The sequence below is a fragment of the Meles meles genome, chromosome 5, assembly GCF_922984935.1.
Source record: "Meles meles chromosome 5, mMelMel3.1 paternal haplotype, whole genome shotgun sequence".
Taxonomy (NCBI): domain Eukaryota; kingdom Metazoa; phylum Chordata; class Mammalia; order Carnivora; family Mustelidae; genus Meles; species Meles meles.
Window position 1 is genome coordinate 34521951 of NC_060070.1, and position 576716 is coordinate 35098666.

The following is a 576716-nucleotide window of genomic DNA, read 5'->3' on the forward strand; positions in this document are numbered from 1 at the left end:
TCTTCTTTGCAGAAGAATTCCAAATAATTTATGTAAATAATCCTCCCTGAACAATACGGAGCATAATTCTTCACTCCTTGAGTACGGGCTGTTCATTGTAAACTTCCATAGTGGAGGTAGGGACAGGACTCAGGAGAATAACTTTAGAGTGGAGAAACCTGACCTAACACTACCTCAGCCAGGTGATCAAGATTAACATCAACAATGATAAATCATGGGCGCCTGGGTGGCTCAGTTGATTGACCGACTGCCACCTCCTTCCTGTCTAGATATTTTATTGGGCTCAGGTCACAATCCTGGAATCACAGGATGGAGTCCCGCATTGGGCTCCCAGTTCAGTCGGAAGTCTTCTTCTCCCTCTGAACTTTTCCTCCCTCTCACGCTCTCTCTCACTCTCTCTCTCTCTCAAATAAATAAATAAAATATAAAAAAATTAAAAAACTATAAATCATGATCACATATGTGCCCTAACCCCAGTCTAGTTACGAAAACAAAACAACAACAACAACAAAAATCAGCCAAATTCCAATAGAGGGACATTCTACAAAACACCTGACCAAGACACCTCAAAACTATCAAGGGTATCAAAAATAGGAAAAGTCTGAGAAACTGTAACAGCCAAGAGGAGTCTCAAAAGATAAGAACACTATATGTAATGTGCTGTAATCCTGGATGGGATCCTTAAACAAAAAAGGAATATTAAGCAAAAATTTTTTTAAAATGCAAATAGAGTGTGAACTTTAATTAATAATGTATCAATTAATAGGTTTATTAATTGTAACTAATATACCATCTTGATGTAAGATGTTAATATTAAGGGAAATTGGGTGCAGGGTATATGGGGACTCTCTGTGCTATACCCAAATCTGTTCTAAAAAATAAAATCTATTTATTTTATAAATAAATATAAATAAATTAAAAAAAATCTTTTAAAAGAGCCAATAATGCCAAAGTTAAAAAAAAAAAATACCCTCCCCTATATTATAAGCTTCTTAAAGGCAGGGGTGGTCGCCTGGGTGGCTCAGTGGGTTAAAGCCTCTGCCTTCGGCTCAGGTCATGATCCCCAGGGTCCTAGGATAGAGTCCCACATGGGGCTCTCTGTTCAGCGGGGAGCCTGCTTCCTCCTCTCTGCCTTCCTCTCTGCCTAATTGTGATCTCTGTCTGTCAAATGAATAAATAAAATCTTGAAAAAAAAAAAGACAGGGGTTTTATGGTTTTGTGGTTTGTGTTTATAGGCTCATGGTGGTAGCTCATCCTCAAAAATGACCACCAATGCCCCATGCCCTTAGAATTCAAACTCTTGTGTATCCCGCGCCCCCCCCCTTCAATCTGAGCTGGCCCTATGCTTGTTTTTGACAAATAGAACTCAATAGAAGTGATAACTTCTGAAGCTAGGTCTCAAGAAGCCTTATACTTTCCACCTGGGTGTCTTGCAATACTTGTTCTGGGACAGATGGCCATGGGGTAAGAAGTCTGAATCTACTGAGATCTCCATACAATTAAAAAGCTGGAGCTATGAAATGGGGAAGCAGTGAAAGTGACAGAGAGAGTGTGAAAAGAAGAGAGATGTCCAGCCAGCCCCAAGAGACTCCGTCCAGTCCAGTTGAGTGACCCAAACATGTGAGTGAGGAAACTGCATTTGTCATCCAGTTCATTCAAGCCTACAGAAGACTGTAGTCCCAGCCTACATTTGCCTGCAATAGAATGAGAGGAACAAAATCAGAACTACTCAAAAGAGTCCAATTTACCCACAAAACCACAGTGAGCCATAAAAACATCACTGGTTTAAGACATTAGGTTTAGGGGTGACTTGTTATAGAGCAATAGATCAGTGCCCTTTATTTAGTAAGGATTCTAGAAAAATGAGAAAGGAGTTTCCATATTGTGGGAAAAAAATAATGATGGAATTTCTTTCAACACTTTAGATCATTTACATTAAAAATAAAATCTACCAGCTGGTAAATTCAGCAAGATAATGGGCTTTGCACTCAGGTATAATAAAGGTAATAGAAGAAATGTGGTTAATGTATAATACAGTAAGGCCAAGCTGGGGTGGAAAGAGCAAAGGTGCAAAGAAAAGGATTAGTTATGGCTTATTTTAGATATATATTTTTAAAATGTGCATTTTCTACTTTAATATATTCACAATGATTTTAAAATTTATTAAGTGTCAGGCACCTTTACATGCAGTATTAGTCTCACAAAATTATATGAGGTATATACTACTTTAACCCCAATTTTACAGATGACAAAATAGTATCTCAGAGTGGCTAAGTTACTTGCCCACAGTCACTCACTAGTATATGTCCAGGATTTGGACCTTGGCTAACACGCTCTAGAGCCCATTCTCTGAGTACAGTCTAGTAGAGAAGATAAACATAAATAAAATAATCACACAAACAAATATGTATAAATACAAACTATTCTGTTTTGTGCCATAAGGCAAAGTAAAGGATGTTATAATCACAAAACACATACCTGATCCATTCTGGGAGTTTGGGAAGACTGTTAAGGGGTTGAGGTTCAGAGGGTTACCTGGATTAGCAGCGCCAGGTGCTGGGTAGATAAGTGGCCTGTGAACCAGGAAAAGGAAGCGATGAAAACTCATACAGAGATGTATGATTAGCGTTGGTCAAGTGTTTCTGTAAAAACTCTAGTTTATAAGGGTCCTACAAATAACTTCGCTGGGAGTCACCAGTTTGGCAATGATGGAGTGTCATATTCTGGCAGAGTGAGTGGGGATCCACTAGAAGAGAAAGGAAAGAGACTTAGTTAGGCTCACTTTATTTAAAAAAACAATCCTCAAAAATTGTCCAGACTTGTGATCTCCATTTCCCCTCTATCATCCCTCTTAATTCACTGCTTTCACTCCTCTGATAATGCTCTGAGTCACCAACAACCTTCATGTTGCTGAATCTACCGATCAGTTTTTGATCTTCCTTCTTTCAAGCTGTCAGTAGTATTTGACAGACCTGACCATCCTTCTTGAAACGCTCTCTACATTTGGCTTCCCAAATACAAAACTGTATGTCTTTTCTCCTACTCTACTGGCTACCTTGGTTCTCTGTGTTCTTTACCAGAGCCTCCTCTCATCCCTGAGTTCTGTATGATGAAATGCTGCAGTGTTTAGCCCTTGAATTTATTCCCCATCTATATTCTTTCCCTAAATGATCTCAACTAGTATCATGGCTCCAAAGACCATAAATATAATGATAACTCTTAAATGTATATCCCTACTTATACCTGATTTCCTGAACTGAAGACCATTGTATCCAACTGCCTGCTAAATTTATCATTTAGATAAGTAGGTGAGCCAATTCTGGAGCTAAGCTCCCTAGATTCAGATCCTAACTTTGCCTTGCATTAGTTGGGGAAAATAGATATAACTTCATTGTGCATCAGTTTCCTCAATTGCAAAATGGGCACAATATTATTAATCTGTATCAGAGAGATATGAATGAGCTAATATATTTAAAGCATGCCTTATAACAGTGCTTCATATCTTCCAAGTGACATATTGATGTGCATCCCAAAACAGAATTCATCTTCTTTGTGACTCCTCATCTTAGTTAATGGCATCTCCCATCACCCAGCTGTTAAGCCAAAAACTTACTTAAGCATACAATGAAACTCCTCTCTCACACAATTCACAACTGTTCCATCAGCTAATTCCATCAGCCCCACCTTCAAGAACATCTTGACTACACCTTTACTTAAGTCTAGGTTACTAAATTATCTCACCTGGAGAATTACAAGAGCCTACTATCAGTCTGCCCACTTCCAAACTTGCTCTGTTTATTTTCCCCACTGCAGTTGGAGTGATTTATTAAGACTGGAGTTGCTCTACTCCCCTGCTCAAAACCCTCCAATGTTTCCCATAACACTCACAGTAAGCCAGAGTCTTTATAACAAACAGGATTTGGCCCTCTCCCTTACCTGCCCCCTCTTAGTCTCATCATTTACCACTTGCTCTTTTTCTTACTTCCACTTGCTCTCTTTCTTACTTTTTATGGGAAATCTTGTTCTTGCTCAAACATCCTGAATATGCTCCCCAGAGAACAGCTTGGCTTGCTCCCTCACTTCAGTCAGATCTCAGCGTACGTGTCATTTTATCAGTGATGCTTCTCTATGTCTTCCTATATAAAATAGCAATATCTGCCTAGGCATTCTCTAACCTCTGACTCTGCCTTATGTTTTTAAAGTACTCACTTATATTTTGTGTTTGTCATTGCTGGTCCACCCTCCACTAGAATTTAAGCTCCATGTGGATAGGCCTCATTACTTACTGTTCTATCTCCAGCACTCACAATATTTGGTATTTAGCAGCTACTCCAAAACTACTTATTGAACAAATGAATGTAGATAACTTGTTCTGAACATACTGTTAATTCCAGAATTCTTAGGAAGTTATTTTTGCTGAATCAGTCCACATGCTGCCATCCCTACCCAACCTTACTACCTTACTATAGTGTTTCTTCCATGTTATACCCCAGTTAAAGGTAAAATCTGGCTGTTAGGACACTGGATTATGCTTTCCTAGAGCTGTTCCATACATGTACATTCTCAACCATCTTTCTTTTCAAAATGATAAGCAAACCTTTTCAAAATTACTAAATCACAGCTTTTCTGTCATGTCGTTGATTTTCTATGTAGGGAGAGAAATCTAATGTCTTAAGATAGTTTAAGGAAACTAGATTAATTATTATAATAATACATCATCTCATCCATGAATAAAAGGGTAAGAATATTGATACACCACAAAAAGTACCAGAACTAGAAAAGTAAAAAGCCTTTAGGAGTAACTCAGTTCTTCTCTAGGTTTATTTTTGTGTTTGCTCTTAGTCTCATTCTCATTTTGTTTAAAATTCCACCTCTTCCACCTCTCTGGCCACATGGTCTTTCATCTGTACTCTTCTGTGCTCTTTTCTCCCCTCTCTGCTATCTCATTTTCTCTACTTAGTTCTGCACGTGGAAGTTCTGCATGTGGTGGAACTGTGACACAGTCACAGTTCTGAATCAGAATCAGCTCAGATCAAGTGCACAGGGCAGAAGAAGCTAGCTCTTTATGGTCCCATTACAAATCCATGGGACAGAGAATCCTTTAGCTGGTCAGGGAGGCAGGGTCTTTTCTTGTATATGGGGCTACCAAGGACCTGGCCTTAAAGGAAGAAGGTTAGATTGAATTGAGCAGATAAGCACAAAAGCGTTCTACTGCAGTCAGAAATCAGATGTGAATAATAAGAAGTCTATGGAGTTTAACACTGACTAGGATTTTTAGGGTAAAGAAGATTCTTCTTTCTTTACTTTTGATATAGCCATTTCTAATATTCAAAAATATATAAAATGTATAGAGTGAAAAAAACAACAAAGTGCCTCCCTTCTCATCTTCCAGATTTTAAATAGTAACTGTTTTAGTGTGTGATCTGTGTAAACTTGCAAATATAACTTTTGCTATAATACATAAGTGAGTTCATATGCACTGTGAAGCTGTAACTTCAAATACATCTTAAAAAATAACAGCAAGGTGACATTATCTCTATTTAATAAATGAAGAGAGAATTTGACAGGTTGTTTCTTATGATAGCAGCAACCGTCTCCCTGATGGGTCTCTGCACCTTCCTATCAAATGTGAAACCTATGTTTGATAGGTTCACCTATGGTCCACTGCTGGCCAGAATAGAGTAAGTTCACTAAAACACGTCTTATCCACCAACTGCAATTAAAAACTCTGGATAAAAACAAAACAAAACAAAATAAAAATACCTCAGGATTCTGTAATTTAAAGAATACCAGATATACTGGAGAGCAAAGTCAAAATCTAAAGGTCAGTATAGTGATGATGAGATTCCTGATGTTCTTCCTTTGTCTCCCAGCTTTGACCCAAGGGTGGACTGAATTAGGAGACTCCATTGTGAGTATGTGCAGCAAAATTTCAATAGAAACCCATCTTTCTTGCAAAAGGCCAGCAAAAGAGGACCCTTCTTAGACCCTCCCCAAGTCCAGCCATAATCACAAAGCTGTATTGTTATGGTGGATATAGGGTGAGCACTTAAAACTTCGAGCAAAACCTCACATCTTAGAATAGAAAAATTAAGAAAAAAATTACTTTGTTTTGCAAAGAGTGTGTCAGGGAGGGGAATCTCTCTTGCTCTCTCTCTCGCCCTCAATCTCTCTCTCTCTCTCTCTCTCTTTAACTTTATATTTTTCCCTTTTCTTCCATTCATTTTTCCAGAGGAGGCTTATCACTTGGAACTATGTGGCAGTTCAAGAGGACCTCATCTGAAATAACTTCATATTTCTATCCAGAAGAACCGGGAAAAGAGTCCCTTGGAGCCAGAGAACATAGGGGAAATCCTGGTGAGGACAGAGCAGGGAGGAATCATTTACTTCTGTGTATGAATCAATACAAGTCTCAGGCTAACCCCTAAATTGTACACATGTGAAACATAACCAAAGAAGTGAATCAAAGGTTTTGCAAACTGAACATGTATATAACCCACTGCCCAAGCTTCAAACTAACCCAAGTAGAATATGCAAAGGGTAGACCCAAACAACACAACAAATGCTTTGAAAACTGAAAAGACATTTACCCACAACACTTAAAAGTTTGAATCTAACTGGACTATTGTTTCCCAAAAAATGACAAGCTTCCCCCCAAAACAAAACATTATTTGAAGAATTTCAAATAATTTAAAATAATTCTGAAGTCTCATAAAAATGAAATTGTAGAGGATATAATCCAAAATTACTAAACATGCAAAGAACCAGCAAATCTGACCAAATTTAAAGGGAAAATATAATCAACAGATGCCAATCCTGCAATGACGAGATGTTAAAATTATCTGAGAAGACATTAAAGCAGCTATTACAGCCATACCTAAGATATGTTGTGGGTTCAGTTTCAGACCACTGCTATAAAGACAATATTGCAAAAAAGCGAGTCAGATGAATTTTTTGGCTTCCTAATGCATATCAAATTTATGTTCACACTAAACTTTAGTCTATTAAATGTGCAACAGCATTATGTCTTAAAAAACAATGCATACACCTTAATTAAAAATACTTTATTGCTAAACAATGCAAACTATCATCTGAGCTTTTTTAGTAAATTGTAATATTGCTGGTAGAGGGTCTTCTCTTTTACCCACAGAAGAACATTTTATCAAAACTGGTGTCAATCCTCTCAAGTCCTGCTAATGCTTAATCAACTGAGTTTATGTAATATTCGAAATTCTTTGTTCTCATTTCAACAACTTTCACAGCATCTATACCAGGAGTAGTTTCCATCTCAAGAAACCACTCTCTTTGCTCATCCATCAGAAGGAACTCCTCATCCATTCAAATTTTATCATGAGATCGCAGCAATTCAGTCACATCTTTAGGCTCCACTTCTAATTCTAGTTCTCTTGCTGTTTCTACCACATCTGCAGCTACTTCCCTCAAATTCAACCATGAGGGTTGGAATCAACTTCTTCCAAATTCCTGTTATTATTGATATTTTATCTCTTCCATGAATCATGAATGTTCTTAATGGCTTCTAGAATGGTGAGTCCTTTCCAGAAGGTTTTCAATTTACTTTGCAAAGATCTATCTAACTATGGCAGCTACAGCCTTACAAAATATACTTAAGCAATAAAACTTGAAAGTCAAAACTACAACTTGAACCACAGTTTGCAGATTAGATATGTTAAAAGGCATAAAGCCAACATTAATCTCACTATACATCTCCATCACAGCTCTTGAGTGACAAGGTGCATTGTCAATGAGCAGTAATATTTTCGGGGATTTTTTTGGTTTGTTTTCTTTTTAAAGACTTTATTTATTTATTTGTCAGAGAGAAAGAGAGCAGCAGGCAGAGGAAGAAGCAGGCTCCCCACTGAGCAGGGCCCACTGTGGGACTCAATCTCAGGACCCTGAGATCATGACCTGAGCCAAAGGCAGAGGCTTAACTGACTGAGCCACCCAGGCACCTGAGCAATAATATTTTGAAAGGAATCTTTTTTTTTTTTTCCCCTGAATATCAGATCTCAATAATAGGCTTAAAGTATTCAGTAAACCATGTTATAGATGAGCTGTCATTCAGGCTTTGTTTTTCCATTATAGAGCATAGACAGGCTAGATTTTGCATAAATCTTAAGGGTTCTAGGATTTTCAGAACAGCAAATGAACACTGACTTCAACTTAAAGTAACCAGCCTATCCTTTGAAGCTTTGAAGGCAAGCACTGATTTTAACCTCCTAGCTATTAAAGTCCTACCTGGCATCTTCTTTCAGTAGAAGGTTATTTCATCTATATTGAAAATCTATTGTCTAGTATAGCCACCTTCTTTAAAAATCTTAGCTAGATCTTCTGGATAACTTCCTCCTTCACCTTGCACTTTGATGTTATAGAGATTGCTTCTTTCTTTAAACCTCATGCTAGCTTCAAATTTTTCTTGTACCTCTTCCTCACCATTCTCAGCCTTCATTGAATTGGAGAGAATTAGGGCTTTGTTCTGGATTAGCCTTGTTTGAAGGAAATGTTGTTTCTGGTTTGATCTTCTATCCAGACCACCACTCCTGGCTCTCCCCCTTCCCAAATCTGTGCCTTGAAAAATCCGTAAGATTCAGGTTCCTAAGGGAGGGAAAACTTAATGCAAAGAAATCAGAGAGGGAGACAAACCATGAGAGACTTTTGACTCTGGGGAACAAACTGAAGGCTGTGGAAAGGGAGGTGGATGGGAGGATGGGATAACTGGGTGATGGGCATTAAGGTAGGTACATGGTGTTATATGCAACAAATGAATCACTGAATATTACATCATAAACTAATGATGAACTATATGTTGGCTATATATATTGTACTATTTATGTTGGTTAATGAAATTTAATTTAAAAAAAAGAAAAAAAAAGATTCAGCTTCCTGAAAATCAGGAAATTCGGGTAGAGATTAATATGCAAGAAGTAAGGAGTTCTTTTGGAAACAACCACCTGTGGAAGGAAGGAGGGGGAAAGGAGCACAGAGCAGAGGGAGATGTTGAGCTGCAATGTAATTTCCATGAGGCCTCAGCCAAGTGATGGGAGCTCTGAAGCTCAGAAAACTCTTCATAATTATCTCAAGTTAGGTCAGGAGGAGGGAAGACTGGGCATTTATACCTTTATGCCATTGACATTGGATATGAAATGCACCAATTCGGGTAAGCAGGTTCTCTTTACTCACAGCAATTCTGAAAAGAGAGGACAGCCCAGAGCTGACAGTAGCCCTTTAGCAGCTAGGGAGATAAGTCTTTTATCCTGGAATACGTGGCACGCCACTGTGTCCCATACACGGACCTCTTAAAGTACTTTTCTGTTTGGCACTCTTGGAGTCTTAGAATGGTGGCATCCTAAGAATTAGCCAGAAAACATTGCAAAGTGATAAAATTAAAGAGTTTTCATATCACTCACCCCTCCCCCCAAAAAAAGAAAAAAAAAGAGAAAAGAAAATTAAAGAAGATACTGGGTGAGTGTGGGAAGTGTGTTGCAGGGACATATTAAAATAGTTTTACTTATAACTGGTGACTTTCAGAGGGAAAAATCTTAGAATTCCAAGGAAATTGATGCCTTTAAATAGATATTATACAACAAATCTATTAATATCACTCAGGGGTTTGCAATTCTTTTCTATAATGGGCCAAATAGTAAATAGTTTAGGTTTGGTGGACCATACACTCTAGGTTGCAACCCTCCAATCTGACACTGTAGAGAAAAAGCAGCGACAGACAATGTTAACTAATGGGTATGTCTGAGTTCCAATAAAACAGAATAAATGAAACAAGATGGGATTGGGAGGGAGACAAACCATAAATGACTCTTAATCTCACAAAACAAACTGGGGGTTGCTGGGGGGAGGTGGGATTGGGAGAGGGGGAGCGGGCTATGGACATTGGGGAGGGGAGGCGAACCATAAGAGACTATGGACTCTGAAAAACAACCTGAGGGTTTTGAAGGGTCAGGGGTGGGAGGTTGGGGGAACAGGTGGTGGGTAATGGGGAGGGCACGTTTTGCATGGAGCACTGGGTGTTGTGCAAAAAGAATGAATACTGTTATGCTGAAAAAATAAATAAAATGGAAAAAAAAAAAAACCAGAAAAACTGATGGCAGGCCAGATGTGGCCCATTGGCTATAGTTTGCTCACTGATATAACTCATATAACTGAATGACATGAAATTTAACTCATTCTCTCAGACATAGAACACCATGTAAACCCTAGAATACATGACTTTCATGTGAAAGGGGATTAAACTGTTTTCTTGTTAAGCCACTTCTATGCTGAATTTTTTGTTACTTGTAGCTGTATCCAACCCAAATTATTATAGAAATTTAGTTTAGACTGAGTGATCAAAGGCGGCTTCAGTGAAAGGGAAATATTTTAGCCTCTATAATTTAGTGCCATGAGAAAGCAAAACCAATGGGTATTTGCCAGGGCAACTGCTAGTTGTCCCTCATAATTCATATAAATCTGTCCCCTAATTTTAGTTAGAATAAAGATTGTCCTTCCCAGCTTGCCTAACTTGTAGCAAGGTGTAACACAGCTAAACTAATAACAAGAAAGTACCAAAATGGGTCAGAAAATTGGTGAAATGCCTAGGCACATTTGAGGGTAGACATTATAGTTTCCAAAATACGCTCTGTGATGCTATGTGTAAGTGTATGTAGTATGAGCAGTTTCTAGAGTTGAACTTAGGGGCTTACATGCCCTTTTACCTTTTTTTTTTTTTCCTTCCTGCCAGCTAGAATATACATGTGCTGGCCACAGCAAGAGCAGCCTTCATGAACTAAGAGGTGAACTTGAAATAGAGGCCACACATTACAGAGACACAAGATTTAAGGGTCCTGAGACCATACAACACTACTGGGTCTAGACTGATTCTATGACTCTCATGTAAGAGGGAAGGATGATTTTTCTTATTAAGCCTCTGTTATTCTGAGTTTTATACCATTTGCAGTTTTACCCAACTCAAGCTATTACAGACATTTATATTAAATAAAGGGCCGGGGCGCCTGGGTGGCTCAGTGGGTTAAGCCTCTGCCTTCGGCTCTGGTCATGATCCCAGGGTCCTGGCATCGAGTCCCACATTGGGCTCTCTACTCAGCAGGGAGCCTGCTTCCCCCACCCCTGTCTGTCTCTTTTCCTACTTGTGATCTTTCTTTCTGTTAAATAAATAAATAAAATCTTTAAAAAAAATAAAATAAAATAAAGGGCCAACAGAAGTCTTTATGAGGGAGAGAGGTTTTAGCTAAGATCTTAAGGATGAAAAGGAGCCAGGCCTAGAAAAAGCAAGAGAAAAAAATAGTTCTGGCATAAGGCAAAGTTTGCACAAACATTCTGAGGCAGGAAAGAATGTGTGAGAACTGAAAGGCCAGTGTGGCTGATAATTTGTAAAAGAGATGGAGAGTGATACAGGATAAGACTGTGGACATAAGGGGTCAAATCACGAACATGAGCTTAGATTTCACTCTAACTATACTGGAGGCCACTGGAGGATTTTAAGCAAGGAAGAGTTTTGATCCAATTTGTACCTTCCCTTGGCAGCTGCAGATGACTGCCCACTAACACCAGGTTTCCAGTGGCCCTCTAGCCTCTAACTGTTGATGTCACCTGGGCCCTCCAGGCAGTCCTCTTGGACAACCTTTCTCTTACAACACTCAGGTCTGCCTACCTCCCTCAGGACCCATATACCATTTACCCAACCCAGTGGCATTACAGCTTAGTCCCTCCACAGCACTTTTTCCCTGCCCTGACACCACAAGACACTCCAGCCAACCTTCTGCCTTTAGATTTGTCAGCAGAGACTGGAACCTGTGTGCTTCAAATGCCAGGGGGATACATGTGAACCTTTCAAAGTGGTTCTCTGCAGTTCCGCTCCCTGGTCATGAGGAAGAAAAAGAGAGGTAGGGAACCACTGCAGACTTCCACAGTCTTTAAAGAAACCCCCACTCTTGAAACTCTTAACTCCTAGTGAATTTTTCTTCTTTTAACAAAGACTAAAATTAAATGATCAGCTAATGTTGAGAAAAACAAATTTTGGCCATCTTCTTTGCATTAATGATCTAACACCTCAGAATATGGGTACCTTACAGTAGTTTTTCTCATACTGATGCCTCAGCTGAAACTCCAAGGCTAAGAAAGTACAATTATAACATCTTTCAAAAAGATTTCCTCCCGAAAGATATGATTATTAATAGTTGAACACCAGATACAGTATTTTATTCATTTAGTCAAATGTACTTTTAAGGATCTACTTACTACATGGAGGTAATATCCTGGACAATAAGGACATAATAATGGACAAATCTCAAGTGAATAATTTAGTAAGGAGACAGATATGGGCACAATTATTCTGTTACAGTGCACAAAGTATATTATTATATATATATATTCTATATATAAAAGTTTGTGTTATACTTGTATGACATGAAAATCTATCCCAGAAATGCTTAGGAAAGAACAGCAGAGCATCAATACACCCTTCAGTAATCATACTGGAATACTGCCAATCAGGGAAACTTGCCCAACCTTTGGTGTTCAGAGTTTTTACTGGGGCTCCATTATGTAGGCATAATCAAATTATTACCCACGTGACTGATCTCAGTACCCAGGTTGACTGAAACTTCATGACCCAAAGGCCCACCCTAAACTACACTGTTGGTCTTTTGGATGAGGCCAGGTGCACCCTAAACCATACTGTCAGACGATCCAGTATGACTCAAGGCCCCCATGCAAAGACACTCTTATCACATAAAACATCCCAAAGATTATTTAGAGATCACTTCCCATAAGCTAAGGGCAAAGGTCAAATCCCCACCAGGACCAGGTTAAATTCTATACACTTGTCAAGGCCTGGTCATTTCAAGATTCAGCTGGGGAAGAATTGAAACTTCCCAACTCACCCACACTGGTTGTCAGGATTCAGTTCTTGTGAACTGAACTGAAAATCATAGTTCCTCACTGGCTGTTGGCAAGAGCCTGCCCAGAGTTTTTGCCACGTGGTCCTCTCTAACATGGCAGTTTACTGCATCAAAGTGAACAAGACAGAGAAAGTGACATTGAGAGTGAGAGCAAAATGGAACTCACAGTCTTTTGTAAACTAATCACAGAAGTGTTATGCTGGGATACCTGGGTGGCTCAGTCTGTTAATCACCTGTCTTCCACTCAGGTCATGATCTCACGGTCCAGGGATCAAGTCCCACATCGGGCTCCTTCCTCAGCAGGGAGCCTGCCTCTCCCTCTGCTTGTTCTCTCTCTCTCTGGCAAATAAATTAAAGAAGTGCTATGCCATCAATTTTTGCCTTACTCTATTCATTATTAGCAAGTCATTAAGTTTAGTCCACACGCAAATGGAAAAGATTGCACAAAGGCACAAAAACAAGGCAGCAGAAATTATTGGGGGCCATGTTAGAAAGTGCCTATCTCAGTGGGCTTAGGGAAAAGGGTAAGGGAGAGGGAGAGACTGAAGGTAAAAAGAAGAGGGGTAATTGATGAACCAAACTTTTGGAGGCAAAAGGAAATAAAATGAGAGCTCATGCAGGAGAAGATATTAAACATGCAGAAAAATGAATGAGGATCAACAATGAAATTTTCTTGGTCCAGATGTTTAAGGTCCCTAGATGGTATACTTCATTGTTAATGACTCAATGCACTGAACAGCTGCAGAAGAATTCCTTTTATTGTATAGAAATTTGCTCCTTCTCAACTAACTAAACCTCCCCATTGCTACTGAAGTAATCATTTAAATCATGGTATCTAGGCAGGGATAGCACCTGGAACATTAGTTCATTATCTCTGGCACAAAATTAGTGTAATAAAATACTGTGAGTTGACAGAAAGTCAACTAAAGGTGGGTTGTATACATACTGGCAATAGATAGGTCATAGAAAAAACCTAATATTTTCCTAACTGAGTTAGCCATCTTAATGTATCTTCAATGATAGTCGATTGTTTAATAACATCATTAAAATTATATGGGTCATCTTTGCAGAAATGTCTGTTCATGTCCTCTGCCCATTTCTTGATTGGACATCCGGATGGCCAACAGACACATGAAAAAGTGCTCCACGTCACTCGGCATCAGGGAAATACAAATCAAAACCACAATGAGATATCACCTCACACCAGTCAGAATGGCTAAAATTAACAAGTCAGGAAATGACAGATGCTGGAGAGGATGTGGAGAAAGGGGAACCCTCCTCCACTGTTGGTGGGAATGCAAGCTGGTGCAACCACTCTGGAAAACAGCATGGAGCTTCCTCAAAATGTTGAAAATAGAACTACCCTATGACCCAGCAATTGCACTACTGGGTATTTACCCTAAAGATACAAACATAGTGATCCGAAGGGGCACGTGTACCCGAATGTTTATAGCAGCAATGTCTACAATAGCCAAACTATGGAAAGAACCTAGATGTCCATCAACAGATGAATGGATAAAGAAGATGTGGTATATATACACAATGGAATACTATGCAGCCATCAAAAGAAATGAAATCTTGCCATTTGCGACGACGTGGATGGAACTAGAGCGTATCATGCTTAGTGAAATAAGTCAATCGGAGAAAGACAACTATCATATGATCTCCCTGATATGAGGACATGGAGAAGCAACATGGGGGTTAGGGGGATAGGAGAAGAATAAATGTAACAAGATGGGATTGGGAGGGAGACAAACCATAAATGACTCAATCTCACAAAACAAACTGGGGGTTGCTGGGGGAGGTGGGATTGGGAGAGGGGGAGGGGGCTATGGACATTGGGGAGGGTAAGTGCTATCGTGAGTGCTGTGAAGTGTGTAAACCTGGCGATTCACAGGCCTGTACCCCTGGGGATAAAAATACATTATATGTTTATTAAAAAAAAAAAATTTGGAAGGGGAGGCGAACCATAAGAGACTATGGACTCTGAAAAACAACCTGAGGGTTTTGAAGGGTCAGGGGTGGGAGGTTGGGGGAACAGGTGGTGGGTAATGGGGAGGGCACGTTTTGCATGGAGCACTGGGTGTTGTGCAAAAAGAATGAATACTGTTACGCTGAAAAAATAAATAAAATGGAAAAAAAAATTATATGGGTCAGATTTTACCAAATGCTAAATCCAATGCTAGGCTTATAAGCAGTAACTATAACGGTAATGTGATCCTCGGTTTCATTTGAGGTATGAAGGAATGGTCTTAAACTTTAAATAAGATTCCAATTAAAATGGTGATAACACTCCTGAAATTGAGGGCTTTAACCTTTGGGATATACTAGATCCAGTTGAATTTATAAAGTGCCCCTACTAAAAACATGACAGTCATATTAAATTTTTTGACTTTGAGTATGATAATAATAAATAGATTATTTATAAATAGATTTAAAAGGAAACATTAAGTCAGAATGGATTCACTAATATAACACTCAAATTCTATCATATGTCCTCCCTTTCTGAATGTTGTTGGAGAAAAATCACAAAACTAAGCTAACTGAACTCTTAATTTTTCATCATGAATCTCAAATAGTCATTCAACATTCCCAGACATTTCTACTACACTTCCCTAGTAAATACACAAAATGATAAGGACATATCTCAAATCTCTAACGACCACTCCTTCCTCTCACTTCCAGTTGATATGTCACAGGGAAAATAGATGAAATAAAACAAAAGCTTCCTCAAATTCCAACCACCCAGTTCACCAAGTTCAGCTATCTTTCTCTGCGTATCTTTCATTGTTCCTATTAATGAAAAATTGTCCCTAATCCTATTAGAAGATACGTCATCTATGTAGTGAATAGTCAACTATTGTATTCCCAATGTTTGCAGTCCCAGAACCATTCCCCTCCTCTTCAACATCAACTTTTCCTGTTATACTTGGTAATTGCCATAGCCTCACATATGTGATATATTTCCTGTCTTCAAAACAACATCTCTTGATGCCCACATTTCCCTCCTGCCCTAATTTTATTATTTATTTATTTTATTTATTTATTTCTAAGATTTATTTGTTGGAGAGACAGAGAGAGAGAGAGAGTGAGTGTGTGTGTGTAAGAGCACATGGATGTGCACTAACATGGGGGGGGTGGGCAGAGGAAGAGGGAGGGAGAGAATCTTAAGCAGACTCCCTGCTGAGCACAGAGCCCCACACAGGGCTGGATCTCAGGGCCCTGAGATTATGACCTAAACAAAAATCAAAAGTTAAATGCTTAACATACTGAGTCACTCAGGCACCCCTTTTGCTTTATTTTAAATTCCTGGGTAAAGTTTCTATATTTGCTGACTCACCTCTCACTTTCCAGCCAACCCACTCTATATCTGACATTTTCCCCCACTACTTAACTGAAATGGTTTTTATCAGCATCAGTAAGGACACATATATTGCAAAATTCAATGGTTAATTTGCTTTCTCTTACTCCACTTAATACCATTTGATATATAGTTGACCCTTGAGCAAATAGGTTTCAACTGTGTTGGTCTACTTACATGCAGGTTTTGTTTTGTTTTGTTTTGACAGTACGGTAGATGCATTTTCTCTTATAGATTTCTTAACATTTTCTCTAGCTTTTTTTTTTTTTTAAGATTTTATTTATTTGACAGACAGAGATCACAAGTAGGCAGAGATGCAGGCAGAAAGAGAGGGGGAAGCAGGCTCCCCGCTGAGCAGAGAGCCCGATGTGGGACTTGATCCCAGGACCCTAAGATCATGACCTGTGCTGAAGGCAGAGGCTTAACCCCCTGAGCCACCCAGATGCCCCTCTAGCTTATTTTCTTTTTAAGATTTTATTTATTTATTTGAGAGAGGGACAGTGAGAGAGAGAATGAGTGAGAAGGTCAGAGGGAGAAGCAGACTCCCCATGGAGCTGGGAGACCAATGCAGGACTCAATCCCGGGACTCCGGGATGATGACCTAAGCCAAAGGCAGTCGTCCAACCAACTGAGCCACCCAGGCATCCCCCCTCTAGCTTATTTTAATACAATATATAATAATATACTAAACATGAGTTAACTGACTGCTTATATCATTGGTAAGGCTTCCAGCCAACAATAGGCTACTAGTAATTAAGTTTGGGGGAAATAAAAAGTTACATGTGGATTTTCAATTGTACTGGGGGTCAGTGCCAACCCCAACAGAATAGATAGGCCAGGAATAACTCTATTCTCTTCCATTGACTATGTCAATCCTTACCCCATACCACACTGTTTTGATTATTGTAGCTTTATAATAAGTCCAGAAATCAGGAACTGTGAATCTTCCAATATTGTTCTTATCCAAAATTGTTTTGGTTATTCTAGATCGTTTGCATTTCTACATCAATTTCTGAAAGTATTTGTGAGTTTCTACAAAAGAAAGGACCATTGGAATTTTGACTGGCATGCCATTGAATTTATAGATAAATTTTGGAAGAAATCTTAGTAGTATTGTGTCTTCTAATTCATTATCACGCTGTCTCTTAAAAAAAAAAACGATTTGTTTATTTGAGAGAGAGGAAGAGAAAGCACGAGGGGGGGGTGGAAACAGAGGGAGACACAGACTTCCCACTGAGCAGGGAAACCCAACTCAGGGCTCAGGCTCAGGCTAGATCCCAGGACCCCAGGATCATGACCTGAACCAAAGGCAGCCCCTTAACCAGTTGAGCCACCCAAACACCCTATGCTGTATCTTTTTATTTAATTGGGTATTCTCAAATTTCGCTGAGTAATATTTTATAATATTCAACATATAAAATCTTACTTATATTTTTAGATTTGTATCTAAGAACTCTTGATGCTATTAAAATGGTATTGCTTTTTAAATTATAATTTCTAAGTGTTCATTACTTATCTAGAAAAACACAAATTGTTTTTATATATTGATGTTGAATGCTTCTACCCTGCTGAATACATTATGAGTTCTAGTAGCTGTTTTTTTAGATTTTTAAGGATTTTCTACATAAACGATTATGTCATCTGAGAATGATAGCAGTTTTGCCTCCTCCTTTCCCATCTCTTTCATTCTCATACCTTATTGGATTGGTTAGTTACTTCTGGTGCAATGCTGAATGGAAGTTGAGAAAGTAGACATCATAGCCTTGTTCTGGAGAAAACATTCATTTTCATGATTTCAATAGTAGGTTTGCCATAGTTGCCATATATCAGGTTAAAGAAAATTTTCTTTTATTCCTAGTTTGACAAGTTTTTTATCATGAATGAATAATGAATTTTTCAAGTGATTTTTTCTGCAGATTGAGGTGATGTGGTTTTTCTTTTTATAATCTGTTGATATAATGAACTACTCCAATTGTGTTTAGAAATTTGAACAAAACCTGCATTCCTAAGATGAAACTGATTTTCCTAGCGTATGTCATGCTTTTCATACATTGCTGGGTTTTATTTGGTAAAATTTCTGTCTCCAAGTGAACGATACTGGATTATAATCTTCTTTGTCAAGTTTGGTAGCTGTGTAATGCTGGTCACATTATATGAGTTTTGAAGTATTTCATCCTCTTCTTTTTTCTGGAAGAGTTAATAGAGAATTGATATTATTCCTTCCTTAAATGTTTTGGAAAATTCAACAGTACAGCCCTCTGGTCCTGGAATTTTCCTTGTAAGAAAAATGTGTGTATATGTTGTGTGAGAAAGAGAGAGAGAGGAATTTTTTAACTGAAGATTGAAATGATGATGGATATAGAGCCATTCAAGTTTTATCTTCTTTTGTGAGTTTTGGCAGTTGGTATCTTTCAAAGACTTTGTCCATTTCATCTGTTTCTTGACATAAAAATGTTCTTAATATCATGGGGCACCTGGGTGGCTCAGCGGGTTAAGCCTCTGCCTTCAGCTCAGGTCGTGATCCCAGGGTCCTGGGATCGAGCCCCACATCGGGCTCTCTGGTCAGTGGAGAGCCTGCTTCCCCCTCTCTCTCTGCCTGTCTCTCTGTCTATTTGTGATCTCTCCGTCAAATTAAAAAAGAAAAAAAATGAAAACTTAAAAAAAAATCTTTATAGTATCTGTAGAGTCTATGGTGATGATATATTTTTAATTCCTGATATTGGTAACTGGTGTTTTCTCTATTTTTTTTTTTTCTTGGTCAGTCTGGCTAGAGAGTGTATCAATTATATAGGTATTTTCAAAGAATGAACTTTTTTTCTTTTTTAAGTAGGCTCCATGTCCAGCATGGAGCCCAACCTTGGGCCTGAATTCATGACTCCAAGTTCATGACCATGATCTGAAGGAGCTGAGATCAAGATTCAGACATTCAGGCAAATGAGCCACACAGGTGTGCTTCACAGAACCACTTTTTGATTGCATTTATTTCCTCTATTCTTCTGTTTCATCCCATTTATTTCTCCCCTTTATTATTTCCTCCACTTTACTGAATTCGTTTTATTTTACTGTTTTTTTTCTAGTTTCTTCGATAGAAATTTTTAAATCATAGAACGCTTTCTTCTTCTTTAAGGTAAGCATTAAAATTATAATGTGCTTTCATTTTCATTTAATTAAAATATTTTCTCATTTTCCTAGTGACTTCTTCTTTGATCCCTGGGCTAATCAGATGTGGCACGTAATTTCCAAATATTTAGAGAGTTCTTTCAGGTATCTGTTACTGGTTTCTAGTTTAATTTCATTGTGATCAGACAGTATACTTTGTATGATTTCAATCCTTTTAACGTTGAAGAAATTTGATTTCTGGCAAAGAATGTGGTCTACCTTAGTCAATGTTCCATATGTACTTATAAAGAGTGTATTCTGTTATTATCAGGTTGAGTCACCTATAAATATATCAATTACCTCAAGTTGGTTGATAGTACTGTTCAGGTCTATACTAATTCTCTCTTTATTGGTTCCACCAATTACAGAGAGAGCAGTGTTGAACTCTGTAACTAATTATTGATTTGGGTTTTTCTCCTATAATAAATCTGTCCCTTTATATATATATTAAAGTTCTGTTATACATTTAGTATTGTTATGTCTTCTTGATAAAATTTACCCCTTTCTGTCAGATTCACTCTCTACCTTTCTTCAGGCTGGACTCCATCCTGAACTTTATAGGTTACATCCTTGCCCTCTGTTTTTAGGTTGGTTTTAGCCTATGAAAACCACCAGTTGGACAGTGCAGTATGGAGGGAAAGTGGTTTGCATACTTAATCCTTCCAGGTCCTCTCTGCTGGATTGCAGGTTGGCAGTAATTATGTTCCTTTATGAAGGTGAGATAGGTGACTCTCAGGTAGGTGGCTCCTGCCTGAACATAACTCTGGTAATCCTTCTTCCCCCAAAACTCTTAGGCCTAAGGATGATAATGACTCTGATTAGTTCTGGATGCTTCACGATTACTTTTTGTAACCTTGTCCATATCTTTATAAATGTCCTTTCATTAAGCATCTTTAATTACCTCTCTTCAGCACCATGTCTGTTTACTTACTGGGGATTCTTACTGAAATGCATTAGGGTACTAGCTTACATTATTTACAGGGAACTTACTTGGTTCTTCACATTCTACTTACTGGTTCAACCAAGTTGATCCCTTATCAGGCACTTGAAAAAGGAAAACGGGGTCTATCTAAATGTTTTGATTAGAGGAAGAAATAATAATGTCTATTGAACCAATTCTCCTAAACAGTGCTGGGGCCCAATATTCTCTTACCAAGACACTATTTCCCATGGATTGTTACAGATGAAAGGTGTCATGCTAGAACTCCACCTGGACCCTAAAATCTCCAGGTCGCCAACAAGACATGAAGTCTCAGGGTACATCATGTGAACATAATAGACGTAGGACCCTTCACAGTAGACCCAGGTTAAAGTCAGAATAGAGATCTGTGTTTTTCCCCCTCCCTCATCCCATTTCTTAAAACATGTGCAGTATCTGGTTTGAACAGAGCGGTTAAGACAGGTTCTCTGTACAGGAGTTAAATCCAGGACAAACTATTCTGGAGGAATGGGCAATGGTGAATACTCAAAATTATAGATCTGAAAGCACAATTATCACGTTTTTCTCGAATTTTAAGTAAGTGATACACTTAAATGTGTGTCTCTGATTTACACTGTGAAAAGTCTTCTGAACAGGTATTAAAGAATATTTTTAAAAGATAACAATGATGCACATGGGCTATACCTCACAAGAGCGACCGGGTTTAACCAATTTAAACCTGGCCAGATGTACTGCAAATAAGGGGAGCGACAGTTTTATGCCAAAAGCAAGGACCGCCTGACTTACTCAGTGCTTCTGCACGCTGGGTTAACCTCATTTTTGTACAAGCCTTGTCCACAAACCACGAACAATAGGCATCTTAACAAACGAGTTGCTGGCACTAGCGGGGCAACAGGAGGGGATGCCGCGGTTCTGGGTGTGAAACGAGATACCCACTTCGACCTCACTTGAGCAAAAGTCTTTTTTCTGGGTCCGGCGCGAAGAACACCCAGCAGTCCCTACGCCTTGCTCGCCTCAGCCTCCAATTTCCTTTCCCCGTGAGGGCCCGCCTTCCAGCCGAACTCACCAATTAAAGCTACACACACTGGGTGGTACGGGGAGAGTTGCTAGCAGGACCGAGTCCTCGGGCGGCTGACTCTCGCGAGAACCCGCGGAGCGCCGGCGGTTCCCGCCGAGACCTCGCGAGCGGATCTCCAGGGGCGGGCTGCGCCGTGGCCCCGCCCTTCCTGAGAGCGGGCGCGCGGTGGCGGGAATTTCGCCTGTTTCTGATTTAGACCTCACCAGCGTCGGGGTTGTAGACCCAGCAGCTGGGGGCGGACTTCGGGGCCGAAAGTGTGAGCAGGTACGCCGTGCTTCAACTGAGGGGCGTCCGGGTGAGCAGGACTCCGGCTTACTTCGCCCTGTGCCCGGCCCGGGCTGGTCGCCGCCGAGTGGGGACCTGGCGGAACTTGCCTCGGCTCTGGGAGAAGTGAAGATTGGCGCCAGGCGGTCCCTGATCCCCATCCGGAGTGCGCGAGGGAACTTTCCCACCGCACGGCTGGGAACCTGGCTGGGTACGTTTCGGTGACGCAGCTGGCGGCGCAGGTCGAGGAGGGGTCGGGAGCTGAAGCTCTGTCTGTCCTGCAAACATTTCTTTCCTTTTCACGCTGTCCCGGCTGCAGAATCCGACCTAGATAGCAGAGGTGAAGTTCCTGCCACAGCCAGTCGGGGGTGCATTCTAAGTTCTGACAGCCTGGATATCGGGGTGGGGATATCGATGTGGGGAGAGTTTTTGAGGAATTGGCTCCTCGGGCTTGTTTCTTTGTGCTGGAGGGACCTTTTGAGAACTTTCTGAGATCACCGCCAATCTCTTTGCCTGCCCCACCTCCTGGAATCTAATCACAGTATCTTTGGAGTCTTGAGGATAATTAAGAGTTCCAAACATTTCAGGACAGAAAGTAAATAATGGATAACTGTTCTGCTGCGCCGGTGTTCCTGACCGACAGCTTGGAACTGGAGCTGGGGACAGAATGGTGCAAGCCCCCTTGCTTTTCTTGTGGTTTTGACAACAGAGGAGGAGGAAATCATTTTTCTGGAGAGTCCTACCTTTCCAGCGGAGCCCTTAAGCGGTAGGTTAAAAAAATCGGAGACTGTGTGGAGACTGTGGAGACTGTTTTTCCCTTATCAAATTTTTCATCAGTTTGTTAGGAATGTTACTCAGTTATGATTTCAGTCAACTAAACTTCGATGTTCAAGCCATGTTTTTGCAAATCGGCTTGGGCTGTTTGTAACATAGGTGCAGGCTATCAGTTCTGTTACCGTTTTCCCTGGTTAGAGCATACCTAAAAGATTTTTTGGATATTGAAGAGAACTTCTTGATACCGGATGTTTTCTTATCTCACAGCTACCTCAGTTTTGGGGTAGGAAGCTGGCTACTAATTTCCCTTTTACTTAAAGTGAATTCTGAACTAGCTGGGCTCTTTCAAATGGTATATCCTTCTAAAACATGAAATAATAATCTGGAGCTTCTCAGTAATTCTTAAGTTAGACATAGACATTGTTTTGTTGCCCCAATTCCTTCTGATTCTGTGTATCTATACACAGAAGTCAGTCTTATTTTTGTTTTAACTTTTGAATAAATTCACCAGATTGTGTAAGTTCACAGAAATGTTACTCTTTAAAATTCTTGGGCAGATGTACCAGATGTACCCAAATCGCTGTAAAACTGCAGTTGTTGAAATATTTTGGGAATACCTGCTGAGGCAATTTCAGCCAGAAAGGAAGCCATTTTTGTTGATTTTATAGTTGTACCTTGTTCGAGACCGTAAAAGAGGTTAGTTATTCAGTTTGATTATGCTCCAGACATGGCTCAGAGTAACTTTTAGCTGTTTTAAAAATTAAATGTCCCCTCAAAGGATGAAATTCTTCAACTGAAGACATAGGCAAAAAAAAAAAAAAAAAAAAAGGTTATGTTCCCTAGACTTGCTTTTTGAGGTTTTCCCCTAAGTTACATTTTTTCTTTAGTTATGCTTTTTTATCACTATATGTGGCTGAATTTTTCATACAATCTAAATGTAGTAATTCCTGAATATGTAAGGTACCAAGGTATATCATAATTTTATGATATCATTGTTGACATGTCACATGCCATACGGATTTATATAATGACAAAAAAGATATGCTTTAGTTAGGATTTAGCTTACTTTTTATGAGATTAAATTAGAGCTTTCATTTCAGATTAATTTTGAATCTTGACCCTTTACCAACTAATTTTGAAGAAGATACAGTGGAAATATTTGGCATTCAGTGGGTTACTGAAACAGCGTTAGTGAATTCATCTAGAGTACTCTTTCATTTATTCAGGTATGTTTTGTTTTGTTTTTAACTGCCTTTGAGCATAGATGTTATTCAGTTGTGTAAGTTGGTTTGCCAGTTGGTTTCTAATACTAGTATTACAAAAGCGTGAGTGGAGTTAGTTGTTCATGTTGCTCTCTTGATTATCTTATCAGTAACAACAATCACATAGTAATGTTTGATGTAGCAGTGATTTTAATGAGTTGTTTTTTAGTGAGTCTTCATTCTTTTTTACACTTTTTATTGTTAACATCATGTATTGAAGACAAATATTTAAGGCTTTGAACCATATTTTAATTTTGGGAGAAAACTAAAATACTACTTTTTTTTTTTTTAAGATTTTATTTATTTGACAGAGAGAGAGAGAGATCACAAGTAGGCAGAGAGGCAGGCAGAGAGAGAGGGGGAAGCAGGCTCCCTGCTGAGCAGAGAGCCCGATGCGGGGCTTGATCCCAGGACCCTGAGATCATGACCTGAGCCGAAGGCAGAGGCTTAACCCACTGAGCCACCCAGGCGCCCCTAAAATACTACTTTTGTTGCTGAATTGTCATAGTCTTTCTCTGATGTTTAGAGAATGAACTCAGACTTTCCAAATACATCTTTCCGACTGTAGATTAATGTGAGTAATTAATATGATCAGTTTGGACATTAAAAAATTTTAGTGAAATTTTCCAAACATCCACAAATGTAGAGCGAGTATTGTAATGAACCTTCACATGCCCTCCCTCAGTAGCAGTAAACAAGGTTTTAACACATTGTCTTCATCTGTCCCTTTCCCTCTTTTTTTTAGTTTAAGTATTTATAGCAGATTCCAGGCATCATGTTACTCTCATCCTTAAGTATTTCAATAAGCATTTCTTAAAAATATGAACTTTTAAAAAAAAAACGTATCTCATCACAACACTCATTATCATTTAACAAAATAATTATCATTTAAAACATAGTCCATATTTAGATTTTACATGATTTTGAACTGGAATCAGTTGTTGAAGGTAAATTATTATTTAAAAATAAGACAAACCATAAGTGACTCTTAATCTCACAAAACAAACTGAGGGTTGCTGGTGGGGGGGTGGTTGGGAGAGGGGGAGGGGAATTATGGACATTGGGGAGGGTATGTGCTATGGAGAGTGCTGTGAAGTGTGTAAACCTGGCGATTCACAGACCTGTACCCCTGGGGATAAAAATACATTATATGTTTATAAAAAAATAAATAAATAAATAAATTTTAAAAAATACATTAAGAGTATGTATGCAGTACGTTTAAATGGAAATGTGGAGCAATTCTTCCTCCCACCCTCATCCCTTGAGGCCTTGTGAAGAGACAGTGTATCTGTGCCTTGTTATATGTTTTACTGGGAGAACGGGTTGACTGAGTGATTCTTTGTAAACCTGAACGTAATAGAGTGAGTTGAGTCTTTATTCAGGGCATAGGTGAAGTTGAAAGACAATTAGGAAGAAAGACAAGAGATTACTTTCAGGTATTAAGGGGGCACATCATAAATATAGCTTTCCTTGATAACTCTAGTCTAAATTACTGTGTTCTTTTTCTGAACTCCTATAGTATAGTATTCTGATACAATTTAACATTTTGTTATGTAACTGTTAACGTAGGATTTTTATGTAAGTATCTTAAACTTTTTGAGTGTATATAAACAATCTCATTGATAGCAAAATCTATAATTATAATTATATATACATATATGCAGCTTTTAATAGATATTTTGGAAGGGCAAACAAAGACATGTTTTATCTTTTCTCAGTCTTCACTATCTGAAGTTGACCCTGTAATAAATATCCACGAAGTATTTTAAACATCATTCACAAATGAGAGGCTCTGCACCTACTAAAGCTATGTAATGCGTTTGGAAACATCCCTATAAAAGCTTTGCGCAGTGGCAGTATCGTAGCCAATGAGGTTTATCCGAGGCGCGATTATTGCTAATTGGAAACATCCCTATAATTATTACATGCTTTAAACTTTTCCAAAATTAACTCTCACCTTACGTTTTTTATATTAGGCAGCAACTATACAACCTGGAAACCTTATTACAGGCTAACTGTGATTTTGGTAAGTTTTAAGTGTTTTTAATGGCAAAAAAGAATTGAATTGCACATCTATTTTTGATGCAAAGTTATGATATAATAACATGGAGGAAGAAGCATAGGTTAGAAGTTCAGGATAGTGTTTTGTGTTCAGAAAAAATATGACATTTAAATTTTTTGTAGCTGTCATTTGTAGTATTTTTCTATGTCTGTGATAAAATTGATTTAGGGCTAAACATTTCTAAAGTGAATTAGCAACTTGCTTTGAAGGGTGGGGAGTGGGACCTCATGCTGTCTTGGTCTTTGGTTTGTTTTTAACATTTAATGGGTTATTCATTGAGGGTGGGATTGGTATAGTTAAGGTAGGAAAGGGAATTGAAGACATGTTTTAGTGCGGGCTTGCCGCTTCTCCTTTCTGGCAATTGTGCTACAGTGTAGTAATTAGAATCATGGCACTGTGGCCAGCCTGGGTTCCAACCTAGCTAACTGTTGGTCTCACACCAGGTAATGGTTCTCACCTCATTGAGTTCTTGTGAAGATAAATGATATAATGCATGTTAAGTGCTCAGGCTAATATCTGTTATTAGTGGTGCCCAACAACTAAAGATCACCGGGAACACACCTTTGGTCAATGAAAGGTTGAGTAGCTTACTGACACAAGAAGGAAACACACATCATTAGAAACAGTTGGGGCTTCTCAGAGACTAGGGAGGGGCTTGTGATAAGGTTTCTACTTGTGCTGGTGATTTGGAGAGAGTTTAAGGGGACTAGGACTTTATTTTGGATTGGATGCTGTTAAGAAACAGGGACAATGTAATGAACTGAATATGTTAATTTTTGTCTAAGAGGTAGGACCAAGAAAGACAGGCTAGGGAGGGTTCTAATTAGTAAAGAAATAATAGTCGTGTTAGCTGCAAGAGGAAAATATTTTGTTTTTGTATTTTGTTAGTTTTTCATGATCACATGATCACAGAGAGATTTTGTTTTTGTCTTGTTTCACCATAATCACAGAGTGGCCGCATCTGATTACTTTTGACATTTTATGAAAATCTTAATTTCAGTAGGGAACATCATGACCTAGTTGTTAGCTATTGGCTGGAAGGGCTGTTTTGTTTTCTCACTATGTGCTCAGTAAATGTTGAGTATTATTTATCACCTGGGGCCCTGTTTCATGCCAGGTATTGTGTAAGGTCACAATGAATGGAAGTGGGAGAATCTGCTGAGGAGTTTGTAGTTGGTAGGACGTACAGACACACAAGCATAGGACAGCTTGGTAAACGAAGAGTGCAGTAATTGCGAGTGTATAAGCTGCTATGGGAGCCTGGGGCTTCATCTGTTTAGGTGCCCATCACTGAGTGATGCCAGATCTTGGTCTACAAGGAAAAAGTAGGTAGGTGAAAGTTTTGGGGCTTAGGAGAGTTCTGTGTAGAAACAACGGAATAGTCAAAATCATTTAGGTGTATTAAAACCTAAGTTCAGGGAGCAGGAAGTGGTAATTATGTATGGTTGGATCAGAATGTATGATAGAGTGATGAGTTTGGAAGGGATGAAATCACAAATGAATTTCTGCTTGTATGGCTCACAAATTTTTTTTGTCACTGCCCACTGATTATTTAAACTATGATAACAATCTATTTTGGCTTCAGGGAAGATATCTACTCTACACTGCAAAGCAGACAATATTAGACAGCAATGCGTGACATTTCTTCATTATGTTAAAGTTTTCATCTTTAGGTAAGATGTCAAATGGGTATTTTGATTACTGTGTGAACTTCTGAGTGCGTGTTCATCCAGACTCTGGTTATTTATTGCATATGTCATTTTTTAGGTACCTGAAAGTACAAAATGCCGATAGTCCTGTTCCTGTCCATCCCTATGAAACTTTGGAGGCACAGCTTCCTTCTGTGTTGCTTGATGAACTTCATGGATTACTCTTGTATATTGGACATCTATCTGAACTTCCCAGTATTAATCTAGGAGCATTTGTAAATCAAAATCAAATTAAGGTTTGAATTATTTCATTTAATTTTTAAATCATCAGGTTTCTCCCTTTGTGCAAGTAATTCCCTTGAGAATGAGGGAAACCAGTCAAGAGTGCAGTTCTGGAACCAGGCTGTCTGAGTTGAAATTCTGGCTCCTGTTCTAATTATGTGCCACTGGGCAAGCAATACCTCTTGCCTCAGTCTCCTCACGTGTGTAATTTGTTTGCTTCCTAGAGTTATTAGGAAAATTAGATGAATTAAAATTAATTAAATAAAGTGCCTAGACTATAATAGGCTGAAGTAGTGATAGCTTGTCTTGATTCCAATTTATAATGTGCAGATATGTACAGTTTTCAAAGCAAAATAATCTTTATTTTTAAAAACTGGTGTCATTTTTCCCATTGATGAAAGTTTGGGCAGATCCTATTATCTATTGCAGTAAAATTCAAGATCATCTTATAAAAGTTACACTTTCAAAATCTAGCATTATGTCTGTTCTTTTTTTTTTTTTTTTAAGATTTTATTTTATTTATTTGACAGAGAGAACACAAGTAGGCAGAGAGGCAAGGCAGAGAGAGAGGAGGAAGCAGGCTCTCTGCGGAGCAGAGAGCCCGACGCGGGGCTCGATCTCAGGACCCTGAGATCATGACCTGAGCCGAAGGCAGTGGCTTAATCCACTGAGCCACCCAGGCGCCCCCTGTTCTTACTTTTGAGAGCTTTTTGGAGTATGATTAACATTGTTTTGACTATGCCCCATTTTCTACCTGTGAAATCATTCCTACTGAAGTTTGCTTTTTAAAAATTTGTATTGATAGCATGACCCAGCTTATAGATGTAGTTAAAAAATAAATGCTCCATAAGAAAATGTGAGCTTATGTGAATGGCGAATTATAATTCCCCATGGGACTCCCTGAACTGTCAACTTCTTCCATCTAATTTGACTTACACCAGTTTGAATAACATTCAGTTTTTAGGCATGTGTCTTTGCCAAAGTGTAAGGTATGAATAAATGTTTATATATTTTTCTGAAGTTTAACAACAACAAAAAAATGCACTCTTTTTATCAGAGACCAATATATGTAATACTAAAAATAATGGGTCCCAACTGAATTTGCAGGTTAATATCGCTAATCCATATAAAACAAATAGGTAATTGCCTTTAATCATGACACTTAATAAATATTTGTGGATAGATTATGGGAGAGGGATATTTTTCCTTCATTTTGGTCTCTATAAATCAGACTCGTTTTATTTTCTGGATATTCATCAAATGCTTAAGAAAATAAAAATTAATAATTTATCTAGCAGTGGAAATAAAGACTGCAAAGGTTCTCAAACTAGGTTTTGCTTTTCATAGGTTTTTTAATTAGGCAAACTTGAAAAGAGGTTATTTGAAGATCAGAAGGCTGAATTTTTAAAGCACATACGGAAAAAAATCATACACTGAAATCCCATTTTCTGAAACAACAAAAAAAAATCTTAAAAAGTATCTTTCAAGACGTAATATATTTCTTGTGTTTTACCTATCTTATTTATGAAAAACATTGATTTAATTGGTATTTTCAGTTAAGCATCTGTCTTATTTTTAAGGATTTTTTTTATTAGAGATATTTGTTGGGTATTATGTATGACAGATATTTTCATCAATTTTTTTAGCAATTGAGGTGTCTTGCTATGGAGATGGTTTAAGTTTTGTATATAGTTACATTTGTCGGATTTTTCTTGTGTATCATCTCTGTGTGGTTGTTAAAAATATACTTGTTTTTTACATTTATCTTTCTAATTCATCTCTTTTTTTAAAAATATGCCCTGAGGTGGGAAATCTAACTTCAGTTTCTTGCAAATGAATAGGATAATAACCAGTCTTTTATTGAATGGCCCATGTTTTCCCACTGACTGGACATAACCGTGTTTATTTCTCTCTTGCCAATTTTTGTTGTTTATTATCTATTTCTGAGCCAATACTGTTTTTTCTAGTGTAGCATTTTATTTTGCTTGCATATTTGGTAAGACAAGTCCCCTCTCTGTCATTCTTCCTTGTTCTCTTAATAGAGCATGTATATCATTCTTATTTATTTTTGAGGTGATACTAAATGTTGGCTAGGGGAAGCTTATTGAGAACCCTACTACACAGCATAGTAGTTAAGAGCACTGGCTTTTGAATCAGAATTAGATTTGAATCTTAATGCGTGAGTTGGAACTCACTGCTTTTAACTTCAGTCCTTAATCGGTATCTCAGTAGTGTCTACATGATAGTCTGAAGTTCTCCTGTTAAAGTATTTTATAGGAGTTCCTGGGTACTCATTACATTCAAAAACATAATTGCTAGCTAAAGTCTAAAACAAGATTATGAAAATTAGTGGTTAAAAAATTCTTTTACTGCCTTGCAGCTATAGTAAAATCAGGTTGGAAGGGGCCGAAGGGGCCTTTACGGGGCGCCTGGGTGGCTCAGTGGGTTAAGCCTCTGCCTTCGGCTCAGGTCATGGTCTCAGGGTCCTGGGATCAAGTGCGGCATCAGGCTCTCTGCTCAGCAGGGAACTGGCTTCCCTGCTTCCCAACCCCCCCACACCTCCACACCCCCAGCTCCCCCGCCTACTGCTCTGCCTCCTTGTGATTTCTGTCTGTCAAATAAATAAATAAAATCTTAAAAAAAAAAAAAGAAGGGCCTTTACCAAACAAGTCTATTCAGCAGCTCCAAGGTGGGTCTGTCCTAAATCATCAGATGAAAATATGCTTTCAAAGATCTCCAGTGAAAGATTCCTTTAATGAACAAGACCAAGTTTTTCCCTGAGCTTTTAAATAGTGGGTAAAGTTAATTGGTTCTTTATCCTTGTGCTTATGTAGGCTTGTCATAGCATGCTGTAAAATACCTACTAAAATACTATGAATTCTCAATCACAGTTAATAATGTCATTCACAGCTTTTTCCACCATCATGGCATTTATTACATCTCCACTTAGATATCCATTGGATGGTGCTAGAAATTCTTCACATGCTTGGTGAAAAATTGAGTAAGTTTATGGATTTATGATTTGTCTTTTTAAAATCTAAACCCTTAATTGCTTTTAAAAAATTACAGGTCATCATTGCTTTCTGGGTTTTTTAATTTTTATTTTACACCAAATAGTAACCCAAGTAGAAAGTCAAGGTCTTATTCCTTTTTTTTAAGAGAATGATTTGGTCCATTTATCGTTCCATACTTCTTAGTGTGTGTGTGTGTGTGTGTGTGTGTGTGTATAGAGGTATATACATATATATACATATACACACACATGAGTAGGATTTTTGTCTTTGTTTCTAACCAACCAGAAATGGTAATGTTCTGTGCAGTGTTTTATTCAGTAATTTTTTAGAGATCTGTTCATGTCCATACATATAGTTGTACTTCATTCATTTAAGGGCTGTATGTTATGACTCCATCATAATTTATTTAACCAAGTCTATTTTTTAAATATTTTAGTTATTTTCATTTTTCTGATACTACAAGGAATGCTTCATGGAACATTTTTGTGTATATATGCATCTTTGAATACGTGTACAAGTTATTCTGTAGAGTAGATTCTTAGAATTGGAGGAGCACATTCAGCTTTAATATCATAAACACTGCTTAGTTGCTGTACAGAGTTTCCTCAGTTTGTATCCACTGCGAGCATGCCTTTGCCTCAGTCTCTTGCCAGTAGTGGACATTATCAATTATATTTATTTTTTGCCAAATAATACATGAAAAGTGATATGAATCTCTGTTTTGCAATTTTCTGAGTACCAATGAAGTTGAACATTTTTACATAATTTTACTGTTTTTTATAGTTGCTTTGTTACTTGTTCATTATCTTTTGCTAATTTTTTTTTTAAATTAATTAGTAGTTTATATATATTATGGGCAGTTTTTTTTATTTCACATATTGCCTGTTTATTTCTTGGTCTTACTCTTTGGCATCTTTTGAGTCCATTATCAACTTAGTAATATTTTGTAAATATTACTTATTTGTAAATTATATCAATTACTTAGGTTATAAAGACATCCATTATCTCAATACCTGATTTTCGGTAAACTAATAAATAAAAAAATAACATGTATGTATATATGTGTGTGCGTGTATACTTACATATATACGTGCACACAAATATATAAAGATGTCTACAAATACCTAATTTCTTCTCTCACATGGACTTTGTATTTCAGATGATATTTCCTTGGAGCAATACTCTAAGGTGTACTTAATCTGATAATAGGTACACATTTTACTATCTATTACCTTGGTGTGCTCAGTTCACACCACAAAACAATTGTATGTGATTAGTTTATCAGCATTTGTTCAAAAAATGTTTTAAAGCCATTACTGGTCAGAAATATTGATCAAGATTTTCTAGAATTTCCCCGCTTTTATTTTTTTTTCTTAAGTGACGTTACATTGTTACTTTTTAAAAATGGCCACATTAAGAAAAGAGAAGTCTGTTAAGTGGCACTTGAGAAAATTGGAAATTACCTTTTTTAGGTAATGTATATCAATGATCATATAAGAAAGGAATTGTCCTCAAATTTAACTCTTATTTCTAAAGAAATTTGTTTTTAACTGTATATGTTGCAGTTTTGTTGTAAGTCAATTTAAAAGCATACAGTTCCTTTTCTCCTTCTGAATTAGTAAAATCCACTGTAGTTTTAAATAGAATATATTTCATTACATTTTTAGAACAAGTTGTATACGGTCATCAGTTTATGAATCTGGCAGGTGACAATTTAACCAACATCAGCCTCTTTGAAGACCATTGTGAAAATCTCCTTTGTGATTTAATAAGCCTGTCACTGAACAGGTATGACAAGGTAATGTTTGAAGAGTTTATTTGTATTACTACATCTGAAACTAAGGATGTACTATATGTTGGCTAATTGAATCTAAAGTTTTAAAAAAGTTTGCTTGTATTTTTGATACTTAATGACAGTAGTCCTTAATATGTGTGGTTTATAAGAATTTAATCTGATTGGTTTATTTGTTAAATTCTTCTAATTTTATATTTATTATTGTCTGGGAGTTGAATGAGAAAAGAATTTGATTTAACTGTTTAAAACAGGCTCAAATTAATTGTTCAGAGGCAGTTTTTTTATTTTTAAAAATAGCTTTTTCCATCTTGTCAAAAATAAGTAGAAATAGGATGTTTATGATAATGACTAGAATTTTAACTTCTATGCAAATAGGAGAGTCCAGTCCTTTAGTAATATATATATATAGTTACATAATACAATAAATGAGTACTTAACTAAAATTAGTTGACAAGTTTAAAGGGAAATTTTGTTTTTCAAAAAAGATATAGAATCGTGGGGGAAATTACATGTTCTTACTAAATTGTGTTTAATAGAGTGTTTAATGTAGATAGTGATTTAAAGGTGCTACGGTACCTACTCATTTTCTAGCAGTGGAAATTTGTAGATTATCAGTTATTTCAAATTATTAGTATAAACCTTATGGGAAATCAGGATTTATAATTTTTAAAAATTTAGATTGTGTTTTATGTATTATCAAAATCTTTTAAATCTGGTCTGTACAATTTTATAATTAATGTAATTAGTGAATTATCCAGATATGAATAAGGTAACAGTTACCTTTTGCTTTGTATTATGTTAGAAGCCTGAAAGTAGTATATGTGAAATAGTAATTACATAATGAATTTCTGAAGTCTAGCTGTACTTGCAAATATAGAGCATATGCCTTGCATTATTTAGGGTCATTGAGGATATATTTGTTAAAAAAAATGCTTAACCTATAATTGTTTAACTTTATAAATCCCTAATAATTGTATTTATTCTGACTTCTAAAAACTTTTTAGTCTGCTTTACAGGGGATTAAAATTTGTGTTCTAATCTTTTTATTAGACGTTTTTCTATTGTGGCTTATAGATTAGATCAGGGTTAGGAAATCATTGCCCTGAGGCCAAATCTAACACATTGTTGGCTTTTGTAAATAAAATTTTACTGGAACATAACTCATCCTTTTTTTTTTTTTTTAAATGTATTGTCTATGGCTGAAGTTGTACAACAATGGCAGAGTTGAGGAGTTGTGACAGACTGTGTCCCAATAAAGCCTCAAATATTTGCTATCTAGCCCCTTACAGAAAAGGTTTGCTGAACACTGATGATTAAAGCAAAGGTTTTTGTTTTGTTTTAAGATTTTATTGACTGATTTTAGAGAGAGAGCACACTCAAGCGGTGGGGAGGGGCAGAGGGTGAGGGACAGGAAGACTCCATGTGAGCATGGAGCCTGACCTGGGGTTCCATCTCAGGAGACAGATCATGACCTACACTAAAACCAAGAGTCAGAGGCTTAACCAACTCAGTTACCCAGCCCCTCTAAAGCAAAGGTTTTTTTAAAAGCTAGAAAATAAAATTCATCCTATACTTCTGGTTTTAAAATGGGAATTTAAAAGTACCTGGGTGGCTCATTCATTTGGGCATCTGACTCTCGATCTCTGCCTAGGTCTTGATCTCAGGGTCATGAGTTTGAGCCCATTGTTGGGCTCCATGTGGAACTTACTTAAAATTTACTTTAAATTTAATGGAATGGCACATTTTTTGGTAACAGTTTAATATAATTAAACATCAGTTTTAAGTCATCTAAATTCTTTTTTTTAAAACCTTTGGAGAGAGATATGTAGCATGTAAAAATCCTATAGAACTCATTTTGGTTCTTTTCTATAGGTTAGGCCTTCTGAAGCATTAGCAAGTCACCACTGCCCATGTTCCTGCATTAAAGAATTATGGGTTCTACTCATTCATCTTCTAGAACACAGAAGTAAATGGTCTCTTTCAGAAGTAAGTTGTAAAATTGATGTGTTAATTACTGTTCCAAACTCATATTTAATTTTTTAATGGTTTTCACCAAGAAAAATGTTACAAATTTGCCTATATAAGACAGCCACCACCCCCACCAGAGCACTGAGTACCAAACCCGTACTACATTTTTAACCTTAAAGTGGCAATATGAAACTTCTAGAAGTAAAGGATTTGACTCTTATTTTCTCAAGTTTTCTATCATTTAAGATAAAATAAAATAAAATAAAAAAAAAAGAATCATTTAAGCTAAAATACTTCACACTGTGTCGTAATCCAGGAAATAATTTAGTCAAGAAATATGGCAGATTTAGTTTTGGGGAGAAATAAAATGGGTTTTTATTCATGAATTTTATGGCATATGTCAAAAAAAGGAAGAAAAGTACAAAGAAGAACAAGAGAAATTTTCTTGCACCTCATTTTGAGCCAGGTCTTCAGAATGGGGCTTCAGTTTATTTAGTTGTTGTGGATTAGTAGGAAAAGATAAATAACTCATAGGCAGAAGTAAGTACAAATAATTAATTATGAAATGATACTTACAACAATTTACGTTATATGAAAAAGTCCCTTGATTTTTCATGGGTTTTATAATTTCCCAGTTTTCCAGAATTTGGGTTTTGGGTGGTGCTATCTCTTTTTAATAACAAACATATTTTTGTGGATTTACAAGCTACTATATTTATTTTTAGTTATTATTTTAGCAGTGAATTTACTTAAGTATAAATTTAACATGTGCTTATTATTAAGTAAGAAAAAATTATTTTCCTCACATTTTGGTTTGTCAGTAGAGTTCAGCTTCCTTTGGTGAAATTTCAACATTAGAGTCTCAGGATTTTATCCTTTGATCATTTGCCAGGATGTTTTGTCTCATTGACATGCTAAATATAAATTTTTCCATTTCCTGCAAAGCTTATCAGTATTTAAGAATTTTATATTTCTTTATAATTGTTCTTATTTTACCAATTTCAGACTTGAACATAAACAGCGTATAGTTAATGTAGGCATGTTCATACTTTTTGCTGTTAGTCTTTCTAGATTTCAAGTAGGAAAGTAGGCATAATGTTAAAATATATTTTAGAAATTTGCGTAGTAATATGTATTATTTAACCTAAATGATTTATATGCTCTTCATTTGATGTAGTAACCAGACTTACTTGTCTTAAAATAATGAAAATCTGAGGTCATTTTATTTTTTTTAATACAAGTAAAATAATTGATATTATTCACAGACTTTGACGGCTATTTTATTTTTAAATTCAACTTAGAATTTTCCATGATTGACAGTAAGACATTTTGACCTTCCTGCTGAAAAAAATCTAATCTAATCATGCTGGGTATCAAATAATAAGCATTTACATGGGTGAGTGAGCTTGTAGAAAGTGAGAAGTCTTGAGGCCAAGTACTAAATGTGGGTAGGAACTCAGGTCAACTGAACACTGAAACGGCCCCATAACCTTATAAGCAGTTGCTAAATTGTATGAACTTGAACATTAGCTTTCATACCTTACAAGGTGAAAGAATAGAAGACAGAGGTCAGAGTTAACCCAAGTTGGTAGCCTACTGATATACTAACTAGCCATAAATCTGGCCCCCCATAAGGATGAACTAGAAACTCAACTAATTTGTAAGCAAAATTGCCTTTCACTATGATGCTTTGCAGTTCAAAATTGCTTCCGTATATTTGTTTTCGTAAGCCAGCCCTCATATAGCTTTATAGCCTGAGTTGCTTTTGCCCAGATTATACTGAAAATCTCAAGCCAATGGCTTGTAAGCAGTCACAATGGGTGGATATTTAAACCTATATCTCCTTTAGTAACTCCCCCAAAACATAGAATGGCAAGAACTAATAAAACTATATACAAAAATACAAACATGTTGATAGCATAACTACAAGCTAGGAATGATAAAAGTGTTAACAGTAAAACTACCACCAAAGCTCTAGCATAAAACTTTCTGGCAAGCAAGGGCAGCCTGAGAAAAAATTGCCCAGAGGAAAGAAGGGAGCTAGCAGTAGTCCTCAAATTGGTCTAAAACCATTGCCAGATTGTGAAAATACTAAGACTGTTTCCTTGTCGGTCAGAGAACTATTGAATAGAATCTGAAAGTGGGTATATGACATGAGGCAGTCTTTGAAGACAGAGATTCTGGAGAATAAAAAGGCAAAAAAGGAATGGTACCCTTGGTGATTCAGTGGTGAAAGGAACTAAAAGGAGAAAATGATCTTGTAAAACAAAAAACATACAAAAAACTCAAAGTTCTCACACCTGCTCTCCTACCACCACCACCAAAAGAGAAAAAGGAAATCGAAGAAAGAAATGGGACTTTGATACATTGACAAAAGACGGCTCCAGAAATCTTTTAAAGTAGTCTAAATCTACTAAATCAAAGAAAGGAACCATGAGAGACTATGGACTCAGAGAAACAAACTGAGAGTTTTAGAGGGGAGGGGGTAGGGGGATGGTGAGCCTGGTGGTGGGTATCAAGGAGGGCACGAATTGCGTGGATCACTAGATGTTATATGTAAACAATGAATCTTGTAACACTGCATCAAAAACTAATGATGTGTACAGTCTGGTGACTAACATAACAATAAAAAAAGAAAAGAAAAAAAATTTGAGACAAGTCTTATAAAGTTACTATTAGGAAACAGAACTGATACACTGTAGCTGATGAACCCTTCTCCAAGAAACAACTGTGAAGCAGAAAGAAATTCTAAGTTAATACTCCAGATTAAACATTTGGGGTTGTACAATAACACCCTGAATAAAATACTCAGATTTAAAAGTAAGTAGATTAAAGCCAGAAGTGAATGAAAAGAGTAAATGGAATGCAGGAGAGAAATGAAAGAAAAATTTTTTTTTAAATTTTTATTTATTTATTTGACACAGAGAGAGAGAACGCAAGTAGGCAGAGTGGCAGGCAGAGGGAGGGGAGAAGCAGGCTCCTCAGTATGCAGGGAACCCTATTCAGGGCATGATCCCAGGACTCTGGGATCATGACCTGAGCCAAAGGCAGCTGCTTCATGGACTGAGCCACCTAGGCGCCCCAGAAGATACCATTTTAGAGTTGACTAAATGAGAAGGTGCCCAAGAAGAATATGCTCAAATGAAAATTTAATCAGAGATATGGAGGAAAGAAAACAACCAAGGAATAAAAATGAGATGAAGAAAAGAATATAAAGAATTAGAAAATAGCTGAAATGGAAGATAAGCAAAGAAGAAACAGCTGTGTGTATAAATGGAGTCCCTAAAGAAGAAAACTGAACAATAGGGTATAGCTAACGTCAAACTATTATCCAAGGAAAAATTCCTGGGGGGGGGGAAATAGCTAACTCTACATATTGAAAGGGCCTACCTGATAACTGAAAAGATTAACTCCAAATAATCCATCCTAAGGAATATCCTGTTAAAACTCCTTGACTTCAGAGATACGGAAAATGACTTTAGGTCCTTTAAGAAATCATCAAATTTTCTAGACAAAAAGACCTAATCATTTATAAGAGCAAAGTAATTTGATCTGCAGTAGGCTTTTCAAAAACATCATAAAAAAAAAAAACAAGGTAACAATGGAACATTTAAAAAGACTGAGAACGTCTTCTTCCTTGTAAGGATGCAGCCAGAGGTCTGCCGATCTGGAAAAGTGCCCTGACTCCACCATGATGGACCCCTGGTCTTGGACTTCCAGCCTCCAGGATGAATAAACACTATGACACAACAGAGGAGCCCTCAGCTTAGAAAAAAGTGATGTCGGTCCCATCTTTTACTGTATAGCGATTATATGCACTGCTCCCTTGATAGAAAGCTTAAGACCAGTAAAAAGTGACCAAGCCCAAAGGAAACAAAACGACAAAAAGTTTCTCCTAGGACAAATAAGAAGCAAGTTAAAAATTACTCTTTGTACTGACTATCTGACCTGCAGTGTCTTTGGGGACGGAGATGGATGAGGATAAGCCAAGAAAGAAAAACAGAAAAAGTAATTGAAAATTTCAGGAAAAGCAGAGCAGCTTTTCTGCTTCATCCACCTGGGAGTTAATGATATCACAGAAGACGTGATCATTCCGTGAATGTTGACAGCTGGCTGAGCTCCACATAGGGCCTGTTTTTAGGAGCTTTCCAGACTGCTGAAGGCAGAGGTTTTTTGTTTGTTTCGTCTTTTTTTCTTTTTTCTTGTACAAAGATTTTAAAACAATGTGGCAACACTGATTTAGACAATGCACTCATTATGTTTTTAAAAGAAGAAATCGTGTGTGTATGTCTACACGTGCACGCTAACGTTCTTCCAGAAAGAAATACACACTAACGTTCTTCCAGAAAGAAATATTTAATTCCTCCTCCCAATCCCTTCCTTCCCCAACCCCATCCCTAGAATGAGGGAGGTGAAGATGGAATGGAATTTGGAGTTTTCCTACTGAGAAAGAGACATTTTTTGCAACCAGGTCTATGTTCAAAGGACTAATGTTCTAAGGAAATTATCCAAAGGGGATAGGCTGTTCACGGTATTTAAGTTATTTTCAAATGTTGCCTGGGCTGCTGCTGACTTCTGTGAAGCCAACAGGATGATTCTTCCCAAGAAACAATTAGAGAAGCCTAAAAGAGAGTCAGGAATGTTTGGAAATTCACATATACCCCAAATTAGGAATTCCTAGAATGGAAATTAATTTGATCAAAGACGTATTTGTGTTCCAGGAAGTGTTCTAAACATGGAGCTATGCTGGATCTATGGATATGACTGTTTTCCTTAAAACCCTATACTCACTATCTAGTAAACATCAATTAGACTTCAATTTCAGAGAAGGAAAGAAAATTAATATTCCTTGAGTGATATGTCTTATGTGCCAGCAAGTATGGGTGTGAGGTTAAGTAAACTATTCAAATAATGGTCAGAATATGATAAATGGGGCTTCCAGTGTGTATTTATTGGATGCTACAGCCCATGTTATTTCCTGCTACACGATTATGTAAGAAAGTGCATGTTTAAGAAAGAAAAAAAAAAAAAGGAATAGCTAAATTAATGCACTCCTCCTGGGGAAAAAGACAAGTATATTTCAGGTACACTCCCCAAACTGCCACAGATAAGGCAGGGGACACCTGTGCAATGCCATGTGTAAGCTAGTAGTTACTGACCTGTACATGTTAGATTTTAGCTGCCACATGTATGTGTAAATTTATACATGTTGCCACCTTTAAGCATTATACAAAGATTATTACAAAAATTTTCTGTGAAATAAAAACATTGTCAGTACCAAAAACAACACAAGAATTCAAAATGTATGGGCCAAGAATTTTATAACTTTGACCCTAGCAATCCCACTTGTCGTTTACCTTTAGTGTATACCTACAGAAATTCAAAATGCATATGTCTCAGGCTCTTTATTGCCTTATTTGTAAAAGCATAATGTTAAAAACTACCTAAATGCCCATACAAAGGAGAGTAAAGAAACCATGGTTTATTAGCACATTGATTGGAGTATTACATACTTGTTTAATAGAATGAATAAAATATCTGAACTTATAATGGTTTGATTTCCAGGACTTACTGTTAAATAAACAAAGTACAAAAGAATACTTATAGGGTGCCACCTTCTGTGTATGAAGGTAGTGAAAATAAGAAATGTGTATGCTTAGTTGTGCCCAGATAAATACTGGAAAGACAAATCAGGAACTATTGAAACTATTGAAATTGGTGGGTAGGAATGGGAGATTGATAAATGACTAATGGAGTAGGAGGGTTTGAATGCGTTATGACTTTAGAACCACATTAGTCTTTAACATGCTCCAGAAATAAAAGAACATGTACAGAAGAGGAATTCAGTGGAATATAAAGAAAAACACTTGAACCTAACTGGATTCCAAGTGAATAACACATGGGAGAAGCTGTGGCGGGGAGGACTGACCTAGAGGACTTGGAACGCACTATTTTGTTCTAATTTGCTCTAAGGCTAAAGACAAAAGAATGACGACAAACTTCAGATCCTGGACTCTTGTTTGTAGATATATGGGTTAGCAAATTTGAATATTTATACTGTAGGACTGAGCAAATTAATAAATACATTATGGGAAATTAACCAGCTTTGTCACTGTTGCAAAATTGAGTCATAAATATGGAAAGAGGGAAAGGTAGAGTGAAAGATAATATGTTGGAGTAGAATTTGAGATATCGGTATGAAATGATGTTTTTTAATAACTGAAACTAGATAGGGATGTGTGTATACATACATGCATTTCCTACCTTATCCACTAGGTGGGCCTACAAACGATGATATCTGAGTTAACAATGAGGAAACTGCAATGTCTTGGTCTTGAAATTACCAGCCTCCAGTGAAAAGAAACAAAGCTCCATTGGCAAATGACCTGGTATTCCAGACTGACACATGGAAAATGAAAAATGAGACTGGAACATTCTGTACCAGAAGCTAAGGAGGTACTCAGAAAATAATGAGGACTTATCAAAAGGACAAAGGACCCAACATGAAGATTCCCCACACCCTAAACCCAAGATAATTTGAGAAACAAAATAAACAATAGCAAAGGATTGTAATCTATACAATAAGTGTTTGTGGGTCCATACTGATATAAATAAATGAAAAAATAAATGGAGGGAAGAGAAATTCTTCATAATAAATGAGATGTTAATGATGGAATTAGAAAATCACCAGTTGACAACCTCCTTAGTAATTGTTTCAGGCATGAATCCCCAGTGGTTGCCAAAAGTATGATTGAAAAAAACAGTATTTGCATAGCTTGCTGTATCTACACAATATCAATTACAAGGGGAGCAGTAATTTTACAGTGTAGAAAATCTGTTAGATACCACCTTAACCACGTGACCAAAGTTAACCAATAATAGGACAAATTGATATTATGTACCCTCAATATGATGCAATGAAAGAAGAAAAATGTTTCTTTGGTATTCTTGCCAAAAACGTATACGGTGAATCTAATTATGAAGAAACCTCAGTTAAACCTAAGTAACTGGGCTGTTACTCTTCAAGAATGTCAAGTTCTTGAAAGATAATTACTGAAGAACTGTTACAGATTAAAGGAAATAGCTAAATACAGCACGTGAGAATACAGAGGAAATCTGACAATGCTTTTATCTGTTGTCCCAAAGGAGAGGAAGAGTGGAAAAGAGCAAATACTTAAAGAGAAAATGGCAGAAATTTTTCCAATGTTAATGAAATCTATCATATTAAGAAACCCAATCAATTCTACTTAGGATAAATAAAAAAAAGAAACTCAGACCTGGATACATCACAGTGAAACTCCAGAACATCAAAGGCAAAGAGAAGAGCCAAAAGCATTCAGACAGAAAATTATGTTACCTTCAAAAGAGTGACAATTAGACTGTAAACTGATTTCTCAAAAGCAAAGGAGGCCAGTGGGAATGATAACTTCATAGTATTAAAGTGGTTGTCAACCTAAAATTCTTTATCAAATAGAAATCTTTCAAGAGTGAGGTGAAACAAAGTTACTGTCAATGAAGCAGAATGGAAGGGAATTCTGAAAGATATATTTTAGAAGAATGATACCTAAATTGGGCAAGGGGAGAGGTAGTGTGATGTATGAAGGAATAAAGCACAAAGAAAGCAGTAAATGTTTTGTATAAGTCAGTAATATAATTTGCTGGAATCAAAAAGAGAGTTAATGTATACAGTAATGCTGGCCTAGAAATTGGATAGGGCATAAATGAATTAGAGTATTTTAAGGTCCTTATTTTGTCTAAGAGAAGAGCAAAGATATGTATTATCAAGACATTTGGATGTATGCTGTTATTTCTAAGGTAATCACTGAAGGAAGAGAAAGTAGACTAACGTATTAGCTAGTAGAGGGGGAGAAAAGAAATAATTTAACCCAAAAGAGCTCAACAAATGGTTGTTTGTAGGAAAAAAATAGGTATACAAACAAATACAGAGTAAGATGGTAGATTTAAAACTAATGTATGAGTCATTAACTGCAAGTGGACTACTGAAATGCTCATTTAAAAAATACTGTGTTGGAACAGAATGTAATCTGTTTACAAGAGGTAATCTAAAATAAAATACAGAACAGCTCAGAATTGATAAGATACAAGAAAGGAAATGTATTAAATTAACATTAGAGAAAATTGGACTTTAAAACCAACAAAAGCATTAAGTCATTGTGTACTGATAAAAGGTTCAACTTATCAGGAAGGTAAAGCAAATTAACATTTTTATGTGACTAAGAACAAAGTATTAAATGTGGAAAACAAAAATTGAACTACAAGGAGAGATACACATATGCTTAGAAAGTTGAGATGCTTCTCTAATCCATAGGTGAAAAGATATAATAGAATTGTAAAATATTTTTAAGTAAATGGTAACTAACATAACACTAGTTAAAGCTTTGGGACTCTAGCTTAAGATACAGAGGGAAATTTATAACTTTAAATATAGATATTAGAGGGGGAAAAGTTGAAAATTATTGAGCTAAGAATTCATCACACAAAAAGTTAGGAGAAAATATCCCTACATAATAAACCCAAAGAAAGTGAAATGAAGTAGAACTTCATAAAACTAACACAAATTTATGAAATTGAAAATAACAAAGATGATCAAATCAATGAAAAATGATCAAAAAAGTCAAAAGTTGGTTCTTTAAAAAGATTACTAAAATTGGCTCATTTTTCCTGAAATGATTACAGTCGATACGAGAAATTTAAAAAGGAACATGACTTCATATTCTGCAGATATTTTTAAAAAGTTGAGATACTGTCATCAGCTCTGTGCCTAATAACTTGAATATGTTTATGAAATGGACAAATAGGGAAAAAAAACTAAAAACTCATCAAATGTTCAGCAACACTCTATCAGGTAAATGGTTTACTCTGATGAGCTAAAGCTATACTCATTAAAGTGGGTGAATCAGAAACACAATATTGAGGAAAAAGAAGCCAGTTATGAAAGAATAGAATTGGGCCACTTAAGAATACAAACATGCATTAAAAAAAAGTGGTGGAAAACCAAAGAGTATATGATTTAGGCTCATATACTTCTGTAACAAAACAAAACGAAAAAACGGGTTAGTGGGGGGCGGGGGAGCCTGATTTGTTATGAAGGTGGGGATAATGACTACCCCTGGACAGCAGAAGATGCGATTGTAGAACATGTAGGATCTTTGTGAAGTACTAGTTAGGTTCTAATTCTTGAGTGTTTTGTTATGTTAAATGTATTCTGTTTTCATATCTGTGTGTATATTTAATTGTGCAAATAGAGGAAAAAGCCCAAACCAAAGGTTATGTTCTTTTTCTAACTGAATCATACTGCCTCTCTTTCTATAGTCATTTTGGAACTGGTTGAATAAACTACTTAAAACACTCTTTGAAAAATCAAGTGACCGAAGACGACCTTCTGTGCCTGTAATCCAGCCCAGGGATCCATTAGGTTTTAGTTGGTGGATCATCACTCATGTAGCATCATTTTACCAGTTTGATCGCCATGGAACACCAGACGAAATGGTAAGATTTTATTTTTTTAAAACTGCTTTATATTATTAATTAATATGTATTTTTTTGTAGACAAATTAGAAATAAGTGAGCACAGAAACAACAAAAATTAGATCACAATCCTATAGAGATAAATTCAGCTTCTGAATCTAAGTTGTAGACCTTCCTATTAACATCAAGAAAAATGATCATCTTTGTTTTTGTTGTTAAATGAAAAACACCTTATAGAAGACTTGGGATCTAATCCTGGCTCTGCTACTAAGTACTTATGTGACCTTAAGTAAATTACTTCAGCCTTTCTGGGCTTCTGTTCCCCTATCCAGAACTCATGGGACTGAGCTGTTCAGAAAATGTCTTCTGGTTCTAACATCTGTAAGATTGCTGACAAGAAAACATATATCTACAGTAATGAAGTAATAGTTTCTGTGAATAATTTCGCAAAATTATTTCCTCAGAATAATACTTTTTTTTTTTTTTTTAAGATTTTTATTTATTTGACAGACAGATTTCACAGGTAGGCAGAGAGGCCGGCAGAGTGAGGAAGGGAAGCAGGCTCCCTGCTGAGCAGAGAGCCCAACTCGGGGCTTAATCCCAGGACCCTGAGATCAGGACCTGAGCCGAAGACAGAGGTTTTAACCCACTGAGCCACCGAGGTGCCCCCTCCTCAGAATAATACTTTAAGGAATCTTTTTATAAAGATAATCTATTAACCATGAGGTTTACGTCAAATAGATTTTAATTATATTAATTTCTAGTTAGAAACAATTTTACACAGTTATTTAAAAACCCCTAAGACTAAAACTAGCTAGTAGACATATTTATTTGAAGCTCTATTTGTGTGTAATTTCTTCCATGTTCAGAAGTGAATAACATAGTATTCTATCAGTCCATCAGTTCCATAAAATAAATGTCTAGAATCTTGAAGCCAGCCTGTCTGTATTTTCAGTATTGGTCTTTTTTTGTTCATCAGACCTACCCATGAGTTTTTTTTAAAAATTCAGATTTCCCGATCTCGACTCTGGAGATCCTGATTTAGTAGTCTGGTTTGGAGCTTGGAATTTTTAAAGATTTTATTTATTTGACAGAGAAAGATCACAAGTAGGCAGAGAGGCAAGCAGAGAGAGAGAGAGGAGGAAGCAGGCTCCCTTCGGAACAGAGAGCCTGATGTGGGACTTGATCCCAGGACCTTGAGATCATGACCTGAGCTGAAGGCAGAGGCTTAACCCACTGAGCCAACCAGGTGCCCCTGGAAATTCATATTTTTAAAAAGTTTCTCGGTGCTCAACCTCTAAACAGACATAGGGATCATTGCTTATGAAACCTGTTCCTTGACAAATTTTCTTGTCTTTGAAATACTGGACAGAGTCAGCTCAGAAATCATGCATGGAATCTGAAGACCAGTTAACATTGATATTAGTATCATAGAAATGGAAAGGTCCTCTGAATAATCTCTCTGATAATAATAAAGCTTTTCAGGAGATCCCAAGATATAAACTAAACTAATAAGTCAGAAAGTACTCTGAGAAGCTCACCCACAGCTCAGTATTAATGCATTTAAGCATTCTACCAATTTACTGAGAGCAATAGAATGAACGTGCCAGAAAAAAGGATTGTATGTCCTTTGTTTCTGTACATTAGTCCTTACAATGTTGATACATAGTATATACTCAATAAATCTTAACAGTTTGCCATTATTATAATAGTAACCCTTTCATTGAGTATTTTTGTGAAATTAATAGTTTCACTTCTTTTAATTATTAGGATACTAGAACAACATTAAAAGAACTCAAAAATTTACATATCATTTTAATGTCTTTACACAAGCATTTTATTTTGCTTCCCATTTTAATTCCCCCAAGTACATATTTCTGATTTTAATCAGTGTAAATAAATATGGTAATTAGTTAAGCGCTTCTAAGTTCCCATTGAGTGGCTATCATAATAATAGGTGCCAATGATAGGGTATACATGAAACAGATTGTACTGCCTCTTGCTTCAAGGAACATGCTTTCAGATTATTAATGCTTGCTGGAATTGCCATTAACACTTAGCGAATGAGTGGTGTATTTCAATAGTAGTTGATATTGACCTCCATGTACTCCCAGTATGGTACATAACCTAGCTACATTAATATATATCATTACTATTACTATTGTAATGTTGAATTGTACTGATACAACCACCCACAGTTGCATTGCTGAAATCACTTTTTATTTCATACAGAGAACTCCATAGGAAATTAGTGCTTTTATTAGCTCTGAATCAAGATAGTAATTGAATTGTCTGTATTTAAAATAACTTAACCTCTGTCTTTTAATGTCAGCAGTTCCTGTGTGATTTTCTTTTGCTAAGATACATATATTTTTAAAAATCTTAATACTTTAAATTATGTAGGAGGTTTTAAGAGGAAAAAGCTGTGATATTCAAAAAAGAACCTTTCATATGATAAAAATAATAAGGATGTATAATATATATTTATATGTGTATATATAAAATAGTCTTTGCCTGTCTGTATTCATGAGTCCTCAGAGTTTCAAGTGTTTCTGGACTCTTTAATAGCTTTTAAAGAAAAATGCAAGCTCTCTGTTGAGACTAGTTTTCCTTAGGGGTGATATCTTAAGCATATTGTGTTTGCCAAGTGTTAATATCTCACAGTTTTTTTCTCAGTGAAGTATGATGAAGCCGATGAGAGGGTAATATGACCATTTCATGGGTAACAAAACTGAGGGACACAGTACTTAAATGTCAGCCTGTTTTTAATGACTTAGATAAACTTGGTATTAAGGTTCTCCTAAGGGCCACCTTTTATGAATAGACTGTTGGTACAGTAACGATGTGTACCAGTTTACCATGGACAGTCCCTGTTATGCCTATAATCCCCTCATCGTATCTAGTTAGTTTTCACTTTGACTCTCAAAAGTGTGTCAATTTGGTCCTTAAGTCATATAATCCTTCTCATTTATGAACATAAAGGCATATTGACTTATCCTTTCAGAGAGATTATATAGGATGTTAATTTGGGTCTGGGATATATTTAGATCAGAATTTTGAAAATTATCTGAATTCAGTTTTCTTATGATAATATTATAGCAAGCTGCCATATAGAAAATAGCCATGCAGGGGTGTGTGGGTGGCACAGTCCCTTAAGTGGCTGCCTTCGGCTCAGGTCTTGATCCCAGGGTCCTGGGATCCAACCCCGTGTTGGGCTTCTTGCTCAGCTGGGAGCCTGCATCCCCCATGCCTGCTGTTGCCCCTGCTTGTGCATGCACATGCGCTCGCTCTCTGTCAAATAAACAAATAGATAAATAATCTTTTAAAAATTAAAAAGAAAAAAAAAGAAAAGAAAATGGCCATGCACTAAGCATGCTTTATTTCACTAATAAGTAATCTGGTGTGAGAGGATGATAGGAAGTGATAATGGTTAGGCCTACATTCTGCAGTGGAGAATATCTCTAGTGTTATGATAACTATAGAGATGTTTCAGTTTTTAAATGTGAACTGCTTTGCTCTGAAAGTTAGCATGAAATCTTTACATTTTAAATAGGTTTCAGATAAACTTAATTTTTAATTTTATTTTAAAAGTTCTATGTGAATTGAACTTTGGCTCTATGTATATTTAATTCATAAAACCTGCCAATTGCTAAATATAGGCTTATAAGGAAAATTTGGTATCTCATTTCTCATGCTCGAGGCTTCAGATTTTCATGTATTTCTATTTAATGCTTTTCTTTCAACCTAGATAAGAGTGTGTTATCCTTTCACAATCCCTGTCATCTACTTTAAAAGCAAATATACTTTAAAGAGAAAAAATATTTTTAGGCATTGCAGGGATCAGTTTAACAGTAGTTTCCCTGCTCAGAACATAGTACAATCAGTCAGGCCAGCTGATGCTCATCTTTGAAACGTCTGAAATGGTGACTAGATAAAAAGTCTGAAATATAACCTTAAAGTGAAAGTTGTACTAGGTTACCTAGTCTGCTGGAAGTGGAGTATGACGGATCCATTTTATATTTGTGATGGAGACGCCTCTATCCTGAGGCTTAAGGAGGTATTTCAGCTTTGATGGTGGGATAAGAAATATAAAAACATAGCCTAAAATTGATAACTACCTGTTTCGTTTCTATTGGAGGAATTATGTATAACTTAGTATGTAGAAAAAACATGTAGATGCTCAAAGTTCAATTTTGCTGTGGAAATAAAAATATCCTTTGATATCCTATTGATAGTCTCTTACTCAGACTTGATCTGGGTGTGATATAGGTGCCAATCTTTAATCTGAATTATGGTTCATTTTTGTTTTAGATTATAGCCACAATATTGATCTACCGAGTTGGAAGTTCTTAGACAAGAATTATGTTACTTCTGTCTGATTCATGTGATTCAAAATGCCTTGATAAAACAAAAATTAAAATATACTCATTAATACTATCAAATTATAAAGCTAAATATACCAGTCCTGTTATATTCCTACTTATTTGGGACTAGTGGTGATGTTTTCTCAGTAAAGAGAGATATAGAAGTGAATTACTGAAAGCTGAGGAAAGGCTTGTTAGAAAATGGAAGGAATACTGGCTTTGGAGCAAAATCCTTGCTCTGATTTGTATATATATGACCTCTCTGAGAATTATGTTATCTGTGAACTGGAAAATTTTTTTTTGAGGGAGTAATAATGTAAAGACATTAACACAGTATACATTGAGTATTATGGAACAAAATGGTCTCTCTCTTTTTTTAAAGATTTATTTATTTATTTTAGAGAAAGAGAAACCATGCGAGAATGTGTGGGCCTTTGGAAGTGGGGGGAGGGGCAGCAGGAGAGAATTTCAAGCCTACTTCTGCCAAGCACAGAGCCCATTGTAGGGCTGGATCCCACAACCCTGATATGACTTGAGCCGAAATCAAGAGTTGGATACTCAACTGACTGAACCACCAGGTGCCCTAAAATGATCTCCTTTTGGAAGAGTTTTAGGTCCAATTACCAAGTTTTAGGGCACAATCTCAAGGCTACTCTTATGTCTGACACCAGGTGCAAGCCCAAGAATTCCCAAAACTGTATTTTACTTATAGAACTCACTGAGAACTATTATACTCAGGGTTATGGTTTATTATAGGGAAAGGATAAAATTTAAGATAAGCTAAGAATGGGTATATAGTGCAGAGTCTAGGAGAAGTACCAAATGTAGGGCTGCTTTTGTTTTTTCCCCATGTAGTTTTTATTAGTCTCCTGGCATCAGTGTGTGACAGTATGAAGGGAGTATTTTCAACCAAGAAAGCTTGCCTAAACTGCAGTGTTCAGTGTTTACTGGAGCTCCTTTACGTAGGCATGATGGATTGATTAACCACATGGTTGTCTCAGTCTTCAACTATCCAGGTCTCCACAGCCCTTAGTGTAAGTCACATTATTGGTTTTGGATCATGGCCAGCCTCCACCCTCAACTACATCAATAGACTATCTGGTAGGACTCTAGGCCACCAGGCAAACAAAGATACTCCTATGAGGTATAACATTCCAGGGGCCTAAAAATTACTTACCTGAATCCTTGGTTTCAGTAAAGGGCAGACTCTCTTTGGGCAAAGCCAAATTCTTTACTACATATTCTCTCATAAATGTTTTGTACTCACTTTACTTATATAAATGTATTTTAAAAAGTCATTAATTTGGGCACCTGGGTGGCTCAGTTCATGATCCTGGATTTACGGGATCGAGTCCCACATCAGGGCTCCAGCTCCACGGGGAGTCTGCTTCTCCCACTGACCTTTTTCCCTCTCGGGCTCTCTCTCTGTCTCTCTCTCAAATAAATAAATAAAATCTTTTAAAAAATAAAAATAAAAAGTCAGTAATTCTTTTGCTAAAAATAACCCAAGTCGTTGCATGAATTATCTATTACTGTGTGACAAAATTTAGCAGCTTGAAACAGTAAGCATTTATTATCTCACACAGTTCCTGATGTCAGGTATACAGTAGGAGCTTAGCTGGATGGTTCTCACCCAGGATCCCTCATGGGGTTGTGGTAAGCTATGGTGCTTTAGTCTCTAAAGAGCTGGATGGAGGATTCACTTCCAGTCTTTCTCATTCACTTCTAGTTGTCAGGAGATGACGGTTACCGATCCCATAGGCCTCTGCAGGCCTGTTCACACTATGATTTTTCCCTGATGGAGTCAACAAGAGGGAGATTTTCATTAAGACAGAAGCTTCAGTAACTTCTAACCTAACTTTGGAAGTAACATACTATCACTCCTGTTAGTGTTGATATTCTGTTAGTGACAGACCAACCGTGGTATGGTGTCGAGTGGGGTGTGGGTGAAGAGTTAAATAAATGTGTGAATACCAGGAGATGGATCATTTGGGGCCATTTTTAGAGGGTGACTACCATAGTCACTGAGTACCTTTATCAAGGAAATGTTTATTTAGTGATTTTATGTAGATAGCATCTTATGTGAACATTATCCAGCCATTTAAAATCAAGAATATTGAACATGATTTAACCCTTTATTAGTCATTTGGATTCATCCTTCTGAACAACAGTCAAATTGTCAGGATACCCTGAAACTCCTTCCTTCTATTCTTTAAGGCCTTTGGCTTTGCCTTTTTTTTTTTTTTTTTTTTTTTTTTTAAGATTTTATTTATTTATTTAACAGAGAGAGACCACAAGTAGACAGAGAGGCAGGCAGAGAGAGAGAGAGGGAAGCAGGCTCCCTGACAAGCAGAGAGCCCGATGCGGGACTCGATCCCAGGACCCTGAGATCATGACCTGAGCCGAAGGCAGCGGCCTAACCCACTGAGCCACCCAGGCGCCCTGGCTTTGCCTTTTGAGGTCTTACAGTTACCTATTATACCTTTTTTACTCTTTGTCAGAAACCAGTTGTTCCTTGCTTCTTCTCAGTGGTACTTTCTTTGCTTCTAGTTTTTACCAGTCTGTATATCCAAAGCTTTAAGAACTGAGTATCAAGTGAACCGTGTGTCCTATGAGAAGGTCCTCCAGGCTTTCCTGTGGGAAGGTGAAGTCGTTTTCAGTGCCTAGCTTTTGTGAAGTATTTTGGCTTTGTGAAAGTCCTTTTCAGCGTTCTTCCTTATTGTTAGCAGTCTTCCAGATAGTTGCGGTTGCCAGATAAGTGACCATTGATTAAATGAAGTAGCACTGTGTATATATATTTTTTAATTTTCTATATAAAATTTTTAGTTACTTCTTTACCAGAGTAGATTCTCTTGACATTATTATGCATAAAATAAAAAAATCTCTGATGAGTACAGAATAAGGAAAAACACTCAAGGGATAAAAAAAAAACTCCACAAACGACGTGAAGTTTTTTGTGTTTTTTTTTTCCTGATAGATTATGTATGATAACAAAAATTAAATATTTGTTAAAACATTTACAATTTTATAGAAATCCTATTGTTTAATGAAACAACTCCTGATAAGGTTTATATTGGATTGGAATAGTTAAAAAATTTTCTACCAAGTCTGTCACATAACTCTTTGTCCAAATAATTTTAGACATTCAGGAAATTGTAATGATGTCTGATGATAAAGATGTTTGTACTTCACAACTAGCTAGCTGTACTATAATTTGAATGCATAATTAAGAGCAATAATTTTGGTGTAATATTCTCTCTTTCTAGAGACAAATGGAATCAAATTGGAATTTTGTAGAAGAACTGCTTAAAAAGTCCATCAATGTTCAGGTATGCTTTTAAAGTGACACAATTTGTGAGTTTTGCTAAATTTTTAATGTTCCAGATTTTATTTATAAGAACAAAGCAAACTCTTAAAATGATTTAAATAATAAACTTTGTCTACTTATTAAAAAACCTGAGGTAGAATCCTCATTCTTTGTTAATGAAGGGTCAACATAAGATCATTCCTATGAGGGACTATCCTTTGAAGATTTTTATTTTAAGCAGAGTTGCCAGTTGAAGGACAAATAAAATTATCCTAGTTGGTGACTTTGACAAAATATATTCAGAATAAGTAGTAGATGTTGCAAAACTATAAGCCATTCCTTGACTGTATGGTATCAAGTCTAGGAGACATGATGAGGGAGATAGTGGCATTGGAAATTCAGCTATTTCCTCATCACAGCAGGAAGGTGACTTGCCTTGCCGAGCAATTTGTCTTACAGGCTCGAATCATACTCTGACTGATAAGGTCCTAGTTTCTGAGCCCTCATTTCATACGTTATCATTTCTCTTTCTGCAGAGCTGTTAATGTAGTGCTTCATGGCCCAGAGGTCAGATTTGACCTCCTTTTAAAATAGTTTTAAATATGCTATTCACTATATCTTTAAACATACTGTATTGTAGTTCTGTGAAGTTTTGTAATATAAGTTACTTATGTAAGAATTTAAGGGGAAATTTTAATAAAGGGTATTTTTAAATTTGGAAAGTAGATTACTTTTCTGTTAGGAAATAAAGATTGTTAAAAACTTATAGAGGAATAAACAACAAACAAGAAATATGATAATACAGGATTAATACATAAATCAAAAATATATACATATGTACCCATTTATACATACAAACACACATACTCTCATTTATTTTGTAGCCATATCTTTAAAAATCATTGAAATAGCATGGAATTTTCTTTTCCATTATCTATATTAACTAAATTTTTTAGATCAAGCATATAATAAGTACATTTAGTTTATAATATGAATCTTCTAATTGAGTAAATATTCTAGGTTAGAATTCCAAAGATTTGTGCACATGTAAGTTGTATGAGAAACAAAAGAACTATTATCTCAACCATGTAAATTTTTTATTTATGTCATTTTAATTGGCTTTCTCCTTCATTCTTTTTGAGAACATATTGATTTAGTAATTCGGAAAGTCTCTTACATGTATTTTTTTCATCAAGAATGTAAGGAATCACTAAAAAGTGTTTATTGTTCTTTATATTAGTTATTAATCCAATCTTAATGCCTTAACATAACATAGCTTAAAAACCTCTTAGTTATACTTCCTTGAAGCTTTAATAGTTTATGAATTTATGGTTTTAAGTAGGTTTTAAATTACAGAATATTTCTTAGGCAGCTCTAAAAGTTCATATGGGTAAATACCCATACACTTATCTTGGGCTTGTCTGGGACAAACAGGAGAAAGAATTTATCACCATCTCCTCTGTAGAAAAGTTTGGTTTTTGGCCACGAGATTGAAAACCCTCCTTAATCCCTTTCAGTTACTTAAAAATTAATTCTTTATTCCTCTGAATTTATGACGCATTCTAATTTTTTTTTTTAACATTTTACTTATTTGACAGAGAAAAGCACAACCAGTCAGGCAGGCAGAGAGAGAGAGGAGGAAGCAGGCTCCCTGCGGAGCAGAGGGCCCGATGTGGGGCTTGATCCCAGGACCCTGGGATCTTGACCTGAGCTGAAGGCAGAGGCTTTGACCCACTGAGCCACCCAGGCGCCCCTCATTCTAATTTTGATGTTAAATGAGGGAAACTCAGTTTACTTGAAAAAAAAATTTTTTGGAATGTCTTACTTATAATGTGATAAAAGTTGTTCTGACACTCCATAATATATTTTTACAATATAACTAGTATTTTAATGGTGTTAGCTAAGCTTGATAAATAAGTAATTCTTGAAAGCAGGCAGTATGAGGCACCCGGGTGGCTCATTCGTTAAGCCTCTGCCTTCGGCTCTGGTCATGGTCCCAGGGTCCTGGGATAGAGCCCTGCATCGGGTTCTCTGCTTGGATGGAAGCCTGCTTCTCCCTCTCTCACTGCCTCTGCTTGTGTTCCCTCTCTTGCTGTCTCTATCAAGTAAATAAATAAAATCTTTAAAAAAAATAAAAGAAGTAGGTAGTATGACCATCAGAATTTTCCCGGCTTGTGGGACTTTCAGTGTTAAAACCAGAAAAGTCCTGAGCAAACTATGAGAAGCCAGTCATTTTATAAGTAGAGATAGTATAGCTAATCCAAGAAACTTTTTCTGGGAATTTAGATGTAGCATAAAGTCAAAATCATTTTTCATGTGAGAGAAGTCATTATAATATTTAGAAAGAAGTAGTCCATTTTCTCTAGTGATCTTTCAATTTTGTCATGCCTTGATTGTATCAAATTAGATTTTATAAGTAGTATAGTACCACTTGCTGGAGTTCTTGAAATCAATTTTGTGGGTACAGTAGGTGGTCATAAAGAATAAATAATATGTTTGAATAGAGCCATCAGTTTGATTATATCTGTTTTCCCCTATTGAGGTAAATTAAAATCTGACCATGCTTATGTGCTTTGACTTTATCTCCAACAGTGAAAGAGTCCATTTGCAATATTTAAAAAACATACATTCCTTATATAGAGCAGTTGTCAAATATAATTGGTAGGCATGCCACTGTAGTTTTAATTAAGCAAATAATATTCCAAATCTTTTTCTAGCCACAAAGGATTTTCTAGGAACACACATTGTACTTTGTTAGTAAAGAAAACATGTATTTTTTTATTTTACTTATATAGGTATGATTGAATAGTTTTTACCTAAAACCAGTTTTTTAGAGGCAGCATTATCTAATATTTGTGTATGTTGAGAGTAAACATTTGTTCTACCTTTAAAACAGCATTATTGTTTTCATATGAAAAGGGAGATTTTCGGTTTTATACTCCCTGCTTTTTAAAGCCTCATTTTCTGACATCACAGAAACAATTTTCTACTAGAGACTATGGGGTGAGTATAAAAAGAAATCCTAAATAAGTTTAATATTCTTTAAAAATTATTTTCGTTTGCCAGGGAGGCTAAAGAGTCCAAGGCTAAAAACAACTTAGAATGTGATTAGATTTGAATGATGTGGGACTGTAATCTTTTTTCTTTTTTAAGATTTTATTTATTTATCTATTTATTTATTTGAAGAGGGCAGAGGAAAGGGACAGGCTCCCAAGCAGACTCCCTGATGAGGTTGTATCCCAGTGCAGGGCAGTCTCACTACCCTGAGGTCATGACCTGAGCTAAAAGCAAATCACCCTTGACTTGAGGTGACTGAGTCACCCAGGCATCCCTGAGACAGTAATTTTCTAATTACTAATTCAAAATCATTGTGTTTCTTGGACGGAAGAATCTTGACTGGAATATTGAAGTTCAGCTTATTTTATCCAATCCTAAAATTAAGTCCACTCAGGCAGACTAACCGTCATTATTGAGCTTGCAAATAAATTTTATTCTTCTGATGATTTCTTCTAGGTATTTGTTATGCATAAAGAAATGAACCCCCCAGTTTTTAAATTGCTATTTTTATAAAATAAGCTAAAAATAAATTTATTATATTTATTTATTATACATTCTAGTATAGTTAAAATAGTGTTGTATTGGTTTCCGGTCTATAATACAGTGACTCAACAATTCTGTGTATTACTCAGTACTTACTATACATGTACTCTCTATCCCCTTCACCTATTCCACCATTCCCCCTGCCCACCTCCCCTCTGGTAACCATCTGTTCCCTATAATTAAAAGCCTGTTTTTTGGTTTTGTCTCCCGCCCCTTATTTATTTGTTTTGTTTCTTAAATTTCATATGTGAGTGAAATGATAAGGTATTTGTCTCTCTCTAATGAGCTTATTTTGCTTGGGATTATACTCTCCAGCTCTGTCCATGTTTTTGCAAATGACAAGATTCCATTCTTTTTTTATGGCTGAGTAGTGTCCCATTGTGTATATGTGTGTGTATATGTGTGCACACCATTCTTTATCCAATCATATATATTGATGGATCCTTGGGCTGTTTCCATAATTTGGGTTTTGTAAATAATGCTGCTGTAAACATAGGGGTGCAGACATCCTTTCAAATTAGTATTTTTGTATTCTTTGGGTAAATAGCCAGTAGTACAGTTACTAGATGCAATGGTAATCCTATTTTTAATTTTTTAAGGAGCCTCCATACTGTTTTGCAGAGTGGCTGCGCCAGTTTGCATTCCCACCAACAGTGCAAAGAGGGTTCCTTTTTCTCCACATCCTCACCAGCGCTTTTTTGTTGTGTTTTTGATTTTGACTTTTCTGACAGGTGTGAAGTGATATCTCAATGTGGTTTTGATTTGCATTTCCCGTACGATTCATGATGTTAAAAGACTAAATGTTTTCATTTTTAGTTCAAAAAAAGAATTTCATTTATGGAATATACCTGAATTTAATATGCCTAAATTTGATCTTTCAAAATAAAGATAGGAAGGCATTCTTTATAAAGTGGGGTACTTGGGTGGCTCAGTCAGTTAAGCATCTGCCTTCGGCTCAGGTCATGATCTCACGATCCTGGAATTGAGCCCAAGGTCAGGCTCCCCATTCAAAGGGGAGATTTCCTCCTCCGCCTTTGCCTCTATCCCTCCCCCTACTTGTGCTCTCTCTCTCAAATAAATTAAATCTTAGAAAAAATAAAAATTAAAAAGGACTAAAACAGAGATCAGGAGCAGGCACTATGGAATATTCTGGGGTAGGTTTTTCATTAAATAGTTTATGCACACTCGCAGAGTTGAGATGAGACACAATCCACGGGGTCTTGTGAAAAATGCAGAAGCTGAGGAGCATAGCCTCTGGGATTGAGACAGGCAGGTTTAAGGCTGTGTAGGAAAAAGGGGCCCACAGGCCTTCTAGTTTATTAAAAAATCTCTAATCAGAGGGCACAAATTTAGATGTAGTCATTCAAACCTCTTGGTTTAGGTAGAACTTAACCCTAACACAAAATTGAAATATATCAGCTTAAGGTTTGACATTGAGAACCTGTTGCATTTATTATATGATCATCAAAAGAGTCAATATTTGGTGTTAAAAAATGCATTTCTCTTGCAAACAACACAGTGAGAGCTATCTCTGTGCATGCACAATACTTAGCACTTAATGTACACTCTTGCACTTGGTGTTTAGGACAATCTTGTGAAGTTCCATTTTACACATTAAGAAATGATGGCCTTGGTGGAGTTAAAGAGTTTGTTCAGGTTCGTATAGATAACTGAGAAGTGGTAGAGCTGGGATTTGAGTCTTCATATGTGCTCTATTCATAGTGTGCTCTCTCAAAGTATTGGACTTTGTAGGAATTTTTTTTTTTTTAAATTAGGGGCAGGATGGAGAGGGGTAGATGGAGGAGAAGAGAGAGAATCTTAAGCAGGCTCCATGCCTAGCATGGAGCCAGACACCAGGCTTGATCCCACAACCCTGAGATTATGAAATGAGCCAAAATGAAGAGTTGGACTCTTGACTGAGCCACCCAGGTGCCCCTGTAAGATTCTTAGTAAAAACTATTTTTTCATTATTTTTATTTTTATACTTCTTTGATGCTATGTGTTTCATTAATATCCATTTTGGTTTCTACCTATTTTGATGATACTTGTGGAAAGCATCTCAGTTTTTCTACATTTTTGCTTGTTTTTTATGTTTTCTTTCCAGTGAGTGTTGAGAAAATGTAAGGTAGGAAAAAATTAATATCCTTGCTCACTCTCCAGTACTCCTCCTCATTGTATTTCAGCTCTGTATCTTATTATGAATTTGGGCTAAGATGTCTATTTGCTCTATTCCTGACTATTTTATATTATATCTCTGGGTATCTGGACTTAAAAATGGCCAAATTCTTTCTCTCCTTAATTCAACTGATGTGCACAGACACACATTTTTGAAAGGAAAATTTTAAGAACAAACTAAGGGAAAATGGCTCATAACAAAGCAATAGTGGAATATACAGAACATGAAAATGTATTTTATAATAAATACTATCTGTAATTAATTAAAGGCTAAACAGACTTACTTTTACAGTCCTACATATCCTGCCAGAACTGTGGGGAAAATGGTATTTTCTAAGTCATTGCTTTTCATTGTAATCTTTAGCTACTAGCAGGAAAAGGAAAGGAAATTTATCTCCTGTCCTTTTAATAAATAAAAATTCCCTAAGATATGATATTTAATTTCTTCCTGATTGAGCACAGTGGAAAGAACATGGACTCCGGCCTTACAAATTTTGCTTCCGATCTTGGCAGTCACTAAAAACAATATTCATCAGATCTGGTGTACATTAAATGTTTATTTCTTTTCCCTCCTATTTTTGGAAAGGGGCATAGAATGGTATGTATAATAGGCTTTGGAATCATAAATCCTTGCTCCTTCCCAAGTGGACATGGATAAGCCATTTGTAACTTCTGAACCCCAACCTTCTTTTCTGTGATAAAGGTAATGAAACTGAGATGGTATGAGACATATAACTAATGTATGTAAAATGTCACATAATGCCTGACAATTGTTTTTCCCAAATTTTGTATATTTTATGATTTAAATATCTTTTTGTAGATTTTACATGTAAAATGAGCATCAGATACCCAGTAAAACAAAACAAATTCTTTAAAATGAACCCACTTTAAAAATATAACCTACTTTTTAACCTTGAAGTATAATAAAATTGGTATGCTTTAATTCATATGAGTAGTGTGCCACAGGAGTGAGCCTGGGCCGTGTTTAATATTTTCATAATAAAATCAAAGAATGTTAGTGATGGACAGGCACTTCTCTTCTTTGGTTAAATGAGTACTTGTCTATATTAGAGAAGCTAAGTATCTTTCCCTAAGCCGTACAGCTACTCGGCAAAAAGAGGCACTAGAACCTCTCTCTGCAGAGCAGAGAGCCCGATGCGGGGCTCGATCTCAGGACCCTGAGATCATGACCTGAGCCGAAGGCAGCGGCTTAATCCACTGAGCCACCCAGGCGCCCCTAGATCTCAGTTTAATTCATGAAATATTTATGGAGTTTCTTTGGCAAACCAGGCAGTGTGCTAGACCCTGGGGAAATTATCCTAATTCTCAGAGAGCTTATAGATACTTGAAAGCAGATGAACATTAAATTTAACAAGGTAAGTGCTGTGACATAGGTGTGCAAGGATGCCGTGGAGCATAAAGGGAGGTCACTGTTAGTGGGGAAGTCAGTAAAGTTTCCTTGAGGACTTAAAGCCAGAGTATATTCTAAAGGATTAATAATTAAAAGAGTTGGGTGGGGGGAATAATTAGAAGAGTTAATGCCTTATCAAAAAGAATCTGTTTGGGGCGCCTGGGTGGCTCAGTGGGTTAAAGCCTCTGCCTTCGGCTCAGGTCATGATCTCAGGGTCCCACATTGGGCTCTCTGCTCAGCAGGAAGCCTGCTTCCTCCTCTCTCTCTGCCTGCCTATCTGCCTACTTGTGATCTCTGTCTGTCAAATAAATAAATAAAATCTTTAAAAAAAAAAAAAGAATCTGTTCATGTTCAGTTTCCTCTCTTTCTTTCTTTTTTTTTTAGTTTCCTCTCTTTCAAATAATTACTTTTATTAGTGACCACAACAGTATTGTATCACCCTGTCCTCTAAGTTTCTTAATTATCCTCACATCTACTCAGATTTTTTGTCACTTACCTCACCCAGTTTCCATAGTTATGCTTTATGTTTTTTCATTTTTCTTTTAATTTTCATTTTGCCTGTCACTATTGATCTTTTTTTTTTAAGAGAGAATCTTTTTTTTTTTTTTTAACATTTCATTTATTTATTTGACAGACAGAGATCACAAGTAGGCAGAGAAGCAGGCAGAGAGAGAGAGAGGACGAAGCAGGCTACCTGTGGAGCAGAGAGCCTGATGTGGGACTCAATCCCAGGACCCTGAGATCATGACCTGAGCCGAAGGCAGAGGCTTAACCCACTGAGCCACCCAAGCACCCTGTCACTATTGATCTTTAACATTTTCTTTTTCCATGTCCAAACTTTCCTCCTTAAACAGTTTAGATTGTACACCCCCTTATTAATAGTCATTCCATCACAAAAACCTTTAATTCCATAGCCCTCATCTGTTTTAAACTTGGCAGAACCTAGTCCTTTCCTACACCCCTGCCAGCCTCACCCCCCAGCTGAATATTGCTAGAGAATGTCAAATGATCATTCTTATGGACTCCTCTGACTCTGAATTCTTTTTTTTTTTTTTTTTTGACTCTGAATTCTTGATCATAGATCTCAAATGGCAGTCAGTTCTAGAGTCTTTGCTTTTCTTTTTTTTTAAAGACTTTATTTATTTATTTGACAGAGATCACAAGTAGGCAAAGAGGCAGGCAGAGAGAGAGAAAGAGGAAGAAGCAGACTCCCTGCTGAGCAGAGAGTGGATGTGGGGCTCGGTCCCAGAACCCTGGGATCATGACCCGAGCCGAAGGCAGAAGCTTTAACCCGCTGAGCCACCCAGGCGTCCCTAGAGTCTTTGCTTTTTGACTCACAGTTAACTGAGCCAAGCATCTTATGTCTTAAATCGCTGAGTAAATAGAAGCAGTCATTTGAGAGTACCTTTTTGTACCTTCAGATCTGCCAACATATGTCTGCTTTGTACTTGACCCCTCAGTTTGTTCTTCTGTCATATTGGAAGTGTAACTGTTTCTATCAAAAGCTAGTTCCTTTCCCTCTGTACTGGATCTTGTCTCTTAACTATTCAAGGACTATATATTTCTTAACTTAAACATCTCTGTTTCCTCACCTCCTATTGTACCCTCAGCCTATACCTTAAGTTTCTATTTGTGCCATTCCAGAAACTACTCTTGTCAGGGCCATCAGTAACTTCTTTATTATCAAATCCAAAAACTCTTCCTTCTTCTCATTTTAACCTCTCAGAGCATTCAACCCTTTTGACTACTTTCCTTTTCCAAAATATTTCTTTTGGTATCCATGATGTCTGTTTCTCTTCTTTCTTCATAGGCTGATAATTCCTCTCCTGTTAATACCTAAATGTTGGAATAGCAAAGGGCTCACAGTTCTGGATCCTTTTCTCATTTGCATGTATACTCTTTCCTTGGTTGATCTCATCTAGGCTTATAGCTCTAAAAACCATCAATATGAAAGTAACATCTGAATGACTAAAACAGCTGGTTTTTCCCTTGGGCTCTAGGCCTATATATCACATTATCTACATAATATCTCCACGTGGTTGCCCTTGTGCACTCTCCCATCTGTTCTTCCCCTAGTCTTTGCCATCTCAAAAAGTGGTACCATCAACTCATTTCCTTAAGCCAAAACCTGGGAATTCTCCTTAAGTGTTAATTGCTCTCTTACCTCCGTACCTTCATATAGCTCATCAAAAACAAATGCCATTGCCTCTGTTTCTTAATATTTCTTTAAAGTTGTGTGCTTATCTTAACAGTTTCATGTAACTGTCTTCTAAACTTTGAGGTGGCATGAGGAGATGGAAGTAGAAGTAGAGAAAGAGTAGGCAGTTTAATTATCTATGATGGAGTAACCATGCATGTTTGTTAAAAAGTGACACACCACTGAGAACCCCCAGTCATTCAACAGCTATTTATTTATTTATTTATTTTTTAAAAATATTTTATTTATTTGACAGAGAGAAATCACAACTAGGCAGAGAGGCAGGCAGAGAGAGAGGAGAAAGCAGGCTCCCCACGGAGCAGAGAGCCCGATGCAGGGCTCGATCCCAGAACCCTGGGATCATGACCTGAGCCGAAGGCAGAGGCTTTAACCCACTGAGCCACCCAGGTGCCCCTCAACAGCTATTTAAAGCTTACTATATACCACACACCTTCACATCTCCCAACATTTCTGCTTTGTATGTATTAGAACTTGAAATCTGCTTTTTTGTTATACTGCAATTGTCACTATTTACTTTCTAGCTTGGTCTTCCTCCTTCTATTCTTTTTTTTTTTTTCCCCCCTCCTTCTATTCTTAACATATATTCATTCTCCATGAATGATCATGAGCAGTATTTTTTTTTTAAGATTTTATTTATTTATTTGACAGAGATCACAAATAGGCAGAGAGGCAGGCAGAGAGAGAGGGGGAAGCAGTCTCCCTGCAGAGCAGAGAGCCCTATGTGGGGCTCGATCCCAGGACCCTGGGATCATGACCTGAGCCAAAGGCAGAGGCTTTAACCCACTGAGCCACCCAGGCGCCCCCGTTCATACTCTTTAAAAGCAGGTTATCCAGTGCAGTATCAAGTAATAATACTCATGTTGCAAGAGCCCATTTACTTTCCCACAATTTCAGTTTATTTTTTAGGATGGTATACTAGAAGAACAATTACGAATGCATCTTCACTGTTGTTTGACTCTTTGTGACTTCTGGGAGCCAAACATTGCAATCGTCACCATTCTATGGGAATATTTTAGTAAGAACTTGGTAAGTCAGTAGAGTATGAATTTATTCCAGGAATTTGAAGAATTTGTATATATGTGAGGAATGTTTTTATGGTTTAATTAAGAATAGTTATCTGTAGAGCATTGACATAATGGAATGGGCATTTGTGTCCCTTTTCTCTTAAGAGTGAGAGTAAGCAAAGTAGCCAAAATTTTACTAGAAAGATATTTTTAAAATTCTCATTTATTAACATTGTCTAACAATTACTGGTTGCTTGCAACACATTGAAAAGTTCATACTATCCTGAATGAGACAAAGTGTTGGCATTTGAGTTGCTTATAGGCTAGTGGGCAGATACCCATACATTATGGGAGGAAAAGTTCCATTACTGTGGAATGCCAAAGGACAGAGTATTTGACCCAGTGTATAAACTTGTGGAGACTTTGGGATGTTGTAATTTTTTAACTGAGGAGTGCATGGAATTTACAAGTAAGAAGAAAAGAGCATTCAGGTAAAAGGAACATTATTATGAACAAATGTATGAACACATAAAAACATGATCTTTTCCTACCATGTTCAATAGTTCTGAATGATAGGTTTGAGATGACTATGGAGAGAACGTATAGGGAAAGTTGGTAGACAGGGTAGTCAGGGGCCAGATTATGTGCATACTGAGTCATGATTTGTTCTAGAGACAAAGGGTACCAAGTATGGTGACGTATTAGGTATGTATGTGAGAAAGTTTTTTCTGAAAATTGGGTGCCAATTAGGAGTCCAGTGTAAAAATACATGCTAATAATGCAGTGAATGAGTAAAATAGGGTTTAGAAAGGAGAGGCTAAATTAGGAAAATAAAAATTTTAAATGTAGATTTATAGAATTTAGTTACCTTTTATGTGTTGGGAGAAGAGAAAGACTTGGAATGTTCAGTTTCTGGGTAAATAGTGAACCCCTCAGTCAAAATAGAAAAAGGAAAGGAAAAAAGAAACCTAAATTACTAATTTAGGTTTATACATAATGGAGCTTATGAAAAATACCTTTTTTGAAGCATAATTTCAGGCTGATTAGAGAAATGACCCATTCTAGGTGTGAGGTAACATGTATAATATGAGTCTATAGCGTGTCGTCATAGGGAATATCATAAAGCAGGGAATGTCAAAGTAAGCTGGAGTCCTGTCGAAAGGACACAAGAGCCAACTTGAGGGAGCTCCTGTTGCCCTCATGCTGGGTAGATTTGAGCATAAGAAAGAATAATGACTGCTCTGGATTAAAACCTATCAAATACATTTAAATCCTTGAGTGTATGACACATTTAGAAAAGTTAGTATTCTTTAAAAAAAATGCTCATTATTCTGAAAATTGTAAATAAAGGATAAATATAAACTATATTTTAGAGTAACCAAATTTCTAAGGAGCTAATTGAGAAGTAATGATAGAATTACAACATCACTGTTTGTACACCTGATGAAGTAAGGTATCTGGGCCATGATCATCAGTGATGGCTAAAACTGTTCAGTGAAAGTCTGGTGGGGATGACTCAAATGAATAGATCAGGTTGACAACATGCCCAACACTTATGTCTCTCTTTCCTAAATTGGAATAGGCAGTGCCCAGTACCACCAATGGAAGATTCTTATCAAAAAATTCCACTTGCGTGACTGTGATCAGTCCTCTAGATACAGCTACCAATTTACAGAGGAGAGAGGGGATAAAAGAATACATTACATGACACTAGGGAGATATAAGCAGCTAATTCGAGATTGTAGAAAATTCTACACAGTAAATGACCTGATATAAAAATAAATGGTATGACATAAATGCTGGGAAACTTCAAGAATAGAAGAGATGAAAGAATTCTTATTTACTCAGACTTGAAACTTTATGTATTTATGTATGCATTTATTTATTTGCTTTTAGAATAGTTCTTTCAGCATCTCTTGGCTTCCTTTGAAAGGCCTTACATATATCATTAAGTCACCCTTGTCAATGCTAGAAATGGTGAAGACCTGCTGTTGTGATAAACAAGATAATGACCTGTATAAATCCAGCAGTAGTTTCACCATTTTCCTTTGCATTTTGGCAAAAGTTGTTAAGAAAGCAATGAAGAACAATGGCCCTCATCCTTGGAAACAAATCAAAGGAAGGTATGCGGCATGTCTTTCTTTGTCATGAATGTTCACTGTGGAGAAGCATTACTTACTGTTGGTATTTTTTTAGTTAACTTGTGGTTGGAAGTCTGTGTGGTTTAGACATTTAAAATTTATTTCTTAACGTATACAGGACAACAAAACATGTAGCCTTTTGATCCTGCCAATCTGTAACAAGAACAAACTTAGTATCTGTAACTGTAGAGGAATTGAGTTTATCTCATCTGTCCTGAAGATTGAAATTCCATATATTAAATTCAGGGCTATCAGAGAATGTTTTTCTTGCCAAAATTAATTATAATGTTATTATATAACTCAATGCATAAAGTTCATTCAAAATTATAAAAATAGAAAACATCTCCAAATCATACATTGGCGGTAATGGAGTCAACCTATAAAACTTGGTGTTCTTTGAGTCTAGCGATCCCATAGGCCCTGCTCCCTATGAAAACTAACCAAAGGATAATAGGATGAAATAACTTGATTGTTCTCATTTGGGGAGTTGCCCAGTTTTCATTTCTGGCATAGTAAAATAAACTTTTGGTCATATTCATCTGTTCTCTCTTTTTGGAGAGTTTTGTGGGTATGAGTTTTAATTGTCTTCCCTTATTCTACTTCATTAGCCCTTTTCTAGCTGTCTTTGTACCACTTGCTTATATGATGGGAGCTCTTGCAGAAGAGTAAGAATACCTTCATATTCTAGATAGGGACTTCTCAGAAATCACTAAATGAAGTTCCTATTTGATTCCCTTATACTGCTTGCAAGATTATAGTGATAACAATAGGACTATTTTTAGAGTATACTTTTTTTTTTTTTTAATGGTAACTTCTTTGTTAAGCCTCCAAAAATTATGTGGCTCAAATAGGTTTTTCTTTGGTTCTGTGTGCCGGTTTGTTTTTTGTTTTTTTGTTTTTTAAAGATTTTACTTATTTATTTGGCAGATAGAGATCACAAGTAGGCAGAGAGTCAGGCAGAGAGAGAGGAGGAAGCAGGCTCCCTGCTGAGCAGAGAGCCCGATGCCGATGCCGGGCTCAATCCCAGGACCCTGGGATCAGGACCTGAGCTGAAGGCAAAAGCTTCAACCCACTGAGCCACCCAGGTGCCCCATGGTTTATTTTTGAATCTTAAATCATTTTGTGAAAGACATGGTACTCGGAACTTTATCTAAAACAAATCACTGGAATATATACAGTAACAATTCTTTTTTTCTAATTCTGATCCTTTAATTGGTGAGAGAAAAGTATGTCAACTAGTAAATTATATTAACACAGGAGATTTTTAAGCGGTTAGTCTTGGACATTTAAACACTAACCATTTTTTCTTTATGGATAGGTAAAAATACTTTCCAGCACTTTGAATTGTCTTAGATATAACTATAACAAAGGCAGGTCTTTGTGAGGGGTAGAGGAAAAAGAGTTTAAGGAAAATTGTATAAAATTGCCCTGTTAAGATTTATTTAGAGCACATCAAATTGTACCGAAAGGAGCATATATTTTATTTGTCAATAAAAATTTAGAAAGAAAGGTGATTAAGAGTCTAAAATAAAAGGATAAGCCATGTGCTATATAAAAAGAACATTTCTACTGTCCTGTGGGGAAGACCACGCAGTCCTTTTATTTAATCATATGTGGTTGCTGCATCACTGAGAAATTTAAAGCTATGGGCATTCTGTGAGTCTTGTTTTCAAAGCAGAAAAAGTGACATGGCAGCATCATAATGAAGAATTAGCTAAATTTAAAGTAATGAAACTGTCATGAGTATTGAATAAAGTGTTATTCTAAATGATTGATATTGATGAATGAAAATTTTATACAAGAATTTTTTTTGCGTTTTGCAGAATATATTCTAAATTCCATCAAAAAAGAATGGAAGAACTGACAGAAGTTGGTCTTCAGAACTTCTTCAACCTTTTTCTACTGTTAGCAGCTGTTGCAGAGGTGGAAGATGTAGCAAGTCATGTTTTAGACCTCCTAAATTTCCTCAAGCCTTCCTCTGTAACATCTTCCATCATTTGGAAGGGTCAAGTGGCATTCCTCTTGATGTATACCCAGAAAAATCTGGACATTGGTGTTTTGGCTGAGAAATTTTCAAGTGCTTTCCGAGAGAAGGCGAAGGAATTCTTGGTATCTAAGAATGATGAAATGGGACAAAGAAAGACTCTCTGGATACTTCTTTCCATCTATATTGATGGTGTTCAAGAAGTGTTTGAGACTAGCCATTGCTTGTATCCGTCACATGAAAAACTGCTTAATGATGGATTTAGTATGCTTCTGCGAGCTTGTCAAGAATCTGAACTTAGGACAGTACTGAGCTTTCTACAAGCTGTTCTGGCCAGAATCAGGTATGTTTTCCAATAATATACTAATTCATTGATTTATTTTATGTCATCACCTATGTTGATTCTGTCTTAAAATTTTCCTTTTGACATACTCATGAAATCCAAAGGAAGAGAGAGGAGTTGGTTTTACTGCTACAATGGCATAAATCAGTACTTTTCAAACTATTCCTTTGAACAGTAGTTCTTTAAAAAGAAAGCTCATGTGCAAACACATAGAACTAAATGCAGAGCACCTCCAGTGCAGTCCCACAACAATGCTTCTTCACCCTGCCTTCCCTTCCTGCCTCTCCTAAAAGAGTATTATTATCCAGAGGAATGTGTCAGATATTCTAACCAAGACCATGAGTTCAAATCTGAGGTGGCTTCTACTGAAGCATGCATTTTGGGCTCATAAGGAAATTATGACCACATTGTGCCATTTAAAAAAAAAATAAATAAATAAGTTTCTTTAAATTATTTTGCTGCAGAGCTGTAGCCTCAACTGCTTAAAATACTTCCAGCTGAAACTACTCTGAGACAAAGAAAAGATTGTTGTATTTATATAACACCAGTCACCCATATAAAACTTAATGTTTTCAGATCCTCTTAAGATGGATATACCCGGACCCAAATAATAATGGAAAAGAATAGTAGTTATGATATTCATTGTTTTTAAGGTCCTTTTCCGATATGTTTCATCTTTGGAGTACTTGTTCTTAAGAAGTTAGGTATCACCACTCAGTGTAGTTAGTCACTATCACTGAAAAGTTGTGTAAAAGTTATGTGTGGAAATACGATTTTTTGGAAACCATGTCTAAAGTTAATGAAGAGATTGTTTCCCTCTAATACCACTTTATAAAAAGTAGTATCTGGTTATCAAAGGTAATTAGCTTGACACATTTTTTAAGTTTGGAGAATTTATTCATTATTAATCTAATAATTTACTTAATTTGCTTTTTGTTGGGCCATGCATTCATATTGATTAATCCGTAGGTTTTCATTCTTCATTAGGTATTTTGTCATTTTTAGTATTTGCCTGCCCCCATCAATTTTAAGTTCAAACGGTTTAGCCAAGAAAATAAATAAAATATTTAAAAATAATAAAAAAAATTAAGGTTTAGCCAAAGTTCTTGATCAGATAATCATCCCTTTATCCGCCAGAGTGAGCCATATAAAAGCAAGAATTTTAAAGCTCTCAAATTTGGGGATAGATGGATAGATACATAAGTAAATGAATAACCAACAGCATTAGAAGACACTTCTACAAATTCTGGATCTTCTTTGTGAACCACATTTGTTTTTAGTCTAGTAGATTTTATTAACAGATACTATACTTTCCCAAGTATTCATTTTGTTAATTTTTTTAAATAAATGTTAATAGTATTTCTCCATGTTTCTTGGGCAAAATTAGAAATTTCTATATTCTGGGACCACTTTTTGTTTGTTTATTTATATTTATCTAATATACAGAATATAAGAAGGAAGGAGGGACCTGGTGTACACCATGCGTATTAAGGAGCTACAGCCCCTAAGATTTATGGGTAGAGGGGTAGAAACTGAAGCCGGGAGTGTGGGCATCCTGGGAAGAGGCAGTCATGGAAACAAAAGGGGCAGAATCCATATATTTTTCTGCCTATTCCACTGAAAATGCGCATTTCCTTTCAAACACCTTTATGATGTTATTGCTTCTTACCTAGGGTTTGGTTTGGTTTTGTTTTTTAAAAACAAGGATTCATATCCTACAAACACTATTGTAATTTTTGAGTGAGAAGTTATGGGGAATCTTTTTTGGTTGTTAATTTTTTTTTAATTCCAAGTGCTATATATTTTCATCATTAAAAAATATAAATAAGATGGGGCGCCTGGGTGGCTCAGTGGGTTAAAGCCTCTGTCTTCGGCTCAGGTCATGATCTCAGGGTCCTGGGATCGAGCCCCGCATTGGGCTCTCTGCTCAGCAGGGAGCCTGCTTCCTCCTCTCTCTCTCTCTGCCTGCCTCTCTGCCTACTTGTGATCTCTGTCTGTCAAATAAATAAATAAAATCTTTAAAAAAAAAAAAATATATATATATATATATATATATATATATATAAATAAGGTATAAGGTGACAAGTAGAAGTTTCTTTTCCCCACCTTTACTTCTTTATTCTCTGGTTTGGTGGTTCTCAACAAGGGGTGAGTTTCTCACCCAGGGAACATTTGGCACTGTATGGAGAAGTTTTTGATTGTAATAGCTTGGTCAGGCACTGCTACTGGCAACTGCTGCTAAATAACTCACAAAGCACAGGATAGCCTACGCCACAAAGAATTATCTGGTCCAACCTCTGAAGTTGAAAACACTGCTTTAGGGACACGTGGGTGGTTCAGTCAGTTAAGCATCTGGCTCATGGTTTTGGCTAGGGTCATGATCTGGACCCTGGGTCAAGCCCGGGTCCAGACTGGTGCTCAGCAGGGAGTCCGTTTGAGAGTCTCTCTCTCTCCCTCTCCCCCACCCCCATGCATGTGTGTCTGTGTGTGTGTGTTTGTGCGCACACACTCTCAAAAATAAATAAATCTTAAACAAACAAACATTGCTTTAGTTTTAGTCCACAGAAGTATAGTGGTTTCTCATAGGATCTTCCAGATTTTTTTCACATAATATTTCCTAGGTAGCTTTGTATGTTAGTATATGGAAACCTACCTAACTCCTTTTAATAACTACTTAATGTTTCATTGTGTGGTTGTACCAAACTTTATTTAACCCATACCCTAATAATGGGAAGTTATATTGTTTACCATTTTATGTTATTTTTTTTTTTTTAAGATTTTATTTATTTATTTGACAGAGAGAGAGATCACAAGTAGGCAGAGAGGCAGGCAGAGAGAGAGGAGGAAGCAGGCTCCCTGTAGAGCAGAGAGCCCGATGCGGGACTCGATCCTAGAACCCTGAGATCATGACCTGAGCCGAAGGCAGCGGCTTAATCCACTGAGCCACCCAGGCGCCCCGACCATTTTATGTTATTGTAAACACAGTTCTATTTAACATCTTCATATGTGCCTTCCCTGTGTACTTGTGGAAGTATATCTTTATACTTTCTTTATATACCTTTATATACCAATTAATTCCTAAAAATTAATTGGTGTATGTGCATTTAAATGTGGATAGATATTACCAGATTTCCTACCAAAAAAAAAAATTTTTGTGCCAGTTTTTACTCTCCCTAATAATTTAGGAGAAAGCCTCCTTGTGAAATGGAGCATATTTAGAAAATACTCATTCTCTGATAAGAAATTAAACACAGAGGGGCGCCTGGTGGCTCAGTGGGTTAAGGCCTCTGCCTTCGGCTCAGGTCATGGTCCCAGGGTCTTGGGATCAAGCCCCTCATCGGGCTCTCTGTTCAGCAGGGAGCCTGATAACTCCTCTCTCTCTCTCTGCCTGCCTCTCTGCCTATTTGTGATCTCTGTCTGTCAAATAAATAAATAAAATCTTTTAAAAAAAAATTAAACACAGAAATTTGTTAAAAGTGCTCATGGAAACATGGTAATAGAAGAATAGAACTTATTTTGAAAGTTCGAGAGGCTTTAAAAATGGAAATCAAAGTAATAAAGGAAGAATTTCTTTTTCATTTTTGTTCATTTACTAACTTCTTTTTGTCCTTAAGCTCCTACCTAAAACTGTTTTGCTCATTCTTCAAAAATGATAACTAGAAACATGAGAATAACTCCTGTATCCTTTTTTTTTAAACTCTTGTATTCTTAAAAGATGTACAGTTTACAAATACTATCTCATTTATTTCCTTGCCAACCTTGTCATCCCTGTTTAGAGATGAAGAAATGGAAAGATGGAGACTTTTTGTGATTTACTGAAATAAATTTCAGTATCAGCACTCGGACTCTACCTGACCATTGCTACCTTCTTACACTATCTTTGTAATAGTTTACAAATAACTAAACAGAAACTAACCATACACTGTATCTTTTATAAATCAACAGGCAATTAAATAAATGACACCTGCAAACTGTTATCCTAAAAGTGTTACCACTATTCATATATACTTCTGTGTGCTTCTACCCTTTATTTTTGCTACTTAAAAAAAGGGTAGTTGCTTTCTGGTTACTTTTTATTTATCTTACAAGCTAATGTATTTTTAAATAAGTCATCAGTTGGAAAAAATGAATCACAAAGAGGTGTGGAGACAAGTAAATTGTGTTTTATTTACCCCAGTTTATCTTTGATCTGTTATCAGCATCACTTCAGCCATCTAAATTTCACTTCTTAAAATAAAAATAAATTTTTCTTCTTTAAATTCAATTTAGTAAAATCCTTCAGCATTAAAGCCAAAGCTGTTTCAGAAATTTTGGAAAAATTCTGCTTGCAAGTATCTTGTAAAGTATGAGGCATCTTTGTTAATCATGGGTGTCACTAATCAGAAATACAAAAGTAGGAATCTAGAGGGCATATTAAAGATTGTAAGTTACATAAGGTGAAAGCAAGTTTACATTTATATGAGAAGTTTCTTTTAACTAGATTTCGTATGGGTTTGTAGTTTGCTGTCATCTGGAGCAGGGGTAAGGAGTGTGTTACTGATCTGTAGGGCTAAGCTATGGGGAAAAAACACTAAAGTTTATGTTGATAACATTTACTTCCTTGCACAAATGTTTAGTTTTAGTTTTGTTTTATGCTGCTCAACTATAATTAAAAATAGTTGCTGTAAGTGAATGTCTAATCATGTATCATTTCTGTTCCCATAATTATAGAGCATTTTTAACAGAAGTATGAGGTCAGTATGTGAATCAGAATGGTGCAGTAGTGTGGGAGTTCTTCATTGATGATGTCCTCATGCAGGCACTGCCATCTCTTAAATTTCTGAAGCGTACATAGTAATTTGCGCAGTTCTTCGAAGAAACTGATTACAATATATAATAAGAGGGACTGGGACTTGGCTGGTTTTGTTTTATTTTATCAGACTTGGGGCTTCCACGGCAGATACTGTCAAGACAGACTGGCTGTTGGTTTGGAATCTTTTGGGGAAGAACCCCAGAAATCATTTAAGATTGTTACCTTAAAAAAAAAAAAAAAGAAGAAGAAGAAAGAAGGAAGGGAAGCAGAGAGGAAAAACACAAGAAAAAGTCCTTTAGATATTTGATCATAGAGATGTGTTCTAATTTCTTAACCCAAAATCTGGAACTTCTTTGAGGATCTTTTCATAGGAGCCTCTAGGTATGCTATAAAATTAGTATTACTTTTATAATACTATTAAAAAGTTCAAAAATGTTTTGGATAGTTGATAAAGACTAAAGCATAGGCTTCCCCACTCCTTCTTTTAAGAACAAAGCTAAATTCTTCGAATTTTGGTTTAGATAAGGAAGATGGGTTACATAGATTGATGATATCTATTCCTGGCTGCATCCCTGACAAGAAACAGAATGAAATACTTTACCTTAGCAATCTCTTCTGTTTTCAAACTCAGGTGGGAATAAGGTACCAGTCCTTGCATAAATGTGTGTGTAAGATATGTGCGTGTGTATGTTGAGCTGGATAATAGTTTTATAACTCTATGACAGAGAAATTATAGGTAGGAAGGAACTAAGATCACTGATTAAAGGGAGTTGCAACTCCCTCTAGGCTGTTAAGAAATAATAACTTCATATGCCACTTTCTGTTAACTGGAGCTGATGGCTCACCAGAGCATTCTTTATTGCTGATTAAGTAGCATTATGAAAATACTGACTTGGTTATGTTAACTAAACGCCTCCGTGTTTAAAACTTTGAATGTCAAACAGTTTTAGCAGTCATCTTTAACATTTCATATTACCTTTCCAGAATCACATTTCTAGTTCTCACTTGCTGTTATTTGACGTTAATATAAAAATGGCAGCTTTCATTTGTGGAGTTAGGTGTAGCCAAAAGCTTTTCTTTAATTATATCCATTCATGCTGCTATAGTTAAGGGTCTGTCAGCATTTCCATTATAAACCTCCATTTTCAGGTTTTTATAACACAGCTATGAAAATTAGCTCTGGGCAAAAACTTGACATACAAGGCCTCATGAGATTCTCCCTCCTCCCATCCCCCTTTTTCATTTTTACTGAAGTAAGGGTGAGTGATTTCAAAATGCCTTTTGGCATCTGCAAATATCATTTGGAGTTTAAAAAGAAACAATAAATTTTCAGGCTTTGTACCTGTTTGTTCTACCACTTAAGGGAGGTTGTGGACTTATGAATTTAAGCCAAATGGATATTGATCAACTGACATCCTATTTTGTATTAAACAAGAGCCTGGTTTCAAAAGAACTCTAAAAGACAGTTGAAAACTTGCCTAAAATGTTAAATATTGAGACTGTGAAATAATTCAGAAGGAATGATTGGCTTCTTTTTGATATTCTATGTGCTGAAGCACAACTCCTTAAAAGATTAAGACTTTTTTCCTGGCTTCAAAATACATTTTGAAAATAACATGTATTTTTAAATGTCCTCTCTTTTCCAGTGAACCTAGGAGTTTATCCTCTTATTATGTATCAGTTTTGACATTTGGGATGGGGATGTGTATGGTCATGCACATGCACAGAACTGTGTTTATTATTCCCCACAAATATTCTTTTGCTGAATAGTTCTATTACTTTAAGTTTTATTAGTGTGGTTATCATTTAGACTAAAGAATAATTTTTTTTTAAAGATTTTGTTCATTTATTTGACGGACAGAGATCACAAGTAGGCAGAGAACCAGGCAGAGAGAGAGAGGAAGGGAAGCAGGCTCCCTGCTGAACAGAGAGCCTGATGTGGGGCTCGATCCCAGGACCCTGGGATCATGACCTGTGGGGAAGGCAGAGGCTTTAACCCACTGAGCCACCTAGGCGCCCCTAAAGAAAAATTTTTTTAAATCTTCAGTGAGACAATTGAGGGTTTTCTGTGTAGAGAAGGAGGTAGTATGAGAGGAAATGCTCTCGTGAGGGACTGCTGTATGCCAAAAACTTTACATGACTTTTCAGGAAAAATAGAAAGGATGCTTTTGACAACATGCACACCTTTCCCTCCTTTTGTGATGGGGTGTTCTGTTAGTATGAATGGGTTACAGCTTGTTTGTATGATTTGATACGATTTGGTTTGTTGTAAATTTTTGGCAGTGTTCTAACAATTTGGGAGAGGGTGCACATGAGTATGTTTCATGGAAAGCTGTATTTCCAGTTTTTATTTGAGAAAACAGATAGTTCTGTTGCTCACTAAAAGTGATCCATCTACCAGTTTTGGTTGCTTCAGAGAAAGCATAAGCATCTCTAAGGGAAATTAGTATAAGTCTTAATATTTTGAGAATGTATAAAATGTTGAAGATTTCTATTATTAAATATTTTATTTCTCTTTCAACTGAGATTTTACATGTATACTTGAATTATTATTTTGACCTTATTTGCTGTTTAATAGCTTGAACTTTCCAAATTACATATTTTATAAGTTCATACAGTTATATAAACTCCTTTATTAACTTGGAAATGTTTGTGCACTTTTTTTGTATTTTTCTAAAGCGTAGGTTATCTACTTAATTTTTCATATGTAGGAATTAATGTTTGGGTCATTTAGTTTCCAACTAGTTCTGTTACGTACACATGAATTCTCCTTACATAAGTATAAAATAATTTTTTAAAAATATTTCAAGGGAAAACTTATGTGCCCAGATCTCAGCTTTATTGGATAGAATGGAGGTAATAACATGTACATTACTAGGTTTTTTTGAGGATTAACTGCGATAATGTATATAAAATTATTGGTACAGTGCCTGGCATATCAGTAAATGTTCAATAAGTGTTAGAAGTTGAAGAGATTATGCTGAGTGAAATAAGTCAAGCAGAGAGAGTCAAGTATCATATGGTTTCACTTATTTGTGGAGCATAACAAATGACATGGAGGACATTGGGAGATGGAGAGGAGAAGGGGGTTGAGGGAAATTGGAAGGGGAGATGAACCATAAGAGACTATGGACTCTGAAAAACAACCTGAGGGTTTTGAAGGGACAGGGGGTGGGAGGTTGGGGGAACCAGGTGATGGGTAATAGGGAGGGCACGTATTGCATGGAGCACTGGGTGTTGTGCAAAAACAATAAATACTGTTACACTGAAAAAAAATAAAAATTTTAAAAAAATCATTTTATACAGTAAAAAAAAAAAAGTTGCTATTATTGTCATTACTCTTATTTTCAAAAGAACCCATAATAATTTCTTTGTGGTACACCTTAATCCTGGCAACCTCAATAGACGTGTGTGTGTATGTGTGTGTGTGTGTATATACACACTTATCTTGGATAGTTCTTAACTCATTCTTATATTGTACCTTTAACATAGTGGCTATTCAGTAAATGCTTTTGATGTGTGAATGAATCAGATTGTTTAAAAACAGATAATAGGGAACACAAACACTGCCTCACAATTCTAGAGCTGTTGGAAATTAGGATCCTATATGTCTGAGATGCTAAGGAGCTGCCATAGAAAAAGAAAAGTAATTTTTTAAGGTGGAAATGTGATGTATAAGTATGTTTTCCTTTTTCTGTATACCCAGTTGATTGAATTTTTTGTAATGTTTTCTTTACGGGATCTCTTATATCATTCCTTCTTTATTCTTACTACCATTCCTCCATTTTTTTTTTTTAAGACTTTATTTATTTGACAGAGATCACCAAGGAAGAGAGGCAGGCAGAGAGGAGGGAAAGCAGGCTCCCGGCTGAGCAGAGAGCCCGATGTGGGGCTCGATCCCAGGACCCTGAGATCATGACCTGAGCTGAAAGCTTAACCCACTGAGCCACCCAGGCACCCCTCCATTTTTATTATATGTGCTGCCGAAGCGAGCACCACCCCTCCATTTTTAGACCATTATTAATATTTGCCTACTCTTCCTCCCTCTTCAGACCATCTTTTTTTTTTTTTTAAACAACTTTATCAAGGTATATTACTTATCATATAATTCACTTATTGTTCAGCTTTATTAAGATATAATTCACAGGGACCCCTGGGTGGCTCAGTTAGTTGGACCACTGCCTTTGGCTCTGGCCATGATCCTGGGGTCTTGGGATCGAGTCCCGCATCCAGCTTCTTGCTCAAGCAGGGAGCCTGCTTCTCTCTCCGCCTCTTCCTGCCACTCTGCCTGCTTGTGCGTGCACGCGCGCGCTCTCTCTCTCTGACAAGTAAATAAATAAATAAAATCTTTAAAAAAAAAAAGATATAATTTACATACCACACAATTAACGGTTTTAGTTTATTCATAGAGTTGTACAATCATCACCACAGTTTTAGGACAGTTTGCCACCTCAAAAGGAAACACTATACCGATTAGCAGTAACCCTCCATTTTCCCCTACCCAACCCCCATCCCTAGCAACAATTAATCTACTATATAGTAGAGACTGTATACTATAGACTTGCTTATTCTGGACCTTTTCTATAAATGGAACCATCCAACATATAATCTTTTTGTAGTGTTTCTTTCACTTAGAATAATGATTTTAAGGTATATCTATATTGTCACATGTATCAGTACATGATTCCCTTTTGTTGCCAGATAATCCATTGTATCCACATTTATTTATCCATTCATCTGTTGATGGACATTGGGTTGTTCCCACTTTTTGGTTTTTATGGATAATGTCGCAGTGAACACTCATGTACAAATTTTTGTGTGGACGTGTTTTTGTTTCTCTTGGGTATACACTTAGGAGTAAAATTGCTGGGTAATATGGTAACTCTATTTAACCTTTTGAGGAAATACTGAACTGTTTTCCAGTGTGCCATTTTATATTCCCTCCTATAGGGTTTAAGGATTGAAATTTCTCCACATCTGTACCAGCAATTGTTGCTAAGTGTCTTTCTGATCAAAGTGATCTTAGTGGATGTGAGGTAGTATCTCATTGCGGTTTTGATTTGTGTTTCTGGTGGCTAATGATGTTGATTATGTATTTTTCATGTTCCTATTGACTAATATGTCTTCTCTGGATAAATATCTCTTTGGATCCTCTGCCCATTTTTAAAGTGGGTTGTCTTTTTGTTAGTGAACTGTAAATAATTCTTTATATGTTCTAGATACAAGCCCTTCATCAGATACATGGCTTGCAAATATTTTCTCCCATTCTTGAGGCTGTCCTTTGCAGCATTTTTCTTTTTTTTTTAATGAAGCCATGTTTATTTATTTGTCTTTATGTTGCTCGTGCTCATCTCCTATTCTCTTCCACATTTATCTTCTTAAAGAACAAGTCTACTTATATCATTCTGTGTTGTTTGTTTTTTTAAAGATTTTATTTATTTTTTTGACAGACAGAGATCACAGGTAGGCAGGCAGAGAGAGAGGAGGAAGCAGGCTCCCTGCTGAGCAGAGAGCCCGATGCGGGGCTCGATCCCAGGACCCTGAGATCATGACCTGAGCCGAAGGCAGAGGCTTAAACCACTGAGCCACCCAGGCGCCCCTCATTCTGTGTTTTAACACCATTAGTGACTGACATCCTGATGAACACAGAAAATGTCACATTCCTTCAAAGTCTTCCATAGGCTGACTTTCCTGTGTTTGCAGCTTTTTCTTGTGATCCACCTTTACTTCAATCAGATGGAACTTCTAATTCTGAAGAAATCTCCTAATTTTGCTTACTTTTGTTTATATTTTGCTGTCAGAACGAGTTGAGGGTTCAGGCCAGAACATAGCCAATACAGTAGAGCCAGATCTCAGGACTGAATAAGCTGAAGTGAGGTGATAAACTACAATAAGAAAGGGGTTAAATCCAGAGAATGAAAGGAATTGTCAAGATCAGAAATCAGAAATGGTTGGTGCTGGTCACAATATGCATTGAGGTGGAGTAGCAGAGTACAGGAAAAGAAAAACAAAACAAATGATTTATTTTAAAGGGATTTGAGGGGAAGGAAAGGTGGTTTCAGAAGTTACTAGTAAATGGATCAGAACTACAGATTAAATCAGAAAGTATCATACATGAGCATCACATATGGGAGAAGCCAGAAGTCCAGGCAGTAGTAGACAAATCTACAACAATAAATTATACTTTTCTGCTGCTTAAAAAAAATATATTTATTTCTTTAAATGATCTTCTACACCCAACCTGGGGTTTGAATTCATGACTCCATGATCAAGAGTCAAATGATCTATCAACTGAGACAGCCTGGTGCCCTTGTGCTTTTCTGCTTCTTAAGGAAGCCCTAGTAGTGTTTGAGAGTTGCTACTGTTGTTGCAGCATGGTATAAAAAGCAGGGCCTTTGGGGTCAGTAAACCTGAGTTCAAATCACCCTTCCTCCACTTACCAACCATACAAACTTAGGAAATTTTAGGAAGTTACTTAACCTTTTGTAAACTTCAGCTGCATCTTTGCAAAAATCATGCATTATAGGATTTCTGTGAACAGTTGCTTAGATCTCTGCTGTCCATACACACTAACTTTATGTGACATGTAAGTCAATGAATATAATATGAAAAATTCAGCTCCTCCATCCCACTAGGAAGTCACACTAGCAAGTCCTCAGTAGCTACACACAGCAGCTACTGTAGCAGATAGCACTGACTTTGATGCTGCACCTGTTCAGAACATGGCCCATAGTAATCTCTCAGTCCATGTTTGTTTTCTTTATTTACCTTTTCTTTTTGTGTGAACTGTATTATCCTTTCCCACAAGCTCCTCTTGAAAAATGTGTGCTTCTCCATTTGTCCCTAATCTTGAATAATTTCTGTCCCCTTTGAACTTCCTAATATTTTGTCTTTAATATCATTTAATGCTTTCTACCTTGTGCTGTAGTATTTTTAACAGTGGATACATATTCATTAAATTATTTACTCAAAAAATCCAACTAATGTTTATGAGCACCCACTATGGTAGCAGACATTACAGGCATTTGGGGTACATCAGGAAATGACTTAAATGCCCATATATGTGAGCATGGACCCCCATATATTGGAGCATGGACTCATGTATTCATTATGTGAAAGACAGACGTAGAACAGAAAGAAAGGTACTTGGGTAAGTGTTTATTGAAACCATCACTTTATTTTTTTAACCATTTCATATTTTAGTATTTTAGTCATTCAGCATTATTTGATAATGATTTATATTTATCCCCAACTTTTACTTACTTATCTAACAATTCTTGCCAGTATCCACTTGCAAGTAGACAACAATAATTGTGTGGCCGGGGTATGGATGTAATGCAGAGTCGGTATTTCACCTCCATGTTTATTGCTCCCTAAGCACCAGTGGGCAGAAGGGACCTCAAGGGGGTTGATACGAGTCCATTTCTTCTCAGTTAATTGAAAGGGTTCTGGTCTTACTGAAAAATAAAATGTGTGTCTATGGTAGCTAAAATTTTGGGACATTTTTATTATTTTATTTTCCTAACTCAGTAGTTATCACCAACTCTTCTCCCCCTGAAATATCGAAACCGGTGTTGTAAGTGGGCCTTTGAGGTTTACCTCACTTTTGAAAATCTTCAGAACTTCCCATTGAGTCTGGGCCCAAAGGAACACTTTGAATCTAAAAGTAGATATTATCTGTATTTGGATTCAGTCAGAGGCAAGGTACTGGGAAGAGGAAACTGAAATAATGGAGTAAGGAAATAATCAAAAAAATAATTTAAGACAATTCCCCAGGATGGAGGATTCCTGGCTGAAAGGGCCTGTTGAGTGACCCCAGCACCACGTAAGAAAATAGACTCAGAGCAAAGCACATCTGTGTGAAATTCAGAATGCTGTGTACGAAGTAAAGGTCCCACTGTTTCTGTGACTTCTTAGTCTTACCCACTTTTCTTAGTCTTCTATTTTTTTTATTTGCTGTGCCCCTAGTCTTGTAATCTCCAGTTATAGTCCAGGTCAGATTTAATATTTAACCCCAATTACCAAGAATTATAAAATTGAAGAAAAATAAGGACCACCTGGGTGGCTCAATCAGTTAAGCATCTGCTTTTGGTTCAGGTCATGATCCCAGGGTTCTGGGATCAAGCCCCATGTCCGGCTCCCTGCTCAGCGGGGAGGAGACTGCTTCTCCCACTCCCTCTGCACCTCCCTTATGCTCGCTCGCTCTCTAGTGCTCTCTCAATAAATTTTTTTTTTTTTTTTTAATTTGAGAGAGGCACAGAGATAGAGAGAGCACAGGCAGGGAGAGAGGCAGAGGGAGAAGTAGACACCCCGCTGAGCTGGGAGTCCAACATGGGACTTGATCCCAGGACCTGGAGATCATGACCTGAGCCGAAGGCAGACGCTTGACCATGTGAGCCAGCCGGGCGCCCCTCAAATAGATAAAATCTTTTAAAAAATTAAAAATAAGGGGGTAAATAGAGCTTTATATTGGATTTTTCCCCCAAAATTATTTCTACTTTCAAAAAGTAGATGGATGGAAGCTTTGCGCAGTGGCAGTATCGTAGCCAATGAGGTTTATCCGAGGCGCGATTATTGCTAATTGAAAAAGTAGATGGATGGAATTTTATGGCTTTTCTGACTCATAGTTCTTAAAGTGTGGAGTTCTAAAGATCTGTTCTTCTGGGATGAAACAGTAAAGCCTCCTCTCATAATTAGAAAATGAGGTAAGGTAGAGGTGGGAAAGTAACATTGTGAAACAGAACCTGGTCTGAAGAACATTGGGATAAAAGAACAAAGACAAAAGAAATACACTCTGCAGAGGAAACATTTCATTCTTTTGAAAGTGGATCAGCTCAGTTGTTTAGGGAATAGAAGTGCCATGATTATTTTCTGTACCAAGCACCGGAACATTTCTCTTTAGCAAATGGTAACAAATCAAAAGATGTTGGGTGAAGCAAGAGCTGCTTTCCCCAATCTTATTTATGTCACTATGGTTCCCTGCCTGAACCCCACGGTTCGCTATAGGTATTTAGACCACCCAGATCTTTGAAGCAATGAGTTTGTAGGAAGGCATTGCTACTGTGCTCTTTCATGGCACCACACAGTGCTCTGTTCTTAAACCAAAGACATGTTGTCATAATAAATATATTGAAGACCGGTAAATCCCATTCGTGATAGGTTTGCTAAAGTTAACTTTTTTCCAACTATGGAATGGTGAAAATACCTGAAATTGTGATTTCAGTAAGTGGAGCCAGTCTAAAAAAAACTCAGTGAGATAAACTGCCATTGTGGCTTTAGGTTATAAAAGGGAGGTACTCAGAGGAAGTAAGTACTAATTTAAACATTTACATTCAATAAGTGTAGTTAGTACAATAAGCTACTAGACCTGTTTTTTAATGATGTGATGTGTCAGGGAAGGAAAGAAACTGATCTCTTAATTATCACTTTAATTGTTTTTGGATTAATAAGACCTGAGACAGCACTATAAATTGTGGAAAAAGTAGATTCATTATAGTTTTTAAATATTCTTAGCTATTCTCACCATCTTCTGGTAATTACCCTAAAGTTATTTTCCTTAAGATGTGTTTCTTAGGAAATGTCAGAGTGCATTTTTGTTTTATGATAGGAATTTACTTTTGCCACCATCTGGACTCTAAAGAACAATTCCTGACCTTTCTCCATCTACCTTGTGGAGAAGGGTGAGTAATTGCTCTGTTTCAAAATTTATATCTATTTTAACAAAATTGAGAACAAATATAAGGAGTGAAACTAGCATTTGGAACTCTTAATTTCAATTGTTTCTTCTTTACCTTACAAGATATATATTTTTCTCTCTTTAGGATATCTCTTGTCAGATTTAAGGCTTATTTAAAATGAAAAGAAAGCTGGAGCAATTTTCTTTATTCCATTTCAGTCTCCTAAGGCCTATTTCCCCCTGGTGAGCTCATAGCAACAGGGGGGTTTAAGGGAATTCAGCTTTCTGCAAATTAATGTCTCACATCATGAAAATTCAGGACTTTTTTTTTTTTTTAATCTTGAAAAGTAATACAGTGAGTGCGAGTATTATTTCTTGCCAGCGGGTGGAAGATGAATGATTTTGTCACAGTTTTACTGCTTGATGAGCAGTGTCCTGAGGGTCAGGCTTAAGTCTGTGTCACTATGCTGCTCATTACTCTTGAGCTAAATAAGGGCTGATTGGATCTAAATTGCCTAGCACATGGGCCACAGATGAGCTCAGTGAGCAGGGGATGACCTGCTATTCAGTCTGGGAGTAACCCCGGTGTGCAAATGCAGCATTAGAACACCGTGGGAGAATGAGAGGCTACCGGCTGCTGCCAGCAAAAGAAATCGAAATGTAAAAACTCTTTGATGCTGTGATGTTAGAATTTGAAATGTAGGAAGTGACAGGTTGATGGTACTTATCAGCTTTGGCTGGATTAGAGAACAGTGTCATCTTGCTTATATAATGACAGAAGAATGAAGCCAGCAGCTAACTACTGTGCAGAGTAGAGCCTCTACAGTTGCCACAGCCAGTCATTGCTGCCTCCTACTGGCAGTTTTCCTGGAAACCAGTAAAGACAGGAAGCAAAGAACCTCCTCTGTATTCAGTTTCCAGGAATTTGGGACTCTTTGGTGGTGAAAAGCTACCAGTGGTAGAATGCAAAGAAATGGGTATTTTAGAGCATACTAAATAGTAAATTGCTTAAAAAACACCATTATTGGGAAATTGGTTGTTCCAGAATTTTCTAGTTAACCAAGAGTTAATCCATTTATCAAGTGAATCTACCCAGGGCAAGAAACCCCAGTGTACTCTTCCTGGCATAGTGTTCTTTCAGGGGGCCGAAACTGGGCTGGTTTATCTCTCAATTATGTATTTTTATCAATAACAGCACTTTACTAACAACTAATCTTCAAAATCTAACAATAGACTACCAACCACAGTGTTGGCACAGTTTGAAAGATACCTGATAAAAATACAAAGTGAAGACCACCCCTGAATTATGTAGCTTATGCTACATAAATCTCCCCCTTCAGGGTTGAGGAGGAAGAAACAGGTTTCTCCCATGAGTCAATTGATTTAAAAAAACAAAACCCAGCAAAACCCTATAAGACCTCTTTTGTTTCATTTTATTCCTGCACTTGTAATTTAAAAAAAAAAAAAAACATTATTAGGCTATTACATGTTTGTGATATAAAGCTTACAAAATGCAGGCAAGTTTTTTAAAAAGTTACTTCTCTCCCCATGCTGAGAGAACTACTGTTGATATTGCTATATCCTTCCAGATTTTTCCTACTCATATACATTTTTTAAACTAAAAATTGGGTTAAATGCTGGGCAGTGACCTGCTTTTTCACTTCATGTATCATCAATTGCTTTCTATATCAGTGACATCCAGAACATTATTTTTTCTGGCTTCATAATATTCCACCGTGTGGACATATAGTAGTTTACCTGACCATTTCTTATTAGTGAAAATTTATACTATTTTGAATTTTTTTACCATTAAATACAAAGCTGTGGTGAATGTCCTTTATGTGTGTCTTGGCAGGGTTCTGGGGTATTGCTGTTTATTATAAATTGTGTATTGCTCAATTCCACAGGTGCCATTCACAGCATTACAAATGAGGCTTTGATCTTCATGGACATGTTTGATTATATGTGAAGATATTTTCTTCAATGATTTGGTTTAAAATATAAAACCTTAGATACAGTTCTTATAAAAAAGTTGGGAGCTGTGGTTTAATTAAATTCAAGGTTTATACATACATATACACATAATTAAAAACATCCTACAGAAACAAAGTTTTAACTAGTAGAACAAGTGAAGCAAGAAAAATCAACTTTTTTCCCCCCAGTAGAACAAAACTGTAGTTTTATATGTTGAAAACATATTGATAGAAAGCTTTTAGAGTTCGGGGTTAAATGGCAGGTAAAAGAGTGAACTAATGTTCATCTCCCAGGATTTAGAAAAAGAATTTTCCTGCATTTGTCAGTATAGGTTTCCTACTATCTCCTATAAGTGTCCCCTCCCTTTTTTCTATTAATATCAAATCTAAAATAAAATTTTCATTATACATCTAAAGCATTTGAAGCCCCTACAGAGATAGTTTGTGATGCCTTTCTTTTTTTTTATATTATTAAAATCCATGTATCCTGTAAAGAATGTAAATAATAATACAGAATCGTGTGTGGTGGAAAGTAAAAGTCATTCCTTTCCTAACCTTTTCTGCCACAAAGGGAACCACAATTAACCCTTCAGAGGATACTCTTCTCAATTGTTAAGCTGTTGCTTCTCCTTTTATGCTCATTGCATCTTTTACCACCTCCTTTAAGTTGGAAAGGTGGGGATTATACCTTGGAAATTTCTGCAGCTTTAGTTTTTTTGATGAAAGAGGTATCAAAGACATCTCTCTGCGCATGTTCACACATAGACACCCTGTTTAAGACTGCAGAGTATCTTCTTGTTAGCAGACTTGACTTTGTTTAACCCCGGTGAACATTTAGGAACTACACATGATTTCAAGTTAGCTTGGCTCTTGTCCCTATCTAATTTTTCCAAGATCCTCTTTGAAAATTGGGGTTTTCAGTTTATTTAACCAGAATATTCACTGTAGTTCAGTTTTGTGAGTTAATACATCCAGCATCAAAACCAGTGGAGCAGACTTCTGCATCAGTTATTTAATATGTGTGAGTCATATATGGAATAATTAATATCTTTTGTTTGTAGTAAAAAAATTACTGTATTTTTCAAAAGATTGCAAACGTGAATTTTAATCCTGCCTTTGTCATTTTCTTTCACTTTACTCTTCAAGTCATGTAATTTCTTTGAACCTCAATTTTTCTAATCTGTAAAATGTGTGTAATAATAGATATTAAAGAGCTGATTTGAAGAATAAAAGAGATAATACTTATCTCAAGTATCTAACAGAGTACCTAATAATGATTACTTTTGTTATCATTACCGCTTGTCCATCGATTTCATAGAAGTGAAGCAAACGAATGTATATTACAAGTAAGTTTCCCACTCTAAATTTAAATGTTTAGAGCTCCATTCTCAGTGATCTCAGTGGTAGTCTATGAAACGAATACAATTTATACTTCAACGAAAGCATAAATTAACTTCTTAGTCATGCTTCTCCATATACTGCCAGAGAACATGAGCTTCGGGGAAATGAAGGATTTAGTCAAGAATAATAAATATTTTTTGTTCAAGAAACAGAGAATTCAGCACAGAATAGTGAAGGTACAGAAGACTGTCGTACACCTGGGCCAGGCAGCCACCATTCCAGACTGAAACAGAATGATGACGAGGAAGGCCTCCAGGAAAAAGTACGGAAAGAAATATGGTTTTTCTAGTTCTAGAGGAGAGTAAAGCAATTTCATTATAAAATGACTTTCCATGAAGAGCCTACATCCCTGAATAGCAATTGTTCTAATGACCTCTCACTAAGTAACCTTGTTTGTCTTTTAATATCAATTTGCCATAGCAAATTATATATGAAACATACCAACTTTATGAGCATCATGTATGATTCAAATATACTGAAACTTGCATTTTACGCTTCTTTTTGGATGTCTAGAAGGTGTCAGAGTTTTATGTATATAAGTTCCATAATCTTTAAAACAACATTATATGGGTATATATGTATGTGTATACATACATACACACACACACACACACACACACACACACACACACACACACACACAGTTAATAGTTGGTTTAAGTTTTGTTTTGTGGGGTTTTGTTTGTTTGTTTGTTTTGTTTGTTTGTTTCCTAGGAGGAATCCCAGTGTAATTCAGCATTTTTTTATTAATACTTTCTGTGTCTTAAGACTGTCCTCGGATGTGTGTAAATGAAAATGTATCCTGCGCTTGTAGAGCATATGGTTAGACTCCGAATTTTTGTATTTCTGCATTCATTCTTTTCTAAATTCTGAAAGGCCTAGCTTATTAGTTTGATCCAATGTATGTATGGAATTTCTTATATTCTGAACACCATTCATGTAAAATGGTAAGTGGTCTCCAGAATATAAGAAATTCCACATCTTGGGTCAAACTAATGGTCCAGCCTTTTCAGAATTATATGACAGTGGAGGTTTTGTGATGAGATATAATCGTATTTAATTTCCCAGTAGGCAAGTGCATTTTGCCTAATTTAGAGATATTAAACATGGTTCAATCTTTCCATTATTTCCTTATGGACTGATACAGTCATGTCTTATCTTTTGGGATGCATTTTGCATAGTACTACTAGTAGGCACTAGGAACTCAGTTCATTTAAATAGATAAACTTTTTAAAACTTTGGGCAGATGATGTCTTAGTCTGTTCAGGCAGCCATAACAAAATACTACAGACTGATTGGTCACTTAAACAAGAGAAATTTATTCTCTCACAGTTCTGAAGTTTGAGATTGAGGTGCCAACATAGGTGATTTCTAGGAAAAGGTCTGTTCCTAGCTAACAGAGGGCTTCCTTCTCCCCCTGTGCCCACATGACCTTTCTTTGTGCCTGCATGGGGGAAAGGAGGCACTTTCGTGTCCTAAAGGACATAATCCTGTTGGATGAGGGCCCCACTGTTAGGACCCATTTTTAGCCCTGATTCTTTATATTCCTCATACAGCTATACCAGGGGTTAGGGCTTCAACATATGATGTTGGGGCGATTCAGTTCAGTCCAGAGCAGATAGATTTATTTATTCCCATTGGAATAATGACGGGGTGGGAGCAAAGAAGTTAGATTAAATTTTCATATATATCTTTTCTCTTTTTGTCTGTTGCTTTTGGAATCACTGAAGTTAGAGAATCCCTTATTAGCTCTGTTGTTTCTTTCAGTTCTTACATTTATGTTAAATACAAAGGTTCAAAGTTAAGGAAATAGGTTAAATTTGCTATGTTTATGTTAGCCTGTGATCTTGCATATTAAATATGATCTGTATCTCTCAGATACTCATTAATACAGTATTTACATTTATTTTAGGAGAGATGACTGGTTTAAAAAATAAACTAAATTTATATGAAGAAGCAAATTGAGGTTGGATGTGAAGTGATTGAAAGATCTTTTGGTGCCTAAGTCAACCCTAACTCCTTCTGGACCTCAGCTTGGCCTTTTTTTTTTTTTTTTATTCTTTTATCTGAAGGATAAAGGATTGGATTAGATTACCTCAGTGTTTCTAATTCTCTCTTTAAAATTAGAATGCTTTGATATTTAGAGGTAAATTTGCTTTTGTTTTTAAAGTTGATAAATATTATTTACACTGCCAGAATGATAAAAACTAAATTTTACTTAATTAGTTTTATTTTGTCTTTAACTTACGATTCTTTCCATTTTATGTAGCATGCACAAAAAAAAATACAAAACAGAATGACATGAGGCAAAGACTGTTCTTAAGCACCAGCTTACAGTGCAGCAAATATCAATTATTTTGACTTTAGCTTGTAGTTGGTGATTTTTAGTTATACCTTAAAAGAAATAATTCAGTCAGTAAATGTTGAGGTGCCTACTTTGTGCATATATATTTTTAGAAAGAGGTATAAAAACCAAGTCATAGTTCATTACTAAACAGCATATTTGGTGAGGGCCTCTTATATGTCAGGGACAGTTTGAGTTCTCATTTTCCAGTGCTTTTGTGGGGAAAAAAGATTTGAAGAATTATAAATAATTGTAATGAAGTAGGTTGAGTAGGTAACAGGTAGATGAATAACCAGGCAAATATTTTTGGATGTTTTATATGGACTTGTCCTCTTACCCACTGTGAATAGGACAGGAGAGAGGCACCAGATTTTCTCTAGTTGGAGATACTATGTAATACCACACACAATAACAAATTTAAAAAAAATTAATGGTACATTTCAGTAATTGGTGAATGGAACATTCAGTAACTTATTGAGCTCTACTAAAGCAAAATACTTGTGTGCAAAAAACAGACTATTCAGGAAATTATTTTTTGGTAAGCAATGCATGTATATAACTGTAGTGTCTTTCAAAGTGAAAATAAGTAATGAAAGCTATATTATGGTAATTCATCATCAGTAAGAGAAAGAAGGAAGAAAATAGATGGAATGGGATTAGGAAAGATATTTTGAAATAGGTGGCATTTGAACTGGGAATTAAAGGAGAAGTAGAATTTATATTTGTAGTAAGGAAGGAGACTGCAGGAGGAAGACTAGCAAAGACCTCTTGAAAGAGGTAGCATATAAAAATGACAATCATATAACTCAACAGAGGGAAGGGAGAAAAAAATGCTACAATGGAGAATGATCTGAGAACTGGAAATTGGAGTGGGTTCAGTGTGTTTTGGAACTGATGAAGAAACTAGTCTGATAAGAGAGGAGAGTGTATGCTTTAGCAGAAAAACAACCAGATTATGAATGGCTTTGAAATTCAGGCAAGAGGGTGCCTGGGTGGTTCAGTAGGTTAAAGCCTCTGCCTTCAGCTCAGGTTCTGATCCCAGGGTCCTGGATCTAGCCCCATATCGGGCTCTCTGCTCAGCAGGGAGCCTGCTCCCCTCGCCCCCCGCCTACTTGTAATCTCTGTCAAATAAATAAAATCTTTTAAAAATTTAAAAAAAAAAATTCAGGCAAGAGTATAGACCTGACTTAGGAGGAAATCAGGGTCTAGTTAAAGTAGAGGGGACACCACCAGAACAGATCTTTATACACAGCATGTGCCCTTCTCCCTCTACTGAATCATAAGCTTAAGCAAAAGATCTAATCTGCTCCTCTTCTGTAATCCCCCTGCCTGAAATATTCCTTGATTCCTTCTCTGTCTGGAAAGTTTATTTCCTTTCAGGTATAAATGCAATAGGCAGTTTGCTCTGTGAAGAGTTTTCCAGCTCCCCAGGCAGAGCAAGTGGCTTCCTCCCTTGCACACCCGGAATAGACGTATATCACCCAGAGCATTTATGATTTGAAATGTCATCCTCTGTCTTTGTCCTTTCCTTCACTAAAATACTCTTTGAGGACAGGGAATTTGTCTTACTCATATTTTTACATTCAGCGCTACATATCCAGCTAAAGTGCCTGTCATACAGCATTGCTTAGTACGTTTTTGTTGAATGAGTGGTAATTATATAAATAGTTCTGGCAGAAATATGCGTGATAAATTGAAAGGGAACTTAGACCAAGAAACTAGGTACAAAGCCACTGTGGTTTAAAAAAAGGGATGTGAAAATATATTTTAAAAACTAAAAATAATCCAAGAAAATACAATATGCTAGGGAAGCGCATTAGTTTTGAAGTTTTTAAGTCAGGACTGGCTGACAGAAATAAAGGAAAGGGATCATCCGATGACCCAGGGTGGTGCTGTATAGTCAGGCAACATGTTTGAGCAATTATGGGCATTTCATGTGTGTTCGGCTGCTTCCAGACTGATGAAATTTTCATTAATCCTGTGATCTAGGATTTCTCTCATGGGTGCTGTTGACCTTATTACCCTAAAGATGTCAAAAAAACCTTTAGTTTCATGTTATTTTGTTTTCTGTTTCAGCCTATAAATGCAGAAGTTGGTAACTTTCCACAACTTTGCATACACCTGTACAGTTCTGTTTCTTGTGTAATGTTAAGCAGTTTTGCAGGGGATACTCCATAGATGAGGCCTATCTCTTAATTTTGGTGCTTCTTAAGTCAGCTGTAGATCTGTTGTCTCTTCAAAGAAAGAAGGTCCTGTTTGTCTCTGTGCAGGATTAATTAAAGCAGTGTTTGGTACACAGGGATTGGACTGAAAATCTGCCTGTGATTGAAAGACTGGCGTAAGCACTCTGTTGCCCTGATCAACAGGTGGTGGAGAGGGGGCTCAAGTGAGCCCTTTGTTTAGAGCTTCTGAGACAATCCTTCTGAAATAGGGTAGTCTACTACAGCTTTAACAGTTGGTTACAGTTGTGTGAGAATTTATCTATTGTAGTTAATACTTTTCTTCTGAAGTGTAGATAGTTGTAATGAAGTTATATTTCCGGGCTATAAATGCTTCTTAATTAGACTGGAGACCTTGTATTTCACATGCAAACATAATTGTCCAGTGGAGCACTTAATACCTTCAATGATCCCTCTCTCGATCCAGAAGTGATATGTTGCCGAAGCACACTAATCAGAAGCAAACTTGATATAATCATCCTCTCTGCTATGATTTACTTACAACTCTGGAAAATTCAATTATGGAAGGATGAGTAGATCCATTTTTTCTTATATTTTTGAAGGCGTTTGCCACAAACTTCTCATCTGTGTGTTTAAGATAGAGAGTTTCCAGGGCACCTGGGTGGCTCAGTCAGTTGAGCATCTGACTCTTGGTTTCAGGTCATGATCTCAAGATCTTGAGATGGAGCCCAGGTGGGCTCTGCGCTCAGTGGGGAGTCTGCTTGAGATTCATCCCCCACTCCCTTTCCCTCTGCCCTGCTCCTGGCTCGTGCTGTCTGGATCCCAAGACCCTAAGCCACCTAGGCACCTCTAAATAATTCTTTAAAAAATAAAATAAGAGAATTTCCACAAGTAGTACATTTTTTTATTCTAGCTTAAAGTGCTGAGGTTTCACCTGCACTATAAAATACTCTGATTTAGAAGATACTATATATCTTACTTTGGAATTTATTTGTCTTTAACTCAGCATTAGGTTATATTTTATTTTTCACTTAATGATGGGAAAGAGAACTCCAGGGAGTTTTAGCACAATTTAAAACTTTTGAATTGCCCCTATTGTAAATCGTTAAAAGAGTAATTTTAGGTAACTGTTAATCCATCTAAAATCTAAAAGTGAGACAGTATCTAATCTTATGCCACCCCTTTACTTGAGAAAGTTTGGCATGGTCCTGATAGTGGATGTTTAGTGGTGTCTTTTAGCTGTATTTTTGTCACATTGGAAAATTTTATTCTGCTTATCCCCCCTTCCCCTTTTTAGAAAACATCAGATACTTCATTTTCTTTTGAGGCGAGTTAGAAATGACACACTTAGGTTTTTTTCCCCTTTTAAGAGTATACTTTGATCAGTGTATACTCTGACCATTATTACAAAGATCATAATATCTGCAAAGTTCACTGAATTTTTTTGTCTTGTGTAAGATAAGAATATAAGGAAATAAAACAAAATTTTATTTTGTTATTGTCCATTCCTAAAGTATGTTATTGTGCTTACTTTGAAGCTTTTCATTTTTTTTTTTTTTAAATATTTTATTTATTTGACAGAGAGAAATCACAACTAGGCAGAGAGGCAGGCAAAGAGAGAGGAGGAAGCAGGCTCCCTGCAGAGCAGAGAGCCCAATGTGGGGCTCGATCCCAGGACCCCGGGATCATGACCTGAGCTGAAGGCAGAGGCTTTAACCCACTGAGCCACCCAGGCGCCCCGAAGCTTTTCATTTTTTAACAACGTAAGTCCCCTTTGGAGGATGTGAAGTGTAAAAATGTCTTCCTTTAACTTTACTGAAGGTTTGTATGCGTATACATGGGGAGGTTGGAAGATTTTGAAGTTTTCTTCTTCTTCTAAAGATTTCTCCAGCCACCTTTTTTTTTTTTTCCTTCTGTTAAATATGTTCTGTAAATTGTGCTTCCAGAAAAGTAGGGGGGAATGTGGTAAGAGGAAAGTAGAGGAATTAAAAATCATTCCAATAAAATGGTTTAATTTATGCCTCTGCAGTTAAGCAGTGCTCCTGGTTAACAGAAATACCCTTCAGCTACACAGGATTTTGGAGCCTTGGAGGGCACTCATTTGCACATAAATAGCCATTAACTGATAAATTCCCAGAGGTCTCCTGTTGCATGTTAGTGGTTCTGACCTACTTAGCTAGCTTAAATTTGTTTTACAGAATTATTATAATTCTATCCTTGGTACTTAAACTTTGTGATTAATGCATGCCTCACAATACAATTAAAGTATAATTACACAGTTTTGCAGTTTCCTATCGTGGTGTTATTATTACAAAGATCTGGATTTTGCAAATATTAGAAGAGTTAAGGTTTTGATATTTATCACTTTTGCTGTTATTATGTGATTATGTTAAATGGGACCCTTTTATGTCTGAAGAATAGATCAGAGAGGGGAATCATCACATGTAGCATTTGTTAGCTTGGAAGTGATTGGGTTGGTTAATGTGTGGCCGCTTCGGTATGCTGTCTAGCTTGTCAAATCCCAGGCATCCTTGCCTACATTTTGCAAATGTTTTTGAAATGCAGTAGATTCTTCTCACCATTTTCTTTCAGAAGTAATGTTGAGGTAAATGTTGGGAAGCAGTAGAAAAACAGGAAAGTGAGACTCTGTAGTTCTGAATTCTTACACTGACACTTGCTGCTTTGTTACGCAAAAGAACTCATGTGCATGAGGGTCTGTGTCCTCCTCTGTGAAATGAGTAGTTTGGACTAGAAGGGGTTGGCAGGCTAAGGTTCTGGTGACCAGTTCTGGCTTTCACTTGTTTAAATATTGTAAAATAGCAAGAATATATGATGTTATATATGGCCTGCAAAGCCTAAATATTTATTTAAAAATTTGCCAACTCCCTGACTATGTGTGTCATAGAGTTCCTCTGAACTGTTGGCATTTAGCATTGAATTATCCATTGATTCTTTTTAGGAGTGCCTGGTTGGCTCTGTTGGTGAAACATCCCACTCTTTATTTTGGCTCAGGTCATGATCTCAGGGTCATGAGATCAAGCCCTGTGTCAGACTCCAGGCTCAGCAGAGAGTCTGCTTGAAGATTCTCTTCCTCTGCCCCTCCCCCACATTAGCTAGGTTATGTACTCCCTCTCTCAAAAAGTTATCTTTTGATTCTTTTTATTTTTAATTTTTTAAAGATTTCATTTATTTGAGAGAGAGATAGCAAGAAAGAGCATGAGTAGTGGGGGGTAGGGCACATAGCGGGAGAAGCAGACTCCCCACTGAGCAGGGAGTCCACCCCTGGACTTGATCCCAGGACCCCAGGATCATGACTCGAGTTGAAGGCAGACACTTAACCAACTGAGCCTCTCAGGCAACCCGCTGCTGATTCTCTTTAAATGCTGTTGTTTTATACATAGCCCTGCAAACCTGTTTTGGGTTTCATGTCTTTCGTGTTTACTGTTTAGAGTCATCTGTGCTATGACACCCATTACCTGCCTCTTCAGTGCCCATGATACATCCAGTTAGTACTCTCTTAAATTTGGGAATAGAGCCTGCTTTCTAAAGCTTTATATCTTGAAATTTGGGTTTCTATTAAAGGAATTTTCTGTAAAATGAGGTAGTAAGGTGTCAGTTCTACTGAAAGGTGGGTGGGGAGGAAACTTTTAGCACTCTCACTTAGGAACCCTTTTGTTAAAGTTGTGTTTTTGTTTTTGTTTTTTTATGGAAAACTTAAATGTTAATACTCTCTAATAAACATTGGTAAACCTTTTTTTTTTTTTTTTTGAAAACTTTTCTATACTTTTTTTTTTTTTTTTTTTGGAATATCACTTTTGGCCAGCATATGGTTTTGTACCACAGTGAGGTTTGGCACTCCACCCCATGTCATTAAACGTGAAAATGTGGGCCACTGTTAAAGCTTGAATGCATTTGAGTGGCAACCACCTGCTACATATGGAGAAATTCAGCATCATATATTGTTTGCTTGTTAATTTGCATTAAAGATAATGAGCTAAGTGATTTTAAACCATTTTTATGGGATACCATGGGGGAAAATTTGGGTCTTTCAAGAAAAAAAAAAAAAAGGTGGTCAGAAATAGAAGCTGCTTTGTAATGTTGACATGCAATCATCACATATCTCCAAAGAGAAAACGGTTACCCTGTAATAATCAGTCTAATGAATTCAGAAATGCATTGATTGTCCCAGCTCTGGGTAGATTAGGTAGAGACTTGCTTCAAGGAGTGAAATTTATGAAATGTTTGCTGCATCCAGCAAGCAGAGCCGCTATTCGCTATAATACAGCCGCCTCCTCAGTGGTTTGCTTTGATCCTGTGGAATGAAAGGACAGGAGGATCAGCTCAGGTCTAAATGAGATTACAGCTGGTTCTGCTGCTTAACTGGTCTATTGCCAACTAGTGTGGCTTTGCACGTCCTAAGGGGTTTACAACAGAAACTGTTTATTGAGTATCATCAGTTTACTCAACACAAGCAGGCTAATCCTTCCCAGCCTCAGCATGTTGTGGAATTGTGCAGGAGCCAACCCAAAAGCTGGTGTAGCCAGACCCTCTAGAGCCCTTTGTCTCGCTCTATATTGATTTTTACCTGAGTTAAAGACAGTAAAAAAAAAAAATAAAACCAATAACCAGTCCTATTGTGAGCAAAAGGTTAATCTTACCTAAAATCTTACAAAAAGCATCTGTTAACCCTAGAAAGGGACATCCTTCTTTCTTTTTTTTTTTTTCCTCCTTTCTGGTTAAGTGGGATTTTCTAGTTTCAAATTTTGAAGAACAAGATAAGAAAAACAGCTTAAAAGATCTTGCTAAGGCATTCCAAGTTAAATGCTTAAGTCTCTTCTTGTACTATAACACATGGTTTTGTGAATAGAATATAGGATGATTTGTTTCTAAATAGCAAGTTTTTGCTTTATGTCCATTTTGCACACTGCAGTTGTTTTTTCAGTGTGGCAAACAAATGCATGAAAACATGGCTGGAAACCTTAATTAAGGAAAGGAACTCACTGTCAAGGTTAATGACCAATACTCATTTTGTCTGATGATCCCTTGATTAGTAGTCTATTTCTTTAATGAAGAAAGACTGATGATTAGGAGTATTATAAAGATATACCTGTTAAAAATAATACTATGTGTGTTTAAGTTTTATTTTGCTATTAGATACTTTTTTAAACCTTCAGGTGTAAAGATTTAATTATAACAGTCTCATCTTGAACAAAGATCCTCAGTATGGCTTATAGTAGAAAATGATCTGGAGTCTGGTCAGGCTTGCAATTCCATTTCTGTTACTTATTGATCAAGTTATTTAACCTCTCTGAGTCCATATTTTCATCACCACACTGGCGGTGATGTTACTTACCTTGAAGTATTTGTGGTATCTAATCAAACCAAATTAGAAAATAGTAACACTGAGTTAATCAGTTTAGTCAAAGGCTACTGTAGTTGCTCAGGAGCCCACAACATTGAAGAGCGTATGCGCTGGATCCCTCCCATGATGCTAGAAATGACATTTAAACAGTTGTATTACAGTAATCACAACAGATTTGCTGTGTATCTATAGCTCAGAAATGCCCATTGCCATCTTTAAAGGTGTATATGATCTCAGGCAGAGATGTTGCCAGGTAAATATTCTTCCCTTAGCTCATAGTGGCAGCTCCTGAAAAAGCCATGAGTATGAATCTAGCCTAGTTTATAATTTCTAGGAAGGTCTGAATAGTAAACTGTTACTTAGGATAGGTGGGCGAGCCATGTATTTATGTCCCTTCCTGCTTGAGTGATTGATTACTTGGTTGCTTCATACACAGCAATAGATGTGTAAATGCTGTCAACTGTATTAAGTGCTAACTAAAAGACAAAGGTAGATTCTTTAAGAAGAGTTCAGTGGTCTCTCGGTTTACTTTCTCCTAATTGGCGATGAGCATGTATCCTCAGTTATATGTAAGCACAAAATGTTACTATGGAAACATTTGGAGGCTTTCTAAATGTGCTATGTGATGGAATCAGCTAAGACTGATGTTTATCTTAAACACGTAGCTTGTCCAATATTTAAACCTAATGGACAAGATGTGTACCAGTTGAAAATGTAATATTTATCCAATCATTTCTATTCTATCAAGCCTGGCTCCAAAGCAATAGGTTGCACTCATAGAGTAATAAATTTTTAGCGCATTTGGAGATAAAGGCTATTGGTAGTGATTGCTTAAACTCTTTTTGCTCAATCATCTGAATGGTGCAAATCAAAGCATTTTGTCAGACTGTGAGAAGTTTCACCTAGATATTGCTTCCCACACACGCAGGTCACCATATAAATTACGTTCACGGTTTTACAGCATAGCCGGTGCTGGAAGTTAAATTGATGCCCAGTGGTGGAACTCGTAAAACATTTTCCTGTTAACACGACCAGGCAGAGTTGACATTGTTGATGGTGGGTTCGATCTAATAAACCATTGGTTCTTACAGTGATTTTTACTGTGTTTCAGAGGTGATGATGATGCAAGTTTAGTGATCCAACAGTTCTTCCTGAATGACAGAAAATTAGCTCTACTGTCTGTGTTACCAAATGCTGAGAAGAGTTGGAGTAGGGAGTGATTGGAGCCTAATACATAACCTCATGTTCTGAAAGATGATGAATTACGGGAACAAACTCTTTAACTCAATGCATACCTTCTTCACAAAGAAAAATACTGATTTTTCTTAAAAAAATATGTATCTGCTGGAAATCTAGAAATAACGTTATTTCCTTGTTACTCAAATATGTAGGCTGCGTCCTCCTTTCAGAATCTTTTACACAGGTGCTTTTAAGCCGATTATCATTTTTAAACTCAAAGCCATTTCATATTTGGATACCTTTCTGTTTCTCCCTGTGAAAAACTGGTCTATTGCCAACTAGTGTGGCTTTGCACGTCCTAAGGGGTTTTTTCATTGTGAACCACAGCAACAGTCAACCTAAACATCTTTTCCCATAAGAATAAATGCTAGAAGTTAATTTTCTTCTATAAAAATAATGAAGGGGCGCCTGGGTGGCTCAGTGGGTTAAGGCCTCTGCCTTCGGCTCTGGTCATGATCCCAGGGGCCTGGGATTGAGCCCCACATCGGGGTCTCTGCTTAGCAGGGAGCCTGCTTCCTCCTCTCTCTCTCTCTTTCTCTCTCTCTGCCTGCCTCTCTGCCTACTTGTGATCTCTGTCAAATAAAGAAAATCTTAAAAAAGTAATAAATTAAAATAATGGAAACTATTTTAATATTTATTTTGAAATATTTCTTTTTTGGGCATAAAGCTTGATGAAGCTTTGGTCATAAAACTTCGCTTTTTTCTTTTTTAACGTAAATTAGTTTTTCCCATTTCTAGTTAAAATTCACAGGCTACTACCACAGTCCTACTACTTTATCACTATAAGCAAGGATCTTTCCAGTTTTTCCTCTCCTTGGTGTTGTATCTGCTCCTAGAGCCCTGTTGCACATTCATAATCAATTGGTGATCTTCCAGTAGTTTGGTTTCATTTAACGAGATACCACGGGTTTTTTACTTACCTCTTTAACATTTCTTACCCCAGTATATGCATAATTTTTTTTTTTTTTTACATCGGGAGAGGAGCTTTTTTGATGTGCAGATAAATGATATCAGTGGTGCTACGCAGATGAAACCTGTCATGTACAAATAGCATGTATCAAGCCCCAAGCATGCAGAACTGGCTAAATCGGCTCATTTGCTGAAGCCTTGCAGAAAGAAATTAGTGACATAACAAAAGCCTTTGAGGCTCTCAGCCCTAATAATGGAGCTTCATAATAACTCCACAGATCATTGACTCAATGGGTAATCTTTTAGGAAAACTTTCTCCCCCTCTATCTTTTCATCCCTTTCAAAGAACCACAGGAAAGGTGGCAAATAGTATCTCTAGAGAGAAATGCATATAACTAAGTATCCAGGGTAACTGGAAGTTAAAATTAAGAAAATTATTGACTTAAATACAGATCTGTTCTAAACAAGTTTATGCTTTTATTTCTTTTTGATTATTTTGGTGGTTGATCGTATGCATTGACTAGTAACAGCTTTTTCTGTACAGAATTCAGATTAAGCTTTTCTTTTTAAGTTAGTATATTTCATTACACAGGTTCCAGCTGGGTTGTTGGGGACAGGTGAAGCACAGAGTGAGGAAATGAAAAAGAGGGAGGACAGGATTCAAGGTAAGAAAGCTGGGGGGAGCACTTAGCTTATACTTAGAATAAGTATAATGTTTATAAAGTGGTAGAAGAAAAGGGACAAGATCTTATTAGTAGAGCTCATTCAGCTGAGGCAGACCCTTATGAGACTCTCATGAAGGCTATAGTCTCTCTTGTCATAAACATAGACACAACACATCACATATAATTTCAAGGGGTTTACAGACTTTTAAGTCTTATGTATCCCAGGTTTAGCATGATATTAAATGTTGACTAAGCAATTATTTCTCTTAGAGTTCGGTCATATTTTTAATGAAGAAAATTCTTCCTAAAACATCCCTAGATACTTATTGATTCTCTTGCTTGACAATTGAAATCCGAAAACATAGTCACTGTGGGAGCTGATGATGAGGTTTTTAGGTCCATTATCACAATGGGCAGTGGTCAGTAGTGTCTGGTTGTGTAATTTACTGCATTTCTTGAGTGTAAGAGAAATATTGAAGATGCAGAATGCTTAAGAGGTTTTAGAAAAATTATTTATCAAAGAACACTACTTTTTCCAATGCATTAGCTATTGTAATTATACATTGGTATAATCTGTTGACATAGAGTTGGATTTGATTTAAATGGAAGGGAAAAAAAGAGACTGGACATTTTCAGTATTTATTGATACACCTAGTCCATTAAAGTAAATTATAGAGCAAATTTCACTGTGACAGGAACATTTGGGTTAATGTAGTTAAGAATCAGTCAACATTACCATTAGACCCTTTCTTTTTAGGAATTTATTACCACCATTTAGGAAAAAGTGCTCACAAATGGAATTTAGCCCCAGCTTACTTGTTGTGGAACATCTGACCTCAAAAATGTTTGGGTCTTTCTTTACCTTTAACAAAATGATCGAATTCTTTTGAAGGAAAGCCACATTGCCCATATAGCAACTAAACGCATGCAATAAGAAGCCGTATCATGATTCCAGCTACAGTTAGAGAGTAGAACTGACTGTCTACTGTTGTTTTCAGAAAAGACTGCTGAGATGGTGAGAGTTAGGCTAGTTTTTGGAGGATGGTTTGATTAATTAGCTTTTAAAGATGGTCTCCATAGGTTTGCAAATATACTACTATATATCTAGGGAAAATTAAAATGAAACGCAGTTCAAAAAAAGAGCTGTCAATTATTAATGAAATGTGAAAGGAACAGAACTGAATAAAATGTATTGAGCGTAAGCATAATATGCATAAGATATCTCAGGCCACGCTTGATATGGCTGTCCTGTACTGGACAGGTAGAAAAATGAAGTAGTTTTTCTTCAGATGACTCTCATACTTGCAACTCATTTGTCCTAACCAAGTCTAGAATTTCTGAGATTATTGCAGATGGCTCTTGGGAGGCTGAAGATCTATTTGATCTGAAGTCTGCATTTGGCACTGTTGCAGATACCACCCCTTGGTTATACTTTTGATAAAAAGAAATCTTTTTTTCCGCTTCCCCATGTGTGAATTCCTTGAGGTCAGGTCTGTATCTTTTCATCTTTGAATCCCTAATTCCTACATAATCCTTCGTATATAGTAAACACCTGTTCTTTAGAGCATATTAAACCATGCCAAAGTACAGTGACATGAAACACTAAAACAACCTTTTTATTAAGCTCACGGACTCCAAGGTCAGAAATGTGCAAAGCCAAGGACAGCTCCCCTCAGCTCCATCATGTCTGAGGCTTTAGCTAGGATGATTCTTTCTGGAGGTAATATAAAAGGCTGGGGACTGTACCAGCTGAAGCTATCAGATCCAGTTCCCAATGACTTCTTCACTAATATGTCCAGTTTCTGAGCTAGTAACAGTGGAAGGGCAGGACTACTTAGGAGTGTTGACTCAAACACTACTGATGGCCTCTCCAAAGAGTGTTCTCAGGGTAATTGTACTTTCTGCCTAACATTTCAGGGCTCCAAGACTGTTTTTCCAGCAAACAAAGCAGAAACATCACGGCCTTCTATTAATAAACCTTGGAGTCACAAGTGTCATATCTGCTACACTCTGTTAGTCAAAGCAGCCACAGATCTCTCCAGTCCTAGGGGTGCCAAAGAATTGGTGGCCATGTTTTAAAACTATCACAGTATTCAATATATGATGGAATAACTCAAGGGCAGTAGAGCAGAGATGGGACACACAAGAAGAAAAAGATTAAAGACTGTGAGATGTGTTTAATATCACCAGATATTATTGGCTGTGGCGTTGCTAGGTTTGATAGATTGATGATTTCTGTTCCAAAATGAAGGCATTTTCCATAAATATTTTGTTTACATCGTTGCCTACCTATATTACAAATAACTATTTGTAATCTGATTTTCTTTTTCAGCCACCAGTTCCTAAGGGTTCCCCCGCTTTTTCTTATATGAAAATTCTATGCATAACTCACCGTTTTAGATAAGATCCAGCACATGTACGATTGCTCAATTATACCTGTCTGTTTACAGTTGAAGAGGAAGAGAATCATATTTAAAATCCCAAAAAGACCAGTATGACAGCCTTAGATATTTTATCAAAGATGTGTATATTTTATTGTGAGACTTCTTACAGGGATGATCTCCCCTCTCAGTACTTCTAACATCAAAGACAAAAGATCCTGGATCATAACTCATGGTCTTTCCGGGTGATGTTCTTGTTGGTAGCAGGCAAACTTGGAAACTGACTAATTTTATATTGAGGCCATAATCAGTCTCTCTCTTTCTCTCTCTCTCTCTCTTGCTTTCATCCATTCCTTGCATCCACAGACTTGGTATTAAATTTAAAGGATAAGTTCCTGGAAACGAAGGCCCTAACTGAATACAAGCAGTACGAGGTTATTGTAACATTACCCCTTTGGAAATGAGTTGCCGTGGTCATTTGTGATTGCTTTCTTGTTCTTTTAGAAATCCTTAAGTCATGGCACCCATCTGCCTCTAGTTTATTGTAATTAATATGCCAAAGGACTTCAAACAAACCTTGATGTGGTCTCTATCCCCAACAGTTTCCTTGAAGGCATTTACAGTGCTATAAAGTTTAAATCTTACTATCCAGCATAATGCTTTTTCTTTGATTCTTTGTGTTAAATTCAGGACTATTACTTGTTGATTATAGGATAAACCCTTCTCCCAAACACAGAATAAGTGGCAGAAACAGACACCAGAGCAAAGTAAACATATTCAACTTAGGACAGTGCAGTGGAGCACCCATTTGCTAAGAACATTCGCACTATGCTGTGCTAATAATGCTAATGTTTTTAAGTCAGACCTGCTCGTGTTGTTCTGTTGTAGATGGGAGCATAAAAACAGCATGTAACCATTTGCGAAAGACATGTATTTATAGTATGTTGTGATGAATTATATATATTTGTATATGTACCAAGTCGCGTATGCTCGTATGCGTTTTTTTTTTTTTAATGAACGTATTTCAAAGATAAATAGCATCATAACATTAGCATTGTGCATTTACACAGGGTGTTTAAATTTTAAGTGTATAGGGTAGTTCTTATGTGCTCTAGGTTATATTGAGAACAAACTGTTGGGCAGATAAATGTTAGATACATAAGCTGGTTTTGTCTCTGTTGATTCTCTCTCCGTTGAAGATTGTTCACTTGTAGATCTAACTTTTTAGATGGCGTGGCCCTTCTTGACCTGGTCTCCATCAATACTCCAGTTTCATTTTTCCATCCTTCTGCTCCTTGACCTTTCATCTTCTGGTAATACTAAATTGTTTGTGAGTTCTCTCATACACCATGCAGTACCATGTCACTATGCTTTACTCATATTATTTCAATTTCCTGAAACTTTTTTGTATTATTTTTTCATTTAGCTAACATAACTTCCATGACTTAAAATGGATTTTTACTACAGGAGAAGTCTTCGTCAAACCCCCACTTGGACCAGATGTTCCCTTTTTATGCTGTATTCTGTACATACCTCTGTATGTACATTCTGTACATACATATACTTGATTGTATATTCCTTGAGAGCAAGGACCATACTTGATGGCTTCTAATGTAGCACATCACATGATTAACAGACACTGAAGTGTTCATTAAAATGAGCTGAACTGCCAGGCAGAGTGATTCCTTAGTCTAACTGTACTCTTGGACTCTACGTCCAGACTTCCAAAAACTTTTCGGAATTTGTTATACAAGTTTTCTGTTTTTAAATCAAATTATACTTTCCTGTACTAATTAATTGCTCCTCCTGACTTTCATTTTCCCTCTCCAAAAACTTAGCAAAAACAATGACTGCTCCTTTCTCTCCAACAAAATGCCAAATAATTACTGTGAGCTTTCTTTTTTTCCTTCGTAAGTAGCTCAAATTGCGTATTAGCTCATACCTAGATGTTTACAGAAGCTTCATAATTGGTCTCTCTGGTCTCTAGTCAGTTCTTATTCTAACCCATTCTGTTTGCCATTACCAGATTAATTTTTCCAAAGCACTATTTTCATTATGCTACTCCTCAGTTCAGAATCCTTCAGTGATAGCCACTAAAGGATTCCTTCAGTGGAATCTTGATTTTTTTTTTTTGAATTATTTTTTATTTGATTTTTTTAACAACAGAATCTGCCTTCAATGTTTTTCATGTTTCTGGCATCTGATGCAGTGGTGGTGCTAAGTAACTTTTTGAGAAGTGAATGAGAAAAGCCTGTGAATGAACAAATGTGCCTATCTTTTCCATTCTTAAGTGTATTGCCTTCTAATGTTGCTATAAAAATTATCCATTGTAGTCACAGTGGCTGCTTTTTCTTTCCTCCCCCAAACACCTTTTTCTTTTATATTTTCCTTTTTAAGATGTACATTATGTTACTCTTCTGCTTTTGTGTCTTGTCACCTACCCTGATTTTATCCAAATTCCTTACCATGGTTTACAAAGCCCTATGCAATCTGGAGCCCAGCTACCTCTTTGCATTCATCTGTTCTTCCTTCTATCACTGGTTGTGCTACAGCCAACTAGCTTCCTAAGTGTTTTTCCTTGAGCCTATGAAATTGCCAACCTTGGCACCTTTGCATTTGCTGTTTCTTCTCCCTAGAATGCTCTCCCCCGCCCTCCATAAGTCCATGTAGTTCCCTCCCTTATTTAGGTTTTCGTTCATTCCAATTTTAGTATATGTGCTGCCAAAGCGAGCACTAGGTTTTTGTTCAAATGTCACCTTCTCAATAGATGTTTCCTTATCATCCTAGTCAAAATATTAGTTTCCATCATTCATTATCTTCATACCTTGATTACTTTTTATCCATAAATCTTACCGTAACCTAAAATGTTAACATATAATGTTCCTTTCATTATATCTCTCTCATTAAAATAGAATGAAAGGCAGAAACTATGTAACAGCCTTTTATACATACTGCCTAGAGCATATAAAATATGTGTGGAGGGGCGCCTGGGTGGCTCAGTGGGTTAAAGCCTCTGCCTTCAGCTCAGGTCATGATCCCAGGGTCCTAGGATCGAGCCCCACATCGGACTCTCTGCTCTGCGGGGAGCCTGCTTCCTCCTCTCTCTCTCTCTGCCTGCCTCTCTGCCTAGTTGTGATTTCTCTCTGTCAAATAAATAAAAATATAAAAAAAAAATAAATAAAATAAAATATGTGTGGAATTAGAGAATAAATGAATCGATTTTGTATACCTTTGTGCTTTTACTTTATTGCTTTCACTTACTTAGTTCTTACCTGTTCTTGGAGAATCCTTTCCATGCCCATTTTCTCCCAGTGCCCTCAATGATCTTTCTTCTCTGAGCTGGTATAAAACTAACAGTTTGTTTTACACTTCTGCCTACAGAGTAGGGGAATGGTTTTGTTTTTAACCCTTCTCTAGTAACCCTTCTCTTGTGTATGGTCTTGCTACTCAGTGTGGTCCCTGGGCTGCTAGTTGCATGGCCATATCCTTGTGTGTTAGAAGAATTAAGTAGGAATTATTACAATAAATAAAGTGGCTTTTATTGTTGATCAAAACATCGAATACTGTTTATTGAGAATATATCTCTCAGTCCTATTCTAAGTATTTGATTTTTAACTAATTTAGTTCTGTAGATACTATTATTGTCCCCATTTTATAGACAAGGAAAGTGAGGAAGGTGAGAGCTTTCAGTGTGGATCAGGGCTGGCAGCATCTACCGAATAGAAATGTAAACTCTCTGGTCCCTTCCCAGACCTACTGAGTCAGAATTGTAAAACAAGGAATATGTTTAGTCCCAAACTTGAAGATGCAGGGAGATCTTTAGTAAGACTAGGACATTAGTAGTTTTAGAAAGCCCTGCAGGTAATTTTGATGATAATCAAGATTGAGAACTACCAGGGCAGATCCTCTTTATAGGTATGCAATAAAATGAAGTGAAATAACACTTGGAAAACTTAACTGACTTGAGACCCATAATCATCTATAAATGTGACTAGTAAAATTAAAAGAGTAATTCCTAAAAATAGCCATGTTTTACATATTTTCATGCTATACCATATTTTGCAGATAGTGGCAAGCAACTTATTTTAAGTACCTTACCAGTATTATCCTGTTAAACCATAAGGCAGCTTTGCTATGAGCATGCTTGGTTTACCAGACTCAACACTAGCTTCCTGGTTTTTCTCTTTCCCAGTTGCAAATTAATTAATTATAGGTCAGAGGAAATTTTTTAAATTATCCCATGTTCATTGAATTTGAGGATGCTTTTAGAATGACCTATGCTCCCCAGAAGTGTTAAACCTTTAATGTATGTGCAACTGGTTTGCCACCTGGCATTGGGTGTTATACTAGTTTGCAACTACCTTTATTGGGAACTTAGCGTATGAATGAGTGAATGTAGCAGTGTAACATTTAAAACATGCACTGTTTATATGGGTAGTAAATGGTATTTGAGGTAATTATAACATAGCTGCATTGATGTTAGGTTGACTGCCTGTGTTCAAATCCTAGCTCCGCTGCTAACTGACAGTAGGACTCAGTTAAATTATTTATCCTCTCTGTACTTAAATTTCTTGTATATAAAATGGGCATACTATTATCTGTAGGATTAAATTAGTAAAGGGCACAAACAAAATAAGGCTGGCATATATATTCTCAATAAACCATCTTCAATTCTCCGGCCAACAATAATTGTTCCATTTATGGGAAGTGTCTTAAGAATCCTTGGAACAGATGAGGAAATGGCCACGTAACTAGTAGTTGACAGAGTAGGATTTATACTGTGGTATGTCTGTCTCTAAAGCTCATGTCTTCCTAGATAATGCTGTACTGCATCATGAACATGGTTGTTAGGATTTAAAAGCAGTAGAAATGTGACTAAAATGCATATCAACTTGCCTTACAGTCTGCAGATTGTCTTACCTGAACAGTACTATTTGATAGTTTAACAGTTCCATGGAGGATAATAGGCCTTTATTTCCATTTAACATATGAAAAATGAAGTCTCAGAAGTTTTCTGGGGTCACAAGCTAGTCTTCTCTCTCTTGGACAGGTGTTCATTTGGACAATTTTCCTTACAGCCTGAGAAATCCTTTTATTCTTAAGAGTGCATTGTATGCGTCTGGACGCATCTTTGCCAGTGCTGTGCTATTTGTTATAGTCCCTCAGTAGTCAAAACAGCCTTGATCTCTCATATTCTCTTAGTCATCACTATCAATTCACCATTCCTCCACGTACACAAAAGCATTGAACTATTACAGGGAAGCATTGCAAGACGTACCAGGCTGCTGCCTGCCAGCCCAGCTTCTGACTCATCGCCCCTCCCTGATGATTGGGGCATGCGCAGAATTGGGGTTTAGGACTCCAGCTATCATTCTCTCATAGTGAGGCTTTGGCAGAAGTCTCTTTGTAGCAGGAAGCTGTGTGTGTGTATGTATGTATATGTGTGTGTGTGTGTGTGTGTGTGTGTGTGTGTATTTTTTCCCCCTTATCTTTTGAAGACAGGATTTGTATTGGATGATTTTTAGGATAACTTACACCTTTAAAAACCTAAAGTTTTTTTTTCTGGTAATGTTATTACTTTCTGGGTAATATATTCTTTCTGGGTATAAATTCTTTCTTTATGTTATATTCCTTCTGGGTAATAAAGGAGATTATAGCCCTATTTTTTTAGAGGCTAAAAGGTTTTTTAGTGAGTTTAGCCAAAACTAAAAATGGTCATAGAGTAAGCTAATTCCCATCCAGTTTTCTATTAGTTAAATCAGATACTTGAAATAATTATCTGTAGTGGTTTAGAAACAACTTTTTAACTTAGAGCTTACATCTAATTTTTCACAAATATTGGTTAAAGAAAATTTCCAGGTTTGGAGTAGAACTAAAAAAGGAATTTTGCTATTAATCATTGTTAATCCCTTGCTGTTAGCTTTTATCAGTTGCATTTATTATATTATGCTTTTTCGTGGTCACAAGGTCCATCACTAGACCAATTTTCTCTAAATTTTGAGGCATAATATTAGAAATACTACATATGCAATAATGACTACTAGTAAAGTGATATACAGGATGTCATACCTTGTTCTGTAATTATCAGTTAGAGTAGAGACCGGAGCAAAGGAAGATTAGAAGTAAAACCCAGAGAGAGTAGTCCAGGAAGTGTTCCGAGGAGCCTGCCTACACTGTTAGGAAGGAATGTGCTGCAGAGACTAGGCTGGCAGGGGCAAGCCTCAGTGCCTCTCAGGTGATACTGCCTCAGTATATTTGCACGACCATGTGGGAGGTGGGGATGTGGGGACTGTGATGGATAAGTGAATGTAATCACAGCAAGAAGTAGTGGGAAGATAAAAAACAGGAAAGCAGATCCTGGGAAGTGGGCAAAAGAATAGTCAGATGCAGGAATCAGGAAAGTGCTTAAACATAATGAGGTAAGCCAGAGGGGCAGGATACCAGAGCTCAAACAAAAGCCTAAGAGGACATAGTAACCAGGTGTGTAAACTTAGGGTATTTACATGGTGCAGTGATAGGTTTTTAAACATTTTCAGGGGTGTTATTTTGTGCGGTCTTCACGATAAACCTAGCCATGGATATATAGCAAATGATTGTTGCTCTTCTTGACTCTTAAGAAAATAAAAAATGGGAGGTTACTTGCTTTTTTTCAAGGTCAACACTGCTCTGAGTAACTCTGCTAATAACCAGCTATGTTACCCAACATGTTACTTCTTTTGCCTTAGTTTCCCCATTTATAAGATTATAATCGTAACTGTACCTAACTCATAGGGTAAGAAATAATGTTTATAAAACACTTAACATGGTGTTTGGCACATGGTAAATACCAAGGAGTGTTCAGCGTTGCTCATGTTTCTATGAGAGCTACAATTTGAATAACCTGACGTTCAGCAAATTTTACTTTCTACTATACTATATTGCATCTTTTAGAATCTAAGTGGGATAGCTTTGCATGCCTAGTTCCACATGTGTGTCTTTCCAAAATGATTTTAACCCATGTTAAGTTTGTCTTTACACAGAGCAATTTGCCAAGTGTTGGGAGATTCTATCACTATTGTGATACTTCTTTTTGGTTTTGACCCGAAGTTACATTTTACTTTCCATGCAATAAATTTACTTTCAGATTTTTCTGTAGTTTGTTGAAGAAGATAGAAAATGGTTTTATAAAATAGCCATGACATCTAGAACCGTGTCATAGTCTTTATATATTTCATATACTTTTTGTGTTTTTTGTTTTTTTTTTGTTTTTTTTTTTTTTCAAAGACTTTATTTATTTCTTTGACAGACAGAGATCACAAGTAGGCAGAGAGGCAGGCAGAGAGAGAGAGAAGGAAGCAGGCTCCCCGCTGAGCAGAGAGCCTGATGCGGGGCTTGATCCCAGTACCCTGGGATCATGACCTGAGCCGAAGGCAGAGGCTTTAACCCACTGAGCCACCCAGGCGCCCCTACTTCTTGTGTTTTATTTATGTTGTGACCTATAGGGACAGAACTGCTCTCAGTATTTGCATTTCTGTAAATATACCTTAAGCAAATGTGCAGTCACATGTAATATAATACACTTATTTTTCCATGGTCTTTGTGTAGTTAGTTTCCTCATCCAGAAATGTAATTAAAAAAAAAAAAATCACTGTGACTGCGAGGGGTAGTTCTAACTCTTTTGGCTATAGTGCAGAAATTGCATTCTCTCCTCTCATTCCTCATACAGTATATCCTTGACATTCCTGCCTCTGTCCCTCTCTGATTTGTTCAAGTTTACATAAATTATTATGAGGTCTGAAACAACTTTGTTTTGTTGTAAATTAGCAGATTATCATTCTTATTCAAACAGATATTGCTTAAACATTCAAACCATCAAGCTGAAAGTGTTGTGCATATTCCCAGGATATAAAGCTTCTTTGGAACCAAAATGCAAAGTGGATGCACATTTCCAAAAGAAGTCTGTTTTGGGGTCAATGTCTTACACTTAATTGGAACTTCTTTTTGCTGTGTTAACTCTTACCTTGGAGGATGTCATCTCTAAATTTAACTTTTTAATCTAGTGTTTTGTTTTTTGCAGACCTCTGACTCAGACCCCTGTAGTAACTCCTAGTTATACACCCTGGCATGTCAAAGTTTCGGTCTGAAGAGGTCGAAAGTGATTCAGATTTGTTCGCCTTTTTCAGTACTGCCTTGAATACATTTTTCTTTCTTTTTTTTTTTTTTAAAGATTTATTTATTTGACGGATAGAGATTACAAGTAGGCAGAGAGGCAGGCAGAGAGAGAGAGAGGAGGAAGCAGGCTCCCAGCCAAGCAGAGAGCCCAATGCGGGGCTCGATCCCAGGACCCTGGGATCATGACCTGAGCTGAAGGCAGAGGCTTTAACCCGCTGAGCCACCCAGGCGCCCCTGAATACATTTTTCTTGATATCTCTTAGAGTTTTAACCAGTACCGAATTCTGGTGTTGCCCCTCCTCTTCACAAGGCAAGGCTACATGTAGCTTTTAAAGCTCCTTTTCTTAGGCTTATTGAAATTTCTTCAACCCCGGTAGGAGGAGAAGAAAATTGGTCAGTGTTTAAAGTGTGTGGGTATTGGTGAATAAGTGTGTGTGTCTTAGTGTGTAAGAAGAAAGAATGGGCTTCAGAGTCAGTTTTAAGTTCAGATTATGGGGCCAGCCCTTCCTAGCCATGTGACCTTTGGATATATTTAACTTTCTCACTGTCAGCTTCAACATCTATAAAGAGGATTACTGATACCTATCTCATAGAATTGTTCTGATTTTTAATTAAAGAATTCTGGCACAAAGGAGATAATCAGAAATGATATCTCTCCCTAGGGAATAGGTTTTAGTCCATGAAGAAATGGCTTATTTATGTAGAAATAGCACAATTCATCCTCCCAAGTACAGTAAAGTATTTATTATTCTTTGAAACCAGTATACGTTGAAAGGCAATAAGTAGGTTGGGCCAAAGATGGTATTATTTTACTTGGACTCCAATGTGTTGACGTGTGGTCGTTAACTTTCTATGTTGATGCAGGCATTAAGTTAGGTGCCAAATGGATTTTAGTGATCCAGTATTCAACTTAGTCGAAGCTTAAGGACCTGAAATCGTTCTCTAGCCACTAGTTCAAGTTGAAAACATCTCAGGCAGGTTTTTACAAGAGAGGATATAGCAGATATTTGGTTAGCTTTTATGAGACCTTCTTGCTATGATCTTCTTTCCCCAGGCATATATATACCTTTTTCCCCCAGTACTTCAAGGAGTATTAAGTAGTGCCTCATGATCATCCAAAAATTCCAGTGTCAAGGGGCACAGTGTTCTCATGTTATATAACTTAAAATTTTTACTTATGTGTAGGTTTGCGAAAAGTACTAAAATATGGTCTTAGATCCAGTTTGATCTTTCAGTGGAATTTTTAGATGCATGTACTAAGTTCCTTATTTTTGTTATAAGTATTTTGAGTAACCACTTCCCTTAGCTAAACTAATTTAAAACATCAGAAATGGGGGCGCCTGGGTGGCTCAGTGGGTTAAAGCCTCTGCCTTCCACTCAGGTCATGATCCCAGGGTTCTGGGATCGAGCCCCCGCATCGGGCTCTCTGCTCAGCAGGGAGCCTGCTTCCTCCTCTCTCTCTGTCTGCGTCTCTGCCTACTTGTGATCTCTGTCTGTCAAATAAATAAATAAAATCTTTAAAAAAAAATCAGAAATGTTGGAAGTATTTTCTTTTTTTTTTTTTTCCCTTTTTATTAATTTTTTCAGCGTAACAGTATTCATTCTTTTTGCACAACATCCAGTGCTCCATGCAAATATTTTCTTAATGGAGTACTACTATCAGAGGAAATCTTCTGCTTCAACTCTTGTCAGTTTTCGCTGCTTTAACTGAAGAAAGTAAATCTATCTCAGGATGGTGTCCAGACATTTGTATCTACTCACAATTGATGTGACAGTAATAAAAATAGGAATAATATTATGGTTGTACCTTTAGTTTTAAGTAATCAAATTATTAATGTCTGGGCATATTGCAAAAACGCCTTTTATCCAGATCACTACAAAAATCGCTTAGTCCCCCCCCCCCCTTATATTTCTGTTAAGGTCCAGAAATGTTTAAAGTGTTTTTTTTTTTAAGTTTTTATTTTAATTATAGTTCGTTAACATACAGTGTTATATCAGTTTCAGGTATACAATATAGTGATTCAACACTTCCATGCATCATGCTGTGCCCATTACAACAAGTGTATCCCTATTATCTGTTTAATCCATCTCCCTTCTTCAGTTCTCTATAATTAAGAGTCTGTTTCTTGATTTGTCTCTTTTTTTTTCCTTTTTTGTTTCTTAAATTCCACATATAAGTGAAATCATATGACGTTTTGTCTTTCCCTGACTTACTTGCTTAGCATTATACTCTAGCTCTGCCCATGTCTTTGCAAATGGCAAGATTTCATTCTTTTTTATGGCCAAATAATATTCCATTGTATATTGCATATGGCCAATAATATTTCATTGTGTGTGTGTGTTTATGGTTATGTATTAAATCCATACCTATTTTCTTTATCCATTCATCAATCAGTGGGCACTTAGGCAGCTTTCATATCTTGGCTATTGTAAATAATGCTGCTATAAACGTAGGAGTGCCTGTATCCCTTTGAATTAGTGTTCTTGTATTCTTTGGGTAAATATCCAGTAGTGCAATTGCTGGATCATAAGGTAGTTCTATTTTTAATTTTTTGAAGAACCTCCATACTGTTTTCCACATTGGTTGCACCAGCTTGCATTCCCATCCTCAGTGCATGAGGGTTTCTTTTCCTCCACGACCTCACCAACACTTGTGGTTTCTTGTGTTGTTGATTTTAGCCATTCTCACAGGTGTGAGGTGATATCTCATTATAGTTTGATTTGCAAGAAATAATCTAAATTTTCATTTGAATTAAGCAAATAGGTAAGTAAACCTTGAATCAAAATTTTAGGCAGTATTGAATTCATGTTTTACTACTTTATAGAGAACAATAACTTTTTATTGTCTGCTCTGTGAAAATGATTATGGATCTTTTTAGACCAAAGTACCAAGATTGTATCTGGCAGAGTTTTATGTAAGAAAATATTTCAATTTAAAATGCCACACATAAGCAAGCTAGAGGTACTTATTTTCTGCTTGGTACATCTATGTCCTTAAAGCTCTCACGGGGAAAAAAAAGGTTTAAAAAATTGTTTTCATGTCTACATTGTAAGTAAAATCACTTGTCATAGTGAGTTGCAAAATGCAGACCTTCATTCTGAAGCTGCCTGTTTCTCATTTGGATCTGACATATTAAAAAGCATATAATTAATGGTTGACATTAGTAATTAACATTAACTTTATGGTGCTTAATATGCCATCATTCATCCATCAAATAAGCAGAAATGCATAATGTCTTGGCATAAAGGTTTTAATTATATAAAGCGGTCCCTCAAGTTTTCATATGATATAAATGTTAAAAGCCCAAAATGTATTTAAGGAATATTTTTATAAGCATTTGCTGGGTGTTAGCTATATTTTTATTTCTTTCTAGGAGTATGCATCAACAATTGTGTCAGGAACTTCAAAAGGAGAGTGTGGACCTCCTTGTGCAGTCTTCATTATCGGCTAAAGAGCGCCACCTTGCTGTGGCTGCCCGTGCTCTGTGGAGACATTTCTTTTCATTTTTGAAGAGTCAGAGAATGTCACAGATAGTGCCTCTCTCAGAACTCGCGGATGCAGCTGCAGGTCAGCATTGTTAATTTGCTAATTAGCTTCTCATTTTGTAGACTCTGTCAGTTTTTTCTTCTGTTTGCTTGGTGACAAACTCTTTTATTACAGTCTAATAAATACTCGGACAACCAGAAAGAGGAAAAGAATTACATATGTTAAATTAAGTCCCTTTAGCTTGTTGATTATTTTCCGCTTAGTAAAGGTAAAAATTTAAGTTTTTGTTTGCTAAAAACAAAATACAACTTTCAACCTTAAAAATATTGAATGTATATAAACCTTTCTTATACGTGCAGTATTTGGAAAGTAAAGTAGTTTTGGGTTTCTTCTAGTTCAAGTACTTTATTTTCACATTGTGTGTAAAGGTATCCGGGTATCAGATGAAGTTACTTGTGTGGGAGCAGAAGAAAACAGTGTGAATTCCACTTCCGCACCAAGCAGATGAGATCACAGGAACAGCAAATATATAGAATATTGTTTTACTTCTGCTAGATTCTATTTTAGCTTATAATTTTTCATGAATTTGACTCTTAGCCTAAGGTCATGTCCTTAGGCTTTAAGGGAATCTGAATCACATGACATCATAGGCAAGAATTTGAATATATGAGCATATATACAGTTTTCTAAGAAGAGATCATAATGTTTCTCAAAGGGATATTTACCCAAAATATGTGCAGAAGTACTCAAATAGACGGAAATCAGTATGACAATTACATGTATTTAATTGCATTTGAGGGGTGCCTGGGTGGCTCAGTCAGTTAAGCATCTGCCTTCGGTTCAGGACATGATCTCAGCATGCTGGGATCCAGCCCCATGTCAGGCTCCCTGCTTGGTGGGGAAGCTTGCTTCTCCCTCTCCTCCTGCTTGTACTCTCTCACACTCTCTCTCTCTCAAATAAATAAATAAAATCTTTTTTTTTTAAGTGTGTAATACATTTGAATGTAATGCTTTTTAAAACCTAAGATCTAAACCATGGTTTATTTTACCCTGGTGTGAATGATGGAAAACTGAGCTAAAAATACTACATAAAAGACTGAATGATATAAATTGTGAAAAATCTTGAATTCTGCTAACATTTCCATAATTAAAATATTACAATGATAGATTGAAGAATTGTGACAGGACAACAGTTTTCCAACTACTGTAATATCTATGAAAATAAATATTGATAGTTAATCAGTTTAACCAAAGCAGTCATTAGAAGCCAATATGACTTATCTTTCTTCCGTTCATCATCCTGACTTGCAGTCAGTGAACAAAAATGTTACCACACATGTTTAGTCACAGCTGTCCTAGGTTCTAAAAGTAAATGGTATATACATATAAAGTAAAATATGTGTGGGTTTGGGGCTTTTTTTTGAAATAAAGACTTGAATAGGTTAGGAGAGAAAAATTTTCTGCATTTAAAAAAAAAAAAAAACAGTCCTCGAACACCCACTTTTATTGCCATTGTGGATATACCAGTGGGGAAAAAGATTGCTATTCCTTTTCTCACATATAAGTTACATGTTCCTATGGAGCTTATAGTATGGGGGAGAGAACGGTAAGTAAGTAAGCAAGATGTGTAACATCTGGTGATAAGTGCTATGGAGGAAAATAAAAATATATCAAAGAGGATAGGGATAGAGAAGGCCAGAGGCAGGTGGTAATTTTAAATAGGAAGGCCTGAGTAAGTACCATTTAAGCAAAAACCTGAAGGAAGCAAGAGACCAAGGCTCTGCACAAGTCCAGAGGCAAGAGCATGTCTGGTGTGCTTGCCGGACCACGGGGAAGCCATGAAAGGTCATGAGGCCTAAGAAAGAGAGAGAGAATAGTCAAGAGATATGATCAAAAAGTAATGGAGAGCTAGCTTGTGTTCTGCCTCATGTGCAGTTGTTAACACTTTGCTTTTACCCTGAGATTAGAAGCTGTTGGAAGAGTTTTGAGCAGAGGAGTAAGGAGCATCCTTCTGGATGTGAGACCAAGAACAGACAGCAGGGAGGCCAGTTAGGGAATGACTGCAACAACTTAGAACTGAGCAGCTTGGGCTAACACGGTAGGACAAGTGGTGAGAAGTGGTCAGATGTCCAATCTGAAGGTAAAGTATTTTGAAGATAGAGGTCACAGAATGTCCAAGTGGGTAGGATATGATAAGTAGAATGAAGAGAGAATCCCCTATATGCTGAGCTGAGGAAAATTGTGGCAGGGACGACTAGGACTTTGATATTGGACTTTTTTTTTTTCTTTTAGATATCCACAAAAATTTAAAAAAAGATATTGTGCAGGCACTTTGAAAATGAGTGTAGGGTTCAGGGAAGACATTAAATTGAGAAACTCTGTATAAGTAGTAAACTATGAAGTGGATGAGATCGCTGATACAGTAAGTTAGTGAAAACAGAAGTTTAAGGACTGAGCTCAAGGATAGTCCCATGTTCAGATTTGTAGGATAAAAATGATGAACCAAGAGAGGAGACTGCAAAGGAATGCCAGTAAAGCAAAGGAAAACCAAGTGTGGTGCCCTGGAAATCAACTGACAGAACATTTCAAGGAAGGGGAAGTCATCAATTGCTCAGATGTTGTTAATGGATCAAGTAAGATGAGGCCTAAGATTGGTCATTGGATTAAGCAAGAAAGGAGGTCAGTGGAACATTGAAAAGGAGTTTGGGTATATATTGCTAGAAGCAAAGGTCTGATTGAAGATGATTCAAGAGAAAATGTGAGAAAATAAATTGCAGACTGCAAATGTAGATAAATCTTTTTATCACTATTTAAGAGAAGTGGAAAAAGGGGAATATTAGTTAGGAAGAGGTATGGGTCAAAGAGGTTTTTTTTTTTAATAACACAGGAGAAATTTCAGCGTATTTATAGTCCTGACGGGAATGTTCTGGAGTGAGGGAAAACTTGATGATGCAAGAGAGTCTCTTGTATTTTAATCCCCAAGAGAAATGGATCCCTTAGAGGATTTGTCCTCAGATCATCCGTAGTAGCAGAAGAGAAGTCAGAGGGTCTGGCCCAGGTGGAGGCAGCTGTGTAGATGCGGCAGGAGCTTGCGGCAGTTCTCTGCTGATGTTTCTCGTTTCTCTGTAGAGTAGGAAGTAAGGCCATCAGCTGGAAGTGAGGATGGGGAAGAGGTGCTGGCTGATGATGGGGAGAGAAAAGAAGGTATGCAGTAGACCTCCAAGGAATAAAAGTCTAAGTGGACTGGAGTAATGTAGCAGGAATTTTGGCCAGCACGAGGGTCCAACTTAAAGCTTCGAGTCATAAATGTAAAGGGAGATCAGTCAGCAGAGTTGCTTGCCAGCCATTTATACTGGCATAGGTGGGTGTGGAGAGAAGACCAAGAGTTGGAATGAAACCGGCGCTTTTTTCCTTACCAAATCAGGTAAGAAGGAAGGGAATTGATAGTATACACAAACAAGTATCACAGTGGACTGTGTAGTCAAGGTGCCTAAAAAGGGAAAGATGAGGCATAAAGGTAGTGAGGGTCAGGGAAAAAGTTTTAAGACCAATCAATTGTATAGGTCCTGGTGGAATCAGATAGTTGTTGGGAGTTGAGGACCTAGAGCCAGAAAATGGGGTCCTGGAAGTGGAGATTAATGGAGAGAGTGTACTTAGTGGAAATGGCAAAGTCTCTCAGTATCAGCATGGGAGCAAATGGCTCAAAGAGAATGGGAGATAGATTTACTGAGAAGGGGAGTTCAAGGAACTGAGAGGCCAGGATATTAGAAGAAAGCCCTCAGGGATTTTGACAGGAGTGCTCCTAGAGAGGATGTTGTTAGTGAGCTATAGTCTTAAAGAAATGAGAGGAGGTAAACTAGGAAGCATCAACAAGGAGAGTTAGTGGCTGGTATCTGATGACATTAGAATCAAAGCTGGAGATTTTGAGGAGGAAGAAAAGAAGAATATTCTAGAAGCAGCCATGGGACCAAGGAACAAACTCTCCTATCTATAGCTCAAATGTAGGAGAGGGGTGAGAGAATACACAGCCACCATCTGAGAGAGCTACATAGGAGCCAATGATTCATAAGCAATTTATTGACAAACATAAATAAATATAATACAAATTAAGTTGAGGAATTTCCAGGAAATCACAAAATAAAGTATATTTGTTTAACATGGTTAACTAAGGAATTCTAGTTCCTAGGCTAAATGAGTTCTGAAGGAAGTGGAGGGCCACTGATTATAGGAGATCGTTGTTTAATAGACGACTATCTAATGACTAAGACTGCAGTCTTCTCTGAGGTAAGTGGCAAGTACATTAGCTTGAATGAAGAAAAGTGGTTGCTAGATATATATATATTTTTAAATGAGAGAGGCACATGAATAGAAATAGCGGGTATAGAATTTGGAAGTTGAAGCCATTATAGATTTGATCATGATAATGCTAAAATCAATTATTCTAGACCCATTCTTGGAGTTCTAGATGATCGCTACAGAAATTTCTTTTGCAACATGTATTTAGTTCCAATTTTGCTTTTTGTTCTGTATTTCTAAATGTGACATTTTATTATTGAGTGCTGAATTATTTTTATCACTGTTGATATAATTTGGGGAAGGGCAATAGTTTTAAAAAACTTCACCATAAATTTCTTCCATTTTAAATCTAGATTTTACTTTGCTTGCAATGGACATGCCCAGCACAGTTCCATCAGATCTTCAGCCTCAGCCAGTTATATCAGTGATGCAACTTTTTGGTTGGGATGATATCATCTGGCCCCAAGTTGTAGCAAGATATTTATGTCATTGCCTACAAAATAGGTAAGTGACTTGATTTCAGATACGCGTGTTAATAGAAACTCATGACTGATCAGTACACTAGGAAAGTAAGAATCTTCAAAAATAAAAACTGATCTTACTACATATATTCTCACTTGGGTGTTTTTTTACTTTTGGATATATCAGCAGGAAAGAAAGGAATGGGAATGGGATTGGTTAGAAGACCCACATAGAAATATACTTTGTCCTTAACTTTTTTCTTATGTAAATGGTCATGACTTCTGCTCTTTCTATTAAGAGCCACTTTTTTTTCTACTTTCTGCTTTATTATCACCTCACCTTGCTAGGTATTAGCCCCTTCCTCGATTTTCCCATTTTAACCTTATTCTCTTTTCCCTCTTTCTCTTGGCATAATCCTACCATGTGCCATCAGTGGAAAGAGGAAAATAAAAATAGAAGATTACAGATGAAAACAAGAATATTTCTGTAAAACTTCTTTTTAGGTGTATTTGTAGTGTTTATTTTCAACAGTGCCTATCTGCATTAGTGTGCGTGTGAAATAAGGGAGGCTAAGAAGTGGGGTATGTTAGAAAGTTTTCCTTCCTTTCTTAATCTCTGTGCTCAGGGAACATATTGTCAGGTTTTAGTTTTGGTTTTTAATATCCCATGAATTTATTTTTACAGCATGTTATGTGAAGCACTTTCTCATGTAGGCTGTGTATCTTTCCAAGCCTTAACTATAAAATCATGGATTCGTTGCATTTTGCAAATGTACATAAACAACCCCTATGTTCCTGATGATTTGTTCATTGATACAAATCCTGGACAGGCTTTTGGTAAGTATCTGAGGCATTTGTTTTCTAGATATCTAAGTATGTTTAAAATTTCTTGTTTTTTTTTTTTCATAAATTAATAGAAAAAGATATATATGTTTGTAATATTATATAAAATGTGTTTGTAATATGTATAAATACTAACTTATTTCCTTTTGCCACCTGTTTCTTTTTCTTGATATTTTTCTGTTACCATATATGACAAATTTCTCTCCCATGAAGATAAAAGAACTTGTTTCCTTGGAAGCCAGGAACAAAAACTTGCTCTCCAGTGACAAGCTATTTTTTACCTTGAAGAAATTGATCACACAAAAAAAGTAGAACTATAAAGTAAATAACCAGATATCATACTGTTAACACCTTAAAAAGAAAAGTATCCAATTATGAATAATTCTCTCCCATTTTATCTTAGATATTTTACCTCTCTTCTGCTTTACTGTTATTAGTCACAGAGTGATACTTGTACTTTATTTATTAAAATATCCATACAGTTTTGGTTGTCTCTAGGACATGCTTTTTCATAAAGCATTCTTCATGGCCGTTTATAAATCACACAAAGGTGTGACTGAAATAAATGCTCCAAATTTACTTCGATATCTTAGTGCATCATTTAGCTTTACATGAATAACTTTTGGGGTTAGGACATTCACAAGTATATGTTTGTTTGATTTTAAATAAAACATTTCCTTAGAGACTTAATTGAAAGTTTTTAATTATGTGAAAGTTTGAATGTTTTTTAAAAAAGGATGTTATAAGTGAATGCTGCATTCCCTACTCTCATCTATATATGTGTGTAATATAAATGCATATAGTAAACCTAAATGTTATTATGTTGTTTTTATCTTAACAGAAAAAAAGTACTTGGAACAATTAGCTGAACTGACAAGATTGCTATTTCAACTCCCAGAAGTAAAGAATATTTTCTCAACGGCTCAAATTGAATATTTATCCAGTCCAGAAGACCCTACAAAAGCACTTGTTCTATTTTTCGAGGTAGTTTTCATTTATTAGTATAATTGTCCAAATCAGTTATAATTATCTTTTCACAAAAACTTGAAGTGTTTATGAAGTTTTTCTATAAAATGAATTATTTTAAATTGAGTCATATTATTGTTTGCCTGCTATTATCAAATTCTGGAGGACTAAAACTGTGACTCTGTAGTTTAGTACAATTCACTCTAAAGGACAGCAGAAGAATTACGTTTAATGAAAAATAGGGACTGAAGAATGCTACATAATAGGGGCACCTGCGTGGTTCAGTCTATTAAGTGGCCAGCTTGTGATTTCTGCTCAGGTCATGATCTCGGGGTCATGAGATAGAGCCCACTTCAGGCTTTCCACTCTGCATGGAGTCTGCTTGAGATTCTTTCTGTCCCCCTCCCTCTGCCCACCGACCATGCTCAAGCTCGCTTTCTCTTTCTAAGAAAATAAATAAGACATTAAAAAAAAAAAAAAGAATGCTACATAATACCCTTACACTAAGGCTTCTGTCAATTGTAGGGATATCTTCTTGCTAAAACTGCTGGATAGCAATATTCTCCAGATACTTGAGAACTAGATTGCCTTGTACATGGTCCCATAATAGTTCAACTTAATGTTTACCACCCTATGGCAAACAATAAATTTTACAGTAAAATTTTATTATAGTTAGCATAAGCACCAACTGCTTCGTATTGTTATGGTCAGGTCTTTAAAATCCAATTCATTTGTTTAGTTTTGTTTCCATAATGAATAGTCCCTTTCAACATTTGACTTTTAATTATTAATTTTGCAGGAATTTCTATTATGTGGTATTTTTTGCTTTATAGCCTTGTTGAAGTTGTTAATGTGTTTAGTGTCTTTGTAAGCAATTCACACTAAAAGTTGGCTTGTTTTCCCTCGAAGTGTTTGATATTAACATCAATGAAAATAAATACAACCTATAAGCTCTTTCCATAAGTGTGAATTCTTCCATTGGTTTCCATTAAGTTAAAAGTATAATTGTATGATGATTAGTGATATCATATAAATCCTAAAAATATTTAGTAATAGTTTATGTAGCTATAAAACAGACATTTCTATTGAGCCTTTTGTGTAGTACTTGATTTAATCGTAACCTGTACTTAAGATACTTATGCTAGGAACCATACTGAACCAGAAAGGGAGGTAGAAGTCATTTATTTCACTACTAGTTTTCAGAGACTACTGATTTAAGCCAGTCTGAATTAATTGTTCATTCATCACTCAGTAAATAATAGTTGTTAGCTAAATGCTAGATAGTATTATGCTAGGATTTCTTACGGATTTGTAAAACCAGAAGTTGTCCTTGATATTAGAGAACTTTTTACTTGTCTGAGAATACAGGATAAACACAAAGGTTAAAATAATAAGACAGTGTATGCTAAGTGCCAATTAGTTGTTAGATCATTAAGTAGGTTAATAATTCAGAGTATCTTGGTCTAAGAAGTTTGGATTTTCACCTGTGAACAGTATGAAGGCTTTATAAATTTTTAAGTAGGTCTGATTAGATCAAATGAGTTTTTAAGAAAGTTAGTAATAGTAGAGTAGATTAAAAGTACAGAAGAATTGTTGGCCAGAATCTAGTTAGATTTAGAAGGAAGTGAGGGGCGCCTGGGTGGCTCAGTGGGTTAAGGCCTCTGCCTTCGGCTCAGGTCATGATCCCGGGGTCCTGGGATTGAGCCCCGCATCGGGGTTTCTGCTCAGCAGGGAGCCTGCTTCCTCCTCTCTCTCTGCCTGGCTCTGCCTACTTGTGATCTCTCTTTCTGTTAAATAAATAAATAAACATTTAAAAAAAATAGAAGGAAGTGAAAACTGAATTACAGGATTTTTGAAGGGGTGTGGAATAAGTACTGTGTTTAAACAGAAGAATGATGATATCTTTTTTTTTTTTTTAAGATTTTATTTATTTATTTGACAGAGAGAGACCACAAGCAGGCAGAGAGGCAGGCAGAGAGAGAGAGAGAGAGGGAAGCAGGCTCCCTGCTGAGCAGAGAACTCAATGCAGGGCTCAATCCCAGGACCCTGGGATCATGACCTGAGCCGAAGGCAGCGGCTTAACCCACTGAGCCACCCAGGTGCCCCAAGAATGATGATATCTTAAGAAGAAATAGGAGCATCGTGATTTAAGGTGAGGGAGAAGTAGGTGAGGAGTTCAATTTTAAACTGGTTTAGTTTGAGATTGTGTGAGAGGTCACTAAGATCATTCCCAAGTGCTATATGATTTGCTGGGAGGACTAAGAACTCAGCATATAGTTGTATTCACAACTATGACTTACTACAGTGAAAGAATCCAGAGCACAGTCAGCAAAGAGAAAAGGTACCAGGGGTGAATTCTAGCAACACCAGGTATGGCTTCCAACGGTCGTCTCCCAGGAGCTACACTGAATATGCTTAATTCTTCCAGAGAGGAATTGTGACAACACATCTGCAATGCTGTCTGCTGGGAAAACTCATTAGGGACTCAACGCCTACGTTTTTTAATGGGACTGGTCACGTAGGTCCCTTTTGCCTAGCACTTAGAAAATTCCAGACTCCCAGAATGAAGGCAGATATTCAGCATAAACTACATTGTTTCCACAAACAGTTTAGGCTCAGTGAGCCTTCTTATCAGGAAATGGTGAAAAAACCTAATGCCCCAATCTCCAGCCAAGGGCCAGACTTACAAGTAGGACTTTTTAAAGATAGCAAGTCTAGGGCCTACTATGTTAACTCTTTGCTGCACAGAAATGATAGTATGATCCTGAGATAGTCTGAGAAATACATGTCTTATAGCCTAAGGAAATAAAGGCTAAACACAAGAGAAATACTGTAATCTAGATCAGTGGTTCTTAAAAGTGTTTCATAGACTGCTGGGGGTTACTGATACCTTTCCAGGAATTTTACAAGCTCAAAAGTGCATTGGTATTTGCACAAATAGTGCAGAAACTTTATCACAAATCAATACCATGGCCCAAAATTATACTGGTGGTCATTATCATTTTCACTGCCATGCAGTCACAGGAAAAAAAAGAAAGAATCCAGTGTAATTTAAGAATTGTCCTTAATGAAGCGGTAAAATTATTATTTATTTTACTGAATTTTGACCCTTGAGTATATGTCCTTTAATGTCCTGTGAATGAAAATGGGAAATGTATTTAAAGCATGTCTGTTGCATATAAAGTGAGGTGGTTGTCTACAAATAAGCAGCACTTGGTGGTAATGTGAGTTACAGGCTGACCTAACTGCTTTTATCTTTTTTTTTTTTTTTTTTTAACTAACATATAAAGTATTATTAGCCCCAGGGGTACAGATCTGTGAATCATCAGGCTTACACATTTCACAGACCTCACTGATGTAGCACATATCCTTCCCAATGTCCATCACCCAGCCACCCTATCCCTACCCCGCCACCCTCCAGCAACCCTCAGTTTGTTTTGTAAGATTAAGAGTCTCTTATGGTTTGTCTCTCTCCTGATCCCATCTTATTTCATTTTTTCCGTCCCTACCCCCTACGACTCCTGCCCTGCCTCTCAAATTCCTCATATCAGAAAGATCATATAATTGTCGTTCTTTGACTTATTTTGCTCCATGTAATACCCTCTAATTCCATACACATCATTGAAAATGGCAAGATTTCAGGGTTTTTTGATGGCTGCATAGTATTCCATTGTGTGTGTGTGTGTGTGTGTGTGTGTGTGTGTGTGTGTGTGTACATACATATACCACATCTTCCTTATCCATTCATCTGTTGGTGAACATCTAGGTTCTTTCCATTGTTTGGCTATTGTAGACATTGCTGCTATAAACATTCGGGTGCATGTGCCCCTTCGGATCACTACATTTGTATCTTTAGGGTAAATACCCAGTAGTGCGATTGCTGGGTCACAGGGTAGCTCTATCAACTTTTTGAGGAACCTTCATACTGTTTTCCAGAGTGACTGCACCAGCTTGCATTCTTACCAACAGTGTAGGAGGGTTCCCCTTTCTCCGCATCCTAGCCAACATTTGTCATTTCCTGACTTAATTTTAGCCATTCTGACCGGTGGTTTTGATTTGTATTTCCCTGATGCCAAGTGATGTTGGTCACTTTTTCACGTGTCTGTTGGCCATCTGGATGTCTTCTTTGCAGAAATGTCTGTTCATGTCTTCTGCCCATTTCTTGACTGGATTATTTGTTCTTTGGGTATTGAGTTTGGTAAGTTCTTTAATACTAACCCTTTATCTTATATGTCATTTGTGAATATCTTCTCCCATTCTGTCAGTTGTCTTTTGGTTTTGTTGACTGTTTCCTTTGCTGTGCAAAAGCTTTTGATCTTGATGATGACTGCTTTCATCTTGGGGGAACAACTAACAGAGTATGGTTATTCAGACCGTTATTTGGCAGACATTTTCTCAGAAATGTATGAAAAGAGTATCACTTCAAAAAAAAAAAAACTACTGACAGTATTTGTTGCTAATGACATAATTTGAGCTTTTAAGAAAATTAGAATCTTGGAAAACTTGTATTTGCTATTATGAGCTTGAAAGTTTCATGATACTTACAGATTTTTCTGATGGCACTGCTGATAATATTAACAAATACAATTTTCTTTTAATGAATACTGAAATTCAATGCCCACATTGGGAAAATGTGTAACTCAGTTGAGCCAGAATTTTCCAGATGATCAAATGGGCTTTTAAAAGCTTGCATGGGTATTAAACCTTTACTCAAAAAGCAAAATAGATCAGTGGCTTTTAATGCAGCAGAGTATAAAATATTTGTTAACATGGTTTTGAATTCCATAATACAATTAGCATTTAAGAAATACCACTTGTCAAGTTTTGGTGTAATATCAGAGAGGAATTCCCTGAAAGGGGTATCAGAGATGAATTATCTGAAAAAAATCTACTAAAATACTTCTTTCTCCCAGTTACATATATGTGTGAGATTGAATTCTTTTCATCTGCAACATATTGCAAAAGATTTTATGCAGAAACAGATATAAGAGTCTGTCTCCTATTCAGCCAGACATTAAAGAGATTTGCAAAAATGTAAAAATTATTACTAATTTTTTTTTTGTTTGGGAAAATAAAGCTGTTTTCCCTAAAAAGTTTTTACTCTGTTAACAAATAATGCTTATTATTTTTAAATGAACTAGTAATTTAAGTGTTCTCTTTTTATTTTCTGTGGTAAATATCAATAGCTATAACCCAAATAATACACCTTAAGATCCTCAACTTTTAAGTGGATAAAATGGAACTGAGAAGTTTGAGAACTTCTGGTCTAGGAAAAGAAATGGAGAGAACCAAGGGCAGAAAGCTAAATCGAGAAAAAGAATCATCAAGTCTTTTTTTTTGCTGGTTTCATCATCCACCTCACAGTCAGTCACTCCAGGTCATAGATGCCTTATCTTTTCCTCCATTCTACATCTTATTAAATCAACATGGCTAACTTTAATATCACCTTGAATAACTTACCCTAATCCCTCATTTCAAAGCTTCTCCACAAGTCTTCTAGTGATCTTCCCACCTGCTCTGCTTCATAGACCCACTCCATGACTAAATCTAAGGGATGCTGTGGCATCACTTGGATTATCTGAGAGCTCTTTGACCATCACCACCTGTGCCTCTAGCTCTCCAAGCGACCTCACATGACCTTCCACTTCCTTTTCTCCAAGTGTAGCACCCTCTCAAGGTCTCACATCTTTCCCGTCCACCCTAATTAGCCCCCTTGGGGGCCTCACTACAGCTATACTCTTACCATCATCTTTACAGTCTTCCATCTTGGTTTTGTGGTTCTGCCTACAAACCTTCAACCTTGGATGGATGAAACAACGTTTTTTCTCTTCTTTGTCTTATCTGCTGAGAGTTGCAGGAGCAAAAATCACATAACTGTGTATATTAATGGTATTAGGTCCAATTTAGGTCTTTGAAATCCCCTGTAAGTCAGTCCCCAATAATGGTTTGAAAACTTTGCTACTCTTCTCAAACCTCCTGACCCCATCTCTAGCCACTCTTCTCTTGGTTCTTTTTGTGACTGCTCACCTCTTGCTCATTCTCACATTTCCTCAACTAATTCTTTCATTTCCCTTGCTCTTGCCATTTCACCTTCTCTCACTGCCTTACCTCATGTTTCTCCCTATTGCCTCTCACATGTTGCCATCTGTGCCCATTCTGTCTCATCATTTTTCCTCTAAGAAAGTAAAGCCAGCATCTAATGGCTTATAAAGAAAATTCTAGGGGGATAAAAATCAATCCATATCACAGAACTGAACACTATAGAGGTCTTACATTGTAAGAATTTCATAACCTTGCTTGTAGGTTTTCCTTATAGAAATTTGGGGATTGTAATTGCCATTTATATACTGGGTGTTTGGAAGTCTTGATGTGATTTGATAAAACCTCTTTTATATCAGTATCATTGATTTTAATTCGTTAAACTTTTTATTTTAATTATAAAAGGCAAGACTTAATTCTTTCCACTGGCATTTTTTTAATTGCTGTGAATGTTTATTGGAAAGGTAAGAATGTAAGGGGTGTGTGTAAAGAGAGAAATTTTCTTTATTTCTCAAAGTCAGTATTGTGTAAAACTTGGAAATCTAAATCATGTTTTTCCTTTTTTTTATAGGCTGTTGGTATTACTTATGGGAATCTGCAGAAACTTTCTGATAAATCTGCCATGGTCACAAAGTCCTTAGAATACCTTGGTGAAATATTAAAATATATAAAACCTTATTTGGGAAAAAAAATTTCCAGCGCAGGGCTGCAGCTGACTTATAGGATGATGGGTATGTATTCCTGACATTATTAAAACTTCCTTAGGTTGAACCTATAGTTTCATGATAGATAGGAATACATTAAAACACAGGCTGCATCACAGTTCTCCATACAATCATAAGAATAATTTTTTTTAAGATTTTATTTATATATTTGACAGAGAGAAACACTGTGAAAGAGGGAACACAGGCAAGGAGTGGGAGAGGGTGAGTGAGGCAGGCTTCCTGCCAAGCAGGAGCCGGATGCGGGGCTCAATCCCAGGAACCTCGGATCGGGACCTGAGCTGAAGGCAGATGCTTAACGACTGAGCCACCCAGGCACCCCAATCATAAGAATAATTTGGAAGACAATGATTTAGCTTACAGTGATTCATGTTGGCTTTCTACTAGTATATCCCTGTCTTGCCCCACCTCTTCCAGACCTCTTCTTGTTAGGCTTGTGTTAATATTAGAGTTAATTATGGCCAAAACAGAAAATATGCTGATACCAATTTGCTGTCAGTAGTCTGTCGTAAATCACTCACATTGTGAATATCTGGATAATTTTTTTTTTCCGGACTTTTTTTTTTTTTTAATGTTTATCTGTGCTTTGTTAGAATTTAAAATATCAGGAAACCATCACTCTCCTCTATTTTTCTGGTCTGCTCTGTATGAAGGATGTCAGGAAAGAATTTATTACTGCACTAGAGATATTTATGCTTCAAATCTTGCTTCTCACAATACTATTTTTCTCCTTTCAGAAAGAAATCTTTTTCTGTGCTTGTGCTATAACAGCACAGTTCATCCTTGAGGAAGTCAGTAATTTGAATACCTTTGTTCACTAAAGCCATGTTACTAACCAAAAATAGGAACTGGATAAAAGGAAATGAAAAGTATTTACTTAGATGTTTTTATACAAAATTTAAAGGTTTTTTTTGTTTGTTTGTTTTTGGTTTGTTGGGGGGTTTGTTTTGTTTTGCTTTAATTTCTCTGTGGCCTAAACCTTATATCTGCTCCCTTTGATCTTGTGAACATATGAATAAACCTGACTTGGGCTGTCTGAAACCTTTTATCTTTGTTGTGAAAGATAAAGGAGAATGCAAAAATGTGTAAATATGGATGATGTGGATTGTAGTGAAAGCTATAGTAGCAATACAAGCATCTTAATTTTGGAGAAAAAGTAAGTGATAATTTATTATAAATTTAACATATTAAGATGTAGATAAATAAGTATTTCGGATTCAGCCTTATAATTTATTAGTCTGTTAGATTTTTGCCAAGCTAAATGTATAATTTCAGAATATACCTTTATTTTACAAAATATATGATAGTCATAACTAACTGCAAAATCATATTCAGATTGGTGATATATAGACCCAGGGTAAAATTTTCCTTATGAAGAATGGAGGACCTTCTTTGTTTTGTTACATGGTTGAGTTTTGACTTGCTGGAAGGTAGATCTATATTTTTTACTTTTGTCTAAATCTCAGAGACTGGGAATAGAATATATTGGCATAATGTTCCTCATTTTGTGTTAAAAATTAAGAACAGATAATTTACTGTCTTCTGTATGTAAAAGGCTCAGAACAACTGGAGGAGGAGCAAGTATAAAGTTTTGAGGTTTCAGACCTTCTTTAAGTGTGTGGGTTGGGGATATCATATTCACTTAAGAGAAAGAATTAATCATAGAAACTGTTTTATTTACCTGGCCAGTTCCTAACTGGGGATACCTCTGTTGTCTAGTTACGAGAGTACTAGTGAAAGGTGTTAACTATTGATAAAATCACACTTAAGATTAAGACATCTGGGGTCTTAATTATAACTCACTAATTTCTGAGAAAGGATTGATTCATGAGTAGTATCTTCCACTTTCCTCCTCTTTTTATCATTTTTTGTCATTTTTCTCACTCTTTATACCTTTTACTTTTTCATCCCATGTTTTTCTGTTGGTCATTCTTCTCTCTTCCATCATTCTTCATCTTTGTAATTGAAATTCTACCCATGACCCTCAGTGCCCAACCCAAATATTCCACATTTTCCATACTCCCAGGTAGCCTTGGTCTCCCTGATTATGCTTCATCTGTCTATCTCATGACATTTTTCATAACTCACCAGCTTTTATAATCATTTGTGTACTTGGCATGCCCTTACTAAATTTTAAACTCACTCGTGTTAGTGGCCATATCTTTTGAACTTTTGTTACCGTTGTCATGTTGTATTTTGAACAAATAAGAACATTTCCTGAGTCACATATTCAACGCTGCATTGGAAACTGGGGTATATATCAGCTGAAAATCCTCACGAACGTGGAAGATGGCATATACTAAATAAATGCTTCTGGAATATAATGAATTTATAAACCTAGCTAATAGTATGTAATGTATCTTTTAATGTTCCTAAATAAGCAAAGTTACTTTCCAACTATATAAATACATTTTTGAATGCCTACTGTAATGATCCCAGTCCTCTTACTGTATTTTTTAAGGCATAGTATATGCATAGAGTAGAAAATAAGTAAACACATAACTCTTATAGTACAGCTCTCTTCCATTTGTACAAGTAGTACCTCACAATTTTTCTATATTTTCAGCATCATCAGTTATATAAGTGATATGTTTATAGGCAGGAAAAAGACAGTTTTTTACAATGCTATACTATGTATTTAAACCTTTGTCTCAAAGTTTTTCACTTAAAAAATTTCTTTCTCTTTGTCTCTTTTTAAAGATTAATTTATATATTTGTTTGAAAGAGAGCACGAGAGAGAGGGAGGGAGCACAAGCAGAGGGAGGGGCAGAGGAAGAGGGAGAAGCTGACTCCCTGCTAAATAGAGAGCCTGATGTGGGGCTTGATCCCAGGACCCTGGGATCATGACCTGAGCCAAAGGCAGATGCCCAACCAACTGAGCCACCCAGGTACCTTGTCTTTGCATTTTTTAATACCACACATTTAAATGTTCTTCACTGAAACTGAAAAAACTAGGGTTTTGGGAGCACCTGTGCGGCTTAGTCAGTTGACATCTGACTCTTAATTTCAGCTCCGGTCATGATCTCAGGGTCTTGGGATCAAGCCCTACATCAGGCTCCACGCTCAGGGTGGAGTTTGCTTGAGATTCTCTCTGTCCCTCTGCTCCCCCCACCACTGTACTCACGCTCTCTCCCTGCCCCCCAAAATAAATATTTTTAAAAAATATTTTTCAAAAACTATAGTTCTGATTTGTCAGTGAAGCAAATGGATTGCCTCTGCTTTCTATGAACTGCTAAAACTTAAGATCTTTAGCAAAGTGTTTTAACCATTATAAAAGATGAAATACAAGGGTAGATGATAGCATTTTTGGTTGGAAGCCCCTCACTCTTTATAAGTCAATTCCTGTGTGACACCTAAGAGTGATATGAATCATTTCAAATGTCAGCGGTGATGGCAGTTCCCTTTGCAGGTATATTAATGTTAGTTAGGATGTGAGTTCTTCTTACACTGCTGTCATTCACCAGTTTTCCACCTACTGGAAAAATGAGGAGCACGCCAGCGTTATTTAAAATACTGCTAAGTGAGCATTGTGTTTCTTTATGATTGATTATTGTATTTCCTTTTACAACAGAAGATTAATGTTGCTGTTTGTTGCTCTTAGAAGTGATTATTGGTTGGGCTTTTTTCTTTTAACATCAATATACTCTTCTATAAGCATATTTTTGTTTTCCTTCAGAGCTTGAATTTTAAACTTTTTGTTTTATGGAAATGGCTTTGAATTTTTTCACCTCCTCTGCTTTCTAAGGTGGAATAAAATATAAAAGTTTATGCAGTATATGTATCACTGTACCATTTGGGCAAGCACTTCTTTTAAATTTGTTTTAGTAAAGAAGACCTCAGTAGCAGAAATATACTCTAATGGGAACTGGTTATCTGCTCTTAATTACTTTACTAAACAAAGGGTGCTCATTTGTTTAACTCCAATCTCATCAAATGTAGCAACCTACTCCTAGCATTAAAGATATAATATATTTCATGTAGTGGAGATGTCTGCTTCTTTTCTTTCAGAATCAAAATTTAAAATCACTGTGTATATTAAACAATTGAAAGTTACAAAAAGTGACGTTCAGGGAGGTTAAGTGATTGCTTGAAGGTTACAGCTAATCCTTTTTTCCTACTTTAACAATTAAATTTAGCTCTATCTTTTTGTGTCGCAAACTGGGTTGAGACAGCCTATAAAATTTTATGTAAGACTAGGTATCAAAGTAAATGTGGAGTAGTAGCATGATGAAGCGCAGGGAGAGTGAGCACACACGTAAAAGTATAATGCATGGTCTTCTAGAGTTCTTAAAGTTGGGTTATAAATTTGCCTCTGAGCTTCCTAGCAGCCACAGCAAGAAGAGAGATCTGATTAATACAACATGTGATCTGTATGTTTACATACTGTATAGCCAAATCATATAGTGTGCTTGAGTGTATTATGAATTAAATCCAGTTGCTTGGGAAATGTATGTTTTTCTTAGCCCAGAATTCTGAGAAAACTTTGTCTTTTTAGCAAAATACATAGATGTGACATCAGTCTTTTGACTCCTAATACATGTTTCTCTCTATTGCTTACTTTGTCCTTTGTGCTTTAAATGTAAATTTTATGGTGGAATGGCAAAACTTTCTGGTTAGACGGTAACCATACCTGCCATTACTCCTCTTCTTTGTCAGGAATTCTCGTTAAATCTTGGGCACAGATCTTCGCCACCTCTAAAGCGCAGAAACTCCTATTCCGGATCATAGATTGTTTACTGCTGCCGCACACCGTGCTACAGCAGGAGAAGGAGCTGCCTGCACCTATGCTGACTGCAATTCAGAAGAGCCTTCCTTTGTATCTCCAGGTAGAGTGTGGCTGTATGCACATTTAAAAGAAAAAATTAAACTCTGCTTTAAAACAATATCCTAACTGCAGATTTGAAAACCATCCATGTCCTCTCATGTAGTGTGTACCTGTTGCACTTCTGTTGAGCAAGTTCTAAATTCCTTTTGTGTTTGAAAACAAAGATGGAAGAGGCAGAGTCTCCCAAGAAGCAATTAAAGTTGAGACAGGAGGCGGACTAGCATAGACACAGTAGTGTGCTCCCTATTTGCCTTAGAGGCCTCAGCTGTCTGCCAGCCAGACAGCGATGAGAGATGTGAGAGAAGATACCGTAAAGGAGATGAGCTGTAAAGGAGCAGAGGGGGTCAGAGTTGAAGGACTAGTCCTGTCAGAGGGAACAGCCGGTAAAAGGCATGAGCTTTAAGAAAGTACGACACGCTGGGGAAGAACAGATGATTCCCATACTCATGTAGGAGGAGCCATATACTGGAAGGCTCCATGTGCCTCGCTTGGAAGTCTGGACTTGTTCTTTTGCGTGGGGATTTGAATGCATGGTTGATGGCTTTGAATGGATTTTGAATAGGGGACGGAGAGTGACATATTTACATGTTAGCAAGGTGATGCTGGTGGCAACATCTAAGCTGGTATGGGAGTTATGTTGAAGACTTGGAAGGCAATGAGTAGTTCATTTTCTGAAGGTTTTTTTTTTTTTGTTTTTTGTTTTTTTTATTTATTTGACAGAGAGAGAGATCACAAGTAGGCAGAGAAGCAGGCAGAGAGAGAGGAGGAAGCAGGCTCCCTGGAGCAGAGAGCCCGATGCGGGGCTCGATCGCAGGACCCTGAGATCATGACCTGAGCCAAAGGCAGCGGCTTAATCCACTGAGCCACCCAGGCACCCCATTTTCTGAAGGTTTTGAACAAAGCCAGTAGGTACAGAACTCACATAGCAGACTGTAGAAACATTTAGGGAGTCTGATTAAAAATACTTGCTGCGTGAATGGTGCAGAGCACCAGAAAGAAATAGAATGCTTCCTAGATTCCAGAGTGGCCGCTTATGCAGATCGTAGTGTGGCTCACTAACATGGGCAGTTCTGGAGATGTAGGGATGAAGGTAATGATCGATATCTGAACAGCTTTCATTGGAGGTGCTGTGCAGTATCTAGGTAGGCACTTGGAAATATTGATCTGTCATTCAGGGGAAAGCACAGAGTTAGAAGCATACTTTGTTATTCATTAGTGTCTCATACTGAAGATAAGTGCTTCTTAATTTGGGGTTCAGGAAGGGAAGCTTGAGGAAGAAAGGGAGAACAGAATTTGATTAGGTAATAAGCAGTCTTTTCCACAGATGGATTTTCTTAAACAGATTTTTAAAGTTTCTAAGAAGTTTTATTTATTTATTTATTTATTTATTTGACAGAGAGAGAGATCACAAGTAGATAGAGAGGCAGGCAGAGAGAGCAGGAGAAGCAGGCTCCCTGCTGAGCGGAGAGCCCGACGCGAGGCTCAATCCCAGGACCCTGAGATCATGACCTGAGCCGAAGGCAGTGGCTTAACCCACTGAGCCACCCAGGCGCCCCAGTTTCTAAGAAGTTTTAAGTTGGCTTTTTAATTTTGTATTAGTAATAACATAATAAAGTTTAGCTGGTCTGCTAGCAGAAAGATAAAGTGTTGCCAATCAGGGAATATGGGTGGAGAGAATCTTGGGCAGCAGGAGAGTCTGAAAAGCGTGTTCTCTATGGCCCTTTTATGCCAAAATAGTACAACAAGAATTTGTATTAGGGATGCCTGGCTGGCTCAGTCCTTATAGCATGGGACTCCTGATCTCAGGGTTGTGAGTTCAAGCCCCATGTTGAGTGTGGAGCCTAATTAAAAAAAAAAAAAACTTCGTAAGTGGATAACTGAAAAATTTGGTAAATTTATCTATCTGGCAGAATTTACTTAGAGCAATGCCTTTAAATTCTTAAAGGTACTCAGCTGTCTTCCAAGTTTTCAGAATATACGCATGTTTTACTTCTTCATCTTCTAATAATGTGATTTTAAACAAAAACATTGAAGTGGGACGCCTGGGTGGCTCAGTTGGTTAAGCAGCTGCCTTCAGCTCGGGTCATGATCCCAGTGTCCTGGAATTGAGTCCCACATCGGGCTCCTTGCTCGGCAAGAAGCCTGCTTCTCCCTCTGCCTCTGCCTGCCACTCTGCCTGTGCTCGCTCTCTCTCTCTCTCTGACAAATAAATAAATAAAATCTAAAAAAAAAAAATATCTATATATATATATATATATAAACAAAAACATTGAAGAAACCGGGTAGAGGGGTGTTCATTGCTTCCCCTCCCCCGTTGTTTGATAGTGTCTTAACAGATCTATGCTACTTTTATTACAAATAATCTTAATTATAACTAAAATGGAGACAAAAACATTTTTCTTTTTTTTTCCCAAAGATTTTATTTTTAATTTATTTATTTTTTCAGCGTAACAGTATTCATTGTTTTTGCACAGAGATGGCAAGTAGGCAGAGAGGCAGGCAGAGAGAGAGAGAGGAAGGGAATCAGGCTCCCTGCTGAGCAGAGAGCCTGATGCGAGGCTCATCCCAGGATCCTGGGATCCTGACCTGAGCCAAAGGCAAAGACTTTAACCCACTGAGCCACCCAGGTGCCTGACATAAACATTTCTAATTATTTCTCTAGGAAAACACATTGCTAATCACAAAGTACCAAATTATAGATGAACTTTTAGCATATGATTTGTCCATGTGTTGGTGATTGTCTGTATTTTAGTAATATGCAGTATTTAGTAATATTGGCAGAAAAAAATTTCTGTTTCTCAGGGTATTGGTTTCATTGTTTCTAGTATCAATTACTGTAATCCACATGGAATTGTTTTTTAACTTTGTTAACTTCTGTACAAATAGAAGGGACTAAATCAACAGTTCTCTTAACTTTCCTAAACTTCAGTTTCCCCAGCTATAAAATCAGAGATGTGATAATACCAACTCATTGGATTTGTTACAAAATTTAAATGATAAATGAAATAAAGGATATAAAGCACATGGCAAGTGCATGACATACGAAACTCTTAAAATAGTCATTAATCAGAGTTGTACTCTTCTGTATTTCTCTCCTTATGTCAATTTTCTTTTAATATATCACATTTCCTACCATGGAATATTTTTTAGTATAAATTCTGTAGTGTCACTCAATGACCAGTACCTACATTAAAAAAAAAATGACTTAAAAATGTATTTTATTACTTTGAAATTACACGTAAATGAGTTTGATGAGTGTGGTAGTCATGTTCTCTGGGTATGAGAGGAAGAAGGAAGCTTCCTTTGTCTTCTTGTACTTCTCCCCGACTTCATTTGCATACACCCCAAAGGCACACATGTTTGGTTAGATACCACAGCATAGATCTCACCCAAGCTCAGCAACTCCCTGAGCCTCGTATTAACATCACCTGTTGATGTCTGCCCATGTCTTTGCAGATTGTGGGTGACACATTCTGACATGAATGTTAATGCTAGGGACTAATAAGTTCAATATATATATATATATATATATATATATATATATATATATATATTTTTTTTTTAGCTTTGCCTTTTACTGTTTCTTTTCTTTTTACTCCTATAGGGCATATGTATCGTGTGTGGTCAGTCCCAAAATCCAAATGCCTATCTGAACCAATTGCTAGGGAATGTTATTGAGCAGTACATTGGGCGGTTTCTTCCAGCTTCACCGCATGGCTTAGGCCTCGGACAACACCCTGTTTTGTTGGCACTGAGAAACTCCACTGCTGTTCCAGCGATAACACCTCTAAAGAAATGCATCATACAAGTCATAAGGTACATCTAAATATTAAAAACAAGTGGCATTTACAATGTACTAATCTTTATTAAAAAGTAACAAAGCATCCCCAAAGTATTGACAACCCTTAGGATGCTAGTAGTTTGGAAACTTTCATTTTCTCTGAGAAACATTGTCTAAGAACTTACTAAAATGACTTTTGCTCATGGCAGCCTGAGTCAGTGCTCTTTTAAATAGCTTATTTTCTCTATATAGCTGTTACTTTCCTTATATATGGCCTAAAGGTACATATTTTCTTAGTTCTTATCAGATAAACAGTAAGTGTATTTTCTACTATAGAAAACGTATTTATATTCTTTTTAAAATTATTTATTTATTTATTTGAGAGAGAGAGTGAGAGATCGTGACAGGGGAGGTCAGAGGGAGAAGCAGACTCCCCAGGGAGCTGGAAGCCTGATGCAGGACTCGATCCCAGGACTCCGGGATCACGACCCGAGCCAAAGGCAGTAGCTTAACCAACTGAGCCCCAAGGAGCCCCGGTTATTTATATTTTTAAAAGAGAATAAGTGAAAAAATGAATGTGAATATGAATAAGAAAGCACTAAGAAGTCCTGTTTGTCTCCTGTCTTAACGACTTCATTTTATTATTAGATGCATAAATGAAACTTCTTGGGTTCTCTGTTACCTTTTAACTGCAGGAGAAGATTCAGTAATAAAAATTATTTCTTTGTCTTCATGGAGTATTTCGCTTCCTATGAAATTTGTTTTATAAACTTGAAGATGCTGCAGTGATATACAGGCAGACCTTGTTTTATGGCACTTCACAGACACTGTTTTTTAACAAATTGAAGGTTTGCGGCCGCCCTGCATCCAGCAAGTCTGTTGGCACCATTTTTCCAACATTATTTTTCATTTCATGTCTCTGTGTTAACATTTTTGTAGTTCTCACAATATTCCAGACTTTTTTGTTACTATTGGTTATGGTGATCTATGATCAGTGATTACAGCTGGCTGAAAGCTCAGATGATGGTTGGCAGTTTTTCTTAGTAATAAAGTATTTTTAAGTTAAGGTATATAGATTGTCTTTTCAGACATTATGCTGTTGCACACTTACTAGACTACAATACAGCATAACCATAGGTTTTCTATGCACAGAGAAACCAAAAAATTCATTTCACTTTATTGTGACATTTGCTTTATTATAGTGATCTGCAACCAAACCCACAATATCCCTCCATCCTCCTCTACTCCTGCAGTTCCCCATCTTTGTTGAGGCTCCTTACTCTGAATCTCTGAGATTCCCGGGTTATTTTCAAAGCACCTATTACATTATATTATAGTAACCTTTTTATTTTATTTTTTTGCTTGCCCAAATTTTCCACTAGACAATGAGCCCCTTGAGTTCAGAGGCCGTGTTTACCTTTCCATTCTTACACTTGTACCTGGTATACTGTAGGTGTACATAAATGTTTAGTCTAGGGATTCAACAGTGAACAAAAAAGACAAAACCTTTGTCCTCAAAAGATTGAATGCATCCACTAATATGGAATTTTTAGAAGCCACTGTAGGGAGTAGAAATGATGGTGAAGACATAGTTCCTGCCCTTTAAAACTTTATAATCCTTGGGACACCTGGGTGGCTCAGATGGTTAAGTGGCTGCCTTTGGCTTAGGTCATGATCCCAGTGTTTTGGGATCGAGTCCCACATCGGGCTCCTTGCTCAGCGGGGAGACTGCTTCTCCCTCTGCCTCTGCCTGCCACTCTGTCTGCCTGTGCTCACTCTAAGAAATAAATAAATAAAATCTTTAAAAAAAAAAAAAAAAAGACTTTATAATCCTTTGTGATTTCCATGGCTCATTTTGGCAAATTTTATTGCTTTACAAATACATACGGATATCTGACTTAGATTCAGCTGTATTTGACAGTTTTTCATGTTGTCTAGACCTTTTAGAAACTGAGCAATTCCCACTTTCATTTATTCACTTAAATGTACACTGAATACCTATTATGAGCCAACACATGCTTAAGAGGTAGAGATATAAAAATGAGTAAGATAAATTTATCTTTATGATCTCTGTTCACTTGTAATGCTAAAATTTGTTTTGCTTTGAGAGAAAATATTAAATACTAAATTACCTCTGATTTTTTTTTTTTTTTTTAATCTCCTAAAAGAAGGAAAGAGGTAGAGCTGAAATGGGAAGCTAATTCCTAGAACAGTCATCTTATTGATTTGGAAAAATAAGACCCTTCCCAAATCCCTAAATAAATAAATGTGAGGAGAGATTTCTTTATGCAAATTTGACATTAAAGAAAATGTTGCATTGTTGAGGAGCTGATCGAGGAAATCGGGCTTATATTAGAAAGGGAAAAAAAACCAAATTAACAATTAGGTTTTTGTTTGGGTTTTGATTAAGTTCATTTAAAGATCAGGTTTTTAAAATTTAGTTCATGTCTGTATTCTTTGGCCCTTATAATACAGCAAGGTTGCACAATCGTTGCTCCTAAATTTTTATGTTTGAGGATAACATGGTAAAATACACATTTTTAAAAAATTGTTCTTTATTAATTTGGGGAGTAAAATTTATTGGTGTCTTTAAAGTGTGTGACATGTGTTTCTGCTCAATGGAACTTTAACCAGAAGAAAAAACAAAATTGTGCTTCTTTTTAGGAGATCCTACTTTGAGTTTAAAGGGTCTTTGCTCCCTCCTCGCTTAGCATCTATTCTGGCCTTCATCCTGCAGCTCTGCAAAGAAACGAATGTAGACATTTCCGAGGTGGAACTGCTCCTCCCTGGCATCTTAAAATGCTTGGTGTTGGTCAGTGAACCCCAAGGTTAGTTCGAATCTGTGTTTGTCGTACTTTTCTTTATGTGATATCAGTTTCTATACATTGTGGCTAAAAAACAAACTCCAGCGCATAGCTGAGGTTGAGCATGGTAAAATGGTTAAAAACGGACATGGTTCAGCGTAGTTTACTTCTGTTTTGTTTTTTTTCCCCCAAGGCAAACAGTTTATTTAAGGGCTCCTTCTCTGATTAGACTTGTTAACCTTTTAAAGAGTATTTGTTTAATCTGACTGCAGTACTAAATCAACTTCTCACATATCATATGGTGAGGGGTCAGCGTAAGTTCTTCTGTTCAGGTTTCTGCCAGAAAATCTAAGCTGATTTCACAGGCAAACCTGTAAGGATCCTTTGATCCTCGTCCTTTTGTTTTCAGTCTCATCAGCCTTACTGCTAGCGATCACTTTAAAATATCATTTATTTCATCCCCACTGTGAGTAGCATGCTTTAATAAGCTTATTGAGAATATGCAGAGTAGTAGGCATAGTTCTATCCTGAAGGAGTTTTTAATGTAAATAGGAGGCTGTGTGTGTAAGTGTGTGCGTGTTATCATTATAATGTGATTGTTCAGGGCAGGGATCCTCAAATGCTCTACCTAAGTACGTCTAACTGCTGTGATAAGTGAGTTCAATGTGTATCCTGAAGAATCTGAGGGCAGCACCCAAAGTGGTAGCTGAAAGCTCAAATAGGTCTTTGAAATTTTCTGTTTTAGCTCAAAATTTATGTATATTTTGTTTAACTCTGTTTTAATAATTAAAATGTTTTGGGTTTTTTTTCCCTGCTCCCAAGTTTGATTTTACAAAAAAAAAAAATGTTTTTGCCTGTTAATATAGAATGCCCTTACCTGATAGTAGCATTTCTCTATTGAAAAACACCCAGATGGACCCCAGAGTCTTCTTTAGAAATTTTCTTTAGAAATTTTGTCCTTATGCATACTTTCAGTGAAGGCCTGTTTTGGTGTACAAGACAAAATGTGTTGAGACAGAGCAGACAGTATGAAATTTTAGCTAGCCTCTTGTTTTGGTGAGAGTGATATTTATCAGGAAGGAAGCCAAGGTGCGGAAGGTGAATTTGGCTGCTCACATCTAGGTGGTGAGTGCATCACATGTTCCAGATGGGTAGAATGCAGAATTGCCTATCTCTGCATTGTTGTCTTCATTAGCTGAGGAAGCAATATTAAACACAGATTCGTATGTGTGGCTGCGATTTTTGCTCTCCTTGTAGCTCTCCTTGTATTCTTGCTCTCCTTGTAGTCTCAATGTTTAAAGTAACTCTTGCTCTCCTTGTAGTCTCAATGTTTAAAGGAATAATTTGTAAAAATCACAGAGTTAGTGTTGCTAAATGACTCCACAAGGCCACTCCTAGGTATATGCCCAAGAGCATTTTAAATATACCATCCCCTCAAAAACCTGTACTCAAGAACTTAAAAGAATTCCACTTCTGGCATGATAACGTCAGGAGCTCTGCTGACCTACTCCCCAGCAAAACTGGTAGAAATTACTTAAAAGAAATAATTTAAATTCTCTGAAAATAGTCCTAAGGGTATATAGCAAATGGAGAAACATTTATTTAAGAAAATGTGCTAAAACTTGGTAAAGCAGCAGGAGTCTATGGTATTTGAACCAAGACTACTTCCTTCGTCACTTCTCCCAGCTCAGTAAGACAGAAACTCTAACTTCAGACAGGTATATCCAAGAACCTAGGGCATTCTGTCTGCCCAGCTCCCAGTAGAAGGGCTATCATCCTGTGAGAGGTAGGATGTCAATATTTCTCATCCTGCCCCCATGCTACCTGATGCTGAGGTATATTTCAGGCAAGTGTGACTGAGAGAAGTGGGGGCTCCGTTCTTTCCCTCAGTCCCCGCTAGTGGGATGCATGTAGTACACAGAGTATAACACCACGAATACTGGGGTACCAGTCATCCTTGCTACAACTTAAAGGTATGAATTCCCTGCCAAGTAAAGCAAGTTGAGGATGCCTGGGGCTGCTGCCTCTCCTTCCACAAGTACTCAGCCCTTGCCTGGGTATGTCCTTCATTGGGCACCATTGACCCTGTCCCCAGGGCCAGAGCCACGCCTCTGAGATTTTGCCTGATAGAAGTAGAGGGAGGAGAAGCAGACCATAGAGCAGAAAACTCCTGAATCTCTCCCAAAGGAACTGACTTCATTTGCAAATCAGTGTGAAAAAGTTCAAGCCTCAGGGTGCAGTCAAATACAGTGGAGTTTGTGGTGACAGACAGTAGGTAGGAGAATATAATACAGTCATTGGATATATAGGCTACTCTATAGACAGTCTAGTTTGGTGAGAGAATGGTGAAAGAGACAGCTGAAAAGAGCCCTTGGATCAGAACAAATCTCAAATACTGCCCACAGAAATTGTCCTTTTAGAAAAGCCTGAACTTGGTTATAGTCTGTAATGCAGTTTATACCCCTGGACATTAAAAAAAAACAATAGAGTAATCAGCTTTGATTAGTAGAGAGTCACAGCTGGGTGTGACCGGAAAACAGGACAATGGGAGCCCTGTCAAAATCACTGCCTTAGAGTGTACACTCTGGGTATCCCCGAGGTTGTACCAGCTTAGGGCAATTTTAGAGACTTCATGGGGAGTTGGAGAGAATAGCCTTCACTAAAAAATGCCCAACTTTCAACAACAAAAAATTATAAGACATGCAGAGAAACAGAAGTATGATCCATATAATGGGAAAAAAGCAGGCAACAGAAACTGTCAGAGCAATCAGATCCTAGATTTAATAGGCAAAGACTTCAAAGTAGCCATTATAAGTATGTTCAAAGAACTCAAGGAAAGCATGATTAACAAAATAAAGGAAGGTATGATGATACTGTCACATCAAATAAAGAATATCAGTAAAGAGACAGAAATTATGAAAAAGAACCAAATGGAGATTATGAAGTTTAGAAGTACAAGAGCTAAACTGGAAAGTTCACTAGAGGGTCTCACGAATGGATTTGAATTAGCAGAGGAAAGAATTAACAAACTTGAAAATAGATGACTAGAGATTATGCAATCTCCAAAAAAAAAAAAAAGAATGAAGAAAAATGTACAGAGCTTTAGAGAAATGTGGGATACCATTAAGTGCGCCATAATACATATAATACCAGAAGAGGGCAGGAAAGAGCAGAAAAAATATTTGAAGAAATAATGGCCGAAAACTTCCCAAATTTATTAACGAACAGTAGCCTATACATTCAGGAAGCTCAGCTAATTCCAAATAGGATAAACCCAAAAAGATCCCCAGTGAGATGCATCATGGTAAAAATACTGAAGGCCAAGGCAAAGGAGAAAATCTTTAAGACATCAAGAGAAAGATGACTCATTGCTTAACCACAGAACCCTGGATAGGTCAGCAAAAAACTTTTCAGCAGAATTAATACAGGCCAACAGCAGTGGGGTAATACTTAGTGATCAAAGAAAAAGCTGTCAACCACAAATCCTCTATTCTGCAAAACTGCTACCTTTCAGAAGTGAAGATAAAATAAAACCATTGCCAGAAAAACAAAAAACATTGCCAGATAATCACTGAGAGAATTTGTTAGTGGACCAGCCTCATAGAAAAGGAAATTCTTCAGAGCTAAAGTCAAGTGACCCCACACAAGACAAACAAAGAAAACCAGTAAGGCAATTATGTAATTGTAAAGGACAGCGTAAATACATATTTCTTTATGTTTATTCTCTTGATGGCTTTAAAAAGCAGCTGTATAAAATGATATATTAAAAAATATGTACATAATGTATGACTGGGTCTATAATATGCAATATATTTCATGCAATATATTTATCAATATCGGTACAAAGGAGTTGGTGGGAGCAGAGCTGTATTGGGCTAAGGAAATGACTCCAAATATTAACTCAGCTAGATAAGGACAATTATGAGAGAACCAGAAATGATCAGTAAGGTTAGTGTCATGAAAGCAAAAATACAGACTTGCTCTCCTTACTTCTCTTTTTCTTTAGCTTCTTTGAAAGACATAAAATTATATAAAATAAAAATAACTAAGTATTGTTGGGTTTGTAACATTTGCAAAGGTAATATGTATAAAAACAGTAGCATGGGAAAGGGAAAGGTTATGTAAGAATAATGTTTCTGTATTTCACTGGAATTAAATTCATGTAAATCTGAAACTCTGATAAGATGTACACAGTAAGCCTTGAGCAACTCCTAAGAAAATAACTCAAAACCAATGAAAAATCATTTAAAAAAATAAAATGCTGTGTTTCAAAATATGCACATATTGCAAAACAAAAGCAGTAAAGGAGATGAGAGAAAAAAAACAAGACATTTAGAAAACAAAAGGTAAAATGACTGATGTAAATCCATCTAATATCAACAGTAACAGTTTTTAAAGGACTGAAGAAACTAATCAAAAGTAGAGATCACTGGAATGGATCAAAATAAAAAGATCAAACTATATTCTCTATGCAGGAAACACTTTAGATTCAAAGATTAAAATAGTAAAAGGAAAGAAAAAAATGCATCCTGCAAGCTATAGCCATAGAAAGCTGGAGTAGCTATACTAATATCAGACAAAATAGACAGTAGACCAAAAAATCATTAACTAGAAATAGAGATGTTTTATAATGATAAAGGGGTTGCTATGTTTAATGACTCTAAAATTGCATCTGATAAGAGAGTACCAAAATATAAGAAGAAAAAAACGAGAGAAATGAAGGGAGAAAGGACAGTTCAGTAGTAGTAGTTGAGAGGATTTTTGGTTTCCACTTCAACATGTAAAGAGCTTGAAAGTCGTCACTCCACCCTCACAACAAGAAAATAAATCTGAACAGACTGACCCTTATCAGGGTCATGAGTTCAAGCCCCACACTGGGCTCCACACTGTGTTTGGAGTCTCCTTAAACAAAACAAAACAAAACCTTTGGAGAAAGCAGACAAAAAGCAGATGATTAGAAAAATAGAGCAGGCACAATGAATAGAAAAGTTACATGTATGGTAGTTGTTAATCTAGCAATATCAATAATCACTTTATTTTTTTTTTTTTAAAGATTTTATTTATTTATTTGACAGAGATCACAAGTAGGCAGAGAGAGAGAGAGAGAGAAGGAAGCAGGCTCTCTGCTGAGCAGAGAGCCCGATGTGGGGTTCGATCCTAGGACTCTGGGATCATGACCTGAGCTGAAGGCAGAGGCTTTAACCCACTGAGCCACCCAGGCGCCCCTCAATAATCACTTTAAATGTGAATGCTTTACATAAGCCAATTAAATGACTTGAGACTGACAGTGGATAAAAAACAAAGACCAACTGTATGTTACCTACAAGAAACCTACTTCGAATATGAAGACACAGATAAAAGTAAAGGGATAAGAAAAATGGTAACACAGTTCAAAACAAAACTGTAGAGGCTAATATTAATTTCAAACAAAACAAACTTCAGAACGAGTAGAATTATCAAGAATAAAGAGGAACATTACATAATGACAGACTGGGAATAGAGAAATGATTCAGTCTGATGAAGGTCATCTACGAAAATCCTATAGCTAGCATCATACTTAATGGTGAAGGCTTAGATGCTTTTCCCCTGAGATTAGCAACAGGACAAGGATGTCCACTCTTGCCGCTTCTATCCAACATTGTACTAGAAGTCCTACTCAGGACAGGAAAATTAATTAAAAGACATCTAGATTGAAAAGGAAGCAAAACTATCCCTATCTGTAGATGATCCAATCCTGTATATACAAAATCCTAAGCACTCCAGTAAAAGGTATTAGAACTAATAAATGCAGCAAGGTTACAGGATACAAAAACAAGACATTGCACTTCTATATACTTTTTTTTTTTTGCATTTCTATATACTTTTAATGAGAATCTGAAAACGATATTAAGAAAATGATTCCATTTTATAATAGCATTTTTTTGAACTCAAGTAGGAATACATTTTAAAAAAGAGAAATACAACCTTAAGATCTGAGAACTACCAAACTTTATTGAAAGAAATTAGAGAATATCTAAATAAATGGGAAAACATTCCATTTCATGGATCAGAAGTAATATTGTTAAGGTAGTGCCACTCCCCAAACTGATCTACAAATACAGTGTAACTCCAGAGGAGCCAAACCAATCTTGAAAAAGCACAGGGGCACCCTGGGTCGCCCAGTTGGTTGAGCATCTGACTCTTGGTTTTGCCTCAGGTCATGATCTCAGGATCAGGGGATAAAAGTAAAGGGATAAGAAAAATGGTAACACAGTTCAAAACAAAACTGTAGAAGCTAATATTAATTTCAATTAATATTGAAAGGATCAGGGGATCAAATCCTGTATTGGGCTCCATGCTCAGCAAGGAGTCTGTTTGAGATTCTCCCCCTGTCTCTCTCCCCCTGCTCCAGCTTATGCTCTCTCTCTCTCAAATAAATACGTCTTTAAAAAAAGGAGAAGAACAAAGTTGGAAGACACACTTTCCAATTTCAAAACTTTAGTACTTTAGTACAAAGCGGCTGTAATCAAGACAGTAGGTGGTACTGGCAGAAAGACATAGGTCAATGGATTAGAATTGAGAGTCTAGAAATAAACCCATATGTCTGGTCAATGGATTTTTTTTTTTTTTAAGATTTTATTTATTTATTTAACACAGAGAGATCACTAGTAGATAGAGAGGCAGGCACAGAGAGAGAGAGGGAAGCAGGCTCCCTGCTGAGCAGAAAGCCTGATGCGGGACTCGATCCCAGGACCCCGAGATCATGACCTGAGCCGAAGGCAGTGGCTTAACCCACTGAGCCACCCAGGCGCCCCTCAATGGACTTTTTTTGACAAGGATGCCAAGATGATTCAGTGGTGAGAAAATAGTATTTCAACAAATTATGCCAGGTCAAATGGATATCCACATGCAAGGGAATGAAGTTAGTATTACTTCACACCATATGCAAAAATTAACTCAAAGTACATCATAGATCTAAATGTCCAAGATAAAACTATAAAACTCGTAGAAAAAAGCATAGTAGTAAATCTTCATCACCATGGATTTATCAATGACTTCTTAGATATACCAACAAAAGCATAAGGCAAGAGAGGGAGATAAATTGTACTAATCCAAATTAAAAACTTTTGTGCTTTAAATGAAAATCAAGAGAGTAAAAAATAACCCACAGAATGGAAGAATATATTTGTAAATCATTTATATGATAAGGAAGTTGTACCTGCAATATATAAACTATTATAATTCAGGAAATTTAAAAAAAAATTTAAAAATAGGCAAAGAATTTGAATAGACATTTCTCCAAAGAATGAAACAGATGTCTTAAAAGCACCTGAAAAGGTGCTCAGCATTCTTAGTCATCAGGGAAATGCAAATGCAAATGCAAATCAAAACCACATGAGATATGAGATACCACTTCATACTCACTAGGTTGGCTATTATGGAAAAGTCAGATAATAATAACAACGTTGTCAAAAACATGGAGAAATCAGAATCCTCGGTTACTGTTATTGGAAATGTAAAATAGTATAGACACTTGGGGAAATAGTCTGGTCATTCCTCAGATAGTTAAACATAGGGTTACTTTGTGACCTAGCAGTGTTCCTCTTAGATACATACCCAACTTTAATGAAAACATAAGTACACACAGAAATTTGTGTTTATAGCAGTATTATTCATAGTAGCCAAAAGGTAGACTGTCCATCAGCTGACAGATAGATTTTTTTTTAAATGTGATATATCCATACAGAGGAATATTATTTGGCCATAAAAAGGAATTAAGGATTGCTATATGCTACACAATATGAATGAACTTTGAAAACATTATTCTAGGTGAAAGGAGCCAGTTAAAAAAGACCACATATGGGGCGCCTGGGTGGCTCAGTGGATTAAGCCGCTGCCTTCGGCTCAGGTCATGATCTCAGGGTCCTGGGATCGAGCCCCGCATCAGGCTCTCTGCTCCGTGGGGAGCCTGCTTCCTCCTCTCTCTCTGCCTGCCTCTCTGCCTACTTGTGATCTCTGTCAAATAAATAAATAAAATCTTTAAAAAAAAAAAAAAAAAAAAGACCACATATTATATGATGCCATTTATATAAAAAGTCCAGAATATGAAATCTGTAGAGATGGAAAGTAGATTTGGGGTTGCTTTTAGGGTATATAAGAAAATAAGGAGTGATAGCTAAAGACTATCAGGTTTCTTTTCAAAGTAAAGAAAATACTCTAAAATTGTCTTTAGTGATGGTTCCACAATTCTGTGACTACACTAAAAATCACAGAATTGTACATGTTAAATGGGTGAATTGTACAGAATGTGAATTATATGACAAAGCTGTTAATGTAAAGAAAAACTATAAAAAACTCCATTTTTAAAAAAAAGTTCAGTTCAATTAAATAAAAGTGGCAAATAGTTGTCTTTAAAAAACACATGTAAAACTGATCCATAACAGCTTGATTCATAATAGCTTCCAAATGGAAACAACCCGATGTCCATCCCCCAATGAATGGATAAACAACTTGGAATATATCTATGCACTGGAATATTATTTGGCCTTCAAAAGAAATAAAGTACTGATATCTTCTACAACATGGATAAACCTTTAAAACAGTATGCTAAGTAAAAAGAAGACAGTCACAGAAGACCATGTGGAGGGGTACCTGTGTGGCTTGGTTGATAATCTGTCTCTTGGTTTTAGCTCAGGTCATGATGTCAGGGTCATGAGATCGAGCTCCATGTCAGGCATCACGCTCAGTGCCCAGTCTGCTTGACATTCTCTTTCTCTCTCTCCCTCTGCCCCTCCCCCCATTAACACACATCCTCTCTCAAATAAAATCTTAAAAAACAAAACAAAAAAAACATGTGGTGTATCGTTCTGTTTATAAGACATTTCCAGAAGAGTCAAATCCATAGAGACAAAACATAGATAAGTGGTTGCCAGGGGCTGGGGAGGAAGAAATTAGAGAATGATTGTTAGTAAGTTAAGGTTTTTGGGGAGGCGATGAAATTGCTCTGAAATTAGGCAGTGATGATGCCTTCTCAATTCTGTGAATTTTCTAAAAATCAGTGAAATGTACACTTTAAAAGATTGTTTTTATGATATGTGAATTATACCTCAATAAAACTGTTGTAAAATAAAAACCCAATGCTTAGTGTTAATTCTCTATGAAGGCCATTTCTTGATATTCTAGTACTTCTTCCACAAAAGAGCTTCTGGAGTTTTTCAAGGAAATTTTTTTTTTTTTTTTTTTTTTTTTTTTTTTTTTTAGTTTATGTTTTCTATTTATTTTTTTTTTTTTCAGCGTAACAGTATTCATTCTTTTTGCACAACACCCAGTGCTCCATGCAAAACGTGCCCTCCCCATCACCCACCACCTGTTCCCCCAACCTCCCACCCCTGACCCTTCAAAACCCTCAGGTTGTTTTTCAGAGTCCATAGTCTCTTATGGTTCGCCTCCCCTCCCCAATGTCCATAGCCCCCTCCCCCTCTCCCAATCCCACCTCCCCCCAGCAACCCCCAGTTTGTTTTGTGAGATTAAGAGTCATTTATGGTTTGTCTCCCTCCCAATCCCATCTTGTTTCATTTATTCTTCTCCTATCCCCCTACCCCCCATTGCTCAAGGAAATTTTTTAAGAAGAACCAATTATACTGATTTCAGAACTGTATCTTAATATGAGGCGTTATTTGTTCAATAAAGACAAGTATGCTCCATCTTCTTTATCCACCATCCTCATGCCATTGAGAATATTTCTAAGTACATATTAATTAATTGAACTTCATGTGTATCCTGTTTTATTCTCCTGCTATAATGGATTAGAGTTTCTGAATTATTTTTTATTTGTAAACAAAGCACTTTCTCCCCAGCTACTTATATTTAATGTGCCAAAAACAACATTACAAAAATTTAGTAGCATTTAGAACATACTGAATTTTCTATTTTTCTTCTTGATATTTTTTTCATTTTTATGGAGAAATGCACAATTTTAAATGAATTGATTAAATATATAAAAATACAAACGTTCTTTTTGTAACTTTGCTGTCTTTTTTGAAAGGAAGATAGCATTACAAATAGTTGATTTGTGTGTGTGTGTGTGTGTGTATCTTTGACTAATTTTGAACAAAGGTAAATTGTTGGTGGTTTCTAATTTGTTAGGGGGGAGGAATATGCCTATGAGTTTTTAAAAAGTCAATCTGCTTCTCTGTAACTCAGGGGAATGATTACAGGCTATCTTTCGTCAATATGTAACTGCTTGCAGGATTAGGATGATAAAACGTTTTTGAATATGGGTTCTTTCTAGGAGACCTATCTTCACATGTATTTTTTCAGTTCTCAGCTTGTAAAAAATAGACTCAAGATTTTTATATTTTCTTAGAATGGGAGTTAAGGAGATAGGAAGATACACAAGTACAAAACAAAAACTCATAACTATTTCATTTTGAAAAATAACAAAAAGGCTGTATAAACTTTAAGAAAACAACATATTTTTCTAAATTAAGAGTGTTCATAAAAATGAGGATCCAGATGGTCAATTCAGACACAGTGTGTAATGCTGTAATTTTTCCTCCTAGTTAAAAGGCTGGCCACAGAGAACCTGCAATACATGGTAAAAGCCTGCCAAGTGGGGTCAGAGGGAGAACCTGCCGCCCAGCTGACTTCTGTGTTTAGGTAACTGGAAAATATGCCAACTGCCAAGGGGACTATTGCCAGCCATTTGACAGCCAACATGTTTTTCAAATAACTAATTATCCAAAACATAATGTGCTACTACTTGTTATAGTATTTCAATTATTTTATTTTTTGGCCATAGTTTTGTTATATTGTGTTGTTTTATTAAAAAAGACAAAAGTGCCAGGGAGGAAGATGAGCAAGCTGACTTGAACTCACCTGAGAATGGTGGTGAAGACTCCTGCATGTATTGAAGAGACAAAATGGGGGGATGTGGGTCATGATGACAGGTGCTCAGGACCTCAGAGCTGGCTAAACATGTTACTCAGGATCCAGTGTAGAAGTACATGTCATGGGTCTTCTTACCTGCTTTAGATACTGTAGACCCAGAAGGCGTCATTGTATTTTAGCTGTGAAGCATACACTGTCGAGGATAGATGTGATGTTGGGTTCCCAAGAACAATAATGCAACTGGAGGAGTGTTTTTTGTGTTGTGTTTTGTTGTCATTTCCTGCCTTGCCGCCTCTAGAGTCTTGTGCTTTCTGTTAGAGCAGTATTTTTAAATATGTCTCACCATTTCTACCAGTTCATTTCACTATACATATATCTGCCCTAGCACTACCTTGATAAATAACATGGATCCATTTCCTTCTATGTTGGATCTTTGATTCCTCAGTTTGTTTCTCATCACATCACTGGCACTTGTCCATTGGTTACAACTTATTTAAATTGTGATCACATGAAATAAATAGTGGATTTGTAAGAAGCGTAAAACCCCCCAGAAAAGAAAAAAAAAGAAAAAACCCTATAAAACCCTAAGAGGGGAGAAAGTATTTTATATAAATGAAGATTGCATGTTTGTTAATAAATTGTACACAACAAACATGCAATCTTCATTCTTATTTTGTTGGGGGAGAGAGTGGAAATTATATGGTTAAAACATACAATTCTTATTATCATAAAGGCTTTTTGTGGTTCTAAACTTGCCTGTTCATTTAAGGAATATAAAAATACATATTATGAATAACTTGCTTTTCTCATAAAAATATTGTTTGATTTATATAGAAATATGAAGTACTAAGATGTAGAAACTGGACTCACTTTTTCCTGTCCTTACTGCTCAGATTTTGACCCACAAAGAACAGCAGCAAAGTCCCTGGGACGAGATTTTCCTCCTTATTCTCCCTCCTGGGATTGTAGCTCTTCCCTTTTCCTACCTATGCCATCCTTCTTGCCACACTGATATAAGCCATTTCTGTCCTTATTTTTAAGTGTTGTAAATTGTCTTCATAGGGCATCTGGATTCTTAAGGTAGTCTTATGTGAAATGATCTTTCTTGCATTCAGGTCATATAGATACCAGCCCAAGAAACTTCCCCAGAAGTAATCCTACGTAACTTGATTTACTTCCAGGCATTTTATCCAGGATTACGGTATGAGATACGATTACCAGATTTACGGCATTTTAGAAACAGTAGTGGCATTGGACCAGCAGGTTGTTATCAACTTGCTTTCTACCCTCACTCAGTCTCTGAAGGATTCAGAGCGGAAATGGGGCCTTGGCAGAAATATTGCACAAAGGTATGTTTGGATCGTTTGATTACATTTTTTGGGCAATGGTTAATAAAAATCTAGATTCATTTTCTGGAGATCACTTATTTTCCCTTTCCTAAAAATTTTGGGTGTGTTCTTTGAGCTAATGAATGTTTCTATAGTACGATTGACATTTCCATTCACATACTGTTCTTTTCAAAGTGAGCACCTTAGAAAGCTATGTATTTGGCAGAGGATCATAGAGGTAGGGAGGGATAAATGAAACAAGATGAAACCAGAGAGGGAGACAAGCCATAAGAGACTTAATCTCAGAAAACAAACTGAGGGTTGCTGGAGGGGAGGGGGGTTGAAGGGATGGGGTGGCTGGGTGATGGACATTGGGGAGGGTATGTGCTATGGTGAGTGCTATGAATTGTTTAAGACTGTTAAATCACAGACCTGAACCCCTGAAACAAATAATACATTATAGGTTAATAATTTAAAAAAAAAAAAAAAGGCTATCTATTTCAGCAGTTCCTCTGTTGCTCAGAACACATTCAGTACTCCTTATTGGGAAGGGGACTTTAGAGCCTCAGGTGTCTCATTTTTGTATAAAATCCATGGTGGCACATCTACCCTTTGAGGCATGCTTGATATACTGAATCAACTATATCATGCGTATCCAGTGAATAAGAGTGACCCAACTAGGTAATATGGATTTGGGTCAAAATAGTAATGGGCCTTTTTTTCATATAGGCTTACAACCTAATTTCATATTGTGCTGAATGGTGTAAAATAATGCAACACCATGGAAATAGACGTGTAGTTCCTGAAGAGGTTGTTTTGGAGGAGGCAGCACTCATGAGAATTCACATGTTCCAAGTTTGTTAAAGAATCAAAGCACTTTAATCATAGAGTATGGGTGCACATGTGTGTAGACAGACATTCAGGTAGACTGAATTTGTAAATACTTAAATGAAAATTATGGAAAAGTTAATAAATATATCTACCTTTTCTTTTTTTCTTAAACAGGGAGGCCTATAGCAAACTTTTATCTCACCTGGGACAGGTGGGACAAGATGAAATGCAGAGACTGGAGAGTGATAATACCTAATAGATTTTGTGCTTTGTTTCTCTATGCATCGTAACTATCTAAAGCCACTTTGCACTGCAGTTGTATAATGTTCTGTTAGAAATACTTTCTAGGATTTTTTTCCCTTACATACCTGTAAGTATAAAATACATAACAAGGAAATAAAAGTTAAATAAGTGTATTATAGGATCTTTTCGAAGTTGGCAAAATTGTCTCTTGAAGAGTTTTTAATTAAACTAATTCTAATTTAAAGTAAGTTTTTCTAACTGGGAGTGTCTCTGTGTATGTCTATGAAGCAGGTCTGCACTGGGTGATCCAGGGACTTGTCACTGTAATGTGACTTTTTGCCTTGTGAGTGATTTGTTTTTGTTCTGTTTCTTCCAAGTCATGTTTTAATATGATGTTTGGGTTTTTGTTGTTGTTGTTTGTTTTCAGATTACCTGGCTATTCTATGCTGGTTTTTATGAAACAGGAGCTCAGGAGATGGGATGTATGTTTGTCATCTTTTGTTATACCATGTGTGAGGCAAGTTAGTAAATACCCAACACACTTAACTCTGCGAGGAATGAGGCTGAGTCTGGCAAAATGAATATACCGATAGTATATAAAATGTTTTAAATTTAAACCAGCAGTGGTTCCAACAGTTGCCAGATTTTTTTTCCCTCTACTCATCTTTCTTTTTGGAAATTGATGAAAAGACATATCAGGAGGAGGATAAGTAAGAGCTTTTAAGAAAAGACATAATATTCTGAAAAGTCTTAAGATTACAAATTAACAGAAGAGGTCTGAGAAGTCAGCTGATTTATCTCCTTGCTCTTCAGTTAGAGACTCTTATAATTTCACATCTTACATATTTATAGGGAACCAGTTTAGTTCCTTTAACAGCTCTTGTGTCTTAACTCTCTGAGTATTTCATAGAGATTTTTACTTTACCAGTTGGGCTCTTGTCCTTGACTCCTTTCTGCGGTAAGCATTATTTGGGAAAAGAACTCCAGTCCTGGTGTTGGGAACCCACGTAGGTCTCAATCCCAGTTCTGCTTTGTAAACTTCAGCAAGTTACTTAATCTTGCTGACCCCGAGTTTCTTCTTGGGGAAAAAAGAATAATATTCCTTTTTCTATTTCATAGTGTTTTGGTAAGAATCAGTGGAATAATGTATGTGAAACTATATTGGTGATGTGTTCTATATAAGGCATACAGACATGATTACTAGTTATTCGTGCACAAACATAAAGAACACCTCAATATCGTTCCTCTCTTTCTTATATTCACCTTTTTTTCAAATTATGTCTTATATGTTTGTTAACCTTGAGATAACTGTTTTCTTCTTGGGACTCTAGTCTTTATCATGCTTCTTCTGATTCCTCCCTTTTCTGAGTCAAGAAGTATCTTTCAGAATGAAATATATTACAATCAGTGAACTCTAGTTATTAGTCCTCTCCTAACTTTTATCTATGAATCCTAAAGGAGCATCTGTTGTTTTCATAACATACAGATAGTCTGTCCCTCCCACCCCCAGGTCAACTGTCATTGTTTCAACAAATAGAATGAATAAAACCCTCTTTAAGTAACTTAATAGACTTCATAGGAATGAGTTTCTTTTCATTATGATAGTAACTTATTAAACTTTTATCGCTTTGCAAGTTTCAGCAAATAAAGTTTAATGTTTAAAGTGATGCTTTTAAAGGAGTTATTTGTGTGTATATATGTGTATATATATGTACATATATATATATTATTTTCCAAGTGAGATTGATGTCTTTGAGAATCTCACTCCTTAGAATATGAAATGTTTAAGGCTGAGAAAAGCTGCTTCTGAATCATGCATTGGGATATACATCTGCAGACCCTAAGAATAAACAGTTTGTACTTTAAAAATTAGTAACCAAAAAAATCCATGATGATACTTATATGTGTATATACATGTGTGTTTATTTATGTATGAGTAAAATTTTAAAGATGCTGTCTTTTTAAGTTGAAGAAAAAAATTGTTTTTACTTAGTTCATTTCCTTGAAAATCTTCACCGACCCATCACTTAATCCCCTAAGTAACCTGTCATCTCTAGGGCTGCTGCTTCCCCCACTGTAATGTAAGCCATTCTCTTTTGCTGAAATCTGAGACTGTATTCTCGATTGTCATGTTCTTTGACCTGACATTGGTATTTTCCTTTATCTTCTCAGCCCTTCCTCAGTGATACTGCTCCTTCCTACATACTGTACTTTGAAAGTACCATCATGTTCTTTCTTGTCCCCAGTGGTAAGATCTGGTCCTTCATTCGCTCTGTCTCAACATTCTTCCAGTTGGGACTTGATAACACGAGCCTAATTTCTCTCTAAACCCCTCTAGTTGGAACCTCCAGAAATCTCAAGGCAACTTGTCGAGCTGCGCTTGTCACCTATTTTAAACTAACTCTTGCCTTTCTTTTCTACCCAGTGAAGACACCATTTTCCCACGTCATTTAGCCCTGAAACTTCAAAAGCAACTTTAGAAGCAGCTTGGATTCTTACTTGTTCCCCACTTTCAGTTGATCACCAGTACAGGCTTTTGCTCTTCTTTTCTTCTTGCCTTCTGTGCATCCGAAAGGGAATGCTGTTGATCTCTTCCTTATCTCCTTATCTCTGATCTCCTTTCCTGCAATTTAACCTCACACAGTTCTGACATTAGTGTTTCTAAAATACTGCTTTCCTCCTGTTGCTTTTCTACTCAAGGACATCCACTTAATTCCCAGTGTGAGGAAGCTGATATTCAAGCTCTTCAGTCAGGAGACTTTCTGCCATCTGACTCTACCTTTTCTGTGCAAATTTAACTCGAGCAGGGGACTAGACTGCCTTCGAATATCTGAATGCCGTGTTCATTCTACACTCTGAGCCTCATTCAGTTTGCCAGCATAAAATACTACCCTTTCTCTAGAAACCTAACCTTAAGACACTGAAATAAGAAGACAGTTAAAATATATTTTAGATACATGAGTATTCCAGTCAAATAATTTCCGTAAAATATACAGATTAAATGTAAAAGAGATGATTGAAGGACAACAGCATGATAGAAGGACTTTATTAGATATTCAGATTTGGTTATGATTTAAATTTTAATTGAACACTTAATTAGGTTTTCATGGGGGAGTAAAAAACATGGAATATGCTCTCTGTACAAAAATCATTCAGTATTGAATTCATTTGCATTAGAACAGTTTCATACTTTAAAACTTTTATATCTTTATCTATTCCTAGCATATTTTTTCCTAAGCATATTTGACTTTTTCTAGCTGGACATCTATATAAAAAAAAAATAATTATCTGCAGGTTGTGTGTTCTTTACCCATTATCTTTTTCCACTTCATCACAAATTTTTAAAACCACTTCCTTCTTAAAGAATTACATGTACTTTAACAGAATCTTTCACAGTTTTCATTTTTACTTCCCCTTTGTTAGGATTATCTGTTACATAAAAATTTGATAAACTTCTGCAATTGGGAAAGACCTGTAGGAAACCTATCTTCCCTAAATTCCTATAAAGTTTATGTAAACCTTTTATTTTCCAAAAACTGATCTCCTGCCTGCTCCTTCTAGGGTTAAAAATACTACCTTGTCAGTCAACTGTATAGTATGCCAATATAAATGCCATGCTTTGTTCGCTTAAAACAGTTGGTTTGGGAAGCTAGCAAAGTTAGCATATTTTTTCACGTTTAATAAGATATAAGATTTGTATTTTGATTCTCTGATGATCTATATTACTAAGGTTACCAAAATAAGTACCTCATAATTAGAACTGAATAATCTGCTTGTTAAAGTTCGTGGTATGCTACAGTTATCCAACTTGTTGCATCTGTGAATTGTGCCTTCTGGATGTTCTTATTATATATTCATGTTTATAAGTTAATTATGCCTATAATAATGGTATATACCTTTTTAATGTATATAATTTACACTGCATCCATGATTATTCCACTTCTTTTTTATGACAGACTGACTATTTGAAAACCAAAATAAAAATGAACCATGTTGCCTTGAGGAATAATTTCTGTCTTATTCCTGTTTTATATTCTGTGGTAAAACAATAGAGAGTTTTTCAGTTATTGCAATAGCTGGAAAGGATACAGTATACATGTGGTTAAACCATGAGGAAAATATGAAGAGAAAAAGCGGGAAAAATATCCTAATCACAACCTAATAGGTATTTTGTTATGGAGGTTCTAAGGAATTTCATTGTACTTTACAAACATTATTTTAGAGATTAATGTCTTTGTTGGCTTTTCCTCCTACACAAAGGAACATTCTGCTAATATTTATCTGGTACTGTGTCTTCTCTTTAAAGTCAAGTCTTGAAGTACCTGTTTAAGGTGGTGGAAGTTTCATGATCTCCCAATGGAAATTTAAATTAATTGTACTACAAATACAATATGGTCTATAATTTTGAGTAAAAATGGAAGATGAATTATGAAGGATAGGTCACTTACATGGAAAATATATATTTGAATAGTTTCAATGGAATTTGCTTTATATGACCAAGCATAGTTTTCTAGAATTTTTATTAGCTCTTAATAATTTGAGGAGAATGATCTAATCATAAGTGTTCAGCATTTTATTTTTCCTCAGAGAGGAATGTTGTACTTTGGATTCTATTCTCTGGCTACAGCATAAAAGATGTTTTCAGAAACTATGCAAAACTTTAAAATTCTCTGCATTCAATTCTGTAATATTAGTGAATAACACATTAAATTTCACCAAGAAGGGGTTTGATAATAATATGCCAATTTGTTTTAAATGAATAGTTAGAAGTCTATACAGAAAATATCAGGAGTAATCTCAGGCTACCTTTCCAATATCAGTCAGGCAAACTTATTTTTAGACCATTTCCCTTTCATTCATTGGATATAGGATCTGGGATTTTAAATAATGGTTTTTACAAGGTAAAAACAGTTGGAAGTAAATTCATTTGTCAAGTAGAAATTTAAGTAAATCTGAAATAATTTTTGTTCCGGTTCTTGTTGAAAGCTACCTCAAATACTAGAGTCATTTTCCTGACTTGGTAAGGCATTTAAAATATTTAGTTTACATGATTTATACCCTTTAAAGATACTCTTTGATATCAATGAACAGTATCAATTTGCACTTTTCAGAACTATAAAATTACTCAAGATTTTTTGGCTAAATCTCTGGAGGGTTTTTATTCACTTTTTTTTCCCTTACCCCTAGTCTCTCCTCCTGTTCTTTAATCTGAATAACCAGATTATTTATTATTTGGAAATTTAAAATTTTAGGTATAACAATGTATAAAGTTAGTGAATTTTGTATTTAGGACTAAAAAGTATTTATGTTTTTATTCACTTCTGATTACTAAAAGTGGTTCCATCAATAAAAGGACAGTTTTCTCTAAGATAAAGATTGCTGAATAATTAAACTCTGCCGAAGGAAAAAGAGTAAAGTCTCCCTTTTTATAAAGGTGACTTAGATCCTAACAAGAAAAGGGAAAAATCTTGTTATACTTCTTGAATTTATGTTCAAAGGTGATTGAGTTTTATTTTATGTGTATATTTTTGCTATAGACAAAGCAAATCCAAAAACCTCACCTAAATAAGAATTCTTATGCATTATTAAAAATTTGTAGTAATAAAATATGTATTGGTGGTGGAAAAGAATCCCACAAGTCCTCAAGATTGACATAACCTTTAACAAAGTGGAAAAACTTTTATTAGAATTACCAAGTCTAGGTTCAGATTTATGTCAGAGCACTTTATGGTGCCAAAATTAGTATAACTAATTTTTTTGAGCTTAAATGTCATTTTTCACTAAATGAGTTTAAATGAGAAATTTAAATTATTATTTGAAGCAAGAAATTTGTACAGATTTGGGAATCTTTGGCTTTGGTAAACTCCCCTTTTCCTATTTAGCATATATTTCACATGGTTTTCGAATCATTTATTCCATATTATGTGTTTCAAGTTCTATTTAGTAATTATTTAATTTCAAAAATAACCTCCCCTTTCAGTTACAAGGTTCTGAACACTGTAAAATACCTTGTAATTTGAGTAACTTTTTTTTCCGTCAGCGAAGTACTTAGCATTTCCCTAATCTTCACAAAATTCTTCTGAATTCATATGGAAATCAATAATTATCCTCCTTAAAAAGTGGGAAAACAAGTGCAGAAAGGTGAGCACCTCGCCCAAGGTCACAGATTAACCAAGCCAAAAAATACAGGTATTCCAACTGCTGTTCTGATGTACTTCTATTATTCGCATTACCTTGAATAAAATATGGCATTTAAAATTTTATAATGTCATAATGCTGAGTCTACCGAGTGGGGCTGCATAATGTTAAATTTTTAAAAGAAAAATTACAAACCCAGATTTAAGTAGGAAGGAAATTAACTACTGAATATTTTTTTTTTTAAAGACCACTGAGGACAGTACTTGTGAAATAAATTCCTTACTAACATTGTCCTGTTTTCCTAGACAGCACTGATTTAGAAAGACCCATGGAACACTTATGGACCTGGTACTAAGCTACACCACAGTAAAAGTCATATATATTGTATATTGACCCATAAAGAGAAGGGTGACAGGAGTTTTCAGTAATGTGTTTTAGAAAACTGTTCATTTTTTGCTAATGTTTATCTGAATATAAGACATATAAAACAAAACAAGGAAGCATTGAGCACTGAGTCTTTTCATGCCCAGTATCCAAAAATGAAATTTCCTTCTGTTCATGATAGTTATTAACAAAGCATTGCCTTTCAGATGGTCCCAATTCTGTGATGAGGCACTTGAAGAGTCTGAAGGTTAGGGCATGTGAAATATGGAGCTGGAAGGAAGCATGCAGCTATTCCATTGGAAGCAAAAGGGAGTGTAGGCCCATAGAATACTTCTTCTTTGCCTTCTCTACTTACATCCACTACCTACAAAAGAAGAGAAGCCTGTATGTCAACGATTATTCAATATAATTTGAACATATATATATATAAAGCAGCCTACAGTTGAATTCAGTTATGTCACCATGACCATATGTACCTTAGGCATTGGGTTTTCTCCCCTCACAGTATGGTACCAGAAATATATATAAAGATCCAGGTAAGTGCTACTATGTACATTTATATATTTGGGTGTCTACATATATAGGAGATATATGTTTATAATGATTTACTCTTCAGAACAGTGATGAGGTAGGTAGCTTTACCCTACTTTAATATTAAGGTCTTCTGGCTTTAAACAACACATTACACCAGATGGACCTAAGATATCCATCCAAAACAATGGAATACACATTATTTAAGTGTACATGGAATATCCTCCAGGATAGATCATATAGTACCCCACAAAACAAATCTCAATAAATTTAAAAAGACTGAAATCATATCAAGCATCTTTTCTAGCCACAACAGTACCTAGAAATAAGTTATAAGAACTGGAAAACAAAAATAAAATGCAAAAACAGAGGCTCAACAACATGGTATTAAACCAAAGGGTCAATGAAAAAAAAAAAAAGTGTGAAAAAAATACATGGAGAAAAATGTAAATGAAAACATTACGGTACAAAACCTTTGGGACACAGCAAAAGCAGTTCTAACCAGAAAGCTTATAGCATTCTCAAGCAACAACAGAAATCTCAACCTAACCTTACACCTAAAGGATCCAGAAAAAGAACAAACAAAGCCCAAAGCTACTAGAAGAAAGCAAGGAATAAAGATTAGAGTGGAAATAAACTAAAAAACAAACAAACAAACAAAAAAAGCAATAAAAGCAAGAGCTGATTACTGAAAAGATATGCAAAACTGATAAATCTTTACCAGACATATCAAGAAAAGACCCAAATAAATCTGGCATGAAGAGAAATAACAAGCAATACCACAGATATATAAAAGATTGCAAGAAACTACTATGAAAAATTATATGCCAACAAATTGGGAGAAACGGATAAATTCCTAGGGACATACAATCTTCTAAAATTAAATCAGGGAGAAAATATGAACTGACTGATTACCCATTCAATTTCATTACTAGTAATCAAAAAAACCCAGGACCAGATGGCTTCATAGGTGAATTTAAGCAAGTTAATGCCTGTTCTCAAACTATTCCACAAATATAGAAGAGGAAGAAAAATATCCAAATGTATTCTGTGACTCCAGTATTAGCCTGATACCAAAACCAGACAAAGACATTACCAAAAAAGCAAAGCAAAAAACTACAGGTCAACATATCTGATGAACATAGAAAAAACGCTGAACAAAATTTCAGCAAACTGAATTTGCCAGTACATTAAAAAAATCACCATGATCAAGTGGATTTATTCTAGAATAAGAAGTGTTAATATTCAAAAGTAAATCAATGTGATATATCACATTAAGAGGAAAGACTAAGAACCATATCACCTCAAGAGATGCAGAAAAAGCATTTGACATAATATAACACCCATTCATGATAACTCCACAAATTGGGTTCAGACAGAACACACCACAACATAATAAACCAAATACGAAAAACCCACAACCAATGTCACACCAAAAAGTGAAAAACTAAAAGCCTTCTCCCTAAGACCAGAAACAAGAAGATCCACTCTTGCACTTTTCAACATTAACATTAGCAGGAAGTACTAGCTGCAGCAATCAGAAAAGAAAAAGGGAAGGCATCCAAATTAGTAAGAAGAAAAACTATCGCTATTTGCAGATAGATATATTTTCTAATTATAGAAAACACAAGGCTCCATAAAGGACAGATAAATGAATTCAATAAAGTTGCAGTATACAAAATTAATATGCAGAAATGTGTTACATTTCTATATACTAATGCAGTAGAAGAAAGAAATTTAAAAATCCCATCGGAGACTAGTCCAAGATGATGGCTTAGGAAGACTACAGACTCACCTCTTTCACAGACACACCAAATATAAACCTGTTTGTGGAGCAATTCCTCCTGAAGGAGAAGTGAAAGCTGACTGACTGAACAGCTTCTGCACAAAAAAACCACATAACTGCGAGAGAGATGGAGACGTATTAATGAAGATAACCCACAGTCCCAACACTGCAAATAACAATGGGGAGAGATAGTACTAAGGAACTATGAGCAGATGCATCTGCCCTAGGCCACAGAAAGAAAGCCACAAATTAAAAGCAACTAGCTTATAAAGGATCCAGCCCTACCACCACCACACAGCAGGAGAGCAGCAAGAACTCTGCCCTGGAGGTACTGGTGAGCACCACTATTTACTTTCCCTCTCCACCTTGTTAGCATGGAAAGGAATACAGTACAGGCAGCCTAGCTAGCCTACCGCCACAGTGAGTCCCTGGCCTCTAGCCCACACCAGACCAAGCCATCCAAGTAAGATAGCCTCCAGCATGCCACATACCAAGACACCCCTGCTCAGCACTCATTACAGCTACAGCCATCCTGCCAAAGTGACAAAAGCACAAAACACTGTGGAACACTCCAGGCACATGCTTTTTTTAATCTCCTAGTTCTTGCTATGTTTGACACCCCTAGCTCAAGAGAGTTTCAGGACTCACCTGCACAGAGCATCCCAGGAGCTCATAGTCTGTACCGTGCCTCAACTGTAGCCTCCTGACCAGGACAAACCCTGAACCGAATACCCTGAGACAACCTAACCCACACCAGCCATGGCTCTAGTTGCTCTGCCAGAGCATCTCATGAACTAAGCATTCCAGGATACCCCACCATGTACCCAGTTCAGATACAACTCTCTTGTCAGAGGACCCACTGTATGGAGCACCCCAGGATGTCCCAGACCATGATACACCATAGCTCTAGCCACCACCCCTGCACAGGATACTCAGGACACCCCAGCCTGCACACCTCTTTGCCTCCACCTAACCCACTAGGTGTCCTCCATGCAGAGAACCCCAGCACACTCCAGTTTGCACCAACTTTGGCTTTAGTGATCCTGCCAGGACACCCTCTGCATGGAGTTGAGGGAATACCCTAGCCCATGCCCACTATAGTTCTAGCCATCCCATTAAGGAAGCCCAGCATGGAATGCCCCAGGACCACCAAGCTCATGCCAGCTACAACTCCAACCATCCAGTCTACATAGGTGACCATACACAAGACCATTCCTTCAATGTTAGAAGTAGCTGTTCTGCATAATTAATAGGAATAAACACAAAGGCAATGTGAGGAGACAAAGGGATTTGCTCCAAATAAGACAAAACCTCAAAAAATGAATTAGATAAAAGGGAGATAACTAATCTACTTGATAAAGAATTAACAGTAACAGTCATAAAGAAGCTCACCAGACTACAGAGGAGAATGGAAGAACTCAGTGAAAATGCCAACAGAAAATATAAAAAAGAATCAGAGCTAGGAATATAATAAATGAAATATATACTAGAGGAAATCAACAGTGTCTTTAGATTTATTCATTTATTTTAGAGAGACAGCATGCAAGCAGGAGCAGAGGGAGAGGGAAAGAATCTTAAGCAGACTCCCTGCTGAGCATGGAACCCAGTGGGGGGTTGATCTCACAACCCTGAGATCATGCCCTGAGCTGAAATCCAGAGTTGGATGCTCAACTGACTGAGTCATTCAGGCACTCCAACAGTGTCTTTAAAATGACATGTTAGACCAGGTGGACATATACAGAACATTCCATCCAAAAACAAGATTAGTCTTTTCAAGTGCACATGGGACATTCTCCAGAATAGATTATAGGCTAAACCACAATGCAAGACTCAATAATTTTAAGAATGAAGTAATACGCATCTTCTCTGACCACAATGGTATGAAACTAGAAATCAATAACAAGAAAACAAAATGGAAAACACAAATACTTGGAGGTCAAATAAAACACTACTACATGACATGGGTCAAGGAAGTATTCACAGAGAAAATGTTTAAAGTACTTGGAGACTAAAGTAAATGAAAACACAACAGTCAAAATCTTAGAACAGCTTTCACTGTGTCCCAAAGAGGGAAATTTATAGTGACACAGGACTACTTCCAGAAACAAGAAAAATCTCAATCTACTTTATATCTACTAGAAAAACTAGAAAAAGAGCAAACAAAACCCAGTGTTGGAAGGGAATAATAAAGATCAGAACAGAAATAAATGTAATAGAAACTAAAATAAATAGGTCAACAAAATCAAAAACTAGTTCTTTAAAAGATAAAACTGATAGAAAATTAGAGTATCAAAAAAAAAAGGAGGACCAAAAAAATGGAAAAAAAAAAAAGACACCTCAGAAATAAAAAGAATTATAAGACTACTGTGAAAAAATTGTATGCCAAAGAACAAGACCACTTGGAAGAAATGGATAAATTCCTAGAAACATAGAATCTTCCAAAACCAAATCAGGAAGAAATAGAAAATCTGAACAGACCAATTACTAGTAAGAAAATTGAATTGGTAATGGAGGGAGGGTGGGGAAACTCCCAACAAACAAAAGTCCAGGACCTGACAGATTCACAAATGAATTCCACCAACATTTAAAAAAGAATGGATACCTATTGTCCTCAAACTATTCCAAAAAAGAAGGAGGAAAGTTTCTAAACACATTCTATGGGACAAGCATTGCTTTGATATCAAATTCAAAGATACTATGGGGAAGAAAAGGAAACCTACCAGCCAGTATCCCTGATGAACAAAAATACAAAAATCATAACAAAAGATTAGCAAACTGCATTCAATAATACATAAAAGAACCATTCACCATAATCAAGTGGGATTTATTTGGAGGATGTAAGAACAATTCAGTATTTGTAAATCAATCAACATGATATATCACATTAACAAACGGTAAGTATTGTGGTCATCTCAATAGATGCAGAAAAAGCATTTGACAAAATTCATCTGTTCCTGATAAAAATTCTTAATATTGTAATATAGTGGATTTAGAGGGAACATATCTCAGTTTGATAAAGGATAACATGAAAACCCACAGCTATGATCTTAGTCAATGAGGATACATAGAGCTTTTTCTCTATGAGCATGAATGAAAGAAGAATGTTCACTCTTGCCTCTTTTATTCAACATAATACAGAAAGGCCTAGCTACAGCAATCGGACAGGAAAGGAAATAAAGGGTCTACCCATTGGTAAGGAAGAAATTAAGTTGTCACTCTTTGCAGATGACATAGTACTATATATAGAAAACCCTAAAGACTCCACCTAAAACTATAAGGAATATTCAAAGAATTCACTAAAGTTGCAGGATATAAAATTGGGCTGTATATCTGTACACTAATAATCAAGTGGCAGAAAGAGAAATAATTCAAGTTACAATTATACCAAAAGGAATAAAATACCAAGTAGTACACTTAACCAAGGATTTGAAAGACCTGTATGCTGAAGACTTGCAACAGTGATGAAAGAGAATAAAGACAACACAAACAAGTGGAAAGATATACTGTGTTCATGTACTGGGAGAATTAATATCATTAAAATGTCTACAAGACCCAAAGCAACCTACCAATTAAATGTATTCTCTATCAAAATACCAACAGCATTTTTGAAAGAACTAGACCAAATCCTAAAATGTTTAAAAAACTGCAAAAGACCCTGAATAGCCAAGGAAACTTGACACTGAATAACTAAACAGGTGATATCACAATGCAAGATTTCAAGAACTACTACAAAGCTCTAGCAATCAAAACAGTATGGCACTTGCACAAAAATAGACACATAGATCATGGAAGAGAATAGAGAGCCCAGATATAAGCCCACACATATGGTCAATTAATCTACAATAAAAGATACAAAATACATGGTTGGAAGAAGACAGTCTACTCAATAAATGATATGGGGACAACTGGACAGCTACCTGCAAAAGAATGAAATAGAACCCCTTCTTACGTGACACACAAAAATAAACACCAAATGCATTAAAGACCTACATGGGAGACATGAAACTAAAATATCTAGAAGAAACATAGGCAGTAATCTCTCTGACTGTGGCCTTTGCAACGTTTTTCTAGATAGGTCTCCTAAGGCAAGGGAAACAAAACCAAAAGTAAACTACCAGGACCACAAGAAAAAAAAAAAAAAAGGAAAGAAAAGCCTTTACATGGCAAAGTAAACCATCAACAAAAGAAAAAGACAACTACTTGATGAGAGAAGATATCTGTAAATGACATATCTTTTAAGGGATTAATGTCAAAAAAGTGTAAAGAATTTGTACATCTCAGGGTGCCTGGGTGGCTCAGTGGGTTAAAGCCTCTGCCTTCAGCTCAGGTCATGATCCCAGGGTCCTGGGATCGAGCCCCGCATTGGGCTCTCTGCTCAGCAGGGAGCCTGCTTCCTTCTCTCTCTCTCTGCCTGTGTCTCTGCCTACTTGTGATCTCTGTCAAATAACTAAATAAAATATTTTTTAAAAATTTGTACATCTCAACACCGAAAGAATCAAACAATCTGATTAAAAGAATGGTCAAAGGTCCTGAAGAGACCCTAAGTGAAATAAGCAGAGAGAGTCAATTATCATATGGTTTTGCTTATTTGTGGAGCATAAGGAATAACATGGAGGACATGGGAAGATGGAGAGGAGAAGGGAGCTGGGGGAAATTAGAGGGGGAGACAAACCATGAGAGACTGTGGACTCTGAGGAACTAACTGAGGGTTTTGGAGGGGAGGGAGGTGGAAGGTTGGGTGAGCCTGGTGGTGGGTACTAGGGAGGGCACATATTGCATGGAGCACTGGGTATGGTGCATAAACAATGAACTCTGGAACACTGAAAAGAAATTAAAAAAAAATAACACCTACAGATGACAAGCCCATGTAAAGATGCTCAACACCACTAATCATCAGAGAAACACAAATCAAAACCACAATGAGAAATTGTCCTCTGCCCATTCACAACAATTAGAATGGCTAGTATCAAAGACAAGAACTTTTGGAGAAAAGGGAACTCTCATGCACTGCTGGTGGTGGGAATATAAACTGGTGCAGTCACTGTGGAAAATACAGTAGAGAGGTTCCTTAAAAAAATAAAATAAAATAAAAATACCATAAGATCCAGTATTTCCAATACTAGGTATTTACTGAAAGATACAAAAATGCTAATTTAAAAATATGTACCCATATGTTTATTGCAGCATTATTTACAATAGTCAAGATATGGGAGCAACACAGTGTCCCGTTGGTAGATAATGAATTAAGAAATGGTAGTATACATGATGAAGTATTACTCAGCCATAAAAAGGAAGATATTCCCATTTGGGACAATATGGATGAACCAAGGGAGTTTATGCTAATTGAAATGTCAGAGAAACACATATAGTATCACTTATATGTGGAATCTAAGAAATAATCAGAAACGGACCCATAAATACTGAGAACAAATGGATGGGTATCAGAGGGGAGAGGGTGGGACATTAGCAAAATGGGTAAAGTGGATTGAGAGATATAGGCTTCCAGTTACAGAATAAATAAATCACAGGGAATACATCATAGGGTATATAGTCAATGGTATTAAAATAGCAATGTCAGGTGACAGATGGTAGCTACATGCATGGTAACCATAGCATAATGTATAAGCTTGTTGAATCACTATCTTGTACATCTGAAACTAATTCAACTGTGAGTCAACAATACTTTAATAAAAAAATTATAATTGCACCAAAAAGGATAAAATAACTTAGGAATAAATTTATGAAGGTGAAAGACCTACACTGTGTACTCATATATGAAAAAGAAATTGAAGACAAATGGATAGATATACCATATTCATGGTTCAGAAGAACACTGTTAAAATGTCTATACTATCCAAAGTAACCTACAGTTCAAAGCAATCCAATAATATAGACACATTCATCAATGGAAAAGAATTGGAAATTTTAGAAATAAACCCATACTTAACTGGTCAATTTACCCACAACAATGGGGACAAGATATATGGAGAGGAAAACAGTCTATATAATAAATAGTGCTGGGAAAACTGGACAACTACATACAAAAGAGTGAAACTAGATCACTTTTCAAAAATGTTTTTATTTAAATTCAGTTAATTAATGTAAGGATTTTATTAGTTTCAGAGGTAGAATTCAGTGATTCATCAGTCTTATATAATACCCAGTGCTCATTACATCACATGCCCTCCTTAACATCCATCACCCAGCTACCCATCCCTCCTATCCCCACCCTTCAGCTAACCCTCAGTTTGTTTTCTATGATTAGGAGTCTCTTATGGTTTGTTTCCCTCTCTGATTTTATTGTGGTTTTTTTTTTTCCCCTCTCTTCTCCTATGACCCTCTTGTTTTGTTTCTTAAATTCCACATGAGTGAGATCATACAATTTTATTTCTCTGATAGACTTATTTTGCTTAGCATAATACCCTCTAGTTCCATCCATGTCCTTGCAAATAGAAAAAATTCATTTTTTATGGCTGAGTAGTATTCTATTATGTATATATACCCCATCTTCCTTATCCATTCATCTGTCAATGGGTATCTAGGCTCTTTCCACTGTTTGGCTATTATGGACATAGCTACTACAAACATTGGGGGTACAGGTGCCTCTTTGGATCACTACATTTGTGCCTTTGGGATAAATGCCTAGTAGTGCAATTGCTGTGTCACAGGACAGTTCTATTTTCAACTTTTTGAGGAATCTCCATACTGTTTTTCTGAGTGGCTGCACTACCTTGCATTCCCACCAACAGTGTTACAGAGTTCTCCTTTCTCCGCATCCTTGCCAACAGCTGTCACTTCCTGACTTGTTAATTTTAGCCGTTCTGACCAGTGTGAGGAGGTATCTCATTTTGGGTTTGATTTTATCTCCCTGTGATATTGAGCATTTTTTCATGTGTCTACTGTTTGGATGTCTTCCTTGGAGAAGTGTCTGTTCATGTCCTCTGCCCATTTCTTGACTGAATTATTTGTTCTTTGGGTGTTGAGTTTGTTAAGTTCTTTATATATCTTGGTTGCTAGCCCTTTATCTTATAATGTCATTTGCAAGTATCTTTTCCCATTCTGTCAGTTGTCTTTTGGTTTTGTTGACTATTTCCTTTGTTGTTCATAAGCTTTTCATCTTGTTGAAGACTGAATAGTTCATTTTTGCCTCTGAAGACATGTCTAGCAATAAGTTGCTGTGGCCAAGTTCACAGAGGTGGCTGCCCGAGTTCTCCTCTAGGATTTTGACAGGTGTCTACTTACATTTAGGTCTTTCATCCATTTTGAACCTATTTTTGTGTATGGTGTAAGAAAATGGTTCTGTTTCATTCTTCTGAATCTGGCTGTCCAATTTTCCCAACACCATTTGTTGAAGAGACTGTCGTTTTTCCATTGGATATTCTTTCTGCTTTGTTGAACTTTAGTGGACCATAGAGTTGAGGGTCCATTTCTGAGTTCTCTATTCTGTTTCATTGATCTATGTGTCTGTTTTTTGTGTCAGTACCATGCTGTTTTTGATTATTACAACTTTGTAATAGAACTTAAAGTCAGGAATTGTGATGCCATTAGCTTTGGTTTCCTTTTCAACATTATTCTGGCTATTTGGGGTCTTTGGTGGTTCCATACAAATTTTAAGATTATTTGTTCTAGCTCTGTGAAAAAAGTTGATGGTATTTTGATAGGGATTGCATTGAATGTATAGATTGCTCTAGGTAACATAGACATTTTGGCAATATTTGTTCTTCCAATCCACAAGCATGGAAATTTCTCCATTTCTTTGTGTCTCCCTCAATTTCTTTCATTATTTCATTGTTCTGTAGTTTTTAGAGTACAGATCCTCTGTACTCTACAGATTCTCTGCCTCTTTGGTTAGGTTTATTCCTAGATATCTTATGGTTTTTGGTGAAAATGGGATTGATTCCTCAATTTCTCTTTCTTCTGTTTGTTAATGTGAAGAAACACAACTGATTTGGATTTTCTTTTTTTTTTGTCTGATTTCTGAGGCAGGACTTCTAGTACTATGTTGAACAACAGTGGTAGAATGCTGCATCCCAAAGGTTTTGAACAGTTATGTTTTCATTTTCATTTGTTTCTGTGAATTTTGTTTTAATTCTTCATTAATTTCCTGACTGACTGATTCATTCTTTAGTAGGATGCTCCATATATTAGCCTCATGTATCTCATGATACATGTATCTCATGTAGCCACATGTATCTCAGTTCTTTCCAAATTTCCTCTTGTGGCTGAGTTCAAGTATTAAAGCACCTTGGTCTGAAAATACGCAGAGAATGAACCCAGTCTTTTGGTACCGGGTGAGGCCTGATTTGTGACCCATGAAACTGGATCGCTTTCTTACTCACATTAAAAGAAAATACAGGAATAATTTTGTAGACATCAATCTCAGCCATATATTTATGAATAGGTGGTCTCAAGCAAGGGAGACAAAAGCAAAAATAAACTACTGGAATTATATCAAAATATAAAGTTTTTGCACAACAAAAGAAACTATTAACAAAACAAAAAGCCAGTCTACTGAATGGGAGAAGATATTTGCAAATGATAGACTGATACAGAGTTGATATCCAAAATACATAAAGAACTGATACAACTCAACACAAAAAGAACAATCAGATTTTAAAATGGTCAGAGAACCTGAACAGACTTTTTCCCAAAGAACAGAGAGATTGCCAAAACACACCTGAAGAGCCTCAACATCACTAATCACAGGGAAATACAAATCAAAATGACAATGAGACATCACCTCACACAAGTGAAAATGGCTAGTATTAAAAAAAGATCTAAGAAGTTTCAGTGAGCAAGTGCAGAATCAGGAATGCTCCTGCAGTACCGGTAGGAGTAACACTTGGTGCAGCCACTGTGAAAAACAGAGGTTCCTCAAAAAACTAACAGTAGAAGTGCCAAGTGATCCAGTAATTCCACTACTGGCTCTTGACCCAAAGAATATGAAAACACTAAGTTGAAAAGATATATGCACTCTTACCTTTATTGCAGCTTAGTTTACAATAACCAAAATATGGAACCATCTAGGTGTCCATTGACACAGGAATGGATAAAGATGTGATTACACACACACACAGGAATATTACACAGACATAAGAATAAAAATAAATGAGATCTTGCCATTTGGGACATGGATGGACCAAGAGTGTATTATGCTAAGTGAAATAAGTCAGACAGAAACACAAATACTGTATGATTTCTAAAAACAAACATACAAATGAACAAATAAGAAAACCAGATTTTAAGTACAGAGAACAAAGTGGTGGTTGCCAGAGGGGGAAGCAGTCTAGTGAAAGAGGAAAAATAGATAAAGGGGATTAGGAGGCACAAACTTCCAGTTATAAAATAAGTCCTGAAGCTGAAAATTACAGCATAGGGCATCTAGTCAATAATATTGTAGTAAACTTATATGGTGACAGATGGTAAGTATGGTCATGGTGAGCACTGACTAATGTATAAAATTTCAAATCAATATGCTTTATAGCTGACACTAATACAATATTATGTGTCAATTTAAATTAAAAAATTTAAAGTCTTACACTACTTAAATAACTTGCCAAAACTATTTAGTAAGTACTGGATATATTGGTTTACAAATCCTCATCTATAAAGTGAAAACAGCATCAACCTTGCAGCTTTGTTCTGAGAATTGGTGACATCTAACATAGTGTCTAGGACATAGAGTATTATATCGCAGCTCAGTAGCAGATTCAAATTCAGTTCAGTTGAGTCTGGATATTTTCCCCAATTATTTCCCCTTTAAGCTCGAGTTCATCTCTTTCATTATATGGAAGAGTCTTTGTTGGTCTGGACTTGCTGTCACCTCACTGAATCCTGCTTAATTTTGATACAAGTCTTCAATTTATAATGGGGTTATGTTCCAAGAAACCATCATAAATTGCAAATATAAAAAGACAAAAATGCATTTAGTATACCTAACTTACCAAACATAGCATAGACAAGCTTGAGTTTAATGTGTTCAAAGTAGTCACATTAGCCTACAGTTAGGCAAAATTATCTAACCTAAAGCCTAATTTATAATAAAGAGTAGGGGCACCTGAGTAGCTCAGTTGGTTAAGTGTCAATTCTTGGTTTCAGCTCAGGTCATGATCTCACAGGACATGGGATCTAGCCAATGTGAGGCTACGCACTCAGCAGGGAGTCTGTTTGAAGATGCTCTCCCTCTGCCCCCTACCACTTGTGCACACTTGTTCTCTCTCTCTCTAAAATAAATAAATCTTTAAAAAATATTGAGCATTGAGTATCTATGTAATTGAGTACTATACTGAAAGTGAAAAACAGTGGTTATGTGAGTACAGAATAGTGCTGAGTATATTGATTGTTTACCCTCATGATTGCGTGCCTGCCTAGTTGTTGTGGCTCACTGCCGCTGTCCAGCATCATGAGCATATTGTACTGTATATCACTAGCCTGGAAAAAGATCAAAATCCAAAATTCAAAGTGTGGTTTCTGCTGAGTGTGTATTGTTTTTGCATTACTGTAAAGTAGAAAAATCATTAAGTCAGGCCATCTTAAGTCAGGGACTTAAGAAAAATTCTTTCTTAAGGAAATCTGGTCATATCCTACTTGTTGAACCCATCAGGCCCTTTCCAAGCCTCAACTTTCTTTACCTCTCTTCGTTTGACCTTCCTCTAACCTTATTTGAAACTTTCATTTCTCAGATCCCATGATTTAAAAAAAAAAATTGTTCTTAATTGACACTGTCCTGTTGCTACCCACCTTTGGTCCCCTTTTTTCCATCTGCATCCTAAGTGTACACAAGCCTTAATATCCCAACTGCAGGCCTCTTGACACTCTTCTTTAATGATTTTGTCCAATCCTGCCTTTATCTATCACTTAGGTGGATAACTGTTAAGGCTTTAATGACAAAAATCATTCTTTAGATGAAAGGAGCCCTTGAAATTTGGGGATCCAAGTGCATTAAGGGGGAAATCACTACAGCCTGAAAGATCAAACTTCTATTTTTCCCCAAATGGACATTTAGCTATTCCATCCCATTTGTTGAACAAAATACACAAGCTCTACTAATTGAAATATTTTTATTACATGCTACAAACCTTTTTTTGTTCTCTTTTGCTGGTTTGTGCATCATCCTGCTGTACCACATTACAGTTTGTCTGACCAGGTAGGGCAAGTCTCCCTCATGCAGTGTTAAAAAATATATGGAAATTTGTTTTCATATATTTAACTTTCCTAGAGAAACTTTAAAATCAATTTGACAAGTATTATCTCCCTATTCTGGGAGAAGAAGGAAAATCCCGGTGGGATTTCAATTCGTATTTCATTACATATAGAAACCAAAGACCTTTCACTATTTATCTTTCACTATATAAATAACAAATATTTAAATTATATTTAAATATAATTATTTCACTAATTATCAAAGAAATTCACTATTTCAATTATATAAGAGTAAATGTCTTCAATGCATAAAGAAGAATATTTAGATACTGAGAAAGTGAAGTGACTTGCTCAAGGTCATAGAGTAAGTGATAGAGCCAACAGGGGAGCTCGCAATTGCAACTAAAAAGAGAACAAAGATTTTGTGTCATGCACAATATTCCCTCCCCAACGGAATACATTTTTAGAAGACAAAATATCAGTTGAGGTCATCATCCAGAGAATTTTGTCTGGCTTCCTGGGCCAACAGAGACTGCATATGTTAAGCAGATGTAATTTATTTAATCTGCGAGAAGGGAAAAGAAGTTTTGGCAGTATTTCTCCAAAACACTCCCCTGTAAACTGGCAGAAAGAAGGCGTTTGGGAGAATGAGGTGCCAGCTTGGCAGCATATCCTCCAGCCAAAAGGAAGTCATTGTGAATGAAGAGCAGTGGAGGTGATCTGGAAATACAGACTAATCACTTGCACACTTATGCAGCTGCTCCCTTATGTGTTGCTCATCCACAGCACATCAGCTAGAGTCAACCCCTGTGCCAGACAATTCTTACACACCCACTAATTAACAAGAGCCCTTCCCTTATGAATCTATCCTTAGCTTTTTCCATGAGTTATTATCACTAACAAGTCCAAATCTCAGTCTTTAAACAAGCATTAATTTAAGAGCATCTCAGCTTTTCTCTTGTTTGCGTTGCTCTTGTAATGGATCAAGTAGTCTATGCTAAGTCAAGTAGTAGAAGGAAATAAAATAGCATATTTCTCAATGTCTGAAATGCTTCATTCCTATGTGGCTGAATCCTACAAGTAAGAAAGAAGCTTTGACTGGAGTTCAGAAGAGGCAACCTAAAGAAACTGGTTATTTTCAAGAGCGAAAAATGACTTCAGTCCTTCTTGATATTAAAGGACCAATATCTCTGAACTAGTTAAATATGATCTTCATTAATCTTAATCAACCATGCCTTTAGAATCTAAGGATTATATTGATGTGTGACTAATTAAAAACTTAAACTTTGATATATTTAGCATATGTATTATTTTCTCCACCACATTTTCCTGTACTTTTTAACCTGTTGGTTTATTGTTAGAAATTTCTACTGTCTAATCCATTTTCTCATAAAAATGATTCCACTCTCTCACCTACCTTCTCTGATATTCTTCCTGCAAGCAATAAAGAAGCAGTTGCCTCTGAACACATAAGTAGCCTCTGCCACCATCAATATATCACTGTTATTTAACCAAAATAAATAGTTCCTTAGTCATGCATAAAGTAAGCAAGTATTTGATTGTGCAACTATATTTCAGAATGAATAATACAACCTATAACCAGTTGTCAATAACTAAAATGAAACATGATATATGACAAGTGTATAATCTATGAAGACTTCCATTCCAAACATCTAAGTCATGACCCAAATGCTTATATGGACACTTATTACCCTTAGATAGCAAAGGCTCCTAAAAGCCTTTCTCAATTTTATGTGTTCAATATAGTGCCACTGTGTCTGCCATGGGAATAAACATTTTCAAAATGACTGATTTTATACATCAAAATGGCTGTTGGAACACAGATCTAACCATAATTTTGGAAGCCTTTGGGGAAGGTTGAGGTTAAGAGGATACTAGGTTCACCTTGTCCCATGGATACACCTAGATCATGCCCACATCATGGTAAATACCCAGAAAATGACCGAAGACTCTCAACAGGTAAATGTAGAGAAAAGGCCACATGGAAGAGGGCAGGGAGGGTGGAGATGTGGTTGGGAGCCAAATTAACATGCAGAACAGTCTGTGGGTGGAAGCAGTGCTGTAGGCACAAGAGGGGAAGTAGCAGACCCCACACCAGGTAGCCCAGGCATAAGGGGACCTCTACTGGAAAGTCAAGTCCCCACAACATTTGGCTTTGAAAGCCAGAGGGGCTTCACTTCTTGAGTTCTTAAAACTAGTGGGGCTTAACACCTAGAACTTTGAAAAACAGTGTACTGAGCTCTGGGAGAACAGGATGACAATAGGAAATGGTGTCTACACCCTTAAAGATACATCATAAGAGGCCACCTGGGTGGCTCAGTGGGTTAAGCCTCTGCCTTTGGCTCAGGTCGTGATCTCAGGGTCCTGGGATCGAGTCCCGCATCAGGCTCTCTGCACCTACTTGTGATCTCTGTCAAATAAGTAAATAAAATATTAAAAAAAAATAAAGATACATCATAACAGACCCACTGAGATACAGTATAGAAACAGCAGTTTGAAAGTTACTTGGGGTATATGAACTAGAGATGTGTTTATTAATATCAGAGCAGGCACTGGAGGGGCAGAGATCTTTGGGAGATTTCTCTAGGAACAAAAGAGCTTGCAGGTGCCATTTACCTCCTCTACACCCCAGCCTAGACAGACACCTGGCAAGAATCATCTCAGCATAGAGTCTCCATCTAGCTTTCTAGGAACTCTTCCTACCACTGTACTCTCCTACAGATCCAGCCCCTGCCTCTTGGCTTTAGCAGGAGTTTTCCAAAGTGGCTATAGACTTCCTCTCAAAGCAGAACAGTGCAAACCTTGCTAACAAAACATGCACCACCACCAAACCCACCCTTGCATTCTCCTGTAGACTCCCTCCCTCCAACACACTCTTAGCCAAAGTCCATCCAAAGTGGTACCACACACTTGTGGCAGTGTGCAAGCAGCACCAACAGGGGTCAACACCACCCCAGCACCTTCCTAGCACCTTCCCAGCACCACCACTCCTGCCCCAGGGAGGAGGGAAGAAAACCATACAAACCAGTTCAATTATAGACCCAGCCGTGGGTTGGGATTGAACATCTGCTCCAATTGCACACCCCAACCACCAACAAAAGCTTCTCAGGAAATAATACAAGAAGAGCACCCTGCAATCCAGTGATACTGTGCTCTGACAAAAGCCTGACCTGACCCAACTCCAACTCAAGGTGGCCCCTGACTGGCCCAGTAACAATACAGGGACCAAACACTGCCTATAAGAGGCAAAGAGAAACACTGAAGGACCAGGCTAAAGGTGAATGTAGCTCAGTCACAAGAGCACAGCATATACAACACACACAGGAGATATCCCATGAAATGCCAGGTTCTGGTGAACAGGCAACATTACACTACAGGGCACCACAGAGCCTATTCTTCAGAAGGCCACTACTCTTAAGAGCAAGAGACATAGCTGACTTTCCCAACACAAAGAAACAGACACAGAGATAAAATGAAGACACAGAGCAACATGTCCCAAATGAAAGAACAAGACAAAATGACAGCAAGAGACCTAAGTGAAACAGATATAATATGCTTCAGAGAATTTAAAGTAATCTCATAATTTTTTGAGGAATCTCCAAACTGTTTTCCAAAGTGGCTGCACCAATTTGCATTCTGACCAACAGTGTAAGGGGGTGCCCTTTCTCAACATCCTCTCCAAAACTTGTTGTTTCTTGTCCTGTTAATTTTGGCCATTCTAACTGATATAAGTGGTATCTCAATGTGGTTTTGATTTGAATTTCTCTGATGGCTAATGATGAACGTTTTTTCATGTGTCTGTTAGATGAATGTTTTTTCATGTGTCATTTTAATACATACACACTTGTATGTATTCTTTGGCGAGATTATGCTGAGTGAAATAAGTCAAGCAGAGAAAGTCAATTGTCATATGGTTGCACTTACTTGTAGAGCATAAGGAATAAGGAGGACATTAGGAGAAGGACAGGAAAAGTGAACTGGGGGAAATCAGAGGGGGAGATAAACAATGAGAGACTGTGGATTCTGAGAAACAAACTGAGGGTTTTGGAGGGGAGAGGGGATGGGTAAGCCTGGTGGTGGGTATTAAGGAGGACATACATTGCATGGACCACTGGGTGTGGTACATAAACAATGGATCTTGGAACATTGAAAAAAATAGAATAAAATTAAGATGTTAAAAAAAATTTTTTAATAAAGTAATCTCATAAAGACACTTGACTTGAGAAAGGAGTGGAGGACCTCAATGAGACCCTCAATAAAGAGAAAACATAAATCAGGGTTGAAGCATTCAATAACTCATATTAAAACACATACTAGGTGGAATGAATAGTAGACTGCAGGAATCAAAAGAACAGTTCCATGACCTGGGAGACAGAGAGATGGAAAGCAATCAAACTGAACAAGAGAGAAAAAATAATAAAAAATGAGAATAGAGTAAGAAAACTCAGGAACACCATCAAACTTAAAACATTCACATTAAAGGGATTCCAAAAGGAAAAGAGAGAGAAAAGGAGACAGAAAATTTCTTTAAAGAAATAATAGCTGAAAACTTCCCACACTTAGAAAAGGAAAAAGAAATCCAGATCCAGGAGCCACAGAGAGGCCTCAACAAATTCAACCCTAAGAGGTACATACCAAAACACATAGTAATTAAAATGGCAAAAAGTAGTGATAGAGAATTTTAAAAGCAAACTAAAGAAAAGAGAACAGTTACAAGAAAAACCCCATAAGGCTATCAACTGATTTTTCAGCACAAACTTTGCAGGCCAGACTAGAGTGGCATGTTTTATTTGAATTACTAAAAGAAAAAAAACCTTCAGCCAAGAATATACTACCCAATAAAGCTATCATTCAGAACAAAAGGATAGATAAAAAGTTCCCTAAACAAACAAAAGTTAAAGGAATTCATGACCACTTAATCAGCTTTACAAGAAATGTTAAAAGAGGTTGGGGCGCCTGGGTGGCTCAGTTGGTCAAAGCCTCTGCCTTCGGCTCAGGTCAGGGGCTCAGGGTCCTGGGATCGAACCCCGAACCCCGCATTGGGCTCTCTGCTTGGCGGGGAGCCTCTTCCTGCTCTCTCTACCTGCTTGTGATCTCTCTCTGTCATATAAATAAATAAAATATTTTAAAAAATAAAAAGAGGAAAAAAAAGAATGTTAAAAGGAGCTGTATGAGTAGCAAGGAAAGACCATAAGCAAGAGTAAAAAGTAAGAAACACAAAAGAAGTAAAATTAATTATATAAGAATCAGTCAAGGGATTCACAAAGTAAAAGGATGTGGGGACGCCTGGGTGGCTCAGTGGGTTAAAGCCTCTGCCTTCAGCTCAGGTCATGATCCCAGAGTCCTGGGATCAAGCCCCACATCGGGCTCTCTGCTCCGCAGGAAGTTGGCTTCCTCCTCTCTCTCTCTGCCTACTTGTGATCTCTGTCTGTCAAATAAATAAATAAAATCTTTAAATTAAAAAAAAAAAAGGAGGACGTGAAGTAGGACACCAGGTACCTAAAATGTAGGGGAGAGAGAAGTAAAAACTTTGTGTTTTTAAAGTGGGTTCAAACTTCAGTGACCATCAGATTAATATAGACCACTATATGCATGTTATATATGAACATAATGGTAACCAGAAATCAAAAACCAGTAACAGATATGTAAAAACATAAAGAGAAAGGAATCCAAGTATATCACTAAAGAAAGCCAACAAACCATGAAAGAAGAAAGCAAAGGAAAGGAACAGAGAAGAACTACAAAAACAATAATAAAATAAATAACAAAATGGCAAAAGTACATACCTGTAAATTATTACTTTGAATGTGAATGGACTAAAATCTCCAATCAAAAGACAAAGGTGATGAAGAGGATTAAAAAAAAGGGGGGGGGGGCGCCTGGGTGGCTCAGTGGGTTAAAGCCTCTGCCTTCAGCTCAGGTCATGATCCCAGGGTCCTGGGATCGAGCCCCGCATGGGGCTCTCTGCTCTGTGGGGAGCCTGCTTCCTCCTCTCTCTCTGCCTGCCTCTCTGCCTAGTTGTGATTTCTGTCAAATAAAAAACACAAAACAAAACAAAACAAAAAAACCCTGCAAGGGACTCATTTCATACCTGAAGACACATGCAGACTAAAGTGAAGGGATAGAAAAGCATCATGCAAATGAAAGTGAAAAGAAAATCAGAGTAGCAATACTTATGTCAGGCAAAATAAACTTGAAAACAAACTTTGTAACAAGAGATGAAGAATGACCTCACAGAATCATAAAGGCAACAGAATTTATAGCAATTATAAATATTGATGCACCCAAATTCCTAAAGCAGCTAATAACAAACATAAAGGAAGTAATTGACAATAATACAGTAATAATATGGAACTTTAAAACCCCACATATGCCAATCTACAGATCATCCAAACAGAAAATCAATAAGGAAACAGTGGCTTTGAATGACACATTGGACACATTCAAAACATTCCATCCTAAAACAACAGAATACATATTCTTTTCAAGTGTACATGGAGCATTCACAGAACAGATCACATGCTAAGCCACAAAGTAAGTCTCAACAAATTCAGAAGATTGAAATCATACTATGCATTTTTTGACTAGAACACTGTATTACTAGAAATCAACCACAAGAAAAAAATCTGGAAGGTACATAAATACATGGAGGTTAAATAACATGTTACTAAACAATGAATGGGACAAGCAGAATTTTTTTTAAAAAAAGGGACAAAAGAAATCAAAAACATACATGGAAGGATGTATGGTTGGTTTAGTCAGGAAAGCATGCAACTCTTCGTCGCGGGGTCATGAGTTTAAGCCCCACACTGGGTACAGAGCTTATTTAAAAAAATAAATACATGGAAACAAATGAAAATGCTAACAAAATGGTCCAAAATGCTGTGCTAAGAAGGAAGTTTATAGCAGCAATACAGGCCTACCTCAAGAAGTAAGAAAAATCTCAAATAAACAATCTAACCTTACACCTAAAGGAGCTAGAAAAAGAAGAAAAACCAAAACTCAAAACCAGTACAAGGAAGGAAATAATAAAGATTAGAGTAGAAATAAATGAAATAGACACTAAAAAACAAACAAACAATGAAACCAGAAGTTAGTTCTCTGTAATGATCAATAAAATTGATAAAACTTTAACCAGAATGCTAAAAGAGAGAAAAAGAGAGAGGACTCAAACAAAATCAGAAATTAAAAAGGAGAAATTAAACCAATATCACAAAAATACAAAGGATTATAAGAGAATATTATGAAAAATTATATGCTAACAAGCTGGAGAACCTAGAAGAAATGGATAAATTCCTAGATACATATAACCTCCCAAAACTGAATCTGGAAGAAATAAAAAATTTAAACCGATTACAATTAAATTGAATCAGTAATCAACAAACTTCCAACAAAACAAAATTCCAGGGCCAGACGGCTTCACAGGTCAATTCTACGAAACATTTAAGAATTAACACTATTCTTCTCAAACTATTCCAAAAACTAGAAGAGGAAGGAAAGTTCCAAATTCTTTCTATGAGACCAGCATTACTTTGATACCATGCCAGATAAAGACACTATAAAAAAAGAGAATTGCTGGTGAATATCTCTGATGAACATAGATGTAAAAATCCTCAATAAAATATTAGCAAAAATCCAACAATATATTAAAAATATCAATCACCACAATCAAGTGATATTTATTCCTGGGATGCAAGAGTGGCACAATATTCACAGTCCCATTTATAACTACACCCAAAATAATAGAATACCTAAGAATAAACTTAACCACAGAGTGAAAGACTGGTCCATGGAAAACTATAAAACATTGGTGATGGAAATTGAAGAGGACACAAATAGAAAGATATTCCATGCTCATGGAATGGGAGAACAAATGTCCATAGTACCCAAAGCAATCTACAGATTCAATGTAATCCCTATCAAAATTCCAATAGCATTTTTCATAAAACTAGAACAAATAATCCTAACATTTGTATGGAACTACAAAATACCACAAACAGCCAAGAAAAATCTTGAAAATAAGAATTAAAACTGGATGTATTACAATCTCATATTTCAAGATATACTATAAAGCTGTAGTAATCAAAACAATATGGTATTGGCACAAAAACAGACACATAGATCAATGGACAGAATATAGACCCTGGGAATAAACCTAAAATTATATGGTCATTTAATCTTTGACAAAATTGGCAAGAATATGCAACAGGAAAATGACAGTCTCTCCAACAAATGGTATTGGGAAAACAGGACAGCTATGTGCAAAAGAATGAAACTGGACCACTTTCTTATACCATACACACACACCAAAAAAAAACCTCAAAATGGATTAAAGATCTAAATGTGAGACACGAAACCATCCAAATCCTAGAAGAGAGGAACAGGCAGTAATTTCTCTGACATCAGCCATAGCAACATTTTACTAGATCGGTCTCCTAATGTAAGGGAAACAAAAACAAAAATAAACTATTAGGACTATATCAAAATGAAAAGTTTCTGCACAGCAAAGCAAACAACTGACAAAATTAAAAGACAATACACTGAATGGGAGAAGATATTTGCAAATGGCATAGTTTATAATACTTTAGTATCCAATATATATAAAGAACTTCTACAACTTAATACTTCCCCCAAATTATCCAATTAAAAAATGGTAGAAGAAATGAACAGACATTTCTTTGTTCTTTAAATATTTATTTACTTATTTTAGAGAGGGAGAAAGAATATGCCCAAGCAGAGGGAGGGAAAGAAGGAGAGGAAGAGAAACCTCAAGCAGACTCCTCACTGAGAACAGCCCTGACATGGGTCTTGAGCCACCCAGGCACCTCATGAACAGACATTTCTCCAAAGATGACACACAGAAGACCAACAGACATGAAAAGACATTCAACATTACTCATAATCAGGGAAATGCAAATCAAAACCACAGTGAGCTATGACCTCACACCTGTCAGAATGCCTAAAATAAAAAACACAAAAAACAACAATTTTTGTGAGAATGGAAGAAAAAGTACTCTGTGCATAGTTAGTGAAATGCAAACCTATGCAGCCACTGTGGAAAATCGTATGGAAATTCCTCAAAAAAATTAAGAGAATTACCATATGATCCTGTAATTCCACTACTGGGTATTTACACAAAGAATACAAAAACACCAATTTAAAAAGATATATGCACCTGTGTTTACTGCAGCCTTATTTACAATAGCCAAATTATGAGAACAGCATAAATGCCCACTCTTAGATGGATAAAGTAGATGTTGTATATATACAGAATGGCCTATTACTCAGCCACAAAAAAGAATGAAATCTTGCCATTTGCAACATCAATGGATCTAGAGAGTATAATGACGAGTGAAATAAGTCAGAGAAAAATACCATATGATTTCAATCATATATAGAATTTAAGAAACAAAACAAACCAACAAAGAAAAAAAAGACAAACCGAAAAAACAGACTCTCGACTTAGAGAACTGATTATTACCAGAGGCAAAGTGGGTAGGGGGATGGGTGAAATATGTGAAGGGGATTGACAATACACTTATCATGATGAGCACTGAGCAATGAATAGAATTGGTGAATCACTATATGGTAAACCTGAAACTAATATAAAACTGTATGTTAATTATACTAGAGTTAAAATACTTTGATAAAATCAGTATTTAGAATATTGTCCAATCTTATAGGTAAAATTTATTCCACTAATACAGTTCTTGACCAAAATATTTACAAATTGCCTCTTTCAGAATCACCTTCATCCTGAGACAACTCTAGGGTATGTTCCATGGTTTAAAATATACACACAAACCCTCCTCATCTTATGAAGAACGATTTATTTGGGAACACTCCAAAGTCATGAGACATTGATTACTGTATATGACCAGTTATCATTTTAACTTGATTACTATTTCCTGAGCTATTTTAATATTTATATTAGTAGAAATAGTTCCATACATATATTTAAAATGTGTGGCTTTGTAATAAAGCCAAACTTGTTTCCATTGTGCATGTTGTCAAATGAAGGGTCCCAAAGCGACTTAAAAACCAGGGTTCCAGCATTACAGAGCACTACTTGTTGCCCAGTTGAATTTTTTACAATTCTGAAAAGTAAAAAAGAAATCCTAAAGGCAGTGAAGATTGATTAATTAATGCTTAGATAGAAGATCAGACACACTCCTTAAGAGAAAACTGTTTGTGGGGCACCTGGGTGGCTCAGTGGGTTAAAGCCTCTGCCTTTGGCTCAGGTCATGATCCCAGGGTCCTGGGATGGAGCCCCGCATCGGGCTCTCTGCTCCGCGGGGAGCCTGCTTCCTCCTCTCTCTCTGCCTAGTTGTGATTTCTCTCTGTCAAATAAATAAAATCTTAAAAAAAAAAAAAAAAGAGAAAACTGTTTGTTATCCAAAAAAAAAAAAAAAAGGTGGGGGGGAGTCCAATTTGTAGTACAAGACACCCTTCAATTAACTCAAACACTTTAAAAAATTTCATGCTTTTTAAAAGAACTAACGTGTGGCTTTAATATTTTTTCTATTGTATTACTGTCTCCTAGTTCAATAGTTTCCTCTCATTTCTTATTGTCTCTCTCCTTCTACTTTGAGGTTATTTTTTGGTTCATTTTCTAACTTATTGAGCTATATCTAGCCCATAAACTTTGCTATGTATTTTCATTATCACTCTATTGTGGCTATTTTTTAAACTTCCATCATGATGTCTTCTTTGGCCCCCATATATTATATAGCAATATGTTTAATTATTTCCAAATATATAGGGATTTATTTAACTTTTTGTTAAGTTTTACCTTAACTGTATTATAGTTACAGATTATGGTTTATGTAATGCTTAATATTTGAAATATGCTTTCTTAATTTTAGTACCTGATTGGTTTTTATAAATTTTCCATGTATACTTAATAAAATTATAATGTGGAACATTCTCCAGGACAGATCACATAGTATAACACAAAACAAATCTTAACAAATTTAAGAAGGTTGAAATCATATGAAGCATCTTTTCCAACCACAATGGTATGAAACTAGAAATTACAAGAAGAAAAACTGGAAAATTCAAATATTTGATTAAACAACATACTACTAAAAAACCAGTGGGTCAAAGAAAATCAGAAACTGTCATAAGACAAATAAAAACAGAAACAAAGCATTCTAAAATTTATGGGATGTAGGTAAAGCAGTTCTAAGAGGGTAGCTCATAGTAATAAATACCTAAATTAAGAAAAAAGAAATCTAACCTTATAGGCCAAAGATCTAAAAAAAGAAGAACAAAGTAAGTCCAAAGTTAGTAAAAAAAAAAGGGGGGGGGGTGGAAGAACAGAAGATTAGGATGGAAATAAATAAAATAAGGACTAAAAATAGCAAAGGTCAGTAAAACTAAGAGCTGCTTTTTTTGAAAAGATAAAATAGACAAATCTGTGGCTAGACTTATCGAGGAACAAAGAGAAGGGATAATTAGAGATAAAAGAGGAAGCATTACAGATGATACCATACAAAGAAGCATAAAAAACTATTATTAAAATTATACACCAATAAATTCAACAACATAGAATAAATGGATTCCTAGAAAGATACAACCCAACATGACTAAATCATGAAGAAATAGGCACTTACTAATAAAGAGAATGAATAATAAATGAATAATGAATAATAAGTGAACTAATAAAGAGAGGTAATCAAAAATCAACAAAGAAATATCCAGGATTAGATACTTCACTGGCAAATTCCACCAAATATTTAAAAGAGAATTAATACCAATCCTTAACTGCTCCTAAAAAATAAAAGGGAACATTCCCACACTTGTTTTACAAGGCCAGCATTACCCTAATGCCAAAACCACACAAGCACACTAGAGAAAATTACAGTCCAATATCCCTAATGAATATAGATGCAAAAATCCTCAAGAAAATATTAGCACACTGCATTCAACAATACATTAAAAGTGTTATATATTATGTTCAAGTGGGATTGATATCCAGCAACACAAGGATGGTTCAACACATCCAATTCAACTAATGTGATACACCACATTAACAAAATGAGGATAAAAATCAAATGATAATCTATTAGATGCCAAAAACACATTTGACAAAATTCAACATTCATTCCTGACAAAAACTCTTAAAAAACTGGGCATATGCAGAACATACCTCAACATAATAAAAGCCATATAAAACAAGACCACATCTAACATCATAATTAACAGTGAAGAGCTAAAAGCTTTTCCTTTAAGATTAGGAACTTGACAAGTACTCCCACTCTTGCCACTTTTATTCAACATTATACTGTAAATCCTAACCAAAGCAATTACACAGGAAATAAAAAACATCCGAATCAAAAAGGGAGACCTAAAACTGTCTTCATTTGCAGATGACATGATATTATATGTAGAAAACTCTGACTCCACCAAAAAACTGTGAGAGCTAATAAATTCAGTAAGGATATAAGATACAAAATAAATATACAAAAATCAATTGCATTTCTATACATGAACAGCAAACTATCAGAAAGAGAAATTAAGAACACAATCCCATTTATCATTGTAGCAAAAAGATTAAAATGCCTAAGAATAAACTGAACCAAGGAGGAGAAAGATCTATACACTGGAAACTATCAGACATTGGTGAAAGAACTGAAGAAGGCACAAATAAATATGAAGGTATTCTTTGCTCATTGATTGGGAAAATTCATATTATTAAAATGTCCATACTACTGAAAGCAATGTAATCCCTATCATAATTCCGGTGACATTTTTCACAGAAAAAGAAAAAGACCTCAAATTTGTATTTGAGTTATTTTTTTGTATGAACCCAGATTTTCAAAGCAATCTTGAGAAAGTAGAACTAAGTTTGAGACATCACACTTTCTGATTTCAAATATACTAAAAAAGCATGGTAGGAAGTATAGAAATAGATACATAGATCAATGGACCCGAAGAGAGAGCCCAGAAGTAAAGCCACACATATATGGTCAATTAATTTATGACAAGAGAGCCAAGAATAAACAAATGAGAGAAAGAACAGTCTGTTCAATAAAAAGTGTTGGAAAAACTGGACAACCACATGCAAAATGATGAAACTGGACATTTATCTTCCACCATACACAAAAAATCAACTCAAAATGGATGAAAGACTGAACATAAGATATGAAACCACAGAAGTCTTAGAAGAAAACAGGGGTAAACTCCTTGTCATTGATCTTGGCAATGATTTTTTGGATTTAACATCAAAAGCAAAGGCAATAAAAGAAAAAATAAATAAGTAGGACTACATGAAACTAAAATTTTTCTACACATCAAAGGAAACTGTCATCAGAATGAAAAGACAAACTACCAAATAGGAGAATATATTTGAATAGCATATATCTGATAAGGGATTAATATCCACTACAAACACTATAAAGATTAATATCCATAATAAACACTATAAAGAACTCCTATAACTCACAGGGGGGAAAAGTCTGCTTAAAAAAAAGCAGAGTTTCTGAAGAGACATTTTTCCAGAGACATAAAAATGACCAGCAGGCACATGAACAGGTGTTCAACGTCACTGATCATCAGGGAAACAGTAATCAAAGCCACAATAAGATATTGCCTCACACCTGTTAGAATAGCTGTCATTCAAAAGACAAGAAATAAGTTTTGGTAAGGATATAGAGAAAAGGAAACCCTAATACAACACTGGGAGAAATATAAATTGGTACAGCCACTATAGAAAACAGTATGGAGGTTTCCTCAAAAAACTAAAAATAAAACTACCATATGATCCAGAATTCCGCTTCTAGGTATATATCTAAAGGAAATGAAACCATTGTCTTGAAAAGATATCTGTGTCCCCATGTTCACTACAGCATTATTTATAACAGCCAAGACACAGAAACATAGAAACTACCTAAGTGTCTATCAATGAATGAATAGATAAAGAAAATGTGATCATACACACATGTGTGCACACACACATACAACGGAATAATATCTGTCCATAAAAAAGAAGGTAATCTGGGACCATGACAGCATTATGGTAAGTGAAAAAAGTCAGGAAAAGATAAGTACTGTATGATCTCATCTGATAGAGTGGTCAGAAGCAGTGTCTGGGACCTCTAGCGGACATACTGCCTCAGTGAGCCCAGGGCCCCTAGCCCACACCAGCCCCAGCTGTCTGACCAAGGCAGCCCTAGTGCAGCACATACTAAGAAATCCTTAGTAAGCACTCATTACAGCTCTAACCGCCTCACCAAGGTGACACAGGGGCAGATCACTGCAGAACACTAGGCCCAAACCACTTCCAGATGACCTGCCAGGATATCCCACACGCCTTACCTAGGCTCCAGCTTCTCCAGGTCACCAACTGCATCTGCCTTGGCTCCAGGCACCCTACAAATGCACCCCTGTGTGGAGCACTCTGGGACACCCCCACTTTCATCCCCTTCAGCTTCAGCTATACTGTCAAAACATTCTCTGTGAGGAGAGCATTCAGACTCCCCAGCGTGCTCACACTTCAGCTTGAGCCATGCCTCCCTCTGCAGAGAGTCCCAGGAATGCCCTGACCCAGGCCCATCTCAGCTCAGACCGTGTCAACAAGACAACCCCAGCATAGAAGGTCCTGGAACACCCAGCCCCACCAGCTGCAGCTCCATCCAGCTAGCTAAAATTACCAGGCACACATAGTCTACACAGAGCACAAGCATACACAAGACCATTCCTTCAAGTTTAGAAAGCTCATAAAAACAAATACAGAAAATCAATAAAAATAAGGAGCCAGAAGAATATGCTCCAAATCAAATAATAAGACAAAACTTCAGAAAAATGGGGCGCCTGGGTGGCTCAGTGGGTTAAAGCCTCTGCCTTCGGCTCCGGTCATGATCCCAGAGTCCTGGGATCGAGCCCCACGTCGGGCTCTCTGCTTGGCAGGGAGCCTGCTTCCCTTCCTCTCTCTCTGCCTGCCTCTCTGCCTACTTGTGATCTCTGTCTGTCAAATAAATAAATAAAATCTTTAAAAAAAAAAAAAAAACAAACTTCAGAAAAATAACTATATAGAATAGAGATAGCCAATCTACCTGATACGGAGTTCAAAATAATGATAATAAAAAATGCTCCCTGGACTGGAAAGAAGAATGGTTAAACTCAGTAATAACTTCAATAAAGAGAAAATATAAAAAAGAACCAATCAGAATTGAAGAATAACTGAAATGAAGTATATACTAAAGGAAATCAACAGTAGATTAGTAGATGCACAATAGATCAGTATTCTGGTAGACAGGTTAGTGGGAAGCACTCAAGATGAGTAGCAGAAAGAAAAAAGAATTTCAAAAAGTGAGGATAGTTAAGAGATCTTGGAGACACTTTCAAATGAACAAATATTCGCCTTACAGGGATCCCAAAGAAGAAGAGAATAGAAAGGGGGCAGGAATCTTTTTTAAAAGACACAAGGGGCGCCTGGGTGGCTCAGTGGGTTAAGCCTCTGCCTTCAGCTTGGGTCGTGATCTCAGGGTCTTGGGATCTAGCCCCACATCGGGCTCTCTGCTCAGCAGGGAGCCTGCTTCCCTCCCCCTCCTGCCTGCCTCTCTGCCTACTTGTGACTGCTCTCTCTCTGTCAAATAAGTAAATAAAATCGTCAATAAATAAATAACTTTAAAAACACACAATAGTTGAATACTTCTTTAACCTGAAGAAGGAAACATATTCAAGCCCAGGCAACACAAAAAACGAGATGAACCCAAAGATGTCAGCACCAGGATACATAATAATTAAAATACCAAGATTAAAAATAAACAGGGAATTTTCAAAACAGGTAGGGAGAAGCAACTATTTATGTAAAAGGAAAATATTAGAAGTCTATCAGTTGACTTTTCAGCAGAAACTTTGTAGGCAGTAAGAGAGTGACATGATATATTCAAAGTACTGAAAAGAAAAAAAAAACTAAAACCAAGAATATCTACCTGACAAGGTTATCATTCAAAATTGAGATGAGATAGTTTCCCAGACAAACAAAAGTTAAGAGTTCATCACCACCAAACCACCCTTATAAGAAACATTAAAAGGACTTCTTTAAGTGGAAGAGGCTGTAATTAGAATAAAACTATGAGAGATAAAAAAAGTAATAGGTATACAGTAAAGGCAGTAGGGTAATCATTAATAAAGCTAAATGAAGGTTAAAACACAAAAGTAGTAAAAGAGCATATGAGTTTACAAGTGACTTCTACCAAACATTTAAAGAATCATTATTCACTAATCTCTTCAAACTATTCTTAAAAGTAGAAGAGGAAGGAAAACTACCAAAAATATTCTAGAAGGCCAGCATTATCCTGATACCAAAACCAGACAAAGACACTACAAAGAAAGAAAACTACAGGCCAATATCCATGATACTTTCAACAAAAGATGGAGTGCCTGGGTGGCTCAGCTGGTTGAGCACGCAACTCTTGGTTTCAGCTCAGGTCACAATCTCAGGGTCATGGGATTGAGCCCCCTGTTGGGCTCTGCACTCAGTGGGGAGTCTGCTGGAGATTCTCTCTCTCCCTCTCCCTCTGCCCCACTCACACCTCCTTTTCCTCTTTTTCTCTCAAATAAGCAAATCTTAAAAAAAAAAAAAATTCTTACTAAAAGATTAGCAAAACGAATTCAATAATACAATAAAAAAAGATTTATCATAATCAAGAGGGATTTATTCTGGGGATGCATGGATGATTCAGTATTTGCAAATCAATCATCATGATACACCCCATTAACAAGATGAAGGATTAAAAATCATATGATCATCTCAATAGATGCAGAACAAGCATTTGACAAAATTTAACATCCTTTCATGATAAAAACTCTCAACAAAGTGAATTTAGAGAGAACATACCTCAACATAATAAAAGCCATATATTACAAACCCACAGTTCATATCAATCTCAGTGTGGAAAAACTGAGAACTTTTCCTCTTTATCAGAATCAAAACAAGGATGTCTACTCTTGTCACTTCTATTCAACATAAGAATCGAAGCCCTAGACACAGCAATTAGAAAAGAAATAAAAGACATCCAAGTTGGTAAGGAAGAATTTAAGCTGTCTCTATTTGCAGATGACATGATTGATACCATACATAGAAAACTCTAAAGACTCTACCAAAAAACTATTAAAAGTGATCAATGAATTCAGTAGGGTCGCAGAATACAAAATTAATATACAAAATTTTTTTTCATTTCTATATACCAATAATAAAGTAGCAGAACAGAAATTAAGCAGACAATTCCATTAATAATTAAACAAAAAGGAATAAAATACCTAGAAATAAACTTAACCAGAAAGATACAAGACCTGTACTCTGAAAACTATAAAACGCTAATAAAGAAGAATGACAGTAACATAAACAAATGGAAAGATACATCATGTTAATGGATTGGAATAATTGAGATCATTAAAATGTCTATATTGCCCAAAGCATATATAGAGTCAATGCAATCCTATCAAAAACCAACAGCATTAATCACAGAAGTAGACCAAGAATACTAAAATTTGTATGGAACCCCACAGAAGACCTTTAACAGCAAAAGCAATTTTACAAAAGAAGAACAAAACTGGAAGTATCACAATCCTAAATTTCAAGATATACTATAAAGCTACAGTAGTCAAAACAGCAGGTAGTGGCACAAAAATAGATACATGGATCAATGCAAAAGGATAGAAAATCCAGAAATAAACTCACACTCACAAGATCAATTAATCTATGACAAAGGAGACAAGAACATACAATGCAGAAAAGACAGTCTCTTCAATAAATTGTGTTGGGAAAACTAGACAGCTACATGCAAAAGAATGAACCTGGGCCACTTACCTCACACACAAAAAAATAAATTCAAAATGCACTAAAGACGTAAATGTGTGACCTAAAGCCATAAACTCCTAAAAGAAAACATAGGCAGAACAATACACTACATGTTAATTTAAAAAAAAGAAAAAGAAAACATAAGCAGTAATCTCTTTAGACACTGGCCTTAGCAACTTTTTTTTTTTTTTTAGATATGTGTTCTCAAGCAAGGGAAACAAGCAAAAATAAACTATTGCAACTACACCAAAATAAAGAGCTTTAGCACAGTGAAGGAAACCATCAACAAAATGGAAACGCAACCCAGTGAATGGAGAAAGATATTTGCCAATGATATATCTGATAGGACTTAATATGCAAAATATGTAAAGAACTTACACAACTCAACATCAAAAAACAGCAAAAAATTTGATTAAAAAAATGAGTGGGTGAAGAACCTGAACAGACATTTTTCCAAAAAAGATGTATATATGGCCAATAGACACATGAAAAAATGCTCAACATCCCTAATCATCATATGTGTGTGTGTGTGTGTGTGTGTGTGTGTATATATAATGGAATATTCGTCATAAAAAAATGAGATCTTGCCATTTGTGACATTATGGATGGACCTAGAGAATATTATGCTAAGTGAAATAAGTCAGAGAAAGACATATACCATATGATTTCACTTATATGTAGAATCTAAACAAAACAAAACAAATAAAGCAGAAAGAGACTTACAAATACAAAGAACAAATTGATGGTTTCCAGAGGGAAGGTGGATGCGTGGAATGTGCAAGATGGGTGAAGGGAAATGGGACATACAGTCTTCAAGTTATGGACTGCATAAGTCACGGGGATAAAAGGTACAGCATAGGGAATACAGTCAATGATAGTGTAATAACGTTGTATGGTGACACATGGTAGTTAGCACCGTGGTGAGCACAGCACAATGTATAGACTTGTTGAATCACTATGCTATATACCGGAAGCTACTGTTGTCTTGTATTTCACATATAATTCAATAAAAAAGAAGATACAAACTTCCACTTATAAGAAAAATAAATCCTAGGGATGTAATGTACAGCACAGTGACTACAGTTACCCATACTGTATTAAATATTTGGAAGTTGCTAGGAGAATAGATTTTAAAAGTTCTCATCACAAACAGAAAAAACTTCTGTAACTATGTGGGGTTATGGATGTCAACTAAACGTACTTTGGTGATCATTTAGCAATATATACATAGATAACATTTTCTGTATACCTTGAATTAATAATACAATATTAAATGTTAATAATATCTCAATAAACTGAAAACAAAAACCCACTCTATCCTACTGAATCCAGAACTCACATCCATTAGGGCCAGCTTGTTTATTATGTTGTTCATACTTAGCCTATCCTTGCAGATTTAGATCTAGTTAAGAGAAGTATTTTAAATACCCAGACAAACCTCTGGCAAGAGAAATCAAGAGAAGAAAAGAAAAAAAAATCAATATTATGAAAATAATGGGGGATATAACTAAGTGGTAACAAAACAACTATATGGTAGCAATTTTTTTTTTTTTTTAGATTTTATTTGACAGAGAGAGAGAGTGCATAATCAGGGGGAGAGGGAGAAGCAGGCTCCCCACAGAGCAGGGGAGCCCAGTGTGGGACTTGATCCCAGAACCCCAGAATCATGACCTGAGCCAAAGGCCGTCGCTTAACCAACTGAACCACCCGGGTGCCCTATGCCAACAATTCTGAAAACTGGGACAACATGGAAAAGTTTCTTGAGAAAATATATATACCTTATGAGTGTGACTGAAGAAAAAATTAAAATCTTGAATAGTCCTGTGACTATTAAAGATAATGAAGCAGTGGTTAAAAAAATCTTCCCCTAAAGGTGAGGTTAGATAATAATGGTAATTTTAAGGATAGATTTTTCTGGAGATCAAGAGATAAATCAGACCTAATATATGTCAACACATTATCAGAGAGCCCGTAAAACAGAGGAACAACTATGGTAACAATTGTAAAAAATAAAATAATAAGACCTTGAATATGTGTATCAACAAAAGCTATCACTGTTCTGAAAAGCCCAGCTGGCACCCTGCCTCACCTATGCTCCTCACAGGCTGCTGTGCCAGGGCTGTTGTCTGGGGGCACAGGCTCTCTCCATCAGACTAATCATAAACCCCTACTGCTCCCAACTTCTGCCAGGAAGGAAGAACACCTTCGTAGGTGGGATTTACGGGAATGAACAAATCGCGGTACAGAAAATAAAGCAACTGAATGGGAAGGAGGCGTTTGTAAAGTTTTGGGAGCGTGACAGTACGACTGCTAAATCTTTCTAGATTTTTTTTTTTTTTTTTTTTTTTTGGTTTATGAGAAAGAGAAAGTTATCTCACTTCCCCCATTTCCAGGATGTTATCATATATATTTTATTTTTTTATTTTTATTTTATTTTTTAATCATAAAGATTTTCAAAGCTCACCCCCATCTTTATTTTCACTAGGGCTCCATCAGTTCTTAGGTGTCATTTTTAGGAAGCAGGATGACGTTGAGTGTCTAAACTCGCTGCACAAAGGGAATTCAAACGTCTTCCTACATGTACACAGCTCTTCCTTCAGTAGCCGCACTGCAAAAAGTGACCGCACTGAACCGCTTGAACAAACTTCAAAAGGAACTTCAACCACTCACCTGGATACAAGCCAGAGGCTCATTTGTCCAAATCGAATATCCACCAACTAAATATATTCTCTCATTATGGACAGCAACTCCAGATTCATTTTGGCCTAAAGTAAAGAGAATTGAATAAAAAGAAAAAAATAAATCCATTTCCTTGCATGTCTTAATTAACCCTTTTGCCACTGAAGGATACAAGTTCCCCCTGTGGCAGGCACACTTGTATGCTCCACAGGATTTCTGTGGCAACTAATCACCACCTCCCAGTACTCAGAGGGAAGAATTAACCGCTCGTTCACAGAGAATGAATCTGTGTCAGGTCAGAACGAAGCCAAAACACTTATTCGCCAGCAAAGTGGGTAAATACAGCATTAAATACAGCAATAATAAGCAATAACAAAGTAAGAGTTCTACGCTCCATTTTATGCCAATTACCTACAGCCTGTGGAAACAAGGTATATTTTCAAAATGCAAAACACCTCCATAAATGCTTTTAAAGCAAGCGCTTACATTTGTAAAGTAACAGCTGCAACCCCAAGTCAATAAAGCAGCCAGGCCCCAAGTGTCCCCCAAATGAAGGCAAATGACAGAAAAGATTGATAAAGTTACCAGCCTCCCTTTCTTTACATACACAACCGTTTTAAGACTATATTAAAGTTCCCGATCTGGGACCAGCCCGGGTAGTCTCTAGATACTGACACGCCAGAATAATGAAAGCTTCCTCCCCCATTTAAAAAAAGAAGACGGAATAACTCACTACCACCTATTCTTTCCTGGAGGCCATCAGAGAGTAAGAGAGTCTCTTTTTATTGATGGGCTGACACCGGATTGACTGTGGTAATAAATAAGCCGGATCCTACAGCGGAGAGAATCGCAGATTCAGGGACGGAGGGACTAAGGTGCCACTACAGAAACTCGGAGAGGGTTAAGTACTTGTAGGTGGGCCTTAAAGATCATTTTCACAAAAACAGGAGCTCCGCACAAAGCATCTAACCCCTCACACTGGGCCTGCTCTTTGCTGTTGCCTCCCCAGCAGCTGCGAGGGGTGGAGTGCCCCACTCAGCATACGAAGATGTCCTCAGGAGCTAGTCCAGCCCACCATGTTGAGTTTGTGAATTTCCTATTTAGTGGAGCAGCCTGGAAGGGACCTGGTCACCTGTGCATGTTTACAACGTACGCTGACAAGAGAGAGAAAGTTTTCAATTCTGTAAAGAAACATTGCTCATTGTTTTCCTTTTATTCCCTTTTGGGATCAGGAGGGTCCATACCTAGTGTTGCCCTGGGTAATGCTTGAACTTCTATGTGGTCGGAAACACCACCAAACCCCTATGCACAGAACTGCTCTAAGATTTAGTTGTTAGGAGAATACAGCCAGAAATCGTACCTGACAGTAACAAACAATGAAGACCAGATGCCTGACCTCAAAATAAATGAAAGAGGACTAAAAGTGAAAAGAAAAGAGATACGTTGCTTCTGTAAAGTTATTAATTCCCCCGTTCCTCCTAATCGTCTCAAAGTTCCTACGTGTATATTTTTTGACAAGAAAGGACTTGACAGACCTCTCTCAGCCAAGTGAGAAGATGCACGAAGGTAACAGAGACCCTGAGAAACTAGCTCAGCCACTTGACTGCGTCACATTTTGTAAGACAAATAATGTCAAGAGACAAATCTTTCTGGTTAATAAACACAAGTCGTTCTGCCATCGTGCACTGAAGATAGGAAGGCACTGAAGACGTGTAAGAAAACAAGAGTGGCAATTCCTTGAATCTCTGCTTTTCCGGATTTACTTAGTCAAAGGTACTTGCCAGTCAACAGGTTGAAATTACAACGTGTCCACTGGTCAGTGTCTATGTCGTAGGAATCTATATGCCGCACAAGGATCCGGTCGTTGTTGTAGTCCAAGTCATTGCCTCCAAGAACATAAAGCTTTCTCTGAACAGCAGCCATGGAATGGTAGACCCTTCTCTGCAGCATAGGGCTGCGGCTTATCCATTTATTCTGAGAAAAAAAGAAAGAAAGAAAGAAGTTCAGGTGGACTCTGTTAACAGCAGAAGTCCGCAGCAGAAAACAGCAGGGCTTCTTTAGGAGCTGGGACTCTGCTTTGTCTATTCCATTCTACTGGAATGTTGCTTACATATTTTGAAAGGTACAGGCTTCTTGCCTGAAAACAATTACAGAAGAACCATATATTCCAGCTGTATTTTGCAACGTACAAAGGCATTTCCTCTTATTTGGATTGCACTTTATAGGGTATTTGCATTTTATAAGGGGAGCAGATGAGAATGTAGAAATTTTCATGATGGTTCCCTCACCCAATTGAGAGAACTTACTCCTGCAAATTGCTTGAGTGAAAGCACGTGGCTAGGTGTAATGATTTAAGAAAACAGGCTCTGGATCCCGAATGCCTGAGTTTATAACCTTTGTGTGACCTTGAGCAAAGTACTTAACCTCTATGAGTCTATTTCCTCATCTGTAAAGTGGGGAGAGTCATACTGTACTTGACAAGCTTGTTGTGACGATTAAATTAGTTAATATAAAACATTTAGAAGAGTGCCACATAATGTCCAATAAACACACACTTTAAAAAATTACTGTGATAGTAATCACTGGTTACCCAAGGCCTCTACATAAGCTAGAGCTAGGGTGATTCTGCTATTCTTTCCAAAATTAACCTCCCAAGATCAATAGAAGAGCAAAGATCTGGTTTCACATCGAAGTCTCATGATGCCTTTGTAATAGTCCCTTTTAACATATTTATAATCACATTGTCTACCAAACTGGGAAAAGTTATCTCTAGGCATACGTTTGTTTTGGCAGAAGGCCAAATTTTAAACAACTTCAGGAATGGTGAAACCTCCACTGTTTGGTTGTAGGTCACTCTCACTAATGAGAAAGACAATGCTCAACTCCTCTTCAATATGGCTTCTTTCAAAAATCTAATTTAAAATGCAAAATTAGATGAAAATCAAATACAACTTTAATTTTTAAGACTTAACTAAGCAATGGACAGGTAAGTAAATCTAACCATTTCCTTTGTACATAAACACTAACCTACAGGAGGAACCCAGATTCGTTTTTGCCAAGAAAAATTTGGATTTCGATAGAAAGAACATGGGATGTTTTTAATACATAGTGTTTCACCAGTTCACAAAGCTGTAAAAGAATAAGAAAATATTCACTGAAGTCCATTTACTAAAGGCCTATCTCCTAGCTCATTTCTAATTTCTCTTTTAAAGATAGACTGAAAAAAAGAGTGGTTTGTACAGTTTGAAAGGCTTGCATTTATCTGCTCCCCCTTTTTACACGTGTCATAAGAATCTCTTTCCAATCAAAAGTCTTCTTTAATAAGATAGCCACACCTTTCTTTCAGATATTCTGTGAAGAAATATCTTTGATACATTTCACATGAGTGGATTTAACTCAAAACTCTGATGGTGCCTTCCTTAGGTGCTTTCTAGGAGGCAACCCATTCTGGTATTAGGAATCAGCGTTTGCATTAGCAGTCCGGTCCCCTGCCACGGGACTGTGGACGCCATCTGGTTTGTAAAGCCTGCCTGCATCCCCTGATTATATCTTTAGCTTCCTTCACTGCTGTGCCTGCCAGGTGAGCCGCCAAGCACTGCAAAGGCAAAGAAACAGAGAGGCCTGGTGGGGTCACTCCTAATAAGCTAGCGTGTGAATACTAATCAGTAGTGGGGAAGCAGAGGTCACCCCAGCCTGCCTGTTGGCAGGTAGCGATGTGCTCTGTGGCAGATGGCAAGCATTATCGACTCTCCACAAAGACCTAGAAGAGAAATAAGCACCAGGGCTGAATGATAGAGTTATTGAGATTCTGAGCAAGATGCAAGCAGATGTGATGTTTGCCAGTACCCACCGTAAACAATATGCCAGCAGAATTTTTAAAAAGAGCATGTGTGTACAAACACGAAACAGAACTCATTCGAGAAATGTTAACACCTTCTTCCTCTTTAACCACGTGTGCACCGAACTCAAGCAACTGCAAATTAATGATCCCTCTTGAGACACCTGGCCCATGGTCATGTGGTCTTTGAAATCTATAGCATCTAATGACATCAGGAAACACACTTGCAAAGAGAGAAACACCTTTGTTAAATTCAGCATCAAATAAGGTTGAAATAAAAAGACACCAGATCGACTGAGGTCATCAGGACACACATTTCATGGCGGATTCTGACCCAGGTTGCCAAAGCCAACCTGTTGTTTCATGTTCCATTATCTCCAGCTGATGAATATTAAATCCCCAGATCAAATCATTTTGGAAGACTGTCATAATCATGAAAAATATTTACATTACCAAAATCATAGAAACGGTGAAGTCCTGAAAACATGTGCCAAGGCCACAGACATTTTGGTAGAAGGAAAAGAGAATAAAAATTGTTCTTCTTTGGGCGACAAAAAACTCATTGTGTGTGGATGGCAAGTGGGCAGAAGAAGGCACAGACACCATCAGAATGCTTCCAGTTCAGGCACTAGCTATTAGATGAGAAACATCCTCACACTTTTCAGATACTTCTTCTTCAGACCTGCCTCAAAGACATTCTGCCTACACTGAGTTAAATAAAAGTTATTATTTTATTTGGGAGTAATGTAACAATAAGCATGTTCCCCTCTTGGAATGAGATGCCTTCTGAAAGGACATACAACAGGTCAATCAAAATCCTTTCTTTGGATCCCTCTGAATATGAATAGCCACTTGAGACAATGGCAATAAAGGGCATTTAACTCATTAGCCTACCACCCCTTTTTTCTACATTATGCAAAACTCTGAAAGAGTTAAGCATTGTGTATCCCATAAAACTAAAGGAGCTGAAATTTTGTGGGGGGGAAAAAAAGGCAACCAAAAGGCAGTTTATCCAGATGCTTGCTTTTCTCTACACAAGTTTAAGATGCATGTGTATGTACAGACTTGGCATTTCAACTACTAATTACTGTGGAAATCTTCTAAAATTCATTTTAATTGAGGTAATGAGTTTTTCTTATATGATTCTTACCTGGTTAGGTTCATACACCATTAGTCTGTTCTGATACTGTGCTGTGTTAGTTACCCCACCTGTAATGGATTAACATGTGTTAGAGCTTTCATGAATACGAAATAAGATATTCCAACATAAGAATGAGATACAATTAAAGGAAAATTAGCTACTGCTGAGGATCTGTTTGTATACCCTCGTGGTGAACCCATGACATAATTAAGAAGCTTATTGTTGAAGCAGTTTCATTTTCAAGAAACATTTCAGAAGCAATCCAGTTGAGAGCAAGCAACAAGTATGCTGAGATTACCAAGAGGCCCCAGTTCTGGCAAGCTGCTCTGCATGGCCAGAATGAGGGGCAAAGAATGGCAGGGAGTGGGAATGAACATCACACATAGACAAATCTCCACACAATTTATGCCCACGACAGAATTATACGGGAAATTCCTGTACTTAGCTAAACTGGCAATTTTTACAGCTCTAACCTTCTGTACGCCAATACAGTTATATCTTGATACCTCTTTAGAGGAACCATATCTAAGAAAAGAAATGACTTATCAAAAGAAATCTAGAGCCAGAGCTGTCCAAAAGAATATAACAAGAGCCCCCACTGTGAGTCACATATGCAATTTTAAATTTTCCAGTAGCCACATGAAACACTAAGAAGAAACAGTGAAAGTAAACTCAATATAGATTTTATTTAACTCAACATAGCCCAAATATTATCATTTCTATGCGAAGTTAATAGAAAAATTCTGGAGATATTTTATATTCTTTTTTTCATATGGTCTTCAAAATCCAATGTCTGTTTGACACAGCCCATCTCAATCCAGATTAGCCACATTTCAAGGGCCTGATAAGCCACATGAGACAAAGGGTGACCATATCCGACAACACTGCGTGTATTCCGTGTTATCAACTCTTCCAAAGCCTCCTGACAATTGCTTAGATCCAAAGTCTCAAGACCTTCTGCGTAATCAAGAACCACTAAAAAATCATTACATTTCTAACGAAGTTTTCCTATCTGTCCTCATACTTAGTTTCACATTTGTGGTGTACACTGAGCCCTGTAAAACCCAGAAATTACTGATCTCCTTTCATTTTTACCATCAAATGGGAGAACTAAAAAACATAAAATAGCACTACAAGAAACGAACACTAGGAAATAGTAAATGTTAGGTAATAAAATAAACAAGAATTTGAGAGCAAACCTACCTCCCTCAAAATCTCTTAAGAAATAGTGCCTAATACATAGTTCTAGAAGCTTGTTTAAAATGAGTAACATTTATTGGTCTGTATATACAATGGAGTATTACACCTCCATCAGAAAGGATGAATACCCAACTTTTGTACCAACATGGACGGGACTGGAAGAGACTATGCTGAGTGAAATAAGTCAAGCAGAGAAAGTCAATTATCATATGGTTTCACTTACTTGTGGATCATAAGGAATAACATGGAGGACATTAGGAGAAGGAAAGGAAAAGTGAATTAGGGGAAATCAGAGGGGGAGACGAAATATGAGCGACTGTGGACTCTGAGAAACAAACTGAGGGTTTTGGAGGGGAGGGGGGAGGGGGGATAGGTGAGCCTGGTGGTGGGTATTAAGGAGGGCACGTATTGCATGGAGCACTGGGTGTGGTGCAGAAACAATGAATCTTGGAACATTGAAAAAATAAAATTAAATTAAAAAACAAAAAATTTTAAAAAATGAGTAACATTTTAGTAAGTATCACAAAGAAGCAGCCAATTTTACAATGAATATCTAAAACTGAGTCAGACCAAAGGTGTTTCCTGTTGAAATTGTTTGAATTCAAAAAGTATGTACTGTTACAATAATGACCAAAACAGCTGTAACGTTTTTCTCAGTTTGACTAAACTTTAGATACCCCTCTCTCTGTCTTCTTGGCCCCTGACATCTCTTTTCTTGCACTTACTTTAGAAAAATCTGTAAATTCTTTCTCTGCCTCCTTGAGACAGAAATCATTTAAGAAGCTTTATGCAAGTTTTACAACCTGGGAATAACTTCCTCAAAGCCCCAGGAACCATCCCACTGAAACATAATCATCATGGAAGATAATCTCTCTATCTCCCAGTCCTCTGGAGGAGGGCAGGAGACTCACTTTGCTGGGTGCCAATCAGCAAATACACATGGTCTAATCACAGAGGAAAACAATTACAAAATCAGGGGTAACTGAATGTGCGCAATACATCACACTGATCAACCTTTACCCCAAAATTCCTTCAGTACTTTTCTCGATGAGAAAAGCTCAGTGTTTGAAAACCCTCCTGCCTCTTCTTCGCAGAGTTCATTTCGAACTGCTTTCTGGTCTCCCTCCCCTATTGCAATAGTCTTGAACCAAGTCTTCCTTATCTGCTTAACTTTGTCCCATATAATTTTTGCTTTGACAGTTCCAGTACTTTGGATCGGTCACCACCATCAACTCCGGTGGCCAGGAATCACGTCAACGAGAATCCAGAGGATTTGTGCACAGTCCTAAACTGAGCCGAATAATCAATCAATACCAATGGTTACATAAAGGGAAGGGAACCTGTCCAGGCCAATCATTATTCTCTCGTGCAATCACAATAAGGAGATTATTTCTTTCATATAATTGACTATGGCTTTTATTAACTGGAGGGCTTTTTTTTTTTATATTCTCTCTGAAGCCTGCAACTACTTTTAAGATCAATGAAAGCTTTATCTGCAGAGTAAATCCACAAAGAACAGAGAGAAATGAGCTTCCTGCCCTCAAAGAAAGTCTTCTCTGCATTTCCTATTGAATGTCCCATTTTAAAATAAAATAAAAGGAAAAGAAAATACACTTAAGCAAGCTGAGGTTGAAATGCCTACATAGAGTCAAAATGTATGTCCAAATAAACACAGAGGTATGTTTGCTTTTTCCTCCCAACCTTCCTTTTCTTTTATCTGATTAAAAATTGAATGTCCAATCATTCTTTCTCAGCATAACTACACAAGAATAATCAAATCTATTGAGACCACACAAGTCTTCAGGGTTAAAATGATTGCCAAGTGCTTTTGATCTGGGCCATAAGCACCAGATGAATGTCCAGCTTGCCTATAATCATTTCTCCAAATGAGAGAGAGCAGAAGGTAAAGCTCCCACCCATTACTTCAAAACTTTGACAGTTTCTCTCCTTGTTTTAGAAATATGGGACAGAATTAATATCTACTGCAGTAAACTATCTGTTTATAACACTATTTGAAAATATTTACACCACTATATGTATCAGACTCTGCCCATTATAGATTAAATGTACAACCAATGGATTCAAATATAGCTCTTACATCCTCTTTCCTAGGCAGGGCATACAATTTATCTTCATGCTCTTCAGAATTATTATTTGCTCTCTTCTACAGATGCATTCATAATAGTTTCCTCCCCCCCTCCCAAATCTGCAGGCAGTAATTAGATTTCTTACCCTTACATACAAATTTTCACTCCCATGACAATGTTTAGAAATGAGATACTAGGTTACTAGGTGGAAGGAAAAATAAAAATCCTAGTTAGTTTTTTGGTTGATTACTTCTGGAATGTTAAACCACAGGAGGTGCCTAAAAAACCTAGCACTGTAACTTTTACCAAGTCAGGACTGCAAGGGAAAACCTTCGAAATTGCTTCTATTGGTTTCCCCCTTTGAAATAATTTACAAACGATCATATAAATAAAAACCTTTTGTTCTCAGCACAAAAAAATAAATTTTAAAGCATCCAAGTTTGCGGCCCACGTTTCTTTTGCAGTGTTATTTGCCAAGCTTTATCATTACATTCTCTTCACATAACACTCTTCACTTTTAGATTAATCTGCGGAAATGAGATGCTAAGGATTTGCATACAGATTTGACTATACAAAAATAGATATGGAATTAATAACAGTCTCTATATGTTTTAATTTCTCCTAGACTGGAGTACCCTTGCCTGCAGCAGTATTCCTGGCTTTGAAAGTCATCAAGCTGATTTGCCTGCTCTGGGTTATGATGCCACATGCTGCTATACTGTCCCCTGCAATCAGAGCACTTGCAAAGATAGAGTCTATGCCTCCCTCGATCGAGTTCATTTTACAGATTGGCAGTTTTGATCTCCCTCCCCCACCCCAGGGGGGGGGATAATCTGCATCTTAACAGCTTTCTATAGATACATTTGTCATTAAGTATGCCATCTCGTATCAGCATCCATTTTTAAAGCCAAGTTTTCCAGAACTTTGAAGTACCACGGTAGAAGTTAAGACTTTTCAGCCAAAATTGAAAATGAACAACCCTGTCTTATACTTTTTTTTTTTTCTCCCTGTCTTATACTTTTGAACTGTGGCTTTAAGATATGCTGCAGGTTCCCCCAAAGTCAAATAAGTCTTTAAAAACTGCCAGAAGGAATGAAAAGTTACCACCATGCTACCAGCGATGAGAAATGCGTTCTATCATCGAGACGAGAGCAAAGCATTTTTCTTAAGCTTCCCTGTTCAGCTTTTCACAAAGCGTGGTGACAAATGGATGACTGCATATGGGAGAAAGGATGACAGGTGACTGCCAAGCAAGTGACTTCTGTCTCCACTACTGGAGTTCACTGACTCCCAAACTCACTGTGCTTAAAAGCAATGACTGGTCAAGGCTGACAAGGTCTACATAATAGTGTTTAGGAAAACAGCTCTCGATCTACATTGGTCAGGGTAGGTCAAGTCTGGTGGCTCTGCTATTTTTTTTTTTCCCGAGGACAGAAAATACATCTGTTGATGTATTGACATCAACAGAAGCCTGTGTACGTAACACAGCACTAAGACCCTTACAAGGACGGAGCGGGATGCAAAGAACCAAACGTGTCCATGCTCTCCGGGAAGACACTCTGGAACTCTGCCAGCCAATTCAGGATTGTGGAAAACCACCTCAAGTTCTCAGCTCTCCTGGAAGCCTGCCGTGGTCAGCTGTACACTAGGCTAGGGGGCAAGCTTCAGGACAGGCTGTGGCTTCACCCCACACAGCCTCCTTTATGATTTCCATCTCACGGGAGCACTTAACACAGGCCAGCTGAGGCTCCTCATATGCAAATTGGAGATGACAACATCTCTCTCACAGGTTTTGGATAACGGAGAGTGCGGAGCAGTACAAGTGACCCACAGAGGAAGTTTACTACAGTGCTATAGTAGTTTATTTATGGAAACTTCTTATCATTGCCATAAAAAGTACAACTGAGCATGTATGAAATATTTAAAAATATAACAAATATAAAGAGGTATAGAATTTTGAATTAATAAATGAATTTTGTAGTCTGAAATAGATTTATTTTTTTCTAATAACTAGAATGACCAGCTGGCTTATAAGGTATCGAAGACTTTTTCCTTTAATAGTTTAAAGCTTCTCCTCCATAAGTATGCTTTAATTCTCAAAAAACAAAAACTTCACACTAATTATATAATTATCAAAAGAATGACTGGCATTAGGTGTGAATTCACATTAGTCATTTTTTAAGTAAAGCCAAACTTGTGACTAGTCCTTAAAAAAAGGGACACCATGGGAATATTTAAAATAAATAAAATTTACAATAAAAAACTTTTATTATCTATTTTTACGCATTAGACTGTCCACACTTTTAGTGTTTATAACACTACATAAACAATTAAAGCCAAGAATGCATCTACTGAATTAGCATCTTGAATAGGAGCATACTTAATCCATGCATTAAATTAAAACTACTACCCATATTATTTCTGTCACACTTGAGGAGCCCACACAAATGGATGGGTAATTAATAGATTCAAAATCCGTAAAGAAATTCTCAAATTTACAAAATACCTACAAATAAAGGATGATACACTTGAAAATATAAATTTATAAATTATATTTATGTCACCTAGAGTGAACAGATACAAACTTGCGATGCAAAACATGTAAAGAATGGGCCATGTGTTATTTAAAATAGGTGCAATGACAAATGAAGACAAAATCCACCACAATGCAGATGGCATCTGCCCTTTAAAATCTCAAAAAAATTCTCTCTCCCATTCCTCATTCTATGGAAAGATGAAATCCTGCCTCCAAAGATTTCTGCAGGTTCCAAGCAAAGTTAAGTTCCCAAGGTCACCTCTACCTGTCTCGGGTGTCCTGGTTTGCTAGTTCTTGTTGGTTCTTTTCTTTCCCTCCTGCCATCAACCAAATTCTTCAGCGATTGCCCACTTCCGTGATACAGCTTTAACCTTCTCTCCTCTTGGGAACAAAGGAAAATGACCTATGTCCCATACTCTTAGGTAAAGTAATTCAGCTCCCACCTTATTCTACCTCTTTTTAGATCCATCTGGTCAGACACAAACAATCACCTAAACAAAGGCTGTTCTCTCCACAAAAAGGAAGACATTACGTGGCTCAACTCTGTGCCCTGAGAAAAGTGGTCAGTTAAACAATTAGAGAAAATCAAAAGATCGTGGATCTAAACAAGTCTCCAGGTATGATTATCTACGACTATCCTTAAGTGTATATTTGACTTTCAGTCATGTCATTTGGGAACTCTTTTTACAGTGTTAAACAGCTGTTTTTGAGACATTTGTTGGAGCGATAAACAACTTCATTGTGCGGTTTTGTGGGGAAAGCATGGTTTTCAAAAACCAGAGACACAGAGATCAAATTCCAACTCTGTCAAGTACCAGCTGTGGGATCTATGAACATCATTTAATACCTTTAAGCCTCATCTCATGAGCAGAAATGTGAGGGTAAACAATGTACTACTTCTTCAGAGAAAAGGGAAGTCCGTTTAGGGCGAAACCTTTGTTGACTATTTTGGAGAATATAGGTGATCTTACTGCTTTCTTCAAACCATTTAGCTCTTTCATGTTTGACTTTTATTTATTCACTCTTTTAGTCACTTTGCTCTTCTAAAAGCATTATAGAAGGGGTCATTTCTGTTTGCCTTCATCTCAGGACACTATTGTACTGGTTTTGTTTTAATCTTTTTTCAGAAGGAAAATAGTAAAGGCTGGGGCCAACATAAAAAAGAAAGGAGCAAAAAGTAACCGCTGAAGATAGTTGGTTGTGAGAATTTAAAGCAATAATGAAGATTTCATTCTTAGGAGGCACACCAGGTCACTAAGAACTAAGTGGACATACCAGGTTTGCAAGCACCAAACCTCTAGGGGGCAGGCGGCTTCCTCACATGGTAGCTGCCTCCAGGGCAACAGACAGACACTCTCTCATGGACTTACTTGAGGAACACACTTTGTTCCTCCCTCTCCCTCCCCTAAACCCTTGACATTCACCTAACCCAACAAGCTGAACCCCTTCTACTTTTGTCCTTCGGATTATTCACACCCTAAAAACCTTCCATCTTGACTGAATCCAAGGACCTGACCTCTGCAATTCTTTGGTGAGTACCACTAAAAAAAAACAAAAACAAATTTACAAACTGGGCCACCACAGTTTTGCTGTTTCCAACCTTAGTATGAGCTCTGACACTTAATTTTTAAAAACATGTCGGTTCCCTCTGCTTTCTCTCAGAGGCTTCTTTCTTCCCCCAGGCCACCTCCCTCAGACTATCTCCCTAGTCCTGACATAGCACAATCTCAACAGACAACTCTGTCTCTCACTTGACTCCGTGGACAAGGAACTTCGTCAGGTTCCTGACCCTCATCTGGGAGCTTACCTACATCCACATCTAGCAACATCTCCTGCCCTCCAGGCTTAGCACTTGATGGGTCCCCCTTCTCCTGTCCAAGACTAAACTCCTCTCCAAATACCTCTTGCCTGTTTGAGACCCTATGCCTATTGTCATTATGGTATCCCATGGACTTAGCTCCATTCCTGGTACCTAGGAGGATGCTTTCAGCCTTTACTAACCAAAGAATGCCCCAAACACTTCACCTTCAGTTTTGTTCTCTCCTTTCTACCAATTTGCTTAATGAAGTTGCATCCTTTAAAAAAGTTCCCTCTTTTAACACTGGGCTGGCTTTCCTCCTTTAGCTACTCTCTCTTCTCTCAGCCAATCTTCCACCTTTTTCTTTCCTTCCTACTCTCCTTTTTTTCTTCCTAAATCCAAAATGCTATTTATTAATTTGAATGAAAAATATGGTTGTAAGACGGGCTGAAATATGTGTGTTCCTAGAAACAGCACATCCCTTTCCAGTAGGCAAAGCATAATAATCAGAAAGTTGTCTGGTAAGCTCGGATTCAGGAAGATAAGTTTAGATGGTACCTTGGTATTTCTGGTCTATACCAGCACTTTTTTCTTCCTCACTTTTCTTTCACACCCAAACCACTGCATTCTTGCTTCTACTTTCTTCTACTCCCTTATAGCTACTTTTACTGAAGTTACCAGTGGGTTCCTGATGGAAAGTTGCAGAGAAAATAAATATTCTGGACCTTAAGGTCCCAGCAGTATTGGACACCTCTCACCATGCCCTTTCCTTTTTGATTTCCTTTAACATTCCTCCTCTAACCTTGACCTTCCCAAATTCTCATGCTCCTTCTCTAGAACCCTCCTCTTCACCCTCTTGCTAATAGTTCCTCCCAACCTTCTGCACTGGCCCCTTTCCAGCCCACTTCGTGACCATCTGACTTTTCCCACTCTTCGCTGCCTCATCTCCTCTCATCTGACTTTCTATGAGACCCTCCTTGCTGATACTTGCTTTGAAAAAAAAAAAAAAAGGAAAGAAAGAATAGAAGAAAGGGTCTTGTCTCTGAGTCTGAGGGCCATGGGTTTTGAGGAAGTTCTAACCAGTGAGAGGTGGCTGAGAAGGAAGGATACAGCTGAGGTGGGGGCAGAGGGGCGGGGCTGGAAGGACGTTCCTATAGAGCAGACAGGCCTTGGGGGAGCTGAGCAAATCTCTCATCAAGCCCTCCTGTCAACTGGCCTCTTCCCACAGGGTTCAGCTGCCCAGGCACAGGCACAGACAAAGTAGACCATGGGGTTCGTCCAAGAGTGAGTGCTTCCCAGAGGGCAGGAGAATTATGGAAATGACTGGACCATGAAGCCCACTCATGAGGACAAGGAGGGGTTAATGAGGACATGGGAAGCGGCCAGTGGACCTAAGGCCAAATTAGGATGTGCTATGAACCTCTGTGAAACCCACATAAAGTACTCCTTGCTGTGCACTATGGTCTCTGGGGAAGACTTTGACCGTCACATGTATTACACTGGATACTGTAATCATCTGTTGAAGAGTCTGTTCCCTCTACTACACTGTGAGTCCCAGTTCAGGATGTGTGTCTTACTCTTCTTTGTCACCCCACACTAGCCTGGAAGAGGACTAAGGAAGGTTAGAAAACCTGCTCAGCACCTCCCAGGTGGTGAGAAGTGGATCAAGTTTCACATGCTCTGTGACCTCAGGGTACTACAAGCCAGCATTCACTGCACCCTCTGTTAATCATCAATGTTTTGTATCTAATTTTTTAGATGCAAGTAAAATCGTATTCACCAAGATAGAGAAAAGCTAAAACTATGGCATTTACAAAATGTTTATGAAATTTTACATTGTTCTAATCTTAATGAATACTGGAAAAGCCAAAGTCCCTCTAGTAGGTTTGAATAAATTAAAATCATTTAAAATGGGACAATGCAAGCTTCATATAAATTTAACCAAGATGAAAATAAACATATCTTTTAGGGAGTTAAAGAAACTTTAACAAATATTCTTTCATTAATGAAATATCTGAAAAGTTCTTTGATTGTTAGCTCCTAGAGGGTAGGAAGTGTGTTTGCTGAATTAATCTTATTTAATCTATGAACCAGCACAAGACTTAGTAAGGAAGTAGCATTCACCAAGAGAATCAAGAGAGCACTAAACACTGCTTTTGAATAAATGTAGTACCATTTGTCTTATTTCTATACCTTTAAAGCACTAATTTTTTGGTTAGAGTCCCATTATCTTGGCGACATTTGACAAAAATGAAAAGGTAAATTGTTTCGCAAGATGAGTTCAGGATTAATTTTCACTCGCAAAAAGAGATTTTTTTTTAGTAGTTCACAAACAATATCTCACAATGGAGAGCACACCTTTTAAAGCACAACTGCAGGATATTTAATGCTTCTTTTGCTTCAGTACTGTGAATTTCAAGGAGAAATTATGTAGAGCATTTGTGAATTGGGTCACAGTGTCAAATGCTACAGGATCCTGTAAAATCTGACTATCTCTAACATCTTAAGTTAAATGCTAATGGGCATATCCATACAGCCTGATTTTCTGAATTCATCTCTGCTTGTCTCATTTTAAAAACCATGAACAGGTTTCAAGGTGTCCTGACCCCAAAATGGACAGAGAAAAGGGAGGGAGTATGCAGAGGCAGTGAACATGCCAGAAATATTGAACCTCTAAAGAAACATTCATTTTGTGTTTTATGGAACAGAAATAAGCTCCTAAAATCCACATTCTAAAATCCTTACTTCCTTCACCTAAGGCAAAGCTTTCAAACTACCAGAAGTATGCTTGCAAACTACCCAACCCCCCATCAATTAAATTGGAAATTCTTGATTATTTGGTAAAGGATAAGGAATAGCCTCAAATATTTTTATTTGCAAAAACAAAGCTGGGTAATGCTTCTAAATCGGTGATAGGGTGACATATACCTGCCTTGTTTTTTTAAGGGGGCCATTAGCAAATCTAGTACCCCTCCCTATCCATGGTTAGATTCACAATTGATTTATTATAAGCTGGTCCTGAGGAAAGAGGCATATGACAGAAGATATTAGAAATGTCACTGGTGATTTCCTTTTCTTTCCAATTAAAGTTATTTTACTGTACACAGGGAAGTGAGTTTTTCATCGCAAGTACACAGTAGGGAGAAACAAACCTGAGAAAATTGTGATTGTTTTCATTAAGTATGGTTAACACAGGCAGCATCATTAGTGCAGAAGAAGAACAAAGAAAATGTGTTTCCTTTCACAGTGGGGGAAAAACAAAGTGATAGAGCAATAAGATCTATAATAAGTTGATACATTTAATAACATGGAAAAGGAAACATACGGACCCATATTGAAAGAGAAATCAGCTTGATACCAGGATGATAGATCTAGCCAGTCTAGGATGAGCTTCTGTGGTTTTCTAAGGTCTCACCAAAGAAGAGGTAAAGTAGTTATATCTTTAAGAATATGTAAGGGAAACTGCTGCATTTTTTTAAAAGCTAGTTTTATAACCAAGAAAATAGGAAAGATTTATTAAAATATTTGTGAGAAAGTTACATTAAATTTAGGAATGCATTAACAACATATGAAAACTAAATGAATCAATGGAAGGCATGTAAGGTGGAAGAAAATATGAATTACATTGATTTCATTAATCCATCATTGTTTTGTTGTCCAAGTCAAGCACAGACCTATTCCTTCTATTAGCCAAGGCTTATTTATACCCAAGTTTGAAATTTCTTCAGCAAAGTCTACAAGACACAGTTCTGGTGGTTATTTTCTTTGTATTTTCTGTAATATTGAAATATATACTTAAAGATAAATGAAATTTTTATCTAAATATAGCTATATATACTAATGTTTACACTTATATCTAATGTTTATTTGGTATATAAGACCAGCAATTTATTGGAGCCATCTCATTTATCCTCTTCCTTAATCCAATTCTTAACTTCATTCATTAATTATGGAGCACTTAAATCCTGACAAGAGCTACATTTTTTCAACGAAGATCAATGAATTGCCAATAATTGAGGCATTATCCCAAGAAGCCAAGACTATAGCTGTCTCCTTGGTTATTGAGGACAGCAGAAGGAAAAATGGACAGAATACAAATGAATTTAATTTAAATGCAAGGGAGAATTTTGTTAGACCAGATGTTAAACAACTAGAGAAGATTATTGAAGAAAGCTGAGAAGTCTTCAAGATTTACTTAACGGTGATTGCTTCTCCCACTTATATCAATGGATAAATCATCCAGGCAGGAAATCAATAAGGGAACTGTGTCTTCCAATGACACATTGGACCAGATGGACTTAACAGATATATACAAAACATTCCAAGTCAAAACAGCAGAATATAAATTCTTCTCAAGTGCACATGGAACATTCTCCAAGAGGGAGAATGTCTTGTTTTGCTTTGTTTTGTTAGGCAACAAAACAAGTCTCGATACATTTAAAAAGATTAAAACCATATCAAGCACCTTTTCTGACCATAAAGATACAAAACTAGAAATCAATTAGAAGAAGAAAAAAATGGAAAAAACTAACATGTGAAGGCAAACAACATGTTATTAAATGAACAAAAAATGGGCCAATGAAGAAATAAAAGAGAAAATGAAATAATACACAGAAACTAATGAAAATGAAAACACAATGGTTGAAAATCTTTGGGACACAGCAAAAGCAGATCTAAGAGGGAAGTGCATAGTGATACAGGCATACCTCAAGTAACAAAAAAATTTCAAATAAACAACCTAACCTTACACCTAAAAGAACTATAAAAATAAGAACAAACAAAGCCCAAGGTCAGTAGAAAGAAGAAGACAATAAAGCTCAGAAAGAAAGTAACTGAAATAGTAAAAAAAAAAAAAAAAAAAAAACTGAAAAGATCAGTGGAGCCAAGAGATGGTTCTAAAAAATAAACAAAACTGATATACTTTTAGATTGACGACTCATCAAGAAGAGAAGAGGACTCAAATAAATAAAATCAGAAATGAAGATGGAGAAGTAACAACAAACATCACCAAAATACAAAGAATTGCAAAAAACAATTATGACAAATTTTAAGATTGTATATATTTGAGAACAAGAGAGCGTGAGCAGTGGGTGTGGCAGGGTTTAGGGAAAGTAAGAGGGAAAGAATCCCAAACAGACTCTCTACTGAGTGTGGAGCCTAACACAGAGCTCAATCTCAAAACCCTGAGATCATGACCTGAGCCAAAACCAAGAGCTGGAAGCTTAACCAACTGAGCCACCCAGGCGCTCCCATCTATGAAAAATTTTATGTCCACAAATTGAACAACCTAGAAAAAACATAAATTCTTGAAAACATATAATCTTCCAAAAGTGAATCCAGGAAGAAACAGAAAATCCAAACAGACAAGTTATTAGTAACGAAGTGAATTTGTCATCAAAAACTCCCAACAAAAAGTCTAGGACCAGACAGCTTCACAGGTGAATTCTACCAAACATTTAAGGAAGAGTTAATAACTATTCTTTTCAAACTATTCCAAAAAAATAGAAGAGGAAGTGAAGCTTCCAAATTCATTCTGTGAGGCCAACATCACCCAGAACCAGATGAAAATGGTACAAAAAAAGAAGACTACAAGCCAATATCCCTGATGAACATGGATGCAAAATTTCTCAACAAAAAATGAACAAATTAAAATTTAAGAATACATTGGGATCATTCATCATAATCAAGTGGGATTTATTCCTGGGGTGTAAGGACAGTTCAATATCCACAAATCAATCAAAATGACACATCACATTAACAAAACAAAAAAGAAAAACTGTATGATCAAGACTTCTGAAGAAGATGGCAGAGTAGGAGGAACCTAAACTCAGCTTGTCTTGCAGATACAACTAGATAGCAACCACCTCAGCGTAAATAATACAAATATGATCCCAAAATGACAGAACAGACTCTCCACAGCTAAATGTAGATGAGAGGCTACATCAAAGAGGGTAGGAAGGGCAGAGATGCAGTCAAGAGCTAAATGGATCTATGGGACTGTCAGTGGAAGGGAGGGACTCCTCAGCCCACAGAGGAGAAAGAAAAGACTCTCACAACAGGAAGCCTACACAGGGAAGATTAATCCCATAACATTTGGTTCTGAAAAGCAGAGGGGACAAAATTCACAAGATCTTACAACCAGAAGGATTTAAAACCTGGAACTTTAAAAAATCAGCAGGCTTGTGGGCTGGAAGGGTGAAAGGAAACGAACTCCCCACCTTTAAAGAGAACACAGTAAACAGTCCCACATAGATACAGCATAGAAGCAGCAGTTTGGAAAACACCTGGTGCATACAGGAGGCAATTTGTTTGTTTATTTCAGAATGCATGCTGGAGGGACAGGGATTATTGGGAGACTTTTCCAGGAGGAAAATAGCTGGTGGGCACCATTTCCCTCCCTCAACCTAGTCTAGATACAGGGACACCAGCTGGGACCAGCACAGTGCCAACACTCTCCACCTAACTTGCTAAAAGCACCCATCCATGTTGTCCTGCAGATACACCCACCAGCCAGACCTCAGCTCCAGATTCCCTCCAACAGCAGAACCACACAAACCTTGCTGACACCCCTTGACCCACCCCAAATGCTTCTCTGGGTCCACCTCCTCCATCTCAGCCTGCTCACTGGAGGCAAGTGCAAGTCTCCTCCCACCACCACACACCTTACTGGCACCACGCACCCCATCCCCACAGTCTCCTACAGTTCAGTGATACTACATCTCTAGCAAATACCTGGTCTGACTCAACATAATCCAAGGTGGCCCCCACTGGCTCACTAACAATGCAAGGACCAAACCCTGACCACAACAGGCAAAGAGAGCCATTGCAGATGACTGGACAAAAGGCAAATTCAGCTGCACCACAACAGCAGAGCATGTGCTACACACATTCAAGACACTCCTAAAGTGCCAGGTTCTGGTGGACAGGGGACATTGCACTGTAGAGCACTACAGGACCTATTCTTCATAAGGCCACTACTTTAAAGAACAGCAGATGTAGCTGACTTTCCTAATACATAGAAACAGACACACAGAGTTACACAATATGAGGAGACAGAAGAGTATATACAAAATAAAGAACAGGACAAAATCAGAGCAAAAGACATAAACAAAACAGAGATAAGTAATATGCCTGAGAGAATTTAACGTAATGGTGATAAAGACACTCACTCTACTAGAGAAAAAAAGAGGAGTTCAGCAGACCCTTAACAAAGAGATAGAAAACACTAAAAAGAACACATCAGAGATAAAGGACTTGATAATGAAATTAAATGTATACTAGATGAAATAAATACACTAGAGGAAGCAGAAGAACAGATCAGTGACCTAAAGGACTGAGTAATGGAAAGCAATCAAGCTGAACAGGAAAGGAAAAAAAGAAATGAAAATAGACTTAAGGAACTAAGACATTATCAAGCATAGTAATATTCAAATTTTAGGGATCCTAGGAGAAAAGGGAGAAAAAGGGGCAGAGAATTTATTTGAAGAAATAATAGCTGAAAACTTCCCAAATCTGGGGGTAGAAACAGAAATTCAGATCTAGGAGCCACAGAGAGCCCCCAACAAATTCAACCCAAGGAAGTACATACCAAGACACATATTAATTAAAATGGCCAAAAGTAGTGATAAGCAGGGGCGCCTGGGTGGCTCAGTGGGTTAAAGCCTCTGCCTTCGGCTCAGGTCATGATCCTAGGATCCTGGGATCCTGCATTGGGCTCTCTGCTCAGCAGGGAGCCTGCTTCCCACCCCCCACCCCGGCCTGCCCCTCTGCCTACTTGTGATCTCTGTCTATCAGATAAATAAATGAAATCTTTAAAAAAAAAAAAAAAGTAGTGATAAGCAGAGAATTTTAAAAGCAGCAAGAGAAAAGAAAACAGTTACATACAAGGAAAACCCAGTGGTCTATCCTCTGATTTTTCATAACAAACTTCACAGGTCAGAAGGGAGTGGCATGATATATTCAGAGTGCTGATGGGGAAGAAAACCCTAAAGGCAAGAATTTTCTATCCAGCAAGTCTATCATTCAGAACAGAAGGAGAGATAAAGAGTTTCCCAGACAAACAAAAGTTAAGGGAACTCACAACTACTAAACCAACCCTCCAGAAAAGTTAAAGAGGACTTTGTGGTTGGGGGTGGGGTGGGGGGTGGGGAGGGAAGGAAAGAGCATAAGTAGGAGTAAGAAAAGAAGGAAACACCAAAGCAGTAAAATTAAGTATAACTATAAAAATCAGTTGGGGGAGTGGGTGCCCAGGTGGCTTATCCATTAAGCCTCTGACCTTTGATTTCAGCTCAGATCATGATCTCAGGGTCCTGGAATCAAGTCCCACATCAGGCTCCCCAATCGCAGGGAATCTACTTGTCTCTCTCATCCACTGCCCTTCCCCCTCACATGAATGCACTCTCTCAAATAAGTAAATAAATCTTTAATAAAAGTCAGTCAAGGTGGGGCACCTGGGTGGAACAGTTGGTTAAGTGTCTGACTCTTGGTTTTGGCTCAGGTCTGATCTTAGGATCCTGAGATCAAGGTCTGGCCATGTCTGGGGCCCCACTTGATGTGGGGTCTGCTTCACATTCTCTCTCTGTCTGCCCTTCCTGCTCATGCGCTCTGTTTTTCTCTCTAAAATAAATAAATAAATCTTTAAAAATAATTAGTTGAGGGATTCACAGAATAAAAAGATGTAAAGTATGACAACCATATACATACCTCAAATGTAGAGGGGGTAGTAAAAAAAATACATTCAAACTTAAGTGACCATCAACTTAATATAGACTGCTGTATGCATGTTATATATACACCTAAGGGTAACTGCAAATCAAAAACCAGTGAGAGTTATGAAAAAACAAAGAGAAAGGAATCCGAGTATATCACTAAAGAGTAAACAAACCATGAGAGAAGAGAGCAAGAGAAGATAGGAATAGAGAAGAACTATAAGCACAATCATAAAACAAGTAATAAAATGGCAGTAAGCCCATGCCTATCAATTATTACTTTGAATGTAAATGCACTAAACACTCTAATCAAAAGACATACGGTGACAGAATGGATAAAAAAGGAAGACCCATCAATATGCAGCCTACAAAAGACTCATTTCAGACTTAAAGACACATGCAGATGGAAAGTAAAGGGATGGAAAAGGATTTATCATGCAAATGGAAGTAAGAAAGAAAGCCAGGGTAATAATACTTTTTTTTTTTTTTTGAGATTTTATTTATTTGATAGAAAGAGAGAAATCACAAGTAGGCAGAGAGGCAGGCAGAGAGAGTGGGGGAATCAGTTTCCCTGCTGAGCAGAGAGCCCGAAGAGGGGCTCAATCCCAGGACCCTGGATCATGACCTGAGCCAAAGGCAGAGGATTAACCCACTGAGCCACCCAGGAGCCCCAGGGTAGTAATATTTATATCAAACAAAATAGACCTTCAAAAAAAGACTGTACATGACAAGAGACAAAGAAGTACACTATATAATCACAAAAGGAGCAATTCGACAAGAAGATAAAACAATCGTAAATATTTATGAACACTAGAGGGAAGCACCTAAATACATAAAACACCTAATAATAAAACATAAAGGAAATAATCAATAGTAATACAAAATAGTAAGCCCCACACTTACATCAATGGATAGATCATCCAAACATAAAATCAACAAGGAAACAGTGGCTTTGAATGACACATTGGACCAGATGGATCTAACAGATACATTCAGAATATTCCATCATAAAACAGCAGAGTACACATTTTTTTCTAGTGCATATGGGACATCCTCTACAACAGATTACACATTAGGCCACAAAAATGTCTCAACAAATTTAAAAAGATTGAAGTCATGCCATACATCTTTTCTGATCCCAATGCTATGAAACTGGAAATCAATCACTGAAAAGTACAAAAATACATGGAGGACAAATAACATGATGCTAAACAATGAATGGGTCACCTAAGACATCCAAGAGGCAATCAAGAAATACTTGGAGATAAATGAAAATTATAACACAATGGTCTAAATTCTTTGGGATACAGCCAAAGCTGTTCTAAGAGGGACATTTATAGCAATACAGACCTACCCCAAGAAGCAAGGAAAATCTCAAATAAGCCACCTAAGCTTATACCTAAAGGAGTGAGAAAAAGAGGACTTAAAAAAACCAATAACCAGTAGAAAGAAGGAAATAACACTGCCCAGAGCAGAGATAAATGAAATAGGACCTAAAAACAAAACAAGACAAACAACAACAACCCACAATAGAACAGACCAGTGAAACCAGGAGCTGGTTCTTTGTAATGATCAAACCTTTAGCCAGATTCATCAAAAAGAAAAAGAGAGTGAGAGAGAGAGAGGACTCAAATCCAAAAATGAAAGAGGAAAAGTGACAACCAACAATATAGAAATGCAAAGAATTATAAGAGAGTATTATGAAAAATTATACGCTGACAAATTGAACAACCTAGAAGAACAGGATAAATTCCTAGAACCACATAACTTCCAAAAACTGAATCAGGAAGAAACAGAATATTTGAACAAATGTATTACCAGCAGTGAAATTAAATCAGTAATCTGAAAACTCCCCAAAACAAAAGTCCAGACCTTACAGTTGCACAGGTAAATTCTACCAAACATTTAAAGAAGAGTTAATACCTATTCTTCTCAAATTATTCCCAAAAATAGAAGAGGAAGGGAAGCTTCCAAATACATTCTATGAGGCCACAGTTAGCCTGATACCAAAACCAGATAAGGACACCATGAAAAAAAGAGAACTACAGGGCAATATCTCTGATGAAACACAGATGCAAAAATCCTCAACAAAAGATTATCAAACCAAGTGAACAATACAGTTAAAAAAAAAATCCACCACGATCAAGTGAGATTTATTCCCGGGATGCAAAATTGGTTCAATAGTCACATCTATCAACATGATACATCTCATCCACAAGAGAAAGAATTAAAACCATGCGATCATTTCAGTGAATGCAGAAGAACCATTTAACAAAGTATATCATATTCATAATAAAAAACCCTAAACAAACTAGGATTAGGAGGAACATACCTCAACATAATAAAGGTTCATATATGACAAACCTACAGCTAACATCATACTTAAAGGGGGAAAAAAAAAACCTGAGAGTTTTTCCTCTAAGTTAAGGAATAAAACAAAGATGTCCACTCTCACTTCTTTATTCAGCATAGCACTGGATATCCTAGCCATAACAACCAGACCAGGGGGAAAAAGAAAGGTAAGGTATCCAAATTTGTAAGGAAAACATAAAATTTTCACTGTTTGCAGATGACATCACACTATATACAGAAAATCTTAAAGGACTCCACCAAAAAAATTACTAAAATTGACAAATGAATACAGTGAAGTTACAGAACACAAAATCAATATATAGAAATTTGTTGAATTTCTATACACTAATAAGTAGCAGAAAGAGAAATTAAGAAAACAATCCCATTTACAATTGTGCCGAAAAGAATAAAATACATACAAATAAAATTAACCAAGAAGGTGACAGCAACATTTTTCTAGAAATATCTCCTGAAGCAAGGGAAACAAGCAAAAATAAACTATTGGGACTACGTCAAAATTAAAAGCTTCTGCACAGCAAAGGAAACAATCAACAAATCTAAAAGGCAATCTAATGAATGGGAGAAGATATTGCAAATAAAATATCTGATGAAAGGTTAGTATCCAAAATATATAAAGAACTTATATAACTCAACACCAAAAACCAAATAATCCAATTTAAAAATGGACAGAAGACATAAACAGATATTTCTTCAAAGAAGACATATAGATAGTCAACAGACACATGAAAAGATGCTCAACAACACTCATCAACAGGAAAATGCAAATCACAATCATAATGAGATAATATCTCACACCTGTCAGAATGGCTAAAACCAAAAAAGAAACAAGTATTGGTGATGATGTGGAGAAAAAAGAAACCTTGTGCACTGTTTGTAGAAATGCAAGCTGGTGCAACCACTGTGGAAAATGATATGTAGGTTCCTGGAAAAAAAAAAAAATACAGGGGCACCTAGGTGGCTCGGTTGGTTAAGCGTCAGGTCGTGATCTCAGGGTCCTGGGATCGAGCCTTGCATCGGGCTTCTTGCTCTGTGGGGAGCCTGCTTCTCCTTCTCCCTCTGAAGCACCCCCTGCTTGTGCTCTCTCTCTCTCAAATAAATAAATAAAATCTTTACAAAATTACAACTACCATATGATCCAGTAATTCCATTACTGGGTATTTATCCAAAGAATACAAAAACACTAATTTGAAAAGATTTATGCACCCCTGTGTTTACTGCAGTATTATTTCCAATAGCCAAATTATGGAAGCAGCCCAAGTGTTCATTTATATATGAATGGATAAAGACGATATCCATAATGGAATATTACTCAGCCATAAAAAAAAGAATCAGATCTTGCCATGTGTGACAACACAGATGGGCCTAGAGGGTATTATGCTAAGTAAAGTAAGTAAGAAAAAGGACAAATACCATATAATTTCATTTATGTGTGGACTCTAGAAAACAAAACGAACAAATATGCAAACAAAAAACACCAGAAACAGAATCATAAACACACTGGGGCTTGCAGTGGGAAGGTTGGGGGGGAGGGGTGGTGGGTAAGGGTGAAATACATAAAAGGGATTAAGACGTACAGATTTAAAAAAAAAAAAAGTGATCATGTCTTCTAAGTACAAACATCTCAAAGTTACTCTTAGTATTTAAATTATCTGATTTTCTTATTTCTTTTTGTCCTTGACCTGGAAATTCAACAAGTTCCATCTGGGTTACAAAATGAGTATCCTCCAATTAAGAGAAGATGAGACCTTCTTCCCCAATAGGCAACACTTTCAAAGGAGAACAGTGTAGGTCTTTTCAAGAATTGGATTGGAAAATACAGATTGATAATGTGGTGCTGATAACTTATGCCTCACAGACTCCTTCTGTACCAGTGGAAAGGCAGCCATGAGGGATTTGCAGGAGTATGTGGCATGGATGAAACAAGACTGGCAATTAGTGGAATACTGCTGAAATTGGGTCATGGGTACACGGAGTTCATTATACTAGTCTCTCTCTCTTTTTTTTTTTTATAAGCAAAAGTCTTAAAAAAAAAAAACTGAAGAAAATGTAAACTAAAATAGTAAGTATCCCCAAATAGTAAGAAAGGGAGAGTAAGCAAGAATAAGGAATTTAGGTTGTCAGGTATGACTAAAACCCACAGATAATACAGAAACATTACTTTAGCCAATAAATTAAATCCCTTCCCTCCATGCATAGCATGGCTCCTACCTGGTTATATACACTTTACTGTACCCATCAGAAAGGATTTAGTGGGTTTTTACTTTGCCTGACCTGTCTTTGATGAAATGTCTCTTAGTTGCAAAACAGGATGAAAAAAAAAAAGGCAAAGAATCTGGATAAACCACAAAATGTGCAAAACAATCCATGAGTATCAAAGACTGACAATGTAAACAAAGAAGGTTTGATAGAAAAAGTATGTGATGGGCCATTAATTTCCACCTTATACTTTAATCACTCAGAAAGTCACAGAGAGGTCAATTACTTCCAATTAACATCGCTCTCTCTAGAGTTGGTGCCCAATAAGTGAATGTTAATTAGCTAACATGGCATCCTTGGTTCAGTGGCTCAATTATACATGGCCACGACTACCAAAGCTTGATTTTTAAATTTATGCCACAATGGAAGTGGTTTTTGAAAAATCCAACATTATGAGGCATGTACTACCTGATATCCAAAGAAGACCATCGGCCACATATCCAGCATGGCATGAAAGGGATCGGTCAAAGGACTGCACAAAAGTCCACTTGTTCTTCTTGGGGCAATATCGCTCAACTGTAGGCAGAACCTGGCGCAGTTCATTTCTGCCCCCAACCGCATAGAGGTATTCATCCATGGCACCCAGCACAAAATGTTCCCGGCAGTTTTTCATGGGTGCTATCTCCGCCCAGGAATTACTGCGGGGGTCATAGCGACAGGCAGTCCTCACAGCACACGTCCGGCCACTAGCATGCTCAACTTCTCCGCCTGCTACAAACAGAAAGTCCCCCATGACTGCCACACAGTGATGGCTCCTTCCCACGGGCATGGGAGCCAGCTCACTCCAGTTGGCAATGGCAGCTATGAGAGCATTCTCCTGGTCAACGGGATTGAAGTACCGAAGTTCCTTGACTTTACAGACCTCACGCTTTTTCCCGCCAATGATATACAGAGTGTCTGACTGGAAGCGTGGTTTGGTCCTGCGAGTTTGCCAAACGGGCTGTGCATAGATGCTCTGGTGGTATTCCAGGGCCTCATTGACAAGAGCGGTTGCAGTTTCGCTTGCCTGGACGAGGGGGTGGGACAGGGCAACTGTATGGAGAGTGTCCACATCCATCAGGCCGAAGCGGATATACTGCAGGAGCTCGTCCATGTACTGGTAATGGCAGTTGTGTTCCAGCCACCTCACGGCTAGCTGAAACAGAGGGAGGGGGGACGAGAGAATGCAGAGGTAAGGAAGAGAGCCACAGTGACCGTGTAGGAGCGGGTCACCTCGGATGCTTTCAGACACGTGACGATACATCTTTTTTTCCCACAAACCCTGCAGCAGCAGACTATCTTGACACTCAGCTGAGGCGTCTTTTCCTCCTGCATCCGCGGAGACACAAAAGAACTCGAGCACTGTCTTAGAGGTCAAAAGCAATGTTAAACTACACTGACAGAGACTTAAGGTAGCACTTGGGGTGAGCAATAATCACTTTTCAAATAATGAGAGTACTGTTGGAAAACAGCCTGTTCCCTTGTTTCATGCAGAGGCTTGGTACAGCCCAGGAGTATCAACGATGACCAGTGTCACCACAGTAAAGCAGCTCAGGTCAAGGTGCTGTATCAATACGAGGAACGTAGGAAAATACGTGATCATCTGAGACTACGGGGCGTACTCGAGAGAGAATCAATATGACACCAGTAGAACGATTTAGAAAGAAAAAGGACTTTTCCCCCTGTCCCTCTGGTAGGTCTATCAGGAAACAAGAGAAGAAAAAGAAAGATTGTAACCCATCAATTTTATTTTTATTTCCCAATTAGTTTTCATCTTGGAGACGGTTGGTGTTTGCACATGTGACATACTGGCAACTTGCTAGAGCCATTTTCACAAAAACAGGATACAGAGATGATCTCTGTACTAGAGACTCAATAGCAGAATGTAATCTTAACCTTTTTCTTTAGGTCTAGACCTCTTTCAAGAAGGAAAGGAGGAAGAACTCTGGGCTAAAGACAAACAGAATTTCTTAAAACTAAAGCAGGAGCGTGAAGTCATAAATAAGAAAAGTGAACAATGATTTAGAAAATGCTGTCAACAAAAAACCCATTCATGTTATGGAACACATGATGGAGTTTGATTAATGTGACTTAATATTTGAGTTTGGCAAACCTTCCTACACAGCAACATGAAGTATATCTAATATCTTCAGTCAACATATTCGATATAAATTATCCTTAGCAGCACCTATATTAAGTTAAGTCTCTTAGACGATATAATGTGGATGTGAAGAAATTAGCATGAAAAGGTAAATAATTAGAATACTAAATAATTGTGTTGTACTTTATTTGTGACCAACAGAATTGAGGTACTGAGCTCCCCTTTTCAGCCAATGTACATTACCAGGGGGAAACTCTACAGAGGGAGAGAGAAGGAAATGTAGTGCTCTTGGACCATTACTCCCAGGTAAACATAAACTGGGTTTTCATCTGGATAAAAAAGATCATAAAACTCTCTGAAGGACTAGAAGATTTCATTTGAGAGTTTCCTACAGAGTTTCCATATTCATTTGACAAATGTCTCCAAAAGGCAAGGCATATTTGGGGCTTTTCTTCTTAGCTTTCTGAATGAAGAAAATGTAGGAAATCAATTCATTTCCAATATATACTAAATTGCATCTCTTAATGAATTACATAGTGAAATGAAAAAAAGAATGCCAGATAAGCTTACCATTGCCAAGGAGGCAAACACTATGGACAGCAGATGAGTGATGCTCTCCGCTGTTTTTCTAGAAACTAGCATTTTTAAAAAATACAAATAGGATACCAACCTGATGAAGAAATGTTTCTGTATATGGTAACCATGAGCAATAATCAAAGATATTGGAGAAGAAAAGTGCCACTCATCAATCACCAGGTGTCCACCAGAAGTAGAGAGAGTTCCCATAGGCAACATCCTGGCTTTTTTCCACCCTAATTTTAGAAATTTCAAGGGACGGGGTTCCGATTATTTCCCTGGGGAGGTAATTCAACAATTTAATAAATGATCTTCTATTCTTTGCCCACAGAGCTCTCAAAAGTTCTCAGGGTTAAAGTCATCCCATTCAAGGTCATTTCTCATGCATCAGGTACAATTTTCTAAAACTTAATCTTTGATATTGCTCCTAATGTAATCGAGTAGTTCCAGCTGATACTGCTTTGCTATGTAACGAATTTCTTGGCATCTTTACATCCTAATATTTCTGCATCTTTCATATGGATACTACAGGAAACACCAGACAAGAAACATCAAACAAATATCCATGTCTCCATAGCCTCTTTTCATAGTATAGTGCTGCCCATTTAATTATCGTTCTCTTTCCTCATAAATCAGTTCTTATGTCATAATCAATCTTCTAGCCCATCTCTTAAAACTCTCCAGTTTATTTTTATTTTTCTAGCAAACAGTGGCACTTACTGCATGAAAAGCACACACGCCACAATGAGGTTCTGCCTTTGAGAAAATCTGTAACAAATCAAACCGGCAGCAGAACAGTGACCACTGCGATCTATCACTGATTAATTTCTGACTTTCTGTCTGCTATTAGGCTTATGTCACATCTATCACGATGTTTCCCATGTTCAATTTCCCCAATACTATGCATTACAGAACACTTTGTGCACACACATTTAGTTCATAACCTCCAGGATAATTTTTATCTTATTTCTTGTCAGTATTTCTAATTTCTCACAGATTTCATATAATTTGCACATTTTTATCATTTTAAATATTTTCAGGATATGCAAGTCATTCACAGTTGTTAGGTTTATCTTTTCTCCAGATGAATGGCAAATGTAATGTACAATTAACTGTTCTGCCACCAGCCTCAAAGCAATCTCAGCTATAGAATTAGTGTGATTTATGGATTTAAATCCAGTGTTTCCCAAACCTAACATGCACACAAATTAACTGGGGTTTCTGATCAAGATGCAGATTCCAATTCAATAAGTAGGGAGAGAAAGACAGAGAGTTTGCATTTCTAAAAATCTAAAGACGAAACATATGCTGCTGGACCATGGGCCACACATTGAGTTAGAAGGTTCTAGACAGATTCCTAATCATGAAACAGTAAATCTCTGCCTTACTGGAATAAATTAAGTCTGCTGTTTCAAAACTAAGGCTTAAATCAAATGAAGTCTAAGTAGGATGTTGTAGTAAAAATATGGGACATTTATGGCTTAGTCTTAAAGTAAAATAGTGCATTTCCTATATAGTAAGATACAGGTAAAATTTTACTATGGGTGAGACAATTAGATGATAGATAGATAGATTGATTTTTTTTTAAAGATAGCATATTTTTGAGACCTTGGTTATATAAGGTCTGTGGATTAACAGCAGGTTCCAATAGCATATTGTGAGTCACATAAACACTCTTCCGAGTTCTGCTCTCACAATAATAAATAAACGTTAAAGAGTGGATCGACATAGATGGAGACATGGATGGAGCTGGAGAGTATTTATGCCAAGTGAAATAAGTCAGTCAGAAAGAAAAATATCATATAACTTCACTCCTATGTGGAATTTTAAAAAAATATTTTATTTATTTATTTGACAGAGAGAGAGGTCACAACTAGGCAGAGAGGCAGGCAGAGAGAGAGGAGGAAGCAGGCTCCCCGCGGAGCAGAGAGCCCGATGCGGGGCTCGATCCCAGGACCCTGAGACCATGACCTGAGCCGAAGGCAGAGGCCTAAACCACTGAGTCACCCAGGCGCCCCTCCTATGTGGAATTTAAGAAACAAAAGAGCAAAAGGGAAAAGAGAGAGAAACAAACCAAGAAAGAGACTCTTAACTATAGAGAACAAACTGATGATTACTGGAGATGGGTGGGGGGTTAGGGGAAATAGGTGATGGGGATGAAGGAGGGCACTTGTTGCAGTGAACATTGAGTATTATATGGAGGTGCTGAATCACCACACTGTACACCTGAAATTAATATTACACTCTATGTATGTTAGCTAACTAGAATTTCAATAAAAACTTGGGAGAAAAAGTTACTGTACTCTTTTTACTTTCATAAAAATGTAAAAGAAAAAAACACTGAAAGCATGGATAACTCTTATTTATCAAAAAAAAAGAAAGAAATGGCAAAGAAATTTCAAAGCAATGAGCTACCTCAAAATCACTTCTCCACTGTGAGCCCCACAAAGCCATGCCGAATTAAGGGCAAGGTAGCAGAGGAAGTCCTGGGGTCCATTTAAGGGGTTTAGAGAATATAAGCAGAAGGCTGATTCATCACTGGGGCATCATGGAACCTAGAGACCACAGTAAGCTTTGTAGTATATTTTGGTGCTTATGTTTGGAAACAATTATTCTGGGAACTGGTAGTTCTTAATGACACTGCATTGAGAAAAAGCATAAGTCATGGAAGGCTGAAATCTTATTCTTTTTTTTTTTATGATTTTATTTATTTATTTAAGAGTGAGAGAGGAGAGAGTGAGCACAGAGGGAGAGAGAGAGGGAGAAGCAGACTGAGCAGGGAGCCCAACTGAGGGCTCCAGCCCAAGACTCTAGGATTATGATCTGAGCTTAACCAACTGAGCCACTCAGGCGCCCTGAAATCCTACTCTATCTTACTTATTCTGGTATACAGATATCCCTATCACTCTAAGCTCTAGCATATTTTAATTGGGAGAAAAAACGGAGCAATTAGCAAAAGTCTTATCTCCTACTTTTTTTTTTTAAAGATTTTATTTATTTATTTGACAGACAGAGATTACAAGTAGGCAGAGAGGCAGGCAGAGAGAGATAGGAGGAAGCAGGCTCCCTGTTGAGCAGAGAGCCCGATGCAGGGCTCGATCCCAGGACCCTGGGATCATGACCCAAGCCGAAGGCAGCGGCTTAATCCACTGAGCCACCCAGGCACCCCTCTCCTACTTTTTTTTGGTGATAAAGCCAGCAAGAGTGGGAAAGAAATTAAGGATTCCATTTGGGAAAGCACACAAAGGGTACTATTGGGCAAGATGTTACCTAAACCACCTGAAACACAAGGGACTATCATCTCTAAAGACTACTGATCTCCCAAGCACCTTGCCTGACCCAGTCTAGTTCATCTGACCCTGACGAAGAATTGTTCCTTCCTAAAAGGAACATTTTCTACCACTTACTCCAACTTCGATTCATCTTATTCTCAGATCCTCAATAAGAACAGTGGCTGCACATAGTAGGGTATTAATATTTGTTGCATAAAGGGAAAATTATTTCCAACCGTTCTTGGGCTATTTCCCTTTTCCTCGTGAACAAACAGTATGAATTCCTTTATATATTTATCTACGTATCCCAGGTTTCCATTTCCTATCATCTCATCTTTGTGGCTTTTCTATTAAGTCCTTATAAACTCTCAGCATGTCACCCGGCAACACGGAGCACACTGATCCTACGTATATAAGACCCTCGCTTTACTCTTTCACATGGTTGGTGTCAACCACGTCTACTTCAGATTCTTGGCAATGTAATGAATATCATAGTCTTTAAGGCCTCAAATAAATAATAAAATACTAGGGCAAGAGAAAACTTTATAGAGTTTATATATTTCAAGCATCTCAATTTTATAGACGGAAATCAAATCTAGACCAGTTATCTCTCTTGCCTCAAATCATGCAACTAATTAGTAGAAAAGCTAGAACTAAAACCCCAGTTTTTCCGGCTCTTAAGTATAGAGAACAAAAGGAGGGATGCTGGAGGGGAGGAGGGATGGGAAGATGGATTAAATGGGGATTGAGGAGGGCACTTGTAATGAGCACCAGGTGTTGTATGTAAGTGATGAATCACGAAATTCTACACTAGGAAGTAATACTACACTGTATGTTAACTCACTGAAATTTAAATAAAAGCTTGAAACTATAAGTAAATAAACAAATAAAAATAAACAAAAAAATAAAAATTAAAGCTAAAAAACAGTTTTAAAATTTTATAACGTGTTTTTCCATTGTATCACATCATGGTTATTTTTCCAACAGTAATTATTTTAAGATAGAATCCAGGCAAATGTAATTAAGACCAAACATAACTTCTATACACTCTAAATTAGAAAAATAAAGTCTGTTTTTAAAATATATTTTCCTTGAAGACAGGTGGACAATACTTTGCAATAAACCTCATTTATGGATTACTTCAACATAAAAAGCATATATTTTATTTAAAGCTTCTCAAATATGCTTTTAATGCTCTTAAAGAGTGTGTAATTAAAGAACAAGTATTTAGGGTAAAAGGCATCCCTTTAGTCTTGAATTATTGTTGTACATTTTAAGGGAATATATATTTTATTCTAGGTCGTTCTTTGTTAACTAAAGCTGGCTCAAAAATACATAGAAAAGATAATCCCTTCCCTTTAGTTTTCTCAATGTATCCCAACTAATTATCATTCCATGGAGTAGAATATATGACATAGATATAATCCTGAATATAATAGTGTATGATCCAAAATTCTAGAAATTTTGATCCAATTCAAATAAAATACATATCACTCATGTATTTCAGAAATATATCAGTTATATGAAAAAACAGTACATTCCTAATATTGCAAATCCTGAAGCTGTGATCCAAATTCTTTTATTTCTCATGCTCAGACAGAAGCTGCTATTTCGAAATCTAAAATTCCTAATCCTTTGAAAGCAGCAGCTGTTTCTGAAGTCTAACTCTGCCTATATACGTATGCCCATATGTATGTGTACTACCCAACATGACCCCCGAGTCATGTCAAAACAATAGGAAATCATACACTCACAGATTTCCTGGAAAATATATGAATTCTAAAGTCATCCCAAATCCAAGAACACACACCAATGTAAGTCCATACCAGTACCTTTATGTCTTGCAAATGTATATAAAAGTGCCCTTTACAGAGGCAGTTCTCATCAGATGAGAGATCAAATCTTTTTAATCAACACTAACAAAAGATAAAACCCCTACCCACATTGTCCAAAGGCAATAGTATTTCTTTGTCTTGATTCACAAATATTGTTTTTCACTAAAAAGGGATATTCTTATCACAGCACTTATCAGTCAGAGCGAAGTAAGGAAGGACTGATATTTTTGCCCACAGCCTTACTCTGCCCTTTTGACCAGGGGCAGCTGTGATTATTCTCCTATTTAAAACTTTGGTGCAGACAGCTTGGCTGAAGGGGCAAACTGAGCCCCCCCACTTGCAGGAGCCCACGCTGTGAAGGCACAAGCATCTATATCATTGCCAGTCTTGTCATCCCACTGAAATAAGCCAGGGCACCCGTCTCCCCTCAGTGCCCAAGAGGCTGCAGAAATTCCACACTTTACAAATTCAGAAAGGGACAAAGGAAGGGCACAGGAGCAAGTCAACAATCAACTGACATTCCTGAACCTCCGCCAGAGAGCCAGCAGGTTCAAGAGTGCTTGGCCAACAGGGGTGGGAAGCCATGGAACCATCTTTTAATACACTGAGTGACAGCGCAAGGAGAGTGTTTTCTAAGTGGAGTACGGAAAAAGCTCTCCATCTTCTAATTCATGTCTTCACAGGGACAGTGCACTGACTACTATACATGACATTAAATACACTATGTTCTACATTATTTTATAATGCCTTAAGTTCTAATACACATAAACATCAAACTTGAGCAGGATACCCTTTTAGTATTACATACAACTTCTTTAGATCATGGGTATGGACAGCTTCCCTGGTCTGGGTGAGCAAGTGTTAAGACTTAGCATGTTAAACTACACAAGAGCTCACTTCATTAACATGAGTAATGTAAAGTCCAAACAGTGACCTATTAAACCAGAATAATGACTGCCAGAGAGAAGAAAGTTCATGTTAATAAATAAATGCACCAAATTTTGTGGCCATATTCTCTTCTTTGAGACCAAATGAAAAATTTCTATTCAAAAAAGACAACATTCCCATAAAATCCTAAAGCACCAGCAACTAGGGACACGGGACCAGGACATTTTTCTCTACCAGAACAATGAAAATGTTACCATGGAGGAATATTAAAAATTATAACAGTGCTCACTCGAGTGCTATAATTAAAACTGTGTCAACATTTTGCTTGTAAAACAGATTTTTCAAGGGAGGTCGCACATTACCCATTATAGCTGACTATAGACATGTAAGACACAGAGGCTATTTTTTCCTCTAAGAAATATATTTCAATAGAATCAAATCTGATGAGGCCCCAGATTCATATATTGTCAGAAAAAAGACTTGACATATTTTAAAAAGAATATTCAGGTTAGTAGATATGATAATAACACATATTCTTTCATTGTTCATTTAAAACTTTATGAAGTTGGAGACTAACAAATGCTCTTATTTTCATCTTCAGCATAAAACGTGTGCCTGGTAATACTCTGGTTTCTCTTCAAATAGTATAAATCTTTTGCCTTTTACTAGAGATTACCATAAAGAGGAAGAATTATGAGGTTTTTTTTAGGGTTTTTAAAAATATATATGATGTCTACAGCTTACTCTCAAATGGCTCAGAAAAAGCTCTCGCTCTTTTTCTCTCTCCCATCCCTCCCTCTCTCTTCCTCCTCTTTCTCTCTTGATATGTGTACACACACACACACACACACACACATAAAGAGACATAGAGAGATACAGAGACAGAGAACACATGATAAAGAAAATGAGGTAGTTTGTTCAAGAAATCAGCAAATCATATGGGGGTTCTTCGTACTATTCTTTTTTTTTTTTTTAAGATTCTATTTATTTATTTGACACAGAGAGAGCACAAGTAGGCAGAGAGGCAGGCAGAGAGAGAGGGGGAAGCAAGCTCCCCGCTGAGCAGAGAGCCTGATGCGGGGCTTGATACTAGGACACAGAGACCACAACCTGAGCCAAAGGCAAAGGCTTAACCCACTGAGCCACCCAGGCGCCCCTCTTTGTACTATTCTTATTCTTTTTTTTTCTTTTTTTTTTTAAAGATTTTATTTATTTGACAGACAGAAATCACAAGTAGGCAGAGAGGAAAGCACAGAGAGAAGGGGAGGAAGGCTCCCTGCCGAGCAGAGAGCCTGATGCAGAGCTCGCTCCCAGGACCCTGGGATCATGACCTGAGCCGAAGGCAGAGGCTTTAATCCACTGAGCCACCCAGGCGCCCCCTATTCTTATTCTTGCAACTTTTCTTTAAGTTTGAAATTATTTGGAAATTTAAAACAGGAAAAAACTGTACCTGATAATCATCTTTATATATACTTTTACAAAATACATACCACAGAACATCAAAAGCAAAAGCCCTTGAGACTAAGGGTGTCTCCTTCCCCAAACACACAGGACAGGAGGAATCACAACAAAATGAGGCCTGCCACACTTAAGTTCCAAGTATTTAAGACAGCAAATAAAAAGTAACCTGAGGGTGCCTGGGAGGCTCAGTGGTTTAAGCCGCTGCCTTCGGCTCAGGTCATGATCTCAGGGTCCTGGGATCGAGTCCCACATCGGGCTCTCTGCTCGGCAGGGAGCCTGCTTCCCTCTCACTCTCTCTGCCTGCCTCTCTGCCTACTTGTGATCTCTGTCTGTCAAATAAATAAATAAAATCTTAAAAAAAAAAAAAGTAACCTGAGTTACCCTTTTGTTCAGTCCTATAAGACGATTTGTCACCAGGACTTTTTAAGGATTATATATCAAAATGAAGAGAAAATAAACATAGGAAATGAGATGAAGTTAGGATACTGTGATGTCCTTTCCACCTGTGAGAAATGGCCACCAGTTTGGGATGATCTTTGAAAATGTAATAGAAGGAACTGTACGAGTATGACTGACACTGGACCATCCATTTGGCTTCTCATCTGGAAAATAAGTGACTTGATGAGAGTCTCTTCTACCTGAAGGATATATGTCACCTACAGTAGTATTTTAAAATAGAATCCTCCAAACTTCCTATAGGTGGGAGAGGCAACCACATTTATCACTAGGTCTAGATTGCAAGCCCCAGCTTTCCATAGCACATATAGTTTTTATCTATATAGTTAAAATCTCTTTTTAGAAAAACAAAGCAATTTTTTTGTCTATAATTCTATATTCCCAAAATATATGCATGAGTGTGTGCACATGAAAGTGTGTATGCACCTAGGACTACATGCAGACAAGCAGTTTACACCATGGACTTTTTCTCCCTGGAAAGAGCTTTGTTCAGAGCATATTATCTCACTTAATGATTACCATCACTTGTAAAAATAAAACAATCTCAAAGAACACACATTTCAAATTTGTAAGACAACTGCTTAAAGGTACTATATATTTAAGATCTCAGAATGATGGGTGCCTGGTGAAAGGTCTGCCTTTGGCTCAGGTCATGATCCCAGGGTCCTGGGATCAAGCCCCACATCAGGCTCCCTGCTTAGCTGGGAGTCTGCTTCTCCCTCTCCCTCTGTCTCTCCCCCACCACGCTCTCTCTCTTTCTTAAATAAATAAAATCTTTAAAAATAAACAAGATTTTATATGTCAATGCAAATATTTTGCAAAACTAGTCACATATAATTTTATCTGAGGACTGTCTCAGGGAACTGTCTCAGGGAAATATAGATGGGGAACTTATACCAGGGCAATAAAGACAGCCAACGTCACCACTACCAATGATGCTGCAGGGAAAATGGAACCTACTCTTGGTCTCCTTATATGTTAGCAAAATACAGGAACAATTAGAAATCACTTTTTCTTCTTGCCCTCCAATGATCTGATAGAGGTCTCTAAGACAAAAAATAATACTCATTTCCCTCATCATTGATGGCATCGGAGTGTTTACTTGATGCTGGACTGATAACAATAAAATAAGTAAAATCTTAGTATCTACATATTTATATGTGAGGTCCTTCTGAATATCGAAGCGACTTTACATGTGGTCAGTCTTATATCGTTAGAACAACACAGGAAAGTGAAGGAAGGCCAGCTTGGTCAACAGAATAAAACCCTGCTACCTCCCATTGACAACAGGGACTGGGGTGACCCTACACGGGTCACAACATTTTGTATTCTTTCCCAACTACTGTACGCAATGAGGATGGATTATCAGGGTGAAAGCTGAAATGGCCAGGAAAATGTGATGCTTTCTTCTACCACTAATTGGAATGTGCCCATAGAGGTAAATGTGATACAGTAAAATGGGAGGTTGGACTTGATGTCTAAGACCTATTTCTGCAACTTAACTTATTTGGGCATTTATGAAAAACACTAGCATACTGAGCCTCAGCTTCGGCATCTGTAAAACAAGGATGATGTTAGTTACATCACACAGGTCTCCACAGGACTCAGGGAGATAACATGACAGTGCTTGGCAAACTACAATATTAGGCCATATACAGAATTAATATGATGGCAAGGTGCCACCAAAAGATGGAACTAATCCTCAATTCAATTATCCTTTTCAATTCATGATAAAGGCAGCCCATTCAGACTATTTTTACAGAACACCATATTGCACAATACTGGTATAAATTTCAAGAAATCGTTGTAATTGATAAGAAATTTGCTACACAGTATTAAATACCTCACATGCTATAAAGTGAAAATAAAAGCATGATAGATAATCTGTTGCAGATTATGAACTAGCCTTTATGATGAGTCTGTTTTCACAGAAATGGGCTTAGTAATTCTCACTCAGTAATTTAAGGCCTGTGGCTTTGTTCAATCCCAAGTCAGAGAAGAATGAATGCATGGAAGGAAGGAAGGAAGGAAGGAAGGAAGGAAGGAAGGAAGGAAGGAAAGAAGGAAGAAGGAAGAAAAGAAGGAAGAAAGGAAGGAAAAGAAAAGTGAGATATAGACATAAACCTAGTTTTTCTGCATAAAACAGTGTATATTCACTTTCTTCAGGTGCCTTGAGTCTCATTAAAAATACTTGAATTCATGTCCATTAAGTCCCCTCAAATCTCAACTCAGTTCACTAGGTAACAAGGAAAAAAAAAAATACACACACACACACACACACACACACACGTCTATATATCTATATATAGAGAGAGATACATATAAACTAAGCTATCAGGCTTGAGACAACTGAAATAATGATTGATTGAGCTGATTTCTTTTTGTCTTGTTGCTCTGAGGCAAATGATATAACCATGAATCTTTTCTTTTAGGTTTTTTTTTATTCATCCATTCCTCAATCTCTTGTTGAATGCCCATTATGCGCAAAGAACTTACTTAATTCGTGAAAAAGAAGATTCTAATCAGTTCACATACATACATTCTAATTTGTCATTCACTTCCAAGCTCTATTAATACGATAAAACTCAAGGCTTACTCTTGATCTCAAGTATCTTAACATATCCCTAAAAATATACACACAGAATATTCGAATTAAAGGAAGAAAAATCCTGCAAATTTGGAATCCTGGAAATTCTGCTATTGTAACCAGATTTTTGGACACATGCAAAAACCCTCTTTTAATGTTGCTATTTCCTCCAAGAGTGTTTTAAATATTGCTGGTACATGCATACAAGTTTTATGGTTTTTAAAAAAAGCTCTTTAATTTGTAAACATGCCCTGGAGCATCCTGAGAGCATCAAGGCTTTGAATATTTCTTTATGAACTGATTCAATAATAATGAACCAATAGCAGGTTCACTGGCACACAAACTCCCCGCCCGAAATTAAAACTGTAATGACTAAAAGGACCTCACAGGCTTAAGCAGCTGCCCCAAGTCACCAATACAGAGACAGTCAAATCCCCCAGACAAAAGTTACGATGATGGATTTAGATGTCCCCAAAGTATCTAAGCTTGCATTTAGGGTTTTAACGTTGGCAGCCTCCAAAAAAAAAGAACATTATCCTCAATGGTCACTTTCAACAGTAATCTAGAGCTACAGAGCGCAGTGATTGCAGTGGGGAGCCCCCAAACTGAAGTGTATGACTAAACATGGTTGGGGGCCAGGCTCTGCTATCAAGGGGATGAAGCTGACGTTCCGGGACTGGGAACCCAGAGCCTATATTCTCGGTGAGCTGCAGAGAATACACATAAACGTGACGCTCACCACTGCCCACCTTCACTATGGGAATTTCAGCTGGGCTACTGACGTTTAAACAGAATATTTCGCACTGTGGTCTTTAACAACAGGATAAAACAAGGGCTGTGGCAACGGTGAATCTTCTATTCACCCCTTGCAACAACACTGAGTATAATAGACAAGTAATATTTTTGTCAAAGAAGATATGTTCTCCCGCACAATTATCCTCTGTTCTTTGGCCAGTTAAAGTAGCTTAGAGAACCAAGTCGTAATAGTCACGTAAGGAAGACAGATGTGTGGGAAAACAGGCTCAATGCAGGAGAATCGGTGGCTTGACAGTCTCAGAGGACTTGGGGGCGATAAAGGGACTGCAGTGGTTGAGGAAAGGAGGATAGGGGAGCAGCCATTCCAGGGGCCACCCTGGGAGAAGGCTGTTTCAGCCCCAGCGCCTGGCACCCAACTGGAAACCTATAAGTGTTTGCTGAGCAAGAAATGGTGGGAATTGAGAGACTACAACTGGGAGAAATCACAGATCTGAGACATTTTTATTATGTTTGAAGGAAAAAGGAGTTTGAAGAGCAAGGGGAACTTTGAAGGTGGAGTTGGAAGAACTGAGGAGGAGAGAGAAACTCATCCAATGCCCTGGCCCAGCCCCAGGATCAGAAGAAATGCTAGCACAGGTCAGGAGATGGAATGTGAGGCGCTCTATAGAACCTTCTCAGGGGGATATCATGACTGAGGGGATACAATGTTGGTGCACAGAGCCAACGTGAGAGCACGGCAGTGCGAATGTGGTGGAGGGCTCATGAGGACACAGGAAAAGCAGTCTATCTGGGACATTAGTTTTCCACCATTAGATATAAGGTACAACAGATGAGGGAACAGAGGAACCCAGTCAGGCTTAACCCCACAAAAAACCTTGAAATAATGAGCTGTATACTTCCTTTAAGAAGAAACAGTCTTGGGGTGCCTGGGTGGCTCAGTGGGGTAAAGCCTCTGCCTTCGGCTCAGGTCATGATCCCAGGGTCCTGGGATAGAGCCCCACATCAGGCTCTCTGCTCGGTGGGGAGCCTGCTTCCCCCCTGCCCCCCGCCTGCCTCTCTGCCTACTTGTGATCTGTCTGTCAAATAAATAAATAAAATCTTCAAAATTCAATTTCTCTTAAGCATTCACCAAACCACCAATTTTAAAAAAAAGGAGGAGAAGAAGAAGAAGAAGAAGAAACAGTCTTTGGGTAAGTCCACTGAATTTGCAAACATAGTGACTCTACAAAATAAAACCATTCATTGTCCCAGAGGCCATAAATTAATATCAAAACTGAACCTCATCCTAATTTTTTTAAATACCAGAAACTATTGACTGATTTGACATTTCTCCCCAATTACCTTTTAACTTCCCATTACTTCAGCAAAACAAGACATAACTAATTGATAATTTTACTAAGCATCCCTGAGGGCTGTTCTGTCTGTGCTGTCCATAGAGCTAAACAAAACTCATCACTCGTGGTCCAGTGTGGCAAAGAATCTGGTGAGACCGTGTGTGTGTGTGTGTGTGTGTGTGTGTGTGTGTACTCCCAATCCTATTCTCATTTCTTTTTAAATAAACATTTTAAATAGCACTGTTGCTTAAATAAGGACTGCATTAAGACCGTAACTGAATTCGATGACTTAATTCATTTTCGGAGCCTCTTCAGGTGAGACTGAATTATCACTTACTGGCTCTCTTTACCATTCAAAAATGAACAGCTTACTAAAAAGAGAAAAAAAAAAAAACCACACACACACAAGAAATAAATAATGTGAAACAGAATCCTTGAAGTGAAATTATAATCATTATGATGCTGTCACCTTAACATCTATAGACTTAATTGTTTTACAATCGACTTGACATGAGAGAAAAATGTCCAAGGCTGGGTAGAAATACGCTGCTGAACGTTCACTGGGGGGAAGGACACTGAAGACAGCCCAAACGCAAAAGCAGAACAATGAGGCTCGCTCTCGGGTGTCTGATCCAGGAGACCGGTGTTTGCAGCTGGGAGACAGCAATAACGGTTTTTATTTCTTCTTTTCCGCTATTGAGGAGTGTAGTGAGCCACATACTGTAAACACCAACCTTAGGAGGTGGCCACCTAGGCTTCTGACAGCAAGGTGATACGGTGCTCAACGGATACAAACTGATCGCTGCAACTTCTAATAACCTCCATAGTACCACAGACACATTTCTATCTCCCTACCTCTCCTCCAAGGTAGGTGTCTCCTACCCCACCCCAAGAAGGAGGCGAAAGGAGGAACGCTGCGACTGGAAACAGAAAGGCAATGCGTGGTTGGGAGACAGGCGTCGGGAGGACGGCCGCTTCGCTTCCACAAACGTGCCCGCCTGAATTTCCCGGGCTGGCTGGTTAGTATCAGAACCGGAGCAGAGCCTCCGTGCTAGCCGCTGCATTAGCAAACCGGCCCCAGCACCCCTGTCGCTCACACTTCCCCACTGCACAATCGGGATGGAAACATTTGCTCTATTGGAAGGCGGTGATAAGGATGGATTTTTAAAGTTTCCATTTTTAAGTGAAAATGAAAGAAAAATGCTCTTCTAGATGTGTTTTGCCTTTGAGCTCCATTTGAAAAAAAGAAAAAAAAAGGCAGAGAAAGCTGCTGTGAAGGTCACCGAGTGAAAGAACTTCCTCAGGGCACAGAATAAATTAAATCCCAAGGAAAAAATAAAATGTGATTTCCAGAGTGTGAGGCACAAACTCCAAATGACAATGATTGACAGCCAAACTATATCCGTGCAATATCCAAGACTGCACGTTCTCATTTACCTCAGTGTAGCCAGCAAGCGCCCATTAAACATCCGTCTGATGCCCAAATTAACCTTCTTGGCAAACTGAAAGAGGCACAAACTATCATAATCAACCTTTCATTATCACAGCAGCCTCTAGTTAAAGGGTCAGAATAATTGTGCCATCAGAGCCTTGATTGTTTTCAATCAACAGACGGCTGGAGTGACAGCTCGGTGATGGAGGGGTCTGATGAAACCGCACCAGGCCTAATCAGAGCAGATGAAAGGAAGGCATGATTGGTGCAAATGAACAGTCGTGCCTCTCCTTTTCATTTACAATCTGAAATTACTCTTAAATTTGTGGGGGTTTTTTTTCCTCCCTTATGAGCACCACTGAAAGAATGTTTGACTTATTATGAGTTCTGACAGTGCAGAGTTATAAAACACAGGTAGGGTTATCAGCTGAGGCTTTAAGTGGGTATTCAGCATAATTCTAACAAATTCGCTCTTGAAAAGCACAAAATGACTAAAAAGGCTCCCAATGACCTAACCTCTCAGCGCTGTTTGATTAACGGACCCATTTATTCCGCTGGCATTCTAAATGATGAGAAGATAAAACCGAGGGCAGAAATACCCTGGAAATGTTTTCTCTCGACCCTCTGCGCTTTTGCTCTTGTACCAGTTCCTCTGCCCTAGATCCTTCCTGGCCTCGAAGAACACATTACAGTCTCAAAAGCACTCACCCATCAGAGGATACGTGTCAAATAGGGGTTGTTGTTGGCTGAGGACATGAAGCTATGTTGGGAACCACAAGAGTAGGAAAGAGACTGGAACACACCTAATGTTCATATCCAAAAGAACATCTGGGAAAAAGGAATATGAAATTCTGTGACAGGCTAGGCTGAACTTGCCCTAAAAGGAAAACTGAAACAATGTAAAACTGTATTTACATAGTGGTTATTGGGTTGTTTTTTTTTTAAGATTTTATTTATTTATTAGAGAGAGAAGATGAGCAGAGGGGAAGGGCAGTGGAACAGGGAGGAGCAGACTCCCCACTGAGCAGGGAGCCTGACCTGGGGCTCGATCCCAGGACCCTGACACCATGACCTGAGCCACAGGCAGACGCTCAACCGACTGAACCACTCAGGCACCCCCCCATGCGGCAGTTACTGTTAACAAATTACAGACATTAACATCCTTAAAAAATTTAGTGACAAATGGAATACACACTTGGACTGGCACAAATAAGCTTCTAACTTCTATTTTTCTTGCCCTGAATCTTGAGATCAACCAGCCAATTATGAGAGTATTAGGATTCAAGACAGTACTGTAACACAAAGGAAAGCCTTTTAGCGGCAAAGATGAATATGCATCTAGTTTCCGTCCGAGTGTCTCCTGGTGAGTGTGTGTACGGCATGAACCCCACCTGCGCGTGTGGAAGAGAAGGGGGGTGGGGTGGCTGCTGGCTCAAGATGCAGGGTAGTTTTTAACCTCTCCACTCAAAATTTTTACATAAAACGTAATGTCATTTTATTTGTTAGATTGTGAGTTGAAATAATGGCTGAGAGGCACCTGGGTGGCTCAGTGGGTTAAAACCTCTGCCTTCAGCTCAGGTCATGATCCCAGGGTCCTGGGATCAAGCCCCGCATCAGGATCTCTGCTCAGCGGGGAGCCTGCTTCCCCTCCTTCTCTCTCTGCCTGCCTCTCTGCCTACTTGTGATCTCTGTCTGTCAAATAAATAAATAAAATCTTAAAAAAAAGAGAAAAGAAAAGAAAAGAAAGAATGGCTGAGGGATATATGATTAACAAACAGTTATTAAACACAGCCCGAAATTTTCCATGCAATATTTAGCAAAATCTGTTCCCTCATATCTAGACATCTTTTATGAGTCCATGGGTCACCACAAATGTACACAGATTGTGCAAAATTCCCACAGTTCTACCTACGTGAAATATACTTCAAGCAGGATGTTGCTGATTGTCCTATGACTTTCTGCAGCACCTCACAGTTTGTTTTGATTGTTTTTTAAGACACAAACCGCAGAGGAAGCTATCCGGCAAAGGGTTCCCTCACAAGTATTTTTCAAGGGCCCATACTCTCCGGTGGCCACTTTACTTCCCCTGGGCACAGGCATCTCCAGCAAGCTGTCCCTGCGACAGACACTCCATCATCACTTGATGGATCGTTCTTCTCCAGTGTGGTATTGGCTTTTTTTTTTTAATTTTTTTTTTAAGATTTTATTTATTTATTTGCCAGAGAGAGATCACAAGTAGGCAGAGAGGCAGGCAGAGAGAGTGAGAGGGAAGCAGGCTCCCTGCTGAGCGAGAGCCCGATGTGGGACTCAATCCCAGGACCCTGAGATCATGACCCGTGGCTCTTTTTTTTTTAAAGATTTTATTTACTATTTGAGAGAGAGACAGAGAGAGTGAGAGGGAGAGAACACAAGCGGGGTGAGGGGCAGAGGGAGAAGCAGACTCCCTGCCGAGCAGAGAGCCTGACCTGGGGCTTGATCTCAGGACTCCAGGATCATGACCCAAGCGAAAGGCAGATGCTTCACTGACTGAGCCACCCAGGTGCCCCGTGGTATTGGCTTTCTAAGGCATGACTTCCTTTGCTCAGAAGGCAGTCTGCGTGTTGACCAAAGAGGAGTGACTTCAGGATACTGACCACATAAGGAATTTGAAACAGGATTTCCCAGGATTTCCAGGATCACAGAGCATGAAGACGAAATCCAAGCCAACCTGGGTAAGTGCCTATCCTAACCCCCAAAACCCAAGAAGTACGGAACTGACTGTTCTCACGTATCACACAGTCTCTCTATGTGGCCTAAATCTTGCAAGAAATGAGGAAGGCAAAAAGATTGTTCTTCTTTGGCAAATCTGATAAATCAACCCCTTTGTTTATTATTTAATTGGGTCTCACGCCAAACAGTGAATAGTCCCAGAAGTGGGCAGAATACGAAACCGCTCACAGTCCTCCACAAGTCCAATGTCATTCTCACAGCCAAAGAGAGGGATGCCTAACCTGTGTTCGCCTCTTAATGAAGTGCTGTCCTTTCTGGATGGAGAGGTTCCGTTTTACTTTCAGCTGTGAGTAATTTCCCATTGTGATTGGCTGACTTATAGTCAATTTAGTATAATTAATGCCAAATTACATTGTAATTCACATAGAATTACAAATTAAAAGCTATATTAAGAGCAAATGAATTAATCAAAATTAATGATATTATGCTCACTTGTTTTAAAGTGTTAATAAGATAGGTCCTTCTAAAACATTTAAACTTCAGAGCACCATCCATCACTCCTTCAATTACCTGATTTCCTTGTGTGGTCAGAGGAGGTAGCTTGTGGGCATTTCTCATCAACAAGAACACACACAAAGATGTGTGCACTCCACCTCTAGCTTGCCGGGCTCCTTTTGGCTTCTATCCTTGAAGCATAAGTAATGTCTGTGTCATTTACTGACACTGATATGTAATATTCCCTCTAGACAAAAGGAAGCAAGGTCCAGATTTTTAAAATATTTGTTGATATATATTTTAAATGAACATTTAATGTATTATTTGCTTCAGGGAGACAGGTCTTTGAACCATCAGTCTTACAGCACTCACCATTCACAGCACTCACCGTAGCACATACTCTCCCCAATGTCTGCCACGCAGCCATCCCTTATCTCCCACCCCCCTCCACTACCAAACCCTCAGTATGCTTCCTGAGTTAAGAGTTTCTTACGGTTTGTCTCCTTCCCCTGTCCCATCTTGTTTCATGTTTCCCTGCCTTCCCCCCACGACCCAGCCTCTGAAATTCCTCATATCAGGGAGATCATATGATAATTGTCTTTCTCTGATTGACTTATTTCACTTAACATAATACCCTCTAGTTCCATCCACATCATTGCAAATGGCAGGATTTCATTTTTGATGGCTGTATAGTATTGTATATAATTACTACACCTTTTCCATTCATCTGTTGAACGACATCTAGATTCTTTTCATAGTTTGGCTATTGTAATGTACAGAATTTTTGATATCTACCTCTAGAATTCATAAAGAATTGTTTTTTCCTAAGAGGATTTTTCTTCCTGGTTATGTTTTGTCAGAACGTCAAAGTCGGTTTCCATTCCTCCAATGTACCACCCCAAGTCACGAAGTGGTGGTCAGACCAGGGAGTAAAACCTCAACCCAGAGAATGTATGGCTCTGTAGCATGGGCACAAAAGAAGTCTGAGAATTATCTTTATGAATGCTGCCGATGACTGTTATCTATTCTAGAAAAGACACCCTTCTCCTCCAGATGTGCCACGTTGAGGTGTTCTTTATTTTTACTTGAAACTAAAGTTCTGGAGGCAGGAGCAGGAGAAGCAGTGGGTAGGAATGTCAGTATTCAACAATCAATGTCAAGGTGTCTACATCTCTTTCGAATACAAATAATTTTGGAGCCTCTGCACCACTCCATGGTTAATTTTAGATCTTGTCCCTTAGAATGCCCAGAATTGGAAATCTCTATGGTCTCTGGGGCCTCTAGATACTCAACTGGCCCATAAGGAATCCATAAGGATTCCCATAGAAATAGTCTGGGATGCAGGATATGGGTCACAGACTTCTTTCTTCTGCAAAGAGACTAACATTTATCAAGTTAATAAAAATTTAACTTTTCTCTCCTTTTCTCTTAAGCCCCATATTTAAGCCATCACCCAACTGCTTTCTGATTTCTGCTACTTAAATTTCTAAATTTTTAATGTGTTGTTCATAAAATAAGAATATCATGATTACTCATTTCCATTCATTCCATCCAATTTCCAACAGCCCGCAGACTTCCCACCACAGTCTGTACGGCTGCAGCAAAAATAATGGTGCTCCAGGTTCTCTTTCAAACTGATTTAAATCCCTTGATGGGATTTTAAAGCGATCCTCCCTTATGGGACTTCTCTTCCGCTTCCTACTTCATCACCTGTGCCTCGAAGGAATGCAGGGGGGCTCCTTGCCTCAGCCACAATTCTCTAGTCACTTCTCTTCATCCAACCACCTAGAGCCGCAATTTTCCAGGCTCTGATAAAGAAACACCCTTGGCTACAATTTCTCTTACTGCTTTTATTGGAGTCCTGTTTGTGACTTTCCACAAAGCCGTTCAACAGGTGAAAACGAAAACTGGTAATTTATTAGGAAACGTATACAGCTAGATTACTCATTATAGATAAGTAGAACCTCTTCGACGTATGAAAAGACATGTCAGGTACTTTGAGTTTCTGTTTTCTTAGGGATGTGATATATTTCAAGAGAACACAGTGCAACCTCCGTTGAACATACACTGTGAAGTGAGTCAATCCCTTGCCCTCTGTGAGCTTTAGTTTCCTGACTTGTTGAAATTTGGGTAATATTTGCTTTCTCAATGTTAACAGGCTAAAGACAGACTCAAGTGAAATTATGTATGGAAAAATGTTTTTAAAATATGAAGCTTTCTGGGATTGTAAAGAATAGTTATTGTTGCTATTTTTAATGAACTTCTGTGCTGAGCCTCAGGGTTTCTACCTCATATATAGCTTAGAGTTGGGTTTTATTTTTAAATCCCTGATAACCCAGGTAGCAGCAAATATTACTGCAGGCCACCAATGCAGAAGTAATATTCTCCAGCCATCTTTTTCCTTTGCACAGCAGCAACAACAAAGTATCAGTGTGGAAACAACATGAATCACAGTGAAAATTAGAAACTGAGAACATAAATATGTCATATCTCATAAATCACCTTGTTGTGCTGTTGTGCTCATTTAAAAAAAAAAAAAAGAGGACAAAAACCCCCGATTAATTCATGAGAATGGCAGCACACAAATACAAGTTAGGTCTCCTGTAATTTCTGATAATCACGGCCCCTCACAGCTACTTGACGACACACAGCTCTAGTGTGAGGATTAGCTGAAGCAAAGTCCCTCTGAAATGAGTGTGTCATACATCTTGCAAAGGTGCACAGCCCAGGCAGAGAACGGCAAGGCCACCAGTCAAGCTCCTCTGGAATGTGTCCTCCCTGAGGAATTAGCTGCCTGTACATCAGGACAAATGACTAAATACACCTCCGGAAGCTCGGAGCACCCAACCCTGAACTAAGAGCGCTGCTCAGTGTCCAGCTGGGGGCCCTCGGAGAATAAAACCTCCTCTGGGCACAGCACTATTTGGGATGCAAAGGAGCCACAGTTTGTTCTCGTCCCTAACACCGGTAAGAACGAAGGGGAGATAACCTCCTTACATTTGGAGTAAGACCGTATGTAGCAGGGAGGGAATGCCAGATGTTTGAGGAAGAAAATCGAGAAATGGTACACGGTTAATTAGATTAAGGAAAGGGAAGTAAAAAAATAAAGTGGGATACCATGAAGATACTCAGAAAGTACCTATCTGAAAAAAAAGTAATGCCCCATGAGTATATGACATTGAATTGAGGAAGGGTGGCAATATAAGGAAAGATTATAGTCTCGTCTGGGGATAAGAGTTTTCAGGCCACAGCATTATTCCAATCCTAGTTACCAAGATTCAAGTGTTAAAAATGAGAATGCTGCTTACAGAACTTTCTGATTAAATGACCGCCCACAGTCTGATTTCTTTGAGGTTTGCACTACACAACACTGACAGAGGTTTGCAAAGCAGTTTAGCGGGTAGGGACAATGAACAAGAATTAACAATGAAGAAAACAGTGAGGAAAAGGGAAAGGGGTGCTATGTCGTGTTGAAATGCCCAAACAAAGCATTTCATTTTCCAATGTACCTAGATCATGTCAACAAGCGCCAAATTAGCACATTATTCGGCACAGGTCCGTCCCCACTGGGAAGGAATCAAGCATGGCAGGAAAGAGTAGCAGGTGGGAAGCTTCACATCAGACTGTAAGATCCATGAAAGCCAGGCCACGTCAGTCCTTTCCACTCTAACTGCCCAGAACCCACCACAGAGTAGGCAAAAGCAGGATTCAATAGCGCACGATCGGGCAGGGCAGACACTCAACAGTATTTGAAATAAATGAAGGGAGGAATGAAGTGCGTGCCATAGAGCCAAGTCAGAACCAACAACACGACACAGACATGGGGCAGGCAGGCTTGGCCACTATCCTTTCAATCTCTGGGAACCGCAACAGAAAACATAAATGATCCAGCCCTTCCAAAATTCTTTTAAAATAGCAAGAGGGACGCCTGGGTGGCTCAGTTGGTGAAGTGTCTGCCTGTGACTCAGGTCATGATCCCAGGGTCCTGGAATCGAGCTCCACATCGGGCTCCCTGCTCAGCCGGGAGTCTGCTCCTCCCTATGCCTCTACCCCTCCCCCTGCTTGTGTTCTCGCTCTCTCTGACAAATAAATAAATAAAATCTTAAAAAAAAAAAAAGCCACTGGGTTAATTTGATACACCTCTGTATCCATCACTCCCAAGTACTTTTGAGCTTCCACTCTGAATTTAGAAGCTATGGACCAAAGTAGGAAGGGCCCAAGATTAGAAGACATGAATTTGATCTTTAGCCTTGTTACGTCCATTTTTCCATTTGCACCCCAGGACAACAAAGCAATGATAAATGCAGAAGCATTCTTGAAACTGTGATAAGATATTCAAATACGAAGTATTACGGCAGTACTGTTTAACACAGAGTACTGTTCAAAGTCCTTGTTTCTCCCTGGCCAGAAGTACATTTGGGTCAATTTATAAAGTAAGAGATAAAAGATGAAAGCTGTGTATAAGACTAGTGTCTCTACTTTCTAACCATAAAGGGATAGTCGCTTTTTTGTTTGGGCTCACCTTTTGGGATTCCTTCTAAATCAAACTGTAAGTGGGTGGTTTTGTGGTATAGATAAAAGCCTGGAAGGGGCTTGTCAAAAACACATGGCATCTAAGGTTGTTGACTACTCTAAACAATGTGTGACTCGGGTCCCTAGAGATATAAAGTAAATGTGTTACTAACAGTATGACTTGTGGAACCAAATTTCCCACAAAAATATAAGGGAAAATGCAGTTCTAAAAGGCCAAACTCAGGAGCACCTGGGTGGCTCAGTCACTTAAGTGGTCGACCCTTGATCTCAGCTCAGGTCTCAATCTCAGGGTCATGAGTTCGAGCCTTGTGTTGGGCTCCGTGCTGGATATGGAGCCTACTTCAAAAATAAGTAAGTAAATAAAAATTTAAAGAAATAAGATAAAAGGCCAAATTCATTTTATACACCAATTCCTAGAATAAACACAGCCCAGTGTAGGAATAGTAGGATGTATTCTTACCCATTCGATACATTTTTATATTCAACATATTTTAATATGAAAACTCCACATTATTGTTTTTATTTATTATTTATAGAGAGCAAGAGACCAAGGCAGTGTTCAATGCAAACATACAGGCACAACCTCTGCCTCTGGGGACACACAGTCAAAGACAAATGGAAACATGATTACCTCTAACCCCAAATCAGGGTACTCATCCCTCCTGCAATTCTAAAGTAGAACATGACCTGGGTAAAGGAGACTGTCCCTGCTGAGATCTGATCCCATTTAACATCGGTGATGTGACCACTGAATTATTTGTTTAAAATACAAAAGGAGAAACCCTCAACCCAAGGTTAATAATGACAGAAAGCATTAATGTATATATCGTTCTTATAGTAAGTTCTCTTCACTGAAAAGAGCAATCAGTAAATAAATTAATAATTGAGGAAAAAACAAAGTTCTCCACATTCAGAGATAAAACTAAACTAAATCTCTCTAATCCAATAGTAGAATATTTCTGGAAAGATTTTTACCCCAGGATCTAGCATCTAACACCATACCTAGCACATAATAGGTGCTCAAGAAACAGTCACTTTTATTTCCATCAACTATCTTTATCCATTTTAAAATATCCTTTTTGTTTCAGAGATGAAATAATAACCCAGAAAACTGAACTCATGGTTTAAAATCAGGGGCACCTGGTTGGGTCAGTCAGTTAAGTGTCCGAATTTTGGTTTCTGCTCAGGTCATGATCTCAGGGTTGTGAGACAAAGTCTCTCTCCTTCTGCTATTCCCCCCATTTTCTCTTTCTCTCTCTCTAAAAATTAATAAAAGAATGAATGAATAAATAAATAAATATTTTTTAAAAATTCATAAGGTTCCTTCTTATTTGGGGTGAGGCATGGGAGAGGAAAACCAAGTTAACAAACATATACTTAGCCTTCCACACTCCAGCATGGTTTTGGGCATTTCCTAGGTGCTCATAAATGGTGATGGACAGAGAACCACATCTTCTCCGTGTGCTAGCAAATGTAAGAATTTACATCACACTTGGTCTTTATCCACTCCCATGAAAAGTGATCTCTGAGCCTTCATTCTGGTAAAAGAGAATCCGGGTAGAAGAGGCAGAGAATGCATTTTCCTCAGGAAAAAACTGGATTAGCCAGAAATTCCTATGAAAATGAAAACAGACCCAATACAGGGGAGTGCTATGGAATGGTTTCATTTTTCACTCAAGTTTTTTTTTTTTTTTTAAGACTTTATTTATTTATTTGACAGAGAGAGATCACAAGTAGACAGAGAGGCAGGCAGAGAGAGAGAGAGGGAAGCAGGCTCGCCGCCAAGCAGAGAGCCCGACGCGGGACTCGATCCCAGGACCCCGAGATCACGACCTGAGCCGAAGGCAGCGGCCCAACCCACTGAGCCACCCAGGCACCCACTCAAGTTTTATAGCAGGACCCCAGCTCAGAAGTCTGAAACTCTATGTTGAAGCTAACAGGGAAAATTTAACAAGACCCTACTGAAACAAAGTCCTATGTTAGAGCTAAGACCCGAAAGCCAAATAAAACTGGTGGAGATTTACCAGGTCACGAATGTATGTGACCTCATGCCCCATGTTTCCCCTCCAGCTGATTTGCTCATTTTTAGTCTCCTGTTTCTTTGAGCCCCATAACAAATTTGGTGGGTTTCATCTGGAACCTAGAAATCCCTGGCCTTGAAACATCAGACTAAATTGTTAAGCTGAATTTAACTGAATTTTTTAAAAAAGCATTTTTCTGAGGGGACTTCAGTGCCCTTATACATTAACGTGTGTATATAGTGCAAGTCTCTACGTTACCCTATGAATGTTAAGAGAAGTTACCTAACAGGCCAAGTAGTTTCAGGGAAAAAAACCCTTTATGGGATGAAGAAGCCCTCTGTGAGGGAAGAGATTTAAAGTTTAAAAAGGTCAGATGGGGGAGAAGAAAAAAAAAAGAACAAATATAAGGCATAATCTTGGGGGATTCCACACACAGAATGATTATCACAGCCTGCAGCACATTCTATCAGGAGAGGAAGTGGGTAAGGGACAGCAGGAGAAAGTAAGGAAGAGTTTGTTCAGTGAGAGTAATTGAAAGGTTCTTATGACATCTTCAGAGACAGACTGCGTGAAATCTGGTAAATAATGAAAATGAGACCTTTTACCAAAAGAAAGGGGAGGTCCCAGATTCTATTATCAGTTGACAGTGGAAGGAGCATATGTGTAAAACATGTGTGCACGTGTGTGTGTGTGTGTGTGTGTGCGTGTGCGTGTGTTTACTGGGCTCTCGCCTTAAGTTACTAGTTGCACATAGTAAGCAAAGAGCACTACCCCTCCATCCACTTCTCTATTACCTGTCCTACTTTGTGTCAATTTCCTTTCTCCTCTCCCACCCCTTGCTTCACTGTTCTTTAAGACATGGGATGGGGATTTGTCAAAGTCAATGAGCACTTTATTACAGGGAGAACGTTCCGTAATGAACAATTCAGCAATTTAATGAGATTCTGTAGATCTGTCTCCAGCCTGTCCATCAAGATTCACTCCTATAAAGCACCCTGACACTAATCCTCTGGCATACCCAATCTTCACCCTGGGCTGAATATTAGATTCTTCCATGGTATATTGCATTACTAGTATAACCTCAGCAAAAATGATGAACTTAACTATACTTGAGGCAATATAGCTGGTCTGATTTAATTTTTCTCTATTGGGTTGAGTATGAGGGAATTACTTATTTACTAAGATAAAGCCAAAACAGTTTCTTATTGCCTGCTGAATGCCTAAATTGATCATATTTATGTGAGTCTTGTAATTCTTTCTTGAGGACCAAGTACAAAAAAGATATTGCCTGCAGCAGAAAGCAGTTTTTAAAATTCTACATGATAATATTGGTAACCTTTAGAGAGGCAATTATGATAACTCTTAAGTGGACAGTATGGAATTTTTTTTTGGATACTCAGACATCTGCACATTATGTCTCTGGCAGTCCTTTCAACCATGCCACAAAAAGAGATAGAAGCCATAAGGATGACTAGCTCAGATCTCAATTCAGTTAGAAATAATTAAGTGCAAACTCATTCCAAGTCTTTCTTTTTCCCTTTGGGGAGTGAAGAAAAATTTGGCAATCTCCCATTTTGAATTGACCAGAAAATGTTGATGATTTGCATTTATAGGGGAGAACCACAGGTAATTATAATTCATACCAAAAACTCATCCTGGGGCACCTGGGTGGCTCAGTGGGTGAAGTCTCTGCCTTCAGCTCAGGTCATGATCTTAGGATCCTGGAATTGAGACCAGCATCGGGCTCTCTGCTCAGCAGGGAGCCAGCAGCTTCCCTGCTTCCCCTTCTCTCTCTACCTGCTGCTCTGCCTACTTGTGATCTCTCTCTCTCTCTGTCAAATAAATTAATAAAATCTTTAAAAAACAACAACTCATCCTCACCAACTTTTGACCTCTGCCTGAACAAACATTATCAGAAATACCTAAGAATCAGAATAAAATATGGCTTATTCTTTTTCCTTACATTTTCTTTGTCAAGATAGCATGGAATAATGGAGAGATGAGGGCAGGTGTCTGCAGACATGATCTGTAGGATAGCTCTGCTCTCTAACCCTCAGGAAGGCACTGAAACCCCATTTTGCTCATCTGGAACACGGAGTGATAACAACTATCCTTCAAGCCCACTGTGACAATAAGTCAATAAGAAGAGTCTGGGTCCTGGAAGGCCCTCACAGCACCACAGCTCTTATCCTCAGTGGGGGAGCAACAGTAAAGAAGGAAGTTGCTAATTAATGTAATACAAAGAGAGAAATAAGGGAGAGAAAGACATCAGGAAAACTATCAGTGAGTAGAGTCAGGTGATGGATAACTAACAGCTACCTCTGCCTGTCCTGGCCAGAGTTAGAGTACTCTCCATATGTCATTTGCTAAAATACCAGGAATTTAGTGTCCAATCAGCTAACAGATAGATGACTTTGTATTTTCTCTTGTATTCTGTATATAAATAGCATGAACATGTATATAAAAAAGTATATAAATAAAATACGTATTTTATTTGTTTTTCTCTCACGTATTCCATCTATAAATAAATTGATCCTGAAATCTTGAAGGTATAACACGATGGTGAGCCGGTGTTCACAGAGTGAGGTGGGCAATGTAAAACGAAAGGGGTAAGATGGGCTCGGACTGTTTCCCAAAGACACCACCTGGATTGTTCAAGTAAAGCCAGTGGGGATGAGCAGAAAAGGATTTAAACTGAATAATCAACTCGAAAACACAAAACATCCTCCATCCCCTAGACAAAGGATGTTTGAAAGAATGCTACGTCAGGAGAAAGGCAGGGTTTAGGAAAATGGCCATGAATGCAGAATGAACTAGAGGTGGAGACTGCAGTGCAAGAAGAGCTTCATTTCATTTAAGGTCCCAGCTGCTCTCAGCTGCAACAAAGAAATGGTTCTGAATTGTTTACAGGAAAGCCCAGAATCTATTCTGTTTCCATTGGTCTTAAATATGCATATATGGCGCTTGACAATCCGATTTTCTCATATTCAGTTTAAGGAACTATCTTCACTGGGAGAAAAGAAATTCTGGACTCTTTCTGATGTAACCCTCCACCCCCCTTAGGGTTTTGGGAAGCCCCAGAGAGCATCTGAGAAACTACACCTCTGAGAGCTCGAGTTAAGCTGAGCAGGGGCTGAGACCTCCAAGCCCTGAGGGCTGGTGTTCTCCAATCACTTGCCCACCAAGGGAGCATGACTTCTGACTTTGACCCTGAGGAGAACCAAACCAGACAAAATAATTATCATTGTTCCTCAACTGTTCAACTTTTAACCATTCCAAGCCTTTCCCTGTCAAAAGAAGACCCATGCAGAGCGCCCTTACCTGCCAGATCTGCGCTTCACTCAGGGAGGTCAGGCGGTCGCTCTTCAGAACCTCCTGGAGCAGACAATAAGGAAGCGTTAGAACGTCGTCTGGGCGACTCTTCAGGAGCTCAGAGAGATGTTTCACTAAGAAATCGATCACTGCCTTCTCCAGCAAAGTGAGGTTAAAGAGGTCAGCAAGTCTGTACAGATCCAAGTAATTAAAGCTATTTAATTCCTAGGTGCCAAAAAAATAAAAATGGGGGGGAAAAAGATCTCTTAGAAATTAATCCAAGAAAGAGCAGGCAAGAAATTCAGACTGATTCACTAAGGTTTTTATGACAGGAGTGGGGTAAATAAGACTCCATTGATAATGTAAAAACAACAAAAAAAATCCTTTAACTATGACTTTGGCAGAGAACTGCATGTTCTAGAATTCATCATTTCTCCTTACTTTTCCCTCTTAAAACCCATATATTTAAAGACTTTTTTTTTAAGATTTTTAAATTTATGGGGCGCGTGGGTGGCTCCATGGGTTAAAGCCTCTGCCTTCGGCTCAGGTCATGATCCCAGGGTCCTGGGATCGAGTCCTGCATCGGGCTCTCTGCTCGGCGGGGGGGCTTGCTTCCCTCTCTTTCTCTCTCTCTCTCTCTGTCTGCCTCTCTGCCTACTTGTGATCTCTTTCTGTCAAATAAATAAACATGAACTTGATCCCAGGACTCTAGGATCATGACCTGAGCCAAAGGCAGACGCTTAACCAACTGAGCCACCCGGGTGCCCTAAAGACGTCTTAATAAATGGGTTGAAAGGAGTTTCTGGCTTCACTGACTGAAATGTTACTTTGCAAGAAACATTTTACCGATGAAGAACATTGATTTTTTTTTACCCTTTCTGCATTTCACAGCTCTCGGGCGAGAAGTTCGTTCGACTACACAGAATGTGCATGCAGGTGAAGTAGGACTTGTGATTTGATGACACAAGCTACAGAAGACAGATGGACCCTTCTTTTTCCAAATCTTCAAATGAAGTATGTCTTCAAGTAAAAAGAACCCATCCTGACTTAATGAAATTAAAACACAGATTTTTTTACACATAAGGTCTCAGGAAATGAAGGAATCTCTCAGAAAAGATTCCTGTCCTGAATAATTCTATATTGAACCTACCTAAGATGGACAATTTATAATTATTCTTTATTTTTTGTTAGCCTCAAATGTTCAGACAACTAATGACAATATTTCCTTCTTATTCAAGGAGTTCCTGTAGCAATGCTCATTTTGGGGGGAATTTTCCCTGTCCTTACCACTTCTCAAATTCATAGTCATGGCTCTAAAATAATGCCCCCTGAGAGTCATGACTCCCATGGAAACTTTCTTTAACTCTGCGAGAATCACAGTGGGCACACAGGCTTAGTGATAACAAACTTATTTCAAGTAGAATAAATGTCCTGTTGCCCCCCATTTTTAACTTGAAAATTTGAATATGTGAGTAGTATTTTCCACCAGCTTAAGGAATGCAGAATACCATCAGATAGCTATTTCACTCCACTGAGCTATTTAAGTAATTTTCAACATATTTTCCCCTTTTCTAGTCATCCAGGAATATTAAGAACACTTTCTAAAATATTTATATTCTATTTGAATGTTTTTATGTCCAGAATATTTGTAAGTTTAAAGGACCGTGTTCTAAATCTGTGCTGTCCAGCATGGTAGCCCCTACCTTCAAGTGACTCCTGAGCACTTAAAATATGTCTAGTCTGATTTGAGAGGTGCTCCAAGTGTTAAAGTACCCCAAATACCAGGAAGAAGAGAAGAAGAATGTAAAATATCTCATTAATTATTTTATATTGATTATATGTTAAAATGATATACTTCTGGACACAGTAGATTAACTATGTCATTATAATTAATTTCCCCTGTTTCTTTTTACCTTTTTTTAGTGCAACTACTAAAAAAATTTAGAATGACGTATGTGGCTCCCATTGTGTTTCTATAGGACAGTGCTGTTCTCCAGAATAAAATGTTAATAAAGAAATTGTAAAAACAGCTCTTTGAGTAACAGCTGCATCATCATCACGGCTACCTGATTTTTTTTTTTTTAACTTTAGATTCCATTTCTTGGGAGGGGAGATGACACTTTAATTATATTCTAACAGGAGTCAAACCAGATAACTTCAGGAATCAGCATAAGATTCTGGCTCCTCATAGCTCTATTTGCCAACACAATTGAAAAGGAATAAACACTTAGCTTTAAAATGAAATTTACTACAGATGACCACTAAAATCCACTGCAACTCAAGTATCTAAGAGTCCACTCACTGCCATTCAACCAATACACCTGGCTTCCCATTCAACAGATTTTACCAAAGAAGTACTGAAGATTTTTAACTCTAGCACCAATTATTTCAAATAATGCTTAAATTGTTCTCCAAATCTTATATTTTAGGATTGGTAAATTTTATTCTGGGAGTAAAGAACATGTCACCCTTGTTTCCATAAAGGACTTTAGGACCAACTCCTAGGAATGAATGTTCTTTCTGGCCAGTACATCTATGAAGCAAGTTTAACTGCTCAGGGTCCTGAATATAACTTTGGCATCCCCGTAAATTATTCTGCAGGGCCCCAGAGGCATGCTGGGCGAAGTCAAGGTGGTGTCAGTGCCTTTCAAATACCCCAGGCACATGTCCAAGGCATGGCTCAAGGTCCTGAGGCAGTGCCCAGCAGCACGGCATGGAGATAACTTAGCATGTGCAGAAGCAGAAACAGCTATGCTCGGCAAAGTTAAAGGTGGACAGGTGGAGCCCAGCAAAAATGTTTTAATCCCCAGTTGTTCTCCTGCCAAGAAGTATATATAACTACAAATTTGGGAATGAATTACAGAGAAGCAATCAAATATTCTTTATCAAGCATCTTTATTTCCTTGTAGAGAGATACTGGGTTTCTTCCAATTAGATGCCTTCAGCATAAAAGTGGCTGGTTCAGAACTATGGAGAACCAGAGAATTAATTTACCTTAATTTTACTTCTTTTCTGTTGCATTTCTTTTGAAGGTACTCAATGAATGCCTGCTCCCCTAGTCCTGAAATGTTTTCATTTCCTAAGGGTCTAATTTTACATAACCCCCAAATGCAAACTAACAAATATTTCATATTAGTAGAGAACTAAGAAGCTAACTGGACAAGTGTCAGAGTCTGTCTGAACAGCAAAAGGGAAATGAACTGAGACATATATTCCTTTACAAGAGAAACATCAGTTAAAAGTTTACTCCCTATCTTTACCTTTTCATTTCTCTTCTCTTCTACTTAAAAACATAATTTCCTAGGCACCTGGGTGGCTTAGTCAGTTGGGTGTTTGATGCTTGGTTTGGGCTCAGGGCATGATCTCAGGGTCATGGGAGTGAGCCCCGAAATGGATGTGGAGCCTGTTTAAGATTCTCTCTCTTCCTGTCCCTCTGCCCCTCCCTCCTCTCTAAAAATAAATAAAATCTGGGGAAAAAAACCAAACAAACCATAATTTCCCCAAATCTCCAGTGCTTTCTATACATGTCAAAGATTTCCACTCCCTTTGCCATGCATACTTAGCTACTCAGTAGTTTAAACTGTATAAAGTAGGAAGATCAGGGGAAAAGATAAACATCTTCAGTGAGGTCATGATGCTACAACATGCATTCCTCTTGTTGGCGCTTTGTGAGCTTTAAGCAATATCATCATTTCTTGTCCTTTTGGCTAAGACCTTGTGCAAGCAAAATAATACCAATAATGCTGCTTTTAGAGATTCTCATAAGTGTGATGTGGGGAGGTAGGAAGCAATGGTTAAATTACATTAAATAAAAAAAAAAAAAGGGAAAAAATGGGGCACCTGGGTGGCTCAGTGGGTTAAAGCCTCTGCCTTCAGCTCAGGTCATGATCCCAGGGTCCTGGGATCGAGCCCCGTATTGGGCTCTCTGCTCAGCAGGGAGCCCACTTCCCTCTCTCTCTGCCTGCCTCTCTACCTGCTTGTGATCTCTGTCTGTCAAATAAATAAATAAAATCTTTAAAAAAAATTACATTAAATGCCCACCTATAATACTGTGCATGGAAGAAAATAATCACTGTTATATAAATAGTGCCATTATAAAAATTATAAAAAATAATAAATATATTTCCATAAATTCAGGAAAAGTATGGAAAAGAAAACAAAAATCATTCATATATCACCATGCAGAGATAATCACTATTAATGTTTTCATATACATATTCTAGATCTTTTTTCAAAAAGTTTTTTTATATCAGAGAAAAGGAAAGAATAATTGTATTCAGGGGCAGAAAAAAACCATCAGCAGCCAGAGGCACTGGGTGGTAACCCACATTGGTGAAGAGCAAAGGCCGTGCATACAATCAAGTCAACCTGGTTCAATTCCAACCCTAACACTTACCATTGTCCATGACTTTGCTCAATCAGTGAACCTCCCATTGTTACTCAGTTACGAAATGGAAATTTCAACCAGCTCACAGGGTTATCATGGGGATAATGAATAAAAAGCTCTTACCACGCACAACTTGACACATGAAAAGTAGATATTGGACTTGGTAGGCAAGGAATAATAAAGTATATGTGAGCATTGCTGTTTGGCATCCATAAACCCTGATTCAACACTGATGCAAGGAGGTCAAAATGAAGAATATGGTCCCCTTTATTTATTTATTTTTTTAAAGATTTTATTTATTTACTTGACAGAGAGAGAAATCACAAGTAGGCAGAGAGGCAGGCAGAGAGAGAGGAGGAAGCAGGCCCCCTGCTAAGCAGAGAGCCCGTTCTGGGGCTCGATCCCAGGACCCTGAGATCATGACCTGAGCCGAAGGCAGTGGCTTAATCCACTGAGCCACCCAGGCGCCCCTGTGGTCCCCTTTAGATATCAAAGTAATAAGTAACCTATACCATTAAGTCAGGGAAAAGAAGGATAGCCAAAACAAACAAACAAAAAAATACAGTTGAGTTATAAACTGATCATATGTTAATGACTTCCTTGTCTATATAAGCAGTCCATACCTCTCTCAGCTCTGAATTCATTTTCCCAACTACCTGTAAGAGGACATCTTCTCTTGGATATTCCACAGTATGGAATGGATGAAGATGTGGTTGGATGACCACAACCAACCATGCACATCAGGATCTCAAAATGTGGCCCATATTCCTCCCTCATAACCAGTCATTCACCAAATCCTGTTTGCTCTTCCTCTTTAGCAGTTCTTACTCTGTTCCTCATCATCTCCTATCCAGACTTCCTACAGCAGGGTCCTAAATTTCTACCTCCAGTAACAAATTCTCAGACCTCTCTTTTTATGAGAATCTGACCATATCGATCATCTGTTAAAAACTCACTAACAAGGCCTCCCTCAAGAAACAAGAAAAACCTCAAATAAACAATCTAATCTTACACCTAAAGAAGCTAAAAAAGAAAAAAGCCCAAGGTTAGTAAAAGTAAGAAAATAATAAATATTGAAGCAGAAATAAATGAAATAGAGATGAAAAAATTTTAAAAAGATCAATGAAACAGAAGGTGATTATTTGTAAAGATAACTAATACTAATAAACCTATATTCAGACTCATCAAGAAAAAAAAAGAGAGGACAAAATAAATGAGGATGAAAAGAGATATAACAACTGACACCACAGAAATATAAAGAATTATGAGTCTATTACAAAAAATTATACACTAACAAATTGGACAAACTAGAAAAAGTGGATAAATTCCTAGAAACATATAATCTTTTAAAACTCTGTCAGGAAGTAATAGAAATTCTCAACACACCAATTATTAGTAAAGAAATTGAATTGGTAATCAGTAACTCGCAACAAACAAAAGTCTAGGACCAGACAGCTTCACAGAGAAATTCCACCAAACATTTATTTATTTATTTTTAATATTTTATTTATTTATTTGTCAGAGAGAGCGAAAACACAGGCACAAGCAGGGGGAGCAGCAGGCAGAGGGAGAAGCAGGCTCCCTGTTGAGCAGGGAGCCCGATGTAGGAAATGATCCCAGGACACTGGGATCATGACCTGAACTGAAAGCAGATGCTCAACCGTCTGAGCCAACCAGGTGTCCTCTACCAAATGTTTAAAGAAGAGTTACTACTACTTTCCACAAACTATTCCAAAAAATGAAAGAGGAAGGAAATTTGAAATATATTCTACAAGGCCAGCATAGTCCTGATATGAAAATTAGACAAAAGCACTACAAAAAAAAAAGAGAGAATTACAGGCCAATATGCAAAAATCTTCAATGAATATTAGCAAAGCACATTCAACAATACATTAAAAGGATCATTCACCACAATCAAGTGTGATTTATTCCAGAATGCAAGGATGGTTCAATATCCACAACTCAATAAACATTATACACCACACATCAACAAAACAAAGGACAAAAATCATATGATCGTCTCAATAGATAAAGAATAAATATCTGACATAGTTTTACATTCATTCATGATAAAAACTCTACAAAGTGGGTTTAGAGAGATCATACCTCAACACAATAAAGGCCATATGTGACAAACCCACAGCTAACATCTTATATGGTGGTGAAAAATTGAGAGCTTTCTTCTAAGATCAGGAGCAAGAGAGGAATATACAGTCTTTCCACTTTTATTCAACATAATACTGGAAGCTGTAGCCATGTCAACCAGAAAAGAAAAGGAAATAAAAGTCATCCAAATTGGTAATGGATAACTCTGTCACTGTATTTGCAGATAACATGATATCACACATAGAAAGCTTTAAAAATTCCACCAAAAAACTATTAGAAGTAACAAATGAAATCAGTGAAGTTGCAAAACACAAAATTAATATACAACAATCAATTGTGTTTTTATGCACTAATAACAAAGTGGCAGAAAGAACATTAAGAAAACAATTCCATTTACAATTGTACCAAAAAGACTAAAATACCCAGGAAAAACTTGACCAAGGAGGTGAGAGACCTGTACAACTATAAAACACTGATGAAAGAAATCAAAGACAACACCAACAAATGGAAAGACACTCCATGCTCAAGAAGTGGAAGAATTAATGTTGTTAAAATGCCCCTACTACCTAAAGCAATCTAACAGATGCAATGAAATCCCTACCAAATACCAACTGTGCTTTCCACAGAACTAGAATAAATAATACTAAAATTTATACAGAACTAGAAAGGACTTCAAAAAGCAAAAGCAATCTTAAGAACAAAGCTGGAGGTATCCCAAGCCCAGATTTCAGGATATACTACACAAAGCTATAGCAATCACAACAGGATAGTACTGGCACAAAAAACAGACACATAGAACACTTAAACAGAATAAAGAGCTCTAAAATAAACTCACACTTATACGATGAATTGATCTATGACAAAGGAGGCAAGAATATACAATGGGGAAAAACAGTGTCTTCAATAAATAATGTTGGGAAAACTGGAGAGCTACATGCAAAAGAATGAAACTGAAACACTTTCTTACACCATACAAAGAAGTAAACTCAAAATGGATTAAAGATCCAAATCAGAGACATGAAAGCATAAAACTCCTAAAAAGAAAACATAGACATTGGAAAACATAGACAAAGAAAAACATCTGATATTGACCTCAGCAATATTTTTCTAGATATGTCTTGTCAGGCAAAGGAAACAGAAGCAAAAATAAACTCTTGGGATTACGCCAAAATAAAAAGATCTCACACAGTAAAGGAAACCATCAACAAAATGGAAAGGTAACCCACTGAAGAGAAGATATGTGCAAACAATATATGTGATAGGGTTAATATCCAAAATATATAAAGAACTTATACAACTGACAACCCCTAATAATCTGATTTAAAAATGGGCAGAAGATCTGAAGAGAGATTTTCCCAAAAAAGACATACAGATGGCCAATAGTCACAAGAAAGGATGCTCAACATCAATTGTCATCTGGAAAAATGCAAATCAAAACCATTATGAGAGTCCACACACCAGTTAGAATGGCTACTATCAAAAAAGATGAGAAATAACAAGTATTGGCAAGAATGTGGAGAAAAGGGAACACTCATGCACAGCTGGTGGGGATGCAAATTGGTGCAACCACTGTGGAATACAGTATGGAGGTTCTTCCAAAAAATTAAAAATAGCAATGCCATATGATCCAGTAATCCCAGTACTGGGTATTTATTTGACTCCCCTAAAAAAGCCCAGAAGTGGGGCACCTGGGGGCTCAGTGGGTTAAAGCCTCTGCCTTTGGCTCAGGTCATGATCTCAGGGTCCTGGTATCAAGCTCCGCATCAGGCTCTCTGCTGAGCGGGGAGCCTGCTTCCTCCTCTTCTCTCTCTCTCTCTCTGTGCCTGCCTCTCTGCTTACTTGTAATCTCTGTCAAATAAATAAATAAAATCTTAAAAAAAAGAAAAGATACTAATTTAAAAAGGTACATACATCCTTATGTTTACTGCAGCATTATTTACAATATCCAAAATATGGAAACAATTATGAATGGACAAAGATGGGTACATACACACACACACACACACACACACACAAATATTACTTAGCCATTAAAAAAAAATGAGATCTTGCCATGTACAGCAACATGAATGACCTAGAGGGTGTTATGCTAAGTGAAACAAGTCCAATAAAGACAAATATCATATGATTTCACTTCTGTGTGGAATCTAAAACCAAAACAAATGAATAAGCAAATAAAAAGCAAAAACAGACCCATAAATACAGAGATTTATCTGATGCTTGGCAGAGCAAAGAGGGTTAAGAGGATGAGCAAAATGGGTGAAGGGGAGTGGAGGATACAGAATGAGTAAGTCACAGAGATAAAATGTACGGCATAGGGAATACAGTCAATGGTATTATAACAGTGTTTATGGGGAGAGATGGTGGCCACAACTGTGATAAGCATAGCATACCACAGACCTGTTGAATCAGTATGTTGTACACCTGAAACTAATTTAACACCACGTGCCAACTATACTTCAATTAAAAAAGAAAAGAGAGAAACCCACTAACGAGTTCCCATTTGCTTATGGTTAAATGTCGAAACTCATGATCTACACCCTGATGATTTTCTCAACCTAAAGGGTGATAATCCCACCCACTATGGCTTGGCTTCAGCCATTTCTATGGGCTACATACTCTCATCATGTACCAAGACTACATCAGGCATTGGCAATATACTGATGAGGGAAAATAGGCAAGTTCCAGGCCTCACAGAGTATATACTCTGTTGGAAGAGCAAGCCATTGATCAAAACGTATTACAAATAAATGACAAATTATAATTGAAGTAAAGGCTACAAAGGGAAGAATATGGAGCTGAAAATGCCCATAATGGGTGATTTGATATGGAGTGGAAAGTTAGTAAAGGCTTTTCTGAGAAGCCACATGGAGCTGATAGCTAAAAGAAGAGCAGATGTTGGCAAAGGGTGGGGTAGGAGAGTGAATTAACTACATTTTCTTGTTTTCTGTATTCCTGATGCTCTGTCGTTTGGGGTGTCATTGACTACGGAGAGACTGCCCCTCCCAGGACTAGCCAGTTTCTGAACAGAGGAAGCAACATATGCAGAATTCCTACGGATGAAAGATCATGTTTCCATTGTTCTGCATGACCATCCTATCTAAATTAGCACACTCCCCTTCCTCTCCCTGTTACCCTCCCTCGCATTACTCCATTTGATCTTGGTACTCATCACTACCTGTAAATTTTCTGCATTTATTTGCCTAATGCTTAGTTACAATGTATTTGTCGCCCAAGCCCCAAGAGGTATGTTCCATGGGAGGAAGGAACTATTTTATTTACCGGTTTATCCCTGCTGCCTAAAACAGTGCTAGGCACATGGTAAGGGTTCAACACACACTTGCTTAATGAATGAACCTGTTTCATTTTTCAGCTTCCCTGATTGAGGCCAAACTTCCTTCTTTGTGCCTCCATCCTGCCCTCTGCAGATTTCTAACAACACTTGTCACTCTAAATGCCCTTGGATTACAGATCAGCCTCCCTCTGCGAAATCTAAGCTCTCTGTGCCAAGGACTGCATTGTGTCCCTGGTCTCTAGCAGGGCGCAGGGCGTGAACACACATAAAACAATGTCCATGAGTTTTTTCTCTTTACCTAAATTTAAGCAAAACAGAACATGCCATGTCTCTCTAACATAGCTGTCCAATTCTGAACATCATTCAAATCAGCCTATTTTTCATACCTCATTGGCCTCCCTCACTTCCCTTCTGTTTCTGCCCTTCCTACACATACACACAAAGGCAAAGCCAGTGGTCATTCAGTTTTCCAAGTGGAAAAATGGGTCATATCATGACTGAAGTTGAAAGTGTTAATGGATGAGTGCAATGTACCAGCTCTGCTGTGGGGGTGGGAGGAATACACACACACACACACACACACACACACACACACATATGGCAATCCACCCCAAATTTCATTTTTAGTCCAAGAGAGAATTATTTCCTCCATCAATTGGCTATTCAGATCAAAGAACCTTTGCAAATGATACTTTGTCCTAATTATGAGGCTGTCACTATTCTCCGATATTCTATAACTTCAAAATCCAAGCACCCAGGTAGAGGCAGTGATTTTGAATGGAAATTATAGCTCAGCAACAAGAAACTCTCTTGAGTAAAAGGACAATCTTTTTCATTTTTCTAAAAAGGTTTCATTTCTGTCACACTGCTTCTCACTCGAAATTTAGCTTCTATTCAGAATTATGGTGCATACATTGTTGTTCTTTGGGGAATCTTTTTGAATAGTATTTATTTTCCTTTGGTTTAGGGCTATTTGGCTTCTCTCTTCCCTTCTATTTGTTTCTTATACTGTGGATGACAAGTTAAATAACATAAGAAGAGCCATAAAATGTGTCCCCAATACTACACTAGCTATGGAATAAACACTAGGGTTTCAAGTGCAGTAATTCTTAAACCTTATATATTCCCCAAATTCAATCTTTCTGTGTGGTCCAGTCCCCTAATTAAGTCACTAAAGTGGTTATTCCCCAGATTAACTACTGAAGGTAGTAGGGAAAAGAAGGTATGAAAAAGACAAATACTGTTTTATTTGAGGGTATATTCAAATGTGATTGCACTTTTGAGGCAAATTGTTAGGTGGTGAGGACACTAGTGGGAGGCAACAGGACAGTCTGGGGTCTGTGGGTAGACTTCGTGGCCCTTCCGCCACTCTTCCCATGCCAGGGGCGTAGCAAGAGGATGATGAGTGTCAGCCTTTCTGATGTCCCCTGGTCGGGTTCTTCTCATCTGTAGCATAGACACTGGCTGTTGTATTAGCAAGTCTATCTCTCTACCTCAAATAAGCAAATACTAATAACTAGTGACCAATATTCACACAAGATTTCTTTTATTTTAAAATTCCAAGCAGACTGAAGCCTATCGCTGAGGTCCCTTGCGTTCAAGGGAGAGAAATGTGTACGCAGCCTTACAGTTGGAGTCTGCGTATTCACTGCACATAACCCGCGACCCAGCTTATGTATGTCACAGCCAAGAGATGTGTCTTGATGTGTGCCAGCTGTGACACAAGGTGCTAATCAATCATGCATATTTCTAATATACAGTCTATCTTTGTTGTAGCCACACCCATGCATCTCCTAGCCTGTCAGTAACCTCTTGCCCATCTAGTCCTGCAATGTAATCACAGCCCTGGCCCAGGAATGATACAGAACACAGAAAATATCCGTCATCTCGTGATTGCATCTACTGTAGAATAGCCCCAACATCTGCCCCACAAATATTCTTTCCCAAATCTAGGAGTCCTTGTTAAAATGATAAGATTTAGAAATTTGATGGATAGGTTTTGACTTAATACTAAGGACACCCATCCAAAACATGGCCTTACTACCATTGATGTCTCTTGTTGCCTCATCAGGTTCTGAGAATATCACTGACTTGTGAAATAAAAAATAAGCATCAGCAACCTGTACAGTTTGACTTGTGTTCCAGATAATAAAAAACTTCTCTCAACATAAAATCACAGATTGTAACTGAAAAATATTTGTTCGGTTATGGATTTTAAAAAGCAAATCATTTTTTTAAAAGCACATCCATTTTTCCAAATGCAAAGAGGAAATGACAGTTTTTATAGGTTAAAATAAAAGTAATGCCATTTTGATTTCCTAAATTTCTCCCTCCAAAATGACCAAATTGAACAAGATTTCAGATTTTTCTCAGTAATAACATTCAACAGATTGGACTGTTTGAACAATGCTGTGTTTCATTATTAAAGCTGTGATCTTTCATACCCAATTATCGATGCTCTTCAGTTATACCCTCCTTTAAAACATCACCTAAATTACTACATGACATTACTACAGATAAAGATAATCAGGAGACATAGCAGTTTCTAGGACCATTACGTAATAGCATACTTGAAACGTGAAGTTCTATTATAAAATGTTGACTTCACATCATATTTTGGGAACCCCTGAAATGAAAAGCCATCCTTCTTATGGAAGTCAAGAATTAAAAAAAAAAATTACTCCCATATCTAACCCAAACAGCTTGATATACCCATTCTGCATATAAAACTAGTATGGTTTGATTTTTAGCAATATTAACCACAAGTTAAATTAAAACATTATGTTGGCTGTTTTTAGGGACCAAGTACCAAGTCAGATATAATAAATATGAAGCCCCTTGTCACTGGCTGAATCCTAATGCTTCCTGCTTGAAGTCTCCTGTAACATACCAACTAACTTGTCTCTAAGCTACTCATGCACATATCTTTCAATCACTAAAAACGTTTCTAGTAAACTAGTAAAAATAGGTTTGCATCTTACAATTTTTGTATCCTGTACAATGCCACTCATAATGTCTTTATCACAGATTGTAACTGAAAAATATTTGTTGGATTATGGATTTTAAGAAGCAAGCCATTTTTTTAAAAGCACATCCATTTCTTCAAATGGAAAGAAGAAATGACAGTTTTTTACAGGTATAATTCTACTGTCGGGCAAATAAACAGATCTATAATTAACTAAGAAAGGTGCTCTCAAATATTTGATCTAAGCACAAGTAATTCTCTCCTGATGCAAACCACACATCAGGTTTTTCATACAACTGATAAATATGGTTGAAAGCCCACTTGGGATGCCAGAGGAATCAGGCTCAGCTTCTACAGTGAATCTTGGGTCTTCTGACTCTTCACATCCTCGGTGTTTTTGCTTTTTGTTTTTATCCCCTCCCAGAATGTTGAAAAAGAACCTTACTTCTCTTGGCATTTAGTGATAACCAGAAATATTCAAATGTCCAGCTGTTTGCCAAACATATATTGTTTGTGAAGCATTCGAAGACTCTTGGATTCAACAGACTTTAGAAAGCTTGTAAGAAAAGGGAAGTTCTGTATTATTATTAGGTTCTTCTGAGGCAGGAAGGTACAGAGGGAAGGGACAGCCAAGATCGGATTCTACTTCCTAAGGAAGCCACCAAGCCAGCCCATTCTAGAGGGAAGGACTGCCCCCCCCCTTCTTATTTCTAATCACAGGAGCTACTTGTATCATTTGTTTAACCCTTTGCCAGTAGTTACCTACTTTCCTCCCCAGCTGTGCATAAAGGTACAGGCTGTGTCTGTACTGTAGATCTTCCTCTCTGTCTTTACAGCTACTTAATTTTGATTGATGGATAGTGGGTAGTTAAGAATGTCAAACCTTTAAAAATTCAACTCCTATTGCTTTCATTTCTTAGTTTACAACAAAACATACATTCTTCTGCTCCTTAAAATATTTATATTTTAATATTTTATTAAATAGTGAATACATTTATGAAGCATTTTCATATTCAAATAATTAAGACTTTTAGAAAAGATTTTATTTATTTATTTGAGAGAGAGTGAGAGAACACAAGCAGCAAGTGGACGGAGAGGGAGAAGCAGGCTTCTCGCTGAGCAGGGAGTCCAGTGCAGGGCTCGATCCCAGGACCCTAGACCATGACCTAAGCCAAAGGCAGATGCTTAATCGACTGAGCCACTCAGACACCCTTAATTAAAGTATTTTTAAAGTACATTCCTAGAGTGTTGGCCACACTGAAGATGAATGTGGCAGCCACGCTGGAAATAAATACAGCAGCCCCAAGAGAGGGAGAAAATTTATTGCCTAAACTTTTCACAATCGTATGTTATTTTTAGGCTATTCGTCAACACCAGGTGTTTTCCTATCCTACTCTTGATGACTCAGAAAAATTATAAGCTCAGTTGGTTGTGCATATGTATCTGGGTTTATAGTTTTATCTTTTCCCTGTCTTTTTCATGAGGTCTCCAGTTGTGGCGACCAGGAACGGGCTGCATCTTCAGTCTAGAGGTGTGGGGGGAAGCACGTGATCTGAGGCTGACCCATCTGGATGGCCTCGGCCAATGGCTAACTGGAGTCTAATTTTCTCAACTAAAAAAGGGCAAAAGTGATCTGTGGTAAGGAGTCCCAAAAGCACATGTAAAGTATCTTCCATGTAAAAGGCGCTCAGCATACAGTAACTCTCTTTTTATTACTGCACTCTCTTTAAAATGCTGTTAACGGTACTTAAACTGTAGCTTTGCATATTCCATGAATTTCATTCACTGACTTGGTGAATGGAAGAAAACACCTGAATGTCAAATGTGGTCTTAATTTTTCTTCAATTATCAATTATCAATTATTCAATTATCAGCAAAAAAATGTAAAATCATTCATTTCTTTTGTATTTAAGAAAGACTTCACCAGAGATAAAGGAGAACAGGTTGAGACATTATACTGGACTATCACCAAATATGTATTACCAAAACATACCCTGGTTCCCATGCTCTATATTACACATAGCTGAAAGGCACATTAGAAATCTAAGGATGGAAGAGCTACATTTCTTTATGACCTTCTTTGAAAGATAAACTCCTTGGGGAAATACAATTTATTCAGATTATCAAGACCCTGCTGTGCAAATCTACAGTCTGGGAGCACACTATGGAGATCAAAAAATATTTACTTTATTCTGTTGGGTATAAAAGCTTTTAATGAATGCATAATTAAGGCAAAAAAGTGTATACAGCTTTAGAAATTCCACTGCTGAGCCAGGCCATTAATATCCAAGGCACCATACCCAGTTGTGATTCCACCTGTTTCCTATTTGGATTACAACCTAGTTATAAATCAAGGTATTACGTGACTACAGCCCCTGGTGCTGCAGAGAAGGATGGCACTCCAGGAGTCGAGGAAGCAGCATGAAGAGCTTTGTTGTGGTGTGTGGGAAAGGGGTGGCCCTTTGGAACATGTTGAAACAAACAACCAAATAAACAAAACCCAAACATTTTAATAGCCTTGGGATGAATGATATAGGGGGAAAATTAGCATGTATATCATGTATGCATGGGATCTGTGAGTTTTTTCTATAAATTTTACATCAGGTTTGATGGGGTAAAGTTAACTTTTATGAGAGAAAAAAATGAGCAATTCATTGACAACGCAGCCCAGATTACTTGTGGATATGGTAAAATACAGTAAAAGCAGATATTTTTATCTGGTATGTCTTATTTTTCTCTCTGCTTAAATATACAGAGAGATAGAAGTATATTTGTATATAAACATACACATATATCTGGGCAACCACATATCCTTATATTTATATAAATATGTATATGATATATTCTGATTCACCTAAAACAAAATATTAGCAGCAATTGAGCAAACTACAAGAGGAAAAAACCTCAACGTGCTCTAATTCTTTGAAGTCTTTGAAGGCCTATTTAAATATATTTGTGGTGTATAACAGAGGAATTCCACAATTAGGTTACTAAGACATTTTCATAATCAGCTGTATGCATAATATCCAAGGCTCATGAATAATTTTATATTGTTCTTGGGAAAGTCTGTAGTAAGCTAGAAATCCATGAAGGAAGCACAGAGACATGGCCACGTCAACAACCAATAATTCTAGCCTCCGTCACCATGTGCTACAAAATGCTATTGCAAAGTTTCCTAAAGCTGGCTCAGAACATCAAGCAATTACCACTGAATTATGAACTAGAGAGGAACTTAATGCACACATACTTTTCTTTCTTTAATTGAAAATAGTCTACCTGTGCAAGTACGACTTTAAAAAGAAAATTTCAGTAACCATCAACTTTTTTTTTTTTTTTTTGAAGAACAGCATAGAAGTAATTATGATCGATTTCCTTACTTAGCTCTGGTGCACAAAATCAGAGTGGTAAAGTTAGCTCAATTCTGCAGACTTTTGATAATCTGCCAGTTATCCACATAGACTGTCTTTGTCATTATTATCCATAAAAATGGATTGGAGGGTTTTTTAATTGTTTGTTTCAAATCTGCATTGTTCTGACTTTTTAAATTTTGAATGCTGTGAAGGATACACAATATCGATATTTTTATAGGTACAAACTAAGACCAGTTTGAATTTATTTGAACATGATGATGCTTTTTAAGTCCAAAGAGCAGCGGTTTATGGGCCACGTAACTGATATGACAGGGTGTGGCCAGAGCATCTCAAGCAGTGGTTCTCAAACTGTGGTCCCAGACCAGTAACATCACATTCAGTTGGGAACTTGTTAGAACACAGATGCGCAGTTTCCTTGCCAGACCTCGCGAATCAGAAACTCTGGCAGTGGGGCCAGGAGTCCCTCTGGTGGTGGGGCTGTTTTAACCAGCCATTCAGGGGATCCCACATGCGGTCAAGTTTAGGAACCACTAATACATACTGTGCATTTGAGCGTTTGAGTAAAGAAAGGAATGACTCTACAAATGTAATAACTCATACACATACATGCATGTATGTATGCAATATGCAGGAATGTCTATTCTTGCAGCAGAACTAAATCCTAGTCCTTCATCCCAGCCTTGGAAGTGAATAAACATTATACTGAAGGCACGGGGCTGATGCCGAGTACCTACAGTTGAATTAATAATAGAGACAAGCAATCGCCTTCCCAGGACCTGAGCACATATCCCTTAGTGTGAGAAAAGACCAGAAACCTGCTCTAAAGGACATCTGTGGCTAAAGAATGAGAAAGGGAGGAAGGAGAAGTTTTGGAAGGAAAGACAGCTGGAGGGAGGTGGACATGTGAGTAGCAGTCTCCTAGGAAGGAACAGATCACATTTTCCTTCTTTTAAACAAACGCACTGCTTTCATCTTCCCTCACAGGAGATCTCAGGACATCACGCAACTACATTATAAAATGTCCTATCACAGGGCACCGTCATGGCACACATAGAAGATGGCAAACAAACTTGGGTTTTTATGCAGCTACTATGCATTAAGCTAGAAATGAAGGATTTTTTTTTTCCATTTCTTTCTCGGATTCTGTATATGAGAAAGGGGCAAGATGTTTTATTTACAGGAAGGGCAGGAGAAACAATAAAACCAAACTGCCTAGATGCAAAGCGTTAATACCAATGTAATATGTTGCTTTGAAAAGCATTGCTTTTACTATTTATTAAAGTATAATTTCAGGGTGATGTTTTCACAATTCAGAGGCAGGGAGAGAGCTGATGTTTCATTTAAATTATTTGCAAAATTTTTTTCCCTAAGACAATGCATGCCCTTTTACAAAAGCAAAGAGAAGTGCTTGAAAGAAAAAAAAAAATACCTTTTACAGAATGGTGATTATTTTCAAAATTTTCAGGAATAGACTCATCCAATATGTTATCAATTGAAGGTAGGCAGTAAAGTTGTGACACTTCCAGGAATGAGGAAAGACAAGAGCGAGGGAAACAGGTAAGAAGATAACGGTAGAACTGGGGCGCCTGGGTGGCTCAGTGGGTTAAAGCCTCTGCCTTGGCTCGGGTCGTGATCTCAGGGTCCTGGGATCGAGCCCCGCATCGGGCTCTCTGCTCCGCGGGGAGCCTGCTTCCTCCTCTCTCTCTGCCTGCTTCTCTGCCTAGTTGTGATTTCTCTCTGTCAGATAAATAAAATATTAAAAAAAAAAAAAAAAAAAAAAAAAAGATAACGGTAGAACTAACAAGAGGAATTCACAAGTGATTATTCCATTCTATTGGCTCTGGTTCCTAGGGTACCTACTGCAGGTAGGATACTTTATATGCATTATCTCACTGAATCCTCCAGCATGCCAAGAGGTAGATACTGTATCTATATTTTACAGATGAGGACTGGGGGCAAAACAGTTAAGCAGTTTGCCCAAGGACCCATAACTCTGGGACATGAACTTATATCATGGAGAGACAGATAAGTAAATCAACACAAACAATATGGTGTGATCAGCATCCCCAGAAGACTACTCATAATGAATTAAGAGGGGAAATTTGACTCCAGCTAGGTGGACTGACCAGGCAACTCTGAAAGAGGAGATAACATATGAGCAAAGTACTTAAAGAGGAATTCAGAAGGTGACAAAACGAAGGAAGAATAATCCATGGAGAAAGAGGCTTCATTCAAAGAGTTTAAGGTACAAAGAAATGCATGAAGTTCATAATGACTGTGGCATTGCACCTGGTGGTAAATTGTTTGAAACAAACAAACAAACAAAAAACCCTAAAGAGATAGGAAGCTTCATAATAAAGATGGGACCTGTGTGTCAGATTAGGGGGAATGAACCTTATCCTGAGGCTGTGATGAACCACGGACTACGGAATGATTTTAGACACGACTGCGACGTAATCAGGTTATTTTTTTTTACAAATCAACCAGAATTTTTAGAAGTTATTTTTACATGTCAATCAAACAGAATTTTGAGTGTGGCAAGAGTAAAGGTAGGTTCATTGGGGAGGAGGAAGATTCTTTAGTCCAGGACATAAAGAAAGTTCAAAGTAAGATAGCAATAGCGGTAAAAGAAATGGAGAGAATGAGAGGGATTTAAAATTAAGGGGTTTCACACAAAACCCTTTACACAAATGTTCATAGCAGCTTTATTCATAACAGCCTAAACTAGAAGCAACCAAGAAGTCTTTCAGTAGGTGAGGGGATAAATAAACTGAGGTACATCCCGGTAATGTAAAATTATTCAGCAGTAAAAAGAAATGAGCTATTAGGGTGCCTGGGTGGCTCGGTCAGTTAAGCATTAGACTCCCAGTTTCTGCTGAGGTCATGATCTCAGGGTCCTAAGACCAAGGCATGGTGGGTTCCACGCTCAGTGCAGAGTCTGCTTTAGATTCTCTTCTCCTCTCAGTCCTCCCCCTCTGCTTCTCCCCCCCCCCACTCCTTGCACTCCCTCTCTCAAATAAATAAATAAATAAATAAATATCTTGGGGGGGGGGAGAAAGAAATGAGCTGTCAAGCCACGAAAAGACACAGAAGATATTTAAATACATATCAGTAAGCCAAAGAAGCCAATCTGAAAAGGCTACATTCTGTATGATTCCAACTATACAATATTTTGGAAAAGACAAAACTATACAGACAGATCAGTGGTTGCCAGGTTGAGGCGGGGAAGGGAGGGATGAATAAGCAAATCACAGAAAAAATTTAGGGCAGTAAGACTACTCCGCATGATACTATAATGGCAGATACATTTCAGTATACATGTGTCCACACCCATAAAATGGACAACAGCAAGAGTGAACCGTACAATGTAAATGGTGAGCTCTGAGTGAGAATGACATACCCATGGAGGTTCATCGATAATAGCAAATGTGTCACTTTGGTGGAAGATGCTGATAAAGAGGGCAGTTACGCCTACGTGGGGGCAGAGGTATTAATACAAAATGTTTGTATCTTCCTCTCAATTTTGTTGCAAACCTAAAACTACTCTAAAAAAGTGTGTTTAAGAAAATGAAAGAGGTGGATTTGCAAGGTCTTGGTGACAGCATATGTACGACACAAGGAGATGAATGACTTTAGGATGACTCCTGGTTTCTGACTTGAGATCATACTCAAAAAGCTCACACGCCCAAGAGGAAATGCTGATTACACAGTTAGCTTAAAAATGACAGAACATGCTGTTTGTGCTTGGTACTGTAAGAACCACATCAGGGATACAAGAAAGAGAAAGAACAAGGTTGGAAACCTATTGAGTAACCAGGGATCCAGCTTGGGTTTCAGGAAAATAAATTGTTTCGTGGGCCACAAAGTAACTTAGATTTGTACGGCAAAGTATTATCATTAGATAATAGGCAAGGGGCACAGCTGAGCTGTTGTGGGAATGCTCCAGAAAGGTAATCCAGACCTGATGATAGGTCCCTAACAAAGAGGGGGAGGAGAAGCAGGTGTGTGAAACAGGGTACAGATGAATATGAAGCGCATGTGGGAGGCCACGTGCAAATGCTGGCTGAGCACAGGGGTCTGGCACTTGGGAGAGGAGACTGCAATAAAGTAGCCAGCCCTCTGCATGTGGATGAAAGAGAGCGCGGTAAGCAAAGCGTACCAGCGTGGAGCCGAGGGAGAGTGCCTGGAGGGAGAGTCAAGGAGCTGCTCAAAGCAGAGCTTATACAGGATCTGAATGAAAAGAAGAATTAGGAGAGAGTCTTGAGAAAAGGAAACTGTAGCAGAGAGTGGAACTCCCAGTGTGGAAATGCTGGAGAGCAGTCACATTAGGACACCATGAGGGGCCCACTGTGTTTGATAATTTGGCGGCTTTGGGACCTTTGTTGGACAGCTGTTGAGGAGTAATGAGGCAGAGGGCCGAGTTCAATAGGATTGAAGAATGAATGGAAGATAAGGAAGTACAGGCACTGATCGCAGTTTGGTAGTGAATGGAAGAGGGTTGCGATACTGAGAGAGGAAGAAAAGTTTCTCCCATCTTATTGATCCTATTTTAAAAAACGAAAGGAAGGAGCCAGTGCAGAAGGGGACACTGAAACCCCAGGAAACACAGAAGGCACCTGACGGAGTACAGAGCAGAAAGGCTGTTTAACCTTAGAGAAAAGGCCAGACACTTAACTCTGGGTAGTAAGATCTGCAGGGGGATGGTGGGTGGGAGGATGAATATCTCAAATGAAACCCAGATGTTCTTGTAATGTCCCTAATTTCCAAGTATTAAAAATAGAATTAAATGAGATTGATATTTGTTTGCTTTGAGAATTGATTCTGAACTCTGGCATTAATAAAACATTGGAAACACTTTATTTTTGAGAAAAATATGCTGGAAGTAATTTCATTTTATTTATTTTTTTAAAGATTTTATTTATTTATTTGAGAGAAAGAGCGAGAGAGCAGGGGCAGAGGGAGAAGGAGGCTCCCTGGGAACCTGATGCAGGGCTCAATCCCAGGACACTGGTCCAGCTGGCAATAGTTCACTTAGAATAAACATCAGCAGCATTAGAAAAAGCCTTCAAGACAATCTTTTTTCTCATTAAAAACTTACAAACAAGGATGACAGAGTCAAACCTCAGATTATCCACATAATAAATTAAAATGCCAAAATGACTTCCCTGGCCCCCCAGCATGCCTCTGGGCTGTTACCACTGACCTCCTTTGGTATGGACTTAGGGAATAAAAGTCAACCTAGCGTAAGAAAAAATTAACTGAGATCCTAAAATGGCTACTAAAGGATCTCATGATATATATTAGAGCCGAATATGAATGATATTTGGCAAATACAATATTCTGTGCCAGATAGCAAACACTCTTGATTAGAACAAATAATCAGTAGTTAGCTATGATTAACTAGGACTGATACATTTCCATCCTTTCTGATCATTTTCACTGATTAAAAAAACATCCAGAAGATGAAACCATTTCTAATATATTTTACAGACTCTGTTCTCTTTCTCCAAATACAAGAGTATCAGCTCCAGTGAACTATGGAGCAGCATGCGGTTAGTGTATTTGATTAGGGGCATATTAAATATATATGTTGATACAATCATCTGTCTTATCTAATGTGGAAAAAAATAGCTCAGTGTTGGAGAAAAATGAGCGTGAGTTCTAACTTCTTCTCAACCTTGAAGACAAATTATTCTATTCAGGACACCCACTATATATTATGTATTTAGAAGATACTGTTAATTTAATAATTAAAATTATAATAATACATTGTTTGGAAGAGATAACCTTCTATAAGTCATTGTAGTATTACTTTAGTTAAAAAATGACAACCTAAAAAAAAAAAAAAAAAATGACAACCTTATTATACTACTGCAAAATATGCAAGATCCTCAGTGCCAAATGCAATCCCCACAGAAAGTATTTTCAGCTTACAAAAAGGTATTCAATGAGTAAAACTAATGAAAGACTGACTTAGTGGGGCACCTGGGTGGCTCAGTGGGTTAAAGCCTCTGCCTTTGGCTTAGCTCATGATCCCAGGGTCCTGGGATTTCGCTCTGCATCAGGCTCTCTGCACAGCAGGAAGCCTGCTTCCTCCACTCCCTCTCTCTGCCTGCCTCTCTGTCTACTAGTGATCTCTGCCTGTCAAATAAATAAATAAAATCTTAAAAAAAAAAAAGACCGACTTAGTAACATATTTTCCTCTCATAACATAAAATTTCAATATTAAACAAGCAGGACAAAATTACTGAACGGAGGCACATTCATTCCCTCAATACCTACTGTGGTTCACTGAAAAATGTGTCTCTCCCAAATTCCTGCGTTGACACTCTAAGTCTCCACGTGCTGGTATTTGGAGATGTGGCCTTTGGGAGGTAATTAGGAGGTAATTCGTGAGTGAATGAGGGTGGGGCTCACAGGACAGGATTATCCTTACCTGAAGAGACGCCAGAGAGCCTGCATCTGTGTACCAGGCAAGGACGCAGCAAGAAGGTCATCGGCCAGCCAGGAAGAAGGCTCTCACCAGAACCCAACCATGCTGCCCCCTGACTTGGGACTTCCAGTGACCAGAACTATGAGAAATAAAAGTCTGTTGCTTAAACCACCCAGCCTGGGCCATTTCGGTATGGCCGCCCAAGCTGACAAATACATATTCTGGGCTCACGTGATGAGAAGGGAAGGAAGACAGGGATGGGGTCAGGCCTGGTAGCTGCCTTGGAGAACCCTGCTGTAAACTGAGGTCAGTAAGACCTTCTCCAACCACATGAGGAAACTCCAAACCCATGAGGAAATTGATGCAAAAGCAGCAGTTGGATACTTGCAGCTTCTGTGAAGCTATTTCAGGGATCCAGTGTTCCTCAAAATTGGAAGCAGAAAAAATAAATTCTTGGAAAAAGAACAGGAAAATGGCCATTCATTAAAAAAAAAAAAGGAACAAAATACCCCAAATTCTTCCTAATACCCTCATGAGAGAATAACATTCTTTAAACCTTTGTACCTTCACTGAAGAGAGAAAAATGACTAATTCTCATGGTAGCCCATTTAGTGTAAGACTAAATGGAGACAAGGGATGACTAATAAGCATCAGTCACAGAGGAGGGAGATTTAGGGCAGGAAGCCGCGGGCTCCCTCCCGCTCCTGTATGTTCTTGGCTTCCGAGTGATTAATAGTAAGAATTTTGGCTTTGCTTTACTAGATGATCCAAATGTGCACACTGTAAGCAGAACAACGCCTTCGATCTGGTGATGATCTTTTACATTTATAAAAGCAGGAAATAAAACAAATGAAAAAAAATAATAAAACAAATGCTCTCCTGTTTTCCTTGCGGTGATAAAAGGCTCTACCTAGAGCGCGCATGTCCCTTCCCTCTCCCATCCCCGAGCACGTCTCCTCTTTCAGGTCACGTCTTTCACATAAAAGTGCTAAACTAATGCCGCTTAATGACAAATTAATGTCCATGAATAAAAAATACACCTCTAATAGCATAGAGTAATTTGCCATTACAATATCATCATTGGACATGCCCCTGGTTTAATACGATGTATTTAATTCATAACCTAATGAGTGATATATAAAAAGAGGGAGATGAACCCTGCAATTACATTTATGTGAGTCTGTCACCTTATTTGTAAAACCTTAGAGTCATTTACATTCAAATTAGAACAAATGAGTGATTTCACAAAGTGCAGTGATAAATGACCACAGCAGCCCAAGACAAAACTGTATTTCCTGTGAACACATTAACAGTTTCCTATTATTTGTTAAAAATTACAGTGCATATTGCCCAGTGTGGTGTGAATAATGACTTTTTTACTGATTAGGTCAGAAGACTAATATGTAGCAAAATAAATAATTTTTCTTTTCATTTTTTCTGATTTTTTTTGCTTTAAATTAACTACTGAATTCTGGTGGATTCATACTGCCACCTGCTGCCTAGAAAGAGATACTAAGGAGTATTCTCTCAAAAGGAATTTATTCACCACTTGGGTGGCCTTCTTTACAAAGTGTACATGACCGTTCTCTCTTGTCAATATATTTAAATTGCATATCATAGTAAAGGCTGATACTTGCCAAACAAACACTTGCTAATTAAATAACAGGATATACTATTTACTATTTGGGAGAAGCGGTACGAAATGTAAAAAGTTTTTTTTTTTTTTTTGGAAAGCTAACTACAAAAAAAGGACACTTTCAGCAAAGTGTGTGTTTCCTAACGCATCACTTTCAGGGGATACAACCCAAAATCCAGTGGCCAGCTCCCCTCATCTTCTGACAGGTACAGCAGCAGAGGAGAGGGTGGGGGAGGAGTGTGTGCCCGATGTTTTCCCTACTCCTGCTCCTTGGTACAATCTGAAGGGGACTGAGAGGCTCTGCGTGCCACCCAGCCTTCTCCCCTAATGGCAAGTCCCAGAATGAAAAGTCACCTGAGAGGCCAGAGCACAGTGGACTAGGGAAGGCACTAAGGCTGCAGGGGTGGCAAGGGAGGAACAAGCCTGGCCTCAAAGATAAGGCTAAGGATGCTCTAGAACGGTCATCAGGGGGCACTCATCAGTGTTTCCACTGGATCAACACCCTAGCTCTGAATTTAAGTTTTCCCTTCTGTAAAAACAAAAGAATACTCACCTGCTTTAAGGGGTTCCTTAACAGAGGGAAAATGAGAATCACTGTCCAAAACACATGGTAATGAGAGGCCCTTGACAATAGGCTGTTTCCCCACCCTGAGCAAGGTAATGAAGGCTTGGGGGACTATGGTTTGGCGTGGAGTAAGGCTAGGAACAAGGACACCCCTCAGGAGGATATGAGGAACTCTCTATAATCTGCAGCCAATAACGATGAGAGCCCCCCAAAGGGGTAAGGTCGTTAGCAATGAAGAAAAGGATCAGGTCTGAGAGCTATTTGGGATGTAGAATCAGCTCAGCCTGGGAACTTATTGGATATGATGGTGAGGAAGGAGTCTCAGGCAATGTCCAAATTTCTAGAAAACTAGCAGATATACGGTATCATCACTAGAGACAATGACAGGTTTTCTCATGTTAAGTTTGGACTCGGCGTGTGATATTTAGGTGGAAAGGTTCAGCAGCTCATTTAGAAAGTCTGGGAAAAATCAGAGTTTGTGAAAACAAACTGGATTCAGAAAGTCTGAAATGTTGGCCCACAGAACTCAGTAAATCAAGGGACACATGGCAATACTACATCCATAGCCCATCACCCCTGACAAGGGGCTGCAGAGGTTCCTTGATGAGACTGAACATAGCAAATGGCATGTAGAGAAATAGGTATACTCTGAAAAGAAAAGTAATTCGAGCATTTTACCAGATCCATTTTGAAGACAATAACTACTCTTTAATGAATTTAATAAATTGCACCTTTCTGATTTTTTTTTTTTTTTTTTTAAGGCACAATGTACAAGGAAGGAGAGCAGAAGGAGGAGAAGGGAACTAGCACTCACATTTTATTTGGACCTGGATCTCAGATAGCAGATAAAAGTTCAACAGGTCATGCATATTAAGAATACACTAACGGGGGCACCTGCGTGGCTCAGTCATTAAATGTCTGCCTTCAGCTCTGGTCATGATCTCAGGGTCCTGGGATCGAGGCCAGCATCAGGCTCCCTGCTCAGTGAGGAGCCTGCTTCTCCCTCTGTCCCTCCCCCTCCTTGTGCTCTCTCTCTCTCACTGTCTCTCTCTTTCAAATAAATAAATATCTTAAAAAAAAAATACACTAACAGGACAGGCCCCACAGGAGTGTGCTCTGGAACTGCATGGCCAAGCAGATGAGGATGGATGCAAACCCAGGCTGTGGTTGGGAGGCTGTTGCTGTAGCCACTGCCCACCTGGAGCCCCCCTGCCCCACCAACACACACCTTTTGCACTGCTAGGCTCCCCTTTTATTCCACAAACTGAGAACCTGTGTGTTTACAAGGGTCTGCCATCCAGGGGGCCTGGGGACTAAAAATGAATAAGGTGAAGGCTCCACAGCATGGGAGGCTAATACAATGGCTGTCCTCACAGACAGACGGGCACTGCTCCTGCGGTTTGAGGGCCCTGCTCTCAGGAGCCTCCCCAAGGAAAAGCAAGAAAAAAGGAGAGCATGCAGTGGCCTCGAGGTGTCCCTTCCTTTGCTGGGGGGGTGGGGGGGGGCAGCGGTAGCATTTACACCTGTACAGAGGAGTTTCAGGCCAAGGTAACAGCTGATGGCCCAGAGACTCAGTGAGGGTCAACCCAGGGGTTCTCCTCAGCTATGAATGAGCACCGGAGGACAACAGGAGGTATCAGAGCAGAGGTCTATCTTTCACAATTCTGGGAGAAACTAAAGAAACTGTGGTAACTTGAGAATAACAAAGAAGACCAGACATCTTAGTAGGGGAGAATGGCTTCACAAACCCCTAGTTGGAAAAAGTACTGAGCAAGAATAGAAAAGATGCTAGCCTTGATTGACAGGGCACAACTTCTTTTCTTCTTCTTCTTTTTTTTTAAGATTTTATTTGTTTGAGAATTAGAATGAGAGAGAGAGAAAGAGAGCACACAAGCAGGGACAGAGGCAGAGGGAGAAGCAGGCTCCCCTATTTCTCCTCAGCAGGGGAGCCTGACTTGGGGCTCAATCCCAGGGCCCTGAAATCATGACCTGAGCTGAAGGCAGATGCTTAACCGACTGAACCAGTCAGGAGTCTGTAATTTTTTATTTGAGAGAGAGAGAGAGTGAGCGATCAGGGGAGGAGCAGAGGGAGAGGGACAAGCAGACTCTGTGCTGAGCATGGAGCCTGAGGTAAGGCTCAATCCCACAACCCTGAGATCATGACCTGAGCTGAAATCAAGAGTCTGACACCCAACTGACTGAGCCACACAGGCACCCTGATAGGGCACAACTTCTAAGTATATTTTAAGCACTAAAGATTTTTCATTTTAACAAAAAACATTTTTATATACCAAATAAAATGGTCCCATAAGAAATTAAGAATCAATTGGGCAATAATACCAAAACACTGTAAATAGGTATAGTTGTAAGACTATGTCAAAATACAAAAGCAGACTGACCCAGTTTGGAAATTTTACAATCCTAAAAAAGAGAGGAAAGGTATGTATTTTCAAAAGACTGACATAAGATTTCTACATACACACGGCTTTGATTCCAAGCCCAAGTTTTCTTCCACAATCTGGACAACTTGGAACATCATGGATAAAAAGGAAAAATAAAGTTCCGTGGAAGAACAAAATGAAAACATTGGAGAAAAGAAAGTGAAAATTTCAACCACTGATCAAGTAGGCTAATAATAGGCAAACTGTCCACAAAATATATCTGTATGCAGGCTATATTTTTTTCTTCAACAAAATAACGAACTGCAAAAATTAAGTTCTAAAGTGCACAAGTCACTAGATAGCTCAATAAATTCACCTGCTGGGATGGGGGAAATACCCATGAACTTCCGATGTTCATCTGGAATTCTTGTTTATACAAATTACAGGGGTAGGTAAACACACACGCACACCACACCTGTATATACACACCATTTTAACATGCATCAAGATAATGAGCACTCTACCCCAACTTTTGGCAATATACACCATTGAATATTACCTGCCATGGAAAAAGTGAATGAGGTGATGATGTAGAAGACTCACGTTGCAATATTTGATGTAAAAATGTCAAATAAAAATAATTTCAGTTTCACAAGTCAAACACACATCTCTGAAGTCTTGTAACCTTTCTTTGTTATTCCCATTTGCTACTCTCAGAAAGGGATTAACAACAGCTCTCCCATACCACCCAACAATACTGAGGGAAAAGAAAGGGAAATCAGAGGTGCCTGGGTGGCTCAGTGGGTTAAAGCCTCTGCCTTCGGCTCACGGCTCACGTCATGATCTCAGGGTCCTGGGATAGAGTCCCACATCAGGCTCTCTGCTCAGCAGGGAGCCTGCTTCCCCTTCTCTCTCTGCCTGCCTGCCTCTCTGCCTACTTATGATCTGTCTTGCAAATAAATAAATAAAATCTTAAAAAAAAAAGAAAGAAAGGGAAATCAGATGATAATAGTTAAACATTCACTGTTAGATTAAATGCGCAGAGATAATGATAAAACTTTCATATACTGTGTTTGAACTGCTCCTCAGGTGAACGTGGCTGACACCTGTCACACTATCTCACAGGGAGGCTTTGGTTCCTATTTCCCAGGGTTGCTGAGAAGACGAAATAAGATAACACACGAGAAAGAGCTCGAGAAACGTCCTCCTGAGTGACAGAAGTCAATAATACGCCTGCATTTGGAATTAGAGAAAATGACTAGGAAGAAAATAAAATAATGGGCAGGAAAACAAATAGGGTTTTTATACGTACTCATATGTCATATGCACAAGGATGGTAAAATTAAATCGTATGGATTTGCCATTGTTAAAAATGGATTTTGCCTGTTGTTGTAACGCTGTACCAAGTGCAAGTAAAAACTCGTGCCAGTGGACGAACTAAGAGGCCTCCAACCAGGGAGTCAGTACTTAACTCTGTAAAATAAAAGCCTCACAGCCATACTGCCTGCCTAAGATGTCCCATGTCTTCCTAACGAACCAAAAAGTTTTTATCCAGGAAGGAAAAAATGGTCTCCGGAATCAGAAAGGCCTATCACTCACCAGCTCTATCACCTCAGGCAAACTGGGTACCTTTTAAATCTCTGACTTTTCACGTATGAAAATGTGCAAAGATGTTAGGAGGACTGAATGTGAAACATCGGTGCCCAGAGGATGGGCGTTTTCTCTTCCCGCCTCCCCAGAGCCCTTTCTGATCATCCCAGCAAACCAGGGGGAGAATGCATAGATCATTTATCCCTTTTCTAGCACTTATTGCCTGGAAAGTTCATATGGTACTTAATTATATACGACTTTGCGATATATTAGCTACTGCTGCTGAAATCGTCACTGACTATTCAATTTTTTGTGAATTTGGGGTTGTTCCTGCAGCCAGACAATACTGCTTCAGATGAAGCCCCTTCCCAGTGTCATCTCCTGGGGCCCCAGCAATATACCTGCAGCAGGATGGTCGAGTTACTCTGCTGCCCAAGGGCAGTGAGAACCAGGCTGGGCAGGGAGGGTGGAGGTCCTGAGATAGACCAGGAGAGCTGCAGCCGCCCTCCTGGGAGCCTCTTAGCTTGTGTCCTGGAGAAATTCTACCTCCACAAGCCTCATGTCCCTTACTTCCATTTTACTTGTCTAGGCACAAGTCGGGGAGCAGCGGGTACAGCTGATGACTGCAGGGGAAGGGATAGGAAGGGCACAGTAGCAGGACGCAAGCTCACATACCTGGATAAGATAGTGGGAACATAAATTGAGAAGCTCCAACAGTTGTAGGTGACTGCCAGCTGCTAGCACATCCTGGATCACACCCGGCTCCAACAAAATCTGTTTGTTTTTTAATAAAAAGAAAACTATCAGTGACTTAAAAATTAATGCTTGCTTAATATGCAAATCCACCATATTTAAATTGCTGCTTAACATATGAGTCCTGAAATAATACTGTACTTTATTATGAAAGTCAGTTCTTTTTCAGAAGAACCAAATTTTAGTTTTTCAAAATATATTTCACAATTTTGGAGATCACAGAAACAGCATGGTTAGCAGATACTTTAGGAAAAGGGGGCTTTTGTTCCCCCCTTTCAATAGGAAGCCAGAGGAGGCTGCTACTCCATTTTACTTCTAAGTCCTACAATAGTAAACTTCAACCACAAACTTTCGTTTTCCTTTTTTCTCAATCTCAGATTCTCTAATCCTTTCGGTTTCATTTTTTTATTATGTTATAGTAGTCACTACATTAGTTTTTAATGTAGGGTTCCAAGATTCATTGTTTGCATATAAACCCTAGTGCTCCATGAAATCCGTGCCCTCCCTAATGCCCATCACAGGGCTCATCCAACGCCCGACCCCTTCCCCTCTAAAACACTCACCTTGTCTCCCAGAGTCCATAGTCTCTCATGGTTCGTCTCCCCCTCTGATTTCCACGCCCCCCCTTCATTTTTCCCTTCCTTCTCCTAATGTCCTCCATGCTATTCCTTATGCTCCACAAATAAGTGAAACCATGTAATTGACTTTCTCTGCTCAACTTATTTCACTTAGCATAATCTCCTCCAGTCCCATCCATGTTGATGCATAAATTGAAGTCCTTTCTATTTCAAATGCAAGATGTAGAAACAGCATTTTCAGACTACAAGGACGTCACAGATAAGGAAAGCTTCCCAAATACACTAGTCATACCAGTTCTGCATTTTTCTTTTTCTGATGAAGTCCAGCTTTGTGCCTACTGTTGCCAGCTCCTGAGCTGCTGAACAGGGCTGCAGAAAAACACAAGACCACGCTGACTGGATTCACACTACCTGCATGACTGCCAGGCAGAGGGAAGCCTTCTGTGCTGCTCCTCCATTCCAACCCAGCCCCAAGCCCAGTGGTTCCCAAGGTCTCATCTCCGGACCAGCGCCAGGAGCATCGCCTGGGAATCTGTCACAGTTACAAATTCTTGGACGTCTCCCCAGACCTAAATGAATCAGAAACTTTCACAGTGAGACCCAGCAACAAATGTTATAATGAGGCCCCTTGTCATTCTGGAGCACAGGGAAGCCTGAGAAACACTGGTGTGGTCAATTCACTCTACCTCTTCCCTCATACTCCTTTCTCCTCAAGCACCCTCCCCCCCTTTCTCTCCTTACCCCAATCCTATGATCTTCCAAAGCCTCCCACCACCAAATCTACCAAGTCACCTATCCATATTTGTATCAGCACATTTGAATTAACCAAATACTCCATTTGTGGAAGAGATCTCAACCCCTTCTGCCAGCAATTGTCCCCTCTCTTCCCAGGGGGTTATCTGTTCTCTTTCTTCTCTTGAAAACTCCCATCAGCATAAAAATGTGCCTTACAGCTCCTATCTTAAGAAATAAAAATCCTCCCCTTAACCGCAGAGCTTCTTCCATGCCCCGCCCCTTTAAAGCAAAGTTCCCCAGGAGAGTTATCGACATAAAACACCACTATTTGCTCTGCTCTATTCTCTCTTGAACCCACTCCTGTTGAGTTTTGTTCTTAATATTCCTCTAAAAATGTTTTCATCAAGGTCACCATTGACCTCCAAATCCAATGCCCAAATCCAATAGCCATTTCTCAACATTTAAACTTACTCAAGCCAACAGCCATTAGCAAAGTCCATCTCTCTACTGCTGGAACAGTATCTTCCCCCTCTGTGACAGCATTCCCTCTCATGCCTTCTTCTACTTCACGAACCATTCCCTCTCCATCTCCTTCCCAACTGGTAAGCTTAGGGGACATCCAGAAGTCATTCCCCAGATCTCTTTTTTTCCTCTCTCTGATCATTCCTCCATAGATGTTCTCCTGTAATCCCATGACTTTCAAACTACCCATACTATTCATTACACTCACATTTTTTTTTCTCTAGCCCCAACCTCACCTTCACACTTCAGACTCTTATATCCAACTGCTTATCTCCACTTGGATATCTAATGGGCAGCTCAAACTGAACATGCTCCAAACTGACCTCCTGAGCCTCTCTACCAACCACCGAACCTGCTCCTATTCCAGTCTTAACCACCTCAGCAAACAGCAACTGCTGGTTATTGAGGAGACAACCCCACTCAACTCCTGACTCCTCTAATTTCCTCATACCTCACATTCCATCATCAGCCACTCCTATTGGCTCTGTCTTCAGAATAGTTCCAGAATCCAATCACCACTCAGTCCTTACTATCGCTGGCACTACCACTCCTTTTTTTTTTTCTTAATTTTTTTTTATTTGTTTATTTACAGCATAACAGTGTTCATTGTTTTGGCATCACACCCAGTGCTCCATGCAGTACGTGCCCTCCCTATTACCCAGGTTCCTGGTAATAGGAACCTCGGTAATAGGGTTACCTGTTACCAGGTAACCTGGTTCCTCAACCTCCTCCCCCCCACCCCCATCCCTTCAAAGCCCTCTGGTTGTTTTTCAGAGTCCATAGTCTCTCATGGTTCATCTCCCCTTCCAGTTTCCCTCAACTCCCTCTCCTCTCCATCTCCCCATGTCCTCCATGTTATTTGTTATGCTCCACAAATAAGTGAGACCATACTCTCTGCTTGACTTATTTCGCTCAGCATAATCTCTTCCAGTCCCGTCCATGTTGCTACAAAAGTTGGGTATTCATCCTTTCTGATGGAGGCATAATACTCCATTGCGTATATGTACCACATCTTCCTTATCCATTCATCCGTTGAAGGTCATCTTGATTCTTTCCACAGTTTGGCGACCGTAGCCATTGCTGCAATAAACACTGGGGTACAGATGGCCCTTCTTTTCACTACATCTGTATCTTTGGGGTAAATACCCAGCAGTGCAACTGCAGGGTCATAGGGAAGCTCTATTCTTAATTTCTTCAGGAATCTCCACACTGTTCTCCAAAATGGCTGCACTAACTTGCATTCCCACCAACAGTGTAAGAGGGTTCCCCTTTCAAAGAAGAAATAACACCAATTCTCCTGAAGCTGTTCCAAAAAATTGAAGCAGAAGGAAAACTTCCAGACTCTTTTTATGAAGCCAGCATTACCCTGATCCCCAAACCAGGCAAAGACCCTACCAAAAAGGAGAATTTCAGACCAATATCACTGATGAATATGGATGCAAAGATTCTCAACAAGATCCTAGCAAACAGGATCCAGCAGCACATTAAAAAGATTATCCACCATGACCAGGTGGGATTCATCCCTGGGTTGCAAGGTTGGTTCAACATTCGCAAATCAATCAATGTGATAGAACAAATCAATAAGAGAAGAGAGAAGAACCACATGGTCCTCTCAATTGATGCAGAAAAAGCATTTGACAAAATCCAGCATCCGTTCCTGATGAAAACGCTTCAAAGTATAGGGATAGAGGGAACATTCCTGAACTTCATAAAATCTATCTATGAAAGACCCACAGCAAATATCATCCTCAATGGGAAAAAGCTTGCAGCCTTCCCGTTGAGATCAGGAACACGACAAGGATGCCCACTCTCACCACTCTTGTTCAACATAGTATTAGAAGTTCTAGCAACGGCAATCAGACAACAAAGAGAAATAAAAGGTATCCGAATTGACAAGGAAGAAGTCAAACTCTCTCTCTTCGCAGATGACATGATTCTTTATATGGAAAACCCCAAAGACTCCACCCCCAAACTACTAGAACTCATACAGCAATTCAGTAACGTGGCAGGATACAAAGTCAATGTACAGCAATCAGTGGCTTTCTTATACACTAACAATGAAAATACAGAAAGGGAAATTAGAGAATCGATTCCATTTACTATAGCACCAAGAACCATAAGATACCTGGGCATAAACCTAACCAAAGAAGTAAAGGACCTGTACTCGAGGAACTACAGAACACTCATGAAAGAAATTGAAGAAGACACAAAAAGATGGAAGACTGTTCCATGCTCTTGGATTGGAAGAATAAACATTGTTAAAATGTCTATACTGCCTCGAGCAATCTATACTTTTAATGCCATTCCGATCAAAATTCCACCGGTATTTTTCAAAGAGCTGGAGCAAATAATCCTAAAATTTGTATGGAATCAGAAGAGACCCCGAATTGCTAAGGAAATGTTGAAAAACAAAAACAAAACTGGCGGCATCACGTTACCCGATTTCAAGCTTTACTACAAAGCTGTGATCACCAAGACAGCGTGGTACTGGCATAAAAACAGACACATAGACCAGTGGAACAGAGTGGAGAGCCCAGATATGGACCCTCAACTCTATGGTCAAATACTCTTCGACAAAACAGGAAAAAATATTCAATGGAAAAAAGACAGTCTCTTCAATAAATGGTGCTGGGAAAACTGGACAGCGATATGTAGAAGAATGAAACTCAACCATTCTCTTACACCATACACAAAGATAAACTCGAAATGGATAAAAGACCTCAACGTGAGACAGGAATCTATCAGAATCCTAGAGGAGAACATAGGCAGTAACCTCTTCGATATCAGCCACAGCAACTTCTTTCAAGATATGTCTCCAAAGGCAAAAGAAACAAAAGTGAAAATGAACTTTTGGAACTTCATCAAGATCAAAAGCTTCTGCACAGCAAAGGAAACAGTCAACAAAACAAAAAGGCAACCCACGGAATGGGAGAAAATATTTGCAAATGACAGTACAGACAAAAGGTTGATATCCAGGATCTATAAAGAACTTCTCAAACTCAACACACACAAAACAGATAATCATATCAAAAAATGGGCAGAAGATATGAACAGACACTTCTCCAACGAAGACATACAAATGGCTATCAGACACATGAAAAAATGTTCATCATCACTAGCCATCAGGGAGATTCAAATTAAAACAACATTGAGATACCACCTGACACCAGTTAGAATGGCCAAAATTAGCAAGATAGGAAACAACGTGTGTTGGAGAGGATGTGGAGAAAGGGGAACCCTCTTACACTGTTGGTGGGACTACCACTCCTTTCTAATCCAGTCTTCCCAGACTTGCGAGAATGGCCTCCTAACTAGTCAAACTGCTTTCTCCTTTCTCCCTTCAGAGTGTTTTTAATAATACCAAACAAATTGATCCTTTAAAGGCATCAATGAAATTATGTCACTCCCTTTGTAAGGGCCCTATTTAGGCAGAGCGATTTCACCCGGTTAAGCGATGACTTTGAATGACTTTGTTGTTTATACAGTAAAACTTAAACTGTCCCTGCCCGCCCCCCCCCCACCCCAGGGGACTTACTTAAAAAACAAATCCCAGACACCAGTCCCAGGTAACAAAGCCCAAATACAAGGGTGGGTCAGGCCAGGTGGAGGTATCCAAACAGTGGGAGGAGCATACTGTCTCTCTAGCTACCAAAGAGTATGGGCCCTGCCCTTTGGGTGCCTTTTGGGTGCCAATTCTGACCAAGGTGATAGGCTAGTTCAAATAGCCACTATAGGGTAAATTGTAATCCCGTTGATTCAATTGGTCACTTATGTGTGACCTAGCATGACTGTGCAGCTTTCTCTGTGTGTTACAATCTCATTGGCCACCTGTGCATGGCCAGGCCCAACCACATCGTCTTTGCCCTTAAAAGCTAGTCTGTAAGGCAGAGAGAGGTTGCTTCTTTGCAAGATACAGCCAGGGCCGGTCAGTTCGATTCTCGATGTTTGGCACGAAATAAAGCTTTGCTTGACCTTCGCTTTGTATCAGTCTCACTCCTTTGATTACAGACCCAACACCTTACGCAGACCTCTCCAGCAATTTTTTATCTCATTGAAAAGGAATCCAATCTTCACTATAACATAAAAGTTTCTGTGAATATCCTGAGTACCTTTGTGTCTACACCTAGCTGCTATTTTCTCTGCTTGGGTCAGTCTCCCTCAAGATATCAGCATGGCTCACTCATTCATGTGCTCTGCTCAGACCTCTGCTCAGATATCCCCTTACCTGAGAGGCCTTCTGTGGCCATTATTCGTCCTAGTACTTACCACCTCTTGACATTGTACATATTTATCTACGTGACTATTTTCTGTTTCTCCACCCACAGGATAAAAGATCCAGGGACTTGGTCTATTCTATACCCCAGCGCTGAGAATAATGCCCAACACAGCTTTTACTCCATATTGGTGAAATGATTTTAATAAATGATTGGTGAATTAATTTATCTCTAGATAGATTTTTTAAATTCAGAATTACTTTCATTGATTAGTATAACATAAGAGGAGAGGGATTATAAATTATATTTCTTTCTAAAAAAGATTTTTATTTATCTATTTATTTGTCAGAGAGAGAGAGAGAGAGCACCCAAGCAGGGGAAACGGCAGGCAGAAGGAGAAGCAGACTCCCCACTGAGCAGGGAGCCCAATGCGGGACTCTATTCCAGGACCCTGGGATCATGACCTGAGCCGAAGGCAGACACTTAACCAACTGAGCTGCCCAGGCATCCTTATATAAATTATACTCTGAACTACTAAGGAAGTGAAAAAGTTACGCACGTGTGGCAAAAATACCAACACTCATCTCATTTGCAAAAATTTTTATAGCTCCTTCCCCATCTAGTCAGAAGGAGAAATCCTGAATTTCTCCTGCTCCTCAAGGAGAGAGGCTTTGACTGATGTTCAGGAAATTGTTGCCGCTCCCAACACAGAAGCAAGGATGTAGCATATTCTCCCAGAAAAGGCCTGGCCTAAGGCACAGAACGGGGAATACATGGATTAGAAAGGTTAGTCTGAGCCTTTAAATCCCATCAGCGGCGCTCATTTCGTCCGCTCATTTCAACTGGCATTCACGATAACCTCCGAGGCTTGGTAATGCCCAGCACAAAGACAGATGTCACAGACAGACAAGGCGAACACGGGCCACGCGTCCGGCGGGCTCGCGGCAGGCTCGCTCCGGGAAGCCCTTGCAGGAGATGCCCGGACCGGGATTGTTTCTGCCTTTGTTTCTTGTTCCTCTGTTCTGTAGTATTCTCTTCTCTCATTATCACATAAGTTTTCCTAGAAGATACTTCAGCACAGGAAATCCCAAATGCATTGAAAGGACACAGTTTGGAAAGAAAAAAAAAAAAGAGAGAGAGACAGAGAGAAACAAAACATAAAAAAACAAAACAAACAAAAAAAAACTGTACTAGGAAAGCTGTGGGTCTCACGGAAACAGAATGAGTGTTAGCAAAGCCCTGCTAGCACTGGAGTCTTTCAAATTCAGCTTCGTTGTCTTCCGTGACTGGTTGTTCTAATATATTCTTCCAGAGCATTTGTGTTTGGGGAGGAATACAAATAAAGATTTGATCTCCGGGGCGCCTGGGTGGCTCAGTGGGTTAAGTCATGATCTCAGGGTCCTGGGATCGAGCCCCGCATCAGGCTCTCTGCTCAGCCGGGAGCCTGCTTCCCCCTCTCTCTGCCTGCCTCTCTGCCTGCTTGTGATCTCTGTCTGTCAAATAAATAAATAAAAATCTAAAAAAAAAAAGATTTGATCTCCTCATGATTTCCAGTACGGTGAATGTGCCTGTCACCTGCCTGGAGGAACTGGCTGAAAATAGCCTTCTGCAGAAGGAAGGGATCGCAAACTCACCCATTTGCAGAGGACAACTAAGGCGACCAAGTTTCAGTGCTGCAAAGCACAGGCTGGTTACATTGAGGCCTTGGAGAATCGTGTACCCATCAGCATCTAGTCTGGCACTCAAAGCAGGACAGACAGGAGGAAGGGTCACTGAAGACCACCGACAGGAAGAGTGGCGTTCCCTGAGAGCTCAGAGCAGTAAGTGGCCAAGTGGAAGCCAATTCTAGTGGCTGGACACAGTCTCATCAAATCGGAGGACTGTAGCTCAGACAGAGGTATCAACAGGGCACAATGCAAATGTCCCCTGAATAACAAAGGGGATCAAGAAATGTAGGCTGCATAAAGCCAAGCAGTTCAGAATGCATGGGTGCAAAGTTATAAACTTTGAAACCTGCCAAACTGGATTGGGTGTTTCTTCTTTCCTCGGTGATACTCGCCTGCTTGGGTGGAAGCAAGCTGGGGCTTCTTAAGATTGGACAAAGAAATTTTGATGCAATTTGGGGGGGCAGGGTATGAGTGTCTCTTGTTCACAGGGTGGATGGAATATTTTCTCCCTGTAATCCACCCACACCTGACCTCTGGCTGGCAGAATACAGGACGCTGAACTGGAAAGAGACAAGCCGGACGGTACTGAGAAAATGCGCATGTTATTACAACTGTGCATTTCTATGTGTCAACAAAATGGCTTAAAACAAGTATGGGACTTAGTTGTCCCACAAAATGGATTAGGCGGCTTGCAGTGCCAACAAACAATCTCATTCTGGAACCTCTCCAGCAGCGGGTGACAAGCTAGGTCATGTGAACTAAGGTTCACATCAGACTCCTACCCCAAAGGCGGAGACGCAGCCCTCATTTTGATCAGCCAGGGATAAGAACTGAGCAGTGGCCACAGTCAGGGTGACACTGGGTGGTCTGACAAATTGTAATAGTCTTAACAGCCACAGCTGCTGCAGAGGGTGGTGGTCTCTAAAGGTACCAGTGAGAGTTCCTATATCAGAATTCAGTCATGAGGTTGGTCCATGGCCCCCCTGGAAGGAGGCACTCTTAAATACACAGTCCAAATGTGTCCTCTGGCCACTCATTTAGGCAGTGTCGGTAGCAGAGGGCTGAATCTGCACCATCTTTAATGAAAGCCCTCCAAAGTGGAATGAGATTGGGGCTCCCGATCCCAGCAATACCTGCGGGCAGGACATGGGGCCAGAAAACTCCTGAAAGAGGAGAGTGGAGGATGACGTGAGATTGTGCGCAGGGCACGATGAGATGGGCGATGCCGCTCAGTCCAGCTCACCTGGCCAGGCGCTGGGAGGGTGGAGGAGGCCTGACACAGCACACAGTCCCCATGGGTCCCGGGGTTTCCTTCTTCATTCCTCCTCCTACATCACCAAGCGTCCACCCTCTTAATTCTGTCTTCTTGTTCTTTTCCTTCTGTTTATTCTCTCTCCCACTTTTACCTTGCGTCTTGGATGAGCGACTGGTAGCGACTGCTTTTAATAGCCATGGCAAGTATCAGTGTGACCTTTTTTTCTTCTTCTTCTTCTTTTTTTTTTTTTGGTTAGAAAGAGAGGGGAAGGGGAGAGGGAGAGAAAGAAAATCTGAAGAAAGCTCCACACCCAGCATTGAGCCTGATGTGGGGCTCAGTCCCACAACCCGGAGATCATGACCCCAGCTGAAATCGAGAATCGGATGCTTAACGGACTGAGCCCCCCAGACGCCCCCCAGTGTGACCTTTTTTCCTGCCTTATGAACGGATGTGATGGCATCTTCAGGCAATTTTGTGTCTTGGTTCTTCAAAGCTTTCTTCTTCATTTCTTCCTTAGGAGACTTTTAAGTCACTTACTTCTAGCCCAGAGGAGCTGAGCATGTGAAAGCCAGACGATTAAGGTCTCTACCAAACATATAACAGGGCACACAGCAGCACAAGCTCTTTGGCTAGCATTACTAACACTGCAAATTAGATGGCCTTAATACTATTGAAAAGAACAAGTGAGCATATTTTCCTCATTTTCATGCTTTTTTTCTGTATAGTATAGTATAGTATAGTATAGTATAGTGAAATGGCAAATTATTACATCTTTGGATATCTAAATCATCAAGTAAATTGAATAAAACAACGCAAATAACTTTCAAATGATCAAATATTTCAGACACATAAAACCATTTGCATAAAACTTTTCAAAAGACTTCTTATAGACAGACTATGAATCATAAATAAGATCTAGCTATGAGAAACTGCCGTTAATTTAGATTTTGCTTCAAAGCCATTAGACTAAGATTTTCTTATCCACCAGGTGGCGCCTATGTTTAAAGCAAAATTATTTTCTAAATTACTGCTGTACTGTACCTCTGTCACTGATGACTTAAATTTATTTTTGAGAATGAATAAAACAATTGAAGTAAGGATAATAAAACATATGAATTCTACTTTCTAAATGTCTCTATTATTTGGGGAAGTGTTCATAATTTTTTTTGAAGTGCTCCATCTGAGCAATACTGTTCAGAATTCAGCAGCTCTCCATAAACCATGTCCCAATTTATAGCTCTGTCTCAAACTTTTTGTCCTTGTATTCAGGAACTATCACGATATGGCCACAACCTACTTAAAAAATATATATTTATTTATTTGAGAGAGAGAGAAATATCATGAGCAGGGGGAAAGGGCAGAGGGAGAAGCAGACTCCACTCTGAGCAGGGAGCCCAATGTGGGACTTGATCCCAGGACTCTGGGATCATGACCCAAGCTGAAGGTAGATGCTTAACTGACTGAGCTACCCAAGCACCCACACAACCTACTTTCTAAAACTTATTTACAACTGTGCAACCTATGGTTCCTTTACTAAAACCAATAGCCCACTGCTCTCCACACTGAAGCAGTACTTTTTTCCTCCACCATGCCCTCCTGACTTCTTCATTCTCCCTATTTTAAAATCCAACTCATACAAGACTTAACTCTAAGCTCATTACCTATACAAAGCTTTGCAAGAGGGGCACTTGGGTGGCGCAGTGGGATAAGCCTGTACCTTCAAAGCTTTGCAAGACCCTCCCTAGCCTCAACCTCCATTCTATGTGCCTCAGTGTCCTCATCAATACAATAAAAATAGTATTTATATCAAAAGATGGTCTTAAGGACTGAGAAAATGCATATGTATCATTACAACTATGTATGGCTATGTGTCAACAAAATGGCTTTAAACAAGTAGGGGACTTACTTTTTGCACAAAATGGATTAGGTGGCATGGAGTGGCAACAAACCAGATGTCTTGTATTTTCCTATTGGGCCAATCTTAGCCCACGGTTTCATGGTCACAAAATGGCTACTATGCCTCCAGGCATTGCATGTGCACTCAAAGCATATAGAAAAAAGAGGGAAAAACCAAACACGATGGGCCAGCTGAGTCTGTCACTACTTCCCCGGAAACAACGGATTCCTGACAAACTCTGCCACTTGCATTTACATTTCATTCGCCAGGACTAGGTCATGCAGCTATAGTAGCTGGAAAAGAACCTGGGAAATTGAATTTTTATGGTTACATGCACTATTGTCCCAAATCAAATTGGAATTTTCTATACAGAAAAAAACGAGGTAACAGATATTGTGTAGGCTACCAGAGGGCAGGTCCTGACTTTTAGCACAGAATCTATTTATGTTAAATCAGTGATAAATGCCCGCAATTATTTGGGTCTTTTTCATGCAACTAAGTGTTTCTGCCCTGAGTGGGTTATGTGTGTGTCCCTTAGCTTTACCGAGGACACTTTGGTCCATCCTCTTTCATGCTGCTGGCAAACAGACTACAAGAGCACGCTAGATTTACTTATTGAAGCAAGTCACAGGCTTGAGAAATACAGTTCCTGAGGAAAACGTGAAAGGATGTCAAAAGCCTCTGTGAAGGAGCCTGGTCACGTGCTAATATTATCAGGGATTATCTAATTGAAGGAGTTAAGTAAAAGGACACAAGAGTTATTTCAATAACAGTTGTAATAATATTTTATATAAAGGTAACCTTTGGGTTGGGTGAGGTATAGAATGAATCTGGGATTTGATTACTGATTCTTTAAGTTACAAATTTTGTCAGGTGGCTTTCTTCCAGACATACTAGTACACTTACACACTAACTTTATCTTTTAAAAACATGGGGTGCCTGGGTGGCTCAGTGGGTTAAGCCGCTGCCTTCGGCTCAGGTCATGATCTCAGGGTCCTGGGATCGAGCCCCGCATCGGGCTCTCTGCTCCGCAGGGAGCCTGCTTCCTCCTCTCTATCTGCCTGCCTCTCTGCCTACTTGTGACCTCTCTCTCTGTCAAATAAATAAAATAATAAAATCTTTAAAAAAAATAAAAAACAAAAATACTAACTTATCTTTAAATTTATTTGAATTTTCAGGATATTTTTAAAGAATGTTATAGCACAGAGGTAACATAATAATAACAGTAATAATAAAAACATCCTAGTTAAAAAAAACCCATGGAAATCACTTGGAGATTTTATTATTTTTCTGCACACATTCATGCATCCTCATTTGGTTCAATTGAAATTTCTCAGGTTCCAGACGGGTTGCAGGAACATAACCGTCTCTAAGACGCCGAGAAGAAATCTGAGAACAGGTAAGAGCACTGACACCGCATTCCCAGGGGAATGACAAGCTGGCCTCACCGCGAAATTCTCACGTATGACCATTAATGCCATTTTGAGGATGTTCCCGTCTATCGATGCTGCTAGTGAAACTGGTTCTTCCTTCCCATTCTAGGACAAGCAGCCGAATGACTGATGACATACTCCAGCTAGGTGCTCGAGTATAGACAGAAGGGAAAAAAAATCAAATGGAATCATGAAGCTGTGGTATAATTAATGCTGAGAGTGGTCGGCATAGAGGGCTGTCAGAATACTTGGCTAGAGACGATTCATTTCATTGAACCTGTGAAATAATTCTTCATATGAAAAACTTGGTCCTTTTATATTGTATGAACAAACCCCTTCCCCCCTTTTTGTGGTCCCTTCTCCATCAGCTTGATCCTGGCATTTCAAAGCTCTGAGATCAATAGTTCTGTCAGGTAGTCATTTCCAACATAGTTTTCTTCATTATGTTTAAATTAACAAAATGTATTATTTAACAAAATGTAAAGCTAAATTATACATAGTTACATTACCTAGAAAAATATAGCCTAATTATTTGAAAAAGCAGAACAAATTTTTGGTAGTGTCTAAGAGAAAGAAGCAGACCCAGCAATTAAATATAATGAAACATGAAAGTCATTACAGGTTATAAGAAAAGCCAAATTAATTATTAAGACTTACTTTTATAACCAGTGCTCTTTCAAGTGTGATGAACATGGGAGGTTTCATCCCACAGAGCTTTATTAGTGAAGCTGGGCTTCCACATACAGAGGTAGTTTCTTAAAACGCTAATATGGTCAAACAAGAAAGAAACATTACTTAAAAATACTGATGTCCAAAAATGGTTAGGCCTCTGGAAGAATGAATAAGGCTGATTCCATTGTTTCTCTATAGTTGGCTACCCCCTTGTCACTGCTAGGTGCTCAAGCAGAAATGAAAACAAAGAACCAGAGCAAATGATTACACTGTGGGGTGATTCATGCTAAGCCATTGGTGGACACAGAAGGGCAGAGGAGCACTTGACTGGGAATGCCTAATTTCATGGAAGGAAGCTGTGAACTATTATTTTCCCCTGAAAAAATCACTAATATCCAATTTCATTTGGGAAATCCCTTGTATTTGCTTTATAAAGAATGGAGGCATAATATGGCTCTAGGGTCCATTGTAGGAACACGGGCAAGTCATGACATGTTTGTTTTTACCACTGTCATATACAAAACAGGAGATGACCACTACCTACTTGCATAAAGTCTACATAAGGATAAAATGAGATAACCCAGGTACAATTCTTAGACTAACACCTGGCACGTTTTATAGAGTTAAAAAAAAAAAAAAGGAGCTGCTTTTTTTTTTAAATTATTGTTGTCAATCCCATAAACAAATAAATCTACTTCACATATAACAATACCCTATTTCCAGTGTTTACACACCGCCTACTACATACCAGCTACCTTGTGGTGTAATTTCATAGGTTTTCTTTCCTTTTTCCACCCTTCCCCACTCCTCACTCCTGCAAGGTAAATACCATCCCCACGAGGCAAATGAAGAAACTGAGGGCAGAGAAATTCACCCATTCAATTAGCAAACCTTTCCTAAGTGTCTACAGTATTCCAGGAACCTTTCTGGGGACTGCAGTATGACAAGACAAATTCCCCCATTGGGTGGTGTTCAGAGTCTAGGTTTGAGCCAACCAGGTAGACTTGTAGTGCGACTGACTGACCAGAGGAAAACAAAAGATAAAGGTTTGAAGGAAGGATCAAGAGTTCCATTTGGGGATATATGTTAAGTTTATGATGCCTATTAGTCATCCGAATGGAGATGTCAGACAGAGACACATAGGTCTAGTTGGCAAACTACAAGCTCCATACCAAATCTTCCTAGCACATAGTTGTATATGATCTATGAGCTAAAAACAGTTTAAGAAAAAATAATTTTTACTTGCATTTTTAAAAATGTAATTTTATGGGGCACCTGGGTGGCTCAGTGGTTTAAGCCTCTGCCTTCAGCTCAGGTCATGATCTCAGGGTCCTGGGATCGATCCCCGCATCGGGCTCTCTGCTCAGTGGGGAGCCTGTTTCTCCCTCTCTCTCTGCCTGCCTCTCTGCCTACTTGTGATCGCTCTCTGTCAAATAAATAAATAAATAATATTAAAAAAATTTTTAAAAATGTAATTTTATTTTTTCTAATAAACTTGATTAGATGTGTTAGGAGGCAGGCTGACAACATTAATCTCACTGATCTCCATCAGAGCTCTTGGGTGACCAGGTGCCTTGTCAGTGAGCAGTCATATTTTGAAAGGAATCTTTTGTTCTGATCGTTACATCGCAACAGTGGGCTTAAAGTATTCAGGAAATTGTGTTGCAAACAGATGTGCTGTCATCCCGGCTTTCTTGCTCCAGTTACAGAGCACAGGAAGAGTAGATTCAGCATCTTTCTTAGGAGCCCTGGCATTTTCACGTGGTCAGTGAGCACTGGCTTCAACATAAGGTCACTAGCTGCATTAGCCCCTAACAGGAGAGCCAACCTGTCCTTTGAAGCTTTAAAGCCAGGCATTGACTTCTCTTCTCTCGCTATGGAAGTGCTAGATGGCACCTTCTTCCATAAGACTGTTTTGTCCACATTGAAAATCTGTTGTTTGGAGTTTCCACCGTCATGAATTATCTTAGCTAGATCTTCTGGAGAACTTGCTGCAGCTTCTACATCAGCACTTGCTGCTTCTATTTGCACTTTGATGTTATGAAAACAGCTTCTTTCCTTAGACCTCTTGAACCAAGTTCTGCTAGCTTTGAACTTTTATTCTGTAACCTCCTCATGTCTCTCAGTGGTCAGAGAATTGAAGAGAGTTAAGTCCTCACTCTGGATTAGGCTTTGGCTTAAGGGAATGTGGTAGCTGGTGGGATCATCTCTCAGACCACTAAAATCTTCTCCACAGCAACAGTTTGGTCGTTTTCCTTCTTTACCATTCACGTATAGTTCACTGGAATAGCACTTTTAATTTCCTTCAAGAGGAAATTCACAACCTGGCTAATCATTTTTTTTTATTCGTTTATTTTTTTATTTACAGCATAACAGTGTTCATTGTTTTGGCATCACACCCAGTGCTCCATGCAGTACGTGCCCTAATCATTTGATGCAAGAGGCCTAGCTTTTGGCCTGTCATGCCTTGCTAAGACTAACCATCTCTAGCTTACAATTCTTCCTCTCATCTGAATACTTAGAGACCAATGTAGGGAGATTAACTGGCTTAATTTCAATAGAAGGAGGCCCAAAGAGAAGGAGAGAGACAGAAGAATGATCAGTCAGTGGAGCAGTCAGGACACATAGAACATTTATCAATTGTTTGTGGTATTATATAGGTTTGGTTCATGACACCGCAAAACAATTAAAATCACAACAACAAAGATCACGGATCACAGATCACCAAAGCCAATACAATAATCATGACAAAGTATGGAATGTTGCAAGAATTCTCAAAATGTGACACAGAGACACAAAGCAAGCAAACAGTATTCGGACAATGGCAGCAAGAGACTTGCTGGACACAGACCTCCCACAAACCTTAAACTGGTAAAAAATAAAAAACAAACAAACCCCCCCCAAAAAAACAAATAAAAAAACCACCGAAGTATCTGCAGGGCCCCCTGGGTGGCTCAGTCATTTGAGCATCCAACTCTTGATTTCAGCTCAGGTCATGATCTCAGGGTCATGGGATCAGGTCCCACATCTGCCTTTGCACTCAGCAGAGTCTGCTTGAGGATCTCTCTGTCCCTCTGCCCCTTCCCCAACTCAGATACACATACGTGTTCTCTCTCTCTCTCTCAAACAAACAAATAAATAAAATCTAAACAACAACAACAACAACAAAAACCCAGTATCTGCCAAGTGCAACAAAGCAAAACACAATATAATGAAGCATGTCTATAATACACTATAGGATGTGTCAAAAGATATGAAATTAAAATTTTAGTCATTCCATTTACTGGAACTTAGCTCATTTATTTACATATTTGTCCCTGGCTATTTTCATTCTACAACAGTAGGGCTGAGCAGTTGCAAAATAACTTTATGTGGCCTGCAAAGGCTAATTCTTTACTATCTGACCCTACACCAAGAAAGTTTTCCAGTCCCTGATCTGGAGTGTAAATAGGGGCTGGGAGTCAATAGCATAATATTGTTCAAAATAACATGGCTCCAGATGACCTCACAAAGGAAGCTCGTGAGATAAAACAGGAAGATCCTGACACGTGAAGTAATTCAGAGCCTACAGAGGAGGAGGAACAAGCAAAGTCATCTAGAAAGGAATGATGGGAAAGGGACCTGAGGGGCACGAAGTAAGAGCCCACAGAGTGCCGAAGCCCAGAGAAAAGAGACTCCCATGGAGAGCCAGGTTGGTTGCACTGAATGAAGCTGAGAATGAAGCACCATTAAATAATGGTGACATTATTTAATCAACTTGGCAATATCTGGGATTGTCAAAAGCCATTTCAGTAGAGTGTTGGAAGTCTTGGGACTTGAAGAGTGGAAAAGTGAGTAAAAATGAGTAAATGTAAGTTCATGCAACTTCTTTCACAGTTCTGCTGCGAAGACAAGTAAAGAAATAAGTGGTAACTGAAGGGGTATAAAAGAACAAAGTAAAGGATTTTGAAACACGAATGACACAGCAAGTTTATTTGCTGGTGGGAATGTTCCAGTGGAGAAGGAGAAAGTGATGACAGAAAAAAAAGTGGGATTTGGGGAGTGAAGCCTGAGAGGATCAGAGGGCATATGATGCAAAGCTTACGTGGAGAGTTTAACTTTTGACAGGATACCTCTTCCATCATAAACAAGAGGAATACACAGAACAAGTGCATAGAGGATTGGGGGTTTGATGGCGAAAAGATACAAATCTTGTCTGCATCTATCATCACAACGGAAGGTGAGTTTTCCTTGTGCTATGTGTACCGGAGGTAGGGTAATAGGGGTAGGGGGTAGGGTTTGAGAAGAGAGAAGAAATGAGAAAATTACCAGGAAGAGGAGGAAAAGAAATTTACTTGGAAACCAATTAGCACTGCCTGGCAAAAATGAGTGTCCATCTGAGATTTGGAATCATGGACTGGAAGTGAAAATGGTAACTTTTCCCAGCAACCACCACAGAGTTGATACTTACAGTGGAATGCAATGGATAATTCTCTAAAAATTGCCACAGGCTGGAATCAGTCTTGGTTCCCTCTAAGGTCAGTGGCTCTTTGATTTGTGTCAGATTGTTCCTACCCTGACAGATCCATGCATGGCTATCATAGATTTTTCAGGACCTAGATCTATTCAATTACCATATATCAAATGGGTTTTTTTCCTCCTTGCAAAGTAAAATGCAAATTAACCTGTTATTTTGGGGGTAGTACTCTATTACCACACTTCAATTATTCATTCTATCAGAACTAGTACAACTTTTGGAGCACGATACATTTCAGATACTTCACTATTCTCCATACACAAATAATTCAGGCCCCTAATTATCCGTTTCCAATAAATGTAGTGGTGTGTTGATCTGGCATTGCCAACCACTATTCAGTCCACTCAGGTCTGAGAAAGCATTCGCTGTGTATTTCTTTGTCTTCAGCGCATCCCTAACATCTAGTAAGGTTATTTTATTTTATTTTATTTTTAAATTTGATAGAGAGAGAGAGACAGCGAAAGCAGGAACACAAGCAGGGGAGTGGGAGAAAGAGAGAAACGGGCTCGATCCTAGGACTCTGGGATCATGACCTGAGCCAAAGACAGACGCTGAATGACTGAGCCACCGAGGCACCCCAACATCTAGTAAGTTTTTAACAAGAAGGTACTCATTAGGTTTTTGATGAGTTAGTGGCTCTCAATCTGAGAATAAACTGTGTTTTTTTTTTTAATGAAGAATACAAATGAAATAAAATGCTCACAAATTAACTGAGGGTATTCGATGTATTTAAATCAGTCCTTCATCTGAATGTCTGCATCATTATTCTATTCAAATGGAATACCGACTTGTAATAGAAATCTTCTCAAAATTTCTGTTTGGCCTAGTTTTTGTTTTGTTTTTTTATCTTGAAAGCAACCACAAAAACCATATATTTTTGCTACCAGGTTGTTTTTTTTTTTTTTTTTTTTTTAAACCTTACACTGGAATTGTAAAACTCCCATATACTACTACTTCGTACAAATACTAAATGCTTCCAGCAGAGGGCTCAAGAATTCTATTTTAAGGAAAAAACTTTAAAAAGCTCACCGTCCAAAAGCAGCTATTATAAAACTCCTTCAGAAGGCAATGCTCACAAAAAACAAAAACAACAACAAAAAAAAAACATTCCTCCTCCTAATCAAGTAATTTCAGATCTATCGATTTATTTGAAATAACCAAAATGCAGGGCAGCTGGGTGGCACAGTCTATCAAGCATTGGACTCCTGATTTCAGTTCAGGTCATGATCTCAGGGTTGTGAGATCAAGCCCTGAGTCAGGGTCAGGCTCCAGGTAGGGCATGAAGCCTACTTAGGATTCTTTCTCTCTCCTTCTACCCCTCCTACCCCTTGCCTCGAGATTGCTCTCTTTCTCTCTCAAAATAAATAAATAATAAACAAATAAAACAATCCAAATGAAAGAAAAAATTAGATTTATGATAACATAGCCTTTATGGATAAATGTACCTTTATCTAACTCTAGGAAAGAAACTGAGTTTATAATACTGTGGATAAATGTACTTTTATCTAATTTCAGAGAAGAAATTAAGTAAATTATAGACACAAAAATTTCTATAAAACTACTTAGGCATATGAGTAAAGGCCAGGGTGGGGGTTGGGGGGGGAAGAAAGACAGCATATAATTCGTGAGTAAATGCAAATGTGGGTGAATAGAATTTGGTTGACTATTGTTTTTCACTTTTAGTCTTATTTTTGTTTGTGTAAACGTTTGGGTGATTTTTTTTTATTTTCAAAGATGAAAAATGATATGCCTTATTTTTAGTACTGAAAACAAGGATGGAACACAATTTAGAAAGCAAGCAGAATGGTTTATTTATGGAACAGCTTGGGAATTTGGAGACACTTCATTTTCGAAGTCAGAACTAATGGAATATAGCATCACTTTATTCAGGCCTGCAAATAACATGAAAGTACCTCTGGGATTTCAAAGATGTTCAGAGGTCCCAAATCTCTTTATTTACCCTATTTATTTACTTACATGATATCTCATTTTGAGATGGATCTGAGGCACCAATACAAGCATTTCTCTAAAAATTAGGAACATAAATAACTCAAACTAAGAGAAAATAAGAAACAAAAAATATTATGAAGTCAGGAGAGGAGGTATATATATCTATGTATGTATACACATACATATATGTTTTTATATCTTTATAAACAATTTTTTAAAGATTTATTTATTTGACAGGAAATATGAGCAGGGCAGGAAGGAGCAGAGGGAGAGGGAGAAGCAGGCTCCCCACTGAACAGGGCTGAGCAGGAAGCCCAACACAGGGCTCCACCCTAGGACTCTGGCTGGGATCATGACTTGAGTCAAAGGCAACATTCAATGTTGCCTTTTATATTAAGGCCTGATAGATGAAGTAGAGAATCATGAAGCCTGATAGACTGTGTCTCTTCTGGGAATCCATTATGTATATAATTTCTCCCAAATGAACTTTTAGTGAGAGTTGTCTCAGAAAACAGGCTGAGGCTGGAGTACAATTATTCTCTTTTGCTGAATCAGGGGAAAGGCTTATGTACTTTAAAAAGCCATCAATAGGCTAACAACTTCTTATGAAATTTAATAAGCTAATCAAGTTTCTCCATTAAATAAACTGTTAACCTTCCTCCATTCAGAGGTGATTTGATTGAGCCCCTAAGGAAGGGTCAGGATTTCCTTAGGGAATAATTCAGAGAGCAGCCAAACTCACAAATTCTAATGATCAAGAAAGGGCACTGCTTAGAAATACTGTTCATCCACCACTGCAAAGGAAAAAAATTCTGATGGGTACCATAAAATATAAAATATTTGGCCTTGATACTTTCTGCTAAAACATTTAAAAGAAACAAGTGCCCAGAAGTACAAAATCTACCCTGGATTAACCAAGTGGGTTGACCTACTATTTTAAGTTGCTGGATATTAGCCAATTCTACTTTGGAGGACATTAGCTAGAAAGGGACTGTTTATTGCCCCACTTGTGACAACAGAACCACTATCAAAAGCATACAGAAAATACTTTTCTTCCTATTCCCTATACTGGCAACGGGTGGGGGCAGGAAGTAGAGAGAGTTGGAAGGACAGAAGAGGAAAGAGAGGGAACACATCCAGCTCATTTGAAGGGAATTTTATAAATAAATAAAGATAAGGTTAAAACGCAGAGGGACCACACTCATTCTTGTCATCCAACGCTATCTCAGATATCCAGAGACCCTCCTCAGGTTACCAGTATGCATGCTCTGTACACAATGAGCTCAAGCACACAAAGGGTTCCTCAGCACAGAATTAACATTGAGAAAGATCACAAGTGCTATCAGCATGTTTAAACAAGTGTTGTTTTCCTAAGTGATTTTCACAATATCTCAAAGGAAAATATCTATGCCTAAAATGTGACTATCACCCAAGTAGAATGCTAGACTAATGTAATTGAGGTCTGGCAACATTTTCAGTTTGCCTGCTAACAGCTTTCAGGCTCCAGCCCTCCCTCCTCCATGTTTTCTCCACACCTGGGAAAAAGTAAGAGAAAGATTGAGTGTTCTCTCCCTTGGTGCCGGTAGGAAGTTCAAACCACACAAGTCCCTGCCTGAGTGAAGGCTCCTTCAGCTCCCTCCCCTAACCACAAAAAAAGTCAAAGCCAGTCACCCCCTACTTGCCCTCTGAAGCCATTTTTGGACTCGGTTGGGAGCCAGCCTGCTCTCCCCAGAAAGCCTCATTGTATGAATAATAAACCTTTTTGCATCCTCTTGGTATGCATGTGGTATTACCAGTCTCAACATCTGAATCAAATTTTGCATAAGGAAGGGAGCCATTCTGTTTCTGGAGAATGCCTATAAGACAACTCAGAAACCCCAAACTTGCAAATTATTCGAGAAAAGTCAGGAAACTTAAAACAAAACAAAAAAACAAACATAAAACCTCAAAGTAATCAGTTTTGTTACCAAATGAAAGCAGATCTCAGAAGTGTGGCCAGTTAAATTTCTTCACAGAGATATTTTAGATGTTGCTATGCTGAGCAAATGGCTTTATAATTCTTGCAGTAGAAACTAACACCTGAGTACATTCTGACCAGACAGCACACACAAATTCAATCTAGGACAGGCTGGCATGAAGTAGAGACTGTTAATTAGAACTGGTCCTGCTCTACAGGGGGGAGGTGCTCCCACGTGATTTCCCTCTGTCTGAATCGACTGTTCCCCTTGAGGAACAGACAGACTTGAGGCCCTGTGAGTCCTTGGGTTCTTGTGTCCTCAGCTGAGGAAAGCAGGCCTTTGAAAATCTCGCTTCTCCTTTTCTCACAATAAATGATTAGGTTTCAACTCGTCCTTCCCACTTTTGGCCACCAAAACATGTCAACATTTATCGCTTTTCTTGACATCTTGGGAAGTCATAAAAATTCCATTTGGCCTATGGTTCTTGTCTATCAAGTCAGCTGACACTTTTGTGAAACCATGAGTGGGAACATGGAACATCTTCACCCCAAAAGAGTAAGTGGATACATCTGCTTGTGCGTTTGTTTTTGACCCACTGATAAAAGAGAAAATCTCTCCAAGAGCAAATAATGCAGAGTTTTTAAAGATCCACACAAGCAAAAAGTCATGGATGAAATTCAGCTTCCTTCATTTCAGTCTCTCAGACCTTCCAGTATGGACACCGGAACAGCTCTGACAAGAATTAAGGTGAAGAGAAAATGACCACTTTGCATAATTCAAAATATTCTTCCTGAGAATGTGGATTTTAGACTGTGCCCTCTAGAATCTTGGGCACAGTGCAGGTATCTTCAAGGCCTTTTGCCTGCCAGGCTTCTGTAGGCTCGGCCAGATGCAGAAAGGATTCTACGGCTACAGTATTTAGGAATTCAGGAATAGCCTGAATGTTGCTCTCCAGAAACTTATTAAAGAAAAAATTTCTCCCAGGTTTATTCATATGCTACCATTTAGTTCAACTAGGTTATGTTTACAAGTAAATCTTATGGGGACTTTTTCCATGTAAAGCGACACATTTATCCCTGTGTAGGGATGGTCCACGGGAAGCAGTTCCAATTAAGATTCCTGTCATTCTGCTGCTGGGCCTGGTGCTAAGGTCTATAGAGAAAAACATTCTACTATGGAGAATACAGTTTCAGTGATCATCAAAACGGAATGCTACAATGTATGCCTTTTCAATGCTATGTAGAAAGATCATGTGAACTTATTAAGGAATCAAATAATCAGGAAGAAAAACTTGACTGCACAGTGCATGACTATTAAGGCATAGTTTCCTTGAGTTTACAATTTCTTAAAAAGAAATAATGTATTTATTTATTCAAGAGAGAGGAAGAGAGAGTAGGGAGAGGTGGGAAGGGCAGAGGGAAAAGGAGAAACAGGCTCCCCGCTGAACAGGGATACTGAAGCAGCACTCGATCCCAGAACCCTGGGACCCTGACCCGAGCTGAAGGCAGATGCTTAACTGACTGAGCCACCCAGGCGCCCCAAGTTTACAATTTCTGATTGCATGAATATCTTTACATAATCTTTACATAATTGTGTAACCACAATTATAGCTAAAATTTTTTTTTACTTAAGAGTATCATACTTTCCCACATTTCCAAGGAAAGACTTTAAAATATTAATATTAATGGTTACACAAAGTATCCTTGTGAAGACTGTACTAAAACATTTTCTGGATCAGAGGAAAGTAATTAGGATGGGAGTCCCGAGGAGATGGGCTCCACCACATGCTGAGGAGCCAAGGCTGGAGTTACTGGATAATGAAGAGAAAAGCAAGGGAACACAGGTACCAATGCGTCCTTTCTCTTCAGATGGCCTTATATGACATGGCTGGTTCATGGCTGAAAAAGTCGTCAGTTCCTGGAGACAGCAAATTTTAAAGGGGACTATAAATGTCACTGTCATTTGGTGAATAGTTCCTCTCTCCATCAGGCTACAAGGGACAGAACAGGACAGTTCTCTGGAAAGTAAGAGGAAGCTAACTAGCCTTAAGGAAGTTAGCTCCACTGTAAGGAAGGTCTTTAGCACCGTACTTACTTAGCATATAGTCTGTCCTCCTTAACATCTTCACAGCCGGAGTGCTAAACAGTGAACTTTATTGTGGTGCTCAGCTCTGTTTGCTCTCCTATTTTGGTCCTTAAGTTACTCAAATTCCTAGAGGCTTATTCCAGGAGACTTCGAGGTCACAAGTCCTTCCATCTTTTCTCTTTCTAGAAGGATCTTGGTGTTAACTGCTAATCACTATCCCTGGGCTTTCTTAGCAACACCTGCTCACTCCTGAGTGGCTGACCTTTTGTCTGTTAGGACTAGGAGTCCTCTTCCCAGGCAACATCTCCATCAGAATCCTTTTTTCCTCGCCTTCTTCTTTCCTGGTCTGAAATAGGAACGAATTCCTGGCCAGAGCTGGAAAGTGAGGAGACTGAAGGAGGCTAGGGAACGGGTGTAGTCTTGCCTACCAGATTAAGTGAGAGTTTGTGTTTTCTTAGGGTTACTTTGTCCCTTCCTCCCTAAGGCCGAGTTGCCCAGCAACAGTTTACATCACGCCACTTGCTTCTGACCTGGCTCCCAGCGCCAGCCCAGAATAGGACCTGGAGAGTAGCCTGGCTGCTTTGTCCCTTGTGGCTGCTTCTGCTCTTTACGGCTGAGCAAACACACCCAACGAGGTCTGCGATAGATCCCTGCCTCAGCACAAGCTGTGCCCTAAAGTCAGGCATGCCCACAGGAAGGGCACGTCTCTAATCAGTGTGAAGGTAGAGTGTGTGCTGAAAGTGCGTGCACTTTCAGAGGAAGCATTAGCATTAGGGGAAAAGTCTGCTTTCTCTTTAAAATTTCCTGGATGAAATCTGTGACCAACTTTAAGAAGATTATGCCTTATGCATGGAGGAGGAACGCACACACGTCTTGTTATACGTAGCTGCATTCACTCATCACGCCCACATGATACTTCCAATTTATCTCCCAAGATGGCAACAATTTTCAGACATTTAAAATACTTACCTTTTATACTACGCTTACTACTACTGACTAAAGGTATAATCAACTGTCAGCAGAAATAGCTAGAGGTAGACAAGTTCAATGTTAACCCTGATTTTACAAATCTGTATCATGGCTAAAGACAACAGATTAGTGAATATTAGTGAATATCCACAATCGTTCATTAACAATTAAGAAATTGAAGAGCAATACTTTTATTCCTGCTTCCATATGCCAAAGTCTTTGCCTCATGCTAACATCAGTTTCAGAGTAAGAGAAAGCAGCTTCTTTGCATCTCCCAAGCATATTGCAATTTCACTTTTTGCCATTATCTGTGTTCATGTCTCAAAGGGAAAACAGAATTATTATAAAGCCATTTTGGTGTTTAAGAGAGCAAAGTACCATGGATGCTATCCAAGAAAGCCTGTATCAATTTCCACTGTGCAGCAATGAGTCATCATACATCGAGTTCAAGGGCAACAACTCGGAGCCCTTATGAACTGAGTGTTGCAAAGGCACCCAGGATGAGAGAACCATCAAGGGTTCACTTTCTGAAATGTCCAAATGCTCCCCTGCCTCCTTCAACAAAGTAGAACAAAGATGACTTAACCTTTCCTCGGTGGGACAATGGCTCTGAAGCTAAGAGGACTGGGTTTGACTCACTGAGTCAATATACACTGGGAGAGTGATTTGAGTCATTCCCTGCCCTTCCTGGGCTCATCCTCTTCGTGACGGGATCACTGCATTCTTTAGAGCTGTCTAGAAGATTAGGTCAAACACCACACATAAAGGAGCCAGGTCAATGGCCCTGCTCTTGCAGAAGATGTTCCATGAAATGTCAGCCCACTTCCTGTCACTCAGGACACAATCTGAACAGATGAGTTCCTGCTCTATGCCACAGGCTTGTTACTGCTCCGTGGGTACGCACATCAGCAATGGGTCACTGGACAGAATAAGTGCAACTCCGGGTCTGGCCCTAGGGCTTGCCTTTTTTTTTTTTAAGCATTCCTGGCTTTCTTTTTAACTCATAAAACTAGAATATGTGCATATGACTCCTAAGCAATGAGAAAGGGCTGTCGCTCTGCAAACTTGTCAAGCAGTTTTCTTACCTTTCAAAAAGCCCCCTTCAGTCCATGTTTTGTAAGTCCTTTGGGCCACAGGTATTATATATACATAATTGTGAAAGAAACTACCAGGCAATCGAGGCAAACAATAAGACAGCCGCTTATTATATCTGTATGTGTCTTTTACCCCAGGCTTTATAGCATTTTTTCACCTTTCTGTTTACTAATGATTTAAATGTTTTGCAGCCTATAACTTACGAGCTGAAACCATTCCATTATTAATGCAGCCAAATACAAAAGCTACTCACGTGGGTACTTCTATCAAAAAAACACAAAATTCACCATTTCATTCCCATTGCACACCAGCAAAGTATAAGCTATGGGTTATCAATAGTACTTTAGAGGTGAGCAAATGCAGGTGTAATCATATTTTATTTTATTTTATTTTTTTAATTTTATTTATTTGACAGACAGAGACCACAAGGAGGCAGAGAGGCAGGCAGAGAGAGAGGAGGAAGCAGGCTCCCTGCTGAGCAGAGAGCCTAATGCGGGGTTCGATCCCAGGACCCTGAGATCATGACCTGAGCCGAAGGCAGAGGCTTTAACCCACTGAGCCACCCAGGCGCCCCCTGTAATCATATTTTAGACTGAAGAGAGAAACCTACACAAGACACAATTTAGAGCTAGTATCTGTCTTTACATCTATAAACCAAAAAGCATCCAACACATAATTTACTCACCTCACTAGGAATCAGTTTTGGCAACTCAGAATAGAAACTGTCCACATGAATTTCCTAAGGCATGAAATCCGGCTGGGCTGACCCTGAATTTGTGATCTATTTCTTTTGTATTTCCCTTTGCACCTGTGCCTTGATGGATTTTTTTTTTTCCTTTCTACCCACTATTTTTATTTCAACTTCTGAGTTGCCTCAAACACTCCATGAAACATATCTCAAACTCTACCAGCTCTAGAAAGTGGACAATATCATATAGTTTAAAAAGCCTCGAAAGAGGGAAATTTAGTAGGAAAGTGAGCTCCCAACATTCTTCAAGACCCAAATACCACCTTCTCTGTGAAAGTTTGTACTGATGGCCCCAGCTGACCACATCCTCCTTGTCGTCTCCACTGTATCTTGTATTCTGCTTCTGTTGTATCTCCCCAACACAACGAGGACATGTGATTATGTCTATGCCTCTTTCCCCCACTGGGATTTGGGTCCGCCAAGAAAAGAGGTCCTTATTCTAGCATAGAAGACACTAAACCTAAGTTAAATAAAACAAAATTTAAAAAGAAAAAAAACAACTTTATAAAAGACAGTAAACATCCAGTCTGTATGTGGGTCGATTTAGTTGAGTGGCTCTCAAATGAAAATGAGGGGAGAGGGGCGCCTGGGTGGCTCAGTGGGTTAAGCCTCTGCCTTCAGCTCAGGTCATGATCTCAGGGTCCTGGGATCGAGCCCCACATTGGGCTCTCTGCTCAGCAGGGAGCCTGCTTCCCCCTGTCTCTCCACCTGCCTCTCTTCCCTACTTGTGATTTCTCTCTCTGTCAAATAAATAAAAATCTTAAAAAAAAAAAAAAGAAAGAAAGAAAATGGGGGGTGAGGAGTGGAAAAAATGAGTGAAGGCAGTCGAAGGTAGATACTTCCAGGTTTAGATAAGTAAGTCCTGGGATGTAATATACAGCATGGTGATTGTAGTTAACAATACTATTATATATTTGAAAGATACTAAGAGAGTAGATTTTAAAAGTCCTCACTGCAAGAAAAAAAAATTGTAACTATGTGTGGTGACCGATGTTAACTAAACTTACTGTAGTACGTATATGGAATCCTTATGTTCTACAACCAAAACTAATACAATGCTATATATCTGCTATACCTCATTTAAAAACAATTTTAAAAGGAAGGTTTCTGCGTGTTTTCATCTTGACTTCAACAACATAAACTAGTAAAGAAACATGATACTTTGGATCTGGATTCATATTGTCTTTATGCAGTTTAATTTCAATTTTCTCTGAGAGTCATATGTTGACCTGGCTCTCACATTCCATTAGTTGACATTATTATTCTTTCACTTAAAAAAAAAAAGAAAAGAAAATGGGTATTCTCTGGAGATCTCTGTAAATCCCATGACAATTTTAATGAAGAACAATTTTGGCTTTCAAACTGTCACATTATAATCTAATCCTTGAGACCCTGACTCTGAGATATGTGTGGTGGATACCAAGGATACCAAGGTGCTAGACACAGCTTCTTAGAGCTTTTTTAAGCCAATAATGCTGTGATTAATGGAGCTTCAGTAATAACAGTTTTAAGTTATTTTGCAAACTCTTTTCCATAAGAGCATTCTTTAGGCTGTTTTAAAATTATACCAGCAAGCCTCTGAGCTCAGATTAAAATATTATGTTTCCAGGGTCATATTTAAACTCAAATTGTTTTACTCACCTTTCCATCCTTTTTGTTATAAAATCAAGGAGATGTGAACTTTTTTTTTAACATCAAAATGAATAACAAGAAAAATATCTAAATCTCATACCTCAAGGATAATCCCCACTGGTGAGCTGCAATTAAAATGTTAACCCTCTCAGAGGACACATGGTACCATACCTGGCCTGTGTATGCAAACTCCAGAGCCTGCTTCAAGCCAAGGCTGGTCACACCGTGTAAATTCACCTCGTCGGCTCCACTTTCCACCATACAGAGACTGAACATTGCCTGAGGTGGAAGAGAATGCAAGAGATGGGGAGTTACGGAACTTAAAAACAAGAGAATGAGACAAAGTCCTAAACAGACCAGGATAGACGGTCCATGACAGACTTCACAGCCTTTTTTCTGCCTCAGCTCAATGACACACCTCATTCCTCTCATCTGCCATGTAGCATACATTCTATTTCAGTGGCTCTCAAAATGTGAACCCTGGGCCAGCAATATCAGCATCACCTGGAAACGTTAGAGGACAGATTCCTGGGGGCCCAACCCAGACCTACTGAATCAGAAACTCACATAGGGGTCCAGCAATGTGCATTATGATTGGCCATCCAAGTGACTCTGATCCTCACTTGAGTTTGAGAACCTCTGTCTAGTTCTTTAGTGAAAATTAATTTGTCCCAAACCAATTCTCCAAATCAGTTCTACTGGATGATCAGTATGCCAAATGAAAACTTAAAAATTAAAAAAATGAAACTTGACAAATTTTTTAAAAATGCATTGGTTTGTCCCATGTCCAAAAAACCAACCAACCAACCCACAGTAATTTATACATATGTAACAAGTTTGATTTAGCAGGTATAAAGAGAAAATTCAATTTTGGGTTACCAATGATGAAATGTACTATTTAGGAATGTATTCATCTATATAGGGAAGAATTACCCTTACCCAAAGGAAGTTCTGGTCTTTTCCCTTGAATTCTGGAAGGTGATCTCTAGGCCCTTGGGATATCCTGCCAGACAGGAAGGTCCTTGTTTATCTGGGGAACAATGTGATTTATGATGGGATTTTGGGCCACACTATATCAGTTGTGACCTCCAGGGGAACTGGAGACTAAAGGTATTAGCCTGACCTCTAGGCAAGGCTGGAGGTGAAAGGTCAGTCACATGGGGAATGTGTAACTGAGCCCCAGTAAAAACTCTGGATACCAAAAGTTTGGGTGACTATCCCTGGTTGGCAGTCCTCTGTGCATTTTGTTACTTAGCATGGCCAGAAGGAGATACACTATGACTCCATAGGAGGAGGACCGCCAGCAGCTCTGTCTGTGGTCCCCTTCTGCATTCTGTCCAATATGTCTCTTTGTCTAATTCCAATTCATATCCTTTCCCTGTAATAAGCCAATTACCATGAGTATAAAAATTTTTAGCAAGTTCTGTGAGACTGCCTAGTGAATTATAGAATATGAGAATAGTTTTAGGAATCCCTTTCAAACCTGCAATTGGTGTCAGAAGTGGTAGAAGTCTTAAGGGAACTGTCCCTTCAAATTCTGAAGTTTAGCTAACTTCATAGAGATAAAATAAAAAGTGGAGGAAAAAAACCCCTTACTCAACTATATGGTAATATTTTACTTCACACTAATTTCTTTAATTCTAGAAATGTGATTTTTTTTGTTTTGCCAATGTATTAATAGTCTTCTCTTAGCAATTTTTATGTTGATAAATTTATTTTTGATCCTCACAATTCTGTATACTTTTATATATATTGAATGGTGGGTTTTGTTTGTTTTGTTTTTCAAGGGGGGGAGGGCAGAAGGAGAGAGAGAGAGAGAGAGAGAATTCCAGGCAGGCCCCACACCCAGCACAGAGCCCAACATGGGCCTTGATCTCATGACGCTGAGATCATGACCTGAGCCAAAACCAAGAGTCAGATGCTTAATTGACAGCCACAAAGGCACCCCTGAATGGTGGTATTAATTGATGGTCCATTATTTCTTCTGCAGATTCTCATTTCTATCTCACTCCATTAGAGAGTTCTGAATTTTCACAATGAATAGAATCCTCTTTATAGTTAAAATTTTAATTCTTAGAAATACACAATTATTGCTCCCTTGTCATTGGAAAAATTTTTTAATCATTGAAAAAATCTTGAAGACATGGGGAGTATGTAATGTGTAACATACACAATAATATTTGCTATATTAAATAGCAAACACGTAGAATATTTTACTTTCAGGAATTTACTTTATCATGAATAAATGAAATCTGATATTCCTTTAGAAGCTGTTAGTGGTAAAAGGTCAATATGGTGTATTTGGTAACTTGGTTAGTTAGTGAGTTGATCTGGCTTGCTATTGGGACCACTAGAGTTAAGGTGCTACACGACTGGTTAAGAACACTGGATTTGAAGTTGTGTAACCCCTGGTTTGGTGAACAACAGTGATTAAAGGCAAACTTGTAATTAAACTATTCCAGGTTTGACAAACACGTAACTTTTCTCGGATTCAGTTTTCTTATCTGGAAAATGGGGCCAAAAATTGTACCCACTTCATGAACTTCTTTGAAGATTAGATAACAGTGTATATATATGAAATATTCAGTAATAGTGCCTGCATAGGGCAAGGTCTTAGTGAAACTTATATACTGTAATAACAAGGAAATAGAGTTAAGTTTCTTTTATGTATTCTTTGTAACAAAGTAACAAAGAAGTGATATAGGGGCACCTGGATGGCTCAGGGGTTAAACCTCTGCCTTCGGCTCAGGTCATGACCCCAGGGTCCTTGGATCGAGCCCCATATCCAGCTCTCTGCTCAGTGGGGAGCCTGCTTCCTCCTCTCTCTCTCTCTCTCTCTCTCTGCCTGCCTCTCCACCTACTTGAGATCTCTGTCAAATAAATAATATCTTTAAAAAAAAAAAAGCAGTGATATATACTCTCTGGGGATTTTTGGTGTTTTTTTTTTAATTTATTTATTTTTTCAGCGTAACAGTATTCATTGTTTTTGTTTTTGAAATCAAGTTCAGCTATAGATAAAAAGGGCTATCAGAAATTGATTTTAATGTAAATGGATTCTACTTATGCATTTGTGAAAGATCCAAAGTCAAAACCAGGGGCATCTGGCTCTTACAGATGGAAGAACATGCAACTCCTGACCTCAGAGTCCTGAGCTCAGGCCCCACACTGGGCATGGAGCCTACTTAAAAAACTAAATCAATAAATCAATAAAATGTCAGAACTAAAAAGCACAGGTCACAATAAAAAAGGACTTTCCATTTGTGTAATTCTGAATTTGCTACTAGACTTCATACAGCTCCTCCTCTAAACAAAACAAAACCCTGGAAGAAATGGCAGTTGTTTTTTTTCTTCATGTCTGTTTTTTATTACATGGGTGTTTCAATTTTTAATATTTCCAACACTAATTTCTTTTTTCAGATCTTCCAAGTTGCAATTGCACCAGAAATGGTGACCTGCAGCTCTCCATCAACTCCACTGTTGACAGAAATGACTCAAACTGCAGAAGGATTATCTAGGTTAATGAAATGCAAAAAGTTCCTGAGAGACAATACAAACTTCATAGGGTTGTCATTAGGTTGTCCCTAATCCAAGCTGAATGCCCTACTTTCCCATGTCTTGTTTCGATCCCAGTTGGAACGAGAGCTAAGAAACAGCTCCTCTTCTGCTCTCTGCCCAAATTCTGTTCCTTTCAAACACTTTCCTAGTGACAGTCCCTCTCAAAATCCCTATGTCTGGCTACAGGACTTTATTCCTATCCCCTAGTTTAAGGACTGATCACATCATAAAAACCATCACTGCCATTTCCATAAACACACAACCTCCATACTGATATCGTATCATATAGTCTTAGAAACTTAATGTTATAAATTTAAAACATGGTAATTTTTAAAAGTAACAAAACCAGTTAAGGAGAAGAAAAAAGGAAACTATTAAATCAAGGTCTATATTTTGGGTTTAATAAACTTACAAGGCAACTCAATTAGAAGAAGTCACACTAGATACCACCAAAGGAAGAAAGAACCCAGTCATTTGTCAATCGTGAAGCTTGTGAGATGTCAAGAGCCTGTGAAATAATGTCAAGAGAGCTTCTAGAGCCCACAGGGAAGGACAAAGCATCCTTTGGTAGCAAAAGAGGTGATGGGACCATGGGTGCTGTCTTTTACCACTGAATGTCCTGAAAAGGTAAACTGTAAGCTCCATGAACTGTAGGCACCATGTCTTCCTTACTCACTGTGGAGCCCCTAGACGCTCACACTTGCTTGCATGCATGCAATAAATATGGATAAATGAATGAATGAATGAATGAATGCACGAATGAACCAACACACTCTTCAAAAATTCAGATGATGATGCAGCTGTAGGTGATGTTCAGCTATTGCACGTTGTTGTAAACAAAAATAATTAATCTGACATAGTAAAGAATTTCTGGGTGCAAGGTGTTTCAGACAAGTAGCTAAAGTAGCTACAGTGAAAGAGAAGGAATACCCACCATAAGCTAAGTACAAATTAGTTCACTTGTAGACATTTAGAAAAAAGTAAGAACATATGGCAATGCCCTCTATCAAGCCACAACATTCTGCCAAAGCACGGGATGAGGTTCTGCTTAGAGATATGGAAGCACTGCAGAGATTCATCCTCGGTTCATGCTGTTTTTGTCTTTGCGAGAGCCTGGGCCAGGCTGAGATTTACAGTTGTCACAGCTCATTCTTGGCTGATAATGTGCTGCCGCCACCACAAATCTTTCTAATTGAAAACCCAGTTTGTGAGAACACAGTCCACTTGAAGTGCCAACCACAGAGAGAACTGCCGATTTATAGTGTGTCGTGCCTCCTATATTTCACACAGAAATGACGCCAATGGAGTCTTAAAACCACAGTACATGAATCAAGTTTCTTCGGGTCATGTTAGTTGTCACGCAGTCACAAGATGAACTACAACCCATTTTAGGTTGGTGCATGATGCCCCAAAACTGCCCAGTGGAAATGCTATGTCTTCAAAGATGAGAACACAGACCTTTTCAAGCGCTTGAAGTTGGTAAAATAGGATCTTTTCACCTAGAAACTACACGTAGCTTTGGAGTTGCCCTGGACATGGGCAAGAGGTACAGTGAATTCCATTTTTTCAGGAATCCAAATGATTTTATGGATGAAATAACTGCATTGTGTTCGGTGCACTCAACCCTTATCTTTTATGAGAGAGTTAAGCCAAAGTAAACAAACACGTTTAAGAAAGTTATTGAAAAAAGCAACTTGCAATGATGGCAGCATATGGATATGCTGATCCCGAGCCCCTCCATCTTTCATTACGACAAGTAACTAGTGTTACTTACTAGTGATGTTTACAATTGCCATGTGTCATCACAGAGATCTGAGCTAACTTCTGAATCAACAAAGATTACATTTTGCTCAATTTAGTGTTAATGGTGATTACCTTTCATCGTATTTTGGTTATATCTCCCATATAGAATGGGTGGTAAATCTCACTTAATGAGACTGTTCAATTAACCACAATGGCCCATTTCCCTGGCATTAAGGGGAGAATGTTCCTGACCACAGCTGAACTGGACTATTTACCTTCTTTATCTCCCAACTGCAAAAGTAATCCAATTGATCTGGGGAGCTTAATGGCCCACAAGAGTAGGAATCTTTGGTTACTGGGGTCTTCCCCCAGTATATCTGTAGCTGTTTTAATTCTTCCTCCAACAGTATAGTAATAGTCTCAGAGAATAAAATATCAGGACAAATAAAAACACCAAATTACATTACTATACCTATAATTAAGCAGCCACATTTAATTATTTCTTAAAATAATTTTTTTCCTTCACTTTAACCATATAAAGAAAAATTCACCTTACACACTAAAAACTGTGAAACATATTGGTTTTCCCCAACATCTTCAAATATGTAACTTGTTTATTCAAAGAATCTAGCTGTATTTCACAGCTTTGCTCTTGGCACAGTTGCTTCTTAAATTAACTACATAGTGATAATGAGCCCTTCAAAACCAGAATGATTATGGTTTATACTATTTCTCTATAGAATTCTCCTCCTCCTAGATGTTGCTGTATTTCAACTACTTGGGTCTTCTTGGGAATGGGATAGAAAAAGGACACAAATCAAGGTGTTTTTCATTTAGCTAGTAAATTTGTAAAGGTCAGAAACTGCTGCCCATCATGAACTCAGACTATCCATGAGTGGTATTTATCCTTGTCAATGGTTACACACTCTGGAAAATGGAAAATGGCGACCACACATCTGGTTTTGGCCTTGGGTCATGCTCTTGAATCCTTTGACTTCTGTTCATTCTTGTGGTACTTCTGTTCCCTTTTTGTCTATGGCTGTATTTCTTTGGTATGGATTTCAAACCTTTACTCCCCACCATGTAAAGAAGTCTGTTCTGTCAGATATTTAGGGATGATGCTTACTCTTCCTTATTGAATAAATTTGATAAGCCATTATTGAATGAATCTTTTTGCACAGAGACCATTTGTTCTGTCCTCATGTGACACAATCCTGCCTTTCAAGATCTGCCAAGGACATACTATCCAAAACCAAACATGAATCTCCTCCACTCCAACAGCTGTCCTAAAACAGAATTTGGGGCCCATGTCAAGAGCCGATGCGATACAGAGTCTGAACAAATCAGGGAAGTTGGCTCTGAAGAAGGAAAGTTTCAGAGGGCCGTTATATCAGAAGAGTCTGAAAGCCTGAAGTAAAAAATAAGAGGTGGAGTAACTGAGGAGGCCAAGTGAGGGATTCTATGTCCCTATGATAAACGTTCAGGGAAGATTCTGTAAGACTCAGAAGAGGCTCTCATGGTGCTTATCAAAACCACACTGGGCGTGTTTTAAGCATCACGGCTAAAATTCTAGCCTCTCTTCTGTAAATGGAATCTTGAAACTAGAAGGTACCTTAGAGATCACCGGTCCCTCACTACTCAGGTGTGGTCCCTGGGCCAGCAGCACTGGCATCATCAGGGAACTCCTTAGAGATGAAGCATTTCAGATGCACCTCATACCTACTGGATGGAAGGTGTATGTTAACAAAAGCTGCGGGTGACCCGTGTGCACATCACAATTTGAGAGGGACAGCTATAGTCAGTCCTCTGCCCTTTGCGACACTCCTTGAGTATTTGTATTTAAATATTCAAAGAGATGAGACATCCAATACTTTGCATGAGAATAGGAAGTATTAGTAATAACCTCCAGAATACTGAATCATAATCATGCTCCTGACAATTTTCTCCCCTTTGTCCTAGTAGAATTTCAATAAATTCACTGTTGTTTGATAGCTTTTATGATATGTGGTCACAGCTCTTAAGTCTCCTCGTGGAAGGAGCGCCTAATCCAAAACGTTAGCACTCCAGGCCAATGCGAAATCCTGGCATCTGGGTAGAAGACCTGAGTCCAAATCCAAGCAAGGGAGGACCAGTCACTACATCTTGCTGGGTGGGAGGAGAGATTATTGCTTGTGAAATAAAAGTTAAAGAAGACTCAGCGTTTCAAGAACAAGGCCTTGGGAAGAGAAAGTTGTCCTATGTTCTTGGATGGAAGTGGTGGTAGCAGCCTTCAGGTAAATCTGTCACGACACTCTCCCTTCCCCAGTGACCCCGGCTGACTTTATCTGAGTCATCTCCTTCTTAACGTATTTGCCTGAAGAGGAATTTCACGTGGCCATCATGCAGCTGCTACTGACACAACCCCCCCAGACCCATTCCTATGGAATTCAAAAACCAGAAGCTTTTAAGGAGTCTCTATATGTCATAAAGGACGACAAGGCCCTGGCACCTTGTTGATGCCTAATCTGGTATCTCTAGCTGCCTGGAGCCTGGCTGAGGGCTGTGAGGCCAAATCCAGACTCAACTGAGAGTGGTCAAGATCTTATTATGTCTGTTGTGGGTCTGAAGAAGGGAGATGGAGCAGAGGCACCCGCCCTGCGTCATAAAGTATCCATGTGTACAATCATACAACACACCATTTCTGTCTTAGAGTTCATGACATCATCACATAAAATCTCTGACCTCTTGGCTCCAGAAAAGTTTTTGGAAGAATGTTGATAATAATGTGGAATTGCTTTAATTATCACTTATCATTCCTCTCTTTAAAAATCCAGGGTAAGTTAATGACCACTATTCAGAATTTAATCCAAAATTTCAGGAGCTCTTCTTTTATTTGTAATGTCCTCTTTATATGTTTCTTCAGTGTGCCACCATTAAGTAATGTGTGGACAACTTCAGATACAGGTAACCAGCCCAGCTGTAGAATCTCTCTCCCACCTTTCATTTTATTCATCCCCATTGGTTTGACAGTTGTGAGTAGGCAATCCATGCTAGAGTTACTCTCCCATTATTTGGCTATACACAGATGAGGACAGAGGCCCAGCTCACACACAGTTTCTTCTAACTCCATTAGTTAAGCAACCAATCATTGGAACCTTCCTGATCCAAGACAGAACAGGCCAGTGTACTATGATGTGTCTGGGTTGTCATATATGTTCAAGTCCACCACTTCTGCAAACACAGTGGATGCTCTGTCGTGCAGATGGCCAAGTTTCCGTATCTTACAGAGTAAGAAAAGAACTTAGGAATAGTCCTCAAGAAGTTCTAATACTTCTCAAAAGTAACTGGGTGCCTGGGTATCTCAGTTGGTTAAGCAGCTGCCTTCAGCTCAGGTCATGATCCCAGGGTCCTGGGATCAAGACCCACATCAGGCTCCCTGCGCAGTGGAGAGCCTGCTTCTCCCTCTGTCTGCCTCTCTGTCTACGTGTGCTCTCTCTGTCAAATAAATAAATCTTTGGAAAAAAAAAAAAAGAACTAACTGAAGAACTTCTTTTAGTCCCATGAAAATTTGTATGTGCATATACATAATTTTTAAAGTGATATGAATGATTGATATGGAACTCTCAATTATCACTTTGGAGTCATATGCCTCTAAATGAGAAGAATGCTGGTAATTCAATCCTTCAGGAATCCAGGCATGCAGGCCCAAAATCCAGTCAACATCAGATGGGCTAATTAAAAGCAATTGAATCAACAAGCAGCTGGATCCATCCAGTGTGGACACTTCATTTTGAATCAGTTTTTTATAAAAATGATGAACAGAATCAGAGCATATCTCTAGATCCCAATAATTCTTTACATCAATTCATCTGATTCACATGATCAGCTGTCTTGCCCCCTTTTAGAAACCATCTGTCTTGACTCAATATTCCATTTCTAAAGATTTGAAATTTTCATCAGCTTTATTATCCTTCAAACACGCATTCTTGTTCTTTCAGATGGAGCTAAGGTTGACTGTATCACTGTGATTAAATAAGCATGAGTGAAATTGTGATTTTAAATAAAACGGCGTGCAAGCTATAATTTTAAGAGGATAAAAAAGATATGGCAGGAAAAAATGAAATAGTCTTTCAAACGCACACTTGAAGCAAATAAAGAGCTTAGCACAAGGACGGCACAAAATAAATGATTTTTTAAAAGTTAGCTATTATTTCAAGTTGCAAATATTTCTTCCAGCTTCATAATATTTATATTCAGGAGAAGTGAATCCGTTCAAATGAGGAAATAAAACGCAGACCAGAGTTCACGGTGCTTTCACCATAATGAATACACTGCACTATCAGCGCAATAATGAGAATAACCGTCGTCCTATCTGAAATGTTAATGACTTCTCTGGCACTGATGCAGTTTTAAAAGGGAATGTGACAATGATTCTTCAGAGGCTCTCAGCTTTCATTTAAAAAGGAAGTAACATTTGACCACTACCACTAGCAACTGCTACCTCACCTTGAACTGACAAAGGGAATTCTATTTTTAAGGAATGTGTTCAGTTTTAAAAGGAAATTATGAAACGATTTTAATTGTTTTAAAAAGAAATAAAAAAAAAAAAACAAACCCTCAAACCTTTTGGTGCTCAGGAGGCCCTATCTCACAGGACATCTAAATCGGCCTCCTTGCCTCTCCCACTACTGCAGTTTCTATACCAGCCAGACATGTAGCTGCTCCCCGTCAGCCAGGCAGTTAATGCTTATCGAATGTCCACCAAGTGTTAGTCTGTAATAGACTGTCTATAAAATGTCAGATTGAGTGCTTAATTTGGCTTTGCTGAATGTCAAGGACATCATTAGTGGTGTTATTTTTTTTTGGCTAGATTTAAAAGCTATTTCATGAGGCCTCTTCTTGGTGGATATTAACTAAATGACTGTTCATCAGGTACAAGTTGCAGAAAGCCAACATCTACTCATAGACAACAGTTATGACTTGGGTGAAAAATCGAGAACATTTGAACTGTGGGTGATTTTTGTCATTTTTGACAGTTCCTTGGAACTATAGTTGTTTGTAGGTTATTTTAAAAGCCACCATCTCCTTAAGAAAAGTCTATTGCAACATGTTAAATCCCCCTTTCTGAACCAGATTCTGGTATTTTTGGAGTTACAAGTTGAGGGGCACAACCATACACTACCACATTAGGTTCTCAACTAATTAACCAAGGACTCAAAACTTATGAGCAGCCAGGTGTCCAGTTTTCCCTGGCTCCTAATTCCCTAGTGGCTTTGGGTGATATGTTTTATGTAAGACTAGGCCAGCTGGATCTGAGAAAATAGCTAAGTGTCTGTTGGGTCGCAAGTCTTATGGACTAGGTGCTTAAACACCCTCTTCAGCAGTGCACATTTCCTAAGAACCTAATTAGTTCTATGTTAGGGAACTGATTGTATCAATCATCACTCTCCTGGCTTTTAATTTGATATCAGCATCAGCAACGCCATATTCTCATGCATGGGAAGAAACCAGAGTTTAGTGCTCCATGTCTCTGAGCATCCTTCTGCTTTCCACCACCACACCAGCAATTATGCAGAGAGATCTCTGTGGATAAAGACAAACAAAATGACAGTTTCAACGAAGGCCATTTTTACTTATGTAAGTTGAAACGGGTATTGCGGACAAGTTTTATGTTTACTGCTCTATCTGTGGGCCCAGGCATTCTTGTCACTACTTAATAAATCTGATCCAAACCCCAGAGCAGAAAGGGCTGTGGCTTACAGTTCCACAAAGTTTAATAAAAAATGAAATGGTAGCTTTTTGTCTTTATTGGTTTTTTTTTTACTAATATAAGTAATCCATGAATATAGCCTTCATTAAAAATTAAGTTATCATACATAAAAACTGAAGTCTTACTTTCTGAAAAAGTAGTATTTACGCAAAACCTGAGAAGGGCAAAGGAGTAAGTCATGTGGTTACCTAGATTAATGTAGGGAGATGAAATGGCTGTGCAAAGGCCCTGAGGTGGGAGCTTGACAGGTGTATCTGTGGAATAATAAGGAGGCCATTGTGATTGGAGTGGAGGAAGGAAGGGCAAAAGTCCTACGAGGGAGGCCTGAAGAGGTAGAATCAGGTAAGCAAATGAGGTTGGCTTTTACTCTGAGTGAAAGTAGAAGTCATCAGAGGGGGATGAGCAAAAGTGATATAATCTGACTCATATCTTCATTAAGATCACTGGGGCTGCAGTATTGAAATAGATTCCAAGAGATCGAGGATTGAAGGAGAATGATAAAGTAGGAGAATTTTGCAAAACCCCAGGCATAAGAAGATAGTGGCTTCCACTAGCTGGTAGTAGTACAAGTGGTTGGAGTCTGAATAAATTTTGAAAGTAGCACCGTGGGACTTGCTGGCAGTTCGGATGCAAGAGAAAGGAGTCAGGAATTGTGGTGGTTTGGGGCCTGCATCAACAGTTGCCATTAACTGAAATGGAGAACACTGTGCAAGGAGCAGGTCTATGGGAGGAAAACAGGAGTTTGAAAAGATTTATTTAGAAGTGCCTGGGTGGTTCAGTAGGTTAAGCATCAGCCTTCAGCTCAGGTCATGACCCAGGGTCCTAGATTTGAGTCCCACATGGGGCTCCCTACTCAGCGGGGAGTCTGCTTCTCTCTCTCCCTCTGCTGCTCCCCCTGTGTATTTCTCTTTCTCTCCTGCTCTCTGTCAAATAAATAAATAAAATCTTTTTTTAAAATGATATTTTTAAAATTTTTTATTTATTTATTTGAGAGAGAGGTTTATTTATTTATTTGAGAGAGAGGGTGAGAGACCATGGGCTCAAGTCAAGAGTCTGAGGCTGACTGAGCCACCCAGGCTCTCCTGTGATACCTCTTAAACATCCAGGTAGAGATGATGAATAGGTCGTTGGATATACCAATTCTGCATTTTAGGAATAGGTCCAATCCGGAGATAGAAATTTGGGAGCCATCATCTGTGATGATTAATTTTGCCAGTTTGAGGAGATCATGCAGTTCCCCGCTATTTGGTCATACATTATTCTGTGTGTATCCGTGAAGGTGTCTCTGTGAGAGATTAACATTTGAATGGACGGACTGAGTAAAGTGGATTTCTCTTCCTAATGTCGGTGGGCCTGGTATGATCAGTTAATGGCCTGGGTAGAACAAAAGGCTCACCAACAGAGGATTCTCTTTGCTTGGCTGCCCTCAAACTAGAATGCTGACTTTTAGGAAAAAGTCAAAGTGGCCTTTGGCCACACACTCAAATGGTCTCAAGCTTGAAGTTTTAGACTGAAACTACTCTATTGGTCCCCCTGAATCTCCAGCTTCCTGACTGCACAGATCTTGGGACTTCTTAGCTTCTAGAGTTGCATAAGTCAATTCCTTATAATAAGCTTCTCTCCCTATATATAAAATCCTATTGTCCTCTTGGTTCTGTTCTATGAAGAGTCCTAATATATTATTTTATATATCACATAGATATGTATATTGCATGTGTGTGTGTGTGTATAGCCCAGTAAAGCCATGGAACAGTACGAGATTATCCTGAAAGCTGGTACAGACAGAAAAGAAGTGCAAAAACTGAATCCTGGCAACTCTAATTTTTAGAAGTTGGGGAAATGAGGCCAAACCTGAAAAGAATATAAAGAAATAGCAGCCAGTGAGTGGAGGAAAACCTGGAAAACCCGGAAAACCCAAAAGCCCAGTGAAAAAAGTGTTTCAAAAAACAGGAAGTAATCAAGCTGATGATGAGTTTTAAAAAAAGAGGACTGAAAATTATTGGATTTAGCTATATTTTATTTATAATTTTTTTAAAGATTTATTTATTTATTTGACAGAGAGAGATCACAAGTAAGCAGAGAGGCAGGCAGAGAGAGAGGAGGAAGCAGGCTCCCCGCTGAGCAGAGAGCCTGATGTGGGGCTCGATCCCAGGACCCTGAGATCATGACCTGAGCTGAAGGCAGAGGCTTAACCCACTGAGCCACCCAGGTGCCCCTACAATTTTTTAATCTATGCTCATAAGTGAGATATGGCTCTTATTTCTTTTACTGCCGTTATGTTTTGGCAATAGAATTATGCTAGCCTTCTAAGTGAGGGGTGGCTTTCCATTTTCTTTTCGACTTTAGAAAAAGTTTATTTAATAAGGGAAATAACTTAACTACAGAGTTGGCAGCACTAACAAGTAAAAAACTCTGGGCCCATTGTCTTTCTGAGGAGGTATGTGGCTACTTTTTGATGACTACCCCAATTTCTTACATTTCCTTGTCTTTTGGTCTAATTTTGGTAATTCCTATTTTTCTAGAAACATATTCGCCAAGGTATTGAAGTGTATTGGTATAAAGTTTCTATGGTATCTCTAATAATCATTTTTACTTTTCTAAGCCTCTAAATATCAACTTTTTCATTTTTTATATAAAAAAAACTTTTGTTTCTTATATATGGCCTTTTCCTTTTTTACAATTCTTGAAAGCATTGACAAATTTTTCCTAAATAATTCATATTTTTCAAAAATAGTTGAAAAATACTTGATGTTAATTTTTTTCTATTTCATGAATACCTACTTTTATCTTTATTTCCTTTCTGCTATTTTATTAGCATTTATTTTATAATTCCAATGTTTGAGTTGTAAACATAGTTCATTATTCGGGGTCTTTACTATTTTTATTTATTTATTTATTTATTTATTTTTTTAAGATTTTATTTATTTGTTTGACAGAGAGAGAGATTACAAGTAGGCAGAGAGGCAGACAGAGAGAGAGGAGGAAGCAGGCTCCCTGCGGAGCAGAGAGCCCGATGCGGGGCTCGATCCCAGGACCCTGAGATCATGACCTGAGCCGAAGGCAGCGGCTTAATCCACTGAGCCACCCAGGCGCCCCGTCTTTACTATTTTTAAATGGATGCACCAAAGCTTGGAGAGGACACTGTGATGTGTCACCCAGGTCCCTCTTTACCGAAGAATTTGTGGTCCTGTCTTCTGGGAAGCTGAGGATGGCCTCCGCCACTGAGAGTGCCTTGCCCAAGACCCTTCCCTGTGTAGCCCATAGCTGATGACTGATAGATGCAAGAATATGAAGTCCTGGCCACGTCCATCCACACTGAAGGGCATTTTAGCTCCAGAATTCCCTGTAGAGTCAGCTGAGACTATTGCTGGGCTTAACATCAAAAATCAACTTCTCCTCCTAAACCTTGCTTTCTTCACCTCCCTCTGTGGGTGCTGATTCCAATTGATCTTCACACTAAACTCTCTGAGAGTCTTCTTCCCAGGGAACCCAAACTGCAAAAAGGTTACAACTGTCCTTCTCCAAATCCGTATTAAGAAAAATCCGTTAACCGATACCTAAATATTTTGTTATTTCAATACTCATTTTCCCTTTAAATCATGAACTGTGAAGAGTGCTTTAAAAAAAAAATTCAGGGCGCCTGGGTGGCTCAGTGGGTTAAAGCCTCTGCCTTCAGCTCAGGTCACGATCCCAGGATCCTGGGATCAAGTCTCGCATTGGGCTCTCTGCTCAGCAGGGAGCCTGCTTCCTCCTCTCTCTGTGCCTGCCTCTCTGTCTACTTGTGATCTCTGTCTGTCAAATAAATAAATAAAATCTAAAAATTCAAGGGTATGAGAGATAGGACTATTAACTTTGTTACTAATTCCTGGTTTCAATGAGTTCCTCATGGCCTACTCACTATGTGGTCAGAATGACCTACTTAACTTTAGTTTTTATAACTGTTTCATGTGCATTGAAAATCTGTGTGGTCCATATCCTCTACCTTAATTTTTATTATTATTTTTAATCTACATGATCTGCTAGTTTCAGAGAGAAGAGTATTAAAAAAATCCAACCAGAATTGAGGATTTATTGACTTCTCTCTATGATCCTATTTTTTTCATATTTTGAAGCTTTATAGTAAGTAGATATAGGTCCATCACTATTGCCTTCTTGATAGATTGTTACTTTGATCAGCACAGAATATCACTTTGTTCCTTCTAATTCTGTTTATTTTGAATTCTACTTTGTGTCATACTAATATCATGACACATACTTCATTAGTGTCTGACTAATATATTTTTCTGGAATGTTTGTCTTGTAAACAAAATATACTTAGTTTCATATTTTAAATGAATCTGAGTTTGTGCCTTTGGATGACCTTGAACAATTTACATATTTTGTTATTACTAAATTATTTGGTCTAATTTCTGCCATCTCATGTTGTGTTATTTCTAATACTCCCCCGCCCTTTTCCCTTGGATATATGTAGCAACGAAAAATTCTCTTCATTAAACATTAATTACGCTTACTGTAAAATCTCTTCCTGATTGTCTTCATAGCCATTTCCCACACTGTCATAGTTTCATACATTCCTTGAGTCTGTTGATGATTCTATATGAATTAAGGGGATGTGACATTATAATCTTAGTTTTAAAACAGATAAAGCCCAAATTCTCATGGCTTCACTCACTTGTGGCACAGTCCAGTGCGTGTATTCCTAGCTGAGCAACCATCCACAATATTTAGTGTCCAGGCTCCTTTCGTATCAGGGCTCTGTTCCGTGAGTTTCTATTTGGCTTGCAGATGAGAAAAAAGACTGTGGAGCAGCAACATCTGCTCATAACCACTTCATCCTGAGAATAGCTTACACCTTCTAATCACGCTCACCTGGCAAGAACTAGTCACGTGGCCCCACCAAGATGCAAGGGGTGCTGGGAAAGGAAGTCCCTGGATGAGCAGACACTTCTAAGCAACAACTCCAGAAAGGAAGCATAAATCATTGCGGATTAGCTGGCTACCTCTGCCACATTCCTTTTTTATGGCTTCCTGAATTATTCGGTTCATCTATCAGTACTTCTACAATAGGTAACTCTGACCCCTTTGCTGACACAAATCATTTCTCTATGCTCTTGTCCACCTGATCCTTGCATGAACCCCAGCCTTCTGTTTTGTGTTTGCCATTATCTGTCCCATCAGCAACCCCTCCAGAATGGAATGCTGCCAGCAAACCTTTACCTATAAGCAAGCAGACCAACTCCTCACCTAATAATGAGGGGATTCCGTCTGGTGGCCTAAGTCTTGGATGAGAACCTTGGGTATCAGAAACCCCCATTTGGAATTAGCTTTGCCATCTGTCTCTGAGCTCAAGTAAGATCTTTGAGACACAATCAGCTTGACTCTGCTTATTAATCCTCTAAATCCCAAACACACTGCATGTAGTAACCCAAGAAGTCATACACAGGATTCTCTTTCTTGAAATTAACATCTTTAAAGTAAAATGTTAAATTTGTTTCCCCAGTTCTAGTCATATCCTCTTCAAGAACGAGAAGGCATTCTAACTCGCTCCGACACTGAGTATTCAGTGGAGTAGGAGGCAGATGAGCAAGGCGTAGAGAACCCGGGCTTTGGAGTCCAATAAATAAGGGTTTGAGCCTTAAGGCTGTAGTAGCTATGTGATCTTGGCCAGGTTACCTTACCTCCCTAGGCCTCAGTTTTCATAAGCACAAGCACAAAATGAAGGTATCTGTCTCAGACAACCACTACATATTATCTGGCTTGCAGTAGGTGCTCAATCAGAATTTGTCAAATGAGTCAATGAGTTCTTTTCCTTCAAACCTTTGGAGTGTCCACGAAGTCATTTCTAATTCTAGATGAAATTTCTTTCTTTTTTCTTTTTCTTGAGAGGGGTAGAGAGGGCAGGGAGGGGCAGAAAGAGAGATTGAGAGAGAATCTTAAGCAGGCTCCACATCCAGCATGGAGCCCAACGCTGGACTCCATCTCACAACCCTGAGATCATGACCCAAGCCACAACCAAGAGTCAGACACTTAACCAACTGAGCCACCCACGTGCCCCTTCAATGAAAATTTCTAATTAATTTCCTCTTGCCTTGTAATTCTGTACACTGACATACGAGCACTTCAGTGAATAAGCATTATTTGCCACTCACTTCCTTGTTGTTTTATCCTCTCACATACAGCTCTTATCATTTTACTTGCTTCTTGCCAATTACACCTATCAATCTCTACAGTTTATTTTGCTGTATGTTTTCACAGCCCTTTAATTCCATTTTAAATCTTTTTTGATAGACCACTTACAACAACATACATGATATGATTTCCCCATAAAAAAGCCAACACTCCTATTTATCTAGTATCCAAATACCAGAAAGCATGTTTATTGCTTTTTTCCATGACAACATAAATGAGAACTGAAAATGTATTGCACACTCTAACGCAAGAAAAACACTAAATGGTATTTGAATCTCAAAAGAGATTAAATTTCAGGGCCCCTGGGTAGCTCAGTCAGTTAACTGTCTGCCTTGGGCTCAGGTCAGGATCCCAGGGTCTGGGATCGAGACCCCGTGTAGGGCTCCCTGCTCAGCGGGGCGTCTGCTTTGTCCTCTCCTTTCTGCCTCTCCCTCGCTCATTCTCATTCTTACTCTATCAAACAAAATCTTTTAAAAAAGAGATTAAATTTAAAAAGAATAGTTTTAACATACATAATTAATCATATGTCTTTGCTTTACTGTATCAGTAATTCATGCTCTATTTATTATAGGTTAATGTTTTATACTTATTGCATTATATGTATATAATAATCTAAACATAATGATCTAAAAGGGATATATTTCTTTTTCTCAACTAAAATTGTAACTAACTACTCCCCAGTCACAATGAAGAATTACATTTAAATTCACTGCATTAAAAGTACCAAGATGAAAAAAACGAATCTATTTTTATGAGAATTGGCTATGAATATGGTTTCATCTATGTTAAGATAGTCAACAGAGTAAAAATGAAAAGACATTTTTCCTATCCAAAAATAATATCTAAAAGCACACATTATTAAAGATTAATTTAATATTATTGGATTTGGCTGAGAAAAAGAAAAATGTTCCATTTTTCCATCTTATAATATCGACATGTGCTTCTACCCAATATAAGCCAAAGTATATATTTATTGTTTAGAGAGAGGCTTTTAAGGGAAAAATCAGTGAAAAAAGATAAAAAGTGAAGAAAAGAAGGAATGATGGCACAGAGGAAACCAGGAAGACAGAAACATAAAGAGATCCAGAAATAGCCATGCAGAAAGTCAGAGAGAGCACCATGGACTGAGAGATGCACTCACCACTGGCCGTCATCCAAACCGTGCAGAGAAAAATGAGTGACATGTTCATGTAACAGCTCTACCTTGGGCTCTTTTATGATGCATGACTGTGGCCTTTCTGCAACTATAAGCAAAATGCCATGTTGCTTCTTGGTATACACAATTACCAGGCAATTCCTGTGTTCACTCACAAACTATTCATTGAATGCCTACTATCCTACGCCTGTTAGGTATGTTGCTGATTTAGGAGTGAATAAGAAAGACAAAAACTTCTGCCCTGATGATGCTTACAAATGGAACTGAGTTTGTCAGTTGAGAAAGCTCCACTGAGAATGGAGCTTTCTTTGCTCCACCGTGGAGTAACATTTTAATTTAATTGCCATGGTCATTCACCTCCTTTGTAACTTTGGTTGTTGGTTTCTGGCAATGTTAAAAAAGCTACAACCCAAAACACATTTCTCTACACTACAATGCTAACTAGTACAAGAAGAAGCTAGAACGTTCAGTACTACACCCTGGGTTCTGCTTCACCACGGTACCATTCTCCAGACTTTTTATTGATTGTGCAAACATCATTTTCACATTTGGAGGAACAGCCCGAGTATTTATGTATTTATAAATTACATAGATAAACCACATACCAATCCTTTATATACAGTATAAAACAAACCCCAAAGCAGAAAAAAAAAAAATTGAGATAAAAATTTACAAGTCGTGGAGCGCCTGGGTGGCTCAGTGGGTTAAAGCCTCTGCCTTCAGCTCGGGTCATGATCTCAGGGTCCTGGGATCGAGCCCCGCATCGGGCTCTGCTTGGCGGGGTGCCTGCTTCCCCCTCTCTCTCTGCCTGCCTCTCTGCCTACTTGTGATCTCTCTCTCTCTCTCTATCAAATAAATAAATAAAATATTTTAAAAAAAATTTACAGGTTGTAAATGCTCCCCCATGTCCCCAGAGCTCATCGGCACTCTCAGGACAACACAAACCCCTACCTGAGAGACCATTGCACTGATGCTCATTGTTCAGACTTTTAAGCTTTATGACAAATTTGTTAACTAACTCTACCCATTTTGACAAATATTGTCCATGACAAAAGGGGACTAATTCAGTAATTCATGGCAAGTTGCAATGTTGGCTGGATTCCCATAGTTTGCAACTTCCTTTGCCTCGGTGGGTGATAAACAGTTCAGCTCTGGGCACACTAAAAAATTAATATAAATTCTGAATGAAGGTATTTGTGGAACGTATAACAAAAGATTGAATAACTTCATTTTTAAAAAGATTTTATTTATTTATTTATTTATTATTTTTTAAATTTATTTTAGCGAGAGAGAGAGCATGAATGAGGGGAGCAGAGGGAGAGGGTCAAAGATACTCCTCACTGAGCATGGAGCCCAACGAGGGGCTCAATCCCAGGACCCATGAGATCATGACCTGAGCTGAAACCAAGTGTCAGATGCTTAACCAACAGAACCACCCAGGTATCCCTGAATAACTTCTTACTGAACACTGTTTATTAAATATTATTTTATCCTTCCACAGAATCAAAAGGCTTTTCTGGGTCTCTCAACGTTAGGCCTGATACACATGGACATGTATGCATGTGCATATATCAGGAACTTTCTTATCAAGAACAAAAATACTACTGGCCCTGGAATAACTATTTTGGGGCACCTGGGTGGCTCAGCTGGTTCAGTGTCTGTCTTCAGCTCAGGTCATGATGCCAGGGTCTTGGGATGGAGCCCGCTTCTCTATCTCCCTCTGCTGAGCCCCCTGCTTGTGCTTTCTCTCACTCTCCATCAAATAAATGAATAAAATCTTTTTAAAAAAATACCTATTTGTATGACCCAGCAATTGCACTACTGGGTATTTACCCTAAAGATACAGATGTAGTGATCCGAAGGGGCACATGTACCCGAATGTTTATAGCAGCAATGTCTACAATAGCCAAACTATGGAAAGAACCTAGATGTCCATCAACAGATGAATGGATAAAGAAGATGTGGTATATTTACACAATGGAATACTATGCAGCCATCAAAAGAAATGAAATCTTGCCATTTGCGATGACGTGGATGGAACTAGAGCGTATCATGCTTAGTGAAATAAGTCAATCGGAGAAAGACAACTATCATATGATCTCCCTGATATGAGGACATGGAGAAGCAACATGGGGGGGTAGGGGGATAGGAGAAGAATAAATGAAACAAGATGGGATTGGGAGGGAGACAAACCATAAATGACTCTTAATCTCACAAAACAAACTGGGGGTTGCTGGGGGGAGGTGGGATTGGGAGAGGGGAGGGGGCTATGGACATTGGGGAGGGGAGGCGAACCATAAGAGACTATGGACTCTGAAAAACAACCTGAGGGTTTTGAAGGGTCAGGGGTGGGAGGTTGGGGGAACAGGTGGTGGGTAATAGGGAGGGCACGTTTTGCATGGAGCACTGGGTGTTGTGCAAAAACAATGAATACTGTTACGCTGAAAAAAATAAATAAAATGGGGGAAAAAAAGAATAAAAAGGCTTAAATCCTAAAAAAAAATACCTATTTGTATCCTTTTCTTAGCAATGTTATTTACATTTTTGTAGCACATTCTTTTAATATAATGGAGCAGACAGTATTACACCCTTTGAAAAACAAAGAAACCCACCACAAAAACAAAGTAATTTTACCAAGATAATGTGACAAGTTAACAATAGCAAGAAGATTGTAACAACGAATCACCTAACACTAGCTCAGGTGTGTTTTCCTGATACCACAATCTCAGTGAGACTCTGGTTTTTGAAATCTTCTTTTACTGAAATGCACAACTTCACAGATATTTTCCTCAGAAAGTACCATGAATGTTATTCCCCACAAGAAAATGTAAAGTTTATTTTAAGAGCACTTACTATATTTCACTTATTTAAAGGTTAGGGGGTTAAGTATCTTTTTCTCACAAAAGTCACACCTCATGGGGTTTCCACTGTTAAAAGTTACAGAACTCACCAGCCACACACCATTAGAGGACACCATGATCTCTTACTATTTGTAAGCCAGCCATTAACTATAACAATAATTAAGTTTTCTACACTAATACATCAAATCCATCTGACTCTTCCGCCATTTTGTTTTGAGATAAAGGAACCCAATTCCTTCTTATACAATGGTTCCTACATGTAGTTTAATTGCTCTTCAAATCTGATAACTAAAATCAGGTCTTATTTCCCAACAGGATCAGGTAGCACCTAGGAGGTCCGGGTGACAGAAATGATGGTGAGCACAACCACGTGTGAAAATTCACAAAAACAAAACAGAACAAAAACAAACAAAAAAATCAAGGAAAACTCCTTTAGCTAGTTACCATTAAGATTCTTATATTAGTCTCCCATTGTTGCTATGATAAATTACCACAGAGTCAATGGCTTAAAACAACACAAATCCTTTATCTTACAGTCTAGAATGGGCCTTGCTGGGCTAAAATCAAGGTGTCAACAGGCTCTGTTCCTTGTGGAAGCTCCAGGAGATTCTGTCTCCTCGTGAAGTCTAGCTTCTATGGGCTATGGCATCACCTGGCTCATAACCCCTGCCTTCGAAGCCAGCAGTCATGTCACTTTGATCTCTGCTTCCTCTGTCACATCTCCACTGACTCTTCTGAACCCTTCCATCTTCTGGGAACCCTCGTGGTTACATGGGTCCTGTGTGTATAATCCCGGAGAACTTCCCACCTTGAAGTCCTTCAGATGCACATCTGCAGAGACCCTGTTCCACGTAAAGGGATGTTCACAAGCTCCTGGGATTAGGAGGCTATTCGGGGCTATTGTTCTGCTGACCGTAATGCTCACAGATAACGGCAACCTTAAACAAAAAGTTCTCTGAGGTCCATACAGCTTGGCGTCATGGAAAATTTAGGAGGTTTGGAGGCATGTGGACTTAGCCTAGGATTTGGACTCTGGCACGGAGCAGTTCAGCTATCTTAAATTATTCAGTGTTGAGCAAACTCAATTTCATCATCCGTAAAATTGTCATAATATCTATATCTAAGAGTTATTAAAGGATTAAATGAAAATAAGGAATGGGATGGGATGCCTGAGTGGCTCAGTCAGTTAAGCGTCTGCCTTTGACTCAGGTCATGATCCCAGGGTTCTGGAGATCCCAGGGCTCTCCTCAGTGTGGAGCCTCCTTCTCCCTCTCCCTCTGCCCATCCTCTGGCAAGCGCTCTCCTTCTCTCTCTGACAAATAAATAAAATATTAAAAAAGAAAATAAGGAATGTGAATACACAGAGTACAAAGGCTAATAAAGAAAGAAGGTGTTAAATGAATGGAAATTTACCTCACCTTCCATGTTTAGAGTTTGCAGCTTGAATAACAACTATCATTTCCTTAGTAAGGAATATATTTATTTTCTGGCCTATCCTTATACTATTAATATTTTTTCCACTAGGAAGTTTCAAATGATTTTAACATTTATATGTTAACTATTAGTTTGTAATAATCCTGATGCCTAATTATAACTCAAGATAAAAGACTACTCTAGGGTTGCCTAGGTGGCTATGTTGATTAAGCGACTGACTCTTGATTTCCACTCAGGTCATGATCTCAGGGTCATGAGATCAAGCCCCATGTCAGGCTCTGAGCTGGTCATGAAGCTTGCATAAGATTCTCTCTCTCTGGGGCTCCTGGGTGACTCAGTCAGTTAAGTGGCTGCCTTTGGTTCAGCTCATAATCCCTAGGGTCCTGGGATCTAGCCCTGCATCAGACTCTCTGCTCAGCAGAGAACCTGCTTCTCCCTCTCCCTGCCACTCTGCCTACTTTACTCTCTATCTCTCTGTCAAATAAATAAAAAAAATCTTAAAAAAAAAAAAAAAAGAATCTCTCTCTCCCTCTCCCTCTACCCTTCCCCATCCTGCTCATGTGAACTCTAAAAAAAAAAAAAGACTGTAATATACATATGTGTACATATATAACATATTCAGTAAGTTGGAGTTTTAGAACAGTTTATAGAGGTTTTAAAGTTTATAGCAAAGAAATTCACCATTTTTGTAATTTAAGAGTTTTCTTTGCTCCCTTAAAGGGCTATTTTTTTCATTAATTATGTAAAAATTTCTTTTTATTATAGCTTTGAAATTTGTTCCAACTACATATATACTTTGGGATAATTAATTAATGATAATTAAATAGTAACTGTCATCCCTACTAGAAAGCTTGTGTTCCAATCATTAGGATATAATTCACGGTTTTATTTTCTGGGTGATTTGTCATCAAGCTTCTTGAAATTGACTTTTGCCTATAATATGAAGCTATGATGATTTGAATGAGGTTCATAAATGTTCAAACCACATTTGCTGCACCAATTATAAGCAAGGCCCAGGGCTGAGTATTCAGTAAGGGGGAGGGGTAGGAGAGAGGGACAGAACAATACTCAGGCAAGTCCAGACATACATCAGGCCGGCTCCAACCAGCCGTGTGTGCGGGAGCCCTCCCCAGTGGCTTCTTGGAAACTGTCAGTATCCCCCACCTGCAGCTGCTACCATTGCTTCTACTACCTTTCATTTATTGGTAATCTCTGGTGAGCCAGAAGTATGACCTATGGTGTCCTATAAGTATTTCCCTATGTGTTCAATTTTTTCTTTAAAAACAAAACAAAAAACCCAGGGCCCAACGCTATTCTCTCCCCATAGTCTAGGGAATAAAACAGTGGTGTGTTTGACCATCTCAGTTAACTTATTTTGCCTTCCTGTTGCTGCAGCTGATAGAAGTCCTCGTAGGCCATGGGCTAGGGACACAGCAGTCATGTGTGAGGTCCCCTTCTAACTGATGACACCCTGGCATCACCAGAACTGGTAGCCAATCTCTTTCATGAGGAATGCCAATTACCTCAAAACTCTCATCTCTACAGATGTTTCTACCACACTAGGATAAATGTCAAGATGACCCTTACACACTTTAAAAACCACTCTAAGATACGAAATCGTTATGATGCTTTGCCTAGCTGTCTGCATGACATACAGGCCGCCTTCCCTCCCACTGTTCAGCAAGATCTCATTCCCCTTCCAACAAATTGGAAATTCAAAGTGGAAAACAAAGTCTGTTCAAAACAGTAAGCTAGCATGTCCAACACCAACAAGACACACACACGAACTCCCTTCTCATAAAGCACAAACCACAGGAACATTTTCCTTGCATTCTTCTTCATCCCATAAACAACTTTCCAAACACTGGAAATTACATTCACAATAATCCTGGATTATACATTATAGCAGAAGCAATGGCGTGGCTAGGAAATTCTCAAGACAGAACAGTGAAGAGAATTTTGTGCCTGGAGAGCTTGGAGCATGTTCAAAGGATTAGAGATATATATCTCAAAAGTATAGCCCTGGGAAAAATAATTGCAAAATAAAAGAAACACTGAAACCTAAAATATAGACAAAGCTGGCAAAAATTGTCTTTGCTGAGCAGCCTTAAAACAATGTTGTTTTTAAACAGAATTTTGGTTTAAAAACCAAACCCTGCTCTCTTCTGCTTAAAAAATAAAAACCACCACCAATACTGGCAACCGTCAATTCAAAACCCAGTGTAGCTCAGACCCTTGGTTTGCACCTCACATTTATTACCTTATTTAATTTCCACTCCAGCCCCCACGAAATGACAATTCTCCTACTCTTACAATTGCAGGCGAAAAGAAAAACCCTGAGATACTGAGCCACTTGCCTGAGGACATACACAGCCAGAAAATACATGAGCAAAGCTGTTAGAAACCAGATTGGTCTCAGTCTAAAACTGTACTGCCTCTATAATTAATTCTAACATTAAAATGTGTTTTTTTTCTATTAGCGTGCAAAATACTTTCTTTTTCTTGCTCTTAAGTTGTATGACTTACATTTTTTAAACTGTTCTATGTAAAACTTTAAAAAGTGAACTTAGCAGAGGCAACCAGGGATACCACAGAAGCACATGGAGGGAAGAAGTGCACACGAGCCTTGGGAGTTCAAGCAGTTCCTGCAGCCGTGGTGCGCTCTCACAGGGGAGACCCAGGCAGAGCTCATGGAAGGACGTACCTCCCATATGCCAGCGGAGTGAAGGGAAGGGAACCCAGGAGCCATGGTGGAGAACAACATGATAAAACGCGGGCTTTGGAAGGACCAGCCATTTTTTTAAAATGCCATTTGCAGAATGTTCCAGTCCCACAGAGACTGAAAACCAGTGTATGACTCCATTATGAAGATAATACCCCAATCCTAGTTAAGAGTATCACTAGTGTGAAGCCCAATTAGCAATACCATACAAAAACTATCAAGACTATCAGAAACACAACTCTCAAACACTTATTACCCAGACCACAGAAGGCAGTTAACCTGTAATTACCTATCTGCAATAAAGTCAGTGTGTTCATTCCACAAATGCACGCGGAGCACCAACCCTGTGTGGCACTGAGCTAGACAAAGAAGAACAAAGCCAACCAGATCCTACAAAGACGAAAACTCCCCCCCCCCCCAAAGACGAAGGCTCCACCTCATGTGGGGAGACTGAATGTGCACAGACTACCAGATAACACGGGGAAAGCCTATAATGTGTCATTAACACTAAGTAAGTGGCTGCAAAACTAGTCTTCCCACAGTCTTCCCAATCCCAGTAAATGACAACTTCATCTCTCTGGTGCCTTAGGCACCTGCCTTGGAATGAGCCTCACGTGTCTCTCACACTCTGTGGCCAGTTCACCATCAAATTCCCTGGGCTCTGCCTTCAAAGTGCAGCCAATAGGTCTCACCACCTCCAGCCCCACCACCCCAGCACAGGCCATCACTTTGTCCCTGTCTTCTTTGAATAACCTTCTATTAGAGCTTCCACGCTCATCTCTTTACATAAAACGGAGAATTGTCATTTCAACACACAGGTCAGGTTATGTCTTATCTCTGGTCTAAACCATCCAAGCATTTCCCATCTCACTGAAAATAAAAACCGAAACCCTAACTGCAGCCTGCCAGGTGTCCCATGAGATCTGGCCTTCCCAGCTCACTAGCCCCTGACCTCCTTCATGCTCACAAGCCCCGCTAGTACCTTGCACCTTAGGGCTTTGTCTTTGCTGTTCCCTTTGCCACAAATGCTCTTTGCCAAGCAGTACACGACTTGCTCCTTCACTTTTCAGTGGTCCTTTCCAGACCACTCCATTAAAAGGAGGCAAGTCCCACCACCACCACAAAGAGCACTCCCTACTTCACTGTGTTCTGTCCTCCACAGCCTTTAGCCCCACTGGATACATTCCATACTTACTTACCTATTTGCTTAGAGTAGGTCTTATCCAACTATAATGCAAGTGTCATAATGGCAAAGATTTTGTGTTTCGTGTTACTGCATCCTCGCTACCTACAACAGAGCCTAGTACTTAGTAGACAATCAACACACAACTGCAGAATGAGGAATAATTTCAAAAAAGAAATTAGTAAATGAAAATGCAAACAAGTAGTGACATTTACACAAGGCTAAGGTATTAGAGCAGAGGCTGGAGAGTCAGAAGGCAGGGATGTTACAGGAGAAGAGGAATGCATGAGACACAGTATCAAAGGAAGCCTAGGGCCCATATAAAACCGGACTCCCAAAAAGGGGGAGGTTCAGATTATATGTTCCTGGGTTATTCGGCCTTGAATTATAAATATGTGTGTATGTTTTATCTTTTCTGTAAATTACAAGTTTTTTAAGGACAGAGACAAGATCTGTGATTGTTAATATTATGTGTCAAACTACTAGGTCATGGGGTGCCCAGATATTTCAGTAAACATCCTTAATGGGTGTGTCTGTGGGGGTGTTTTAGATGAGATTAATATTGGAATCAGTACACTGGGTAAAGCAGGGGGCCCTTCTCCAGTTTGGGGGGAGGGCTCATCTGATCACTTCAAAGCCTATATAGAATAAAGCATTTAGTAAGAAAGATATTTTTTCTCTCTGTTTGTCTTTTAGCTGCAACATTTGTCTTTTGCCTTCCAACTTGAGCTCACACCAGAACTTACAGCATCCTCTTGCTACAGCATCAGTACAATATCCTGCAAAGGCAGGTTTTCAACACACTGTGCAGATGAATTACAATGCCTTTTAATGGAAGAGCAAGTCATGTCATCTCCAGAGTGCTGCCTGCCATCTAAAAATATCTACTCTTGTTATTCCTAGAATCACGACTTATTGTATTAAAGCTGTCTATTCACCAAAGGGGTATATTTAATTTTTACAACCTAATTGCTTACTCAATGTTTAAAAAAAAAAAAAACCTGAAAGGTCACCTTCCATGAAAACAATAAAACAATTATGAGAAAGCAGTGAGGTACCAAAAATAACTTTTTTTTTCATTTTTAAAATTTTAACTAACAGATTTTATTTTTTTGGCCAGTTTTGGGTTCAGAGCAAAACTGAGTAGAAAGTACAGAGAGTTCCATATTTCCCCTCCTTACTCCCCGTGTACAGCCCTACTGCAAAACTGATGAACCAACACGGACACATCACGATCAACCAGAGCTCCTTGTTTTCATCCAGGTTTACTCTCAGTGTTCTACATTTTATCATTTTGACAACTGTATAATGACATGTATGTAGTGGTATAGTATCATACAGAATTGGACTGCTGTTCCCAAAAATGCCCACTCTTTTTGTCCCTCCTTCCTTCCAGTTCTTGATGATCATTAATCTTTCTCCTGTCTCCATAGTTTTGCCTTTGCCAGAATGCCAAAGTGCCATTCTTAGAAGGAATCATAGTTATATGCTTTTTCAGGTTGTCTTCTTTTTCTTAGTAACAGGCATTCAAGGTCTATCCATGTCTTTTCATGGCTTGATACCTCATTTCTTTTTACCACTGAATAATATTCCATTGTATGGAAATATCATAATTTATATAATCAGAAACGAAAGAGGAGACATCATAACTGATACAGCAAAATATGAAGGCTCATAAGAGACTACTGTGAACAACTGCATACCAACAAATTGGTAACCTAAAAGAAACAGATTAATTCCTAGAAGCACACAACTTACTATTACAGAATCATGAAGAAATAGAATCTGAACTGACCAATAACAAACAAGGAGAGTAAATCAGTAATCTAAAAACTCCCAAAAAAGAAAATCCCAGTGCCAGGTTGTTTCCCTGGTGAATTCTACCAAACATTGAAAGAAGAAGAATAAATGTTAATCCTTCTTAAACTCTTCCAAAAGAACTGAAGAGGATGGAATACCCCCAAACTCATTTTATGAGGCCAGCATTACCTTGAGACCAAAGGAAGATATGGACACTACAAAGAAGAAAACTATAGGTCTATATCCTTAATCAATATAAATGAAAACATCCTCAACAAAATACTAACCAAGTTCAACATCACATTTAAAGGATCATACACCATGATCAAGTGAAATTCATCCCTGAGACATAAGGATGGTTCAATATATGCAAATTAATATCAGATACACCACATTAATGGAATGAAAAATCATACGATCACCTCAGTAGATGTATAAAAAGCATTTAACAAAATCTAGCATCCTTCCATGATAAAACTCTCAACATCCTAGAAGAAAACATAGGCAGTAATTTCCTTGACATTGGTTTTAGTAATAAGTTGTTGGATGTGGCACCAAAACAAAGTCAATAAAGATAAGTAAATGGGAGTACATCAAATAAAAAAGCTTCACACAGCAAAGGAAACTACCAGCAAAGTGAAAAGGCAAGCTATAGAATGGAAGAAAATATTTGCAAATCATGTATCTAAGAAGGGATTAATATCCAAACTATATAAATAACTCTCACAACTCAATAGCACAAAAACAAATGATCCTTTTAAAAAATGGACAAATGAATTGAACAGACATTTTTCCAAAGAAGATATATAGATGGTTAACAGGCACATGAAAAGGTGCTCACATCACTAATCATCAGAGAAATGAAAACCAAAATTACAATGAGATGTCACCTCACACATGTTAGGATGGCTATTACCAAAAAAAGAAGAAATTACAAGTATTATGGATACTTGGAGAAAGGGGATGGAAAAAGATGGACCAAAGGATGGAGGCAGGATATGGAGAAAGGGACCCTTGCACACTATTGGTAGAAATGTAAATTGTACAGCAACTATAGAAAGGAGTATAGTTATTCCTCAAAAAATTAAAAATAGAATATGATCCCCAAATCCCACTTTGGGGTGTATATATATATATCCAAAATAAGTGAAATCAGGATCTTAAGAGATATCTGCACTCCCATGTTCACTGCAGAACTGTCCTTTAATGGATGAATGGGCAAAAAAGAAATGGATATACATATATACACACACATATACATACACACAAAATATTATTCACCCATGAAAAAGAAGGAAATCCTTCCATTTGCAACATGGATGAAACTTGATGGCATCATGCTAACTGAAATATATCAGGCAGAGAAACACAGATACTGTTGATATTACTTATGTGTATGTATAATCTTAAAAAGCCAAAATCATAGAGGCAGCAGAATGTTGGCTGCCAGGGGCTAAAGGATGGTAGAAATGGAATGATGTTGGTTGAGGGATCCAAACTTCCAGGTAAAAGTTGAGTAAGTTCTGGGAATCTAACATATAGCACAGCAACTAAATTAACTACAAATTAACAATACTGTGTTGTAGGCATAGAAGTTGCCGGGAGAGTAGTCCCCCCCCACATCCCACCCCCCCCAAACACAAAGGTAACTATGTTAAGTAATGAATGTGTTAACTAACCTTATTGTGGTAACCATTTTACAACACATACATGTATCAAATTATCACATTGTATACTTTAAACTTATACAATGTTATATGAAATTATATCTCCATAAAGAGAAATAAAAAACAAAAATTAAAATTAAAATGGAACTGTGTGTTTCTGCATTGTTATTTTCCACATCAGTGCTCCTCAAAGTAGGCAGGCTGTCTTCAAACTGCTTCTTATATATCCGACACAAGGTAAGAAATCCCTGCCAGAATACAAATGAACTCATTATTTGCTTCCTTGAGAAAGATTTCCTGTGAAAAATGCCAGCTGAACTAACACAATGTCTCATGATGTAGCTGATTTACATTCCATGGCTAATCAGCATGGACATTTAACAAGCATTTCTCAGACTGGCACTGGTCCACGGACCACAAGTAGCACTAATCAATATTTTTATGTATTACCCATTAGATTTTGGTTTCCTTTCCCACAATCTACTGAAACCAGCTTCTTAAAGAACAGTACATTCCTCTGCATCCTCCTTGGTCTTCTACAGAATATATCAATCTTTGAAATTCTTTCCTTTTCTGGCATTGGTTAAAAATGTACATGCTGATTATCTTTATATATCCTTGACTCTTCCTTTTTTGTCCCTTTGGCCATATGTTCATTCTCTTTCTTCCACTTGAGTAAAGGCATCCTTTAGGTTCTGACTACAGATATATTTTTTTTTCTGTATTTTTCTATATTTTTTTCTGCTCTTTCCCTCCTGATACGCAATCTCCCATATCACCATGATCTCAACCTTCATCTCTTAAGCAGAAAAGCTGCAGTGGCGATGTTTGTTGTATCCCCTCCAATATCCAGCACAAATATTTTTGCATATAGTAGATGCTCAGTAAATGCCTATGGAATTGAGAAAGTAGTGAATTATGTGCAGCATTTGCCACCATTATCAAGCATACAGTTAATTTGTTCTAACCGTATTAAAGAAGCACATTGATTTGTTAAGTAGCAATAGTTACTATATTGAAAATATTAAATAAAATTAAATATTAAATACTAAGTGAAGTCAAAGAAATTAAAATGGAAATGGCTAAAATATTCAAAAAAATATTAGAGGCAAATAACTTTACAGTTGCATAGAGCAAAATTAATTTATTATTAGAAAAGGAATATAGCAGAAATAAAATGATCCTAATATTGTTGAAAATTCATCATTTCAAAATTCAGTAAAAGAGTGAAAATAGATAGCTAAACCTAATAATTATCATCTTCATGGTTTTGCTATCAAAACTCAAAAAGGGGGGTGCCTGGTGGCTCAGTTGGTTAAGCTACTGCCTTCAGCTCAGGTCATGATCCCAGGGTCCTGGGACTGAGTCTTGCATCGGGCTCCCTGCCCAGTGGGGAGCCTGTTTCTCCCTCTCCTCTCCTGTTCTGCCTGCTTGTGCTCTCTCTTTCTGTGTCAAATAAATAAAAAAGACCTTTAAAAAAATTCAAAAAAGGAAATGCACATTTTAAAAATATCACACATCTGAATCACTTTCCCATATTCTTAATCTGCACATTAGTCTCCTTCAACTTCCTTCAGTTTCCCACCCTCCCTTATAAAGTATTTTCAAAGCTGATAGAACCTCATTCTTTCTTTTTTTTTAAGACTTTATTTATTTATTTGACAGACAGAGATAACAGGTAGTCAGAGAGGCAGGCAGGGATTGAGCGAGGAGGAAGCAGGCTCTCCACGGAGCAGAGAGCCCGACATGGGGCTTGATCCCAGGACCCTGGGATCATGATCCGAGCAGAAGGCAGCGGCTTTAATCCACTGAGCCACTCAGGCACTCCAAAACCTCATTCTTTAGCCATACTTTTAAATTCCTAACAGATACTGTTCTACTTTTTAATAATTTTTATAAATAGATTTTATAAAATTAAATATTAAAACAAGTATTCATTTGACGGATGACTCAAATGCATCACTCTAATAATGATGTTCTGGGGCTTCTGTGATTCACACATGAAATACATGTTAGGGAAAGGAAAGAACACAGGAGTGTACAAATATGCAAGAATTAGAAATGCTGCTGCTTCAGCATAAACACTCAATAACGACAGACTCAGTAATGCTTGTTCAACCTCAAAGAAATTAATCACAGGCTAGGCCGGTGTATAATGGACTATGGGAAATATCGAACATAATGGGAATTAATTTTAGTGACATTCGTGCACCAATTGAGTAACTGTGGAGTAACACTTTCCTCTTTAGGACAGCCGTAGCGATTTATATGCTTACAGTAACTATCATGAAGATAAATTAAAAATAATTACTATATATACGGAAGGATTTGGAGGTTATTTTTCTAGTATTTTTATTCATTTCTTTCCTGCAAAGGATGGGTGGTTATAAGGAACCCCAGCTAAAATTTTATTTTCCAGGGCTGTACCAATCGGACTGTGACAATATCCTTGGAAACAAAGGGAGTGAATGGAAATTACAGCATGGTGCCCAGCTCCTGAGGTCCTTTAACTATTAAGAGGTCACACAGCCCCTGAGGGTTTACAAAGGACATTTATTTTTATTCTTAATTTTATTTTCTTAAGCCCGAAGATCACGTCCTGGAAGCCTACCGGGGGCTTACAGAAGCGATGGGAGCTGAGGAGCAGGCTAGGGATAAAGGCAGGAGGCTGCAGGCTTGGTGGCTGGCAGCAACAACTGTCAATGTTATGTTGCTGTTTATCCTGAATGTTTGATAAACACAATATGTCTTATATAGGATTTCTGAGAAACAGAAATGTTCATGAAGCTCCCATAAAACCACCGAACAGGAAACCGGTGGAGCCCAACAGTGATCTCATTTATATGTTTTAAGGTCAGCAGTGCGATGACCTTCGAGTCCTCAGAGGGCACTTCCTTAGGAAAGAAGACAAAAGCAGATAACCCATGTGCTGGGTGTTCTTAGGGGAAAGATTCCCAGGAAGGGATTGGTGACGCTCTGCCCACAAGACCCTGGCAAGACTCCGCGCCAATCAGAGGGCTACAGGGGAGAATGACTGTTGAGGAGGGTCTGTGGGGCACCAGGCAGGGCAGCAGGGGCTGGAATGCAATGATCAGAAAAGCAAAAAATGGTCTTGGCTCTGCCCTCCCAGGGGAACTTCACATGCTCACACTCAGCGTTGCACGCTTACACCGCTTCCTTCAAAATGCCTTGGGGCTGCTCTTTCCCCAACACCCTCCGTGCCTGGGCGCTGCGGCGGCGGCTGTGGGCCCCTTGCTCCCTTGGAGATCTCTGATCCTCCTGCCGGGGCCTCAGTCCCTTCAGGGGCCTCCCTGGCTCCCGAGTCCTCCCTCTCCCTCACCCCCCATCGCGTCAGTCCATGGGTTCTGCCTCCTGCCTCCCATCCGTTCTTACCTCCTGCCAACCACTCCTCACTCACAGATCTCCTCTCTCCCCTGTCTGCTCCTTCATCCCCTTGTACTCAACCACTCTTCCTGCCCTTTGCGTCCATTATTTCAATTTGAGCCTCCTTTTCTTTGTTTTTCAAATGGAGATGATAATGGTAATAATACCCATCTTCCGGGTGTCTTTAGAAGCTAAAGTGAGTTGATACACAGAATAACTGCCTGTACCACAGTGAATACTCATTAGTATTAGTTATGATTATTGTTCTCATCGACTGAGAATACCAGAGAGAGGAAAAGGGATAAAAACAAGGCTCGGGCCCCAAAACACCATCCCAAACCTCTCATACCAAGTACATACACTGTGGTTATTTGCTCATTTGTTTGTATCTCCTACCAGACGATGAATTCATTCAGTCTAGAAAATAGTAGGAAGGTAACAAATGCTTACTGAATTTCAAAAACATTTACATCTAGGGTGCCTGGGTGGCTCAGTGGGTTAAAACCTCTGCCTTTGGCTCAGGTCATGATCTCAAGGTCCTGGGATCAAGCCCCGCATTGGGCTCACATGGGGAGTTCAACAAACTTGTATTTCTGTGCTCTTGTTAATTGTCTTTTTCCTCTGTGATTGTAATAATTTTTCTTGGTTACCTTTTGATGCTCTGGAAATGATCAGCTTGGGCATTTATTTGTCTCCACAGGTGCCCTTAAGAATCTGACAGAATCAGGGGTGCCTGGGTGGCTCAGCGGGTTGAGCCTCTGCCTTTGGCTCGCATCACGATCCCAGGGTACTGGGATCGAGCCCCACATTGGGCTCTCTGCTGGGCAGGGAGCCTGCTCCCCCCCCCCACCCCGCCCCCTCTCTCTACCTGTCTCTCTGCCTACGTGTGATCTTTCTCTGTCAATAAATAAATAAAATCTTTAAAAAAATTAAAAAAAAACATTTCCATCTAACTACATATCATATACTCATTTAATCGCCTTCTATGCCATTTTAATCAAATAGGGACTAGAGAGTTTGATTATAAAAATACATGGAATACAGATTTTTTTTTTAAACCATGGCTTTATCCTCTGGTCTCAAAACTAAAAAAATTACATAGGCAGAGCATGCTCAGGCTCTAATGGAAAATGATGTTCAAATATTTAACTTTCCAAAATGTCATATTTGAATCACTTTACCATCACATATGCGAAGCTATGTTAGACAGTCAAGACATCTGCTTCCTTGGCCAGAAAGTGTAGGCGTTCATGGAGCTTGAAGCTAGAGATAGCAAATGTTAGAACAACAGCTTCCAGAAACGGCAGGGTGGCCCACAGCCCAGCACTGCCCACACTGGGGCCCCACAACGTCTGCGTCCCCAGTCGAAGGGCTGCCAGAGGCAGGAGAGTAAGGGGCTGCCTCCCCCAACCTCTCACAGTCCAGATCACAAGGCCCTAATTTCTCCTTGGGCCTCTGTTGCAGTAGTTCCTCATTCAACTTCATTCAATAACACTTTGGTGGACTTGACAAGTCCTCACCCAACCACAGGCCCTCTCTTGAGAGGTTCTTTTTTTTTTTTTTTTTTAAGATTTTATTTATTTATTTATTTGACAGCGAGAGAGAAAGATCACAAGTAGGCAGAGAGGCAGGCAGAGAGAGAGAGAGAGAGGGAAGCAGGCTCCCCGCCGAGCAGAGAGCCCGATGCGGGACTCGATCCCAGGACCCTGAGATCATGACCTGAGCTGAAGGCAGCGGCCCAACCCACTGAGCCACCCAGGCGCCCCTCTTGAGAGGTTCTTAATGAACCAACACAGGACACACAATCTTAGCTCCTTTTATCTATTTTTTTAAAATGGCTTATTTTTTTTTAAGATTTTTAACTATTTATTTGACAGACAGAGATCACAAGTAGGCAGAGAGGCAGGCAGAGAGAGAGGAAGGGAAGCAGGCTCCCCGCTGAGCAGAGAGCCCGATGCAGGGCTTGATCCCAGGACCCTGGGATCATGTCCTGAGCTGAAGGCAGAGGCTTTAACCCACTGAGCCACCCAGGTGCCCCTCTTAGCTCCTTTTAAAGGACTTTTCCCGCTTTGAGATATAATCGACATCAATGCTGTGTAAGTTTAAGGTAAACAACGTGATGATTTAGTACACACATATATTGTGAAACAATTACCACACTTAGGTTAGTTAGCATATTCATCACCTCACAGTTACCTTTTCCCGTATGTATATATGAGTATGCATGCACACGCATGTGTGTGGTTAGGATTTGAAAGATCTACTCTTGTAGCAACTTCCAAGTCCATGATACAATATTGTTAACTATAGCCACCACGCTGTAATTAGGTCCCTAGAGCATATACATCTCATAACTGGAAGTGTACACCCTCTGCCAACGTATCCCCATTTCTCCCACTCCCCTGCCCCTGGCAACTGCCATTCTACCATCTGTTTCTATCAACTGAAGTCATACAATATTTGTCTTTCTCTCTCTTATTTCACCTAGCATAATGCTCTCATGGTTCATCCATGTTGTTACAAATAACAGGATTTCCTTCCTTCTCATAGCTACACACACACACACACACACACACACACACACTCACTGCATTTTCTTTATTCATCTGTGGACAGACGCTTATGCTCCTTCCATATCTTGCCTATTACGAATAATGCTGCAAAGAACACAAGAGATATCCCTTCAAGATCCTGATTTTATTTCCTTTCAATATATAACTAGATGCGGGGTTATTGGGTCATATGGTAATTCTAATTTTTAGTTTTTTGAGGAAGCTCCATATCAATTTCTATAGTAGCCGCACCAATTTTCATTCCTGCCAGCAGTGTGGGAGGGTTCCCTTTTCTCTACATCTTCACCAACACCTGTTATTTCTTGTCTTGGTAATAGCCATCGTAACAGGCATGAGATGATATGTCATTGTGGTTTGACTTGCATTTCCCTGATGATTCGTGATGTTGAGCTTATGTATGAGCTTATAGTGCATGCTCACGTACCTGTGGGCCATTTGCATATCTTCTTTGGAAAAATGTCTATTCAGATCCTTTGCCCACTTCTTTTTTTTTTTTTAAGATTTATTTATTTATTTATTTGACAGACAGAAATCACAAGTAGGCAGAGAGGCAGGTAGAGAGAGGGGGGGAGGCAGACTCCCCGTCGAGCAGAGAGCCCGATACGGGGCTCAATCCCAGGACCCTGGGATCATGACCTGAGCCAAAGGCAGAGACTTTAACCCACTGAGCCACCCAGGTGCCCCATTTGCCCACTTCTTAATCACAGTATTTATTTTGGGTTTGTTTGGTTGTTTAGCTTTGTTTTGTTATTGAGTTACATGATTTCCTTATATATTTCAGCTATTACTGCTTTAACAGATAGCTATGTAAATATTTACTCCTATTCCATAGACTGTCATTTCATTCTGTTGATCTTTAGTTCCTTGAGAAAGACAAGCTACAGTTTTAAGGTTTCTGAAAAGGGGGACTCTGAATATGAATTTAGGGAGGGGGCAGAGGGTAGGCAGGATAAGGCTGCATGAAAAACTTCACACTTGTTAGTTTTGATAAACCTTGGAAGATGGACAGAGTAAACTAAGGTGAATAGGGGGGTAGCATAGAAAGAATGGCTTTTAGCAAAGCTGAGAAGTAGAAAGACCCTCAGGTGCAATGGAGTATGTCTGGAGAACAGCACGGCTGCGACCTCAGATGAACAGACGGAGAAACAAAGCTGAAGATGGATGATAAGGACGTAGCACAAAGGCACACCATGCAGGGAGTCTGGCAAATGTGCAAGGGAGGAGCTCTGGAAGATCTGAGCAGGGAAGTGAAAGCTAACCACACAGTCATTTGCACAGTGGTTTGCAAAGAAACAATGGTAGAGGAGGAAAGTTAGATGGCCACTGGAATGTTGTAAGTAAGAAGGAAGGAGGTGTCAGATTCAGAAAATGAAAAGATGGGGAAGGATAGGGCTAAAAAGTGATTCGGACCCATCAAAAGGTGAGCAAGTTGCAACCAGGTGAACCCAAAAAGATAAACTGTTACCTCTTCCCACAAGTAGCTAGGCAGAGCATGACCAGGACTCTTGGGTTAGTGCAAGGAGTGAAACAGCTATGTTCATTGAGAATCTACTGTGCGTCAGAGACTGTACTCAGTGCATTATGTACTTTATCTCATTTAAGTCTCTACACCAAGTCATTCCAAGAGTTGTGCTTTATGATCACCAACTGACAGATGAAAAAATACAGATTCACAGAATGAAGATGACTCACCTATGCTTAGAGAAGAGGGAGTAAAGAATATTAATAACCAAGAGATATTAAGTAGAATAGGATCTATTTGCTGGACACTGGGAAACAATGGCCAACAGAGACACTGTCCCTGCTGCTATATTCAAACACAGACCTGATTCGGAAGCTCTTCCCTTTCTTCCTTCTGCCCCTGCTTCCACTCACAAAGGAAGTCCCTGGTCTGAATTGGTTAATAGCATTTGACTATTGCCACGTTATGCCTACACTGAGGATACGAAGCCTGACTTTTATTTTTTAAAAATCATTATTACTTGGCTGAAAAGTATTTTCACTTTTTCTTTTAAAAGGTTGATAATCACAGGAAACTACATTACTTTGTGCTCAGTGGCTCATTATTTATATTTTAAGCAAGGAAGTCTGGTAACAACTCTCAGATTGATGTAAAGAAGCATTTACGTCAAAACTCGGGCCATCTCACTCTTGCAGTACTTCCTTCCGAATCAAAGCAATTTTGATTCAGAATAATCTACCAGATGTCAAAGTACAAAGTACCAAAGTCTAATTTATAGGAAGGTACTTAATTAACTTGAACAGATTACACTAGAAAGAAAAATCCATCAATAATTTGCATATTTTTTATATCCAGGATATTAAGAATTGAAATATACATGGAATTCTATGACAATTAGAAAACATTGCCTCATCCACTTAATAAATATTTATTAAGCACTAAGCCTGAAGCAACATTATAAGCACAGTGAGAGATACAGAAATTACTAAAGCAGGATACTGTTTCCAGGTGTTTCAGTGTGGTAGAGCATAAGACACAAGGGAAACAAACATTAATTCTAGTTTAGGGCATGTGGTTGCTGGAAGACAATTCTCCATGGGTCTCTTGTATTTTTGCACATATTGTGAGTGAGGCACTGACTGTCCTTTGTTCTAAACTCTCTTTTCAAGGATATTTCTACAGCAAACAGCTCTGGAACACAGAGTGATGTTTCCTCTAGGAGTAAAGGGCAGTTTTGCCACAATCCTGGAAGATATGATGTCTCTTTACAGAGCAAAGGTAGGTATGCTCACTGTCTAGTATAATATTGTATCCTTCCAGAACAACAACAACAAAACAGACATGTTTCCTAACCAGTATACAAGCTTTGGGTTTCTTTAACTCAGGGATCCTCTCTGGTAAGGCAGTCCATTTTGTGTGCAGTAATGGAAACTGGCCCTCTTCATGTCACCTGCGGGAACAGAGGCTCAGGGAATAGGTGCAAATAAGCTGAGAGTCATAGACTCCTGCTGCTGTGAGTCATAACCTGTCCTCTGTCTCTGACTTTGGACATATATATATGTCTTATATATGTCTTCTACCAGCATCTAAGAAACTGTGTTAGGCTAACTTGCTGGCTTGCAAGTAGGATAAAATCTCAGTCTTGGCAGTCCTTGAAAGCAGAAGGTTGCAAAAATGGCAACAAATCCATTCCCTTTCTGCATCTCTGCCCTTTGGTATACCTCTTACACTGACTCTAGCCTCGGCCACGTAACTTCCTTGGCCAATGGGTCATCAGAAAACATGACACAAATAGAAGACAGAAAAGTACCTATACATTGAGGGATGCCTGGGTGGCTCAGTCGTTAAGCAACTGCCTTCAGCCCAGGGCATGATCCCAGGGTCCTGCAATCAAGACCTTCATCAGGCTCCCTGCTCAGCAGGAAGCCTGCTTCTCCCTCTCTCACACTGTTTGTGTTCCCTCTCTCACTGATCTCTCTGTCAAATAAATAAATCAAATCTTTTAAAAAAGAGAGAGAGGAAAAAAAAAAGTATCTATACATTGACGCTTACCCTCTTGCTGGCTGTTTTTAGAATTTAGTTGTCAAGTGAAAAAGCACAGCCTAGCCTACTTGTGAGAAATGTGCCCAGTGTCTCCCACCACTTCAGCCAAGAGCCTCACAATCACCAAGCATGTGAACAAGGCCAATTCAGGTCATCCAACCTCCAGCCAACAGTCCAGTTAACTGCTGATGTAAAAATGAATCCAGCATTGATCAGTAGAGCTGACTGACGGAGGAACTATGCAGCGTCTAGGTTTTGAAGTGGTTTGTTATGTGACAAAATTTAACAAAAGGGGCAGAGGACCAGGCAAAAACTACTTCTGGTACAATATCTGTATTACAAATGCCACAGGGCTCGGCATACATCTAGATAAATACTGTAAATCCAGCACTCAACACTGTGCCTAGAAAAGAGCTGGAGCTACCAACTGTTTCAGCTTTGTTCTGGTTTCTCCATCTGAACACTCACTATAAAAGCCACTTAATTTTCATCTCACAGGCAGGCTGTGAGCTTACAGGAACTGTAAGGCACATGGTGAAAGGGAAAAAGCATAATGCGGTGCTCCAGGAAACATGTTCTTGTGTGCAAAAAGCAACTCTTTCACCTAAGATCTGACAGTCCTTGGGTGGGTCATTTAAACATATTGAACTTCAGGGGTGTCTGGGTGGTTCGGTCGTTTAAGCATCTGCCTTTCACCATCATGATCCCAGGTTCCTGGGATCAATCCCTGAGTCTGGGCTCCCTGCTCCGTGGAGAGTCTGCTTCTCCCTCTCCCTCTGCCTGCCGCTCTCCTGGCTTGTGCTCTCTCTCTCGGTCAAGTAAATGCATAAAATCTTTAAAAACAAAAACAAAAACATACTGTACTTCAGTTTCCTTATCTGCATCATGGGAATAATAACACTATCTTTGGGAGCTTTGTGCCACCGTTGTTATAAAGGAGGCACTCTCTCAGCGTATGGGGGCATTGTGGTGAAAGAGACGAAAGCTGGGAGTAGCATCAAACACTGTTAAAGGCCAACAAGTGACAGGCTCTTACTCACATGCTTTCTCTCTCACATACACACAGGCACAAAATCAAACCATTTTCCGAAGTTAAATTAAAAAGCTAACTGGCAGAGATCTAAGAGGAGAGAAGCTAAGTAACAGCAGGACTACATTATGGTCTGTAGGAAAACAAAACTTAGTATATTATATTATTATATAAAGTGCCTGTGTTATATAGAACACCACAGAGTACGTTGTTTGAAAGCCCCCTGAATTATATATAACCTTTCTGGAAGATGAATGCCTGACAAAATGTGAGTATAGAAAATGAAACATTGTATCAATGCGCCTTAAAGGTCACTTTTCAGATATTCTGCTTCATTTCTGCGGTTGAGGATTAAATCCCTACTCTTTATTTATAGACATTTTAACTAGTTCCCTCTTGATCCTCTACTGGATTAGGTTTCATCATATTTAAAACACTTTAAAAAAAGACTTTCTTTTATGATTTGGTATCTTTGAAAAATTCTGTTTAACTGCTGGTTGGCAACTGAGTGTAGCTGATACTATCTCTTAGACATCAAAACCAAGATTATTATTGGAATTATACAAATCAAACTAACAAATTACTCATGGGCCTAAGTTGGTTTTCTGGAGCATTTTAAGACCTTGGTAAGACATTTTTTTAAAAACATCACAATTAATTTTTATTCTCATTTATATGAGCTTTGTATAAAAAGTTCTTTTTCTACCACTTAAATCATAGTAAGTACTAAATAAATGACATTTAGCTAGCTATAACCATCTTGTCTATTTTAATCTTTAAAACAGCCATAAACATGCAAAGACATGAATGGAGTTAGAGACTACAACGCTAAGTGAAATAAGTCAGTCGGAGAAAGACAAATACCATATGATTTCACTCATACAGGGAACATAAGAAATAAGCAAATGATCAGGGGGAGGGGGAGAGAAAGAGATAAACCAAGAAACAGACTCTTAATTATTGAGAACAAACTTACTGGTCACCAGAGGGGAAGTGGGTGGGGGATGGGTGAAACAGGTGATGGGGATTAAAGAGAGCACCCGTGATGGGTACCAGGTATTGTAGGAAAATGTTGAATTCCTAGACTGTATGCCTGAAAATAATATAACGCTGTATGCTAACTGTACTGGAATTAAAATAAAATAAAGCAACAAACTTATCACCATTATCTCCTTAGCCACTGAAAATCAAGCTCTGAAGTTCTACTGAACAAGACCACATGCCTTCAGCAACACATTTATCAACCTTAAAAGGCCATTAGGCCAATTGTATCTCTCTCTCTGCAGCAAATCGTTGGAAAGCACTAAGACAAGAACATGCACAGAAAATAAAAAGTCAGATACACCGTATGTATTTATGGATGTTTTAAATTTTAACAAACTGTTTTACGGATGATCCTTCTGGTCCTAAATCCAGAAACATCCCCTCCCCCTGTTCACACCCCTATCATGGGGCACCACTATGCCACACTGCCTTACTGTGGGTCGGTATCCAAGAGCCCTCGGCTCAGATGCGAAGTCCGCTCTCCACTGGAGGGGACACCCAGGGGGGCAGCCTCCGGGAGGATCTCACCAGAACCCCAATCTCATTCTGCGCTGAAGTGTCCCCAACATTCACAGGTGTGGGGACGGCTATCAAACTGACTGGTGGTTGCATGCCACTTCGGGAAACTTTGTCATCCTTCTTGCGTCGGCACCTCAACAGACACAAACAAACTACCCCAGCTTACCCGGAAATAGTCGCTGCATGCTGCTAGGACTGCCTTGTGAGCATGGAATTTCTGTTCCTCGGCAATCAGGGTGATGTCGCAGAGGATGCCGTCACTTCTCTGCTGATTCAGCGCAGCCAGGACACTATCATTGTGAGATTCCGAGTGGCAGAGCCTCTGGCCCGTCAGCATTTCTTGAATACTACGGAAGAGAGCAATCACATCAACACGCTTCCTCTCCCCAGCCCCTGCCGCCCCCCTGCGACCTCACACCTCCAGCACCAGGGTGGGGGGGTGCAGATCCCAGCTCACCACAGGAAAGGGACCTTTCTGTCCCACTTCCTTCTCCCTACTCTTCTCTGGCTTTCCTTTTCTCTAATTCTCTCTTTTCCTCACCTCCTCAGGTGCCTTTCTCATCTGTGTTTTGGTGTGTGTCCATCTGTATCTGTGTATTGGCCCATGTCTGTGGGCCTGTGCTTCTGGGCCTCTGTCCCCTCAAAACATATATATCTCTGAGGGCAGAGCTTTCTCTGGATGTGTATCTGGATGTGCGTACCTATGTGACTCTCTCTTTTCTATGACTCCCCCATCAACTCTCTAATTCCTTCCCTAGCTTTGTACCACCCATGTGGGGTTCGTGCAAGCTCAGAACATCATCACCACCATGCACTGATCTAGCACAGAATCCACGTGACCTGTAAGACTCACTAGACATAAAGGAAGTTGTCTCCCCACAGATGACAAGACAACATTAATATATAATGTATTAGCATAAATACACAAAACAATACTGAGTAAATGTTGATTATAGAAGAAAGGGCTGCCACTGATCATTCCGTGTAAAAGGCAATTATTTAAACCACAGCAGATGATTACTAAACTTGGGAAATTAGGTATCACAGGAGAACATCAAGAGAAATGTCATGGTAAATGAAAAAAAATATATAAGGCTGAAAGTAAAATATATCTATATTATAGCCTTCAATCTCGGCATGTGGTCATTGTACTATATTTGGGGAAGAATATACAATTTTATTTTCTGTTCTATATTCTGAAATTGCTAAATTTACTCATTGTGGAAATTTAGCCCTTCACTCCTTAGCCCATTTTAAAATAGTCATCCTATGTCCTTTTAGAACTCCTAAGTGAAACTCCGGATCTTGCCAAAATAATGTGGAAGTGACGCCATAAACACATAACGCACACTGAATGTGTAGATAGCTATGAACAACTCCAGCCTAGATCTATGAATAGTCTCCATAGCGCTCTAAAATCTCAGAACTGGCATCAGACCAGGAGGGGTGAGCTGCACTGGTCACAAGTTACTCCCAGAATGAGAACAAGGGCCATCAAGCCCCGTTTCTGGCCTCTGGACTCTTCTCAGAGCTGAGGGAAGTACCACAGGGATGACTGAGCATCATCTCTCCTATCCTGACAACTCCAGCACCCAGTTCTTCCCTCTCAGTGTGAAAGAGCTGCTCATAGGAGCCAGGGAGTCCCCACTGGCCTAGTCTGCTTGGTTAGTTTATTGAACAAAGCTCTGCCCAGCCACTGGTGCCAGCTGGCTGGTGAACTGCCCTTTAACCCAGACCACCACCTTACAGTGAACCAAACGCTTTCCATGAAACCCAGAGTACAGGCCCGTAAGCTTTACTGGACATCTCTGACTGGGAGCCTCAAAAATGTCAGAATTACTGAACGAAGAAAAAAAAAAACTTGACAGGAGGTGATGATATAGGAAGTTCTCGTGGGAAGGTGGGAGGATTATTTTCAGTTGAAATGCAGCAGTGAGTTCTGAAGTGGTTACTGTCATCGCATATCCATCTAGCGGCTCCAGCTATCAGCAGACATTTAAAATCAGTAACTGAAAAGCACATTCAGAAGCTTAAGTAACTTTTTAATACAAATTTCTATGCAAAACCTGGAATGGAGCTTAATCAGCCTCCCTCAATTAAAGAAATAAGGAAATAGAATCGTAACAGAAAAATCGTATCTAAAGGAAAAGGAAAGCTTTAGGATAGTTTTTGAAAAATCTTTCTTAAAAGGATGACATTTTTATATATTTCACAAATAATCTTCCCATGTTCCATGAAGTATTCTTAGTGATTTATAATTATTAATTCACTTAATCATCCTAACAACCCTGTGAGGCAGGCACTATTCTTATCTCTGTTCTACAGATAAGAAAACCAAAGGTCCAAGATCAGACATTTTGAGAACCTGTCGCCAAGAACACAATAATGTAATTCCCCCTTCCTGCTTAAAAAAAAAAAAAAAAAAAGACAAAACAAAACAGTGATAAACTGTGAAGATCTCAAAAATCTCTGCCGGGAGGGTGGGGAGGAAATCACAAAGTCCATATTAACTTTATAATTATAGTATGCACAGTTATCCCAAAATCAAAGCTGCCTTTTAAAAAGAATATACATGAAGATAATAACAAGAGATAGTGATAAGAAAGATCTGAAATCAGGCTTCAAAAATATGTATCTTTGCACTAGAACTAAGATAAGTTTGAATATAGGCAACCAGATTCTAATTATTACTCATTTCTTTGAAATACTCATTGCAAATTTATTTGAAACACTCATACTTTTCTCTCTTTTAATATCACCTTAAATGTGAAATAAATGTATTTTAAAATTTCATTTTTAGTGGAACAATAGAATCTGTTAAAATAATTGCCTTAAATTGTTTCCTTACTCATTTTCCAAATATAGTGCCACAATTCGTGTCCTTATTATCAAGATTAAATCAGTGTCTGCATTTCAGTTATCTATTGACAAGGAATAAATCTCACCAGGGAAAGAGCAGCTGTAAACTGAAATTTGGCAAGGAATAAAGGGCTCAGCTCTGAAACAATGGTGATGCTGCACAATTTCACAGGATCATTCAGCTGGGCTTGAAATAGTCAAGCTTCAAGAAAACAACATGCTAAATATTTAAGGCAACACTTGGCACAAGATCCCAAATATTTTGGAACCAATATGTTAGGAATCTTTAAAAGCAGAAACAAACACTCCAACATTTGGCAAGAAATAAAGGTCGATTAATCAACAAGTCTTTATTATATTCTGGAAGTAACTTCCCACTCAACTCTCAGATATAAATCTGCAAAAGACTTCAACCCTCTAAATGTTAAAGCATGTGTGGCCACGGCACACAGCTGGAAAGTGGCAGGCCCATCTCATGAGGGCAATGATTGTAAACGAGGGAGGAGGTGAATCAGAGACTATAAAGGACTGTGTCTAAATTAAGATTAGGGGCAGATACATGCTTGCAAATGGCCCCGTTGACATCTATAATTTATAACAAATCAGCACACTCAACTTTCCAACAATGTCCCTCCATTATTTGGAAAGCAATGAAGGAAAAAGGAAAAAGATATCCCTAAAACTTCCTAAGCTACTGAAAACAAAACAAACAAACAAAAAACATGAAACATGAAGCACATTACCCCAGGGTATATGGATTTGAATGTCATCCTAAAATTGGGAAAGATCATCCAGGAAAACAATGTTGCCACCTTAAAACTCACAGGTAAGGGGCGCCTGGGTGGCTCAGTGGGTTAAAGCCTCTGCCTTCAGCTCAGGTCATGATCCCAGGGACCTGGCTCTCTGCTCTGCGGGGAGCCTGCTTCCTCCTCTCTCTCTGACTGCCTCTCTGCCTAGTTGTGATCTCTGTCTGTCCAATAAATAAATAAAGTCTTTAAAAAAAAAACAACTCACAGGTAAGTGCAGAAGGTGACCTGTCTTTCCCAGGGCAACCTTAATAGTCTTTCCTCTGAGGAATCCCCTAGAACTACACTGTGCAATACAATAGCCACTAGTTACAGGGGGTTATTGGCCACTTGAAATGTGGGTAGTGCAAATTGAGATGTGTTGTAAGCATATAATGCATGCCTTCATGCACTCCATGTCAGATGTAGTAGGAAAAAAGAATGCAAAATATATTGCAAAATATATGCATAATATATTGATTCCATGGTAATATAAAAATATTTGGGGGGCTCCTGGGTGGCTCAGTGGGTTGGGCCGCTGCCTTCGGCTCGGGTCGTGATCTCAGGGTCCTGGGATCGAGTCCCGCATCGGGCTCTCTGCTCAGCAGCGAGCCTCCTTCCCTCTCTCTCTCTCTCTGCCTGCCTGTCTACTTGTGATCTCTCTCTGTCAAATAAATAAATAAAATCTTAAAAAAAAAAAATTTGGGTACACTGGGTTAAATAAACTATATAGTTAAATTTATTTCACCTGTTTCCTTGTACTGTTTTTAAATGTAACTACTTGAGAATTTTTAATTATATAGATATATGGTTCACATTATGGAAATATCAGACAGTATACAAGTTCCCAGGAGGGCCTGTCCCTCATTCTTTTCCACCTGAACTCTAATAAGGGCTTGGGGTATCCCATCAGGCTGCCGAGGAGCATGGCTGTTCCTGTGTCTCACAGGACACAGCCTCTGTGGGTACAACAGGGGAAGCCCCAGACTCTCTGAGCAGCAGATTGTCTTTTCCGGATGCCAGAGATCATTTGATTGGCCATATGTCAGCGTTCAGTAACAGGGAGATAAATAAATGAGCTCTCAGGGAACAGGACTATTCATGACTTCAAGTCTTTAACTTTCATTCTGGAATTGACGGCAAAAACCAAGAAATCAAATGCAGAGCACGATGTTCATAATGTGGTACACCCAACTCTGAGGGACGCTCTGCCAGAGTGCAAATCACTACTTCTAGGCTATAGAGTTAACATTTTGATCACAGAAATCTCACAGGGTCTCATTTACATAAAGTAAATTTTGACTGAATTTAGTCAGTTTTTTAAGATGGAAATTCCAAAACAGCTATCTGGTTTTTAAACATCTGCATTTCAGATTTTAAATTTCAAGTCAGGGATACCTGGGTGGCTCAGTCATTAAGCATCTGCCTTCTGCTCAGGTCATGATCCCAGGATTCTGGGATCCAGCCCCACATCTGGCTCCCTGCTCAACAGGAAGCCTACCTCTCCCTCCCTACTCCCCCTGCTGGTGTTCTCCCTCTTGCTGTCTCTCTCTGTCAAGTAAATAAATAAAATTGTTAAAAAAAGAGAGAGAGGGAGAGAGAGAGAACGAGAGAATTGTCGAGTTTCATTCATCTGTATATAACCGTTCATTTTTCCCAACCCCATTTATTGAAGAGACTGTCTTTTTCCCATTGGACATTCTTTCCTGTTTTGTCAAAGATTAGTTGACCACAGAGTTGAGGGTCCATATCTGGGCTTTCTACTCTGTTCCACTGTGTCAGTACCATGTTATCTTAGTGATCATGGCTTTATAATAGAGCTTGACATCAGGCAACGTGAGGCCCCCAGGTTTGTTTTCCTTTTTCAACATTTCCATACAAATTTTAGGATTGTTTGTTCCAGCACTCTGAAAAATGTCATTGGTATTTTGATCAGGATGGCACTGAAAGTATAGATTGTATAGAAAGTACAGATTGCTCTGGGCAGTGCAGCCATTTTGACAATGTTTATTCTTCCAATCCATGAGTATGGAATGTTTTTCTATCTTTAAGTTGATCATTCTCTTAGACCATACAAAAAGATAAAATCTAAATGGACGAAAGACCTCAATGTGAGACAGGAATCCATCAAAATCCTAGAGGAGAACATAGGCAGTAATCTCCTCAACACTGGCCACAGCAACTTCTTTCAAGACACGTCTCCAAAGGCAAGGGAAACGAAAGCAAAAATGAACTTTTGGGACTTCATCAAGATAAAAACAGTCTGCATAGCAAAGGAAACAGTCAACAAAATAAAGAGGCAACGTGCAGAATGGGAGAAGGTATTTGCAAATAACACTACAGATAAAGGGCTGATATCCAAGATCTATAAAGAACTTTTCAAACTCAACACCCAAAAAACAGATAATCACATCAAAAAATGGGCAGAAGACACGAACAGACACTTCTCAAAAGAAGACATACATATGGCTAATAGACACATGAAAAAATGTTCATCATCATTAGCCATCAGAGAAATTCAAATCAAACCCACATTGAGATACCACCTTATACCAGTTAGAATGCCCAAAACTGACTAGGCAAGAAAGGACAAATGTTGGAGAGACTGTGGAGATAGGGGAACCCTCTTTCACTGCTGGTGGGAATGCAAGATGGTACAGCCACTTTGGAAAACAGTGTGGAGGTCCCTCAAAAAGTTAAAAACAGAGCTACTATATGACCCAGCAATTGCACTACTAGCCCAAAGATATAAATGTAGTGAAAAGAAGGGCCACATGCCCCCCAGTGTTCATAGCAGCAATGTCCACAATAGCCAAACTGGTGGAAAGAGCCGAGATGCCCTTCAACAGAAGAATGCATAAAGAAGATGTGGTCCATATATGCAATGGAATATTACTTAGCCGTCAGAAAGGATGAATACCCAACTTTTGCATTAACATGGACAGGACTGGAGGAGATTATGTTGAGTGAAATAAGTCAAGCAGAATAAGTCAATTATCATATGGTTTCACTTATTTTTGGAACGTAAGGAATAGCATGGAGGACATTAGGAGAAGGAAGGGAAAAATGAAGGGGAAGAAATCACAGGGGGAAAAACCACAAGAGACTATGGACTCCGGGAAACAAACTGAGGGTTTTAGAGGAGAGGGGATTGGGGGGATGGGTATTAAGGAAGGCATTTATTGCATGGAGCACTGGGTGTTATATACAAACAGTAAATCATGGAACATTACATCAAAAACTCATGATGCACTGTATGGTGACATAACATAATTTAAAAAATAGAATAAAATTAAAAAATAAAATAAAATTCAAGTCAATTCCTGTATCAATGTATACCTACTATTTAGGTATACAAATAATGTGCAAATAGTTTTCAAGTAAGGCCACCAATAAGATAGTACATACTTATAAATCAAATGCAGTCAAGAGCATAAAGGATTCATTTCTCAAATACACTATATCAGAAAGAAGAGCCCGAACAAAAAACTGATAGTACTAAAATTATTCATGATTATCTCAATTCAATCTATTGATGAATTATCAGGTGAATACCTTAATCATTTCAATTCCACAGTCAAAATATTTCTATACAAATTAAAAATATTAATTTGTATATATTAATATATTAATATTATATATTATTATGTTATATAATAATATATTATATATTAATTAATGAATATATACTATATTTCTTATATATTATATACTAATTAATATTTAATTAATATATTAATAAATAAAATATTAATTTGTATGTATTAATTAAAATATTAATATTTAAACATCCCTATTATTTAAGAGGGAAGGCTGTTAACCACATAATGGAACTCAATTTTCTTTTTTATAGAACATTTTAAAATTTGTAAATACCTTCAAATGAATGCTAAACAACTAATAGCAATGGTCAAAATAATAAGCAAAGAGAACACAATATGCTTAGAGAATGTTTAAGAAGTATTAGAGATTATACAGAAAGGAACTTAATGATAAATGAATGGTTTTGTTTCATTCCTCCCTTTATTCATTCACTCAACAAACATTTATTTAACCTATGCCAGGTACTGTGCTAGGTACTGGAGATAAAACAGTGAACAAATCAAACTTGGAAGCAACCCTTGCAAAACATTCGGTTTAGCGAGGTAGTTACACAAATAATCTGGCCTCCCAGAGGAAGTAATGCTGGAGCTGGTGAGGGAAGGGGTGCGAAGGATGAGAGTGAGTTACTGTGGCAAAAAGGAGAGAGAAGAGTTTTCCAATGGGGAGGAAGAGCAAGTGCTTTGTATGATCCTGAGGTAGGAGGGACCATGGCCCTCACACAGAATTTAATTGTTCAAACCCTAAGGACTGGGGGGTGGGATGGGGAAGAGGGGTGGTGGGGGCAGGGCTAGGGTCTGGAGCTCAGAAAAAGATTCAGCTAGAGGAGTAAATCTGGGACTCATTCACATAGAGAGGGTAGGAAAAGCACACCTGTGTCTCCAGAACACAGTTCAGAGACAATCAACAGTTAAATGTTCCAGAGAAAAATGACAGTATTCAAAATACAGAAGGATGGCTGGGCTCAGTGGGAAAGGACTGCCCTTTGAGTAGCAGGAGGGAAGGAACAGGTGGACCAGAAATATATTAAAACTCCTGGGGCACCTGGACATCTCAGTGGGTTAAAGTCTCTGCATTTGACTCAGGTCATGATTCCAGGGTCCTGGGATCAAGCCCTGTAATCTCACTCTGCTCAGCAGGGAGCCTGCTTCCCTTCCTCTCTCTCTGCCTGCCTCTCTGCTTAGTTGTGATCTGTCTGTCAAATAAATAAAAAATAAAATCTTAAAAAAAAGAAAAGAAACATATTAAAACTCATCTTTTTTTTTTTCTTTTTGGTTTGCTAAATATGAAGATTTAGTGGAACTAATCTCCACTGGACAATGTAGCCATGGAAACAAGGATATCTGGGTTCATCTGGGTTGGAATATTGTCAGTCAAATGCATCAAAAATGCAGGAAGCAAGAGAAATTAAGGATTCCAAAGAGTCATAGACTCTCAACTGAATAAGAAGGGAAATGAGGAAAAGAGGGGGGATGATGGGTTGGTAGAAAGTAGCAAGGCCAGGGCGCCTGGGTGGCTCAGTGGGTTAAACCCTCTGCCTTTAGCTCAAGTCATGATCCCAGGGTCCTGTGATCGAGCCCTGCATCAGGCTCTCTGCTCAGCGGGGAGCCTGCTTCCCTTCCTCTCTCTCTCTCTGCCTGCCTCTCTGCTTACTTGTGATCTCTGTCTGTCAAATAAATAAATTAAAAATCTTTAAAAAAAAAAAAAAAAGAAGGAAAAGAAAAAGTAACAAGGCCAGTAGATGAGACATTGCAAAGAGGTCACAGCCACAGTGGGGGAAGGTAAACCAGCAGGCTAGACAGAGAGGAGGTCCTGGTAAGAATAAAGTATCTGATGAGATGATCAGAAAAAGAGCAACTACTGGGTGTTCAATGTCCTAGGGGTGACTGTGGGAATGGATGGCTCAACGTTAGGAGACAGTTTTTGGAGATAAGCAGGTTAAAGATCCCAGGTCACCAAGTTGGACAGATTCTCCATGCAAGTTGTGATGAAGAAAAATCACTGTAAGCTGGGTTCCAGGTGCTCAGCAAATGAGAGGAAATGACCCTGACAACCGTGGAGAGAAGAGAGAGGGAAGGAGTCCAAGAGCACCAGGAGGAGCATATCTTTGTTGTTGTTTCATTACTGTTGTCCTCTCAGACAACCAGCTCAAGGAGTAAGGATGGAGAAGCAAAACTGTCCCAGGAGACAATAATCTCTCTACCCTGACCCCAAACACGCAAGATGGGAGGAGATAATAATGTCACCCTTGGCAGGGTGACAAGAGAAGTGAAACCTCAGGAGAGGACAGGTCTCAGTGAAGTCAGCAGAGTGAGAAGAGCTTTTCAGGGTGATGGAGGCGCTACAGCAGTTACACAATCGTGGTGCGACAGTTCCTCAGGGCACAAAGGTAGTTTGAAAAGTGGGGAAGGGAAAAGTCTGCATCACAGCAGAGAAGGAAAGACCATTCTGGAGATGATGGCATAGTGGAGGACAGATGGCAGTGGGATCAGAATTGATCAATAAAAGCAGAGATAGAAGATTTAAAATAAGAAATAACTTTGAGACAAACGCACATAGGTCCTGAGAGCCAGAAATAAATCACTTGGCTGAGGTGGTGGCAGATACCATGGTCTCTACGTGCTATTTTGGCTGGATGCCTGATCTAGAGCAGGATTTCCCAACCTCAGTGACATTGACATTTGGGGCCAGATCGTTCTTTGCTATGGGGAGTTGTCCTGCACATTATAAGATGTTTAAAAGGATCCCTAGTAGACGTCAATAGCACCCCCAACCCCAGGGGCCACCAAAGATGTTGGCAAATACTGCACAATGTAAACCGAAGCGAAATCATTCCCCACTGGGAATCACCGATCTGGAGCAACAGACTCGCTGTCACAAGGCGTCCCTCCATTCCTAAATGTATTTTTGCAACTGGTCAACTCTATTAGCTTCAGGGTTGTGGAAGAAAGCTGGTCTCCTCATTTCATAGACATACCAAGTTCTTATTTAGTAAAAAGAAAAGTATTTCCTATGTCTCACACCTCTCTTATTAGTGGCTCTGAAGGTCGTTTTGACTGTTTCCTCAGAGGATGATGGAGACTTGTCTCCACTGAGAATATTAAAAAAAAAAAAAAAAAAAGCCCTCTGCTTTCTTATTCAGTTTTGGGAATATGCCAAGCTCCTTCCTGTTTCAGAGCATTTCCCCAAGTCATCCCATGCCTCGGATCCCAGATTATAGAGACATCTTCAGGATGATGCTTCCTCATTCTATCAGCCCTGTACTTTTCTTTCAAAAGCACTTTTCCCAATTATATGTGCATTGTTACTAGGTATGATTTGCTTACTATCTGTTTCCCCCAAAGAATATACATTTCATGAGGGCAGGAAGCTTTTCTGTTTTATTCACTGATGAATCTTCTCCATCAAGTACAGTGCTTTGCTCAATAAATATCTGTTAAAGGAATTATTAAAAGAAAATGCTATGAGTGTTTTCAGAATATATATCACACTCCCCAAAGTGACTGCTTTAAAGGGGATGATAGTCATACAAAAGTATAGTGATCTGCTTCTTTTTTAAATATTATACCTTTATGGAAGCTTTTTTTTTTTTTTTTTTTGAGATAGCCCAAATAAGCAAAGGCAATAGGTTGTATCATTCAAAGAACCATGAAATGTACCTAGGTAGGACCAGTAAATAGATCACAATGGTTAAGCCATGTGCTACGATACTAAACTGGTTTGCTTAATTCCTGCAAATCTGTGTTGAGCCCTGCTCTGCACTCAGCCCTGGGGTGCACAGTGTAACTATTTCAGGGCTCACAACACCAAACAAGGAAGCATCCTACAGGGCCAACCTCAGGCAGCGTTCAGACGGCATTCTCCAGCTGGGTTCCTCAGGATCTCAGCCTTAGCAGTTTGCAAGCATTCCAGCTGAATAAAAAGACAAGAAAGAAAAGCACAGTGAGCTAAAGGCAAAAAAAAAAACAAAACAAAAAACAAAAACAAAAACACTCTGTGCTTTCATGATGTGAATGCTTTAGAACCCCAAGAAGGCACCCGGGGGAGTTTTATAGTCAAGATTCAACATTTCAACTGAATGCTCTTTAATAAGCGATGGTTCGGGATGTTTTTGAGTTTTTTTCACCTCACTGGAATTTCAGAGGCTAAGTAGTAAAATGTGTCTGAGAACCAAGAAAACCTAAATTAAGGGTTACAGCAAAAATTAAAACATCCAATGGCCAAAGGAAAAAAATAAGATTTGATAAAATAGAGATACAAAGGTTTCAACCACAAATTCTAGTCATCTTGTCCTTTATAGCAATTTACTTTTCATCCAAACATAAATATTAGTGAAATTAGGTTAAAAATCACATGTGCCTTGACTAAGTATTTACAGAAATATAATTTTCTTGTTTTAAAGTACTTTGAGTATCTTTTTTCTTTTTTAAAGATTTATTTATTTGAGGGGTGAATGGCAGAAGGCAAGGGAGAAAGTTTTAAGCAGATTCGAATCTGAGCGCAGAGCCCAACATGGGGCCTAATCTCATGACCCTAAGATGCTAAAACCAAGGGGCAAATGCTTAACTGACTGTGCCACCCAGGTGCCCCAGAAAGATAATTTTCTATTCAAAGAGCAGATTTCTGAAAAATCGATGAAAAAATAATATAGAGAGAGGATAAAAATTAGTGGGAAAAAGATTCTTACAGTAGCTTCAGGATTAGCATAACTGGAAATATACAGTAGAATGAAGTCCTCGGGCTTCAAATATCTCCTTGGCTATATACTCTCTTAATCCTATTCCCCCTCACCACACCGCCCCCTCCCAGCCTTTGTTTTTAGTCACTGATGTTAAGTCTAAACAGAAAAGTAAATTATTTGAATAGGCTGGACGTGGTCCACGACTATGCTTTACAACTCTTGTTAGTGGGTCTAGTTTCTGTTTTCTAATACACTCAAGCAGCAAAATTAAGTCTAATCTGGATAATCTTAAACAGGCTCCCTTCTGTTTCAATTTTATTTTGAAAAGTATAACGGTGAAAACACTTAAGAAAGTAATATATTAAACTGCACCTATTTCTGCTGATTCATATAAAAGAGAGAGCTATGATTTCCAACCTAACTAAAATACAGTATTTGTTATATTGTATACGAACCTGCAGTTGGAGTGGCTATATAGTAATTCATGTGGATAAATTACAATTTAAGTATTCCATTGTTACTGAACATTCGGTTGTTTTGAACATTTTCATACAATTATATTTTTTATTTCTGGTTTTCTTTAATTATAGAAAATATGATATCTAGGCTTACATTTATTTCTAATTCAAGTTTTGACAAACCTAAAAATGAGCATCATTTCCAATTGATCCAGTAAGACTGAGAAGTACAGAGGCTCAGGATAATTCAAGGCACATTTTTTAATTAGTGGAGAAAATTTCTTAGCAACCTATCACTGCTACAGTTTCTTTCCAGAATCTAGGTTATAAATTCCAGGCTCTTACAGGCTAACACAAACACTAACAGAGATGGATACTTGAACTTTAAAATGGCAAAAGAATATTTATTATTATAGAGAGGTGGCAAACAAAACAAAACAAAACAAAACCCTTATCTTTCTGAAAGTCTTATAAATGCTCCCAATAATTGGACAAATGGAGAACAATAATCCTAAAAGTTAAAGTAATCCAAAATTAAAGGACACATTTAACTTAATATTTTTCAGGCATTCCAAACATAATTAGAAATCATAAGATAAATTAAATTCCCTTGCTGTTTGGAGACTAACTCACTGAATTAGTTCTCCTCAGAAATTATCTAATTAGGGGCATCTAGATGACTTGGTCATTTAAGCATCGGACTCTTGTTCTCAATTCAGGTCTTGATCTCACGGTCATGAGTTCAAAACCCACGTTGGGCTCCACACTGGGTGTGAAGTCTACTTAAAAAATAAGTATAAAAAATAAAATAAATTATCTAATTAGAATATTTTATATGCTACAAAGTTTAGTGAAAGGGACACCATTTTAAAGGTGAATTAAAATGAATTAAAGGATGAATCACCTCTGAAAAATTTGTTATTTATTATTTGCTATCTTTAGTATGTTATTTACCATTTACCATATATACTTTCATATAAATTGTGTCCTTGGATTATAATCTTGGTTTGGTAGAAGTAACATTTGTTTTTATATTTTAAGTTTATTAGCTATACTTTATATGTTAAGTTTCCCTTAAGTGTCTGCTTCTCTCAGCCAGACCTCTCTCCCTTTTCCTGCTTCCTTGCATTTTGCCTGTGGGGACTGGGGGATGGGGGTGGGGGTGGGGGTGTGTGTGTGGATTTCTTCCCAACGTGGGGCACTTACCTCTTCCCATAAACCCAAGGAGTTCCAGCCCAGTCTCCTGCCTTTCCCTTCCTCAGAATCCAGAAATGGACTCAGGGCAAGACCCCAGAAATGGATTGGCAGGACCCCAGGAGCAGAATGGTAAGAAGAAAGGCTAGAGTTGGTCCTCAGGCATCTAGCTCTCAGGGCTGCTCACAGCCCATTAGAGATTTAATCACACAAGCCCAAAGGGTAGTGCTATATGGGATTGGAAGCATACGAGGTGGTTCTTTTTCTGTGAATTAAGAGTAATTACATTCAAGGTCCCTTTCTGAACCCAATAGCATCATAGGACCAGACTATTCTATGAGTTCTAGAATGTACTCATCTCGGCCTCCCACATGCATGATTCCAAAACTCTAAAGGTAATACATCCCCCTCCACAAATGAGCCTTTGTGATCACCTATGTAAAGAACATGAGACTCTAATCCACTTCCACTTGGGGCAGAATGCTCCTCCCAGCCTTGCCTCACTTTAGAGGACAGCATTCCTGAGGTCGGAGAGCTGCACCCTTGGCTCATCTGCTCCCTAAAAAGAGTCCACCCATATGTCTACCTCAAGTCCTGGGCATCCACTAGTTAGCCCAAGATTGGATTAAGCCCCTGGGAACAACCCCATCATCAGTGCTATATCTTTAGGATAGCATTCAGATGTAGCTTGCTCAAAAATACCTCCAAAGTTTCAGAGACTTTTTTTTGAATGATTCATAAAACAAATATTTATTGAGAAACTACTTTTTTATGGAAGGCCCAGAGCTGAGTTCCTAGGGTACAGCAGCTAACACGTGAGTTCCTCCTTTCATAGTGCTGACAGTGGGCCATGGTGGACACATGCAGTGGCTTGAGTAGTCATCACCGATCTCTTCTCAAAGCCATCCCAAGTAAGCACACTGCCCAGACCACTGCGTGCTCTGCTTTACAAACACAGCCTCAAGAGCAACTCCTAGCCCTTTCCTTCTAAACTAAAGGCTGCCTGCCCTTAGCCCCATCCTGGCCACTGCCAGGGTCCATATAATTCATTCCTTCGTCATAACTGTGATAAATGCAATGGACTCTAAGCTTGGGTTCCTCACCCTAAAAGTAGTAACACCTCCCTCATACTATTGTTGTGTGGATTAAACAAACTGAAATTCTCAGAAACTACCTGTCCCATGATGTTAGCTGTTATTATTGTTGTTGTTTTATTGTTATTTATGATTGATTGTTGTTTTAATACACCAGAGGACTTGGCTCATCCCGTGTAATCAAGGAATGGATTTCCCTGAGAATGGAATATCTGTGCTGATCTCTAAAAGACCATTATTGCCTAAGGGAGTGGTAATGGTTGGTAGGTACCCTGGGCCAAGTCAACATCCTGCATAAAGATACTAAGGCAGAAAGAAGCAGGGACCTATTAGAGGCCAGAGGGCAGACCACACAAGCAGTATTAAGAATATTGGTGGTGGGACACCTGGCTGGCTCAGTCAGTAGAGCTTGTGACTCTTAATCTCAAGGTCATGAGTTTGAACCACGCATTGGGCAAAGAAATTACTTAAAAAAAAAAAAAAAGGAATATTGGTCTCTGTCCTAAAGTCAGTGGGAGTCCACAGAAGGTTTTAAAGCAAAAGACTGGCATGATGAGATTTGCATTTTAAAAAGATGGTTCTGGCTGTGGTTTGAAGGTTATTGGAAAGGTGCCAGAGTTCCCAAAGGAACAAGAGGGAACCTCCCACTCTTTGGCCCACTTTATAAGAGTAATCACCAGTTCACAAAATCAACCTCTCCCCAACATCAAAACCCCTCTGGTTTCCTGCCGGAAGGATAGCACCTACTTGCCCTCGTCAGATATTATCCTGAACAAATATGCCAAGTACTTGTCTCCTGGGCCTTATACATGGCTGACACTAACCCAGTAGTTGGCTGACACTGAATTCCCTATTCAAGTGGACTCAACTCTCCCCTTCAGTGATTGACAAGTTCAATGGTAGTATCTGAGGAGAAACTTTAAGGTAGGGAGAAAGAGAGACCAAGTGTCAAGTTCCTTATCTCACCAGACCCCAGTCGGTCTCCACATGCATGAACTTGGTATTTTTGTAGAGTGGACACCTGGTATTGTGTCTGCCTAGCCTCTTATAAGGTTCTACTGGCAATCAAGCACCTCCCACCACCAAGACTTCGCTGATTGGTCTAAGAGACTGGGCCTAACAAGCTAAGCTAATCAGAGCCCCTCTCTGGGATTTAGAATTGGAAAGACAAATGCCATATGCCTTCATTCATATGTGTTATTTAAGAAACAGAACAAATTAACATAGGAGGAAAAAGAAAGACAGAGGCATAAACCAAGCAACAGTCTCTACTGAAAATAAACTGATGGTTACCAGAGGGGAGAGGGGTGGGGGATGGGTGAAATAGGTGAAGGGGATTAAGGAGGGCACTTGTGATGAGCACAGGGTGTTGTATGGAAGTGCTGAATCTCTAAATTGTACCCCTGAAACTAATATTACACTGTATATGTTCACCAGAATTTAAATAAAAACATTTAAAAAATGCAAGTTAACATATGAACTTTGGGGAGATATTGCACAATCTATGTATGGTAGATTGTACTTGATTAAAAGTTGAAAAATATCAATGTCTTATTGAAACCACAATTAAATCATCTTTTAATATGTATAAATCTCATTTAAATAAGTGAAAGTAAGATGCTTATCTTGTAGAACTTAACATTTTTATCTGCTTAGCAAAAGCTGAAGCTGAACAGATGATTTATTGAGTGAAGCAGTTAAACCAGATATTGGTAGAACTGCGCAGACTTAGAAATACGTGTATTGGGGGGAGGAGTCAAGATGGCGGAGAAGTAGCAGCCTGAGACTACATCAGGTAGCAGGAGATCAGCTCGATAGCTTATCTAAACATTGCAAACACCTACAAATCCAACGGGAGAGCGAAGAGAAGAAGAACAGCAACTCTAGAAACAGAAAATCAACCACTTTCTGAAAGGTAGGACTGGCGGAGAAGTGAATCTAAAACGACGGGAAGATAGACCGCGGGGGGAGGGGCCGGCTCCCGGCAAGCGGCGGAGGAACGGAGCACAAAATCAGGACTTTTAAAAGTCTGTTCCACTGAGGGACATTGCTCCAGGGGCTAAACCGGGGTGAAGCCCACGCGGGGCCAGCGTGGCCCCAGGCCCCGCAGGGTCACAGAAGGATCGGGGGTGTCAGAGTGTCGGAGAGCTCGCAGCTATTAGAACGGAGAAGCCGGCTGCCAAGACAGAGCCGAGGACTGAACTCTCAGCTCGGGGTTACCTTGAACTGGTCGCGGGCTGGGTGAGCTCCGAGCGCGGCTAGAGGCTGGGGATACGGGAGTGATTGGGTGCTGTCCTCTGGGGGCGCACTGAGGAGTGGGGCCCCAGGCTCTCGGCTCCTCCGGGCCGGAGACTGGGAGGCCGCCATTTTCATTCCCGTCCTCCGGAACTCTACGGAAAGCGTTCAGGGAACAGAAGCTCCCAAAAGCGAACCCGAGCCGATTACTTAGTCCGGCCGCCGGTAAGGGCGGTGCAATCCCGCCTCGGGCAAAGACACTTGAGAGTCACTACAACAGGCCCCTCCCCCAGAAGATCAACAAAATATCCAGCCAGAACGAATTTCATCTATCAAGGAGAAAGCAGATTCAATTCCTAAGACAGCAGAGCAATTCCAGAGGAGGAGAAAGCAAAGCACGGAACTCATGGCTTTCTCCCCATGATTTGTTAGTCTTGCGGCTACTTCAATTTTTTTTTCTTTTTTCAATTTTTTTTTCTTTTTTCAATTTTTTTTTCTTTTTTCTTTTTTCTTCTTCTGCTAAATTTTTTAAAACTTTTACCCTTTTCTTTTTTAACATTTTTTGACTAGTTCATCTAAATATATATATTTTTCTTTCTTTTTTGTATTTTTTTATTTTTTTTATTTTTTAAATTTTTTTCTTTCTTTTTTTTTTTTTTTTCTTTTTTCTTTTCTTTTTTTTTCAGAAGCTGTTTTATCCCCTTTCTCCCCCCCACAATTTGGGGTCTCTTCTCATTTGGTTACAGCGCATTTTTCCGGGGTCTTTGCCACCCTTTTAGTAGTTTATTTGCTCCTTCATATCCTCTTATCTGGACAAAATGACAAGGCGGAAAAAATCACCACAAACAAAAGAACAAGAGACAGTACCGAAGGCTAGGGACCTAATCAACACAGACATGGGTAATATGTCAGATCAAGAGTTCAGAATGACGATTCTGAACATTCTAGCCGGGCTCGAAAAAGGCATGGAAGATATTAGAGAAACCCTCTCTGGAGATATTAAAGCCCTTTCTGGAGAAATTAAAGAACTAAAATCTAACCAAGTTGAAATCAAAAAAGCTATTAATGAGGTGCAATCAAAAATGGAGGCTCTCACTGCTAGGATCAATGAGGCAGAAGAAAGAATTAGTGATATAGAAGACCAAATGACAGAGAATAAGGAAGCCGAGCAAAAGAGGGACAAACAGCTACTGGACCATGAGGGGAGAATTCGAGAGATAAGTGACACCATAAGACGAAACAACATTAGAATAATTGGGATTCCAGAAGAAGAAGAAACAGAGAGGGGAGCAGAAGGTCTATTGGAGAGAATCATTGGAGAGAATTTCCCTAATATGGCAAAGGGAACAAGCATCAAAATCCAGGAGATGCAGAGAACCCCCCTCAAAGTCAACAAGAATAGGTCCACACCCCGTCACCTAATAGTAAAATTTACAAGTCTTAGTGACAAAGAGAAAATCCTGAAAGCAGCCCGAGAAAAGAAGTCTGTAACATACAATGGTAAAAATATTAGATTGGCAGCAGACTTATCCACAGAGACCTGGCAGGCCAGAAAGAGCTGGCATGATATATTCAGAGCACTCAACGAGAAAAACATGCAGCCAAGAATACTCTATCCAGCTAGGCTATCATTGAAAATAGAAGGAGAGATCAAAAGCTTCCAGGACAAACAAAAACTGAAAGAATTTGCAAACACCAAACCAGCTCTACAGGAAATATTGAAAGGGGTCCTCTAAGCAAAGAGAGAGCCTAAAAGTAGTAGATCAGAAAGGTACAGAGACAATATACAGTAACAGTCACCTTACAGGCTAATAATGGCACTAAATTCATATCTCTCAATAGTTACCCTGAATGTTAATGGGCTAAATGCCCCAATCAAAAGACACAGGGTATCAGAATGGATAAAAAAACAAAACCCATCAGTATGTTGCCTACAAGAAACTCATTTTAGACGCGAAGACACCTCCAGATTTAAAGTGAGGGGGTGGAAAACAATTTACCATGCTAATGGGCATCAGAAGAAAGCTGGAGTGGCAATCCTTATATCAGATCAATTAGATTTTAAGCCAAAGACTATAATAAGAGATGAGGAAGGACACTATATCCTACTCAAAGGGTCTGTCCAACAAGAAGATCTAACAATTTTAAATATCTATGCCCCTAACGTGGGAGCAGCCAACTATATCAACCAATTAATAACAAAATCAAAGAAACACATCAATAATAATACAATAATAGTAGGGGACTTGAACACTCCCCTCACTGAAATGGACAGATCATCCAAGCAAAAGATCAACAAGGAAATAAAGGCCTTAAATGACACACTGGACCAGATGGACATCACAGATATATTCAGAACATTTCATCCCAAAGCAACAGAATACACATTCTTCTCTAGTGCACATGGAACCTTCTCCAGAATAGATCACATCCTGGGTCACAAATCAGGTCTCAACCGGTATCAAAAGATTAGGATCATTCCCTGCATATTTTCAGACCACAATGCTCTGAAGCTAGAACTCAATCACAAGAGGAAAGCTGGAAAGAACCCAAATACATGGAGACTAAACAGCATCCTTCTAAAGAATGAATGGGTTAACCAGGAAATTAAAGAAGAATTGAAAAAATTCATGGAAACAAATGATAATGAAAACACAACAGTTCAAAATCTGTGGGACACAGCAAAGGCAGTCCTGAGAGGAAAATATATAGCGGTACAAGCCTTTCTCAAGAAACAAGAAAGGTCTCAAGTACACAACCTAACCCTACACGTAAAGGAGCTGGAGAAAGAACAAGAAAGAAACCCTAAACCCAGCAGGAGAAGAGAAATCATAAAGATCAGAGCAGAAATCAATGAAATAGAAACCAAAAAAACAATAGAAAAAATCAATGAAACTAGGAGCTGGTTCTTTGAAAGAATCAATAAGATTGATAAACCCCTGGCCAGACTCATCAAAAAGAAAAGAGAAAGGACCCAAATCAATAAAATCATGAATGAAAGAGGAGAGATCACAACTAACACCAAAGAAATACAGACAATTATAAGAACATACTATGAGCAACTTTACGCCAACAAATTGGACAATCTGGAAGAAATGGATGCATTCCTAGAGACATATAAACTACCACAACTGAACCAGGAAGAAATAGAAAACCTGAACAGGCCCATAACCAGTAAGGAGATTGAAACAGTCATCAAAAATCTCCAAACAAACAAAAGCCCAGGGCCAGACGGCTTCCCAGGGGAATTCTACCAAACATTTAAAGAAGAACTCATTCCTATTCTCCTGAAACTGTTCCAAAAAATAGAAATGGAAGGAAAACTTCCAAACTCATTTTATGAGGCCAGCATCACCTTGATCCCAAAACCAGACAAGGATCCCACCAAAAAAGAGAACTACAGACCAATATCCTTGATGAACACAGACGCAAAAATTCTCGCCAAAATACTAGCCAATAGGATTCAACAGTACATTAAAAGGATTATTCACCATGATCAAGTGGGATTTATTCCAGGGCTGCAGGGTTGGTTCAACATCCGCAAATCAATCAATGTGATAGAACACATTAATAAAAGAAAGAACAAGAACCATATGATACTCTCCATAGATGCTGAAAAAGCATTTGACAAAGTACAGCATCCCTTCCTGATCAAAACTCTTCAAAGTGTAGGGATAGAGGGCACATACCTCAATATTATCAAAGCCATCTATGAAAAACCCACCGCAAATATCATTCTCAATGGAGAAAAACTGAAAGCTTTTCCGTTAAGGTCAGGAACACGGCAGGGATGTCCATTATCACCACTGCTATTCAACATAGTACTAGAAGTCCTAGCCTCAGCAATCAGACAACAAAAAGAAATTAAAGGCATCCAAATTGGTAAAGAAGAAGTCAAACTATCACTCTTCGCAGATGATATGATACTATATGTGGAAAACCCAAAAGACTCCACTCCAAAACTGCTAGAACTTGTTCAGGAATTCAGTAAAGTGTCAGGATATAAAATCAATGCACAGAAATCAGTTGCATTTCTGTACACCAACAACAAGACTGAAGAAAGAGAAATTAAGGAGTCAATCCCATTTACAATTGTACCCAAAACTATAAGATACCTAGGAATAAACCTAACCAAAGAGACTAAGAATCTATACACAGAAAATTATAAAGTACTCATGAAAGAAATTGAGGAAGACACAAAAAAATGGAAAAATGTTCCATGCTCCTGGATTGGAAGAATAAATATTGTGAAAATGTCTATGCTACCTAAAGCAATCTACACATTTAATGCAATCCCTATCAAAATACCATCCATTTTTTTCAAAGAAATGGAACAAATAATCCTAAAATTTATATGGAACCAGAAAAGACCTCGAATAGCCAAAGGAATATTGAAGAACAAAGCCAAAGTTGGTGGCATTACAATTCCGGACTTCAAGCTCTATTACAAAGCTGTCATCATCAAGACAGCATGGTACTGGCACAAAAACAGACACATAGATCAGTGGAACAGAATAGAGAGCCCAGAAATCGACCCTCAACTCTATGGTCAACTAATCTTCGACAAAGCAGGAAAGAATGTCCAATGGAAAAAAGACAGCCTCTTCAATAAATGGTGCTGGGAAAATTGGACAGCCACATGCAGAAAAATGAAATTGGACCACTTCCTTACACCACACACAAAAATAGACTCCAAATGGTTGAAGGACCTCAATGTGAGAAAGGAATCCATCAAAATCCTTGAGGAGAATGCAGGCAGCAACCTCTTCGACCTCAGCCATAGCAACATCTTCCTAGGAACAACGGCAAAGGCAAGGGAAGCAAGGGCAAAAATGAACTGTTGGGATTTCATCAAGATCAAAAGCTTTTGCACAGCAAAGGAAACAGTTAACAAAACCAAAAGACAACTGACAGAATGGGAGAAGATATTTGCAAACGACATATCAGATAAAGGGCTAGTATCCAAAATCTATAAGGAACTTAGCAAATTCAACACCCAAAGAACAAACAATCCAATCAAGAAATGGGCAGAGGACATGAACAGACATTTCTGCAAAGAAGACATCCAGATGGCCAACAGACACATGAAAAAGTGCTCCACGTCACTCGCCATCAGGGAAATACAAATCAAAACCACAATGAGATATCACCTCACACCAGTCAGAATGGCTAAAATGAACAAGTCAGGAAATGACAGATGCTGGAGAGGATGTGGAGAAAGGGGAACCCTCCTCCACTGTTGGTGGGAATGCAAGCTGGTGCAACCACTCTGGAAAACAGCATGGAGGTTCCTCAAAATGTTGAAAATAGAACTACCCTATGACCCAGCAATTGCACTACTGGGTATTTACCCTAAAGATACAAACATAGTGATCCGAAGGGGCACGTGTACCCGAATGTTTATAGCAGCAATGTCTACAATAGCCAGACTATGGAAAGAACCTAGATGTCCATCAACAGATGAATGGATCAAGAAGATGTGGTATATATACACAATGGAATACTATGCAGCCATCAAAAGAAATGAAATCTTGCCATTTGCGACGATGTGGATGGAACTAGAGCGTATCATGCTTAGTGAAATAAGTCAATCGGAGAAAGACAACTATCATATGATCTCCCTGATATGAGGACATGGAGAAGCAACATGGGGGGGTAGGAGATAGGAGAAGAATAAATGAAACAAGATGGGATTGGGAGGGAGACAAACCATAAATGACTCTTAATCTCACAAAACAAACTGGGGGTTGCTGCGGGGAGGTGGGATTGGGGGAGGGGGAGCGGGCTATGGACATTGGGGAGGGGAAGCGAACCATAAGAGACTATGGACTCTGAAAAACAACCTGAGGGTTTTGAAGGGTCAGGGGTGGGAGGTTGGGGCAACCTGAGGGTTTTGAAGGGTCAGGGGTGGGAGGTTGGGGGAACAGGTGGTGGGTAATGGAGAGGGCACGTTTTGCATGGAGCACTGGGTGTTGTGCAAAAAGAATGAATACTGTTACGCTGAAAAAATAAATAAAATGAGAAAAAAAAAAAAAAAAAAAGAAATACGTGTATTATTTACCTTGATCATTGAGTTTTCCAGCACTCTCTTAAATTCTGCACCTCACCTCTCTCACCTTAGTCTCAGCTCTGTTTTCTGCCATGTGGATTAGGAAACCAAGAAAGTAATTATGCAGGGGAAAGAAGGAGGTATACAGAGAAAAAGAGGCAAGAGATATTAAGGGAGGACATTCTGGATCTTCCACACATTCCTCCCCGTGGTGGTTCATGAAACAACCCAGATCCTCATAATAAATTCCTTGTTTATTTAAGCTAACACAACTGGGGGTTAGCAGATTCCCAAGAAATTCAATTAAGGTCCTACATAAGACTTTGTTTGGGAAAAAAGGGAGGAACGTTGCTGCTTTAAAAACACAGGCGATCATATATTCGTTTATTTTGAGCTTATCTAAAAACCTGGCCATCATTTAAATTTTAGTTATTGTTTCTAGAGGAAAATGCATTCCAAGGACTTCCCAGAAACCAGGCTTAGATAAGTAATAAATATATTTTTATGACATTTAATGCTGTTTCCTCCACATTCTTTAAAAGGCCAAGCTCCTGAAGACTCAGTTTTAACTGGTTTTCCACATAAATACATTATATGAAGAGGCAAATGCTATTTATGCCTGTGGCTTAGTGGTCAACAATTGAATGTATAAAAATACTATTTTGGTAAAGAGAGAATTTACTAACATCGCTAAATAATAGTATTTAAAGGCATGAAATATATTTATAAAAATAGTTAAGAAACGTGTTTAAATTTAAGTACCTTTTTATCAGCTTCCTGGCTCAGCTTAATGAACTTGGGAAAGAAAGAAGGGATTTCCTCTGTAGCATAAACTACTACAAAAACACAAGGCAGGGGCGCCTGGGTGGCTCAGTGGGTTAAAGCCTCTGCCTTCGGCTCAGGTCATGATCCCAGGGTCCTGGGATCGAGCCCCGCATCGGACTCTCTGCTCAGCGGGGAGCCTGCTTCCTCCTCTCTCTCTGCCTGCCTCTCTGTCTACTTGTGATTTCTATCTGTCAAATGAATAAATAAAATCTTTAAAAAAAAAAAACAACAAAAAAACACAAGGCAGATACGTGCTTTCCATTTATCAGCGTAAAGATTGGCTCCGATACTTCTTTAAAACATGCACTGTCCCCCAAAGAGTAGTAACACACACTTCAGTCTTTGTAGCTAAAAATACAGCCAAATAAATGTAGCTTGCAAACATAAAATAAAAGAAATACTTTATAAAATGGAGCCACATTCATATGTCAACTTGATGTCACGTGACCAAGGGCTTGTTACTTAACATTTTTCAAATCTTAATTTTGCCATTTTCCAAAATACAGATAATACCACCTTGTCACAGGGCTGTTACAATGCATGGCACATAAATCACGGGCTCTCGGTAAACATCAATGTGTCTCCCTTTATTATACACACAAATATGAATCACACAGTGAATTGCTCAGATGACAGCTATGTAGGTGAACTTTTACTTTTGTTTCATTTTTTGCTAATGTGGTTTACATGCTAAGTATAAATTTTTTTTAATGCCAAAATTATGTATAATAGAAACCTCCCAAGACTATTCTAGAAGAGTCTGCAGCTTGGGATGATGCAGGGACCCACTCCAAGTTCTCCAGCTAAAGCTTGCATTCACCTTAGGAAATGCAGAGAACATTTTTCAAAACTACAGCAATTCTTTGACCTATCAAAATTATTCATTGTTCTCATGCCCAGAAAATGTTCATTGGTAGAATCCCCTCTTTTACTGGTGAGTTTCTTTTCAAATATAATCTGCTTGGTACACAAGATTGATAAGGTTAAACCTTAATAGTTTTATTTCCATTAAAATGGTTCAAGGTTGCAAGAGCTTTGCTTAGATTTTTTTGAAGGGAACACTGAAAAACCAGTACTTTCAAAGGAAAAAAAATCTTATTAAACCATCATAGTGTGAAAGGGAAAAGGAAAAAAAGTAAGTATCTTATAGGTTATATGCAAAAGAAAGACCAGATAGAGTAATCTAGGTTAATATAATCAACGAACATAAGATATTAAAAATAAAGCTACATTGATCACACCAATTATGTGTACTTGCAAAGAAAGCAAGCCTAGATGGACTAATCTTGGTTAATATAATCAACAAACATAACTAAAAATTAAGCTACCTTAATTATATTAATTAAGTATAATTAAGATACACACCAGTCTTACCAATATACAAGGAGTTTTTTCTTGCTACTACTGTGTATTTCTTTAGTAATATTTTAGTATTATGCTTTTAAAAATACTTGATTTTAGGATGGCTGGGTGGCTCAGTCAGTTAAGCACCTGCCTTCAGCTTAGGTCATGACCCCAGGGTCCTGGAATTGAGCCCTGAGTCAGGTTCCCTGCTTAGCAAGGAGTCTGCTTGTCCCTCTCCCTCTGCCCCTTTACCCTGCTCATGCTCTTTCTCTCTTGCTCTCTCTCTCCCAAATAAATAACAATAAAATACTTATTAAAAAAATAAAAATACTTCTGGGTTTTTAAAAAATATTAGTTATTCTTGATCCTGGCAATTTATAGTAACAGTATAGTACAGTAGCAGAGGGAAAGGGAAAGAATCTTAAGCAGGCTCCACACCAGCACAGAGCCTGATTTAGGCCTTGATCTCACAGCCCTGAGATCCTGACCTGAGCTGAAATCAAGAGCTGGAGGCTTAACTGACTGAACCATCCAGGAACCCCTCGCCAACATTTAAGCAGGCAGAAGTAAAACGCAAGAGACACAAAACTGGTTTATAGGAAGAAAGCCAAGAGATCAAAAAAATATATAAATTACAGGTGTTAAGTCTTTACTATGAAAAACTAGTTACATGAGATGATTCAATAAACTGAAGGGCTATTGACTCCAATCAATAAATTATATCAAGCTAATGTGTCTTAAAATGTTACTTCTAAGCATAAAAGAATAAGGACACAGGCAACGGTCCCAATCATTATTTTGTTAACATATTACATATGGTGATAATTTATCTTTAATGCTTATTATTTCATAAATTGGTATATTTTTTAAAGATTTTATTTATTTATTTGACAGATAGAGATCACAGGTAGGCAGAGAGAGAGAAAGAGAGGAGGAAGCAGGCTCCCTGCCAAGCAGAGAGCCCGATGCGGGGCTCGATCCCAGGACCCTGGGATCATGATCTGAGCCGAAGGCAGAGGCTTTAACCCACTGAGCCACCCAGGCGCCCCTAAATTGGTATATTTTTAATACCAGTAAATTAGTATATTTTTCATACCAGTACATTACTGTGTGGTGTCTAAAAAATGATATTAGTTATCCCTTTAGTCTGAAAGGCAAACATTTAAGGGTACCCCACTGGCACACTTTCCTGTATAGAATATTCATTCCTGAAAATTAACAAGGACACTTGCCCTTTCTGAGAGTAAAGATAACGAAGTTCTCCCAATGTAAAGAAGTGAGATGACTTAACTGTAACAGAAAAGGTCCAATGTGTGATTAAAGTACAGTTTCCTACCTAAACATAAATTTAAGTCAAAAGAACAAAATTGCCTCATTCTTACAAAACCCTACCACCATTTTAATATATAAAATAAAAGATTTAATCATTCAGAATATTGTCCTGAGATCATAATTCCAAGACTTTTCTATTAAACAACTGCTATTATAAGTTTTAATTAAAAATAATTCAGGGGCGCTTGGGTGGCTCAATCAGTTAAGCAGCTGCTCAAGTCATGATCTCAGGGTTCCGGGGTCAGGCCCTGTGTTGGGCTCCCTGCTCAGTGGGGAGCCTGTTTCTCCCTCTGTCCCTCCCCCCCACACGCTCATGTTTTCTCTCTCTCTTTCAAATAAATAAGTAAAATCTTTAAAAAAAAATAAAACAAACAAAAATAAAAATAAAATAATTCAAAATAATAACCACTTCACCTACTACCACAAGCCAAAAGCTTTCTTTGACTTTCTTACCTAAGAAGTATACTTTCCATGCATGATCTCATTTAATCCTCCCAATAACTTTATGTGGATGATATTATTATAGTCATTTTATTGACAAGAAACCTGGTAAGTAAGTAACTCACCAGAGGTGACAGGACTGAGAAGAAATTGATTGTGCTGGGGATTAAATCCTACTCTGTCTGACTCCAAAGCTTGCAGTCTTAATGATTCTGCTCTACTCCCAAACCTTATCAAAAACCATAAAACTACCACCTTTACCACATATCTAAGATCAAAATATGCAGATTCAATGAAAATTATAGAAGAAATAGAATCAGTAAGTTCTTAACAACATAAGACATAATTATGTATATAATGATAAGCTGAGTTACAATCCTATGAGAGAGAGGGGAAAAGTTAAATATCTTTTGCAGACGGATCTCACCAACGGTTGCCAGGAGACAACCAGTGTAGATTGGCCCTGCACAATCACCCCAGATAAATAGATATTTATAATGGGAGAGAGCAAACTCTATAAATTATGGAACACACTGGAGCATCAATTATTTTAAACAAGGGAACCGACATGTAACCATACCTCTAATAGTCAGGAAAGGAGGGCCAACCTCCATGAAACACACAGAGCAGAGAGCTTCCAGGCCTCCTGCACAATTTATGTTGACATTGTGAAAGCAAAGCATCTACAGCCAACCTTGGTACACTGTGGTACTCAGCTAACATTGGTTTGACTCTCCTTCCCCACCTCCTGGGTGGAAAAATACTGGATGGAGGGCACACTTTGCAGAAGTAGAGATAAGGGCAGAGCGGGGAGAGAAACTAAGCGTGTTGGATGACACAGTCAGCCTCAGGTAGAATCTGATAGAGGGGGTTAACAGGGATCAAGAAAAGTTCCTGTATTTCATTAAAAAAATAATTATCAGAATGGAGGAAGGATAGCTCAAGAGTCACATGAGGAATTTGTACAACTCTGAAGAGTTGTCAAAACAACACAGGCTAGAAGACAATTTGTTAATATTTTCAATATATAAGTATTTACACAACAATTAGGAAAAGGTGAATAGATCCATAGGAAATAAAGGACAAGAGCAAAAACAGGCAAATCACCCAAGTAGAGATATAAAGGAACAGGGAACAAGAAAATGTTCTCTCTGGTTAGTAATAAAAATGCAAATAAATCAACAATAAGACGCTATTTTCTACCAATTGCCTTGGTAAAGAATGATGATGGCCCATGGGAATAAGAAAAATGATGCTCTTACACACGTAGACAGGTGCTTAAATGGGTACTCATTCCAGAGAGCAATCTGTAACTATGTACCAAAGGCCTTAAAATTGGGCAAAGTCTTTGATCTAGAATTTCCACATCTCAAAACCCACCCTATGGAAATAATCGTGTAGGTGTACAAAGGTTTATGTATAAATGAGTTTACTGGAGAATAGTTTATATGAGCAAAAATTGGAGCAATCTATACGTTAGGGAATGAGCTAAACAGTGTTTATCCTTCAGTTGAGAAGCAAACAATAATTTAAAATGATGATGTAGATACATACCTATTAACATGAAAAATACAAGTTCTAAGAGAAAAACGTAATAAATCAATACATATTGTAGTACGTAAAACTGCTTTTGTCTTTATTGTTATTGTCATGTGCAAGATTTTAAAACTTTTGGTCATCTGTATTCTTCTAATGTTTCTACAGTAATTACATGTACTTTGACGTGTGTAATTAAAAACAAGGGTAAACAAGAAAAGGAGGTTCCCATTTGTGTCCCGATTCAGTACTAACCAGGCATAATAACTTTAGGCAAGTCAATTAATTCCAAGACTCAGCTTCTTCATATACAAAATTGGGACAATAATAAACTCTACCTCTCGGGGCCAGTATGGGAATAAAACTAAAAGCAAAAAAGCACTTTGAAACTGTAAAGTACTTGAAAACCTGGGTTGTTCTTACTAGCTGACAGAAAGTCCAATAAAAGGCAACTCCTAAAGAAGCAGGAGAAAGAACAATTGCTAAGACTCTCAGGTGCCATCAGGAGAAGGGTGGGGGAAGGGCTGGTCCTCCCCACCTGCACAGGCGATGGCCTATGTGGCAGTGTAGTTGTCCCTCGGCGCCACGTTACAGGGAGGCCATGGTGCTGATGAAGGTGAGAGCACTTAGCAAGTATCCAGCACAGAAGTGCTTTCCTTATCTTCTTTAATTCATTAGGCCTTTCACTATCCCCCTTTTATGGATTGGATACTAAGACATAAAGAGGTCAGGTAATTTACTGAAAGCCACACAACTGGGAAGTGATGATACCAGGTTCCAACCCAGCAGACTGGCTTCAGAGGCCATCCTCTTACACACAATTAAGGCTAACAAAGGCACTGACAAAAGGAATATATTGCAGAACACAGTCACACCCGTTAATGCTGAAGAGATCAAGACCCATAGCTGTGAGCACCAAGTACCAGGGCTGGAGAGCTAAGGCAACATCAACTCCAAGTCGAAATGAAGTCCAATAATCTAATATGTCCAAAGAGGGGCTCCTGGGTGGCTCAGTTGGTTAAGACTCTGCCTTCGGCTCAGGTCACGATCTCAGGGTCCTGGAATCAAACTCAACATCGGGCTCCCTGCTTAGTGGGGAGTCTGCTTCTCTCTCTCTCTCCCTCAGCTCCTCCCCCTGCTCATGCTCACTCTCTCTCAGATAACACATTCAAGCCCTAAACCCCATTCCCTTCGAATGTGACTATGTTTAGAGGTAAGGCCTCTGGAGAAGTAATTTAGGTAAAATGAGGTAATCTGAGTGAGCTCTAATGTAAGTCCTTATGAGAAGAGTTTAGGACACATACCAGCCCGGAGGAAACAAGCGTGTGAGCACAGAGCAAGAAGATGGCAATCTCCAAGCCAAGGAGACAGGCCTCAGAAGAAACCAGCCCTGCCAACATCTTTATTTCCAACTTGCAGTCTCTAGAACCAACAGAAAATAAATTTCTGCCATTAAGCCACCCAGTCACTGGGATTTGTTAGGGCAGCCAAGCTCCCGAGGATGGGCACGGCCCAGCAGGAGCGGGGCTTTGCCATCATTCCGCTCCATGGTGGAGACGTGCCTTCTCCAGCCACTGCTGACTCCACCCGCCATTCTCTTCCAAGCTTCTTCAGCTCACAGGCTGTGCCATGCCCACTGACCACTCTGTCTCCAGGTCAGCACATGCTCTGCTCAAAGCGGGCCACGGGGGACTCTGAAAACCCACCAACCTTACAGAAGGCCTGGCCTGAGGCAGCTGCTTCCCCAGGACTACCTGGCTCCCTGCTGTCACTTTTCATCGGTGCTCATCTTCCTCCATGCGTAACCATGCCCCTCCCCCCACACTCACACACTTGGAGGACATTCACTCTGGGGAATTGTGCAGACTTCTAGGCATATAGTTTGTGTGCTCCACCAGAGCCCTCTCCTTCCTAGTTTTGTAAGTACTGTGGGGGCCCAAGCACAGGGGTGAGGGTCCAGAGTGTGGCAGAACTGGTATGTGCCTAAAGCACCTGCCACCTTTCAAACCTCTGTCTCCAAGGTCAGCCCATGTGCACCTGTAAGCGTTCTGCCTAACTTCAGGTGATTATCTTCCTCAGGGGGTGCCTTCTACCAAGCTGTCTTCTACAGGTAACCCCACCAGTCTGTCACACAATGACCACAAATGTCCACACTCTCTCCAACTCAGTCTTGCTGCTGGATCCACCCACAGAAGGAAGGGAGGAACAACCACGCATGTCCACATGCTGGGGGATGTGGAGACCCAGCTCCAGTCAAGATACCTGGGTACGTGGCCCTCTGGTGAATACCAGCAAAAGCCCTCAGCCATCTGATCATCTCCACTGTTCTGCTTAAAACTGTAGGCGTAAAGTCAAATTCCCTTCCACGGACCCCTGCCAACATTGCCAGTACGGTGTCCTGCCACTTGACTTCTTGTTCTCTGGTGGGTCATGCCGATCTACTCACCCATGCACAACTGTTCTCTCTTCAGGGCACTGGTACCTAGTATGTTCTCTGCCTAGGACTTTCTTCCCCTTGTTTTGCCTGGTTAGCTCCTATTCATCCTGCAAATCTCAGACATCACTTTCTCTGGGGGAGCCCTCCCTGCGGAGTGGGGCCTCCGCACCCCATCTAGTTAACCACTCTCGGACTTGCTCCAACAGCACCTGTGCATCCACACAGCACACTCAGCACTCTCGGTGATGACTTGCTTGGGGAGGCAGAATCTACTGTCTGAGCCTCATTTCTACCCATAGCCCCAGCCCCAGGCAGTGAGCTCCTTAAGTGGGGTGACCATCACCTGAGGGATAATCTCAGCTTTGCCTACTGTCCCAGTGTAATTATTAACTGCACCCCGAATTGTCCTCTTATCCCCCAGTTTGTATGACACATTATGTGGTCATCCTGTCTATATGGGCAGGACTCACATCCGTCTTGTTCATTATCTTCACTCCCTTGGCACAACCATTATGCTCCCCAAATTCCCAAAGTCAGGAAAAGTAAAAGTACAGTGTATTTCCATTTTAGAATGAAGAACATAAGATCTTAATGCCAGATTATTTGCATATATTGAATCATGCTGTTTTGGTTTACATTATGAAATTTATGCCCTAAGAAGATTAAAATGCTGAACTGAATATCAAACATTTCTCTAGTAAGAACAAAGATGAAGCGTCTAGTCATCTCATGAATACAGCTGGAGAGCCTGGGAAGCAGACTAAAATATGGTGTTTAAGGCAGCTCCTCCTATGACATTAGCACAGCCCTTTCCAGCTCTCACTTTAATTTAATTTCTAGCTCTATCACTCGTCTATGAATAGAAACATAAAATGCTTGGATCAGTTACATCGTCTTGTCAAAATAACCTAACCGGCAATTATAACATCTTAAGGTGCTTTTAAAAATTGCTGCCATAAAAACTTTTTATTAAAGAATTTCTTATAGTTCTTACACTACCGAAAATGAGATCATCCATCTGCATCTTTATAGATGGCACAAAGTAGATCTTGAGCACTTTCTAGTATACAAATTATATGTATGATAAATAATTGTATGGCAAAATGTAATCAGTATGCCTCATTTACATTATTATTTTATTTCATTACAAAATTCGCTATGAAAAAGCTCATCATCAGACAGGAACGGAACACTCTCCTCTGATGAATGGTTGTCTTTTAATAGATAGAAGATATGTAGTTTACAGTTCCCTAGCCTATAATCTAGAGATAATCCAAATGCCATTTTCAAAAGGAGAAACAGTCTTCCTGTTGAATTTTAAAACACAGACTCTTCGTTCATTCAAATATCTCCTAAAGGCTTAATATATTTCCAGTAATCACTGAACAAGATGTGTTGGCAGATACAAAAGAATTAAAAATAGTCTCCACCCTTCAAATAACTTACAAAGTAAGACATAATGTCCACATTTGCAGTATCTTAACAGTACAAGATATTTTGAATTTTCTTCTATTGGTTGATGTACGATTTTACCATGGTGTAGCAACATAAGAATTAAATGGGTCCATTTTTCAGAAGAAAAACTGAAGTTCAGCAAGATGAATTGCTTAAGGTAAAATAACAACACCAACAAAAAAATGTGGTAATTGGTGAAGTCCAGACTCAAATCTAGCCCTGTTATACCCTGATGCCCCACACTGCCCTTCTAAGGGCTAGCTGGCTGTCGGCTAGAATGATGGAGGGAGGGGAAGTGGAGGAGCCCTGAAGACACAGAGGGGAAGGAGGGGCCCTTCAAATGAAAAATACAACATATGCAAAGACTTCTGAGTTGTGCTTTTGTCAAAGCAAAACCCTATACCGGCTAGAGAAAGGAAGAGACGTGTATTCCACCTGCTGTCTTTAACAAGAAGCCCTTTAACAGAAAGTTCCATTTTTATACCCATTTTAATGATTATGAAATTGAAGCTAAAAGAAATCAGGAGCTTCATGAAAGTCACACAATCAGTAGGGAAGCCAGGGTGAAAACCTGTGCAGTATACCTCCAGAATCTACCCTTGTTAGCCAGTAAGCTCTCCCGCATCTCCAGCTAGTACAAAAGCATAACTTAGGAGCCTCCACATTCTTGGATGTGTTGAATTCTCATCTGGAAAGCCTGTGATATACATGCTAATTCTCTCAGACAAAATATTTGTTTTTTCCTGAAAACATAGAACTGGTCAGGATAAGTAACAGAGAATTTACTCGAACCATTCATTAACCATCTTCTCACTCTTGTCACAATGTAACAAAGGTTTCAATATAACATTTAAATAACATTTACCATACACCAGGAATCCCTGCAAAGAAGTAAGACTAAAATGACTTTGTAAAGCAAAATGTCTGGGTTTTTTTTTTTTAACATGACAAATGATAAAAGCTATCACTTCTTAAAGCATAATTTTCTTAAAAAAAAAAAAAGATGTAAGGTAGAAGAGAAGGAAGGAGGTGGACATGAGTTTAAGTTCCATCAGCTGGGATAAGCTACACATTAACTGACATTCTTACCTGTGACTTATAGGGAGGGGTAGGGACCATGTCCCATTCATCTCTGTGTTAGAAGTAGTTTTGCTCTTAGAAGACTTGCTAATAAGTTAATTTTTATAAATTATTCTGATGTAGGGATTTAATGGGATTTTACCACAGATGCAGAAGTTCCAGACACCTCCAAAAGCCCTTTCCTCTGTCATTCAAAAGGCATCTTAAGTCTTTCATGAAATATTCACATAATCCTAACAATTTCAAGATATAAAGACCAAAAAGAAATCCAAATTTCAAGTTCATTGAAAAATAACATCACTTTAAAACTCTGACTTTGACAAAAATGCTGTGGCTGAGAGTCTTCAATTTCAAGACAATATCCCGTTGTCCTGCTTTCTACATAAGGATGTTCGGGACATACTACACCAAAACATGACACTTTGGAGTACTGAACATGACAAGCTGAAGGAAGCTGAGAAACCACATGTGCAGGAGGGACATTCTCCAGAAGCATGTCATAAAAGCCCGATAGGAAAGGTGCCCTCTCTCTACATAGAGGAAAGGAACATCCTTATCTCCAAGATGCCAGGAGGAGCCTGAACAAACAGGCTTTGCTGTTTCTCCCACATTACCACACTTAGTTCAAACCATGTTTTATCCTAGCATGTTTTTCCGAGAATTGTCTTTTTTTGTCAAACCTAGCATAAAAAATGCCCAGATTTAATCATTTCTTTGAGTCTTCATTTCCTTATGAAGGCTTCCATGTCATGGAAAACTTATATCAACTACATTTATACGCTTTTATATTGTTAATCTTTTTTTAATAGATTTTATTTATTTATTTGACAGAGAGAGAAAGAGAGAGAGAGAGTACAAGCAGGGGGAGCAGCAGACAGAGGGACAGGGAGAAGCAGGCTCCCCACTGAGCAAATCGGACATGGTGTTGTGTCCCAGGACCCGGATTATGACCTGAGCCGAAGGCAGACACTTAACCAACTCAGCCACCCAAGTGCCCTGTTAATCTGTCTTTTGTTACAGAGATTCAAAGATCTCGAACTCAGAAAGGCAGAGGGGAAAAAATGTTTTCTTCCTCTACCTACAGAATAGCTAAGCGGCAAGATGAGAGGCACTATGAAATTATAAAGAGCATTTGAAATACTAAAATCAAAACTGCACACTTAAAGAGAACACAGGATATTGATTTGAGCAAAAATTTTTAAGGTCAGTGCATTTAATTCCAATCATCAGAGAGAAAACTTTTACACTGAGGTTTTTGCCCTTAGTTTTAACTAATACCATTAAGTACCTTTGAGAAATATTCCAATTTGAGAGGAAATAAAGAGAGGAATGTTGTGCTTCCTATTCACAATACCAACTACACTGTGAAATATCTGTAAACAGTACAAAATCATTAATCTCAGTGGGGAACTCTTAAGATACTGTCCTATGAAATTATATGAGAAATGTTGTTAGTAATTTGCACAACCCTGTTATGATTCAGTCAAGGGGAAAATATTAATCTTTTAAAAAATAAAAGCGAGGGGCGCCTGGGTGGCTCAGTGGTTTAGGCCTCTGCCTTCGGCTCAGGTCATGATCTCAGGGTCCTGGGATCGAGCCCTGCATCGGGCTCTCTGCTCAGTGGGGAGCCTGTTTCTCCCTTTCTCTCTGCCTGCCTCTCTGCCTACTTGTGACCTCTCTCTCTGTCAAATGAATAAATAAAATATTAAAAAAATAAATAAAAAATAAAAGCGAAATTTCTAAATTTCAACAAATTTGAAAAGAGTCAACATTATATAAAAAGATGGTAGCAACAATGGACGAGGACTCAGAGACTCTGGATCTGGGTTAATGAGTAACAATAACAGGTGTGGACAGATGTGAAAGAGAGCAGAAACAGGGTAGCAGAAAGAGAACCCTGATAAACTAGCCTAGCAGAACTAGAGCTCTGAAGACCCAATTCACAGGAAGTGAAATGCAGGAGGATTTTCAGAATACTCATGTATCTGAAAATATTAACTGCCCCTAAGTGCCGCTCCCTCCTCTAGGAGACACGGTTTAAAACAAGACAGACAATGCCCTATTCTGATAGAAGTTACATTCTAGGGGAAAGACACAGCAAATAGACAATCAAGAACACACTGGATAGCAACAGGGTGCCACACTGAATAAAACCACACAATGTGATAGCATCAAACAGCAGTCGGTGTGAATGGTCAGGGAAAGCCTCTGAGGAAATGAAGTGAAATCTAAAATACCATTTGATTATACAAATGTCCAAATAGTAAAGAATATTCCAAAGTCAGGGACAAGAAAGTTTTCCACATTCTGTTTTGTGATTTGAGACGTGTTTTGAATTGCTGCATGACTTTTTGGCATGAGTCAGAAGAAGAGGAGGAGAGTGGAGTCTGTTTTCTTGGCTCAGTCAATAGGCTTGGGTGAGCTCAAGCAGTGGGAGGATGAATCTCAGAATAGTGTGGGGGAGCTCGAGGGGAAAAGGGCTGTCAAAGCCATCATGCTTGATATTTCACAATGACTGAAGTAGAATCCTGCCTTTATCAATCCTAGCTTCCCCAATGCACAAGAGCTAAGATCATATCATGTTGGGGTTCAATTTTAAGTTCTATTCTAATGAAGCGATTACTGCCCTTTGGTGATATCCTAGCCATACATGGGCTGTAGAGTACACAGTTTTACATACTACTAGTGAAAATAAAACCATCATGTTTATTTCACGAAGAAAGCATGCCAAAGGTATGTCCCAGGATTTCAATAACTAGCTCTCACAGTACAACAGGCTTACCTACCTATATCACAAAAATTTTCTCTACATATCAGAAACCAATGTCTTAGAATATTTTTTTAACCCATACCATTAAAAAGAAAAAAAAAAATGTTTGGTCTGTTTGGAGAAATTGCTAGGAATGCCAGCTATAGTAATCCACCAAGCAAAGGATATGAATCCAGCCTCAATCCAGCCTCTGAAAGCAAGCTAGAAAGCAGCCAAGCCAGGATTGGAACTCAGGCAAGTATGACCAGAGTTTATATCCCTCATCATGCACAATATTGCCTCCAGTATTAGCAACAAAGAGTAGTGGGACTCCAGGGGCTTTCCAGAATGCAAAATCTCTTTCATAGCTGCTTAATAATTTCCAAGATGTTGGCTATAATAACTGATTTTCTGGAAAATATTCAGCATAACTATTTCTCCTTCGGACCCTCTAAAATCTACCTTGAGTTCCAGAGAGGCATTTAACATGAGGATAAGAGTGCAAATGTTGTGGTCAAACTGTCTGGTTTCAACTCCCAGCCCACAAGCAATAGGACCTTGGGCAAGTAAACTCCTCTCTGACTCAGTTTCCTCATTCTATAAAATGACGTTAATATCACTACCTACCTCACAACACAGGTGCAAGCGTGGGTTTAATGAGTCAATATAAGTACTAAGAACAGTGCTATGAAAATAAAATCTATAAAAGTGTTAGCTGCCATCATTATTATGCCAGAGAAAAGGGGGAGGGGGGCAGATTTCAACTCTATCTTATCTCCTGTCTGTAATCCTGAATTACCATCACTCTATGTACTGAGGTCTAAGGGAAATAAAAACCTCAAAGAAGGTGATATGTAACCTTGTAAAGATGCCTGGAAGACATTGCTCATTACATTCACTATGCAGTGTCCTTTTAATGAGAATCTTGAGAGGGATTTCTTTCCAATCCTAGTATAAAGAAATGGCTTATACTGATGCTCCCGAACAATTGATTTTATTTTATTCATAAATACTTTAAATCAAGTAACTAATCCAGCTTCACATTTTAAAGTAACACCTAGAGTGAAATGTGTTCCCACTCTTAGGAAGCATCCAGAACCTAACGGTACACACTTTTCTATTATTGTTCATGGTTCATGTTATGACCATTCCTTCACTTCTTCCTTTGCCAGTCACTTCTCATTTAAGTTAAACTGTACCTTTTTTTTTTTGTAAATAACCAAGATATGAAACAATCCTGTCTTCAAGAATAGGAAGGGACAGACAGGAAGATGTAAGAGTAATTATCTCACTAGATCCTATTTCAACATCTGTGTCTCTCATCGGGCTTTCTGTTCAGCAGAGAGTCTGCTTCTGTCTCTCTCTCTCAAATAAATAAGTAAAATTAGAGAAAAAAAAAGAATAGGAAGGGACAGACAGGAAGATGTAAGAGTGATTATCTCATGAGGACCTATTTTTAGGTCTGTGGGAGCTCGGTTGGAAACTGCTTCTGAGCTAATGGCCTAGGAAGGGCAAAAACATCAGATAAAAATCACAAAGTCAGAAGTGACCTTCCACTACGGGCACTCCCCCATGCTTTAATCTGCCCAATAATCAATATCACAAAAAAAATTCCAGGCCCCACAAAACAAAACAATAAAACACATGTAATAATTCCAAGTTGATAGGCAGTAAAATGACTGATTCTTGACTCAAAAATTAGCAAGTATCTGCTGAGTGCCTACCCATCACTAGCACTTGGGATATACTGGCAAACAGAACAGATAAAATGCTTACCCAACTAAGCTTACCTTCTACATAGGAAGACAGATCACAAATAATAAACATGGCAAGTAATACGTTATAGGGTGTAAATTATAGGAGGAAGTGCTATGAAAAAAAAAATCAAGTGAGGTAAATGAGATCCAGATGAAGGATTCAAGTAAAAAGTTAATTTTTTATCAGAAACCGAAAATAAATATTATTTACAATCCTAAATGGTTAAATTGACTAGAATGGTATATATCAATTAAAACAAAATTTTAAAAATATTTCTTTGCCCTAAATAAACTCATACTTTAAATGTCTGAAAGCTTACTAATTATGTTGATATGTCTTTGGTAAAATGAATCTATTCTCATAAATCAAAATAAGTCACACCCTATTGTTTGTGCCCATTCTTATTTCCCTAGCCACTTGAGTAAGAACTGTATTCCCCAAAACTGTTATATGTGTATATAAAATATACATATATATAATACAGACACACACACAATGGAATACTACACAGCCATGAAAAAGACCCCAAATCCTGCCATTTGCAACAACATGAATGGAACTGGAGGGTATTATGCTAAGCGAAATAAGCCAATCAAGAAAGACAATTATCATACGATCTCCCTGACATGAGGAATTTGAGAGGCAGGGTGGGGGTTGTGGAGGGTAAGGAGGGGGAAAAAATGAAACAAGATGGGACTGGGGAGGGAGAAAAACCATGAGAGACTCTTAATCTCAGGAAACAAACTGAGGGTTGCTGGGGGGGTGGGGAGGGAAGGGATAGGGTGGCTGGGTGATGGACATTGGAGAGGGTATGTGCTATGGTGAGTGCTGTGAATTGCATAAGACTGAGGATTCACAAACCTGTATCCCTGAAACAAATAATAGATTAAATGTTAATTTTGGAAAAGAGAAAAAAAAAAAAAAGGCATTCCTTGTCTGGGCCATACCCATACCAGTAACCACAGAAACTCCCACTACCCAGGGAAGACGAGCTCATCATTCCAGGGCTGGCTCACAGGCTCTCAAAACCAGACTGTGCTCTCAGCGGCCATCATTCTCACATGTCCACCCTATGCAGCAATAGCTGTTACTTAGACTACCGGTGTGCACACTGAAGGGATGCAAGCTCATGCCAAAATCACCGACAATGCCAGTAAACCTATGCCACCCCCAGTTGCCACAAAACCACTTCCCTGAAGGAGCCACTGCCTGACAGCGCCCTTTCCTAAAGCAACCCAAATTCTAAGTGCCAGCGCTGTCGCTGTCCACTCAGAATGCCACAGGGGCTTCAGTCAAATGGTGCTTCTGTATCTTTCTTGCTCTTTGCAAAGAATCCCCTCTTTCTAGGACTTGGACTTGAGTCCAGCAATTTGGGCAGCAGACACTGTGCTGTACTTGGAACCAAATTTCACTCTGACAATACCCCACCCAGCTAGAACTAAGCTTGGAAGCTTCTGTGTTCTCTACAAGGTCTGTGATCTCCAGAAGGGCTTATGCGGCAAGTTCTCCAGTACACCCTAATCTTCGGATACATGTTGGGACTTTTGATCTACAAAAGTTGGACGTGAGCTTCTAGCTCTTTAGAAGGGGAGTATAGTTCTGGGTTATGTGGCATCATGGTGGGCAATGGAAAAGTGTTGGAGTTAGCCTTGGTATGCACTAGTCACAACTCGCACAGAGAGTTGGCACACTAATGTGCTGGTGAGGGGGCAATGATTAAAAACAACGACAGATAAAAAAGAAGTACATGAAACTACATCAAAGTTCTCAAGGAAAAGCTTTTCTAATTAAAATATTCAGGGGGCGCCTGGGTGGCTCAGTGGATTAAGCCGCTGCCTTCAGCTCAGGTCATGGTCTCAGGGTCCTGGGATCGAGCCCCGCATCGGGCTCTCTGCTCTACAGGGAGCCTGCTTCCTCCTCTCTCTCTGCCTGCCTCTCTGCCTACTTGTGATCTCTCTGTGTCAAATAAATAAATAAAATCTTTAAAAAAAAATATTCAGGGTAGTTCATAAGAGATCTAGAAATTCAATACCTAAATATTGGAAGTATCTAATATAGGGCAGAGTCATATCCTATATGTGAGAAGGGTTATCAAAGTAGTATTCTATTTTAGTGTTATAAACTTAAGAGTAAAGACAATCATTCTTCCAATGAAGAAAATTCTATCTGTCCATTAAAAACAGTTTTTCCTTCCTGGGATCGTTTACTCTTCTGATGAAGATTAGGTCCAAAAGATTTCACCAGAAAAAACAGCATTTCCGATATTTTCCCAAACACACCAAGGGTATGTTAAAGAGTTTTCTGCCACCTCACAGATCTGGAAAGCGTTATGAAATCATGAAAAATATCTCAGGTTCTACCTCAACCTCACAACTTTCTACTAGTGTAACATGGGCAAATCAATTAGCCTTTCTCAGCCAACACCGACTTCACCCTCAGACAGGAGTAAAATTACCTCCTCCACCATACTTGCAGTGACATTCAATGAAATGATGAATATAAAAGTATTTTCCAAACCATGAGGTACATGATAAGCACACAGCATCATCAAATTCATTCTGCTACCGTGGCAGATGGGGCACTTCTCTCCTAACAACCTGAGAAATCTAAGAAAACTGACTTGTTCCCCCAACACGGCATTCCTCCAGATGCTGTTACATAATTCTATTTTGCAAAGAAGCTAAAAGAGACAACCGATTACACGTGAAGTTCATTATCTCTACACAGCATTTTAGCCAGAATATCTGAATAAAATGAGAATGAAAACATTTCACTATTGCCTAGGATATCCTGGAGAATGCCTTTTATTCTGACACCTTGAATCCACGCTTGCCTCATAGGTAACATTTTCAATTATTTAAGCACTAGTTAATATTGCTGGTGTCGGCATCATCAGTAATTACCGTCTTAATAATCACAGGCATCTGATTCCAGCTGCTCCCATCTTTGATATAACCACGAGCAACAGCCTGGCAGACAGGAACTGACAGGGAAAGAATACAGCTGGGGGGGTCAAATTAATGCTGGTGTTGTACTAGCTTTCAGGGAGCTATTGAAGTCAGAGATGCGTGTTGGAAAGTGAGAGCAGATTGAGGAAATGAGTGTCCTGAGAGTTTTCCACAAGATAAAACATTTTCTGAGCATGAGAATGGCTTTGGAACCCGGCTCTGAAGACGCTGGTTAAATAAATCATACCTTCAACAACCTTCTTTTGCGTAATTATAAAAAGAATGCATCTGCATACTCATTCTCTGCCAGATATGACTTTTCCCTTCCCCAGACGGTTGGGGTGAGTGTCTGTGCATATGGCAAGGGAAAAACAGCAGGAAGCTCAAAGTACTTAACTGGAAAAAGAAGTGAGGTTTACAAAACATGTACCATCTAAGACATGATAAGGGCCATAAAACCAAAGAAGGCCAACCAATGAACACAAGGCCTCAGAGACTTGTGTCCTGGTCTCAGCTCTGCTTCTGTCTTCCTGGGCAAACCAGTTTGCTTTCTCGGGGCTTCTGCTTCCTTCCGTGTGGAAAGTAGTGACCCAACTGAAGCAGTCTGGAGAGTTCTTTGCAGACTATGTGAAATTATCCAACACTGGGGGTCAGCGGAAATAGGTAAAGCAGATGTCAAACTGTATGGGTGAGACATCTCCTTGGCAAAACAGTACAAAGTTTTTCCTTCTTTGAAATAGCAGTAAAATTCCTACTATGGCATGGATCCTGTGTGAACACCACCAAGAGACCCAGCCCTTTAAAAGATGGTTCTAGAATCCCAAATCGGCATCCACCATAAACCAAAAACATTTTGAGGAAATTCTGAGAAAAAAAATAATGGCTCCATGATAGTCCCTTACCCCATGATGGGGGAATGAGAATATGTGTGTGTGCACGAGTGTGTATGCACATGTGTGTGCAAATGTATTGTGGCATGTGTATGAGTAGGTAAGTGTGTGCACATGCATAGGGTAAGGTTGTGTGTGTGTGTGCACATACATGTTTGTGCAGGAATGTGTATATGTATGTACATGTAGGTAGGTAGGTGTGTGTGTGTTTGTGTGTGTGCGCATAGAAGGGAGGCATGAACAATCCATCTCATTTCTCTTTTCCCTTTTGCCTACTGTCCCTCTTCTAAATCTCTTGCACTGAGTGCTTAATTTAATTTTTACCAAGGCATGTGGTAAGAAAGAGGTGAAACAGGTTGCCTACTTATTCCTTAGGTTAGGTCAGAAGCCATTCTGCATTAGTGAGTGATTCTCTGCAGAATGTGGGACTCAAAGGATGAATGATGGTGTACTGGGATCAGAATCACCTGCAAAGGATTTTCCATCTCTCTGTGCCTTCTCCTCTCTCCCTCCGTCCCGGAGATTCTAATATGACCCTAGGAGGATATTCTTAATGTGCACAGGCCCACACACATCACAGCTGCAGCAAACACTGCTACTGATCGCTGAGGTGGAATAAAGATGGCGGATGCTGCTGCTCATGTCTTTTCCTGCTCTCACACTTCAACATAGCTTCTGCCACTGCAGTACTTTCCAGTTACGGAAACACACAACCAGAGAGCAACAGAAGGCAACACAGCATAACTCTGCAGAAAACGGAGGGGCAGAGTCGATGAGGAAATCTAAAATAGGGAGAACATTGTAACATAGGGCTAATCGAGAGTAGTTTCTTGGAGGAAGCCGGTACTGAACTAAACTTGGTGCACAGATCTTGAACTAAGGAGGAGGTAAACAAGTGTGCCGGGGATCAGGCATGTACAGGGCCAACCCGCTGCAGGGGGTCACAAGCTGGAAAGACAGTGAGGGGTGTGGTGTCCATGCTGGGAATAGCGCCAGGTGGGGCTGACCAGGATTAGTGGGGCCGGCTGACCTCAGGCTGCAAACAGCAACACAGCCTGAACTGAACAGCGGTGACTGTAGGTAGAGTCACCACCGCTGTAAAGCAGAATACTAATAGAAAAAAACATGGGACTGGGGGACGCCTGGGTGGCTCAGTGGGTTAAAGCCTCTGCCTTCAGGTCAGGTCATGATCTTGGGGCCCTGAGATCAGGCCCCACATCAGGTTCTCTGCTCAGCGGGGAGCCTGCTTCCTCCTCTCTCTGCCTCCCTCTCTGTCTACTTGTGATCTCTGTCAAATGAATAAATAAAATCTTTGATTAAAAAAACAAAACAAAACAAAACATGGGACTGAAGAGGCTCCTTCAGATTCTGATGCCCAGGATGGTTCAGAGGAGAAAGGTCTAACCTGGGATGCATGACAAACTTCGAGTACGCAACAGCCCCTGCCAATATGCCATTCTTTTTTCTGAATCCATATGACATGCATTTTGCACAAGAAGAATGATCCACATCATTTATTAGATTCTTAGAAAGGTATATGACAGCCACTTCCCCTACCCGACCCATATCCTACCTACACACAACACAGGAGAACTGACACCTCAGTAGAACAAAGCGTTGCAAACCTTCCTTGGGGTCTTCTCACAGGGTAGATAGGGCAGAGGAGTTGAGGGTAAAAGAGAGGGAAAAAGCAGCTTCGGGGCACCATCTGAGGCCATCCTTGTGCGGCAGGGACACCACAGAGGGCTCCAGGAGCAGACTGAGAAGGCACTTTCCCAGGCTTGCTTTTTAGGGAGCTGTTGGTAAAAGGGAATTTCATGGACTGTACAAAGTTGGCCACAACATGCAGGCTTCATCTGAATATTTTTATAATTACCACCTCATATCCAACCTCTTTTACATAATAAAATCAGTTTCTCAGAGCTATAGTTTTGTTTGACTAAAATGTATCTAAGTAGTTCAGGAAACTTAAGGAATAAATCAAGTTAAATATGGCTAATTCTCAATGGGGATGCACACAGGCTTCCAAGAAAAAGTAACAATCCTCATACTTCTTAAGTCAAATATTGACATTCCCATCTGACCACTTCCTAAATAGAGAGGAATCATTGTTTAGTAGGGATACTTACCAAAATTAATATTTTAGAAACTAGCATCAGGCCAGGTTGAGAGAAAAAAATATGCCTTTTTTGGTCTTTATTTTGCACCCGAAATAGTGCTGACTTTTTGGATACTCTGGTTAAATTTAGTTTGTTATTGGAACATGTGAATCATAAAAGCTGTACCTTTAAAAGCATTTTCAGAGAAATTTATTTTTTTAAATCTCCACCTGGTAAGCAAATCTTTGAAGAAGACTTGAAAAATGTGTTTGCAAAAGTATAAAGGAAGCACTGACACCTAGGAAAGACTAATGAGCTATCAGTGGTACTCTAAAGTAAATCCTAAGGTGTTAATTATCTCAGAATTCCAGAAGGCTTCTTACCCCGAAGTATGCTCAATTTTTGATTGTGCATTCCATATCATCTATTAAGCTTTCCCTTTCTAAACTCCAACAATTTGTGCATGTTTTAGAGATGCTTACATTAGGCCGAGAGGACAGTTACAGATGTATTATAGCTCTGTCCTTCCTCTCTACTGTTCAGGGAGTATCTTCATGGCAGGGAGCATCTCTGACCCAGCTTCCATACAAAGTAGCCAATAAAATCTGCTGAATAAAAAAGCATACATCATTTAGAGATTAGGTACAAATCTTACCGCAGATTCTGGTGTGCAAGAAAATTAGAAGTTCATCTCCCTGGTTGTTTGTTTGTTTTTAAGATTTTGTTTATTTATTTGTCAGAGTGAGCACGGGAAAGCAGGGAGAGTAGCTGGCAGAGAGAGAGAGAGAGAGAGAGAGAGAGAGGCAGGCTACCTGCTGAGCAAGGAGCCCTCTGCAGGACTTGATCCCAGGACACTGGGATCATGACCTGAGCCAAAGGCAGATGCTTAACCAACTGAGCCAGCCAGGTATCCCTCATCTCCCTGTTTTTTATAACTGAAATTTAATTTCTGTTCTACCACTTGGGAAGCTCTGTCTTCCTAGGGTTGCTCAGCAGGGTTAGGATATGATTTGGGGATTAACAAGTTGGCAAATGGATGAGGGCTGAGCTGCTGGGTGCCTCTGGGTGCCAAGTCACCATGCCTACCTTACTGCACTGTCACTGAATCAATTGTCATTTTCAGTACTTGACTTATTGGATTATTAACAGCATTAATGCTCTCTCCTTGAATCATACTACTTCCGTGGCTTCTAAGATTTCATCCTCAAGGAGGAAACTTTTCCTCCTTCCTCTCTTGCGACACATATTTTGCTCCTTTGAGCTCCTCTCTCTTCTCTACCTAATCATTAAGTGCTGTAGTTCTACGGGATTCAGTTTAATGATCTACTCTATCTCTAGGTAATTCCAACCCCAAAATTACAATCTAAAGTAGTATCACAGGCCGAGTCTTCTATGATATCCAAACATACAATAACCTCCTATTTGACATCTTCATTTGAACATCTCAAAGACAGCTCAAATTTGATATTGCCATAACTGCATTGATAATATCCTTATCCACCCCAAACTGTTCCTCCTATAGAATTCTTTCCTCTATGAACAGTACCAACATACATCCAGTTGCATGAAATGTCACCATCACACACTTGTATGGAGAAACACGACCATCCAGGCAAATGCAGCTTCCCCCACACAGCTCTATGCAACGGTACCACCCCCCTCATGGACATAGGTCTCTCCCTCATTCTCAATATCCAATCCATTACCAAGACCTAAAAATTTTACCTCTTAAACAGGTCTTATATAGTCTCTTCTCTTTCTCTATCCCCACCCCTCCAGGCTGAGCCACTACCATCAACTCAGCTCTGAGCCAGAACAATGGACTCCAGGGCCTTCCTGTACTCAACGAGTTCCCTCCAGTCTGAAGCTGGGGCTAGCCTCCAGGTGCTGTCGCTCTCTGATGAAAACTCTTCTGCAATGGCTTCCCACTGCTCTCAGGATAAAGCCTGGTATTGTGATAGGCCCAGGGATGGTCCCACCCTACCGCCCTCCAGCAACATCTCGCCCCACACTGTCCCCGGCTTCTGCACACCCTGTAACCTTGTTGAGGCAGTGTTTCTTCCCAACATGGCACTGGGCCCCTGCATATTGTTGGCTCGGTGGCTCCGGGAATGCAGGAGGAACAATAGAAATGACCACCCGCCAAAAGGAGTTATGCCCAGGTCACCTCTCCATAGGTAACCCGATACCTATGCAGGAAACAGAAGTATCAGGACCCCCCCACCCCATACCTGTCCATCGCAAATACCTTACCATATATGGATGTGAGCCCATGCCCTACCCCCCCCAACTCCCTCCCACTGCGACTTCCCCCACTCCCCTTTCCGGAGTTAAGAACCTCCCCCAAGGGTGCCCACCTCCTCCCTGTGCAACTTTCCTGGCTCCCCCTCTCCTGAGCCCTGAAACTTCGCTGGAGAGTGCCTTTAATAAATCTTGCCTTGCGCCCACCTTGCCTGGTGTTGTGTTTATCTCGCCTATAAAACTTTACACATATGATTTCTTTCTCCTTCACCTGAAGCATTCTCTATCTCCCGGCTTTCACTTCATGAATTTCTCATATCTTTTAGACCCCTAACCCTGCTTTCTCAGGGAAGACTTCCTCCCCACCCCCTCAGAGCAGGTCAAAACACTTTGTACACTTTTCATAACTCCACAAACCTCCCATCACTTATTTCGATGGCAGTTTTACTCTTATTTGTGAGATCATTTGATGTATGCCCATCTCTTCTACTAGAGCATTGGCTCCAAAATGATAACCCTCTGACCGCTGACTCACCAGCACCTGGCACAGTGCCTGAGGGCCCACAGATGCCTAGTAACTGTGTGTTGAATGAATAATATTCATGAGAAATAGAATAATATTCACGAGAAAACTGGCAATGCTTCTATAAGCATCTTCAAGCAGCAACAACACAAAATCTTTCATAGCTTTCATCCTGAAATGCGAGTATGGTAGGGGGAGGGCCCATCGCAGTAGATCAGGAGCAGTCCATGAGTCAAAGCTGTTCATTAGCACTAGAGTGAGAGACTGAATTGTGGAAATCATAGGTAGTGCCTATATACTCATTAACCCCACACCCAGGGCGAGGTGATAATGGAAGAAAGGTTTGCTCTTCCCAAAGAAAAGGGAGAAACCATTAGTTCCTCCAGGCTCTCCCGTTTCCAGCTTATGAACAGCCTGAAGACATGAGGAATTTACTTCTCCAAATGTCTAAGCATTGTGCGCATGGTTTTGGGTGGGGGAGACAGGAGGAATTTGGGGGGGGGAGTTATGGAGGAAGGGAAAAATGAAACAAGATGGGATCAGGGAGAAAAGAAACCAACCATAAGAGACTCTTAATCTCAGTAAACAAACACTGAGAATTGCTGGAGGGGAGGGAGGTGGGGGGGATGGAGTGGCTGGGTGATGGACATGTGCTATGGTGAGTGCTGTGAATTGTGTAAGACTGATGAATCACAGACCTGTACCCCTGAAACAAATAATACGTTACCTGTTAATTAAAAAAAAGAAAAAAGAGTAGATAATAAAAGTTTACTGAGTGCCTACTTTGTGCCAGACAAGGAAACATATATATGATTATACTAGATCTACATTTATACTGCAAAGTAGATATAACTGTCCCCACAGTACAAATGAGAATACTCAGTTCAAAGAGATAAATAACTTTCCCAAGGCCAAATAACCAGTAAATGAAAGAACCAGGATTCAACCTTGAGGCTGGCTGCCTTCATCATTCCACCACCCACTGATGCCGCTACCCAAACAAAGAAAGGCAGCTGGAAACAGCCAAAGTCTAGCAGCTGCGGGGAGGTGTGTGCCTGGTGAACAATGCAGTCCACAAGCAGTTTTAACATCAGTAGTCATCAAGAACAGCCAAAAAGGAGTAACAACGGCATGGCGTAAGTTGGATGTGGCATCCGTAGCACATGAGAAGCATGTGGCAAGGCTGGATCCCAGAAGAAAAGTTCTCCATGGTGGAACCCTGTCCTGCTCCAGGACCCTCTGGCAGAGGACAGTGTACCAATGAGAGCAGGGTCTGGTCCTGACGCTGGAGGGCCCTGGCCAGACCTGTGCTGTTTTGTTTCTATTATGGAACTAATCCTAGAACTTTCCTTCTCAACACTGGTAGCCAAAGAAACACTTGACTTAAAAACAAAACAAACAAACAAACAAAAAAGTTGGTATAAAGCAAATGTGAGAGTGTGTTGTTTTAAGACTATCCAACCTGGGACCTAAAACAGAGATAAAATCACTAGACTCCTTTAAACAGTCAAGTCCACAGGCTTCGTGGGTTTTTTATATGTTTTTAAATAAAGTGTGCATTACTTGACAAAGAGGCTTAGGAATGGGGCATACAAAACACTGGAGGCTGAAAAGAAATCAGTATTTCCTAAGAGCGTGTTTATATACAAACCCTGGAAAAGGGAGATGGTTCACACCCATAACAATTAGAAGGCAGGTGGGGAAGTGCATTTTGAGACTGACTAAGCCACAGGTCTTTTAGAAAGAAGAGTGAGATAATGGAAGCTAAGTATTGGGTTGTTGTTGGTTTTTTCGGTTTTTTTTGGTTTTTTTTTTTTAATTTATCTTAAAGAGAGTGTGAGAGCAAGCACAGGAAGAGGGGGGAAGGGCAGAGGGAGAGAGCCAGAAAATCTTAAGCAGACTCCCCACTGAGATCATCACCAGAGCCGACACCCAAAGTCCAATGCTTAACCCGCTACGCCAGCCGGTCACCCCAGGAGCCAAGTTTTTTTCTTATTAATACAGTATTTATTTGTCTTCCCTCTGTCAAACCCTGAGCCAACCACTTTCCCCAGGCTGCCTGGGGAGGTATAGGAAAAGGAATATACAGGGCAGACAGGACACGGGAGAAAGACCTATGGGAGGTGGAGATGGATTCTTCACATGGCGAAGAGGATGAGAAAGGCCACCATCAAAAAGAGCCCCATGGCCTTCGAGAGGGCAAAGCCCAGAATGGCGTAGGAGAAGAGCTGTTGCTTCAGAGAGGGCTTCCTGGCATTACCAATGATGAGGCTCCTAAACACAGTCCCAATTCCAGCCCCAGAGCCAGTCAAGGTGAGGGAGTAAGCCTGGGGGTAGCCAGGACGAGGCACACCCCAGCCACAGGAAACCACAAACTATGTGCACGGGTCCTAAAGCAGAAAAGGAGGCTAGTGAGACCAGGGCAGGAGCAGACAAGGAGAGAGTAGAAGGTAAGGACAGGGGATAAGGGATGGTGCACAGGGGCTTGGTTCTTGGGATGGAAGCTGTTACAGTTCTGAGCAAAAAAGAGTAACACCCCCTAACTGAAGTGTTGAAAGGACCACTCTGGCCGCTGTAGTGAGGAGATTCTGCTCGAGAAGAAGAACACCCACTGGGCCCCCGCTGCAGTTAGGAAACCAAAGAAGCGATGCTGCGTGGGATGATGGTGGTAGCAGGGCCGTGGGGGACATGGTGAGAAACTGGCAGACTGCAAGGTTTGGGGCTTGAGCAACAAAAGATGCAGAGGCTCTGGGCGAGGCAGGTTTGGAGGGAAAATATTTATAAGCATGTATTGAGGGGCAATTGAGCAGCCCAGGCAGTTAGTTGGCCAACTCTTGATTTCAGCTCAGGTCATGATCTCAGGGTCATGGGACTGAGCCCCGAGTGGGGCTCCATGCTGAGGGAGGAGTCGGCTTGAGAGTCTCTCCCTCTCTCCCTGCCCCCACCAATCCCACTCGTGCATGTACATACATGCTCTCACACTCTCTCCCTCTCCCTAAAATCAATCAATCAATCTTAAAAAATTACAAACTTAAAAAAGCATGTATCAGGAATTTTGTTACTCTGCTATATTATAGATGCCAAAAATCACTTCCCATAATTTTGGTAACTTTCTTTTCAAGATCAACATTGCTGTAGGGTGAGTTACCTTCCAACACATTCATTAGTTGGAGTACTCTAGAGACATGGATTGGTCACACAAATTGTAGAAATGTTTATTTAAAATCCTGATTCTTGGGAATCCCAGGTGGCTCAGTGAGTTAAGCCTCTGCCTTCAGCTCAGGTCATGATCCCAGGGTCCTGGGATTGAATACCACATCAGGGTCTTTGCTTGGCAGGGAACCTGCCTCTCCCTCTGCCTGCTGTTCCCTCTGCTTGTGCTCTCTCTCTCTGACAAATAAATAAATAAAATCTTTAAAAAAAAAATAAAAATAGGGGCGCCTGAGTGGCTCAGTGGGTTAAAGACTGCCTTCAGTTCAGGTCATGATCTCAGGTCATGGGATCGAGCTCCGTATTGGGCTCTCTGCTCAGCAGGGAGCCTGCTTCCCTTCCTCACTCTCTGCCTGCCTCTCTCCCTACCTGTGATCTCTGTCAAATAAATAAATAAAATCTTTTTAAAAAATTTAAAAAAAATAAAAATAAAAATAAAATAAAATCCTGATTCTTGGTCTTCCTTGTATCCTGAGGACTGCTGAATAGCTTATTCTCTTATAACTTCTTAATTATATTTCTTTTTCTATTTTTTAAAAATTTAATTTTTTCAGTGTTCCAAGATTCACTGTTTATGCACCACACCCAGTGCTCCATGCAATTATTTTTTAATGACATTAGACTTAACCTTGCTTGGAAAGGTTCTGCTGCTGGTCTAAGCTAACCAATAAAAATACAGTGACACCGAATGGCAGTAACTCATCCCTGAGTGAGTCTTCGTAAAGGTACCAGTTGAGCCAGAAAAAGGCCCCATCAATGGATGTTGGGATATATGAACGAAATCCACCTCCTATAAAAATATCAGTGTTAGAGCAACATTCATGAAGAATTGCAAAGGAGTGCCAAAATTCAAGGTCGAGCCTTCCTGTGACTAGTTTCTCCTTAGGAGAAAGCTACTGTAAAGATATGAAGGTAGGGGGCGCCTGGGTGGCTCAGTCGGTTAAGCAGCTGCCTTAGGCTCAGGTCATGATCCCAGGGTCATTGGATCTAGCCCCACATCAGGCTCTCTGCTCAGAGAGCCTGCTTCTCCCTCTCCCTCTCCCTCTGCCTGCCGCTCTGCCTACTTGTGATCTCTATCTCTCTGGTGAATAAATAATAAAAATCTTTAAAAAAAAAAAAAGATATGGGGGCACCTGGGTGGCTCAGTGGGTTAAAACCTCTGCCTTCGGCTCAGGTCATGATCCCAGGGTTCTGGGATCAAGCCCCGCATCGGGCTCTCTGCTCCGCGGGGAGCCTGCTTTCTCCTCTCTCTCTGCCTGCCTCTCTGCCTAGTTGTGATTTCTCTCTGTCAAATAAATAAAAAAAAAATAAAAAAAAAATAAAAAAAGATATGAAGGTAGGAAAGGTTGAATTCCCAAATAAAGATTTAAATAATGCCAACTCTCGTTTTATGATGTGAAATGCAGATTTTTCCTTCTTCCACTTCTAAATTTATGTGTATGTGTTTGGTTCTCTGCATTCATTCTGCACATTTGGCCACCAGACTTCTCTATGCGATCATTATCATTAATACGTGAGTTAGAAATACAAATTAGACTCAGCAGCTGTGCCCAGGGCCATTACTTCCTATAATTTGGCACAGATGGCCAAAAAGATGATTTTGGCAGGAGGGCCAAGTGCTAACCACCTAATGAGGCTGCAGCCTCAAAACTAACAGACAGTAGATGCAATTTTACAGTTATTCACCCCTCTCCTCTCTCTTTCACTCCCTGTCATTCTCTCTCTCTCTCTCTCCCTCCAGTCCTTGACATAAAAGGCAGAAAAGTACACCTTCTTTTTTTGGTAAAGTTCTAAACACAGCATTTTACCTGATTTTTTTTAAAGATCTTATTTATTTATTTGACAGACAGAGATCACAAGTAGGCAGAGAGGCAGGCAGAGAGAGAGAGGAGGAAGAAGGCTCCCGGCTGAGCAGAGAGCCTGATGCCAGGGCTCCATCCCAGGACTCTGAGATCATGACCTGAGCAGAAGGCAGAGGCTTTAACCCACTGAGCCACCCAGACACCCCTGATTTTTTTTTTAAGATTTTATTTATTCACCTGACAGAGGGAGAGAGAAAGAGAGCATAAGCAGGAGGAAAGGCAGGCAAAGGGAGAGGGAGAAGCAGACTCCCTGCTGAGCTAGGAGCCCCATGTGGGACTCGATCTTAGGACCCTGGAATGATGACCTGAGCCAAAGACAGATGCTTAATCAATAAGACCACCCAGACACCCCTCTACCTGATTTTCTATGGAGGAAAAAGTAACCCAGTACAACAATTCCAGTTCTGAAATAGTCATTCTTAAGGTCAAAAGACCTTTTTCTTTTTTTTTTTTTTCTTTTTTTTTTTTTTTTAAAGATTTATTTATTTATTTGACAGAGAGAGAGATCACAAGTAGGCAGAGAGGCAGGCAGAGAAAGGGGAAGGAAGCAGGCTCCCTGCTGAGCAGAGAGCCCGATGCGGGGCTAGATCCCAGGACCCTGAGATCATGACCTGAGCCGAAGGCAGCGGCTTAACCACTGAGCCACCCAGGCGCCCCCAAAAGACCTTTTTCTTAAACTCAAAAATATGCCTAAATATAAAAACTCTCCTGCAAACAAAACAAAAACCTTCCTGCAATAGGGATTAAGTTGGTTTGTCCCTAACTCAGTGTCAGAGAAACCACCACAAAATCATGAGGATGATTACATTACCCGGGACAAATAAATACATGGTATCGCCCTTCACTCATACACACACACCTGAAAATGACTTAACGTTATAATTAGGCAACATTCTCACCATGCATAAGTCTGATCATTTGCATAGCTGCCTAAAATTCATTTATAATTTCACAAGCCGTCTAATGGCAAGGTTTCTTTATCTCCTTATCTATATATGGATGCTTAATGGTTTGCATATCTTTCCAAAATGCCTGCTAATTCAAATGTTTTGATGTTTTAAGTAGAAGATCATTAAGAAGGTCACAAAATTCCCCTCAGACATAAAAGATGCACACAAACACACACACACACTCTTTCACCAGTCTCTTAAGAACGGAATATTACCCTCCAAAGCCTATTAAAAACCTGCACACACTTTCTGACCCCTCCCAAAAATAAAGTGCAATGACATTTCAAAGCTGCAACTTCTTTTCTCCCGAAATCCTGCCGTAAAGATCTTTGACTATGCGGCCGCAGTTCACTACTGACCTGTGAGATCAATGACTCATAAAATTTCATGCACGGCAGAAACCTCATTCGCCATTTGGCTCATAGAACTCCATGGAATCACCACCAACGGTCTAAATCTAAAGAGGTATAAACTAAAAGCATCTGATTTTATCTTATGCAGGAATGTACATTCTTAAAATCAATCAAACAACTTAGGTGTAGGACATTATAACGAGGACATTTATAAAGATGCTCTCCACAGCCATCCTCCTGATTAGCTGTGCACAAATCTAAGTGGAAAGTCATAACTTCTCCCTTTTAGCAGGGAAGATGTTTTCACACATCATGACTTCTATCAAAACGGGAAACTGATTAGTCAAGAATCTCCTGATAAGTTTAAATGTGCACTGCATATGCAGAGAGCTGTGAGACCTCAGAACGGATCGGACTTGCCATTTTTTTGTTGCATGTGAATGACAAGAAAGCTGAGGCCCAGATCCAGATGGCCTGGCTGATTCCAGGGAGGTAAGGATAAGAAACACAAAGTAAGCAGGTCACTGTGCTACAGACATGCAGCTCCCAAATTAGACCTATCCTGAGAATCAGGCAAAGTTGAATATTCAGCAGCTCAGCACCAATGTAGATTCAAACACAATAAACACAGAGGCTCGGGAATCTACATTTTTAAAACAATTCCAGGTCAGTCTGAAATTTGGCCAGGTTGCAAACCTCTGGGCTAGACTTATTTGTAGAACAGTGATAATATATAGCGTTCTAAAGCAAGATCCCAGAATGCAGGATTTTGTAAAGCAATGTTCCGGAACAGGGCACTCAAAAGCACTAACAGAGCGTTTTTAACATAAACAGAGCATCTTTTATATATCTTCTTTTGTCATCATGATTCTTAATGTTATCCCCAGTTTATACAGAAAGAGACACAGACTTCTTCTGAAACCAAGCCTCCCCAGGCAGAAACTCAAGAAGTCTGACTCTGGGTGCCCTTGCCCTCGCAGTTTACGTCATTGTGCCCACCCCAAGCACCACCTTACTCCACAGAAATACTACCAGTGAGGGATTTCAGTTCTGCTCTGTGAGAACAACCTTGAAAAGGCCTTATCAACTCTGGCACTGCCATCAGGAAGCCTGGAAGCTGGCCAGGGAGGGAAATGCGGCTGGCTTATGAGACGATCCTCTTTCCTGGTGGAGATACCAGTGGGTGACCCTCTCCTGAAATTCTCAATACATACCCATCCCTGAGGCCAACTGTGAGGCTCTAGGTAAGGAGAGGCACCTGATCCTAAGAAAAGCTCTGGAGTCAATGAGCCCGAGCTTCCCAAACACCTGGGTTAACAGCGTGTCTGACCCATGAGGTGGTCTCACGCGATACTGTGACACACGAGATGCTCTCACCTCTCTTCTTCTTTTAGTCAAAAAGGCAACAATCTACCCGTAACTGCTGGCTGAGGGACAGCAAAAGCTTACACATGAACAAAGAATGATGGCAATAAAATTCTGAAGCCATTACCAGATACGGTTTTTCAAAAAAGAGGTCAATATAGAGGAAGCAGAAGAACTCTAATAATACAGTGACCAAAAAAGAAAAATTCAGTAATGAAGGCACCTAGTTAGAGGGTCTGGGAACTTTATGCCCCGTTAGGTCCTTTACCCAGAGGTAAAGCATATTCTCAGTTTCACAGACAATAGGTAGGGCTGTTGGTACCACACAGTTAAACCAAGTAACTAACGCTTCCTGTCCCAGCGCTAGGCTCAACAAACCGTTAGCCCCAGGAGAGAATGTGCTGGCCAAAGACTTTTCACCCAGTCTGCAAACCTGGTGACAGTTACATCCATCATATATATTAACATTCTGTCTTTAAGCAATACAATGTGACAATAATAAATTAACTGTGGACTTCTGGTGAGCAACACTGAGAGAACACCACGAAACACAGAAATCAAAAATGGACAACTTTGTAAAAGATTACAAGGTCAGGGAAGGGAAATTTGTCATAAAACCCTACAGATGATACTTAAGATTCACAAATTAGGATTTCAGTAAGAAAACCTAATTAAATGCTGTGTAGAAAGGCCTAAGGGCTGTGCATGGGTTTCTCAAATGACATTTGATCAATTAGGAAGCCCTATCTATAGATGATATTAAATACCTTCAAGAAATGATAAATAGCTTTGACCCAAAGCTAAAGAAGATAAGCTGGTCCCAAATTAAATCAGATTGTAGGTAATTAATGTTTTCACAGAAGAAAGAACCAAAACTTTTGTTCCATATTTCCCTAGGCTTTAAATGCTCAGAAAACCAATCAACCATATCAGCTCCTGGACATCAGTCTGGGAAAGACGAGTGAATCTGTGAAGCGGGAGGGTTACTGGATTCTATCCCCACAGCTGCCTATCACAGTGACAGCTTAAAAAATGTCTCCTTTCAGGGAATGTCAAACAGAGTAGATGAGGAAGCAAGTCACAAAGAGACTCTACCATAATAAATCTCTTTCATTCAGATATCTACCTCAATGCTGAACCTAAATTTCCAAAATCATAACCACAGCTATCACTCGGGGAGTGGTTGAGAATATCTTCATGTTTGAAGTTGACATTTTTTTTTCTTCGTAATATGATTTTGTAACTTTGCTGCCACTGGTGCCACCTTGGCTACTGTATCTCTCATGGTAGAATCCACACTTCCCTGTAATTAATACCCCACTACACATCAAACCTTTTTTGAATTTATTTTTCATATGTTCTCTCTTCTGGATGCATAGAGATAAAAGAAACAGGGAAAGAATATTCTACCTTTGACAAACGATCACAAATTTAGCATTAACAATTCCCTGAGCCTTTTTCTTTTTTTTCAAATTTAAGTATAGGAACTAATATTACTCACCAACTACTAAAAATACATCTGAATTATTCAATTGCAACACATTTAAAGAAACACAACACATGCACCAGAGCACGTGGGGCACAAAAAATAGTCTTTTCTGGAAAGAGTTGCTTCGTGATTGATTATACGATTTAAAAACAATATTTGGCTTGGTATATGGACTCCTAAAATTTACGTCCGTGTTACCTTGCTTTAATTACATTTTTTTTTTTTTTTTGTCATCCCTACTACAAAAGTCACCTGTGCAGTGGACTGCTCACAGCTCCCACCACTGCCTGGATTACCCCAAGTCCACGAGCTACAGGAGGGTGAACTTGAAAAAAGTGAAGACACACTGACCTCATCTGGACTCCTAGGTAGTCAGAGAACTAGATGATAACAAAAAAGTAGAAAAATGACTCTACCACTTATGAGGATGAGTTGTTGCTTGGTGGAGGTGGGGGAAGGGCAGGGGGTGGTACAGAGAACAAAGAGAAAAAAAACAGACTTAACTGGAAAGTATTCTCTTCGGGATGCCTTTAATCCTATCTGACTTGAAAGTGAATTTGAGGAGTTTGTTCTTTGAGCCTGGTGAGTTCTTGACCTTTTCATAAAATTTACATAATTCTGCATGAAGGGAAACCCCTAGTTGTCCAGAAAAATGTAGGCAACTAGAGAGTGACCTCACAGAAAAGCTAGGAGGTCTGTACTGACCAGGTACTGGGTACTGCTATTATTAATTCCACAGGGGACACAAGGGGTGTCTCTAAGCTTTTTACAGACGGGCACCCCTGAGGAGAGCCCTCCAGAGCCCTCCTGAGCTGCCTAGGCAGGAGGAAATGGACCCTCCCCCCTTTTTCCTATAGCCAGGCTGGGCCTCAAGGGCCCATAGAAAAGAGGGGGAGGTAGCCTGCTAGGGAGGAAAGACACCAAGATGCACATCCCTGAGGGCCCAGCCAAGCAGCCCACCACTCACTCAAAACTCCATTATACTAAGAGGCTAGCTCCTCCATAAGGCTGGCAGACCAGATTAAGACATTTTATATGGTAACAAAGTTTAAGTGTATCCTACCCTCATGCTGAGGAAGGCAAGGGTAGGGCGGTAAGGAGAGGCAAAGGGAAAGAATTAACTTCAACTCTCATTATGCCACAGGCATTGTGCTACAAGTTCCTTAGGCATTATTTATTTAATCTCAGGATAGCCCTATAATCTAGGTAATAGAATTCCCATTTTAGAGATGAGGAAAACGGGACCCACAGGTGATGTGCAGCCAGACTATAGATAACAGAGCCTGGAAGGGTCAGATTTAGTGTCAAATCCAGGCCCCAAGGCTCATGTTCTATGGGCTGTGCCATGTTACCTTGCACATACAATCGGAGAACTAAAACTCATAAATAATAAGGCTTCTAAGTAATGATTTAAAATGAGGTACCAGAACTTATGTCATAAAAAAATTGCAAAATGCCTCCTCCACTGCTCTTGGCTTCTGTCCCATTAGCATTGAACATGTTCCCACTGAAGCAATCAGCCAGAATGGGACTACTTATTCGATCAATATCCTGTATGCCAAACCGGTCGTGGGGGGCGGGGGAGCCCTGTTTCTAAGTAGCTGGAACTGGTTCATCTGGCAAGAAATAAGGAATATATTATGCCTCAAATAAACATGTAGGAGAAAGTCAAGAGTCTATGCAAACCGCCAAAGATTTTCCTTCTTCATTTAAAAATCATCTTATCAGGTCGGTAATTTCAACCTTGCAGAACTAATTTAGACAAATTTACAGCTTTCTGTGTTTTCGCTGAATGCAGAACTAATCTGACTCCAAGTCAAGTGTACAAAACCATTTTTATATACAGTTCTTTTTAAATCCAAAATTTACAATGCCGTATGTCTAAATCGAATTAAATGCAAAGCATTAATATATGGTAGTGTGCATATGAAACAAGGCAAGAACAAAAAAAATATGAAGTTAAGTTCAGTGCTTCCTCAACTTAGGAAAGATTTCAGCGAGAAGGGAATGGGGATAAACATCCCGCTTAAATACAACAGGACCAGGAAAGGTGAACAAAATAAATCCCATGTATTAAGTCCCAATAAGAAGAAAAGTAAGATGTTCTTGGATAAATTCTCAAGTTTTACTCTCCATGCTGAAAGAAATTCTGAAATAATGTGTACCGGTATATTAGGACAAGGAAAGGGGAATGAGGTATTAACTACCTAGCACAGAGACTATCTCTGCTGGTCTATTGTCACTGTCACCAAAAAGCCAGGTAAGAAAAACAGACTCCTCACATCATTTGTTCAGAATATTTTCCATTATTTGCCACATATATCCGTGAAAAGTAAATCATCATACTGGCACACATCGCACTTGATGAGAGTTAAAATCTCCCCAACTTTAAAGCAAACTCCTCTCATGCCAAACATCTTCGGTGCTAGACTCCAGCTAGCTATGACATGTATCTAACTCATTTCATCCCGTTACCTTGTGCCCACCATTCTAACAGGTAGCTCTCCCACCAACTCGCTACAGGTCTAGTATGGGGGTACCTGGGAGGCACCTGGGGGGCTTAGTCGGTTAAGTGTCTGCCTTAGGTCATGATCCGGCGTCCTGGGATTGAGCCTCACATCACATCGGGCTCCCTGCTCATAGGGGAGTCTGCATATCTCTCTCCCTCTGCTCCTTGCTTATGCTCTCTTGCTCTCTCTGTCAAGTAAATACACTCTTAAAAAAAAACAAATCTGACTGCTGCTTGGTTGTCACATTTTTTTCATATCTCCATTCAGATAACAAAAATACTGACCCAAACAAGATCAAGAGCGGAGTATGTTTATTGGTCACTCTGAGTTTGAGTATATATTTTCAAATAGCTAAAAAGCAGCTTACATTTCTCCTCACTTGCCCCACACATGAGATTTCATCAAAGGTGTATCCAACATCAAAATCCGCATCTGCTAGAGCCTCCTTGACCTCTAGGTCTACGGCCTAGGAAAGGGCAACAGTAATACATTCTTCTCATCTAATTTACACAATCTCCTGCCCATTCTTGAAAATTCAGAAATTTGTCCATTCCAAGTGAATTAATGTAAAATATCCATGTATACTTTCTTTCCACAGAAAAATGGTATTATGAGAGGAAATTATGTGCCAGATGTTGGATGCTAAGAATACAGACATATCATAATAGTTAATGAGTATTTGCTGTATACCAGACTGTGTATAGAGAACCTAATACTTTGTTCGTCCTTTGATCTTATGTCAGTCTTTCAGAAGAATCAGTCCTATCTTCAGATTCTCCTTTATGTCTGCAACTCCCCTCTGAGTCTCCTTCACCACCACGTCCTGCTCTACTCCCTGCCACGCACCCCTACTTCCGTGTTCTTGATGCACTCCACCTTGGAGACCATGTTTCTGATCACAGCTTGCGTCACCCCTTCAGTAACAAGGATGAGCTCATCCATATCAGACATCACAAGCATGATCCTTTCAATTCACATTTCCAGCTGACCGTCTCAAGAGCCTACTCTCTTCCCATAGCTGAAGGTATCTTCATTGACTAGAATCAAACCTAGCTAGCAGGGTCCAGCACTAATCCTTCTCCTACACAGGAATAATCTGATCTCCATAATCAGCACATTTTTTAGTTTTTTCCTGTAATGGTGTTTCTATGGCATCTGGTGTCTCTATTACAGCATTAAACACACAACTGCCTCAAAATCACAATTATGTACTTGTCTATAATGTCCACTAGGTAATCGGCAGAGAAGGAGAGGTGGGCAGTAGGGAGAGCTGCTGAGGTCTGAAGTTGTCTTTCGTGGGTCCGGTTTAACATCACATAGTCTCAGATTCTCTATCTATACAACGGAAATAAGATTCCTACCTGCTCTATAGGGACATTAGGAAGACAATATAGAAAGTAGTTTTCCATATAGGGAAAGCATAGAAGGGGCTGGAAACATGGAAGCTGCCAGAAGTATGTGTGTTTGCTCTGACTCCTTGAGGGCAGAGCTCTTATCTCTATAGCAAAAGCCAGGACTTTGTCACATTAACTAACATCTGCAGAGCGCTTTCCTAGAGATGCAACATACTTCCATGAACTGAAAACTGAAATGCATTTCTTACTATTAAAGCATCTTCTAGAGGGGGATTTTAAAATAAGAGAACTATTAGAAGCCACTGTGCAAATCTTGACTTCTTTTGTTTTTAAACTACACCTTTTTGGATCCACAAAAGAAATGACCTAAATAAAATAATTCCTTTCTGACCCCACCAGGTCTTTCTCAGTGAAGCCCACTGACATCTCTGTAGTGTTAGTAGAAACATGAGCAAGTGGCAGCTTGTTACAAGGTGTATGCTTCATTACAAGATGCTGTTATTGAAGGAGGAAACAGCATTTTCTAGGTTGGGGTCCTAGAAATCAATATCCTTTGGCATTCCCCTTCATGGTTTTGTTCCTTTGGAATATTGCTGTGTTCTATGGTGGGTTTTAGTTAATTACCTAAAACCTTAATGAGAAGTTTTCACTGAAAGGACGTTCCTTTTTTTGACTTTTTATTCTATCTCTTCCTATAATGTCACGTACACAATCTATTTTTTATATCACTTATAGTATATGCCCAGAAAAAAAAATTAAGTCAGGAACACAATAACTTTTAAGTTATAAAGGCTTTTGTTTCACTAGACTAAAAAATTCCTCTTTTGGAATACTTCGTGGTCCTTTATTTTATCTGAGGTATAAGAGAGAGGCCTAGGAACCCTAAAAAACAAACTTGGACGTGTCTATTGAAGAAGGGATATGGCACATTTTTTAGATTTTAATATCAAAACCAGGGAACTCCTAATCACTCATATAATGATAGATGTACTTGATGGATATAAGAGAAAAGTAGTTAAGAACTGAAAGAGAACGCAGTAACTATAGACTGCAACTGGCAGGCCACAGGCCTTATGTGGCCCAAATACACTTTTAATGTGGTCCTTATAGTTTATAAAATTAAGGGCACTTCACATAAAAAATATGTAAGCTTCTGTTTCCCTTGAATAACTGGAATGCTTTAGAGCCGGGATGACAATAACCAGCTACAGTGGAGTTGGAACTGCCCTTTTTATAGTGGGTTTGTATGTTCCAAAGGCCACAGTCCACAGCTTCTCTCCGACATGGCCTCCACTGGGCCTGCTGCACTCCTTTATCTTACCTATGCATTGGACAGACAGACATAGGAATTTTTTAAAGGCAAAGAACTTCAATCCAAAAAGGGTTTCCCCATCCACTAGCTCTGTGACCTTCCACAAGCTCTGAGTCTTGGGTCCCTCAGCTTTAAACTGAAGGTAATTCCTTGACCTCACAAGTTGTTCTGGGAATAAAAAAGGAAGCATAGGAAAAGTACTCTGTAAATTATAATACAAAATATTTGTCATCTTTATTCATCAGTTGCATAAATGCCCCCTACCTGCCTCAGTTACAACTAGTTTCCTTGCTCTTCATAGTACTACACTCTGTATGGCAGAGTTTAAAATCTAAATGAAAAAATTTTTTGAATATTTCCTTGCCTCATTTAATGAGAGGTAAAAAGATGAACAAATATCAAAGGAAAACAAAATGAACTGTTGAATGTCAGTGGATCTTTACTAGGTCATTCCTGTTCCCAATGAAGGTCTGCAATTAGGGCAAAGTGTAATTATTGGATTGCTGATCCCTTCAAGAGCTGTTTTAAATTCACCCACCAGGCACCTAAGGCCTCAAAGAAAAATGGCAGCCCAGTCATTAGAGGTACCTATGAGATAATGGATAATGACCTCCTCCTTGGGCCTCACCCAGTGATCCAGTAAAGGATCCAATCCAAAAAACCAAACAAACAAAAACCCAAAAGGACCTATAAAGCTTTATCTGTGCCTCCTTCCTCTCAACATGTCAATATAAGCTCCAAAACCTTAGAATCTGGAATAATAAGCCCTGGCACAAATTCTACATCTGTATCTATCAACATATAAATGTATATGGGAAAAAACAAAATAGTAAGGGACCTGAAAAAAAAAAACAACAACAATCTTCTTAGAAATGGGCAGAGGGGAAGAAAACTGCAGTTAAATGATGCAGTGGACATAGAAATGTTAGCAAAGATTTTTGTCATGAGCGCTATCTCCTTACATTAGGAATTCACTGATGTACTCCTGATCCGGTCAATTTACAACGGATCATCCTTCTGTGGGGAACCACAATTAATTCCCCTTTCACTTTTAACGTTAAAATCATCATGCTTGAGTGAATTGCAAGATATAATGTAGACATAGAGGGGGAAAGGGATTTTCGTTGGGCACATTTTTCTTTATAAGATCACCAAAATGGGAGTAATTTATGATTCAAGACACAATCCGTTGAAAAATTCATCTGACGAATCCGTTTTCAAGCATACCATCTAGTGCATTACCGCTTTCCTCGAAGTTGAATGAAACCATGCCCAGAATAAGTATTAACGATTGCCAAATTACCACATGGCCCTCATTGTGTATTTTATTTAAAAAAATCAAAATAAATAACAGCTTCATTTTTAAAAGGTGGTTATTTCAATAAATGTTCCAGGGCCGATGTTTAAGCAAGTCTCCTTGGCAACCAAGATGCACAGTACATCCCGGGCTGGGGGAAGGGGAGAAGGCGGGGGAGCAACTCCAAGGTTGGTAGAATAAGTAACGGGAGTAGTAATTGCTCCCGCTAGACGACGCTGGTCGAGCTGCACCGGCGACAAACCCCCGAAATTCCAACTCGGGTCTCGCCCCCAATGGCGCACCAGCAGCCTCCCCCCCACCCCCGCCCCGGTCCGCAGGCACCTACCCCGAAGAGGTTACAAGGAGAGACTGGCTTACCCGATGGGGTGAGCGGTCCGCTGGGTTATGTATGTACCCCAGGCGGCAGTGCAGGCACCGGGCGCTCCCTGATGCACAACGGCTCTGCTTCTCCCCACGATGCTGAGGTTAAGAGAAACCGCAGTAGCTTCGCTCTGTCGGTTTGGGGATGCAGTTATGAAGACCAGATCGCTAGCGTGTCTGTGTGTCCATGTGTATCTGTGCGCATTTGTCAGTGAGCGTGTGCGTCTGTGTGTGCCTGCGTGCTCCCCGACTCTCCCGCGGGGAAACAGTGTTTGCTAGTAAATAAAAAGCAGCAGCCAGCACAGCAGGTGGCGCGTCCTCAATCACTCAGCCCCAGGCGGCCGCGGCTGCCAGGAGACGCACCTTGGCGGACCCCGGGGCGGGCTCAGACCGTGAAGCGACTCCGCCCCCTCCCGCCTCCGGCGAGCCTGCGCGCACGCCCGCCCCCTGCCCCTCCGTCGGCGAGCCCGCGCGCACGCTTCCCTCCCCCTACACCAGCCACCAGGGAGGCGCGCACGCCGCGCTTTCCACCTCCCACCCTCTCCGTCCCGCTCCCGACGGCGAGCCAGCGCGCGCGCCCGCTCTCCCCGGAAGTCCCCCTCCTCCGCGCAGCCCCCTCCCCCCGCCCCGGGCTCTTTGGCACCGTAGCTGTGGGGCTGCTGGGTCCTAAGCACAGCGTGCTTCCTGAGCTTCGTCCCCGCCTGCGAAGGGCGAGACCCAGGAATCCAACTTGCCTGCTCCTAGGCTCTCTTCCCAGGGCTAGGGAGCAACCTGTGGGAACAGACGGTGTGACCACGAGCACTGTCCCTCTCCCTCCGTGACCCTAACCCTACTGACTTGTCAAGTTCACATTGCCCCCATTCCTAGCAGTCCCTTTCCGTCTTTATGGTAGTACTGAGCGTGATTTCACGGTAACTTTGAGGTTGGACGGAAGCCCTGAACCTGTAATGAGGAGGGGTATTGGTTACAGGTAATTCAGCGTTAATACTACAAACAGCCCAGAACACCTCTGTTGAATTTCAGGGCCGGACCCACTCTTGTGCCAGTTGGGGGTCATTGATGTCATTCCTGTGTAAAACATGCTTACAACACACACTGGAGCAAAGCGGATAATTTTAATAGGTAAAAATATTCCATATTCCACTTTTGCATTGGAAATCTTGGTCCGATGTAGAGTTAAGACGTGAGGTCAAAGAAGAATGAAATTCCAAATTGGGGTAAATTGTATTTTGTAGAAGTTCAAGTTTTAAACTACTACAAAGATGGAATTTCACAGAATGTTTAAGTCCTGTCTCTTTCAAGTTTCTGTTCTTCTACACTTGAGCTAGGAACAGTGCCTTGGTCTACTTTGAGATGTCCTTAATATTTTTGTTAGTCTCAAGTCAGTGGTTCAGTTCTTTTCACTTTCAGACCCACAGGTTTTGTGGGACTGCTTGCTCCCCCCACCCCTTGGGGCCTGACTGTCTGGATTCCAGTCCTTCATTCCAATGGTGTTGATATTTGGACTTTAGAACGCTGGGGACCTAGTTAGCTAGCAGCCCTGGAAGAATGACAGCTAACTGAGAACATTAGTTGCAGTATTATTCTCTAGAATTTTCCTTATGCAATTTGATATTTTTCATTGGGTGTTTTATACCAGAAGCTCAAATGGGAAAGCATGCTTAAACCCGTAATACTATATCACTGCTGTCAATAAAAAAACACTTCTTTAAGATTCATAAAATATTGGTCACTAAAGTGAATGCATTTAAAATATTAAACCCATCTATATTGATTGGGTTATCTATTTGTTTAGAATAAACAAAAGGTACTTACTAAAAATAGTTAAGTTGAAAGAACAAATAATATAACTGTATTTACAAGGGGAAAAAAGGTCTGTACCCCACCAACTTACCATCTGTGTGGCGTACTTACCATCTCTTACCGTCCAGGCTGGGTCTGTCTTGTTCATCCTAGGTAGTCCTACCTGCTAGCACAATGCCAGTCACATCTTGGGGGGTTCAATAAACGTTGTCGGATAACACATAGATATTGAGGAATCAAATAAGAAAATATATGTTAAATGTATAGTAAAATATCTAGTCCAGAAAGGGCATTTTCCTCCCCTAAGGGCCTCTTTAAGTTTGGTTTAAAGTATAGATTTTTTTTAATTAAAAAAAAAACTTTTATTTCTCTAAAATAAGGGACTCCATAATTTGTTAGACAACCATCAGAACCCAACACAAATGTGTATTCTGGTAGACTCTGTTACTAGAAGAGCAAGTAGATTTGAGGACTATTGCTCTGCTGATAGCATTATATATGGTCTTTTTCCTTAGGGAGAAAATAGCTTAAAATAATGCTTCCCCAAATCTTTTCTTTGAAATACTAGTCATTTGTTCACCAATTTATTTTGAACTCTTAGCAGTGTCACTGGTGTCACTGGTGTAAGGCTTTCAGTTGTCAATAAATAGACATTGTCCCTGTTTCAATATAATGATATTGTGAGAGATAAGCTAAAGAAAGAAAAATAAAGAATGTAGATCCTTTGGTTGCAAAGTGACAAAAAACTATGCCAACCAACCTAAGCAAAAAGGAAGTTGGTGGAAGGATAACAGGAGTTCTAAGAATCAATGGGCAGTCATCAATGGGCAGTCAGTCCATACAACCAGGCTCAGAAAACCACAGGAATTAGAGCAATTCCCAAAGGCACAGAAGCCATGATAAGAAGATCATATTGGGACAGAAATGTCATGATTGGGTGTCTTCCACTGCGCAATGGGTACACCCCAGTGTACTGCTCTTTGATACCCCCAAATCAGATTCTCGCTTTTAGCCATCCTAAATTGTAGTTGGGTGGCTGGAAAGCCACAGAAATTCACAGAGGAAATAGGGACCCCAAGTCAAATGAGTTGGGGTAACCCTGAAAACTGTCTTCCTGTCACATTGTTATGCTAAAGACTCTGAGATCTTGCAGTAAAGAAACTTCTTTCACTTTTCTTTAAACTATCCTAGAGGAGTGCAGGTGGCTCAGTGGGTTAAAGCCTCTGCCTTCAGCTCAGGTCATGGTCTCAGGGTCCTGGGATGGAGCCCCACATTGAACTCTCTGCTCAGCAGGGAGCCTGCTTCCACCCTCTCTCTCTGCCTGCCTCTCTGCCTACTTGTGATCTGTCAAATAAACAAATAAAATCTTTTTTAAAAAATTTAAAAAAAATAAAACTATCCTAGAGTTTGGTTGAGTAAAGAACACTTTTTCTTTCCTTTTTTAGCTTCCCCCTTAACATACTTTAGGAAGCATTTTGGAACATGGTGCATTTTGTAGCTTTCTCTCCCGCTGTCTCTCATCAGCTTGCCCACGAACCAAGACGTGAAAGCCTAGCATAAATTCAGTGTTATCAAGGTTTTACAAAACCTGTATGTTTAATAGCTCTGTGATAATCAGAGCAGAAATTGACTCTACACAGCTCAGATTTCAACCTAAAATTACACCATAAAGAGAGCTACGGCATAGCTCCCCTTCAGCTCCAGAACAAACACCTGCTATAGCTGCCTGGTCCTGTAGCAAATGAGAAAGTAAGTGTCATCCTTAATGCCACACTCATGGTTTTCTGTCACAAACCAGTAATGACACTAAGGAGTCACTGAGCCAGATTTCTAATGACCGTACTTCCAGAGAGAACAGATCGTTATAAGTTAGGCCAATACCGAATTTTATTTGGGGCTGATATTATCCAGTTTTCAAACAGAAAATATGAAATAACTCTGGCTAACACCTCAGTTTATTCAATTACCTATGGGTACATTTTGTAGCTAATTCACGCTATTCTTCAGGAGCCAGGATCACTCAAAACTACTTATACCATGGGAATATTTTTTATCATTAACATTTTGATTGTTTGTCTTTTTTGCCACATTCTCTAGTGCCAAGCACTGTTGTTGTTTATGTTGTTTTTGGTCTAGTTCAGTCTAAGCAACTAGACACATAATGGACGCTTAGTAAATATTTACTCTGCTGAATAGAAAATAGTCCCTAATCACAAAACAGAATATTTTAATTGTAGTACTAAGCAGGTACAAACATAATGCAAAGGGATTCTCAGTCATTATTACAGTAAGGTAAATTTTAAAATAAATTATTTTTTTTCATGTATCAGATTGGCAAAGATATAAGAAGATAACAATACCTAGTGTTTGGGAGCATGTGGGTAAATAACTTTCAAGAATGCAAGTGAATACAAACATTTTGGATTATAACTTGTCAATATTTATATATATATATTTTTAAATGCACATACCTCAGGGCACCTGGGTGGTTCAGTCCGTTAAGCATCTGACTTCAGATCAGATCATGATCCCAGGGTCCTAGGATCCAACCCTGTGTAAGGCTCCCTGCTCAGCAGGGAACCTGCTTCTTCCTCTCCCTCTGCCCCTCCTCCTGCTCATGTTCTCTTTCTCTTTCAGAAATTAATAAATAATTTTTTTAAAAAATGCACATACCTCTTGGTATAGTAATTCCACTTGCAGGAATTTATGTTAAGGTTTTCTTTTTTCTTTTAAGATTTTACTTATTTATTTGACAGAGAGAGATAGCACAAGCAGGGGGAGCAGCAGACAGAGGGAGAATCAGGCTCCCCACTGAGCAAGGAGCCTGATGCGGAACTTGATCCCAAGACCCTGGGATCATGATCTGAGCCGAAGGCAGACACTTAACCAACTAAGCCACCCAGGCGTCCCTATGCTAGGGTTAGTATTGGTTCACAAACTGGCCCTCGTACAAGGAAGACAAGGAGAGACCAAAGAAAAGAGGCCAAGAACTCCATATTGCTAGGGGGAAGGTTCACTAAGCAAAGGAACTTACCTAAGAGGCTTGTCTCTGGTGGACACAAGACAAGGAGATCTCTGCACCTGCCTGCCAGAATCTTAAAAGTTTATATAGAGGCCTTAATGGGGTTCAGTCATGTGTACCATCCAAGACTATGTCCCTACAGTGGCTCCCACTATGGGAAAGGTGGGCTGAATGTACCTTTTAAAAACAGAAGAGGTGGTGAGGAGCCTGTAATTGCCTGGGTCCAGCTCTCAGGTCAACCAACAGTCACGTCCTCTCCATGATCTTCTCCAATAGTTAGCTCAAAGAAAGTGCCAAAAAGTTATGTGAAAGGGTACTCATGACAATTTAGCAATATCCAAAAGAAAGAGGGAAAGAGGGAAAAGGACGGGGGTAGAGGGTGGGAGAACTAGGGTCCAACACGTGGAGACAAGTCAAACAATTAGGATTTCCAGTGGCCTTAAAAATATTTAGTAGATATTTACACACTGATGCCAAAGACATATCACTTGGGGGGTGGGAAGCAAGTAAAAAATCAATGAAATATGATCTAGTTTATGTCAAAGTAAAGGAAGTAAAGAAGTAAAAGTAAAAAAGTAAAGAAAAGAGCAGGAGAGAGATGTGTGTGTGAGCATGTGTTTTTCCATTTTACTGGCTCTGGATGAAAGAAAGGGGTGAGTCTCAAGCTGGCCCCATTCAGTAACCTCCTACACGCAGATCCTGGGACTTTCATTGTCACACCACTATCACAGACCCTCTGATCCAGGGGCCCCCATATACCTTTGGCCATCCACAGGGTCAGGGATGGGCCTCTCTCATGGCCCAGATGAGATCCTCTCTTGCTGGATCCTGGAAGGTGGTGTGACATCAATGGGAAGGAAAATTCCATACTCTTTGACATTTGACAGTTGTATTGGATTCAGCTGAATGAAGCCTGGGTGATGGGGAGCCCTCACTGTGGTGGATAATGGTGTCCCTGGATGCCATCTCAGCTGCCATCTAAGGATTCTTCTTAACCAGCCTGCTTGTCTTGGCTCCAGGGACCATAACCTCTTGTCATGTCTTCACTGTCTTCTCATCATTTTAACTCAAAGAAGCCTCCCCAGCTTCCCCAGTTAAGAAGATTTGTTCCTCTTCATCATGTTATTCCCCTATGCTGTTTCTGTTTCCGAGGACACGAGACCCTGCTTTCCCTCTGGGCCTACCCTTTTGAAATCCATAAAAACCAACTCTAGCTTGTTGTTTGTTTCCCAAGATATTGTCTCTACTGTCACCCTTTCTTTGAAGGAAGTTTTGTAAAATGCCTACTTGGCTGAATGAGGAATAGTCCCAAGGACTAAGAAACACCAAAAACAAAAACATACCAATTGTTTATCTAGAAATACCCTAGATGTGAAATTTTTTTTTAATTTTATTTTTTCAATGTTCCAAGATTCATTGTTTATGCACCACACCCAGTGCTCCATGCGATACGTGCCCTCCTTAATACCCACCACCAGGTTCACCAATCCCCCCCAACCCCTCCCCTCCAAAACCCTCAGTTTGTTTCTCAGAGTTCATGGTCTCTCATGCTTCATCTCCCCCTCTGATTTTCCCCAATTCACTTTTCCTTTCCTTCTCCTAATGTCCTCCATGTTATTCCTTATTCTCCACAAGTAATTGTGAAACCATATGATAACTGACTTTCTCTGCTTGACTTATTTCACTCAGCATAATCTCCTCCAGTTCTGTCCATGTTGATACAAAAGTTGGGTAGTCAACTTTCTGATGGCTGAGTAATATTCCATTGTATATATGGAACATATCTTCTTTATCCATTCGTCCATTGAAGGGCATTTTGGCTCTTACCACAGTTTGGTGATTGTGACCATTGCTGCTATGAACATTAGGATACAGACAGCCCTTCATTTCACTACATCTGTATCTTTGGGATAAACACCCATTAGTGCAATTGCAGGGTCATAGGGTAGCTCTATTTTTAATTTCTTAAGGAAACTCCACACTGTTTTCCAAAGTGGTTGCACCAACTTGCATTTGCACCAACAGTGTAAGAGGGTTCCCCTTTCTCCACATCCTCTCCAACACATGTTTACTGTCTTGTTAATTTTGGCCATTCTAAGTAGTATAAGGTGGTATCTCAATGTGGTTTTGATTTGAATCTCCCTGGCGGCTAATGACAATGAACATTTTTTCATGTGTCTGTTAGCCATTTGTATGTTGTCTTTGGAGAAGTGTCTGTTCATGTCTTCTGCCCATTTTCTATGTCATTATCTGTTTTATGAAGTGTTGAGTTTGAGAAGTTCTTTATAGATCTTGGATATCAGCCCTTTGTCTGTAGTGTCATTTGTGACTATCTTCTCCCATTCCGTGGGTTGCCTCTTTGTTTTGTTGACTGTTTCCTTTGCTGTGTGGAAGCTTCTGATCTTGATGATGTCCCAAAAGTTCATTTTCACTTTTGTTTCCCTTGCCTTTGGAGACATGTCTTGAAAGAAGTTGCTGTGGCCGATGTCAAAGAGGTTACTATCTATGTTCTCCTCTAGGATTTTGATAGATTCCTGCCTCACTTTGAGGTCTTTTATCCATTTTGAGTTTACTAGATGTGACATTTTTATTCTCTCTGGGAAACGGGGTCATGTGGATCTTTTATTTCTCATTTTATACCTTTCTGTGTTGTTTATACTCTTTACAACAAGCACAAATATAATGTATAGCACTAAAATGTTTTTGTAAATAGGGGCGCCTGGGTGGCTCAGTGGGCTAAAGCCCCTGCCTTTGGCTGGGGTCATGATCTCAGGGTCCTGGGATCGAGCCCCGCATCAGGCTCTCTGCTCAGCAGGGAGCCTGCTTCCTCCTCTCTCTCTGCCTGCCTCTCTGCCTACTTGTGATCTCTGTCTGTCAAATAAATAAATAAAATCTTAAAAAAATGTTTTTGGAAATAAAAAGTAACAATTTTTAGAATCAACCTATAAAGACAGGTATGATATAGTACTCTCAATTGCATTATTGGACAATGGTAGGCATCATAGTCATAAAAAAATTACTTAAACATGTTGGGAATCCTGATATATGTGAGGTCACACTGGCAGCTACATAACCATGTCTGGGTATAAACTTGCCATCAGTGGAAGATTGGAAAACAAACAAATGGGGGTGCCTGGGTGGCTCAGTTGGTTAAGTGACTACCTTCAGCTGGGGTCCTGATCCCGGGGTTCTAGGATCGAGTCCCACATCAGGGTCCCTACTCTCTGGGGAACCTGCTTCTCCTCTCCCTCTGCCTGCCACTTCCCCTGCTTGTGCTCTCTCTCTATATATCTGTAAAATAAATAAATACAATCTTAAAACAAACAAACAAATGAAAACACTTGTCAGTGGATCCTCTACTTCTAACACATGGCCAGAACAGATCCAGCTCTGATGCTATACTCTCTGCTTACTCTCCCTCTCTTTCTCTTTAGGCATAGTGACAAACCAGTCACAATATTTGGGTTGGAGTCTCCTCTACCAGTTACAGTTCCCTTAGCTTCTAAGTGGCAGAACCTAATTCTGAATCACTTGAGAAAGAATATACTTTATTAGAAGGATAGCAGTGGCTCAGAGAACTCAAGGGCTGGGAGGGAAAACCCAAATAGCCCATCTTTGAGAAGGACTGGGAACTCAAATAACATCACTCCATTTTTAAAAAAATATTTATTTATTTATTTATTTATTTATTTATTTATTTATTATTTTATTAGCATATAATGTATTATTTGCTTCAAGGGTACAGGTCTGTGAATCATCAGTCTGACACAATTCACAGCACTAACTGTAGCACATACCCTTTCCAATGTCCATAACCCAGCCACCCTATCCCTCACCCTCCCACCCCCCCAGCAACCCTCATTTTGCTTCCTGAGATTGAATCTCTTATGGCTTGTCTCCCTCCAGATCCCATTTTGTTTCATTTTTCCCTCCCTACCCACCACCACCCTCCACCCTGTCTTTCAAATTCCTTATATCTGAGAGATCAGTGATAATTGTCTTTCTCTGATTGACTTACTTCACTGAGCATAATACCCTCTGGTTCCATCCACATCCTCACAAATGGCAAGATTACAGGTTTTTTGATGGCTGCAAAGTATTCCATTATATATATATATATATATATATATATATATATATATATAATGTCTATATCTATATCTATATCTATATATCTGACATCTTCTTTGCACCCAAGTGTTTATAGCAGCAATGTCCACAATAGCCAAACTAAGGAACATCACTCCATTCAAGATGCAAATTGCCAGGGCAGTCTAATCCGCCCAGGCCAGGTTCTGAGCCCATCATTGCTACATGGTCTATAGGTGGGGTGAGGGGAGGACAGGACCACATGGAATGGGAGGGGAAGTAGTAGTTCCTGAAAGGAGCAGTGACATAAAGTAAGTGACTTACCTTAACAAGGGGCAAGGGATGCTGCACAGGTTAAAACAAGAGCTGTTCATGATCTTTAACTTTTAAATGGAGACCTATCTAAAGAATTTCATCTTCTCCTTTTATTATCTTCTCTTCTGCTCCATTACTGCTGCAAACCACATTCAGGTTGAATGAGAATTGTTATTTTAAGGCAAAATAATGAAAGTTCTTCTAAATTATATAAATTCTTTTTTTTCCTTATTTATTTTTTATTTTTTATAAACATATAATGTATTTTTATCCCCAGGGGTACAGGTCTCTGAATCGCCAGGTTTACACACTTCACAGCACTCACCATAGCACATACCCTCCCCAATGTCCATAACCCCACCCCCCTCTTCCTACCCTCTTCTCCCCAGCAACCCTCAGTTTGTTTTGTGAGATTAAGAGTCACTTATGGTTTGTCTCCCTCCCAATCCCATCTTGTTTCATTTATTCTTCTCCTACCCCCCAACCCCCCATGTTGCATCTCCACTTCCTCATATCAGGGAGATCATATAATAATTGTCTTTCTCCGATTGACTTATTTCACTAAGCATGATACCCTCTAGTTCCATCCACGTCATCATAAATGATATAAATTCTTACAAAAAGTGTTGAGTAACCTACTGCATGGAAAGCTATCTCAGGGACCCTGTTTCAATCATCCTCTCATCTTTAGGCCACTTACCATGGCATTTAAATTGAACACTTGGCAATACATGAGAATTTTAATTTCTAATCTTAGAACGATCTGTGTGGGATCAATTTTCACAGGAAATTCATCAGTATTTTACAGCAGCGTAATGTAGACTAATATAACTGACACTTCTAAAATTCTAATTCCACGGGAGTAATGTATGAATTTAAGCCTGCCATTAAGAAAAAAAAAAATTGTTAATTTTATTCATTAACATCATCCTTTCATTCAAACGTTACTGTTTCTCAGTCACCTTAACCCAAAGGTAAAATAGGTCATAAAACTGTCAAAAATAACAAAAATATTTCTTCAGGTTCTGCCTGTCTGCTTAACAGAAACGAGCCACCACACTTCAAGTAGTCTCAGAGGTGTTTCGCCAAGGAGCTCTGCTAACCTACCCAACACATCCTTGGTAACACACAGTAGTGCTGCTCCCACTGGTGCCCTGGACATCAGCTCTTTCCTCTTCACTTACTTGTTTTGGTTTTTTTTTCCCCATAGCTCCTTTCTTCCAGACCAATTGTTCTTAGCCAAAGGCAATCTTGTCTCTCAGAGGATGTAATGTCTGTACACATTACCATTTTTTTATGTCTGGAGAGGAAGGGTGCTACCGTCGTCTAGAGAGCAAATCCAGGTACGTGGCTGAATCTTCTGCAGGACAGCCCCCCACAACATGGAGTATCTGGCCCCAAATGTCAACTTTGCTGAGCAAAGCGACCCTTCTCTAGACTCCAACCTGAGTTACAGAGAGCTGGCCAATGGGACAGTCTGAAGAACAAAAGCTATTCTGTCCTCAAAAATCAGTCCTCTGATATTTTTATATTAAACATGGTCCTCATCTCTGGCTTCCTTCAGGATAACAGCACTCTTGCCACATTAAAGAGGATTGCCTTCTCTATAGGGAAAATAATGAACATTTGGGCAATTGAACAGGAAATGGTCCCAGGGTTGTGGCTACTGTTTTCCTATAACAGTAACTTTCTCTTGCCTCATCCTTCTTCTGGTAACAAACTCCCTACTTTGACCCCAGGAGTGAGCATGTAACTCAAGTCAGCCAGATAATAAGCCTTTACCAGGATGCTTGTCTTGTCTTTCCTTTCCTTTTCCTTCCTTTCCTTTTCTCTTCTAAGTTTATTTAATCTCTACACCTAATCTGGGGCTTGACCCCAGAACCCTGAGATCAAGAGTTCTCATGCTTTTCTGACTGAGCCAGCAGGGCACCCGAGAATGTTTCTCTTTTTAACTCAAGGAAAGAGAATTTCGTTTTTGGTCTGAGACTATAAAGAAAGAAGCCTTAGGGGGAAGCATCTTGAAACAGTGAAGCTATGATGCAGAGAGGAACAGAGAAGGAGGAAAGCAAGGAGAGAAGAGGAGGTGAGAGAATGATAGTGTTTTCATCCCAGGTCTCCCCAAGTCCAGCTCCATCCCCATACTTCCCACCACTTGATTCTGTGTGCAGCTTGTCATCTTCTGTTTAAACTAGGTTAATTTGAGTTTTATTATTTCCAACATAAGAATCTTGGCTAATATGCCTGTCTTTAAAATTTGTACAATTTAATATGGCAGCACATTAAAAGGGTTTATATGAGGTGTACATAGAGCTCCAGCGGTCTGTTCTGTTTTTGAGTCTAGAGAGGGTTCAAATTGTTCATTTGACAGTAATTCATTGACAGGTACATTTATGTAAAACAGTTTATGTGAGAAAAAGTCCTTAATGATGACCACTAAAAATTTACACTATATGTATAAAAAAAGGGGGTAAAGTGGCATATGGCCCCAGCCATAAACAATAGGTTTATTTGAATGAGTATAGGGAAGGAGAAAAGTCTTTCCTCTACCCTTTTATGTTCTGTGACTGAGACCCGTGAATGAAACTGACAAAAGACAGGTTAACAGGAAAAAAAGCATACAAATTTTATTTGATGTCAGTATTTTAAAGATCTTATTTATTTATTTGTCAGAGAGAGAGCGCACAAGCAGGAAGAGTGGCAGGCAGAGGCAGAGAGAGAAGCAGGCTCCCCGCTGAGCAAGGAGCCCGATGTGGGATTCCATCCCAGGACCCCAGGATCACAACCTGAGCTGAAGGCAGCAGCTCAACCAACTGAGCCACCCAGGCATCCCTGATGGCAGTATTTTACTGTTTATGCTCACTGAAGCCTTCATAGAAAATAAGGGAGGGCCTAAAGAAGTGGCTTACCCTGGGGTCTATCTACCATTTTAACAAAGGGCAATCAATTGCAGGGAAGTGAGAAGATAAGGGAAAAGGAGTTTGGGTATCTAGGGTTGGCAAACTATGGGAAGGTAAACATGGAGAGAACTAATGGAGGTAAGGTTATTTTAGAAAGGTTTGTTTGGGCAGATTCATCTCTCTATTGACTTTCTGTCGCTGGTTGTTCTCTTTCTGGCACAGGAGAGGAGAGGGGGAGCACCTCCACAAAGGGAAATTTATGTCCTGTGTTTAAACCAAAAGAGGGAAGGAAAAAAGTTCCTTATGTGTTTGTTGTGTCTTAACTGCCTTCAGCAAAAACATAATCCTTAGGCCAAAGTGGCATATTTTGGAGTGGCACGTTCTTTTTAAGATTACAGAGCATTATTAATTCTCACTTCTGCTACTCCCTATTCTATGAGTATTATCCATCCCATTTTTTTTCCTTCATGAATAAGTACTCAGCAATTCACCTAATTCACCAAGAAATTAATTATAGAATTGGGGTTGAAATCCAGGTTTCTAGCTCCTGAGCTCTGAGCTCTTTCCTTGAAAGTACAGATTCTTCTAAGTGGAGGAAGGAATCACAAAGAAGACAAGATAGGTCCCTCCTTCCACTGAGCTCTCAGATGTATCCCTCTCATTCACTGTGAGAACTGACTGAACTTTTGCAGACATATTTTAATGTCCTTCATTAGGATGTGAGTTCTTTAATAGCATAACCATTATTTTACTCATTTTATTCAGTCTTACTTTTTTGTACCATTTCCCATGCCCAAAACAGGTATTAGAAAAGCACTTGGTAAATATTTGTTAGATGATGGATATGAGTTAAAAAACCATGAAATAAAAAATATCTTAAGGCACCACTGTGATTGAATTGCACATTCCAGTTGAAGACTATCTAGATGTCCCTTCAGTCAAGTAGATTGGGACAAGATTAGGGAAGTCATGAAAGCTAACCAAGATGTTTGTACTTTCATCAGGAAACACAGGTGACATTCGCTCTTTCTCAGTCTCTTATGAGGGTCGATCTTCCCAATGGTTTGGAGGAAAGTTTCTCCTCATTGTCTAGGATTTAGGTGCTAGAAATGTGGAACACAGCAGGGACTGAAGAAATGGAAAAGAGAGGAACAGTGTTGGGACTACGACAAACTAAATACCCTTTCCCCTCATGAGGAGAATGACCTGGCAGGAAACCTGCTTAGTGACTCTGATGAAGGGAGTTAGACAAATCAGTCTATTTAAGGAAGACAGGTTTCAAATGCCAGCAAGACAAAATATGACTAAGATCAAAGGGCCAAAGGCAGAATCACAGTTAAGGTTGCAGAGCCAAGGATTTGGAGCCAGCTGGTTAAGGAGTCAAGGGTAAGTGGGTTCTTGGCAAATGCAGAGGGTCCTAGTAGTGTTTAAGGGTTATAACCCTTTGTATTCGTTTCCCACTGCTGCATAGCAAATTACCACAAATATGGAGGCTTGAAGCAGCACAAATTTATTATATTACAGTATATAGTTTGGAAATCTAACATGGGTCTCATTGGGCTAATATCAAATTATCAGCAGGGTTGGAGGCACTGGGAGAGAGAATCTGTTTCCTTGCCCCTCTGCCAGCTTCTAGAAGCTGTCCACATTACTTTGCTTGTAGGTCCTTTATCCTCAAAGCTAGGACTTTTGGGCCAAATCCTTCTCACAAGGGCCCCTGTGATGACATTGAGCTACCCTGGTAGTTTGTTAATGTGCAGAGAGAAGAAAACAGACAAATGAACAGGGAATTACAGGACAGGGTGACTGGTTCATGGGGTTACTTAGAAGGTCACCTCACTGAGACTTCCTGGGTCAGGAAAGAGGTCCTGGAGGAAGTGACATAAAAACTGAGTTCTATAAGTAGAGGAGGAAGGCTAGTGAGGAGGGTATAACCCAGGAAAGAGAGGAGAGGGGCTGAACATGGATGATGTAGGGGATACACAGGGGGTAAGAGTAGAGGACACTGACCATGTTTCAGCCTTGGGCCCCTGGAGAGATGGTGATGTCCATCACTGAGGAGGGACACAGGAGGAAGGCAGTTTTATGGGAAAGATGATGAGTTCAGGTTCAGAATACTACACCTGAAAGGCCATCGGACACCTGCAAGAAGGTATCTAGGAAGCCAGTGGTTCTCTGGCTTTGATGCAAAGCAAACTGGGGTGATGGATTTGGGAATCATTAGAATAAGGGTGAGAACTGAAGCCAGCAATGACTCTTTTTTTTTTTTAAAGATTTTATTTATTTATTTGACAGAGAGAGAGATCACAAGTAGGTAGAGAGGCAGGCAGAGAGAGAGGAGGAAGCAGGCTCCCCATGGAGCAAAGAGCCTGATGCGGGGCTCGATCCCAGGACCCTGAGATCATGACCTGAGCCGAAGGCAGCGGCTTAATTCACTGAGCCACCCAGGCGCCCCCTGAAGCCAGCAATGAAATGAGATTGCCCAGGAAGACGGTATAGAGTGAAGGGGGTTGAGAGCTTCAAGCAAAGCACTGAGGAAGTCCATATTTAAGGGGCAGATGGAAGAGTGAGCTCCACAAGGAAATGAAGGACAGGCCAGAGAGGTATTTGGGAAAAGAGCATCTCAAAAAGGAATGCATGTCCATTAACAGTTTGGGGCTTTGTGGTGTGCTTGTCAGTAGTTTCGCTGACATGGTAGAGATGGAAGCTTGTTGGCCATGGAGTTGAGGCATGAATAGGAGGCATGGAAGCAGAAATAGGAAATGTAAACAACACTTTCAAGAGATTTGACTTTAGCAGGAGAAGAGCATTGGGTAGGAGGTGGGGGAGATAGTGTTGAGATTATTTGAGGAGGCTTGGCCACATTTAAACGCTGGTGGAAAAGAGATGAGTCAGAGAGTTCAAAGAGTAGACAGTTCTCAATGGAGAATCACTTGGAGTGAAGAGTTAAGAACAATGAGAGCCAGGGGCATCTGGGCAGCTCAGTGAGTTAAGCATCTGCCTTTGGCTGAGGTGGGAATCCTGGTGTTCTGGGATCAGGCCCTGCATCAGACTCTCTGCTCACTGGGGAGTCTGCTTATTCCTTTCTTTTTCAAATAAAAAAATAAAATCTAAAAAAAGAAAAGAAGAGAAGAGAAAAGGAAAGAAAAGAACAATGAGAACCAGAGGAGAGGTTGAAAGCACTTGAGAGGTTTGGGGTCCATGAGCAAGTTCGAGGGTCAGGTTACAGGACTGGTGGACCGGTAGTCTCAAAGCACACAGGATTCTTTCTCTTCATGAAACACACCAAGATCTTTAATCACAAAGGTGGAAGATACCAGAAATGCCACTGTAAGGCAGAGATTTTTCACCAGGAAGCTTAACACATGGTACTGTCATTTCAAAATGTATAAAGGACTTTTACAAATATCACATACATCCCCTTTCATTCCCTCTTTCTAAAGAAAGATGAGGCTAATGGGAGGCCATTCCACACACAAAAAAACCCTACTCACAAAGACAATTTTTTGGTCAGGAGGAAGGGAATGGAGTCAGATACTAGGTCATAGTCCTGTACAAGACTTCAGAATAAAAGGAAATGTGGCACCAGCCATTGTTACAATATAATCTTCACTGATGTTGGAGTAATACTGTTGGAAAGTGCTGGAAACAGTTGGTGTTTCTCACGACATGGGGCGACAATGTGTGCAAAAGGCTTTGACTGACAGTCACACGTGAGTGTAGTGTTGGTGGTTCTACTGGCTCTCTGCCCGCTGAGCCACAGTTGCTGTAAGTTGGACACGGTCTTCTATAAGGTGCAGCCGTGGCTTCTCCATCTCCCATTGCCTCCAGGTGGCAAAGGACCCAGAATAGAAGTCCACAGCAGAGGGTCCATAACCCTCTGTCCTGGCTTAAGGAGAAGGAGGGCTGGCCTGACAGCTGAGGCTAAGTTAGAGGCCTTCACATACTGAACAACATGTCCAAGTCAGAGGACTATTCAGAGCTGAGTGTTCCGTGGAAATCCACAGTCAGTGAATCGTGGACAGTGCCCTACAGAACCACAGATCCAAAGAGAAGCAGTTACCAAAAGCCAGCAATGGAGGTCAGGGATTTGAAAGATGGAGAGAGGATAGAAAGGAAAGATAGACCAGGAAAGCTCCAGGGAGTAAGTGGCAGAACATTTGGCTGAATACTGGAGAGGAGTGCTCTTCTCAGTGGAGAAAGATTGTGCTTGTTTCCAGTGGTGCAGGATGGAGAAAGTAAAGGAGAAGATGCTAACAGGCTGGCCAGGTCACTGAGTCCTTATACCAAAGGTGCATACAAGGAAAACAAGAGCCAGTAGGAAACAACATACCAGGTTTCCTAACATTCGATCAAGAGCTTGAGAAACCTCAATGCGGGTGCAAAACTGAGTTTGAGCCCTGAACCCAGACTTAAGGTTAAACCAAGACATCCTCTACGTCCTTTCCTGAATCTGCTGATTTGATTCCCAAGCTCTAAGTGTAAGATCTCACCATAAGCTGAAAGAAAGTCCACTCTGAAGCACATTCACGTGGCTCAGGGGTCACTGAAGTCAGGGGAGGCCCCTGATAAAAACCACCCCTGCCCCTTATCCCAGGGCAGGAGTCTTGAGCACGAGTCTTGGGTCCAGAAGCTGCAATGTCTGCAAGGGGCCTTTGACACCATCCCTCCCACTGTGACATGAATGGATGCAGCAGGGAGAACTAGCCAGCCACCTCTTGGCTGTGGAGCTAGATCTGACCAAGCAGGGTAGCTGGCCAGGGCTGCCTCCTCCAGAAGGAAAACCAAGGTCTTTGACAGGTTTGTTTTCAGGATGGCAAGTAGAACTACAGGGAAAGAACAAAGTTCAGCCTGGATCCTGCCTTTAAGTTCCAATAACTTCACTGAAAAGAAAGTAGCCTAACGAATGTTTATGAGATGACATTAGTCATTCCTCCTGCTTTGAGTAGGAGCTAAAAATGGGGTAGAAAGTGAGGCTCATCTTCTCTCCATAGGTAAGGAGAAGAATCAAGTCCAATTTTCCCATAAAGAAGGAAATGGGATCTGATTGAACAAATCATTTAATTAGATTGAAAGAAAAATTTCTCAATGATTAAGAGTGTATGATTGGGGGGCGGCACCCAGGTTGCTCAGTTATTAAGTGTCTGCCTTCAGCTTGGGTTATGAACCCAGGGTCCTGGGATGGAGCCCTGCATCGGACTCTCTGCTCGGCAGGAAGCCCACTTCTCCCTCTCCCACTCCCTCTGCTTATATTCCCTCTCTCGCTATCTCTTTCTCTGTCAAATAAATAAAAATCTAAAAAAAAAAAAAGTAATCTATGATGGGTTGAATTATGTCTACCCTGCCACACACACACACACACACACACACACACACTCACAGGTTGAAGTCCTACCACCCAGTATCTCAGAATTTGACCTTATTTGGAAATAGGGTCACTGTAGATGTAAGTAGTTAAGATGAGGTCATACTGAGGTAAGATAGGCTCCTAACCCAACATGACTGGTGTTCTTATCAAAAGAGGAAATTAGGACATAGACGTGCACACAGGGAAAACACCACGTGAAGACAAAGGTAGAGATGAGGTGCTTCTACACGCCGAGAGACAACCAAAGATGGCCAGCAAACCCTCAATTGCTAGGAGAGAGACCTGGAAAAGATTTTCTCTCCGGCCCTTGAAGTAACCCCACCAACACCTTGACCTCGGACTTGCAGCCTGCAGAATCGTGAAAGCCACGGTTCTGGCTGTGTAAGCCATCCAGTTTGTGATACTGTGTCAGTCCCAGCAAACAAAAACAGAATTGTATACTTTTAGAAAGATATTTCAAATATAACAGTCCTGTTAAACTATTCATATAATTAACCATATTCATTTGATAATGCATATTCACATAGAATTAACCATACACAATATACAAACAATTATAATTTTAGTAAATAGCAGTATTTTAAGAAAAATTAGCCATTATTGGAGCACCTAGCTAGCTCAGTCGGTAGAGCATGTGACTCTTGATTTCAGAGTCATGAGTTTTTGCCCCACTTTGGGCGTGAAGCCTACTTAAAAAAACAAAAAAATAAAATAAAATTAGTCATTATTTACCCAGGACAGCATTTGTTTGAGAGCCAAAGCTTACGTCTCTTCTTTGCTATGTGTCTCTAATTTTATCAACAAGCCATGTGCCAATTCTAATTGCTTCATGGCAATCCAGATTAAAATCATATTTCTATTAATACTGAGGATTTACCTAAAAGGCTTAAGGGATTACATGTGGAAATGCAGCAAAGATTGAGGAATAAATCAGTAACTTCCATTAAGATACAATTGATTTTTAAGATAAACAAAAAATTGTAATTATACATTTTCTTATCAGCAACAAACATTTTCTAAGCATGTACTGTTTACACCATATAAAGTTCTATAGAGATATGGAGGCAAGTATAATGATACTGCCCCGTGAGTCTTAACACCGGAGTTGGAAAAACTGGTGCAAAAGTAAAAACAAGAGACAACACAAGTTAGAGTGTTCATATACAATGCTATAGATCCTACTGCTTCTCAAGAGCACCCTTCGCATTTTCTCTCATTCGCAAAGGAACCAGTCTTCACCCTATTGTATGAACACATCCTTGGATAGTCTCCTTCAAGTAACCTCTCTAAGCCACGGAGAGAGGAAAGTTTTGTTTCCTTCTTGCATTATGTTCTGTTGGAATGTTTCTCTTTCTCTGCCCCTTGGACCAGGGCTATTAAAAACAGGGAGGTCCTAGGGGTGGGACTTCTCAGATGACAGTCCTTGGTTCCCAAGAAGGGAAGCTCTCTGGAATGGGGTGTGCTGTGGGTGGTAAAGAGGTCCGTCTGCCGTGGACATGGACACCTGGTGTAGCTCTTCACTCCCAAAGTGAGAGGTCAGGGAAATGCCATGTCATAACAGAGCTTGGGTAAATGATAGCCGGGCTCTTTCCTGGTCTTTCAACTCCTGGCATATACCTCCAGTCCTCTCCCTGGCCCCTCTCTTTTCCCACCTGTCACATGTATGAAAAAGTACAAAGTCCTTTAAAACTTTCTATTCAACACTACCCATCCATCTTCTTAATAATTATACAATTCCAGCAGGACAATACTGCTGACTTTCTATGTCTAACTATTCATGTGTCTGAATCACAGTCCCAGTCCGGTATACCGAAGGCATAAATAACACTTTTAAGTCCTTTTTTAGTGTATTGATTCCCTGGCAAGAGCTCCAGTTTCCTCTTCTCATTAGCTCTCAAATGTGGACTGAGAGTAATTCCATCCAGTAGGAAAGAGCACGCGATGAGGAATGAGGATACCTGGACTCAAGTTCTAAACCTGCCCCTGACCATCTGTAGAAGCTCTGGTAAAGTGATCCCCTTTCTCCTGAATCTGTTTCTTCCCAACGTATTCATTATGGAGCTAAGAGATGAGACTGCTTTAGCTAAAGAGTAATCCAGAACAAGGTGAGCAGGGTAGCCAATTTGCTCTTTTTAAAATTGTGGGATAAGCTGGGATGCAAAACATAGTCCAGAACCAAAATTAAGACCAATCACATAAGGTCTTGAGTGTAAAAACTGGGTCACTAAAACGAGAAAGACCCCAAAATTAGCCTTCATGACACACAAGTGAAATTCCACAGCAGAGCAGTTAATTTTAGGAGACTTTTTTCCTCCATGCAGGAAAAACAAGAGTGTTTTCCTCGATGCTGTGTCTCTATGATTACTGCCTTTGATTCCGTATGGTTCTGGATAGGATGCCTAATGCTCCATCACAACTGGAAAATGGGTAAATAACCCATGTCAAATCATTCAATGTCCCTCTTGCTAGGAATTTAAATCTAGGGCAGAAAAATTCCAGCAGCTTCTAGAAGGTGGCTGGTCTCGAGTCAGTATATGGTAACATCTCAGTCCTCCTGTTGCGAGACCCTCTAGAGCTGCCCTTGTAAAGCATTTCCTTCCGTCAATTTTTTTTTCTTTTTTTGCTAAAGTGGGCTTTCAGTTTCTCTTGTTTCCACCGAATGAGCAAACCGTATGCTCCAACACTTAGAATTCAAATAGGCGTAAGTCAAAAACTTTGGTCTTCACAGGCAGCATAACTCCTCCAAAGAGCTGGCTAGGAGCAGGAAGGACCTGTATTGGACCCTGCACTTGGAGGTGTGAGCAGGAGGGGGCGGGAGTGGGTGGACAGTGGACTGCTTCTCATTGAGAAATGAGCTGGTTATGTCAGATTATTTCTAAGCTCTAACATCCTATGATTCGAAGTAATCAACTCCATGGCCCAAAGGATTAGTGCGATGTTTATGTGGAATGGAGAGAGAAAAGGCTTTGTCTTTTTCATTTTTAGGCTTTCTGTTTTTGGCAAGGGCTTAGCGGACAGAAGTATTTAGAAGCGTAGGGTGACGCATGAATCTGATCAAGCACTATAATTCACAACTATAAGTGCAGAGAGGCATGCAGGTGACAGACCCTGATAATAACACTCACGTGACATTGTTCACCTATCTCACAAATTAATCCTGCAAAATCATTAGGTAAGCCCAGTTTTATCACTAAATATGTACATTTATCCTTGGACACTTCTGTGTGTGTGGCAAAGTTTTGGTGTTTTCCTTTTCCAGGAATATTCCCTGATGTTAACATCAGCTTGTACTTTTGTACCTTGGGCTACCGAACACAAAAAGTCCTTCATTCGTCTTGAAATTTCCTCCAGTTTTTCTTGTACACCACCAAGGAATATATTTGCTTCGCATTAGAGACACAGATACACCATTGGTTGCTTTGTTGGCCTGTGATCCCTTTTTGGGGTTTTGTGGCTTAGCTGTTCTAGAGGGGACGACACCAACACACTTGAGTACCACGTTAAATGTGCTTCTGCCTCAGAGCCTTTGCATTTTCTGTTCTGTTGACCTGGAATGTTGTTGGAGGAGGTTATCAAGAAGACATTGCCACCAGTTGACCTGTGAGCTGGACCTGGGAAATTGGAGATTCTCCACCCTCTCTCCCCTGTCCTTGTCACAAGCTAGGCTTGGGGCTGCCTAGAAAATGTTCTTTTTCCATTAAAATGGGAGTCAAGATTCATGGTGTCTAGGGCAGCTATCTCTCACCTTAGTAAGGTTATCTCAGGCTAGTGGAGACTCAGTTTCCCTTGGCTGCTGTACCAAATTAGAACAAATGTGATGGCTTAGAACGATATACATCTCTTCTTACAGTTCTGGAGGTTAGAAGTCTGTAATCAGCTTAACTGGCCCAGATCAAGATGTCTTCAGCCATGTCCTGGGGTCTCTAGGGAAAAATCTCTTTCCTTGACTTTTCCAGCATTCCTGGACTCCTCCTCCTCCATCTTCAAGCAGGAAAGATAGCAGCTTGCCTCAGTGCCGACACCACTTTATTCTGAGTCAGATCATCTTCCGCCTCGTTCTTATAAGGAAACTTGTGACCACATTTAGGGCCCACAAAGATCATCTCATGGCAAGAGCCTTAAGTTGATCACACCTGTAATGTCTCTTACAGTTATGTCTCAGATTACAAAAATTAGGACCTTGATGTCTTTGGGGCCATTACTTAGACTACCACACCTCTAGATCTTAGTTGTCCTATGTGTTAAGTTTAGGAACGTTGCTGCATGACCGACTATTCATGAGTATGTGAGCCTCATGTCTGTTCTGTTGGATTCTGAGTTGGAAGATGAAAAATTAATTAGTCACTCACATGCGAAGTAACGCTATTGGTTGTACATCTTGGGCACCAACCAGAACCCTAATTTGGAGGGTGGAGTTGGGGGGCTGGCAAGGAAGCAGGGATGGGATGTTGTTATTCACATGAATCATATTTCACTTGTCGTCTGGCTCAATCAACCAGTTAAGAACAAAAATGGCCTTGTAGCAGGAATTGATACAGAAATGAGCTGGGTGAGTTCAGTTTCAGCATCTTGAGATTACAGAGTCACTCTTTTGATGAACAGCAAATGCTCCAGTCTTTAAAGGGTGGCCCGTCAGTGAAAGGGAAGCGTGTGGGCAGTGAAGTGCGCAGAGAGGGTGAGACACAATTTCAAGAGCTTTTTGAGCATGAAATATTTAACAGCCGTATTATGACTTTATTGCTCAAGTTCATCAAAAACAAATAATAACAAATTTACCAAATGTAACCTCCACAAAAGTCTGTACTTCTTTCTCTTTCACAGCTCTTTTAAAAATACTATTATTTTATAGTCATGTTTTAAAAGTGCAGTCCTTGTTTTGGTGAGATGCTCTTAGAATGTCAAGATATATAGAATTTGCTTCAGCATAACTGGGGGAGGTGGGAAAATGAAAAGGTATACAGAAGAAATTAGATTGGCTCTCAACAGATGATTACTGGTCCTGGGTGACGGGTACGAAGTAATCCATTATATTCAACTCAGCATATTTAAATACGTTTGAAATTTTCATAATCAAAAGTTATTTTTAACAGGTTGCCACTCGTTTTTAAGAGGGACGTGGCTAGATAATAAGATTCTTTCTTGTTGGCATCGACATGTACAATTTCTTACTGAAAACATGGTCAAACTTCTTATCAAAATGTAGCTAGCTAGGTACATGAATTACTTTTTCAACAGAAGCAGAAGCCTCCTCTCTTAGTTTACTCGATCACACTGTGAGATCTGTAGACAGAACTGATATTTTTAGCCTTCTTAGACAGAGGTGCTGCAGTGTCTGGGGCCGTGGGGTTGGGAACCTGTAAGTCAACATGGTCGCAAGCATACATTCTGAGCTTCTATTTAGTCAAAAGCTGTAAAAGAGATTACCTACACCAGGAGAGGCATGAGAATATTAAAACAGATAACTACATTTCTCCAGTGCTCCAGCCTCTCAATCACAAATCCTACTAAGTTGCTGTTTATTCATCCAGCTGAAGTAGAAGGTGTATCAGTGTTCCTCACAGATCTCTGATTAAATAGTATTTCTAAGAAAAATGGACCATAGAAACTTATCTTTCACATGGACAGTGGTAGCAGCATCTTACTTGGCTTCTCTCTTCCAGATCACCCTTTATGTAGATGTCAATCATTTTTCTAAAACAGGCCTATGACTCTCTAACTTCCATTCAAGAGACTTTCGTACATGGAGAAAAGACCAAACTCCATATTCCATCATTTGAAGACCTCTACCAGCCGGCCTGTGATGACTTCAACAATAGCTTCACCTTATTCTCTGTGCCTCTTTCTTCCTATCCACCCTTTCCCTTTTTTTTTTCTTTTTAATCCCTGTTGGTGTATATTTCAATTCTTTGAATGGATTATGAATCCTGCCAGTTCCTCACTTATAAGTTGAACAAAATCATTTGCATGTGTTTTTATCTTTATAAAAGTTGTGATTTTCTCCCTTTACTGGCAAAACCTTTGTGTGACTGCCTGTATGCTGTATGTTTATCCCTACCCTCTCGTGGTTTTGTTTGTCATAAGTTCTTTCCGTTCTTAAGTTCTTGTCCCCTGTGATAACACTACTTTGCAGTACTGTCATTCCTGGTCACAAGGATTCAACTTTGACTTTATCCTTAGTGCTCCATACAGTGCTTTGTTATAATGTCAGGTACTTGCTCTCTTGAGTGAGATGTGAGGGGAGGATGCAATATTTGAAGTCTCCTGTGTTTGTGGCTTCAACACTTTCCTTGGGCTCTGGGATTGCCTGGGACCACTGCCACTCACTTCTTACCCAACCCCACTCAGGCTACCTGCTATGTTTTGTTCTTTTTCTATTGCTGCATAGTTAGTCACTGCAAACTCAGAGGCTTAAGACCATATCAATTTATTATCTCATAGTTCTGGAGGTTGACCAGAAAGGCTTTTCTTGTTTCTCTGTTTGGGGTCACTGGGCATCATAGGATTCTGCCTATCACACCTGCCTCCATGACTTGGCTAATAGTGGTGCATACAACAGAAATGAGACTCAGCAAGGGGTCGTGTGGACTCAAGTTTAGGGGAGGTATGGAATTCCTAGTGATGGAGGGGAAAGCTAGCAAAAAAGGAGACAAACAGGATAGAAAGGGCACAAACTGACAATAAGAAAGTGCTCCCAAAAGTTTATGGGCAAGAGTAACTCATATACCTCCTACGGTGTTCACTATTTTATAAACAACAGGCTAAATGCATCCTCTGAGATACCTCCGATGTGAGTAAAATACTACACTATTGCAATAGCGTATTAATGAAACAAAGTATCTGAAAAAAATAATTACTATAAAGTGCTAACCAAAGTACCTACATAATCTAAAATTATCACTATTTAAATGTTTTATATTATATTAATATTTTCAATATGTAAGAGAGTTAACAGTTCTTGTATGTTTATTATATGTCGAGTCCTGTACCTTCACATTGCTTATGTCTCTCAGCAATCCTGTCAGGTGAGTTGTATCGTTATTCCCATTTTACAGGTGAGGAAACTGATGAAAAGGAAAATTTAGGGACTTACCCAGAAATCATGCAGTCAGGAAGATAGAACCAAGTTTCAAATGCAGGTCTGTCTACTGCCCGTCATTTAGAAACATTAAACTTTATACATTAAACATTATATTAAACATTTATAAACATTGAAGTCATCTATAAACATTATAAACATTATGTTAATCTATGGATGTTAAAGAAAGAGAAAGTTATTGGGGCGCCTGGGTGGCTCAGTGGGTTAAAGCCTCTGCCCTCGGCTCAGGTCATGATCCCGGAGTCCTGGGATGGAGCCCCACATCGGGCTCTCTGCTCAGCAGGGAGTCTGCTTCCTCCTCTCTCTCTGCCTGCTTCTCTGCCTACTTGTGATCTCTGTCTGTCAAATAAATAAATAAAATCTTCAAAAAAAATAAAAAAGAAAGAGAAAGTTACAATCAGAAAGTAAGGGGTAGACCTGAAGACAGACAGACAGATGGAGAGAGCAAACATTGTCCCTACCTTTGGAGTTACTGAGTTGGGTTCACTAGCTAAGGTAAACTGCTCTGGTTACAATTTGCTTTTCACAACTTTTAAGCAGAATGTCTGGGATTCTCTGTTTCATATTCTTTGTTTTCATAATCTTGGAATTGAAAATTAGTTCTTGAGGATTTGCTTGTAATTTATGACTTTGCTTCCCCCGCCCCCTCCCACCCCCCGGCCACGGCCAAATTGTCAGGGTTACCTTCTGCAGCTGGGGTCATAATGGATAATTATTGTACTGATTAAATTCGTATGGACAAAACAAAATGACCTTATTAGAATCAACACCAATCCTAGCCAAGGGGAAATGTTCCTTAGCTCCATAAAAAGCAGGATCATGGGGTTATGGAGGGGTGGATACACAATGAAAGCAATCTGATGAAGGGAAACTGGAGAGGAACAAGGAAATGAGTGATGAATGGGGATGGAGAGCGAGGGGAAATGGTGGACTGGTAAATAAATGCCATTGGAAGTAAGGTTATCCACCTGGGGGGAAAACGTGGATCCTTACACCATGGTGTGATTTTAAATGTCGTCCTGTACATAACTAGATCTGTCTTGTCATTATTGTATTTACTGTTTGATTGACCTATTTCTGTATCAATACCACACTGTAAGGTTTTATACTGTGTTCTGATATCTTACAGGGTAAGTCTTCCCTCACTGCTGCTTTTCAAAAATGTATTGGTTCCAACGCAATCTTGAGAACAAAGCTGGAGGCATCATGCTCCCTGATTTCAAACTATATTACCAATCTATAATAATTAAAACGGTGTGGTATTGGCATAAAAACAGACATGCTGATCCATGGAACAGAATGGAGAGCTCAGAAATAAACCTGTATTAGACACTTCATTATATACATTTAGATATAGATATAGATATAATGTAGTATCTATAATTATATATATATTTTTTACATTTTTAAACTTTGTCAAACCCATTAATTACTATCATCTCAACTGAAGATGAGGAGAGTAGGTTCAATGAGAGTGAGTGACTTTCACAAGAATCCACGTCTGGCAGAGGGAACCTGTCTAGGGCTTGGCATCCAGCTCAGGGGCCTACTTGCCTTTGGGTTTATTTGATATTTACTTGACATTTGCTTAGTACTTAGTATGTTCCAGGCCCTGTTCAATGTGATGAATACAGCAGTGAACAAAATAGACACAAATTTCTGTCCTCATAGAATTTATATTCTATTATGCCGGCAAGATCCTGGGTTTATTTCATTAGTATCCTAAGATATTTAGCAATACATACCCATCCTAACACTCCATTCAGAGAGATGCTTCATTCTGAGCAGAATCCTGGTTATACTTTCCTTAGGGACCTGACTTCAACCCTTAACAGAAGCCCAAGAGATTCTGAGCCCAGACTTCCTATTACTTTGCATATTTTGACAAGAAAAGCTGCAAGTATGCATTTGTGATATGGGTTTTATTTCCATGATGGCTCCCAAGTGATGACAGCCAACTGTGCATTTCCTATGGGAGTACCTTCATTTCTGCTCTGCTTGAGAGCTTGAGCAGCACGAGGCCAGAACCAGGCAATAATGTCACTGGCACATGTTGGAGGCTCCTGAAACACAGGATGCAATCTCTACCTATATGTGCGAACTCACAGAATCCTTCCATTCAGTAATCTCCACAGCCCCCTACACTTCCTGTAACTTCTGTCTCATGTTACTTTTATGCTGCAAAAGCATGTCTAACATGCTACTATAAGAATGGCAAATCTACAGCCATACCACCCTGAACGCGCCCGATCTCATCTCATCTCGGAGGCTAAGCAGGGTCGGGCCTGGTTAGTACTTGGGTGGGAGAATGGCAAAATTTCTATGAAAATGAATTTTTTACTTTCAAAATATTTTAATAATCAGGGAGTAGAAAGTGTAACCATAACTGTTGAAGCTCACGGACATAATGAGAAAGATGAAAATTTCTTAGTATCCATAGAACAATGACTATCTGGGCTAGGAAGCACAGTGATATAGCCATGCTTAAGTCTCAAAAATGGAAATCTTGGAGTAGTCTGCCACCTTCAGGATAACTTCCCAACTAACTCCACCAGAGAAAACTGGCTTTAGCCTCTATCAATTTCAATCCCAGTAAAAACACATTTCATGATAATCAACGGTGGAAGCTATGTTCCTTGAAGTTCTTTTACTATGATTAATTATTATATTTCATAATTATTTGTTTTCTTTAAATAAGGTTTCCCCTTTCTTTGTTTCTTTTTTTAAAAATTATTTTTATTCAATTATCTTTACATCAATTCTTTCCTTGCTTTTTACTGGCTAAAAACAAACAAATTCATTTTCCTCAGAAGAGCTGAGAACACTAAAAATGATCTTATAGCCACAGTCTATGGAAAATACGGTAAGTTTGGAAACCCTGCTATTTCCTAGTAGGTTCTTTTTATGGATTAATGACATTTCTAAGGAATCATAAATAGAAGAAGCAACACAGTAATCTGCTTAGAAATGTGGAGCGATAGGAGGGAGAGGGAGAGAGACTGTGTAACAACAGTGGTGTTTTTTTCTAATATCTAACTATTTCTTTCACTAAGTTACAAAGAAGTCTCCCTGGCTTAAAAAGAAAGAGAAAGGCAAGATAAGTGAGAAATAAGCTAGGGAATAATGTGGTGACTTAGAACATTGTACACTTTCAAATTGGGAGGGGGTTAGGGATAGTGTAAATCTCTAAGGAATTTTGGAAGCAAGGTTTTCAGGACCTTGAGGGGGCTAGCTATTTTGGGAAAAGTTCATTTATTACTTACTGTCTAATAAAAACCTAGTCATGAGACCCTTCAGATGTACATCGGAGGTTTCCAAAGGAATTTGTATATGTTAAAGTAGATTTACAGGATCCTGGTGGGGAGGTGGTTTCAGGCTAGGATTGCCTTTTGCTCTTAGCAAAGTATTAACACTGTGGCAGTTGAGTCCCTAGAAGAATGTCACTCTGCCTATTTCAAGTACTTGTCAGTGGGCTCTAGGTAGTAAGGAAATCTAGTAATTTTTCTTCTGCCTTTGTTTCCCACATCAGTACAACCAAGTCAAATTGCCTTAGGAGAGCAGGGTGTAAAAGATCTAGAAAAAGAGGACAAGGTAGTTCAGAAAGTCATCAGGCAAGGGCACAGGAACCTAAAGACATTTAAATTAAAGAGTGAGAACAAATATTCGTCAGGAAAGAGGACACTTTCTTTTTTGAGGTTTTTGTTATTTTTTTGAGATTTACTTTTATTTTTTTAAGTCATCCCTGCACCCAGCCTGGGGCTAGAACCCACAACCCTGAGATGAAGAGTCCCACGATGCACCCTGTGAGCCAGACAGCGGCCCCCCCACCCCGCCCCAAGAATACACTTTCATTATTTTCCCCTCAGGAAACAGGAAAGGGTGATTTTAGGAACTTCCCTTATTCTGGTGTACTTAATTCCATATTTATTGGCTTTTCTTTGGCTACACTGACCTGTTAAAGGATTTCAAGGTCAATTTCCTGACGACTTTGATTCTCTACTCAGCCTGCAACTTCCGGATCACAATGGAAAGCTTGAATCAACGCGGGTGCTTACTCCGAAGGTATGAAATCCCAAAGTCTGCAGTGAGGCCGGGCCTAGCTCTGTTTTAAAGCTTCCCGCCGGAGTGCCCGAGTCCGCTCCGGTAAGAACCACCAGGGGAGGGAGCTTAAGCCCCGCCTCCTCCCGCGGGAAGCTGCCAAACGTGGGTGTAAGCCTCTTGCCCAGGAGGGAGGCGGTCCTTTTGACATACTCAGGGCGGAGACGCTGCGTGCGCCCTCCCGACCGCTAGGGGGCGACCGGGACGCATTTGGCGCCTGTTTTCCGGCGTGTAGCCGGGTCGACGCCACCGTGCGCATGCTCGATGCGTCCCGGAGGTGGTCTGAGCCGGTGTTTTCCCCACGTGCAGCGTGAAGCAGGAGACAGCATGTTGTGAGGAAATGGGGGCCGCGGTGTTTCGCGCAATCCGTAATTTCAATCTAGAGAACCGGGCAGAACGGGAGATCAGCAAGATGAAGCCCTCTGCGGCTCCCAGGCACCCCTCCACCAAGAGCCTCCTGCGAGAGCAGATGAGCCGTAAGTGGTGCAAGGGCATGTCAGAAGTCCGCGCGGGCTCCCGGGGCGGGCTGGGCGGTTCGGTGCCCGTGGGTCGTGGTCCCGTGGCAGGGGTGACCGGGGTCGGCGGCAATGACTTGTCAGCCGAGCGCGGAAAGGTGGAGCGCCCAGGCCGGTGACATTGAGAGAGTCCCATTGCGCCCGCGGTGGAGTGGCGGCTCCGCCCACTTCGTAGTTCCGGAGGTGGCGGCTGCTGCCCCAGCCCGGCCCTCCGGAGCTCTTACCTCTACCAGCTACCGACTTGCTGCGGGAAATCCAGAAATGAAAGCACTTCTCCGATGTGCCCTCTGGGTATCTTCACGGAACGATGGGCGCCGAGCCCAGCCTAGCGTTTTGATTTACGTGCACAGTACTTCCCATATTGTCCGAGCGATCGTTTATTAAACAGAAGTTGAGAGTGGCTGACTTGTGTTAAGTGTTAGGATCTTAGAGGACATTTTGTTTGGTTTTAATATTGTGACATTCTTTTTCTTTCCTTAGGCCATCCAGAAATTAAGGGAGAAATAGCTAGAAAAGATGACAAACTGCTGTCTTTACTAAAAGATGTGTATGTTGATTCCAAAGATCCCGTGTCTTCTTTTCAGGTAATGTGTGTTTTAATTTAGCAGATACGTAATTTAACCTTTCTGTGCTCCAGGAAAATGTTCAGGAGAAGTGTGGTGGGTAGTAAAAGAGAGTGAATGCTCTGCACGCTTAAAACTGTCACTGTAGGGGCGCCTGGGTGGCTCAGTGGGTTAAAGCCTCTGCCCTCAGCTCAGGTCATGATCCCAGGGTCCTGGGATCGAACCCCGCATCGGGCTCTCTGCTCAGCGGGGAGCCTGCTTCCTCCTCTCTCTCTGCCTGCCTCTCTTGCCTAGTTGTGATTTCTCTCTGTCAAATAAATAAAAAAAAAAAAAAAAAAAAAAAAACTGTCACTGTAGTTGTGACCAGAATACAGGGCATTGGCAAAGTGGTGATATTAAGCAGAGTGGTGATATTATTTCACAGTTATAGGTTTTGGTAAAGTTCTTCTAGTGGTTGTCATTTGAGTCACCAAAGGAAAGCTTTGATACTATTTTTTCATCCTTGAGTGGATTGAGTTTTGTTCTAATTTGAGGGATTCCTTTAGTGTTGTGTTGGTGTTTGGTATTTTTTGTTTTTTGAAGATATATTCAGATAGGAAATGTAAAAATTGGGAGATTACAGAATACGTTGGGAATGGGAGCTTGTATGTACAGCCATATATAAATGCCAATTTGAGAGAAAGAGAGAGATCACAAGTAGGCAGAGAGGCAGGCAGGGGCGGGGGGCAGTGGGGACTCAGGTTTCATGCTGAGCAGAGAGCCCGATTCGGGGCTCCATCCCAGGACTCTGAGACCATGACCTGAGCCGAAGGCAGAGGCTTTAACCACTGAGCCACCCAGACACCCTCACAAGTGCTTTTTATACAGCTTTGAACAAAGCAGACGTACTCCTTACTCTCGGTTGGAATGTTGTGAGGAACATAGACATTAAAGAGATGAGCAACCATAAGTACATAATTACTTGATATATCTATGAAGGACAAGTGTGGGCACTGTGAGTTTAACAGAGGGAACTGTTTGTGATTGGACTGGGTGGCTTCTGAGTAAGTGACATTTAAGCCTCATTCTGAAGGATGAGTCTGAGTTAACTACATACCTTTGTTGGGGCAGGAATGTTCTAAGTTGGGGGAAGAGTTTGATTAAAGGAGAGAAGTGCCAATGACAACTCCCAGATTTCTTTCCATTCTTACATTCGCTGGTACTCTGTCTTCATAGACAATACTGTTTCCACAAATAGAGTTATTAATATAATTTTCATTAGATAAGTGAAATAAAATTCATGTAAAATAAGGTCTGTGAGTTGTTGCATGTAATAACAATTATAGGGTTGATTTATCACCAGATGTTCCCATTAAAAAGGTAGAAGGGTTGATATTCATGTTCTTTGTGTTGAATACTTCCATCAGTCACAGGTGTTGAATACTTCCAACTATTGTTTCTCTCATGCCATACTAAATCATGCATTCAAAAACTGGCCCTTGGGGAGTGAAAAAAATTTAACAGTTTTTATGAGTAGTTACATAGATACAATACATAAAGAGATACACAGTGGTATTAAAATTTTATGGGGGTCTTAGGAAAAGTCTACAAGGATTCATGAGGGAACAGCAATGAAAAAGTTGAAGTACCTATTTATGTTTTGCCCTTTTTCTCTTTTGGGTAGTTCCTAGTTTCTTAATGACTTTGTGATGTCTCCAGATAGTAGTGATACTATATGTCAAATAATTTATTTTTGTGTGGCTTTTTAATTCTGTCAGATATGTTAGCCTTTTTCTTCATGGTATTGGAAGTCTGGACTCATTCTAACATGAAAACCGTTTTCTGTATTTTCTTTTAGTACTTTTATGACTGTATATTTTATATTAAAATCTTTATTTGGCAGTAAATGTAGTGTTTGGTGTGTGGATATCTTTTTTTCCTGGATGATCAGTTGTCTAAATACAGTCTACTGAATAACCCAGTCTTTTCTCCACTCACTTTATTTTTTTTAAATATTTTTAAATTTTTATTAAGATTTTATTTATTTGACAGAGAGTACACAAGCAGGAGGAACAACAGAGAGAGGGGGAGAAGCAGACTCCCCGCCTAGCAGGGAGCCTGATACGGGGCTCGATCCCAGAACCCTGGGATCAGGACCTGAGCTGAAGGCAGACACTTAACCAGCTGAACCACCCAGGGGCCCCTCCACTCACTTTAAATACTAATACATACAAATCTGTTTATGGATTCATCAGTTCTAGTTATTTTTCCATTTTGACACTGGGATCATATTATATTAATTAGCGGAGCTTTGTAATATGTCTTGATATCTGTTGTGACCTTTCTTTTTCCCCAAAAGTTTCATGGCTATGGCCACATTTTTTTCCTCCAGATGAGAATCACGTTGTCAAGTTCTTTAATTAATTAAAAATACTTATTTATTTGAGAGAGAGCATGCCTGTGCATGTGCTTATGCTCAGGGCGGCAGAGGGGTGGGCGATTCTCAAGCTAACTCCCTGCTGAGCGCAGAGCTCTATGCAGGGCTCATCTCCCAACCCTGAGATCGTGACCTGAGTGGAAATCAAAAGTCAGATGCTTAACTGATGGAGCTACCCAGATACCTCTCAAATTATCCTGTTCTTTAATAAGTCTGATTTGGATTCTGAGTGTAATTGAATTGGAATGTATAGATTAATTTGAGAATTAACATCTTTGTATTATTGAATCTTTGGGAGATAGAGGGAAGACTATTACTATGGGATCTTTTTTCATCCTAAGTTTTTTTTTTAAAGATTTTATTTATTTACTTGACAGACAGATATCACAAGTAAGCAGAGAGGCAGGCAGAGAGAGAGGGGGAGGCAGGCTCCCTGCTGAGCAGAGAGCCCAACGTAGAACTCGATCCCAGGAGCCTGGGATCATGACCTGAGCCGAAGGCAGAGGCTTTAACCCACTGAGCCACCCAGGCTCCCTCACCCTAAGTTTTTAAACTATTGCCAGTATGTCAGAAAGTGAGTGATTTTCGTATTGCAGCTACCCACGTTACTAAGTTATTGTTAGTTTTTCAGTTGATTCCGTTAGCTTTCTGAAGATACTGTTATTGGCATAGAATTATAATTTTCCATTCTACTATTTATACTACTTTTATTGTTTGTAGCATTAACACAACAGTGAAAGTTGCTATTCTATCCTGTTCTTCCTTTAAGTGCTAATGTTGCAGCATTAATTATAACAAAATGATAAGGTTTCTGATTTAAAAAATACTTCTATCACACTTGAGACTTTATTTTTAATTTGCTAAGAGCTTTTAATCGAGAGGATGCTGAATTTTATCAAGCTTTTTTTTCAGTGTCCTAATAATTTCAATATTTAATATTAATCAGAAGGGAAATTTGAATAAAAGTGGATACAGAGTAGAAGGATTACCTGGGAATATAAAGTTAAGAGATACTTTGAATTTTTGAAAGTGAAGAAGTTGGGAAGAGTGTTTCAAACCAAAGTTAGAGTATAAAGGTAGGAGAGTGTGATGCCTTTGGAGAACAGAATTCATTACAGTCAGGGGGAAGTGTGAGCAATACATTTGGGAGAAATGAGGTAGGATGGAGGTAATAGGGACCCAATCATGAAGGTCCTTATTTGTCTTGCTAAGGAGTTTGTGTTTTATCTTGAGGACAATGGGAAGTCTTTGAAGGGTTTCCTGTCTAATCCATTAATTTATGTTTCCTGTCTAATCCATTAATTTATGTTCTTTGGGGCGCCTGGGTGGCTCAGTGGGTTAAAGCCTCTGCCTTCGGCTCAGGTCGTGGTGTCAGGGTCCTGGGATCGAGCCCCGCATCAGGCTCGCTGCTCAGAGGGGAGCCTGCTTCCTCCTCTCTCTCTGCCTGCCTCTCCGCCTACTTGTGATCTCTCTCTGTCAAATAAATAAATTAAAAAATTAAAAAAAAATTTATGTTCTTTAATATACATGAAATAATATGGTGAGTGGATGGTATACATTCAGTTGTTCTTTTCTAGAACTACCTGAATTTCTTAACGGTGACTGAGCTATAGTTATGTAAAGGTAATGGGGCAAAATTGCCATCAAACTGTGTGTCAATAAAAAACAAACAAACAAAACCAAAAAAACAACTATGTGTCATTGTGATGAGAAAATGGAGAAGCATGTGTAGTATTTATTTGAAGTAGTGGAGATTTGAGAAGTGTGTAAGTAGATGTCAAATCTTTTCTCTAGTCTTGAAAGCCTTTTGTTTCTGTTTTTTTTTGATACTAGGTAAAAGATTCTGGAACACCTCAAGAGCAAAAGGAATTCAGATTGGCAAAAGGCCATGACTTTAACATGAATATCAAAAACATTCCCAAAGGCAAAATTTCCATTGTAGAGGCACTGACACTTCTCAATAATCATAAACTTTATCCAGAAACGTGGACTGCGGAGAAAATAGCAGAAGAATACTACCTAGAACAGAAAGATGTAAAATCCCTTCTCAAATATTTTGTTACTTTTGAAGTCAAACTCTTACCTCCTGAAGGCAAGAAAGCCATACCATCAAAATGAAGAAAATTTTGAAATCACTTTTCCTATATGTACTCCCCATTCCCATGCCCTCTTCTGTTTCTCATTTTCAGCATGTTAATTATACAAATTATTAAATGTTTAAAACTCCCTTCTTGGGAGAGCATACTATTTATTGGGCTCTGCTGAATTTTCAGGATTGCTGATAGGATGAATTTTGTTTTCTTATAAAGTTTAATTTGGTTTCAGCATATGTTCCTATGTAATAATCAGCAAGACTAATGAGCACATATATAAATCTATTATAAATAAGAAACTTGTGTAATTTTTGGCACATCATCTCATCAGCTTTTAGATTGGTCATATAGCCTCTTGGGAAATGTCCTGAATCTCTCAATTTAACATTCAAAGTTTCGCTGTCCAATTTAGGTGATTAATTTATTCTTCCTATAGAATTGTGAAAGTAAGAGTTTTCCTAATGCTTATGACTATAATATTTTCTTGTTAGGGAAAGGGAGACTTGACAGTGAGGTAGGATAATGGTATTTCCCAAATGAAAACACACAGGAAAGTGGATATGAAATCAATAGAAAAAGTACATTTTATTATTATAGGGAATAAGAGTTAGCTTAGCAAGGACTTCTCTTGTTTTGAACTATTTTATTTATGTATGGAATAACTTCTTAAAATAATAAAAAAGGAATTGGTATTTACAAAATTTTAGCCATCTCTGTTTTGACAAACAGGTAGATCCAAAAGCTTCCAGAGAGGCGGACAATTGTGGGAGCTATCAGAAAAAAGTGGCTTCTCTGGATTTAATATAAAATACAAGAAAATTGTAAAGAAGGGTTGAATCAGAGAATCATGATAGATGAAATTTAGTGATAAGATATATATATATATATTTTTTTTTTCTCTAATATAAATGCTGGCTGAAAGAAGAGGAAAAAACTGCCAGAAGCTTAAAATTTGAACATTGGAAGGGACCTAGGAATTTGCTGCTTCATCCATTGAACCAACTTATGAGTACAGTGTGTACCAGTACTAGGGTCTTGAGTGAGATCATGTAAGTATAGCTGTGTCCGTATTACCACCTGTGGGATCTTGGGTAGATGGTATAACCTCTTTGAGACTGAATTTCCTCTATAAAATGAGTATAATACTGTCTTATTTAAATCTAATGGTTACTGTGAAGATAAATGATAATAATGGACTGAATGAATGTGACTTATTTTTGCAGTTTTTTTTTTTAAGATTTTATTTATTTATTTGACAGAGAGAGAGATCACAAGTAGGCAGAGAGGCAGGCAGAGAGAGGAAGTGAAGCAGGCTCCCTGCTGAGCAGAGAGCCCGATGCGGGACTCGATTCCAGGACCCTGAGATCATGACCTGAGCCGAAGGCAGCGGCTTAACCCACTGAGCCACCCAGGTGCCCCTATTTTTGCAGTTTTGAACAGAGGCCTGGGAAGGTTTCATGACCTGTTTAGGATTATTCTCTAGTTTATGACATAGCCGGGCCCAGAATCTATGTTTTCAGATTCCTAGTGGCATGTTTTTTCTGCTATGCCAAAAAGTTTATTTTGGAAAAGCAGAGAGTGCAAGTTGTAGGAACATTGGAGTATGTGGTAGGAAAAATTCCGGGGAAGACAGACATTCACTACTTCACAGGGTTTCTCCTAGAAATGGTATGGAAGATGCTGAGGAATTCAGCGTGATGATGGAATGAAGCATTTGTAATGCTGAGAAGAGAAAAATGGACTGAGATGGGAATTTTTAAAACTTGTTTTCAGCTGCATTTCTTTATGTGAATAAACTGTACCTTATTTATATGTGGTTCAAAACAGTAGTTCTTTCAATAAACAACTGTAAAAAAATGTGTTTTAAAACTCTGGCGAATCAATTATTAAAACTATTTTCCTTTATCTAATAAAGGTCAGTACTTGAATTACTAAGACTGCTATTTCTGAGCCATCTTCCCTATTCAAATGTATACTGTGGTGAGGCATATGTAACTCTGGCTGTTACATGGTGTCACATGATCAAATAAAGTACTTCCCAATCTTTCATTGGCCTCTTACTGCTTTTATATGGAGAGCGCTTGGGTAGTAGTGGTGTCACAAAAAGCATGGAGTTTTGATTCAGAAAACCTGGGTATAGATCTCAGCATCGCCACTAGCCAAGTGATCTCGGAAGTAAAATGGGTAATAATTGATAACATCTTAAAAAGCAATGACTGTGCTAGGCACTGATCTCAGTCCTTATCTTACTATCAGTCTTATTTTACAGGGGAAATTGAAGCACAAAGATCTAAACTTCAATGATTACCTAATAAGTGTTAGAACCTGGATTTAAACTTTATTATTTTCAAAACCGTGTGCTCCTAAATCCTCCACTGCATTACCCTACTGGGATTGTAAGAATTAAGAATTAAGTATGGCCTTGAAGGTGCAGGACTGCTTAGTGTCCACTGTATATGAGAATCATTGAACAACGTGTCTGGGCCCTCTGCTATGAAAGACTGGTTGAATAAGAGGCCTTTGTTGATGGGTTCTACATCAGGGATGTTTTTAAAAATATTTAGTAACTAGTGTGGCAGCAAACTGTCCAGTGTAAGCTGACCATCTGTGCAAGTTGAATGACCACAATGTCTGGATTGTTATTGTGAAGAAAAGGAAGGAGCAGGAGGTAGGGGAGAGGAAGGGAAGAGGAAAGAATATCTGGAGATGAGAAGATTTGGCCTTAGCAAGGTTAGGAGAGGAGGGAGGAAGGTTAATTATTGGATGGGCAGGAAGACAGGTTGAGAGAGACAAAAGCCACCCAAGTGGGTAGATTCGGCAAAGTTCTGCAATCAATAGGGTCTCCATATAATTTATTGCCCAAACTGGGACACTTGAAAGTGAAAAGGGCATCAACAGCATTAAGACAATAGGGGTGATAGCATAAACTAGAATATCTCAGAAACTAGGCGTGGTCATCCTAACTGTAAAAGGCACTAATGGAGGTCTTGAAGGGTGACTCGCCATTAACCACTCAGGAATGATCCCTCTGGCAAACATCCCTCCATATCTACTCCATGTCCTTAAACTCCCATAATTCCAAGAAAAAGAGGGTGGGGCGCCGGACAATTAGTGGTGGTGTGATTAGGAAGCTTCTGTACATGTAACTGGAGGTATTGAACTGAAGCAGCTCTAAGCACCCTGAACTGGGGCCATGTTCTTAGATAGTTTGTCGGGTATGAGTTGAAAATATATAAGAAATGAGCACATATAAAGGATTAAAGTAGTTTTATGCATTTTAAATAGCCATCACTCATTGCTTGATAGCTACTCTATCTTGCTTGTCCTGACAAGACCAATCCATTAAATACTGTGAGAGAAGGAATATCTGTTTATCTGGATACTCCATTTCTTCTCCTTTAGGAATAATAGGACTGAGTTACTTGTTAGGAGAAAAGATGAAATATCAGAAGCACTTAGATCTAAATCCCAATGTACAAACTGAAGCTTTACATTCAGAGCATTTGTGTCACTAATTCCGTGGTGTTTCTTTGCCATTGTAAGTGCTCCAACAGAACTCTGTCTTGGGAACACAAGTGAGTAGAATTGTAGAAGAGGAGCTCACCAGTTAGAAGAACAGAATCCTGAGCAAACCTGAGGTTCTGTAATTTTTTACTGTGTTGATGTAAAGTTTATGGTAGGTAAATTGCTTCCTTTTTGCTTCCTGTGGGGAAAAGAGCAACAGGTGGGTCATTGCAAAAATGAATAATTTGGGAACGGGAATTTAGTCAAAATGGGATAAGCCACTACTTGACAGTTGCGTAGTAATGCCTGACATGAAAGAAAATAGATCACAATGCACAGTCTTGATGAGCAGGAAAATCTCTCAGTTGTACGAGGGAATATAACTTTTGCAAGACCTCATCTAATTTTGAAAGAGGAAAACAATGACAGTGCTACATGACTGACAATATATTCTCCAGATGGCTCCAAAGCAAGTAAGCTAATAAGAGGATGTAGGTGAAGTGAAGGATTGTTTACTGACAGCCAGAACTGGAAATGGGGGGGGGGAGGGGGCACCAAGATAAAAATTTAATGTTTCATATATTTCTAAAATAAGCCTCAGGCCTTTCTCTTATTTCAGAAAATACGTATTGCTTAAATTTAACACATGTATGTTTGGTAGTAAAAATTCCATTTAGAGATAATGATTTTGACAATTTTGCAATTTTATTTATTTATTTTAAGATTTTATTTGAGAGAGAGAGAGCACAAGCAGGGGGGTAGAAGTAGAGGGAGAGAGAGAAAGACTCCCTGCTGAGCTGGGAGCCAGACGTGGGGCTTGATTCCAGGACCTGAAGATCATGACCTGAGCTGGAGGCAGATGCTTAATTATCTGTGCCCCAATTTGGCTGTTTTAGTATACTTCGTAACACCTATGTATGAGAAATATGCCAAATTTTTCTTTAAATGTCTTTCTGCATTTTGAGGTAAGCATAATACAAATCGTGCAGTAATTTAACTGAACTATGTAAGATTATTACTTTTATTTTAGCATTATCCATAATTTCCTTTTATTTTTCAGTAATGCTCATTACATAATAGTGTATTTTTGTATAACATTCTTTTATTTTTTTTCAATATATGGTGTTATGATTTCACATACCTTTATATGTGTGATGAGTATGTAAACAGATGCTGCTTTTTAATTACCCAAATAAAAAAACAATACAAATGGGCTGCTATATAGTATTAAGATTAGGGAAACCCCTGTACAGGATATTCAGTTCTCATTAATTCTATTCATTGTTCCTTAGGCTGTTATCCATTCATTATTCAATCATTTCAGAATCAGCTTTCCTGCTTCTGCTGGTCTGCAGCTGATGCTATTGGTTCAGATAAGGAGCTTAGAAATGGAAAAACCACTTTAAATTTCAAAGAAAGAAGTGAGGGGAAGGGAGAAAGGCTGAGAGAGAGAGAGAGATAGATTATTTTTTGCTTTATAAATATCCCAGAAATACCACAACATCACCAAAGCAAAATGAGTACCTTTTTTCCTTTTAGTTTATTTTTTTTTATTACATCCTTTCTCTTTATCGCTGACCCTGGTGCTTCTGGAGGACTAGCAAAAGGTAAGATAAAAGACTTTTTGAAGGTCTAAGCCTCAAAACAACATCCTTAATGAGGCCTTTAAATATTTAGGTTGCCGCATTCTATTTTTTTTAAGAGACCCACTTTTAGGTAGGTCAAATGTGTGACCCACTTCTGAATGTAGATATAAGATTAATCGCACAATTTTTTTCCAACATTCTCTGCTTACTCAGGTAACTTATTAAGCCAAAAGAAGACGTTGAAACTTTGCTTAATAGTTTTTTAAAAGTGGCCTTTCAGGTCATTTCCTCAAGTCAATAATACTGCTAATTATTTAATTAATTATTAGTTCACCAGAAACACCTATTGATCTGTCTATGGCCTGCCAGGTACTATTCTAGAAGCCGGGGATGCACCTGGGAAGATACAGCCTCACCGAGCTCACAGTTTCACAGTGTTGGCTGCTACTTTAGTTATCTGTTGCTCCTGCACAGCAAACCATCTCAAAACCTAGCAGCTTAACAATTCGTCACTCTGTCTCATAGTTTTGCAGATTGTTGGGAGCTTAGCCAGGCAGTTCTCTCTTGGGATCTCATGAAGTGGTGGCTGGGGCTGGGTCATCTGAAGGCCGGTCAGCGCTGGGCATCCAAGATGGCCCCCTCCCGTGGCAGGCAGCCGATGAGAGTTCAACCAAGACTGGCTGAGAACATCCACAGGCAAGCTCTCCACGTGGCTTGGTCTTCCCAGAGCCTGGCAACTGGCAGGGTTCCAAAAGCAAACCCTGCAGGACAAAGAAAGCAGAATTCTCAAAGCATCCCTCCTTTGTTCTCTTTGTCAGAGCAGTCACAGAGCCCACCTTGATTCGAGAGTAGAGGACACCGTAGTCAACACTTCCTATGGGAAAGGTGTCAAAGACTTGCCATCTTTGCCCTTTGCAGTGCGTCATATCAGGAAGTGCATGCTACCAGTCTGTCTGATTTTGATGGTGCTAACTGATAGCCAGGCGAAGGTAAGCATCTGCATTTTCTCTGTAAAATGACTATTTCTTCCCTTTTAATTAATACGATACTGATTAGGAAGGGGCATGAGAGGTACGAGAAGCATTCTCTGTCTTGACCTGGGCAGACAATGCGTTAGTATATACATTATGTACAAATACATCCAGCTGTGCATTTCAAAATAAAGCGTTTTACATACTTTACAATGCTTAATAATGCTTATAATGCTTAATAAAAATTAAAAAATCAAAAGTTGCCATCTTCACCTTCTCTCTTGCCCAGTTGTACCTTGGGTGGTTGGTTTGGCAATGATTCCACTAGACTCTCAATTACAAAGACTGGAAAACTCAGATGCCTCAGGCTGTTCTCTAACTCACCCCCAACCCTGCCCCCTTCAGCTTTTTGCCTCAGTCATGACTCTGTAATTTGTTTTCCAACTGACACCCAGACCGGTTTTTTCCTTAAAACTGCAAATGAGAAACTGTTGCTCCCTTGCTTTAAATTCAGCCCATCAGCCCTAGGATAAAACCCAAATTTATTAAATTATAAGGTCTGCTTAATCTCTCCAAACTCATCTCTCACGACTTCCCCAGTGTGAACTCCAGCTTTCCCAATGAAGTTTCTTACTGATGCATGTATTTACCTATGACCTAAAGAGCAAAATAACGCTTCAGTGGTTTATTGGATGGTAATTTAGTTCAATTCTTTTGAATGTATATTACTGAGTATTAATTGAATGCGATCCCTGGGCTGGATACGGAGGTAACAGTTATGGTAAGGAATTAACACAGCCCTTGCTTCCTGTTCAGATAAGAGTACAAATTACCCCACTACAGGGCAGAATTTAATAAGTGCCCTAAGAAGTATAAACACAATGCAGTGGAAATTCAAAGGAGGGAGAGATGAGAACCCTTCTGAGCTGGGTTTATTTGCCTTAATTAAGGCCGTTGTCCTAAGGAGAAGGAAACTGCCATTTACGGGGGAGGGGGAAATCATATAAAAGTAATTAGTTCATCATAGAACTAAGTTTCTAGAGAGCCCAGTCGCTCTGGCTCTAAGGCGTATTTGGTGACTGTGCAGGCAGGTTTTCCACTCCCTTTGAATACACTTTCACTTCTTGAGAGGCTATTGACAGCACTTGTCTTTTGTGTGGTTTTGATTTTCTTATGCTGGTAGATACGGTCTCTATTTTTAGTTTCTCCTTGCAGAGCCCCACTATGGCTGGTGCTGGGTAGGCTGCGACTCTCACTGTGACACTCACTATGGGGCTTTTGTGTGGGACCAAGCTATCCAGAGAGAGAGAGTTCTTTCATGTTTATGGACAAGGTGTGACCTTTAGCAAAGTCCCAGGTCTTTCTATTTCATTAGATACCTAATGTCCTTTTTTTTCTTTTTTTGACCTAGTATTTATATTTATCTACATCAGAGTCCTTTGATTACATAGCCGCTGTATAAGAGCCGATTATACTGGTTTGTTAGGACTCGCTGTAACAAAGGACCACAGGCCGAATAGCCTACATGACAGAAATTTTCTCACAGTCCTGGAGTCTAGAAGTCTGAGATCCAAGTGTCAGCAGGGCTGTTTCTTCCAGGGCCTCACTCTTTAGATTAAAGATAGTCATCTTCTCCCTGTGTCTTCACATGGTCTTTCCTCTGTACCTGTTTGTGTCCCAATCTCCTCTTTTTTTTTGTGGTTTTTTAAAGATTTTGTTTATTTATTTGACAGATCACAAGTAGGCAGAGAGGCAAGAAGAGAGAGAGAGAGTAGGAAGCAGGCTCCCTGCGGAGCAGAGAGCCTGATGCAGGACTGGATCCCAGGACTGGGACCATGACCTGAGCCAAAGGCAGAGGCTTTAACCCACTGAGCCACCCAGGCACCCCCCAATCTCCTCTTTTTATAAGAATCCCAGTATATTGAAGTGGGACTCACCCTAATGAGCTCCTTAACCTTAATCACCTCTTTGAAGGCCCTTTCTCCAAATATGGTCACATTCTGAGGTGCTATGGGGTAGGACTTCTACACGTGAATTTTGAGGGAAAACAATTCAACCCATAACACTTACCTATGTCAGATTTTAGCTGCATATAATTATTTTTTAGGGACATAATTTGATCTGAAACTTACATTGCAGAACGTTGAATTTAGTTCAATCTTCAGTTTAGCCTGAACATTTCTGTTAATGATGACTGGATACAGTGTCCATTGAAACAACCTCTAGCACTCAGCGGTATCTTAGGATAAGGTCCAACTCTTTTGTTTTGCAGGTTCAGGTATGCCGTGTAAGGTCAAATAATTAAAAGCAAAGGGTAGAACTCAGAGTTTTGATACCCTGATTCACCATGAAATGTTGCACCCATCTTGTAACATCACTTAATTTCCTAAAAATGACCTGGAAACTCTGCAAGATTTTAGAGTCTTTTGTCCTTAGAAATAAAATTAATAGTAGGTCTAGTTTGAGGCTTATGGCTTCTAATTCAAAGCACTAAGACTAAGACTTGTTAGTGCTTTGAAAATATTCACAGCCCATAAGTAATACCTGTGATAATTTTTCATAAGTGAATTAGAGGTTATGGAGCATATGAACAAGGCAAACTTGTGTTCAAATGTCAGCTTCTCCCACTGATTAAAAGTTAGTTAATATTCTCAATTTCATCTCCCTACCAATGAAGTTCCCCACTACTTAGCTGTGAGAATATATCAAAATAATAAGAAATAAATGTCTGCTCTTCACAATCTTCAGAATAGAACAAAAGTCACATCATCGTAGCAATGTACCATTTTAATACATTTCTGTACAACTGTGATAATGATTAAAAATATTGGTTTGTAGGCCTATGACAAAATTTTTTCTTGCTATTATTTTCTTTACAGCTTTGTAAATTTGAACCCTTATTACTTTGCAAGTGTCCCCAGATTTAAGAACTTTTATTACAATTTTGAGCTTTTTTTCAGAATTCATAGTACAGTTTGAGTTTAAAATGAGTATAAAATAAACTAATTGAGAGTTTAATCAATTAAAAGGAAAGAATTCTATAAAAGAATGTCAAATTATTTGAGATAACATCATGAGAGATAGAAGGAGATCTAAGACATTGGAGAGAAGATTAATTTTTTTTAGATTGAGTTATTTTAGGAGGGGAGAGCACAAGCTGGGGGGAGGAAGAAAGGCAGAGGGAGAGAATCACAAGCAGACACCAGGCTGAGTGTGGAGCCCAACATGGGACTGGATCCCAGGACCCTGAGATCATGACCCGAGCTGAAACCAAGAGTCGGATGCTTGACCAACTGAGCCACCCAGGCACCCCGAAAAGATTCATTCTTAAACATTTAACTTGATACAGAGTGTAATATAGTCAGACTCCATCACGTGAGATTTTAGAATTTGGCCAACTAGATAGAAGCAGACCATTGAAATAAAAGAGATCTCTAAGAAGAAAGCAAACAATAGTTATTTAAGCAAACTGTCAGTTTGAGGCAAGTATTGATAACACATTTAACTTGTTCGGGAGAATAATTTGCTTTTAAGATCGAAATTGCTTTAAAGACTTAGTGTATTGCTATGTATTTGAGGAGATTATGCTTATTACAGATGCATGATTATCTCTTCTGTCTCCAACTGGACTTCTATTTAAAACAGAAAGATGTATATGTTCCCACCTTTGCCTATCCTTTGAGCTTACAAAGGACGAAACGGCAGTCCTTTAGAATCATCGTGGGCGCGGCTTCCACCGTTGTTATTTTCATGTGAACAATTCCAGTCTGACTCCAATCATGGCGAATTTTTATGAAATGAGTAATCTGTGGGAAGCCGGAAAGTAAAACCTTTTATCCCTTTGTAGAGTACCATGAATATATAAAGCACTGAGTTTATAATGATAATGGTGATAATAATAGTGATACAGTTATCACAGTTTGCACAGTTGCAGTGCGTATTACTTACTAGGCATAGTAGCAAGTACTTTGCATTCTTTATTTCATTTTATCTTCACAATTACTCTGTATGACAGCTGCTTTTATCCTCCTTGACTTCCAGGTGAGAAAACCTTAGGATGTGAAATACTTGCTGGACCTAAGGTCATGTTGCTAGTTGTGGCGGAGGGGCTTCCCAGGAGCACTTTCTCCCCAAAGCCTGGGTCTTGACCACGGTGGTGGTCACTTCACCGTCACGTCACCTGTATTCTACTTGTAATGTCCAGCACCTAACAAGCAAGATTCTTTTTAACTTTAAGGTCAGACACAAGTATAACCATTGCCTAAGATTCCCAGAAAGATAAGTTTCAAAGGGAAGTGAAATATCACAATGAATTTTACAGGCTTAGTAGTTATTGGGCTGGAGATAAAAGGTGAGGTAGGAATTCACCATGGGGCAAAGTTTAGTGTGGAGAGAGGGAAACACGTTTGTCAAGGTTTAGAGGTGAGATAGAGAATATGGAGCTGGTCAGTCATTTTTCTGATGTGGGTCAATAGTTTGCGTTGCAGTCTTTTATCCCACATCTCTCTGGCTCCTACCAAGGATTATGCCTTGGTTTCTTCATTTTCACAGGTGCAGAGGACCTAGATTATCTTGTACTCCTAGAGCCTGTCTTACATCACATTCTATCTTGAGACTATGCAGGCTTGCTGTTTGCCTGATCTTTGATGAATGAATGCTGGCCTTTGAGGTGCACACACATGGTTCTGCATAACATCCTTGGTGATGGGATGCTGATAGAGGCTTTCAAATGCTGATTAATTAGGCCTTCCTACCTCAGGCATCTCAAGGGCTCAGGGAAGAAAAATCAGCTCCATAAATGAGACTCCCAAAGACAGGTACCAAAAGTTCTCTCCTCTCTTAACAACATCTTATTATGTGGCACGTGGGTTGTTCTGGTCATTGTAAGGAAGAGGAGGCAGAGCCAGGAAGGGGTAGTGAAAAGTTTTGCTTTGAGGGAAAGGAAGTAGGCTCTAACATCTTTTATCAAAGCTTATTCTCGTTACATAGCTCATCCTATCTGTGATTTTCCATATATGTTTTCCGTATATATTATTCCACATATTTTATCTGTATAGGATAAATACACCTAAGAATCCTCAAAAAGTAAGAAAAGATCTCTGATACTTGTGCTTCTGATCTGCCATCTGACTAGCCTCTGCCATTACTTCAAACTCTGGACTTACATGGATAGTCATGTCCTGAGTGCAGTAGTGGTACATTTTTCCTACTCTATTCACCATTAACTACATTTAGAGTTTTCAAAGATATTTCTCCAGTTCTATTAATAATGTAGTTGATTTTAACAATTATAAGTAAAACACAGTCAAGTAAATATTTGGCTCTCTAGGGCTCCACTACTGACTTCTACTTCAGGCAAAATTAATCTGTCCTTTGGGAAGGTCTCACACAGGGATTCTGGCAAACGTTCTCAACTCTAACAGTTTTGACTGACAGTTTTGAGTGGACAGTCATCATCACAGACCTTTCCTGGGTTTCTCTCCTTCCCAACTGATTGTGACAGCAGGTGTTTTAAAATGGACACCCTATCAGTCTGACCTTCGGGGTTGTGCAGTGCCCTACAAACAATTATGGGAATGAAAGATGGAGAATGGCCTTCCTCCACACTGTCTGCTGTATTAACTCAGGATTGGGTGGGGGTGGGGGTTGTCCTAGATTTTGTTCCAGCCTCTCTGAAACACCAAAGAATGAGATAAAGCAACCAGACACCTTGGTATTAGAAAACTCTTTGCTCAAAAAAGGTGAAGGTAGACCAGCAAGCTAATTTATCGTTTATCTTGAAAATGTTCCTTCCCCATTGTCAGCTAGGACAGAGGAGGTCAGGTCTCTTTTTGAAAAGGAAAATAGGAAAAGTTGGCAAGAATTTTAAGATGGTTTGAAACGCATCTTTCCCCTGGGTTTTCAAGAATGGTATTTGCATATATAAATACTTTTATTTATTCTGAATGTGAAAGAGGAAAAATAGTTTCTGAGGAGGGGTGAGCTAGAGATGAAAATCCAAATGAAGTTTCTAAAATAATGCCAGTATCTACAGCAGTGTTGACTTACTTTCACTGTTATGGCTGAGGGCATAGAGAAAAGAGGTTAAGCTGTTTTCCTCTTCTAGGATTCAAACTCCTTTTCTTTCCCTGAAGTCTTTTTTTTCCCTTGAAAAATGTTTATTTTTTCAACGTAGTGTACAATTTAACAAATCATTTATCTTCCTTCATCATTTTGTATGTATACTTAGGACTTCATAAACATCTTGTTCTCAGAAGGATTCCAGAAGAAACTGAAGTCATACAGGCTTATCCTTTGCTTTACCTCAGAAAAACACAATAATATTTTCTAGTTATTTCTATTTTTACCCTATAATGAGAACACTGGATCTAAAATTGCACACAGCCCTGAGCTGTTATGTTTCTGGTTCACTTTAACCTGAATAAGGCCTTCAGGTTTTCCTGAAATCAGATGTGTGTGATGCCTGTTTTCAAGGTAGTACCTGGCTTGTTACCATCAGAATTCAATGTTTATTTCTCATTGTAATGAAAAAGACTCTCTGGCTGTCCAACCAGCTGTAATTTTTCACCGGTTCTGAATAAACATTTCAATCCATAATGAGTCGTTTTGGATTTGGTGAAGAAAATGGAATTAGAGACGGAATAATTTATATCCATGCTGGACACCCATTAGAGTTTCTCAACAAATTTGGGCAAGGCAAAAAGATGGCTGTCGTTTTCAAAATGTGGGGAAACAGTTGACAAAGACTGATGTCACTGCTCTGTGGAATGTGCCGTTTTGTGGTGGGGGGGGGGAGGGGGAAACAAAACAACGAAACAGGCAAAGCTGCTGTCCTTGCTGGTATGATGGACTGGTGTACAGATCTCCTGCTCCATGACAAGAAAACCTTCAATGGAGATAAGATTGGATTCCCAAGACCAAAGCCCAGCTTTCCATCCTAGGACTGACCCCACAGGATCTATCCCTGCCATACATTCCATCCCACATGCTCCCATCCTCAGGACGGGTGTTCTGATCCAGAAGGATGTCATTGAGGAAGATGGTTCCTGTGTCAAAGAGGCCCGAGTCAGCTTCCCCTCTAATCTGTGTGATACTCCTGGAGTTGGTGCCCTCCTGGGTGAGTCCGACCACTTGGGGCAGAGACTCTTTTGCTGAATGCCAGTAAATTCAGAACTCTCCCAAGTGTGCTAAGGAATTCTGTCATACAACCTCTATTGCCTGAGAAGTTGCTCAAGGATAGGCTTCCTGAGTTTCTCACAGTTCCCTTTTACCCCTATAAACCACTGGATGCATTTTTCTCAGAATATCAAGGGAACATTCAACATTTTAGCCAAAGTGAGGCAAGTTGTATGTTAGCTTTTTAAGCTTTCCACACTTTCAAAGCTCTAGACTTGATGCAAGAAAACGTCCTTCTTAGTATGAAATTGTATATTTGACTTATAGTGGAATGTTGGGAAAGGTCAAGGAGCCTCAAAATGATCAGTGATGACATAGGGCTCCCACAAGGAAGGGGAAGGGAAAGCTTCCACATGCAGTCCGTCAGCAGAGGCTGCAAAATGCAAACCTTTTCAGCATTCAGCATGACTCCTTCGAGCAAGTCACCACACCACATGTCTTCTGAGTCGCCATTTTTCCCTGTAGCCTCCGTGCCCTCTCAGAGAAGAGACAATTATGCCTAATTCTATATTCATTGGTTGAATTTCTTTAAACCACTTTAAATATCACAGCAGCATTCTTAACCATAAACAGAAATGTTGTTCTGAACTGATTATTTAAATGAGTTTGTCACTTTCACAGGCTGGAAATTGTTTTGGAGATTTTGTTTCCAAAAGAACTTTAGAAACTACTTAGCAAAGATCTTTTTATTAAAGTGAGACAAGTGATAAAGAACTGAGTCTTTCTAAAATTACAGATTATGAATCACCGGAAAAACTGATGGCGTATGCATATCAAATCTGTGCTTGAAAACATCATATTGCCAGAAGGCTATGACTGGAATGGAGAGTAGAAAAAAGATGCAAAACGTCAATGACGAATGTGTAACAATGATCAGTTAGATCATTTTTGGCAGAAAAGCAGAACTGGTAACTATATCTTTGCTTCTCTACTAGACATTTCCAACTTTAGATGCTGAAAAAAGATACTTGTGTGATGGTTCTTAGCAGGAGAAAAATCAGAGTATCTTAAAAGATACTGACATGTATGTAAGCTGTTTGTGTACAATGGCAACACCTTGTTTTTCAATAATGCTGTTGTGTTTGTGACAGTTATCTGATTCTGATATCTGAGGGCATGATGACTGTATATAATCTGAGAAAAGGAGGGGTGCCTGGGTGGCTCAGTTGGTTAAGCTCCTGACTTCAGCTCAGGTCATGATGAGGTCCTGGTATAGAGCCCTGCATCACATCAGGCTCCCTGCTCATCGGGGAGTCTGCTTCTCCCTCTCCCTCTGCCCCTCCCCTCTGCTTGTGTGCACTCTCTGTCTCTCTCAAATATATATATATATATATATAAACTAAGAAAATGGGGAAAAATGTTTGTCCTCAGAGGTCCTATGGATGAGAGCAACAGACTGACCCTGTTGAGTTTTTTGGTCCTTCTATTCCTCTTCCCCTCCTCCTCCTCTCCCACCCTCCTCCTCTTCTTCTTCTTCTCCTTCTCCTCCTCCTTCTTCTCCTTCTCCTTCCTCTTCCTCTTCCTCTTCCTTCTCCTCTCCTCCTCCTCCTCCTTCATTTTATAAAACAAGGGAATTCTCTTTTAGGACCATGTCCAATATCCCATGGATTGCATCTTCTTTGAGAAGTCATGACTGCACCAGGGAGCTCTATTGTAGGTATTAGTTGTATTTGTCCCTGCAGGGTAGAAGGAGTATATGAAGTTTGAGAAAAAAAAGAAAAAGAAAGAAAGAAAAGAAAAGAACAAATGAATGAACTATGTGTTTAAGTTTGAAATATGGACTTTTTCTCATTGAAAGTAGAGTGGTCTTTTATTTTTCTGCATTGAGCAGAGAAAATGAGTAAATGATTTTGAATGAATGAACAATCACATTCAGACTGGAGCAGATTTACATACAGACAGAATCTAATATGTATCATACCTAGAATTGATATGATGTGTCAAAAAAAACAACAAAAAGTCTCCATTAAAAAAATTTTTTTTTAATGGGGAGAGAATTTTTTTTTAATGGAGAGATAATTGTTTTTCTCTTATGTGTCTGCACAACACCACTACTTCTTAGTAGAAATTACCCTTTCTGTAATAATATTGAGGGAAGCAGCTTGTGGAAGGCTTCATAAGCCATGCCAAATAGATTACACTTGATGTGTTAGCTCTGGTGAGTAACTGAAGGATTTAGAATATCCAAGAAACTTAATGAGAATGGTTGCATACATGACAGTTGGGGCTGGGAAGTAAGGGACACGAGGTAGGATTCTGATGACTTCTCCAGGTGTTGCAGGAGAGAACCGGTCTTAGATAGGGTCAGTAGAAATGGAAAAGAGATGAATATGAGAGGTATTTTGAAAAATTATAAACTCCTTGAGAGCTGGAATTTTATCTCACTTGTCTCTGTGCCTCCTCCCACAGGATAGGGGGCTCTCGGTATCCAGTAGGCTTATGTCAGTGATCCAGTAGGCTTATGTCAGTGTAAACTGAACTTCATGACAGAACAGAGCAAATGAAGACTACATCAAAGCAATAAAGCTTACAATGCCTGTGGTGAAAATTTAAAGTTTGAAAATTCAGTTAAAGTTTGAAAAATGATTCTAAATAGGAAAATGGTGATATCCTTGAGAGAGACTTCTCTGGGGTGATGGTCACAATCAAACACCAATTCCATACTTATTATGGTGCCTTTGAGCTGTCCCCAGACCCAATTTCTTGATCCTCCTCTGAGCTCCAGGGACACTCAATTCACTAAACGGTATGGTTGCTCTTTTCACATTGTATTACTATTAGTTCCCTTCTATTATAACTTCTTGAAAGTAGGGACCTAATCATGTTGTTTTCTAAAAAAAATTGTTGAAAAGAAGTGCATTCTGTAAAATGCACACATTAGTGTACAGCTCAGTTACTTTCTACTTGTGTATACACCCGTATAACCTGTACCTAGATCAAGATGTAGAATAATTAAATCACCCCAGAAAGTTCTGTTCTGCTCCATCTCAGTCAAAAGTCAGAAGTGTCTCAGTCCCCACCCCAGGTAACCACTATTCTGACCTCTGCTGTATAGACGAGTTTTGTCTGTTTCTGAATTTCATACAAATGGAAGCATTCAGTATGTTTGTTTGATACAAACAAAAAAGTCACACAAGTGACACATTGCTAATTCATTTGTGTCACTGTATTTATTGTTGCTCTTTTTAATTGTTACTTACTTTTCTGAGGTATGACTATTTCACTTTCCTGTTGATGAAATTTGAGTTGTTTCCGTTTTGGGCTATTATGAATAAAGCTGATATTACATTCTGTGCATGTCTTTTTGGTGATACATGCACTCATTTCTCTTGGGATATGGACCTGGGGACAAATTTGCAGGATTATAGGGCAAGCATATGTTTCACTTTATTAAAAAATGTCTAAAAGTTTTCCAAAATGGTTGCAGCGTTTTACTCTCCCACTGTTAATGAGCCTTGCAGTTGGTCCATTGCCTTACCATACGTGATATGGCCCATCATCTAATTTTGATCATTTGGGTGGGTATATAATACTGGTTTAGTTTGTATCTCTCTGGTGAATAATGATGTTGAACACCTATCCATTGGCTTATGTGGCCATTTGGAGATCTTTTGTGAAGTGTCTCTTCAAGTGTTTTGCACATTTTAAAAAATTGGATTGTTTGTCTTGTTAATCACAGTACTTTTTTGGATTCCCAGTACTCACTGTAGTGATGATTAACAAATATTTTTATAGGTTTGTTGAATAAGACAATGAGAGTAAATAAAATTGGCTTTATTTGCAAATTTTTCTCTGTCACTGGCCATAGGAAATGGGTTGTGGAAGTAATTAGCTTCTATGATGCATTTAAATTTGTTGGTTTTTGAAAATATCAAGACATAAATTCTAAACACAGCTGGTGGTATTTGTGATAGAGCACTTGTAATTTTACATTAAATTTTGGTTCATTCATGCATGCATTTAAAGTACTCATCATCATAGTGTCTGGAAGCCCAGAAAGATTTTAGACCAGAATACAAATTGTAACATTACTTTCTGTTCTTTCATCATGTTAACAAGGTAGATTAGATATGATGTCCAAAATGCCGGATTTATTCCATTAGTTACATTTTTTATTTGATTTCTAGGCTAGAAATGTGCCTTCAAATTCCTTAAAGATAAATAAGCTTTAAAAATAGGAAAAAAAATTAAGTCCAGATTTGAGTTTATGTTTTAATAACTAGTTTTTATTATAAAGTAGAGGCCTCTCAATTTTGAATATATTTAGAAAATATGGTAATACAAAAAGAAAACCATCTTCATTTGACCAAATCCAGATTCCCACTCTGAACATCTGACCTTATTTCTGTGTTTTATACACATGCCTATGTGTGTGTGTGTGTGTGTGTGTCTGTGTGTATAGATATAGATAGATAGATCTACACATATGTGTATATCTGTGTGATCTATGTAGCTATATGTTTATTTTTATAGTTCCACTCAAATTTCTTTTATGGTAGATTACAGTAGTCCATTAGCATATTCATAGAAGGAAGAAAGTTGGCTGTTTTAGGTCTTTGGTATCTTTTGCATAGCTTTTGCTTCGTGTAGCAAGATTGAAAATAGGTATTTCGTAATCCTTTTCCACCATCTGGGCTTCTTCAGGATGGGCACTGTGTCCATCTTTCCTTCCGGCTAGCACCTAACCTGATGCCTTGTGTATGTAGCAGGCACTCATCAGGTGTTCGTTAATGGGCCTCGAGAGAGGTGTTGGCTCTGGCGGACACATCCCACAGCGTGGGAGTAGACAAGGCTGGACTCTGTCCACTAAGTAAGAGCAGGATGTCCTATGTGGTCCCACTTAGGTGTAGAAACCTCTGGTTTGCTTCTACGCCTGAGGCTTTGTAGATCCAGGAACTCAGCAGGATCTTACAAGATCTCATTTAATTCTGTGCATCCAGGCAGATGAATTGCTCAACTCGAGGACAGCCACGAAGTCTCTTGAAGCTTTTTAAAGATGGAGACTATTGAAATATTACCAAATGCGGTCTCTTCCAAACTTTATTTTACGGGTAAACTTAATCAGTTATTTAGTTATGTTTGAGATAGTGGAAGTTCAACTTTGACTTTTCTAATGTTAAAACAGATAGTTACAGGGGTGCCTGGGTGGCTCAATCAGGGGGCTTCCTGCTTTTAGCGTCCTGGGGTGGGCCCCCGAAGACCTCGGTCTCTGCACTCAGCTGGGAATCTGTTTGAGGATTCTCTCTATCCCTCTCCCTCTGTCCCTCCCTTCCCTCACTGACGTGTGTGCTCTCTCTCTTTCAATTAATAAATACATCTTAAAAAAACACAGATAATTATATTCCACATTTAGATGGTAAGAAGGAAATGATAGCAGAAAGCAGTATGTTGAACTTACAAAGCAAAGAGGTTTATTCTCTAAATCGTGAATATACAAAGTTGTAGCCTTGTGAATTAATGTGACATATAGATTTAAAATATGAAAATTAAGTGTGATTTTATAAAATCTCACTTATCAAGAAGTAAACCCAAAGGAAAACATAAGTATAATACAAATAGTTATCCCTAATTAGGGCATATTTTCCCTTAGACTAATAAATGCTTTGTATTGTAATGTACCTCCAAATATTATTTTCTTTTAGGATACAATAAGTTTATGTGGGTCACTCATGGAAACTTTACATGAATCTACAATGGATTTTTTTTTTAAACTTCAAAAGGTTTAATTAATGCAAAATAAAAATGGACCCAAACCCCAAACTTTCCTCTCAGGTAAAGCATGATGCCAGGTGTGCGGAAGGATGCCTCTTCCTATATCCTCGTCTTCCCAGTTTTCAGTTGCTGGGGAACATCTATCAAATCCTTTGATAGGTGAAGATGGCTCTGGAAGTTGAGTGTATAAGCTTTTTTAGTCTAGGAATTTTCTGGTGCTATCATGTTTAGGCTGTGAGATATTCCTAGCAGCAGTGATACTGAGCGGCTGACCCCAGACACGGTGTAGCATAAGGAATGCAAATCCTGTGCATCACTGCTGGCCCTGGACAGGGTAAAAGGAGAATTCTTTCCCCTTTTCTTGCACGCCTCCTTTCCATTAAGGCCTCACTCCTTAGTAGGAGGAAAGAAGCTTCTGAGTATAATCAGAGTGCATCAGTTCTATTTTTGCAATTGATTATGGTTAGTAAGTAGGCAAATTTCTTGTCAGTACACCCAACATGACACTGAAATCCTGCTATAAATCTAGTTCTTCTTACACCTAAATATCAACTTGACTGAGACTAAGAAAACCCAAAACCTGGATGAGGTTAATGAATTTACGTTCCTTGAGCAGTCAGTTTCATATCAGAGTACTTAGTGGGGTTAAAATAATTCCATATTTCAGGCTAAGAAGTATAGAGCATTGAAATGTAGTTTGTGCTTTATGTGACTAAGAAGATGGAATCATTATATGGTTTACTCTTTTAAATGCAGCCAGTTAAAAAATGATAAAATAGATACATTCTACTATTAATCCCCAATGTTCCCTTCCTTATTAGACATCAGGTCTGTTGATCAGTGCTCAGGAGACCTCGTTGGCCCCACGTGTCTTTAAAATTGCCAATTAGCAGCCCTGCCCAGATGCAGCTTGTTACCAGCCACCAAGGAGGGATGTTATTTAAAAACAGGCAGCTCGTTTCTCCCGTGATTGGGCTAAAAACATGCAAGAGGGGTATATGAAACAAAGGGTGGCTTTGAAGTTGTTTAAATCCTTCTACAACTGAAAACCACTGCTGCACACTTTCTGTAGGCTTCAGTACCTCTCTTCTGAGTGTAAGCACCCTGGAGACTGGCGGCGTTGTTTTGCTTCACTCAGTGTAAACTGCCTTGAGACTCTCTGACATCATTAAGTCAAATTTTAGCCCAGACATTTTGTTCAGACCTAAACTCTGAATGACACTTGTTCAGTTGATTAAGAGGGAAGTACAATATCTGGGAACTGCTCATAATGTGATACAAATGCCAAAGAGTTCACCTTGAACCTGAGATATTTTTATCTCTCTCAGCTCTCATTGTTTTATATTCTGGTGTGAAGATTTTATTTTTTTCTCCCTCAGACACACTTTGGCCTGGTTAATACTGCCTCAGGTATGGGGCACGTTTGCTTGAGAAGTATGGTCTTCTTTTTCTCCTGCTATTTCCTCCCACTTCAACTTCCCACCTTCCACCTTCTGTCCCCAAAGAAGTATTTGCCTTTTCATGTGTAATCTTTCATAGTTTATTATTTTAATACTGTGAGTCTGAGTATGAACCTATACAAAAAGTTATCATCTGAAGAAAATAATACTGGACCAAATTTATAAAAGATACAGAAATCTAGATAAATTCACTTAAAACAAGTATTATATCCTTCATGGTGAGGGGTTAAACCCTAACCACTGACCTTAAGTACAATAGTAGAACTAACAGTGTCAAAAAACAGCAGTGTTAATATTTATTGCAATCTTACTTATGGCAGACACTGTGTAAGGTATTTTGCATTCATGATCTTCTAAGATAAATTCAACAGTCCCCCTATTCCAAATGAAGAAATTGAGGCCCAGAGAGGTTAAGTTATTTGTCTAAGATCACACAGGTCAAATGGGATCCAGGTAGGACAAGATTTGGATTGACTCTGTCTGACTCAAAGGTGACACAACGCATTAAAATACCTGCACAAGGCATTGGGTGATGGGGTGTTCAGGTGTGTAGAGGAAAGTGAGAAGAGAGAAACTAATTCCAGATTTGGGGGGCGGTCAGAAAAAGTTCTGCAGAAAAGGTGAACACTCTTAGAAGTGGTATGTTGGAAATGTGAAGAAAGGAGCCTGGGAGAGCTCTTGAGGGAGGACCCACACCCTCTGCAAATCTGTGCAGGCCACGCCATGTTGAATGTAGAAGTCCTCAGGGTCTCCATGCTTGCCAGTAGCATCAGGCAGCCTATGGACACAGCAAGAATGGCGTTCCATTCACTATGCCTCCCATAGGCCTTCTGGGTACAAAACCCAGTTGATTTGGTCTGCATTATACCATTGACAGAACTTTTGGGAAAATGTCAGCATTAGTTTCAATTAGGGGATCTTATACTTTGTCAGAATCTTGGTGTTTTACTTATTCTCAAAAAAACCGTCAAATTTTAGTCTTATCAAAGTAGGATGGGCATTATTACCCTCATTTATTCGTGAGAAAAGTAAAGCTCAGAAAGGCTTTATAAGAGTAGGAACATACCATATTCTTTATTGCATCTTTCTGTTTTCCTTGACAGTATCATCAGCATATTCGTATGTGATTAGATATTCTTTTACACCACGATTTTAGATAGATATGCACATTTCCTCACGGATATGACCTAGTTGCCTTAAGCAGTGCTCTGATGTTAGCCGTTTAGGTGGATATTCCTCTTTTGCGAGTGGTTTAGGGGAAGATCTCTCCTATATTGTATATATTGTGGAAGGGACTTTGAATTTGATGATATCTATGAAAATAAAAAAACATATGTGTTTTGTGAGCAAATGAGTTTACGTTTAGGAAATTGTCTACTAGAAATAATCACACATATGTAACAGCAGCATTGTTTATATTTGCAGAAACACTGGGAACAATTTATACATTCATAAATTACAGATTTCATAGAACATCATACATTGATGTATAGAAATATCCCAGAGCCATAAAAAGGATCAAAATGTGGTCTCATGGAATGCTTTCCAAAATATATTTTGAGTAAAAATGTCAGATTACAAAATAGTCTGAACCCATTTATTCAATGTGAGTATAGATTTATTTAATCTAACATGCATAAGCATGTTTGGGGTACTATAAAACAGATCATGAAAAGTGATCTTTTGCAAGTCTGTTGGGCAGGTGCATGGGTGTGTTGGGCAAGGACCTAGAGTTGCTTTGTATTTTATACATTTCTGGTTTTCCTTAACTTTAATGATATTTAGACTCTTGACCCTTGAACAATCTGGGCTTTAGGAACACTGAGCTCCCACAGAGTTGAAAATCTGTGAATAACGAAAAACTTCACTCATAGTCTGTTGTTGACCAGAGCCTTACTGATAACATAAGCAGTCGATTAACAAATTCTGTATGTGATATGTATTGTCCATTGTGTTCTTACAGGAAAGTAAGCTAGACAGAAGAAAATATTATTTGGAAAATTATAAGGAAGAGAAAATACATTTATAGTTCTGTACTGCATCAAAAACATCTACATATAAGTGGACTCGTGCAGTTCAAAGCCATGTCGTTCAAGACCAACCTGTATTTATTTATTTATTTATTTATTTATTTTTGAGTTAAAAAAAAGTTTTCTGTAGGAAGAAATACACAAGTGTCATAGTTCGGTGTGGACCCAGTCTGCTTGGATCCTGACCTGTCAACATGGCCGCCTAAATTCTGGTTGTATGTCAGATGCTTTGTTTCCCATCCCACTGCCAGCTCTTCTCAGTGGAGCTGTCCTTACTCTGGGATCTTTCTTACCTCCCTTAACCACTCTCCCACCTAACACCGTGAACAAGCCAAATTGAAATGCTGACTCCAACCCTTCCATCTATCTCCCAGCCTATGTTTGCCCTTCCAAACAAGGAGTTAGGAGATCCCCCCACCCCACACCTAGTTTTGTGAGAGATCAGCCTACTTCCTTCATGCGATGAATGACATAGCCAGACTGTGCTGTTCTTCAATCTGGACCTGTCTGTACTGCACTTGGCAGATATCTCCTGACATTTCTGGTATTTCAGTAGTTCATTTCCAGTGTTGATGCATGCTTCGTCCCTATTTTCACATTTCCTTAATTGTTTTGGTCTGGATCAGAAAGAGGAGAGTTATCATAACAATACCACGCTGACAATATTTAATGGTTGATATTCATTCTAATTTATTTTGTAAGCATATTTTTCCACTAATCTCTCTATTCATCCTTGGCAGGCAAATAGGCTATCCAAGGACATGAAGACTGCTCTGGAAAACAACATCACTATGGTGTTGAGAAAGTTTAGAGCTGAAAGTTTCATTGTGATTCGAGAGAGAGAGAGAGCCCCTTTTCTCTGCAGATGTATAATTTATCACTTGAATGTTTCCTACATTTTCCATTGGATTAGTATTTCTTAAGTTTTAATGTACTGTATTTATTTTCAATGTTTATTTGCTGACAAGATCAATTTTAACCAATGACATGGAAATTTAGGTCATTTAAAATAGATATTTCAATGTTGGTAGTTGGGAACTAAAGATGTTTATTTTATAAAGCTAGTTTTATTTCTGAAGCAAATAAGATGTGCTTTTATGTTTGAAAGTCCATTTTTTCTCTTGAATGAATAGTCTTTTGGAGGTACTTATGGCCTAAAAATCTGCTGAAATTATGGATTGAATTTAATTCTTAAGGAGTATTTTTTGAATTCTTCTGGACTATTTCAAGTTCTTAGATCCAGTTTCAACTACAAAGACTTTTAATGATCACCACTGAAATATTTACAGTTAAATTTAAGTTCAGTTCTTTGTAATGAAATGCCTTAAGCAACATTCAAATTAATAAAAACAATATTTTCCTATAACTTCATGCTTTTAAGTTTACTGTCCAAAACAGATAAAATCAAAATAAAGGGAAAAGAGCAGTCCCTCACAAACTTTTCCTCCAACATCTCCATCTGCTTTCATTTTTATCTGTTCTTTTTAAGGGTTTATCTATGTATAACAAAAATGTAAAAATTATATTATAACATAAAAATATTTACTTTTATTATTAATAGAAATTACATTTTATATTTCATGACCAAGCTGCAAATCTTTGTAAATATCAGTTTCTTTTCTGGTGTTATGTTTTCCATACCAAGATTTCTTGGATTCTCTCCAAACTCCTTTTCTGGTCTGTTTTCTCACTGAATTTATGTGTCCCATGGCCTCCTCCCTTATGAAATTATTCTCTCATTCATTCCATAAAGTAAAAGGCAAGAGAACTCTGAAATTTTGAATCCATTGGCTTTTTGAATGACCCAGGAAGGTGGGAGCTTCCTCCTTTTCAATACTATAACTCTAGCTTTACTCAATTTCTATTTTTTAAAAATGCCATTTATACTCTTTTAAGCCTAAAGCATTTGATACTGGATGAAATGGAAATTTTTGTAGGCTATCAGCACAGCAGACCCATCTTAGTTAAGAAAAGGAAGAAAGAAAGTAATAGGCTTGTGCCCAGTAGATGCTTGGATGTAAGACTGGCTAATAATGAGTCCCCCGACCCAGGATGACTTGGTGAAGAGGGTGTTCTACCCTGTCTACCTGGTTACAAGTAACTGTGACCACTAAAAATCCTGTAGAGGAGGAAAACTTTTTCCTTTTTCTTTCTTAGGTTCTTTGGCTAGCATAATAATTAAACTGACATAAAAAAGCTTAATGGGAGAAAAGTTTAATTTCATATGTATGGAAGCTCATAAAAAATATGAGACTCAAAAAAGGAACTAAAGCAGGCAGCTTGTATACCTTCTAGAAAAAGAAACAATACATTTGTAAAGAACTGACAAGACAAAGGGGTTTGGATTTGGGGTCATAAATTAGTGAAGCAATAACCAGGGTTGTTTATGCAGCCTTCTTGGCCTGAAATTCCTTATCTCTGGTGATAAGGATGTCTCTCTTTCTCCTGCCACAGGCAGGGTAACTTCCACCTGGGTCCTGTTTTCAGAGGACGAAGGAGGTCAGCGTGTCCCTGAATCAGCTATTTCTTAAGCAACTTTAATTCAAAAGAATTGATATGCCAAAGTGACATATTTTGGGGTGGTGTATTCTGTTCCCCCTCAGACTGATGCCAAGATGTTTATTTGTCTAAAATGCAATGACTTTGGAAGCAGGCAAGAGCCACTGCTTCTTTATACGATGACCCTGAATGTGACTCAGATACTCTCTCTAACCAGATCTGTGCCTCAAAACAACTTGGGAAAGGTGATTTTTAGTTTTAAAATCCAGATTTACAATTTTTCCCCATGTTGTCAAACTTTAAATTTCCCTTATGTATATAAAAGTTCCATTGATTTTTGTGCGATCTGGCAATGTTTAGGATCAGCAAGAGTTTCGAATTTGCTACACACTTGTCTAAGGGATTTTTGTTTGATTCCTTTGATCCTCCTGTGAATTAGGCACTTTAATGAAGACATGACTATTGCACAGAAAGTGTAGTAACTTGCCCCGCTTACATGGAGGAGCCAGGAAGATGAGGCAGGTGGTCTGGTTCCAGATCCTACAGACCTAGTCGACAGCTGCCACAGCCTCCCAACATGCAACACGGCAAGGGGGAGAGACTTGTCTGCTAGCTGAGAAGTCTGTAAATACATTTGTGTGGAAGCTGTGATTGCACAAATAGGAAATGGGAAACAATGGAAACATCCATGTTAATTTTGAATGTTTCAGAGAAGGTATTTAAGTTTCAAATTATTTGTGAACTATAGCAAAGCCATCCCTATTTTGTAACCTCACGTAGGATGCAAAGAACTACTTGGATGTAATACTTGAGCAGAAAGGCGGACAATTTCAGGGTTTGGTGGAAGCCCTTTCAGGCTGTCTTTTTTTTTTTTTTTTTTTGAGATTATTTATTTATTTATTGGACAGACAGAGCTCACAAGTAGGCAGAGAGGCAGGCAGAGAGAGAGGAGGAAGCAGGCTCCCTGCTGAGCAGAGAGCCTGATGCGGCGCTAGATCCCAGGACTCTGGGATCCTGACCTGAGCCAAAAGCAGAGGCTTTAACCCACTGAGCCACCCAGGCGCCCCTTCAGGCTGCCTTTTTTTTTTTTTTTAAAGATTTATTTATTTATTTATTGGACAGACAGAGATCACAAGTAGGCAGAGAGGCAGGCAGAGAGCGGGGATGGGAAGCAGGCTCCCTGCTGAGCAGAGAGCCTGATGCGGGGCTAGATCCGGGGACTCGGGATCCTGACCTGAGCTAAAAGCAGAGGCTTTAACCCACTGAGTCACCCAGGCGCCCCTTCAGGCTGCCTTTTAACCTCAGTTCCAGATCATGCCCTCAGTCTCTTCACACAATAGTCCCAGCCTCATCTTCTCTTTCAACATAAAGCATCCTCCCTTTGTTCTTTCAATGAATGATCAAGAGATAAAGTGTGTCTTCAATGAATGATCAAGAGATAAAGTGTGACTTCATTTTCATGCTAAACATCAACACTTAGGCTTCTGGAGGCCAGCTAGAGCTCAGTCCCGGCAGAGCTCATTAGGGTATTTAGGATAAATTTAAATTCCAGGCCCCTAAGCAAATTTCAGATGTAGAGGTGATTGTGTGAAAGAAACAAAGAGAGGCTGGGAACACAGTAGCTGAATATGAGGAAGAAAAATAAGCCTCCCTAAGATTTTGCCCAGGGCCCACCATGCTGTAACTTCCTGCTTTAGGCATTTTTCCTCTTCCTCCTCCTCACCGGGCTATAACAGGAGGGAGGACACTTGCTTTTAATGGAAAGTTGGCTTCCTTTTATTTTTTTTAACTTTTTATTTTTTACATTTTTTCAATGAATCTTAGAACACTGAAAAAATAAAATAAAATTTAAAAAAAGTAGCGTTGGCTTCCTTTTGATTCAGCTGTTTGGATTCCTTGAACTAAATCAGAGGTGCCAATCAAAGCTATACCCAATCCTCTCTAATTAGGATCATTTCACTTCTGTATGCCCTTTCATAGTGGTGAAATAAGTCATCTCTGTTTAAGCCACAGTGGAGTGGGCCTGAGCAAAGCGGAAGTACGGGCGAAAGAAACACATCAAGCGGGCTGCTCCTGCATTTGAGATTTTGCTTGGTTTCTTAGTTTAGTTTTCTAAAAAAAAAAAATAAATAATTAAAATTTTCCCCTTTTTTTAAAAAAAGATTTTATTTATTTGACAGCGATCATAAGCAGGCAGAGAGGCAGGCAAAGAGAGAGGAAGGGAAGCAGGCTCCCTGCTGAGCCGAAAGCCCGACGCGGGGCTCGATCCCAGGACCCTGAGACCATGACGTGAGCCGAAGGCAGAGGCCTTAACCCACTGAGCCACCCAGGTGCCCCAATAATTAATTATTTTTAAAAAGGTTTCATTTGTTTATTTGAGAGAGAAAGCAGGAGCGGAGGGGAGAGGCAGAAGGAGAGGAAGAAGCTGGCTCCCCGCTGAGTCAGAGCCCTCTGATTCTGGGCTTGATCCCAAGGTCCCAGGATCATGACCTGAGCCAGAGGCAGATGCTTAACCCACTGAGCCACCCAGGTGCCCCTGGCTTTATAGTTTTTATTTAAAAAATCTTAACAGGTGAAAAAACGGAACAATTTATTTAAGATTCCAAATTTGGATTCTAGTTCGGTTTAATAAACCAAATGCCTCTGATCGATGTGGAAATTAAGAAAGAATCATTAAAAATAACCAGTGAGGTTCTGCTCACAAAAACAGTAACAACAACAGCAAAAGTAGAAAACCGCTCTCTTCTATGAGTAGGGGCTGCTCCATGCATGGAAAAGGGAAAAATCCAGGGAAGTAGTACCAAGAGGGAAGAAACCAGCAGATGCACTGGCAAAGCCCAGAAAAGAATGAGAGGAACTCACGTGTGCTCACTGATTCCTGGCTTCTGTCCTGCCCTTGAGTTGGTTTCTGTTACTCACAGCTAAAAGTGCCTTCACTAATGTTATAAATAATACGAAAAACTAGACAGCCTCAAAAATGTAATTCATGACATACCTTCTGTAGAGAGAAGTGTACTCCACTCAAACACTGAGCTTTGTTTGCCTTTCAAGGTTGAACAATGAATGTCCTTATGGGCTTGAAAGAGCTGCTACATAAATACAGCATTTCTCAGGCCGGTCCTCCACACCCGGAGCGGACTGAGAGTGATTTTTTTTTTTTTTTTTGTCTGTTTAAGATTTTTAGATTTATTTATTTGAGACAGAACAAGAGTGAGAGAGCAAGAGAGTATGAGCAGGAGGGAGGGGCAGAGGGGGAGAGAGAGAGAGAGAGAGAGAGAGAGAGAAGCAGACTCCCCGCTGAGCAGGGAGCCCAACCTGGGCTCGATTCCAGGACCCTGGGATCATGACCTGAGCCGAAAGCAGACCCTTAACGGACTGCGCCACCCAGGTGCCTCTATTAGGGCATTTTAGGAAGGGCTTGTGGGACAGGATACTGACAGGAAGATGTCATCCCTTCTAGACCTCTTATTCTGACAGCCCCTCCCAACTCCGTAAGATGTTCAAAAGAAACTAGAATTAGTGAATGGGAGAAGAGAGGAATCAAGAATTTAGAATAACTTTAAAAGAAACAGGGTATATTTACATGGGTAAATATAAAGAAATATCTCTTCTTGAAGTTGGTTCAATGGGTAAGCAAGCGGAGAAGAGGTACGAAGGTGTGCGCGCCTCAGTTCCCTGAAACTGATACAAGGACGGAAAAAGAAAGAGTGGCCGAAAATAATGTGGAACTGCTGCAGTTTCCCTGTGAGGCACATAACAGTGTGTGACTTGAGAATATGAAGATGGAGAGGGCGGGATGTGAATGCCCTGACTTGTTCAATTTCGACGCTGCTGCATACATATATTGTTTTGTTTTCTCTTTGATGCCCTAGGAATAGAAATTGAGGGCGCCTGAGTGGCTCAGTGGGTTAAGCCGCTGCCTTCGGCTCAGGTCATGATCTCGGGGTCCTGGGATCGAGTCCCACATCGGGCTCTCTGCTCAGCAGGGAGCCTGCTTCCCTCTCTCTCTCTCTGCCTGCTTCTCTGCTACTTGTGATCTCTCTCTGTCAAATAAATAAATAAAATCTTTAAAAAAAAAAAAAGAAATTGAAATATTCCTTCAGCATCTAGGAGAGTTTAGAGAGTCAATCCTTTCTGCCATTAAGGAAGGAGAAACTAGTTTTAAGACTTGAAGATTTAGGCTCTGGGCATAATAAAGCCTTCACGGCTCATTGCGAAAGTACAAGAGGAAGGACAGGGTCTGGGGAAAGAAGCAGAGTGGTACAAAGAAGCTCAGACAAGAAGGAACTTCTTCAGCCTGGAACGAGGTTCTCCTGGGAATAGGGAGAAGAAGGGGCTCAAAATATCCGGTATCTGTAGTTGCTGGGATGGCTGCCAGGTGAGCCTCTGGAGGTGAGAGCCTCAGGAGCAGAGTTGCCAGCCTCCTGGAAGATGCCCAGGTCCTACTGTGGGCAAGCAAGCCGAGAGATTGAGAGATGACGCCAGGCTTGATTAACGAAGATGCGCAGCAACCTTTAGTAAAGGGCTGCGAGAGGTCTTATTTCTCCAGATAGCATGAATGCCTTCTGGTTTCTGATGAAGCTCTGGGGTGAGATCAGCATTCCCAAATTAATGACCCAAGTAGAACTGATCTCCAGTGAGATAGGCTCTATGGATGAACATAGATTGAATTCATGAAAATTGAGTGATATTGAAGGCATGCTTGAGGTTGTGGACCGAGTTTCTTATAGCTACATAGTTTTACCCAATATTGGCTTCTGCCCAAATACTAATAATACATCTGGGCTTCTTTTCTGTGAAGGTAATTCGGGTGTATCCTTCTCTGTGAAGGGTATATATTTTTTCCTTTTGTGACTCAACATCTGCACTTTTTCTTTTCTTTCTTTCTTTCTTTTTTTTTTTTTTTTTTTTGGTCTTATGGAATCTAGCAGAAATGCTAAAAATGAATAAGATTATCCTAGATTTATGAGGTTCTCCCAATATAGGGAAGCACTCCCTACCCATTAGCCTTCAATTCTGGTTTAAAAGGATTAGTCTTTATATATGATGAGAATTTATTTGGATAGGGTCAAGCTTCAGTACACGGGTCACAAATTTCACTATCTCTTCTTCTAAGTCAATTGGATATAGGCAACTCAGATTTACATAAGCAACTGATCTGTTTTGCATATATGAAAACTGGAACATAAAGAAAAAAGTTTTTGGCTGAGGTCATTCCTGTTTAAAGTGATATCAAAGCCCCATTTTCTCTTGTTTGTGTTAATTCTCAGATAAAAGGCCTAGGATGCAGAGTACTAAAGTCTTTAACTCTCTGCTGATAATTTAGGGGTCTTGCCTTGAGAAAAATTTCTGTGAAGTAGAAGCAGCAGAGGGCAGATTTGGATTCAATTTGGGCAAGTGCTACGATATGCTGAAAGCTTTGCAAAGGGAATGTGAATTCCAAGGCGGAAACCAGCACTGTCACGGACTCGTGGTTCCGTTTGTAAAATTTGTTGGATCAAACGTGGAAGGCGAAGGGATAGAAGGGTACCGATTTCATTTGCAAAGTTATTTTTCCTAATGGCAAAAACATTACATGCTCAATTGAGGAAAGTGGAAAATAAAATTTAGAGAAGAAAATAAACTTAGTTTCATTCAGAAATAACTATTAAATGCATTTTGATGCATTTCTATATATTCTCTTTCCCTCCTTCCCTTTCTCTCTATCTCATATAGTCCAAGATATGTGCTAGAAATATACTGTAGATACTGTTTGTATCCTATCTTATTCACTCAATAATAAATTATTAACCTTTTCTCGTGTCCTTAAAAATTCTTCCCAAACATCATTTTGAATGACTGATAATTCATCAGAAACGAATAGCATAACTTAACCATTCTGCCTTTTTAGGGATAATTTTATGGTGAAAATCGTTGCACAGAAACCTTAGACATACTTCAATTATTTCCTCATGACAGATTCATAGATGTGGAATTATTTGGGGATACAGAAGAGACAAACTTTCTCTGGCTCTCAATTTATATTACGAAGTTGCTTTCTAGAAAAGTTATATTAGTTTATGCAAGAATGCCCATTTTATGATATCTTGAATGTCCTGTAGAGTATCTTCTAAAACTCTTTGTAATTTGAAATGTTGAAAAAATTGCAATTATTTGAATTTGCATTTCTTAGCTTATGAATGAGCTTGAACATATTTCATGTTTACTAACTACATCCATTTCTTCTGTAAATATGTCTTTTACTTGCTTTTCTATCGGAGGTCTTAGTGTTTTTCTTAACATACATATTGAAGACAGCAATATTTTGTTATATTTGTGACATATGTTATGAGTTTTATGGCATGTATGTATTTCTGTACTAAGACTGTTAACACTCATTGTTTTTTTTTAAATTATTTAATTATTTATTTGTCAGAGAGAGAGAGAGAGAGCACAAGTAGGCAGAGTGACTGGCAGAGGCAGAGAGAGAAGCAGGCTCCCTGCTGAGGAAGGAGTCCGATGTGGGACTCGATCCCAGGACCCCAGGATCATGACCTGAGCCGAAGGCAGACGCCCAGCCGGCTGAGCCACCCAGGCGTCCCTACACTCATTATTGAAATCTGGTTTTGTCTTATGTATATATCCTCCTCTGAAGTTCTAATCAATTCTTCCAGGGCCCAGTCAAAACTTACTTCCTCCTCAAAGCCTCCCAACCTCCCTGAGGTGAAATGGAGCTTTTCCCCTTCTGTGCCACCACCATATTTGGTTTTGTCACTCTACAGCTCTTGTTTCCATCTGCTTTAGGGGGAAGCCTCCCTCTTTGGGAAGCAGCCCTATCATTTTGCTATGCCTTACGGTACTCATACAAACCTCTGCACAAAACAAGCATCTGATAAATACTTTCTGTGCTAAGTGAAGTGAAATCAAAACCATTATGACTTAACTTTCAAAATAATGGATCCTTATCCTCCTGTGATTACAAGTGCCCTAGCACTGACAAAATGAACTACAGTCCTGATGATTTCAAAAAGATATCTCACCATGAATTCTTCGGTCATAACCCAAGCATAGGCTGGAGCGATTTATGACTCTAGAGCAGTTTGGTGGAAGTTAGTCACTCCTATAAGCTTTTTCTCAATGATAACCATGAGGTCATGTAGTTAAATTTAACTGGGAAAAATAGATCCTAAAAACCACTCCAGGTGACACAGATATAAAAAAGAGAAATAGGAGCTAGACAGGCACACTTAATGACAACTTCTAATGGGTTTAGAAATATGAAAACAGCAACCAAAACAGCAAAATATCTAAGAATGCACAGTTAAAATGGCCAGAAGTGATTCTGAGGGCTATAATTTTGCTTTTTGACCCTTAAGGATACGGAACAGAGTAATAAACATAACCAGTAAGTACTACAGCATATGGTGTAGTGGCCGATTATTCGCCAGGAATACTGATATAAGGGACTAATTTTAACTTTAAAATTCAAGCACTCAATTTGTTTCAAGAAGCAAGAATTATCTTGGTTTTGTTGTTTTTTCTTTTTTCCCCAGAACAATTCACATGAAAATAGGTCTACAAGATAGGTCACAACTGGAACCTGAGAAGAGTGTTAAAGTGCCAATTAATAGTGGGATAACTTTTGCCTCAGTCTCTTTGACTCACCTTGGGGCCTGGATGTGCTCAATCGTCTGGGCTGACAGACCCTATCCCCTGAGATCCACACCATTGCTCTCTCTCTCTCTTTTTTTTTTTTAAATTTTATTTATATATTTGACAGACAGAGATCACAAATAGGCAGAGAGGCAGGCAGAGAGAGAGAGGGAGAAGCAGGCTCCCCGCTGAGCAGAGAGCCAGATGTGGGGCTCGATTCCAGGACCCTGGGATCATGACCTGAGCCGAAGGTAGAGGCATTAACCCACTGAGCCATCCAGGAGCCCCCACACCATTGCTCTTAAGACCTAATGATTTCAGAATAAGCAGACCCTCCAGAACCTTAAGAAAGAAGGAAAATCTTCACACAGGGTGTGCTATTGTTTCAAGCCTTGAATTTCAAAGCCTACGATCCACCTGTGAAGCAGAAGAGGACTGGAGAAGGCATTCCTTTCCTAAGAACAGTTTTTTGTCCGCCACGTGGCAGAGAACACAAGGGGAACTTGACCCCCATTACTTTTGGGAGATCCCTGTGTAAAAGGACTTTTTCAGAGCAAATGTTCCCAGGGCCACCAGCCATGGGAAGTCTCACTGAGATGTTGGTGAAGGGATAATGGGTCCCTGTGAATGCTCACTAACGATGTTTATTATCTCTTATAATAACATTATGATCAGAGGTTTAATGCTACCCTGGAATGATAATAGACAAATTTTAGAACAGGAATGTACTGTAATGATGCCCTAGTCAAACTCTCAACATTGTACTGATGAGGTGGTCTGAACAGAAAGCTTAATTACTTACCAAAGTAACCCAGCACTTTGATGCAGCGTCTTGACTAGATTCCAAACCTCCCAGGGCCTTCCTAGCGCCTGATGCCCCTGCTCTCCAGGACCCTCCCAGTCGCCACAGGGTTTCTACTCTTCATCTCAAGCATTTCTTTGATGGTCTCACAATCTATAATTTTTATAATTAAATTTTTTTTAGTCAAGGCACATTTGTAAACGAAGTTATTTTTAAAAAGAAAAACAAACCCCATGGACGGACTAGGAAAAAGGCAACAAGCTCTCATCCTGTTTCTTCTATCCTACTCTATACATGCAACGATGTTTACTCATTTCTCCCCTGTTCCTCTTGTATTCCTTTTGGTCTTTAACTCAAAATAAAATACTGATGTGCCTCTTGCTTATTAATGTCAGATTTTTGTTTAAAGATTTTATTTATTTATTTGACACAGAGAGAGAGCCAGTGAGGAGGAAACACAAGCAGGGGGACTGAGAGAGGGAGAAGCAGACTCCCTGCTGCGCTGGGAGCCAGATGCAGAGCTCTATCCCAGGACGCTGTGATCATGACCTGAGCCAAAGGCAGACGCATAGTGATGGAGCTACCCAGGCGCTCTGTGTTGCATTTTCTGAGTTCATTTAACATCTTTGTGATATTATATTATGTGAATGCCCTGCAGTTTATCCTGCTGCTGTCTCAATGGATATTTGTTTTTTCCTTTTCCTCCCTACTTCCTGAGGAGCACTTTTGTGTCTCCTGGTTGGCATATGCCCAGAGCTTCTCTTGGGTACGTAGTCAGGTGTGAGAATACTGGTCACCTGCTATAACAAGGTTCAGCATTTAGAGATATTGCCAAATTGGTCTGCCCTCTCACCAGTGATACATGTTTCCATCGATCCGACTGCTCTCCACATCACTGTGAAGTGGCATGCTAAGGAATCTGAACATTTTTTATGTTTTATTGGCCATTAATTTTATTCTTCTATGAAAAGCCTACATACATCTTTTGTTGGTTTTTCTGTTATATTGTCTTTTTCATATTGTAGTAGTCATTCATGTATTATGAATATACTCTTAGGTTTGTTATATGTTAAAATAAGTCAGGGTACTGTCAGGAAAAGAAATCACACCAATTATTTAAACAGGAAAAATTTAATATAAAGAAATATTAAGTAGTAGAAGGTAGTTATCTACGAGAAGAAGTGAAAGATGAAGTTAAGAGGTCTAGAAGGGCTTAGTTCTCCAACCTCTCACTGCCAAGGCTGAGATTCAGACCTCTTGGAAAACCTTCCAGTGGTGAAGGCACTTACAGGAAGGTGTGGCCAGAACTGGTTTATTAGAAGTACCTGCCAGTGCAGAAGGTGTGGGCGTGCTGTGCTCGGAGTGGTCTCCGGAAGTGGTTCACCATGGCTGGAGGGCAAGGTAGGTGAGAGCTTGTTTGTGGAAGTAATCAACCATTGCAAAAGGGGTGGGGTTGCTGTGGAGGGGGTTGGCAGGAAGAAGGCCAGAAGTTGTGTCTTATCACTTAATCAGATTCAGATTAAACATTACCTGCAAGACCACTTCATAGGTGATACTGTGTAATGCTTATCTGACCACATCAGGAGGCCACTCAAGGAAGGTTAGTTCTTGCTATCTCCTAGAAATCTCCATGATAAACCTGCATGTTCCCATTTGCTCTTAAATGCTGTGTGGGGCGAAATTTTACACTCTGAGAATATATTCTTCCTCGACAACCTTTCATGTAATGGTTCTTATAACTTTTGTCCTGATCAGATAAAATACATTGGAAATTACAAAATGATGATTATTTTAATTCTATCAAACTGCATTTATTAACCTGCATTCTTCTGTAAAGAGGTACTTACTTTCACTTTCCCCCTTTTCTTAAGGTTTGACAGAAAGCAGGCAAACACCCGGAGACTGACTGTATGATGTCAAAAGCTACAGATGTCATCCAGAAGAAGCTCCCATGGGACAAATTTGGGACATTTTGAGGACCAAAAAGAATGATGGTATAACTAATTATAATGTAGTCAGTAAATAAAATCCATAAGTCTATAGTAATATAAAGAGCACAGAGAGAAAGAGATCTTTCAGCTATTGAGTATAAACCCTTTAACTTTTAGTTATGATTATTGATATATTTGGATTTACCTTTACATCTTACTTCTGGACATTTATTTTTGTTCTACTTTTTCTGTGCTTCTAGTGTTATGTTTGTTTTACAGAGACTGATTTTAGTTGTTAGGATTCATTTATTTTTGCTTTTTCCTTATTCCATTTCCCCCCTTCACATATTCTGAATTTAGACACTATTTTCATTCATTTAGTGTTTGTCTCTGAAAAATCACCATTTACATTTCTCAAGATAAAAACAATGTGTCTCCTTAACTGGACACACAAAGACCTAAGAACACCAACTCCAATTACCCCTCTGTCTGGTGTACTTATAGTCTAGTATTTTAGTTCTGTTCTTTTTTTTAAAGCATTTAAAATTAGAAACTATCATTATTATTATTTTATAGAGAAAAATTTTTGTTTGGACTTATATTTATGTTAATTTACCATGTTTTTCATCCACTATTCTTTCTAGAGTCTTAGGCCCCTCTGCTAAGACTATTTTCCTTCTTCCTAAATTATATCCTCTAGTAGATCCTTTACTGATCATTTCTTAGTGGGAAATTCTCAGATTTTGTTTATTCACAAATATCTTTATTTTACTTCCATTCTTATTTATTTACTAGAGAGAGACTGAGAGAGCTGGGGTGGGGGGAGGAAGGGGGAGGAAGAGAGACAAGCAGACTCACCCTGATAGTGGAGCCCAGGGCTGGGCTGGATCCCACAACCCTGACCTTATAACCTGAGCTGAAATGGAGAGTGGGACACTCAACAGACTGAGCCACTCAGGCGCCCCTACTTGCATTCTTAAATAGTTTTGCTAGGTACCAATTTCAAGGTTGGTTATTTTCCCTCACCCCTTTGATGATACTATTCCACTGTCCTCAGAATCCATTGTTGCTATTGAGAAGTGTGTGTCAGTCTAATAGCCATTCCTTTGTGTTCTTTTTTATTTTATTTATTTCTTTTAAGGTCTTCTCTTTGTTTTTGGTGTTCTGTAATTCTACTACCACATGCTTAGGGGTGGGGTTCTTTTTGTTTATTCTGCTTGTGTGCAGTTCTTGAATCTGTATATGCATGTTTCTAATCAATTCTGGAAACGTTTTAGTTATAAGCTTGCTAAAGATTTCTTCTTCTCTATTATGTCTATTCTCTTCTTCTAAGACTCTCATTTTATATATAATAAACTCTCTCATTTCACTATCCCAATTCTTTAATGTCCTTATATTAGTTAAGGTTTTCCAGAGAAACGGAACCCATAGGAGGTGCACATGGTTACACACACACATCTCATGGAGAGAAAGAGACAGAGAGACAGAAGCTTGGCAAGTCCAATACCTGTGGGGTGGTTAATAGGCTGGAGACCCAGGGAAGAGATGCAGTTGGAGTCTGAAGGCAGTCTGCTGGCTGAACTCCCTCTTCACTAGGGAGGTCAGTTTTTTTTTCTATCAAGGCCTTCACCTGTTTGGATGAAAGCGACCCACATTATGGAAGACAACCTGCTTTCTTAAAAGTCTATTGATATAAACGTTAATCTCATCCAGAAACTACTTTCACAGAAACATCTAAAATAATATCTGACCAAATATCTGGGTACCGTAGCCCAGCCAAGTTGACCCATAAAATTAACCATCATAGTCCTGTTCATGTTTTCTCTCTTATTTTACTATTACAAATTCTGAACCATTTCTTTGCATCTGTTCCAGCCACTGTGTAGTGCTGAAAGCTCTGAAAGCTTTGTTCCTTTTAATGTTTTTAAAATGTCTTTGATTAGACACAGGACTTTGAGAACTATGTAGTGTTGTTTGGGTATATGTGTTTTTAATATACATTAGGGATATCATCTTGTACTGTTTCTTACATTTTTCACTTCATGGTACATTGTCATGTATTTCTCACCAACTGCATGGTAATTCATGGGGTGTATCTACTATATTGAACATTCTTTCTCCAAATTATGAGCAAGCAGGTTGCCTCCCCAGTACCACAAATGACTGATCAACATCCTCATATGTGCCCTGCCCCACTTCATGAACTTAAGACAGTTTCTATGAGGAGTACACTAATAGAGAGAAACTTAAATTCCCATTTTTATTTAGAAATAATTCTAGTAGAAGACAAGGCTCTTCTGTCAGAAATCTTAAAAGACTCACAGGGGAACAGTCAATACAAAAAGCCTTGATGCTTTTCTAGTTGTTTTTTTTTTTTTTTCTTTAAAGATTTTATTTATTTATTTGACAGAGAGAAATCACAAGAGAGGCAGGCAGAGAGAGAGGAAGGGAAGCAGGCTCTCCGCTGAGCAGAGAGCCCGATGTGAGACTCGATCCCAGGACCCTGAGATCATGACCTGAGCCGAAGGCAGCGGCTTAACCCACTGAGCCACCCAGGCGCCCCAATGCTTTTCTAGTTTTATATGTAAAACATACACACATAATGCAAGCACATACATAATTCCATATTCTTCGTTTTGGGGTTGAAACAAACAAAAAAGTCACATGAGTGACACATTGCTAATTGCTGCGATATTTGTTGCTGAAGTCCATACTAATTGATGCTTTTCTTATAAACTATGTACACACGAAACCAGCTGAAGAGTGAATTTTCCCAGAGGAATGTGAATTCCCTAGATGGTTCGCAACAGCATAGTCTCAGTAAATATAACCAGATGTCAGTGGAGGAGCCATGGGCTAGCACCGAATGCTTTTCCATGCACTTATTTGCTGTCTTGACAACAGGTCATTCTTCCCAACTTATATTAATATTTGTTGTTTTGTAAATTTCTTAACCATTCAGAAATAGGCATTATCGTAATGCCCTTAGAAATGAAAACAGTACATATACTCCATAGCTTTCTTGAAATCACTTCTAGTTTATTATGTATTATGTAAACTGTGGATATCGGGTACACACAAGTTAACTATTATCTGTGCTTGAGGGAGAAGAATAAAGAGTGGTGTTGTTAATGTTGTTTCCCCAAATTCCACCACTTCCACCTCTTCCCCTCTGGGGCTCTCTTGCTCACAGAATGGTATATACAGGGATTAAGCCAATCAGAGAAATGATGATACTCTTTTTTTTTTCTGAAGAAAGGAAATGGCTCTGTTGCTTTTTAGACTTACTTTTTAATAATCAGGCATGTATCTGGTACTTCAGGTCCAGACTGTAGTAAAAAGAGGATTGGCTAAGCCAGAGAAGTATCTGCCAAGCTCTTGAGTATATCCAGGTTGCTGGACCTCCTAACTTACTCACCCAGGAAAGGACAGAGGAGGGAAACTGCCTGGTAGATCCACCAAAGGAGGCTGGAGGCTTACCCGCCACCGCACACAGAAACAGGACCTGAAGGAAATGATTGGTTCGGTTTCTTTCTTTAAGGCACACTAAGCTTCTGCAATAGGCAATTGCAGCCTAATGAGTGTTGACCCCTTCAACAAATATTTACTGAGAATCTATTTAACCAGATACAAAGAACAGCACACTTTACCTTTACTGTAAGAGTTCACAAGCTAGAACAACCTGTCTCAAAATGTGTGTTACAAAAACAGGTGCTTGATGCAGAAGAGATCTGTGGTTTCAATGTTTGAAAACTGCTGGGTTGTTTTGGTCTGCTCAGATTATTATAACAGACCTGCTTACACAGCAAGCCTCACACAACAAGCATTTATTCCTCTGTTCTAGAGGCTGGAAATCCAAGATCGAGGAGCCAGCAGATTCAGTGCTGGCGAGGGCCTGCTTCCTGGTTCGCAGCTGCTGGCTGTCTCCTGGCTGTGTCCTCACAGGGCAGAGCCAGTGAGATCGTCCTCTGGGGTTGTAGCACTAATCCCAGTTATGGACGGCTGCATCCTCATGACCTCCCCTTTTCCCAAAAGCTCCACTAGCAGATACCATCACATTACATGTTAGGATTTCAACATATGAATTTTGGGGGGATACAAATATTCAGGCCATTAGATGGGTTATAAATGTTAAACAGATTGCTTTTTTTTTTTTTTTTTTGGCAGGACCTAGTGCATTTAACATGCAGACAACATTGTGATTCCCCAAGAGGAACAGAGACTATAGTATTTCCCTAACCACGCAAAGAACTAATGTTCCACTGAAGCATAGTTTAAGAAACATTTAAAACTTGATCTAGTCCTCTCTCCCTTTCTCTAGCTGCAAGGGTCCCCTGGCTGTTCTTTGACCATTCCAGCCTCTCAGCCCGAGGCTTTACCTTGTCGTTACCCCTGCCCCGGGCGCTTTTCTGTGGCCAGTCACTGCTCTGACCACTCTGGTTCCTTACCAACCCTCTTGATCTCCCTTCCCTTTCTTTCCCTCCCTTGTAATTTTCACCTCCTACCATCCCATATATTTCACTTATTTATTGTGCTTAATGTCTGTCTCTCCCCAGAAACACGTGCGCTCCCTGAGGGCAGTAGTTTTGACTGTCTTGTTCACGGCTGACTTCCAGCAGTGCTTGGCACGGAGTATCTGACTGGAGTATCTGACTGAGGAAAGAACTGGTGTACAAGGACAGCTGCTGTAAGAAATATTGTACCATAACTGTAAAATTCTAAACAATTATTCTGATCTGTGCACACACTATCCCTCTTCCTTGATTTTTAGGGATCTAAGCCTTCAATGTTAATAATTTGTTCATGACTTAATATTAAAAAGAAAATCTCACAAAACAAACTGCGGGTTGCTGGGGGGAGGTGGGCTTGGGGGAGGGGGAGAGGGGTATGGACATTGGGGAGGGTATGTGCTATGGTGAGTGCTGTGAAGTGTGTAAACCTGGCGATTCACAGACCTGTACCCCTGGGGCTAATAATACGTTATATGTTTATAAAAAAAAAAAGAAAGAAATAAACAATGCTAGAAGAAAAAAAATTACCATTTAATTCTAAAACTTGATTCACTCAAATTCTACTGGCTGATAATGAAAAGGATGGTTTTGAGAAAAGGAAGTAGATCTGGCTCTCAAGTTATTTTTCAAAGCATAGGGCACACTAATTTTGATCTTAAGTTCATCTCCCTCCCCCCAGCCATTGTCTCTCTTAATGGTAAGTCATTACAGAAATATATCCATGGGGCGCCTGGGTGGCTCAGTGGATTGGGCCGTTGCCTTCGGTTCAGGTCATGATCTCAGGGTCCTGGGATCGAGCCCCGCATCAGGCGCTCTGCTCAGTGAAGAGCCTGCTTCCTCCTCTCTCTTTTTGCCTGCCTCTCTGCCTACTTGTGATCTCTGTCAAATAAATAAATAAAATCTTAAAAAAAGAAATATATCCTTAAGTAGGGCTCTGTGAACTGGAAAAAAAGGTACCTCTTCTTTATTTTTCCCCATCCTGTGTTAAATGCTTGTTTACCAAACTGTCATCAAAGTTAATTTTATTAAATTGTGCTCATTCATGCTTACATCCCTGTAAGCAAGGCTAGCTTGTTATCAAAACTGACAAAAATCAGGGGTGCCTGAGTGGCTCTCTCAGTTAAGCATCTGACTCTTGATTTTGGCTCAGGTCATGATCTCAGGTTGTGAGATCGAGCCCCGAGTTGAGCTCCATGCTGGGTGTGGAGGCCTAAGATTCTCTCTCTCTCTTATGGCTCCTCCCTCCCTTCTCCCTTTCCCTCTCTAAGCAAAATACAAAAAACAAACTAACAAAAATAAGAAGGAAGAAAATAGTACAGTTCCTTTCAGTTTCATGTTCCTTTAAAAAATAAACTTGTGAAAATCTGTGTCTAACTTTTCTGATGTTTAATTTTTAAGAAGTGTTGTGTGTGAAGGCAAAGTTTTAATGGGACTAGAATAAACCTTAATAAATTTTTGTGTTAAGGAATTTTCAAAAATACAGAAAAGTTGAGAATAATATAATAAATCCTATGTACCTCTCCTCTAGCTTCAACATCTATCAACATTATTTACCCTCGGACTAGTTTTAAATATATGAAAAATGAGTCTTCATTCCAAAAGAAGTCCTGTTTTCAGTACTACATCCAGTCTAAGACTCAGTAGATTATCAGATATATCTTGATTTCATACCACACTATTCTAGAATCAGTGAAAAATGTTAATAATTGAATTGTCTGGAGAGCATAGGTCCAGGGCTGAGGAGGGGAGTTCCCCCACAGCATGGCTGATGGCAGTGGTGGAAGGGAAAAGAAAGATTTTTTCCTTTTGTTCCTGGTTTGTTCCCCTGTCAGATTCATCCTATTTAATAAAATAAGAGTTACTGTTAATATTAGTCCCATTTATTGTGTGTCTTCTCTCTTCTACGCAATTTGCTATTTCCTTCACAAATATTTCTTTATTTGGTTTTCACCAACCCTACAAGCTAGTTATCCCCAGTTTTGAGATGAGGCAGTTGAAGCTCAGAATGGTTAAGTAGGTTTCTAAGATCACACAGAATCTGGAGAACAGGGCTGGGGTTCAAACCCAGGTCTGCCCAACGGTCAGCCAGATCCTACCACCCTCCACTTCCACCCCCAAGGTTTGTGCCTCTCAGCCTGTCTCTGGGACTCCTCTGTGAGATTCCCCACAAGTCTCTTTACCTTCACATAGCAGATGCTGTCATTGTCCCACCAGTCCCCCTGGCATGTAGTATTTCTGTGCACGCTAGCTACACTTCTGATTGTAGAAACTCACATAATGCCTGAGAGCCTTCTCTCCCCTCTGGAGCCTGTTCTGTCCCAGAGGAGGATAGGCCAGACTTTCCAGACAATTACCACTCTCTACTCAGGTAGTGATTGACAGGAGCTCAATATCTGGTCCCTCCTCCTTGGGCGGAATAACTGCCGTGCTGGCTCCAAAGTTCCTCAGCAGTATTAATTCTACTTGCACACAGTGGAAACTTGCTTGAAGATACACACTTCAGTGATTTTTCTTCCCTTCCAGTCGCATTTTCCCACCTCCCAAATTAACTTTTTGCACTCAAATCCTGTCAGGATCTGTTTTTAAAGAAACCAAGACTCTTTCTATGCCGCAGTTCCTTAACTATAAAAGGTCAAGGTGTTGTATGAGATGAATTCAAGAATTCTATAGTTCTATTGCATGATGGTAAATGCAACCCAGACATTAAACACGACCTTCTTGTCTCTCTCTCTCTTTTTAAAAAATATTTTATTTATTTATTTATTTATTTATTTATTTATTTATTATTTGATAGAAATCACAGGTAGGCAGAGAGAGAGGGGGAAGAGGGTCCCGGCTGAGCAGAGAGGCTGATGCAGGGCTCGATCCAGGACCCCGGGATCACGACCCGAGCTTAAGGCAGAGGCTTGAACCCACTGAGCCACCCAGGTGCCCCAACCTTCTTGTCTCTTATGAGTCAGATCAAATGAGCTCAATCCCATCGACCCTAAGTCCATGGCCACAGGAATCCTAAGCCTTCTCGAGAGTTCTGAGAATCTGTGAAGAACTTACTGCAGTCTGCTCATGTCTACTTCCCAGGCTTCTGCTTCTTTAGAGACTCTTCTATCATGTGGACCCAGCTGGGGATCCCAGCTTTGACTTCTCTTAAAGCAAACAAACAACAAACAAAAACAACTTCCTAAAAACATGTGTAGCTTAGTAAGACATTAAGGAATTTCTGGAGAGAAGAAATTTTCTTCGGTTCTTCATCATCTCTCTCCTTGTTACTCTCAGGAGAAGTAACATCCCATCCCCTGTCCATGCAATCCAGCTTCTCCCTTCTGGAATGTTTTGGTCCATATTTGTCATCTAAGCCTTAATGGCCTCGCTTGTATGAAGCGACCTCATCAATTTCTTCTCCCAAACAATGACACTTTACTGCTTAGGGGGGATTCTGGTGGAATGGTTCAGTGAATCATCCCTTCCCTTTCTCCCACCCCTTTCTCAAATGAGTTAGAACTCTTCTCTTTCTCTTCCTCTAGTGGGCACTGCTGTTTTCTCTTTGACTTAAAACAGAAGTCCTCAATTAGTGTTTACTTTTTATGTGTCCTCCTCTTTTTTTCCATCTTGCTACTACATTTAGTTCTCTTTTCCAGGCAGTCCTTGATGCTGGTCTCTACCTCACTGCAAGCACGTCACACTTTTCCCAAAGTTGCAGACGGCTTCTCACCATTCTACTGATAACGTGCACACATGATAGTCTTTTAAAGAAGTCTCCCTGCGCTGAGCAAAATAAACACACACTAATTCCTTGTGGCTCAGCTACACCTTCCCTACAGTTTCCAGTAACACCTCAGCTATGCTCTTCAAAGTGTTTCCCAGCTGTCAAACTCGTGGTATCTGAGTTTGTGTGCCTTCATCTACCAAGAACAAGTTACCAAGATGGGACGAGGTGTGGCAGACATTTATTGGTGGAAGTGTCAGTGAAAGATACAGAGAAGGATGTAGGAAGTAGCAAAAGCCTTCAGACCGTGATGCAGGTCTCACTGGAGTGCAAGGAGGGGAAGAAGGAAGGGCGACTGGGGATGAAGAATTTCAGACTATAGCACAGTTGTCAGAAAGTTTTGGTCAGTATGATGAGGAGTCCTGGAGCCAAAGCAGTCTGTTAGAGGAATCCTACGTCTGCAGGAATGGATAACACTGGTACCCCAGCCATTCTCCGTCATTGGCTGAGTGCAGGCCAAAGGGAGTGTGGCCTCAGTGAATGCAGGCTGGCAGTTAGGTGGCATTCCTCAGAACAGCTGGGTGGGGCACTTTGTTTTTATTTATTTTTAAAAGACTTATTTATTTCGTTATCTGGTGGGGGAGGGGCAGAAGGAGAGGGAGAAGCAGACTCCCTGCTGAGCAAAGAGCCTGATGCGGGGCTGAATCCCAGGACCTTGGGATCATGATCTGAGTTGAAGGTGGACACTTAAACCCTTTGAGCCACCCAGGGGACCCTGGATGGTACGTTTTAATGGCCACCACACTGTTATTCAACATTTTCCTTTCTGTTGGAATTTTTTTTTATTACTTTGCCTATTATCTGTACAAGTTATGTATCTAATACTAGCAGGAAACCTTTAGTAGCTAAGTATTACATGAAATAATTATGTCTAATAAAGAATTAAAATGATTTCACATGGTAATTCTGAGAATAACTGTTTTCTCTTGGTGATTTTTATTCTAAAATGGATCATTTTAACTTATGACTTCCAAGAAGACTAACAAAACAAAATTCCTTTCAACTCAAGTATATGTTTATCCATTATCTTTTTAAAAAAATTTAGAATACTCAGATTTTATAACTTCTAAATATTCTTTTTTTTTTTTAAAGATTTTATTTATTTATTTGACAGAGAGAGATCATGAGTAGGCAGAGAGGCAGGCAGAGAGAGGGGGAAGCAGACTCCCTGCTGAGCAGAGAGCCCGATGTGGGGCTCCATCCCAGGATCCTGAGATCATGACCTGAGCCGAAGGCAGAGGCTTAACCCACTGAGCCACCCAGGCGCCCAACTTCTAAATATTCTTGAAAGGTTATTGAAGTGATACCTTTTGTAAGGACCAGTTATAATTGTTTTTTTAAAAAAATTAAAAAAAAGATTTTTTCAATTATATGAAAAATGATTGTTACAGAAGAGATAATAGGTGATAAAACCTATTATCGGTGGGATAAGAACCACTTCACTTGTTAAAAAATTCATACTGAAAAAAAACCTCACAGTCAGTGACAATGATACTGAACATTGTTAGTTATATTTCTAAAAGGACACATTTCAAATCAATTTCCAAACTTTCTAAAAGGAAATGAGATAAAGGAATATCCAGAAAAATACAAACTTGGCATCATTTGTGATGGTTCCAACATACACTGACATTAACTTTGTATCAGAGACTACGTTAAGTTTTTTTGGGTGAATGTTTTATTTAATCCTCATAATGCTTTATTTTTACTCTCAATATACAGATAAAGAAACTGAGGGTTGAAGAGGTTAACTAACCAACTGCCCAAGGTCCCTCCATCATGGTGGCACTAAAAATAGAACCTGTAGTTATCAAAGGATTTATTTATCTACTGCATTATCTCGCATTTCTAGTTAAGCTACTGCTCATCTGGGCTTGTGTGTGAGCTCTAAGGCCTCTTTCTCCTTCTACAGATGAAGACAGAATTTCAAAAGTCTTAGTCATATATGAAACGCTTTCATGAATTTTGTCATATTCTCAAAATATCTGTACTTTTATTCACTTAATATTTTTAATTGACTCATTGTTTTTAAACAGCTTCATCCACAGAAGTAATGTCTGTGAGACTGATGTGCTAGTTATATTTCCCAATTCATGATAAATTAAATAGACATTCTAGTTACCGTCTCCTAACACTGAATCATGTGCCATAACTGGTCCAGATAAAAGTCTGGTGACATGCCAGACTAAGATGTAGACTAGCGGCAGGCTGAAAGGCTGCTCTCTATCTACTCTCATTGGCCTTGGCTTGCCAGATCTTACCACTGCAATGCTTTTTTGGTGTGTGGACACGCCATGGTGGAAGCTGCCAAGGCTGGTAGCTGGAGATAATCACTGGGGCACAGAGATAATTTGGAAAGTGGTCACCTGGGATGCAGATAGCCAATTGTATGTCCAGTGGCTGTGGGCTCCTCCCACAGAGACCCTCACTGATCTCTCTTTGCTCCAGTCCTATGCCTTGAATGTGACTAGGAGACAGTGGCCCAAGATATTGTAAGAAAAGACTTTTGAGACTAGAAGCTTGTTTCTAAAAATACTCAAGATGTAACCAGGCCCAGACTTGCATATATTTATCACAGTCCCATTAGTCAAACCAAGTGAAAGATATTTTTAAAAAAATTTTTATTTATTTATTTATTTGTTAGAGAGAGAGAGAGAGAGAGAGAGAGAGAGCACGCACAAGCAGGCAGAGCGGCAGGGAGGCAGAGGCAGAGAGAGAAGCAGGTTCCCTGCAGAGCAAGGAGCCTGATGCGGGACTTGATCCCAGAGCCCTGGGATCATGACCTGAGCCGAAGGCAGCGGCTTAACTGAGCCACCCAGGCATCCCTAAGTGAAAGATTTTAATAAAAGGTTAACTCAACATCAAATTAGGGAACTTCCCAAAAACAGACAATAAAGGAAGTATAGGATGAAAGACCTCCATGCATCATCCCCCAGTTTCAAAAATTATCAGTCATTTTTCCACCTATTACTCCTTCCATTTTGGGGGCAGGATTATAAAATTCTTCAGTATGCATCCACCTCTGGTGAAATTTTTGTTTTATATATAACTGTTATGTCATTATCACATCTAAGAAAATTAAGAATAATTCATTTAAGGTATCTAATACTTAGCCTATAATCTGATTTTCCTGATTGTCTCAAGGGTTCTTTTCATAGGTGGTTTGGTCAAAACAGGATACAAAGTCCATACATTGCATTTCATGATTATGATTCTTTTCTTTTCTTTTTTTATTTTTTTTAAAGGTTCATTTATTTATTTGAGAGAGAGAGAAAGAGAGAGCACTCAATGGGAGGGGCAGAGGGAGACAGAGAGAGAGAATCCTAAGCAGACTCCCTGTCTGAGTGTGGAGTGCAATGCGGGGCTCCATGTCACAACCCTGATATCAAGACACAAGCCGAAATCAAGAGTTGGATGCCCAACTGATTGGGCCACCGAGGCGCCCCATGATCATGATTTTTAAATCTCTTTTATTCTTTAATCAGGCCCTTGTTTCTTCATGCCATTGATTTGGTAGAGAAACCATGTCCTTTTTTTTTTTTTTTTTTAATTGAACATTTGATATTCTGGATTTCACTGATTGCTTTTTTGAGGTGGTTTGGTTTTCAAACTCCATCCTTGGTCCCTTGTATTTCCTATTAGTTCCAGAGGCTTGATTAGATTCAGATTCTATCTTAGGCAAGAAGACCTGATAGTGGTTCTGGGTACTTCTGATTTTGTTATATCATGTTGCACATAAGGTCTGGTTGTTGGAATTTTAGGTTTTAGGTTTTTTATTCCTTTCTTATCTTATCTGTCTCTTTGGTGAGATTACAAAACCGCTCTACATTATTATACTTGCCCAACTGAATTAAAAAAAAAAAAGCCAAAATGGACAGAGACAAGATGACTAGGTAGAATAACCGGTTCTGACTCCCTTGGACAATCTGTATTTGAAGAAAGCTTCTCCTGCTTCACACACAAAGTGATTGACTGTATAGGGGAAAGACACAAGATATGAACACTGAGGGATTACTAAATGTAAGATTACGAAAAGCACATCACTAATTAGTATATTTAGAAACTGCACTATTAAAAGTCAGGATGAGAATAGCTGAAATTTAATGAGTCATTTGCTAATTATTTAGCTTATGGATTTCCAATGCCATTTGCTTCTAGCCCTTTTCCTCTTCCTCAGGGAATTTTTGGTGGTGATTTTACTGCTTTTTAACACCTCCAGAAGCCACTGTATGCTGGTAACTGATCATCAATTGTACACTTGGAGAGATACATAGAAGATTATGACTCAGGATCCACGCTGTGTTACTGACTGAGCTAAACCACGAGCGGTTTGCAGCACAAGTGAAGATTTTCAGAGCCAAAACTAGTTAGAATTCTGCTGACGACCTAACGTGCTCCCTATTGCTTGGTAAAGAAACAGCAACATAAATCATGACGATCAATGCGTCTCCTGAAGAAAGAGACAGTGCTTCGCCATGCTGTCGAGGTGCTAGATGTGCTTTGCTATGGGTCCAGCCCAGGGGCTCGCAGCTGTGACTGGACCCGGAGAGCTTTTAAACACTGAGGTGCAGACTCTCCCTTAGAATTGAGTCTGGGGCGCCTGGGTGGCTCAGTGGTTTAAGCCGCTGCCTTCGGCTCAGGTCATGATCTCAGGGTCCTGGGATCGAGTCCCACATCGGGCTCTCTGCTCGGCAGGGAGCCTGCTTCCCTCTCACTCTCTCTGCCTGCCTCTCTGCCTACTTGTGATCTCTCTCTGTCAAATAAATAAATAAAATCTTTAAAAAAAAAAAAAAAGAATTGAGTCTGGTTCTTGGGGCGCCTGGGTAGCTCAGTGGGTTAAGCCTTTGCCTTCAGCTCGGGTCATGATCTCAGGGTCCTGGGATTGAGCCCTGCATCGGGCTCTCTGCTTGCCAGGGAGCCTGCTTCTCCCTCAATCTGCCTGCCTCTCTGCCTACTTGTGATCTCTCTCTTTCTCTCTGTCAAATAAATAAATAAAATCTTAAAAAAAAAAAAAGAATTGAGTCTGGTTCTCTAAGGGTGGGTCCTAGGTACTGGGATTTTGAAAAAGTTCTTCAGGTGATTCTCATAAGCAGTCGTCTCCAATCTGGCCAGCAAATAAGAGATGCCATTTATAGGTCACACTTCATGCAAAGGGCTGTGCTGAACATCTCTTGCACATGAAGAAATGGATCCTTAGAGGGAAGTTATTCAATCGACATTTTGCTACAAAGCAGAGTTTCACACCCAGTGTGTCTGGCTTCTGAACTAGGGGCTTTTGAACATTTTTTGAACATAATCCAAAGTAAGATAAAAAATTTACATCATAACTAAGAACATGTAATATAATGACACACAAATTTAACAAACAGTTCTTAATCTTGTTAAGTATGATGCACACGGATATTCTGTTTAATTAAAAAAATATTCCTCGGGGTGCCTGGGTGGCTCAGTGGATTAAGCCGCTGCCTTCGGCTCAGGTCATGATCTCGGGGTCCTGGGATCGAGCCCCGCATCGGGCTCTCTGCTCCGCGGGGAGCCTGCTTCCTCCTCTCTCTCTGCCTGCCTCTCTGCCTACTTATGATCTCTCTGTCTGTCAGATAAATAAATAAAATCTTTAAAAAAAAAAAATATTCCTCAAAACCCACTAAATTGATCCCATGACTTTCACTTAGGAACACTCTTCTTAACCATGACAGTACAGATTTCCATTCTGTTCCAAACACATGGTAAAATCTTTCCTCCATCAATGCCTTCTCATTTTGTTTGTTTTCTCATGTGGAAAGCCCATTTTTTTTTTCTCCTCTACATTTTTTAAAGATCATCAGGGTGGTTCCTGGCTTGTGTTTCCCAGACTACTCCAGTTTATGGTATCTTTATTTCAAGGCCTATAGGTAACACACAGCTCATCACACATTTAAAAATACTAAATTATATGATATATTGTGATTCTCTATAATTGTCTTATAATATCTTAGATGGTTAATGTCTCCTTGACTAAATTTAACTTCTTTGAGGATAGTGGCCATGTTGTATGCTTTTGTTTCTGTACTTTTTGAAATGCCGAGCACAGAGCTGGGCACATCACAGATGCCAAAAACAGCTGCACAACCCCAGACAAGTCAATCTCTGAGCTTTCATTTCTTCTATGAAATAAAGGGGGCTGTTTTAGGTTCATTCTAAAGTCTCCTCCAGGGGCGCCTGGGTGGCTCAGTGGGTTAAAGCCTCTGCCTTTGGCTCAGGTCATGATCCCAGGGTCCTGGGATCGAGCCCCACATCGGGCTCTCTTCTCCACAGGGAGCCTGCTTCCTCCTCTCTCTCTGCCTGCCTCTCTGCCTAGTTGTGATTTCTCTCTGTCAAATAAATAAAAATATTTAAAAAAAAAAATAAAGTCTCCTCCATGTTGTTAAGTCTATTTTTCTATGATATATAGAAACTTCTCTAAAACAGAGAAATGAAGGAAGGAAATATGAAACATTTTTGTGAATAACTACAAGAAAAGTTCTTGTGTGGGAAGAAAAAAAGCCTGAAACTGGCATTTTTGGTAGGCAAAATATAAACTCCTCTCTGCCTATGTCTGAAAAGATTAAAGAAGAACTTACTGGAACTTGAAAATGAAGTTGGGCCCTGTGTCACTTGGATACTGAAATGTGATTATTCATAGGCCTCATTTCTTTCTCCAGTTGAATGAACACACTGTATAGGTAACGAGACTTTCCATGGGCTCTGATCAAGTTGAATTGATTATATAATAACACTGAGCTTGAAAAGGAATGTGGAGTTGGGGGTATGTGGAAGCAGAGGTATCATGATTTAGCAAAAAAATGATTGAATACAATTACATTTTAGATACTGTTTGTTTGCAAGGGGTTGTTAAATATCACAAGCACCTTCCCAAAGGCTTCTGAGGCCAAACTATGTGGCTAACTGTAACCCCAAGACCACTGGCATTTTTCTGGTCCTGAAGCTATTGGCGGAGAAACTAGAGAGGTAGTCAGTCCCCATTCCCACACCAAAGGGGGAATGGAGGGCTGTTGGGAGTGGGTCATCTGCGGTCTTTACCTACTCAACATTCATTTTCTGTTTGTTAACAAAACTAATTTTCCTTTGGGGAACCTCCTCTCTTCCGCTCAGTTCATGTGGTTTAGGTGTACAGGGTGGGGAGCACTAAAGCTATCTCCCTTTATCTTTTTCAGACATAGTCAAGTGACCCCAACCTGCACTGCATATTCAATGCTCAGTTCAGAGAAGGGAGTAGGATCCAAGTTAGTCCAATAAGACTCATTCCTTGACCTGCTCTCTTGCTGATAGGATCAGTTGCAAAGGGGCTGCCAATTTAGGCCCCGATTAGGGAAAATAAAACCTGTACAATGAAAGCACAGCACAATATGGAGAAAAACGGAGTCCTAACATTCTTTGATCATCTGGAGAAAAAAAAAGATTCAAAAAAACAATTCTTCCTCCCCTCTTCCCCTTCCCCCTCTTCTTTGCCAAATCTACTCGGGATTTAATGCATATGAGCCAATACATTCCAACCTCCTCCACTGTAGGTTTTCTGGAGTCACTTTGAGTTGGGTACCTAGTACTTCCAAGTGTTCTGACTATATAGGAATTTATCATAATAGGAAGATCTCTTCCCTCCTAATTCACTGCCAACCTCCTCTCCCATCTTCAGTTTGCTCCAGGAAGGACCACATCTCCTGCTCTTATGGACCCCAAGGTTTATTTCTTCTCCACATTTTAAGAGAAATTGCTCCAACATTTTACACATTGTCTCCCTGGCCTCTTCCTCCACAAATCAGCATATGCTTGTTACACAGCTGCCCTGTTTCACTGATGGTAGGACTGAGGGCCAGTCTCAGGCTATCACAGCAGTGCTTTCATGTGAATTAGAATCTACCACTCCTTCTGAGCCCACTGCCCCTAGGGAGGCAGTTCCTCGTACCCCAGGCTGTATCTTAACCCTGAATTGTGGGCCCATTTCCACCTCAGCTAAAGGACACGGTGCAGGGAACAAAGGACAGCCTATCTTGAAGACCCGCAGTCCAAAGAAGTAAGAATTGGAGCCATGAGGTAGAAAAACAAGCCCTCTGCTGCCCACACCCACTGTTACCTCGGTCTGTTCCTAACGTGTTGATGGCTGCTGGTGCTGTGTGTCTCTGCGGCATCTCCACACTGTACATACCTCTCCCTGGTCTCAGCAGCTATCACAAGTGTTGATGAGAGCTGGGAAAACAGTATCACGTGTTACTTGAAAGCAGCATTTCCCTGCCTCATTTAGATCTTAAGATGGTAACTTTTCTGGAGCGTCCTCCTGAGTCCATTTTGCGGATCTTTACAGCCAGTCTCTGTTGATGAAGCCAAAGTCAACAGTTCAAGAAATCCAGTTGGAGGCCATCTGGCAATTGGCCATCGGAGAAGCGAGCACAGGGTAAAGCGGGACACTTGGCAACTCTCCCATGCCCTGCACAAGTGACACTTTCAGTGATCAGTCTAGGGGCCCTCACTGGCCTTTACTTAGTTCAGTCTCCAGCGCTCCTGGGGAGACCCTCATCACTGTGTGGGAGACAGAGGAAGAATATGTGGGACCCACGTGAGGAAACGCAGTTCCACTGGGCAGTCGCCAGCGGCGCGAAAGGGCTTTGGGGGCGAGCGCGACAGCGGCCCTGCGATGGGGGCAGGAAGACAAGACCCAAAGGATGGGGGCGGTGAGGAGACTGGGCGAAGTTCCAGGGGCAATCCCGGTGCAAGCCAAAGGCGGGAGCGGCGCCCCGGTGCCGGGTCCCAGCACTTGTCCCACCTTTGCCCAGGCGGAGGGGTAACCAGACGTGGCGGAGAGCGGGGGGAGCAGCGAGAAACTGGCGAGCGCCGCAGCCGGGAGGGGCGGCAGCCTGGACGGTGGCCTCCGAAATCGCCTCGTCTCAGCCTGCCCTCTCCCTCTTTATTTGCCTCCGCCCCCTCTCCCCTCCTCCCCTTACCTCCGGTTCTAAAACGCGGCGGGCGCCTTTAAGAGGGAGCTTTGGTTACCCTGGGGGCGGGAACCCCTCGGCAGATTGGGAGGCGGCGGCGCTCGCCCGCGATGCTCCTCACTTTCTGCTCCAGCTCCTGCCGCTGCCGCCGCCGCCACCGCAGCCACCGCCGCCGCCGCCCCCTGGATCGCCACCACCGCCGCCTCCTCTTCCTTCTCTGCCTGGAAGCGTTGTTTTCTGCAGCAGAGAGAAGTGCTATGTCAGGAAAGTTCCGGGAGGGACTGGATGGGGCCATGCGCCCTGGGTTCATCTGCAGGGGCCCGCGCGCAGCCCTTTGTATGAGGTGAGACTTGGGGTCCTCGGCCCCCGGACAGGTAGCCTCCCGCGGGGAGCGCTTCCATCCGCCGCGCTGGGGAAACTGTGCTGTTGGGCAGAGTGTGTGGCGGAGAAGGAGCCGGTTAGACCGAAGTTGTGCGGGAGAAGCTCGGGGTTTCGGGAAGGTTTTGCGGCTGGACTTGAGTGATTTCGGCAGCCCGCGCCGTACGGCGGGGGCCCGGTCGGGACTCGGTTTCCCCGGGAGCCGCCCGCCTCGCTTCCCGACGCCCCCTGTCGCTATCCCCTGCCCGCTGGAGCAGTTAGGCCTTCTAGGAAACTGGGCGGCTGCAGGTTGGCACCCAGCGCCGGCTTCTTCTCTGCCGGGCTTTCTCCTTAGAAGCTAAGTGCCGGGAGTGAGAGGAAGGGGATGGAATCCTCTTGAACTTTTACACTGTGCTCTCGTCCCTCTTTAAGGGTGAAATTCACCTCATTTGCCCAAGTCGGGAGGCTCCCTGCGAGCTCCAACAGTTTGAGAGCTTGCCTCTTACATGTGGATGAGCTTGCGGCGCTGTGTGTGTGTCTGCCTTTCAGCCCTGGTCGGGGTTCAGAGTCGCCCTGATTTTAAATCCTCTCTTCCCACCCCTTTTGGGAAACATTCTGCCCCCCCCATCCTTGAGGTTCAGGGTGCTAAACACACACACACACACACACACACACACACACACCCTCCCCCCCCAAACAATACATGTTTATGATATGTCCCCTAGGACTGACCCCAAATTTCAAAGTGATCCTGTAGTCTCTGATTAGATATTTAGACTTGATCTGGACACTTAGGAAGTATAGGTATCCTCCGTAGTAGGTATTGCAGTTTTTTTCGGTGAGGCAAGGTGAGGTTTTTACCTATACCGTTTTAAGATAGGATTTTCTCTTTATTTGTTTGTTTATTGGTGAATATGGTTTTCATTATGTCTTAGATTAAAAGGCCCCAACTAATTTTAAGGGTAGTATTCTAAGAATCGTTAAAGCAAAACAAAACCAAACCCTGATGTTTCTTGCATAATCTGACATTACTTCAGACAGTTTTACCCTTGGATGAGGTACGTAATATATGTAATTATTTGATGAAACCTATTATATGAGTACATTTATTACACAAATGGGTAAGTTTTCTTTTTTTTATGTGTCCTGTGGGTGAAGGAAGCCCATTTTCTCACACCCCCAGGTCTCTACCACACCTGTCTAATCCTGTTTCTGTTCTCTCCACTGGCATTTAGTACTTCCGGTGTCAGCTGCAAATCAAAGGTGCTGATGAAAAGTTACTAGATTTTGTGAAGTGTTGCATAGCCAGAGTTTTAGTGACACAATTGATTACATCATCCAGATTATTTTAAACAATTAAAATAGAATGTGGGAGCTTGTTTAAAGAAAAGAATATTGTAAGTATTTAAATTCTCAGTTTTATGCATTATGTATAATCTTTGTGTGAAAAAATACTATCAAAACAGAGGAGGGTATTGTAGGAAACATTTGTAGTGAGGAAGTTTTGAAAGGAAACCATTCCAGAATAACCGTTAATATTATAACATTTTGTTTGGGATATAGATTTTTCTCTCTGAGCAAAATTTTGTCACTCTGCTGTCAAATATACCAGGACTGAAACTTGAAAAAAACAAAAAACAAAAAACTCACTGCCCAAGCATTTTCTGAAAATTTGCAGCAAACTGACCATTCTTGGAAAAAAATTTGCTTAGAAAAAGTCACATACTTAAACCTCAGTGCAGTTATTGTTTTACCTTAAGTTTGCTGGAGTCCAGGCAAGAAAGTACTGCATTCAGTGAGAATTTGGGGTTCTAAGGTGGATGGGACTTAGTTCCTAGAATAAACAATTTTCTAGGGAATTCAGCAATTTTGAGATTTAGTATATGATTTATTTGATTTGAAATGATTGTTTTATGAATATGCCTTTTTTTTTTTTTAAGTACTCTTTACGCCAGATGTGGGGCTTGAACTCACCACCTTGAGATCAAGAGTTACATGTTCTTTCTGCTCAGTCAGCCAGGCACCCTGAATTATTCTTTTTAAAAGTAAATATTCTTTTTAAAAGTGCCTGGGTGGCTCAGTGGGTTAAGCCTCTGCCTTCGGCTCAGCTCATGATCCCAGGGTCCTGGGATCGAGCCCCACATCGGGCTCTGCTCAGCGGGGAGCCTGCTTCCTCCTCTATCTCTGCCTGCCTCTCTGATCTCTCTCTGTCAAATAAATAAATAAATCTTTAAAAAAAAAAAAAAAGTAAATCTCTCTCTCTCACACACACACATGCACCCACATATATTTACAAAATCCATATTTATCTGTCTGTACTTATGTATTTATATATCTGTAAATCTGTAACAGGGAAAAGCATAAAGGGACTTAATAATATAAATGTACTAGAAACACAGGTCTAAGAGATCAGAAGCTAAAAATAGTTCCCATTAAGGCTTGTCATCTCTTCAGCATTTTCATCAATATCAGTTAAGTTAAAAAAGTATTGTGTTTTCCCATGTGTTCTTGTTCTTGCCCAAGGCTTGTACCAGGGGACCATATGCCAATGATCTTAACCGCATGTTTATTAAAATGGACTGAATTATCCCATCAGTGGATGATTGAACCAGGGATTTCTCATGCTTCAGTGATTTATCTTTCGCAGAGGAATCCCTAGGAAAAATTAGCTCGTCAATACGATGTTTTCTTTTTTAACACTTCAAAAATGATCTTCAGGGCATTCTCCAAAGGTCTGAGACTCAGAGTAGATCTTGATGGCATGGGAGACAAACCTTGGGAAGTTTTGGCATTCAGATTTGTGAATGATATCCTAAGTAAGTATTTGATTTGAAAGAGGTATCCATTAATGCTTGGGAAAATAATAGCTATGATACAGGGCTCTAATCACTACAAGCAAAGCATTGGAGTATATCATCACATTTCACAGCTGAAACTGCTACTTTTAACATATGTATATAAAAATTAGAAATGAAGTGCAATAATCTTTTAGACTGATTTTTGCTTTATTTGCTAGGCCTTTTTAAAAAATATTCATTTTTATTTGCCACATATACACTTTAGTTTGTTGCAGGTGGCAATTTTATTCCTTTTTTGCAACTATGAAGTGTATTTTAGAGTGAAGTTTTAGTGTTTACTTGAAACAGACAGTAATGTGTTTCACTGACTTTATGTTGTGTCTCTTTGGCTTTCAAAAAATAACATTTGAGATATTTGATTATGAGCCTGAGGTCACAGCCTTTCAGAACTGTTGGGATCTTGGTCAATTATAGTTTCAGTTTCCTGAGAATTTTTTGTTTAATGTCAGATATGGCCCTAATTTTAACTGGATGGTCCACAAAATAGGTACTTTTGTAACCACAAAACATGGAGAACATTCCAAATAATTTGCAGTTTGGGCAGCCCAACATGCTTTAGTGTTTAGTTGGCTTGAGGCAGTGTGCCATGCTTGTAAAAAATGGTTTTTGAAGCTGACAGTGAGCTGTTTCAGTCTTTGAGTTTGACACATAGGATAAAGTGCCTTTTAGCCTCTGTGCTGGCAAATTGGGACAGGATTGGTAAAAGTAATTTCTCATTTCTGTCTGTATGACAGAAGATTCAGAAAATTCAAGCATGAAACTCTAGCTTACTATACTGGAAGGCTCATTCATGTTTATTAAAAATGTAAGGGAGTGTTGGGAAGCTTGGATTTTAATATAGCTTTCAGAACTTGGGCAAAAGAGTATATATTTGTAGTTAGGAGGGTAATCTAGGGGTCACCTATTGAAATTAATAGTAACTCTATTATTATCGCCATTTCCTTTGAGGGATAATTCTAAAGAAATTATATTCTCCTAGGCCCAGTTTAGATTGAAAAACATTTCCAGCCAAATACTCTACAAATAACCAGTCACCTGGCATATATGTTCATCAGTGCTTTTTCAGTTGAAATCCTTATGTGTCATTTTAGCCATAAGTTTTACATACCATTTGGGGTTTTTGACCAAAGCTTCATTAGCTTCTTTTTCTCTCAATTAACTAAGTTCTGTCTATATCACTAAAGCGTTTAAAAAATATTTTAGGCAAAATGTTTTATGTGGAAACTCTAATGTTCTGCCTTGAGGAGGCAGTGCAGAAGGGACATGAGTCTTTGTTTTAGCTGTTAACCTTCCAAAGGGAGATGCTATCACCTCTTCTGGTTGTTGTTGTTGCTGTTTTAAACATTTTAGAGAAAGAACATTTGCAAGATTTAAAGATGCTTGAAGTTTGGATCAGAATATGAGTTTCAGCTGAAAGTTACCTAAGAATCAGTTAACATTTATATGAGGTGTTCAGTACAGTGTCTGGCTGAAGGTGTCTGCTGCAGGTTTTTTGATCTAAGTTGGTCCTGGGAGGATACAGATTCAAAGGGAGGTGTTGTGCAAAGGGACTATTCCTGGCGTAGCATCCATTGCCTTCCAGAGGGGAAAATGTTGCATTTTGCACACAACTCTAAACATGTCCTTGTAATAAAAAACCCATCTTTTTTTTTTTTTTTAAGATTTTTATTTATTTATTTGACAGACGGAGATCACAAATAGGCAGAGAGGCAGGCAGAAAGAGAGGGGAGGAATCAGGCTCCCTGCGGAAAAAAGAGCCCGATGCGGGGCTCTATCCCAGGACCCTGGGACCATGACCTGAGCCCAAGGCAGAGGCTTTAACCCACTGAGGCACTCAGGCGCCCCTAAAAACCCATTCTTTTAATCATTTTAGCTTATTTTTGCCTTTACCTCCAGACTGGATGTGAAGTGGGCCATTTTCCTGCTCTATTTTGATAAAGTTTGCCCAAACTATAGTACCTTCTGAAGTTATACACTGTCCAACAATAGCAGAAAGTCTGTTCTTTAATCCTTTCAGCTAGGTCCCATTCAGTACTTCTTCAGAAATTTTTCCTTTTTTTGAATTATCGAGCTCTTTCATGAGAGGAATTTTGAATTTGAAGCTTCCCCATTGTCCATAATAAGCTTTGGGTAAATTTGTTCCTACAGAAGGTGTAGTGATGTTGGGAATTTCTCATTTTTGTTTCCATATTTTGTAACTAGTTGGTATTGTAAGGTTTCAAATCTTTATTTTTTAATCCTTATTCTGTAATAGATATTTCTTTCTTTTTTTAAAAAAGTATTTTCAATTTATTTATTTGACACAGAGAGAGAGAGCACAAGCAAGGGAGCAGCAGTCAGAGGGAGAAGCAAGTTCCCCATCTAGCAGGGAGCACAGCGCTGGGCTTGATCCCATGACCCTGGGATCATGACCTGAGCCAAAGACAGATGCTTTAACGATCTGAACTACCCAGACACCCCTAGATATTTTTTTCTTATGATGGCAGTGACACATGTTCATTATAGAAAATTTTAGAAAATTCAGACCAGCAAAAAACCAACCTCTCTCCCAAAAAACCCAGAAAAGAAGGAATATTATGCCCGCAGATAACAATTGTTAACATTTTTGGTGTATATTTTTGTATAATACAGAAAAATAATATTTCAGTTTCTAAAAATGATATTATACCATGTATTTCTTTAATTTTAATTTTTAAAATTTAATTTGATTTTATTTCTTGGGTGGAGAGGGCCAGAAAGAGAGAGAATCTTTTTTTTTTTAAGATTTTATTTATTTATTTGACAGACAGAGATCACAAGTAGGCAGAGAGGCAGGCAGAGAGAGAGAGAGAGAGGAGAAAGCAGGCTCCCTGCACAGCAGAGAGCCCGATGCGGGACTCGATCGCAGGACCCTGAGATCATGACCTGAGCCAAAGGCAGAGGCTTAACCCACTGAGCCACCCAGGCGCCCAAGAGAGAGAATCTTAAGTAGGCTCCATACCCAACACAGAGCCCAAAGCAGGGCTCGATCTCATGACCCAGAGATCATGACCTCAGCCAAAATTAAGAGTTGGGAGGCTTAACCAACTGAGCCACTCACATGCCCCAGTATATATTTCTTCTTAATTTTCTTGCAAGGATGAGCCACATTGCATATTATGGAATGATCTTTCATTACATACTTTGACTACTAAATAATATTGTAGTCTGTAAATGTAACTTAATTTATTGGGGATATGCCATAATATCAGACATTTTTTTTTGTTTGTTTTTTGCTACTATACAGTAATAGATGTCTTAAAGCTCAGTTTTTTGTACACATCTATGATTATCCATTTGAGTAAAGCCCTAGAAGTAGACTTTTTGGTAGGGGTAAAGGGCGTTGATGTTTTTTTGTTGACCTTCAGGCGCTTTATTATTCTCATGATCTAATCTGTAGACTTGGTTATACTTTCTTTCATTACCTTCCGCAGTTTTTCTTTTTTTTTTTTTTTTGGTCAGTCTAATAAGAAATGCTCAAGTCAGATAGGATTTGAACCCAGACTGACAAGGGCTTTATCCAAATGAAGTAACCTAGATATTTCTGAGGACTCAACTATAAGGTCCAGCTTCCACACCAACCCATTCACTAGTGCTCACACATAGCTGTAAATGCTATTTCCACCTTAACAAGTACAGCAGTTATCATGTGCCCTAAGAATGTTCTCCATTTTCATTTTCAGTCTCCTTGCTGTATTACCATCTGACCGGCTGCCCACATATACTGATGCATACACAATTGCTGTGTGGTAGAAGGAGTAGATATTGTTTCCTGTGTAATCATCTCTAAGGTTTAATAATGTCCTGTTTTCTGTCCTTTGCTGCCAACTCTGGGAATCTTAATGTCCTGTGTAGTAAATGGGTCTATTTCTGCAATCTATATTTTATCTATATCTTTTTCCCATTCTGTCATTAATATAAAAACTCATCTTAACCAGAAATTACCTTTTGAAACCAGGTAAGTATCACTCTGGCTATCACAGAAACATAGTCACTTCTGGGAACAAAACTAGTGATAAAAATGGGGGGGAAATGAGCAAAAACCAGGAAAAGGTCATGTGTGGAAACTTAAGGACGGAGGGTTAAATGTAGAAATTCTCCCCTTCATTTTTCTGACCATAGTTACATTTAGCCATCAAGCATGACCCTGGTGAATGCAGAGTCACATTTGTGTTTTCATGCATATTTTTCATTTTTAGAATTTGGTCCTAGATGTAAAAGGAAAGAGAAAGTAAACACATACACACCAAACATGTTTTCTGGGCCCGTTATTCTTTTTTCAGACATTGTTTTCTCCACTGTGAAACAGTTTGCTTTCCTCATTTCTGCAAGTTGGACTGAGGTTCTCCGATCCCTTAGTATGTACTTCAGCATGAATTTTTTTATTTAGGGGAGTATTATTTCCCTTTGTAATATCTTAGAGGACAAGAACCATGTCTTTGTATTTTGGCATGGAATGTCACAGGCATGTAAATACATAAATGTTTTTCAGGAGATCATGTGAATGGCCACTGTTCATATGGGAAAGTTCAGAATACGCTATGAAACTGATTTTACTATGAAATTTTTTAAAAGAATATTTATTGTGAAGTACATTGTATGTATAAAGTGCATAGAACATATTTGTAAGTTAAAAAAAAAATTGAATACCCATGACCTATTATCAAGATTAGAAAGTATGATGTATCTAGACTCCCTCTGTTTCCTTATTCCTCACCTAATGGCAATGCTTGCTTTATCCCCAAAGCAGCATATTCTTTAGAATTGGTTATTTTGGACTTTAAGTAAAGGGAATTATACTGTATAGTACATATACTTTTATGCTTGCTTATTTGTTCACTGTTGTGTTTTTGAGATTTGCTATTGTTATAGCCATAATTTGTTTTCATTTTTGTTTGTGTTTTAGTGTGTGAATTCTATAATTTATCCATTCTACTGTTAAGGAACATTTGTCGTTGTAACTAAGTTTTCAAAAGCATAAAGTATTATTATATAATTTTCCATGATATTCTTTTATCTGTTTAATCATTGCTGCAACTGTGATATGTCCCACTTTTTTAAAGCTCCTGATTTGCTAAATTCTCTGTCTCCTTTAATCCTGAGGTATATAATTTCTCTTAATCTATTCAAAGAACCAGGTTTTGGCATTGCCGATCATATCTATTATATGCTTGTTTTCCCGCTCTTTCATTCTTGTTCTTTTATTTTTTTTCTTCTGTGTTTGCAGGTTTATTCTCCTGTTTTTCTAATTTCTTAGGTTGGGTGCTTAGCTCATTGAGTCTTGCCTTATTAGAAGAAAATTAATTTCCCTTGAATCACTATATTAGCTGCTTCTCAGAAATTCTTATATAGGGTTTTTTGTTATCATACATATCATACAGCTGTTTGCTGTAATTTCTTGAGAATGGCATTTTCTAATTTTTAAACATACTTGGTTGTTGCTGCTGATTTCTAACTTACTTGTGATGTGGTCAGAGCACGTGATCTCTATCATACCAGGTCTTTGATGCTTTTTGATGTAAGCTTCATGGGCTAGCGCAAATGTTCTCTTTTTAGTAAGTGCTCAGTGTGGAACTTGAAAATAACGTATATTCTCCAGTTTCTGGGTGCAGTGTTCCATGTAGGTCCATGTGTATCCATAAGACGAAAGTTTTAACTGTGTTGTTTAAATATTCTTTATCCTTATTAGTAGTTTTGATCATTCACTTACTGAGAAATTATAATAATGGATTTCATCTAGATAATTTACCTTTGCTTTACATATTTTGAGGTTTGTTATTAGATGCTTTTAAGATTAGATTTTTAAATACTGTGTGGTAAGTGGAACTTTTTATCGTATGTAATGACTTTCTAAAGCTCTAATGGTGTTGTTTGACTTAATGTTTTTTTCTTTGATATTAATAAAATGATGTAGGTTCTCTGTGATCAACTTGATATAGTAATGTTTTTAGATATGTCTCTTGTAAATAGCATATAGCTGGATCTTTGCTTTAGAATTTAGGCTTTTTATATTTAGAATGAAAACTGGTATATTTGGATTCATTTATTCTTATATTATGACATATTTTCTATTCTACTTTTTCTGTGTCTTTCTCCTCTCTTTTGTTGCTTTCTTTTGGATAGATTGATTTTCCACTTTCTTTAATTTTTTTTTTTAAAGATTTTATTTATTTACTTGAGAGAGAGTGAGAGAGAGCACACAAGCAGGGGGAGCTGCAGAAAGAAAGGGAGAAGCGCACCCCTTGCTGAGCTGGGATTCCCTGTGTGGTGAGGTGAGGGGGCTCAGTCCCAGGACCCTGAGATCATGACCTGAGCTGAAGGCAGTTGCGTAACCGACTGAACCACCTAGACGCCCCTTTAGTATTCTTTTTATTTTGAGGGTTAGGAGATTGTTATACACTCAGTTCTATTTTTTTAGTGGATACCCAGATAATTTTATTATGCATACTCATATTAATATTCTCTAAGTTAATATCTTTGCCTTCTGATGTGGACTGAATTGTGCCTCCCCAGAATTCATATATTGAAGCTCTAACCTCCAACGTGATTTTATTTGGAGATGGGGCCTGTAAGGAGACAATTAAGGTTAAATGAAGTCATAAGGGTGTGGCCCTAATCCAAGAATATTGGTGTTCATATAAAAAAGAGGAAGAGACATTAGAGCTCTCTCTCCCCCTTTTGCACATGCACAGCGGAAGGGTCATGTGATGACACAGTGAGAAGTTGGCTGTCTGTAAGCCAGGATGAGAGGTCTTACCAGAAACCAACCCTGACAGCACCTTGGTCTTGGACTTCTAGCCTCTAGAACTATTAAAAAATAAATTTCTGTTGTTTAAACCACCGGTTGTTGGTATTTTATGTTAGCCCTAGCAAACTAATACACTGTCCTTTTTAAAAAATGCAAATTCTTAGAATTGTTTAACTCTTATGATAACCACTTCCAGCTTATGTGTTATTGCAATTGAGTATTTTAGTTCTAGCCTGTTTTTTTTTTTTCTCTCAGAAGTTAGATGTTACTTTTATTGTTGTATACAGCATATTTCTGTTTAACCATGTACTTATCAATATCTATTTTCACCATTTCTTCTTGGATGTCAGACCTTCTAAGTGGGATCATTTTTTTTCTGCCCCAAATACATGCTTTTCTATTCCTTTATTGAGTGTGTGTGTGTGTGTGTGTGTGTGTGTGTGTGAGAGAGAGAGAGAGAGAGAGAGAGAGGCAGAGATGGAGAGATTTTTGAGTGTGATAATCTTTTTATTTCACCTTGTTTCTTGAAAGAGAGACCCTTTGGTATTGAGTTCTATTTTGACAGTTTTCTTTGTGTATATCACAAAGTATAATTCCTTTGTCTTCTCAATTTTACTGTTGCCATTGAGAATTAAACAGTCAAGAGATTTTTTTTTCCCCTCTGTAGGGAAATCCATCTTCCCCCTCCGGTTCCTTCCTGAGAAGAAGTTATCTTTTAAAGATACTCGATTATTCTCCTCCTTGTTAAATAAAGATAGTCTCCTGCTCTTTCTCTTGTTCCTGAATATTCAACCTGATATTTCTAGGTATGAATTAAAAATCTGCTTGGCATTAGAGAGACTACATTTGAGAACCAGCATCTTTTTAGGAATTCTGAAAACCTCTCTTTATTATTTCTTGAATATTTCCTCTCTCTAGTAATTCAATGATCTCCTTCTGGAATTCTAATTGCATGTTTGTTAGACATTCTATATTATCTTCCTTGTCTCTTATCTCTTTAATCTCTTGATTGCTTTTGGGAAAATTTATGTTTCAACTTGCAGTTTACTAATTCACTTTAGCTATGCCTGATGTTTCATTTTGTTGATTTCTAGTATTGGTTATTGTATTTTAATTTATAGAACTTTATTTGATTCTTTTTCACATTTGCTTATCTCATAATTTCAACTATTTCATATTCTAGTAACTTCTATAACTGAAGTCTTTTGGTGGGTCAGTTCCTTTTTTCCTCTTGCTTCTTCTTTTATTTTTTAAGATTTTATTCATTTATTTGAGAGACAGCACGAGAGAGACAGAGAGAGAGAGAGCCCACATGTGCGTAAGCGTGCACACACAGGATTGGGGGCTGGGGGCAGGGGAAGAAGCAGATTCCCTTCTGAGCAGTGAGCTGCTGCAGTGTTCCATTCCAGAACCCTGGGATCATGACCTGAGCTGAAAGCAGATGCTTAACTGAGCCACCCAGGAGCCCCTTCTTAATGTTGCTTTTATTATTTTAAGGTTTTGTGATTTTTTAGATTTTAATTATTTATTTGGGAGAGAGAGAGCACAAGCAGGGGGTGGGGTGAAGAGAGGAAGAAGCAGACTCCCTGCTGAGCAGGGAACCCAAAGTGGGGCTTGATCCCAGGACGCTGAGATCATGACCTGAGCCAAAGGCAGACACTTAACCAACTCAGCCACCCAGGTGCCCCAAGATGTTGTGATTTTTGGCTATGAGCTGCTCACTTCCTTTGGAATTTTGTTTGTGGTTATTGTGTCAGGCCTGGGTGGAAGGTGGGTTTCTCCAGAGGAGAAATATATTTTGCTTCTGCTACTAGCTTGGGTGCTAGCAAACTGGCACAGGGTGTGGGTAATTGGGCACATTTTAAATCAGATTTCTGCTTGACGGGTTTTTTGGTTTTTGTTTTTTTAAATCTCAGTGCTAATTTGTGGTTACAGTCCTTTGGGGAATTATTTCCCTCCTCCATCTAACATCGGGATCAAGATATGCAGTTTTCTTTTTCTTTGCCCTTTTGACATGGAGGAGTTTCACCTCTAACATAGCAAATGTAGCCCTTTAAAGTCCTGGTTGCTGTTGGGGTCTTTTGACAAATATAATCCTATAATCCCAACTCAAAATTTGATTTAAATATGACTATACTAAAGAAACTATTGTGTTTCTGAGATTATAGACATGTCCAAAATAGGATGTCTTTTTTTTTTTTTTTTCAGCTTAGTATGTAAACCTTAACTAATCACTATAGGGTTTTGCTTTTGAAAAGAAAAAGCAGACACTAATGTGTCAAGATATGATGGCAAGCTGCTTAGTTTTCTTTCCCCTTAAGTCCAATTTTATAATTTATTTTCCTCTGCTGATAAATTTGAAATATTGGTATTAATACTTTCTCTTCCTAAGCTGTAAACTGCATCTCATTTACAGTCACTTTAACTTTAGTTTTGTTTTTAGGGAGTCATTGTAGGCATCTTACTTTAAATTATTTAGTTGTATCTGCTTATATCTTTGAGTTTGAAAAATACTGCCACTCACATTTAGTTTTCTGTTTCTTCAGATTTCTAGGTTTTTGCTTTTAAAATGTTAGTAGGGAAAGTTAAAAAGCCATCCATGGTCCACATTGCTCTTATTTATACTCTCAAAAGTGGTAAGTGAAAGATGGCAAACTTCGGGGTTCTTTTGGGTGACTCACTTTTGAAAGGGAGTAATTATTCTGTGCCTATTTCATGGTTACATCTTGGTAAATATTTTAAGAATAGTATAGATTTTCCTTTTGTTATTATAACTACTCACCTTTATCCCTTCAACCCTACTGGGTTAGATGCGTGGGCACAGCGTTGGTTGTGATGAACAGTCAAAGTTGAAGGAGTTTAAGAAACTTACATTTATTTCTCCATACTCAGTTACTGTGGACTAGCTATAAAAACTTAGATACAGTGATAAAATGAAGCCTCCCCCCGCAAAAAAAAGAAGACTAAAGTAATTAACTCGATTACCTTTGGATAATTATTCCATTCATCAAGTGCTAATTATCCATGTCATTAAATTAACTTTTATTATTTTCTGTGCTCTTTTTATGAAATAATTTTTCTTTTGCCTTCTGAGTTTTAAAGATCATCTTTTTGTCTTATTAATTTTCTTCATCTTGCATAATGAGGCACCAGTACAGAAATGATTTCTGAAGCCTGCATATTAGAGTCTTATCCCTGCTAAGGTTTTTTTTTTTTTTTTTTTAAGATTTATTTATTTATTTGAAAGAGAGTGGGAGCGAGAGAGTGTACCTTGTGTGTGGGGGGAGTGACAGAGGGAGAGAATCTTCAAGAAGACTCCCTGCTGAGTGTGGAGCCAGAGGCAAGGGTCTATATCTTGACCTGAAACCAAGCCGAAATCAAGAGTCAAACAATCAACTGAGCCACCCAGGTGCCCCATTATTCTGGTGGGGTCTTTGCTTCTATTTAGATTCTAAGTTGGAATAAAGTTCCAGGAAAAGATCTTTCGGTTATTATTATTTTTTTTTAATGAATAGACAGAATAGTCATACAAAAAGCCATGTTATATAAAACATCTGTTTAGTTTGTGGCCCTGTGAAAGAGAATTGTCTATTTATCTAACATAAACTTGAGACTTGCATTGATCATTTCACTGAATGCTGTCCCTTCTAGAATGTATGTTAAATTCTGCATATTCTACTCAAATCCAGCATAATAAAGTATTCTGCATATAAGAAGAATTTTCACATTTGTTTTATCAACCATTAGGCAAACTCTACTTTTGGGCCATTCTAATGCAATGGTTCTTGCCGTTATTGAAATATTGAACACACACACCTGCATGCACACACACACTACTTTCTGGGCATCACTCTTTCTTTGATAGGCTGTATCTGCTAGGGGGAAATCAAGTGAGATGTGGGAATGAATAAAGTATAATACAACCTGAAAAACCCCACATAAATATAAGCAGTGATGTTTGTACAGCAGTATTTAGTGCTCTTCTTCCTCCCTTTTTTTTGTGTAAGAGCAAATCCAGAAATTGCAATTTTGACTCTTGTGTGTGCAGTTGACATTGGGCTAGTGAACTCCCTATGGGTACTTGGTCTTATCAGCTGTATGTCAATTGCATCAGCACCTTGTGAACTTACAAGGCTTTTACTGATGCTGTGATCTTTGAGCAGAGGACTAGAAGACTAGCAATGGTACCTTATTGAATGGCAGCATCACTGGTACCCTATCAGTAGGGAACCCACTAAGGAGCAAACACTACAACCTAGATCCTTTCTCTCTGATTTTGTGATGCATGACAAGAAATTGTTCTTTGGAGTTTAGAATACAACCATTTTATCACCTTGATTTTTTTTTTTAATTTCTAACGATTCAAAATGAATATTGAAGATTTTCTTTAAAAAATTCTTTGCTAAGGGGTGCGTGGGTGTCTCAGTGGGTTAAGTGTACCACTCTTGATTTACGCTCAGGTCATGATCTCAGGGTCCAGGATGGAGCTCTGTACTCAGTGGGGCGTCTGCTTGAGATTCCCTTTGCCCCTCTCCGCTGCATGCCTTCTCTCTTTCTCTCTAAAAGAAAATAAATTAATCTTAATTTTTTTTTTTTTTTTTTTTTTTTGCTATGACGTGATTTTTTTGCGGGTGGAGTAGGAAGGAGCAGGGTGGGTGTTGGGAAATGATATGCAGTATTTTGAATTTAGAATGACAATTATGTAACACGCTTTGGTTAGAGTGATCCTTTCCCATTGTTGGATGTATAGCAAACTTGATTGGAAATTTCAACTTAGAAATAACAGAAATGGAAATAGATTGGGTTAGAGGAGATAGTCACTTTGATGCATGAATTCTGCTTTATGGTAGGATTTAGTGGAGTTCTTTGGCTAGTGAGGTTTCAAGAACCATGAACTTAAAATTATTTGTCAAGGGGTACCTGGGTAGTTCAGTTGGTTAAGCAGTGCAGTCTGGATTTTGGTTCAGGTCCTGATCTCAGGGTTGTGAGATGGAGCTCTGTGTTGGACTCTGCGCTCAGCAGAGGGGGCCTGCTCAAGATTCTCTCTTTCTCTCCTCTTCCCTCTGCCCCTCCCTGCCACTGTTTGGACACCCCCCTAAAAAAAGTATTTGTCAAGAATTTGGTTTTAGAAAACTTTTCTCAGGACCACATGTATTTTGTAAAGTTTTATTTATTCTTTCAATGAAAGATTCCAGCTTTTAGTCTTTATTTTATTTACCTTTTATTCCCTATGACCTTTTTTCTCCTGCCCTGTACCCACTAAGAAATAAAACAGAATACAAAATAAATGATAACTTTAAAACTAAAATATACTAGCCTCTAGCCTAGTACTTTTGGGTTCATCATAGTGGATAATATCACACTATCACAGAACATGAGATTTAGAGGATGTTGCAAGAATATATGGACACATGTAAATAAGGAATTATGTCTTCTGTTTTCTTCTCTTTGAGACTCCTGAATTTTTCTTTACAGCACACATACTCCATTGGTTATTTTTGTGTTTGTGTGTGTTTGGTATGAGTCAGGGCTCTCCAGAGAAACAGACAATAGGAAATACATACGATTTATTATAAGGAATTGACTCATATGATTATATAGGCGGAGATGTCCTGTCCTATGATCTGCCATCTGCAGACTGGAGACCCAGGAAAGCTGATGGTGTGGTTCTGAGAACTAGAGGACCAGTGGTGTAAATATAAATCGAGGGTAGAAGACTGGTGTTTTAGCTTAAACAGTCAGCAAGTGCAAAATCCCCTTTCCTCTGCCTTTTTTGTTTTATTCAGGCTTTCCATGGATAGATAATGCCCTACCACATTGGGGAGAACAGTCTGCTTTACTCTGTCTACCAGTTCAAATGCTAATCTCATCCAGAAACACCATCAGAGACACACCCAGAAATAACGTTAAAATCAGGCACCCTCTGTCCTAGTTGAGTTAACACGTAAAATTAACCATCACAATGAGTCTCCACACTAGACTTGTGAGTTACATAAGATCAGGAGACATGTTTTGTTCTCCATTGTATGCTGTGCTTAGTCAGAAGCTAGCTTGGAGCAGGTGCTTAATAGCTATTTGTTAAAGGAAAAAGACAATAAATTCATTTAAAGAAGTGTATAAGTCAAGTTGAAAATATATGTCAAGGATTTATATGAAGTACATGAATAGTGGAGCCCCTGGATGGCTCAGTCAGCGGAGCACATGACTCTTGATCTCAGGGTTGTGTGTTCAAGACCCGCATTGGGTGTAGAGATGACTTAAAAATAAAATCTTTAAAATACATGGGTAACATCATGGAAGACTGAACATCAGGGCAAAATATGCAAGTGAAGGTAATTTCAACTGGCACATAATGACTCTCTTGATGTTTTCTTTGTCTTTATCTTGTAGCTACTTTGAATACCAAAACTAAAGTCTTACTTCATAGATTTTTGAACTCTAAGTATTTTAAGTATGACCTTTAGTTTTTTTTCAGAATCTTTCCAAGTTAACCAGAATTATTTTGATCATGGCAGTGAATCAAGGTCAAACAGATCTGCCATTATTTTTGAGGATGAGTCAACACTGCTCTTCAGCAATCTTATTTTGAAATGGCATCCTAAGAGCAGAATGATCTTTAATTCTGTGCTGATACTCCTGTGTTATCTTCTAGCTTCCCACTCATGAAAAAATTTAGTGACTGCATATTTTCCCTTATGTTCATTATTGGAATTTGCTATAGTAGTGAATTATTTCTTCATATGACAGGACCAAGGGACAATGATTTTAGCAGTCTTTAAAAAAAAAAGATAAGACAGTTGACCATTATCTATATAGTCGAGAGGTTATTTGAGGTCTCTGGTGATATCATTTAGGTCTTCTGATTCTACATTCTGTGAAATTTCTATGATACTGAACGAGAACATAAAGTCCAGTCATTGCAAGTGAGGTAAGGTAGTAAGTGGTAGGGTAGGGAGTATATCATAAACTGTCTTAAGCCCGGAGATGATGTTTGGGCTATCTTAGGCAATGACATTGCCCAGATATGTAGGAAGAAAGAGACTATGGTATAGGCATGTTTGTCCCTTCTTGTTTTTAGTAGATAGGTAGCATGTCATATAAATCTCTACCAGCTACCACACTACCTGGCACATGGTTGATGCCCTTGACATTTTTTGTTGAATTTTGACTTGGCTGGAGCTCTCAGGCGCAGTCACAGTCATGAAAAATGTTGTGAAAAACAAATAGGCTATATCATAGTTGCACCTAGATATATAGGAATAAACTGGACATGGTTGTAGTGACTGTTTCTGAAAGATCTAGGAAGGAATATGTAGACTTCTAACATGAAAAGAACAAGAGAAGCTGTATCTGTTTTGCTGTGAACGAGACTGTTACAACTCGCTGTTCTGAATAAAGGAGGCAGAAGCTGGAGTGGAGAAGGTCAGAAGAAGAGAAACAAAGGTATGTCAGAATCATAGTGCAGAATCTTGAAGTGAGAAACAGATTTAAATTCACTTTGGGGTGAGATACGGAAAATAGTCATTTGCAAGGGTGATGGAGGAAGGAGTTCCCCAAGTGTCACTGAAGTGCTGGTGTTGTGGAGGACATGGTTTTCTTTTTTGGGTTAAGTAGAACTGGTAACTATAGTTATTGAGCACTGATTATGTGTCAGTACTTTACATTTGGTTTCATTTAATGCTTACCACAGCTTCGTGAACTAGGGTGTATTATGATCACCTCCATTTTTCTGAGGAACTGAGAGATCAGGTAACCTGCCTGATGACACTCCAGGTCCTCTGACCACTGCTAATGTGGACATGGTGGGCATCTGGGGGAAGGGCAGAGACGTGCTCAATAGAAAGCTTACGGAGGCCCTTGACTGACTTTTTCTTACCTCTGAAGGACATGCCAGAGTCATTTGTAGTAAGAGACAGTGGAGAAGAGAGTACCAGCAGTTTTGGAAGAAATACCGATATGATGCTGGAAAACACTGCACTTTGATTTGATAAAGTTATTTGAAGGCCTTGGAAACAAACTCTCATTACTCTTTGTGACTATTAATGAAAAATTAGGGACACCTGGGTGGCTCATTTGGTTAAGTGTCTGCCTTCTGCTCAAGTCATGATCTCAGGGTCCTGGGATCCAGCCCCTCTTTGGCCTTCCTGCTCAGCGGGGAGTCTGTTTCTCCCTCTGCCTCTGCAACTTCCCTTGCTTGTGCTTTCTCTCTTCCTGTCAAATAAATAAAATGTTAAAAAAAAAAAGATTAAATGTCTGATTCTCATGCAGATAAGCATATGGGGTCAGATGGGTACAGAGTTACTTAAGAGAACAGGTTTAAAGAACAGAGCATGTTGAGCTGTACCCAGGAATTCAGATTATGCTAAAGAGGGATTTAAAAAAAACCCCAAACCTTTTGTGGAATAGCATGAAAATAAAAAAAAAAATAGGCAGGCTTTTTGTTTGTTTGCTTTGAAGTTGCACTGATTCCCAGGTGATGTTTGAGGGAACCAGAAAGGTGATCTAAAAATACAGTTTAGTAGGTAAATAATTGGAGGAAATATGGGAATGCTTTTTAGAAGTAGTGACTAGATAAATTATATTTAAGATTTGCGGTTTTGGGGATAACAAAATTCTGTTCATAAGTCTGTTATACCCTTATCGATGAGAATACATTTCTTGCATAGCAGCAGAAACACTTGAGTAATTCCTACCAGTTTCTAAATTTTTAAATATTGTATTATGTTTTAACCATGGACAGTAGGCTTGATGAGATAGGAGGACGCTTATTTTGCTTTCTTAATATTTTCTTAGGGAGTAGAGTTTTTTTTTTTAAGAAATAAAAAAGAAATATGTCTTATGATCATTGAAAAGAACTATTCATATATATATTTTGACAATATATGAAGTGTTGTTCAAGCAGAAATTTTTCTTTTTTTTGACAATAAAAAGAAAAGAATTTTTTCTTTTTTTCTTGACAATAGGAAAACTCATAAGATTTGGAAAATACAGAAAAGTACAGAAAAAAAGTATTATTTAAGAACTTACTGGTCAGAAACCTCTGTTCATGTTTGATGTGTTTCCTTCCAACCCCTTTTAAAAATTTTAAAAAACATAGCAAGAACATACTATATATACAGCTTTGTAGTTTGTTTTCTTCACACAACATGCTTGCATAATATTTTCTTAAGTCATTAAATACTGTTCAAAAATGTTTTCATTTTATTTTTTATTTTTAATTTTTTAAAGATTAAAAAAAATTATTTGTCAGAGAGAGAGACCATGGGTGCACAAGCAGGGGAGTGGCAGGCAGAGGGAGAAGCAGGCTCTGAAGCCTGATGCTGGACTTGATCCCAGGACCATGAGATCATGACCTGAGAGGAAGGCAAATGCTTAACCCACTGAGCCACCCAGGCGTCCCTCAAAAACGTTTTAATGGCTGTACAGTATTCTATGTGATAAATCACATAATCAGCTCAAACTATTTCACAAATGTGAACCTTTAGGTTGGCTTTATTTTCTTGCTATGGTGTATGTGAAATTTTTTGACAGCTTTATTGAGATATATTTAACATTTCATAAAATTCAGCCATTTCAAGTGCGTAATTCAGTGGTGTTCAGTAATTTTACCAAGTAGTACAACCATCACCATAATTAATTTTAGAACATTTTCTTTACCCAGATAAGGTCCCTCACACCCATTTACAGTTAATCTCCTCCTCCATCCCTAGTCCCAGGCAACTGCTAATCTGCTTTCTGTCTCTATACAGTTGACAATTCTGAATGATTCATTAAGTGGAAGTACGTAGTATGTGGTTTCTTGTGACTGATTTCTTCTGCTTACCACAATATTTTTTTTTAACTTATTTATTTATTTATTTGACAGAGAGGGATCACAAGTAGGCAGAAAGGCAGGCAGAGAGAGAGGAGTAAGCAGGCTCGCTGCTGAGCCGCTGAGCAGAGAGCCCGACACGGGGCTCGATCCCAGGACCCTGGGATCATGACCTGAGCCGAAGGCAGAGGCTTTAACCCACTGAGCCACCCAGGTGCCCCACCACAATATTTTTGAGGTTCATCCATGACGTAGCATATGTTAGTACTTCATTCTTTTTTATTGCTGAACAGTATTTCATTGTAGGGATACTTAATATCCTTTTGTCCATCTGTTCATCAGTTGATGGACATTTAGGTTTCCAGCTTTGTGCTATTAAAGAATGCTGCTATGAATGTTCATGGGTCAATCTTTGTGTGGACACACATTTTCATTTCCCTCGGGCCAATACCTAGGAATGGAATTACTGAGTTGTATTGGGAGTTTTGTGTTTGACTATTTGGAAAACTGCTAGACTCTTCCAAAATGGTTCCACCATTTGACATTCCCACCAGTAATATCTGAGGGTACCTATTTCTCCATATCCTTACCAACATTTATTGTTGTCTGTCATATTTATTATAGTTATTCTGGTGGATGTGAAATATTTCAGTGTAGTTTTAATATACATTTCCCTAATGACGGTGATGTTGAACATCCTCTCATACACTTCGTAGGTATTTGTATGTATTCTTTGTTGAAATGTCTATTCAAATCTTTGGTTCATTTCTCAGTTAGGTTTGAATATTACTAACTTGTGAGTGTTCCTTGCACATGCTGGATACAAGTCTTTGATATGTGTTTTGCAAATACTTCAGTCTGTTTATTGGCTTTCCATTTTCTTAATTACATTATCTGAATGCAAAAATTTTGAGTTTTAATGAGAGCCAATTTGTCAGTTTTTTTTCATATGGATTGGTTTGTTTTTGGTGTCTTATCTATGAATTCTCTGCCTAACCTAAGGTCTGGAAGATTTTATATATATTTTAATTACTTGGACTTTCAGAGGGTATTTAAAAATATTTTTTAAGAATGGATCCTGAGAAGTAAAATATCTACAAACTTTTAATTATTTTTAATGGATGTTTAAAAAATATTATATATAAGCAGGAAGATGTACAAATCAAGGGCATAGCTTAGTGAAATTTGAAAAAAATTAATACATGTGTGTAACCACCATAGATGTACCAACATCCCAGGAACCGCAGAACCTTCTAGAAGGCCCTTCCCCATCATTAGTTCTACTCTTCCCCAAAGATAACCAATAACGTCCAATACCAAATATTCATTTTGCCTGCTTTTGAATTTTTGTCTGTTTTGAACTTTCGTCTCTGTGTCTTTTGCTCAGTATTATATTTATGAGATCCATCCATGTGGTACATGGCAGTAGCTTGTTCATTTTCGTGGTTGTACGGTATTTCATTGTACAGACATACCACATTTCTGTTGACGGATGTATTTGCTGTTCTAATGTTTGGGTATTTTGAATAGTGCTACTAGGATTATACTTGTACTTGACTTGTGGGTGCAAAAATGTTAATATTTCTGTTCAGCATATATTCAGGAGTGGGGCTGCTGGGTCATGGAGCAGGTTTGACTGCAAATTTACAATAAATGACAAACTGTTTTCAACAGACAGTTAACCAGTATCTGCTCCCAACAGTCATGTATGAAAGTTCCACTTGTACCTCATCGTGACTAACACTCACTGTTTGCGGTCATTTTAATTTTATCCATTCTGTTCAGTTTGTCTTTTTGTGGTTTTTATTTGCATTTCCCTGATGAATAATGGGGGACAGCACTTGTTTTTGGTGTGTGTATGTGTGGCTATTTGGGTATCTTCCTTTGTGAAGTTTTGGTTTAGTTCCTCTGCTTGGTTCTCAACTGAATGTGCTTGTGTTTTTCTTAAAAATGTATCAGTATGGGGGTGCCTGGGTGGCTCAGTGGATTAAGCCGCTGCCTTCGGCTCAGGTCATGATCTCAGGGTCCTGGGATCGAGCCCCGCATCGAGCCCCGCATCGGGCTCTCTGCTCCGCAGGGAGCCTGCTTCCTCCTCTCTCTGTCTGCCTCTCTGCCTACTTGTGATCTCTCTCTCTGTCAAATGAATGGATAAAATCTTAAAAAAAAAAGTATCAGTATGAAAAAATGTATATATTTTCAGGGTATGAGTCCTTTGTCAATTATGAGATTGCAAATATCTTCTTTTTGACTTGCCTTTCATTTTCAAATGATGCCTTTTGGCCAACTTACCAGTCTTTTCCTCATAGTTAGTGCTTTTGATGTTCCATTTGTGTCTGTCTTAAAAAGTAAACTTCATTTGGAAACTTAATTAAGAAACCTAAACTTGAGCCAATTAATTAGGTTGGTGGTTTGTTATGAGAGTCTTTGATTTCCTGTCCATGCCTAGTCCAAGAGTGAAGTCCTTTGGAAGTCGTTCCTACCACCCTCCCATGAGCCCTGGACACCAGCTTCTGGCTGCTGGACACTGGTACAGACTGAGCTCTGTTCAGCATCTCAGCCTCCCAGCTGCCTCTCTTACTCAACTTTAAGCTTCTCAGCTGCTTTTAAGCCTTTCAGCTGCCACTTTTCAGGCTCTCCGCCTCTTAGCCTCCTCGAGAAAAACCTCTGAGCCTGGCATTTCAGAGCTGGCTCACATCTCAGGGTAAAAGTCTCATCGAATGCAGTGCTACCTCACGTTGCCATGCTTCCTTCTCTCTGAGATCTTGACCCCTCAAGTTCTCCTTGCTTTGGTAGTTCTTAGATGCTTCAAAGGAGTTCTTTAAAAACTATCCAGCTTTTTCAGTTCTTGGTGGGAGTATTGGTCAGCCACAAGCTTGTCTTTAATGGACTTAATAATTGACCTTTCATTGTTTTTTATAATGTTTCAACACTTTTGAAGGCAAGGATTATATCTCCTTTTCTTTTGTATTCTTTCTTGGTATCTGATGTACAGTGTAACACCAGATAATAAGGGGAAACAGATTATATTAAACAGTCATGTAGAGATAGGAGCCAGGAGTTCTAGAAGATTGTTTGCTGTGTCATGCTGTGTTCAGTGATTGGTCACGGTGAAAAATGTCTTCAGTTACTGGTTTATATTATTTCATCTAGGAGCATGGCTTCACGGCTTGGTCATTAGGCGTCTCATTTTTGAGTTATTACCTTCTTTTTCACATCCATCCAAATCACTAACTTGGAGTCACATTCTCCTTTGTGATATACCACATCCCTTAAGGATAAGTATAGTATCTCTCCATAAACCTCCACAAATGTAAAAGGCGGTGATTAAATGTCTTACCTCCCAATCACATGAAGTTAAATTAGTGTCATTCCTGGAAGTACCATCTAAGTGCTGAATGGCAACCTTACTGGTTGCATTTTGAAAGAGTTTAAGGGTAAGGCAGTTTTAGACTGCAGAGTTCCAAAGCATGCCCATAAAAATTTTAAAAATCTAAAGCATTCTCCATTCACATAGTTTATCCAATTTTAACCAAGTGTTTGGATTTCAAGAAATCATCCAGTTTAATTTTTAGTCAGCATTATGAAAGTGGTGTCTGAGGATGAGGGATAGTGGAAATTTTCCTTATCACATCAGGGATACTTTGGCTTTATTAATTGTGGAAGTTAGGATTTTACTCCCAGAAATGTCCTTGTTTTAGTTACTGTTCTCCTTTTTTTTTTTTTTTTTTTTTTGGTCATTTCATCAACTCTGCATAAAACATAGTGTCTGTTCTTATGCTGCCTCTGGCCCTCAGGGAGTGGTGTTCTGAAAAAAAAAAATTGAAGCCTTTGGGGAAGGCTGGTCTAAAAATAAAATCCCCAAGGTGTTAGATCAGAAGAATAGACCAGATCTAGGGACAGCATTTTTTTTTAAAAGATTTTATTTGTTTATTTATTTATTAATTTGACAGACGGAGAGAGATCACAAGTAGGCAGAGAGGCAGGCAGAGAGAGAGGGGGAAGCAGGCTCCCTGCTGAGCAGAGAACCCGATGCGGGGCTCGATCCCAGGACCCTGAGACCATGACCTGAGCTGAAGGCAGAGCCCCAACCCACTGAGCCACCCAGGTGCCCCTAGGGACAGCATTTTTAACATCACAAATTGCTGTATTAAGTGGAATAAAAGTCTCCTTTTTCTTTCCTTGGGTGATGAGGGAGGTGGTAAAGCATTCCGTAAAGAGCAGGGACTTTGGAGCTGGGGTACCCTGGGTTCCAATTCCAGCTCTCCCATTGTTTGTGTGACTGGAAACATGTCAAGCTCTGAGCCTCAGTTTATCTGTCTTCAAAATGGGGAAAATAACTTCTGCGTTAAAGGTGGTTTGTTGGGATTAGCAATAATACCTGTGAAGATCTGGTACATGGTGGGTGTTTAAGGAGTGGCAGCTGTAATTGCACATCTTAAATTCTTCCTCTCATTCTAGAATAAGACTTTTTTTCCCCCTCCCGAATGGGGTGATGATGCACAGACTAGAGCCAGTTTGCGCAGGTGCTCATAGCGCTGCTCTTCATCAGCTGGGCAGCCTTGGGCTAGCTGCCTAGTTTGTAACTCAGCTTCCTCATCTTTCAGTGAGGACAGTTCTGATGCCCACCTTCTGGAGTTGTTAACTATATTAATATTTGTGGAGTTCCAGAATAGTTTTTATCTAATATGTAAGCACTAGTTAAGTATGTGACATCTAGAAGTGAACACTTCAAGCCGAGGTGAATTGGTTGTTATTATTAGTAAAGGTAATAGGATTAGAGATGGGGCCAGAAACAGCAGTGCTGAGTCATAAATGACTGCCTGCAGGTAAGGGAAGCAGGAACAAACAAATTTTGAGGGATAGAAATCGACCACTCTGAAGTTGGCACAGATTCCCACGGCTGCTGTGGATCAGTAGGAATATCAGAGCGGTGGAGATATATACTTTTAGCTCACTCTGACGTCAGCCTGAAGAGAAATGTTATCACAAGTGTGGTTTCTGCTGTGTTCGCCACTGTCAGGAAAGAGAGCAAAGGAGAAGGAATGTGGGGTGGGTAGGAGATACTTCCATGTAGCACTCCAGAACACCATACATCTCCTTTGGTTGAAAAAAATACATATATTTATATAGATAATTGGCACATGTATATATACAAGTAGATTTTTATATTGTTACATTTCAGATAGAAGATTGGAGGTTGCACAAGTCTGGATTATTTTCTGAATACCATTGGATGTCATTGTGCATAAAATTTTTTTAATATACTTTGAATTAGCATAAATAATACCAGAGTTGTCTTCTTTTTTCATTGAATTTTTATAATAATTTTATTTTATATCCTACATTTGAGGTAATGCCAATCTTCACATAAGGCTTTGTTTTAATACAAATGGAGTATCTGGTAGATTTATGCAGATGCTCATATGTTTGCCGTCCTTAGTGCTCATGCTTGTATTAAAAAAAGCCATAGCTACTGCCCAGAGATAAATAAAAAGAATAGAAGACATCTTAAAGGTAAAATAAACTTGTAGGGGAAACTCAAGAACGTGTCATGTCTATAAAATGAGAAATGAAATGCTTTTTATGGCACAGTGATTTTTCTTTCCATCTCAAATTTTACAGAGATTTCTAAAAAGAGAAAGAATAAAAACAGGTGGGTTGGTTCAGTAATTTCTTTGCAGGAATATTGAGAATACTTGAACCCCTGAGGATTTTTTTAAAGTTCATCACGTTTTGTTTTCTGTAGACTTCCATTGGCCATAATAGGTATTTAAAGAGAAAGATTCAGGGTGCCGAGTGCAGTGAATGAAGGAGGTAGAATGAATAGTAAGCCTATGCCCCACACTCACATGTTTTTCTTCTACCTGCAACCTTACTGTATGGAATAGAGCAGCTCATCATTTTACCCCTGAATTGGAAACTGGAGTCTTCTTTTCCCAAGAAATCAGAGAAAGTGCCTGGTGGAGATTTGGAGCTGATAAGGGCAGTGCACCTGCCCCAAACAAAGTCTTCGTCTTCTTGGTATTTGAAGGCCCACCTTCTGCTTATCTTAAAATAAAGTCAGTCTTTTGACAAGTCCAACATCTCCACACACAGAACTCTCTGCCAACTGCCTTATGATAGGAGAGACCAGCAGAACAGTAGAGGAAACCCACAACAGGCACAGAGGAAAAAGTCACCCCGGCCTTTACTCAGAAATATGCATTAGATATGTGAAAAGAAACAGCAGCAAAGGAGTGATAGCAGAAACAGAACAAATGTTCCTAAAAGAAGCACAGATTAATTAAGGAATTGAGGAGAGGAAATAAAAGGAAACTCGAGGGGTGTTTTAAGAAGATGACATCTGAAAAATAACAGGATGGAGGAAAATGGAAACAGTTAAAGAATAAGGAAGAACTCTTGAAAATCAGACATTTGTTTGCTGAAATTAAAATAGTACTATGGGAAATTTGAAAGACGATTATAAGGAAATCTAGAATGCAGTGCAAAAACAGAAGCAGAAAACTTACAAGAAGGGCAGAGATAGGCTCAGTCAAGTTGATCCACTATCTACCCACTTAGAATTCTGAAAGGTATGACAGAATGAAGAGTTGAAAAGATCAAATTAATAATAGAAACTTATTTTGTGCTCTGAGACACCATCCAAATACTCACAGTGACAAGTTCTGAGAGCTTAGCAAACTAGATGAAGACAATTTCAAGTTTAGACTAATTCTTAAGAAATTTAACAACACTAAGTATAAAGAAAAGATCCTCAAAGCTTCTAGAGAGGGAAGTGAGGCTCTCAGGTTCTCTAGTCTTGAGCACTTCTCTTAGGCATTTCAGCCCCATCTCATACTTTTCCTATCCCAGACCTGGGGTCACCATCTTCCTAAGGAGCCTTGGTTCCTTTAGATGGTAGTGGTGTTTGGAAACCAAGACTTGAATGTGCTCATTGTATATCCAGCATATGGTGGCTTCTAGACCCTTTCAATGAGTAGAGCTAGGTGGGGAGGGGATAGAAATAAACAATGCTTTATCCTATGTTACATAAACAAAATAATTTTACCAAATATCAGTATCACTACTAACAACAATTATGCTAATTGAAGTCCAGAGTTTCTTTTTTTTTTTTTTTAAAGATTTTATTTATTTATTTGACAGAGAGAGATCACAAGTAGGCAGAGAGGCAGGCAGAGAGAGAGTGAGAGGGAAGCAGGCTCCCTGCGGAGCAGAGAGCCCGATGAGGGACTCAATCCCAGGCCCCTGAGATCATGACCTGAGCGGAAGGCAGCGGCTTAAACCACTGAGCCACCCAGGCGCCTGAAGTCCAGAGTTTCTTTGCAGATTTTTTTTTTCCCTTAGAATATAGGGTATTTTTTTTTTTTTTAAAGATTTTACTTACTCATTTGAGAGAGAGAGAGAGTGAGTGAGAGAGAGCATGCACAAGCTGGGGGAGTGGCAGAGGCAGAGGGAGAGGGAGAAGCAGACTCCTTGCTGAGCAGAGAGCTCTAAGTGGGGCTTGACCTCAGGAGCTGGAGATCATGACCTGAGCCAAAGGCAGACACTTAACCATCTGAGCCACCCAGGTGCCCCAGAATACAGGGTATTCTAGGGGCATACAGTAGTGTACTAGGTACAGAAGATAAACTCTTTCTTCAGTGTGATTATCAATTTGGCATGTAGATTCAGGTTCATTTATTTCTGTGTGTATTAAATTTTGAGACTTTACATACTTACCCCTTTAATGTTTTTTGAATATACAAAATACCTCAATGGTTCAGAAGTCAAAACTGTATAAAATATGCCCAAAGAGGCCTTACGAACATCTCTGTTTTTCCATCTCAGGATCCTGTTAAAATGCAAATTGTCATTTAGCAGCTCTGGAGCCTGATGCTCTGCATTTCTAACAAGCCCACCGGTGACACAGATGCTGCTGACTCTCCTTTGAGTAGCGAGTCCCAATATTGCAGATTTGCCTCTTTTTCATTTGATGTTTTACATACAAGGGGCAGTTAGCAAGTGGCTTCATAGTAAAGGCTTATTTGAGTCACATCAAAGAATATGAGTGAAATGATAGGAAAAAGAGGAGGAAAGAGGAGTCATTAGCCAACGTCATGGAGACGTCTTCCCCATGGAGCACCAGCCTCCTATGCTGCAGGACACACCAGCACCGGAGAGGGAGTGGCTGAAGACACTTTGAGCAAGAGGAGTGATCAAAAGCAGATGTTGGGGGGCGACTGGGTGGCTCAGTGGGTTACAGCCTCTGCCTTCAGCTCAGGTCATGATTCCAGGGTCCTGGGATCGAGCCCCGCATCGGGCTCTCTGCTTAGCGGGGGCCATTCTTCCTCCTCTCTCTCTCTCTCTGCCTGCCTCTCTGTCTACTTGTAATCTCTATCTGTCAAATAAATAAATCTTTAGAAAAAAAAAAAAAGCAGATGTTGGAATAGCTCTGTTGGGGTGGTGGAAGCTGGAGCTGAATAGCTAGCTCCCTTCTCTTCGCTGCTTTAGCCTCTGAACCACGTACTTGGAAACTCCTTGAGATGTGTCCTGCAGTGTGGGCTTTACGTACAGTTCACTGACTCCCAGGAACAACCCTCTGTCCCACTAGGGAGAGCAAACCATTCCGAACCTGTCTTTCTGCAGCCTTTTGGGAGCTCTCAAGATGTACAGTAGCAGAGCAGCCCTGAAGCTGGGTCCTTTAGCCCTGTGTCCTACACATCTGATCTGCCTCTTTAACAACATGGCAGTGTAACTAAAGAGGCTAGGAAAGTGTGCTTTAGGAAATAGTACTTGTCGAAATATGTTTGAAGGTTGGTGAATTTCATTCACTAACCTCAGTTTAGCTGGGTTACTCAGTTCCAGTGAATAATTCTTACAGGCTGAGATTTTACTATAAGCATTTCATTGAGGCATGGCTTTATGCACCCTTTCAAATATATTGAAATTATTCCATGGGTTGAATTTAATTATTTTTACTTTCTCATAGAAATAATAAAAGCACATTAAAAATGCAGTAAGAAAAGAAGAAGTCCACATTTCCTACCACAATTTACATATGACACAGCATTTAGGTAATTATTTCCCTTGAGCTTCTCTCTGTGTATGTGTGTGTGTGTGTGTGTGTGTGTGTAAAACAGAGTTATAGTTATACTATAGGAGCAATATGACATCCCACTTTTTAATGATTTTACAATATAAGCAATTCTCCATGTTTTTAAAGTCTTCATCAGTAGCACTTAAAGTGACTGTATCATGTCTTATTGAGTTAACTAGGTCCCTAAATATTGGTCATTTAGGTTGAAAGGTCGTTAAAGAGTTTGAAATATATGGAAATAGGAAGCAAACATAGATGATTAAGAAAAGGAAATGTTCTTTTTTTCTTTTTTGGTATCTTTTTTCTCTAAGTGTAAAATTATCTCTAAATCTTTTTTATCTTATAAAAAAGATTTAGTATCTTTTTAATAAAGAGTTAGTATCCCAAATATATAAAGAACTTAGACAACTCAAAACAACCCCCCCCACAAATATTCCAATTAAAAATGGGTGGAAGACATGAATAGACATTTCTCCAAAGAAGACATGCACATGGACAGTAGGCACATAAAAAGATGCTTAACATTGCTCATCATCAGAGAAATACAAATCAAAACCACAGTGAGATATAATCTCACACCCGTCATAAGGGCTAAAATAAAAAGCACAAGAAACAACAAGTGTTGGTAGGGATGTGGAGCAAAAGGAACCCTCTTACACTGTTGGTGGGAATGCAAACTGTGCAGCCACTCTGGAAAACAGTATGGAGGTTCCTCAAAAAATTAAAAATCGAATTACTGTATGACCCACTAACACACCACTGGGTATTTACCCAAGGAATATGAAAACACTAACTTGAAAGGATATATGCATCCCTGTGTTTGCTGCAACACTATTTACAAGAGCCAAATTATGGAGGCAGCCAAAGTGTCCATCAATAGATGAATGGATAAAGAAGATTTTGTATATATATATAAATAAGTATATATAATATATACATATTATTTATATATATGAAATAAGTATATATAATATATACATACTATTTAATATATATATATAATATATATATTATTATATATTATAATATATATAATAGAATACTATTCAGCCATAAAAAGGAATGGAATCTTGCCATTTGCAACAGCCTGGATAGATCTAGAAAGTATAATGCTAAGCTAAATAAGCTAGTTGGAGAAAGACAAATACCATATCATTTCATTCATATGTGGGATTTAAGAATAAAACAAGTGAGCAAAAGAAAAAAAAGAGAGACAAAGCAAAAACAGACTCTTAACTATAGAGAACAAACTGATGGTTACCAGAGGGAGGTGGGTTCATGGGTGAGTGATGTAGGTGAAGGGGATTACACTTATCTTGATGAGCACTGAATAATATGTAAAATTGTTGAATCACTGTGTTATGGAACTGAAATTTATATGACACCGTGTGCTAGCTCTGCTGAAATTAAAGTAAGAAGGGAGGATGAGACTGAGGCAGAGAGACCATTTAGTAGACTCCAACCTGGCCTGGAGACATGGTATTGGGGTGGGGGAAGGAGGAGAGAAAACAGTTAAAGAACTACTTAAGGGGGGTGGATTGGTAGACTGATTTGGTGTGCTGGTAGAAAGATGAGAAGAAACTATGTTTGACTCCCAGGTTTGGGGTTGAAGTAAATGGATGGTGAGGTCTTGAACTGCAATTAGGAAGAGAGGTGGTGACAGTAGTATCCTTTTAGATTAGTATCTGTTTTTCGGTGCTTTTGTGTTTCTTTGCTGGGGTTTCTTAGATACCACAGCCTGAGACAAAGCGAACATGATGGAAGGCTATGTTGGGATGTGCAGTCCCAGGGCAGTGAGCTTGAGGGGATAGGAAAGTGAGATGGGAGGAAAGAAACACACATGCAAGGCGGTGTGTTACGGATCTAGCTGCAACTTCCTCAAGTTGTTATCTTCTAGTTATCTTCTGAACAGGCTTTAAAGAACTTTCCCTGGGCCTGGTGGTCATTCAGGGGCATAAGTTTCCATCTTCTATGTCTCTCAGGCTGAAGTTCACCCCATGGAGTTATTGTTTTACCTTCACCCTTGGACTGGGAGGAAGGGGTTGTTCTGGGCAGCCAGTGGGAAGCAGATCCCACGCCCCATAATGTGGTGAGTAGTATGAGTCGAGGAGTGGTTGGAGGAGCTGGAACTTCTGTGGTCTCTTAGAGTCAGATTTGGGCCAACAGCTGAGGTCCAGGGGATTTATGGAGGTACAGGTGGCAGGGATGGGAGTAAAAATAGGTATGCCAGCAGGGTCCACAGCACTTCCCAACTACCCTCAACCCTATTCCTTTCCCTGGCTTCCCATTTTTAGTCTGAGAGTTTTATGATGCCCTGATTTTTACTGTGCTGTTTTGTTTTTAGGATTGCTCAGGTTTTAATCTTAGATTCATATTCTTCTAGTTTATGAACCTAATACTTCCATTCACATAATTTCTAGACTATGGGTTTAATATAATTGTGTTCCTCTGTTTTTCTTATCTTAGTCTGTTTGGTCTGCTATAACAAAATACCACTTCCTGGGTAGCTTCTTTCTCACAATTCTGGAGGCTCGAAGTCCAAGATCAGGGTGCCAGTATGGTCGGGTTGGTGACCCTCTTCCAGGTGCAGATCACTGACTTCTCATTAGATCCTCTCATGGCAAGGGAACTTTGTGGGACCTCTTTTATAAGGGTATGAATCCCCTTCATGAGGGCTGTGCCATCATGACCCAGTCATTTCCCGGAGACCCGTCCTAATACTATCACTGTGAGCCATTAGGTTTTTAACATTTGAATTTTTTGGGGGGGCGGGGTGGGCAACACACATTTTCAGACTATAGCAACTCTATTGCTAGTGGCTCATTACCTAGAGGACAAAAAGACTTCCCTAATGGTCAGATTCCAGTAGGTGCTTGATTTTGTCTGTTCCCTATATTCCTGTGCTCATCTCGGTAGCTGCTTCCAAAACAGACAAGTCACACCAAATATTTCAATAAAGAATTTTAAAGGCAGTGCTTTAGAACAGACTCTTCTTTTAAGGATGTCATAAACAGGATATAAAAGGTGACATTGCTGTATGAATATGATGTCAGAAAATTTTAAGTTATTTAGTAGCTTTTATTTATTTTTATTTTTTTTAAAGATTTTATTTATTTATTTAACAGAGAGAAAGATCACAAGTAGGAAGAGAGGCAGTCAGAGAGAGAGGGGGAAGCAGGCCTCCCGCTGAGTGGAGAGCCTGATGCGGGGCTCGATCCCAGGACCCTGAGATCATGACCTGAGCTGAAGGCAGAGGCTCTACCTACTGAGCTACCCAGGCACCCCTAGCTTTTTACTGAATGTATATTATATTGGGAGGCTCTTAACTGAGTTTAAGGATACAGTACTGAAGAAAAAAATTTCCCATTTCTGCTTTCATGGATTTTTCTCTCTAGTTGGGACAGGGGCATGGCAGGCTTGGGCACAGGCATGAATCAAAAGATGGGATGGATCCCTGTAAAATGACTGCTGACTGGAGTGTTATCGTAGGGAAATACATGTTGAAATGAGACAATAGGATGGGGGTGGTGGATAGTTTGGTCAGGTATATGGAGACTTCCATAGGAATCGAAGGATAAGAATTCACAAAGCAAATGGGGAATGGGGATAGGTGGTAGCAGGAGGTGGTTTGTTCATTTGACAAGGGTTTACTGAACATGGACTGTGCTGTGCGGTAGCACAGTCCTAGGTATTGGGAGTTCAGTTATGAATAACCTGGGCAAAAAGCCCTACCTCATGAGAGTCCTTGGTATTTTGGAACAGAATGATGATGACAGAGGAGGTGGAGAAAAGTGGCTTCATAAGAATAATATATAACAGTCAAAATTGATCATTCTTGGGGAAAGGACTGAGTTATATAGCTGAGAGCGGTCGATGTCAAGGTGAGTCCTGTTTCTGGCATGTATAACCAGATGGGTGGCAGTTGTCACTGAGCATGGGAACACTGGTGTGGGGTAACTTGGAGTGGGGAGGGACCAACATCTAATTGGACATGCACAGTTTGAAGTGTCTTTGAAATGTCCAGGGAGTGATGCTAAGGGAGCAGCAGTTGGATACATGAGACCAGAATTCAGAGGTCAGGTTTGGGACATTAAAACACACTCGGCAGGTACCTGCATCGAGGGCTAATGGCACTGGGCAAAGAGGAGATTGCTTATGGCACAGAAGAAAAGAACTGAGCTTTTAAACCTTTTTAAAAAAACCTGTGTTTTTCAAAATCGGATGAAATTATATTGTTTTTGATTAGCATGTGGATTTCAGTCAGAATGCTGTCTACTCTCTGAAGAAATAAAACTTATTTTTACCCCTCGCCCTATGCAGATAGTTAATAGGTGAGAAGAGGAGATATTCAAGTTTTAATGAAACAGTTATAGATCCAGGTAGTATGATTTAAGATTCCAGTTTCACTATTAAATAAGTCTTGGTATTTTCTTCCAAATGTTGAATTTATAGACAAACTACCATTGTGAGAAACATCAGTGGTAGGTAAGTACCATATCTGTGAACTATTCAAAAAGGCTGATGAAATTAAATTGGCCAGCATTTTCTCCAAGAATAGTTTCAAGGCAGGTAAAGATTCTCAGCAGAACAATGACCTAACAAATGTGAGCCACGGAATACGAATTAGAAGTAAGAGACAAAAGAAATATGAACAAAACCTGTCACCTGGGGCTTATCATTTTTTTTTTTTTTGCTTCATGTATTTTTAGAAAGGTTCCAGAAGCTTGATCTTTTATTAACCACGTAAAAATATATTTTCCTAGTTTGTAATTACAATTAATTTACTTTTCTATTAAATGCTGATCTTTCTTGCTTGAATTTCAGTTTTAATTTTCGTCAGAAGTCACTTAGAACATTCTCTGAAACAGACCCTTGCTGACATTTCGTTTAATTTCTCAGTGTTTATGGGGAAAAGTAACATGAATGCAAATAAATCCTCATGCCTATTAATCTAATTTTTAAAATGTCCGTGGAAGAACTAAATGTTCCTTGGAACACTAGTGAGAAAAGTTCTTTTTTGTAGCGAATATTCTGGTTGGAATTAGAAATATATGGGGAATAGAACAGTGTTATAAATAGAATACTGCTTATAGTTCACATTTAAAATGTGTACACAGCATTTTTCCCCTTTAGCTTTATTGCATATAGATTTTATGTTAGATATACTTTGAAAATAAGTGAAATTTTGATTCAGTGATGATTTTTTTTCTTTATAAAAATAACTTCAAATAAGCTCTCCCCTACCTCATCCACTCCACTTGATTATTGGCATATTTTCTTCTGGTTAGTTTGTTCAATGCCTCCTTTTACTCTACCTACAGATAAACCAAAAAATAACAGAATCCAGTAAAAAAAAAGTAGACATCTTTATAGTGGTATAAATTTATCTCTGGACTATTCTTTTTAGTTATAAAGCAGGTTGCCCAATGAAAATGACTGCTCCTATTGTTTTTAATGAAATAAAGTTAAAATTTGGGCTACCTCTGAGGTCAACTGCTTGGTTCTTTATTTCTGATTCCACCTACTTCATAACAGAACTCAGGAGTATATTCAGAATATTTGCTTCCATCCCGGTGTGTTCTCTGTTTGCCATTCTTCTTTTCTAATGGGAATCTGTAGATACGTAGTCAGAGTCTAATAAAGGCAAAGAATATGGATTTATGTGTGATATGTAATTTCTTTCCTCTCTGTTTTCCATTTAATTATTTTCTTGAATGAGAGGAAAGGTAGGGGTGAGGAGTGGAAGGCTTTGGGGACAAGTGAAATTCCTTTTTTGGCTAAGAGTGTGGCAAGTATCAGAAAAATACAGTGGTGTGAGACCTTTTCTCTAGCACAGTCTCTGTCCCAGAGTGGAGAGAGATGCTCTGTAAGTCAAGACTAGCACTCTCCTTTCTCTTAAGTCTTTTTCCCCTTTCTTTTAGATTTATATTTCATTCAAGACAGAAGCAGACAGTCTGAATAAGGCCAATATTTCAAATTCTAACCTGTTTTTATTCTGCTCTGTCATTTAGGAATTTGCCAGAACACTTGGATTATTCCATGAGTCCTCTCCTGGTTTTTTCCCAGTAGCCAATTATGTGTTTACTTCACTCATTAAGGAGCAGTAGTTCTAGTAAGTTCTAGAGCAGTAGTTCTCTTTCTTTCTTTCTTTTCCTTCCTTCCTTCCTTCCTTCCTTCCTTCCTCTTTCTCTCTCTCTCTCTCTCTCTCTTTCTTTCTTTCTTTCTTATAATGTATTATTTGTTACAGGGGTACAGGTCTGTGATTCATCAGTCTTACACAATTCACAGTACTCACCATAGCACATATCCTCCCCAATATCCATCACCCAGCTACCCCATCCTTCCCACCTCCCTCCACTCCAGCAACCCTCAGTTTGTTTCCTGAGATTAAGAGTCTCTTATGGTTTGGTCTCTCTGGTTTTGCCTTGTTTCATTTTTCCCTCCCTTCCCCTATGATCCTCTGTCTTGTTTCTCAAATTCCTCATATCAGTGAGATCATATGATAATTGTCTTTCTCTGATTGACTTATTTTGCCTAGCATAATATTCTCTAGTTCCATCCAAGTTGTTGCAAATGGTAAGATTTCATTTTTTTTCTTGATGACTATATAATATTCCATTGTGTGTGTGTGTATACATATGTCTCTCTCTCTCTCTCTCTCTCTCTCTATCTATATATATATATACCACATCTTCTTTATCCATTCATCTATTGATGGACATCTAGGCTCTTTCCATACTTTGGCTCTTGTGGACATTGCTGCTATAAACATTGGGGTTCACGTGTCCAGTAGTACAATTGCGGGTCATAGGGTAACTCTATTTTCAATCTTTTGAGGAACCTCCATCCTGTTTTCCAGAGTGGCTGCACCAGCTTGCATTCCCACCAACAGTGTAAGAGGATTTCCCTTTTTCTGCATTCTTGCCAACATCTGTTGTTTCCTGACTTGTTAATTTTAGCCATTCTGACTGGTGTGAGGTGGTATCTCATTGTGGTTTTGATTTGTATTTCCCTGATGCCGAGTGGTGTTGAGCACTTTTTCATGTGTCTCTTGGCCATCTGGATGTCTTCTTTGCAGAAATATCTGTTCATGTCCTCTGCCCATTTCATTTGATAAGTTCTTTATAGATTTTGGATACTGACCCTTTATCTGATATGTCATTTGCAAATATCTTCTTCCATTCTATTAGATGTCTTTTGTTTTTGTTGACTGTTTCCTTTGCTGTGCAAAAAAGCTTTTTACCTTGATGAAGTCCCAATAGCTCATTTTTGCCCTTGTTTACCTTGCCTTTGGTGATGTTACTAGGAAGATGTTGCTGCTGCTGAGGTCAAAGAGGTTGCTGCCTGGGTCCTTTTCAAGGATTTTGATGGATTCCTGTCTCACATTGAGGTCTTTCATCCATTTGAGTCTATTTTTGTATGTGTTGTAAGGAAATGGTCCAGTTTCATTCTTCTGTATTTGGCTGTCCAATTTTCTTTTGTTGGAGAGGCTGTTTTTTTGTTGTTGTTGTTTTTTGTTGTTTTTTTTTTTTTTTCTGAAGAGACTGTCTTTTTTCCATTGGACGTTCTTTCCTGCTTTGTCGAAGGTTAGTTGACCATAGAGTTGAAGGTCCATTTCTGGGCTCTCTCTTCTGTTCCATTGATCTATGTGTCTGTTTTTGTGCCAGTACCATACTGTCTTGATGATGACAGCTTTGTAATAGAGCTTGAAGTCTTGAATTGTGATGCCGCCAACTTTTGCTTTCTTTTTCAACATTCCTCTGGCTATTCGGGGCCTTTTCTGGTTCCATGTAAATTTTAGGATTATTTGTTCCATTTCTTGGAAAAAATTGCTAGTATTTTGATAGGGATTGCATTAAATATGTAGATTGCTTTAGGTAGCATAGGCATTTTTACAATAATTATTCTTCCAATCCATGAGCATGAAACGTTTTTCCATTTCTTTGTGTCTTCCTCAATTTCTTTCGTGAGTACTTTATAGTTTTCTGGTTAAAGAGTCTTTGCCTCTTTGATTAGGTTTATTCCTAGGTATCTTATGGTTTGGGGTGCAATTAAATGGGATCGACTCCTTAATTTCTCTTTCTTCTGTCTTGCTGTTGGTGTATAGAAATACAACTCATTTCTGTGCATTGATTTTATATCCTGACACTTTACTGAATTCCTGTATGAGTTCTAGCAGTTTTGGGGTAGAGTCTTTTGGATTTTCACCCAAAATATCATATTATCTGCTAAGAGTGAGAGTTTGACTTCTTTGCTGATGTGGATGCCTTTAATTTCTTTTTGTTGTCTGACTGCTGAGGCTAGGACGTTTAGTACTATGTTGAATAGCAGTGGTGATAATGGACATCCCTGCTGTGTTCCTGACCTTAGGGGTAAAGCTCTCAGTTTTTCTCCATTGAGAATGATATTCACTGTGGGTTTTTCATAGATGGCTTTGATGATATTGAGGTATGTACCCTCTATCCCTACACTTTGAAAAGTTTTGACCAAGAAAGGATGCTGTACTTTGTCAAATGCTTTTTCTGCATCTATTGAGAATATCATATGATTCTTGTTCTTTCTTTTATTAATGTATTGCATCACATGGATTGATTTGCAGATGTTGAACCAACCTTGCAGCCCAGGAATAAATCCCACTTGGTCATGGTAAATAATCCTTTTAATGTACTGTTGGATCCTATTGGCCAGTATTTTGGCAAGAATTTTTGCATCCATGTTCATCAGGGATATTGGTCTGTAATTGTCCTTTTTGATGGGGTCTTTGTCTGGTTTTGGGATCAAAATAATGCTGGCCTCATAAAATGAGTTTGGAAGTTTTCCTTCCATTTCTGTTTTTTGGAACAGTTTCGAGAATAGGTATGAATTCTTCTTTAAATATTTGGTAGAATTCCCCTGGGAAGCCATCTGGCCCTGGGCTCTTGTTTGTTGGGAGATTTTTTATTATTGCTTCAATCTCCTTACTGGTTATGGATCTGTTCAGGTTTTTTTATTCCTTCCTGGTTCAGTTTTGGTAGTTTTGTAGTTTATATGTCTCTAGGAATGCATCCATTTCTTCTAGATTGTCTAATTTGCTGGCACATAGTTGCTCATAATGTATTCTTATAATTGTTTGCATTTCTTTGGTGTTGGTTGTGATCTCTGCTCTTTCATTCATGATTTTATTTATTTTGGTCCTTTCTCTTTTCCTTTTGATAAGTCTGGCCAAAGGTTTGTCAGTCTTATTAATTCTTTCAAAGAACCAGCTCCTAGTTTTTTTGATCTATTCTACTATTCTTTTGCTTTCTGTTTCATTGATTTTGAGCAGTAGTTGTTTCTAATTGGTGCTCTTCCACTCTTCCCAGTAGCCTGGGCTCAGTGGACTCAAGGCCATGCCTTAGGATGGTCACAGTGAGATGAAACCGGGAGCGGTCAGAGGTCTCTGATGGGAGCCATGAGAATCTTAAGCCTATTCCTGTGCTGGACCCATTGTTGATATAGTCCACAGTCTGGATGGTTTGCTACTCACCTTTTTCTCCATGGGTGAAGTGTGCTAAAAGTGGTTATTGCATTTTATTATATATTTATTTATTTGAGATAGAGAGCGTGTGCGCATGCATAAGTGGGGGTGGAGGGGCAGAGGGAGAAGGGAGAAACTGGCTCTCTGTTGAGCAGGAAGCCTGATGTGGGGCTTGATCCCAGGACCCAGAGATCATGACCTGAGCAGAAGGTAGATGCTTAACTGACCGAGCTTTTTTGTTTTTTTTGGGAGGTTTTGATTACCGATTCAATCTCCTTGCTCATTATTGGTCTGTTCAGGTTTTCTATTAACTTTATAATTCAGTCTTCATAGGTCATATGTTTCTAAGGAATCTATCCTTTTCTTCTAAGTTATCTAATTTGTTGTCATGTCATTGTTTAGTTTCCTCATCTTAAGATACTAAGATTTAATAGTAATCTATAGAAGTGCTGTGAAATATTTAAAAAGATAATTTGTATTCAAAAAGCTTAAGACATTCTTTGGCATTATACTTCCTAGCAAAACTCAGGAGAAAAGAATTTATTTTCTTTACGAATGTTACAGATGAAGTTTGAAAAGAGGATCAATGCAGCAAGAATAGGAGCTATGGGAATCTGGGCCACTTGCTCGTGTTACCTAGCTGTGCCTTTGGGACCTGCCAGGCCTGATTTCATATATACTACTTCTGCTTAAGTTTCAAATGCTCTGTTCACACCCAACGTTATGGCTTCAGAAGGTCAGTCAACACCAAATTCATGTGGAGTGCTCTCATTGTATAGCTTTGTTCTAAAATCCCAGAGATCTGTGTTGTGATTCACCTATAGCAGACTTGCCAAATGTCATCCAGAATCCCCATCTGTCCCAGAGATGTTAAACACCAGTGAATCTGGGTCGTATAGCCCAAGTGGCAGAGCAGCTGCCCTGGCAGCCCACTCAAACCTCAGATGTCCCACTCAAAGCTGGCAGATTCTCAAGCTACTTGATAAATGGATTTAGAATAACATACCCATATGAGGTATATGATGCCTTCAAAATTTGAAAAAGCCTACTAAGAGGTGGGGTTCTATTTTAGTGAGAGGGAGAGCCAGCTATTATCAAAGCTGGCAGATTCTCAAGCTACTTGATAAATGGATTTAGAATAACATACCCATATGAGGTATATGATGCCTTCAAAATTTGAAAAAGCCTACTAAGAGGTGGGGTTCTATTTTAGTGAGAGGGAGAGCCAGCTATTACCAAGGAAGAGAGATTTTGATATAGTACTAGACTCCTAGAAAATGTACTAAGATGGCAGGCCTTTGAAGTTTTGTAGGAATCATTCCCCACCCTCTAGCACACATGTATCTTACCAACATTTGTAGAGTAGATACTGTTTATTGTTCACTCAGCATGTAATGGTGAGCATAGTGGTCTGTGGAATGGAGAGACAAGTGGGATCCCTGTGGACTAGATTACGACAGTATGCTGGAAGAGTTGATAGCTCTGGGATAGGACAGCAGGGTGCCAGCTGGAAGCACTCAGGTGTTCTTTGCTAACACATCTAGAGAAAAAAAAACAACAATTTGCCAGATCAATCGCTGTGTGCCAGACCTGGGGATTGTGTTGACTCACTCCAGCAATGAAGTCACATCTGGTACAGCATCTGCTCTCTATAAAATCCATCTGTTTTCTATAAGGCCAACAGGCAAGTTGAATGTGGATGTGGTAGGAATGATCACCTTCATCCTTCAGGTCCTTGATAGTGATCCTAACATCTGCAATTTCTGCAGGAGTGAAGTGTTTTTGACTATTTTCACAGATAGAGACAGCACTAGGAGTTTGTAATTGACCTTTTTTCTTTCTTATTTTTTTTTTTAAACGATTGTAGCCCTACACCTCAAGGAACCAATGAAGGAATCGTCCCATTGCTATGTCTGTTCCAACTCCATATTTTAGAAAATAAGGATGGCATGAGTTCTGGGATGAGTGGGAGTTAGAACCGGGCCCAAACTCCATCAATTATGTGATTTCTATAAGCCTTTTGAATGATGCCATCTGGTACCATTTTGGGTCTTCAGGAATGAGGGCCAGTTCAGAGCCATATTGGACAATCCCATAAAATTCTGATTATTTCCTCTTCCCCAGTGTATAGTCACTCTGGTAGTTGGCTGCAGGTGTTTTGAGGAAGAATGGGAGGAAGATTCATAGTACAGGGTTTTTGTCTGTGTAGCAAGGTCCTTCCTCAAGGGGCCTGGTTTCCTTTTACTCAAGAGACTCTAGGTCTATATACTGGCTCAAGTTTGAGAATTGATTGAGGGGCTGCTACTTTCTATTTTATAGCCTTTGTGCTAATAAATATCAAGTAGGACTTGATAATCTTCTAATTATTTCTCTGATCAGACACCCACAGGATTGAACTTTGGTTTAGTTTTTGGAAACTTCATCTCTGGGGCTATAGCCAATAGAAGTTTCTTTCACAGTGGTTAATGAAGTTTTTTGGTTTTTCACTAATCCTTGAGTCTGGAATTTAAAGTTCTCCATTTACTTTTTTCCTTCCTCCAGAAATGCAAATTCTGGGACCCACCCCAGACAACAGAGTAGGTGACTCAGGGGTTGGGATTCAGCAGTCTGGCTTAACAAATGCTCCAGGTGATTGTTATGAACCCTCGCCTTAGAGAACCACTGATAGAGAGCACCTTCAGAATTCTCAGAGAAAATTATTTTCATTGGATAATTCTAAACCAAGATAATGAAGAGACAGAATAATAACTTAATTCAAACATATAGGGACTCAGAAGTTACCTCCCTTGTATTCTTCCTTTGAAAACAATTGGACAAACATTTCCTGGGAAAGAAGGAAGTAAACAAAGACAGCAGTAAAGTGGAAGACAAAGGGCCTAGGAAATGTGGAAGCTAAGAGCCAGAGGCAGAAAGGAGGATTTCCAGGATGGTAGGAAAGGGTAGCAGACCCAGAAAGTAACTCCTCCAGGGAGGGTTAAGAGGACAAATCCTATGACTGTAAGATAAGAAATGTTGATAAATTTGACCTTCCAAATAAAATATGTTTAGGTATAAAATCTGTCTCATAGAGCAGATAAAAAAATGATTGACGGTTATTTTTTTATTTATTTTTTATTTTTTAAATATTTTATTTATTTGACAGAGAGAAATCACAAGCAGGCAGAGAGGCAGGCAGAGAGAGAGGAGGAAGCAGGCTCCCTGCGGAGCAGAGAGCCCGATGCGGGGCTCGATCCCAGGACCCTGAGATCATGACCTGAGCTGAAGGCAGAGGCTTTAACCCACTGAGCCACCCAGGCGCCCCTCGACAGTTATTTTTAAAAGTTGAAAATAAGAATAAATAAATTATTAATTTTAGGAAGTCCAAAATTTATACATGATACGAAAATATGCTCTTGGCTTATCAACAAATGTTAACATTAATGTCTATTGTAATTTAAAATTTCAAGTAAGATTTTGGTCATATGAAGGGAGGAGAAATAAGTTGGAGGTGATGTGACATCTAAACTCTCATCTATTCTAATAGGAAGTCAAGATTTAATACATAATATTGATAATCAAAAGTACTAATTTCTTCATATTATTTAGATATATAAAGAATAAATACTTGAAAGTCCTTTAAAATAATGAAAAATGGGATGGGAGGAATCAAGATGGCGGAGAAGTAGCAGGCTGAGACTACATCAGATAGCAGGAGATCAGCTAGATAGCTTATCTAAACATTGCAAACACCTACAAATCCAACAGGAGATCGAAGAGAAGAAGAACAGCAATTCTAGAACAGAAAATCAACCACTTTCTGAAAGGTAGGACTGGCGGAGAAGTGAATCCAAAGCAATGGGAAGATAGACTGGGGGGGAGAGGCTGGCTCCCAGCAAGCGGCGGAGCAACGGAGCACAAAATCAGGACATTTAAAAGTCTGTTCCACTGAGGGACATCGCTCCAGAGACTAAACCGGGGTGAAGCCCACGCAGGGTCAGCGTGGCCCCAGGTCCTGCAGGGTCACAGAAGGATCGGGGGTGTCAGAGTGTCGCAGAGCTTGCAGGTATTAGAATGGGGAAGCCGGCTAAAGAGACAGAGCCGAGGAGTGAGCTCTCAGCTCAGGGTTACCTTGAACCAGTCGCAGACTGGGTGAGCTTGGAGCGTGGCCGGAGGCAGGGATACGGGAGTGATTGGGTGCTGTTCTCTAGGGGCGCACTAAGGAGTAGGGCCCCGGGCTCTCGGCTCCTCCAGGCCGGAGAATGGGAGGCCGCCATTTTCATCCCCGTCCTCCGGAACTCTACAGAAAGCATTCAGGAAACAAAAGCTCCCAAAAGTGAACCTGAGCAGATTACTTAGCCTGGCCCCTGGTAAGGGCGGTGCAATTCCTCCTCCAGCAAAGACACTTGAGAATCACTACAACAGGCCCCTCCCCTAGAAGATCAACAAGAAATCCAGCCAGGACCAGGTTCACCTACCAAGGAGAGCAGGTTCATTACCAAGGACAGCAGTAGAATTCCAGAGGAGGGGAAAGCAAAGCATGGAACTCATGGCTTTCTCCCCATGATTCTTTAGTCTTGTGGTTAATTTAATATTTTTACCAATTTTTTTTCTTCTTCTGCTAATTTTTTTTAACTTTTACCCTTTTCTTTTTTAACGTTTTTAACAAGTTTATCTAATATATATATATATATTTCTTTTTTATATTTTTTCTTTATTTGTTTTCTTTTTTAAATTTTTTCTTTTTTTTTCTAAACCTCTTTTTATCCCCTTTCTCCCCCCGATGATTTGGGGTCTTTTCTGATTTGGTTAAAGTGCATTTTCTTGGGGTCTTTGCCACCCTTTTAGTATTTTACTTGCTCCTTCATATACTCTTATCTGGACAAAATGACAAGGTGGAAAAATTCACCACAAAAAAAAGAACAAGAAGCAGTACCGAAGGCTAGGGGCCTAATCAACACAGACATTGGTAATATGTCAGATCTAGAGTTCAGAATGATGATTCTCAAGGTTCTAGCCAGGCTCAAAAAAGGCATGGAAGATATTAGAGAAACCATCTCTGGAGAGATAAAAGCCCTTTCTGGAGAAATAAAAGAACTAAAATCAAACCAAGTTGAAATCAAAAAAGCTATTAATGAGGTGCAATAAAAAATGGAGGCTCTCACTGCTAGGATAAATGAGGCAGAAGAAAGAATTAGTGATATAGAAGACCAAATGACAGAGAATGAAGAGGCTGAGCAAAAGAAGGACAAACAGCTACTGGACCACGAGGGGAGAATTCGAGAGATAAAGGACACCATAATACGAATCAACATTAGAATAATTGGGATTCCAGAAGAAGAAAAAAGAGAGAGGGGAGCAGAAGGTATATTGGAGAGAATTATTGGAGAGAATTTCCCTAATATGGCAATTGGAAAAAGCATCAAAATCCAGGAGGTGCAGAGAACCCCCCTCAAAGTCAACAAGAATAGGTCCACACCCCGTCACCTAATAGTAAAATTGACAAGTCTTAGTGACAAAGAGAAAATCCTGAAAGCAGCCCGGGAAAAGAAGTCTGTAACATACAATGGTAAAAATACTAGATTGGCAGCAGACTTATCCACAGAGACCTGGCAGGCCAGAAAGATCTGGCATGATATATTCAGAGCACTAAACGAGAAAAACATGCAGCCAAGAATACTCTATCCAGCTAGGCTATCAGTGAAAATAGAAGGAGAGATAAAAAGCTTTCAGGACAAACAAAAACTGAAAGAATTTGCAACCACCAAACCAGCTCTACAGGAAATATTGAAAGGGGTCCTCGAAGCAAAGAGAGAGCCTAAAAGTAGTAGATCAGAAAGGAACAGAGTCAATATACAGTAACAGTCACCTTACAGGCAATACAATGGCACAAAATCATATCTCTCAATAGTTACCCTGAATGTTAATGGGCTAAATGCCCCAATCAAAAGACACAGGGTATTAGAATGGATAAAAAAACAAAACCCATTTATATGTTCCCTACAAGAAACTCATTTTAGACCTGAAGACACCTCCAGATGTAAAGTGAGGGGGTGGAAAACAATTTACCATGCTAATGGGCATCAGAAGAAAGCTGGGGTGGCAATCCTTATATCAGATCAATTAGATTTTAAGCCAAGACTATAATAAGAGATGAGGAAAGACACTATACCATACTCAAAGGGTCTGTCCAACAAGAAGATCTAACAATTTTAAATATCTATGCCCCTAACATGGGAACAGCCAACTATATAAACCAATTAATAACAAAATCAAAGAAACACATCAATAATAATACAATAATAGTAGGAGACATTAACACTCCCCTCACTGAAATGGACAGATCATCCAAGCAAAAGATCAACAAGGAAATAAAGGCCTTAAATGACACACTGGACCAGATGGACATCACAGATCTATTCAGAACATTTCATCCCAAAGCAACAGAATACACATTCTTCTCTAGTGCACGTGGAACATTCTCCAGAATAGATCACATCCTGGGTCCTAAATCAGGTCTCAACCGGTATCAAAAGATTGGGATCATTCCCTGCATATTTTCAGACCACAATGCTCTGAAGCTAGAACTCAATCATAAGAGCAAATTTGGAAAGAACCCAAATACATGGAGACTAAACAGCATCCTTCTAAAGAATGAATGGGTCAACCAGGAAATTAAAGAAGAATTGAAAAAAATTCATGGAAACAAATGATAATGAAAACACAACGGTTCAAAATCTGTGGGACTCAGCAAAGGCAGTCCTGAGAGGGAAATATATAGCAGTACAAGACTTTCTCAAGAAACAAGACAGGTCTCAAATGCACAACCTAACCCTACACCTAAAGGAGCTTGAGAAAGAACAAGAAAGAAACCCTAAACCCAGCAGGAGAAGAGAAATCATAAAGATCAGAGCAGAAATCGATGAAATAGAAACCAAGAAAACAATAGAACAAATCAACGAAACTAGGAGCTGGTTCTTTTAAAGAATTAATAATATTGATAAACCCCTGGCCAGACTTATCAAAAAGAAAAGAGAAAGGACCCAAATAAATAAAATCATGAATGAAAGAGCAGAGATCACAACTAACACCAAAGAAATACAGACAATTATAAGAACATACTATGAGCAACTCTACGCCAACAAATTTGACAATCTGGAAGAAATGGATGCATTCCTGGAGACATATAAACTACCACAACTGAAACAGGAAGAAACAGAAAACCTGAACAGACCCATAACCAGTAAGGAGATTGAAACAGTCATCAAAAATCTCCAAACAAACAAAAGCCCAGGGCCAGATGGCTTCCCAGGGGAATTCTACCAAACATCTAAAGAAGAACTAATTCCTATTCTCCTGAAACTGTTCCAAAAAATAGAAATGGAAGGAAAACTTCCAAACTCATTTTATGAGGCCAGCATCACCTTGATCCAAAAACCAGACAAGGATCCCATCAAAAAAGAGAACTGCAGACCAATATCCTTGATGAACACAGATGCAAAAATTCTCACCAAAATACTAGCCAATAGGATTCAACAGTACATTAAAAGGATTATTCACCATGACTAAGGGGGATTTATTCCAGGACTGCAAGGTTGATTCAACATCCGCGAATCAATCAATGTGATATAACACATTAACTAGAGAAAGAACAAGAACCATATGATACTCTCAACAGATGCTGAAAAAGCATTTGACAAAGTACAGCATCCCTTCCTGATCAAAACTTTTCAAAGTGTAGGGATAGAGGGCATACACCTCAATATTATCAAAGCCATCTATGAAAAACCCACCGCAAATATCATTCTCAATGGAGAAAAACTGAAAGCTTTTCTGCTAAGGTCAGGAACACGGCAGGGATGTCCATTATCACCACTGCTATTCAACATAGTACTGGAAGTCCTAGCCTCAGCAATCAGAGAACAGATGGAAATTAAAGGCATCCAAATCGGCAAAAAAGAAGTCAAACTATCACTCTTCACAGATGATATGATACTATATGTTGAAAACCCAAAAGACTGCACTCCAAAACTGCTAGAACTTGTACAGAAATTCAGTAAAGTGTCAGGATATAAAATCAATGCACAGAAATCAGTTGCATTTCTCTACACCAAGATAGAAGAAAGAGAAATTAAGGAGTCAATCCCATTTACAATTGCACCCAGAACTATAAGATACCTAGGAATAAACCTAACCAAAGGGACTAAGAATCTATACACAGAAAACTATAAAGTACTCACGAAAGAAATTGAGGAAGACACAAAGAAATGGAAAAACGTTCCATGCTCATGGATTGGAAGAATAAATATTGTGAAAATGTCTACGCTACCTAAAGCAATCTATACATTTAATGCGATCCCTCTCAAAATACCATCCATTTTTTTCAAAGAAATGGAACAAATAATCCTAAAATTTATATGGAACCAGAAAAGACCTCGAATAGCCAAAGGAATATTGGAAAAGAAAGCCAAAGTTGGTGGCATCTCCTCAAGACAGCATGGTACTGGCACAAAAACAGACACATAGATCAATGGAACAGAATAGAGAGCCCAGAAATAGACCCTCAACTCTATGGTCAACTAATCTTCGACAAAGCAGGGAAGAATGTCCAATGGAAAAAAGACAGCCTCTTCAATAAATGGTTCTGGGAAAATTGGACAGCCACATGCAGAAAAATGAAATTGGACCATTTCCTTACACCACACATGAAAATAGACTCCAAATGGATGAAGGACCTCAATGTGAGTAAGGAATCCATCAAAATCTTTGAGGAGAACACAGGCAGCAACCTCTTCGACCTCATCCGCAGCAACATCTTCTTAGGAACATCGCCAAAGGCAAGGGAAGCAAGGGCAAAAATGAACTATTGGGATTTCATCAAGATCAAAAGCTTTTGCACAGCAAAGGAAACAGTTAACAAAACCAAAAGACAACTGACAGAATGGGAGAAGATATTTGCAAATGACATATCAGATAAAGGGCTAGTGTCCAAAATCTCTAAGGAACTTAGCAAACTCAACACCCAGAGCACAAACAATCCAATCAAGATATAGGCAGAGGACATGAACAGACATTTCTGCCAAGAAGACATCCAGATGGCCAACAGACACATGAAAAAGTGCTCCACATCACTAGGCATCAGGGAAATACAAATCAAAGCCACAATGAGAGATCACCTCACACCAGTCAGAATGGCTAAAATTAACAAGTCAGGAAATGAGAGATGCTGGCGAGGATGCGGAGAAAGGGGAACCCTCCTCCACTGTTGGTGGGAATGCAAGCTGGTGCAACCACTCTGGAAAACAGCATGGAGGTTCCTCAAAATGTTGAAAATAGAACTACCCTATGATCCAGCAATTGCATTTACCCTAAAGATACAAACGTAGTGATCCGAAGGGGCACGTGCACCCGAATGTTTATAGCAGCAATGTCTATAATAGCCAAACTATGGAAAGAACCTAGATGTCCATCAACAGATGAATGGATAAAGAAGAGGTGGTATATATACACAATGGAATACTATGCAGTCCTCAAAAGAAATGAAATCCTGCCATTTGCAACGACGTGGATGGAACTAGAGGGTATCATGCTTAGTGAAATAAGTCAATCGGAGAAAGACAACTATCATATGATCTCCCTGATATGAGGACATGGAGATGCAACATGGGGGTTTAGGGGAGTAGGAGAAGAATAAATGAAACAAAATGGGATTGGGAGGGAGACAAACCATAAGTGACTCTTAATCTCACAAAACAAACTGAGGGTTGCTGGGGGGGGGTTGGAAGAGGGTAAGTAGGGTATGGATATTGGGGAGGGTATGTGCTATGGTGATTGCTGTGAAGTGTGTAAACCTGGCAATTCACAGACCTGTACCCCTGGGGATAATAGTACATTATATGTTTATAAAAAATAAAAAATAAATAAAAAATAATGAAAAATGGCTGTGTCAGTAAATGGTAATGGATTGGTTGAGAGTGGTATAGGGTTCAACCCATTTGATTATTTTAGGGGTGCCTGGGTGGCTTGGTTTTTTAAGCATCCAGCTCTTGGTTTTGGCCCAGGTCATGATCTCAGGGTTGTGAGATCGAGCCCTGATTTGGGCTTCACCTCCAGTGGTCTCCTGGAGATCCTTTCTCTCCTTTACCATTTGCTCTTCCACCTCTTGGATGGACATGCTCTCTCTTTATCTCTCAAATAAATAAATCAATTAAAAAATATTTATTTTAAAAATTATGTTTATTTTTCATATAAATAAATATTAAAATGAGTAAAGAAATTCCCTGATCTCCCAAAACATAGTGCAAATGAATTTAATTTTCCAAAAGTGTATTGGATTGTATGTAAAGCATAGTAGTCATAGGGAAATATGAAATTAACAAAATCAGTGTATGCCTTCTAGGAGAATATACTCTTTGCAGAGAATAAACAAGTATCTAAAGCACTTCAGCAGCGGGGAGACTAGAGAATACTACAACCTCCACTGCCCATTCTAGCCACTGACACCCCAGGAATTGTGACATTCTGGCACAGTCCAAACATGAAACAGTATACTCCTGTTATTAACCTATTACCCCAGTTCTGTGTTTGTTCCTGGAGATGCCTTAAGAAAAGGGGAAGAATCGTAAATCCAGTTACTTCTGCCATATGTGAGTTTTACATGAGGACATACGTTTGGGGGTTGATACATGTATGCGCACATTCACACAGAATTTTAAGTTTTTCTTATTCAGAAAATATAGCAAGAGTTTCCACCAAATGACAAATAAAGGCTAGTCTAGATCAGATTTAACATTAGAACTCTTATGCAGATATTATCAAACTACGCTCATTTTCTAGTTCTCATGTTGCTACTGTCCTATTTCTTTTGGAAATGCACGTTTTGTTTTATGTTTTGGAAATGCAAATTTTGATTATAAAACTTTTATTTAATCTAATATAAAATTCAAAAGAAACTCCAGATCACAGTAGTATTTGATGAGAAGTCCTGGAGGAATGAATATTTTAACGTAGTTGCTGTGATTATTCAAAGCTTGCTTTGGTTGTTATGCTTCCCACTAAGAAAGGAAGAAGGCCAGAGAATCTTTACATTTACATTGTGGTGAGCCAGAAGTGTAATGAATGAGGAACACTGTAGATACCAGGGAGAAGGCATTGTGAGTCCATGCATGCGATGTTCCTTGATACTATAAATTCAGGTTCTTTTCCTTAATGTTTAATTACAAAATTGCCTTTGCTTAATTCCTTTGTAGTTTTTTTATATTAGAAAAATTGATCATTTATATTTAATAGGCATCGAAAAGCTGATTAGAAAGTCTGTGTGCATGGGTTGGGCTTAAGAGTACATGGGCTTCAGTATACAAGGTGATTTGGCGCCATGCTAGAATTTTGTTGGGGTACCATCAAATGTTAGAATCTAGAAATGTTTCCTCTGGGGCTTTTTAGTTACTGGAATATACAAATATTTTAGCCTTGCACGAATAGCATATGCCAGGCTGCTGGCACTGCGCGAACAGGGTAGAGAAGGCTAGGTTCTCCTGTGGAATGTGCAGACATTCAGCCAGTCTCCCTGTTTTCATAGTCTCAAGTTTATGCTCATCAGATTTGGTTGTGCCACAGATTTGGGCTGCTGTAATGGCATGTGTGCTTTCATGTGGTTGCTCAGTGGAGGGGAGACCTGGGCGTGGAGGGTTGTTCTTCTTCCTGGCTCTGGAGATAGATTTTCAGTCAGTGTAACAGTTTTTAGCGCCACCTACACTTCCTGTGGGAACTGGTGCCTTCCAATCCACAGCTGCCCTGCAGGGTGTGTCATCTACTTCTAAGCATATTTCCCTGAAAATACTACGGATAGAGAGTTTCCTGCTCTGTTCAGTCAGCTACTCCATCTGCTTTTTATCTTACGACACTTAAAAAAAAATTCCTTATCTGTTGATGTGTTTTTCATTCATACCTTTTGTCCTTTGGGATTGTACATTTTGTTTAAAAAAATCTCTTTCCTGTCATTTCAGTGTGGTTTTGAGATGCAGGGTCTGTGATCAGTCTGCCCTTTTTATTTTGTTTTTATTTATTTATTTTTTTAAAGATTTTATTTATTTGACAGAGATCACAAGTAGGTAGAGAGGCAGGCGGGGGGGGGGGGGGGGAACAGGCTCCCCGCTGAGCAGAGAGCCCGACAGGGGGCTTGATCCCAGGACCCCGAGACCATGACCCGAGCCAAAGGCAGAGGGTCAACCCACTGATCCACCCAGGCACCCCTGGTCTGCCCTTTTTAACCAGAAATTCAAACCATTTGTTCATTGTCGTCTCTTTAGTGCCTAGGACATACTAGGTACTTAAATATTTAGTGAATGAATAATGGAATGAATTAAGTTGGAAATTTTTGTAGTAAAGGGGAGCTTTGATGGCAGAAAAATATTATGACTATATATGTTTATATAACAACCTAAAAAACATCTTTTAAATTGTGGTTTTGTTTTTGTCCCTCAACATGGTTGAACAACCAAGTGTTTCAAAGTTTGGCCATCAACAAAATGAAAAGGCAACCTACTGAATGGGATAAAATATTTAGAAATCATGTATTTGATAAGGAGTTAATATCCAAAATTTATAAAGAACTCATGCAATTTCAATAGCAAAAAAAACAAACAATCCTAATAAAAAGTGGGCAGAAGATCTGAATAGACATTTTCCCAAAGAAGATTTACAGATGGCCAACAGGTAAATGAAAAGATGTTCAACATCACTTATCATCAGGGAAATGCAAATCAAAACTGGTGAGATACCACCTCACACCTGTTAGAATGGCTACTATCAAAAAGACAAGAAATAAGTATTTCTTGTAAGGAGGTGGAGGAAAAAGGAACCATCATACGTTGTTGGTGGAAATGTAAATTGGTGCAGCCGCTATAGAAACAGTACGAAAATTCAAAAAATTAAAAATCGAATGCCATATATTCAGCAATTCCACTCTTGGGTATTTATCTGAAGAAAACAAAGACACTAAATCAGAAAGATATATGCACCCCAATGTTCATTGCAGCATTATTTACAATAGCCAAGCTATGGAAACAACTCAAGTATTCATTGATGGGTGAATGGATAAAGAAATTGTGGTATATATACACAATGGAATAGTCATAGAATGTAATCTTGCCGTTTACAACAACATGAATGGACCTTGAGGGCATTATACTAAGTGAAACAAGTCAGACAAAGACAAATACTGTATGATCTGTCTTATATGTGGAGTCTAAGACAAACAAGCAAAAAATAAGAAAAACCCAAACTCAGAGATACAAGAGAACAAGAGATTGGCGGTTGCCAGAGGCAGAAGGTACAAGTGGGTGAAATGAGTGAAGGGGGTCAAAAGGTACAAACTTCCAATTATAAATTAAATAAGTCATGGGGATATAATGTGTAGCATGATTGTAGTTAATAATATTATATTGCATTTATGAAAGTTGCTGAGAGAGTAGATCTTAAAAATTTTCATCACAGGAAAATAAATTTTTTGTAACTCTGTGCTGATGGATGTGAACTAAATTTATTGTGATCATTTCTCAGTATGCATATAAATATCGAATATGTTGTACAAATGAAACTAAATAAAATTACATGTCAATTATACCTCGATGAGAAAAAATAAATTATAAAGTGTGTACCACTTCAGGATGGAGACATGTTTGTTTTACTTGGTCAAGCACAATTAGAATTATTAGGCTTAAGATACACATTTGCCTATTTATAATTTTTCTTTAGAGAGAGACTTGTGTTGAAACTAATTTATGTTGTAAGCACAGTGTTTATTCTTATTTGTATGTATATTTAGATCATTTTAATTAGTTAATTATTATATTTATGTAATTTTAAAGAGAATTATGGTGATTATGTTGTAAAGTTTTCCAGCTACCACTGCCCCCTAATCATTGGACCTTTGTGGTTAATAAAGTTTGAGAATTAATAGATTAGTGTGTCCTCTTGTTTAAGTATATTTTGCATTTCCAAGTGAACATGTGAAGATGGATGAAAGCTAATAGGGACAAAGAACTTAAGCTATAAAAATAGGAGTAAATAGTAAAATTAATATTTGAGCAAGTAGATTAGTATTCTTATTCATAAAGGCAGGCCTGGACAATGAAGAGGGGATTGTAGAGAGATACAAGTATGGCAGACAGCCTGTGATTTAGCTAGAGTTGTGGATCTTGGGTCTTGCAAATGGGATGCCTCCATCCTTCATACCCCAAGAAATGAAAAAATGAACTTATTTGCATTTTACCCTAAAATTGCTTACTTTATTCTAAGCTCAAAAAATGAGCAAATTACAGTGGTGTTTTAAGCTTCCATGCATTATTTTTCCCTCAATCTTCAAGATTTATTAAAGGAATCTACTCATCAACCCAAAGAGAGGTCTTTCTCATTAAAGAGGTTGCCTCCCCAGGAAAGAAGAGAGAGCCCTCACCATAAAAGTGGGTTATTAATAGTAGATTAAGAAAGTTCCTTATGGAAAATTCCAGGGTTGCAAAAGTTGATAAGAAGTTGAGGGTAAAGATAAGAGAAAGGTGATAAAACGAGCAGGATAACCAAATATATTTGGGGCATCTGGCTGGCTGAATTGGTAGAGTATACATGATCTCATGATTGAGTTCGGGCCCCATGTTGAGTGTAGAGATTACTTAAAAATAATGAAGTCTTAAAAAAAATAACTAAATATTTTTGAAAAGTTTTATAATACATTCTCCACATCTTAGTGTTTTTCTGGTTGTCTCCTTTAGAATCTCATCTTTATTATTTGTTTGATATCTTTTATCACTTTGCTAGCACACAATCAAGTTGGTTTTAGGGAGAAGAAATTGAGACAATAAAATATGTAAATCAGAAATTAAAGGATAGAAATGAGTGGACATTGAACTGAAGACAGAATCTGAGAAACAAGAGGGCTTAGGAAAAGAAAACTCTTGAAAATATGACCCAGACTTTTTACATACAGTTTTTTTCCTCCTCTTGAATAACTTCTCCTGTATGGTTTGGTGTTGAGATTTCTGAGAAGAAACATGCAAAAATGGAAGCCAGGAACTTCTTTCAGACCTTTATAGAGAATAACCTAGTACCTTCTTACATGGCTGTTAGAAAAAAGTGTGTGATTACAATGCAATCAATGGGAAACTGAGTTCAGTGTTCTTTGCTGAATAGTTTTGTATTAATGTAAAAATGGAATATGAACCTGTACTGAAGAGTTTTTAGGAAGGATATTAGTACTTTCAGGAGAACCAGATACTAAAGACTATATTAACAGTGACTGGAAAGACCATGCTGCCATTGGAAATTTAAAAGAAAAATTAACAGGAAGGTTATAACTTTTGCCTTTCAGGCAATAATACATTTCTGATTCTCTTCATTTTCACTTCATATATAAATGTCATGAAAATTCCATCATGGTTAATAAATATAAAACAAAACAACCACATTTTAGCTCTGACTAGGCCAGAGGCTTAAGTATTTTTCAAGGTTTAAAAAACTGATCCTTCATGATGAAAGGTAAGAAGTTAAATGTTATTTACAAAGCCCATTTCTCATTGGCTTTTTGTGTTTTGGGCTTGTTTTCAGGCAAAAGGACTGCTGTGGAAGATGGAGCTCTCTGTTTTCCAGAATGTTTCCAAACCCATCAATGAAACATGATACTGCTGCTCTGTGTTGAAATACTTGAAGAACACCCACATCTCTGCCAGCACCTTCCATCCTATTGAAACCATGGTCTTCTCTGCAGTGTTGACTGCGTCCCATACCGGGGCAACCAACACAACATTTGTAGTCTATGAAAACACTTACGTGAACATTACGGTCCCTCCACCATTCCAACATCCTGGCCTTGGCCCGCTGCTCAGAAACAGCATGGAAACGATGGCTCCCACGGGGATGAGTTCTTTGACCATGAATAGCACAGCTGTACCCTCAACACCAGCAGTTTTTAAGAGCCTAAACTTGCCTCTCCAGATCATCCTTTCTGCTATAATGATATTTATTCTGTTTGTGTCTTTTCTTGGGAACTTGGTTGTTTGCCTGATGGTTTACCAAAAAGCTGCCATGCGCTCTGCAATTAACATCCTCCTTGCCAGCCTGGCATTTGCAGACATGTTGCTGGCAGTGCTGAACATGCCCTTCGCCTTGGTAACTATTCTTACTACAAGATGGATTTTTGGGAAATTCTTCTGTAGGGTATCTGCTATGTTTTTCTGGTTGTTTGTGTTAGAGGGAGTAGCCATCCTGCTCATTATTAGCATCGATAGGTTCCTTATTATAGTCCAGAGGCAGGATAAGCTGAATCCATATAGGGCTAAGATTCTGATTGCAGTGTCTTGGGCGGCCTCCTTTTGTATAGCTTTTCCTTTGGCTGTAGGAAACCCTGACCTGCAGATCCCTTCCCGAGCCCCGCAGTGTGTGTTTGGATATACAACTGATCCGGGTTACCAAGCTTATGTGATTTTGATTTCTCTGGTTTCCTTCTTCATTCCCTTCCTGGTGATCCTATATTCGTTTATGGGCATCCTCAACACCCTTCGGCACAATGCCTTGAGGATCCACAGCTACCCAGAGGGTATATGCCTCAGCCAGGCCAGCAAGTTGGGTCTCATGAGTCTACAGAGACCCTTCCAGATGAGCATTGACATGGGCTTTAAAACGCGTGCCTTCACCACCATCTTGATTCTCTTTGCTGTCTTCATCGTCTGCTGGGCCCCATTCACCACTTACAGCCTTGTGGCAACGTTCAGTAAGCACTTTTACTATAAGCACAACTTTTTTGAGATTAGCACCTGGCTACTCTGGCTTTGCTACCTCAAGTCTGCATTGAACCCACTGATTTACTACTGGAGGATTAAGAAATTCCACGACGCCTGCCTGGACATGATGCCCAAGTCCTTCAAGTTTTTGCCACGTCTTCCTGGTCACACGAGGCGACGGATACGTCCCAGTGCTGTCTATGTGTGTGGGGAACACCGGACAGTGGTGTGAATATTGGCACTGCCTGACATTTGGGGTGTTGGTTGCTCTTTATCTGACTTTGAACTTTCTATCCCATGGGTTCTGCAAGTATACCTTACCGGTTTTTATAGGGTTTGTGTATGTGTGTGTGTGTGCGCGCAGTGTAAAGGAAGAATGGTGATTAGTTATAATTCTGTTACCAAGGATACACAATAGGGAAATGATCACAAATGTTACCTCCAGGGTTCAAGAGAAATCCTTGATTTAGGGTGGGGCGATGGTGTTTTGTTTCTTTGATTTTGTTTTTGAAGCAGGAATCAAGATTGTGCTTTATTGAGCCTGCGGTTACATTGAATTGTAGGTGTTTTGTATGCTGCTAAGGTATGCTTAATTGAGTATGTCATTTTTTTTTTTTTCCTGGAAGACATTGCTGCTTTTTGCCATCACATGGGAGCCAAAACCACACACATCTCAGTAGATAAATATTCACTTTTATTAAAAAAAAAATAACCCAAGGAGGTTAGTGACATTTTAAAGGTCATTAATATTTACTTTGGTGCACTTTAAGAAATAATGTACAAACTAATTCAGTCATGTTTTTCAGAATTGTTTTTACACATGACATGTGCTTTAGGGGACACTGCATTATCATTTCTAGGAAGATAGGTTTTTAAGAAATGTTTTATTTGCATGTCCAGTTTTAAAGGAGAGAAAGTAAAAATGTAGACATTTTTCTAAGCACAATAGTGATGCTTCAGAGCCAATTCGAGGAGACAGCACATCCTTGCGAATTTAAATGGGATGCAGTGAGGGGGTAGCTGACGTGGGCTGTGGTATTTCCTTTCACTCCATGATTCTCACGGAGTCCAGTGGGGAGAAGGACCTACCATTAGACCCCTACCATCTTCCAGGCACTGTGCATATTTATCCTTACAGCATCTTGTGAGGTAGGTTTTTTTTTTTTCTTTTTTACAAAGAAAGTAAGTCTCAGAGAGATGAAAATCCTGCCCAAGGTTAATGGTAGAGCTGGAATCCAAAAAAGTCTGTCAGCATCCTGAGACTGGCTGTTCTTCTCTGCCACGTGGACATATCATTCAGATTTAAGTATTTCATAGTCAAGAGGGAACTCTGTGTAGCATTTTTTTATTAGCACTAAAATCTTCCTTTTAAAAGTAGCTTCAATTTTTTTATTACTAAAAAATGTGAAAACATTACAGAAAGTGTGGAAAATAGAAAAAAAAATCACTCACAACCCTTTACAATGGAACTTAAAAAAAATCTTAGTCAAGTAAGGCTGTAAAGAAATAAGGTGATTTTTTTTTTTTTTTGGTTTGCAAAATAAGTGACAATTACAGAGAAGTTAAATACAGCTGTATGTAGGTCTTGGCCTTGCAGGGCCCAAGGTTTCCAGTTGTCCATCTATGTCTAAATGTTCTGGACAAAATAGCTCTGTTGCCTGAGGGCTTGCCCATAACAGAGCTGGAGTTTGTGAATGTGCTCAAGAGTGTGTCTTCTACAAAGAGGCAAAGATAAGTCCTGGTCCGAACATAGAACAAGTTTTAATAGGGCAGGTCTGGGGTTTCAAATTATTTTTCTCTTGCTGACCACCTGTACACTCCCCCCCTCCCCACCGGCCCTAGGTACATCCAGAGTCTTTTGTCCACTGACACGCTTTATAAAGCAGCTGATGGCGATGGGGCTGCACACTAAAGTCATAAGGGTTGAAAGTGTAGCCTTTTGCCACATCGTGGTGGCCAAGTAGCTGAGTTAACATGAACACTTTGGGGATTTTTTATAGCATCTTTTCAACATTTTAGTACTTTGTGAGCCAGTGGGAAAAATGAGCCTCTTTTTCTTCAGTTTTACAACCACAGAGTTGGATTAGATGAATCTTGCCCAACTCTAATGTGCTTTCCTCCATGTGAGAGTAGAGATTTGTGAAGAGCTCGGCTGACATCAGCATCAATCTTTGGTCTCCAGTATTATTTCTTTGCAGTTTACTTACTAGCTGTTGCTCCAAATGGAATGTCTACTGAATGTCGGAAGAGCCCATACATAGCACAGTATCAGGAATGAGGACTTTGGAAGATTGATGACATCGTGACCTGGAGAAGCCTGCTCTCAAGGCAGTTGTGATGGTATTAGAACTCATTTTGCTGTTAAAGAACTCTTTTGGGACTCAAAGGACTTACTCAGCATGTTGTCTTGGGATCAGCCTTTGCTGACAGTCACCTACCTCTTTGGTTTCTAATTTGTATTATTCATAGGTTAAAATTGTTTTTGTCCATTAGGGATCTTACAGAATATAAACACTGTAGTAGTAGATTCATAGGTGCACCTGCGAAGCGTATCATGCTTTCCACTTTCAATATAAACTGGATTGCAAGCGGATAATAAGTCTCTTTGAAATGAGACTTTGAGTAAAGTCAGCATGATCCGTATTCATCTCCCATATTGGCAGTGGGTCTTGAGACTCCTTTAGTGATAGGAGTTGACACTGACCTTTGTTTCCTTTGTCCTTTTTTATGAGCAGTTCTTGGGTACTTCTGTGCTCCCCGGTAGGCCGTGCATTGTTGGGCTAGAGCAAGAGCCAGAGCTCGGGATGCCTACTGAGATGCTCCCTGTTTGTGAGAGAAGACTGTGCGGGACCTTAGTGGGAACTCAGCACCACCACCCAGCAGTGGTTCTGTTTGCACCGGAGACTCTTGATAGGGGGCAGTTTACAAACCATTTTGAATGTGTTTGTTATTTATACATTTTGGAAGCTTTAAAAAAAATATACTCTGATGTACTTTTGCAAAATTTAGGTGCAGAATCCTATTTTGCCTATGCCCCTGTGTTTTCTTGCGGGGGGAAAAAGACCACTATTGATTATTGCCACTGACAGATATAATCAGAAATATTTCTGTTTTCCTTTTCCTTCTGGTGAATAAGTAAGAGGCATGAGAGAGATCATGAAATATCTGCGATCAAGGGGAAGAGTCAAAAGAAATCCCCAGTAGCCGGGAGTAGTGATATTCAAACTTTAATAGGAATTTGTGTCCAAGTATTCCTAGGGGAGCTTGTTAACAATACAGAGCTCCGGGTTCCCCAGAGGAGCTGGGGTTGGGGCCAAGAATGCACACTATGTCTTTGAGCACTCTGATTTCTACGCAGGTCCCTGGGTCCTGGGGTGCTTCAAGAAACACTCCTGTTGAAAATAGGCCCATTTTAAGATTGTCTGTTTTACACAAAAATGTTAGTGTTGGAAGCCATTATCTCCTAGTGCATGGGTCATCCACATTGAGAGGAAAATCTACACATCGTTGTGCCTAATTCGCTGCCACATGTGTTAGTGCTGGGTCTCGCCGGTATTAGCCCTATCTTCTCTCAGTTGGCAAAATTCGGAGAGGCCATATTGTCTCACGCTAGAGCAAAGGGAGCCCATTTAGTATTTGAAAGTCATGACTTTCAAGAGTCTAGTTCTGCTAATGTTTTATTTTCTTCTAGAGAGATATCTTTACTGTATATAATCTCCAGAAGAGTATGAGGGGAAAGTAAAATTCATTGAATTTCCCATTGCTCTTCCTATGCCAGTCGTGTTCAGTGGAAGCATGAAGAAAATAAAATAATCTTCTTACTCATTGTATAATTTCAGTTGCTGACAAAGATATTTAATTTGTTCTTAATCTTTGCATTTGTTTACATGAAAATATTTATGTATATATCACAGAAAAATTTCTACTTGCTTGACATTTTATTCTACTATGGTTTTTAAGTTTAAAGGACTGCTTAATTCAAAGTTATTTTCACAACCAGAGTCCTGCTAAACTGCCTTCATTGAAGACTCAGTTTTCAAATAATAAAAGTATCAAAGCACATGTTTGTTATTACAGGTAAATGGTAATACATTTCTTAACTATATAATGGTACTAGTCCTTTGTAATTAAAATTAATTTATTTTACTGTAGTACCTGACCTATACGGAAAAAGAAAACCACTTTGAATTTTGAGTTGTAATTCAAGAATAGAAAAGTATGGTTATTTGTGGATATTGTTATTACAACCAGGAAAAGAGCTCCCAATAAGAAAATGAATAAATATTTAACATTTCTAAAAGTGGAGTTTTTTTTTTAAAGGACTACTTCATCTTATCTTAGATTTGTCATGAGTAATACTTTCTGTTAAATTAAAATTTGAGTTGAGTTTCAAATCCTGCTTCCTTTGGGTTTTTATTTTCAAATTAGCTCTCAAAGCCTGTGTGTATATAATTATATTCTAGTTTTAGAAGTTCTCAGAGAAGTTAAAGATGAGATGAAACTTGGCAAAAGACCACTAGTATTAAGAAATGGTTTTAAGGAATTCTCTGTAGGAGAATTATGGAAATTTTACTCCTGAATTATTTAAAATTGGTTTGTCACTTGGCAAAGCTATGACAATGTCTGCTCCTATTTTGATAAAATGATTTCAGATCGCACTTCCGTGTGTAAAATCCAAGTTCTTTCTAAAATTCACTTTTAAATCTATAGGAAATGTCAGTTATTTGTATATGAGTTTCAGCTTCTTGCAAATTAGGTATGAGCGTTGTATTTTCTCTTCTTTTTCACGCCTATGCAATAAACATATTTCTTTTTAAGTTACAGAAGAAGATTGCCATTGAATCTACATTTGATAGTTTTTTTCCCCTGAAATGGAAAGAAAGATATAGCAAAGTAGAAGAACATGTGAATTAAAAAACATTTTCACATCTACCATGAAAATAGAAAAAAAACACACAAAAACGTTTCTTATCTGCCATGAACCCTACTTAATGTATACATAGTAAAGAGAAACTTTAGGAACAATTGAGATATCAAGGTGAAGTCAATTAGATTTAATGCAAAAAGAAAAAATTTATGGCTAGATCAGTTAACATTTAACCAAAGAAGCCAAACTGGTAGAAGATATTTTTTAGGAGATTTATTGTAAGAATTGGCTTACTGATTGTGGGACTGGCTGGGTAAATCTGAAGTCCCAGAGGCAGGTGTTCAGGTAGGGCAAGCTGGAATTCATAGGTACTAGCTGAAGCTGTTGCCCAAGAGGGAATTTTCTCCTCCTGGGAGAAATCTCAGTTCTGCTTTGAAGGCCTTTCAACTGATTGAATCAGGCCTACTCAGATAATCTAGGATAATCTCTCTTAGTTAATGTGGATTAATGATGTACTTTAATCACATCTACAAAATACCTTAATAGCAACACTTACATTAGTGCTTGATGGATGAACTGGAGACTGTAGCCTAGCCAAACTGACACAGCAAAAGACCATTACAAGGGTGAAATCCAAGTTTAAAATATAATAAAATCCTCCTATGATGTTTCAGTCTGTGTTGAGGTTAGTAAAACAATTGGGATAAGCTTGTGGCAGAGGGTGGCGTGCACATTCTGACTGTACTAGATTCAAATCCCCATAATCACAGGGCACAGTATTTATCTCCGATTTTCACTGTGTATCTCTTTTGAAACTTCCCAAAAGGGAAAATAGTCAATTGATCAGATTATGTAAACCAACTTCCTTTCTATGTGAACTTTCATTGTTTGTGATACTGTGAAGGATGACGTCTCTTTAAAGAATTTAAATTTTTTTTTAAAGATTTTATTTATTTGACAGACAGAGATCACAAGTAGGCAGAGAGGCAGGCAGAGAGAGAGAGAGGAGGAAGCATGCTCCCTGCTGAGCAGAGAGCCTGATGTAGGGTTCAATCCCAAGACCCTGGGATCATGACCTGAGCCGAAGGCAGAGGCTTTAACCCACTGAGCCACCCAGGCGCCCCATGAATTTGAAAACAATTTTAACAGTACTAACTCTTAGCATAGAAGTGTGCTAATAGTAATGATGGGTGCCATTTTTGGCCACTTAAATCAAAATATACTTTAATTTAATTCACAGTATTTTCTCCTTTTTCCAACTGAGGTAATTGTTGCCAGGGGATGAAGTAACTTTTTCAGGCAAAGCTTGGATTCACAGCTTTAGCCAAATGCCCAAGTTCATTTTTCTACACCACCTTGCTTCTATTATTCTCTGATGAGAGAACTGAGTCCTTAGTGAGAAGAACTTACTGAGCATCATACTGGATAATTATTACTCTGCATGCCCTAGGTAATGAATAACTGAGCAGCAAAACCGACACACAAGGTTGTGAATATTGACATAAAACCTAGATTGATTTGTTCCTGGTATTAAGTCATTAACTGTATTTGGCTATACCAGAAAAGAGACTGGTAAGTTGACTGGGCCCCTGGCAGCCTTGGATACACCATCTCCCGTTGCACATAACCTTCGTGGAATTTGCTGAAATTTTAGGGACACTTTGATACCCAGTACTTCCCTTGAATTGCATAGATCCCAGAATCCCTTTTGGAAAGGCTTCACCTTGGTGCACCACGAGGGTTCCATGATGTACTGATTTGTCTGATGTACCAGCATCTAGGTATGGTAGCTAAGACTGGGGTTGAGCAGGTGGAGGTGATAAAATCAAGGGCTCCAGGGTCCTTGTTCTCACTGTGACACTCCTGCTGTGTCACCAGATCTCTCTCAGCCTGACATAAGATGGCAGTGTTTTAAGATGCCCATTAACTCATGATTGGTATAGTAATTAGAACTGCTTAATCAACTGAATTCTTACACTGAGGAAGAAACTACCCAAAGCCATCACTGTACTTTGTTATTACGTATTTATGAAAGTGTGTTTTAAATAGTGTAATTTATCTTACTGACCATCTGTCACAGTGCATCTATTAGAGATTGTCAAATACATTAGAGGTTGTCAAATACATTATACCCCATAAACAGATGAAGAAACAGCTTGAAGCAACTAGACGACTTGCCCAAATTCCTGCAGCAATAAGGAGGCAGAGCTGGGATTCAAACCAAGCTGACGGCTTCCAACTTCAGAGCTCCTTCCACTTCCAGTCAGTGAGATTTCACTGTCACAGAGAGAAGGGCTGGACAATGAAGTTGCAAGGTTTGGAAAAACCAGTGATTGAGTAAGCAGAGGCCAGTTTGTGGTCCTGGACAGTAGCTTAATTGCATAGCTGTGTGTTTATTAGTAGAAAGGAGAATAATAGAATGTTTACATTTTAAAGAATTTCTTTTAAAATTTTTAAATTATTATTTTTTTAGTTTATCACCCAAGCTTTACCACTAAAAAAAAAGCTGAACTTGGACTCATGGACAAAGGAACCCAGGCAGGTCAATGTGATGAGACCAGGAATTGCTGCTTCCTGGTATGTGGGCCAGAAGTTTGTTCCCAGTGTGGACTTAAACTTCAGAGGGGACCTAAGCTGGGTCTGCTTACCCCACATTTGCTCTGGTAAGCATTGCTGTCCTTTCTGTCCCTCTGGGCCTGTGCTGGAAGAACTTTTCCTTCGTAGATGCTGGAGACCCCTTGGGAAACCATCAGTAGCCAGAGAATTTCCTTTTGCTCTCATCTCCTCTTCCAGGACCCTCATCTGATGAGCGGGGTAACTGCAAAGGGCACAGAAGACACTTCTTTCTGACAGGAAGAAAGATAACATTTTCCCGTACTACTCCCCAGAGGTATCTGTAGTCTCCGAAACGATGATTGACTTAGATGCCAGGACGTCATGTGTCATGCTCATCGGTGTGGAGGTTCTGTTGCTAAGCAGTGGGTTCTATTTGACCTCTCGAGGGCAAAAGGCTTCTCATGAAGACAAATACGTAGTAAAACTAGATGCACCCTATGCACACTGAAGGGAAACGTAATCTGGCCTAGAAGCAACGCAAGCCAAAAGACAAAAATGAAAGAAGACATCTGCTAGGTCTTGATTTCCAGCCCCACGTTTCCCTGTTGAGTTCATAGGTTTCTTTCCCACTGGACATGAAGCTCTCTGAGGGCAGAACACTGTGCTCATCTGGTGTTTCCCCGGCACCTAGCGTGGGGACTCACAAAGTGTAGTGGTTCCCAAAAGCCAGGAAATGGACCTTTTGAGAATAGGATCTTGGCAGTAAAAATCATAACGGATTTACTTAAACCAAGCAGCTTCTAAGTGACAAGACCTGAGACCAGTGCCCTTGTCTTCAGTCTCCAAACTCAGCGACCAACCCATTAGATAGACCTGCTTCCCTGACTGAAGGTTCTCATCTGGGGGTTTTCAGACACTGCGGCTAGGCTGGTTTGGGGGATGGTTGTAGAATGGATAAGGGTTCTAAATTTTTATTTGCTAAGCCTGGCAACCCCAAGAGTAGTAAACATATGTATATACTTTTTTGACCCTGGGATGTGGAAATCACGTCGTGGAGGAGAACCTCTGTTCCTCTTATTTGTAAGGTCATCTGTGACTACATCTTGTGGTCTTGACTAAATACGCTGGTGCTCAGGCTTCAAAGGGAAGGAGGAGGTCATGACTCACCATGCTGTTGCGGAGCTCAGATCCAGATGGATTGAGAACGGCAAGGACAAGGTGCTTTCCTGTAACTGTTTTGCATATCTGTTTGTTGGTGAATGAATGATGATGGTGTATGGGCAAGATGTGTCCAATAACCACCTCCGTCAGGAAGAGTTTGGTTAGGAGAAGTTTTCTATTGTGGATTCAGACATCCATATGTTGAATGCCATTTGAACACTTGCAACAGAAATTCAGAGTTTAAATCACTTTTACCATAGTTTTGGCAGGACTGGGGACACTTTTTTTTTTTCAGCTGTTCTTCCTGATGGGAACTATAAATAGTTTTGGGGAAGTATATAATTATCTCAAAGTAGAAGCTAAAGATAAAAAGCTGCTTAAGATTTTAAAGGAACATTTAATGGTTATTATTATGTAACATTTATTAAGTATGCGCACTGTGATCTTTGCCAGGAAGAAACTTGGAATAAAAAGTCAGCCCAAGATGTGACATGTATAAATAGACCAAAAGGTATATTAACATGGTGCCAGAACAAAGGGTTGGTTCAATAAAAAAAAAAGAATTTAGGAGGAAAAAAAAGGCAGCCAAATCAGGGTAAGATTGTATAGAAATGAAGAAGACTTATATTTAGTAACAAATCTTTAAAAATGCTGGCAATTGAAAGCCAAGATGGATGGTCACATGAAAAACGGGTAACATTATGGTGCATGCATGGGGTCGTACTTTGTTTTTGGCAGTTAACTTGGACTTTTATAGAAAAAGGGGTTTACTTATTCTGTCCAATGAATAAATACTAAAATGTTTAAATACTAAACAAAGATTCATTGTTGGCTGAAGCAATTAAGTGTTACAAATAATGACTTGGGATGCCTGGTTGGCTCAGTCCATGAGCAAGCGACTCAATCTCAGGGCCCATGTTGGGTGTGGAACCTACTTAAAATTAAAAACAAACAAACAAACATAACCAACTTCAGTCATCAGCTTCTGGCTGAGACTGTTACTGCTCAAAATGCCACAGAAAACTCACAACCAATAATCTTATGCATACAGCCCCCATTTATTGATGCCTGCTATATGATGCATGTAATATATCTGTATATTCTAATTCTTAGAATGACTCTAGGATGTAGATATTAGCATTGTAGTTTACAAGTCCTTTAAGGCTCTAAGTGGTTAATTGAATTTTAAGAGGCCATAGGACGCAGAAAGTAGAGATGCAAAAATTCAAACCCTCATCTGTGCGGACACTGATATTCAGGTTTTATCATCTTGCAGTGCCATCTGTCCATCCTCTTACCTGGGCTTTCTTGTTTCCTTCACCTTATTTCTCCCTCATTCATAATGGATTTTCCTTTAGAATGTGATTGTCCTATTTGACCTACCTTGGACTTTGTGATTCCTCCTGTTGCCTCTGGGCCTGCCCTCAGTTTGTCCTCAACTCTTCTATGATCTTCTGGCCATAAGCTTTGGTGATCTGTCTACATTATTCATCACATATTCATCTTGGAGTATCCAAGGTTCAGCATCGCTAAGCACTACTCAGTGCTGATAATTTGCTTCGGTGGACCCCGCAAAATAAACGTGAATATTCTCATTGTGATCTAAAGTCATGTGTTACTCACTTGCAAAGAAGCAACATAGAAAAAGAACCAAAGATTCTTTTTTTTTTTTTTAAAGATTTTTGTTTATTTATTTGACAGACAGAGAGACAGAGATCGCAAGTAGGCAGAGAGGCAGGCAGAGAGAGAGGAGGAAGCAGGCTCCCCGCTGAGCAGAGAGCCCGATGCGGGGCTCGATCCCAGGACCCTGGGATCATGACCTGAGCCGAAGGCAGGGGCTTAACCCACTGAGCCACCCAGGCACCCCAGAAAATGAACCAAAGATTCCTATTAAACATTTTTCGGTTCTTGTCCTTAGAGAACTTACATAGATAGGACAGAAATCCCGCAAGACAGGCATACAGTTCCTAGAGACCAGGGCAAACCAAAGACCTTTGAGATCTTGGTAATCCAAATGATGGTAGTTTCTTTGTTTGGGGGTTCTTCTTGAGAAGGGGTTCAGACATGGGGACCACTAGAGATAGGCAAGATTTTGGTAGTGGAGAGGGACTGAGGCTGCCAAAGTCTCTATTGAGACCTTTAACAAAAAGTTGGATGCCTCCTTCCTCAGGAATTTTAGCTTGGTGAAGAGATCATGGAATGCCTAGAGGCTTGTGGCACTTGTCATGAAGTCCTGATGTCCCCAAAGCAGGGGACTTCATGGGTATTTGCCCCCTTCTGCATCGTAGATGCTCCTCTAGGTGCTTTTAGTTTAATCCCAGAAGGGGCTAACAAACAGTGGTATTTTGAAATGAGAGAGTTAGGAATAACACTAGAGTGAAAAGCATCAGATTCTTTCTCTTCTGGATAGGGGTCAATTACCCACAGTAACCTTCTCAACAATTACTGGCTTACAGAAAAGTTCAACTATGAAGCATAGATATGCTGAGGATTTGGAAATGGAACATGAAAACGTTATCAGTGTGTGGCAGGTACAGACCTACGTTAAATAAAAGAAGTTGAGGGCTGCCTAGGTGGCTCAATCAGTTAAACATCTACCTTTGGGGGGCCTGGGTGGCTCAGTGGGTTAAGCCGCTGCCTTCGGCTCAGGTCATGATCTCAGGGTCCTGGGATCGAGTCCCACATCAGGCTCTCTGCTCAGCAGGGAGCCTGCTTCCCTCTCTCTCTCTCTCTGCCTGCCTCTCTGCCTACTTGTGATCTCTCTCTCTCTCGCTGTGAAATAAATAAATAAAATCTTTAAAAAACAAAAACAAAAACAAAAGCAAAAAAAGACCATCTACCTTTGGCTCAGGTCATGATCATTGGGTCCTGGGATTGAGCCCTGCACTGGACTCCCTGCTCAGTGGAGAACCTGCTTCTCCTTCTCTGTCTGCCCCTGCCCCCATTCTTGCTTTCTCTCTCTGTCTCCCTCTCAAACAAAGAAGACCTTAAACAAAATAAAATAAAAGAAAAGCACTTGAGAAGTGAACCAACCTTTGAGAAATGGGGCTTGGAGGAATGAAGCCAGTGGGTTGAGGCTTCAGCAAGCTAATGTGATGCAAAACAGGCTGTGAGAGATGGGGCTGAAAGTGTCTGGATTTGCACAGTTCCTTCACACTTTTAGGCCTCCCGCTAAGGGCACCTGTGCAAACAGACCTTTGCTGCCCTCACATCTCTGCCTTCAACTACACCATATGCTCTGATCGTCTTCATGCTTAGCAACCCAACTCACTCATGGGCCTCCTGGCTTGCTGCCTGTTATTTCCTCTCTTATGAATGCTTTCCTCACTTGATCCTGACTTTTGGGGATACTTTTCTAGCAGTTTTGCTTCCTGCTCATTACAACTAGAATTCTCTAGCCATGCTTCCTCAGGTGACCCTGGTTAATCCTCTCCCCGGATCCAATCATAATTCTGGATGTATTACTCTGGCCTCATGAATGTGACACAAACATCAATCTGTATATTCATTAAATGAGTGCTAGTTTTTATGACAACAAATCCCTCAAATTAGTGGCTTAACCCAAGAATAGTTGATGTTTTTCATATAACAGCCCAATTCAGATGTTCCTGCTTGGCTCTAAGTAATCGCCCAGGAATCCTGGGTGATAGAAGCTCTGGCGTCTTCAGCATGTGAATGCCATTGTGCCAGCATCCAGCAGACTGTATTGATGAAGTACCATGTTTGGAAACCTGGCAGATTTTTATGGCCTAAGCCTGGAAGTGGTGTTCGTCACTTCTCCCCCCACATGCCATTGGATAGAATTCAGCCACACGTGTACACCTTCCTTCAATGTTCGCCCAGATAAAGAAGAAATGATTTTTAGTGAAAACAGTGTTTTCTGACACAGTAGAGTGAGCAGTGACCCCTGTTCCTGGCCAGTCTCCCAAAGAAAGGAAACCACTTGAGATGATGGGATTCTCTATTTAATAGTGGCCCGGTAGAACATATGCAGGCCCAAGTTCCTTTTTGATACTTCTATTTTAATTTTTAAATTTTTGTGAAGATTTTAATTATTAAGAGAGAGCACACACAGACAAGGGAGAGGGGCAGAGAGAGAGGGAGAAGCAGGCGTCCAGCTGAGCAGAGAGTCCCACATGGGGCTCAATCCCAGGACCCTGGGATCATGACCTGAACCAAGGCAGATGTATAATAGACTGAGCCACCAAGGGACCCCTTTTTGATAATTTTAGAAGACAGATTTTCAGATTTTCTAAATTAGTGCTTGGTTTCCTTATGCCATTGATGAACTATGTACCCCAGGTTGCAAAATTTATGGGGAGGCAGAATGAGTGACAATCATTGATATAGGTCTGTGCCCAAAGTTGCCTGTATCTCAGATTCTTTTGCCCCTAAAATGCTATATTTCAAGTGTGTGTGTGTGTGTGTGTGTGCAATAAGCCCATTTAGCTGATGAAAGTAAAAAGCCCTACCAAGATCTACTGAGTCAAAGGTTTAATAAACAGTGTGACTGATCTCTTTTTCGCCCTTTAGGAAGTTCTCCTTTGTCCATTGCTTTCCATAGGTACATCTCAAATGGGTATGGGGAGGATGAGCCATCTCATAGTATCTTGGAGCAGTTGCCTTCAGGTTAGTAAAGTCTTGGGGTCCTGGGAGTTCATTTAGAACTGAAGCAAAGCAACTTACTTAACAACTTATGAAGGTTTCCACCTCCCATTCCCCCTTTCATTCTCTGAGTTCCATGATCTAGGAATCCAAAGTCAGATGTCATATCAGAATAGTTTGTGAATTGTGGAAGTGGGCATGGGAATTTCAGTCTTGTAGCTACTGGTCTTGCCTTAGTCTCAGACACTGGCTCATGCACTTGACTCAGCTGAATGGCTTCCATTTTGCTCTCTGCCTAGGGATAAAATTAAACCATAGCTGCGGTAAGAGTCCAGTAATTTGCCTTTTGCTCGCAGGCTCCATCCCAGCGTCTTTGCAATTAGGTTAGTTCTCTTTGTCAGTCTGCAATGCATAACAGCAAATATTTGAGTGGGAAAATATCCCAATTTTGGTCTCCTAGAACAACCCCCCCCCCGCCCGCCTTTCCTGATATGAACCTTAGCCGACAAGAAAGCATTCCATTTTTCCAACTCCTGGTTTCATTTCATTGGACCTTTAGCCATCTTGGATTGTAGACCACAAACAGAAGTGGTCTTCATTTGCATATCCATACTTTTCATTCTTTTCTCCTTTCAGATGGGCCAGTTTCAGCCTAAGTGGATCTTTTCTTTGTAGGCTGTTCTTGAAAGCCACAATAAATAATACTCTCCGAACTCTTCTTTTCCTGGCAGTTGCAAGAGGCACATGGTCTCAGTCCCCAGGTACAAATAGAAGACGAGATACTCCTGAGTTACTTTCTCTTCTATCTTCTCCTGTTCTATCTTGTTGATCCATTACCTGTACTATGCCACTTCCGGTTTCTTTCTTTTCTTCCTTCATTCCTCCCTCCCTCCCTCTCTCCTTTTCCCCTCTCTTTCTTCCTTCCTTCCTCCCTCCCTTCCTCTCTGTCTCTTTCCTTCTTTCTTTCTGGAATTCAGTGAAGACTTTTTCCATTGTAAGTGCCAGAAAACAATCTGGTTTGTGTGTAGGGAACATGCTCCACACTGGGGCCCAGAGTATGTGGGCTAAAGGTGGGGGAAGAATTAAATGGTTCTCTAGAGAGAAACTGGGGTACAATGAATAAACTGATGGTCTATGAATATTGGGTGGTCAAAAAGCAACAAAATTCCATTACATCTGGATTCTTAGCTGAGCTGCTGTATACTACCAGAGACTATCACACAACCCTAAAGATTGCTGACATGTCAAGATTTTGTTCTTCAATTTTATTTTGACCTCAGCACTACTTAGCAAATTTCCCCCATTGCTCTGTCATCTCTTTTATAGGCTCCAAAATGATTATTCATAAGCCTTACCATTATTTCTTAGATACAACTACCCATTCACATTCTGCAGACAACCTTGCCTTTTACTTCCTATGGAAAGTTAAGGAAACAAGAGGAGACCTCTCTCAACCTCTTGTTTCTACATAGGCAAACTTACATTGTTTCTACATAGGCAAACTTGCCTATATTGAAATGACTTGTGCTCCTTTCCTGCTCCTATGTACACTCCAGTCTTCTTCTTTATAGGAAGCCCTCAACTATCATTGTGCTCTCTCTTTCCTGTATTTGCGTAGTCTTCTCTCAACCTACTTTTCTCTCCCAGGCAGAGCTGGCTTTACCATAAAGCTAATGAAGCCTAAATAAACTTCAGTGCTTCTCACTTGCCTGAGCCCCTTTCAAGGCTTTGGGTGGGAATTTAGCAGTGTGTTCCTGTGGTCATCTGTATTTGTGCAGTGTACAAGTGTAAAATATAATAATGGTAATATTTATGTATATATATTTTTTTATTCACTTTTTTCATTCACTCCAAGACCATTGTCTCTTTCTATTTTGACTTACCTTTGTCATACTTCCTTTGTGCTCGGGGGAATTTTGTAGGTAGTTTGGGATCCAAATTGAACCAGGGACACACTAATTCTGGTTTAGTGGAATACATTTACAGTGAAGTTATTACTAGCAAATCTAGTGTAGGAATGGCTTCCAGGAATAACATGAAAGTGCTGTCTGAATGCATCTTTCAGTGCTTGGTACCAGAAATATAGTGTTTGTAATGTTTGGAGCCACAAACTAATTTGTGCAAAATTCTTCCAATCTTCATATATGTAAAATTAGAAGTGGAAAATTAAATTTTCATTGAAGCTTAGTAAAACAGATGTTCTCTTCCTGTTAAGAACATATTCACTAATGCAGTATAAAACCCAGCTTACATATATGTTTCTTTTGTGATGGGAATAATGTGAAATAGAATTTATCAGAATTTCCATGTTTGCGAGGTGGAAAATTTTAGCAGTGTTACAGATGATATCTATATTAAAGTCTCATGTTTTATACATTCTGACCATTAATATAAAAAATAATTTTTTATCAAGCAATCACATTAGAATAATGCCTGAGTTATCTTCTTATTATCAATGATAAATCCTTTGCTATCTGTTCCCATAGCATAGCACTATATACTCCATAATGCTTCTCCCAGTCATATTTGCTTCTTTATTGCTTGCCTTTTGCAATGTGTAAACTCTACTAGGTAAGAACAGTGTTCTTGTTTAACCATAGTCATCAATTCTGTGTTCTCTTTGCTAATGGAACTCTGTTTTGATATCTACTCCTGTCCTCTCCCCGACTCAGCCCATGTTCCTCAGTAGACTGTCTTCATGCCTTGCTCAAGACTATCCCTGATTGATTTAATATCCATTTCTTTATCAATGAATTTGTCAAGATTGGGAATGTGGCACAACTGGGCCAGTGAGGCACAAGGAGAGATTTGACAGGAGCATTTACTTCATCTCCTTGGGAAGCAATTCTCTCTCCTTCTGGACATGTGATACTTGGAAATAAGTCCTATCCTTCCTATCAGACGGTGGGTGATCAACATGCAGAGAAAGGGAAAACCAAGAGAGTCTTAGTGAAATGGAGCTGGAGTCCCAGATCATGTCCCTCCTGAGACCTTTATCACTGCTGGGCTTCTGGTTATGCAGGCCAATAAGTGTTCTTACTTCAGGCAATTTGAGTTGGGTTTTCTATTACTGGTAGCCCAGTGCACCATATCTAAGCAACATGCCTGTTCCCGAGCACTCAACGAATGTTCATTGAATTGAATAGAAAATTCTTTCATATATATGATGCATATACCTTCCTTCATAGTTTGTCTTTTTTTCTTACTTTTTTTGTTCTGTTTAATTTTAAGATAATAAACTGAGGTAATGAGTGTTAACCATTAACTATGTATACTAATGTATTTTCCTCTATGCTTATAGAAACTTACAGCCTTCTATTGTGTTGAGTTTTGTTTGCTTGTTTATTTCATTTTACAAAAATGAGATCATACTGTAAGCATTGTTGTACAGTAACTTTTTTTTTTAATTGATAGATCATAGCTGGGTTTTTTTTAGGTTAGCCTACAGACATAACTCATTCTTGTTAATAACTACACACAATGGTGATACCTTGGTGCATCTTTGACCTGTTTAAATGTTTCTCATAGAGTTTTATTCAAATTCTTTTCTGAATTATATGCTTGGATCTTTAATTATTTCCTCACTGAAGATTCCACCTTCATTATGTGTCCGAATTTGGAACATTAGAAGAAAACAGTGCTTGATGGAGTAGCTTAGACAATGTGAAGGGTATGTAATCTTTGCTAGTGTTATGGTATCTACCATGGCTTACCATTTTGAAATTTTGAGATTTATTTTTCTTAAAAAAAGCAGGTTGTCCTTTCTTCTGCTTATACTAACAGGAAATGTTTTCCCTGAGCCCTTTGCAAGGAACCACACCTAGGGGAGCAGCCCTAGGGAGGCATTACAGCTGCAAGTAATAAAGGAATGGTTTCATGAGGGATCCAGAAATTAGATGAAATCCAGAAAAAGCTAAAATTTTAACCCTAATCCAGCAAATAAAGCCTCGTATTCTCCCTTTGAAATGAAGATTTATCTCTTGGGTTTGTTTGTTTATTTACCGTCAGTGGGGGATATATACTTTATTTCCAATGGCTCTATTAAATATTAATTCTTGCCGACTGAGGATAGTCTCTGCCCATGCTAAGTAGATACACTATGGTTGAAAGTGTGACTAATAACTGACTTTATAATGATCCCACTGCTCCCCGCCTCCCTTCAAAGACATGCAAGAGTTGGAAGCAGTGATTTTAAACTGAGGGTAAAACGAAAATTACCTGGTACACTTGTGCTCAAGGTGACACACAATCAAGAATTTTACTGGTTTCCCTAAGGAACAATTTATTCTTGGCAACAGCAAAACCTAATTTCAGAGAGACAGAGAAAGAGAGAGAGAGAGAGAGAAGGAGGGTGAGGTGAGATGATTTGAACCAAATCGGACAGTATAATAAGGGCAAGATACAGATAGTCACAATATTTCCCAGTTTTGATCAGCTAAATAACACCAGAGAGAACCAAACAGAACACCCTGTGGTAAATTAACCTATAAGCCAGACAGATAAAGGCAGCTGTGGTTTTTGTATAAGTTCAAAGCACAGATGAAAATTAGCTCCTCTGGGTATAGTCATTTTAGACTCCAGGAACACTGGTAATTTTTTGAGGTTAGAAATATTGCAAAAGTCTGAAGCATGATTTTTCCTGAGATGGCCAGACTCAGCGTGTCTAAATATAAAATGATTCAAGGCTTAGGGAGAATAAATCCTGAGTTTTTCATGAAATCATCGAAAAAGAAAAAGAAACAAAAGTGAACAAATAGACAAAGTTAAGACAAAATCTGTTACTTTTATTCTTAGGATAGATACAAACATATTTGGGTTTTCTTAGTTTTGATTTTTCATTACAATGAGCCAATGTTTTAAATATGCTTTTTCCTGACTGGAATATGCTGGTAGCCTTCCGTGGGTAGAGTGGTAGAGAGAGAAGCTTGAGAACATGGGGAAATTCTCTCAATTGTAAGAATAGTTCTGTGTTTTAATTCACAGAAGGCTAACGGAATGAGATACTAAGTATGCACCCTAGGGCACATTTGGATTCTTTCTGATAGAATCCTATGTTTCCTGTTCTGTAGCAAGTAATATTTTAAAGATATTTTCTAAGTAATTTCATTTTGTTCTTTGGGTGATTTTATTGCCATGTAGAAGGGCCAATATCTTTCTTGGAAGATTATATTTTAGGTACTATTTTCTATTTTAATTTAAAGACTCCATGTCTGTTAGCTTCAAAACAACAATCAGAAAACTCATTAATAATGTAAGCTTGGTTCAAGCAGGTAGCAGTTAGCATGCCAGACAGTTGCCAAAGCTGAAGAGAATTCTGATGTGCCTTGACCCTTCTTTTACCAGAGATACCAATTATCACAATTGAGAAGTCAGTGAAATTCTGGTGCAGATGAAGGCATCTTTCTTTACTTATGTAAGTGGAGTTGTAATTTAGACTTGCTTGAGTTCCAATCATGGTGTATTTGCAATGTTTGAAAGAATAAAAAAGAAGATAAAATACGTAGTTCAAATATATATTTACACTTTGTCTTATTAAAAAATGAATTTAGATGACAAGAAACACACAATTCATTGAGATGAATTAATTTAAGGAAGTACAAGGGAAAGAAGAGTTGATTTGTAAGAAAGAGTTGGGAGTAAAAGTAGGTACACAAATTGCATGGGTATGCCACACATCCACTCTGAGCTTCCTTAGGGCCAATTCAAAGAGGGAAATGGGATCTTTCATAGGAGTGTCAGGGTCACAAGGTAAGCAAAAGTCAGTCTTGGTGGGAATGAAACTATTCCTGGCACTGAGACCATAAACCACTTTTCAGTTTTCTTTCACAGGTAAGACACAAGAGATCATGTTGAAAGGCATCCTTAATGTCATCTTAATAGAATACACAGTTTTCTAGAATTTGTCAAGTCCTCTCACTATAGGTGGAGAGCATCACTTAAGATTGCATTTCAGTAAGAGCCCAATAGGGAGAACTGTAAGCAGGACCAGTACTTTCCTCTCTGCCAGTCTGGTTTATTCTGAAACTAGACCTCACTGAGCAAAATCAGGGGGAACTGACAGAAGAAGTCAGGAAGTCCTCCATAGGGAGTGCTTCTCTCCATGGAGCTTCTGAACATGGTGAATTTGAGGGACTATTTCCAGACAAGTAGCTGGACTATGGCATTTTTTGTTTCATTAAGTGCGTAGCTAGGGGACATGACTGTGGCTAGTGATAGCATCTGGTGTTACTGCCCAGCTGCTTGGATGCTAGCCTGATAGTTTATCATTATCTCCAAAACAAAGGAGACACAACTTAAGATTCCAAATAAATGGAATGATACCAATGGTATCTGTATGCAACTCTTACCTCTATTATTGAAGCCAGTTGCTTTTCTGTCTCTACTCCTGGACCCTGTAAGTTCCTTGAGGACCAGGAATGTAGAGCTTGGATATGGAGAACCCTTGTTCTGGACAGGGACTGCGGGGACTTGATCCTTGATGAAACAGTATTTCCCAGGGAAATTTAACCTTTTGAAGTCTCAAATTCTCATTATAAATGAGTATGATAATGGTATCAGTTTCATAGAGTTTGAGGATAAGAACATAGTTATTATAAAATGTTAGATGTGATTGCTTTTCTTGTTTTTTATTTTTATGGTATGTATGATTGGCTTCTTTCACTTAGTAACATTCATTTAAGTTTCCTCCATGTCTTTCTATAGCTTGATAGCTCATTTCTTTTTAGTGCTGAATAATAGTGCTTTGTCTGGGTATACTATAGTTTATCCATTCAACTATTGAAGGACATCTCAGTTGCTTCTATGCTTTGGCAGCCATGAATAAAGCTGCTATAAACATCCATGTGCACGTTTTGTGTGGACATAGATTTTGGGTTTCACCAAGGAGTGAGATTGCTGAATCAAGTGGTAAGAGTATGTTTAGTTTTGTAAGAAACCATCAAACTATTTTTCAGAGTGGCTGTACCATTTTGTATTTCTACCAGCATCGAATTAGAGTTTCTACTGCTTCATATCCTTGACAGTAATCAATGTCAGTTTTATGGATTTGGGCCATTCTAAAGGATACATAGTGGTATCTCATTGTTTTAATTTGCATTTCCCTGATGATATATGACATGGAGCATCTTTTCCTTCACTGTTTACAATCTATGTATCTTATTTGGTGAGGTCTGTTTTGTTAAAGTTTCTGCTCATTTTTAAATTGGGTTGCTTATCTTCTTACTGTTGAATTTTAAGAGTTCTTTGTGTATTTTAGCTAGTGGTTCTCGATTAGATATGTCCTGTGCAAATATTTCCTTTTTGTCCTTTGGCTTGTTCTCTTTTCATTCTCTTGACAGTGGTTGTTACAGTGGAACGTTTGAATTTTAATGAAATCCAGCTTCACCTTCACCTTTCTTCCATGGACTGTGCCTTTGGTGTTGTACCAAAAAATTATAGCCATACGCAAGGTAATCAAATTTTCTTCTCTTCTCTTCTAGAAGTTTTAGAGTGTTATCTTTTAAATTTAGGTCTGTGATCCATTTTGAGTTAATTTTTTTTAGGGTGTAAGGTCTGTGTCTAGATAGATTGATTGATTTCAAGTGGATGTTCAGTTCCAGCACCATTTATTGAAAAGACTATCTTTTCTTCATTATACTGTCTTTGTTTCTTTATGAATGATCAGTTGACTGCAGTTATGTGGGTTTATTCCTGGATTTTCTATTGTATCACATTTGATCTGTCTGTTCTTTCACTAATGCTACACTGTCTTGATTATTATAGCTTTATAGCAAGTCTTAAAGTCAAATAGTGTCAATCTTCTAGTTTTGTTCTTCGCCTTCAATATTACGTTGGCTATTCTTGGTCTTTTGCCTTTTCATATAAGCTTTATAATTAATTTGCTGATATCCTCAAAATACCTAGTTGGGATTTCCATTGGGATTACACTCAAATTGCAAAGAACTGACATCTTGACAATATTGAGTCTTCTTGTCCATGAACATGGAATAGTTCTCTATTAATTTACTTATTTGATTTCTTTCATCTGAGTTTTATAGTTTTCCTTATGTAGTATAATATATATTATGTTTGATTACTATTTCTATTTTTTGGAGTACTAACATAAATGGTGTTCTGTTTTAAATTTAAAATTATACTTGTCGATTGCTATTGTACAGCAAAGTGACTCATTTTTTTATTTTAACTTACAAGTTTGTATCCTGCAACCTTGCTATACTTGGTTTTTAGTTCCAGAAGTTTTTTGTTTGTTTGTTTTTGGTTTTTTTGGTCAACTGTTTTGGATTTCTATAAAGATGATTAGGTTATCTGTGAATAAAGACAGTTTTGTGTTTTCTTTGCTAGTCTGTATATCTTTAATGTCCTTTTTCTTGTCTTACTGCATTGACTAGGACTTCCAGTGTGATATTGAAAAGCAGTGATAAGAAGGAACATCCTACTCTTGTTCCTGATCTTCTTGGGAAAGTTTCTAGTTTCTCACCATTGAGTGTGATGTTAGCTTTAGGTATTTTGTAGATATTATTTTTTTAAACGTGTTTATTTAAATTCCCATTAGTTAACACACAGTGTGATGGTAGTTTCAGGTGTACAATATAGTGATTCAATGTTTCATACAAAACCATCACAAGGTGTTCATCACAAGTGCATTCCTTAATCCCTATCACCTATATAACCCATCTCCCCACTCATCTTCCCTCTGGTATACATTAGTTTGTTCTCTGTATTAAGAGCCTGGTTTGCCTCTTTTTCTTTTTTTTTATTCAGAGTGTTTATTTATTTATTTTAAGTCTTTATTTTATTTTAATTCCAGTTAGTTAACATACAGTGCTATTTTACTTTCAGTTGTGCAGTTAGTAATATTCTTTCTCAAGTCAAGGAAGTTCTGTTCTATTCCTGGTTCAGTGTAAGTTTTTGGTTTTGTTTTGTTTTGTTTGTTTGTTTGTTTTTAATCATGAAGAGGATTTAATTTTGGATTTATTACTTTTAAAAAACATTACTTTGGAGCGTTGGGTGGTGCAGTTGGTTAAGCATCTGTCTCTCGACTTTGGCTCAAGTCATGATCATGAGATTGAGATTCTTGAGATTGAGCCCCACTTTGGGCTCCTTGCTTGGCATGGAGTCTGCTTGAGATTTTCTCTCCCTCTCCCACTGTTCCACTCCCCCCCCATTACTTTCTCTCTCTCAAATAAGTAAGTCTTCTAAAAATAAAATATCCTGATTTTTAAAATTTATAAAAGTAATCTTACCTATAATTAGTCTGAGTTTAGAATAATTAAATTAGGATTTATATGAATTAAGCTTAAAAAGTGAAACTCTTCTTTTCAAAAATGAAAGTAATTATTTTCATCCCTCTCCCAGAATGTGTTCCCAGGTTCCTTGCTTGTTTCCCTAGCATTTCAAGTTTATTTAAATTTAAGGTGTTGAGTATTACTTAATTACACACTAAACTCCTAATTGCTTGTTAGTGTCTGATATTGTGTGAAAAGCATAACAGGCCTGGACATTGAGAGTTTATTTTTCTTTTTTTTTTTAAGTTTATTCATTTATTTTAGAAATCTCTACACCCTATGTGGGGCTCCAACTCACAACCCCAAGATCAAGAGTTGCATGGTCTTCCAACTCTGCCAGTCAGGCTCTCTAGACCTTAGGAGTTTCTAATCTGGAATCTGCCATTGAAGAGCTGCAATTCTCTTACAGGGTGGTCTGTAGGTAAAGTGATTCAATGTTCACCCAACAAATGTTTATTGAGTGACTCTATGTTTAGGTCCTGTTATATAGCAAGAAAAAAAATGAAAAAAAATGACAAAAACTATTGTCCTCAATTGTTTATACTCTTAAAAAAATGACAAAAACTATTGTCCTCAATTGTTTATACTCTTATTGAGAAATACTCCTTGTTTCCCAATGGACCACAGACAAGGAGGCTATCATGTCAAAACCTTATGTGAACAACAGTGGAACTCAGTGCATATATGACACCACTGAAAATGTAAAAAGCTTCTTACTGCAAAGCATAGGTCAGTTCCAAGTAAATGAAAGGGTGAGTATGCGGGGGGCACTGTGCTCCCAAGGTAACAACTTTGCTCCTTGCATCCCTTTACGAGGGATGAATCTCACTACCTCAGCCTTGCAGAGGAACCACAGGACTCCTCCCTCCTCCTTAACTTACTGTATTCTCTCTTGATCCTTACCCTTATTCCTGTGTCTTTAGTTCTCCATATTCCCAGGATTTATGTTTCTCCACAGATATGATAAAATCCCAAGTAGTTTTAATTTCTAGTTCTTTCTAATTTCTTTGTACAAATCCAAACATACTCTGAAGAACCAATGAATTTTTTTTCCTCTAGGGTCTTGCAGTTTTACAGAGATGAGGATCAAGTTAAAATCTGGTGGAGGTTAAGAGTAGAAATAGAGTGTCTGTGTATGTGTTTGTGAGGGTGGAATTAGGATCATCTCCTCAGGGGTAGCTAGGATCCTAAAGTATTTGGAATGAAATATTATTACTAGCATCTCAGGTTTGATGTCTTTCTTAGGAGAAACTTTGTGTTTCTTGAGAGATTTATGTGGCTCCTATCATTAACAAAAGTTTAACATTACTTCTTGAAAAGGGATAATGTTTGGTATTCTTAAATTTGGACTTTCTTTGTCTTGGGTAATACTACAGTTGATATTAACTGCCTTAAAGAATCCTCTGTCTAGCTCTTTTAGTAATTCCTGTTTTTTTTTCCTAGGTAAAGACCAGAGGGTCTATACCTATATTCATAAATGAATATATGGGGAGTGAGTATATGGAGATGGGAAGGCTCAGTTTTGATATGCCCCAATGTCAAAGCTGGAGAGTTGAGTGGAAATGAAGTTTGACACTTGCTTTCCCAGCTCCCTAAATTCTACAGGAGAGTTTTTAGCATTTTTATCAAAACAGGATTAAAAAAAAAAACAAAACAAATTGACCATAAACAATAACAAACAAGAAATTTGATACTGGGAGTTGCTGATTTCCAATGCAGGGACTGGATGAGTGTAACCTTTGTGAACTGCATGTAGACAGTTTTCCTTGTGGTCACAGGCTTAGCAAGTTTTGGAATATATTTTTCAGGAGTAGTAGAACTCAATAAAGATGAAAGATTATAATGGGAGAGAACAGGGAGAAGTTTACCTTAAGTCAACAATAGAGAAGCACTGAAGAAAATTAATGTTTTCAGATGTTAAAACCTACTCATGAAAATTCCTCTTTGTCTTTTAAAAGAGGGTATGGTTTCTGAAAGATACTATTTTGTAATTATGGTAGAAGTCTGAAGTTTAATACAATTACATTCAGTGTTTTTGAAGTGCTTTGTAAATCCTATGCAACATCCCTTGACAATAAGCATTTGAAGGCATTCTTGCTTTAAAGAGGATTTTCTAACCTAGGAGTGGATGTGACTCTCACAACTTCAAAGATCCTTGAATATGCAGAAATCAATACTAATTATCCTGAACACTTGTTCACAAATTTGTTTAATATTATTTGTTTGTTTCAAAAGATCAGTAACTTGGTTAACACATTTGTGCTCAGATGTCATTTTTTATTATCAAAATAGTGCTCATTAGGAATACTTTCCTTAATTACTGAAGTGTAACAGAAAGGATAAGCTTTCTTAATAGAAAGTCTTTTTTGAAAGAGTGAATGCCACAGTGATCTTTGCTTTTAAGTGAAAGCTTCAGCTGACATATTCGAAGTATCTTGTAATGGAGATGAATACCCTATTATTTATGCAGAACAAAAATTTTTTCTGAACACATGATTTAATTTTCATAAGCTTAAGTTTAAAAGAGAAAAAAAGGAGTGAACTAAACATGGGTGTGCTTTTGTGTGTTTTAAAAAAAAATACAATTGTAAAAATGTACATTTATTTATTCCCAATGGCTTTTAAATAGTAGTTTGGCCAGGACCAAAAGAAGGGCTTCATTGCCAGCTTTTCAAGATCAGTACAAGTAGGGCTAAGCGTGACCTTTGGTCTTTCTCACTTCAGAAGTAGAAAGTACACTGCATTTTTATTCTTTGATTTATTTTTGGCGGGGAGGAAAAAGATAGCCATATTCTTAAGAAGACCAAAATAAAGGTGTGGGCATCCATTATATGTGGATGATTTGGTTTTTGATTTACCTAGGGGTAGGGAGTGGACTGCAAAATAATTTTAATGATTATTAATAATATTTACATTATTAATATAATATATATAATAAATAATATTTAATGATTTTAAATATTATATATTTAAATAATTATATATTTAATAATATTTAATAATTATATATTTAAATAGATACTGCATTATTAAGGAATTGTACCATACAGGTGCATGTTCTAAACATCTAGGAAGTCAAAGAAGCCCCTCCTTTTTACAGTGTGGGCTTTTCACTCACATGAAATTTTGTATGCTTTTATGTTTGGATGTGGGAATCTGTAAGCCTTTGGGTCTGGGGTATATTAGAAATAGACCAAATAATTAGGTAAGCTGAACACAAAGTTACTGAAGGAAGTGTGCTGACCACCCTGCTTTCTGCAGGCTTCATAAAATTTTATGTGTAGGTGCCTTATCTCTCCATTAAACTACCCATGGCTTATGGGAAAAGGTGTTGTGGTAGAGCAAATGATTATGTTTGTTGTTGAGGTATTCTTTCTTCTAATCCTAGTTTGCTGAATGTTTTTATCATGAAAAGATACTGAATTTTCTTTGGTGTTTTTTCTGCATCAGTTGAGATAATAATGTGGGTTTTTTTTCTTCCTTCATTTTGTTAATGTAATGTATTACATCACATGAGGTTTTTGGTATGTTGAACCATCCTTGCTTTCCAGAAATCAAACTCACTTGGTCATGGTATATGATCCTTTTAGTAGGCTGCTGATTCAATTTGCTAGTATTTTGTCAAGGATTTTTCATCAGTGTTCATTACAGGTATTGTTCTCCATTTTCTTGTTGTGTCTTTGGGGCTTTGCTATCAGGGCAAAGCTGGCTATATAGAATGAGTTAGAAAGTATTCCTTCCTCTTCATTCTTTTGGAAATGTTTGAGAAGGATTGATATTAGTTCTTTATATGTTTGCTGGAATTCACTAGTGAAGCCATTAGGTTTTTTATTAGAGATTCATTCTCCTAAGTACTTATAGATCCATTAAGATTTTCTTTCTTTATGATTTGTGTTTCTAGGAATTTGTCCATTTCATGTACATGACCCAATTTATTGGCATACAGTTTTTCATAGCACTCTCACAATCCTTTTTATTTCTGTAGGATTTGGTAATTGTATGAGTTATTTTGTTTTTTCTTTTTTCTTAGTCCATCTTGCTGAAGGTTTGTCAATTTAGTTGATCTTTTCAAAGAACCAGCTTTTGGCTTCATTGATTTCCATATTGTTTTTCTATTCTATATTTCATTGATCTCTGCTCTAATCTTTATTATTTCCTTCCTCCCTTCCATTTTGGGTTTAGTTTGTTCTTCTTTTTTGAGTTCCTTACATTGTACGGTTAGGTTGTTGATATGAGATCTTTCTTGTCTTTTTAATGTAAGTTATAAATTTCCACCTTAGCAGGGCCATAGCTATAGGCTTATAGCTATTTATATTAATAAGCAAACAAACAAATAAATGTACTATAGCTATAAATTTCCCCCTTAGCCCTGCTTTTGCTGTGTCCTACAAGATTTGATATTTTTAAATTCACTTCTAAGTATTTTTTGGTTTCCCTTATGATCTTCTTTGATTCATTGTTTTTTAAACTAATATTTAATTTCCACAAATTTGTGAATTTTCTGGTTTTACTTCTGTTATTGATTTCTGATTTCATTCTGTTGTGATCAGAGAAGATGCTTTGAATAATATATACCATTTAAACTCTACTGAGACTTAATATGTGGTCTATTATATGGTCTATCCTGGAAAATGACCCATGAGAACCTGAGAAAAATAAGTTAGATGTTGTTGTTGATAAAGTGTTCTATACATGTCTGCTAGATCTAATTGGTTAATTACATTAAGCTTTTATTTACTTACTTATCTTTTGTCTGGTTTTTCTATCCATTACTGAGAA

The 576716-nt window shown here is 38.8% G+C and overlaps 4 protein-coding genes, 1 non-coding gene and 2 pseudogenes across 14 annotated transcripts; 6 read left to right on the forward strand and 1 right to left on the reverse strand.

Moving 5' to 3' along the window:
- Positions 1-21676: 21676 nt before the first annotated feature.
- On the forward strand, positions 21677-152049 carry MMS22L (MMS22 like, DNA repair protein). 2 transcript variants are annotated; one of them, XM_046006173.1, is made up of 25 exons: positions 21677-21731; positions 22319-22497; positions 23606-23731; positions 25744-25793; positions 27415-27502; positions 27597-27774; positions 30671-30761; positions 32442-32572; positions 34442-34555; positions 43871-44047; positions 51657-51719; positions 62008-62127; positions 64002-64228; positions 66070-66573; positions 111021-111214; positions 115783-115933; positions 116576-116727; positions 117575-117717; positions 124310-124469; positions 129117-129286; positions 132890-133101; positions 135731-135894; positions 146412-146508; positions 147921-148088; positions 149073-152049. In XM_046006173.1, exons 2-25 carry the CDS (start codon positions 22334-22336, stop codon positions 149152-149154), a joined length of 3726 nt encoding a protein of 1241 aa, XP_045862129.1. In that variant the 5' UTR covers positions 21677-21731; positions 22319-22333; the 3' UTR covers positions 149155-152049. The 2 variants fall into 2 exon arrangements, with proteins under 2 accessions (XP_045862129.1, XP_045862127.1); XM_046006171.1 differs by lacking the exon at positions 21677-21731 and adding an exon at positions 21810-21942.
- LOC123942802 lies at positions 25607-25824 on the forward strand (annotated as a pseudogene).
- LOC123942809 lies at positions 79886-80063 on the forward strand (annotated as a pseudogene).
- Positions 152050-152358: 309 nt separating the features above from the next.
- KLHL32 (kelch like family member 32) lies at positions 152359-414264 on the reverse strand. 9 transcript variants are annotated; one of them, XM_046006175.1, is made up of 12 exons: positions 414255-414264; positions 407532-407769; positions 355918-355993; positions 345004-345184; positions 302895-303002; positions 274720-274818; positions 245325-245540; positions 215977-216703; positions 194620-194678; positions 191413-191605; positions 189623-189717; positions 152359-156027 (listed from the first exon to the last, which is right to left on the reverse strand). In XM_046006175.1, the coding sequence occupies exons 3-12, from the start codon at positions 355938-355940 to the stop codon at positions 155866-155868; spliced, it is 1863 nt and encodes a 620-aa protein (XP_045862131.1). In that variant the 5' UTR covers positions 355941-355993; positions 407532-407769; positions 414255-414264; the 3' UTR covers positions 152359-155865. The 9 variants fall into 9 exon arrangements, 8 of the variants coding, with proteins under 8 accessions (XP_045862131.1, XP_045862133.1, XP_045862130.1 ...); XM_046006177.1 differs by lacking the exon at positions 414255-414264 and having other exon boundaries at positions 245325-245378; positions 407532-407878; XM_046006174.1 differs by lacking the exon at positions 414255-414264 and having other exon boundaries at positions 407532-407878.
- On the forward strand, positions 224841-224955 carry LOC123942844. Its single transcript, XR_006818481.1, has one exon. It is a non-coding gene; the product is annotated as a U5 spliceosomal RNA (small nuclear RNA).
- A 22211-nt stretch (positions 414265-436475) lies between the features above and the next one.
- NDUFAF4 (NADH:ubiquinone oxidoreductase complex assembly factor 4) lies at positions 436476-443845 on the forward strand. Its single transcript, XM_046004079.1, has 3 exons — positions 436476-436698; positions 437218-437321; positions 441550-443845. Exons 1-3 carry the CDS (start codon positions 436563-436565, stop codon positions 441832-441834), a joined length of 525 nt encoding a protein of 174 aa, XP_045860035.1. The 5' UTR covers positions 436476-436562; the 3' UTR covers positions 441835-443845.
- A 50616-nt stretch (positions 443846-494461) lies between these two features.
- GPR63 (G protein-coupled receptor 63) lies at positions 494462-553732 on the forward strand. The gene is made up of 2 exons (XM_046004082.1): positions 494462-494695; positions 548293-553732. The coding sequence occupies exon 2, from the start codon at positions 548437-548439 to the stop codon at positions 549694-549696; it is 1260 nt and encodes a 419-aa protein (XP_045860038.1). The 5' UTR covers positions 494462-494695; positions 548293-548436; the 3' UTR covers positions 549697-553732.
- Positions 553733-576716: the final 22984 nt, after the last annotated feature.

Excerpts from the sequence above, each read along its gene's own strand:
- MMS22L (XM_046006173.1), top strand. The coding sequence starts at position 22,334 with ATGGATAACTGTTCTGCTGCGCCGGTGTTCCTGACCGACAGCTTGGAA. Across the intron at positions 44,048-51,656 it reads ATGGAACACCAGACGAAATG|AGACAAATGGAATCAAATTG; the intron begins GTAAGATTTTAT and ends CTCTCTTTCTAG. Across the intron at positions 62,128-64,001 it reads AATATTTTAGTAAGAACTTG|AATAGTTCTTTCAGCATCTC; the intron begins GTAAGTCAGTAG and ends ATTTGCTTTTAG.
- KLHL32 (XM_046006175.1), bottom strand. The coding sequence starts at position 355,940 with ATGCCGTCTGAACGCTGCCTGAG. Across the intron at positions 345,185-355,917 it reads CCGTCTGAACGCTGCCTGAG|TATTCAAGAAATGCTGACGG; the intron begins GTTGGCCCTGTA and ends TCTCTTCCGTAG. Across the intron at positions 191,606-194,619 it reads TGGTGTATGAACCTAACCAG|AATAAATGGATAAGCCGCAG; the intron begins GTAAGAATCATA and ends TTTTTTTCTCAG.
- NDUFAF4 (XM_046004079.1), top strand. The coding sequence starts at position 436,563 with ATGGGGGCCGCGGTGTTTCGCGCAATCCGTAATTTCAATCTAGAGAAC. Across the intron at positions 436,699-437,217 it reads CCTGCGAGAGCAGATGAGCC|GCCATCCAGAAATTAAGGGA; the intron begins GTAAGTGGTGCA and ends TTCTTTCCTTAG. Across the intron at positions 437,322-441,549 it reads ATCCCGTGTCTTCTTTTCAG|GTAAAAGATTCTGGAACACC; the intron begins GTAATGTGTGTT and ends TTTTGATACTAG.
- GPR63 (XM_046004082.1), top strand. The coding sequence starts at position 548,437 with ATGGTCTTCTCTGCAGTGTTGACTGCGTCCCATACCGGGGCAACCAAC.